Source organism: Pithys albifrons, chromosome 19, assembly GCF_047495875.1.
Source record: "Pithys albifrons albifrons isolate INPA30051 chromosome 19, PitAlb_v1, whole genome shotgun sequence".
Lineage (NCBI taxonomy): Eukaryota > Metazoa > Chordata > Aves > Passeriformes > Thamnophilidae > Pithys > Pithys albifrons.
In genome coordinates this window covers 3,172,641-3,655,242 of record NC_092476.1, presented here as the reverse complement: position 1 = coordinate 3,655,242, position 482,602 = coordinate 3,172,641, and the positions used below count along the sequence as shown (strand labels likewise).

The 482,602-nt window shown below is 57.3% G+C and overlaps 25 protein-coding genes across 64 annotated transcripts; 10 read left to right on the top strand and 15 right to left on the bottom strand.

Moving 5' to 3' along the window:
- Positions 1 to 9,816: 9,816 nt before the first annotated feature.
- Positions 9,817 to 13,632, bottom strand: NPTX1 (neuronal pentraxin 1). 2 transcript variants are annotated; one of them, XM_071573825.1, is made up of 6 exons: positions 13,128 to 13,632; positions 12,777 to 12,984; positions 12,079 to 12,323; positions 11,796 to 11,975; positions 11,456 to 11,711; positions 9,817 to 10,549 (listed from the first exon to the last, which is right to left on the bottom strand). In XM_071573825.1, exons 1-5 carry the CDS (start codon positions 13,578 to 13,580, stop codon positions 11,490 to 11,492), a joined length of 1,308 nt encoding a protein of 435 aa, XP_071429926.1. In that variant the 5' UTR covers positions 13,581 to 13,632; the 3' UTR covers positions 9,817 to 10,549; positions 11,456 to 11,489. The 2 variants fall into 2 exon arrangements, with proteins under 2 accessions (XP_071429926.1, XP_071429925.1); XM_071573824.1 differs by having other exon boundaries at positions 9,817 to 11,711.
- A 13,351-nt stretch (positions 13,633 to 26,983) lies between these two features.
- Positions 26,984 to 134,196, top strand: RPTOR (regulatory associated protein of MTOR complex 1). 5 transcript variants are annotated; one of them, XM_071573448.1, is made up of 35 exons: positions 26,984 to 27,575; positions 40,664 to 40,766; positions 43,166 to 43,248; positions 55,009 to 55,167; positions 57,496 to 57,642; positions 60,525 to 60,700; positions 65,495 to 65,554; positions 69,566 to 69,666; positions 70,567 to 70,711; positions 78,876 to 78,951; positions 81,161 to 81,262; positions 84,516 to 84,599; positions 85,780 to 85,890; positions 87,839 to 87,913; positions 88,451 to 88,516; positions 89,123 to 89,314; positions 90,319 to 90,459; positions 92,100 to 92,217; positions 92,837 to 92,977; positions 93,380 to 93,538; positions 100,066 to 100,184; positions 104,180 to 104,283; positions 105,232 to 105,415; positions 106,254 to 106,364; positions 111,404 to 111,509; positions 113,347 to 113,461; positions 114,049 to 114,173; positions 115,421 to 115,525; positions 119,057 to 119,104; positions 125,139 to 125,245; positions 127,294 to 127,421; positions 127,510 to 127,596; positions 129,445 to 129,561; positions 130,245 to 130,374; positions 131,916 to 134,196. In XM_071573448.1, exons 1-35 carry the CDS (start codon positions 27,414 to 27,416, stop codon positions 131,982 to 131,984), a joined length of 4,056 nt encoding a protein of 1,351 aa, XP_071429549.1. In that variant the 5' UTR covers positions 26,984 to 27,413; the 3' UTR covers positions 131,985 to 134,196. The 5 variants fall into 5 exon arrangements, with proteins under 5 accessions (XP_071429549.1, XP_071429548.1, XP_071429553.1 ...); XM_071573447.1 differs by having other exon boundaries at positions 92,834 to 92,977; XM_071573452.1 differs by lacking the exon at positions 87,839 to 87,913 and having other exon boundaries at positions 92,834 to 92,977.
- Positions 134,197 to 134,825: 629 nt separating this feature from the next.
- On the top strand, positions 134,826 to 141,173 carry CHMP6 (charged multivesicular body protein 6). Its single transcript, XM_071573809.1, has 8 exons — positions 134,826 to 134,922; positions 135,427 to 135,536; positions 135,999 to 136,086; positions 136,742 to 136,828; positions 136,926 to 136,991; positions 137,126 to 137,206; positions 137,340 to 137,394; positions 138,730 to 141,173. The coding sequence occupies exons 1-8, from the start codon at positions 134,860 to 134,862 to the stop codon at positions 138,780 to 138,782; spliced, it is 603 nt and encodes a 200-aa protein (XP_071429910.1). The 5' UTR covers positions 134,826 to 134,859; the 3' UTR covers positions 138,783 to 141,173.
- An 8,963-nt stretch (positions 141,174 to 150,136) lies between these two features.
- Positions 150,137 to 192,686, top strand: BAIAP2 (BAR/IMD domain containing adaptor protein 2). Of its 11 annotated transcripts, XM_071573688.1 has the most exons (18): positions 150,137 to 150,255; positions 158,356 to 158,431; positions 160,328 to 160,414; positions 169,657 to 169,718; positions 170,021 to 170,092; positions 170,387 to 170,524; positions 180,753 to 180,905; positions 182,338 to 182,565; positions 183,197 to 183,398; positions 183,852 to 184,053; positions 184,145 to 184,213; positions 184,447 to 184,609; positions 184,837 to 184,935; positions 186,304 to 186,338; positions 186,846 to 186,855; positions 187,042 to 187,048; positions 188,598 to 188,678; positions 190,614 to 192,686. In XM_071573688.1, exons 1-18 carry the CDS (start codon positions 150,184 to 150,186, stop codon positions 190,637 to 190,639), a joined length of 1,782 nt encoding a protein of 593 aa, XP_071429789.1. In that variant the 5' UTR covers positions 150,137 to 150,183; the 3' UTR covers positions 190,640 to 192,686. The 11 variants fall into 11 exon arrangements, with proteins under 11 accessions (XP_071429789.1, XP_071429781.1, XP_071429779.1 ...); XM_071573680.1 differs by lacking the exons at positions 186,846 to 186,855; positions 187,042 to 187,048 and having other exon boundaries at positions 188,631 to 188,678; positions 190,614 to 190,706; XM_071573678.1 differs by lacking the exons at positions 186,846 to 186,855; positions 187,042 to 187,048; positions 188,598 to 188,678 and having other exon boundaries at positions 190,614 to 192,685.
- On the bottom strand, positions 188,041 to 214,435 carry AATK (apoptosis associated tyrosine kinase). 7 transcript variants are annotated; one of them, XR_011699411.1, is made up of 15 exons: positions 213,347 to 213,544; positions 203,516 to 203,649; positions 202,623 to 202,764; positions 201,699 to 201,778; positions 201,466 to 201,584; positions 200,811 to 200,898; positions 200,570 to 200,703; positions 199,850 to 199,934; positions 199,090 to 199,211; positions 198,828 to 198,977; positions 195,675 to 198,747; positions 195,386 to 195,554; positions 194,788 to 195,024; positions 193,450 to 194,607; positions 188,041 to 192,288 (listed from the first exon to the last, which is right to left on the bottom strand). XR_011699411.1 is itself a non-coding variant. In XM_071573673.1 (14 exons), exons 2-14 carry the CDS (start codon positions 203,558 to 203,560, stop codon positions 194,579 to 194,581), a joined length of 4,473 nt encoding a protein of 1,490 aa, XP_071429774.1. In that variant the 5' UTR covers positions 203,561 to 203,649; positions 214,358 to 214,435; the 3' UTR covers positions 192,453 to 194,578. The 7 variants fall into 7 exon arrangements, 5 of the variants coding, with proteins under 5 accessions (XP_071429774.1, XP_071429773.1, XP_071429777.1 ...); XR_011699412.1 differs by having other exon boundaries at positions 194,394 to 194,607; XM_071573673.1 differs by lacking the exons at positions 188,041 to 192,288; positions 213,347 to 213,544 and adding an exon at positions 214,358 to 214,435 and having other exon boundaries at positions 192,453 to 194,607.
- A 3,129-nt stretch (positions 214,436 to 217,564) lies between these two features.
- Positions 217,565 to 230,241, bottom strand: CEP131 (centrosomal protein 131). Of its 6 annotated transcripts, none has more exons than XM_071573818.1 (27): positions 230,086 to 230,210; positions 228,441 to 228,630; positions 227,660 to 227,745; positions 227,138 to 227,252; positions 226,921 to 227,039; positions 226,702 to 226,815; positions 226,437 to 226,607; positions 225,998 to 226,115; positions 225,219 to 225,335; positions 224,400 to 224,568; positions 224,177 to 224,280; positions 223,867 to 224,049; positions 223,356 to 223,550; positions 223,113 to 223,250; positions 222,611 to 222,736; positions 222,415 to 222,531; positions 221,182 to 221,211; positions 220,626 to 220,728; positions 220,165 to 220,366; positions 219,836 to 219,943; positions 219,610 to 219,727; positions 219,375 to 219,449; positions 219,157 to 219,299; positions 218,718 to 218,895; positions 218,452 to 218,594; positions 217,903 to 217,963; positions 217,565 to 217,827 (listed from the first exon to the last, which is right to left on the bottom strand). In XM_071573818.1, exons 1-27 carry the CDS (start codon positions 230,196 to 230,198, stop codon positions 217,759 to 217,761), a joined length of 3,405 nt encoding a protein of 1,134 aa, XP_071429919.1. In that variant the 5' UTR covers positions 230,199 to 230,210; the 3' UTR covers positions 217,565 to 217,758. The 6 variants fall into 6 exon arrangements, with proteins under 6 accessions (XP_071429919.1, XP_071429920.1, XP_071429921.1 ...); XM_071573819.1 differs by having other exon boundaries at positions 223,356 to 223,547; XM_071573820.1 differs by lacking the exon at positions 230,086 to 230,210 and adding an exon at positions 230,219 to 230,241 and having other exon boundaries at positions 218,452 to 218,895.
- Positions 230,242 to 230,593: 352 nt separating this feature from the next.
- TEPSIN (TEPSIN adaptor related protein complex 4 accessory protein) lies at positions 230,594 to 234,506 on the bottom strand. Of its 3 annotated transcripts, none has more exons than XM_071573466.1 (13): positions 234,441 to 234,506; positions 234,172 to 234,244; positions 233,869 to 233,960; positions 233,668 to 233,761; positions 233,485 to 233,552; positions 233,323 to 233,401; positions 233,174 to 233,245; positions 232,743 to 232,940; positions 232,490 to 232,661; positions 232,102 to 232,218; positions 231,890 to 231,968; positions 231,677 to 231,811; positions 230,594 to 231,408 (listed from the first exon to the last, which is right to left on the bottom strand). In XM_071573466.1, the coding sequence occupies exons 1-13, from the start codon at positions 234,480 to 234,482 to the stop codon at positions 230,944 to 230,946; spliced, it is 1,686 nt and encodes a 561-aa protein (XP_071429567.1). In that variant the 5' UTR covers positions 234,483 to 234,506; the 3' UTR covers positions 230,594 to 230,943. The 3 variants fall into 3 exon arrangements, with proteins under 3 accessions (XP_071429567.1, XP_071429568.1, XP_071429569.1); XM_071573467.1 differs by having other exon boundaries at positions 232,102 to 232,215; XM_071573468.1 differs by having other exon boundaries at positions 233,668 to 233,728.
- A 285-nt stretch (positions 234,507 to 234,791) lies between these two features.
- On the top strand, positions 234,792 to 235,337 carry NDUFAF8 (NADH:ubiquinone oxidoreductase complex assembly factor 8). Its single transcript, XM_071573609.1, has 3 exons — positions 234,792 to 234,905; positions 234,992 to 235,102; positions 235,170 to 235,337. Exons 1-3 carry the CDS (start codon positions 234,825 to 234,827, stop codon positions 235,188 to 235,190), a joined length of 213 nt encoding a protein of 70 aa, XP_071429710.1. The 5' UTR covers positions 234,792 to 234,824; the 3' UTR covers positions 235,191 to 235,337.
- Positions 235,290 to 264,881, bottom strand: SLC38A10 (solute carrier family 38 member 10). Of its 2 annotated transcripts, none has more exons than XM_071573607.1 (16): positions 264,636 to 264,881; positions 263,683 to 263,800; positions 260,956 to 261,001; positions 259,731 to 259,824; positions 258,465 to 258,608; positions 257,556 to 257,680; positions 255,075 to 255,177; positions 254,220 to 254,402; positions 252,327 to 252,438; positions 252,042 to 252,148; positions 247,015 to 247,168; positions 240,648 to 240,812; positions 239,884 to 240,357; positions 239,259 to 239,354; positions 238,482 to 238,658; positions 235,290 to 238,204 (listed from the first exon to the last, which is right to left on the bottom strand). In XM_071573607.1, exons 1-16 carry the CDS (start codon positions 264,732 to 264,734, stop codon positions 237,030 to 237,032), a joined length of 3,372 nt encoding a protein of 1,123 aa, XP_071429708.1. In that variant the 5' UTR covers positions 264,735 to 264,881; the 3' UTR covers positions 235,290 to 237,029. The 2 variants fall into 2 exon arrangements, with proteins under 2 accessions (XP_071429708.1, XP_071429709.1); XM_071573608.1 differs by having other exon boundaries at positions 252,327 to 252,435.
- Positions 264,882 to 273,440: 8,559 nt separating this feature from the next.
- Positions 273,441 to 297,889, top strand: BAHCC1 (BAH domain and coiled-coil containing 1). Of its 5 annotated transcripts, XM_071573479.1 has the most exons (28): positions 273,441 to 273,571; positions 275,412 to 275,726; positions 282,443 to 282,622; positions 283,401 to 283,523; positions 283,775 to 285,397; positions 285,476 to 285,581; positions 286,006 to 286,214; positions 286,300 to 286,458; positions 286,876 to 287,081; positions 287,716 to 288,064; positions 288,147 to 288,532; positions 288,566 to 288,848; positions 289,386 to 289,570; positions 289,690 to 289,826; positions 289,975 to 290,076; positions 290,622 to 290,736; positions 290,842 to 291,013; positions 291,405 to 291,566; positions 291,685 to 292,010; positions 292,353 to 292,460; positions 292,539 to 292,792; positions 292,893 to 292,968; positions 293,059 to 293,167; positions 293,251 to 293,373; positions 293,458 to 293,625; positions 293,910 to 295,060; positions 295,859 to 296,095; positions 296,865 to 297,889. In XM_071573479.1, exons 2-28 carry the CDS (start codon positions 275,552 to 275,554, stop codon positions 297,069 to 297,071), a joined length of 7,431 nt encoding a protein of 2,476 aa, XP_071429580.1. In that variant the 5' UTR covers positions 273,441 to 273,571; positions 275,412 to 275,551; the 3' UTR covers positions 297,072 to 297,889. The 5 variants fall into 5 exon arrangements, with proteins under 5 accessions (XP_071429580.1, XP_071429579.1, XP_071429576.1 ...); XM_071573478.1 differs by having other exon boundaries at positions 285,479 to 285,581; positions 288,147 to 288,848; XM_071573475.1 differs by having other exon boundaries at positions 288,147 to 288,848.
- A 2,045-nt stretch (positions 297,890 to 299,934) lies between these two features.
- Positions 299,935 to 302,916, bottom strand: ACTG1 (actin gamma 1). The gene is made up of 6 exons (XM_071573446.1): positions 302,821 to 302,916; positions 302,329 to 302,459; positions 302,004 to 302,243; positions 301,267 to 301,705; positions 300,898 to 301,079; positions 299,935 to 300,813 (listed from the first exon to the last, which is right to left on the bottom strand). Exons 2-6 carry the CDS (start codon positions 302,449 to 302,451, stop codon positions 300,670 to 300,672), a joined length of 1,128 nt encoding a protein of 375 aa, XP_071429547.1. The 5' UTR covers positions 302,452 to 302,459; positions 302,821 to 302,916; the 3' UTR covers positions 299,935 to 300,669.
- Positions 302,917 to 306,047: 3,131 nt separating this feature from the next.
- Positions 306,048 to 309,750, top strand: FSCN2 (fascin actin-bundling protein 2, retinal). Its single transcript, XM_071573639.1, has 5 exons — positions 306,048 to 307,282; positions 308,736 to 308,892; positions 308,981 to 309,102; positions 309,170 to 309,337; positions 309,423 to 309,750. The coding sequence occupies exons 1-5, from the start codon at positions 306,460 to 306,462 to the stop codon at positions 309,626 to 309,628; spliced, it is 1,476 nt and encodes a 491-aa protein (XP_071429740.1). The 5' UTR covers positions 306,048 to 306,459; the 3' UTR covers positions 309,629 to 309,750.
- Positions 309,751 to 310,076: 326 nt separating this feature from the next.
- FAAP100 (FA core complex associated protein 100) lies at positions 310,077 to 318,438 on the bottom strand. 3 transcript variants are annotated; one of them, XM_071573332.1, is made up of 10 exons: positions 318,386 to 318,438; positions 317,368 to 317,558; positions 316,621 to 316,739; positions 315,039 to 315,994; positions 314,337 to 314,487; positions 312,602 to 313,356; positions 312,247 to 312,383; positions 311,344 to 311,460; positions 310,844 to 310,930; positions 310,077 to 310,747 (listed from the first exon to the last, which is right to left on the bottom strand). In XM_071573332.1, the coding sequence occupies exons 2-10, from the start codon at positions 317,530 to 317,532 to the stop codon at positions 310,613 to 310,615; spliced, it is 2,622 nt and encodes an 873-aa protein (XP_071429433.1). In that variant the 5' UTR covers positions 317,533 to 317,558; positions 318,386 to 318,438; the 3' UTR covers positions 310,077 to 310,612. The 3 variants fall into 3 exon arrangements, with proteins under 3 accessions (XP_071429433.1, XP_071429434.1, XP_071429435.1); XM_071573333.1 differs by having other exon boundaries at positions 317,368 to 317,540; positions 318,386 to 318,430; XM_071573334.1 differs by lacking the exon at positions 318,386 to 318,438 and having other exon boundaries at positions 315,039 to 315,531; positions 315,778 to 315,994; positions 317,368 to 317,650.
- A 2,015-nt stretch (positions 318,439 to 320,453) lies between these two features.
- On the bottom strand, positions 320,454 to 345,397 carry NPLOC4 (NPL4 homolog, ubiquitin recognition factor). The gene is made up of 17 exons (XM_071573335.1): positions 345,195 to 345,397; positions 344,131 to 344,211; positions 341,773 to 341,885; positions 341,107 to 341,286; positions 339,187 to 339,235; positions 338,184 to 338,278; positions 337,405 to 337,528; positions 336,688 to 336,867; positions 335,698 to 335,784; positions 334,150 to 334,221; positions 333,159 to 333,285; positions 330,903 to 331,063; positions 324,971 to 325,042; positions 323,818 to 323,913; positions 323,010 to 323,126; positions 322,062 to 322,164; positions 320,454 to 321,721 (listed from the first exon to the last, which is right to left on the bottom strand). The coding sequence occupies exons 1-17, from the start codon at positions 345,207 to 345,209 to the stop codon at positions 321,564 to 321,566; spliced, it is 1,830 nt and encodes a 609-aa protein (XP_071429436.1). The 5' UTR covers positions 345,210 to 345,397; the 3' UTR covers positions 320,454 to 321,563.
- Positions 345,398 to 345,757: 360 nt separating this feature from the next.
- TSPAN10 (tetraspanin 10) lies at positions 345,758 to 347,626 on the top strand. The gene is made up of 3 exons (XM_071573990.1): positions 345,758 to 345,793; positions 346,180 to 346,757; positions 347,320 to 347,626. The coding sequence occupies exons 1-3, from the start codon at positions 345,758 to 345,760 to the stop codon at positions 347,624 to 347,626; spliced, it is 921 nt and encodes a 306-aa protein (XP_071430091.1).
- Positions 347,627 to 348,270: 644 nt separating this feature from the next.
- On the bottom strand, positions 348,271 to 349,568 carry PDE6G (phosphodiesterase 6G). Of its 2 annotated transcripts, none has more exons than XM_071573625.1 (4): positions 349,480 to 349,568; positions 348,699 to 348,926; positions 348,566 to 348,606; positions 348,271 to 348,472 (listed from the first exon to the last, which is right to left on the bottom strand). In XM_071573625.1, the coding sequence occupies exons 2-4, from the start codon at positions 348,842 to 348,844 to the stop codon at positions 348,396 to 348,398; spliced, it is 264 nt and encodes an 87-aa protein (XP_071429726.1). In that variant the 5' UTR covers positions 348,845 to 348,926; positions 349,480 to 349,568; the 3' UTR covers positions 348,271 to 348,395. The 2 variants fall into 2 exon arrangements, with proteins under 2 accessions (XP_071429726.1, XP_071429727.1); XM_071573626.1 differs by having other exon boundaries at positions 348,699 to 348,923; positions 349,480 to 349,546.
- A 411-nt stretch (positions 349,569 to 349,979) lies between these two features.
- OXLD1 (oxidoreductase like domain containing 1) lies at positions 349,980 to 351,766 on the bottom strand. Its single transcript, XM_071573645.1, has 2 exons — positions 351,710 to 351,766; positions 349,980 to 351,160 (listed from the first exon to the last, which is right to left on the bottom strand). Exons 1-2 carry the CDS (start codon positions 351,752 to 351,754, stop codon positions 350,780 to 350,782), a joined length of 426 nt encoding a protein of 141 aa, XP_071429746.1. The 5' UTR covers positions 351,755 to 351,766; the 3' UTR covers positions 349,980 to 350,779.
- Positions 351,767 to 351,893: 127 nt separating this feature from the next.
- CCDC137 (coiled-coil domain containing 137) lies at positions 351,894 to 353,834 on the top strand. The gene is made up of 6 exons (XM_071573619.1): positions 351,894 to 352,135; positions 352,315 to 352,445; positions 352,609 to 352,837; positions 353,052 to 353,134; positions 353,229 to 353,308; positions 353,441 to 353,834. Exons 1-6 carry the CDS (start codon positions 351,921 to 351,923, stop codon positions 353,654 to 353,656), a joined length of 954 nt encoding a protein of 317 aa, XP_071429720.1. The 5' UTR covers positions 351,894 to 351,920; the 3' UTR covers positions 353,657 to 353,834.
- Positions 353,835 to 355,233: 1,399 nt separating this feature from the next.
- On the bottom strand, positions 355,234 to 361,624 carry GPRC5C (G protein-coupled receptor class C group 5 member C). Of its 4 annotated transcripts, none has more exons than XM_071573501.1 (5): positions 361,543 to 361,624; positions 357,259 to 358,276; positions 356,474 to 356,571; positions 356,108 to 356,251; positions 355,234 to 355,925 (listed from the first exon to the last, which is right to left on the bottom strand). In XM_071573501.1, exons 2-5 carry the CDS (start codon positions 358,250 to 358,252, stop codon positions 355,893 to 355,895), a joined length of 1,269 nt encoding a protein of 422 aa, XP_071429602.1. In that variant the 5' UTR covers positions 358,253 to 358,276; positions 361,543 to 361,624; the 3' UTR covers positions 355,234 to 355,892. The 4 variants fall into 4 exon arrangements, with proteins under 4 accessions (XP_071429602.1, XP_071429601.1, XP_071429599.1 ...); XM_071573500.1 differs by lacking the exon at positions 361,543 to 361,624 and adding an exon at positions 359,420 to 359,599; XM_071573498.1 differs by lacking the exon at positions 361,543 to 361,624 and adding an exon at positions 359,244 to 359,409.
- Positions 361,625 to 363,365: 1,741 nt separating this feature from the next.
- GPR142 (G protein-coupled receptor 142) lies at positions 363,366 to 364,802 on the bottom strand. Its single transcript, XM_071573611.1, has 2 exons — positions 364,664 to 364,802; positions 363,366 to 364,222 (listed from the first exon to the last, which is right to left on the bottom strand). The coding sequence occupies exons 1-2, from the start codon at positions 364,800 to 364,802 to the stop codon at positions 363,366 to 363,368; spliced, it is 996 nt and encodes a 331-aa protein (XP_071429712.1).
- A 3,979-nt stretch (positions 364,803 to 368,781) lies between these two features.
- Positions 368,782 to 372,223, top strand: BTBD17 (BTB domain containing 17). The gene is made up of 3 exons (XM_071573610.1): positions 368,782 to 368,904; positions 369,851 to 370,127; positions 370,682 to 372,223. The coding sequence occupies exons 1-3, from the start codon at positions 368,814 to 368,816 to the stop codon at positions 371,760 to 371,762; spliced, it is 1,449 nt and encodes a 482-aa protein (XP_071429711.1). The 5' UTR covers positions 368,782 to 368,813; the 3' UTR covers positions 371,763 to 372,223.
- Positions 372,224 to 372,828: 605 nt separating this feature from the next.
- Positions 372,829 to 377,753, bottom strand: DNAI2 (dynein axonemal intermediate chain 2). The gene is made up of 12 exons (XM_071573647.1): positions 377,571 to 377,753; positions 376,743 to 376,904; positions 376,550 to 376,668; positions 375,859 to 376,001; positions 375,323 to 375,436; positions 374,782 to 374,921; positions 374,439 to 374,561; positions 373,989 to 374,215; positions 373,692 to 373,827; positions 373,409 to 373,555; positions 373,061 to 373,261; positions 372,829 to 372,972 (listed from the first exon to the last, which is right to left on the bottom strand). Exons 1-12 carry the CDS (start codon positions 377,751 to 377,753, stop codon positions 372,943 to 372,945), a joined length of 1,725 nt encoding a protein of 574 aa, XP_071429748.1. The 3' UTR covers positions 372,829 to 372,942.
- An 863-nt stretch (positions 377,754 to 378,616) lies between these two features.
- Positions 378,617 to 386,507, bottom strand: TTYH2 (tweety family member 2). Its single transcript, XM_071573408.1, has 14 exons — positions 386,295 to 386,507; positions 385,446 to 385,618; positions 384,186 to 384,297; positions 383,583 to 383,803; positions 383,409 to 383,504; positions 383,248 to 383,320; positions 383,071 to 383,140; positions 382,867 to 382,922; positions 382,665 to 382,757; positions 382,494 to 382,586; positions 382,275 to 382,417; positions 381,699 to 381,884; positions 381,542 to 381,620; positions 378,617 to 379,741 (listed from the first exon to the last, which is right to left on the bottom strand). Exons 1-14 carry the CDS (start codon positions 386,421 to 386,423, stop codon positions 379,664 to 379,666), a joined length of 1,602 nt encoding a protein of 533 aa, XP_071429509.1. The 5' UTR covers positions 386,424 to 386,507; the 3' UTR covers positions 378,617 to 379,663.
- Positions 386,508 to 386,910: 403 nt separating this feature from the next.
- Positions 386,911 to 388,768, bottom strand: RPL38 (ribosomal protein L38). The gene is made up of 5 exons (XM_071573597.1): positions 388,714 to 388,768; positions 388,470 to 388,501; positions 388,103 to 388,163; positions 387,396 to 387,518; positions 386,911 to 387,012 (listed from the first exon to the last, which is right to left on the bottom strand). Exons 2-5 carry the CDS (start codon positions 388,470 to 388,472, stop codon positions 386,987 to 386,989), a joined length of 213 nt encoding a protein of 70 aa, XP_071429698.1. The 5' UTR covers positions 388,473 to 388,501; positions 388,714 to 388,768; the 3' UTR covers positions 386,911 to 386,986.
- A 42,933-nt stretch (positions 388,769 to 431,701) lies between these two features.
- Positions 431,702 to 478,372, top strand: SDK2 (sidekick cell adhesion molecule 2). The gene is made up of 45 exons (XM_071573777.1): positions 431,702 to 432,289; positions 450,963 to 451,122; positions 458,798 to 458,904; positions 459,881 to 460,028; positions 460,744 to 460,877; positions 461,753 to 461,864; positions 462,092 to 462,282; positions 462,443 to 462,526; positions 462,596 to 462,790; positions 463,002 to 463,118; positions 463,210 to 463,377; positions 463,580 to 463,682; positions 463,917 to 464,093; positions 464,173 to 464,309; positions 464,485 to 464,632; positions 464,702 to 464,842; positions 464,925 to 465,106; positions 465,379 to 465,494; positions 466,186 to 466,381; positions 466,577 to 466,675; positions 466,838 to 467,029; positions 467,119 to 467,240; positions 467,319 to 467,428; positions 467,621 to 467,771; positions 467,876 to 468,113; positions 468,193 to 468,308; positions 468,499 to 468,688; positions 468,879 to 468,977; positions 469,279 to 469,473; positions 469,553 to 469,754; positions 469,919 to 470,022; positions 470,154 to 470,224; positions 470,374 to 470,509; positions 471,172 to 471,228; positions 471,478 to 471,579; positions 471,722 to 471,837; positions 472,487 to 472,673; positions 473,072 to 473,209; positions 473,289 to 473,450; positions 473,561 to 473,686; positions 473,995 to 474,159; positions 474,459 to 474,599; positions 475,197 to 475,335; positions 475,589 to 475,715; positions 477,039 to 478,372. Exons 1-45 carry the CDS (start codon positions 432,211 to 432,213, stop codon positions 477,393 to 477,395), a joined length of 6,537 nt encoding a protein of 2,178 aa, XP_071429878.1. The 5' UTR covers positions 431,702 to 432,210; the 3' UTR covers positions 477,396 to 478,372.
- Positions 478,373 to 482,602: the final 4,230 nt, after the last annotated feature.

Below are 482,602 nucleotides of genomic sequence, written 5' to 3'. Positions count from 1 at the left end.
GGCAGGTGGTTCCTGGCTATTCCTGAAGAGCAGCAGGAACAGAACATGCTCTCTGGGAGTTCTTGACATGCTGTGTAAGATTCCAGCCTAAAGAGGAAGAAGGATGCTCTCCGGGGATTGGGCAGGGGGGAGTGCTCAGGTCAGGGCTGTCTTAATTTTGCATAAATTTGTTGTACCACTTTTGTTCTTCTTTTCTCAATCTTGGAGCTCCTTTGAGTGGGGAGGACAAAATCCATCCTGGTCTGCCTGTCTGCTGCATTGGGGTCTGGGCTGGTTCCTCCTGCATTTCCTCCTGAAACCTGGGCAGGGAGAGGGAGCAAGCAAAAACCCCTGGCATCCCTGGGGCCCATCTGGGGAGCTTTGGGGACACATCCATGGACGTGGTGAAGGGAGGGGCAGGTACTGACAGGGCATTTCCCAAAAAACCCTCACTGATGTGCTTTGAAAGCTCAAGCTGCAGCAGCTGCAGCTTCCAGGCTCCGTGAAGGAGCTGCTGTCTCCTGGGAAGCCTCAGAGCTGTTCCACGGCAGAGTTTGTACGTGGGTGGACAGACACTGGGAAGGGAAAACCGTCGCAGTGGAAGCTGCTCCTCTGATCTCAGGGATGGGGAGGGTTGTGGGGGCTGCTGGCCCACTGTCCCTGCTCAGTCTGGCTTAGCAAGGTGGGACTGGCTGTGCACAGCTCTGGTCTGCTGGGCTGGGAGCCCCACACCCCCAACCACCTCCTGCTGGGGGGGGAAACCTATGAGTTCTTACTGGGAGGAACTTGTCTGGGACATGTTTTGATAGGTGTGGGGTCCATGTGCTCACCCTGTGAGGGCTCCAGGGCTGGGGATGCTGCTGCCCTTGGCTGGCCTGAGCACCCCCCAGCTGCCTCTGCCTGGTGAGAAGTGAGCAAAGAAGATCAAGTTAAAAAAAAAAACAGGCACAAAAAACCCCAGTCACATGGCTCTGCATCACTGTCCTGACTTCCCTCTGCCTGAGTCTCTGAACTCTTCTTGTTCCAAGTACAGGTAAACTCAGATGACTCTGGATTAAAGTCACCTGGATAGGGTTTAGGTGGGGACGGTGCTGCTGTGTCAGTGGGGCCTGGCAGCCCCCTGTGCAGCCCTGTCAGAGCTGTGGACTCTGCTCCCCTGGGTTTGGGGTTTGCCTGTGTCATGAGATCCTCTCCCAACCTCCCAAACCAGGGGTGCTTAAAGGAAAGGACTAATCCCTGTGTTTGGTGTCTGCTTGTGGCTCTTTGGACACAATAAAGGATTAGCTTGGTCTTTATCTAATTGGCTTATAACCCTGGGAAGGGAAAATCGCATTGTAATGCACGAAACCTCTTAATGGAAACTCAGAGACTGGAGCTTGAGCTTCCGAAGTAAAACTGTACATGTCTTGTCCATTTTAACTCTCTGTTTGCTGGGAATTGGCTGTTCTGGGTGTTAAAGTGCTGGGAACCACAGGAAAATACTGACTGGTTGTAAAGCCTTTTGTTACCACCAAGGGGGCTTTTCATCATTTCTATCTGTGACTGTTCAGGAGTCTCTGAAGGTGTCTCAGGGCTTGGTGACCCCTTGATGCTGCTGGAGAACAGGGTGTGGGGCCGGAGCAGTGCTGGGGTCAGGGATGTGATGGGGATGGCTCCGGAGTGACAAACTGGGTTAGTATTCTTCATTTGGTGTTAATCATTAACTGCATGGAATGAAGGACTGGTTAAAATCTGGTATGGGGATGGGAAGGAGTAGAATGTGGTGAAAGGGAAAGAATATGGATGTCCCCAGGGCTTTTGTCTTTCTGATCCTGGTGTTGGTGCCACCTTCCAGACAGGAGCCTCCCACCTGCCTCCTGAGAGCCCTTTGCTGTGTGTGGCCTCTGAAAAGAGGTGGAAGGCTTGTGCCAGTCAGTTGATGAATTATTTGTTCTGCTACAGGTTATCTGGATCTACAAATTATCTGTCTGATTTTTGTGGACACCTGGAGATCAGGAAGGAGGATCCCCACATGTGCACTGTGGATCTGGAGAAAGGAGAGATGTTTTAGGATGAAAGTCCATTTGCTGAGTTTTGAGGGAGTCAGCTCTGTCACAGGTGTCTGAGGCTGGGTGGGATGAATTCCCACCTCCATGTCTGGAGCTTGTGGCAGTGTAGGTGCTGCCTGTGCAGTTTGTACTGCACGGATGGAGCTCTGGTGACTCAGGGTTTGTATTTCGGGACACCCATGCTGAGGGCGGGGGAAGTGTTTTTATTGGGATTCCCCCCTCCCTGCCCCCAGTTCTCATTCCTCTGCCCTTTTGTCTTGCTTGGGTGGGTTTAGGAGGGACTGTTTGCCCAAACCCTGCTCCAGTAGCAGACTGGCAGCACGGAGCCATGGTCTGGGTGTGCCCAGGCAGCTGAGCCCCCACTCCCTTCCCACATTCCTGGCACATTGGGTGTTTGTGGGGCTGGCTGGGGCAGCTGTGACCCCTTGGCTCTCAGAGCAGGGAGGCAGTTCCCCAGCTCTGAGCCTCCATCTCTGGCTGCAAACAGGCATTTTTAATTCTGATTCCCTCTGTGGCAGCTGAGCTTTGTCAGGGTGTCCAGAGGCCTCCTGGATTGACAGTGCCCAGGTGTGCAGAGCGAGGTGGGGGAGCATCATGGCTCCCTTGCAAAGTTATTTTTGTCCTATAAATAGTTCTCTATCCAAGTGCCCTTCCTGTTGATAGTCTTGGTTGATCACCTCTGATCCAGCTGCAGGAGCCCTCCCAGCCCCCTGGCTTTATTTTAAGGCCCCATTAATTAAAAGCAAATGAGTGGAATTTCTCCTGACAACCAAATTAATAGCAAATGAGATAATTATGAGCTGTGTCATTAGGCTGATGGAGCAGCTCGTACAGGGCTCAGGCTGAAGAAAGGTGGCAGATCTGTGGGGCCCATGGATCTCCTATTGGAGGGACAGGGCTGGGGCTGTGTCCCCTCCTGAGGGACACCTGGGGAGGGGTCAGCGGGGGGGGGAAGGGCAGGCATGTGGGACCTCTTGGTCAGGTCAGTAAAGACCCAGTTTTTTGTGGCACCTTCTCCTGTGTCCCCAGGGTCACCGTGTCCCCCTGCATGGAGGGCACCTGGCTGAGAGGGGTGGTGGCCTTAGAGGGCAGAGGGGAAGCCTTGCCCAGAGAGAACGACCCTGGGAGCTGTTCTGGGCTTTAGACCACCAGGTGTCCCCCACAGGTGAACAGCAGGGGCTGGGGATGTGAGAAGGTGCCCTCTCCACCTCTTGGGCTACCAGATGGATTTATTGGTGGCCAAGGAGCCCTTGCTGCTGAGCAGAGGCGTCCATGAGCTCTCCTGGGCTGGAGGAGGAGTTCAGGGGGCAGAGCAGCAGGTGATGTGGGGTGGCTGCTCTCCAGGGGTGCAGGCCCCCAGCCCTGCACACACACAGATGCTCTGTGGGTCCCCACACGTGTTGGTTCCTTCCATGGGGACACACTGGGGCCCCTTGTCCCCATCCTGGTGGCCCAATCAGCTTTAGAAACACAAATCAAGGCCATGAAACCAGCCTGTGATTAATTCCTGGTTTAGTTCCCACCTCCGGGGCTCTGTGCAGGGTGTTTCCTTAGGAACGTGCTGTTTCATGCTTTTCTTGGGCTTGCAGATTGGCATGTTGTGCCTCTGCCTGCAAAGCACAGCTGGTCTTGCCCCAGCGCTGCTCTGGGAGCTCCAGCCCCGATTCACGGGGTTGTTGGGGATATTCGTGGAGCGTTCGGGACAGCCCCGTGCCGGGAGGCGTGGGGGGCTCTGCCAGGGGCACCGGCACCTCCCGGCGCTGGTTCTGCCTGGAGCTGTTTCTGTGGAGTGGGAGCAGCTCCTGCCTGTGCGCTGAGGATGCGGAGGAGTCGATCAGCCGGGCCAGGGAGGGGAGGTGGGGCCAGTGGCCGGCTCCGCTCCTGTGCCATCGCTTGAGAGAGAAATGTCTGGCGTCTTGCCGAGGAGCACCCTTGCCTGCTAACAAAATATCCAGCACATTCCTGGGAGGATGTTCAGGGGCTGTGATAAATCTGGAGGCTTTGTAACTTGCTGGAATGATGATGGGCAGCACCGTGATTAAAGAGCTCTGATTAGCACACAAACCTTGTTTGTAATGAGTGGGATTGGGAGGGTTTGGGAAATCCAGCTGGCATATAATGAGGTTACTCCAACAAATTGCTCGGATATCAATTACTCTGCTAGGTAAATGTCACCTGCCTCCTCTTTGTTTGCGGTAAACTGGGATCCAATTAATCTGATGTGGTTATTGCCCCTTACTGACATTGCTGTGGCCCCAGGGTGGGTGCTGGGGCACGGCAGGAGCCCTCGGGAAGGGCTCTGCATGTCGGCAGTGCCAGCGGGGCTGAGGGAGAGTGGAGCTGCAGCATCGGGGCTGGGGACGTGCAGAGGGGCTGTGGGCACGGGGAGTCCCGGCGGATCGGGCAGTTCGGACCCCCGGGCACCCCGGCTGTGCTGGGGCTCCTCTCCCAGCCGCGGATGCTTCCACAGAGCTCTCATGAATATTAACGACACCGACATATGGATCCAGGGAGGGAGCAGAAAGCGTTGCCAAGTGTGGAGCACATCCCATCTCAAATCCAACATCGGTGCGTGAAGCCCCTGCCCGGTCCCTGGGCACGGGGTGGCTTTGGAAGGGCCAGAGAGGAGAGGCTGGTGCGAGCTGGGGATGGGCGCTGTCACTCTGGGCTCTGTGGGCAGTCGAGGTCCTGCTCACCTTTCCAGAGGGGATCAATTAGCACAGCTTTGTCCTCGCGGGGTTTTCCCCACCCCATCAGGTGTGGAGTGTGAGATTCTGGGTGTGTGTGTCAGTGTTTGGGGGGGCTCCTGCCATTCCCCAGCTCCCACGAGCCCTGACTCAACAGCACGATGGAGCCCCTGCATCCTTCCTCATCCCTTCTGACCAGAGGGGATTTATGGGGTGGTCCAGACCTTCCCATCCCTCCCTCCCTCCCTCTCTGCCAGCCAGGCCGGGGGTGGCCGCTGGCGTGGGGCTGCCCTGTAGCATCTCCCACTTGCACCAGAGCCTGGGCAGGATGAGAAACGCTCAAATCTACTGCAGGCTCTTGATGACCTGATTTCCAGTAGCGCTGTGGAGCTTGGCATCTGTTGCTGGCAGCAAGGGAAGTGGGGGTGTGGGGTTCCCCCAAACGTGCTGCCCTGGTACCCCCAGCCCCAGAATATGTGGGGCACCTGCAGCAGCTGGGGGTGCCACGGCAGCACAAGGTGGGCTCTGCCCTCACTTTTAGCCTCCTGCCCTTGTGTGCCCCCTCCTGTGCCCACCCTGCTCCACAACTGCTAATTAATCAGCATAATTAGTGAGATGCTGCATCTATTTTTAATCAGCTTTGGAAGACAGAGTCTTCCTTCCACTCCCTGCTCACCCACAGGGTCTCCCAGGGCAGAGTGGGGCTTAGTCGGGGACCCTGCAGTGGGAACTAAGTTGTTATTGCCCTTTATGCCCCTGGGATGGGGGTGGGAGCTCTCATGGGATCCCCAGCCCGAGGATCATCCCCCTGGAACGCCTTGGTGGAGTCTGAGATCCAGCCTTTGCATAATCCATCAGGGATGAATGGGAAGGATGGGGGAAACAGCTGTCGGGGTGACGGCGGCAGCAGCTGGAAAATTGCAGGAGGAGGAGCCAAGGAAAAAGCTGCGAAAATATTCTGAGGAGGCAGAAGGGGGGCAGGCCTGTGTTCCTGGCAGCTCCGTGCCCCCCGCGGGGCTGGGATGGGGTGTACCTGCTGCTGAGGAATGCCTGGAGTCAGCCCTCCTTCGGGAAGCATCACCTTGGAGAGGGATTCAGGGTCTGAACAGCAAAGCTCGCTCTGAAGTTGTTCTGCGTGGCCAGGTCCAATTGGGTTCCCCACGGGGAGGAAGGGCTCGAGGAAGCTCTTCTTCCCCGGCTGTGCTGGCCACATGTCCGGGCAGTGCCACAGGGGTGGAGGAGATGGGGATCTGTCAGAGAAGGCTCCTGAGTAGCACTTGAGGGACAGTCACAGCTGTGACTCACACCTGTGACCGGAACGTCTGTTGGCCTTGACTTCATGCCGGGGGTGGTGTCCAGCTGCCTGCCGTGCCCCGGCCAGTGCTCTGCGGTGCTGGGGCCCTGCTTCCCTCCTGTCCTCTCACACAGGGGCCCAATACTTTCCTTCCCTGAGCCAGGCCATCCCCCAGCCCTGCCTGGTGCCCCATGTGCATTATTTGGCTCCTCCTGTGCCAGTCTGCAAGTGGCTTCTTGGAGTGCCTGGGGAGCCTTGGATGGTACTTGGCAGCCCCTGCACAGCCAGGATGGTGCCCAGCTGAGGCCCTGGGCCTCATGCTCGCTGCTCAGGTCGGAGCTGCTGTCTGAGCCTCCAGGAGCATCATCCTTCCTGCTGCTGCTGCTCCAAACCCCACCCGGGATCGGTGCTGGGGAGGAGGAGGATGTGTCGCCTGTACACACCCCCATCACGTCCAGTTTTTGTGGAATGAAGAGAGGGATTTCTGTAGCCATGTGCCGACATTCCTGTGGTTTCCCTGAGTCCCCCTCGACGCTCCGGGGAGGCTCTTCCCTCCGCCCACCGCTCCCCGCTCCGCTTCTCATCCATATTCAATGCGGGTCTCCTGGAGCCACGTGCTGCCCGCACGCCGGCGCAGAGCTGGCACACGGCGTGACACACCGCCTGCTAATTAATCCAGCGGCATTTGCGAAGTGCCTGGCGCGCCTGGGGCGCTGCTGTGCGGGGATGATGCTCTGGGACGGCGCCGGTCCCGGTGCCGCAGGCGCTCCCGTGCACGCAGCAATGTGGGAGAGAAAGGGCGTCTCAGGACACGCTGTCTCTGGTTTTCAGGGGTGTTTCACTATAAAGTACAGCAGCTTTCATTTTCCATCTCTCCATCCCCTCCCCTCAGCCCTCGAAGCCCTGGGAGGAGCTTTCCTGGGCCGGGGGAGCAGAGGATGGCACTGGGGTACAAAGGGCCAGAGAGGCGTTTCCCTCCCATCGGAGCTGCCGCGAGGAGCCGGCTCAGAGCTGTAAATCCCAGCTGTGTCCTGCCCTTAAGGACTCTCTCTCGCCCCCGCCGGTATTTCTGAGCCATCTCCCGAGCCCTGGGGCCTGTCCTCACGCAGCCCAAGATCTCCATCTGCTCTGCTGCGCTAAAAGCTCCTGGATTTAGCGCGCTCGGCGCTGGGGCGGGACCGGCTCCTGATCCTGCGCTCGCAGGGACGCGGGGCTGGCTGGCACAGGGGCAGCCGGTGCCACCAAACAGCTTCCAGCCCTCAGCAGCAGCTTCTGGTGCGGGGTGAGGGGTCAGGACGGTGTGCTTGATTGACTGGCCGGGGCTGCTCCTCGGATCCTCCCTCCTTCCCACAGGAGCTGGCACTGCTGCAGCGGCCACAGCGCTGGGACACACAGGAGCTGCCCCAGTGTGCGGGGCTGGGACAGGAGGGATGGGCAGGGGTGGCCCTGGTGAGGCTCAGTCTTTTTTCTCCTGTCCTGAAACAGCTGAATGCATGAGGGTACAATGCCCACAAAGTTTTGGGGGGCTGAGAGGTAGATCAGGGGTCCCTCACAGCCTTGAGGAACACTGGAGGTGATGAGCTGGAAGGTTTGTTACAAAAGTCTTGGCTTCTCCAGCTCCACCCCCCTCAGCCATCACCCACATGCCACCCACAGCCTTCCCCTGCTCTGCCCCCACTGTGCCACTGCCTCAGGGCACAGGACAGCCCCACTTCCACCACAGTAGCGTTTGCCAGATAGCCCAGAAAAACCAGAAAAACTCTTAGTGTAATTTTTTTATGGCAGTTCAAATTGTAGAACAGTGCAGGCCTCTGGCTGAGGGTATCGTTCCCTCTCCTGCAGCAGTGAGTGGGCACTGGGGTCTCACCTGGGCACTGGGATGGCTGAGGGTGGCTGTGAAGGCAGCAGCATCCCAAGGCCAGGGCCCTGCTGGGGGCTGAGCATGTGGCAGGAGCTGCCACCCGTTCCCTGGGTATAAATAGCATCCCCTTGCAGGGTGTAGGCTGTTCCCAGTGACATGAAACCCAACAGCCTGTCCTTGGAGCAGCTGGTTTTTGGGGGCGGGGGGGTGGTAGTGTCTGCGTTGCCAGAGAGGGCTGGGCTGCTCCGAGGGCTGGGCAGGGGGAGTGTGGCAAGGCCGGCAGGAGCTCTGCAGTGCTGCTGCCTTTGTGAGGCTGGCAAGATGCTGCTCTAAATCCCCTCTGCACCTGGCAGGGGTCTCAGGAACTGGGGAATGGGGACCTCTTGGTTGCAGCCTTCTCCTCACCGCCCCTTCTGTGCCCACTGGCATCACACCCCTGTGCCTGTGTTGCTGCCCATCCTGTGCCCGTCCTGCACCCTCATCATGGCCTGAGCTCCTTGGCAGCTCCTGCCTCCTCTCCAACCACTCATGGGGGTGATGGGCTGGTGGAACATCACACTCAGCCTGTTCCCATGGGGCTCAGTGAACTGCCCTGAAACAGTTCTGATGTGTCACCTTTCCTTTTGTCCCTAGAGGTTTCCTGATGCCAGCTCTCCCCTCCTGAGCGTGCCCAGCATTTGGCATTCTGCTCATATCTAGCTGGTGGTGTGAGGAAACATCCCAGGTCCCCAGACCTGCAGTTTGGCTCAAGGCATCTTCCTCCCCCTGTTCTTTTTATTCCAATGGTTATGACTCGAGGCATCCTGAAGAGGACCTGGTGCAGCCACAGAGCAAATGCTCCAGAGGAAAAGAGGCTCTCTGAGGATGGCAGGAGCTGGATGAAGGACAGGGACCCCAGGGTTGCTGCTGGAGGTGTGTGAGGTGACAGGGACACACCATTAGCAGAGGCTGCAGTGGCTGGAGATTTTGCTTGGGAAGATGCAGAACAAGTGGCCACAGGCCCCTCCCTGTGCCCCTCACCATGGCCACCACCAGTCCCCGGGAGCTGAGACTCGCTGGCTCCAAGTGTGGCAGCAGTGAGGGCTCTGCTCAGTTCCACCAGCTGCGTCCCCCGGGGCTGTCACCACGTCCTTACTGAGGAAGGAAGAGCAGTGCTGGTGTCACCATGTCCTGCCCTGTGGCCAAGGATGGACTGGACCCACATGGCTCCACTTCCCAGCTGCTGTGGTATAGGGGAGTTACAGGGGGGCTCTGTGTGTGTGTGTGTGTGCATTTGGTTTGGCTCATTTTAAGGAGTAAATAATGATTTTCCTACTTTTATCTTTGATTCCATAAGCAGTTTGTCCTGGCACAGCTGCTCTGCAGCAGGTGTGGGACAGGAGGGAACATGCAGTACTCAGGAGAAGCATCGGGCACGCTGTGCTGCCCTGTCCCATGGCTGTGGCACACAGGTGGCCTCCAGCCACATCACACGCTGAGCCACGCTCAGATCCACCCCGGGAGTGCTGCCTTCCAGGAACTGTCGCCAGAGCCCAGGTTGGCTCCCGAGGCACGAGCAAACGCCCCAAGGCAGACCCTGCCCTGCGGAGCGGGATAGTCCTGGGGATTGTCACCGTGCCCACACCGGGAGCGTTCTCTGCAGAGCCCTGGGGGTGTCACTGTCCCCCCACGCCAGCCTGGCAGGACCCGGAGGGAGCTGAGCTTTCAGCCTGTGTCTTGGGGTAAAAAAGATATCAGTTTGTGTGATGTGTTACATAAACCAGGGAAAGACACTGTCTACGGGCACGGGAGGAGAGAGCCTGGCAGGGAGCCTCAGGGGGTGCCTGAGCCAGTTCCAAGGGGAATAGGGCAGAAATTCTGTTTTATGCAGGAAAAACCCTCCCCTGGAAGAAGACCAGCTCCTGAGCACTGGCTGCGCAGGGAACAGACACATGTGAGAGAACCTGGTGTCTTTCTTCACTCTTTATTGTGTAAAAATAAAGTCAACAATTCATGTAATCCCAGCAATAAAATGGAAAAAGCATGAGAATCCGTAGAAACAGTGCATTGTCAGAACTGCCGATGCGGGCCGGGAGCGCCGGGTGCTGAACCCGCGCAGAGCCCAAAGGAGACAGAGCCAGAATAGGAAAAATGTACAGCTTTGGTTAGCAAAAGAATGACAAATTAAGAGACATTAATCTCTCCCCTACTGTACACTATGTACACTGTGTTGACATCACACCCTTTCACGGTTTTTTGGCAAATCCAACGCACCTGGGGCTGGAGGTGAAACCTGTGCCATGGTCTCGTTGTTCTCAGCAGGTCGTGCTTGTCGCGTCGCCGATGTGAGCAGGGGCTTGGGAGGAACTGAAATTAACTCGCGGTGCTTTGGGGTTTTCCTTGTAAGAAGAGCACAGGTGCAGCTCCGCTGCCCGAGCCCCGGCCGTGCAGGTGTCTCGCTCTGGGCTGTCATTGCCTGTGCCAGGGCCCAGACGGGCAGTGGCTGGGTTGGCTCTGCGCTCCCGGCCGGAGACCCTCCCGGCCCCGCACGGACCCCTCTGCTCCGCGCGTCTCTTTGCCGCATCTTTGGAGTTGGTCGGGAGGCTCTGGAGCCCTGTGTGAATTCTCTGCCTCATCCTCCGCTGCCGCCCGGGGCAGCCCTGGGTGGGCAGGGAGGGGGCTGGGGGTTGAGTTCTGCAATCTGTAGTACAAACCAGGAGTTTAGAAAAGGAAACCATACAAAATGCATCTGTTATCTCAAAATACGCTTCTTTATCTCTTTTTATCCCGCAGAATCTCAAAGCACATTTTTTTCTCAGGGAGCACTGATAATTCTATAATTTTTTATATTCATAAAAATACCTTTTTTTTAAATTGGTAATAAACTTCCCTTTACAGTAGTAAGAGAAACAAGAGAGTGTATTATCAAAAGCAGAAAGGCTTCAGACCTGTCAGTGGGAGCTGGGCTTGAGGGGACGGTAAAGGCTGTTTGTCACCAGCTGGGGCGCGGAGGAGGCGGCGGGGCCGGGGGTACCTGAGTGCGGCAGGTCGGGGCCAGCGGGGGTCCCGCCCCGGTGCCCGCCGCAGCCCGGGGCTATGGCTGTGGTGCTCAGGGGCAGCGCCGGCCGGGAAGGGGCACTGGGGCTCCCCTGGGAACGGGGGATTTCTCCTTTCCCCGGGGGTGGCAATGGAGGGGTCGCCCCTCCGCGGAGCCCCAGCCGCTGTTACAGCCCCGGAGTGGGACGCAGCTGGAGGGGATGCTGCAGCCTTGCCCGGCTCCAGGGGCATCACCCTCCCGGGGATGCGGGCTGGGCAAGGGGGAGCCGGGGGGCTCCGGGCCGGGTCCCGCAGCCTCTTAAGGCGCCAGTGCCCGGGGGAAGCGGCGGCGAAGCGGGAGCCGGGCAGGGGGCGGCAGGGGGGGCGCGGCCGCGCCGGGCCAAGGCACGCAGGCGTTGAAGGACGTTGGCAAGACAGAAACCGGGGACCGTGGGGCTCCGGGGCGGGTGCCCCGCTGCCAGGGCATCCCCGCGCCCGGGACAAGACGGGTGGCTTCGTTCTCAGTTGGTTTTGCGCAAAAAAAACGGAGGAAAAAAATAAATAAAAGAACCCGCTGAGGAGGTTTCTCTCGCTTGTCCGTGGCTCTAGTTGAGCTGGCGACAGGCCTCGAAAGTCCACTTGGTGGCCCCGCCGTAGATGTCGATGTTGGCCTCGGCCCAGGCGATGACATTCCCCGCGAGCGCTTTGGAGCTGCAGGTGGCCAGCCCGTACACCTCGCCCGGGCTCAGCTTGCGGTCCCACACGTTGAAGTGTGCCAGCTCCCCCACGAAGGCCTGCGTGGCATCGAACCCGCCGCCCAGCGTGTCCTGCCGAGGGGCCACCGTCACCAAGGGCACCCTCGGGTTCTCCCGGCCGAATGGGGACTCCCACACCTGCCCCCCAGCCCTTACCTGCTCCTGGCCCAGCACCAGGACCCCCTGCGGCTTAATGGGGTGGTAGGGGGCCAGGTTCTCGCCGTTGCCCGTCTGTGTGCCGTCCTGGTAGGCTTCCCACACGCCGTCCCGCGTGGTCCAGGTGACACAGATGTGGTGCCACTTGCCGTCGTTGATGACAAAGGGCAGTTTGGCCACCTGCGGGCAGTGGGTCAGGGTAGTGCACATGGGGGTCCCCCACGATGTCCCCCCCAGTCTGTCCCCCCCTGCCCAGCACCCTCCACACTCCCCAGGGCTGTACCTTGTCATTGATGAGGATCTCCATGGGGTTGTTGCCCCACTCAATGAGCACCAGCTCGTTTGCCTGCCCAGGCACAGCGTAGGAGAAGGGGGTGCCCATGCCAGGGGAGGCGTTGGACTTGATCCACATGCAGATGCTGAAGGCGTACATCTCGGGCAGGCTCTTCTTCACCTTGGCGTACATGTAGTTGGTGCGCAGCGGGAAGGTGAGCTGGAACCTGTCCGGGGGCCGGTTGTCCTTCTGGCCTGTGGCAGCGGAGGGTCGGTGGGCTCCAGCCGGATGCCCTCTCTGCCCCTTTGGGGGTTCCCCCCCTCCCCACCCCGTTATGTAACGGGCCTTGAGATGGCAGCGAGGAGCAAATCCCTCCGGCTCCGCACGGCTCCCTAATCCCCGGGGCGGGCAGCGCCCGGAGCATCCCCGGCGGCAAAGCCCGCGGGCACCGGCTGCCCCACCGAATAATGGGCTGGGTCGGGAGGAAGCTTAGAGATCGGGCAGTTCCAGCCCCCTGCCAGGGCGGAATGCAAAGCTGGGGCCGAGGGACCGCTCCGGGGGTGGGAAATGGGACAGGCTCGGCAAAGCCGCCCGCGGGAGCGGCTCCGCATCCTCCGGCAGCGCCCGGTGCCGGCAGCGGGGCGAGCTCCGGGGGCCGGCACGGGTGGGCCGCGGGCGGGCCGGGGTGGGTGGGAAGCGCCCAGTACCTTTCTCCAGGTCGCTGATGCGCTGGTGCAGCGAGGTGAGTGTGCTCTCGATCTTGCCGCGCTCCTCGGACTCGTTGAGGGGGCTGAGCTTGCCCTCCTCCAGGCTGTTCACTCGCGACAGCACCTGCTTCTCCAGGTCATCGATCTTGTTTTGCAGGATGTCCTTCAGGTTGTTGGTCTGGCTGGAGGAATTCATCCTGCTGAACTGCTACAAGGGGCGAGCAGAGGAACAGGCTGTTACCGCCGGGCAGCGGCTCCCGGTGCGCGGCTCCCGGTGCGCGGCTCCGCGGATGTCCGGGCTCCCTGTGCCCAGCTCGGTGGCTCTCCCGGTGCCCGGGTCTCCTCGCGTACCTCCAGGTTTTCCAGGCGGGTTTTCAGGGATTGCAGCGTCTGCCCCAGCTGGCTGAGGGTCTCGGCGGCGGGTGGCCGCGACAGGTCGCCCATGGTGTTCTTGGAGAAGCCCTTCCTGCCCTTGCCCTCTCCGGGCATCTCCAGCACGCTCTGGCTCTCGCAGCGGCCCAGCTTGGCCGTGAGCTCGCGGATCGTCTCCTTCTGGTTCATGATGGTCTCCTTCTGCTGCAGCACCGTCTCCCGCAGCTGCAGCACGGTGCCCTTCAGCTCCTCGGCCGAGCCGGTGCCCAGCGCCGAGGCCGCGCACACGTCCCCGTCCAACGGCACCGACGTGCAGACGAAGCGCGTCTGCCCCAGGCCCTGCCCCAGTGCCGGCCCCGGCGGTAGCAGCAGCGGCAGCAGCGGCAGCAGCACCGGGAGGAGGCGGCGGCTGCCGGGTGGCCCCGCGGCCATGGCTCCGCTCGGCTTCGCTCGCTCCGGGCCGGCTCCGGCTCCGCTGCGGCGCCGCCGCTTTTATAACGCCCGGGCGGGGCCCGCGGGACGTCACGGAGCGTGGAATCCCATCCCGCGGAGGGGGGGCCGGGGAGGGGGCGTGAGAGAGAGAGAGCGTGTGAGAGTGAGAGTGAGTGAATATGTGTGTCAGAGTGAGTGTGTGAGTGTGTGTGTGTCTGAGTGTGTGTGTGAGAGAGAGAGAGAGAGTGTGAGTGAGCGTGAGAGAGCGAGTGTGTGAGTGTGTGTGTGTGTGAGTGTGTGTGTGAGAGAGAGAGTTAGTGTGTGAGAGAGTGTGTGTGTGAGTACGTGTCCGTGTGTGTGTGTGTGTGTGTGTGCGGGGGCCGCGCGTGTCGGGTCGGGAGCGCAGGTGGGCTCCGGAGGGGGCGGCGCGCGTGGGAAGAGGAGATCGAGCAGCGCGGGGCGTGCGGGGGTGTGTGCGGGGCGCGGGTGTGCAGGGAGCCCGTGTGCATGCGGGGGTGTGTGCAGGGGATGCGTGTGCGAGGTGGGGGTGTGTGTGCGTGTGCATGCGGGTGCACGTGTGTGTGTCTGTGTCTCTGTGTGTGTGTGCGGGGGCACAGCGCGGTGTGTGCCCAGGGCCGTGCGTGGCCGCGGCCGTCCCGGGGTGCCTGTGCCTGGGTTTGGGGCGTGTCCCGGGGAATGCCCGTGCGCAGTCTGGGAGCAGTGGCCGGGGCAATACACGGGGCTCGGTTCATCGCCTGGGGCTGCCCCGGCCCCCCGCCCCGGCAGACATCCCGGGACTCCGTGGGGAGGACACGGGTGGGCTGCGGTGCTGCCGGCCCCGGTGGGAGCCGCGGGGACACTGGCCGTGTGTCCCCAGGGATCAGGTGCACCCGCCGGTGCCCAGCTCTGCTGAGGGCACAGGGGAGCAGTCACTGCTTTGCTTCTTTTTTAATCAGGGGAAAAAACCTCCCAGGTAGCGGCTGGATCTGTCCTTGGTGGGAATGGCTCGTGGCTGTTGAAATTGTCACTTTTCTCATCTCCAGCACTTCAGCCAAGGCTGATTCCCCTTCAGCCCTGGAGCAGTGAGTGTCCCCCTGCCCTTGTTCCCACTGTCCTGCCCTTGGCCAACACACCTGAGCACGAGTGGGGCCATCCTGGCTCCCCAGCCCCAGGTCCCTGAGCTTCTCCTGCCTGTTGGCTTTATCCTTGCCTTCTTTCCATGGTGTTGTATCATGGCAGGGAATACCCACCCTGGAGAGCAGTCTGTGGGGTAGATGGTGGGGTGTGGTGCCCTTTGCTCGGCTCGTGGCTCAGCCCCAGCACTACAGCAGCACATATGGCTGGAGCATTTACATAATACCAAGTTATCCCGTGAAATATGAAGTAATTAATTTTGATTAGTGAAGTGGGTCAGTAAAATACAAAGGCTTTGGTCCACAGATCTGCAAAAGATAAAACACAACCACTGTGTGGTCCTTTCCCCTTTGATCTCCAATCTGGAGCAGGCCTGAGAAGCCCTTGCCAGGGCTGGAGCACCCCGAGCTGCCTGTGGTGACACCTGTGACTGGATCTGATGCCTTTTCTCTACCAGGTGTTTAGTCAGCCCTTAGAGGTTTGTGACCCACTGCCTTGGCATGGAGCGTTTCCTCCTCAAAGGCACTTCAGCTGCCCTTGGGAGGCCTTTTCTCCATCCAGCTTTGCTCTGTGGGTTATAGTTAAAGCAGCACTTTATGGTTAAAGCCAGGGGCTTGGGGTTGACAGCAGAAGGAACATGGCAGGTTGGTGAACCCCCAGTGCTCTGCTGTGGATGACTGTCCATTGATGCCAGCCCAGGGAATTCAGGGCAGCACTGGGATAAAGAGTCCAAGAAGTCTGGACCTGTGCTGGGGTGCTCAGCATCTCTGGGCACGTTCATGGGCATCCTGTGGTGCTTTTGTTGCCATCTCCATCCAACCCATTCCAGCCCTCATGGGGGCTGCAAACAGTTATTTTCTTACACTCCTGGGTCTCACTGCTGATGCTGGCCCATGCCATTCAGAGCCCCTGGAAGCCGTGAGGAGTTCCCCTGTGGTGGTGCTCACCCTGGGGCTGCTAATCTGTGGTGGTGCTCACCTCTGGGGCTGCTAGTCTGTGGTGGTGCTCACCTCTGGGGCTGCTAGTCTGTGGTGGTGCTCACCCTGGGGCTGCTCGCATCTCTGGGGCTGCTCACTTGCTTTGCTGCACGAAATTCTAGTTGAAAATCTGCATTTCCACTTTGCTTTTCCCTTCTGGCTTTATTGTCCTGGTTACTGTCCCTGCTGTTGGCTGTCTGTGCTGTGCAGCATTTCAGTGCCACAGGAATGGGGCAGAGGGGAGATCAGGAGGGGACAGGCAGCATGAGGGTTACTGGACAGACTAGTCTGCCTTCCATGTTTGTTTGGTTTGGGGTTGGTTTTGTTTTGTTTTTTTAGCAAAGAGATGCTATGGAAAAGGCTGAAAAGACTGCAGGTCTAATCCTTCTGCCACAGGCAGGAACGCAATCCAAAAATAATGTTACTGCAGGCAATAGAATTACACCAGTGTAAACCGGTCTGAGAGGCAGCAGAGTCAGGTCCCACTTCTGTTAAACATCTGCACAGTATTGACAGAGCTGTGCGTGTCACTGAACCAATTTACCTCGGAATCTTTTGTCATCCATTGCACATTATGCGGAGATGAGACCAAGGTGACAAATGCAATAAAATAAACACTCGGATACTATGGTGATGGAGACCATGGAATGCCTGGATAGGAAAAAACAACAAAGCTGCGCTCCAAGAGATAAGCAAAATAACCCCCGTGGCTCCTAATGCAAAGAAAAGACTAGAAAATATGATCAAGATTTCAGCTTTCCCAGAATCACTGAATCATGCAGTAGGATCTGTTATTGCTTCTGTAGACTTAGGAGCTGTGTGGCTGTAATGGAATAATGGAGCCCCTATTATTTTTAACTCTTCTCTTGCCTCTTCCCAAGTGCTCGGTAGCAGCTGATTTATGGCTCTGTAGCTGAGAAGAGCTGAGCACAGCTCTCAAGGACCCTCGGAGATGATTTAGTTCTGAACAGGAGCCAGCAGGCACATTTGTATTTGTGATGGACGAGGATCATTGTGGACAGCCCGGGGTGCTCCCCCCAGGGCCCAGCAGCTCTGGCTGCCTGTGCCCTCTGCCAGCACAGAGGTGAGGGGTGTAAATATCCCATCTGGTTGACACTCACCTTTGTGTGGGAACAGCAGAATTACAAATGCAGAAAGGACAGTTTTTAAAGTGGACAAATCTCTTTAATCCCAGGAGCTGGGGCCCCAGGGAGCAGGCAGTGGAAGCTTTCTCTCCTGCTTGTGCATCCTGCTGTACATAAACCATCTCCTGTGGGGTGATGCTGATTCCACATTTAAGTCTCCTCTGCCGAGTGGGAACAATATGATCCATTATGGAATGGAGTGAGTTTTGCGATGGGAAATAGCAATGGGTACATTTTGCTGAGTGAGAAGCACAGCTCCTTTTGTTTGTGCATGGAGCTGCTGGTTGTGCCCACGTTGTCGCTGAGGTTCCTGGAGGGATCAGCCACTCCAGCCCCTGGCCATGCACCCCCATCTGCAATGGGCTCCAAGCAGGATGTGGCAGTGGCTATGAGGCTGTTTTGCTGGGGGGTTGGTGTTTTTTTAATATAAAGGCTTGTTCTCAGGGAATTTGCAGCAAGGATGGTCTCTGGTCACAGCATCACTGGCTGTGCAGAGCCCAGATGTGAGTGGAGCAGGAGCCTCTCCAAAGCCCTTTCCCTTCTGCAGATGGACCAGGTGTAGGGAACCAGCCCACAGCTCTGAGCTGCTCCATGACTCCTTTTGAGAATGGTGTATATACAGAATATTTTTTATTGTGCCTTGTAACTGCACAGCTGTCACTGGAGCAGCTTGGGCATGGGGTGCAGACAGTGCAGATACCACATGTGAGGTGGAGAATTCCCGTCTGTGGCAGACACTCTTTGGACTGGAGTTGGGAATTTTGCTGCATTTTGCTGCAGTCTTCCTTTGCAGATCTCTCCCTCTCTGTTTCTCTCCCTCTCTCTCTCCCTCTCTCACACATTCACTCTCCCCTTTTTCCCTTCCCTTTCTTTCACTGTTCCCAGCTCAAAAGTCAGTTTCCTAAAATCGCCTGACATTTCCACCCAGTGAGACTGAGGAGTGTGGTCTCTGTACTAGTAGGTTTCTGTGATGCTATAGGGACATAGCTCCTTTCATTACAAATAATTAATTTAGCTCTATATTGCATAACATCCTAAAAAGCTTTCTAGGGCAGTCTCATGCTAGCTGGATGCACAGTTCCTATCAATATTACATTACATTTGGGTACAACAGTTATGAAGTTTCATTAAAAATTTAATTTGTGGTTTAAAACTGCAGCATTCCCTTAAAAGTGTAGCAGAGAAACCATTCTGGCTGCTGAAGGGCTGAGCTTGCATTAGCCAAAATTGCAGGGAGAGCTGCAGAAGGGGCTTGGGATGATGGTGATAATCCCTGCACAGGAATCCAGTGCTGGCCTGGAGTGGAGGGAGCTCAGGCTTGGCATTGGGCTGTGCTGGGTCCTGTTGGGCTCCTGCCGGACAAGGGTTTTAATTTGAGTACAGCATTGACCTGTGTCTGTGCTCAGCCAGAAAAGGCCTCAGCCCATCCTCGCTGTGCCCCACGTGTGCCCTTCTGGGGGGAGTTTTTGAGTGAAGAAGACAATAACACCCAAGGAGCACAGAATGAGGAATGTGTGCCATGGCAGTGTGAAATGAGAAGGATGTGTGCCATGGGAGCGTGGAATGAGAGGGATGCGTGCCATGGGAGCGTGGAATGAGAGGGATGTGTGCCGTGCCCGGGGCTGTGGGATGGAGCCCCGGAGCCGTGAGCCCCGCAGTCCCGGAGGATGCTCCTGCTGCTGCTGCTGCTGCCGCCGCCTTTGTAGATCACAGACATCCTTCTGCGCTGGTGTGAATTGAGAATCTCCTTCCAGCCGGAGCGGGAGGCGGGAGCGGGAGCGGCGCCTCTGTCATGTTTTGTTAATGGGGTTTGCTGTGACGCCGCAGCCGCCGAGCTGAATGGGAGGCAGGTTCCAACATCCCGCATCCGCCCGCCGCCTCGGAATTGATTTGTACAGGAATTCCCCCCTGTCTGCACTCACACACGTCAGAAGCACCAGCAGCGTTTCCTTCCACACCATCCCTCAAAGTGGCTTTTCAGCTCTCTCAGGATTTTCCTGCTGCGAGAGGATGCAGGATGGTGGCTGTGGGATGGATCCCGGCTGTGGGATGGATCCCAGCTGTGGGATGGATCCCAGCTGTGGGAATGATGCTGTCTGTGGGATGGACCCCAGCTGTGGGATGGATCCCGGCTGTGGGAATGACGCTGGCTGTAGGATGGATCCTGGCTCTGGGATGGATCCCGGCTGTGGGATGGATCCCAGCTGTGGGAATGATGCTGGCTGTGGGATGGATCCAAGCTGTGGGATGGATCCCGGCTGTGGGGTGGATCCCGGCTGTGGGAATGATGCTGGCCGTGGAATGGATCCCAGCTCCCCAGCAGAACACAGACCTCCCAGTCCCGCTCAGGTGGTGGGACCGGACCTGCTGCTCTGTCCACCCACAAGTGCCAAACGGTGACTCTGTGTTATAAACCCCATGTTTGCCATTTTTGCCCCTTGTCCAACCAATAAGGTGAGCCCGGCAGCCAGGGGGGAGTGTTGGAGGTGTCGGCACCGCGCTGGGGTTTGCTGTAGTCCCTGCCGAGATCGCTGTCCCTCCCCCGGCCAGGATAATAATGGGGAGTGGGTTCCTAAATCCCTTAAGCTTCTTTGATAGCTTCAATATTTATCTGTAATCCTGCTGGTGCTTCTGAGCAGACACAGCTTGGTGTCCCTGTTGCTCTGGGGCTTCTTCCCACCTTGCAGCATTCCCTTTTCACAGGAGAAGAGGCAGGGCAGGATGAGAAGGAAACATCAAAAGCAGTGACACTGCTGTGCCCTAGTTTTTTCCATGATTATTTATTATTTTGCAGTCTCTTACTCCCTTTCTCCCACACTCTGTCCTCTGATCTGTTAGTGTGCTGTGGGAGGTTGACCCAAGTGGGACACAAGGTGCCTCCAAAGCTTCTCCATCACTGTCCTCCTCAGCTGAGGGGGAGAGAAAATAGAGAAAAAGGCTCATGGGGTGCCATAAGGGCAGGGAGAGCTCACTCAGCAATTACTGCCGTGGGCAAACAGACTGGACTTAGAGAAATTACTTTATTAACGATCAAATCAGAGTAGGATAATGAGAAATAAAAAATAAATCTTAAAACACCTTCACCTTCCTCTCTCTTCTTCCTGGGCTCATCTTTACTCCTGAATTCTCTCCCTCCTCCCACCCAGTAGCGGAGTGGGACAGAAAACAGGGGGGTGGCCAGTTCATCCCGTGATGTGTGTGCTGCTCCTTCCTCCTCAGGGGCAGAGTGCTCACCCCTCACACTCTGCCCCTGCTCCAGTGGGGGCTCCTCCATGGGTCAAAGAGCCACCCCAATAGCCCCCCCACTACCAAAACCTTGTCACACAAATCAAAAACACATTTCTGGAGACTGGGAATGCTTCCATGCCCTCCTTTGGGATGGAGCAGAAAGAAGGATAGATGTGTGTCAGGACAAACCTGGCAGGAGTTCAGATGTACATATGAGGCACATGGGTGGCCAGCCTGGGTCAGGCAGCTGTGTGTGCAAGAGCAGGTGTAGTGCCAGCCCAGGATCTGAGGGTTCTGTGCTGGCACCTGCTCTCCCCAGGGAGAAGCTGGAGCAGAGACCATGAGGTTTTGGAGAGGCAGCACTTTCCAGAATGAGGAACACTCTGGTGGAAGGTGAGGGATCTGATCATCTCTGCCACTGTCAATTCATGTTTGTGCTCATGATGGTTTGGAGTTAAAACACAAGTTTTAAAGCCAGGATAGATAAAAATGCTACAAGGCATCTGGAATCCCTTGTGTGGGGGGCTTTGAGGGCTGACCCTGAGCTCAGGGGCAGCTTTGAGTGGGGAGAGGGGCTGTCAGGACACTGAGATTCTCTGCTGGCAAGGCTGGCACAGCACTGGGGATGGCAATGATTCCTGCACAAGGCTGGAGGCTCGAGAAGCTGCAGAGAGAGTGAGTGTAACTGCAATGGCCCAGAAGCTGCTTCCAGGCAGTAAGTAAAGCTGGAGGTGCTTTGGCTGCTGTGTGGAGCTGGCACTTCTTGAGCTGAAGATGCAGGGGATGGCAGGTGCCCAGCCAGCTCTGAACCCCACTGGGATGGCAGTGGAAGCCTGAACACCATCTCTTTTAGGGGTAAAAGATGGGCTGGCAAAACTCTGGTCTCGGGCACACCTGGAGCACAGCACATTTGGTTTACTGTTTTCCCTGTTGGAATGGCAATGCCATCCCAGCTCCCGAAGGCTGGCACTTCCCTGCTTCATTTCCCATTGTCATTGTGTGGTCTGGGGGGCATTGCCTCAGTCTGTGCCCTCTGAGGGCTTTTCTGCATGGGAAATGCAAAACAAACTAAGCAATGAATTCAGGATATGCTGGCCCTGTTGCTTCCAGGGATGGAAACTCTTGGCAAGGGCTTTGGAAGTGGAGTGAGCCTCTTGTTCTTGCCACAACCTCACTGTTCAACCAGCAGGTTAATGGGAAGTCGTTTGTCTGCTATAAATTCACACTTTAGGCTTATATAGTGCATATTTTGCCATGTAGGAAAGTCTTTACTTCCCAGCTGGGTGGGAACTCTCTGGTGTAAGTGACAGAAGAGACACTTGTGTTTGTCCCACTGCCATTAACTGTGATCAGACTGGTCACACAATTTCTTAGAAACCCACAGAATTTCAGCAGCAAACACACGAGCCATGAAACCCAGACTTAAGAAACAGATGATCACTGTGTCACTCTCCATCAAGAATCTGTGTTTGAAATATCCCATGCACAAGGCGAAAGTTTCAACTGATACATTTCATGGGAATGTAAAAAGAGGACTAGAAAACACGCAGATTCCATAGGTAATTGCATTTCCCAGGTGTAGGAAGAGACTTCTGGGTTTTTCCATCTAAAACCTAAACTCCATGGGCCAGACTGGGCTGCATTTCTCCATTCTGGGATTCTTTTGCTGGCATCCAAGTCTCTTGGTTGTTATCTCTCTTATTGCACATAATCAAACCAAACCAGTTCTGATTCTCGTTCTGATTCCAAAGCAATCTCTGCATTGTTGCACTGGCAATTCCAAACAGCTCCATGAAACAGCTTTCACATTCCCAAGGCCCAAGTGAAGGCAGTAGATCTTCCTGTCAAATGCTGAGTTATTTCTTATCATGCAGTTCTGCTCTGGCTGAAGGGAACATCGGGTACTGCCTGCCCCACAGGAAGGTGTGCTTGGCAAGGGGCCTGCACAAAGATACACCAGAAAGCAGGATTTTGGGGCTGAATGCTTTTGCCAGGCTTGGGAGGAGCCAGCAGAGTTGCCTGGCTCCTATTTCCAGTGCATTGGGGTGGCTTTGTTGCTGAGTCAGAGCTGATACTGATCTATAATAGCGACACGGTGTTTAAGGAAACACTTCTGTGCTTAATAATGAGAAAACCAGAGAATATCTGCAGAGGTGACATCTATCACGTGTTTTTAAACACACATAGCCTGATAACCTCGCAAATTATCTGGGCTGCTTGGAGACAAAGAGAGATAATGATAACAAATGAGCTTGCAGGTCTGGAACGCCGTTCATGGAGATGGATGGCCGGGAGTTGGAGAACTCTATTAGCAGCTCCTACAAACTATCCAATCTATCGCATCCCAAACGTATTGAGTGCAGCTCCACTCAGGCTTTATGAGAAAAACAGCTCCATTAAGCAGCCAATTTTTGTCAGTCTTCAGAGAGGTCATTTAAGTCTCCCCTGTGCCAGCAGAACACAGAAATCTTTACATTTGTGGTGAACTAAAGTCGCCTTTGGAGTGAAACGTGGTGGTTCCTTCACGGTCTAAATGACTTCTAACTTGTGCACTGCCTGGTACCTGCAGATGTCAAATACACTCATTAACTAAACTCTACAGCTACTGATTCATCAAGAAACTTGCCCTTTTTTAGTTCAGTGGAGGCAAAGAGAAAAGATAGAACTCCCAAATTTTCTGCTTCCAAAGGCTGCATCACCTCTCCTTGCTCCCTCTGTCTTCTTCCTTGGTGAAAAATTTCCACTGATGCCAAAATGTTTCTTCCACTAAAAGGGTGAGGAGAGATTTTTGACCTAGTATTTATTCTGGCCTTTTCAATGTGAGGAGACCAATCCCTATCATATTCCCAGTGAATGCTGCTGATTAAGATGCTGCTTTGCACCCATTTTATGTGTCCTATGTTTTTAAAGCAGTTTGACTGTCCTGGGGCACTGCAGAACAACTGGCACAGGACAAGGAGGCTCAGGGGGACCGTCTCACTCTCTTCATGTCCCTGACAAGAGGATGGAGGCAGGTGGGGGTTGGGTTCTGCTCCCAGGGAACAAGGGACAGGACAAGAGAGGATGACCTCAAGTCGTGCCAGGGGATGTCTAAGCTGGATATTGGGGACAATTTTTTCCCTGAAAGGTCTGTCCAGCCCCGTCAGAGGCTGCCCAGGGCAGGGTGGAGTCTTCATCCCTCGAGTGTCACAAGGCTGCCTTGGCAGTGCTGAGGGGATGGTTGGACTCGATGGTCTCAGAGGGCTTTTCTAACCTCAGCACTTCTTGTCTGGGCAGAGAAAGCCTCAGGTTTTCTGTTCCTCCCAGTTACTGCCCTGGTCCCTGTGTTTGGGCAGCTGGAGTTGCAGCAGGAGTTGCCCACCCTGTGTGGGGGTGCCCATGGCAGGTGGACAGGCAGGTGCCCCATTAATCCCTCTGGCAGGTCCGATGCTCCCAGCACTGCCTATCCCAGCACAGGCAGTGCCTGTGTGGGCACACACCTCCCTCCTGCCCACCCGGGCTCAGAGCAGGCAGGGGAAGAGACGGCAGCGCCAGGAATAGACACGTCTGTTCTGTCTCACAGAGGAGGTCACTGGGATTCTTCTCTGAGATGAAGAGTCAATGCTGTGAATCATGTTTTGATTTGTATCGGATTTGGCACAGAACACCACCCGCCCCCTTCTCACCTGCCCCCCAGTCCTGCCCTCCCAGGTGCTGGTTCCCCTTCCCAGCCCCAAGTCTTCAATTCACATTTGCTGTGAGGAAGGAAGTCTGTGTGCTGCACATGCATAAATAATAGAACTGAAATCAGACTTAGTTAAAAATAGACATTCTTCCCAATAAATATTGTACCTGGTGTCTTTAGGCTATAAAGCTCCTCTGACTGAAGTGTTAAAACAACCCTTGTTGTTGGGACCCCTAAATGCCTAAAACAGCCTGAGCTGTGGATGTACAAACAGTGCTGGGCTGAGGCTGCATGTGGGGAAGGAATGTGGTCACCTGCACACATGGGGAGACAAACACCTGCCCTTAAAGCCTGGGAAAATGTGGCCCTTTGCTCCAGGCACAGACCTTGCATCTGGCTTTGATTCATTTGATGGCCGTTAATTTGACTAATGAAATTGAGAGATAAGATCTCTTTTGATATTTATGAGTAACATTCTTCTTTCCATATCTTGATTTCTTTCTGCCCAAAAGTGGAATTAGAATTAGGTGGCTGAATAAGGCAAAACAAAGGACACTGGCAGAGCCTGAGATAGAAGGGTTTTTCATTAAAAAGAGTGACAGGTGGGAGAATGTGTCCAAGTGTGTTTCTGGAAGGTAATCCTTCTGCATTTTGGGTTTAGGGCATCACTCACTGTGCCTTACCCAACATGTGTCTCCACTGCCTGGATTCCCCAGGAACAAAGGGTCAGTTTAATCTGTTATCCAAAACGTGGGGCCAGAGGGTTGACTTTGCACAGAAATGGGGGTCCTGATGGCAGCAGCAGGGGCCACACGCTGCCTTTGGGAGGGAGCAGCTGGCAGCAGGGAATCCTGGCCAGCGGTGCAGAGAAAGGAAGCAATTAAACAGGAGAGAGTGGATCACAGCAGGAACAGTGGAGTGGAGAGCTGCAGGTCTAGACTGAGAGCCCCCCAGGAAGTGTGTCTGAGCTCATGGAACCATGGCAGGGCAGGGCTGAGGGAGACTCTGCTGACGGTTCCCATCCCCACAGGGAAGGAATCACAGGAGCCCCTTGGCTCTGGTCAGCCAAGTCTCCCACGTGCACTCCCCAAGCCCTGGTCAGGTGGAGCCCAGCAGCGATGCTGCTGTGAGTGGGATGAAAGGCGGGAACCCCAGGGCACAGGGTGGCCATGCAGAGAAGTCCCTGCAGTGACAGGGAAGGCCGTGGGTGCCCAGGGATGGGGGGACAGGCGGCTCCTCCAGCACCGGCCACAGACTTTGCCTGGGTGACCGAGAACAGTCCCTGTCTGAACTAATCCCCTCCCAGCCCATGGGGAGGGGGCAGATGTGGCTGTGCCCGCTGCCAGCTGTGCCCTTCACAGGGATTGTGGCAGCACGTTCTGGCAGGGCAGGCACCGCTCCCGGTGCTGCCAGAGCCGGATCAGGGTCCATCTGTGCAACATGGGATCAGCTGCCCCAGGCACTCCACAGGCTTGGATGGCTTCAGGTGGCAGGTTGGGCTTGTTACTCCCAACCCTGCCGTGGCAGTGTTAGAACTGGATGATCTTTAAGATCCCTTCCAGCCCAAAGCATCCCAGGATTCTGTAATCCCGTGATTTCGTGTAGCTCCCATTGAGGAATTCAAGGAAGGTTTGCAGAAACAAAACCACAAGCATTTCCAACACCCTGGCAGTTCATCCTGGTAATAATCACGCAGTTCTGATCAGCCATCAGCATAAAGAACCGTGAGGGATTGAATCAGCTCTGCCAGCAAAGGGAAGGAGCAAAAGAAAACCTTGGTCTCCCCAGGAAAAAATTATATTCTAAAATATCATAAAGAAAAGTCTTTGTGTTGAAAATATTCCACGAGTGTAAACACACAGAAAGTATTAATGAAAATTAACGGCTCTGTAAATCAAATTACACCTGTATGCTTTGATTTCTACTTTGAAATAATTTTTACATGTTCAACTATTACAGATGTGAGTGTGGTTGGGCTCGATTACTGCCGGGAGCAAACACTGAGGAACTTCATTCGCAGCAATATTTGATATTCATTAACCTTCAGTCTGAAAGCAAGGAGGGTCTCTCCCTGCAATATGCACCTGCCTTTCCTCACGTGAGTGCACAGGAGTCAGACAGAGCTTGATGGGCAGAGTTTCACCCCATCCTACTTTCTTTGTCCTGGTACAAATGATGACCCAGCCGAAAGTGAAGGGGGGCAGAGCTGGACTGGCACCTGTGCCTGGGGACACCAGGACACGCCAGTGCCAGGCTCTCACTGCTCTGAGCCACCAGCCCGGCATCACAGGTTGAGTTTTGCCTTTATTTAGGGTGAAGCTCATCAGAACTGTCCCTGTGGGGCAGCTGGTCCAGGTGAGTCAGGGTGAGGTGCTGCCAGTCCCGTGCGGCCCCGAGGGATGGAAACCCAAGTTGTGCTGACTATTTTTGCGTATTTATCTTTCAGCGTCCTGAAGGTATCAGTGACTCAACCTCAGGGTCAGTGCTGGGCCCAGGTGGGCAGGAAGGGCATGGCCTGGCCTGTCCCACCATGGGTGTCACAGCCTGGGCAGGGACTGTCCCTGTGCTGGCACCGCTGGGTCCCCTCAGGGCTGTGCCAGCTCTGGGCCCTCGTGGCAGGAGGGACATTGAGGGGCTGGAGTGAGTGCTGGGCAGGGACCGGAGCTGGGAAGGGGCTGGAGAACTCCTGAGGGAGCTGGGGGGGCTCAGCTGGAGCAAAGGGGGCTCAGGGGAGACCTTCTGGCTCTGCAACCCCTGATGGATCCAGGGAGGGGATTCGGGCTCTGCTCCAGGCACAGGGGCAGGAGCAGAGGGCACGGCCTCAGGCTGCGCCAGGGCAGGGGCAGGGGGCACAGCAGCAGGAATTTCTGTCTGGAAAGGGTGAGCAGGCACTGGCAGGGTCTGCCCAGGGAAGTTTGGAGTGCCCAGCCCTGGAGGTGCCCAAGGCAGGACTGGCTGTGGCACTGAGTGCTCTGGGCTGGGGGACAAGGTGGGCATCGGGCACAGGGTGGGCTCCAGGGGCTGGGAGGGCTTTTCCAAGGTGGGCATCGGGCACAGGGTGTGCTCCGTGATCCCGGAGGTCTTTCCCAAGCTCAGTGATCCCGGGATTCTGCGCTCCCGCTCCAGCCCGCGCGGTCCCCATGGCAATGCGCGGTCCCCATGGCAACGCGCGGTCCCCATGGCAACGCGGCGGCCGCGCGGCGCGGCATATCCCTCGCGGCGCTCCGTAGTGCAGGGCATTGTGGGCCGGGCAAGATGGCCGCCCCCGTGCCGCGGTGCTGAGCCGGGCCGCGCTTGCCGGGCCCGGGGCCTCGACCCGCTCTCGCCGCGCCCGCAGCGCAGCTCGTCGAGCCGCTCTCGGCCCGCCGGAGTGCCAGGGGCCGCGATGGGCCGGACGCGGCGCCCGCCGCAGGGAGCGCGAGGCCCGCGGGGGTAGAGGCGCGAGGGAGGCCCCGGGCCCGGCGCCGGCCCCTCGGTGCTGCCCGGGCCGCGCCGCCGCCGAGCCCGGCCGGGGCCGCCGTCTGCGCCAGGGGACGGCGCTGCGACCTCTGGGCCCGCCCGTACCTGCGGAGCGCCGCGTCCCGCCAGCCTCGGCCCGGCCCCGCGGCCGGCGGAGCGACCCCCGGCCCCGCTGGGGGCAGCGCTGGGCAGCGCCGCGCACGTGGCGGCCCCGCCGGCCCCGCCGATGGAGTCCGAGATGCTGCAGTCGCCTCTCCTGGGGCTCGGGGAGGAGGATGAGTCCGACCTGACGGACTGGAACTTGCCCCTGGCCTTCATGAAGAAAAGGCACTGCGAGAAGATCGAAGGCTCCAAGTCTTTGGCGCAGAGCTGGAGGATGAAGGACCGGGTAATGCCCCGGGGCACGGGGGGGTCGGAGCAGCTCCGTGGGGAGGGGCTGCAGAGGGGGCAGGCAGAGCTCAGAGCGCCGCTGGACCGCAGCAGAGCTGTGTTTGCAGATGGAACACTGCGTGGTGATCCCAGTTTGTGTCTCAGTCGTGTGGAGTTAGGGAAAGCAAACATGCAGATGGGAATTGATGCTCCTTGTGCTGCGCTCCGACAGCAGCTCAGTTTCCAGGAAATCTGAGTATCTTGTGTTTTTGGGGGATGGCAATAACAGTGAGGAGTTGTGAGGAGCTCTGAGCCCACAGTGGCTGGGGAGGCTCCAGGGGCAGATCTGGAGGAGTTTCAGCTCTGTGGACCTGAAGGTGCAGAAGCTTTGTGGGTTTGGAGTTTGCCACCAGCACATTATGTGGAATATAAAATGAAAGAGGGTATGTGTGGAAACTGAGATTATGGGAATTTGGAGGCAGGAAATTCTTACTAGATGAAGCTTCTGTGTTACAGTGGGATCTTCCCTGTGCCTGGGGATCTGTGTGTTAAATTGACCCCCTCAAGAGTGACAAAGAGTGATCCCAGCTGGGAGTCTGGAGTCCTCTGTTGCATCTGTGTCTCAATATTTAAGTAAAAAGCAAACAAAGAACCTCAGAAATGTCATGGATGATCATTTCCGCTCATCCAGCTCTTGAAATCCACTTTGGATTACAGGATTCCCAAAGTTGTTTTGCTCATAACTTTGTGTTTGTAAATATTTATGAATCTTTGTGGTGACGCAGTTTCTGTTACATCTGTGACCCCTCTTGTAATACTGTGGAATAACTTGTTGAAATTCCATGCTGTAATTCTTTCCAGAGGCATTCTGGCCAGGCACAGCCCCTGTCTCAGTGGTCCCTGAGGGTGGTTACAGTTCTCAGGAGTCCTGGGAAGGCTCTGGCTGAACCAGAGTCCTTTCCCTGAGGAGACTCATGTACTGAGAATGCAGCTTGGCAGATCATTCCCGGGTTGAATTGAGCATTTTGGGTGTGATTTAAGGGAGGCACAGACAGCACATTTGTGCTCTTTCTGCTCTAAAGGGTTTTGGCAAAGAAGAGATTTTTCTGAAGGAGACTGTGGAGGTGTGATGAGCTTGCTTGTCTATTTTAGTGATCCCTCTGCCTTCCTGGGAAGCTTCCTGTTCATTTATTTCCTGATCTGCAGAGTTGGCTCTTTCTAATTTGGGAGTGCCTTTGGCTGGGTGGGGTGATCAGTGGGCTGTGCAGCAGCACCAGCGTGGGCTGGGGGATCTGAGATCACCTCACTTGGTTAAAACTTGGCTGTAATAATGCCAAGGTCATGGGTTCAATCCCCTGTGTGGGCCCTTGACTTGAGCTGGACTTCCTGATCCTTGTGGGTCCCTTCCAGCTCAGGATATTCTGTGATTCTGTGATCAGCAGCCTCTCTGGGGCTGGTGTTAAACATTTCATTGCTTGTTATGGCCAAAGAGATTTGTTTTGATGAAGAGAGCAGAGCATTTAGGGATCAGCAAGCCCAGCTCCTGCCTCCTGACTGCCCTGGAGCTGCAGGTTCCTCCTCTCAGGCTCTGCTGAGCTGTGGCTGTTGTGCTTGTCACGACATGGCTGCTGCTGGGAGGGTCTCAGCAAGGTCAGCCCTGGGGCACTCCCTGAGGTACCGAGTCTCATTCTTGGAAAAGAAAAAGATAAAAGCAAATTCAGAATTTGTAGTTTTTCTGTTTTCACTGCCAGCTTTAGGCAAATAACTTTATAGCAGAGTCGGTGGTGCTGCTCTGGTGTCATTTGTGTCTGGGCAGCTGGACCAGAGATTGTTTGGACAGACTTGCTGTTGTAATTACTTTTTGTTTAGGAAAGCTGCACGGAAGGATAGAGAAAGCACATAAAGACACGTGAGAGAGAAGCAGCAGCTGATTTGAGAATGCTCAACCTCATTACTTTTAAATCTTAGCAGTTATTTTTCATGTCTTTTATTCTCCTCCTTAGCTGTCATTGGCTGCGTGCTGAGCATTTGATGTGAGATAACAAACACAGAACCTCATCTGGGGAAGGAAGGGCTCTGAGGATGGGGATGTTTGTTAAATATTTACCCCACCTGACTCGAGTTTGGTTAATCCTGCAGAAGAGTTTATAAAATGTAACCTGCTTTGACTCGTGGTCTGTGAGCAGGAGGTGAAGGCAGCTTGCTCGTGCTGCTGTTTTCCCACAGCCCAGCTGCAAATGGTGACAGGTTGTCCAGGGAATGAGGCAGCTGGATAAAGCCCAGGCCCCAGGAGTTTGTGGCAGTTCTGTGTGGAGCAGTGGAGTGAGGGCACACGGGCAGTGCTGGCAGCCTGTGCTGGCAGTGAGCAAACTCACCTGCTGCTGATTCCCCTCGGCTTGTTTCTTTTGCTGATCTCACTGAACTGTTTTGTTATGCTCTCTGGCATCATAAATTAATTATTTCTTGTTTTAGCTGTCCTCAGAGGTGTCCTCTCTTTCCCTTTTCCTGCCTCCAGGCAGCGAATGCTGTGTCAGTGTCATGGCTCCTGCTGTTGGGCTGGGGCTGCTCCTCCTACCAAACCCAGTGTGTACCCCTTCCCTCTGCTCCCAGCATGGCTGAGGGTCTGTCCCATTCCCATTCCTTTGTCTCTTCCCCACTTTTCCATGAGCCAGGGCCAATGGACGTTGGGTGTGTTCTTGTCTTTGGGGTGCTGTGGGAAGGGATCGTCCCCCTGGCTGGGCACGGAGTGTGGAGAACCTTCTGTAATGGTTTAGCCCAAGCCTTGCCTGGTAACCAGGTGTAACTAAAGAGAAACTTGTCTCCTAAGTATTCCTCACCCATTTATTTTGCCCTCCCACGGGATAAGAAAGGGGGAGATGAGGGGTTTGGTCCCACTGTGGGTTCCAGTGAAGGAAGAGGGCAGAGGGTTCACTGCCACTGCTGCTCAGTCCTTATCAGAGCCACGCAGGAGATTGGAGAAACACCGAGTGAGACCCCCCTCTGTGTGAGAGGGAAAAGCTCGTTTGCTTCTAAGAGGAGTAGTAAGATTGTGTTGTACTGGTTTACTCAGTGGGTGGGCAGGAGTGTTCTTCTGTACCCATTGGTTTTTTTTGTTCTGTCTCTTCTTGTTACCCCCAGATTTCCCTTTCCCTTTTCCCCTCCCCTTTCCCTTTCTCCTACTGTGGGTGGAAATTGTATACATATAATTGTAAGTATTTAGAAAATACACACACACACACACACACACATATATATATATATATATACTGACTTGACTCAGCTTCTTTCACCTTTTTTTCCCTTTCCTTTTCCCTGCTTCAGGGAGCAGGGGGAGCAGCTCGAGCTGGAGGCCAAAACAAAACCAAAACACCTTCCATTGTTTTGACTTTGATAAGTGAAATTGTCACAGCGCAGGGTGGGAACCGCCCTCTGTTGTTAAACACACCGGCCTGTCTCTAAATGAAGAAATTCTCAAAGGTCAACCAGCCCAAGTCTCTGTGTGTGTCAGTTCCAGGTGGGTCTGTCATTTCCCTTGTGAATCACGGAAACCACGGGCAGGTTTTGCCTCATTCATCGAGGAGTCCTGCAGAGTGATCCGAGATCCACTGTGGTTATAGGACATGATTCACTCAGATTTGGGAATGGATTGACTCTTCTTTTCATCCTGCTTTGTTGCTCTAAAACCCCCAGAGTTTTTATGAAGTTGAAGGTTCTTTAGAAGACAAAACTCTGGTAAGTGGGAGAATCGAATCAGCAGAGAAATGAGAGGTAAATCTGGAGAAAATAACGGAGCAGTCACTGGTGTCCCCCGCCCCTTCTCCAGGAGGGCTGCTCTGGAAACATTTAATCCTTCCTCTCCCCCTTCCTTGGACTGCATATGCCATCAAAGTGACACTGCTTTGATCTATTATTTATTTAAAGAATATTTTTAACACAAGAGGGTTGGAATTATGCTTTGTGTATTGAATTAAATCTCAGCCTCGGTAGCAACCAAAGCATGTAACTTGATTTAAATGAAAAGACTCCCAAGTACACCAGGTTTTACTGACAAGTTGCTATTAAATTCAGAATATTTAAATTAAGAATTACTGTATTTATATTGATTTCTAAGATAAGCAAAGGACAACAAAGCTGATTGTAATAGTTTTACTTCAACATTTTTTTCCTGCTGCCTCATAATTTGCTGTGTGAGAATTAAATCCTGTTTTTATGAGAAGAGGAATACACAATTAGGTTTCTCTGGAAATGCAGATTAAAGCAGGACTGCATACAAATGTGCTTAATTCAGACAAGCAGGGTTTACCTGCCTGCACAGTAAATCCCTGGAAGTGTCCAAGGCCAGGCTGGACAGGGCTTGGAGCACCCTGGGATAGTGGGAGGTGTCCCTGCCCCTGGCAGGGGCTGGGATGGGATGAGCTTTGAGATCCCTTCCAACCCACACCAGTTTGGGGTTCTGTGATTCTGATGTTCCATGTGTGGAAGGGAACTCCTGAAGGGTCATGGTGGAGGTTTGGGCACATCATTTCAGCTTGAGGTCATAGTTTCAATGGACAGAACCTTTCCAGGCACTGAAAGGGCATGTCTGAGCTGCTGGTTAATCCTGGAGTGCTGAAGGCTCATCTGCCCCTCTCTGCTAAGGCTGGTTTAGTGTTTCTTATGAGCTGAGATCACAGAATCATGGAATTACTAAGGTTGGAAAAGACCTTTAAGCTCATTGAGTCCACCCATCAACCAGCAGCACCACCATGGACCACCAAACCACGTCCTCAAGTGCCACATCCATGTGTTTTTGATCACTTCAGGGATGGTGATTCCACTCCTGTCCTGGGCAGCCTCTGCCAGTGCTTTACAGCTCTCTGTGACTTTTTTTTTTGCTGATATCCAATCTAAACCTCCCCTGGCACAACTTGAGGCCATTTCCTCTCATCCTGTCCCTGTTCCTGGAGCAGAGCCCGACCCCTCTGGCTCCCCCCTCCTGGCAGGGATTGCAGAGCCAGAAGGTCCCCCCTGAGCCTCCTTTGCTCCAGACTGGGCCCTCCCAGCTCCCTCAGCTGCTCTGGGAGCTGCTGGTGGTGTGGTCTCTCTTGTGGGATGGGGGTTGAAGCCCATCCTGGTTCAGTAGTTCCTGCCAGTGGTGATGGCAGCCCAGTGAGGTGTGGGAACTGTGTGGGAGCAGAGGCTGCTGCTGCCTGACAAATGTCTGTCAAACCAAACCAAACTAAATTCCAGCCCCTCCTCGAGCCGTCAGTGATGAGCTGGGTCACCTCACTGCTGGATTTGTGTGTTCCCTCCTCTGGGACAGGGATCAGTTTGAAGTGCTGGGTATTGATTGAGGGGGGTGGGAGGCTGCTCTGTGTCCACACATGTTTTATGTCTGAGCAAAGGGGACTTTGATTAACAGCTCTGAGAGTACAACTGGGCATGAACTTGGAAAGAGAAAGATCTGACCTTTACACACCAGCAGGAAACACTGAGATCTTCAGCTCAGTCACTCTCTTTCTCATCCTATGAATATTCTCCCTACAGCTGAGTTCTGTAAAATGAACTCCATTAGTAAATGGAATGTCAGAAAAGAGCTATATCTTGTGTTTCTCCTTTGGAAAATGCAGTGAGAGAAATCCACCTGTATATAACCTGCTCCTTTTTTTTCTGACTGGGGTGGTTTTGGGGGCTGGTGCTGCTCAGCAGGTGGGATTTGCAGAGGGCTCAGGCAGTTATTGCTGTTTTGGTGAGTGGTTGCCCCCTACCCCCCAGCATGTGTGGAGAAATTTGAAAGGCCCATGAATAGCAGTGAAAAAAATACCCCTTGAAAGATACACACGGATGAGTTGCAGATTGCACACACTAATTAAATGTGTCACTCTGTGAGGCTTCTCCTCTCCTTTCCCAAGCGTGGCAGATGTCACCGAGGTCGGTCTTGGTGACAGCTGGGAAACCTCCCTGCTGCCAACCACCCCTGCTTGTCCTGTCCTGTATTTTGGTAGCTGGGACACTGAAGGTTGTGTGGACCTTTCAGAAATGCTTCGTTAGTGCTTCTCTGCTGTTTCTGTTTCTCGCCCTGCCTGTCTGTGCTCAGAGCAACCTGAGGGCAGCGGCTGCCTCGGCGTCTCAGTCCTGGCTCTGTGGGTTGTGTTGGTTTTCTGGGAGGTTTGGGGGGTTGGCTGTGTTTGTCTCTCTGAGCTGTTGTGTTAATTGGCTGCTGCTGGGCTGATCCTCACCCTTGGCCGCTTCCAGAGGTGACTGTTGGTGTGGTGAGGCCCTGGGTGACCGAGGGGGGTTATTGATCCTTCTGGGACTTGTGGCTTTAACTGGCATTGCCAGTAGATTTGATAAACCCATGACGTGTGTCTTGTTCCTCTTTCTTCTCTAAAGAATGTACTGCAGGTGCACCTTTCAATGAATTATCTGATGAAATACTTAAAGCTGGGTCTGTGTTAATGACATCCTTTAATGCAAAGCCAAGGGGTGGGGTGGGTGCAAGGGGTGACAATGGGGCTCGGGGTCTGAAGAACTGCTTTTTACCTTCTTGTCCCAGTTGTTCTGCCAGTGACACCCTCACTAGTGTTTTTATTTCCGTATTTGTATTTATTGATTTATCCTTGCTGTGCTGTGGCAGCATGGCCTGTAGCCAGAGCAGCTCTTGTTGGGTAGGGGCTGGGAGTGGAGGTGTAATTAGTGCAATTACTGTGGGAACAGCCATGGCTTGGGGCAGAGCATCCCTCTACATGCCTGAATGGAGCCCTGTGTTCCTGGATGTCCCTCTGCTTTCCTTCCCTGTATCCTCAGGCAGGAGCACAGGCTGCATCGTGGTTTGCTCCCTCAGGGACCTCTCCCTTTTCTCCATGGCACAGCAGTGGGAAGGAGTTCAAAGCCCCTGGAGGGATCCTGTGGTTGAGCCGTGGGAAGCAGGACAGAGTCCTGTACCATGTGCATCTCCTTCTCTGTGTTGCTGACACTTCACTTGAATTTATGGACTTGATCTCGCCCTGATCATTTTCTGCCTCTTGCTCCTGTGAGCTCAGGAAAATTCCCTCTGTAAGAAGTTGTTGGAATGTGGATCAGTTGGCTCAGGGATTGCACTGGAACGAGACAGCAGCTCCTGATCAAACGCCCGAGCGTATCCGGCGTGACTGACTCTTGAAAGATCTGAGAGTGCCGTCTAGGAATGATTTGAAGGAATAGTTTGCAAGGAAGATCTGAAGCTGGAGCCAGTCAGTGCCTGGAAGAGCGACACCTGTTCAGGGCAGTGCTAGACAGGAGTGGGAATGCACTGGAGAGGAGCTGGTACAAATGCAGAGCTGGGCTGAGGTGAGGGGAAAACCTGTTGTCAGAGATCAAATGGAAAATAACATCTAGAAAATGCCTACTGGTTCTTTTGCATGTTGTATAAAGAAAGATGATAGAAGCAAAAGATTTGCTTTCTATTATTTTTCATTATTTTTAAGAGATGATTGGCAGGGACAAGGAAACACCAATTTGTTTCTCTGCATCTGAGGGTGGTTTGAAGGCAGTGGCTGCTTTGCTGTGACAGGGGATCAACCTGGTTGAATCTTTGGTTTTTAATCTTAAAAGCAGTCGGTCAGACATGATCACCTTTCTTTTCTGAGAGCACCTTTGGAGCTGAGGTCCCCAGGCCACATAGTGTGCGTGGATGTCACTCCCTGTCAGACCAAGGAGGTGCACAGTGTTCCAGGGCAGGGAGAGAGGAAGTGTCTCTGCTTATCTGGGGTAGTGACTGACCACAGTGACTCAGCCATGAGCTTAAGGAGGGCTTACAAAGCAAATAGTGAAGGCAGCAGTTCAGGGGGTGTGTCACCAGGAGCTGTGTCACTGCTGGCACATCCACCAGGTGTAGGAGCAGCATTCGCTGGGCAAACGAACATGTTGGACATCATAAACCTCTGAAGAGAATCCAGAGTGTTAGTGCTGAGCACAGAGGTTAGAGAAGGAAAACAAACCCTCAGGAGGAGCTGATCTAGGAATCTAGAGCAGGCTGGCACACCAGGAGCCACCGGTTGGGCTCCAGATGGCTGAAGACAACCTGCAGAGCTGTTGAATTATTAATGTCATTTGGAAGGATTTTTTTGCATTCTACTATTTTTATTGCTGTGGAGAAGCACACAGAGACTTTTTTTTTCCATAACAATTTGTTTATCTTAAACTTTACATTAAAAGAATTTAATTGAAACTGAAAGCTCTCATTTTTTAGATGTTTTACCTTGCAAATGGTGGAGCTGAGCTGGAGGGGCAGCTGCAGTGTGTGTTCCCTGGGCTGGGGAAGCTGTGTCCGTGTGGGGTGTGCTCTGAGTCCCTCCTTCAGCACTTTCACTGGCTTTGTGTGCAGTTCTGTGACTGAGAGGACCAGGCAGGTCAGGGGTTTGTGTGCCTGTTCAATACCTTCAGCCTTTTCCTGCAATCCTCAGCTGTGTGTGGTGCCAGAGCCCTGGGAACGGTGCCTGGGTGGGCAGATTGTCCTCACTTGTCACCTCTTGGCTGGGAGCCCAAAATGGGAAAGATCAGGGAACAGCAAACATGATTTTCTGGTGCTGCAGAGCAAACTGGGACTGGAACTGCAAAGAGAGAACCATGTTTTGTGTTGCCAAAGCTGCTGTCCCTGATAGGGGAGACTTCCTTGCTGGAGCAAGGACCAAAGGACCGACATCCTGGAGTTACCTGTGAAACACCTCTCTGGGTTTATCTGTATTAAATCCATGTAAATTTGTCCTGAAAAAGTCTTTAGGAAGGGAATGAACTCCCTGTACAACTAGGGATTAAGGCTCCTGGCCAGTGAAGATTTCCAAGTGAGACTGATGGGAGAATTTGGAATCTGGAAATCTGTCTCAGTGTTTGTATTTAATGTTGATAACTTCACCCTCAACTCTGTAAAATAACATAGCAGCATATATTTCATGTTTAATGCTGACTTAATCTTGTGTTTATATTAACTTGCAGAAGCAATTTGAATTTATTGACATAAACCCAGACAGGTTTCTAACACTTGAGTGTTCTTCTGGGTAATGTTTAAGAGAAAGTTTTCAGCTTGCAAATTGCAGGGAAGAAATAAAATATTTATGGGTTTTAAAATGTCCAGTCTGAAGAGTACCACAAAATGCAAAATTTCTCGTAAATGCATTGACTTGTTCTTGATACTGCTTGAACTAGAAGTTACTGAACTATCTTTACTCAGGCTGTAACAAATCCAGCACTGCTGAAATTGGGTGTTTTGGACTGGAATAACTTTCAGGGATGCTCCAGTAGGATCAGGTGGGCTCCCTGTGATGATAAAACTTCACATTTTCAGTCAAACCTGTCCTTAGGAAGATAACATAATGTTTTTTCTGGCTTGAAATAACTGCAGAAATTTCACTCTGCTCACCTGCAGATCAGTATGGGCTCTAAATGAAATAAGAGGAGAGTTAGGAATATTTTACAAGTTCTCTGATCTTCAGTATAAGATGTAAATTTTGATGTCAGATGCTTTGATAAACATGTGCTTTTCGGAGCAGATGCAGAACTCCCTCTGCTCCCTGCCTCCCATTTCAATGGGTTTGGGGATGGATTAAATACCTTTGCTTCTCAGGAAGAGCATTTTGACTGAGTGGATTTTGCAGTTCAGCTATTGCAGGTTCTGACCCAGAGTTATTAAACCATTTTAAATTGGGTGCAATACAAGTTTGGGAATTGTATCCCTTTTTTTACATACAAACTACACTCCCCAGCACAGAGCCCACAGTCAGAGCTGATCCTGAGCCTTTGCTAAGAAAGCATTTTGGAATATTGCTTTTGTTACCAGCTTGCCAAACATTCTTCTGCTTCATTTTTTAATTCTAACAAAAATCCATTGAAATATATTCTGGGTGTTATACCCTAAAAATGGTGAAAAGAAAATTTCCACTGTCTTAATGATGGATGAGAAGGTCCTCATACTTCTTGTAGTAAGAAGATTTAAACATGCAGTGAAGTTTCTGGTGTGTTCCAAAAGAGTTTAGAAATCTGAAAAGCATCATTGGGGTTTTTGGGGTTTTGTCTGCACTGTCACCCAGAACCACCTGGGGCTGATCCCACAGTGTGGGCAGCAGGGCAGGGGTGATTCTGCCCCCCAGGTGAGACCCCCCTGCAGAGCTGCACCAGCACAGGGAGCACATGGGGATGGGCAGAGGATGGAGCAGCTCTGCTGGGAGCAAAGGATGGAGAGCTGGGTTTGTGCCCTGCTGGGTTTGTGCCCTGCTGTGCTTCCTGCCCCTCTGGCTGGGCCGTGACCCCCAGGGATGGCACAGAGGGTTAGAGGGACCAGCAGCTGATACCGGGCTGTGCCAGGGGCAGTTCTGAGCCCCCTGAGATCCTGCAGAGCTGCCCCAGCACAGGGAGGAGCACATGGAGCTGCTGGAGTGGCCAGAGGAGGCACCAGGATGGTCCGAGGATGGAGCAGCTCTGCTGGGAACAAAGGATGGAGAGTTGGGATTGTCCAGCCTGGGGAAGGGAAGGTTTTGGTGTGACCTCACTGTGGCCTTTCAATACCTCGAGGGAGCCTGCAAGAAACAGGGAGAGAGAATATTGATAAGGGCTTGGAGTGATAGAAAAAGGGGGAATGGCTTCAGACTGCCAGAGGGCAGGTCCGATGGGATATTGGGCCAGGCTGGACAGGGATCCTGCAGTGGGAGGTGTCCCTGCCCAGGGCAGGGGTGGAACGAGATGGTCTTTCAGGTCCCTTCCAACCCAGCCCATTCTGTAATTCCCCTCCGGCGATGGATGTGGAGGAGCAGTGGGAGGGCAGAGGAGGGAGCTGTAATTCTCCCTGAGGAATGTACTTGTTGTTTGCAGGATGAGTCCTGGTGGAGTTGGAGACTTTTGGGGGGAGGTGGCAGTGGGGAAATCACCCCATTTGTCTCTGGGATCAGTTCCTGTTCCTTTCATTAGGGTTTTGCTGTCAGTTTTCTGGGAGAGGTGCTTATTTAAAACCCTGAACTTGGGAATGGAAGATGAATATCAGCCTGTTCAGCATAAGTCACCCATCAGACATTACCAGCAAAATATTGAAAAATAAGTCAGTATTAGACTGCAAATGGCAAACAATAAATACATGAGATGGAGAAGATTGGGTGGCAGGATACTTTCTCTTGGAAGAATGATTTATATGTTTCCACACCTCGTAAGTTATTTTGTCTGTAGTTTTCTGTGTTTCCTCAGGGTTTTAGTGTGTCTGTCAGCATGTGGTGACAGTTTGTGCCCTTCCACACCCTGTGGGTTTCTGGGGCTGTGTGAGCTGGCAGTGGCTGGACTGTGCTGGAAGGATGTCCTGTGGGCAGGACAGTGCCAGGAGTTGTGTCAGGGCCAGGTGTGTCTGGAGGGGGCAGTTTGGGTGGTCCGTAACGCCCCGTGGGAGTGCAGGGTCTGGAGGGCCGGGCTGCCCTTGCAGCTGCCCCTCGTGTTGCTGTAACTCCACTTCTACTACAGATTGTTCTGAATTTTGATGGACTACCCAAGTGCAGGTGCTCTTAGTGCTGAACACCAGCTGTGGACATTCCACCCCATCCATGTGCAGCTCTCTGGGCACCCTGGGGACATCCTGAAGGGAAGTTCTGGCCAGGTGGGGGTTGGTCTCTTCTCCCAGGCACTCAGCAATAGGACAAGGGGGCACAATGGGCTCAAGCTCTGCCAGGGGAAATTGAAGTTGGAGAGCAGAAAAAAATTCTTTCCAGAGAGAGTGCTCAGGCATTGGAATGGGCTGCCCACAGAGGGGGTGGATTCCCCATCCCTGGAGGTTTTTAAACTGAGCTTGGCCGTGGCACTGAGTGCCATGATCTGGTAAAGGGACTGGAGTTGGACTAAGGGTTGGACTTGATGATCTCGGAGGTCTTTTCCAACCCAATCCATTCTGTGATTCTATCCTGGTCAGGCATCCCTGCTCAGACTCCTGTTTTCACCTCTGTGCCTCAAAGTGCTGCTTCCTCCTCAGTCCCTCCTGGGCACGAGGAGCTCCTGCATGATTGCAGGGTTTGCTAGCAATGACATAGTTTGGGATGAAGCCAAGAACCACATTTCCTGCTGATTTCTTACTCTGTTCCCCATCATGGCCATGGGAGTGAGGAAATGCTGCAGGATTTCTGTCCTGGTATAGAGCCTGTCCCTGCTCTGTGGTGTGAACAGGGTCTGGCTGCTCCAGTTTCCTTATAAATTATACATTTGTGTGTCTCTAGGGTTTCTCCAAGTGTGAAATTTTGGAGGTTTTTTCCCTCCTGTGTGAATTGCAGTGAGCAGGGTTGTGGGTGGCCTTGCTGCAGACTGGCACTGAATGCCTGATGGAATTACTGGGAGCCACAGCACTGCCTTTGTTTTCCTTCCCTGCTTTAAGTGTTGGGAGGAGGGAGTGTAGGAAAGACTATAAAGATGTGAAATAGTAGTTTTCAAGCAGTGTTTCAGTCATTGTTTTAACTCAGGTTTTTGGCCCCAGGAGAGGTTTGGTGGGTTTGGGTTTGTTGTGGTCGTGGTGCCCACGTGGCACAGCCCCATGTGCTGCCTGGGCAGTGCCAGGTGATGCTGGAGCCAGGAGGGAGCCAGGCCAGGAGTTCTCCTAATGAGGCTCTCCAGGATAACTCACATGTGCAGAAAACAAAATAAAAATTGACCTAATGTGTTTGCTTTGATGTGTGTTTGTTTGCTTGGGGTTTTTTAAGGTTTGGTTTGTCACTTGGGTTTTTTCCATTGTAATAGTTTTAATATTAGAGATCATGCACTGCTACATTATAATATTGATCAGAGACCCTGAATAGCATTTCCTCATGTTTTAATAATGTGTTTCAGCTGGACAATGGCTAATTTAAGATGAGTAGCACAAGTTCACTGTTATCTATTTCCATGTTCAGAAAGAGAAGAATGAGCTCTGGAAATAATAATAAAAATAGTAACATAGGGTCTAAGTACTGTTCTAATAAAGAAGATGAAAAATTTAATCAGTCAGGCCTTGCTTAAAATAGTCTGTGTGAAAAGAGCAGGTAAATGAGGTTGGTTGAAACCCTTCAAAAGTTCTGGGAGTGGTAAAATTTAAACCTCAGTGAAAATTGGTGGTTTTCCTGCACTAAGTGGGTGTGTTCTTGCCTGTCTTTGCAGATGAAGACTGTAAGTGTGGCCTTAGTTCTGTGTCTGAATGTCGGCGTGGACCCTCCTGATGTGGTGAAAACAACTCCCTGTGCCCGCCTGGAGTGCTGGATCGGTGAGTCTGGGGGGCTTCAGGCTCCACCTGGCTCTGAGTCTCACAAATGCTGAGCCACAGAAGGCCATCTCAAAGTTGGGAATTTCCTGAGCTTCAAAGTGGGGTGAGCAAAAGGCAATCTGGGGTCTGATTTCTCCCTCTGTGGGTCACTGAAGAGTCAGCCCCAGCTGCTGCCACAGGTCATGTCCTGCTTTGTTCTGAAAGGAGATTCCACAGAGAGAACCAGCTGCTAATGAGCTGCTTTTAATTGTTGTGGATTTATAAATATCTGAGGAAATCTCTCAGCAGTTCTGTCTTCAGAGTGCTGGGATGAGCAAAGCTTCAAATCCCCCTTTGCTGCCTCACACAGCAGAGCAGGGAAGTTGTAAAATGCAAGGACTTTGCTGCATGTTGGGGTGGCTGTTTTAACTGGAAACATGAATTCAGAAGACCTGGAATTATTCTCAAGGATGTCGTGCCAGCAGTTCCAACACCTGGCCTTGCTGGTTTGCTGCAGCACTGGGCTAAATTCCTGGTTTTTTTGTGAAGAAATGAGAAGTTCCCTTGGTTTTGGGGAAAAAAGTGATTATCAGGATGAGACAATCTGAAGTAATATTAGAAGCAAATGTCCTGTGTGTGACACCTTTCTCAGAGGTTTGGTTTTTATTTAGGAATTGGGAATGTCCAGCCTCTGGCACGTACCGCACCAGGCACTGTGATCCTCAACTCCAGGGCTGAGACAGGCCCAGGAGCAAATTAATCACTGTACAAACAGAGTTTCTTAAAACACTTTGAGAAGATCTTGTTTCTAACCTTGCTTTACCTGCTTTTATGAATCACAGCATCTCAGGTTTTTAACCTAAAAACACTGATGACTTTAAAGCAGTTGCAAAGCCCTGAGCAGGCAGGAGCAGATACATCAGTGCAGGGGAGAGAACAGCCCTGAGACCAGAGAGAATGAGGAGCATTGCAGGATCATTTAAGTAAAGTCATTAGTGCCTATCATTGGCAAAGGGAATTTTGAATGCAGTTTTGTAATTAAACTTTCAGTCTGTGTATGTACACAAGGGCTCCTTCCATTTCCAGCCAGCTTGAAATTTCTGAAAAAGGTAATTGCAGCAATATCGGATGTTTTCCCTTACAGCAGCCCCAGGGGAGGGAATGGGGTGTGTAATGATGTCTAGGGAGGTGTGGGACTGGTTTTAAAAACAGAATCATAGAATGGATTGGGTTGGAAAAGACCTCCAAGATCATCAAGTCCAACCCTTGGTCCAACTCCAGTCCCTTTACCAGATCATGGCACTCAGTGCCACGGCCAATCTCAGTTTAAAAACCTCCAGGGATGGGGAATCCACCCCCTCTCTGGGCAGCCCATTCCAATGCCTGAGCACTCTCTCTGCAAAGAATTTTTTTCTGCTCTCCAACTTCAATTTCCCCTGGCAGAGCTTGAGCCCATCGTGCCCCCTTGTCCTATTGCTGAGTGCCTGGGAGAAGAGACCAACCCCCACCTGGCCAGAACTTCCCTTCAGGGAGTTCCAGACAGTGCTGAGGTCACCTCTGAGCCTCCTCTTCTCCAGGCTAAACACCCCCAGCTCCCTCAGCCTCTCCCCTTCTTACTACTAGAAGTTAAATAAGATCCCAGCCTTTATTCACTAGAGAAAAGTAACTCATACAATCCTGCTTTCATCCCACTTTATTATATTTTGTTTCTAACAAAAGTAGAATATTTGTAAAAAAACCCAAAACCCTTCATTGATTTGGTTAAATGCTTTTAAAATAATTAATATTAAATAGTGAAATATTAAATAGTGAAATATTAAATAGTGAAATATTAAATAGTGAAATATTAGCTCTGAGGGTTTTTTTAAAGCTTGTTAATGGTGTAATTCTACATTCATGGTGTTTGAATAAAGCACATAGGCTGGAATTGCATTGCTATGTATGGATGGTGGTAATTATCTAGTGATAAAATTAACTTCTTAAGTATTACAAATGGCACATAATCTGTGAAGCAGGAAGCAAAAGAAGTAAATGGAGCAGGATTTTTTTCATCCATCAAGAGAAAATGTTTCTCATCAAATATTTAACCAATTCAAATTTTTGTCATTGTTTACAGTAGAAACCTTTTTTCAGTATGAAAAGAAACAGATATAAAGCCTCTCCTGTCCTTCAAAAAGAAAAATTGTGGTTAGTACTTTAATGAGAGAAATCTTCCAGCTTTAACAGTCTGTAATGGAACTGGATTTGTGTTGGAGTGAAGAATTTGGGCATAATTTTTGGGTGTTGCCCCCATGTAAATTCCATGAGGAATGTCACGTTTATGAGTTTGAAACTGGTCATGGAAGGAACCTGCCTGAAGATATCCCTGACCTGAGGGGCTCAGGTGGGCTCAGAAACGTTGTGTTGTGTTCTGTTCCCAGATCCTCTGTCCATGGGCCCTCAGAAGGCTCTGGAAACCATCGGGGCAAACCTGCAGAAACAGTACGAGAACTGGCAGCCAAGGGTGAGTATTGTGGGGCTGTTCTCCTGGTGAGACCTTTGCCTGCCTCAGTCTGTGCATCATGGTCTGCCAAGTGCTTTGTTCTGGAGTGGTTGTAAGTGTATTTCTATCAGAAGGACTTGTCTTGAAGCATTTATGGTAGATATTAATATATATTTAAGACAAGAGAATTTACTTGGGCGTTTTTCCTCGTGGTCCATTGACAATTTTTAAATCTCAATCTACCAGCCCATGAATTTGGCAGAAAATTCCAATAGTGCCTGAAATTAAAGAGGAGAGTAAAACATCTTGGTGCAAAGGTGCTCCAAGGGGAGTCCCTGGGACTAAGGGTGAGGACAGGTGAGAAGGGGCAGGTTCCCTGCGTGGGCCTGGGGAGGCAACCCTGGAGCTGGGCTGGCTGGGAGTTCCTGTTCCTGCAGGAAATCCCAGCCCCTGGAACATTGCAAAGCCAAACACGTCCTGCTTTATTGCACTCCACAGGGCTCTTGAGTTTTCTGCAGTAATAAAGAGAAGTTGATGTGCTATGTGCAATAAAACAATAGGAGCATTATTGAATTTCCTAGAGCTTTCATATAAATACTAATACATCTAGTTTTGTCTGTCTCTCAGTGGTTTGGAGTGGCTGAGGAGAAGGGGCAGAATGGATGGAAGGAAGACAATTTGGGGAAAATGAGGCAGTCTGAAGAAAAGACCAAATGATTAAAATCTTCTGAAATAGCCACTATTTCCAGGCTGTGGGTTCCCTACACTGTCACTAATACCCTGTTGGGAATGCACAAATGGTGCCAGTTCCTGGGAATGCACTGTGGCAGTGATGGACACTGTGACCATCCTGTGGCTTTGCTGCCAGTCCTTGGCTGCTCCTGCCTGCAGGATGTTGTTCAAACATCTGCCTTTTTGTTAAATACAAACAGCTTACTGAAAAAAGCTGTAAGAGGGATAAAGCATGAAAATTCCTTGTTTCTGGAAGCTCCCAGGCTGCACAGCTGATGGATATTTCCTTCCAGGTCTTATTGAGCCCCTTTTTAAATAATTTATCAGCTTGCCATTGCTTGAAGTACTTGTTCTGATTAAATTTAAGACTTTGCTTTATTATTGTGTAGCTACATAAATTTGTGTGCTGTGGGAGTAAAACCACTTCAGCTGTTGTTTCATCTGCAAAATCCTGCAGTTAAGCAAATATTCAGACATCTCATGCCATTCTCAAATAAAGAGTGTTCTGGGGAGAGAGCAGATGACAGAGCTGGGGCTCGGTCTCTCTTGATAAAGAATTCTCTGAACAAGTCAGAGTTCTTGCAGCTCCGTGCAGAGATAATGGAGGTGCTGGTGAAAAAGTGGAAAGAAAACAAAGACAGCTCTTCACTGACCCTCCCTTGGGTCATGGGGCTTGAGTTCCTCTGGGCAGGGAAGGGGTTAAACCTGAGGGTAATCTGGAAAGAGGCTCAATTACAGGGATCAAAGGGGTTGCTTAAGCAGCTGAGAATGAAAGGAGAAAAGGCAGTGAAAGTGAAAACGGAGGACTCTGCAGTGCCTGACTGGAGGGGAAAACCTTCCCTCGGACTGGCTGCTGCCCTGGTTTGGGAATCTGCAGCCTGGTGGTTTGGGGAATGGTTGGAGATAATCAGTGGGACTGGTGGCAGTGCCTGGAACAGAGGGGTGGGCAGGGAATGTCCAGGGAACGCTGTGGGAAGGGGCAGCCTTTAGCTGACACAGCACTTTGCTCCACTTTAATTGCCCAGAATGAAATACTTGGAATTTCTTTTGGAGATTCCTCACATGCTCTGCATTTAAAATATTTAGGTAAGGAATTGATCATATTGAAGTGGGATTTCTCTGCTCGTGACCCTCGTATATTGCCCCCTGCAGAATCCTGCCTGCGTTGGGTGCAGCCCTGTAGTGAGAGCCCAGCCAGAGCTCGGCTTTGCTTGTGCTGGCAGTGAGTAGCAAATAATTTTCCTGTTGTTGAGGTGTAAATTCAGCTTTCTTGGCAGCACTGCATGTTGTGCCATTCCAAAGGGAGGAACTTGCCTTAGTTTAAGAGTCAACAGACTCTGAAAGGAGGAGTAATGGGCTGCGAATTGCGAGTGCTGCTGCAGGGAGATGCTTTATGGAGATGCAGCAGCTCGTGGGGGTTTTATGAGCAGGAGTTACTGCTCTGTAGGTCCCAATTTCCCTCCATTTGTCAGTGGAACCTGGGCCCTGGCACTGCAGAGCTGAGCAGAGGGGCTGGTGGGCAGGGGGAAGGTGTTCCACAGCATTTTGCTGCTCTGTGCTTGGGGACTCAAGTGGGGGAGTGTTTTTTGTGCATCCTCCTGACTGGAATTCTTGGAGCTGAGCTGGTGTGAAAGCATCAGCGACCCTGTGAGCTCTGATCCCTGTACAGAACCTGTGGGTTGGGCTCAGGCTGGGATTGCCTCCTTGGAAGGATGTCAGACTTTGCTCCCCCTCTGTCTCCCGAGGGACATCTCCTTCGTTGGCTCCCAGCCGTCCCCAGGCAGTGAAGTTCCCTGGGTTTCCCCCGTGTGTCTGAGCTGCTGGGAAGGGGCTGTGCAGCAGAGGCAGAGCTGTGGGCTGGATGATGCAGGTTTACATAATTCAGGACCTGGTATGAAGTAGTCTGGAGCATATGCTTATTAAATTTGCATGAAATTACAGATTTGTTTTCTCTTTATTGGCAGTGGCTTTTGACCAGTTTCTCTCTTTAACTCTAAGCTGACCAGAACATTCACAGGATGTTTTCTTCCTTTTCTCAGTCATTTTGACACCTCTGTTGTGATTTTACTGGTCCCTATGAATCCCAGTGTCACTCCTGCATCAGGTGCTTTTTGCAGTCCTGTTCCTTATTCTCTGCTGAACTTGCCCAGTCCTGCCAGGAAGGCCAAAATCTGGAGTTCATGGCCCTTCCTGGGCAGAGGTGAGGTAAGGAGGGTCAGACACTCACACTCCTGTTCTGAGATCCCACAGAACTGTTTCAGTGGGATCTTGCAGTTGTAATGAGACCTTTATTTCAAGTTGAAGGTCAGTTCTTGTGTGGAATTTGGGATTTTTTACATCCTCTGATAAGTAGCTTAATGGAGAGTGAGAGGTTTGTGCCTCTGTAAGATTTACCCACAGCCAGTCTGTGATTTGGCATCACCACTCCCCTCCTGCCCTGCCAGGTCAGGAGCTCTGGGGCTCCTGCACCCTCTGGCAACATCCAACACCAGCAAGGCCAGAGCCTGAAACATCCCCAAGGATTTCCCCCCTTAAACACTTGCCTAAGTAGAACAAAGTCAGTTACAGTATTGATCTTTTAATTCAACTGCTACCTTCCTGTCTCCCTTTTCCTTCCCTCAATTTCCTCCTTTTTCACTAAGAGAGTCTTTTTGACTGTTTTAATTCTCTAATGGAATTACCTGATTTCATTATCACTCCACCTGAACAGGCATCCCTGGGGTGAAGAGCTGTGAGGAGGGAGGCAAACCCTGGATGGGGAAAGGACTGGGGAAATCTGGAAGGCAAGACTAAATCAGCTTTTAGAAAGCCTTTGGGAAGGGTGGCTTGAAAGCAGGCACTGGTGTTTGGGGGTGCTGCTCCTGGCACATCCCTGCATGAGGTGCCACACAGCAGGTGGGCTGCTGGTCCTCTCTGTGATGCTCCATTGCTCACATTCATGGCACTTGGTGAGGGACAGGCAATAATGAGAGTGCATTCATTGGCCTGGCTGCTCTGGGCATGGTTTTGGTCTTTCCAGCCCATTTAGTGGACGTGGTTGTGCCCATTTTTCCCCCAGTTCAGAGAGGTGACATCACCAAGGAGCAGAAGTGCAGCAGGGGAGCTGAGGGACTGAGAAACTGTCCTGATCCCAAACAGCCCTGGCTGCTGCTCCTCTGTGGGCATGGATGCCATGATGGTTGGTTAGTTGGTTAGTTAGTTAGTTGGTTAGTTGAGCAATGTCTGTATATGATCCTTCCGCCAGGTGTTTGTGCCAGGTTGGAGCTCCCAGCACTGTGTGTGTCCTTGTGCTTAACTATACACAGGGTTTTAACTCTGCAGATTTTACCTGAAGGGTTTTCCTGTTTTTCAGTAGTCTGATCTCACCTTGTGTGATGCCTCTTGCCTCCACCAGTGAGTGATGGGCTCTAAGGACACATCTCCTACAATATGGATAGATTATCTCTTTTGTGGCAAGTCTTCAAGGAAACAGTGATTTCCTGATCAAACAGGCTGTGTCTCCTTCTCCCAGTCTGCTTCCCAACAGTTTTCTCCTGATTTCAAAGGAAGTACAGCCAAGATACTTGAAATGGATCATTGAAAGCCTCGATCTTTTGGTGCATGTTGTCTGTTGTTGATGCTGTTGTTTCCCTCATTAGAGATCTCTGGGCTTTGATAAGGTTTCTGAGGTTTCATTCCTTCATTGCTTCTTTCTGCCTAATTAATTGGGAAGTTGCTGCTGCACATCAAAGGGGGAGCATTTCCTGAAGAGTAACTACTTAAGCATGAAAACTAATTGAACACATGACCTAATTATTGGTCTCTCAGTGAGTCATACTTTTTCTTTATTTCTGTAGGGTTTTTCTTTTAAAACAACAGCAAATACTAATTGCTCCTGCAGAAGAAATACTGTAGAATTCCAAAGGGGAGCATGGAAAAACTGGCACTTGGTCTCCCTACTCTGCAGATGTAGGAACATGTAAGGAAAAATGAATAGGAAGGAAAGAAACAACAAAAAGACTGTGTGACCTTGTTTAACAAAACCAGGTTTTCCTTAGAGGACTATGTTTGTTGGTTTTTATTTCCCAATAGCCTCTTGAATTTGGCAGCTATTTCAGGCTCAGCAAAATTCTGCTGTATCAATCCTTTGCTGTCTTGTTAAAGATCAACTGTGTTCAGCATAAACCAGCACTTTTTTTTTTCCAGAACAAAAAAGAAAGTCTGTCATAGGAGAGGAGTCAACAAGTCTGGTTGCAAACCTAGTTATTGCCATTCTCCTCCTCCTGAAAATCTGTTGTGGTGCCATTCAGGGTGTCACTGTCAGCCACAGGCTGTTTCACACAATACCACTCTGGAAGCACTTTGGCCAGAAAAGCACAGATTTTAAGTATGGGAAAGGATGAAACTTGCTTTTTTATTTTTTTGTCTTGTGAGTAGGTAGAAGATGAGGGCAAATGAAGCAGCTGTTGTATTTTTGCTTTTGGTGGCCTCTGATTGATCTGCATCCCAACCCTATGGCATGGCCTGGCTGAGGAGAGCACGAGCCCAGAGTCTGGGTGCAAACCATTCCAAAGGACTCCTTGCACTGAAGCTGCTCTTTTTGTGCTGAAAACGCTGGTCTGGGCCATCTCTTTCCTCCTGCTGCCAGGCCCTTCACTCCTGACCTACATCCTGAACCCTGTCAGAGCCTCCTGGAGTTGTGCAGCCTGAATTGCACCTGCAGGCACTGCCCTCACCTGGGAGCAACTGCACATGGAAAAACTCCTCCAGCAGTGGTGGCTGAAGGATTTGGGAATCAGCTGCACAAGGGGGAAGCTCCCTGCTGCAATCCCAGGGCTCAGTCTAGGTAGAACTCATGTTTTAATGCTTTTGATAGTGAGAAAAAGAAATCTGATAAACCTTCAACACATCACTGAAAGTGGAAACTGTGAAATTGCAGCAGTAATGTACTTAATACTGATTCCTCTGAGATTCTCTTGGAAAAAATGAGTCACAAAAAGGAAAAAAAGTAGTTGCAGGCATGAACTGCTGTGTGGAAGTGTGTTCAGAAGCTGTAAAGGCAAGGAAGTGGCATTAGCTGTTCTGTGAACTGTGCTGCTCATGCATTGCAGATAGCAGGGCCTGGCATTCTGGGACTAAGTTAACAAACTTGAAAAATAAGTTTATGGGAAAATCCTGTGGGTCTTGGCATCCTGCTGCAAGCCTGGAACACTGTGGGCAGGATTCCTTCAAAGAGAAGAGATGGGGATGCAGGAGCTGAAGTCTAGAAAAATAAGTTTGAACTACAAGGAAAAGGACATTTCACTTGTAAGAAAAGGTTTCTTCCCATTTCATGAGGAAAGCAACCCAGCAGTGGGACTGTGGGGCAGCTCTGAGCAGTGCCAGGCTTCAGTGTCACTGAGCTGCCCCTGGCTGGTGTCACCTGCCTCAGGTGGGCTCTCTCTGGGCAGACCTGCAGCCTCCCCTGCAAGACTCCAGAAGCTCCCCTGGGCAGGCAAGGAACAGCCACTGAGCCCTCCAGGGCACACTCCAAAGGGCTGCAGGTGAGTGTGCCAGGGCTCCAGGCTGCAGGAGCGAGGTCCTGTCACCTGCTGCCTCCCCCTCCCTCCCTCCCTCACACACCTGGGTGTTTGCTAAAGGTGCCCCTGGCCAAGGTGGAGCTTCCCGAGGCTGCCTCTGAACTGCTTTCCCTGTGCTGTGTCACTCAGCATCTGAATCCTGCTCATTTTGAGGTCCTGTGTTGGTGGCAGCCCCTCAGGGACTGTGCTTACCCCTGCCTTGCTCTCCACACTCTCTGACAGGAACATCCATTCACATGGTTTGTACTTCACCTGGTTTTTGGGTTGTACTTTCTCATCAAAATGGGACCAGAATTGGCAGACGAGCAAGATTTGTGTGTTTGAGGGTATTTTCCTCTGACCATTGATGTCAGTTTGTCCTGAGATGGGAAGACAGAGATTATGTTAAAAGGCTCCTTGAAGAGAAAAGCAGCTCTGTCTCACAAAGCTGATTAATGTGTTTCTGTAATTAACCACCCAGCTCTGGTGACCTATTTAAAAACACCTTGTCTTTGTGTGCTGTGGTGGGTGGTGAATCTTTGGTGGGAGACGGGGAGGAGCCTCCTGCAGGTCCCCTGAGAGCATCCCTGGACAGAGTTCAGGGCTTGCAGACTTGGACATGCAAAGGATGCTCTATTAGACAACTGGAGCTTCCTTCTGACAATGCCAGTTTTGTGCAAAACTTGGAGCATTAACAGAGAAAACTATTGACATTTTTATTTATATTCCTGCTCATCTCTAAGGCAGAACGAGAAAAGTCTGGAATGCTTCGGGTTTAACTCCTTTCCTGTGGAGTTTAACAAAGCATAAACCTGAGAATGATTGGTTTTCCTTCTGCTACCTCATTAAGGTGTTTTTAATCAAAATATTGCTTCATTAAACAATTACTTTGCAATCAGAGGAAAACTTGAAATTACTGAATAATTATAAATTGTTGAGAAGATGAACTACTTGCTCTGCATGAATCCATCCTTGCGCCTCCTTCCTGGGAGCAGGAGGCACTTGGGCCAGAATATAAAGACACCCAGTTTGAGGATGCACCAGTTTGTGGTCCTGCAGCCTAAACTGGTGTCCCAGTAATATCTAAGTTTATATTGTAGAAACAAGAGGATGTGGAGCCTGAAACTTTAACGAGGTCTTAGAACTGAGGTCCTAGACAAGGAATGGGACTAAAATGACACTGATACCTGGTAGTTGAATTGTTTGACTAAGCAGGTTTGCTTGAAATCCTTTTGGGGCATTTTGTGATGTGACCCACTGAGCTGTCTCCAGGCTGAGGATGCAGATCTGGCGTATGGAAGCAGATTTGAGTTCTTTTACAATTCCCTTTGTTTAAAAATGAACAATTATTTGCATAGCCCTCTCAGAGTGTTTATTTGAGCAGAGAGGGAGGGATTTGTACCAAACAGGTCAGGCTGGTGGGTGGAATTTCTGTAAATCTTGGCACAGACCTGCAGTGTGAGGCAGCTTGTAACTGCTGAGAAGCACACCTGTCTCCTGGATGTATTGTAGCAGACACTCAAGGTTAGTAGTCCTGATTTTTGTCTCCCCTGTCAACATCAGTTCTCCTAAACAAACTGCTCAAAGGTGTTTTTTTGGAAGTATTGAATCCCGAGTCTGCACAATGAGGATTAGTTGCTTTAGAATTCATTCACATTGAACTTAAAAGCAAGGTCAGAGACTCTGCAGAGGGAAGGTACAGTCACCACAGTGCTGACTCCAGGCAGGAGAGGAAATGTGCCACGCTCAGAGCTCAGCTCCAGCAGTGCATCCCATCCTGGGCATCAGCAAATTCCCCCTGGGAGCCTTGGGAGGGAGTTGGCACAGAGAAGCTGGAACTGGATTTGAAATGCAACCAAATACCTGCACAGGACTGGCCTGAGACTCACAAGGCTTCCTTTGGCTTAGTTCAGCATTTAAACTTAAGCAGCATTAAGTTTTAGTATGTCTTCACTGTAATTAATACTTTTCAAGTTAGCAGTGACTAATAATTTTTTCAGTAATGTTTAGTCATGGACTGTGTTAACCAGGTTAAGCTGCAGCTTGTAACGTCAATTTGGGATTTCCAGCACACTCCCTTGTACTTAAATATGCAGTTTTTATTATCTTGGACTAATCCTTATGAATTTACATCAGGGTAATTTCATGTGCCCACAACTTAAAATTAAAACACCTAGAAGGTTGTTTAAAAAAATTAAAATGCCTGGAGTCTATGTACGTGGTTCAGAATAATTTGTATTTGCATGATGTGTCTAACCTGAGAGTTATTGTGGCCATATCAGCTTGGGCTTAAGGCAATTGGGTTTATGATTGATGGATTGTGGGGATAAATTGCAGTCACTTCCTACAGTGCTGAGTTATCACAGCCCTGCCCTGGCACTGCTGTGACTGGGGTGGGACAGCCCTGTCCTGGCAGGATGCAACAAGGTTTTTAGGGATGCAGTGCAGGGTTATTTTAAACCAAGGCCTGTCCTGGGGCAGAGCAGAACGTGTTCCTACATGGATTCCAAAGACTGAACATGTTTGTGACTGAAGCCAGGCTGTCAGACTGTGCAGTGTGGGGCTGCATCCTGCACCCACCATTCATCCCAGAAACCTTAACACATCACATGCCATTTCTAAAAGGGTTGAGAATTCAGAAGTTATATTGGTCTTAAATATTCAGTGAAAGCATCCAAACCTTCAGGAGGAGGCTGCAAGGTGGCAGAAAACCCCAAAATGAGCAGAAAATTTGGCTTGATTCTACTGCTCCTGGAACAGTTCTTGTCTATGATTGTTCATTTGTTGTGCAATTGTGCAAAAATAAGAGTGTTCATGTACAGTTCTAAATTTATCTGTTCTTTGATGTGTCTCCAAAGCCAGTGTAAATGCAGGATCCTAAATCTTTCTTTGATGCAAGAAAAAAGCTGTGATTTAGTCAGTATTAAAATTAAATGACGGTGAATCTCAGGACTGAGATGTTAATCACTGTATAAATGAACCAAAGAACAAAGTATTTTTGTTGATAAGTGAAGTTTGTAGTTTTTCCCTGGAACAGCTTCCCCCTCAGAAGGCCTGGGAGCAGGGCTGGAATCAGGCCAGCCTGGCATCGTGCAGGGAGGCAGAACAGGGGGAGAAATCCGTAGTAATGGAGTTAATGGAAAAGAAACTCCTGAGTATAAAAGTACTGGTAGTGAAAATCCCCTTCCAAACTGCTGCTGGTCTGCCTGCAGTGGCCCAGGATGACCCTCTGACTTCACCAGGCTGTTGCATTCCTTTTCCATAGTGTTTATTAGTTTTGGATGAGCTGGACTACAAAACTGATCCTCTTGAAACTTCACAGTGACTTCTCTCCATGGACAAAATTAAGGATTCTCCCCCCACCTGCCTGTTTCATAAGCAAGTCTTTGTATATGGACTTTTCCTTCCAATTTTGTGTTGAGATCTGGCTAAATATCCTCTGGGAATCCAAATGGGTTTATATCAAAAAGATACTTTCTCTCATCTCCACACTCTTTGATTTCTTAAAAAAACTCTACAAGACAAGAGTTTGATTTAGAAAGTCTGACTCCTCATTAGAGATGCTGAATGGACTCTTCCCTGAGGTGTTTGTTCATTGTTCTGTTTGTTTATTATTATTCCAACCAAGTGCCCAGCACAGAGCTCAGACTGCTCTGAATTTCCTCTGGATTCCTCTAAAAACTGATGTCATGCTTCCTGCTTCCCCTTTTCCTGCTACCCAGGCAGTCTCCAAGTGCTGTTACCACCACGCTGGGTGTCAGTGTGAGACTCGGGGACCTGGTTCTTGTCATGTGTGTGAGAAGGACGGGTCGTGAGCTCACACCTGAGAGTCCTGAGCCGATGGTAGGACTGTGCTGCTTTCAGACTCCCTCCTCTCGTTTCCATTCTCCTCATCCCCATTTCTCTGGGCCCAAATGATCTGTTTGCAGTTTGGATGTTTACTACAGACTTTGGTTGTAGAGTATGAATCCCCCTCCATTAACTGCGGGCTGTGTTTGATATTGGTGCTCCAGGCACATGGGAAGGGCTCGAATGTGCGTGTTCTCCTGTGCAAAAAAAGCTGAAAAGGCCCCAGCACTCTGGCTCTGGTGGCTGGTAAAGCTGCCAACAGCCTGGCCAGGATTTAAGGGACACATTTTTTCCAATCAGCATCTTCATCACAGCACTGAGTGGAGAGAGGAGGAGGTGTGGGGTCTGCGGGAAGATTAACGTGCCCTCCTCACTCTCCTGAGTGCTGAGGCTCCCGAAAAGGATGAGAGTGTCACATCACTGGCTCTTGCTTCATATTTCTCCTCCTTTTGCTTGCTTTTCTCCGTTGTTACAGTCATTAAATGCTGCCATTCCTTGTGTCCCTCTTCCCTGTAGCCTGGGGACAGTGACTGTTAATTGGGCAGCACTGTATATACTGCTCAAACTTTACAGATAATCAAACCATTTCTCCATTAAACTACTTCATCCTCTTTTACAGTGATATTTTAAGACTTTCTTATCTTTACCTGTCATAGAGGAGAACCTAAAAAGCCCAAATTTCTGAGGCATTAGTTTGCTTTATAAACAGGCTCCCAATAGCAGGTTTTGTACAGTCCTCAGGTCCTGTCACTGGTCACCAGCATCGCAAGGGGTTCCTTAGGAGTCTGGCTAATGCTGAAACAGATTTCTCCTTCCCAAGACTTTTTGAACATTAATAATTCCTGAGTGAACCAGGTCAGGGTTGGGAGCTGTGATAAACTCCCTCAAACTCGTGGTGTTGGGGTGTGTGTGCACAGACCACGCACCTCGCTGACGTACTTTGTTTATTCAGCTCTACCGTGAATGTTTTGTGTTTTCTCTTCCCAAAGTAACCAGTTTACATCCACATTCCATGGTCACCAGTTGCCTGTATCTGAACTAGGCTGGTTGAGAAGGAGCACGGCCTGATTCCCAAACCCCCTCCTCAAGTTTTAGGCCTGTTTGCTCAATCTTTATCACTAAGCATGTTCTGTTCTCTTTACTAGGACTTGATTATCACTAAATTCATTGTACTGTAAACCAGAGGCAATAAATGAGGTAGTGGTAAACATATGAATAGAGCAAAATGGTAGAGATCCAAGATTTTGTAGCATTAGAGCCAAGGTTTTACAAGTTTGACAGGTCATGTCACTGAACAAAGGAAAGGCAGAAGTGCAACAGTGATGAAGACGCTTTGAGACCACCCCAAGGGATGAAGTCAAGAGACCACTACCCAAATTTGAAGCCAAAAGAAAAGCTCTGCCCAAGATTCCACCCAGTCATTAATATGGAAATCAGAAGGTGTTAACTATGAACTTAAGACTATAAATAGCTTATTTTACACAAACAAGTTACACAAGTTTTTGCCCGGTATGAGCTGGCTTTGCCTCCAACGTTGACAATAAATAAATACCTTGGTGCTATTAGAACACAAAACTTTCTCTTGGCAGTTGCTTTTTGCAGCGTTTCCGCTTATCGCTGGTTCTCCCAGCTGAGGTGGTTCTGTCCCGTTGTGTGTCCCCAGGCCAGGTACAAGCAGAGCCTGGACCCGACGGTGGACGAGGTGAAGAAGCTGTGCACGTCCCTGCGCCGCAACGCCAAGGAGGAGCGGGTGCTGTTCCACTACAACGGGCACGGCGTGCCCCGGCCCACCGTCAACGGCGAGATCTGGGTCTTCAACAAGGTGGGGGCTGGGGCTGGGGCTGCCCTGCTGCCTCTGCCCCTGCCCTGGGGTCACGGGGTGCTGGAATCACCAACCAGCTGAGCTGGTGAAATTCCAACCGCCCAATATAAAATGTTGGTCTCCTTCCCCCTCCCACTGAGAAAAGGGAGAAAGGAAAAAAACCCAGAAACTCAAAATGGGTTTAAACTTAAACTAATTTTATATATTTATACAGAAAAGAGAAAATTAAAAGAAAACTACAGTATAACACACACTTACACAGGTTAGATATAACAACAATTTTCTACTTCCCACTGCAGACAGATCCCATCACTCTAGATCCATAAAGCACTCCCACAGACACCCAGCAAGGAACAGAAAGAAAGAATAACAATAAAATGTTTACTTCTCTGAATTAAAACAAAATGTGATGTAGTGATGGCAGCAGCAAAGCCCAGCACAGCAGGGCAGGAGCAGCATATCCTGTCTCTACTGCAACCATGATGCCAACTGAGAAACTCCTTCTACTCTACTGTATTTATATTCCCAGTTTGCATCATCTGGTATGAAATATTTCTTTGGTTGCTTAGTCAGGTGACACTTGTCTCTCCTAATCTACGTAGATGCTCTGAGCCTGCTAAATTGAGGCCTGGCTAAAACTAAAGCCAAAACTGCCAGAGTGGTGAAGTCTGTTCACAGTCAGTTTCCAGTTGAGCTGTTTGGTGTGTCATTGCCCTGAAGAGGCACAGAGGGACGGTGGGGATGGTGGGAGCAGAGCAGGAACTTCTTCCTGCCAACCCAAACCATCCAGCAGTTCCCCCAGCCCAGCGTGATGAGGCAGCATCAAAGCATCACCCTGAACAGCCACGCTACAAAACTCTTACTTAACACTCCTTTTTTCTTCAAATTAGCTCATTTACATATCATTAGCAAATTTTGATGTTCTATGTGACCCTCACAGTGGAGTTGGAACATAAAATTCTTCTGGTTGGAAATACCACAATATTAATCAGAGCTATAATCCAATCTTAACTGGAGCAAGGTGCAATAGAAATACAAAGTTAAAGCAGTTCATGCCCATAAAATGTCATTGATTAGATCTGTCAGAGCAGGGGTTTTATGTGTAACTTCCTGTGATTGGAATGTGCTTCATGGGTGTGATGACCTTAAGAAAGGTCTGTGCTGGGGAAGAGCTTCTTCACGCATCAGTTCCATCCTGCAGTGATTTGCAGAGCTCCCAACCCCCCAGAACTTCGGCTTTTATAAACAATTTTTCCTATTAATTTTAATGGAACAACCAAAACTGTTATATAAGGGCAAAACTGGATTTGCAAATACCTGACTCTTCCCTACCTTACATAGCATGTGGTTTATGATCCATTCTGTCTTTAGTGACACTGATAAGTCTCCTTGAAAATTTGATTTTTGTAAAAGTTTACTGGTTTTATTACAGCTATTTTAAGTCTTTTGAATTTAAATGGGAGTTATGATCCCATCCATCATTCTGCTGATGTTAATAGGAACATCACAGCTTTTCCTGAGGATTTTGGGCTGAGCTCAGGGCTGTGGCAACACCAGGTTGTCCCGTGCCTGCAGCTGGGAAGGATCGTGGTGGCTCTTTGCAGGCAGAAATCTGCTTTGGTTTATATTTTCAGCACAATTAGTGCTGGTTTTAAATGTCTGATCTTTATGCTCTTGCCTCCAGTTATTTGGGGGCTTTAAGTTGGAAGACAAGGAACAAAATCCTTCCTATTTACAGAAGGGGATCTGTGGGTACTTCACTCTTTTGAAGGCAGCTTTGTTGGTTTTACTTTATTGGATAATTCTGAAAGTTGCACAGAAGTTAAAGCTGTAATAAAATTATGAAGCATCTCGTTAAGCTCAGGCAGGGTAGTCCTGATGGGCTGCAGGGGCTTAATTATCCTTCTTGATTTATTGATGGACTTTTCAGTTTAGGATATTTGATGTTAAATTAAAGACATCTGGTTTGCATCCTTTATCAGTGTTGCAGAAATTTGGGATTAAATTGGGCTATTAAATGCTGGTTGGAGTTGTTAGCACAAATCAGAGCTCTGAATATCTAATATTGAAAACTCCTGGTGGAGTTTTGGGCTTTTCCTTTAGAGTTGAGTGTTTCAAACAGTGCCACAATAAACTCTGCTTGTTGTTTGTGTTGGGTTCATGGTCCTGGCTATTGGTAGATACTGACATTTGTGTTGATTAATATGGTCAATGTAGGTTTTATTTTAGGATTTCAGAATTGGAATTTGGTGGGTGTATTTTGTTATCTCACTGGTTCTGTTGTTTCCCTGCCTGGTGGTAACTGCAGTGGGTGTTTTTCTCCTGCAGAACTACACTCAGTACATCCCACTCTCCATCTACGACCTGCAGACCTGGATGGGGAGTCCTTCCATTTTCGTCTACGACTGCTCCAATGCCGGCCTTATTGTCAAGTCCTTCAAGCAATTTGCACTACAGAGGGAGCAGGAGCTGGAGGTGAGGGCAGAGCTTTGGTGTGTTCAGTGAACACAAATGAACTCTAAGCTTGCTTGGCTGTATGCTCTGAAAAATGTGTTTAAAACCATGTTGGAAGGCAAATCAATTTGCAAATAACTTTGCCACTCCAGTCTTTCTGGTTCAGTTTGCTATCCCATTAACTTGGAATGATTTTTAATACAAGCACTAATTAAATGTTAATGTTAATAGAATCAATTTGGGCCTTAATGGTCTTTTCTGTGGAGATGAATGCTGAGGTGAACAAGACATTTATTTTGGTTACAAAAGTCTGGTATCTGGAGTTGTATTTGGGTGCATTATGGTTTTGTACTGTTAAAGTGAATGAAAAAATGAGTGACAAAAAGCTCATCCAGGGGGATTGTCCTGGTGGTTCCAGTTTTACAGAGTGCTGAAGCTGAATGTGTCCCAGTGAAAAGCTGTCTTGGGTTACAAATGGAATTAATACTAAATTCATGGAAGTAAATCTGAAATGCAAAATGGAAGGGAGGAAGTTGGATGTTTTGAGCAGACCCACCTGCCAGACCCCTCTGCTGCCTTCAGCTTCCAGGGAAAGCACATTTGCAAAGGTCCACTTCTTACACTCTCACAGCTCCAAGACACTGCATTAAAAAAACCCAAAACTTCAAGGAAGGAATGTTAACTAATCAGGCAACTGGCTGTCACACATACAACCTCCAGGGAGATGTTGACAATATCCCTGACTACGAGTCCTTTCATTCCAAATTCCAGTTTTTGGAGGTGCTTTTGTGGTGACTTTGTGGCACTTCAGTATTTCTGCTCTCGCAACACAGGTTAAAACTACCAATAAATATGATTGTGAAAATACTTTCAGGCTAATGTGGCAGCTTTTCGTTGGGTCTTTAGATTCCATTAATTGTGCTGAGGGACTGAGGTACCTGCTGGTGATTAATAGAAAGCAGAGTCATGGTACCAGAGGGAGCAGAGTGCTCAGGGCGTCCTGCAGAGCGTGGATGGGAATTCATTTGGAAAATTATAAATGATCCAATTGTTCCAATTCATGAAAAGTGAAGTGAAGCTGGAACTGGTGCTCCAGAGGGGCTGCCAGAGTGATCAGGGTAATTGTTTCCCATCTTCCTGCGAGGAGATCAAAGGACTTTGCTGTTCTCTTAATCTGCCAGAGGGATTCTGATCTTTTGATTCCATATCTTGCCCTAATAAAAAGTTGTGTTTATGAGAGAACCAAGCAGCGTAGAAAGTCTCACTCCAGGGGATGCTCTAAGGATGCAAAAATAAATATTCATTGTGGGTTTTACTCAGCCCTCTTTTTTCCCCTCTCCTTTCTTTGACTTGTATAAGAAAGCTGTGCCCCATCACTGTCCTGAGCAGCTTGACAAGTCTGTAATTGCAGACTGCTCTTGTTTGTTCACTTGTGGTTGCTAATAGGTTGTTAATTAATTTCCAAGTATTTCCACTCTTTGGGTTGCAGCTTCTGTGGTTTGTGGTGCTGGGGAGAAGCTGCAGTTGAGCAGGTCCTGGAGTCTGAGCTGCTCCCCTCAGACCTGAGGGGCACCACCAGACCGTGACAATGTCAAGTCCTGAGTGTCTGACAGTGCTCAGGGAGCTGAAAATCCCTCCAAATGTGGTTTCTCCCACAGAGCCGTTCCTGGAGTGCCTCAGGGGCAGGGCTTTCTTTAGGGAGTGAACAGCCACAGCTGAGCAATTGGACTGCTTTGTATTTATCAATCTGTGAAGAGCTAATGCTTTCCCACACTGTCTCTCATTCCTTTCTCCTCAAATAAAAGACCTTTTCAGTGTTTTAATTACCTTTTGTTTAGTTACTGGCATACAGGGGTTTGGAATGAGATAATCTTTAAGGTCCCTTCCAACCCAAAATGTTCCATGATTTGATGATACAGCTTAAGTTTTATTGAGATAAAATATCACCAGAGGACAGGTGATGGCTTGAGGGTGCCTTCATCCCCCCCAGGTGTGTGTGGATCACTGCTGGAAGCAGCTCAGCTCAGCTGAGAGCAGGGACAGGTCCCAGATAATTCAGACAACTTGAAAAAGCTGAAGTGTGTCAGTGCTGCCCCTGGGATTATAATGGAAAAAGTTATATTTAAAGAATCAAAAAACTTAATAAGTTGCAGAAAGTTCTCCCTGGCTTGTCAGGTTGCTTTGCCAGGTGGGAGGTGTCTGTGCCAGGCCTGGGATTGTCACACGATGTTCTGTTCCCTTTTGACCCTCTGAGGCACCAAATGGATTCCTGTTCACACAGGCAGAATCTTTCCTGTACAAGGATGGTAAAGAATGAGTTTCTCAGCTGACTGTGTCCTGTCCTGAGCTGGCTGAAGTGCTGGTCTTGGAAGAAGGTGCTTCTGTCAGCTTTGCTAACACAGCACGTGGGTCACTGTGGTGGGGCTTTGCTCTCTGACTCCGATGGGAGAGGGCAGTGAGGACACCACAGGTGTTCCACTGCATCCCCCCTTCCTTTTTAGGAACCTCTTGAGTGCCAGAGAGCAAAACTTTGGGTGGCTGAAATGTTTGCTTTGTTTACCTTGTTCAGAAAGGCACTGGAAGGATTGTTTATGTTTTCATTCTGTGAATTATTAGCCTCAAAAATTGTATTCTTAGTCAAAATTTTAAATAGGAGCATGACTGTGGTTTTGGAAAATGGGAGTATGGGTATATAGAGTATTTTTACTTTATTGACTGTTGTTTGGACAGGTTAAATATTGTTAATTACACGAGTTAAAGCTGTGGCTGGTGCTACATTAGTCCCTCACTTCCCTGAGCCCAGGGCTCCATGGAACAGTCCAGCCCTTCACAGGTTATTTCCTAGTGCTGTAGGAATGCCCTTCCCTGACTCCCCACCTGGGAAATTTCCTTGGTCCCTGCAGGTGGCTGCCATCAACCCAAACCACCCCCTGGCCCAGATGCCTCTGCCTCCCTCCATGAAGAACTGCATCCAGCTGGCAGCCTGCGAGGCCAACGAGCTGCTGCCCATGATCCCAGACCTGCCCGCCGACCTGTTCACCTCCTGCCTCACCACCCCCATCAAGATCGCCCTGAGATGGTGAGTGAAGGCCCAGCAGAGTGGGGCTGCTCTGTGGGAATGAGTCAATTGTAAATCCAAATGCTTCCACTGACCTGGAGTTTCCCTGCAGTGTTGAACTGCAGGATTTGAGCTATGCATTTGGGACAGTAGCTTATTAATCAGAACTGGAAAGGTGAAAATATTGTTATCTTCTACTTATTATGTTTTAGTTTCCAGCTCAATATCTGGGTTTGCTCAGATTAAGGGATTTACTGTTCTGGGAATTAAATATCTGCTTCCTCAGAGAGCAGGAATAGTACATAGTGCAACACAACTTGTTGTAAACTGTCCTTTGCACAAATCATATTCCAGATATTGCAGTTGCTGTAAATAATGCAGCAGCATTAAATAGTGCTGGAGTGGAAGGAAGGGAGTGATAAACCAGGGAAAGACGTTCTGGAATGACAAACCAAGTTAATTAGGCAGAAAGTTAGAAAAGGCTGCTCCAGGGAACAGGAGCTCTCCAAAAGCAGAGTGTTCCCCAACAACAAACAGGGCCATGAAGGCCTGTGGTGCCAGGGGGGAGTCCAGTGCAGAGCTCTGGAGTCCATTCCCTTTGGCACATTTCACCTGATCCTCAAAGGTCTGTCTGGTCCAGAATGGAAAAACTTCAGGGCATTTGCTGGATGGGGTTGGAACAGGCAGAACCCTTTGGACACTGCATGTGGTGGTGAGGAATTGTCACTACAACTCCAAGGGTTATTTGCTGCCTTTTGGAAATACTTGTAGTAAATTACAATTCTTTCTACTCTTTCTGTCTCATATTAGCAGCAAACTGAGTGAGTTGATTTGACCATGTTCTGGTTTGGATCTGTGGTGCCTTTGACACCTTTTGCTCCTGTGAGGGGCAGCACAAAACCTGTTGAGTTTTTGTCCTGTTTTTGATGTCATGAGCTCCCAGGGTGTTGTAAATACTTGGCAAAATTCCCTAGGGGAACTTTGAGAAATACAGTGTTTTGCAACCAGGAAAATATGGCTTCAAGGAGCAACTTTAATTCATTACATTTTGTGATGATCCCTTGCATGGGCTTTGGTGTGTGTTGGAGATGAACTGGTTTATGGCAAACTGGAGCTTCAGAAGTGAAGTGGAAGCTATTGGTTTCAGGGTTCTCCTTCCCTTCAGTTTCCAGACTGGATGATTTCTGCCTGATTTAAAGTGAAAATGCCAGGGCTCTGTAAGAGAAGGTTTTTTTGATGGTTTTTTTCTGTTAGATACACTAAGAAAGGTTTTTTTCTGGTATTCTGATCTGTTCAGGAATTTTTTGTTCCTCCATCTCCATGGGAACATGCTGAGGGGTGAGCAGGGCAGGTTCTCAGCACAGCTACACCTGGTGTGAGCACGGCAGATCCTCCGAGCTGTGTCTCGCTGGGCTTTGACAGGGAACCTGTTTGTAAACTGGGTGAGGGCAGGAGTTAAAACCTTCACCCTCAGCTGGTCAGGGTCTGATGCTGGAAGGTGCCATGTGAACTCGTGGGCAGGGAAGCATTTCCTACCACCTCTAATCCAATGATTGTGTGTCACTCACTGCACAGAAATTCCTCCTCTATTCTCTGATGAGGATTGTGCTCCTTTTACATTCCCAGCTGATTGTCACTATTGCAGGTCTGGGTTTATCCATGTAATCCTGTAAATAAGAAGTGCTACATGTGGAACATTGTTTTTCACTGATGTTAAACACAATATATGCACAGCCAGATCCTCTGCTGCATTCCAAGAGTTTGATCCAAACCGTATGTTGATGCATTAAAGCAATTAACCAAAAATAAACATGGAAACCTTTGCCACTAAAACTTCCCTTTTCCTTCAGTCCAGCCCTTTTTTTCTGAAAGGAATTGCTTTTGAAATACAACATTTTTTTGCGATTCTGGAGTGATACACTAGTGATGTTTCATATGGAATTGATGGGTAAATGAAAGTTTGGTGGATAAGAGTTTATCCATCTCATTTTGTTCTCTGTGGTAACCGATGAACAAAATCCCTCATGAGTTGGGGCTGCAGCTGCAGCCACTTCAGTCTCATTTCAGGGCAAGAAAAATTGATGCAGGTCAGCTGTGCCCTTCCTGGGTGTGGTGTTTGAAGCTCCTAATGCCAGTGTGCAATTCCAGGAACCTGGAGTGTGAATCCTGGCTGCTGCTTGTCCTCATGTGCAGTGACTGCTGTGAGCTGACGTATTCAGATATATCCTGTAGCTGTCTAAAGCCGTGTGTGAGGCGAGCCTGGAGCTCAGCTGCACGGATTGTTAATCCTGACGGATGGCACTGTTGGGAAGCAAACACGGCTCTGGAGGGAACAGGCAGGAATCAGAGTGTTTGGTGCCCTGTTTTACGCAGATGGGAGTGTTTCACGTTGTCTAAAGCAAGAGCAGCTCTATTGGAAGTCGTGCTCAGTGGTGAGTCATGTGCTTGTGTTTCCATCAGTCCCGGAAGGTGTAAACGAGCTGCACTTACAAATCCAGAGTTCCACGTGTTGGGGGGAAGGCTGGGCTGGCCTAAAGGGCTTGTGGCTTTGAAATCTCGCTCCTAAACCGTGACAGGGCTGCTGAAAAGTGCTATAAAACCCCCAAACAAGAAGAAACAAGAAATTTGGGAGTTACTCAGCCCTAGGAGTTTGAGATGTGCAGTTTGTACTCCAGCAAACTGGAAGGGTGTGGGAAGGGATGGCAGCTGTGGCAGCTGATGTTCTGTTGGGTCAGTTCAAACTGAAGTTTAAAGTGGTTTGGGGTTTTTTTCCTAATATACTTATTTTGCATTTCAGCTTGAGATTTTGGAGGTTAGCTCAGCCAATCCTCTGTTCCACACTGATTCAGACAAACTACACTAAGTTTCAAAGTACTGCTGTGATACCTGAGCACCGTTACCTTTGTTTCTGGGTTTCCTTCACTGCTGCCACTCCCTGGCCTGTTTCTGTGGAGCTCCAACGCCTTTTACCTGCTGTTTGTGACCATAACACCAGCCCCAGTAGAGACACTGTGTTTGGAGCCTTGCAGCGATGAAGGGGGTGCAGACACAGGCTAAGGAACATTTTGTTTACAAGTACATTTTCTTGGCAGTCAGTGGTTTTGGAGAGGCGGTGCAGAGGCTGCTCCTGCTTCAGTGGGGGTTTCATGCACTGATCTGTTTCTAAACACCAGTGCAGTGGGGAGAGCTTTGGCTGTAACAGGGACTTAGAATCATGGAATGGTTTGGGTTGGAAGGATCCTTAAAGCTCACCCTGTTACAACCCCTTGTCATGGGCAGGGACACCTTCAACTAGACCAGGTTGCTCCAAGCCCCTTCCAACCCAAGCTTGGACACTCCCAGGGTCACAATTCTTCAGAGACAGCACCTGTGTGACAGGGCAGAGTTGTGCTGCTCCTATGGATCTTCCAGACACTTTGTGCTGTGGGGGCACTGAGCAGGAGAGCTGGAGTCCTCCAGCATCCCCTGTGAGCAGGGAGGCTCCAGGCTGGGCCCAGTGACCCAGTTCTGCCTGTGGCTCTGCTTAGGAGGGAATTTCCCTGCCTGGTTCTGTAATGCACTGTCGTAAGAATTTTATATTGCAGCAGATTGCACAGGGATCCCACTGCAGGCTCATGTGTTCTTTATGACTTCTTTCTGTGCTGGATGACGCACGCACCAGGAAAGCAGCCTGGGGACCACTGGGCTTTCCAGAGCCTCTCCCCGTCCTTGCCTTGGCAGCAAGGGATGCCCTGCAGGCAGGAGATGCCACAGAAGGACTGGAGTGGCCTCAAGATGTCAGAAATGGACTCTACACACCTTGTCTTTAAGAAGTAACTGTTCTCTCCTTTACCTGGGGAGGAGTCTTTTGAATGTGGGTGAAGTGGCTCTGGTGAGGAGAGGATCCTGCTACAGCAGCTGGATGTGGGAGGTGGGATTGCTGGGCCAGGGAGCCCTTCCAGTCCTCTCTGCCCACAGAACTCTGTGTCAAGGGAAGGCTTGGGGTAAATGTCAGCTGAGGTTACACCGAGGGGCAAATTCTTCCTCAAACAGCAGAGAGTGAATTTCTGAAAGACTGAGACAGTGGGCTGGGAATGTGATGCTGTTGCTGTCACTGAGGTAAACATTTCTTGAGCTGAATTTGCTGGGCTGATGCTGTTCCCACAGCTGGTGTTCCATCTGCAGCACAAGGCATTTCCTGGGGGTCTGAAGGAAGGGACAGGCACTCAGGATATGGGCCAGCAGCGTCTGCTCTTCCCACACACACTCACTTGGGGTCAGCAGCTTTTGGGATTTTCCAGGCACAGAGAGTGGGACTGACAGGGCTCTGCATTTTCCAGGTCTGGTGTTCTGGAGTAGTGGGATTTGTAAGGCTGAGGAAATGGAGTCAGCAGGTTTTTAATTAAGTGATGGGGGTGTCTGAACCTGACACATCCCTCGCTCTCTGCCTCCCTGCCTGCAGTGCCACAGCTCTTCAGGGAAGCCCAGCCAGGGCTGATCATTATTCCAGCAGCACAATCCTCGCAGGCTGCTCCCAGGAGACTGTGATGGCTGCCTGGGAGCCCTTTTCCCTGCTCTGTGTTGGAAAACTCGTCACTGTGACAGTTGCAATACCCCAGTTTTGACACCTGACGATGGAAATCACCGCAGAATCACGAGTGTGACAAACACTGAGTGCCTTGTTTGGGTCTGATTATGCTGTGCCAAAGTTTTCTTCCCAAACACCATTTTAAAAGCAGGAATAGTGCAATAAAGAAACCTCCTTCCATGCTCCACCCACGGAACCTTGTCATTAAACAGTCAATTAGTGTGTTTTATTTTATTCTCTATCCCCAGGTTCTGCATGCAGAAGAGTGTCAGGCTGGTGCCAGGAGTCACACTGGATTTAATAGAGAAGTAAGCCAAATCTTATATGTATTTTCCTTTTTTTCCCTGTTGGTCTTAATTTCCTCATTATTTCTTGCATTTCTCTTGTTTGTCTGTGGAGAAATGTCTTTGGGAAGCTGTTCAGAGTCTGCACCTGCAGTAATTGTCCTTTGTTGCCTCACCATGTGGTGCTGAAACCAGCAGTGGCCAGGGAAGTGAGAAGCTGCTGGGGGAGATGAGGCTGTGCCAGGCTCAGCTTGGCACATTCCATGGCCTGGAATGTGCAGCCCCCAGCCCAGGCAGGGAATGGCCACTGCAGGCACAGCTTGAGATTGTTCCAGAGGGCCCGTGGATGGCTGGTGAGGGTGAGGGTTTGCCTCTGGGAGGGTTGAGCTCTGCTCCCACATCCCCAAACCCAGCTGAGGGACAGCAAAACAACCAGCAGCCATTTGTCACCTGTCACTGTGCTGTCCCCTGCTCTCTGTCTGGCAGGGGTGTTGTATTTCAGATTTAACACCACTGAAACACGTTACAATCCTTTTCTCCAAGCGATATTGGAGTGTAATTCCTGGTTGTCAGGCAGCTGAGGCAAAGTGATTATCCAGGACAACTGTTCTTCAAACTCTGCTTCAGTTTCTACAAGCAAGGCAGATTTTGAAATACTGATTGTTCTCTGTAGTCTTTGCTGGCTTTGAAGATTTTCTTACAAAGACAGGGCATTGGGGGTGTGCAGGCACTGGATGGGGAGTCCTGTGCTCCCTGAGGATTGTTTTTGAATGTCCTGTTCCTGGAACATTGATACACACACAAATTGGAAGTGATTAATTAAAGATCATTATTCAGTTCTGAGAAATTCTGACTCCAAGAACACTGTTGTTGAGGTTAATTAGAATTCTCGTGACTCGTGGATGTCCAAAGTGCAGTTATGTTTTTGACTAAGATCAGACTGTAGCATTAAAGGGTGTCCTGACAGGGGTTGGGAGAACAGGAATGTGGGAAACAGGTGCCCCTCAGCACTGCCAGCCCTTCCACTCAGGTGTGTTGGGCCAGCCAGGCTCATCAGTCAGGCAGCTCAGAATCATCTTCACTGAGCACTCAGATGTACTGCTGAGGGTTAAATAATTTTAAAATAAAGGTTTACAAATAGACTTTTCTTCAGTACTCGTGGTCTGTGTTGGCTGGTGTCACAGCACATGTGTGTGACAGGCTGCCTTCAGGGAAAGCATGCCAGGAGTAGGTTCCTGTGGCTATCAAATATTTAAACCTCATCATCTTAATCTTCTTCATATATCAATTATAGAAAACACGAATTTTTATTGCCGTCTCAAAATAAAGCTGGAATAATTCCTGAATTGCCTGTGTGTATATTGTAATTTATAATATAGTTGTCTTTAAAACTGGGGGAAGAGTTTATATTGCAATTAAGCTGCAGACTTTGAGGCTAAATTGAGTTGCACCTTCTCTGAAGGGCTCCGGTTTCCAATTATCCAGGCTCAACCCACGGACTGGGGAAGGAACATGTGGTGGATCCTGATGGGCATTTATATCACAGATCTTCTGAGATGGAGCCAAAATAATCCCTAGCTTAGAAATAAAGATCTTTGCTGGATCAGACAGCAAAACCTAAAGGAAAAAGGAGGGAAAATGTTGGTGGAGGACTGGGAATTTGGGCCCCTTTGGTTGCTGCTCAGGAGACTCTTGGCTGGCAGCGTTGCTGTCCATGTTCCTGCTGCCCTGGGGGGACTCTCTGCTTGGTCCCAAGACTTCAGATCATCTGTGCTGGGGGTGTGACTGCTGAGTGACATGGACTGGGCTTTGTTCTGCTTTTTAAAAAAATTCTAAAAACCCTAAAGAATGGTTTATGAATCCACTGGTAATGGGAATACAAATCTGGGTGCCGAGAACTGCGGCTGTACAAGGATGTTTTAATCTCTAGTGCTGCACTGGGTTACCTCTCCTGAAATCCTGTTCTCAGGGAATCAGGAACAGCGTATTGCTTTCCTGGGATTTTAAAGTGGGGTCCATTGTGCAGAAGGAGGGAATTCTGTAGACAAAAATCCTCTGAGAAGGAGGGGTAAAACCAAAAAAGCCCTGAGAGCTGTTCCTGCCTCTGGTGGGGCGACAGCAGACAGTCTGTGACTTGACAGAACCCACCAAGATTTATAACTAGATGGAGAAAGGCATTTTATGAAAAGAACAGAGATGTTATTTCCAGCAAGACTAGACAGGGATGATCCTGTTGCCTCTTGGACAAGTGACTGATGGTGGTGGAAGGCAGAGTGACAGTTGTGCTGTGACAGGACCGTGGCAGGGCTGGGGTGTTACATGGAGGTGTCTTTGCAGATATTTAATCAACTCTATGCTGGTCCAAACTCTGAAATACTGCAGCCATTTTTAGTATTTATTATTTTATTTGCAGTGGTAAGATGATAATTCATAGTTTGCCTCTAGACCTAGGTTAGGTTCAGCCTCTTGTTTTTCTTCTAGAAAATTCAGTACAAGATGTTAGAACTTGTTTCAGTCTTTCAGGAAGTGCTGTTGGTCCTGGTGTAGCAGGGCTGCTGTGCCATCCTGCCCTTGGGGAACATCCCTCAGTGGGGCCTGAGTTGAGGAAGAACTTTGCTTTTGAAGGTGTTATTTTGCCAAGTTTCTCATGTGCAGTCAGTGGGGTTTGATTGCAGTGAGTGTTGTGTTTCATCACCATTGTTGGGTCTCAGTCCAATGCAGGCAGAGCCCAGTGTGAGTGCAGAGGGAAGATCCTGCTCCAGAGGCTGGTTTTCCTTTCCTTTGCCCACCCAGGAGCTGCTGGAATTGCACATGGTGTGAGAGGCTTTGCAGCTCTCCAGCAAGTCAGGGGAGAACCTCCAAGGTTATGCTGGTCTTGATTTGTTGGCTGATTGGGGTTTTTTTCTTCTATTTTTCATGTCTTTGTTTTTATGAGAAGGAAATAAACAATCAGAAGCTTATTTAGGAAAGCTGATCAGGATGAAGGCAGAAACTCAGGATAGTGAACAGCAGTTCACAGCCACTTGTGTTCCATTAGGCAGCGTGTGTGGGGGTGTTGGACCTGAGTCACAGCAGGCTGTCACTTGGGCTCTTCCATCACAGAAATTGGGTTGCCTGTTGGTCCTCTGGTTTCTTGTCATATGAGAAATTTGTTCAGCTCCAGGATGGAAAACATTTGAATGACTTTTTTTCAGCCTGCAAAAAGAAAATCCTGGGCTCTGGAAGAGCAAGAGTGCTGGTGGAACATTGCTGTTCTCCTTTACTGGCTGCTTTGGCCAGGCTGTTGTCTCTGATGTCCCTGGTGTTCATGCGGAGCAGAGTAACTGTGGGGCCCAGAGGAGGCTGTTCATCCTCTCTGACCTGCTGCGTGTCTTGGCTGCACAGAGTTACTGGGTCACACAGCCTGTGCTCCTCTGAGGTGTCTGTACCTCAGCCCTTTGAGAGATGAGGGCTGAATCACTTCCCTTTCGTAGTCAAGTGCTCTTCTTTCTTTCTTCCTCCTCTTCTGCAAGGTATTTGTTGGCACCAGGTTTTTTCTCTTGTAGCTGCTTATCCACAACATTCACATTATTCCTTGGTAGGGTGCGTAGAATGACCTTAAATCTCTCACTCTGTGCCACTGATTCAGTTTTTAAAGCTTTTCCTGTATCCTCTATATTCTGTATGTCCTGTTTTGACACTGTTTAAATGAATGCCAAAATGGGAATACTTGGCACAACACTCCAAGTTCAGTCTCAGCAATGCAAGGCTGAATCTCATTCTCTGCCCACTCCTCCCTCCTTTGTGACACAGATTCGTGCCCAGTTCCCTGTCCATTGCCATTCCTGAATGCCCAGAACTCTCCCAGCTAAACTGGGGTTTATTTGGAGTGCTTGGCTTTGCTTTCTGTATTTACCACTTGATGAGTCTTTATGTAACAAGAAAATGTTACCCTTTATCTCTAGATCTCACTTAAAGGACTTAGAAGTTTGCTTGTGTCTATCTCAAAAATACAGTGTTTAAGAGGAAACTTGTTTGGGTTTTTCCCCACTCCAGGATTCCTGGAAGGCTGAACGACAGGAGAACCCCCCTGGGCGAGCTGAACTGGATCTTCACAGCCATCACAGACACCATCGCATGGAACGTTCTGCCCAGGGGTGAGCTGGGCAGGGGGGCACAGCAGGGAGAGGCCTGGGCAGAGCAGAGGGAGGGAGAGTCAGAAAAAAATGAGACTGAAAGAAGGAGAAAATTAAACCCTCCTATTGTAGGACAGATCAGGCTGCATCTTAAAGCTGGTTAATTTATTTCTTCTTTTACAGAGCATTGCAGAGCCTGATCAGTAGAACCCAGAAAGGGTTTTTCTGTGCTAGCACAATTGTTTTAGCTTGAATAATTCTCTTTCTTACTGTATTTGCAAAAAGCAATCTGTTTTCTTCCAGCCTTATCATAAATAAAGGGGTTTTTTTATCCTCTTTGCTGGTAAGGCAGTTGTGTGTCCCATGAGTAACTTCATCCCATTTTTCTACCCCTGTTCTGCTCTCAGTTGGTACTTCTGGAGCCCAGGCAGCCAAATTTGTAAACAGTTCTCCAACTCTGCTCTTCCTAATGCTCACACAGCATCAATTCTTCTCTGCCCTGTAGAAAAGAGCACATTTGCTATCTTTTAGGATTCATTTTGGCTTCTCATAAGCACATCAAACTGCCAGTTAACAGATGGATAGTTCTTGATTAAACAGTACACAGAGGTCCTGTTCTCCCTCAGTAATTTTCCAAAAACTTAGGCTGAGCTGAAGTGAAACAGCAAAATGGGGGTTTTATCCAGAAAAGGCAAAAAAGAAGCTGAGGTAAAAAGTTTTTAATTGTGTTAATGTAAAATTGTGAGGAACTGCAAGGCTTTGAGGCAGAATTTAACAGTTGTCATATCATTCACTGCAGAACTGTTGCAGATTCCTTGTTACTGGAATAAAATACTAACATGGTTTTATGTTTTAACCACTTTTTGCCTGTGACCTAAGGTGCTGCAGATGTGTGTGGTAATTCCTGCACTCTCTTGGCAGATCTTTTCCAGAAGCTGTTCCGGCAGGACCTGCTTGTGGCCAGTTTGTTCCGTAACTTCCTCCTGGCCGAGCGAATTATGAGGTCGTACAACTGCACCCCCGTGAGCAGCCCCCGGCTGCCCCCCACGTACATGCACGCCATGTGGTGAGTGACAGCAGGGCTGGGGAGCCACTGCCTGGCATTAGGGGGGTATTGGCTGGCAGGCTGGGCAGGCCCTGGCACAGCTGCCCAGAGAAGCTGTGGCTGCCCTATCCCTGGGAGTGCCCAAGGCCAGGTTGGACAGGACTTGGAGCAACCTGGGATAGTGAAAGGTGTCCATGGCAGAGGGTGGGATGATGATGCTTTAAGGTCCATTCCAACCCAAACCATTCCATGATTCTGCTGAAGTCTCCACAGAGCTTCCATGATTCAGTCAGTGGATCAGGAATGGAACAGCTTGTGACAGCCTAATACCCATCTCCAAAGCTGCTTCTGCTCTGTGCGTTCATAATTATCCTGTAATTCTGTGGTGCAGAACTGTCAGTCCAGCCACATCATCTTTCACTCCAAATACCAAAGTAATGGCTCTTCTGCTGCCTTTGTTTTCCCCCAGTAATTCCCGTGGGATTCTACAGGGTGGGAAGAGCTGAGGGCCTGAGGGGAAGATCCTTAACTTGTGTTGCTGAAGTAGAAGAAATTTTTGCTGCAGAGTTCATCTACTTTTACTGTTGCTTTTAAGATGATTAATGGAAATGGAGGTGGCACAGTTATCAAAATGCTCTTAAATGTAGTTCTGACGATCAAACCAATGTCCCATGAACAATCATAATAAAAATAATAATAATAACAGTAATAACAAAAATGCTCACTTTTATTTTCTTACTCAGTGTGATTAATAGAGCAGCACCAAATTGGGCAAAGTACAGGCTGGTGCAGTGAGGCTGATGGGGTCCCTGGTGGGGGAACAGAGCCTTGATAAAGACTGATAAAGTGACAGGTAAAGATAACTGAGGGGATTTAACCTGCCTGCATTTTCCAGAATCCTTTTAATAAGTTTCCCCCATAAAAATGTGAGGAAATTGAATGTAGGGGAGGGAGGAAGTGTAACATGGAGTTCAAATTCTCTGAGCAACCTGGTCTGCTGGAGGGTGTCCCTGCCCATGGCAGGGGGTGGAAGGACATGAGGTCCTTTTCAATCCAGACTGTTCTGTGATTCCATGGTTTCTGCAGGGAATGGAGGCAGGCTGGCAGCAGGGAGCCCCAGGAGCCTTTGCAGGTGCAGGAGGCATTTGCTGGTGCCACAAAGCTGCGTTAATTATTGAAGCTCTGCAGGCAGTGAGGGAGTTTTGGCTGGAGTTGTCAGCGCTTGGGCAGCTGAACGTTGTGTGTGCTGGGACAGGGCAAACAATGGTCTGAGTGCTTTGGGTCAGGACCTGCTGAGGAAAATTGCTCTTGTCATTTGTAAATGAGGTGAGCTGTTTCATCAGTGTCACATGGGGGACTGGGGCACCTAAAACTGAAGAGCAGGAAATCCACCCGAGTTGCTGTGGTGTGTTTGAGCTGCTGGTGCTGCTGGATGGGCAGAGCTCGGAGCCATCAGCTGCAGTGCCCAGTTGGAGGAGGGTGGAACATGGTGTTGCAGGAATTTTGAAATTAAACCAGTAAATTTCTGGAGTTATTTATATCTTGCTTATTGCCAGCATATTAAAAACCTATATTTCATGTTCCTTATAAGAATATAATTCATTCTTTTTGCCAGCCTGTTAAAATCCTGTATTTCTGGTTTCCTATGGGAAGGTGACTTGACTTAGTGTTGCCATCTATGGGCTGAACCACAGGACTGAAACTGGGAACAGCTGGATCCTGCTCGGTGTCCCAGAGCTGCATGGAAGCATGATGGAGTCTAGAAACACATTTGCTGTGTTCCTATTGTAGTTCTACTGGAGCAGAATGGTGCTTGGAAACACCTTTGTGAAGCCCCTCAGAGCACACCACGGGATAATGGCATTGGTGCTGATATTTAGGATTTACCAGAAGAAATTCCTTAAGAACAGTCACAAACAGGGTTCTTTTCATTGTGAATCCCCAACACTGGTGAAGGAGACAACAAGGGAGCAGAGAATTGACACACTTTATTCAGTGTCCTCTAAAAAATGTGCAGTTTGAAACAATCCAGCAAAGGGGAAAATTCCATGTTCGTCAGAGGTGGCTCAGGGCGTTATGAGGAACTTTTAGTAAGGACAAATTTAGAAACTAATTTAGAACTTGCTTAAATATTTTCTAAAAATAATCACCTTCCTTTCAGGAATTTTCTAATGGATCACTGATCTGAAACCTCCAAACCCATTTTGCTGTTTGGGTGAACTGGGTGATGTGATGAGGGCAGGAGAGGTGGCCACAGGGGTGCTGAAAAGGATGGAAACTTCCAACAGGATGATGTGATGATCATGTTGAACTGATGTCTGTGTTGTTGTGTGGTGCATAATACAGCAAGGGCTTCTGATGGCTCTTTTATCAAGACTTTTCCCGGATTTTTGACCCCCAGCATGTCAGGCAGTGTTTTAGGAGTGAGTCCTGGCTGCCATGTCAAGATCTGCAAGTGGTGGGAGCAATGCTGCAAAAATTCCTAACACTTAAGCATTGATTTTCCCCCTGAATAATTCCAACTGCCCTTTTCTAGGCATTAAATCTCAGTCATCTGCTCTTTTTCTCCTTTACTTACCCACGTCTCTGCTTGTGGGATAATTTCCCCCAAGTCACACTCGGGTGTCTCTGGATTTGGGGATCTGGCACAGGTGTAACAGGAGTGCTGAGGCTCCTGGAGGAAGGAGCTGCTCTGCCTTTGGGTTTAGTACTCCTGAAAACAGCTTTTTAAAGTATTAACCTATTAAGTTGTTCTGATCAACTCACTTGGGAGATGGAAATCACTGTTGCCTCTGCTGTTAATTATCCTGTTTACCTGAACAGTTGAGGAAAAGTGAGAACTTTTATTTTTTGAGGGAATGTTTGACCCACAAGCTGCCAGTCTTTCCTTCACCAGGAGGGCACTGCATTTCAGAATGAGGAGAGCTGATGTCTGTGGCCATGCCCTTTGGTGGGATCTGACACGTTACTTCTGATTTTCCTATTTTATTGACTTTCTGAGTTTCCCCTGCCCAGGCACGAGCCCTGGGGCACAGGGTGGTTGTGTTTGAGTGGTGCCTCACACTGCAGGGTCTTGGCTGCTGCAGGCACTGCTCTGACACAGGACTAATGTCAGTATCTATTGATTGCCTGGCCGTGCTGTTGGGCTCTGAGTGGCTCTGTCTGTTGTGCATGAGAACAGAGCCCTGTGCTCTGTCAGCACCTTGGTCTCTACTGTGATGGATCAGGGTTTATGCATTGCTGCTGTTGCCAGCTGGTTTTATTTGCAGCCTTTTGAAAAGACCTAATAATGCCTTTGGAAATATTTCCTAACACAGGTCATATATTAAACCCCAAGTACCTTAATTATGCTTTGGAAGGGCTGCAATTCGTGCCTAATAGAAATACTGGTGGTTTGTACACAGGCCATGAAATTCGGGTTGAAAGGGAGTCATAATAAAGCAAATAAAATAAGCTGAAGTCCTGGCTGAAAAGGAAACCATAATGCAGCAACCCAATTACAGGTGAGAGGAGTCCTGGAGCTGTGTGGCGTGTGCAGGATGGATCAGGGCTGCTCAGCATCCCTCAGGGAAATGAGGCTCGTGGAGCTGCACCAAAGCACTCGGTGCCTCTCTCAGCAAGAAGAAAGTGATTGTTTGAAGAGGTATTTGGAACTGCTTGACGTTTGAAGGATTAGATTAATTCAGATTACACTGTAACCAGATTTTTTTTTTGTGTCTGTGTGTTAGTTTTAACATCTCCAAGTCCCATTATTGGAGTACAGAGAGTTTGATGGAGAGAAATGTAAGACAAAAATAGCAAAGCCTGAGCTCTGAGTTGTGTCTGGAGCAGGGGGATGTGCTGGGAGAAGAAAAGGATTTCAGAGTTGTGCCAAATATTCATAGCAATAACTGTTTTTTAAAAATAGCTGTGTCTGAGCAGCTTCCCAGCTGTGCCCTAAAGCAGCTTAGGGAAGTCACAGGGTCACTGCAATGCAGGTGAACTGGGGCTGGGATTGGACATGCAATCAAAGAGGACATGTCCTGGAACTGTTCTGGCACAAAGAACAAACGTGAAGAGTCTTGTTCAACAGACCTGCTGAAGGTTCAGTACTTCACAGTTCCAGAAATGGAGTTCAGAACAAGGAGATACCCAGGACTGCACATGGCCTCAGTGCAGTATAAACACACAATTCCCACAGGAAAAGAAAGTGTTAAAAGATGTCAAGAATACATTTTAGAAAAAGAAAAAAAAGTACATGAGAGTTAAAAGCATTAGGCATTGACTCAGCCCAGAAAATGTGAGCGTAAGAAAATGTGCCTGCATGAGCTGCCAGCTCAGGGTACCCGTGGGTGCAGACAGACACAGACACACACGGCTCTGATGGGGCTGAGCTCTGCTCTTGGAGTGTTTCTGGGGGTCTGGGCTCTGAACCAGTCCCTGAGCAGGGCTGGGACTCTGCCTTCTGTTCTCTGCTTGAAAGCCCAAACTTTGCAGCACCTCCGGAACACAAAGTGAAGAGGCAACTGATGAATTCATGTTAAATTATTAAGTGTTTGAGGAGCCCTGCTATAGTGGAAAGGGTATTGGACTGAGGAGGGGGGATGGATCCAGAGATAGAGATGTATCTACCTAGAGATAGATCTGGAGGGCTTGAGGAAAGGGGCTTGGGCTGAAAGACCAAGAAAAATTTGAACTAAAATGTCAAGATAATACACAAGTGTGTCTGGCAAGGGAGAGGAGTGTTAATGGTGGGACTCAGGCAGTGCTCGCCCTGTTTGATTCTTACTGCACAGTGATGGAGTGGTGCCTTTTCATTTTTACTGTTCCCATACTCTGAGCTGCAGGATCCCAGGGCAGGGGAAGGCTTGGCTCTCCCACTTTGGGTCCCTTGTTGAGCTGCTGCATCACTTCCCTTCACAGGCTGTTTCTGTTGATGTGCTGCCTTGGCTTTACTTTATTGGGATAAACAAAGTCCTCCTCCTACTTGTTTTTTAACTGAGTCCAACTTCTAGCTAGGGAGAGATTTTAACTTTTTGTACCTAGAGAGCACTTAGGACAAGGTAGCATAAAGCCCCCCTCATAAACACGTTCTTTCACAGCACAGTGCAGTGAAGTTGAAGGCCTGGGGTATTTTGGCTCTGTGGTCTCCATTGTGTCGCCTTATCATGGTGGAGGGTCTGGAGCTGGTGGAAGAACACAGTGAGGGTGGAGGAGAGAATGATACTGAGGGATCACCAAGCTCTTTTTGTACCAAATGCAGTGAAAACAAATCTTCCACAGCCCTTTCCAGACAGCAGTCTGAGGGCTGATGTCTGTAAATCACTTGTGGGATGCAACACCCCCATCCTGGTTCCCTGCTACTCCCTAATTTATCTGCTGTGTGTGTGAAGCTGTGATAGGAGTTCAGGCAGCACATCCACTGTGTGCCCACCTTTCCAGTTCCCTTGGGCGTATTAAAGCTGTCAATCACTGCTTCTCCTCCCCACCACACCACTTACAGTCACTGGGGCTGTAATGAGTGTTTCCCCTTCCCTTTCTCCCCCCACTCTGTGCTTTAGTCCTTTCCCATTCATTTATGGGTTGGATTGAATCTTAATTACTGAGGCACCTGTTTAATGTCATCATCTGTTTGCCCACGCAGTGAGTTACCTGTGGGCAACTTGTGTGCAACCCCAAGTCTGCTGTGGAAGGAGTAGCTGTTCCAGTGGTTGGAAATAGAGGAGTTTTACTTCTGGCAAACCTGTTTTGCTCGTGTCTTGTTGAGTGGGAGGGTTTGTGTTTCCCACAGAGAGAACAGAAGCAGCATGTTAGGGAGGTTTGGAAGGCTTGGAGGATCATTTGAAGTGTTTGATTTGAGTCTCTTCCACAGCTGATGTTAATCAGCAGCTCTCAGTTGTGGTGAGCAGTGGATTACATGTGGAAAGTTTCTCGTTTGAAAGGTTGAGTAGGTTTGGAGTTGTTGGCCAGTGCTGGTAAAGATTGAGAGGTCTGAGGAAGGTTGGCTTTGTCTCCACTGCTTTTTAACAGCCCGTTTTTAGAAGCATAAGAAAGAGATTTTCTTTTAATCTGCCAAAATCTCTTTTTAAATTTTTTGTTTGTTCGTTCTGATAACACTTAAAACCTTTGAGATTTGACCTCGTGGGGCTGCTGTGGACTGTTTTGTAGCAGTATTAATGCTGCTTACCTAAAATTACTGTGAGGAGCTCAGCATCTCAGTGCTGTGCCTCTGCAGTGTAATGACCTGCACAGAATCTTTTACAGGCAGCCAAAATCAGACCAGTTGTCTCTGATCTCTAAACCATTTTCTTCCTGCATAGTAAGACTGATCTCAAAGGCCCTGTGGATTGACATTTTCTGGTGCTGCAGAGAATTTCTTTAGATGTTTTGCCTGTTTCTCCAAGAATCCTGAAACTCAGAAATAGTCCTTTGCCTGATGTAAAATTGTCTTTGTATTTGCACTAATTGCCTTTTCCTCAACCAGGACTAAACCCCTCTCCTGAGCTCTGTGTAAACGTTTTGTCTGCAGGCTGGGTCTGTATGGAGCTCGTGGGAAGCATTTGCTGCCCTTGCTTTGATTAGCTCTTGATTAGCTCTTAATTATATTGGCAGCGCGTTGTCAAGTGGAAGGTGAGTGTGGGAAGCTGAGGAACAAGGTCTGGGGCAGCCAAACCAACCTGCAGCTCTGGAGTCCATGGGAAAAAACCGCAAGAGCTTCAGAGTTTGTTTTTCTGTTAATTGCAGAGATTGTTTTTGGTTGGGAACAGCTCCCAGTTGTGCTGATGGGATAGATCTGCTCAGCAGTGGGTCTGATGGAAGGTTTGTTTGACTCAAAACAGGGTGATTTAAGAAGTTATTAGAGCTGGTAACTAAAATACACAGTATTGATTATCACCCATGGCCTCGTGTCTGCAGACGTTCGGAGGAGGAGAAAAATGGCTTTGGCTATTGATGTTAACACAGGATGCCACGAGCCAGGAAGAGCAAATGTGTCTGAAGGGGAAATCAGGTCCTTTTGTGGAAGAAACCCCATGGCTGGGAAATTAACTCAGCCCTTCAGAGTGCATAAATACATACACTGAATGAAAAGTGCGTGGAATGTCTATAGAGGTAATCACTCCTGCGGTGAAAAGTAGCTGTTTCACTTTTGTAGAGATGTTTGAGGAACTTTGGAGACCAAATGCATGTTTCAGACTGTGAGCATGGTGAAGCAGCCTGTTGGCACCTTCTCTTTGCACTGAATCAGCCACAACAGGTTCCTTGGCTGATTCCACATGTAACTTCCACACTGCTGTATCTGTAACACTAAAATGCTGTAAGTCACAATTGCCCAGAGAAGCTGTGGCTGCCCCATCCCTGGGAGTGTCCAAGGCCAGATTGGTCAGGGCTTGTAGCAATCTGGGCTGGTGAGAGGTGTCCCTGCCCATGGCAGGGCTGGAACAGGATGGGCTTTAAGGTCCCTTCCAGCCCAAACCATTCCATGAGTCTGTGAGTCCAGACTTCAGTCACCAGGAGTACAGTAGGTAAGTGTAAAAACTCAACTATTTAGGTATTTTCTCTGTTTCTAGAGTGATGTCCATCCCTCCATCCTTGGGGTGAGTCATGCAGGGCTGATCCTTGTCAACAAGACTGCCACATGAACGCAGCTCAGAGCGAGATTGGCAGGAGTGAGAGCACGGCCGGTGTCTGTGCCCAGGGCGTGGAGAAGGAGCAGAGGGTGGTGTGTCCATGAGCTGGGAGCTGAAGGGCTGCTCAGCAGGGATGGAGCTTCCCAAGCCACTCTGTGTGACTGGAGTGTGGAGCAGGCCAGGGTTGGGGTGAGGTGGAGGTGTGAACTTAATCCTGAATTGGAGCTAATCCAGGATTAAGTTCAGTTTTTGGTTTAAGAAAGAAGTGTCATCCAGTTTTGGATGAGGACAGATATGTAATAAGGCTTCAGCTCGCTCTGGCTCCTTTCTCCAGTGCAGAGAGGATTGATTTCTGTGAACCTCTGTGAACTCATCCAGTGCTGGACTAGACCTTCTCGCTGCTTTTCTGAATTGTTTCTGTGTTACACCTGCTTTTTGAAAAATGCCAGGCATTTCTAAGCCAGTCAGACAGCACTGCTTTATCCATGTTCTTGTGTGATCAGAATTCAAATTTCCCTTGCTATTCCTTATGGACAACTTGTAATTCCTTCTCTTCCCTCCCTCCCTCTTTCCTCCAGGCAAGCCTGGGACCTTGCTGTTGACATTTGCCTTTCCCAGTTACCTACAATTATCGAGGAAGGAACTGCCTTCAGGGTAAGTTGGGAGTGTCCTGGGCCCAGTTTAACCCTTTATCCGACATCCCCATTCCACACGTCCCTTCTGCTTCTTGAGCCTTCACTTGTCACACTTTAAGGGTTTATATTTGTAGAAAAAAGTCCCAACATGCAGCACAATTTTTTATATGAAGGGCTTAAAGATGAAAATGATCTCTTAGTAGAGTTCCTTTCAAATAAACATGAAATAGAGGTTGAGGGTGTGTTCAGAGAGTTCCCCCAAGCTCAGTGTCATTGATGGGAGTCACTGGGGTTTTTTTGCTTTCTTTAACTGAGAGAGCAGAAAAGTAAAATTTTTAATATTATATTTGCCTTAAATTCCTCTATTCAGAATGAGCTTTTCCTTACATTCCTTTGACATTTCATGAAGTGAAACCTTCAAATAATAATCACTGTACAACCTGAGGTAGCTGTTCCACCCTGTTGTCTTTCTAATTTTCAGTGACATTCTTGCGTTTTATTTGTTACCAAACTTCCAAAGTTTTTCTGGCTGTAATTGCAGGTTTTCTCCAAAGCCTTGAGTGCAGGAGGAGAACTGTGGGCTTCTGCCAGGCTGGGGGTTGATCAGGATGCCCTGAGGCATTTATCCTCCCACCCTTTGCTTCCCTCACTGTCTGTGCTGTGTTTAAAACATAAAAAATAAGATTTTTCTTCTCTTGGATTACATTTATTTTTATTTCATGTCTCTTAACAATGTCAGTGGGGGTTTTTATATTAGTGCTAACCCTCATCTGGGCATTCTCTGCCAATGAGCTGAAATTCAGCAGAGTTCTGGGTATTTGGGGTGAGAGGAGGCACAGACTTGCTGAGGATCAGACATGAGATCATCAAATAAGAGTGGTCATTCTCAGCTGGTAATCGATTCAGGGCAGGGTGGGAACAATTCACAAGCGGGTTTTCAAGTCTGACAAATGCAGTTTATTGTGTGTTTTGGCTGGAACTGAGGTGGGCTGAGCCGTCAGTGTGCAGTCAGGGCTGGGAGCTGGAGTGTGGCCAGGCTCCAGAGCAGCCCAGGCACTGCACTACAGGCAGGCTCAGGGCTCTCCTGAGCCCTCCCTTCTGCTGCCATCTCAAATCCAGTGTGGTTGACACTGTGGGCTTTGTGCCTGCTCTGCCGAGAGGGACAGACATTCCCCTGGGAATGACTCCCTGTGAGACACCCACAGCCATGGGAATGCTGGCTGTTCTTTGGGAGGAGTGGAGGGCTCAGCCCTGTGCCAGGTGGCTGGAGCAGACAGGCAGTTGCACATCTCAGATCAATTCCCCGTGTTCCCATCAGTGCTTTGCCCTCTGGATTTCTGCCCAGTGGGAAGTGTTGTGGCTCAGGGGAGGTTGGCTGGCGCTGGCCAGAGACGAGGGAAGGGCTGGAGTCACTGGGGTCAGTGTCAGCCTGTTCACATCCCCAAGGCAGAACTGGGATGTCTGGGCCAGGTGAGGCACAGGGTTATGCTGCCCTCCCTTCCTGTGCTGCTGCGGACTGAGAGTCCAGCCTGACCTGGATAAATCCATTGACAGCTTCTTCAGGTTGTCTGTCTCAGCAGCACATCCCAAACCATGTGTGTCTGACTCCTGCCTGTACCTGAGGTGTTCTTGCCTGGTCAGACTTGGAAAATACCATAACCTGATGGAGAAGGGCCTAGAGGGTCATGGTGCCCGAGTGGGGGGTGGATTTGGGTTGGTTTGCTCCCCCTTCTCCATCTCATCACTCCTTCCTTCCCCTTTGTTCTGTTTCCTTGTGTATTCCTGCCTGTAAGCTGCTGTGTGCTTTGGTCAGTACATTCTCATCCAAACCTTGTGCTGTGTAGTCAGGGAGATAGATGGCACAGGGAGTTTATTTTCACTGCTGTTGGATTGTGTCTCTGTGGACTGGGCAGAGTAGGCTCCGAGTGCTGCTGCGGGAGTGAAACTGCCTCTGCAGAGCAGATAAATCCACTGCTGTTCCATCTGCTTCTTCTGGGCAGAGAGCAGCCACATTGCCCTAAGACCTTTTGTGATAACTTGTCCTGTTTCTCTACTCCTTCCTTTTCCTTTCTTCCAAATGCTTACATAAGAGAATGCCAGCATGTTTAGAGGGAATTGGACAAACAAACGTGTCAGTTATGAAGTGTGGGGTTTGGAAACAGCATGACCTGTTTCCTTCACTGCTTGGTCTTTACCCCAACCCTGCATTGCTGTTCTTGCTCCGACAGCACAGCCCGTTCTTCGCGGAGCAGCTCACGGCGTTCCAGGTGTGGCTGACCATGGGCGTGGAGAACCGCAACCCTCCAGAGCAGCTGCCCATCGTCCTGCAGGTGAGGCTGGGCTGGGGCCCTGCCCCTCCCTGGGGGTGCCATGGGGGTCCTGCCCCTCCTTGGGGGTGCCATGGGGGTCCTGCCCCTCCCTGGGGGTGCCATGGGGGTCCTGCCCCTCCCTGGGGGTGCCATGGGGGTCCTGCCCCTCCCTGGGGGTGCCATGGGGGTCCTGCCCCTCCCTGGGAGTGCCATGGGGGCCCTGCCCCTCCCTGGGGGCCCTGCTTCTCCTGCCTGCTCATCACAGGGCTGCCAACCCCATGGCCCTTGGGAACATACATTCCATGGGCTTCTCCAGGATGAATTAGAGCTACTTGCATGTCCCCTGGACCTGTGCAGATGGAACCCAAGTGCTTTTCCAGCCCCATCCCTTGGCTCTAGGGCCAAGCTCCCACTCCAGTCCATGTGCAGTGGTGTTGGCTCTGCTGCCTCCTCTTTGCTCTGGAGTCACCACCTCTCTCAGACCAGCACATCTTTGTTGTCTCTCCCATAGGATTTCTTCTATATCCCAGCTCTATCAGGCAGAGACCTTTATCTTCCCTTGTTTTCAGAGAGTGGAAGTTACTGCAGTGTAAATAGTGTGGAAACAGCTCCTTTATCCATCTGGTACAGTCTGGGAAGTGTTCCCTTTAATGTGGGGTTGAAATTTTGCTGCAAGAACATAGAAACAAGTCTCTGAAGACCATGCCTGGAGGAATGTAGAGTTCTGGTAGGCTTTGCTCAGACCAAACAAAGTTCACATGTTTAAAGGAGAAGTAAATCCAGGAGAAACAGAACACAGCATTTCAGCTGATGTTTTATGGCAAGGCCCACATTGCAGTTGTCATCTGTCACCTGCTCTGGCCTTTCCTCCTCTGCAGTTTGCATTGGCAGAAATACAAACCCTGGCCAAGGTGCCTGTGGGCTCTGCTCTACCAACAGCAGAGTTTAAAGTCTTTCTGATTAAAGGACTGTGGTCCTGGTCCCTGGTAAAAGGATCTGTGGGGAGACTCCCCTTCCTCCCTGTCAGCTGGTTCTGTGACGGACAGCACCATCCATCTCTGCAGGACCAAACTTCAATTTCCTGAGCCTCTCAAGCCTTGAGAGGCCGAGGTGCATGTGGAGATGTGTGATTTGTCTCTGTCAGTGCGATGGGAGCAGGCAGGCTGCTGCTCCAGCTCCAACTGCACTGCTTTCCAATGGATTGTTTGGCACCAGCGGGCTCTGCAGGCTGCATAGCTCCGCAGTGGAATTGAGAGGTCACCTGGCAAAGAAACCTGCTTTCCTGCCTGGAGCAAAAACAAGCTGGGACAGCATAATTATTGTTACAATTATAGCATATTAATTGTACAGTGGAATAAGATTGGCTGTTAACAGGTCTGAGATATTTGGAGTCAGAGTCCCGCTGAGGCAGGATGGGAAAGGCAGGAGTTTCAGACAGGGTATGAGTTTCATTCAGGGCAGGGAAATGGTCCTTTGTAAATGGCCTTTTAATTGATTTCAGAAAGCTGCTTCCCACTTGGAATTCTTGCTGTGTGTGGGGTAGGTGGGGCACAGGAGGTTTCCTGGTGCAGAGAGGAGAGAAGCCCTCAGAGAGCAGTCAGCACACACAGCCTGGCCAGGCCTGAGTCCCAGGAGCTCCATCCCTGTGGAGATTCCTCCTCTGTGTGATCTCCTGTGCACGTGGATGAGAGCTTATCCCCACACAGGGCTTGTGGAGATCACTCTGCAGTTCCCTTCTATCCTGCCTTTATTAGGAGATTCCTTCTAAAATATGGACTAAATTATCTCCCGGTGTCGTGGTTAGTCTGTCACTTACATGAGTGGTTGTAATGAGCTTCCCCATGTCTATTTGGGAAGTTGGTGGCAGATGTCAGGGCGGGTGTGACACAGGGGCACGGTGAGGCACTGAGAGGTCAGAAATTCTGCACTCACTCCCCACATCCTCACCCAGGGCTCTGTAACTTGTGTCTTCTCAGGCTGCAGGTTATTGTGCAGATCAGCTGGCAAAGTGGGAATGGGAAATCATGTGAGACCGAGGCCTTTGTTTGGGTTGGGCAGTAAGAAAACAGAGGTTTTCAAATCAGACAGTTTGCTGTGGTGGAATGTTCCTATGGGATGCCAGCAGTGTGGAACTGGGATTTGTATCTTCACCTGGAAACCCCTTTCAATTGGATTAGTTTCTTTCCCCAGCTGTGTCAGAATTTGTGGATTTCCTTGGTTTTTCTGCAGGTCAGAGGATACCAGTGTGGGGTCTGAGCAGCCTGTCCCTGCCAGGTCCTGCTGCTGTCCCAGCCCTGCCCCAGCCTCCACCTGCCCTGGTTTCTGGTACTGCTTTATCCCAAACAGCTGCTCCTGTTATTCCTGGGCTCGTTTATGGAATAGGCTGGTGCCAACTAGGACAGGATGACCAAAATCCTTTGTCTTATGACCTGTCCTGAGATCTGATACTCAAAGTGAAACCATTAGAATAGATATCACAGCCTCCTGTTTCTTCTGGACTTTTCCTGCACAACTTTTCAGTATCCAGTTCCAGTCATCCATAGTGTGAGATGTGAGCCAAGTAATTTAGTTATTCTTCAATATTAAACATGAAAAATAATGTAATTTCAATATGCAGTGTGGAAAAACACTGAGAAGGGGATGGAACTGGGAAGGTAAATCAAGGAGCCTCTTTCCCTGAGATCCGTGCTGAGGGATGTTCCTCGATTTAAACCAAGGATTAAATGTTGCATTCCAATATCTTACATCTGTTAAGGAGATTAAGAACTGCAAGTCTATCTGTTAATATTTCACACCAGGGTAGGTATAAGCCAGTAAACCACCACCTCATTAGTGTTGTCAGACTCTGTTTTAATGAGATTTTTATTAACGACTAATGTGACCTTTTGCTCCCTCTTAAGTCTCTGATATCGATTTGCCAAGGAAAGCAAAGCCTCTTCTTGTGCTCCTGAGCTGTGGGAGCAGTGGGAGGCTGGGCTGTTGCTCCCCTTTGGATCCTGCTGCAGGCACCACCACATTCCTGCTTTGCTGGGAGAGGCAGGTTGGCATCCACAGAGATGGCTTCCCTCCTGTGTCAGGAGCAGCTCCATGCAGGAATGCTGTTGGGGGTGGAACCCTCCCGGCCAAGCTCTCACAGCCAGGGTTTGTCCTCCAGCTTTTCATTCAGTCCATGCTGTTCCAAGTGCTGTAAGGACCCCGAGGTCTGTCCCATGTGCTCTGCAGGCACAGGGATTTCTGTTCTCTGTGCCACATCCTGTGCCCCTCTCTCCTGCAGGTGCTGCTGAGCCAGGTCCATCGGTTGCGAGCTCTGGATCTGCTGGGAAGGTTCCTGGACCTGGGGCCCTGGGCTGTCAGTCTGGTGCGTGGGTGCTGCACGTGGGCTTGTAAATTCTAGTTTATCTCAGTATGGGTGATAAATACAGATGGTGATTTAGGGAAGGGAGGTGTGGAGGATAATCCACAGATTTGACAAATGAGCAGTTTTGTGTGTTCATGTGTGGGAAATGCAGCAAATATCTCTGCAAGAACAGTGGTTTGTGTTAATGGAATTCGTTTCCATGTTCATTTCCATTACAGTGGAGTTCCTTGGGGATAATTTAGTGTGTAATAGTGTAAGGGGCAAACCAGGAGGAAATAACTGGGACAAGTAAGGTTTGTCATGAAAAATGAACAGCAAAAAAAAGCATACACGTTTTCTTTCTGCTCTCTCAGCTTACTGTCTCCATCACTTTCTTCTCTTTCTTTATCTGTTTGGTCTCTGGATTTTACAAGCTCTTCTGAGCAGGCAGCAGCTGCAATCTGGAGTTTGGGAAGTGGCAACACAGTGTGGAGCATAAATAAGAATTTAACAGAGGAGCAGTTTAAAACACTCCTGTAAATGGAGCTGTTTGTTGATAAAAGCGATGAAGACAAAGCACCAGCTGGTCGTGGAGCAGCTCAATGAGGGGACATTTTAGTGGCTTTTTTTGCCTCTCTCCCTTATCTCAGCCAAGAGTTCCTTTCTGCAGAAGGAGGCTGGAGGCACAGGCAACCCTCCTGAGAGTGGTCTCTAATCCCATGAAGTCTTGCTAAAAGTCTGTGTAAGGAGAGACCTGTTAATTCCCAGTGGGAAAGCTGGAATTCCTGAGTTTTTGCAGCAGGTTTGGAGGGAGCAAACAGTCCCAGCTGAAGGGAGTGAGCGGATTGTGAAGCGTAAAATAAGCTCAGGCTGGAAGGAGGGAAAGCTGGTGCTGGAGTAGCTCAGAGTCTCCTTGGACCAAATGAGTCTGAAAATATCTGGTGACATTCAAGATTAAAATGAGCAACAGACAAACACACAGGGATCCATCCCCTCTTTACTAGAAATGTGGGAAATTGTTTTCCACCAGATTTCTCAGCTGTGCCAATAAAGATGCTGCATCCTGGCAGCATATTGGGGTGCTGGGGTTGAGCTGCCCACGGAGAGTTTGTTCAGGGGGTCTGTTCTTGGGGGTTTTGCCCACAGGGCTTTGCCCACGAGGGTTTGTTCACAGGGGTTTGCTCTTCTCTCTGCCTCCCAGGCCCTCTCCGTTGGCATTTTCCCGTATGTGCTGAAGCTCCTCCAGAGTTCAGCCCGTGAGCTGAGACCACTCCTTGTCTTCATCTGGGCCAAAATCCTGGCCGTGGACAGTGTGAGTACTCCTGTACCTGCCTGGTTCTTTGGGGTTCCAGCAATGTGCCTTTTCTGTAAAGATGGTCTCAGCCAGAGCTCTGGTTGGTGGAGTTTAAAATAAATAATTAAGCAGGTAAGTAATTGCAGATAAATTTATATAATTGTGTATATGACTCTAGTTTGTGGGTGCAATTAGTTGAGCACAATAAAATTATTAGGACAGGTGCACACATTAATTCAGGCACAATTATAAGCCCATATAGAATGTCTGAACTGCTTTTGGATGTTGGATCTTTCCTGTTTGGGGGTTATTTTTGCACATTTCCTCCATTTCAGTAAGGACAACAGCACTGAATTCGTTGGAGTTTTCCCTGCATTGTCAGATTCAGTTTTATAACTATATTTTCATTAACATCCTAAGAGGATTTTGGAGAGCAAAGAAAATGAAAACTATTCATCTTAGAGAAAAGCTCATTTCTGATGCATCCGAGGCTGGTACCTCAGCCCCAGGTTTGTGTCAGGAGGCTCAGGTATGACTCCCACCTGGTGTCCTGCTGTTCTCCCTCTGAGAGGGCTCTCATCCCTCCTGTCCCCTCACACACTCCCTCCATGCTCTGAAATCCCTCACTCATTGACAGGCTTTGCTTTACAGCAAAAAAAGAAAAATGCTCTTAAATGGGTGTGTTTGGGGTGTTTTTGTGCTGTTTTGCTCCACCAGCACATGGTGGGAGTGGAAAGGGAGGAGGGAGCAGCTTCCCCAGTGAAGGGCTGTGGCTGCTGCTGAGCAGGGGACAAGCAGCAGCTCCTGTTTCTTGCAAATAGAGTATTTTCTGTAAGTTCTGAACTTTCACTCCAAGCCTGCAGCCTGTTCTGGTCGTGTTTTATTATTATTCACAGTGGAGCTGCTTATTCTGTGAGGAGGAGGAGGAGGAGGAGGTGTCAGTGGTGCTGGATTCCCATATTGTTCACAGGATCTGAGCAGGGAGGGGTCGAGTGAGTGTTCTGGTTTGAGAGCCATCGTTTCCCTCCCTTGAGCCTGAGAAATTTGGGTTGGAGAGGCAGCACAGACAATGAGTGTGAAGCTGGGCAGTCTTCTGAGCTCTGTTGGTGTCTGTGCCTGCGTTAAAGCCTGGAGTTTGTTTTGTGTAAGGAACAGAAAGTAATGACACTGAGGAAGAAAAGGGGAGGAGGAAGCCTGGTGTGTGCAGTGACACCAGAGTCAGGAAAGCCTCTCGGAGCTGCAGCCTGGCAGCAATCCAGGCCCTCTGCTCTTTGCTCTGCCAAAACCAGCAGCTTCACTCCTCTCAGCAATAAAATATTCTCTTGCATCTCTGCCCTGCCATCCCCTCCCCTTTCAGCAACTGATTCCCTCCTTCACCTTCTCCTCTGATAAAAAATGCATGATCCTGTCTCGGGCACGGAGCACACGACACAGCCATGTCACAGGGGAGGCTGATGCCAGCTCAGTGTTTCCTCCCTCACATTTCCACTTTTGTGGGGTGTATCCTTTCGGTGTGACCCCAATATGTCAGCCTGAAGCCTGAGGTGGTGTGTCAGCAGCCCCACGTGCTGATCCCAGCCTAGGAAAGCTGCCTTGTGCTCCTGGGGGGCTTGGAAAGGCACTGGAGCTACTCTGCAGTTTGGGTTGTGTGTAATAGGATAAATACTGTGGAATTTTAATGTGTGACAGAGATGTGCCATTTAACTCTTCATCAAAGCAGGTCTTGTTTCCAGCTGCTGTTTGTGTCCCGTTGGTGGTGGCAGAGGGTTCCCTGCTCCTCCCTGTTAGCCCATTCCCACAGGGGTGTTTGGTGGCAGACCCCAGAAAGTGTTTGAGCTTTATTTTGCTTCTCAAATGAAAAAGATTGGAGAAAAATGTTTGAGATGTGACACATTTATACATCACTGGAGTAGCAAATACATGTACTTTGTAGTTCTCATTGTGGGTTTTTTGGTCTCTTTTTCAGTCGTGCCAGGCTGACCTGGTGAAGGACAATGGACACAAGTATTTCCTTTCGGTTCTGGCAGATCCTTATATGCCAGTAAGGACAAGTCATGTTTATTCAGACTCTTGTAGCATTCGCTTACCTTGTTTTGACTGTTCTGGTGCTGATGTGGGGCTGCCCCCACTGCAGTGCTGTACCTGGGGAGAGTCACTGCTGAGCTGGGGGGTCAGCAATGCTCCCACCACTGTGACAGAGGCAGCCAAACAAAGAAGGATTTATAAACATATTCAAAGTTTTGTAAGCATATTACTCTGTGAGAGTGGGAGCTTGGGGCTCCAGCATGGCTGCAGAGACAGGGAATTGCCCCATGGCTTTGGCAGTGCCCTCTGCAAGGATTGTTTGGGTCCCTGGAGAGGGTGTTTGTGAGCCCTGCCCAGAGCAGGGAGGCAGGCTGGCTGCGAAGGGCTCTCAGGTGTGACAAGCTGATGGCAAGAAAATTCCAGCTTCCTTTCTTCTCTCTCATTCTTTTAATGTGACACAGACTGCACTCAGAATAACACCACATTGCAGGATGTGGTGCAGCTGTTCCCTGCCCTGTTCTCCAGGTAACCTTCAGCTGTGTGTTGTTTACAGGCTGAACACAGGACAATGACAGCTTTTATCCTGGCTGTGATTGTGAACAACTACAACACTGGGCAGGTGAGTCCCCACAGCCTTTTGCCTTCAGTCTCTCCTGCCTCTCTCTGCCCTGTGCCTTTACTTTGATAAAAGTGTCCTGGTGTGCATTACAGTCCAACCCTGAACTGGGAAAGTGAACTAGGAGGTTGTTTTATGTTAATTTCTGCATGGATTAAAAGAAAAATTGGCCTGGAGCTGTGACAAAGCACCTGGCAGTGGAGGGTAAGGACACAAGTCACTCCACAGCCACCCCTCCAGGCAGCCAGTGGCAGGTTGGGAAGGAAATAGTGCCTGGTCCTGTCAGGTGGGAACCTGATGGCTGAAAATGGTCTGTGGAATGAGCCATAAACCCTAGGGCTCTGACAGGTGCTAGGAATACTTCCAATGAGGGAAAAACAGGGTTTATGGCTTACAGGAAACATTTCTAAAGCTCAACTGTTTAACCAGCTCTAGCAGTGTGTACTTGCCCTTCCCTTCATGCTGCTGCCAAGTGGGATTTTGTAACACAATCAGTCTAGAACCACTGAAGGATTATTTTCTATTGTTGTTCTGTCTCTTTTAGCAGTAGTGTTGTTTGGTAGGGCTGGGGTGGGGAGCTGCCACCCCAGTAAATGGCCTGTGTTGCAGGAAGCCTGCCTGCAAGGGAACCTGATTGCGATCTGCCTGGAGCAGCTGAACGACCCCCACCCGCTGCTCAGGCAGTGGGTGGCCATTTGTCTGGGGCGCATTTGGCAGAACTTCGACTCAGCCAGGTGGTGTGGGGTGAGAGACAGCGCTCACGAGAAGCTCTACAGCCTCCTCTCGGACCCAATCCCAGAGGTAAGAATCCAGCTTTCCCGGTAAACACCAGTTAAATTGGCAGAATTCTGGCAGAGGATGGAAATTCCTGTGAACCAAGGCCTTCAAGAGCTTGGCTTGTGTCCAGGTCAGAGAAAGATCTTGTTGCTGTTTCCTCAAGATGGTGCCAATCCTCCTGCAAGACGAGCTTCCAAGGTAGTGCAGGGGGAGTTCATACAGCCCCAATGCCCTGGGATCTGGGCAGCAGAGTTGGGAAACACCACGGCTTTTCCTTCCTTGCATATCGGAAGCTGTTGAAAATGTGATCATAAAACACACTGTGTGTGTTTGGTCTTTTTGTCCAAGTGTGAAAACTGTTCTTCCCCTGCCATGTGTGAAAATCCATCTTTAGTTGGATGTGTTTTACCTTGTGACACAGTCCCTAAGAGAGGGGACTGTGCTGAGCCTGGCAGTGACTGACAGCCCCTCAGACCCCAGTGAGGTGACAGCACACCAGGGAGAAGGGAGCTGAGCTAAACACTCTGGCAAACGTGCAGAGATTAGAAATGAGATTCCCCTCCACACTCAGCCTCTGTCCTGCATCTTCCACCTCCTGTTCTGGCCCTATTTCCCCACATTGTGAGCAGTGTTTCTCCAGATTTTTGTCCTTTTTTCCGTCATCTCCTACATCCCTATAAGACCTTATCCAAAGACCATTGTCAGTGCTCCTATTAAAGATTCACATCCCAACAGGAACTCTGTGTGTACCTTATTCGTGTTAATTAATATTCAAGGCAACACAACTGGAAGAATCACCCATGGGAAGTTCACCAAGTATTCTGGGAAATTAAATATATCCTTTGTGTGTGTGAATACTGAAAACTCAGTGCTTTGCTGAGGCTGCTTGGGTCGGTACTGCCCGTGGGCTTCCCTGCAGCCCTCACTTGTCCCCTGGCACAGTGGCTCAGGTTTACAGTCACCACTTGTGGGGATAAAATGAACCCACTGGCAGATGAGGAGCTGAGTGATGCCTGTCTGTGTGCCAGGTTCGCTGTGCCGCGGTCTTTGCCCTGGGGACGTTTGTGGGGAACTCTGCGGAGCGCACGGACCACTCCACCACCATCGACCACAACGTGGCCATGATGCTGGCGCAGCTCATCAACGACGGCAGCCCCATGGTCCGCAAGGTAGGGCTGGGCCTCGGCTCTGCAGCCTCCCTTGGACGCACTGCCCAGGGAATTTCACTCTTTGGAAGGATCTGTTCATCACACTCATCATGGAACCACTGAGTGGTTCGGGTTGGGAGGGACGTTAAAGATCAGCTTGTTCCACCCCTCTGCCATGGGCAGGGACACCTTCCACTAGCCCAGGTTGCTCCAAGCCCTGTCCAGCCTGGCCTTGGACACTCCCCGGGATGGGGCAGCCACAGTTCATGGAGTCTCTACCTTCAGCTCCTGCTGAGATGTGTCAGCCCAGGGGATGAGTAGCATCAGCCCAGTGCCGAGGCCAAAGGCTGTGCGCTCGGGGGGTCTGTCCAGCAGCATTCTGGGGGTGCTGCTGTATCCACGTACCCTTTTCCAGCACAAACACTACAGCATTTCCTTCATCCTCCACTATCAGGAGCCCCTGACAGGAGTGATGTGCAGAGAGTCCATGTCCAAGTGTGGACAAGGTTGTTGTTCAGATCAAGGAGTTTCTGTGGATTAACAATGCCAGGTATTCCACTAAATATCTGGAGGAGGAGTGATCATGTCATCATCATTTTTCTTTCCTGTTTTTTTTTAATTTAAAGAGAATGTGGAGACAGGGATAAGGAAGGAGAGCAATTACACTGGAATCGTCTTAGGTGCAGAAAACACTGAGAATTCTTGCTGAGCTGCTCTTTTGATGCATTTCTGCTCGTCACTGGTCTGATCATGATATTTTACATTACAGGATCTCAGGTTTTAAGTTAAATAGTTTTGTGTTGCTAAAAACATGGAGTGGTGGCAGTCCTAGGGGAGGAAGAGGAGGGGGAGTCAGAGTGCTGTGGGGAGAGTGTGAGAGCTCTGTCAGTGAGAACTTGCTGCCTTCAGAGCACTGAGGATGGATCACAGAAGGCTTCAGAGTAATTCTTCAGATTTGGAGAATTGCAGTTTCTGATGCTCCATCATACATCAATAGTACATTAAATAGTTTTTGACATTCTGGATTGTTCTTGAAGGCTGTTCTGAGGTGTCCTAATGTTTGTGTTTATTTAGCTGGAACATCAACACCCTGGCACTTGTCACCAGCATTGCAAGGATTCATTTCTGTTGTCTTGTTTCAGCATTTAATCAGTTTAATTCAAGAGAGAGCTGTGTGTCACACTGCATGCTCTGTGAGATTCATAAATCTCTCCTTGGGAGATCAGTCCCTGAACAGAGACAGCAGCCAAAGCCAGCTCTGGCTCCTCTTTGCTCTTCAGTGCTTTCTGTGGTCCTGCTGCAGTTTGACACCGTTGGGCAGAATCAGAATCACAGAATCATGGAATGGTTTGGGTGGGAAGGGACCTTAAAGCTCTTCTTGTTCCAGTCTCTGCCATGGCCAGGGACACCTTTCACTGGAGCAGGTTACTCAGAAGTAGCAGTAGTGGGTAGGAGTAATTAAGTAGCGGGAGCCTGTTGAGGTAGAAAAGGCTTGTGAAGAGTTAGATCTGAACTCTGCAGCTCATCCCTGTGAATTATGGGAGAATTATTAGCCTGGATGGCCACCTAATAACACCAGCAGTAATGACCATATTGGTCTGTGTCAGTCCCATGTTTCTGACCTGTGTAACCATGAGATGTTTCTTGTGCTCTTTCCCCAGGAGCTGGTGGTGGCCCTGAGTCACCTGGTGGTTCAGTACGAGAGCAATTTCTGCACCGTGGCCTTGCAGTTCATAGAAGAGGAGAAGAATTACCCTCTCCCTTCTCCAGCTGCCACAGGTGGGGGTTTTGGGTGGGCAGGAGATGCAGGGCCTGAAGGCACCTGGGAACTGATTAAGGACTTTGCCCAACACACTGAAATCCTCGCTGGTGGGGATTTATTGAACAGCACCCTTGAGAGGTGTGGTGAGTGATGAGGTGGCAGCTGTGGTGTTCCATTGGAGAAATCCATCCAGTTGAAACCAGGCCTGAAATTTAGTCAGTAAACCAGAATTTTCATGATTCTTTATAATGAAAAAATCTGTGGGGTGTTTACTGAGCAGCAGCAGCAGCAGAGGAATGAGCTCCTCTGACTGGCACAGGGGCTGGGCAGTGGCCCAGCACCCACCTGCAGAGAAGAGTCACTGTGTGCCCTGGGCAGTGCACAGGCCCTGGCAAGGCCGGGCTCACCTGGCTGTGTTGGATGTAACAAAACCTCAGCTTGGGCAGCAGAGGTGCACAGTCCTCACTGGTTCTGTGCTCCGAGGAGCCTTTGTCATCCCTTGCTCCTTTTAACCTGACAGAAAATGGCCAATTCTGTTGATGTTGGTGATATTTAGGTACATATTTGCTGGGAAATAACCCGAATGCTGTGATGGTTTGTGGTTCCATGTGTCATTGCTGCATTTTGCCTCAGCAGAGGGGGGCAGCCTGACACCAGTGCGGGACGGGCCGTGCACGCCACGCCTGCGCTCCGTCAGCTCCTACGGCAACATCCGCGCCGTCACCACCGCCAGGAACCTCAACAAGTCCCTGCAGAACCTCAGCCTCAATGAGGAGTGTAAGAGACATTTCAGAATGCTTTCATTGTCTTTGCCTCTTCTTCTCCCCTGCCCCTTGTGCAAGCCAGGAGATACCACATGCACTTCAGCCCAAATTATTGAACTCCAAAGGCTTGGATGAGAAGCTCCCTCATAATTAGTTTCAGTTTTTTGTTCATCAGTATTGATTTCCTGAGTGTTTGGGGACCAAAAAGGTGCCTTCCAGCTTCCAAGAGTAAGAGGATTTTTAACTCAGTCTTTTGCTTATTCTCTGTTTTATCATTCAGTATTAAAAAGGGGAGCTGTGGGTTTGCCCACACCTTCCCTGAGTGTGGCAGGATTTAGAAAAGAGCTGTTATGTCTGGGTAAAAATTACTCTCTCACAAGTCCTTGTTCCAGCATCTGTTCTTTTCTCCTGGCAGCTGGAAGCTCTGTTGCATTTTCCCCTGGGAATCTGAGCACGAGCAGCAGTGCCAGCAGCACCTTGGGCAGCCCCGAGAACGAGGAGTACATCCTGTCCTTCGAGACCATCGACAAGATGAGACGAGTCAGCTCCTATTCCTCTCTGAATTCCCTCATAGGTGAGCAAAGCCTCTCCTGCCCTTCCCTTGGGGTCACCTCTTGGCTGTGTGGAAAGCTGGGATCTTGGCTCCTGCTTGATATTACTCCAAAAAATTTCTCATAATGCTAGAAATGCCATTTCTGTGTTTGGCTGGGTCACTCCTGCTCTGGTAGAGGGGCTGGGAATGGGAGCTATTGACTCCAGCTCTGAGCTGCACCACAATGAACAATGGCCCTATTAGGCATTTAAGCACAGAAATGTGGGGTATTCAAGAATTCCACACCCACTGCAGTTTCACTGCCTAGACAATGAAGCAAGGACTCCCCATGCCATGGATGCAGCAGCTGGGCCTCAGCACTAACTGCTTCCCTGGGCATTTTTCATGTGGGTTGTGTTTCTGTACAGCCCCTGTGCTGTGCTGCTCCTCCAGGGGAAGCTGACCTAGATTATTTCCTCTGCAGGTTTATATGTACATTGTTAAAACAGGACTTAAATCACTGATTGTGTCTAAAAGCCAAAAGGCTGAGTGTTCCACAGAACTCTGAAGGCTCCATGGCTGATCCTGCTGCCTCCCTCCCCTCTCCATTGTTCCTCATGGATAAGCAGCCTGACACTACAACCACTACTCAGCAGCCCCTGTCTCTCCCACAATTCCATCTCTGGGTGACGTGCAGGACTCTGCAGAGCCAAGTGCTATAGCCCAGAAGGAAGGGAAATTGTCCCTGTGTTTATGCAGTGCCTGGCTGATTTGGGGTAATGGATTGTTTGTGTTTCTTTTATGGAACAAACTGGAATGTTTACGTGAAGCTCCTCCAACCCAGTTGTTTTCCAAATAACTTTCCCAGTGGTGTCTGACAGCCACAACAGCCTTGCTTTAAACTACCTGTAGCTTTTCAAACAATCTCAGTCATTTTGGCACAACAGCACAGGCACCATGCAGAAGGACATGGCTTTTGGAACAGCCTTTTTCCAGGGAAACCAGCATGCACAGGGAAATGCTGGAGGAAGTCTCTGTTTCCTTTGTAATTAGTAAATGGGCCCATATTTTCACAAATCAGTGAAAAGAGAGTGATGTAACTCAGAGGAATCACCTGGGTGACAGACCTGTGTGACTGAAGAAACGTTTTCCTCTGCTCTGTGTTTTCCGGGAGAATTATTGGTGATTTGGCTCTCCTGAGCTGAAAGATTCTGGGGTTGTAATTCCTGAGCCCCTGTGGCAGTTTAAAATCATGTGTTCATTAGGAACTTGATCAGTTAATTTGCTTTTGATTGTCAGTAATGAAATTGGATCTTGTAAAGCATGGCAGAGATGTTAGGAAATTTCTCTCCATCTTGAGCTAGGACTTGAGTTTCCCCATTCCCTCTGGTGTCTGCTTGGGGGCTTGTGCTTGTCTCACAAGGGCTGTGCAGCACAGCTGGAAAGGAATCTGGAGAGGAACTGGAGGTGGTGAAGGAGACCCAGGAAAGCAAAGAAAGCAGCTCTCCAAGGCCTCCCTCATTCCTATTCCATCAAAGAGCTCAGACCCAGCTGGAAATGGCAGAGCTTAGAGGAGTGTTTAAAATTCATGACTTGCACAGAATCCCATTACCTTGCCATTTGCCTGCTGCAAACCAGGCTTTTCTCATTCCTCCTGAAGAATCACCATCCTCCAGCCTCTGCTGCTCCCCAAGGAGGGATGGCATCAGCCCCAGCTGCCCTCACAGCTCTGCTGTGCCCAGGCCTGGGTTAACCCGCTCTTGATGTGCTGATGGCACTGAACTGCTGCTGTACAGCCAGTGAGGGGAACCCACCTGGGTGAGGGGCTTGTTGTGACTGAGGGAGTGTTTTACTCTACTCTCTGTCTTTTGGAAGAGGAAATGGGGCTTTAGCCCTGCAGTAATGGCTCTGCCAAATATCTGGGACAGCCAGAGCAGGGAAAAGGATGTTTTGGGCACATGGGGAGTCTCAAAGCAAACCAGAAATGCTGTCTGTAAAAGAAATTTTCAGGCACAGTTTAGTTGTGTCCTGTACTCTTCATTCCCTGGGCTGATCCACTGATCACAGAATGGTTTGGGTTGGAGGGACCTCAAAGACCATCCGGTTCCACCCCCTGCCATGGGCAGGGACACCTCCTACCAGCCCAGGTTGCTCCAAGCCCCATCCAGCCTGGCTTTGGACACTCCCAGAGATGGGACAGTCACAGCCTACTGATGCTCAGGGCTCTCTTCCTCTCTTGCAGTTTTAGAAACATGATACCAGAGGGATTGTTCTGGATCAGCCTCTTCACTGACACGGAGGCATCACACAATGTACTTCTTCCTATAAACTGGAGGCAAAGCTCTCCATTCCTCCTTGTCCCATTTTACAAGCAGTTCCTTAACTAGCTGTAGGCCAAATGTCCCCATTTAGTGCCCCCCCCAATGCAAGTTGTGCTCTCAGCCGAAGTGTTTGTTCTCTGGCAGCTGTTCCTTGGCCAGACAGGGCTGTACCAGGAGAGACATTTATTTCTGGCCCAATTTTCAGGCTGGCAAGAGGCAGTTTGTGGTTAGTCAACAATGACATCAGTTTGGAAGGGAAGCTGAGCCTTGCTGCTTTTCCATACAGCCACTCATTAATCTTGGTGTCCTGGAAATGTTTAATTTTAAGATAGGAAAAGGGAAGGAATTAAGATGGGGGGTTGCATACCTAGAGGCTGATTATTCATATCCAAACTGCATGATGAAAGTCTTTGTCCTACAGAGAGCATCGCTGGAAAGATTATCTTAAGGAGTGATCAAAGAGGGAGGAAAATAAATCTTGGAGCAATGAAATGCTGGGAAATAGTTGTCTTTTCCAGTGGGAGAGGCTGGGGGCGGAGAACTGTTTGCCATGTCACAGGTTCTGCCTCAAAGTAAGAGTGGCAGCAGGAGGTTGCTGCAGTGAGGATGAGGAGAGCAGAGGTGGGCAGGGAGGTGCAGGAAATAAGAGGGAGTGTTAGAACAGGTAGAGCATCCAGCTTTCCCTCCAGGCAATATGTTTAATGCACAGAGATAATGAGAAGTAATAAGGAGCAAAATACAGGAGTTGAGGTGGGTTTTGGAAATGGAAACTTGCTGTGGAGGCTGGTCATGGTGGGCTGCTTTCATGTTGGTGACATCAGCCCTGGTCAGGGGTACCTGCTCTGAGGCAACTTCTTTCTAATGAGCTGCTTCTGGTTTGTGCTGAAGTATTAAAAGCTCAGCTTTGCTGCTGGGCTCAGTGTGGGGTTGGAGTGCGCAGAAGCCTGTGCAGAGCCCTGGGGAGGCTCTCAGGTGTGCAGGGAGGTACTGTGGCTGTGTTTGTTGGGGTAGAGTTGGGGAGCACTGGGGCTTTGGGGTGTGCTCTTCTCCCAGGAGGGTCCCTGTGTGTCCGTCGTGGGAAGAGAGGACACATGTGGGATGCACATGTGCAAGCAGGTGGGGTTGGCATGGATGGGAAGAAGTTACCCGAGTCCTCAGGTGCTGTCCAGCCTCACATATTTTGGCTGCGTGTTTCCTGCATCCGAAGGTTCACTCCCTGTCCTGTGTGCCCATCCAGAGGTTTCATCCCCTGTCCTGTGTGCCCATCTGAAGGTTTCATTCCCAGTCCCTCCATGCCCATCCCAAGGTTTCACCTTGCTCTGGGCCAGGTGAGCAGCAGCCCTGGTGCTGCCACTGGTCTGTTTTTGCTGCGGTGCTGGTAGGGAGTGGAACTGCCCCTTCTGTGGAGGTCAGGGCTTAAAATCACTGGACTGATTTTTTACAGGGGATTGGAAAGAAACCCTGTCCTAGTCTGGTAGATCAAAGAGAATAAAAAAAGCCATTGGCAGTCAGTTTTGCATCCGGTGTGACCCCTTTGGAGCTGCAGGATCCTGGCCCAGCCCCGGGGGGGCCCGTGGGGCTCACGGGGGAATCACATCAGGCTCTGTGTGTGCGCAAGGAAAATCAAAGCCCAGGGAAAGGCAGACAATTTATTTTTGACATTCTTGGCATAGAGGAATCAATTTGTAAACATAAATCCATACTGCAAGGTCCATTGAACTGGCTTTGAGTCAGTGTGACTAATTACAGAGCTGTCTGCTTAGATTAACACCCATCTCCTGCTCAGCTCTTTGTTTGCATCTCATGGATAGTTCTTGCGTTTGAGTCCGTTGCGTGGACTGGAGCTGCTGTTCTCCTGCCACCCCTGCTGGTTCCCATTGGCCCAGGGACTCAGAGCTCAGGATTTTACACAGAGCTGTGGCAGATGTGCCACTCCATGCATTGAACAGCACTGACATGGGCAGGTGGCCCTGAGTGCCAGATGCCTTTGTAGAAATTCCCTGTGTTCTCCTCAAAGGCTGCCAGGTGAAGGAGGAATTGCACCAGCACAGTTCTGCTTTAAGTTTCTTTTTTCCTGATGCTTAGATGTATGAAGGTGTCATTGGGTTTCTTTCTTTGTGAACGAGGTGGTTATCAGAGGTCCTGGAAATTCTGCAGGGTGCTCCCTTGCCCTCCCTTCCTTTTACTCTCTTTCAAAGGACTTTGAAGAATTTGAGGCATCCAGTTTTCCCTCTGGTCCTTATGTAACTCCTGCACAGGCCTGAGTGTGGGAGGCAGAGCTCTGGGCACACCTGCCCTTACCTGCCTTGCTGCTTCAGAGGCTCAGGCTCTTTTCCTCCCACGGCTTGTAGCACTTCGCCTCTCTCCCTCTCTTGTTCTTTATGCTTCCCCCTCCAGTTCTCCTTTCCCTGGTAATAGAAGCTTCCAGGATTTAACATTGTTATATATTTACAGCCTTTACAATTTTACAGTATTATATAAATATTCTACAGTATTATATAAATATATATTTATAGCCTTTACAATTTACAGCCTTATAACAATTTACATTGTTATGTGTTTTACAGCCTTGCCAGTGCCTAAAGGGGCTCCAAGAGAGCTGGAGGGGAAGTTTGCACAAGGGAGTGACAAGACAAGGGGGAATGGCTTCCCACTGCCAGAGAGTGGGGTTAGATGGGATATTGGGAAGGAATTCCTGGCTGTGAGGGTGGGCAGGCCCCGGCACAGGTGCCCAGAGAAGCTGTGACTGCCCCATCCCTGGAAGTGTCCAAGGCCAGGTTGGACAGGGTTGGAACAACCTGGGCTGGTGGGAGGTGTCCCTGCCCATGGCATGGGAGTGGAACAGGATGGGCTTTAAGATCCTTTCAACCTAAACTAGTCTGGGATTCTCTGATTTGTCAGGCCCTGTCCCTGCCCTGCACTGGAAAGGTTGGGATGAGTTACAGGAGTCTGTGTAGGTCACCCCTAGCACAAGAGCAGCACAGACCAAGTGGTCTCATCACAAACACTTGAGAGATTTTCAGGTGGAAATTTAAGCAGACATCACTTAAAACATTCTCTGGATTCCAGCTGAGAGAGAGACAGACCTTCTGCAGGTGGAATGAGAGGGAGGAGTTGGGTTATTTGGATGTCATTTTGGCTCTTTGCAGAGTCATTTTCACAATCTGGGGACTTTCTGACAGAGAAAGGTTCCCCTGGTCAGGAGACCATCCAAGAGGCAGCCTGTGGGCTCCTGGAGCTTGTTGCTGCATTCAGCCAGAGCTCAGACCTGGTCTGTCCCAGTCTGTTCTGCTGCTTTGGGTGTTGGGTTCAGCAGCTCTGCCAGGTCAGAAGCTGTTTGGTGACCAAGGAGTCCTTTCCTCCCAACTTTATATTTAGGTGCCTCCAGGAACACGAGAGGAAAAGCAGCAACAGCTTGATCTGTCATTTACCATTGATTGTGACTCATCTGAAATCTCTATTTTAGCTCCTTTTTTTTGTTAGTGCAACCACTTTAATATTGTCCAAATGGCTCAACTCCCAACTGGGGCGTTGCACGATTAGACATCAGGAGGCTTCAGAGACAGAATAACAAACTACTCACCTAAAAGCAGCAAAATAAAATGTTCACAGAATTTTGTCAGTAGTTGCAAATGCTTATTAATTAGATTTGTACTTTGAATCTGTCAGTCCCTTCTGCTGAAATACCAAATGGCAGATATGCTCGTTAAATAACAATTTGGAGGAATTGATACAAATGTCAATAGGAAAGACTGAGTTAGACTTGCTGCTTCCCAAGGCTCAGCTCCCAAAGCTTTGGTTTAAACATTTAGTAAACTTGTAGAATATACAAAACCCTGAACAATTTGATAAAAATAACCACAAAAATACAAGGCAGCATTTGTGGGTTTATAGCTTTTAGTATTTTAGCTCAGGAAAGCCAGACATTGTCAATTTGGCCCTTCCAGGTGATTTGCTTCAGGAGCCTGGAAAAGCAACAGCTTCACTGGAGCTGATTTAGGGAGTCTTTAATTTATTTTGCTTTCTCCCACCTCGATTTCACAAGCCCTTGCAGAGTTCACAGACAGGCAAAAGGGAGGCAAAATGCCCACGTGGGGTGTTTTTGAGCTCCTCTCTTGATGTTTGCTGAGATGTCATCAGGATGTTTGGCGTTCTAATGAATTTTCTCACATCAGATCAAAGGGTTGGAGTTGATGGATTGTCATGTGCTGCAGGGCTTTGAGTTTGTTGTATTTTTTATTATTTTAGGTGTAAGTTTCAACAGTGTATATACCCAGATTTGGAGAGTGCTCCTTCACTTGGCTGCCGACCCCTACCCCGATGTCTCTGACCTGGCTATGAAGGTTCTCAACAGCATTGCCTACAAGGTATGTGCCTGTCCCTGCTCATCTGTGCCTGCCAGGTGTTTCTATGTGGATTTGTTCATGCTTAGTCAAGGCTTAGGCAGACTGACCTGGATGGGTCTGTTGGAGGGCTCTGCCTATTGCAGAAGGAGCTTTTAATGCTTCAAGATGATATACTCTCCTATGAACTCTTGATCAGGTAAAATGAATAAATGGGGGAGGGCCTGGGATTGTTTTAGGGTGCAGACCTCCAACAGTAGGTCTGGTTTAAAAGTCTACTTGTCTAGATCAGTCCCTGGGATAAACCTTTAAATATCCTTCATTAAATTATCCGTTTGCAAACTGATTTAGATAATGCAAGTGGGACTGGCCTGCAGACTGAAGCCACAACGGCTCTCCAACCCAGGTGAACTAGTACATGTGAGTCAGCATGCAGACACCCTGCCACTCCTCCCCTCCAGCCCAGACTGGGCGCCCAACCCTCCATCCTCATCCCATCTCATCCTCCCAGGGTGCCAAGATGTCCCTGGAGGCTGCCGGCACTGGGGAGGGGCAGCACCTCCATCCCCACCCAAACCAGGCCACCCCAGAACATCTTCTCACCTCCTGCCTCCCCTGGCCCAGGCTGGGGACAGAAAGCTCTGTCTGAACCTGCTTTCTGGTCGCTGAAGCATCGAGCCCATGAGCCATTGCAATGCGAGGTGACGTCTCTTACTGGTCGTTCCCAGAGAATAAATCCCAGATCTTCAGCCTTGGGCTGCTGAGCTGAAGCTGCAGTAAGAGATGCCAGCATTGTGCACTGCCATCTTAATGCCCTAGAGATTCCTTGCTTTTAAATCATATTTTCTCTTGAGGCAATAGTTTCTTATTTGAACTCTTTTATTTGTTTGAAGTGTACATGTCAGTGAATGGTAAAGGCTGGGTCTGGGATAGAGAATGATTTTGGCATTGGGGGCAGCAAGCTCAGTCCTTCCCTGGTGAGATGGGGGTACAACAAATGACTGCCAGGCTGGAGATGCTGAACTGAGGGGAAGGAAGGGAAGATTTCCCTCTCTCAGCTCTAGATACATGAAACTGTTTCAGTTCAGTATTTTGGAAGGCTCTTTGCAAAATGAAATATTACTCCTGGTATTAAAAGGGACATAAAGAGGAACCAGTTCTGCTTTTCCTCACTTAAATGTTTTTTCAGGACTTGCTTCCTGGGCAGGGCAGAGATGGATCAATATTGATACTGATATCAGTACCAGCACTTGTGCTGCTGTGCCCGGCAGCCACCCTCTCTGGCACTGCTGGTGTCAGCAGGAATTGTGAACATTGTGCTGTGATACCCCTAGGGACTGTTATGAGTGTTGATTCTGACAAGTTTGGATTGGACTGTGTTGGTGCTGAGCAGAGTCCCAGAGCTCAGGTGGTGGGTCTGGTGCATCCCATGCGGTGTCTCCTCAGTGAGTCTGGCCCTGCTTCCCAAGGCAGTGGCTCTGCCAAAGGGTGTGGCAAACAGGAAGCATTCCTGTTGACAGGAATTGTTATTTGGGGGTGCTTCAGCAAACAAAACTTGCTTGTTCTTCTTTGCCTGAGCCATGAGATTGATAAGGAAGGTGTTTAAAGGTGGGACTTGCCCAGCAGTTCAGGGCAGCTGCTGTGCATGTCATGGTGCCTGGGCTGTGCTTTGGCCAGGACCCCCGGGCTGGGTGGCTTCTGACAAGGCTTATCAATACATAAACCAAACAACCTATTAAATTCCCACCAGAATGGGATTTAAGGCTCAGATCTCAGGTCATGCTCTGGCCTTTAGTGGTTCCATTCTGGCCACAGCCCTGCCATGAGCAGCCAGAGCTCCAGGCTCTGTGCTGGGAGCTTGGACAGGAGCTGTCTGGTGTCTAATGCAAATTAGTGACACTAAATCTTTGCTAACTGCATCGTGAGATCTTTCCTTGGTGCTACTGGAGCTTTGTTGGATGGAGAAGGGAGCACCTGGAGGCTGCTGAGGGCATGTCTGCCCTCCCCAGTCTGTGCAAACACTTACCAGCTTGGGGGTTGAATTTTATCAGTGAATGCAAACAAAAACTGATTTTCTTGCTTGACCAAGCATACTTGAATGTTCTAGGGGTTTAATATTTTGGTCTAATTAGTTAAAAATTTGAGGAAGGAGAACCTTCATTTTAGAGCTGGGACAGCTGAGGTTTTCTTACACTGACAGGGCTGAGCAGAACTCTGTGGTCTGGGAGACCTGGCTGGGACTGGAGGGCTCCAGGGGAAACACCTTCTTCCTCTGGATGGTTGCAGGGAAGTAAATTCTTATTATAGAACCATGAAATGGTTTGAGTTGGAAGGGACCTTAAAGCCCATCTCATGCCACCCCCTGCCATGGGCAGGGACACCTTCCACCAGCCCAGGTTGCTCCAAGCCCTGTCCAAACTGGCCTTGAACACTCCCAGGGATGGGACAGCCACAGCTCCTCTGGGCACCCTGTGCCAGGGCCTGCCCACCCTCACAGGGAAGGATTTATTTCCAATATTCCATGTAACCCTTGTTCTCTGGAATGTTCCAAACCCACCTGGTGTGTTTGTGTGTCACCTGCTTGAGGTGACCCTGCCTTGGCAGTGGGGTGGACTGGCTGACCTACAGAGGTCCCTTCCAACCCCAACTGTTCTGGGATTCTGTGTTTTTTCTTTTCAAACGAGACCAGACCATCCTGTTCAGGATTTTAATGGAGCCTTGAACATGGGTCTGCATCTGCGGGGTGTGTGGCTGGTGCTGTCTGTATGTGAGCAGATGGTGAGTGGGCTGCCCAGGCGTGCTGCCTTCCTGCAGGGAAGCTGCTGCCTTATTCCCTGGCTGGGCAGACACTGCTGGGTCTCACCCTTGCTGCAGGGAAGCTGCTGCCTTATCCCTGGACTGGGCAGACACTGCTGGGTCTCACCCTTCCTGCAGGGAAGCTGCTGCCTTATACCTGGGCTGGGCAGACACTGCTGGATCTCACCTAGACTGTGGCTGGCTTGGGATTTATGGTTGTGATGCAGATGGCAATGGTGCAGCTCTCCTTCCTGGCCTGAGCTGTGGAAAGCACCCAAACAGGCTTTCTGGAGCACCAAAACAAACAAAAAGGACCCAGGAGTCAGTGTTGGCCTCTAAAGACTTTCTGAAATCATAAAGTCTTAAAAGGGAAGTTTGCTCCCTCCCAGGTTGCTTCATCAAGGTGTTTTAATGAAGGGCTTGAGACTGAATTACAGAACCACAGGAAAAACCCTCTGAGCCCATCGAGTCCAGCCCTTACCCAGCACTGCCAAGGCCACCACTGACCATGTCACCAGGTGCCACATTCCACATGGCTGTTAAATCCCTCCAGGGATGAGGAGTCCACCACTGCCCTGGGCAGCTGTGCCAGGGCTGGACAGTCATTTCAGGGAAGGAATTTTCCCAATATCCAATCTAAACCTCCCCTGGCACAGTTTAGGCTGTTTCCTCTCCTGGAGCAGAGCCTGACCCTGACCTGGCTCTAACTTCCTGTCAGGGAGTTGTAGGGAGTGAGAAGGTCCCCCCTGGGCCTTCTTTTCTCCAGACTCAGAACCTGTGTGTGACTTGATCATGGTGGAAGTGAAAGGCTGGGGAGCTACAGGGAGCCCTGGGCTGCTGAGGGAACTCTGGGCTGTCCCCATGCCCACTGGCACCTAAGGGGACTCTGGGCTGTCTCCATCCCCACTGGCACCTAAGGGGACTCTGGGCTGTCCCCATGCCCACTGGCACCTAAGGGGACTCTGGGCTGTTCCCTGCCCGTGTGTCTGGGGTGCTGGTGCAGGTCCTGGGCTGCAGCTGGCTCAGGCCAAGGCTGGTCTGTTGCTCAAAGCTATTTCCCTGCAGGCAGCACCAGGGCACTTTGTGGTAAGTGAATCCTGTGGTGTGTTGGAGCAGCACAGGGGCTTTTCCATGTATGTCTGACCCCCCCTGCAGAGCTCAGTGCCTGCAGCCCCAGGTGGGTCTGATCAGGGGCCGTTCAGGGCTCTGTGTGTTCTCTCCAGGCCACAGTCAACGCTCGCCCCCAGCGCATCCTGGACACCTCCTCACTCACCCAGTCAGCCCCTGCCAGCCCCACCAACAAGGGCATGCACATCCACCAAGTGGGGTAAGTCCAGCTCGCCCTTCCAGCACCTTCTGTTGGGGTGGAGGGGTCAGTGCTCCCTGCCCAGCCCCGTCCCAGGTACTTGCACTGGGGAGGGGGAACCTGCCGAGGGCTCGGTGGCTTCTCCTGGGGAGCTGTTCAGAAAGGAAAGCTTTGGGAAAAGGTGGGGGGATTTTTTTCCTGTTTTTCTTCTTAGTACAAAGAGTAACAAGTCCCACTGGGTATCTAAAGGTGAGTTGAAAGGTAGAGCTGACAGTGGCTGGTTGTACCTTTTCCTGACCTGTGATGTCCACATTCCCACTGAAGTCTGAGCTTTATTTCCTGCAGTTTGAGCTGACATAACACAGGTTATCTGAGGGCAAGCATGCCCTGCCTAAACTGTGATAGTGGTATGGGCAAAACTAGGGGCTGAAAATGTCATTATTTCCCAAAACTCCTCTGCAAGAGACAACACTACACATTAGTTCTGATCCCATAATCCATGTGCAGCAGTAAAATTCCAGATTGGAACAGAGGGCCCAGAACTACACAGTGATGGGTTTGTAAATGTTTTTTGGTAGTTCAATGTAACTGTGCAATAGGAGAAATCTCAGTTTACATGTAAATTCAAATGGTTTTCTGGAGGGGACAGGACTTCCAGTCCCCCATGGAAATGCAGTGGCTGACCAGGGAGGCAGGCTGGGCATTATGACCTGTGGGCATGTCATTGTTGTACCTGCTGGTTCCCAAAACATTAATGCTCTTAGTCTGGAGTTGACACAGTCAGGGTTCACTCTTGTTTTGGGGTTGGTTTGACCTTTGGAAAGGACATGGGAATTGTTTCTGTGGAGGAGGCTCTGTGGTGAAATACAAATCTTACAAGAAAGAAATGAAGTGAAAGCAACATAATTTACGCACAGAAGTCTCATGTCCAGGGATGCCTAAATCCTTTCCCTCTTTTTTGGCCTTCAGAGGGTCCCCTCCAACCACGAGCACGAGCAGCTCCAGCCTGACCAACGATGTGACCAAGCAGCCCGTGAGTCGCGACATGTCGTCGGTGCGACCTGCCAACGTGGGCAACGTGGGGGTGCAGTACACCCCCCACTCCCACCAGTTCCCCAGGACAAGGAAAATGTTTGACAAAGGACCAGAACAGGTAAGGAGACTTCCCTATCAGGTCTGACTGCTTCCCCCTGCTGGGATTTGTCACACATTCTGTTTGTTGGGGTTCATTTCTGTACATCCCTTGTTTGCTTCCAGCTGCTGCTAATCCAGATTGGCTTCCTCTAACCAGCCAAATAAAAATTGATTAATTTTTTTTCTTCAGGATAAATTGTGTTTTATAGCTTTTGATAGGGCATTATTCACTTCTGTCACTAAGAAATGTGTTTAATCAGAGTAGATTGCTTATTCTTCCATGAACATTTGTCTGTCTGAGCGATAACCCATTGTCAGATCCGTGACCCTCAGAGGCTGCTCTCCAACCTCAGCAGAGCAGGAACATTTATCCTGTGTGATCTCAGGAAGGAACATCTTCCCTTATCGGGGGTTTGGCAGCACCAGCCTGGAATTCTGAAAGAATGGCTGAAACCTGAGTGGATGGAGCAGCTCTTGCATTTCCCTTTGTGTGCCCTGTGCTGTGTGACAGATGTGGATCCATGTGCACCCCTGGTGTGCACCTGTGTCTGCTGGGCTTGATCCTGAACCACCCTCACTGTTCTTTGTGCCAGGTGCTTGGGAGACTGTGGGGAAACTCCTGCTGGGCTCAGTGTGTTGGCACAGGGCACTGGAGCCCCGATCCCTGCAGGTGCCGAGCCGTGCCCGTTTCCAAGCTGTGGCTGGAATGACTGATCCCAAAGCCGGGTGCATGGAGTTTCATGTCCTGGGCAGTGTGTTGGAGGAGGTTTTTCTTTCCTGGCTGGGAGCACTATGGGTGTCACTGCCTGCCCCTGGCTCTGGAGGGGTGACATCCTGTTCTCTTTCTCTCCTGACAGACGGCCGACGACGCTGACGATGCCGTTGGGCACAAGAGCTTCATCTCGGCCACGGTGCAGACGGGGTTCTGTGACTGGAGTGCCAAGTACTTTGCCCAGCCTGTGATGAAGGTAACACTGATCTCCTGTGGGAGCTTTCCCAGCCCCTCAGCAGAGCTAGGCTGCTGAGCTCAGCTCCTGCCTTCCCTGTTCTTTCTCCCTTCCTTGTTCTTTCTCCTGTCCCTGTTTTTTCTCTCTTCCTTGTCCTCCAGTCTGAGGAGGGAAAGGAATGGATTTACCTGCATTGTGCTGCTCTAGGGAGCTGTGGGACCACTGTGCTTGTAAATAAGAGGGAGCAGAAAAGTGGGATTAGGACAGTGGGGTATGACCAGGGGCAGAGCCCAGAGGAAAAGCCCCATGGAGCTCAATCAACAAAGAATGTAAAAATGAGGAGAGGTTCTGTGGTCCAGACCCACCACCCTTGCCTGGTTGCATTGTAGAATTGTTTCATTTGAAATGTTGTGCTTGTCTATATACTAAAAATTGCATTATAGTTAATAGATTTTTTTAAATATAAATAAATGGAGTAAGGAAGGTCCTCTTTTCCAGAAAGGTCTGTGAGAGGCTGGAGAAGGAGAGATGCTGTTTTCTTTCCAACATTCTAGCTGAATTTCCTGGGAAACTTGGGGAGACTCTTTGTTGGATTTTAAAGTTTAAAAAAAATACAAGAAATTGTGTTATAGCAAAGAATAAGGATGGCAATGGCAAATCTGCACCCAGATCTTTTGGGAAGTGAGCTCTTCCTGTAACCAAGTTGGCTTTACACGAAGTGAACAATAAACTGAAGCTTTATTCTAGGAAAAACCCAAACCAGAGCCCTTGAGAGATGGGCAAAGACCATCAGTGACTGGAAAGAGAAGCAGTTAAATTCCCAGAATGTTTTAGCCATTAAATTCCCAGAATGTTTTAGCCAAAGCTCAGGTTTCAGGTTTAAGTATGGAATAAAACAAGCAGCAAATCCCCCTCATTAAATCAAACCTCCAGGTGCTCTGGGAGTCGTCAGGGAGCCCAAACTGTGTCAGGACTTTCAGCTCCATTTCTTGGAGGTGTTGCTGTGTCTGGGAAGGATAATGCCCAGCCTGCATTAATGCCACTTCCACAACGGATGTTTGTATCCAACCCACTGATATTTAAATGTTAATAATGAGGAAATTGTACGTTTTAAGTGCTGTCTCATCCAGGAGCTGCTGCTGAGCCATCCATCCCCACTCTTCAGGCATATTGAAGTGTTTGGGGTGAGGTAATTGGCCAAGTTTAAGGATATCAGAACAGTAGTTGCATGGCAGGTTCTTGATTTCCACAGGGAATCACCAGGAGGAAGCAGTAGCTGGTGGAGTGATTGCCTGACTCTTCCTCTGCTGCTGTGAAATTCACTTTCTCCTGATACCACGAGCAGAATAATTCATTGGGACACATCTGGCCTGTGGGGCTGGGCTGCCTAGTCAGGCTTTAACCAGGGGTTTCTCTCATCAGGATGAGTTTTGGTGTCTTGATTCAAGTTCAGGCAGGAGCACAGGAGGAGGGAGATGATGTTTGAGCTCTTAGTTCTTATTGAAAACATTTGTCTGCTCTTTAGGGAAAGCTCTTCCCAGGGAAGTAGGGTCTTTATTAATAAAATAAATCACGGTAGGCAGCCAGGCACGGGCAGGGGCAGTGGGTGCATGGGGAGCCCTGTGTGGGTTTACTGCTACTTCATGTTCATAAAATAGGCAAAATTACTTTAAGGGAGGCAATAAAAACCATGGAGCATTCCTGTACTAATTCATAGGAACCAGGGTGGGGGATTCACGGGAATGGAGGGTTTCCTGGAGTGCTCCCTGTCTCCCAGGGGAGTGGAGGTGCTGCATCCTGAGCACCCCACAAGTGCCAGGCTCTGTCCCTGCTCCTTTCCCCAGAGAGCACGAGCAGCATCTGGGACAGCCACAGATCTTGGAGTAGTTCCCTGAGTGTTCTAGGTTGGGAATTCTCTCTGCCTGGGGCTGAGGTTTCTGACCATGAACTCTCCTCACCAGTGATGGGTGAAACTTGAGCAAAACCTGTGTTTTCTGGTAAAACAAGGAAGAGAATTGATTACCCCATTACTTCTGCAAAGCAGCTTTCAAAGGCCAAGGAGAGGGTTTCTGCAGGAAAACTGGAGTGTTATCCCATTCTGACAGGGAATTTTTTTTACGTATTCCTTAACAGGGAATATGTAACTTTGGAATTAGGGTGGGTGATGTGTTTGCAAGGGACAGGAAGAAATCCCTCCAGGAGAACTTTCTCTGAGGTTTCTTAGTTGGAAGTCAGGCAGGACTGACAGCTTGGATGCAGCCTGAGTTTCCTTGGAGTCTCAGTTCCTGCAGTCCCTGCAGTGACAGGAGCAGCCCTGGCTGGTGGCTGCTGTCTTCTGGGAGCTTCAGCCTCATGAAAAAGGCAAAGAGTAAAGTCTAGCAAGTACTGATGGAAAAAGATGACATTGATGCTTAATTCCAACCATTCATTTGGAGCTGCTGCCTGCCTTCATAAACAGGGGAAGACAAGACAACTGTTCCTGTAATGAATAAACATAAAATGACTGTGAGTGCATCTTAGTCATATTTAATTTATGAATTTAGTTTTGCTTCATAGACCTTGCCCTGAGAATGCTTTCACTGGAAGGATTGAGGGATTAATTTCCAGGGTAAATCACGGGCTCCGTTTCAAACCATCATCCCAGTTCTGATTTATTGATTATCTAATCAAATAAACGGAGAAGGAAAACACTGCGTCGTAAATTCTCCATGTGCCAGGAAGAGCAGATCCCTACCCCAGGCTCTGATCTCTGCAAAAGCCTTTCCTCTTCCTGCAATCCCTGGTGGCACGAGGCTGTTCTGGGAACCACGGGCGGCCCTGGCCGAGCGGCGCAGGAAAGCCTCAGTGCCAGCTGTCAGGAAGTCCTGAGGCAAGGGGAGCGGGAGCCAGCATCTGTTGTTTCCAGGATTGGCAGAACATGCAGGCAGGAGCTGGGAAGGATCCTGGAAGGTGAGAATTACATAAGAAATCCTTCCTGATAAATCCCTGCCTGAACTGCAGTGTTGTGCTTTGGCCGCTGTTCAGAGTCCTGGGAGAGAAGTGAGTTCCCTGCAACTGCTGCAGGAATGTTAACCAGGGAAAACTGGATTTACCAGTGGAGCAATGTGCCAGTTCCTCCCTGCTGCCCTCCTGGCACCCACTGCCATGGCAAGAGGAAGAGACACAGTCTTAGAGAAGTTTGCTGACTTTCAAGTGCCACTGCACGGTGGGAGGGTCCAGGTGGTCACTGGTTTCTGTCTGGTGGAAGCTGGAGCCATTGGGAAGTGGTGGCATGTCACAGTCCCCATCCTGCAGCACTGCTTGTGACTCCCACATGGATCCCAAACAGGCTCAGGAGTGACCTTCTCACTCCCTCCAACTCCCTGACAGGAGGGTGGAGCTGAGGAGGGGTTGAGCTCTGCACCAGGGAACAGGGACAGGACAAGAGGAAATGGACTCAAGTTGTGCCAGGAGAGGGTCAGATTGGATATCAGGAGGAATTTCTCCATGGAAAGGGTGGTCAGGCACTGGAAGGGCCTGCCCAGGTAGGTGGTAGAGTCCCCACCCCTGAAGGCACTCAGGGAACAACTGGTTGTGGCACTCACTGACAAGGTGGGGATTGGGCACAGGTTGGACTTGATGGTCTTGGAGGTCTTTTCCAACCCAAATGACTCTGGGATTCTGAGTGCCCGTCCTTGTGTGTCACCTTGTGATGTGTTCTGTGGGCTCCCTGTTTCATGGATCCTTGCTGGCTCCTGGCAGGATGACCCAGCCCCAGGTGGGTGGGCACGGGGGCCACTGGGTCATTTTCCTGTGTGCTCTGACTCACTGTAGTGGTGGTCCAAGGGCTCTTCCTCAGCCTTTTAGGGCTTCCTTTAATTTATTCCCAGGGAAGCTGGATTTTCATTAAGGTGTAGGTGTCATCTCTCCACTCTCAAATTCCTTTGATGTATTTTAGCTCAGGTTTGTTTATTGCTTTACATTATGGGTCATTTGTCATTGCCTTTCTAATAGGTGTTGTACTGAAATAGAAGTGCTTTTTTTTTGCCAGGAGGAAAGGTGGAAGGTGGGCTTCTTATTTCTTTTTATGTTAAAGAAGCAGAAATTCGGATCAGTAATAGTTGTTTTCCAAAATACACTGTGTTTTGAAGGCAATGTATAGAACAGTGGCAGATTATTTAAGTACTTTCTTATCCAGGATAAAAATTGTGTGTTTGTGGGGCACAGGAAAAGAGTGGAGGGACTTTGCCTCCCTTCTCCAAGAGTTACTTCTTTGGGACAGCCACATCAAAAGAAGCTGGAGCAGAGTCCTGTAGCTCAGGCCCTTACCTGATCCAAGGATGGCTCCAGAGCTGTGGGGTTACTCGTTGTGGATTATTTTTAAGCATTAAAAATGCTACACCTTATGTAGCTCCTGCCATGGTTTGGGGATGAGATCATATGACTTTACTCCTTTTGATCTGTGCTCTGACTGAGGGTGGGAATGCCCATGGTGGGAGCAGCACTGTGGCCTCTCCCACCCTGGGCAGGAGCTGCTGAATCCCAGCCTGGCCCTCTTCTTGGAGCACAGGTTTTGCAGGGAAGCCATGGAGTGCCCAAAACTGGAGCAGTGGGGTGTGAATAAATGTCCTCCAATATCTCGGAGTGGCTGTGGCTGCTCCAGGGCCACTCTCCAATTTTGGGGGAGTTTTGTGTGAAATCAAACCCAGGTGACACAGGGGGATTGTCTTCCAGCACAGGGAACCGAAACAGGGGCTGGTACTGGTAAATGGTGGTTGGAACCTGAACATCCTGGGAATCTGGGAATGCAGCCATGACCTTCTCAGCCTGCAGTCCTCCATTAGCAGGGAAAGAAGGATGTCAGTGTGTTCTGAGCTGGCTGCACCACAGCTGTGTTCCCCCTTTGGTCTCAGGGTTGGTACGTGATGCTTTCCAGCTGAGGAGTGTTGAGCAGAGATGTCTGCGCTGAGATCAGACCTGCTGTGTTCAGGGAGTCATGGGGACTGTGGGATCAGTCAGCCATTGCTGGAGCTCTGGTGGTCACTGTTGGTTTGTTTGTGTGTGTGTTCATCTCCTGACAGATCCCCGAGGAGCACGACTTGGAGAGCCAGATCCGCAAGGAGAGGGAGTGGCGGTTCCTGCGCAACGCCCGGGTCAGGAAGCAGGCCCAGAAGATCATCCAGAAGGGTGGGTGGTCTCCCTTGTGCAGGACTCTGAACTGTAAACCCCCAATTAGCCATGACCCCAGTTAGCAGTGACCCTGTGCTGCCCCTCAGAGTGCACCGGGTGCAGGTGAGGTGATGCTGCTGCAGGTGCTTCCCTGGGGTCACCCACCTGTCTGTTCTCAGCTGCTGGGTTTGTCCACCACATCAGGGAATGGCCACTTAAAGTGCCAGTTGTCTGCCTTCCCCTTGGAACAGGAAACTCCAGCTGTAGGCTGGCTGACCAGTGTGGGAGCCCCATGGCAGGGACTCCAGTGGGGAAAGGGTGGAATGCTGTAGGATAAACTTCAGAGCTCGGTGTTTGATGTGGGATAGACGTGGTCATGACAGTCCTAGAACTGCTGGACACATCCTCCATGCTTTGGAAGGACCTCAGTGATGTGTCCAAACATCTCCTGCTCTGCTGAGCTGTGTAAATGCTCATTTACTCCTTATATCCCATTATATTTTGAATATTTGTCTGTATGGCTTTGTGTGTGCTGCTTCCAACGTGCCTCAGTTTTGTGTGAGCTCTCCAGAAACCTGAGACTGTGTTTATTTAGGACTCTCTGAGGCAGCTCCTGGGCTGAAATTTTTTGAAGCACAGAAATTTATTCAAATAAGGTGGAACCTGATGAAGCTTTCTGAGGAATTTGCATCCCTAAATTATCCCTGCTCCTTTGCCCTGAGCAGCAGAGGCTGGGGAGCTGCATTTACAGGAGCTGCTGGCATCTTTCCAGCAGCATTCCTGGGGCAGGACTATGCTGTGGAGGCTGCTCCTCCCTGGGGATGCTCATGGAGGCACACGGAGCTGGGAATCCTACTGTGCTGAATGGAAAAGTGCCCAGGGCTCAGCCATGTCATTGGGAGGCTCTGGCCGCCCTTCAGTGCAGTGTGGAGCTTCCTGTTGGGAAATCGTGCAATGACATCAACCAGAGAAACAGAGGAATGAACCTGGAGCCCAGGAGGTGGCCTGGGAGATCTGTTGGAATACAAAGATGGGGATTTTTCATGCTTGCCTGGAGAAGTTAAATCTCTTTCTAGACAGTGCTCATATTTGATTGCTTGACCTGAGTGACTGAAATGCCACTATTCATTAAAAATATAATGAAAATGTGCAATATTAAAAAGAATTAAAACAGACTTACAAGCTTTTAATGAAAATTAGATTAAATGGATGCCTTCTAAAACAAACTTGAGCTGAATAGATGTCTCCTGGGCTTAGAGGTTTGTGTGATGAATTCGTAGTGTGCCAAAAAATAGCAGTGTCAGGGGTCCCAACACTGTTTGTGAATAGCAAAGTGCTCTGAAGACAAGATGGGAAAAGTCTTTACCCATCATTTTAAGGTCTCCATGGAAAATACATTTTTCATTTGCAAATTAACCTAAAATTTAAAAGGAATTAAATGGAAGCTTAACTAAATAATCCACAAGCTACAGTGGAATGCTGTATTTTAAGTTGAAAAAAAGCATTTTCACTTTTTATATTTTGAAGAAAGTCTGGTTTTTCTCTCAACACAAACTGGTGTTTCCCTGGGCTTGGTTGTGATTTTTCTCTTTGGTTACCAGCAAAGGAGCCCCTGCTTTGTCACCACAGTTTTTGGTTTGTACCTTAAGTCGTGACATGGTGGGTGTGGGGGAGTCAGTGATGGGGGTCTCAGGAGCTCCTTGAGGAACGTGCTGGGGATCTGTTGGTGACAACTGGGGGCAGGAGGAGGAGAGGAGGGGGCACACGTGGCCCTGGGAGGCTGGGGGTGGTCCAGCCCTATGCCTGGGGTGGGGCATTGGTAGGGGCTGAGCTGAGCTGCCTCCTGTCCCCGTAGGGATTGCCCGGCTGGACGACCAGATCTTCCTCAACAGGAACCCAGGAGTGCCCTCCGTGGTGAAGTTCCACCCCTTCACACCCTGCATCGCTGTGGCTGACAAGGACAGCATCTGGTGAGGGGTCAGGGGGGCACAGGGGGCCATCACAGGGTGCCACAGCTGCTCCTTCTCTCTGCCCCATTCCCCCATGGCCATCCCTCCCTCACAGAGCTCAGGGGCACAGCTGTCAGCGTGGCCCCCAGTCCTGCCCTCCCCGAGGTGCTGGGTCAGGGCTGCGAGAGGGTCCCCCAGGGTTACAGCACCTGCTGCTGGGCTGTTGGCCTGTTCCCTTCACAGGAGGTGGAGGTGGTTTAAATTCTCCCTATGGGGGTGAGCAGACCCTGGCACAGGTGCCCAGAGAAGCTGTGGCTGCCCCATCCCTGGAGGTGTCCAAGGCCAGGCTGGACAGGGCTTGGAGCAACCTGGGATAGTGGAAGGTGTCCCTGCCCATGGCAGGGCATGGAATGGGATGGGCTTTAAGGTCCCTTCCAACCCAAACCATTCTGCAATTCTGTGATAAGTTATTAATAAAATGATGCCAAACTCCAAAGGAGAAATCCAAATTGAGCTGGTATCCACAAGATATAATTGGATAATGTGTACATCTCTTTATAGCTTGCACAGAGAACCGAGAACTGAGGTGCTATTTTTCCCTCCTACAGCTTTTGGGACTGGGAGAAAGGGGAGAAGCTGGACTACTTCCACAACGGGAACCCTCGGTACACGCGGATCACGGCCATGGAGTACCTGAATGGGCAGGACTGCTCCCTGCTGCTCACTGCCACAGGTGAGTGGCACAGCCTGCCCTGGGTGAGGGCAGCACTGCAGGGCCTTGGCACAACTCCAGCTGAGCTGCTCTGGAGCTCGAGCTCTCCTTCCATGGGTTTGTCCGAGCCTGACCCTCCCCTGCACTTCTCTGCCTGGTCTCAGCTGAGGAGGCCATTTCCAAGATCAAACCTGGAAGCTGTTTCTGGCAGTACTGAAATCCCTTAAACAGGTGCTGCAAAGGCTTTCAAAGACCTGACAAGTCAGACAATTGAAGTGATCCATTCCCAGTCCCAGCTTTATTCATTACCTCATTCTGAATCTTTACCTGTCATTACAAGGTCATGGTCACCTCGTCCTGCAGAACTCCTGAGGAAAGGGCAATTTAGTTTGTTCAAACTGTTGTCCCAAACTGAAATCATGCAGCAGCCAAAATAAAAGAACTGGAATTCTGTTCTTGTGCTGTTTTCAGTGTAGAGCAGGCAGAGCTTAGCTTAAGCACTGAACTTTTCAGGTAGTTCTGAGTTTCTCTCCAGTCCATTTCTCACCTCAGCAGTTCTCCAGAAGACCCCGTTGCATCACGTGGGGTTGCATGAAGAGCTCTTCCTCATTCTTTGGTCTGTAAAGCTGTGAGTCAGATCAGCTCCTCTCCCAAGGAACCATTCCACACCCGTCAGTTGGAGTGTTTTCAACAGCTTTTCCAACTTCCCACTGAACTGTATAGGTGGATTGTAATTAAGGGAGGTGGAAGAGGAGCTGAGAAGGCCTCTAGGACATTTTCCTTTCAATTTATTGATTCTTAGCACAAAAGTTTTGCAGATGGGGAGAAAATTGAAAAAATACACAATGTGCTCGAAAGATTTGCTGCTGATGGGCTGGGCTTTCATTCAGCTGCTTTTGTGGGGCAGTTTTGTGTTGAGTGGGTACTTATGTGGCTCTTGGCACCAATAGTGAGGAGGACAGAGCTGAATCCTGGAGAAAATGAATGAGTCAAGGAAATGGAGAGACATGTAATGTCAGGTGTTATTAAAGGGAAGGAGAAAAGCTCTTCCAGAGCACTTCCAGTAGAACAAAGCTTTAGGTTTCATGGATGTAAGATTAGAGAGGAAAAACAACTCTAACAAAAATTATTAAGTTCAAGTGACACTCTTGAGTTTTGGAGTCTGTGTGACTGCAGTTCTGCCTCTCTTCTCCCTTGTGCACAAGGAATTGTGAGAGCTGCATCAGCAGTGACACTGCTTTGTGTTCTCTTTCCCTGTGCTCCCCAAGACGACGGTGCCATCAGAGTGTGGAAGAACTTTGCAGACCTGGAGAAGAACCCAGAGATGGTGACAGCCTGGCAGGGGCTGTCGGACATGCTGCCAACCACACGAGGTGGGTCCCCTTGGAGTTTCTTGGGGGGAAGGAAAAAATCAGCCCTTGCACAGCTTTGCATGTTGCACCTGTGATCTCCTTTGGCCTGAGCTCCAGTTTTGGCACTTGTTCTTTGCTGTTTATTTTGGGTCAGGAGGTGGCAAGGGATCTGAATCTGGCATGTGCAGAAGGGCAGCACAGTGAGACATTGGCCTGCTTGGAATGGTAGTAGAACTGGGAAGAAAAGAGTGTAAAAAGGAATACTGGCATCCAACCACACGTGGGATGAAGCCAGAAAATCAGTCTGAGTAACCCTGAAATCTGTTTTAGGACATTAGAGGAGGTTTTAGGACATTTCAGGAGGTTTTAGGACATTACAGGAGGTTTGGGGGCATGAAAGGGTGTGGATGTTCTGTCCTTCCAAGGCCTTGTCGTGTACCAATGCTCTAATGGCAATTCTCTGTCACTTGAATATTTTTAATCAAGGCTCCAGGTTTTCCTGTGTGTGCTGTAGTTCAATCAGCACTTTGTGGGATTGATACAGGAACTGCTGGATGAGGCTCCCTGGCCTGTGCTATGCAGGAGGTCAGATGAGATGACCATCATCATTCATCCTGACCTTAAAAGCTGACAGTTCTCATTTCTGAGCTGATGTGCTTCATCCCAGGAGCCTGACACAGCTCTTTTAGCTATTCATTGGATTTTCCTGGTGCTGCCTCGGTGAGCTCCTGTCTGTTATGTTTCCCTTAACACCTCACAGTTTGTCTCGGGGAAGAGGAGCTGTGTTTGAGGTGACTTCAGGCTCTGCCTCGCTGAGAGATGTGCTCAGAACTGATTATGAGCTGCTGAAAGTTCAGAGCCTGCTGTGCAAATGGCCGTGGTCAGAACCTGCCCTTTCAGAGGTGTCAGCAGGAGCAGGAGGGACACGGTGGGGCTGCACTGAGGGGCAGAGCAGGTCCAGCTGGCGTCACCAGATGCCTTTTGTAGTGTCATTCTGTATTTCTATGCCAACACCAGCTTTCCTGGATGTTGGTTAATGTTTCCCATTCCTGGATTCAGGATCTTCCTTCTTGGTGCTGGGAATTGCCCTGGGCTGCCCCAACTGTCGCTGTGTCCAGGGAGGGTGGTGACAGCTGCCCACTGAGCTCCCTCGGCCCAGTCCCATTTTCCTGCCTCCTTTCCCACATGCTCTTTGCCAGGGCAGGGCATGTGCTGCTTGTACCTTGCCCTGTGCAGGGTTTACCAGCCCAGAAGGGATTGTCAGTGTTGGTGTCTGACACTGCAGAACAGGCTCAGAGCTGAGGCAAGAGCTGAGTGAGCTCTGAGAGTTGGGTGGTTGCACTTGCCAAAACAGGAGTGAGGAAACTTTTAAGTCTGTTCTCTTTAGAATTATTTTGGGGGTGTTTGCCTGTTTCTTTCACTTATGGATTGAAGCAGTCTGGGGCCTGTTTTCTTTGCCTTTCACCTTCGCAGCCGGTTTGGCAGAAGAGAAGGACAGACCTCTTTGTGGAGAGGGAAATAAATGTACCACTTCAGAAGAGCTATGTGGAGCAAGTCCCCATGGAAATGAGGCACTTCACAGTCATCTGGTGCCAAGACCATAGTTGTGGTCCAGCACTGGCTCATAAAACTGAAGATGCATTTTTGAAGCTGCAGAGCTCAGGAGTTTTACAGGAGTCTGTTTGCTCCCACTATTGATTTCCTTCCCTCCTCTCCCAACTTTTCCCCTGTATCATAATGCCACACTTGTCTCTGAATTGCTCTTGAGAACAACCAGAACGTGACTTTCCTGGGCCTTTTTCCCCACTTACAAAAGGTGAGAGGAAGATGCAATTCCTAACAACATCCTTTGGAAGCTTGAAAACCATCCCTGGGTTGTTTGAGTGATGGGAGACGGACAGGAACATGCTCAGGGGCTGCCTGAGAGTGAGGAACAGGCCTGGATTAGGCACAGAACTTACCCTTGTACACCATGAGGTGAGACATGAGCTCACACAGACAGGTTAGGGTTAAACTTGGTCCCAGCTCATTGAGCTGAGTAATTCACTCAGGACAGGAGAGACTAAATTTCAACACTGGGCCCCCTCAGTTCTGTGTGAGGTGTTATGATTTTGAGCTTGTTTAGAACTGAAGCACAAGAAAAAAGGCTCTTTCAGTCAAAAGCAAGGTGTTGAAAGCAGGATTGGTCCCTGCGTGAGGCAGAGACCAGTAATCTCCAGCGTGAGGAGTGGAGGGGGCTGATGGAAAGGCACATCTCCTGGTGCAAACCTCCTGGGGTTTCAGGGAACATGGAAAACCAACATTTCTGTTGAGCAGTGTAGGAAGAACTTAGACCTGACGTGCTCTGAAGCTGTGCTTTTGCAGCAGGAAACTTTGGGAGTTGTGGCAGTTTCTCCAGGAAAAGGTGTTTGCAGGCTGAGGAGCAGCACGGGGACCCAGGGCCTGGTGTGAGCCTGTTCTTGCACAGCAACCTGAACAGACCTGGGTGACTGTGTGACAAAGGGGACAAGCCACAGCTCCACAGTCAGAATGCCCTTGTCCTTGGAAGGAACACAGTTCTGGAATTTGGAAAAAGGCAGAATTGGGACCAGCTGGTTCACAGTCACCAACCTCTGGCTGTTCCCCCTGGCTTCTGGTGTGCTGTCTGCAGATCCCTGTGGTGTTTTCCCTCTCCAGCCCAGCAAAGGGAACCAGGATACCACTTCTGAAGTGCTTGGCCTGGTCCCTGCCTGAGCACTTGCAGCTCCCTGTGCAGGAGAGGGTGGGCAGGTCCTGGCACAAGTTGGGCAAAGCAGCTGTGGCTGCCCCATCCCTGGGAGTGTCCAAGGCCAGGCTGGACAGGGCTTGGAGCAGCCTGGGCTGGTGGACAGTGTCCCTGCCCATGGCAGGGAGTGGAATATAAGGTCCTTTCCAACCCAAGCCATTCTGAGATTGTGTTTCTTGATTCTATGATTCTCCAGCGTGGTCCCATGGTGGGTCTCACCCCCATTTGCTGCTCTGCCCTTGTTGCATGGGGGTTTCCTGGCTGAGACCAGTCCGTGTCTGGGGGTAACTTCCCATTTAGAAAGCTCTTCAAACAGAGCACCCCTAAGCTGTCTGCACTCTGGGGGGGCTGGTTACCTGCCTGCCCAGGTGTGGGTGGGGCAGAGGAGCCCTGACCTCCCCCAGCAGCAGCCCCTGCTCTGTGCTCTGGTGGGTTTGTGCAGATCCCAGGAGTTACTTGGCTTTCTGTCTGTCACTTCCTGACGTACTTGAGAACAGGGAGCAGCTGAGGCAGGGGCTGGTCTCCCTGTTCCAGCAGAAATGTCAGCTCTGTGCTGCTGTCAGGCAGCCAGAGCCCTCACTCCACAGGCAGGCTCCTGGTTTCCCGGGAATGCTGTGCTGGAACAAGTGCCTGTGCTTGGCTGGAGGCATGTGCTGCTCTGGGCGCTGCTGCTTCTCTTTTGTGATCTTTAATTTGAGTTGCTGCTTCTAATCCTTTTTTAAGATTATTTTTGCTCTGGCTGACTGACTCACCCTGAGCACCAACCCTTCATCCCTGTCTCCCCACAGGTCTGGCCCGAAGGGTTTCAATCTATCTTGACAGAAGTAAGCAGGGAGGTGAGTGCTGCTTTCCTGTTCTGTGCTCAGGTGGGTGGGCAGGAGCTCCTTGGCCACGTTCAGGGTGGTTGGTTGGAGTTTTTGGTGTGGTTTGAATGACTGCTGGGTCCCTGTGGTTCCTGGAAAACTTTGCTTCCACCTCTCCCATCCCTTGACTTGTGACAGCTGAGAGGAATGCAGGGAGCTCCCTGGGCAGGCACAGGCACTGCTGGGAGAAGGGAACCTCTTGTGAGACTCTCTGAACTCCCCACAGCCAGAGGAGGTGTGGGTGGGATGTTTGAGTCTCTCTTTTCCAGGAAGGTTTCAAAGCATCCCTGGACAAAAAGTGTTTCAGTGACAGGTTCCAAATGGGAACCACCATAAAGCTACTGTGGGTTTTACTGGGGTTTATTTGTAAACACCCTTTAGCTGCAAAGATCATGGGAAAAGGACATGCTGATGAATCTTTCCCGGGAGCCTCAGAGTAGTGGACTTTGGCAAGGATATGCCAAAAAGGACAGAGGGGAAATTTAGATTAGATCCGTGGAAGGAATTCTTTCCTGTGAGGGTGGGCAGGCCCTGGCACAGGTTGGGCAGAGCAGCTGTGGCTGCCCCAGCCCTGGGAGTGTCCAAGGCCAGGTTGGACAGGGCTTGGAGCAACCTGGGCTGGTGGGACGTGTCCCTGCCCATGGCAGGGCATGGAATGGGATGGATTTTAAGGTCCTTCCAACCCAAACCATTCTGCAATTCTCTGATTCTAATGAATTTCACAAATTCTGCTCATTTACATGGAAGAAAGTTGAAGGAACTTCCATCCATTGAGGCCAGGGCTGTGCAGGGTCTCTGAGGCTCTGGATCCTGAGCCCCTCCTTCTCCCCCAGCCACCAGGGGCTTGTGGGGAGCAGATGGTGACGTGTCAGGGTGTTTGGGGGTGTGCATGTCTGAGCATCCCTGGCTGTTTGTGGTGACGTCATCACCTCAACATGGTTATCCATTATTAATATTTGCTGACTGATAAGAGCTGGCTGTGTCTGTAATGATTAATCACTGAGGCTGATGGCAGGGGGTGATTCAGAGCTCATTAGCTCGAGTTTAGCATATCTCCCTCTGGCTGCTGGGGGCGAGCACTGGGCAGGATTAGCGGAGCTGGAGCTGGGGTGTTGCTGGAGGGCCTGGCTCTGCTCTGCCTGCCAAACCCAGCAGCACAGGCTCACATTAGCAGGACTGGGCTGCAGGGAATTCCCTGGCATGGAGCAGCTAAGGGGATTCTGGAGGCTCCAGTGGCGGATCGATAGAGCAGCCATCACACGCCCACAGTCCCAGCACACAGAGAGCCACCATCCACCCAGGCCTTCTCCAGCATCCTCAGTTCTCCTGGGCACAAATGAGGCACAAGGATTCCTCCTGTCCCACCAAAGAACTCTTAAATATCTATGGAATTAGCTCTTTTCCTGATAGAAAAGTACATCAGCAATATTTAGACATTGCTGCATCCCTGGAAGTGTCCAAGGCCAGGTTGGACCAGGCTTGGAGCAACTTGGGATAGTGGAAGGTGTTCCTGCCCATGGCAGGGGGTAGAACAGGATGAGCTCTAAGATCCCTTCCAACCCAAACCATTCCATGATTCTATGATATAATATCCTGACTTTGTCACTAAAGCACAGAAAATCTGTTCTCATCACTGAGGTTTCCATGAGGAATTTTTATGAAAAAGAATTCAGGAAACAATCTCTTCATTCTGGCATCACTGGGGCTGGTTTTGGGCTCTGCTGTCTCACAGATCAGTGATAAATTAAAGAAACACCAGTGGCTTACTGGGTCAAGTCTTGTCAGGCCACTGGTCATTCAGGAATCCCTGGAGTTGGTGTGAGCACGGAGCGAAGGCTGAGCCAGGACATTGGGCCTTGGGAAGGCAGCTAAGCTGGCAGGAGTCTGGGGATGCCTCAGGGTGACCCTCTGCCAAAGCTGCTCCACCTCCTGCTCCCCCCAAAGCATTTTGGGGTGTCCCAGCACACTCCTGCATCACCTCCCACTGGAGCTGAGTGTGCAGGACAGAGAGGGGACTGTTACCAGGGAACAAACACACCCCTGGGCTGTGCCCACCTGTGCCATTGGGGGATAGGAACAGCCCTGGTCTGTCTTGCCTCAGAAAAACTGATACTGATGCCAGGCAACAAAAAATAATCCTATCCATGCCAGCTCCCACTCCCTCCTCGCTCTCCTGAGGCTTCAGGAACAGCAGAAGGTGTAAAATACCTGCTCTGCAGCCACACAGCACCTTCCTGCAAGGGGCTCCACTCTGCTCTGGAGGCTTCTGGCTCTCCTGGCAGGCAGGCAGTGATCCAGAGGGGAGAGGGGGCCTTGGAGCCACCTTGGAATTCAGCAGCTTATTGCAAGGGAAGTTCCTGGGGAGCTGCACCAAGGAGCCTGGGCAGGGGGATGGCTCCATCCTGCAGAAGGAGCTGATCAAGGGATCAAACTCAGAGAGGCTCATCCTGGAGAGCAAGGGGCAGAGAGAACAGCAGGGAGGATTCCCCCATCTCCCCAGGGATTGGTGTCTCACCCTTCAGGAGTCAGAAGTTTGGGAGAAGCACCGTATTTCTGGTTAGATTATTCTGTGGCAGTAAAATCACTTGATAACTCGCAGCACCAGGGGTTTGTGCTCTTTTAATTGCATTCCCAGCATCCCAATTCCTGCTCTCCCTTGCTGTGCAGTCCTTGGCAGCAGGAGAATGACACTTTTTGAGAGGATGTTTTAGGAATTAATGATGAGTGAGGTCACCCAGCCCTCCCACTGCTTCCTGGAAATTAAAGCAGGGATGTGCTTCACTGCTTAACCAGGAGGGCCCATGATGAAAAAATGATCAGTCAGAATCCGAGATGCTTTTATATTGTGCTCCATGTAGGTATTCCTGATCCCATTGAAATGCCAAGGACAGCCTGGCCACGTTCCAGTGATGTTACAGACACGGATGCTGGGAAAGCAGCTGCTTTTGCCAGTGTTGGTTGTTGAGATTTACACAGGGGACTCTCCCATCCTCAGGGGGAATCCTGAGGGAAGAGCCATGGGAAGTTACACCATCAGTGTTGGTGTATAAACTCACGTCATACAGGGCTGCAAGTGCTGGTGTTAAAAGACTCAGAACCAAACAAACCTCACACCTAAAGACAACAACAACTCGCCACAGGCCTTTAAAAAAATTCCTTTTTCTGAGCTGTGGAAGATTTGTTGCTCATTATCTGAGGTCATAATATTCCTTAGGCAAAACCGTGATCTTAACTCCTGATGCATTGCAGCAGTGCAGGGCTGGGGTGCCACTCTGGGCAGTTCTTGGATTCTGGAAGGACCAGGGTTCCACCACTGTCCTGTGTCAGGTGCTGTCACAGCATTGCCCTCTTTGCTCTGATTCTGTGAATAGGTGGGAGGGTGGGACTCGGGTGGGAGGTGGAGCAGAGCAGGCTGTGGGTCACACAGTGCACAGAGCAGCCCCTTCTGCCAGGAGGAGGCTGAGGAGCAGCTCAGCTGCCAAACCCGTGAGCCAGAACACAGTGGGTGAGCTGCAGGCTCAGTTGTAACATCCTGGAGAAGGACCTCTGTTAATTAAAAAGGAAATGATCATTAGTATTAAGTCCCATGTTTGCTTTTCATCCCAAAATACTATGAATTTAGCATGGAAACATGAGCCAATCCTGTATCATTTCTACAACGAGAATGTTTGCTCGTACATAGAAATAGCTCAGCTATTTCTGTCTCATTCCACACTGTGAGTGTGAGCTCTGGAGGGAACATTTTCTTCCCCCTTACACACTTCCGAGTGACTTAAATTTATGCACAAAGGGTTTTATTCTCTTCAGACAGGTTGGAATTCTGGGTCAGCATTCCCAGTCACAACCTGGGCTCCCTTTCTTGGTCAGGGCATGGCTGGGGTGCAGCAGGAGCTTCCCCCTCCACAGAACAGCCCCTGGAAGTGCAGCCAGACGGGCCTCGGTGCTGATCAGACAGAAACACCTTGGCTGATTCAACCTGGGGAACTTAGCTGGGAAATTGGGAGCTTTACAAAGCCACCTCGGAGCGCTTTGCCTGCTGAACTCCATCAGGGATGGTAATGGCCAGATCCATCTCAGCTGCCAGGTTTGTCTTGTCACATGGGCCATAAACGAGATGACAAATGCAAACACTTCAGTGGTGTTTATCATCTCAATCACTGCCTGCTTGTTTGCTTCAGCTCTCCAGCACTCCAAGCTGCCAGGCAATGTGAAAGAACAATCCATTTGACTAAAGGGAAAGATCCAAGCTCCCAGCTTAGCCCAGAGTCCTGAATTTCCTGCAGTGAGGTGACAGACTGTCAGTAAACATCAGCTATTTCCTCCGTGGATGCAGCAAGATCAGGAATCAGCTCAGCTGTGATGCTCAGGAAGGGGAGATGGGCAAAATATTTTATCTGGATCTGTGCAAAACAAGTTCATTCTGGCATCTTTGAGGAAAACTCAGTGTCTGTAGGATGGCTCTGTCATTTCCTTTGTGCCCTGTAAAGGTGGTTGATCTGGTACAAGGCACTTGTGGCCCTTTGGTGACAAAGAGCATGTTGGAGCAGGCTTAAATTTCCTGCTGAGGCTGATTCCTGGTAGTAAATCCAGACAAATTCACATCTGTACCTTCTAGACTAGCAAGTTGTGGAGTGGAGACACAGGACTGGTGCTGAAGGCGACGACCAGTGTCTCAGGGCAGGAGCTGCAGTCCTGATGCATTGCAGAGGGTTCTCACTCCAGGCTGTGTGTGGTTATGAAACACTGCTCAGCACCAGAGACTGGCTTTGGCATGGATGAGAGGTTGGACAACTGCTCTGAGAGGCAGGAATGCTGCTCTGCAGGGCAGGGATGCTGCTGCCTCTGCCTCTGCCCTGCCTGAGGGGCTGGGAACAGACACCAGAGCTCTTCTCTGCTTCCCTCCTGTGGTGCTCACTGGGGTTTTCTGTGTGTTTTTAATGGATGAATGGGAGTCTCCCTGGAAACCCCATAAATCTGGGGGTGCTCAGCCTTTGCAGCATAAAAAGCAAGTGATAGTTGGTGTTCAGCAACATTGGTGACAGCTCTGCTCTGGGCAGAACATTCCTGAGCCATGGGGGCAGCACACAGGAACAGTCCCTTCCCATCACATGGACAGAAATTGTTCCTTGGGGGTTTCTCCCCACCCACATCAGGGGTTCATTGCCAGTGATTTCCCCAGACCCAGATCTGGTTTGTTCTGCTCCCCTTGTGCTCTGTGCTCCATGGCCTTGGGACATAGGATTCCTCCTGCTGGGAAAGGAGGTGACATACACTCAGCCTGCTCTGGGAATTCCATCCCAGCAAGGTTCATGAGCTCACACTGTAAGCAGGTGCTTTGAGGATAGAAAATCCCTTGTCATGCTCTTACAGAATGGATGGGATGTTCTGAACTTCACCTAGAGATTGGTTTGTGCCCTCAGAGATGAGGAGCAAAAGCTCTTGTGAAGGATTTTAGGTGTTGTCATTGCAGGGTATTCCCCTCCTTCCCACTCTGTGCAGCAAACTGGTTTGTGCTCCCACCAGCTGTTAAATTCAATATATTGCAGCTGACTGACTCTGCTATTCCTTGTTGAGAAATATCTCCCACATCCTTCTGTTGGAATGAGGAATTGTGGTGATCCAGGGGCTCTCAGGTCTTGCTCTGTGAGGTGTCACCAGCTGAGTCTACTCCAATCATTGTTTAATCTGGTGCCTTCATGAAGTGCTGGATAATTTATTGGCCCCTGGAGCCCCCAGCAGTGTCCTGGAAGTTGTGCTCCCCTCCCTCTAGGGCTGGCTGCACTCACTTCTCTGAGCACTCAGACAAAGGGGCAAAGGCCTTTGGGGCTCAAATCTCAGACCAGCAGGTTCAGTCCCATTGGGAGGGGTTGTGTGGGTGGGGGTGTGGGTGTGATTTTACATTTCCTCTGACAATAACAGTGTCTGAAACACGAGGGCCGGAGAGCTGATTGGTGCAGCTCTGCCTGTGCTGATGCTGATTTGCACCCCTGCCTGTGTTCTTTCTTAGGGGCAGGAATGGTGGTTGACTGGGAACAGGAAACTGGGCTCCTGATGACCTCGGGAGACGTGAGGATAATCCGGATCTGGGACACAGACCGCGAAATGAAAGTTCAGGTAACACCTGTGTGTTTGTCACAGTTACCTTTTCCCTCCTGGAGTAAATCCCATGGGTGAGTTATCCCAAAGCACCTGGGACTCATCTCTGAGGAGCTGACAGGTCCTGGAGCTCCGGCTGCTCTGCTTCCCTGCGCCAGGGTCATGTTCCAGGATCAATAAAACCACACACTTTCATAGGGAGCATGTCAGGACTTTCTTGGAAGTTGGTGCTGTTATTCTGAATGGGCAGCAGTGTTTGGGGAAGGTGAGGCTGTGGAAGCCAGAGGCAGGTACTGGGATGCAGGGAGAGGCACTGGGATGCAGTTTGGATTTCCTCTTAGTGCATAATTGAAATAGTGTAAGAGTCTTTCAAAGCACTGGCACAGATTGCCCAGAGCAGCTGTGGCTGCCCCAGCCCTGGAAGGATCAAAGGCCAGGCTGGTTGAGGCTTGAGCCAGCCTGTTCTAGTGGAAGGTGTTCCTGCCCACAGCAGGAGTGTGGAATGGGATGAGTTTCAAGATCCCTTCTATCCCAAGCCATTCCACAATTCTATGATTTGTGAGGAAATTTAGGTTTGAGTTGGGTTGGTGGTGGAGCATTTGGATGTTCTGCCATCTCTGATCCTCTGGGACACACACGGAGCTGGTGATGGAGCAGCAGTGCTCCAGTGCCTCCAACCAGGAGTGCCCAGGAAAGCTGTGTCCATGTGGAGAGCACTTCCATACCTGCTTAGTGCACACCTGATTCAAGACCTGGGGTGTTCTCACCTCACCCCTCAAACAAGGCACCCCAGGAGCAGTTTCAATCACACATAACTTTCTGTGCCATACAACAGGTAAAAGGCACTGCAAGAGTTCATGTCATTCATAATCACATGGAAGTTCCTCAGAAATCCCAAGGAGAAGCAGCTGGTCGGTGAGAACGGAGGCACCATGCTGGAATAAAAAGGAAGTCGAGTTTTCAAAGCTTCTCGAAATTAATTACCCTTGGATGAACATTAATTGCGACACTTTGACCCCGCGATGCAGGATAATTAAGCCTCTGTTAATCTTAATTACTTTCACATATTATTTTTTTCTATGTAAATTAGGGATCGGCAAAATTCAGGAGGCAAAAATCTTTTAAATTATGATGATTAATGATTGCACCAAAAGTATCTAAAAACATGTTGTTTCTTTTTTTAATTGCAAAGATTGGGTGTGTTGAAATTGAAGTGATTGGAACTTCCTGACTCAGTAACTGGGAAAGTGAGAATCAGCACAAAGAGCAGGAATAAGGCAGGCGGATAAAGGTGCCTTCCCTCTTTGAAGTACAAAAGCCCACACCTCTGGAAGCACTTGGGCTGAAGCCACAGGAACAAGTGCTTCATTTGCACTTCTGTTGAGTGTTGCTGCTTCAAAGGAGGAGCTGGGGGTGGGCAGGGGCTGGAGCAGCCCTGGGGCTGGTGCCTCTCCCAGCTCAGCCCAGGCTGGAACAGCAGCTCCAGGGGTGAATCTGCACAGAAGCAGAATAGGATTGAGGTGTGAACTGAACTCCTGCAGCTCCAGCGGGCCCTGGAACAGGTGCCCAGAGAAACTGTGGCTGCCCCATCCCTGGGAGTGTCCAAGGCCAGGTTGGACAGGGCTTGGAGCAACCTGGGCTGGTGGGAAGTGTCCCTACCCATGGCAGGGGGTGGCGCTGGATGAGCTTTAAGGTCCCTTCTCACCTTCCACCCACTTCCTCCCTTTTACTTGCTACAGGCAAAAAGATTGCTCAGGGTAATCCCTGTGCCTGTTGGGAGTAGAAACATGTTCAATTAAAACTAGTAAAAAAAGCTGAGCAGCACTGCAAAAACAGGCTGGCAATCATGGAGTCATGGAATGGCTTGGATTGGAAGGGACTTTCAAAGGTCACCTAGTCCACCCCCTGCCATGGGCAGGGACACCTTCCACCAGCCCAGGTTGCTCCAAGCCCTGTCCAGCCTGGCCTTGGGCACTCCCAGGGCTGGGGCAGGACCATGGTGTGGGGTCTGGACTGCAGTGAGTGGCAGACAGGCATGGGCTCAGCATGGTGTGCTCTGTCCCCAGGACATCCCCACGGGCGCTGACAGCTGCGTCACCAGCCTGTCCTGCGACTCCCACCGCTCCCTCATCGTGGCGGGGCTGGGCGATGGCTCCATCCGCGTGTTCGACAGGAGGATGGCCCTCAGTGAATGGTAATGCCCTGCCCTGCCCAGGCTCCCTGGCACCCTCCTGCTTTCCCTTGCTCTGTGCCCTCCAAACGTGTCTGTCCTTGTTCTGCAGCCGGGTCATGACGTACCGGGAGCACACGGCCTGGGTGGTGAAGGCTTACCTGCAGAAGCATCCCGAGGGCAACATCATGAGCGTCAGGTACACAGGGTGTTACTCTTGGGGTTGATTTCTCTTAAACAAAGTTGGTTTTCCCCTTTAAGTTCTGCCTCTGGTGTCCCAAGAGCTGAGAGGGTAAAGCTCTTCAGTTTGACATTTGCGTCAGTATTTAACTCCTGCTGCAAATTCAGTGGAGAGTAAGCAAAAGGGATGTGGATCTTTCCTTGGAAGGCTGTTGGTGTGGTCTGGGAGTAAACAAGATGCTGGAATGACCGTCACGAGGCGTGTGAGGAGGGAGGGAGTGAAGCAGGAGCTGAGGCTGGATATAGAATGGCTTGTGGTGGTGGGTCTTTATTGCCCACATCTCTGTGGGGTCATTTGGGAGAGAACACGAGGAGAAAAGTTGGTGTTGCATCTGTCAGGCATATTGCTGGGCAGGATTACTGTGCTGCCTGGCAATTTTCTACACATAAATCCATTTCTGCCGCCTGGTAAATACTGCGGCGAGAGCAGCATATACTGATTTGGCCATTAAAGAACAGCAGAATGTAATTTATTGTCACAAAGCCACTGTTTGCACACAAAGAGCCTCTTTTTCTTGATTACAAAATGGAAACAAAACATAGTTTTCTGGGATTCAGAACATTCCTGAGGTGGGGGATGTGCCAGCAAAAATGTATTAAGATTTTCAGAAAGGGGATTATGTGATGCAGCTGCCAGATTTGTCCAGCTCCCATATTAGAGTTTTTAATCTTCCTTTCTGTAAGCGCCTCCAGGCTCAGGGCTGGGGGTCCTGCCCTCTCCTCAGGGCCCCTCTCAGCCTGGGCTGCCCTCGGGGCAGGAGATGCTGTGCCTCTGACAACAGGTCCGGTCTCTTCCGAAGGAACTCAGGTTGTGCAGATGAGCCACCTCACTGCCAGTTCCGCCCAGTTCCCTCTTTTTCAACTGACAGCAAGATCCAAGAAAAACAAATGCTGGGGCATAGCAAGATCCTGATGTTACTGCTGGAGGAGCAGTTCTCTGAACCTCAGCAGAACTTTTTCCCTGGCCCAGGACAGGGGTTTGGGACAAAGGAGAATAATTCCAGATCCTGCAGCTCCCCATCGCCCCGCACTGGTTCCCCAGTGATGCTGAGTTCAGTTGTTGCTTCATGTTGCCCATTATTGTCCGACTGGGATGTGTTTTCTGTGTCATCCCTCCCCACAAAACTTCACTGAAGCTCTTCCACAGTCTCCCTACACATTCAGAACCATTTTAAAGTCCTGTGAAGGTCCAAAGCTTAACATGAATTCACTGTACATTTGATCTCTCAAACACTGTTTCTATCAAGTCTTTAGGATGTAAATCAAGTTTAATTTGTCTTGAATTTAATTATGTGGCAGCTGGAGTTTCAGCTTCGTACTATGCTGTAAGTAATGCTGTGTAACAGCCTTTTGGTCAGCATTAGTTATTCCAAAGGTAGGGGAACCAAAGGCAATATTCTGCTTTAATGCTTCCATTGTTGTCAGCTCCACCGGGTGACTCACAGTTGTGTGGCCATCAGTGATTTGGGGAAAAACCCTTTAAAAAATGGGGCTGGGGCTGTTTGGTGTGACAGACACACTTGGTGGTGAGCTGTGAACGACAAAGGCAGTGAGGGCTCAGCCATGTGGGATCCCTGCCGAGGGCAGAGCTGTTTACTCAGCACTGGCTGTGCCGTGGGTGGGACCAGATCTCTGAGTGACACTGGTGGGAACTGGGCCATGCTGGTAGGGAAGACAAGGGCACATTTCTTCTCTGCCCGAAGTTCCCACAGAGGTGGTGAGCTCACAGAGAGCTGTGTGGCTCCACTCCCTGTGCCTGGGGGTCCGTGGGACACAGCCTGACCCTGTGGCTCTACTGTGTTGGCAGCGTCAACGGGGACGTGCGGTTCTTCGACCCGCGCATGCCGGAGTCCATGAAGGTGCTGCAGATCGTCAAGGGGCTCACGGCCCTCGACATCCACCCCCAGGCCAACCTCTTTGCCTGGTGAGTCCCAGTCCATCTCCAGCAGCCCCAGCACTGGGAGGACATGGAGCTGCTGGAGAGTCTACAGGAGGCACCAGGATGGTCCGAGGGCTGGAGCATCCTGGGCTGCAGCCCTCCCTCTGCTGGGAGGGAAGGCTGGAGAGTTGGGATTGTCCAGCCTGGGGAAGAAAAGCTTCGGGGTGACCTCACTGTGGCTTTCCAGTACCTGAAGGGAACTGACTGGAAAGAGGGAGAGACTTTACAAGGGTCTGGAGTGCCAGGACAAGGGGGAATGGTTTCAAACTGGTAGAGGGCAGGTTAAGTGGGATATTGGGAAGGAATTCTTCCCTGTGGGGGTGGGCAGGCCCTGGCACAGGTGCCCAGAGAAGCTGTGGCTGCTCCAGCCCTGGAAGTGTCCAAGGCCAGGCTGGACAGGGCTCGGGCCAACCTGGGCTGGTGGAAGGTGTCCCTGCCCATGGCAGGGGGTGGAACAAGATGAGCTTTAAGGGCCCTTCCAACCCAAACCATTCCATGATTCTGTGATGCCTGGAGAGGATAATTTGCCCCCACAGACATCCTTGTTGTGTGTTCTAGAACTCAGTGCACACTGCTCTGACACCCAGCTCTGCCAGGGGCCTGCAGGCAGCAATACTGACCCCACCCAACATTCCCAGTGACTCTGTTTTCTCTCCATCCCCTCCCAGTGGCTCCATGAACCAGTTCACAGCGATCTACAACGGGAACGGGGAGCTGATCAACAACATCAAATACTACGATGGCTTTATGGGACAAAGAGTCGGAGCCATCAGCTGCCTGGCATTCCACCCTCACTGGGTCTGTGTCCTCTGCCTGCAGTTGGGGGTTGGCAAGTCTTGGGATGCCTGGGAAGGCTCACACTGCCATTTTTGTGTGCTTATTTCTCCCCTGCCTGGGCTCTGCAGGCGAGTCCCACCCTGGGTCTCTGGGGCTGCTCTCACACTGTTTTACATAAAGCTGGTGCTGTGCAGGAAAAAAATGCACGTCAGGAAAATGGGGGAACTGCAAAAATGAAAGGCATAAGCTGATAAAGGCTGGAATGGATCAGAACAAAAGGAAATTTGGAATATGTCACAGTAGTTAGAGAGTGGCTCTGGTTGCCACTCAAGTGGGAGACAGGTCCCATCTGCATCGTGGCTCACCCCAGGAAGAGAAGAAATGAGGGAGATGGAAAACCTGAGAGAACATGAATAGATGGGAAAACAGGAAGGAGTTTAAAAAGTTATTCTAAAAACCAGCATATCAGCACACAAGTATTTAACATGTGATGGAAGAGCGGTGGGAAGGATCAAGGGCCTGGAGGAGGAGAGAGAGGAGCTGTGTGACCCTGTGAGGGTTTGGCATGAGCTGGGCAGGAGGGGGAAGGTGGTTTTCCTGCCCAAGGGATGTGTGTTTGATGTCCTGAAGGCAGAGAGGTAAGGAAAAGCTCATCTCAGTTCTGAAAAGGCTCTTTGCAGGAAGCTGAGAGCAATTTTACTGCCCTGCAGTTGGGGATGGAGAAAGAAGTGGGGAAAATTATCTGAAATGGGTTTACTCTTTAAATAAGGAAAGCAAAGCCTTGTCCAGTCCGGGGCTCCCTGGCTGGGCCTGTCCCGGCCCCTCACTGCAGGAAATGCTCATTTTCAGCCCAGGCATCGGTTTCTAATGAGCAGATTTGCAGCCATTTAGAGAAATTATGTTGGCAGTTGGCAGCTAATAGTGCCCATAATTCTCCCCTGTGGCTCTAACTCGCTGGGAGTGTGGGTGCTGGCAGGAATGTGGCAGAGCACAGCACTCCAGAGCTCTGGAGCAGCCCCTGTCCCTGGGGGAATGTCACCCTGCCCTGTGCCTGGCACTGCCCCACACCTGGACCTCTGGAGATGCAATTACACCAGGGGCTGAGGGAGCTGAGGGGGCTCAGCTGGAGCAAAGCAGGCTCAGGGGGCACCTTCTGGATCCCTAAAATTCCTTGGAAGGAGGGGGGAGCTGGGGGTGTCAGGCTCTGCTCCAGGGAACAGGGACGGGAGGAGAGGGAATGGCCTCAAAGGGAGGCTCAGGTTAAACATCAGGAAGAATTTCTGCATAGATAGGCTGGTCAGGCCCCGGCAGGGGCTGCGCAGGGAGGTTTGGAGTGCCCATCCCTGGAGGTGGATGGGGGAACGCCTGGCAATGGCACTCAGTGCTCTGGGCTGGGGCACAGGGTGGGCATCGGGCACAGGGTGGGCATCGGGCACGGGGTGAGCTCCATGGGCTGGGAGGGCTTTTCCAAGGTGGGCATCGGGCACGGGGTGAGCTCCAGGGGCTGGCAGGGCTTTGCCAGCCTCAGTGCTGCTGTGACCGTGTTCCTGCTCTGCCCACAGCCCCACCTGGCCGTCGGGAGCAATGACTACTACATCTCGGTGTACTCGGTGGAGAAGCGCATCAGATAGCGGCGCCCGGCGGGCCCTGTACATAGCGACATCATCGACTTGAATGTTTCGTGTTGGCTGCTGCTGCACCCCATAACTTGAACATTTGTTTTTCTGACTTAGCTACTGATGGGTTTGACAAGGGGAAGAGACAATCTCCTGGGTTTTGTTTTTGTTTTGTTTTGTTTTCCAGCTATATCCTCTAAAAGCTGCAGAAAAGGAACCTTTATTTTTGTTTCCAGTGGTTGGCTTCTCTGTCAAAACAGCTCCTGAGCTTGGAAGGACTTGGATAAGGCAACACCCTTGAGAAGGGTCTTGTTTTAGTCTTTGTTCCTCGTTTTGGTGGAGTGTAGGTTGCTTCAAGGACTAAGTCAGGACTCATCTACAGCTCCACGGGACCCTCCAGCTGCTGCCAACTGTGTGCCAAACAATTCCTGGGACAGGGCAGCAAGACCCAAGCTGTCCATCTGCATGGGATGTACCTGCTCCTGCACTGCTGAGCAGGGCAAGGGAGGCAGGGAAATGTCTCCTCTGCATGAATCTCCTCCTCCCTCCCTGCAGTGTTCTCTCCACTTGAAGCAAGGACAGAAGGTGACCTGGTGGCCCAGGGATCAGGAATCCTAAGGGAAGGGGCTCAAGGAGATGACAAGAGCAGGGCAGGACGTCCCACACTGTAAGGCTGCACATAAGAAAGAAGAGGGAAGGACGAGAACAAACATCTCCAACGTCCCACCAAGCCTGGAGCAAGTCACTTGTGTCACCACATTCCGCCCAAGCCCACAGTGCTGGTGGGGACTCTGGGACACCTCGGGCACTGCCCCTGCTGCTGCCACTGTCCTGCCCACAGGGAGCTCCACAAACACACCTGGGCCCCTGGAGCTCTGCCCAGCCAGCCAGGGAGGCTCCAGGGCCCATCTCTGCTGATGTTCACCCAGGTGATGGTGAGGATTTGGACATTTGCAGATTCATGCACCACATGGCCACAGCTGTGGCTGGTCTGTCCCTGTGGAACCAGGCATGGAACCACCTGGACTGAGCACTAGAGAATCACTAAGGAGGGGGAAGACAGCAGGTCACCTGCTTTGAGCAAAGCACCTTTGTCCTAGCTATCCAGGGAAAGCCTGCTCTGTCTTCCACACCTTCCATGTCTCAATAATGAATGTTTTTGTCCCTTGGGATCCGTGCTGGGTCTTGAAATGGGTGTAGGGAGGGGGAAGCAAAGCCAAAGGACAGGATTCCTTCCAGAGGCTGGGATGTACCTGGCTGAGAGCAGAACTTGCTCTGTGCAGAACTCATTGTGGCAACCTGCGAGGTCCAGAAATTCCCAGGTTTTTTCCAGCCAGTCTCATGGGATCTGCAGGCTCCCAGCAAACAGTCAGCCATGGGGAAGGAACTACTGGTGAGGAAAGGGGTGAGAAACCTTTTGTCCCTATGCTGACAGTGACCACCCCTGTGCCACCCGTGTGGTGTGTCTGACCTGTCACTGCTGCTTCTGCCCCACGTCCTCGTGTCCCTGTGTGTGCTGAGGCACCTGGGCCATGCCAGGGCCGGGGAGGTGGCCTGGTGGCCACCCCAAGGTGCCACACAAGTGTCAGACTCGGCCTTGGGAGAGGGTCCTCACACCACGGGTGGGCACCGGGTCCTCACCAAGCACCGTCCCCGTGTCAGGGAGGCCGAGGGCCACGTCACAGGATAATGAATCAAAGGCTTTAAACTTAAAAACTACCTAAAAATCCACTTTTAAGTTACCCAAAGTTAATTATGGTCTAACAGAGCTGTGCCTCTTCCCACGGCCCCAGCGGGAGGTGTCCCCTCCCCGGGGAGCCCAGTTTGGGATCACACATAACCATTAACATTCACAGCTTACAAAACAATAGATTTTTAACTTCTATCAGTGTATTTGTTAAAGGACTGGGAAATCCCTGGCCACAGGGCAGGGGGTGTGGTGGGAGCTGCTCTGCCAGGCTCCGGTGCAGCCCCATGTCCTGGGCATGGCATTTTGGGGAGCTCAGGCTGGTGTGTGGGCTGTGCTGCCACAGGTCTGATGCAGAGATGCAATCATGGAGTTTAACCAAGGATATGGAGAGTGTCCTACCTTAAAAGTTCACTTATCTCTATTTATTTTACAAAAATAAAATTTAAAAAAATATATAAAAAACCCCACACGATTGTAATGTGAGAGTAAAACAATTACAGACAAATAAATGGTTAATAAAAAATAAATGCAGAAACACTTCCTGCTGTGAGGATCCTTTTGTGGGGCAGGAGGGGAGTCAGGAGCAGCTGTGGCCCAGGAAGGAGCTGGCTGGGATTTGGAGTGCTGGGCTCTGGGGGTTCCCCTGGAACAGGCTGGTTCTGGAGCAGGTGTTGGGACACAGACCCCTTCCCTGTACCACTGTTCCCTGTACCCCTCATCTCCTATAGCCCCCCATGCCCTTTTTATTTCCATTCCCCATTCCCTATACCATCATCCCCTCTGGCCTCTCCATTCCCCACATCTCTATATCCCCATTCCCCGTCCCCATTTCCCATGTCGCCATATCCCCATTCCCTGTATCCTCATCCCTTATAGTCCCCCCATACCCCCATTCCCACATCCCCATTCCCTATACCCCCACTCCCTGTAACCCCATCCCCTATATCCCCCCATCGCCATTCCCACCCCATCCCCTATATCCCCCCATTCTCTATACCCTCATCCCCATTATCCCCCCCATCCCCATTATCCCCCCCATCCCCATTCCCACATCCCATCCCTGTTCCCGGCCCGTTCCCACAGCGCCCCCTCGCGCCCCGTCCTATCCCGCCGCTGCAGCTCCGCGTTCTGCGGGGCCCAGCCCTGAGCGGCCACCGTCGGGGGCGGGTCAGGCCGGGCCGGGCCGGGGCAGCGGCCGCCATGGGGAACCTGTTCGGGCGGAAACGGCGGAGCCGCGTCACGGAGCAGGACCGGGCCGTGCTGGTAAGGGGGGACAGGGCCGGGGCAGGGCCGGGCCGTGCTGGTGAGGGGGGACAGGACCGGGGCAGGGCCGGGCCGTGCTGGGGAGAGGGGACAGGACCGGGGCAGGGCCAGGCCGTGCTGGGGAGGGGGGACAGGACCGGGGCAGGGCCAGGCCGTGCTGGGGAGGGGGGACAGGACCGGGGCAGGGCCGTGCTGGTGAGGGGGAACGGGGCAGGACCGGGGCACGGGTGGAGGGCGGCGGGTCCAGCACTGGTTCGGGGGGTGCTGGGACCGCCAGGGTTCGAGTTGTGACCTATGCCCGCCCCTCTGTCCCCCCTCTGTTCCCCTCTCCGTCCCTCCTCCGTCCCCCCACTGTCCGCCCCTCTTTCCCCCCTCTGTCCCCCCCTCTGTCCCCCCTTCTGTCCCCCCACTGTCCGCCCCTCTGTCCGCCCCTCTGTCCCTCCTCCATCCCCCCTCTGCCCCTCCTCTGTCCCCCCTCTGTTCCCCCCGTTCTCTCCTCCCCAGCAACTGAAGCAGCAGCGGGACAAGCTGCGGCAGTACCAGAAGCGGCTGAGCCTGGGCCTGGAGCGGGAGCGGGCGCTGGCGCGGCAGCTGCTCAAGGATGGCAAGAAAGAGTGAGGGGCGAGGGCTCCCCCCGGGGCAGGGCCAGGACAGGCTGTCCCTGGAGAGGAAACAGCACTGGATAACAGGAATCAGAGTCACAGAATGGTTTGGGTTGGAAGGAAACTTAAAGCCCATCCAGCCCCACCCGTGCCATGGGCCGAGACACCTTCCACTGTCCCAGGCTGCTCCAAGCCCCGTCCAACCTGGCCTGGGACACTCCCAGGGATGGGGCAGCCACAGCTTCTCTGGGCAACCTGTGCCAGGGCCTGCCCACCCTCGCAGAGGAGAATTTCTTCCCAGTACCCAATTTGCTCTCCTGGCTCCTCACAGGACAGTTCAGAGTTGCTGGTTAAGTTGCACGTGGACTTGTCCCCTTTTAGCAGAAGCACAGACCAGATGTATTTTTTAGGGGATTCTTTTAGCCTTTCTTTGGTTTCATCCACGCTGAGTTTTCCTGCCTGTGTGTCCCTCAGGAAAGCCATGCTGCTGCTGAAGAAGAAACGGTACCAGGAGCAGCTCCTGGATAGAACAGAAAACCAGATCAGCAACCTGGAGCGGATGGTGAGTGAGGGCTCATCCTTGGGGACCCTGGGCTGTGTCCGGGGTGGGCATTCCCTTGGAATTCCTGTGGAATTCCATTTAACTGCCCAGTCCTGGCAGGGGTTCAGCCTTCTGGCCAAGGGCAGCTGTCTCCAAAATTGTGCTTGTACCATGACTGTTCTCTGCACATTGGTGTGTTTGGAACCTGCAGTGCAGGTTACGGGTTAAATACCTGCTTTGTAAATTACTGGAGTGCTGGAAACCCTCAGGCTTGTCCAGAACTGCCATTTCTGAACTGGACGTGTCTGGGTTTGGGGAGGCCTCAGCTGGGACTGGCAGCTGGAAAATCAGGTGAAATCAGTTCAAGGACTGCTGGTGTAACTTATTCTTCTGTCCAGTACAGAACTGATTCCTTCCTGCAGCTTCCCTGAGGGTCCCAGCAGCCTGTGCCTGGCTGATGGGAATCACAGAATCATGGAATTACCTAGGGGGGAAAAGCCCTCTGAGACCAGTGAGCCCAACTGTTCTCCAGCACTGACAAGTGCCACTTGCACATGGCTGTTAAATTGCCCCAGGAACTGGCACTCCTTTGCCCTGAGCAGCCTGTGCTGGTGCCAGGCCCAAGTGTGACAGGCCAAGATGTGACAGTGTCTGTTGTTTCTCCTTTCCATTCCAGGTCCAGGACATTGAATTCACACAGATTGAAATGAAGGTCCTTGAGGGGCTGAAAATAGGCAATGAATGTCTGAATAAAATGCACCAGGTACGTGTGGCTGGGGCAGCTCAGCACCTTTGCCCTGTGCCAGGAGGGGCCTCCCTGCAGGCCTCACCCACACCTGGACTTTGGCTCTTCCCTTCAGGTGATGTCCATAGAAGAAGTGGAAAGAATAATAGGAGAAACCCAGGATGCTGTGGAGTACCAGAGGGTATGTACAGCTCTGTGAGAAGGTGGGAGCAGGCTAGGCCTGCTGTGCAGAGTTCCTAGGGTGTGCACTGTGTTCCCAGCCCCATCTGAGAGCCATCAGGCTGGGAATGAACTGTCTTTCCCTCTCTCCCACAGCAAATAGACGAGCTCCTGGCTGGCAGCCTGACCGAGGAGGATGAAGATGCCATTCTAGAAGAATTAAATGCTATTACTCAGGTAGGATTGATGTTCCTGTGATTAAAACCCACATTGTCAGGAAGCTGGTTATGATAGGAGATAAAGTGAGATAGAGGAGATGCTGTTACCAGTGCCAGATGTGTGTCACATGTTGTCTCTCACATCCTTGCAGGAACAGTTGGAGCTTCCCGAGGTTCCTTTGGAGCCACTCCCAGAGAAGATCCCAGGTACGCTCTCCTTGTGCGCGCGGCAGCTTTGGCTCCCACGCAGCAGCTGAGCCCCCCTGCCAGTGTCAGTGCTGTCCCAGGACATGCAGGAGTGCCAGCTGTGAGCCCTGTTCTCTGGGCTGTGCCACTGCCCACACCTCATGCTGGCAGGGCCAGCTGAGCCCTCGCCCCAAGAGGACCCGACACTCCAGTCTCTGTTCCATCAGCATCTGGTCATTCCCTCAAGGGGTTTCCTTCTGTGACATCTGCTGTTCTTGTCACGCTGGTTCCTGCTCTGAGGCATCCACCTGCTTTGAGACACCTCGTTACATTGTGAAGTTCCACAAGGAATTCCTTCCTTGCAAGACTCTCCCACAGCACTCAGACTGGTCCCTGCACGGTCACAGTGCAGGGACACTTACTCTGTGGGTATTGGATTCACACTGCACAGCACTGGATCTCATCGAGGCCTGTGGTGACACAACTCTTCTCACCTCACATCATGGTGATTTGGAACCAGCTGGATGAGGATCACGGGAGTCCTACAGCTCTAGGACTGTTGGAGCATGAGCTGCACACACTGATGGTACATGAGTGTCTGTTCCTGAATGACCCAAGACCTCAGCAGATGGGTTTGTGTGGGAATTCAGCTGGGAAGTGGGAGAGAGCCCATGAAGGAGGTGACCAGACAGGCACTGGTGGTCCTGCCTGGAGAGAAAGGAGCTCACACAGGTGTCTGTCCATGCTGAGATGCTGAAAAGTCAAACTGGTGAAGATTCTTCTCTTGGAACAGCAGAAGCCTGAGCTTTTGCTCGCAGAAGCTGGACCTCTCTGCTTGTCCAAAGAGGAGCTGGAAGAATCCATTTCCTCTGTGTAAAATCTGCCCAGGAGCAATCTGGGCTGTGGGGAATGGGGTGGTTTCTTTGGTACTTGTTTACTTGTAAACAAACAGGGCTCGGATGTCATTGCTGTGCGCTGGCAGCAGCGGGGGAGGGGGCCAAACAAACACAGCCTGGCCCTGCAGCTGTCTGAGCCTCGTGGTGCCAGGTCAGAGGGGCAGGGCAAGAGCTGGACTTACCCCTGCACTCCAGAACTGGCTCCTGCCCTGCACCTCTGTCGTTGGGCTGGTGGCTCACTGGATTGGGTGTGTTCTGAAACTGTTTGAATTCTTCAGGTGCTGTGAGAAAGGGGCATTGGGAATGTGAGCTTATTTATAACCACCTTCTCTTAGTTCAGGTGCTGTGGGAGCATTGGCTGCTCTGCAGAATGGATTCTGAGCCCCAGATCCTCCTCAGGAGATGGCTGCAGGGTATTTACATTCTCTGTTTCTGTAACAAGTTCTTTTTCCTTCCACAGAAGTGTCACCCATCAAGAACAGGCCAAAGGCAGAGCTGGTGGCAGCATCTTAACTCCCAGTGCTGGGGATTGCCCCAGGAACCCCTCCCCGAGGACAGTGTGCCACCCCAAGGACAGTGTGCCCCCCCGGGTGTGCTGGCACGGGCACTGCCCTGACAGGCCCAGCTGTGCTGGACGGGGCGAGCGATGCCTGCACCGGGCGGGGAACCTCAGCTGGGGATCGCTCTTGTATCAAGATTATTTTCTAGTGCTTTCTTTTTTGTAACTTAAACTCTACACTCACTCAGCCGCGCTGACTCGGGATTAAAGCAGCAACTCTAAAACTTCCAAAGCCAAACTTCTCTCTGTAGATTTTGGTGGTCAATCTGCCTTTGCTGTGACTGGAATCCAAGGACATCCCACCCTCGGAGCGACGGTGTTTGTGCTGGGCATGGGCTGGGTGAGCACAGGCCCTCCAGACCGTGCTGTTGTCTCTGTTCTCTGTCCCTCCACTTTTCCTCTCCTGATTCTGTGGATGGGCTGCCATGGCCCTTGCCCTGTAGGCTGGGCCAAGCTCCTGCAGGCAGCAACATGTTGTGCTACTGACTGGAAATGGTTCTGTCTTGTGTAAAATCAGCTTGAGGGTGTTTGATTTGGGCCAAGCTCAGCCTGTTTGCTTGGCTCTGCACCTGCTGGCAGCTGTTTTAGTCGGGGAAAAGCCTGATCTTGTATGAGGTGAAGAGCTGGCCACGGTCACGGTTCAGATCCCTGGAAACCCTGCAGTGCTGAGTGAGACCTGGGCTGGCAGAAATCTCTTAAAATGCCAGCAAGAAACCTTCTGCCTGCATTAAGAGCCAGGATTCCTCCCTTGCTGGCTCTGCTCCATTGTCAGAGTTCACCTCTGTGACATTCAGATGGACTGAGATGGGCTCTGCTCCCGCTGTCAGCTCCTGGTGGACATTTCCTCGTGGGCTCAGAGATGGGAAGGTCAGACTGGGATGAACTTGAAGCTCCTGCTGTACCAGACACAAGGCCTGAAGCTTCATCAATCAACACGCTAAAGGCTCTGCCCCAGGAGCAGCTCGAGGGAGCCCAATCCCCTCCAGCCCACCCTGTGGAGGACAGTCAGAGGCCGCTCTGGGGTGGTGTGACACCAGGTCACACGGATGATGAAGGGTCTGGAACACTGCCTAGACAGGTGGTGGGCAGATTTAGCTGCTCTTGGAAGCAAGCTCACCTGCCAGCTTGCAGATGCTCTTCAGGACACTGCAGATCTTTATTTATTACGGTCTTGAAGCCACAACCCTTAATCTGCAGTTCTGTGACAGCAGAAGAAGGACCAGGAGGGTCCTTGGAGACTTTTGGGGGCTGTCATTGGGTTGTGGGATCTGGTGCTAGACAACAAGTGATCTCAGAGTGTGCTGGGCCAGCAGCAGCTCTGGGCTGAGTTGTGCTCTTTGTGTCCTCTCCGTTATGTTCCAAAGACTGGCCGGGGCTTCCTCATGCTCCTCGTGTGCCCTCAAGGCAGTGAGTACCTTGAGCCACCCTGTTTCCAGTGCCACTGCTCTCTCCTAATTCATGTTCCACAACAAACCCGGGCCCAGAGCCCTTAGCCCGTGTTTACTAACAGTGTAGAGTTGGCAAACCACTCACTGTCTCTGGAGCTGGGCATGGGGTTTGGATGATCCCAGTGCCTGTGCTGTCACCCCAGCTGGAGTTGGAACAGCCAGACCCTGCTCCCAGCCCTCCCAGGGACAGGCTGTGTCCTGCTCTGCTCTTGGCAGTTTATTTTCTCTGCTCAGTCCTGGCTGTGCTGCAACGCAGCCTGCTCCCACCAGAGAGAGCCTTGGATTCACCAGTGTGGTGCTGCTGAGCATTGCTGGGCAGCCTTTTCCCTTCAGGGCTCTTTCAGCCCGTTGCCAGCCTGATGCAGAGTTAACATGACCCTAATTAATTGGATTCATAGGAATGAGAGCTGGGCTCTCCCAGGAAGGTCTTGAGCGGGTCTGGCCTGGGAGCACAGCCCTCGCTGTGGTGCTTTGGGCAAACCTGTTTGTGGGATTGGCATCACCACGGGCGAGGGGTGAGGAGGGAGAACAGCCTGCAGTGCCTCTGCTCCAGTTTGCTTTCTCATGAGCATCCTGGCAACAGGGGAGACCTGAGCCAGCCCTGCCCAGGGCAACTGCAGCAGGGCCAGGCCAGCCTGTGCCCCCGGGGGAAGCAGGTGTGGAGAGGGAGCAGGGCTGGTGCTGAAAGGGTTAATGCAGCTCCCTCCATTCCTTAGTACAGTGAAGAGGCCATTTACTGATCTAACAGAAAAGTTTGGAGCAGATTGGCTGCAGCTTCCTCTGCTAATCCCTGCCCCGAACAGCTTGTGCTGGGTCTCCTTGGGAGGAAGAGCTGGGAGTGGGCTGTGACCTCCGTGCTGTGCTGTGACAATAAACTGGTTCTAATGGTTTCACCAACTCCTGTTGCAGCCTCGTGTTTTCACAGTGAATGTTTTGGATGAGCAGGAGTTGCTTTCCTCCTCCCTCACCTCTTCATTCCCTGCTCCTGGGAGAGATGTGGGCAGGAGTTTCAGAGCAGGCCGTGTGTGTAACAAAAACAATGCTGTTTGCCTGGATGGCCCAGGGAGGGTCGGATGGAGCCAACAGCACAGCGACAGTCTTGGCACGGCCCTGAGCCAGGTTTGGGTGAGCTGAAGGGATTTTTGACAGCCTCTGCCTTAACTGGGTATGATTTGGGTGGTTTGGGTTTTTTGGTTTTTGGGCTGCCCTCATGCCTTGGGTTGGTAATGACACCAAACTGGGTTTGTTGCAGGAATGACCCGAGAATTGGTGACAGAGCCATGGCCAGACCATGCCCTGTGCCTCCAGAGACATGTGGCTCCATCCTGATGGGCTGCACTATCCTGCCTGGGCTGGGCTCCTCTCTCCTCTCCCTCCACAAGATTTTCTGCTTCCAGCCCCCTGGAGTTTGCAGCTTGCAGCCCCTCCCAGCCAGCCCCAGCCCCCCTGTCCAGAGAGGGCACGGGGATTGGGGACACCACTGGCAGGCTCAGGGCCACAGGGCAGAACCCCTGAGCCGCAGGGGTGCAGGATGAGACCCCACCCAGGCCCTGCCTGAGCCACTGGCTGGTGGTTGGACACCAGCTGGTCCCTCCTTGCTCTGGACTTGTGTCTGTCCTGCTGCTGGAATGCCCGGGGTGCCTCCTGCCCCCGCCAGCCCAGCCGGCCCGTCCTGCTGGGGAGGTGCCAGGGGTGCCAGTCCCTGGGAAAGCAGCTGTGCCGTGTTTGCGGCGTTTAATTAGCACTCCCTGTGCCCGCCCTGCTGGGGCAGGGGGGTGGGAGCCTCGGAGCTCTTCCAGCTGTGTTTGAGTTGGCCAGATGTTGAGTTAGGGGAGTGTGGAGGCAGCGGTGCTCGTTGTTAATTAAACCCTGGAGAATATGAACAAACCTCACGCTGCCTCCTCAGTCACACCCTGCAGTGCCCAGAGCCCTCCCTGGAGCCCCCAGTGCTGGCACAGCCCTGGCCCTTCTCCAGAGGCACCACTGGACACACCCCACACCAAACTGCCCATACGGGCACAGCACGTGTGGCAGTGACGGAATTTCAGTCCCGTAGCTTTCCTAGGAGAGGGTGATCTGTCACTCCCTGAGCAGATGCAGGATCAGTGTGGCATTCCCAATGCACCCTCGGTGCCACATCCAGCTCCGTGGCCTTTAACGGGACTTGTGTGGCAATGTGGGATCGTGGCCCCGTGCAGGAGCTGGAAGGAGGGGGAAGGGGAGTTTCTGCTGGGGTTATCATGGCCCCATTCCCTACTCCTGTCCACAGGGACAGGCCTTGTCCCAGGGCGATGCTGCCAGTGGCTGCCCCATCCCATGGGATCTGCCCACACAGACCCTTCATCCAACGTCCAGCGCCCCTGGAGCAAGGGATGAGGCTGTGGGGGAGCAGCAAATTACTGCCAGCGTTATGCAAGCAGCAGCACCTTTAAATAGACTCTGATTCCCTGTTGTCCAGGAGGCAGCAGAGCTGCTGGGCACCAGCACCACTCCCAGGGCTGTGCTGGCCCCTTCCTGGGGCCCCCAGCCCCTCCATGTGCTGGAAGCTGGAGGGAAGCTGGTTTGGGGCAAAGGCCACCCCAGGATCTGCCTCGCTCCTCAGCAGCCCCTTCCCTGGGGTTTAAGGGAATTGTGTAACGGGAGGCGGTGGCAGAGCCCTGACAGTTTCTATGCCAACACAGCTGGATGGCGGCGCTGCCTGGAGAGGGGGGGCTGCCAGCACACCCCCAAAACAGCTGAGCACCCACCCCAAAAACAGCTGCACACCCCCAAACAGCTGCACAGCCCCCAAAACAGCTGCACCCTCCAACAGCTGAACGCCCTGCCAAGGCTGCACCCCCTGACACCGTGTCATACATTCCCTGCTGCCTCAGACGTTCCCTGAAACAGGCCTGGAAAAACAAAACAATGAACTGAGAGCCCCAGAGGTGACCAATGTGGGCCTTTCCTCTGGGTCCCTTTGCTTTCTTGGCACGAGGGGCTCAGAGCTGTGGTTGGGCACCACACACGGGGATCAGAGTCCCCTGAGGGCTGTCAGTGCCACCTCCCCCCCATCAGCTCCCAGCTCCCACCCCACTGGGCACCACCTCACCGTGTCTCTTGTCCCCACCCTCCTTGGCAGTCCCCAACTCAGGACCAGGCACAGTTTGGAGAGAATCTTTCATCCTCCTCCTCTTCACTATCCACACTCTGAGCTCACCCTGCCCCCATGCTGGAGGGATCCCAGGGATCAGGATGCTGCCCATGGTTTGGGGGCCACTGAGGTGCTTTGCTCTGCACCCACACCTGGCAGTGCCAACCCCCCAACAGGGAACCAATCTCTGGCTCCTTCCCTTTCCTTGTTCCAGAGTGTCAGTGCCCTGGTGTCACGCTGAGTCACCAGCAGAGCGATGGAAGAGGCTGTGGGAGGGAACAAGCCCAAGTTTTGATAGTTCAACTGTGGGAAAAAAAAATCAGCGCAATTTCCTAATGAGAGCAGCGACGGAACAAAGCGGGTCTGTGAGAGCGCGGCGCGGCCACGCCGGGAATGTGACCTTTGCCGGCTCCCGGTGCCAGACGGGAGCTGTTGGCGCACGGTGGTGCTTGGCAGTGGCTGAAATGCCTCAGCAGTGCCTGCTCTGACGTAGGGACCAGAATTCCACCTCCTGGGCCACCTCCAGACCCACAGCAGATGGGTGGAAGGAGCACTGTGAGGTGGTGATTGTCCCCTGGTCCCCAACTTGTGCTGTCCCAAACGGCAGTGCCTGCCCTGCCCCGCAGTGGAATGTGGCTCCTCGAGTTGTGGGTGAAGCCGTGGCCACACTGGGTGTCCCCGAGGGCCAGTGACGGGTGTCCCCGAGGGTCAGTGATGGGTGTCCCCAGCCCGTGGCTGCCACCCAGACAGCGTGGCAGAGAGCGATGCCAGGCTGCTCCAGGGCTGGAAGGAGCCACAGCCCAACACTCCACGATTAATTAGCAAGAGGAGGAAATGAGTAGAGACCAGTGCCAGGGCTGTGCCTGTGAATCAGAAGGAGCCATGCTCGTGCATGAGCCCATCCCTGCAGGAAGGCAGGAGATGCCGTGCAGGGAGCTGGGTGGCCTTGGAGCTGTGAGAGGAGTGGTGGGAATTCAGCATCATGTCCTTCAGCCCTGAGACCCATCATTTTGCTGCAGCTGAGGGGAAGCTGGCCTGGGCTGCCACAGCCATCAGAGGTGGCCAAGGACAAGCAGACGCATCTGAGGGGGCTGTGGGGCTGCACCAGCCCAGTGTTGGTGTGAGGGACAGGAGGAGGTGACATGGAGAGGTGGTGGCAGTGGGGCCTGATCCTGCCCCTCCTGTTGTCCCTCCCTGAGCCTGGCTGGTCCTTCCCAGGCAGGCCCTGGGCAGGGGGATGTGGCCCCTGAGGGTCCTCACAGCAGCACCTCAGTGGCTCTGCCCTGGACGCTCCCTGAGCTCAGCAACGTGATGCAAAATCCCATCATGCCAATTATGCAAATCGCATAAACTATTCCTGTTATTCAGAAGGATCCCCAGAGAGCTCCTTAGCGCTGTAATTCAGCATTACTCACTCGTGAAACAGGCGCTGGGGCAGGTGAGGAGGGAGAGGGGCTCCGAGCCATGCCCAGCCTGGCAGCGAGGGGAGCACCAATGCCAGGGATTTGGGGCTCCCCTGACACACAGTCCAGCTCCCCCAGCGCCCAGCGTGGCATGGCACAGGTTGGGTTTGCCGTGGAGCCTCCCCAGGGATGGCAACACAGATCTGTCTGGCTGTGCCATGGCTGTGCCAGCCCCACAGCCCCTTCCCCTCCTCCAGCAGCCATGGCCTCCTGCCATCCCTCCATCTTCCCAGGCCCCACCACAGCTCTCGCATCCGCAGCGCTTTGTTCTCCCACTCACTCCCTGTTTCCTCCGTCATTCCGGCTCCTCCCTGTGCCTACTTTCCCCAGGAGCCTCCCCAAGGCTCCTCCAGCCTGGCCTGTGGTGTCCGTGCCTGTCACCTTCAGAGCCGGGCAGGGCACAGGGGCTGCAGGGGACACCTGCAAGTCCCTGTTCCCCCGGAATGGGAAGTGGGAACCAGAGGCTGCCAGGGACAAGCTCCACAAACGCTGCTGGCTTGGACCCAGCTGGGTAGCAAGAGTGTCCCAGACACCCTCCACAAACTTCTGCCTTCTGCATCCCGTTCCACGGGAGTGAGAGTGGGAGTAGATGCAATACTGGGGTCCCTCTCTGGGGCTTGTTTTAGTGTCATTGGTGATCCCTGGGGCCAGAACTGCTGCTCCCACCCTGCAGAGTAAGTGCCCAAATTGGTCACCCTTGGCTGATCCCCAATAAATGGCTTTGCTCAGTCTGCTGGTGGCGCTCAGGGCAATTTAACCACCGAGAGCTGCTGGCACATGTAGGGCACCTCCAACAGGGAGACAACTGACCTGATGAAGGTGTAAACTCATGTGTGCCTTGAGGCAGCACAGGGAGCAACGTGCCAGCAGCAGCACATTCGATGTGGTGCCCATGGTGATGGAAGGACCAGCTCCTTGGGTTGGGAGAGACAGATTGCTCCAAGCCTCATCCAGCCTGGCCTGGGACACTTCCAGGGATGGGACAGCCACAGCTTCTCTGGGCACCCTGTGCCAGGGCCTGCCCACCCTCACAGCTAAGAATTTCTTCATATATTTAATCTAAACCTACTCACTGTCAGTTTGAAGCCATTGAGGAATCCTGGTGAGCGACCACCTCTCTGCAAGCAAAGGGGAGACTGAAGCTGAGTTTGGGTGGGTGCTCCAGGACCCAGGAAACAACGTGGGGTTTGCTGCCTCAGCTCCTTAATGAGGTGCTCAAAAAGAAATGTGGGGACAGCCCAACACTGAGGAGGGGCCACCCTGAGCCAGGGAGGGCCCCCTGAGCTGAACCAGGTGGTTGGTTTGGCTCAAACCCAGCAGGCTGATTCCCCAGTGACCCCCAGATGTCAGAAAAATCACGTTTGGATTATTTTAGAAATAAAAACCTCCTGACCCAGTGTGAGGAGGGTTCACAGTGATGTCAGGGCTCTGATGGAGAAGCCATCTGCCCCAGCCCCACAGGACAGACAGTTCCTGGGAATCTCATTAACACAGTGCCCCTCAGGTGCACACCTGCCCTGCTCAGGGCTCTGCAGGGCACTGAGGGGTGGGTGGGCTCAGCCTTCCCTTTCAGCACGTACCAAATAGGAGGAAAAGAGAGCCAAGGGCACTGGGGGCTGCCAGGGAGCCCCTGTCCCTGACCATGGGACCTTGTGGACAAACAGGTGAGATGAAGATGGAGGTGGCTTCTTCAGCCTGGTCCAATTCCCTGCCCGGTCTCTCCTGCTCTGACAATGTCCATCTTCTTTGGCAGCACCAGGAGTACACAGTGACCACACTGAGCTGGTGTTAGGCTTTTCTTAGGAAACTCCAGGCATGTTCTGAGCGACTGTGACAAAAAACCAACACGGTGCCATGATGGTCCCTCTGCTTCCTCCCTTCTGTGCTGGCTAGTGACACATCGCACTCAAATGCACAGGGATTATAACCCACATTTATTTTTCCTCTCTTCATGTCAGCAGGGGCTTCCCGAGGTGCTGATGATGTGGCAGCTCCCAATGACCCTGCATGGCACCCTGTTCCCCTCCCTGGGCAGCAATGCTGCCCTGCAGCACCTCCCTCTTGGTCCCTCCCCGCCGCCACCGCACCCATCGTGCAGGCACTTCGGGGAGCAGGGAGAGTGTTCAATGCACTGGGAACATGGAAGGGCTGGGGCTGGAACTGTCCCTCGGTGCAGCTGCTGCCCAGGCCATCACTGCCCCAGCCATCACTGTCCCTGTCACTGTCCCAGCCATCACTGTCCCAACCATCACTGTCCCAACCATCACTGTCCCTGGCTATCACTGTCCCTGACTGTCACTGTCCCTGGCTATCACTGTCCCTGACTGTCACTGTTCCAGCCATCACTCCCCCAGCCTTGCTGCCCCAGCCATCACTGCCCTTGGCCATCTTTGTCCCGGCCATCGCTGCTCTGGCCACCACTGCCCTAAGTCCCCACTGGCCGCGGCCATCGCTGCCCCGTCCCCACCCTCTGTCCCTGTCTCTGTCCCTGTCCCAGGGCGCGTGCCCGGCCGGGAGCGCTGGCGTGACGCCACGCTGGTAATTAAGAAGGAACCTAATGAAACTTCGAAAATAGCACAATTTCCTCCCCACACCTGCAGCCGAGCGGGGTGGATTACATAAGTTATTGTTGCCACAGCAACTTCACTCCACCCGGGGCTGGAGGTGGCCGGTGCCGCGTGTGCTGCTGTGTGTCACCCCGGGGAGGGACCGCTCCGGGATGGGGACACTGCCAGCCTGTGCATCCCACTGCTGTTCACAGTCTGCCGTGGTGCTTTCCCACGTTGCACCCACGGGGTTTTGCCCCCGCAGTGGACGGTCCCACCCCCCGAAAGGGCACGTGGAGAAGGCCGGGAGGTGCCGCAGGGATTTAGGTAACCCACGAGGACGCTGGCACCATGGTTACCCTGGGCACGCTCCAGCTGCCGCCGAGCCCCGGGGAGTGAATCACCCTGACAAAAAGGCAACGAGCAACAACCAGGAAAAAAATAAAAGGCAATGAAAGCAAATGTTACGGCACGAGGCAACGGCAGGTTTTTCCTGCTGAGCATTCCCAGGGTGCTCCAGGTGCTGCCCTGGGCTCTGCCGCTCCCGGGGCACGGACAGCAGGAGCAGCGCCGGCGGCCGCTGCCAGCCAAGAGGTGGTGACACGGGGAAAGCCAGGGACAAGGACAATTTGCTCAGTGTGGCTCTGAGTGTGGGAATACGAACTCCCGGGCTGTTTCCAGCTGCGGAGTCAATCTGGAAGCAGGAGGGTGTGAGGGAGAAAGGCTTTCAGCACTCAGATTCCCTGGGGATGAGGAGAAGCAGAGGATGGGAAGAAAGTGGAGCGGCTGTCTGTGAGCAGGCCTAGATGCAAGAGGTTCTCTGAGGGTCGTCCCAAAAGACCTCTTTTATTATCAGAAATTACAAATCCTTTTATCTTCCTCACCAGAGGAACAGCTTGTTTGAATTGCTGGGCTGTCACACTGGAATTAGATGCAAGAACCCCCCACAGCCATGACGTAGCGAAGGACTTACATAACGTAACTAAAAATAAGGTGCTGGAGATTCAGGGAGAGGCTCTCTCCTCCCAGACTCTGGATCCGGAATCCTGGGCCGGCGCTGGGAATCCAGAGAGGTGCTGGTGCCCAGCTGAGGCAGTGGCATCCCAACAGAGCCAACTGCAGTGCAGCTGCTTGGGATGGAGTGGGATGGAGAGGGAAAGGGGCACCACAAGGTTCTGGCAGCGATGCAGGCAGCCAGGAAGGTCTCCTGGGGCAGCCTTGGTCCCACTCCCCCCAGTTCCATGGCTGCTCCCACTCCTCAGCCCCAGTGGGAAAGGGTTAACCAGATGCTCCAGAAATATGAGAAAAACACCTCTCAGGGACTGAAAATTCCTTCCTGTGCTTTGGACTGTGGAACCTCTGAGAGGGAAGAAGCCAAAATGGGACCCAAATGTGACGGGAGTAAGTGGCCACTGTTGGTGCCCTCCCTGCCCCACACCAGGGCCGGGAGGGAGAGCGGGAAGGGAGCTCTGGGGCTGAGGTATCGACCTGGGCTCCTTCTCGGAATTGATGGAGATGATGGAAAGAACGTGCTCAGCTGCTTAACTGTTTCACCACTTTTCACAGCAGACAGGAGGGAGAGGAGGGAGAGGAAGGCTTGGCCCAAGGGCTGGGATGAAGCAGTCAGGGGCAGTTTGTGCCCAGTACCCTCAGATGTTGCCCTTCTGAGCAGCCCGTGGGGACAGTCCTAAGGCTCTGTTTAACTACAGATCACCTTGCGGAGAGTGACAGTCCCATGGGGAAGGGGTCTCAGGCAGGGGGACAGGGATTGCAACACAGGCTCCAGGGCATGGTCTGACTCCTTGTGTCCCTTGGGATCTGGGCAAAAGTCATTAGGGCCTGAGGGATGGGAAAGACAAGGATCCATGGCTTCACTGTCCCATGGAGACCTGACAGCCAGGAGTGCTCCCAAGGGAGTCCCAGTTCTCCTGACAGGCTGTGTGGTGGAACAGCCTGGGGACAGCGAGGTGACAGGCAGGGGCTTCATCTTCTCCTGCCTGGGCTGGTCTGCCTTGGGCAGGGCATCCCAAGTCACACTGTGGTGACTGCTCATCCCATGTCTGCTCTGCCAGCCCACCAGGCCCCTGTTCCCAACACCCCACAATCCACCAGCTCCTCTTCCTTCTCCAGCTGCTGCTCACCCATCCAAATCCCCCTGCTGAGGGTGGAGCACAGCCCCGGGCACGGGGGATGTAGCAAGGGGGGATTGCAGAGAGGCTGGAGGGTGGTACAGCTCAGGGATGTGGGGCACAGCGAGAGGGACAGGACAGGGTAAATTAGGGGGACAGTGTGGGGTATCATGGGCTGTGGGGTGGGGTGGAGCAGGGGTGTAGGAAGGAAGGTAGGATGGTTATGGGGTGTAGCTGGGGCTGCGGGCTGGGGAACGGGGAAGGGCAGAGGGAATGGGGATGTGGAATGGAGATGGGATGGAGAACAGAGTATGGGGTGAGGTAGAGGATGGGGAATGGGCTATGGCACGGGGCACAGGGGACACAGAGGTCAACGGCACAGCGCATCCCTCCTGACCCCCCGACCCGCACCGTCGGGGCGCGAAGCCCGGCCCGGCCCGACTCGGTGCGACTCCTCCCCGCGGGGCGGTGCGGGGCGGTGCGGGGCGGTGCGGGGCGGTGCGGGGCGGTGCTGGGAGGGCAGGGGCGGGCACGGCCGCCGGGAGCTGATAAAAAGCGCCGCGGCCGCCGTTCGGCGCTTTCCACGCACCCGCGCCCAGCTCTGTCCGCCCACCCCGCATCGCCCGCACCCCGCCCATGGTGCTGCCCGGCCCGCCCGGCATGGCCCGCTCCGAGGAGGTGCATCGCCTCACCGAGAATGTCTACAAGGTGAGTCCGCAACAGGTGCCCGGCGCTTCATCGCGGGGCTTTCCTGTAATCTCGGTTATCGGAATTCTCTGCTCTCCCCGGAGGCTCTGGCGCTGCGGGGGCAGAGCGGGCGGAGACGCCGTCGGGGCCGCCCCGGGATGTGCCCGGAGCCGGCGGGGCGGCAGCGGCTGCTCGGGCCTCCTGGACCGGGGCGAGGGGCACATCCCGAGCCTCCTCCCGGGTACCCCCCGGGAGGATCCGCAGGGACCGGACCCGCGTGGAAGTGCCCGATCCCGCGGCGGGCAGCGCTGTCCCCGCATCAATCCGTGCGGGGACGGCCCCGCGTGCCCCGACCCGCTGCTTTGCCACAGCCGTGAGAGCTTTCCCTGTCTCTAGGAGTTTGGGAATATCTCGGGTTTTCCTTTCGGCTTTGCTCCCGGTGTTCTGAGAAAAATCCAGTAATTTATGTGGTTTAATTTCCCCCCGAAGGAAGCGGTTTCTGCTCCGCTGGGTCTCAAGGCTGAGACTAATAAAACTGCTGTAGCCTAACGTGTAACGCAGGATGTCGTTTGTTAAACTGGGAAGCTTGCACGATTTCCTGCGATTTAAGGGGTTGGATTGAGTTACCTGAGAGCCCAGAGCAGGAAAAAAAAAGACAGAAGAATGTAGTACAAACAACACCGAGGTAGTGAAGTTCTGAAGTCTTGGGTTTGAGGATCCTGGTGTGTAACAGCTGTTCCAACAGAGCTGTGGCACCCAAAATCTTGGCCACTCCGAATCTTGGTGACTCCTGGCTCACATCTGTAGGGCTCCCTCCCACCCTCTACATGCAGCTGATGTATCCCAAGTTGCCACCGTGCAGGTTGTCCTTGGTTTGGGGCAGAGCTGGCACTGCAGGGTGTTCCCAGGTGTTTGTGTATCGGCCCAGGAGCCGCCTGGGCAAACAGGGCCACAGCTGCTGGGGCTGGGGCCGGGGCCAGGGCTGGCAACAGCCTCAGCAGGTGACTCAGTTGTTGTTTGAGGTGTGTTGTCCTCGAAGAACGGGGCTAATGACAGGTTTGGGGAGCAGGTCACCCTTTCTCCGGGTGCAGCCCTGTAAGGAGCACACAGGGTGGTTTGTACCATCCCAGCAACTGTGCTTGAGAGAAGCTCATCCTCCCAAGGAACGAGGGGTGAAAGGCATGTGCAGCTGGGACTCTTTTCTTGCCTCATCTCTTCTGTGCTGTGTGAGCTGTGGGTCAGAGCCCTCAGCCCAGAGCGAGCGGCTCCGTCGGCACCGCGCTGAGCCAATGGCAGAGGGTGCCTTGGCCCTGAGAGCCAGAGGTGGACCCAGGAGGAGTCCCAAGGTCTCCATCAGTTCATGAACACTTCAATTTCTCAGGATTTCAGTGGGAGCAGCCAGGAGTAGGGAATGAGAACGTGGAGCTGGTGGAGATCTCGTGGTTATACCCAAAATCAGTGTCTCAGTCCTGGGAGCTGTAGGAGGGTGGTCTTGACTCCATTTGTGTTCCCTGCAGTGGATGAGGAGTCTCCTCTGAAGCCAGCAATGCTTTTCTCAGCCCTGGAGATGTGTGGCAAGTGGTGCATGCAGAAACCTGGTGTTTTCCTGTTTCATTGAGGACTTCAGGCACCCAAGAGCCCAGTATGAGGGCTGGTGGCTCAGGGACTGTGGGGGTCTCTCTGTATCTCCTTAGGCTTTGGAGTCTTCAAGTCCAAAACCAGCCCTGGTGATGCCCATCCCCACTGCCCAAATATTTTTTTGCCTCGTGCTTTCCTGGCCTGTTCAGTAGCCTGAACTCCACAGTGGGCAGGAGGAGATACCCTGAGAAGGGAGATGCTGCCACCAAACCCCAACCCATGGGGCCTCCATCCGTAGGTGCCGTCCCGCTGGGGTTTGGGCAGCAGCAGGAGCAGGGGGTGAGTGTGTTCCCCACGAGGTGTGGAGCAGCAGCAGAGGGTGAATGTGTTCCCCACGAGGTGTGGAGCAGCAGCAGGCAGCTCCCTGCTGGGCTCCGCATGCCAGGCACCCTCTCCCGCACAGGCTTTCCCAGGTCGCTCTGCTCGGGAAGCCCATTGTCACCGTTCCCCAGAACCAGCGCTCACCCTCGGAGTGACTGTGCTAATGAGCTGGTGGAGGAGCTGTCAGCCGCCCCCGGGCCGATGCTGCCACTACAGGCAGCTGCCTACACGCGGGGAGTAATTACAGAGGGAGACGGAGGCTGCTGGCACCTTCCGCCAACGTAATCCCACCTTCCCTGGCGCTGATTCACTCCAGGACCCCCGTACGGCGCCGCTCCGGGCTGGGCTCTGCTGGGAGCCCCGTGGGTTGGACGCCAGGGCTGGGGTGCAGGGTTGGGTGGTTGTGAAGGGCACCTCCCCATGCCCCCTCCCCATTCCCTGCTCCCCATCTCTGCTCGTCCCTTGCTCCAGATTGTGTGTTTGCAGAAAGGAGGGTCTGGAAATTCTTCCTTCCCCCGAAGACAGATCTGTCTCCTCCTGCCAGATGAGATTATTGCCGTTTACAGCCCAACCTCCATTTCATTTTAAAGCCATTTTTTCGTGTGGAAGATCATTTTGCAATGGTGTACGAGCAGCTCAGTGTTTGAAGAGGTGTTTGCTTAACAACGCCCCGAACTCGAAGCCGAATTGTCTTGCACAAACGCAGGCAGAATTCCTGATTGTCCGTTGCTCCCCATCGGCTGTAATTGATATTACTGTGCTATCACAGCCTCTGCCTCCTTATCTCCAGGTCCAGAGGGATGGGAGCAATTCTTCCTCGAGTGATTCAGGAGGGAAATTGTGGGTGGTTTGGTGTGTTCGGCAGCAGAGGGATGATGTGGTGTGGCAGAGGAGGAAGGAGCCAGCCTGTGCTACCCTGAATTCCATGCCCTGTGCTCTCTGCTGTCTCTGCTCCCTGCCTTGGGGCTTCCCACTCCGCAGATGTGGCAAATCTTTTGGCTGAACCTTGGGGCTCTGAGCTGCCTGCTGCATCCCGTGGTCAGTCCCATGGGATGGGCAGTAATGCCCCATGGGCAGTGGGTGCCATGTGCTGGTGCCACAGGGAGCGGGTCAAGCACTGAGAAATTCCTTCCCCAGCAGTAGCTGGAGTCTGGCAGGTGGGGCTGGGCTGTCACCCCGTGATGAGCGGGGCCTGGGGTGCTTTTACAGGGCAACACCTCTTTGCCAGTTCCACCTTCACGGGAGTCTTGGCTCTGCAGTGTGTCCATTTGGAGCGAGGTCCGTGGTGGGCTCAGCTCCGGCGCTGCTCTGTGGCTCTGGGGTGGGAATGCTGCTCCACCCCTCTGCCCGCAGCCTTGGAGAGCATTCCTGACCTCTGCTGCCATGGGACACCTCCACACCGTAATGCTCGTGGATTGCAAGGTGTTATAAAGCAGGTAGCTCCTGTCTTGCCAGCGGTGCCCCGAAGCGCTTGCCGTGCTGCCAGCAGGTCCTGCAGGAGCCGGGCGCTGCTCCCCGGGCCGGGGCCGGGCGCTGCTCCCCGGCAGCCGCTGGCTTTGCCCTCAGTGCTTTGTTGTGCTGAGCCTGCTCGTGGCTCAGGTTTCACTTTGCTGCTCGTGTTGCAGGGCAGGGCAGGGCTGGGCACGGGGCAAGAAGTCCAGCACGGAGCTCCTCAGGCCGAGCTGAGCCCCTCGGTGCCAGCTCTGCAGGGAAGGGGCTGTGGGACCCTCCTGGCTCTGCAGTGGAGATCCCAGCCTGGAGGATTTGTGGATGGCTCTGCCTTGGAGGGGTGAGCACTGTGGAGGTGTTCACAGTGTGCTGAGGGGCTCTGTGCACTGTGCAGACCCCACCCTAGTTCCCTTCAAGCCCAGACCCTGATTGCAAACACATTCAGAGCTCTTGCCCTGAAATTTAGGTCCCCTCATCGTCTGACACGACAGCTAGGAGACACGAAATGCCTTGAGATGGAGAACCTTGTCTTTTTTCCTGTCTACCTGGGCTCCTTCTTGACAGAAACTTGGCTCCTGAGGTCCCTGGGGCTGCTCCTGATGGCACCAGGCAGGACAAGCTGTGATGGAGGAGGCAGCGCTGGGCTTTGCTGGTCATTAAATATTGATACTGAAATGATGAAGGTGTTCCTGGAGCAGGGCTGACCCATTTAGAGTCAAAACTTTCTTAGAGCTGAGCTGCTTCTGCAGTGTGCCTGTGGTGTAGTGGAAAGTCCCACAGTGCTGCCCCTCTGACCTGCTTGTCATGGTCACCTCAAGTGCTGCTGTCACCGTGAATCACCAGGAAAGCCACGGGTGTCAGGCTGAGCCCAGGCCACTGTGCAGTGCCTGCCTTGAGAGGAGCCATAAAATCATTAGGAAGCTTGGAAAGTCCCTCTGAGACCATCAGTCCAACCATTCCTTGGGCTCTGCCAAGGCCACCACTAACCCGTGTCCCCACGTGCCACAGCCACGTTTTTTGAGCACTGTGTTCAAAGCATCGTGCCATGCTGCTGCAATAGGGGCCTCAAAAATGGCATTAGGGAACCAGCGAAGGTGTGTTTTAGCTCAAGGTCCATCTGTTGTGGTCCTGAGTTGCTGGAGGGTGGCTGGGAGCAGAGCCCAGCACAAGTGGTGCTTCTCATCCCTGGTCAGACCCAGGAGCTCCTCACCCTGGTCCTTTGTGCTGCAGAGGAGGGGCTGGGTGTGAGGTCTGGCTGTGATTCCAGCACTGTCCTGGGGCAGTGTGGACACTGCTGGCACTGACCACCCCCTGCCCTGGCCAAGCCAAGCAGCACCTGCTTGTCATTTCTCTCTGTGTTTGGTTTTAGGAACTGCCTGAGAGGCTGCAGGGATGGACCTGGGAGAACTGTAACCTTAAGTTTTATTACAGGTTGTGCAGGACCTTCCTGTGCAGGAGAAACCTGAGCCAGCTCCATTTCCAGCTTGGGGAGGACTCAGACTTAGGATTTAGAGGGACTTCGCTGATTCTTGTGGGTTCCTTCCAACACAGGGTATTTTATTCTGTTCCATGATTCTGACCTTTTCCTTACGGGCTGATTTACAGTGTTGGGGCATCCTGGCTGTGGCATGGAGTGTGCTGAGAGGTGGGAGTGGGGACCTTTGTTTGCCGCCTCTTCCCCCCCAAACTGAGCGGGATTGTGTCCTGGAGACCTTGTGGTTTGCATTAGTTTCAGTTTTGGCAGCTGAATAAAGCTGTGCCAATCCCGGAGAGCTGAGTGGTATTACCCAGGGAATTCAGTGCAGTGGAACAAAGCAAAGCCCTTTCAACCCTTGGCTGCCAGGTTTTGTGTCTGTGTTTTTCTGAACTCTGCCCAGGCAGCCCATGGAAGACAAACAACTTGTGGGTGCTGCTGAGGGGGCAAAATCTGGGGGAGAGTGAGGTTTGCTTTGATAACAACAGTGCTGCTGAATATTGGCTTTGCTGTGGTATCCTGCATTCCTGGATTCACCTCTCCTGTGGGGGACAGCTCAGGGGGACCCACCAGCCCCTTGTCCCCCCGTGGGTTGGGGGATGCACCCTGTGGTGCTGCGGGAGCAGCTCCAGCACTGCCAACCTGCTGGGTGCAGGCAGTGATGCTGTTGAGTCATTTCATGGCATAAATCTGTTTATTTCCCAGTGTTTCACCTTGGCAGGTCTCAGCCTCTCACCTGAAGTGGGGTGTGAAGGTGTGCTGGCTCTGGAGTCACCTTCCCTTCCCACCCTGAGAGTGAGAGAAAGGCTTGGAAAAGGCTATTTTTATCTCTGGAGTGAGGAGCCCTTTTCACCGCCCTCATCCTGCCGGGCTGTTTTTGTTGGAGGCTCCAGACAATGTTTTAAAAACATTCACTTTCAACAAACTTCCTCCTGAGGGTTGGTGGATTTTATTTGGCCGACAGAGAGTCACCTCCCTCCTCCTTTAGCTGGTCCATGAGACCCTTTTGGAGGCTTTTATCTCTTTATTTATCAGTTTAAAATGGCTGCTGGTGGTGGTGGTGGTGGTGAGCAGGTCCTACCCTGAGCGGTGCCAGGGCTGGGCTGGGCTTTGATTCCCTCTGGTTTGGGGAAGATGTGCTGAATTTCAGATGGTGCTTTGTCTGTGGATCCTGTTCCATCGTTTGTTCCCTCAGTTTCATGCTCAGGACGATGTGTTTACACAGGCACTGCTGAGAAAATCACATTATTTACATATCCCTGTGTACATTCCCGTACACAAACACTCGGCTGAACCTGCAAACTGCCTAAAATTCGCCTCCCCACAGAAATTCTGCCAATGTTTCTGCTGCTTAAATATTATTCAGTCTCAGGGTGCTCAGGCTGAGCTCGAGTGTGGTTGAGGCTGTGGCTGTGCATCTGCCAGAGGCAAAAATGTGTCCTTGTCCCTGTCCCTGCCATGGGAAGGGGGAATTGTCCCTGGCCCTGGCTTGGGCAGTGATCCCACACCTCTGACCACTTTGTGGGATAACAGGAGTGGATTTTTGACCAAAGCTAAACGTGACATGGGCAGGATGGAACAGTCCTCATCAGTGTTAATTAACTCCCATGCAATTGTCTCCTACGCTTGGGAAAACACCTCGTTATGTGGCTTGTTGCTACAGGTTAATTTTCTCTTTTCAAGCTGAGCACGGTCACCAAAGTGCTCTGTGCTGCCCCAAAACAGCTTCCAGGGGCCCCGAGTTGATCTGCAGCCTTAGTTAGCAGGGCAGCTCCCTATTAGCCTTGTGCAATCATCTCCTGCCTTTGGCAGGTTGTGGATGGTGCTGTGGGATGGACTGGGAGCTGCTGGGACAGGTGGGGCTCTGGGGGCATGGCAGCGTCCTCTCCTGCTGCTCCCACTGCTGCTCTGGGGAGGATTGAGCTGATTTCTTCTGAAATACCAGCACTGGGTGATGTCACCCCTCAGAGCTGGTGCCCCACACGGGTTCCTGCCCACGGAACCCCAGAAGGGGCTGTTGTGAGCCCAGGAGGCAGTGGCTGAGCCTGCCCACATGTGCCCACAGGAGAAAATTAAACTGTCAGACGGCGAGGGCTGGGCAGCAGGAACTGGGGATAAAACTGCCTCGGGCAGAAAATGAGCTTTATAGTGTTGGCCAGGCTGGGATGAGGTGACAGATGCTTAATCAGCTTATTTGCTGTAAGTGTCTGCCTGTCATCTCCCCTCCCCTTGCCGGGGTGGGACAGTGCCTGCAGCGTCTGGGGGTGCAGAGCCCCTTCCTCCCCAGGGGATGCCCCTGGACCCCTGAAGGGGATATTTGGGCATTAGACTCCTTTTTCTGGTTATGCCCTTGGTGGGAGGGTGTCCCCGAGGTGGGGCTGGGGTTGGGACTGGCTCTGGGGCTGCAGCCAGGCTTGACCCAGACCTTGGATTTGCAGGAGGGGATGGAGGCTGTGCCTCTGCCAGGGCTGGGCTGGGTCAGTGTCGGGCTCTGGCGATGCCGGCGGTGCCGGGGTGAGCGGCCCTGGCAGGGAGGGTGGTGGCTCCGGTGCCAAGTGCACAAAGAGCCCTTCTTCTTCCTGATCCGATTATTCCTTCCCTCATCTCAAATAAGGCCCTTGGAGCGAGGGAGGAAAAGCTCAGACAGCGCTGCTGGTGTTCACCCCCACCCAAAATCAGGCCTTTATGGGCAGGTGGGCAGTGACACCGAGTGCTGTGAGCCCCAGGTGTAATTCCTGGCACATGGCTGGCACAGCTCGGGGCAATGCTGGTGGTGTCGGACTGGCTCACTCCTGGGGAGCTGTTTGGAATGCTGCTCTTCAGCCCTTCCTGCTTGTCCATGATGCTCAGAGCTGGTGCTGCTCCCCCAGGAGTGGGACATCACCTGCCATCACGTCCCAGAGCTTGGGCCACCTCTTGGTTGGGCTGAGGGACAGTGCTGCCTCAAAGAGCCACAGTAGCCATCACTATTGTTATTTGTGCCTAATCTGATAGTTTTCTGGTTGGGGCATTCACCCACCTCTCACAGTGAAGCGTCTGCACAAGGTATTTCCTGATAGCCCCAACTTGGTCTTCTCCAAGCTGTGGGATGAAGAGAAGATCCTGGGGCATCTTCCAGGGAGGTGGGAGGACTTCCTTTTCCTTTCTTTTTGTGTTTATCAGCATCCAATTGAGCATGGAGCTGTTCTGTCCAGCTCCAGTCATCCCTGCTAATGCCAGTGATGTTCTTTTCCCTTCAGACGATCATGGAGCAGTTCAATCCCAGCCTGCGGAACTTCATTTCCATGGGGAAGACCTATGAAAAAGCCTTGGCAAGTGAGTGCTGCTGTTCTGTGGTGTGGGCATTGCTGGCATGCTGGGGCTGCCAGGCTGCAGAGGGTCTGGTGGGCAGCATGGCCTTGGAGGGGGCAAAGCTGGAAAACCAGCTTGGGAAGCTCTTTGTTCCCGTGCTGGGGGAACTGGGAGGATGGTTCTTGGACCTTGATGCAAAGCTCATGCCATTGGGATGAGCAAGAGGCCGTGGATGTGGGAAGGATTTGAGGCATGGAAGGCTGGGAGGCAGCGGGGTGGGATAACAAACACATCTCCAAACAGTTCATCTTTAAATGTTTGTTTAAAGTACTGAGAATTAAGATTTTAAGTTCTGTTTAAAGAAGTGTCACTGAAATGTTTAAATTGCCCAGAAGAATGAAGAGAAATAAAAAGCCTCCAAGTATTGATGGCAGCTCTTGTTTGGGAGTGCAGGAATCTGTTGGGAGCCATTAGGGAGGTGCAGATTTAAATGATTGAAAGGAAGCTGTGAATTGATTAAACCCCGGAATGGAGGGTTTTCACTTAAAAACTGGCTTTGTGCACTGCCTGGCCCCTCAGCTGGGTTTAAAGGAGGTTTAAGGCTTCTCTCAGCCCGGAGCTGTGTTTTCCAGGGAGGGCTCTGCTCCCTTCAGAGCCGCACGTGTCTCCTGGATTTTATTTTCTTAATACTCCCAGTGAAAATGCCTGTGAGGGAAGAGCCTGTCATCATCTTCAGCCAGTGGGGGAGAAAATACATATATTTTGGTGTCTCATGTTCTTAAGCACCAGTGTTTGCAGTTCGACTTCTGGGAAGGTTCAGTGCCTCCTGTTCCCTGCCTGGAGCACAGTTTCTTTCCCACAAGCCCAGTGAGGCTCCTGGTTGTTTCCATGCGGATCTGTAAGGTGCAGCCCTCCCACTGTTCTCAGGCACTGGTTTGAACTGGGTTTTAATGGATCAACCAGCCGTGACGTGGGAAGTGCTTGTCCATCCCGGTCCACTGGGCAGAGACTGTGGACTCTGAGCCCAGGGTGGGATACAACACACCCTGAGGAGCAGCAGCATTTCCCAGCTGTTCCCAGGGATGCTGACAGAGCAGGAGCTCACAATTTGGGGTGCTTTTCCCTGCTGGTTCCCTCCTAGCAGCAGGGGAGGGAGGAGGGGTAGGATCTGACAGGGAGAAGAGGTTGCCCTTGGGACTGTGTTTTTATTTCTTCTTCTGAAATATCATCCTGATAACTCAGCTTTTAGTTACCTGGCAGGGGGATCTCTTTATCCCATGCTGTTCTATCCCACCTAAGACCAGACACACACTAACCCTGGCTTTTGGGGAAAGCCAGTGAGATCACTGGGTTTATATTTTTCCCACATCCCCGCTGTGAAAACGCTTTGAAGCCAAAGATCTTCCTGTAATTTTTAACTTGTGTTGGGTCATCCATTGCTCGGATCTCTGAGCTGGAGGAGCAGCTGAAGGAAGTGCCCAGAGCAGAGGCTGAGCCTGGTGTTGGCAGGTGCTGAGCTGGGGCTGTACAGCGTGTTCCGTGATTAGAGGAAACCCCCTGCTTATCTGATTAAAGTCAAGTGTGTCGCTGGAATGTCAACAAACAAGGCTGAACTATAATGAAAGTCTATGATATTCAATTACCCCACAGTGATTTCTGTGAGCAGCAGTAACAGCCTGATGGTTACACTGGAATGAAAACCACTGAGGTCCTGCACGTACCTTTTCTCTCCTGAATTACCCTATAATCTCGCTGCTCCACCTTTCTTTGCTCACTTCTCTTCCGTTTGTTGTTTAGTCCCTCCCTGTAGGGTTAAGCCCTTTGAAGTAATATCTGGTTTAGTGTGTAGCATCTCCTCAGTGCCCCAGAAGTTCTAATCGCCGTTAAGGAGAATATAACTTCATTTTTTGGTGCTTTTAGGTATGACATATGCAGCAAAAGGGTACTTTGATGCTCTGGTGAAGATGGGAGAGTTGGCCAGTGAAAGCCAAGGATCAAAAGAATTGGGTAAGTCACCAATTTGCTGCTAAATAGAGTTGCAGACTCTGAGCACAGGAATGAAACCAGATTTTGGTATTGCTGGGGAGAACAAGCTCAATGTAGAGCTGATCCCGAATAGTAGAAGTATCTCTGTATTTACTGTTAATGTAATTTGGAAAAAAACCTTGATATTCTTAGTGTCGGATCTGTGGTATTGTCAGCTCGTGATGTTTTTGGAGAACAGCTTTGTGGTGGTTTTGTCGTGCTTTACAAAGGAGAGAAGCAGCAGATTTTGGGCCTGGGCAGCGGGGGCAGTGCTGCCCACCTTGGACCTCTGGAGGGGAAGGTACAGGGAGAGAGAGAAATTTGTGGAAGGGACAGGTTGGCTGTGCTGAAGCAGTGGTGGATTGGTGGGGTTCACCTGGCACTTGGGCTGTGTGTGCCAGGGCTGGGTTTGTCCTCTGAGTGCAGTGGGTCTGCCCTGGGCTCTGCCCTGCCTGCAGCTCCCCTGTGCCCAGCGCCAGGGACTTGGATTTGCTCAGTTGATGGCAGCTGGACAGACGTCACGAGCTGTGCTGCTGGTGCCTCCTTCCCCTTCCTTACACTTATTGCTCTGGTCAGCCCTTTGGGAGCTGCTTTTCCAGTCTCCGAATTGCTCTGAAATGGCTCCTGTTTTCCCCCTCCTCGCACCTGTGGTTCGGGGTGACCCTCCCGGCCCCCTCTCTGGTTCGGGGTGACCCTCCCGGCCCCCTCTCTGGTTCGGGGTGACCCTCCCGGCCCCCTCTCTGGTTCGGGGTGACCCTCCCGGCTTCCTCTCTGGTTCAAGGTGACCCTCCCAGCTCCCCCTGGGCTGCTGCAGCCTTGTTAAGGCTCTCATGGAGCTGAGATGGGTTCTGCTCTTGCCTGTGCAGTCCCAGGTGAGCTCCTCCTCCCCGTGCCTCCTGCAGCTCTGGCTCAGCACTGTGCAGGGCAATGGCAAACTGCTCATTAAAGCGTCTCTCCGGGGCAGTCAATTAACAGAGAGGTTGAGCTGAAACGACTGTAAGGCTGCAGGAGCTGGGGAGCAGCCCCTGGGCTGCGGATTTGCTGTGTTGTGCTCGGTGTCAGACCCTGCTTCCCCCAGCCCTGCTGCTCCAGCTCGCTGCTGCCTGGGAATTGTGCTGGGGAAGCAGTAAGTGTCTATGGAAACCAAGTCGTGGATTAAAGCTGCCTGGAGCAATCTGCTTCTGTTTAATAAATAAAACAAAGAGCCTTGTGTGCGACGCTGCGGCTGTGAGCGCTGAGCAGACCCTGCAAGGAGCTGCCTCTGCCTTTGGGGGCTCACAGACACCCCAGCTCTGCCCTCCTGGAAGTGGAAGTTGTGGGAAGCCTTAGTGGAGGGCAGGAGCTTGGGGACCCCACCCTCTGCCTGCTCTTCAGAGCATCTCCAGGTTTGCTCACACTTAAACCCTGGGTTTGGTGCCTTCTGGTGGCCCTGGTTCCTCACCAAAAGGCGGTGGTTTGTCCTTAGTGCCTTCCCACCATCTCCAGACATGCATTTTGTGTGTGGCTCAAGTATTTTGGGGTTTAAAATGTTTCCAAATCACTGCTGCTTCTCCTCTTGGTGTGAACATGTCCAGGGGAGGCTGCTGGCAGCTCTGGCTGCCCCTTAGCCCTGTGCTCTGTTGATCCTGCTGATATTTACTGTGGCAGCTGCTCCGAGCAGGAGAAAGTTGAGATAAAATTTCTGGCTGTGGCTCAGTGGAGCTGATAAAAGCTGGGACACAACCCTCTCCCAGCAGATGTGTAAACAGGGGCTGAGTCGTGTTCTAGATCTGGGCTGAGCTCACCAAAGAAACAGCTTTTCCTGGGAACACCTTTACCTTCTCAATCCCTGGGCTGGGAATGCCAATAGTGCTGGAAAGGAGTGCTGGGCTGTGGGTTGTTTCACAGGATCACAGACTGGGTTGGGCTGGAAGGGACCTTAAAGGTCACCCAGTTTCCCCACTGCTGTGAGCAGGGACACCTTCCATTTGACCCCATCCAACCTGGCCTTGGACTCTTCCAGGGATGGGGAACTCATTTTAGAGCATCAAATGGGCATGCTCTTAATTGCTGATTCCATTAATATTGTGCTCCCCAGCTCCCTCCCTGGGTAGGGATTTTCCTCCAAGAGTTATAAGGAAAAACTGCTTCAAGATGTCAGGCAAGATCCTGGAGTGCTCCTTTCAAGACCACAGTTCACATTTCCAGCCTCTATGGAAAAAAAATCTGAGATTTCTTTTCCCTTCCTTCCATAACCCTTTCTTTTCTGAACCTGGATACTTTTCTGATGTCCTTCTTGGGACAGGAGGTGTCAAACCTACATTCCTGTGATGGCAGCGATGCTGCAGGTTCATCTCTGAAAACATGGAGCCCTCTGGAGCCCTGCTTTGGGCTGGAGTCCCAGCTCCCCATGGGGCTTCTTAGCACTGTGCATTGTTTCTAAATTCTCCATCAGATTTTAGGAACTGTGTGTAGACAGGATAATCCCATGTGGGAATGGAAAAACTGGTGATAATAACGTGCCTGACCTGTAATCGGCTCTGGGGGCTGAGTTTTTGGGGGCAAGTGTCTGGTGGGGCCGTTCCTGTCTGAACCCACTGCTGAGGTTTGGGGTGTGCAAAGTCTGGGTTTGGGGTGTGTTTAACCAAAGTGATGCTGTGAGCAGGTCCAGGGTGCAACTGCCAGTCGTCCCTGTCTTGGGTTGAGCTGGCAAAATGCCAAGTGCCCAATACAAAGTCAGATTCCCTCCCTCTGTCTGAGAAAAGGGAGAAGATAAAAACCTAGAAATTCATTTAAACTTAAACTAACTATATATATTTATAGAGAAAAGATAATATTCAGAATAAACTACAATGTAAGAGACACTTACCCAAGTTAGATATAAGAAGAATTTTCTACCTCCCACCGAAAACCAGATTCCATGACTCCAGATCTGTAAGCACCCCAAAAGACACCGAGCAGGAAGCAGAAAGTATGACAATCAAATGTTTCTACTTCCCTGAACTGAAACAAAATGCAAGCAGCAGCAGCAGCCTCAGGGCCCACACCAGCAAGAACAGCAGCTGCGTGTCCTGCCTGTGCTTGAGCCCTGATGGCACTGAGTGAACACTTGCCACTCCTGCGTTCCTGTCTCAGGTTTGCATCATCTGGTCTGAAATATTTCTTTGGTTGCTTAGTCAGGTGACACCTGTCTCTCCTAATCTACGTAGATTCTCTGAGCCTGCTAAATTAAGGCCTGGCTAAAAGTCCCACAGATGGTCTTACTGGTAGGTAGGGGTGAACTCCCCACCCCAGCAGAGGGGAAGAGCAGCTCCCTTGCAGCACATGGCAAAGCCTGGTGGTTGCCCTTGTAGCTCTGCTATGTCCCTCATGGGACTTGGATCCCCGTATGTAGAGCCTGTTAGGGTGGGTGAAAGGATGACCTTTCTGAGCAGAATCCAGGTTCCAGAACACATCTAGAGCTGAGGTTTTAGATCGGTTTCCAGGGCAGGTCTAGACCATGTTCTAGAGTGCACCGTGTCCCACATTGGGTTCTAGATCTCCAGGGATTTGTCCCCAGCCCTGGGGCATGTTCTTTGCATTCCTCTTGCCTGTGCCTTTGGTGCCATCCCGCCCTATTAGACTTCCCCCACCCCAAGTACGTTACAGCTTTTCCAGCAGCCTTGTAAGGTGAGAGAGCAGCATTTTGCTCTCTGCAATTCCCTGCTGCCCAGCCCTTGGCTTTTGGGGTTAGGTCCGTGCCCACAGTTCCTCTTGGAAAAGGCTCCTCAGGCTCTTCTTCACATCCTCAGTGGTTGCTGCAGGGGCTTTTGAGAAGCTGAGGAACTGGTGTGAAGAGCATTTGTGTCTGATCGGTGGAGGTTTGCTCCAGGCTGGACACTGGAAATGTTTGTAGCCTCTCCTGATGAGCTCCAGGCTCATGCTCAAGTCCTCAGGTGACTTTGGCCCTTTTCCAGCTCCTAAGGTCCCTTGGATGCAACTCACATTTTCATTTCTTTTGACCTTCTTGAAAACTAGGCCATGACAAAGTCATGGAAAGGGGTTTTATTCTCCTGATGGGTGGATCTGGAGATGTTTCCACTGGGATTCTAAGGCTGAGCAGCAGCTGCAGGAAACACCTTTGGGGCTGGAGGTGGATTTTGCTCAGCAGTTGGATTTCCCAAAGGTCCCTTGAATGAATGAAGCTGCTCTGAGTGACACACAGGGCTGTGAAAGGGCAGCACATGCAATAATTAGTCAAACATTGTTAAGCTGACATGAGCCCCTGGTAAAGGCTTTTAATTTGCAGAGTAAGATCAGAACCAGTGGCACCTTTATGGTTTCAGGTGGAAGGGACCTTAAAGCTCATCCAGTGCCACCCCCTGCCACAGGCAGGAACACCTTCCACCAGCCCAGGTTGCTCTAAGCCCCATCCAAGCTGGTGTTGAATACTTCCAGGGATGGGGCAGCCCAGAGTTCAGCATCTGCAGCAGCTGCGGGGTCTGGCCTGGCTCTCGGAGGCTTTTGCTGCACCAGATCTGCTGGGAACAGGAATTAATTGGATTTGTGGTTGTTTTGGGTAGGTGCTTCCTGCAGCAGTGGAGATGCTGGTGTGCAGGGTGGCTCATGTGGGCCAGGCTGGGGAATGTGAGGTCGTGTTCTCCAGTGCCACCAGTACAGCAGCTGGACATTGGGGACTCACCAATATGAACATCTTGGTGCAGGCATAGGATTGGTGCCCATCCAGGAGGGTGTGGAGGGAACAGAACAACCCCAGGTCACCCCAGTCTCTGACCTATCCCTGGTAAAACTGTCAGTGGCAACTCTCAGCCGGAGGGAGCAGTTCGTGGGACTGTGTTAGGAGTCAGAGTGCCTCGGGAAGCCTCTGCTGTTCCCTTTGCCTTGGCTGTCAGTAAACAAACAGCAAATGCCCGAAGCTGTGCCAGGCGGGGCTGGGGCAGGGGCTGGAGCAGCGCTGAGCATTGTAAGGCTGACAGGCGCTGATGTGTTATCAACACATCGCCCAGTCCTGCGGGGCTGGGAGAAGTGAAACCGTTTGGAAGAGGAAAGAGATGAGTCAGCGTGGAGAAGCTGATTGTTTCCACACACTCTGCTTCTTCCCCAGCTGTCAGAGGGAACGTTGGTGCTGGTGGAAATGGAGTCTCCTCCCGGGGAGGGATTGGGCTGCGAGTGCTGCTCCCCAGGACTTGGGAGCTGGTCTGTGCCATGTGCTGGGTCTGTGAGCCTGGATCAGGGTACAGTAATAGGAGGGAAGTGATCCTCCTGATTGCTGAAGAAAAATTGCTTAGGCTGGAAAAGCCCAACCATTAACCCAGCACTGCCAAGGCCACCACTAAAACAGTTCCCCAAGTGCTGCATCTAAATGTTTCTGCCTTAAACGTGGCTGGCTCAGATCTTCAGCACAGAGGTGTTGTGTGAGCAGAGTTACTGCTGGTCCGTGTTTATGGGATGTGCCTGAGCCCTCACCAGGAGAGCTGGTGGGTGATGCTGTGGCTGGTGGAAGATGGTCCTCTGGCTGCTGGTCACCATCTCCCCCTGTCCTTGCAGCATAGGCTGGGCTGCTCCAGCCCCGCACAAGCCACCAGCATGTTCTGTCTTGGAGCAATTTGGCTCCTTCATTAGTGAATTGTTGGTATTTTTTTAAATGGCTTGTATCTTGCTTGAGAGAGGGGGAGAGTCCAAAGCAAACCCCTGAGCTGGGTTCCCACTGCTTCACCTTCTGGAGGGGCAGCTGCTCCTGCCGTTCCAGTAGCAATGGGAGGGATGTGGAACAACCTGTTTGCCTGTTGTGGGCTGGGTGTGGAAGGGAAGGGCCCACAATAGCTGCTATAGTTCTTCTCCCAGAACGATACTGTGAGTCAGCCATAAACAGCAGCTCCTCCTTCCCCGTGCTCTGAGCCCGAGGGGAGCTGTGTGAGCGGCTGAAACCCTCTTGATTTTTCCTGCTGGGTGTAGGTGAGAGGCTTCACCTGGAGGTTCTTCACCTGCAGGATGTGTGTTTTGGCAGCAAGGCAGTGGGGCTTGAGCTCAGCACAACTCCCATTGTGACCTGAGCTCTTGTCCTGCTGCACAGTGGGAGTTCAGGTGTTTAACTTACAAATACCTGTGGCAGGTGATGCACAGCACCTGTGGTGTGGGTGGCTGTGCTGGTGCCAGGGTGTGTGCCCTGTGCCGTGGCCCCAGCCCTGCCATTGAGGTCTGGGAATGCTTTAGGGTGGTCTCCTCATCACCACTCTGGTCCCCCCACCATTTCATGCTGGTACCTCTGCAACAAAGACATAGTTCCTCTTCTGAGCCAGGATTTGAAATATTTAGGCTTTCCAGCTACTGTGGTATCTCTTACTCACAGTTTCACTTCATCCCTGCTGCTCTGGGTTGGTTTTGGGGTGAAATGTCTGTTAATGTCTCACACAGTCTGTAGGTTTTTTTTGGTGGTGAAGCAGCTCATGGTGTGGGGGTATCGGGGTGCCAGAGGTGCTATATGAGAATTCACACCATGCTACTGCTATTTTTAGGAGATTTACTTCAAATTCTGCTGCCCAGCGTGGGCTCCCTGCAGTGACAGAGGCCCTGGGAAGGCTGGAGCTGGTTTCTTCGGAGCTGGCTGGGGAGAGGCTGCGGGAGGAAGCTCATGTGGCTCTGGGCAGGCATCCAGCCACCTTCCTGTGCTGTGCTGGCTGCAGCACGGGGCTCACCTGGAGCTCTGGGTGCTGGGCTGGGCAGGGGGCACAGGGATGGGACACAGGGATGCTGTGCTGCTGGCACAGGCTCTGTGCCGCTGCTCACTTTGATGTGGGGTTGGAACGCCCGCGATAACAGCTGAGGGGGTGGCAGTGGAGGAGAAAGTCAACCCGAAAGATGTGTATCTGTGCTGAGAGACGCCCTGGCTGCTGGGAACTGGCCAGTTCCCTGGAAGAGGAGTGTGGGGAGGGAGGCAGAACCCTCCTGCCCCAGTGCAGGGGTACCTGGAGGGGATCTGGGGATATGGATATTATTTCTGAAGTCCCCACTGTCTGGTGGATTGGGAGCTCGGTGTTGGTGGCCAGAGCCCCCATCCAGCCCTGTGCTGGCACTCTCAGAACTCCCACTCTGGCCAAAGGGAAAGCAAGAGAGAGAGTGGTGCAAGCTTTGGGAATTATGAGCGAGCCACCCTTGGATTGATACCCTCCTGACAAAGCCTGCTCAGCGTGACGTCAGTGCCTCCTTGCAGTGGGAATTCATGCATTTCCCTCCATTGACCTGTCACAGCCCAAGCCAGAGCCATTTCCTGGCGGGGCTGTGGTGGTGACCCCTTGCCCAGACTTCCCTGCCCATGCTGAGGCTCCTCACTGCAGACATGTGTGATGGCTGGGGGTGGGTGCTCCGCTTGGCTCAGCACCTGGAGAACCGGCTGGAGAAATCACAGCCAGCTCGGTGGCCGTGGAAATCTTGGCAAAGGAGCAGCCCTGCCATCTGGTCACCTCAGCTCAGTGGGATGCTCTGGGCATCACTGCTCTCTCAGAGGGCACAGGAGGATGATGCCCTGACAGCAGCCGGTTCTGTCACTCCACCAGCCACAGCAGAAAGGGCCAGTGCCTGCCAAGGAGTCAGATTTTAATGTTTGCAGAAGGTTTGAGACACAGTGTATGGTGCAAAGTACGAATTGCTCCAGCCAGGAGAGCAAAGAAATGTTGGGGCAGGTTGTTCCTGGTCGGCCAGGGGTGTTGACAATCAGCTGGAGCGTGGCCTGTGTGCCTGGGGACGGGCAGGGACTGGGGCTGGCCCAGCACACGCCATCCCTGCTGCATGAGGGTCCCAGTTGTTCCCTTGCACGGTGAGGTGCTGGTTTGGCTCATTCCAGCCTCCCTGAGCTTTGGCTCCCTGTGCAGAGGGCACATCTGTCTTGGTGCCCAGGATGTCACTCCTGTGCAGAGGGCCCATGTGTTCCTCCACTCCCAAATATGCCAAAACTATGGAATTTGCTCCCAAAACAGGCTGTCACTGGAGCAGGACAGGAGGGAGCAGCCCTGTGTGGAAGCACCCCCAGACACTGTCTGCTGCTGGGGGAAGTGGGACCCTCCATCGTGTGGGGTTAGGGCTGTGACTGCTCACCACCAGATCCTCAGTGATTCCCAAGCTTGTTCCTGCTGGGAGCTTCCACTTCCACCTTGAGCAGCCTTGGGAGTGTTGCACTCTCTCACACCACATGTTATTCTGGGATCTGGGGCTGGTGTCCCCTCTCTATTGCATTTCCCATCCTTGGGGTTGGGTTGTGTCTTTTAAAACTCCATGTATGTATGTATGGTCTGTATCTCTGGGGCTTTGAGTTATCAGAGGTGCTGCTCTGCATTTCTGGGATGGGATGTGGGAGGCTGCTCCTCTTTGGAGAGCTCCAGCGAGTGTCAGGGATTCCCCAGCCCTCCTTGGGACCCTACTGGGCCGAGCCCTGAGACAGGAGCAGCTCAGAGACACAGCTCATGGCTTTCCATTGCAATCAGCACCATGGAGGTTGGGAGCCTCCTGGGAAGCTGCAACTTGCCATGCTGAAAGGAAAAGCTTCCACATCAGCACTGAAAAGAGCTGACAGAGCTGGGCTCTCCCCAGAGCTTGCTCTTATCCAGAGACAGGATCAGGGCTTTTAGTGGAGTGGTAGCGCTGGCTCTGCTCCTAAAAGATGCTCCTGTGTGTGTGTGTCTGGCTCCAGCCACTCTGGGGCTTCTGCTGAGGCAGGACACTGCCCTTCCTCCAGGAACAGCACTGGGTGTGGGGCTGGAATCCTGCATTGGAAAAGAAAAATGGAAGGAAGTGACAGAGCTGAGCTGAGACTCCTTGGCCACAGCCACAGCCCAGGCTCTGCCCTCGCTGCCCACACCTGGCTCAGCTTCTGAGGCTGAACAAGTCCACTGGTTTTGAGGCAAATACCAACCCAGGGCTTAGCCCCACGTCCTGTGACCTGCACTGTGTGCCAGAGCCGTGTCTGTCCACTGCAGGTGCCCTGTGCTTGGCCTGGGGGTCAAGGGCTGCCCTTGGGTGCTGAAATCCTGCTGCTGCTTGTCCTTGTTTCCTTTCCTGCTACACGAGGTTTGCCTGTTTGTCCCAGATGAGCATTGTCTCATTGCAGCTCCCCAAAGATGGGAACATTCCAGCAGCACCCCTGGGAGGGGATGCAGAGCCCACCTTGCCAGCAGGGTGCTGCCTGCCCCAGCCCTGGAGTGTCCCCCTGAGCTCGGTGCCTCAAACCCCCTCCCTTCATCTTGTCTTTGCAGGGGATGTGCTCTTCCAGATGGCAGAAGTCCACAGGCAGATCCAGAACCAGCTGGAGGAGATGGTGAGTGCCCAGCCTGCCATGCCAGGGCCTCTGCCTGGCATGGGGCTCTGCAAGTGCAAATGCTTTTCCATGTCTGAGTGACATCAGCCCCTCTGACATGGATTTGCTGAGCTGCAAAGGTTCTACTCTGCTTGGGCACCTGTTCCTGCCCTGCTGGGCCCTCTCTGGGTGTCTCTGTCTCTCACTGCCATCAGCCTGAGCTCTGTCTGTACAGCTCTGCTCACCTACCGTCCTGGGTGCCATCTGGTGCCCCCCAGGCAGTCTTTGCCAGCCCTCCCCATGTGTTTTCTTTCTCCCTGCAGCTCAAGTCCTTCCACAACGAGCTCCTGACGCAGCTGGAGCAGAAGGTGGAGCTGGACTCACGGTACCTGAGTGTGAGTTATGGGCAGATGTCTGGCAGCACAACCCTTGGCTTGGGTGTCCCCACATCTCCCCTGTCACCCACTCCCAGCTCGCGGGTGTTGTCCCCAGCCACAGCTCCTGTCCCCAACATCACACATGTCACTGTGCATGGAACGCTGTTGTCCCCTGTGTCAGGCGGTTGCAGCCCCTGTTTGCCCCCTGTGCCACGGGGATCCCACTTTTCCAGAGGGTCTCTGCTTGTTTCTGTGACTGCTTGGCAGCAGGAGTTGTGGCTGAGGCTCAGAGCTTTCCCTTGTCACATCCAGGCTGCACTGAAGAAGTACCAGACGGAGCAAAGGAGCAAGGGGGACTCACTCGACAAGTGCCAGGCAGAGCTGAAGAAACTTCGGAAGAAGAGCCAAGGCAGCAAGAACCCGCAGAAGTACTCGGACAAGGAGCTGCAGGTAGGACCCTGGACTGAGGGACATGGGAGTTTCGGGTGGGGGGACACAGGCGTTGTCCCTGGGCTGGCAGCAGGGGCTTGGTGCTGCACGGTGGAGATGGCCGAGCTCTTGCAAGTGCTTTGGTAAGGACTTCCTGCTCTCACTAGAGGAAGGGCCCAGCAGAATTAGGGGTTCTCATGGAGTGTGGGAGGTGTGGATAGCGAGGGGGCGGCAGCCAGAGGTGGAACAGGCTGTTCTTCTGGCAGTGGTGCAGAGTGGGGGGCCGCAGGCTCCCCTTGGCAGATGTGCCAGGCTTGTGCCGATGCCTGACCATCCTCTACCCACTGCTCCTGGTGCTTCTTACCTCTTAGCTTCATGAATGAACCCAAAAGCTTGTTAGTTTTTGCTGTGCCTGAGCCATCATCCTCTGGATGGTGTGCTGTGTGTGTTCCGTGCCTGGTGCCCCTTCCCCACCGCGGGGGCGGCCGTGGTGAATCAGCGTGGTGTGACGGCGCGTGGGCTCCTCCGCGGGCTGGGGTCCCTCCTGGCACCTGTGCTGCGGGCTGAGGGGTGGGGCTGCCCTGCCAAGGGGCATTTGGGGTTGGAGTCTCACCAAGGAGCATCCAGGGGACATCCTGGCACCACCAGGACATGCTGAGGGGCTGCGGCACTTGGGTCGCTGGTGAATTCACAGCAGGAGTTCGTGTCCCTTGCACTCTGCAGCCTTCACCTGGAGCTTTGCCTGGAGCACAGCTGGTCCTGGCAAACCTAAAGGGATAACTGATGCACTAACATGCCCTGGCTGACTGTTGGGCACTGCTGTGGGAGCTCAGGCCATGGAATAGTGGTGGCACAAGTGGTGCTTGGAAGGGGGAAGATGAATCCTGAAATTACCTACTATTGTCTCAAGATGTAGGAGTGTGTGTTGTGTTGAGAGCAGGGTCTGTTTCTTCAGGTGCCACAGGCCAGTAACATGTCAGTGATCTGTGTTTGCTGAAGGGGATCTGAACGTCAGTGGCACTTTGCTTGTGGAGGTGAATTTAATGTCATTTGATGGCATTTAGTCACCAACAGAGTTACAGGGAGGCTTGTGCTGGGGATGTGACATTCTTAATTGCACTGAAATTTGGGGAATAGTGGCAGGAATCAGAACAAGCACTGAGGGAGAAAAATGTACCTGCCATCATCCCCTGTGGCTCAGCATGTGGGTCCTGTGTGGAGCCACAGCACTGGAGGTGCTGAGGTGGCATAGTGAGCTGGAAGGGGCTGGAGCGGGGCTGGAATGGGGCTGGAAGGTGCTGGCACAGCACAGCTCCATGTCCAGCCTGCTGAGGTGGGGGGAACTGGTGTGCTCTCCAGAGCTGAGCAGCTCAAACCACTTCTGAGTGTGGTGTCTCCACAAGCCCTGGCTCCAAAATTCCTGCTGCATGAGAAAAGCCCTGTCAGGCACCTCTGGTACCCCCACACCTGTGAGAGCTGCTGATGGGGACAACAGAGCAAAGTCACTGCCAGAGCCAGCCCTCTCCTGCCAAACCCGCCGGGCAGGGATCCCCATCCCACACCCCGAGTCAGAGGAGGAGGGAATCCATCCCAGGCTGGGCTGTGTGCAGGTGGGAGAGGAGGGGGTGGGCTGAGCCTCCTGCTGTGATGTGGCAGAGATGGGATAGTCCTGTTAGCACAGCTCTTGGGGCAGCGAAACAGGATCAGGCACTCATTCCCTTTAATCTTCCAGCAGTAAGTATTTAGGAAGCGCTTATCTCTGAAAAAGCCTTATGATGGCTTTTGAGCTTAGAGAGCTATGAGACCCTTCCAGCTCAGAATATTCTGTGATTTTGTGACTGCTCAGCTGGGCACAGCAGGGGTTTCCTTTCCTTTAGATGAAAATACAAAGTTAAAATTGCTGGATTCAGCCAAGAGGGCAGTCCCCCTCTGCTCTCTTCTGCCTGCAAAGCTGCTGTTTCCTTAACAGAAAAAGAGAGTGTTTTGTGCCACCCTTGAAGCTGCTCTTACGTTTGCCTGGGCATCAGAGAGCAGAGGGATTGCAGCAAGCAGGGTCCAGCCTGGAGCTACATGGGTGTTGGTGCTGGCTCAAGGAAGGAGCTTTGTGGGGGGCTTTGTGTAGTTGGAACTGGCCTTATAGTGGATCAGGAGCCTCTGCAAAGCTTTGTGGGGCTTTCTCAGCCTGGTTCAAGCAGAGCCCCAGGCAGCTGCCCCTCTGTGTGGTGCTCAGTTTGTTGAGCTGACCCAAAACCACCCCTGTGGACACTTGCCAAACCCCTGGTGCCATCCCCAAAGCTGCTGGAGGCGCCTTGTGATGCTTTTGGGATGCTGACAGCTGCACCTGGGGACTGCTGACAGATCAGCCACGGCTGGAGGGAGCTCTCCTGATGGGCTGTGGCTGGTTACTTGTCTGTTTGTGGGAGAAGCTGCTGTTGATGGAATCATCCTGGTAGCTGCATCAGTCACCTCCTTCAATACAGCAATAACATCTTGCTCTTCTGAAGAGTCATCTGTGTAAGCTGCTCCAGCAGCCAGGAGTCTGATGCTCTGTCATCATCTTTCTTCATATTTAATGCTCTGGGAAGCAGAATTGCTCCTTTCTGCCTCTTCACCACTTGTTGAGTGACCACATCCTGTCATCGCCTGGCAGAGAGACGGGTGGGTGAGACACGTGTGGGGGAGCAGCAGTGGCAGTGCTGTCCTGCAGGGAGCTTCAGGACCTGCTTTATGTAACATCTGTCAAGGTGAGAGGAGATTTGAGGCCCTCCAGGCTAAGTTTGAAAAGTGGACAGAGGACAGCCCTTGGCTGGGCTGGGGCACCAGCTTGGCTCTGGCTCCACACTCTGCTAGATCAATCAAAGAGCCCAGTAAAACAGCCCAAATGTCTCAACCTCTTACTCATTTAATTCAGATTTTTCGCCTTTATAAAGCAGAAATAAATGCTGAAGGTCAGCAGGAACTGCACGTAATGAACTATCTCATGGCTGGTGAGCAGTAGCTTTGGAGCAGGGGGGTTGAGAGGTGTGATGCTCATGAACACTTGCAGGAGGCTACTCCTGAACTGCGTCAGCCCCTCGTTGCATAGAGAGAGCTGATCCAGGCTTTTCTGCAGGTCTCACATCATCCAGCCACTGTCTCTTGTGCTGACTTTGTGAAGTTTCACAGTTGGAGACGAGTGTTGCCGCATTTAAATGGTCGAGGAGTTCAAACACCTCGTGGTTTGCAGTCCAGACAACTCAGGCAGCTCTGAAGCAGCTCCAGGTGCCGTGAGGCTGCAGGAGGGATTTTGCAGCTCCAAAGCCCTGTCTGTCATGGTCGGCAGCAACGCTGTGGTTGTGGGTTGGTGCTGCTGAATGTTGCATTAAGCCAGGTTTTTATTCCTTATGAATCAGTCCAAGCTGCTGCTCCACACAAGGGCTGAGTGCTGAGACAGCCACCTGCCTCACATGGCTCATCTTCCTCGAGGAGTGACTGAGATGGGGCTCTGACCGGTGCTGAAAACCAGGAGAACAATCTAATTCCATTCACTTCACTTCTTTGATGAAGAAGAATGAAAACAATATTAAGATTAAACAATCACCAGGGAAGCTTAAGTGCTGTAATTTCATTAAAGACTGGTTGTGATCAAGCCATGAAATCAAGGTCATGATGGGTTTGGGACCTGGATTGAATCAGCAGCTCAGCAATGAAGTTATGTTGGTTCAAATTATTTGTCAAATCATATTAGTCCTGTGAACAATTGGATTTCTGCACTGTCCTGAGACAAACTGGCTGTAATTCAGCCTAAATAGCAAAGCTGAGGCTGAGGTTTGTGGTGAAAGGCTGTGCCTGACCTGGGTGGCAGTGGGTGACCTTGGGTGGGCAGTGGGGGCTGAACTCAGCCTCTGCCCAGATCTCTCTTTTGCCCCCACCTATCCTTGTTCCTGTGGGAATATTTTAAGCATTGAATACCACTGTACCAAATAACCTGGGGAGTTTTATAAACTTTTGTCATTGAAACCTCATTTGGATATTCCCATCAGGAGAAGTAATTTTAGGTGTAGGTCAGGAAGTTCTAACTAACACAAAGTTTGCACAAACCAGGTTATGAGGTTTAAGTGAAAGTCAAATAGGAAGGACTCTAAAAGCTCAGCAGCTCCAGGTGATTCTCTCCAGCTTGGATTAGAATTTGGGCTGAGGGAGGATATATATTTAAACCGAGCAAGAGAAGAGAAGGCTGTGAGGGGCTAAAGGGCCTCCAAGAGAGCTTGAGAGGGACTTGGGACAAGGGCCTGGAAGGACAGGAAAATGGGGAATGGCTTCCCACTGCTAGAGGGCAGGGCTAGATGGGATATTGGGAAGAAATTCTTCCCTGTGAGGGTGGGCAGGCCCTGGCACAGGTTGCCCACCTGGGAGTGTTCTCTGGAAGTGCCTGAGCAGCTCAGGGCTGTGTCCGATGAGCCTTCTGGTTCCAAACTTTGTGCACTGAGGTGCTGATCTGGGGTGTCCCTGTACTGAGGGAATGTTTTAAGCAGCTGTTGGTGAAGCCCCCGCAGAGCTGGCTGGAGCCAGCCCTTCCCTGCTGCTCTGCTCGCTGGATTTTATGTAACACCACATGTGTGCGTGGCTGGTGCTGAGCAGGAGCAGGGGAGGAATGTGGTTGGTGCCCAGTGAGCAGATGTGTGAGACAGGGACCATAACAAGGGGAGACAGCCCTTCTCGGGGGAGGAAGGCAGACTGGTGTCCTTGGAGGACACAAACTCCGGGGGTTGGCTCCCCAGGATCTGCTCTGTGTTTCACATCACCTTGGATAACCATCACCAGCAGGCCCAGCACAGGGAGAGGCTGGAGCTGGAGCAGGGAAGGCTGATGGGCAGCGTGTCAGGGGCCAGTGCCTTCCCTGGATGGAGATGTCAGTGCTTGTGCAGGGCAGGGTGGGGTTGTCCCCTCCCTGGGAAAGGTGCAGGGCTCTGGGGTGCCCATGTGCTTCTGGAGGGGCTCCTGTGACTCTGTGGGGTCCATGTTCCTGCACAAGGCAGGGAAATGCATTTTGGCTCCCACTGTGACCCGTGATGGGCATTCCCTGCTATGGGGCTGCTGCTTTGTTTGCCTTGTTACAGCTCTGGTTGGGTCAGGGCTCACCTCCCCGCTCTGCTCTCCTTCCTGGCTGTGAAAGAGCTGCTGATATCCCCAGACTCAAACTTGGCATCGCTCTGGCTCAACCCACTGACCAACCTCCCTCCCTCTCTGTGCCACACTTGGGCAGTGCTGAGGGCTGGAGGGGACAGTGTCACCCCCCAAGGCTGCTCCGGGGTCTGCCAGCTTCCATGCAACGAGCAAGTTCTGGGAATGAGGAAAAGCTGTTGAGGCTGAGGATCCCTGGCTGCTTGTTCTCCTCGCTCTGGCTCTGTGCCATGGGAGGGTTTCAGCTGGTTTTGCTTGAGACTGTTCCCCAGCTTAGATGCTCTTCCCCTGCTAATCAGCCTAACTTCTTTTTTATTTTATCCCATTACTTTCTAGCTATTCTCCCTCGTGGTTCCCTAAATAAATCCTCCCTTCTATCCATGTTTACTCCTTCCAGGTATTTCAGCCTTCTGCATCGATCCAGCACAGCTCAGAGCCCCCCTCGTTTTCCTGACCTTTCCTTTGTCTTTTCCCACTGCTCTGTGCCACTCATCCTGACCAGTCCCTCCTTGGCATGAGAGCTGGAGCTGGCTCAGTGGCACAGTCCCTTCCCTGCTCTGCATCCCTCTTGGTGCAGGATGGAAGAATGCCCACCATGTGTTCCTCTTGGCTTTCTGGCCCCCAAACTCCGCGCTGTGGTGTCCTGGCACCCCAGCTGTGGTGTGCTGGTGACCCCAAGGCAGTTTGTGTCTGCTTGTTCCTGGGTCCAGTCCTTCTCTCAGCCTGATTAATGCCAGATGCATCTGATCAGCAGGAGGGATCTGCAGTGATGATTTCTGTGGTGGGCTCAGCATTGCCCATGGCTCATGTTCCCAGCCAGTTTGCACGTTCCTGACTGGGATGGAATGGTTTGAACTCATTTCCCAGTGAGGATGTGGTTATTAAAGGCTCAGCCAGAGCGCAGTGACGATGCTGCTGCTCTACCTGCTCTGACAGCAGTGTGTGCTTGAAGGGAACTCGGGTCTCGACATTTCCCAGCTGCTCTCTGATCTTCACACCCTTGGAGCTGTCGCTGTGGTGCTGGGGAGGCGTCAGTGGCTCGGCAGGGCTGTGTGTGCCCTGCCTTTCAGTGCCAGGGCCGGCAGTGGCCGCTCGAGCTGGGACTTGGCAGCAGTTGTTTCCTTTCCACCTTCTCGTGTTCCTAATTCTGTCTGACCGAGGGGTCACTTGCTTTGGCTGCAGAATGGAGAGTACCCAGCGTGGCCAAGGGTCACTCCGGCATCACTGGTGTGCCCAGGCCCTGGAGGGGTCCCTGACTGAGCCCCCATGGCCAGGGGTGCCCCCCAGACCGGGCAGGGGCTCTGGCTCTGCCAGCCCCGTGCCGAGGCAGCATCTTGTGCCAAAGCCTCTGCCCGGCGCCGCCACGTGCTGACATTGCTAATTAGATCAGCGACTCCCGTGAATTGGAAGTGGATGCAGGAGGCGGGGGGGCCATGGGGGAGTTATTTGAGGCCTCTCCAACCCAGAAACCCAGAAAAGATTTTCTGGGGCTGTTGGGTGGCTCTGGCATTTGCTCTGGCCTTGGACACAACCACTGCCTTGGTCGCTTCCCTGCCTGCTCGGGTCAGAAACTGGGACTTCTTTTTTCCTCCTTTAAACTCGGAATTTTATTTAGACAATGCTTAACATGTGAAGCTGGCAACCTAAATAAAGGTCTCAATTTACAATGCAGCACTCAAGTGGTGCTTGTCAGGGGGATCTGGGGAGTCTGCTGCAGAGCCCAAGTGCACCAAGGCTGGAGTGAAGCACCTTCCCCCAGCCATTACACAGGGTTTCAGGTCCTGACAAGCTGAGAAAGGTGTTTGGCTGGGGCTCAAAACGTGGAGTGGCTGCAGGTTCCCTCCATTCCTGAGGAGTGGAGACATGAGTAGCATCCCAGAGGTCCTGGTGGGCACCTGGCTGCAGGTGAACCCCTGCTCCTGGTTAAGCCAGAGCCACTCCTTGGAGTACAGTCCTCAGGTTTTACATTGTGCATTGTGTGCTACTTTTCCCCTGCACATCTGGCACATCTAACAGGGTTTGTATTTAAATTTGCCTTTCTAGGCGTTATCTGAAAGATCTCTGTCGTTTTGAGCAAACCCAAACTGAAAAGCCCCTCATGAACAAGGAGCATTGCTCGCCATTTTGTAATGGAATAACGTGTAAAGTCAAGGCTCTGGATAAATCAATGGCACATGGAGCATATTTACATAAAGTATATAAAGCTCTGAGTACTAAGTTTAGAGCGTGGGCTCTGTGCTCGCAAAGCGGCATGTTCCGACTGGCTGAGCTGTTGAGACAAGCCTTTCCTCAGCAGAGGAATGAGCAGGATCCTTGCAAAACCAGCCTGGAGCAGGGATGTAAATAAGGCTTGTACCTGCCTATTTAAATCATGGTTGGAACTGAAGCTCTCACGTGGCCAAGATAAGGGTTTCTCACTGTGTTGTGGTGTGTTTGGGCTGGAGCTGTGCCCGCACACCCTGCCAGGGCATGGCAGTGGCTGACCCGAGGATGGGGATCCTACAGGGAATCGTAGTGAGATGGTCCTTGTGCTACTGAACCAAATTGAGCTGGACTCGTTTCACTCCTCACCTTCACGTTCTCCATGGCCCAGTTAGTAAATGAAGCAGGCTGAGTTGTGGGGTCGGGGTCTGTGTGTACTCCTCTGCTCCTGCTGTTTCAGGTGCTGGCAGGGTTGTGGTTCCTTCCAGAAATGGTGCTCTGCAGGAGTGGGAGCATCGTCCTGGTGCTTCCCCTGGCACAGAAACTTTGTGGAGCTGTGTGTGGGGATGGCAGGGCTGCAATAGAAAGGCCAGGGCACCGACCCCTGGGGAAGCTGAGGGCTCTCCGGACTGGCACTGGGGATGGCAGGGCTGAGTCCATCTAGGGTGGAGCAGGGCTGCAATAGAAAGGCCAGGGCACCAGCCCCTGTGGCTCTCTGGGCTGGCACTGAGGATGGCAGGGCTGAGTCTATCCCGGGTGGAGCAGGGCTGCAATAGAAAGGCCAGGGCACCGGCCCCTGGGGGAGCTGAGGGCTCTCCAGGCTGGCACTGGGGATGTCAGGGCTGCAACAGAAAGGCCAGGGCACCAGCCCCTGAGGGAGCTGAGGGCTCTCCGGGCTGGCACTGGGGATGGCAGGGCTGAGTCTGTCCCGGGTGGAGCAGGGCTGCAATTGAAAGGCCAGGGCACTGGCCCCTGGGGTTGCTGAGGGCTCTCCCGGCTGGCAGTGGGGCATCCATCCCGCTGGCTCCCATCACCACTGCCGGGCTGCTGCCTCTGAGCTCTGTCCCTGTGCTGTTCCCAGGCTAATAATACCCGGGAGGAGGCGGCGTGCTGCTCCGAGCCCGCTGCGGGAGCGATGCCTTCCCTTGGCAGCACATCCTCCCACGGCCGCCCCCGGCTGTGTGCAGGGCTGCTGTGCCTCCTCCCTGTGCCACACCGACCCCAGTGCCTCTGTGCCCGCATCTTTGCTTGGGGGTGATGCCAAAACCTCCATCATGTCTGTGCCCAGTGGCATCAGCTCGGCTCCCTTCACTTACTTCTCTTCCTGACCACAGGCATTTGCACTGGATTTTCTCATTTGGGAGGAAAAAATTCTCCTTGAAACAGGGTTTTTGGTTGCAAAACGGGTTTTTTAACCCATTTCTCACTGACCCCTTTTCCCCACCTGTGTTGCTGCATGTGGGGAAACAAAAACCTGCTGGGTCTGGCATGAGCCCTGCACAAGGTTTGCTCTTTTGGGAATGCTCAGAGCAGAGTGGGAACAGGAGCAGGTCCAGCCCTGAAATAATCCCCCTTTGAAGTCTAGAGTGTCACTGAATCTTGCTGCTTTTGTTGGTTTGCTCCATTTTATGTGTCTGCTAATAAATATTGTAGCACGCTAAAAATAACTGATAACTGTGAAGAAAGCGGCAGAGCTGCTTGGGGCCCTGAATTTCCAGTTTAATTCCCATCTTGGAGAAGTTTGGGTTGCCTGAAGCAGATCCAGCACTGCCTGGGCTGGGGAAGGCTGTGGCTTTCCATCTTGGTGCTGCTATCCCAGGGAAGAGCCGGAGACAAGGAGGTGTCACAGGGCAGGACAGTGATGGGTGAGAGATGCTGCTCTCAGAGCCTTGGTGGCTGCTCTTGGTGCCACATCACAGGAGGAAGCTCCTTGCAGTGGAGCTGAGAACATCCAAAGGAATGGAGAGAGGAGAAAGTGGCCAGGTTGGGGAGCTGGGGGCACCTTGTGTGCTCTGTGCACAGGGATGCTGGTGGTGCTTTGCAGTCCCTGGAGTCCCCTGTGCCACGTTCCCCCAGCCCTGTGTGCCAGCACTGGCAAAGCTCGGTGTGGCATAGCCGTGCTGGCACACATCACACAGGGAGAGCAGGAGCCAGTGGAGGAGCCTCTGGCTGCTGTGTTTGTGGAATCTCTGCCTGGCAGTGGCAGGGCCACAGTGTCTGCCAGCCCTGAGGGTGCAGCACCTGGGAACAACCACCCCAACAGTCCTCGTCAGGGGGTCCTGAACCAGCACGTGGCACTGCCCTGGTGCCATCCCTGTGTCCCAGTGGCTGACTGGCAAACACAGACTGAAGGCACTCCTGGTAGTTTTATCATCACTGATGATTGTGTGTGTTGGAGGGGTCCACGTGCCATCCTGCTGCAGCTCCCCCTTCTCAGCAGTACAGCCCTGCCCATCCAGCACCTGGCAGGGATTTGGCACAGACAGCAGCAGCAGGGGAGGTGCTGGGAGCCGTGGTGCTCTGTGTGACAGTTTGGGTGCTGGCAGGGCCGAGCCGGGGGCTGTGGGGGGCACTGGCAGTGCCAGGCAGCCGGGGCAGCCCCTGCAGGCACCCCCGAGCCCGGGTGGTGAGCGGGCGGCCACGCGGGTACAGCTCGTCCCGCCAGCCCACGAGCTGAGTCAGCGCCTCTGCGTGGGGGGCTCCGATGAGTAAGGGCGGGTTGGAGGGGCTGTGCAGGCACATGTGTGCGTGTCCTGTGCTGGAGGGGCTCCCTGCCTGCTGCTCCACCGCGGGCCCCTCTCCGGGGATGCTGCAGCACCCCCTGCCCCACGCCCGGGGGGCAGCAGTGACGACAGCCCCCTCTCTGCTCCTCTGCCTGTTCTAGTACATTGAAGCCATCAGCAACAAGCAAGGGGAGCTGGAAAACTACGTCTCCGATGGCTACAAGACAGCTCTGACAGAAGAGAGGAGACGGTTCTGCTTCCTGGTAGAGAAACAGTGTGCGGTGGCCAAGAGTGCCATCACCTACCACGCCAAGGTGAGTCACACCCAGCGGGGCCGGTCCCAACTGCCCCGTCAGTGAGAGGGTGCTCCCATCTCGAGCTACTGCTGGTAGAACAAGCTGACATTCCAAAAGCCAAGGCTGGTGCAGCTCCTGCAGCTCAAGGGATGGAGAGGTAGTGATGGACAAGCAGGTGAACCCCAGGCAAGATGCCCCAACAGGAACTCTTGCCCTTGGCAGTGCCACATCCCTCTTGCCCATGGCTGCCTGGACCAAGGGGTGGAGCTGCCACCTGCCAGCCTGGCAGCACCCCATATTGGTCTGGAGTGGAATCCATCCGGCCGAGGGCTGGGAACGCCGGTGCTGCTCCCACAGCCTCGTGCTCCCGTTCTGGTTGTTCCCAGCACCTCCCTCCGTGGCTCACAGCAGCCATCTGTCAGTGCCACGCTTGGCACCGGGAGCAGGAGAGGGAGTTGGGATTACTCAGTGCTGTCCTGGCACTGCGCTGCAGGATGGATCCACACTTGGCATGGAGAGCACAGTGCAGGAGGGGAAAAACAGCCCCCCCAGGGCTGGGGGTCAGCAGGCACCAGCCAAAAGCTTGTTGCTGCAGCAGCACACGGAGGGTGATTTTGCAGGTGGCTTGTCCAGAGCGTGATGGGTGTCTGGCTAAAAACTCCATCCCACTGCTGCCTGCAGCTCCTAGAGGGGGGATCCCAAGGCTGTGCCAAGCCTGGAGCTGGTGAGACATAGTGGGGAAATGTGCTGGGACTTGGAAATCAGCTTTTGAGGGGTGCTGATATGTGAGGACCAAGTAGTCTCCAGAGGAAGTCAGGCAGAGGTGTCTGGTCACCCTCTGCTGTGATTTAGGAGTGACCTCAGGGAGTCTGGGACATTTTCCCCTTCAGAGTCACACAATGGGATGCTTCTACATCCTGGGAGAATAAGAACAAGTTTAGCTTCGTATCTTTCTCCCCCTTGGTTTGGAGCACTGTGGCGGTGGCCGCTGGTTCTGCTGAGGGCAGGGAGCAGTGGGCTTTGGGTGCTGGAGGCTTTCAGGGCTGAGCACCCAAAACAAGTAGCTCATCCCTCAGGATGTAGGGACAGCATAAAGCATAAGCTGTGCCCTGCCAAGCCTTTGGGCAGGTTTTATTACTCCATTTCACACAGAACCCAGCTCCCTACAGCCTAGAGATGCTGCACACAGGATGTCTCAGGATAAGCCAGGGAGATGGATTACTTTTCCTTCCCTCTTTCCTATTTTTCATGACACCTTCCTGGCTCAGCTGCCATCAGAGCCTGGAAGCAGGACACCCCTGTGTGTTATCTTGCCCATGTCATGCACAGAGCTGTTGATCACTCCTGGATCAGTTCAGCCCTGGATCCATGCAGAGCTGCCCAGGGAACAGGACAGATCTGGAGTGTTTTTCCACACCCTGTGCCCTCACTCCTTGTTTTCCTCTTGCAGGGGAAGGAGATGCTGACGCAGAAGCTGCCACTGTGGCAACAATCCTGCTCGGATCCCAACAAGATCCCGGACCGCGCCATACAGCTGATGCAGCAGATGGCTGCCAGCAGCAATGGCACCATTATGCCCAGCCCTCTGTCCACATCCAAGTCCAACCTCATCATCTCTGACCCCATCCCTGGTGCCAAACCTCTCCCTGTCCCCCCGGAGCTGGCACCTTTTGTAGGAGTAAGTATCTCTGTGCTGGAAGCTGTCCTGCCCTTCTGAGCAAAGCCAGAGGGACGAGCCCGGGCCGGTGTCACCGCTGTCCTCGGCAAGTGGCCTTTGGATGGGCTGTCACAGATACTCCGTGCATGTGCCATCCTGGGATGTGGGAAAGAGCCCGGCATGAGGATGGGCAGTCTATCCCATCCCATCCCATCCTGCCAGGGTTGCTGAGCTCTGGAGGCGCAGGGGCTTCGAGGGGTAGTTTGGGGAACTCACGAGCTGGGCTTGCCTGGCCAGACTAGTCCCAGTTAGGCTGGTCCTAGAGCTGTGGAACTGAACCCAGGAACCCCAGTAACTGTGGGAGAAAGCCCCTGGAGTGACCCATGGGATGAAGGACCCTTCAGAAGAGGGTGTACCCCTGACATGGGGGCATGAGCTGAGCAGCAGAGCTCAGGAGGATTGAGCAGGTGCAAGGAAACTCAGAGCAGTAAAATACCATAGAGGTGACCCCACTCCTCCCTCCAGAACAGTTTCCTGGGTGGGGAACTAAGGCAAACAGGCTGAAGCTGTGATGTGCCCACCTCCCCGGAGCCATGCTGGGATGCCCTAATGCAGACCTTGCCATGTTCCCCCTCCCCTCCTCTCTCCGTAGCGCATGTCGGCGCAGGAGGCCATGCCGGTGATGAATGGAGTCTCGGGCTCGGACAGCGACGGGTACAACCACTGGTCTGAGATGAAGCCAGCACAGCCCAAATCTTTATCTCCTCCCCAGCCTCAGAAGCAGCTGAGTGATTCTTACTCCAATACACTCCCAGTTCGCAAAAACGTGACACCGAAAAACAGCTATGCCTCAGGTGAGGCCTGTGCTCTCCTCAGGGGCTGCTGGGGGGGCTGTGGGTCTGGATGTGCCAGCTGTGCCAGCCAGTGCTCAGGGATGGGGTGGCAGGGACAATTATCTGGGATAGTGGTGGTGATGGGGCAGTCACCAACAGCATCCCCTTGGTGTCAAGCACTGCTCATCCCTCTGGATCTGGGGCTTAGGACATGATGGAGCTGAGCCTTTGCTGTGGGGATTCACAGGATTTCCAGGAGGACAATCTTGTAGAATCTGGTGCAGGGAGGCTTCTCCCTTTGCTGCAGCAGGTGTGCGATGTCAGGAGTCTGAACCTGCTTGTTCATGAGGAAGGTGTTGGTCACACTGAAGGCTTTGTTGGCACCTGGGATGAAATAAGGAAGGGCCTGTCCTGTCCTTGGGTATGGCCACGGATCAAAGATATGGGGCACTCACTGGTCTCTGTCCCCACCAGCTGAAAACAAGACACTGCCACGCTCCAGCTCCATGGCCGCCGGGCTTGAGAGGAACGGCAGGACAAGGGTGCAGGCCATTTTCTCTCATGCTGCTGGGGATAACAGCACCCTCCTGAGCTTCAAGGAGGGTGACCTCATCACGCTGCTGGTGCCAGAGGCCCGGGACGGCTGGCACTACGGAGAGAGCGAGAAAACCAAAATGTGAGTGTACTGGGTGTCCTCGGGAGCAGCTTCATCTGGATACTCCAGGGAGATACCTGGATTTGGATTCATCCCTGCCTTTGCCTTTCAGGAGGGGCTGGTTTCCTTTCTCCTACACACGGGTCCTTGACAATGATGGCAGCGAGCGGGTCCACACCAGGTAGGAGACTGTGCTGGGTGCCAGGAGTTCCCTGGGCCACTTGCAGGATGGCCTTGTGGACTTGAGATGGGAATTAGGAATTATTTAGGAGTTCTTGTTAGGAATAACTCACAGCACAGACTGGCTTGGGGTGGCTTTTGCCATGGGGTCCCCTGCCATGGGTGGATGATTGGCCTGGGGGTGTCTGCACAGTATGGGCTGGTGCTGATGCCTCTGCTCTGGATCCCCCCAAGCCTGCAGCAAGGGAAGAGCAGCAGCACTGGCAACCTCCTGGACAAGGATGACATCGCCATCCCTCCTCCTGACTATGGCATGGCCTCCCAGGCCTTCCCAGCACAGGGCGGCAACACCTTCAAGCAGCGGCCGTACAGCGTGGCCGTTCCCGCCTTCTCCCAGGTGAGCCCGCAGCACTGAGGGCTTTTCTTACTCAGGGGGCATTATAGGAATGGGGAATGCTGGAGCAAATCCCTGGGCATAGTCCCTGCAGCCTGGCCATGGTGGCTCGGGCTCTGCAGCTTCCCTGTCCCACCCGGTGGGGTGTGCAGAGCATGGTTCAGTCCCAGCATGGTGTGGATGTGGGGGATGCCAAAGGGCAGCTCTCCAACCTCTGTTCATTGTTTTAGGACTACCTAATGCCCTATGGGTGTGCAATTAAAGACTATTCCAGTGGCCTGTGCCAAGCACCCTCCGCTCACTACAAGCCTTACACTAGGTCGACAGCTGTAAGTCCAACACACGCAATGTTTCCCTTGGGATCTACGGCAGTTCAGCTGGTTTTTGCCTGGTGACCACTTGCCTTGCCTGGGGCCCTGCTCCTGCTGAGCACCTCTCCTGGGGAGAAGGGATGAGGGATGCAGGGAGGCAGCAGGAGAGGAGAGCTATGTTTGGGGGGAACGGGCAAGGCACAGGGGGCAATGGCACAAAACAGCCTCATAAATCCCCAAAGGACAACACTTGCTGACTTCATGGGAGTCTCCCACCAGAAACAGGCTGCTCACAGGCAGCTGGAAGCGTTTTCTCTGGCACATGCCACGTCAAGCCGGTGACAATCCTATGGTGGGGCAGACCCCAACCAGGGTTCTGGGGGGCGTCCAAGGAGAGCTCGAGGCTTCTCAGATAATGAGCTGGGGAGGGTGCACGTGAAGACTGGATCAGCCTGAGCAAGGAGCCAGGTGTGGTGGAGCCATGTGACCAAAGGAGCGTGGTGAGATGAGCCATGCTGGCATCATGTACTGACAGATGAGGAGAGGGTGAGGAGGGGGGGAAAGGTGGCATCCAGTTCAGCATCCAACCCTTTGGCAGGGTGCTCCAACTGGGATCTAGTCCTCTCTGCAGGGAGTGGGGTAGAGCGCAGCCCCACTTCTTGCTGTTTGCTGAGTTTCCCCAGGAAGATTTGCTGCTGGAGTTGGGTTTTGTGACTGGGAACATTCCTGGGATGGTGGGCATGTGGGTCTCTGATCCGTGGTGCATGGCCAGTTCAGAGGCCAGAGACCCCCACTTCCTGCAGTGATCCCGTGTTTGTCATGGAGAGCGGAGCTGCTCCAGGGTCATATCCCACAGCAGGCCCTTGCTCAGGAGGGATGTCCTGAAGGGATGTTCTCAAAGCTCAGTCCCCATCTGCCCCTCAGTCCCTCCTCACTGCAAAGCCCACCCAGCACCGGCTGAAGGAGAAAATGGTCCAAAACCCTGTGGGTTTCTGGTGGGAGTTAATACAGACAAACCCTCTTTCCACGGAACATTCCACTGATGTTTTTCCAGCTTGTTCAGTCCCTTTCTGAGTGTCTCAGAAGCAGATGGAGCTCAGTTCCATGGCAGGACTGGGCAGAGCACAGAAGGGGCTCTCCCAGCTGTCTTTTTTTCCCATGTCTGGTCAGATAAATTCTGCAGAGAGTGGTGCAACTTCATTCCCTGCTGTCTGAATCCCACTCCAACCATCTTCATATCTCGCTTTCCTCTCCAAATGCATCGGCTCTCAGCCCTGGCATCCCTGGGTCCTGATGCACTTTGGTCTGTTCACGTGACCCTCCAGTGGCACCTGAACAGGCACAGTACACATCCCCCTCACTGTTCTTCCTCCCTCCTCTCTGCAGGGTCTCGATGACTACGGGACGAGGTCTGTCAGCAGGTAAGATGTCACCTTCCTGTCACATTCCCTGTGAACTGTTAGTGGTGGCGGTGGGTGAAGTCATGGTGCCATGTCCCCATCGGGGTCCCTGCACGGGCTCCCTGGGGGACTGGCAGTGGTTGGGATGGGCCAGCAGTGGGGGACATAGTGTGCAGGTGTCATCTGTGAGTGTAGAGGAACCTGGGGAAGGCAGGTCCCAGGGCCAGTCCTGGTGTCCCTGACCTTGTGTTCCTCCATAGAGTCCTGTCTCCCCAACGTCCTTGGGGCTTGCCTCTGTGTAATGAGGCCACGGAGAGCGCACGCTCTCGGGGTCTTTCCCTGGCACCTTCCCCGTTCCCTCTGTCCTTGGAGCTGCCCTATCTTGCTGTCAGGGTTAACCCCACACCCGTGGCTGGGGTGGGTCTGGCCGCTCCTGTCCGTGTTGGGTGCCCGCGGAGCTCCTGGCACGGAGCGGCGCCGGCGGTCGTGGCCACTCTGGCATCTCTGTGCTTTGTTTCGCAGCGGCAGTGGCAGTTTGGTATCAACGGTGTGAGGACACCTGGGCTCACGGCGGCCCCTTGCTGCTTGGAAGAGCTTTCTGCTTCTTTCCCTCCTTTGTTTTTTCCTTCCCTTTCGTTTCTCTTTCTCTACTTCTTTTGGATTTGAAACTCTTGTGATCTTCAAGGAAACCATGGTGCTTCTTACCCCTCCCTGGTGTTCACAGTGCCCTTGTTTCTGAAGCCTTTTTGGAGCAGAAACTGTCTGTGCCCGCAGCTCGGGCGCAGCTGACACTTAGTGGGACCCGTTGTTGTCCTCCCGTGTGATGTTAGCGATGCACTGTCCCCCCGGGGCCGCACCGGCCGCCCCGCACGAGCCTGGACCAAACTCCCAGACTGGAACACATATGCATGGCCTCTGGTGTCCGTACTGTTACTGCGCATCCGGGATGCCTGCGCCCGGGATGCCGTTCCCGGAGGCGAGCAGCGTTCCTGCGCCTCCCCCCCGGCCCGATCCGCTTCCATCCCACTGCGCTGGCTTTGGGAGAAGCGGATGGCACAGACCCCGTGCCCCGGGGAAAGGGCTGCTTCTGGGCTGGGGTCTCACCAGCCGTGGGAACCCTCCCCTGGAAGGGTCACTGCTGGTTGTTTTATAAATATATATATATTTTTTGTAGCAAGGTTACCTCACGTTAGGGCTGGGGGTCCGAGGACACGCTCGCATCCCTAAACCGGGCTTGGGCAAGGCAGCCCCTGCACTGTGCCCTGCAGGGGGCTCAGCAGTGCCCAGGGGGGCTCCCACCTGGCACTGGGGGTCCCACCCCCTCACTCGCCCAGCCGTTGCCCTCCCAGTGCCCGTGGCCATCTCCACTGCAAAGCTGTTCACGCTTTTTTCTGATGTGATTTTTAAGACCTCTGACATTGCCTGTTTACTGGGACATTGCTGGCAATAGACTCCCCCTGGACCAGTTTTTGGGTTATCTCTTTGCCTACAGGCACGTTGTTCCGAGCCCTTCCTGCATCGATGTCCGAATTTTGCTAAAGATTTTTAACCCCAGGATATTTCACGCTGAATGACAGAGTGTAGAGAGGGGGAACCCACAAACCCAGCCTAGAAAAGCCTGTGTGGAGACTGTAAAGTGCTGAAAAACCTTTTTTTAAAAGCCAGAGAGAATTGTGCCCTGTACTGAGTTATTGTTTGAATAAAAGTTTTATTTATTGCATTGAGCTGGGCCTCGGTGTCTTTTTCGGCTGCCGTGCCTGTGTGCTGCCCTCACCTCCTGCATCGCCCACCGCACATTCCCATGCCATGTTTTTGTACCCTGCCCCATCCCTTGGCGTGGGGCGGCCGTGGGGCACTCCGAGTGCTGCCCGTGCCCCCTGGCGTTAAACAGCTTCGCTGAGCGGCAGCAGCGACAACTGTTTAAGGGTCCAGGTCCCCCTTCTGGGAGCACCCGAGGGGGTGGATGCTGCTGCTGCTCCCGCATGCCCAGGCTCTGGCTGCGCTTTCCCGGCGCTGGGAAAGCGGGGAAGGAAACCCGCCCTCCCTTCCGCAGCCCCGCCGTGCCCGGCCTGCGCTCCCCAGGTGGCTCCCGGCTGGCCGTGCCCTTCCTTCCCCTCCTCGCAGCACCAGTGACTCAATAAACACTTTTCCTCCTTTTTCTTCTTTTTCCTCCTGTTTCCTCTGCCTGACGTGCAGCGTGCGGGGTGGCCCGCAGGCTCTGGGGCCGCCGGCTCGGAGCCTTAAGTGTCTCCTTAAGCACGACCTTCTGTTGCCATCGAGCGTCCTCCAACGTGCCTTCTGTTTCCCTTGCAGCCCCGATGTTGAAGTGGCCAGGTTTTGAGGTGCCCCTGCCCGTAGTTAGTAAGTTGATGGTGTCGGGGGGCCGAGTCCGGGGTGCGCTGGGCAGGGGTGCGGCCGCGGGGCTGCGCGGGGACGGGGCCACCGCTCTGCTTCCCGCACCCTGCCCTGCTCCGCTGCCCGCACCGCTGCCCGCACCGCTCCCTGCCCGCCCGGCGGGAGCTGCGGGTCGCCCCGCGCTGCCTCTGCACGGCCGCTCGCTGCGCTTCCCGGGATGCTGAGCCGCTGCTGCGCTTCCCCGCTGCCCGTAACCAGCCTCTTCGGTTGTAGGTCTCCGCTGGCCATCGCCATTCCCAGCCCCTTCCAGCGGGGCAGGGCACGTCCACACTAACCTCGAGTTTTTTGAGCAGCTTTTTCTGTTGTAGACTTGTCCCAGGAGGTTCCTTGTCCTGGGAGCCTCCTCATCCTGGCCCTGGGGATGGGATGGAGGAGCTTCCCCAGGAGCCAACACCCACCTCGCTGGCACTGCAGAGCCTGGAGAGCCCCTTTCCCGTTTCTCTTTTGATCCATGAGCTGGTTTCCCTGGAGTCGCAGGCTCCACCCCAATGACTCTTCTCTGCCAGCACAGAAATAGTTAAATGAGAGCCCCGGGTGACTCATCAAAGCAACTTTTCCTCTCCCTCCAGTCCTGAGAATCTATTTTGGCATCCTGGGGGGGAAAGTGATCTAAGCATCTGCATTAATTAGGTGGGAAATTAATTACCCTATTTTTAAGCAAAAGCCGTTAATCTTTTAAGGAGAGAAAAAGTGCACGTGAGGAGGTGAGGGATGGCAGGGAGGGGGCCTGGGACAGACAGTGAGTGCCTGTCCCATGGGTTGGGGGTCACAGCCTCTTCCTTCTGTTCCACGAGGTGGCTGGGGACATTCCAAAGCTTCTGGGGACATTCCAAAGCTGCTCAGTCCAGGTGCAGATGGTATCTATGGCACTTTACCTGCACCCACATCTGGGGGTGGCAGGACTGTGCCCCCATGGTGGGGGACTGGCCAGTGGCCCAGCTGTGGGACACGTATGTGGTGGGCCATGGCCAAAGCTTCCACTAGGGAAAGAAGAGGGATTGTGTGGCTCCCTGGGGAAGGCAGGGGGTGGTGGGCAGGTGAGACAAGGAGTCTGTGGGGCTACAGGATGGGTAGAGCTGCTTGGTAGCTCCTTGCCTGGTGCAGGTTTGGCCCTGATGACCCCAGGCCCCCCAGCCAGCCAGCAGAACTCCCAGAGCTGCCCACACCTCGGGGGAGTTAACTCCTGTGGGGAGAGGACAGAAGAGACATCCTGGGTTGGGGTAAGGATGCTCCCTGTGCCAAGGCATCCCTATACCCTGTCCTGGCCAAGTGATGGTGGCCAAGTGACAGGACAATGTGGGGGACACCCCAGGTAGGTGAAAACCCAGGTCAGCCTGGCTGGTCTGGGCTCGATCACTTGTCTGCCAAGCCCATTCAGATGTCCTTTATCTCCCATGCTCCTGGCTATTAAATCTTCTAGAAGCAGCACAGGGGCTCTGCTGGGAGCTGCCAGCTCTGCCCTTGGCTGGGAGGTCAGGCCATAAGCCCCTGCTCCCTGGAGCAGCACAGTGCAGAGCCAGGGGATCTTGTAGTGCTCCCAGCTGTGGGAACTGAGTCCTGCCTGGGGTGGAACCTGGAGGAGCTTCTCCAGCCCTGGCCCCCCACGGCATCCACCGCTGATGGAGAGCGAGGCAGAACATCCACATGCAGCTGCCCTTGGCTCATCTCTGATCCCCACCAGGGCTTTAGCTGGGAGAGGAGCTAAAGAGTGGGGGCAGCTCAGCTGGGGGCTCCACACGGCACAGTCCTTCTGTTAAACCGCTTCTCAAACACTGCTGCCCCTGGGGGCTCGCCGGAGGCCGCTCGCTGTGCCGGTGCCCCGTCCCCACCAGCGCCGCTGCCGCTGGCCCCCGTTAACTCTTCCTTCCTCTTCCTCCGCAGAAACCCCTTTGCCAACGTCCAGCTGAAGCCAACGGTGACGAACGACCGCTCGGCTCCGCTCATCAGCTGATCTGGGAGTGCTGGCACCTGCATGGCACTCGCCACCTCCTCATCCTCATCCTCGCCGCTGCATGTCCGGCTTTCCAGGACTTCATTTTTAGGCAGAATTTATTTAATCCTGCTGCTTTGAAAGCCAAAGGCTCAAGCTAGTGCTCTAGTTCTCTCTTCTCTAGACCCAGCTGGTCCCCCTCGTTGGCAGAGGGTCACACCACTGTCATGTCACCTGTCCTTTGCCTCCACTAAGGAGTGTGGTGGCAGCATATCCTGGAGCCGGAGCAACATATCCCGGGGCTGGGATGATTCCCAGGCTGAGCAGCGTTTGCCATGGGTGGGAAAATGGGCTCAGCTGGAGAAGGACCCTCCAGGGGCTCACAGTGCTCTGGTGGGGTGGCAGTGGCACAGCAGACACAATCCCCCTGCTCTCTCCTGCCCAGACAGGAAGGACCCCTAGGAAAGGTGGGATAGCTGGGATACCCTGCGCAAGCCAAGGAAAGGTGGGAGCCAGAGGCAGCTCCCAAACTCCCACCAGACCCTGGTTGCCCACCCCCCATGTTCTGGGCTGGGACACTGGCAGTGGGGTGCTGGCACTGCAGCCACCGCTGGGATGGAGCTGGCTCTGGTCCCAGAGTTCCTGCTGCACCAGGGCTTGGGATATTGTAGGGAATTACGGTACTGCTGTAAAATATAAGCTACAAAAAAAACGTGTGGAGGCAAGGGCAGCGTGGAAGCCCTTGGGGTGACTGGGGCCGGGGTGCTGGAGGCTGGGGGGCCTCTGCTCCCCTCAGACAGGAGCTCCTCTTGCTCGTCTGTTTGCTCTTCCTCTATTCCTAGAGCTGCATGAGAGAGAGAGATAGATAAATATATATAAATATATATATATATACACACATTTGCTAAGCTTATTGCCGGGAATGCCCCCAAGTGAGGTGGCTCCTGGGCCCTTCTGTAGTTCCTGGGAGCCAACACGGGAGTCTTGTCCTTGCTCCAAAAACAGGGAGAAGGGTGTTCCGGGCAGGAATTGTCTCCCATGGGTGAGCGAGCGGTTAATGCCGAACAGTTTTTGCTTTTTCCATTGTATTTCTCATTTTGCACTTTCTGCTCACTAGTGCAGCTCATCCTGGTCACCACAGTCTGGGCAGTGGGCACTTGGCAGGCACGGAGTGGTCCCAGTGTGGGATTTGGTCCCAGCTGGATGTGGTGATTCACCTCTCCCATGTCCCTTCTGATGGGTTTTCCAGCTCTGCTGCAGGAAAAGAGCTTCTCCTGTGACTGCCCAGGCTCCAGCTGTACATGAGGGTTCCCTGCTCCATGATGTGCCTCTTCTTCCTCTCCTGTTCCTCCTCTTCTCCCAGGGCTGGAGCAGATGGGTGGGGGACCAGACGGGGCAGGGTGAGGGGAAGGGCTCCACTGGTGCATGGTGCAGTGGGTGGGAGAGGGCTGGCGGTCACAGCCCAGGGTGGGGACAGGCCTGGGGTCCCCTCGGCCACAGCGTTGTCCTCATCCACCCTGTACCAGGGGCTGCCCCCCCGGGACCCCTGAGCAGCCACCCTGGCTCCAGCCAGCCCCTGGGGGCTTCGCTGCACCTCCTGGCTCGGTGGCACCTGCAAGATGTAACCTGAAATAATTTTTTATGAGAAAAAGTAAATTATGAGCAATTAAATCCCTCACACCCCTCCCTCCTGGAGCAGTTTCCCTGGCCAGAGGCACCAGCCTGGCCCCAGGTCCATCCTGAGCTGGCTCCATCCTGCATGCCAGGCAATGATCGGGGCAGGAAACAGCTTAAGATATTTTAAAAACTTTATTATTGGCCCAATGAGATTTGACACACATGCTGGGAGCTGCATGGAAATCAGCACTGATAAAAAATACAGCAATTATGACCCGTATTGAGAAAATAGACCATGTAAGAAGAGCCTTTCTATTAAAAAAAGTTACCCAAGCCACAGCTCTGTCCTCATCCACCCTCCGGAGCCGGGACCTGCGGCACCATAGACCAAACCTGGGGTGGGGTGAGGGGGCTGGAGCAGCACCCCTGGGTGCGAGGGGGTGGGAGGTGAGCAGACTCCCCCTCTGATGCTGGTGGTATGCAGGGAAAGGGGGGCAGGGGGGTGGGTGCTGCAGGAAGGGAATCCCAGGGGCATCCCATTCCTGCAGGGGCAGCACCCATGGGTGCTCCACCCTGGGTCAGTGCAGGGGTGTGGTCCCCCAGTTGCAAAGGGTAAGGGAAGAGCTTGGGAGACTTGAGTGGAGTGGGTTACGGGCCAGGTGGGGGCTTAAATGAAACACTTAAAGCATTAATTGCTTAGTGGGGTGAGGAACCAGCAAATGGGGGGTAGGGCATGGCACAGCCACCCTGGGGCTGAAGTTGGGGTCCCCGAGGACCCTGACTGTCTCCTGGAGGGGGGCACAGCCTCTCACTCCCACAACAGCCTCCTGAGCGCTGAGGGGGCTCCAGCTGGGGTACAGCTCCAGGCTGAGCTGGCACATGCTGGGTGGGTGGGAGGAGGGTGGGTGACTATGGGATTTCTGGCTGGAGCCCGAGTCGCATCACAGTGCCAGACTGGGGATGGGCTCACCCCACAGGGTGCTGGTGCCAGAGCTGTGCCCAGCCCAGGATGGGATCCCCCCATGGCATGAAGCAGAATCGCTGGCACCAGCCCCATCCCACGTGGGTGCATGTCCATGCACAAGGACATATGTGTGCCTTCACCCCCGTGCACAGGGTGCCAGGAACCAGGACATGGGGCAGGGGGAGCTCAGAGGGGACATTTCTCACCTCAAGGTTTGGTCTATAGACCCCAAAAGGAACCAGCCCTGATTTCAAGGTTTCGTTCAGCTCCGCTTACTTCTATTTCCTTCCGGAAGCTGGAATTGCACAATTTTCCTAAGCCTCGAATGAATTAAAAAAAAATAACAAAGAAACAAAAAAAACTGGAACAAAGAACTGCGAGCACCCCCTGACCCCCCTCCCCCCGACTCAATACGTCTCTTTGGCAGCAATAACTTAAAATTGCGTCAATGTGGGTTCAGTCAACAGCAAGTTTTGGTTCTGGGGTGGGGTTTGGGTTGGGGTTTTTCAATCCTGTTCTTTAAATACAAAAATAGTCGGGTTGGTGGGTCCTGGGGCAGACGTCCCCCCCTAACCAGCCCTCCATATGTCGCTCCCTGCCACAGTGGGCAGTGGCTCCACCAGCCCTCAGGATCCCCTTTCTGGGACTACTCCCCAAAAGCCAAGGGAGGGGAGCCCCCCCAAGCCCCAAAAGCCATGGTGCCCACCGTGGAGAGCCAGTGGCACCCCTGGCACAGGGAGTGACATCAACAGTGGCAGCAGTCAGTGGCTCCTTGCTCGGAATGTTGTGGGGTGCCCGTGGAGCAGCCATGGGGCAGCCATGGGGTAGCTGTGGGGCAGCTGTGAGGTGGCCATGGGGCAGCCTTGGGGCAGCCAAGCTGCCACAAGGTGCAAGACCAAACACAGGGCATAGGGAGGGGAAGGCATGGGGGGTGTGGGGACAAACACCACCTCGGGGAGCACATGTGGGCAAGCTAAGAAGGGGGGACTTCACTGAGGGGACACTCCAGAAATGTTAGCAAGGTCAGGGGACTACCCTTTAAACGCTATAATTTATATATATATATGTATATATATATATATAAGTGTGTATTTTACACGCACACACACAGCCACCCGCACGCACACGCACGGCCGTCACCGTCACCCACCGCCTGGCCCCGTGGGGGCCGTGCTGGCCCCACTCCCACTCGCAGCAGCAAACGAGTTCCTTCCGAGAAAATCTGCCTAAAAAATCCAGAGCGGGGTCTGGGAGCCCACGGGCGGCCCCCGCGTCCGGCCCCGCCGTGCTCCGCCACCCCCGTGCCGGGGCGATGCCGGCTGTGTCCCGGCGGGCTCACTCCCGGTCACCGTCCTCGCTGCTGCCTGCAACGAGCACAGAGGGGCCGTGAGAGGGTCCCGGCCCTCCCCAGGACACCGCAGGTGGTGACCATCACCCTGGGGTGCAAGGACAGGGTGTCCCGTGGCTCACAGTGCCACACAGCAGCCCCCGGCAGGGACAGGGGGTTCTGCTCACCCACAGAGCAGCATCCCGGGGGCACTCACCTCCTATGGAGTCCATGTCCGAGTCGGAGACGTGGGTGATGGAGAACCGGGACACCGGGGCAGGCGAGACTGTGAACCGGGAGAACTGGATGGGCAGCACCTGTTTCTGCGCCGGCACCAGGGTGGGCAGACTGGGCACGGCCGTGGGGGGCTCTGTGGGTGTCCCCGGCAGTGAGGCCACCAGGGACGGCTTCGCCGGCATCAGTGGGAAGTCATCGTCCCACTCGAAGCCACCGCCTGCAACAGGGAGTGAGGCAGTCAGGGGAGTGCCACCATAACCACTGCCCCCATCACCCCACAACTGCCCCATCATCTCATAACCACTGCTCCCCATCGCCCCACAACTGCCCCCACCATCCCATAACCACTGCTCCCCATCACCCCACAACTGCCCCCACCATCCCATAACCACTGCTCGCCATCACCCCACAACTGCCCTCATCCATCCCATAACCACTGCCCCCCATCACCCCACAACTGCCCTCATCCATCCCATAACCACTGCCCCCCATCACCCCACAACTGCCCTCATCCATCCCATAACCACTGCCCCCCACCACCCCATAAGCACCAGCCCCTCGACCCCCTGATCTCCTACTCTCTTCCGAGGCATTGCCATCTGAGGAGTCGTCTGAGGCTCCAAGCCTGTCCGTGGGGCTGGGGGGGCTGCCACCCGTGGGGGGCTGCCCCGAAGGCAGGGGGGGCTGCCCCGAAGGCAGGGGGGGCTCTGGAAAGCTCTGCTCAGCCAGCTCCCGTGTGGGGCTTTCCTGAGGACGGGGAAATAGCAGGAAGGAACCTCAGTGGGGGCATGGCTGGGGATGGCTCCCACCACCAAAATGCTGTGGGGCTGTCACCAGTGCCCGGCGCTGCCCCACCAGGGCACCTACCTGGTCAAAGAGGTAGATGGTCACATCATCGTAGAAGGAGACAGCCTTCTTCTTGCGCTCCAGGTCCTCGCAGAAGGACTCAGAGAACAGGCTGGGCATCTTGAGGAGGCTGCGCAGGTTCCGGCCGCTCTGGCTTTCGGCCACCACGATGGGCACGGCCGCCGGCTCCTCCTCGCTCTCCTCGCTCTGCTCCTGGATGTTGTAGCAGCGCAGCTCCTCGTCCGACTCATCGCTGTCCTCCGTGTCCTCGTCCTCCTCCTCCGGCTCCTCGCGGCGTTCGGGGGCGGGCAGGAGTGGGGAGAGCCCCGGCGCTGACTCGGCCGCGGGCAGCAGCGTGCTGGGCCCCCCCGGAGCATCGCTCGCCCCGGTGCCGTCCGGGGGCAGCCCCAGGTCCCCAGGCCCCAGCGCTGGGGGCACAGTCTGTTTATCCCCTGCTACAGCTCCTCCAAGTCCAGGGACACCCTCAGACACACGGGTCCCTCCGACGGCCAATGGCTCCCCAGGGCTCAGTGGCACCGGGGTCAGGAGGAAAGTCTTGGAGGTCACAGAGCCCGGCGGACAGATGTCTGTGTCGGGGCGTGGGGGGCTGCCAGGCACCAGCCCCGTGCCAGCGGGGCACTGCTCGGTGCCAGGCACCTGCTCCGGGGGGCCAGCCAGTGTGCGCCTGTCCTCGGCCCCATCCCAGTCCCCCTCCGAAACCCCCGCCATCGGCATGGGCACCGCCACTGCGACGCCAGGCGCTGCCAGGGGGCTGCCGGGTGCCCCCGGGGGGTGCAGCGGGTCCTCTGCTCGCCCTGTGTCCTGCCCAGGGGAGCGAGGACCCTCCTGTGCCTCCGGGGTGTGGGATCCATCACTCTCCCCCTCGTCCTTGGGGCCGCGCTCGGCCTCAGCGTCGCCGTCGGAGAAGTAGGCAGAGTCACGGTAGGGGCTCTTCTCGGCCGGGCTGTGCAGCTCGGCCGCCGGGGCACTAGGCAGCCGCGTTTCGGGGGCCGCAGCCTCGCCCTCGCCCCCCGGCAACCCCGGGGGTGGCTTCCCCAGCTGGCTGAAGGTCTCCGGTTCTCGGGGCTCGTGGGGCTCCTTGAGGACGAACTCGGGGGACTCGTTGTTCTCGGTGTCATATCCGCTGTCCAGGGCACGGGGCTGGCCGGCGGGCGCGAAGGCGCCGGGGCTGAGCACCTCGCAGGAACTGGCCGTGGAGGGGATGTCCAGCGACTCCAGCGAGTCCGGGGTGCCCACCTGCTTCTGCAGCGACCTGAGCGCCGGCGCCGCCTCCGAACGCTCTGCGTAGTCCCCGGAGAAGTCGGTGAAGACGCCCGAGGTCAGCTCTGCCGTGTCCTCATCGCTGCCCTCGTCCACGCTGGGGAAGCTGCCGCTGGAGAAGGTCTTGTCCGGTGTCCGGTCGGCGTCGCTGGTGGCACCCGTGCCACTCTCCGCCACGGCGTCCGTGGGCAGGGGCGGCGGCGCCTCGGCGAGCTCCGGCGAGGGCTGGGCGCTGCCGGTGCAGGGCCCCGCGGGCGGGCCGGGGCTCGGGGCGGCGGTGCCAGCCGCGGGGGCGGCCTCGGCCTCTCCTGGCGCGGTCGCGGGGCTGCGGGCAGGGCTGTCCCCCGCCGCGCTGCCGTCCGGGAGGGCATCGCCGGGGGCCCCCGGCGCGGGTGGCGGGGCCGCGGCGGGGCCCCGCGGGCTGGCGGGGCTGCCCGCCAGCGTGACTGCCTGTGCGCGGCCGCAGGGTGATGAGTCACGGCCGTGCCAGCCCCGGAGCCGCGGGGAGGGCGAGCGGCGCGGGGAGGAGCCGCCGGCCATGGCCGGGGGCCGGTCCTGCCGCGGGCGGCGGGGCTCGTGCACCGGTGGGGACCCCCCGGACGCGGGCTGGCCCCGCGGCACCGAGCCCAGCGGCTTGGCCATGAGCCCGCGGAAGGTGATCATGCGGCGGTAGCACCAGCTGTCGCCGGCCGGGGGCTCGCGGGGGCCGATGTTGTTGTTGGAGGAGCTGTTGGACGCCCAGGGCCGGCGCTGGCCCGGGGGGCTGGCACCGGGCGGGCGGGGGGCGCTCGGGGGGCTGTCCTCTCCCAGCTCCAGCGCCACGCAGTCCGGCGGGGCCCTGTGCTGCCCCGGTGTGCCCCCGTGCCCCCGGGGGCTGTAGGTGCAGTTCCCCGACGGCGACACGCCCAGCGGGTCGGTGAAGATGCGGGGCTGGAAGGCGGGGACGGGCCAGTTCTGGCTGCCCGGCTGGGGGGGCTCCTCCTCCAGCAGGTACCCTTCAGCCCCGGGGCCGGGGCACGGCTCGTAGCCCTGCGGCTCCTGCCCGGGGCAGGGGTAGGGGTAGTACTCGGCACACTCCCAGGATCCGTCGCCTGCCGGTGCGTGGCCCAGCAGCGGCTCCATGCTGAGGGACACGGTGGGACTGCCATCGGAGTCGTAGGCGCCGCTGCCCCGGCCGCCCTGGGCTCTCCAGCAGGACGGAGGGCGCAGGGCACCCCGCTCACCCGCCGGGCTGTAGGTGCACATGGCGTAGTCCAGCTCTGCGCCGCCCTCCCCAGGACCCTCGATGCGGATGTAGTACTCGCTGCCCAGCGAGGGGCTGTGGGCGCCCAGGATGGGCACCACGCCAGGCGCCGGCACTCCAGGACAGCCCCCTGCCTTGCACTCGTAGCAGGAGGGGGAGACCCCCAGGCTGAGCCCCGCCGTCGTGGCCGGGTAGTAGAGGTCGTGATAGCGGGCGGCGCTCGTGGGGCTCAGGGACCCTAGGGGGGCCTGGAAGTGCTCGGTCTTGGTGTGCTCCCACTTGTACTCGAAGTTGAGGCCATGGCTGGTCTCCATGACGGTGAGAATGTCGTCCCCGTCCGAGGGGAAGCCATCGGCCGAGAACTGCTCGAGCAGTGGGAAGGAGGAGAGCTCGGGGCCGTGGTGGCTGCCGCCGGCGCTGCCGTTGGGCTTCATGGAGTTCCAGCGCTTCTCGAAGTCCTCCTCGGCCTCCGTGGCCCCCTTGGCACACAGGTAGGACAACAGCAGGTGCACCTCCTCTGCCGTGGGGCGCTGCTCAGGCTGCAGCCAGCAGAACTGCATCACCTCGTACCTGTGGGGAGGGGCCAGGGTCAGCCCGGCCCCCTGCCCGCCGCGGGGAGGGCAGGGCAGGGGGCAGGACAGGCTCCTCACCAGCGCTCCGACAGCGAGAGCTTCAGCTGGGGCTTGGGCAGCTTCAGCTGCTGCTCCTTGATGGCATAGGCCAACACCTGGCGGTCCGAGTAGTGGTCGTAGGGTTGGCTGCCCAGCTCAAACAGCTCCCAGATGGTGACGCCCAGCGACCTGTGGGCACGGTGAGATGCTGGGAGTGCAGGGAGACCCCCACCCTGCTACCAGCCAGCTGTCCCAAAAACAATCCCTCCCTGCAGCCCCCTGTGCCCCCAGACCCGCTCACCAGACGTTGCTGGCCTTGGTCTGGTCCACCACCAGCAGGTTGCCGTGCACCTCGTCGATGAGCTCGGGCGCAATCCAGCGCAGCGGCACCCACAGCTGGTCGGCCGTCACGAAATAGTCGTCCTGCCAAGTGTGCAGGGTCAGTACGAGAAGAGAACGTCAATCCATGGCGTCAGGGACCAGCCACACCGCAACACCCGCCACCCCCTGCCCTCCCCACTGCCCAGCACTGCCCCCACACCCCAATCCCCCCCAGCTCTGCCCCCAGCCTGTCCTTCACTCCTCCTGGTACCCACTGCCCTTTGCTGTCTCCCCTCCTCCCCCTCCCTGCCTGCTCTCTCATCTGAGCCCCGTAACAAGACAGACAGACATATGGACGGGGGGGGACAACCCCAGGCTGTGCTGGCAGCTGCCTGCAGGAACCTATCCCTGGCAGAGGGGCACGTCTGGGCCAGCCCAGGCAGCGCTGGGGAGCCCTGGCTGCACGGCACCCCCTGGGCAGGGGGCTTGGGCGGGGGAGGAAACCCCTTCACATTCAGAGGAACAAAGTAGGGGGAGTCAAGGGGCCCTGCAGGGTGATCTGCACCTGCCTGCACCCCAAAAAACCCAGAGATTGCACAAGCACTGCTGGGGAGAAGTAATGTCTGAGGGTGTGGGGCGAGGAAGGCTCAGCATGGTATGTACCAGGGTGGGTGTACGAGGGGGTGCCCCAGGGTCCCACACACAGCCCACAGCCCCCTCCTCCCTCCAACCAGCCTTACTTTGTACTTGCAGTGTGAGAGCCCGTAGTCCCCGATCTTGACGGTGAGGTCGGCGGTGAGGAGGCAGTTCCGCAGGGCCAGGTCGCTGCCAAGCAAACCCCGAGCTGTCACCACTGCCACGGGGCCGGGGGGCACCCAGCAGGGACCCCACGGTGGCAGCAGGGTGGCCGAGCAGTGGTGGGGCCCCGTCCCTGTATCTCTGTGCCCCTGTGCCCAGCACTGGGCGTGCCAATAACAGCCAGTGCACAGCAGGAATGCCCGCGCAGCCCCAGCTGCGCCGCTGTCCGTCCGTCCATCCGTCACGCGCCGAGCCAAGCAGAAACCGGGCGTTCCTGGGCAACGTGAGCCCTGGCACAGGGCCGGGATCCTGGGCGGCTGCTCCAGGCCCGGGAGGAGTCACACAGACAGGGTACATGAGACCCCTGCTGAGGCAGTGCCCACCAAGGCTGGGCTGCCCCTACCACAGCTCGGACATCCTCGTGGGGACCCACCTGCAGAGCTGGGCTCAGGTAGGGACACGCCGGTGGACCCCGATGGCAGTGCACCCCCTCCTCAACAAAATCACTGATGCTGGAGTCTCCGTCTGCAACTCACTCAGCACCAGGATATTGTTGGGCAGGAGGAGCAGCAGTGGGGCAGGAACACTGGCATCCTGGGAACTGCCCCCTGTCCAGGCCCCCCAGTTGCCCCCTGCCTCCCCAGAGCACCAGGCCAGCCTACCTGTGTATGTAGTTGTTCCTGTGCAGGTGCAGGACGCCGCAGGCCACCTCGCATGCCATCCTCTGCAGGGTCAGCAGGTCCGGGGTCATGGCCTCAGCCCCCCGGCAGCTCCGCAGGTACCCCTTCAGGTCACCCTGCGGGCAGTGCCACTGTCACCCTCCACAGTGCTTGGCTGCAGGGGCTCGGCCATGCCTGGCACCCACAGGAAGCAGGATGGGGCACGGGGGGCACACAGACTCACCAGGGGGCAGAATTCCATCACCAGCAGGTACGGGGTGACCTCGGCACACTGGGCCAGGCACTGAAGCAGGTTGGTGTGCTGGAGGGCTCTGTGTGGGGCAGAGCAACGGGGGCACATGGGAACTGGGCCAGTGGGGCAGGGGGCTGGCAGCAGCCTCCTGGGAACCATTGCTCTGGTTGTGCTTGGGGTGACAGTGGAACCCCCCCCAGAACCATTGCCCTGGCTGTGCTGAGCTGGGTGAGGGACAGCAGCAGCCCCTCGGGAACCATTGCCCTGCCTGCACCAGGGTCGGCGCAGGGGCTGCCGGGAGGGCCAGAGTGGGTACCAGCATGTCCCAGCACCCTGGGAGCACCACAAAGGGACGTTTGTTCAGCTGTGCCCAAGCAGGAGCAGCCTTGTGCCCCGCCCTTGGCCCTGCTCTGCCCATGACCTCACCACTGCCCCTTGCCATGGCCAGTGGCTCCGCACAGCCCTGGTCCTGCCGGGATGAGCCCCGTGCTGAAGGGCTGGGATGGAGCTGAGCTGCTGGAGAGCTCAGCCAGCATCTCCACGGGGCAGCCACAGCTCTGCCTGGCAGTCAAAGATGCCACAGAGGGGGCCTGTCCTCGTTCCCAGCATCCCTGCTCCCAGCACTGCAGAGTGACCCCAGAGGTACCTGTAGGGTTGCGCTTCCTCCAGGAACTGCATCTGGTCCTGCACGCTGGCACTTGCCTTCAGCTCCTTCACCACCACCTGGGTGCTGCTGATGCCCGAGTTCACCTCCCCCAGGAACACCTGGGGTGAGGGACAGGCTCGTCCCTCCATCCACACCCTGAACCCGCCTGGCACAGCCGGGCCCCCGCATCCCACCGGGGTGGGGTGTCCAGGGGTCCCTGCCCCTGGGCTCACCTTGCCGAACCATCCATGCCCGATCTCCTTCAGGTACAGGAGGCTCTGCCGCCCCAGGTCCGCCGACTTGAGGAGCTGCACTGTAACAGAGCACATCCAGCTGCCCGTGTGCCCCCCAGCCATGTGACCCCCCCCGGCCACCTGCCGGTATCCCCCTGCCCACCTGCCCACATTCCCCACCAGTCCTGGCCAAGCCCTGCGTCCCCACCGTGCCACCCAGTGCCAGGCCCTCTGCTGCCCCAGGATGCTCCGGAGCATCCATCCCCAGGCACCCTGCATCCCAGGCATCTTCCTCTCCAGGCATCCTCCCCAGCCGTGGGACGGGGGTACCGGTGTCCCCAAACTGGGAGGCAGCAGAGCTGGCTCCCTGCCCCTTCTCCTGCACAGGGCAGGCAGAGCCGAGCCTGGTGCAGCGCTGGCATTTAGCCCCTTCCCAGCCCCCCTCCAGCACAGTCCTGCCCCTCGGGTGCCCGTGCCAAGGGCAGGCAGCAATGGGACCATTGTTGGCCCTCACTGGCCCCCCCCATCATGGCCATTCTTTGGGCGGGGAGTGACTCGGGATGGGAGGGGGCACAGCCAAGCACCCCCCACATTCCTCTCCCACTCATAGGCTTGTTTACAAGGGACTGGGGCTCAGGCATCACCATTTGGGGTGTCCATGTCCCACTCCACCCCAGCAGGGTGGGCACTGCTCCCCTGGGCTGGGACATGCACAGGGTTGGGGTCAAGGACAAAGCACCTTCACAGGGGAATCCTCACAGTGCTCCCCAGGGACCTTGGCTCAGGACCCTGCTCAGGACTCTGCTGGAGCTATCCCTTCTCAGCAGGGGAGACCCACCATACCCAGCTCATCCCACTGCTCAGAGATGCAGGACCTCCCAACTGCTCCTGCTCCCAACTGCTCCTGCCCCAGCCCCAGCTTACCTGAGCGCCCTGGCTGCTTGGCCATGGGCAGGGACACCTTGGTGAGGGGCAGGACATAGACCTCGGGGCCATGCTGGGGGGCAGGCGAGCCCTGGGCCGACAGCTCTGTCACGTAGTCATCCCCCTCGGCATTCTCAAACTCCTGGGCCAGGGCGTGAGTGGAAGGGGACACCGAGGAGAGATAACTGACCCCAAGGATTCTGCACTGTCAGCAGTGCCCCACACACCCCTCCGCCTCAGCGGAATCACCCACATGCCCAGGCACAGGGACCCCCAAACCCCACTCTCCCGGCACACAACCCTGTCCCCTACTCAGGGATGGATGGCACCCCTTCCCCCCCACCCACCCCATTACCTGACAGTGCCACCCCGGCACACCCTGGCTCCCAAAAGCCGCCCGGGCAAGCAGGTAGGCAACGGTGAGCATCTCGCCCTGCCCAGCTCTGCCTCATGGCACAGCCAATGCCTCTGGCACCGCGCCGTGTGCCATGTGCCGCCGTGTGCCATGCGCCGTGTCCCACCGGACACTGGCCTGGCCGTGCGCCCCTTTATACCCTGTGTGGGGGCACCGGGGGGCACCGGGGGGCACCGGGGGGCACTGTCCTCCCCAGCACGGAGAGGTGCTCAGTGGTGTGGGGCGTTACACAACACCCAGCACATCCCCCCAGCCTGACCCCTCCCGCCGCGGGCGCCTCAAGCCTCCACAAAAATCCCAACAATTAGGGAAAAAGCATTTTCTCGGCACATTCTGTGCCTGTGAGGTCAGGGTGCCTCCCACCCTCGGGGGCGTGCGGGTGGGACTGCCGGGCCCTTAACCATGGCGTGGCCTGGCCCCGCACGGAGCCGCAAGCACAGATGGGTCAGGATATGATCCCACTCCCTGGCCTGCTCACCTTGAAGCCAATGTCCCCCTTCTTGCAGCACAGACAGGCCAACATGAGGAAGATGAAGGTGAAGAGCCCCGAGAAGGAAACGGCCACGACGGCCAGCGAGGAGGACCAGGAGAGCTCGCTAAGGGGGGTGCCGTCTGTGGGGACACAAGGTTGTCAGGGCAGGGGGCTGGGGGCACTGGGAAGGGGTCAGGCTGTGCTGGGGGTCCTGCCCGACTGGGGGTCATGGGATGTGGGGGCTCATCAGGGCTCACAGGGACTTTGGCAGGGAGCACTTGGGAGGAATGGGGTGTCCAGTGCCACTGTGCTCCTTTTGTGGGTGGGATGACTGGGGAACCCAGGAGGGACCCACAGATTCCAGGCAGGACCCGTGTGGGGGGAAAGGGACATGGTCCCCCCGGTGCCAATGACATCTTGTGGAGGGGGACTGTGCTGGATTGGAGGTCCCACGCACCTCCCAGCCAAGCCCCAGCCTGTGGATTTGTCCTCCAGTGGGTTTGGCCACAGCACGGTGGCAACCCAAGGCTGGCCAGACACTGCACCCTGTGGGAGCTGGAAGGACAGGAATTTGGTCCCAGGAGCCCCACACTGGGCACAGGGATGGGACACGGCTGCCCTAGCTGGGCACTGCATCTTCTGGCCACCAGCACACCCCAAATCTCGGCACCCACGACCCCACTCCAGCCAGTGCTGGGTCCCTCAGAGTGGCAGGGTGCACGGTGGCCATGTCCCAGCTGCCTGTCCCCAGCAGGTCCCGCTGCCAGTTGCAGCTGCCACATTACTATTCCACCCAGAGCCTGCCTGAACAACCAGCGCCGTTGTGGTGGGAGGCAGCCGGAAGGTCACGGTGCTGCCAACAGAGCTGGTCACGGGGGACCCCCCACAGCCCTGCAGTGCCCAGCACAGCGCCCTCCTGCGGGACACTGGGGCTGGGACAGGTGCCCCTGTGCTCAGCTGTGTCCCCAGCACATGCACCCACCAGTGCAGTTGGTCACCCTGGGTCACCAAGCCTGTGCCGAGCCTCTTCAGGGATGCTCGTGGCACACACGTGACTCCAGCACACGGAGCATCCCTGTCCCTGTGTCCTGACCACACTGCCCTGTGTCAGGGCTCTGCCACCAGCTCCTGTGTCCTTGAGACCACCACCTGAAGGGCACCAGGGGTCTGGGAAAGGTCCTGCTGCCCTGGTGGGCAGTGTCAGTGCCTGGCTGCTCCCTGGCACCTCACGGCACCGGCACAGGGCACTCTGGCTCACGGCATAGCAGCGAGCAGGCACTTGGCCCCCCAGGCCTTGTCACAGCCCAGCAATGCCAAGGAGAGTGGAAGAAGCTCCAGAGCCATCTTCTGAGGCTCGGGATGCGAAGCCGAACCTGGGAGGAGCGGGGGGTGGCGTGCCCCCCCTTCCAGCTGGTTTCCATGGTGAACACACTTTGTACCGAAAACGTCACCATTTTCCCTGGATAGTGGGACAGCAAAAGAGAAAATGACTCACTGAAAAGAGCCTTTGAACAGTGACAGGGAGCAGAGCACAGGGACAGGAGCCTCTCCGAGGGGACTGTCAGCTGAGCCACCCCTCAGCTCGAGAAGTAGAGCTTCCCAATGAGCCAATGGGCCAGAGAGACCCCACTGGTCCTGCCTCAGTTTCCCCACCTGCACAACCAGTGACCTGGGTGCAGTGACCAGCCCAAACTGGGCACCGCCACTGCCATGACCCACAGGCACCATCCAACTGCTCTCCCTGTATCCAGAGCACCAAAGTTGGGTGCAGTGATGGGAAATGCATCACCTCAGAGACCAAATTATCCCAAAACCAGGTCAGACGCACCTGCAGTGGCAGCTGCTGGAGCACCAGGGCGCAGGGGGGCATCAGGACATGGGAGGCACCAGGAAACAGCACCCCAAGGCTCTCAAGAGAAGTCAGGGCCCCCATCACATCCTGGCTCACATCCTCAGACTCTGCCTTCCACCCTCCCAGCAGGCACTGAGTTCCCTGGCACTAATGCCATGGCTCTGCCACAGGGATCAGGCTGAGAACAGTGAGCTCAGTGCATCCCCCAGAACTGCTGCATCACTTGCAGCCCCAGCACCCAGGACCACCCAGCACCCAGCAACCCCCAGCAGCAGGGCTGGAGTGTCCTGGCAGCTCAGTGCCAAGCTAGGGATCACCCACTCTCACCCGGCCAGCCCAGTGGGTGGGGACAGGCAGGGCGCTGGCGGCAGCAGCGAGGCCACAGCTCCAGCCCCAGGGGCACCTGTCCTAGCCTCACAGCCAGCCCTGGGAAACGGGAGCAGAACACTGATGGAGGGAGAGGGGGGATGCTGGATGCAGTGGGATGCAGCAGGATGCAATGGGGTGCAGTAGAGTGTAGTGGGGTGCAGAGGGTGCACTGGGGTGCGGAGGGTGCAATGGGGTGCAGTGGGATGCAATGGGATGCAGTGAGGTGCAATGAGGCACAGACTGCCCTCCCACCCCACAGATGTCACCCCGCAGCTGGCACAGCCCAGCCCACGCCGCTGCCCCCGCACCACCACCCTGTTGCATCGCCCACCCCGCCCATGTCGCAGCCCCCACCGCCGGGTCCAAACAGCGACGGGAAAACACCGGAGGGTCCCGGCGGGGTCCCGGCCGTGCTCCCGCCGCCGCTGCCCGGAGCGTGCCCCTGCCCGGCGCCTCTGCTGACTCACGTTGTCGGGGCCGCCCGCCCGGCCGTGCCCCGCTGGCTGCGGCCCCGGCGGGGCGATGCTGCGGCCGCGGCTCCCCCGGCGGCGCGGGCGGCGAGCTCCGGCTGACGTGTGCGGAAGGGCCGAGCCGGGGCTCCCGCAGAGCCCGCCGCCCGCTCGGGGCTCCCGGCCGAGCCCTCGGGCAGCGCCGCCCGAACCCTCCGGAGCGGGCAGAGCACGTGCGGTGGAAAGCTGCGGGCACAGGGCACGGCACACCCCGGCCCCGCCTGGCCTCTCGCCGCAGGACCTGCTGCGAAACACAGCCCGTGCCTCAGTTTCCTCACGGGTAATTCTCAGCTGCCCTGGGGCACAGAGGGGCTGCTTGGTGGGCTGCGGGCTTGTAGGGCCATCCGGAAGCTGATGGATGCTCAGGTGCCTTGGCAGCAGGTCCACACAGCCCTCCCAGTCCCTTCGTCACCCACTATGGATCCCGGGAACATGCTGGGTCTTGTACCCCGGGGTGCAGCCTCCTGGGGCAGCACCTGCAGCAGTGCCCACCTGGGAGAGGTTGGATTGGGGCAGGGATTGGGGCAGGGAGCAGGGCTGGATTTGAGCAGGGTTCGCATGGAATCTGGGCAGAACTCAAACACTCGTGCCCCTCAGCCCCTGTGGCCACAGGCTCCTCGCTCCCAGCCCCATCCACTCTCCTGTGCAGGCACAGCCCTGGCATCATGTTAATCCCCGTGTCCATGGGCAGCTTCCAGGGAAGCAATTTCACAGCCCGCAGGACGCGCGCTCTGCTCACCCACACGCACCCAGGCGGCTCCGAACCATCCGCTGCCATTTAGCGAGTGAGCACCCGGCTGTGCCCACGGCTAGGCAGCGAAACAGGCACCGGGGCGGCCCCTCTGAGCTGCACCCCTGAGCCCACATCCCCCTGCCATGGGAGCAGCCCATGGAGCAGCGCTGGGGCTGGTCCGACCCACTGGTGCCAGCCGGGAGCATGGCACGGAGCAGGTACCCTCAGCATCCTCCACTGGGATAGCCCGGGACCCACGTATCCTTCCCAGTGGTACCCGGAGCATCCTCCTCCAGGCATTCCCCCACCCAAAGAGGGATTCAGGGAGCGGCACCCTTTATCCCCATCCCTGGAGACCTTTCCCACCAGGAAGAGCCAGAGCCATTTGAGCAGCCTCTCCCAGTGATTAACAGATCAGTTAATTGTGAATGCCAGGCACGCCTCACTAATCCCTTCTCCTTCTGTATCTTTTAACGTGGCTTATTTAACCAAAAGGATTGATTCTGCCCCTTAATTCTGGTTTTACCATCTTGGGCTGAAACAGCAGCAGCAGCAAAAAGAAAATAGATGGAAAATAAACGAAAATCATCCATCATTTTCTCAGGCAATGAAATAAAAACAAGGACTGTGCGAGGGCCAGGCCGGGCCCCCGCGTTGCTGTGCACACACCACGCGTGTCAGCCTGATTAGGGACAAAAAATCAAGTTCCTCCATCAAAGCCTGCCCTGATGCAGAGCCAGGAGCCACCAATTCCCTCCATTTCCAGAGAAAATAACAATATAATTATGATAATAATAATATAGGCATTATAATTCTAATAATGTCATAAATTATAATAATATATAAGAATAATAATATACTATTATTATATATGGTATATTGCCATTATATATGGAATTATATACAGAATTACATAGGTTGCATTTTTATATATAATTATATAGTCTATTCGGACTACAGAGTATTAGATTTACAATGATGAATTGTAATTAGAAAGGAATAAAATAAAATACATACAAAGCAAGAGCAAACGGATTATTTTAACCAAATTGGCATGTTTGGTGTTTTAAATGAGCTCTGAGTGAGGGTTGTGAGGCCCATCCCACTCCGGCCAGGGATGTGCCAGTGGCATCACAGCAAACCCGCTGTCCTGAGGGACAGGGAGTGACCTCAGCCCCTGGTGCCTGGGGGGAAAATCCTGCCCTCCCCTGGCAGGGCCCCAGGTGGGGATCCCTCCCTGGACCCCGGGAACGCCGTGCCAGCGGCGATGCCGGGGGCAGTGCCATGCCGGGAGCGGTGCTGGACACCTGGCACCGTGGTGGCACCGCCGGCAGCGCGTGGCACTGGCCGTGCCGAGGCTCTCACAGGCGGCACAGCAGCGTTTACGTAACAGCGGGAGCGGCAGCGCGAGCGGGGCAGCCTATTTATATCCAAAATGCTCAGTGGTGTTATGAAACCAGAGCTCTGGCTCCAGAACGGAGCAGTGGAGGAGCCACAGGAGCCGGCCCAAGGGTGCTCTGTGGGGCAGGCAGGAACCCAGGCATGGGGTCTGGCTCTGCCCCCCACAGCAGCCCCAGATAGTTGGCACAGTCCAGCCCCCGCTGCCCCAGCCCCTGGCACCGCAGGGAACAGGGCTTGGTGTCAAGGATGCTCAAGGTGTGGACCAGGGGGACGTTTGGCACCAGCTGCCCTGGCACCTCCCTGCTCTCAGCCAGTCCATGGTGCCCAAATCACCCACAGGCACAGGTACACACAGACTGAGGAGACTGGAGAATCCCTTCTTTGCCATAGGAATGACAGTAGGAATGGCTGAGGGTAGGCACAGGGAGCCTGGAAAATCCCTTTGCCATGCAGATGGCAGCAGGGATGGCTGAGGGTGGGCACAGGGCACAGGCAAGGAGCCCACAACTCCACAGGTATTTCAGAAGGATGAAGGGCCGTGGTGGCCGACACCTTGGCCAGGCAGTGGGACATCCTGGCACAGCCAGGATGGGAGCCTGGGAGCCCATGGATGCCCAGCCAGGCGGGCAGTGCTGCTCCACTTACTGCATTTGCCTACGCTGGAATTTTCCTCCGCTCCAGTAATTAAAACAAGCAGTGTTAACCCAGCTGCTGGCACCAGGCTGCAGGGAGGATGTGGACATGGCTGGCACAGGGGAAGGGATGGAAATCAGGACCCCCTGACACTCCTGCCTTCAGCCTGGGCTGCGGGATGGCGGCTCTGTGAGAAATTCTGGACCTGCTCCACTTCCTCCGGTGTTGAGCCGTGCCAAACCCACCAGCCCCACATCCTCACTGTCCCTTGGTCAGTTCTGAGCTCCACCACAAGCCCTTTGCCAGCGCTGGGACATCCCAAGCTGCTCCATGTCCCCCTCATTGTCAGGGCCTGGAGCAGCTGGTGGCAAATGATTCACTGGCAGTGGCTGCCCCAAGACGGCTGTGCCGCGCTCCAACGGCACTTCCCAGGCTGGCAGAGGGATTGATGCCCACAGGAGATTTATTTTCTTGCCAGTGGGCATGCTGACTCAGAGTGGAGTGGCTCCTCTCCATGCCGGCTCTCGCACCCTCCGCCCCACGCCATGTCCCCACAGGGCCCTGGGAGAAAATTCCCACTGGGAACATGTCAGGGTGTTTGCCGGGGCAGGAGAGCAGATGGAGCCAAGCCAGGGGCGGCGGCAGCACATGGCCAGGACCATCATCCCTCCATCCCACCATCCCTCCATCCCATCATCCAGGGCAGTGGGCCCCAGCACCTCTGCAGTTGCCAGGCTGGTGTGGCACAGGGTGGAAACAGGTTGAGCCACAGCACCAGAGTAGCCCAACCCTGGCATTTTCCAGCCCAGGGAGTAGCAGGATGGTGAGGATGGTGAGGAGGTGGTGTCACATCAACTAGGCAAAACACGGGATGTGTGTGTGCCACCTGGCCACAGGCAGCCAGGACCAGGCAGGACCCTGGCTAAACACAGACCCCCAGTGGGATGCCAACCCCCCTGGCTCAGCCCACACTGGGCACCTCACAGGCAGTGCCATTCCTCCCCCACATCCCCCGGTGTCACCAGGGTGTCAAGGCCTGGCCTGAGGTGCATGGTGAGGTGGGCACCAGAGCCCTGCTCTGGCTGGAGGGCACGGTCCTGGAGGGGGCAGAGCCATGGGCTGCCCTGGCACAGGGTGTGCCAGGGAGGGCTGGGAGTGCCGGGCAGGGAGCCCGTGAGTCACAGCCCGCTCCTGCCAGCAGCACAGGGCCCTTTCAACCCCAGCATATTAATTTCTCCTAATTGGCTTTGACAGGGATCAGTGTCACCATCCAGAAGGTGCCCGCTCGTGTGTGGGGCTTGCGGGAGGGAGGGCACAGGGGCAGCAAAGCGGTGCCCTTGGGGAACATGATCCTCATCAAGCCCAGCGGGGTCCAGCTGCCCTGTGCTGTGCCAGTGTCACTCCCTGTGCTGGGATGGGGGGCTCACCATGTGCTGCCCCACCTCTGCCCACCCCTGGCATCCCTGTGGGCACCAGGATTCATCTCCTGCCCATGTACCCAGCTCCCGCTGCTCCTCAGCTCAGACAGACAGACAGTCCCTGTGACACGCCCTCCTCCCACGGGAAGGAAGACAGGAAACTGGGCAGGGTGCTGCCACCACCGTCACCACCCCACAGGAGCTCCCACCCCACTGTCTCAAACCCCCTTGTGTGCCCCATCCCAACGACAACTTCCCCTTGTCCTTCCCTGGCATCATCAGCAGCCAACAGCCTGGTTGGTGCCAGGGTGGGAGCATGAGAGTGCCTGGCCCCCATGTGAGTGGTCAGGATCCTTCTGGCTGCTACAGCCCCTTTGCCACCACAATTCCCCAAGTCCTTTCCCATCCTCATGCCAGGAGTAGATAGTGATGTTGGACCAGCACTGACTGAGCTGTTGCTAATATGAGGCCTGGGACAGTGGGTGGGTGGCAGCAGGTGCCAGCCAGGTCTGAAAACATGAGGTCTAAACTCTCCCTTGGCTTCCACTCCCCATCCCCACCCAGCTCCTCAAGCCTTGGCTGACCCTCAACTCTTCTGCCTGGTGCCTCCCAGCACCATCTGTTTGGCTGGGCTGCAGCAGGTCCCAGCACCCAATTCCCACAGGAAGCCAAGGAGATCTGGGATACATGTGGGGGCAGGAAGCATGGCAGTGTCTCTTGCTGGCAGGGTGGTCGTGCTCCACTGGTGGCTCCAGTGCTCCATGTGGGAGTATCTCCGGGCCTGGACTACAGATGGGCGAAACAAGATGGAAACCACCAAGCTGAGAGCCTTTCCTGGAGCTCCTGGCAGTGGGAGGGAGTGAATCTCTGACAGCCAGTTCAGCCTGACTGGGGTGCATTGGGCAGAGAAGCCAAAAGCAGCAGGTGAGGCCAGATCGTGGGCAGCTGCAGCTGGCACATCCCTGTGGCACCTCCATCCCCAGGTGACAGCCCTGTCACTGTTCCATGCCAGTCCCAGCAGCAGTGGTTTCCAACTGTCCCTTTCCAGGGAATGTGGGCCCAGGAGGAGATGCTTCCCTTGGCAGAACCAGAGACCCTGGGCTCTTCCTGTCCTGTCCCAGCTGGGGTGCCAATGTGCTGCCATGCCCTACGAATCGCTTCCTCCTCTTCCTCACCGGCACAAGCCAACCCCAGGGAGCCAGGCTGGCACAGGCAGCTGCGATGCCACACAGGCAGGAGCTGCTGTCACATGGATCAAACCCACAAATCCGTGAAATCCAGAATATGGTCTTTTCCCCCCTTTAATTCCTCTCCCGGTGTTGGTGGGTGGCAGCTGCATGGCAGCGCCGAGCCCTGGGCCTGGCAGCCCCGTGGTGGGCAGCGATGGGAACCCTGATGAAGGGCTTTGAAACCAAACATGCCTTGAGAATCCCCAGGCTGGCAGCATTTACGCCAAGTGGGAGCCTCACCAAAACCCGGACCAAAATCCGCCCGAGGCTGAGCCTGACAAATGGCTCTGGCCCGGCGCTGCTGTATTTTGGGTGCAGATAACGCGGGTTTAGAAACAAATAACGAGCGGCTGGGGACAAAGTCCCCGTTCGGTGAGTCCTGATGCGGCTCATTTCCAGATCCCCCCACGGACTTCGACCGCGCAGTCTGGGGAGGGGGAGCAGCAGAGGAAAGGAAGGAGGGACCGAGCGGGCGGCGGGAAGGGATGCGGAGCCCGGCATCGACAGCCGGAGCCTCCGGCACCCCCGTGCCCGGCACGGGCACCGCTTCGCCGCCTTCGCGGTGCCGGAGGAGGCGGCGGGAGCGGCTGCAGCACCGCGCGGTGCCGGACCCGACACGCGTTATCCCGGGCTGGTAAACAAAGGGCCGGAGCGAAGCGCCCGCCGGACGCTCCCACGAGGGGTCCCGGTGCCCACGCGGTGCCAGCCCCGCACCGGGAGGGACACGAGGCGGCGGCGAGGGGCGGCTGCAGCCCCACACACGCATCCGCATCGCCAGCCCGCTGCTCCGCGAATGCAGCATCTCCTGCAGCTGCGCCGCGGCCGGAACACGGCGCTTACATAATGTCTGCGCCCCAAAACGCCGCGGCCGTGCCCGGCACCCCCCGAGACCCGCCGGCACCCCCAGCCCGAGCGGCACCCCGACCCGCGGCTCCCCGGCCGGCGGCTGTCCCAGCGCAGCTCCGGCTCCGTCTTCCTCCCTCTCACCATCACCATCCTCCCTGTTGTTATTATTCTGTTCCAGTCCCGGAGATGCCTTCAGAGGCAACGCAGCCCCGGGATTCCTCCGCGCTCCAACGCGGGGAACAAAATGCCGCCCGGCTGCGGCAGCGATCCCACCACACCGCGACACCGGGGACTCCCAACGCCACACTGGGGTGTCCCACCGCCACACTGGGGTGTCCCACCGCCACACCGGGATGTCCCACCGCCACACCGGGGTGTCCCACCGCCACACCGGGATGTCCCACCGCCACACCGGGGTGTCCCACCGCCACACCGGGGTGTCCCACCGCCACACCGGGATGTCCCACGGTGACCAAGAACGGTGGGTCGGGTCAGGCTGGCAGAGCCGGGAGCCCGTACAGTGACATTCCCGGTGCCGGAGGCGAGGGGATGCTCGGCTCACGGTGCGGGTATGCTCTGTGCCCGGTGCAGCGCCGTGCGGGGATGCTCTGTGCCCGGTGCGGGGATGCTCTTTCCCAGTGCAGGGATGCTCTGTGCCCGGTGCGGGGATGCTCTTTCCCGGTGCAGGGATGCTCTGTGCCCGGTGCGGGGATGCTCGTTCCCGGTGCACCGGGCGGACAGCCGGTGCGGGGCCGAGCCGAACCTAGCGCGGTACCGCGGTGCGGGGTGCGGAGGCTGCCCGGGGGAGGGGGCGCGGGTCCGGCGGCCCCGGGGCTGCGGCGCTTACCGGGGTCGAAGTGGGAGCTGAAGGCGAGGCTGGGGCTGAGGAAGGCGGCCGCCATGGCAGCGGCGGCGGCGGCGGAGCGGCCCATGGCTCGGCGGCGGCGGGAGCCCCACGGCCGCCGGCTGCCGCTGGCCCCGCGCTGGGCACGGCGGCGGCAGCGGCGGCGGCGGCGGCGGCTCCTCCTCCATGGCGGCCCCGCGGCCCCGCGCCCCGTGCCCCGGGGAGGGGCCGCGCCGCCGCCGAGCGGCGGGACCGGCGGGCGGGGGCGGCAGGTGGAGGAGCTGCAGTCCCGGGACCGCACCAGGACCCGCGTCCTGTCCCCTCCGGGATGCGTCGCCGCCGCCCCCGCGCGGTCCCGCAGGGATGGAGGGAGCCTGTGGGGACCCCCCGAACGGGCACGGGACCCCCGAGGGGCAGCCGCCACCCTGGAGAGGGGCTGGGACATCCCCAAACAGGGAACTGCTCCCATACTGACCCATCCTGGGCACTGCTGGCTTCCTGGGACCAGGCGTGGGACATGGGACGGGACACGGGATGGGACAGGCAGCTCTGCCCCCAGCCAGTCCCTCAATCCCCAGCCAGCGCTCCCTCACACACATCCCCTACACCCCATCTCTGTCCCTGCACTCCAGCACAGCCTCACCCTGCAGTCCCCCAGCCCTGTCCAAAGGGGGCATTGGAGCCTCCCAGCTGATCCCAGCCAGGCCCAAGGCACAAGGTCCCCCTTGTGCTGGCGGACTGCCCTGTGTGAGGCCACATAGCTCAGCCTTGTCTGCTCAACATCACAGCCCTGGCACATGGCAGCGTGCCCTGGAAACACTGGATGCTCCAAAACCTGACAGTCCCAATTCCCATGGCAGGGAACATCCCACAGCTTCACACACAGCCCCCAGCAGCTCCTGACTGGACCCTGGCAAAGCTTCAGCCACAGCTGGTCACCAAACCCACCCAGGTCCCAGGCTGGACTGTCCTCCAGAGTCATGGTGGAACAACCCTGTCCCATCCTGTCCCAACCTGTTCCCAGGAACTCCCACCCAGGCCGTCGGCCCACCCCTTGCCGGGCTCAGCTTTGAGCGTGGGGCTCACACATCCCCATCGTTGGTTTCAATATTTAAAGTCAAATTTTGCGCACACGATTAATCTTTCACAAGCCTTCAAGCCTGCACAGAACAGCACCACGCTGCACATGTCACGTTGCCACAAATAGACACAGGCCTGGAAAAATTACCGGCTGCTGGGAGAATAAACATGCTGGAGCCAGCTTCTCCCTTCTCCCTCCTCCTGCACCTCTGCATTCTCTGCTCCAGAGCAGCTCTGACCCATGCAACCCTCAGGCCTCTCTGCCAGGGGTATCAGGGCACTGCTGACCCCCCATCACTCATTTTGGTGACCCCCAGTTGGGGGACTGGCACAGGCACACCAGTGTCCCCTGCCAGCCCCTCACTGGGTCCTTGATCCTTTCAGGATGTACAAAGGACCACACCTCCACTTACGGGATGCCCTGAGCTCCACCATTTGCCTTCCCTGGCCACAGAGCAGCCAAGCCAACGTGGCACCACTCCCTGGCAGGGGGAATTTGGGCTCTCTCAGGGCTGTGGTGGCATTGGCACGCACTGGAGCGGCCACAGTCCCAGGGGAGTGGGTGGCTGCGTGCCAGCAGGGCAGATGGCACTGCCAGCCCTGCTCCACGTGTGGCTGAGCCGGCACCGGCTGAGTCACACCGAGCTGGAATGCAGGTGAGGGCAGGCGGCTGTGCCGAGCCCAGGCCAAGCACCACCCACCTGCACCAGGCCCCCACCCACACCAGGCCCCCACCAGTCCCAGCTGCCCCCAGCATTCCAAGCACACGCAGCCAGTCCCACAGCAGGCAGGAGGAGGTCGAGCTCAGGGCCTTCCTGGCAATGGGAAGGGACAGCAGAGGCTTCAGAAAGCAGGAGGAGATGAAATCACCTGGCTGTTATGTTGGGGGTGAGAGCCTTGGTACCCAGTGTCCCTTCCATGTCTGGGACAGGCTGGCATGAGACGGGGACGAAGACCGGGATTGGGATGGGATGGGAAGAGTAGGAAGATGAGGATGAGGGTGGGATGGGATGGGATAGGGATGGGAATGAGGATCGGAGTGGAATGGAGGTGGGGATGGGATGGGGAAGATGACAAGGAGAGGAGTGGACTGGGGATGGCACTGCAATAGGGATAGGATGAAGACGGAGCATGTGCCTGCCCAGCTCTGCTGGGCCATGCTGCCCTCCTTAAGATCCAGGATCCCCAGCTCAGCTGGGATCCTGAGCACAGAGCCCCATGCCTGGACACCCTCCTTGCCCAGATGACACCCCCTGTAGCTCCATTTGACACGTCCATGAGCAGACTTGAGCCATGCCAGGGTCATCCAAATGCACTGCCTGCCCTGTGCCCCTGACATCCACCTCTCTTGCCCCACTTCCCATCAGTTTTCCAATGTGGCTGTAAAAGCGAAGACCCCAAAAGAAATCTGAGGCCCAAAGCCCCAGCAAGAATGCCCCTGGCATCACTCTGAGCTTGGGGCTGCAGCATCGCCCAGGGGGGGCCCAGCAATCCTCAATGTCCCCTTCCAGACTGGGCAGTGCCACTGCCATCACCCCAATTAGCAGGAGAGATTACAGATCCTTCCCAAGGGAAGATTACCCTGCTCAGATCCTGCCACTTGCTCTGGCTTCCTGGCTGATTGGTCTGGGGCTGTAGCTAATCCCCTCTGGGGCAGACACCAGATTGAGCTGCGATCCCTGCGTGGCAGCTGCCAAAAGCCTCCTGTGCTCCTGACCTCCTTCCCAGCCCAAAAGGGCTCTGCTCATCGCACCTAATCCCGGGGGATCCGGGGGGAGAGGAGCTCCTTAATTGGGGATCTTTGGCCAAGCCTGCAGTGGCTGCATGAGCACTGCTAGCCTGGCTGGGTGTCTGCCATGGCACGGGCTGGCAGGGACAGGGACACGGCTTGTGCCATGTGGCCGGCGGTCCCGCGGGACCCCCGGGGGGCGGGAGGTGGGTGCTGGCGCAGGCACAGGCAGCCATCCGGTGAAAATCTGCATCCCTGTTATGCAACAGCGCTGATTTATTCATGCCTGAACCGGGCACTGGCCTAGAAATTAGCCCGGGTGATGCCGGGGAGGGGCCGGGCCCGGGAGATGCCGGAGCCCCGGGGCGGTGGCAGGAGCAGGGCTGGGCACACGGGACAGCCCGGGGACCGTGGGTGGGTGTTCACCACACAGTGGCAATGCCAGCTGGGGCTCCAGGTCCTACATGGTGTTCACAACCTCCCGGATGGCCGGGAAGGGGCTGAGCCTCCTTCTCCCACACCAAATTTCCCAGAGCCAGGAGCAGGAGCTGTCGCACAGGCTGGGGATGGCCCATCTGGAGGCTGTGCAGGGGCAGGGGTCAGAATTGGAGCTCAGGAAACAACTTGGAAAAGCAGAAACAGTGGGAATAAGTGCTGAGCCTGGCCTTTTCTGGGATGAGAGCTCCAGCCTAACCCAACAAGGACAGGAGAACAGAGACTGGCCCAATTCCAGTTCTACTGAACAGGACCCAGGGTAGAGGAGCCACTCGTGCCCCCAAAAACCCATGCAAAGGGAGCAGGGATAAGGGGCATCCATGGGCTGCCTTGGGATCACACCATCCCCGGGATCTGCAGCCAGGAGCCCACACCAGGACAAACTCCAGTGCCAGGAAGTGGTGGCTTCCTGTGGTGACAAAGGGTCCTGCTGCGGCTCCATGTGACGGCGGGGGCTCTGGCAGTGCTGCTGTGGGGCAGGGGGAGGCCCAGCTGAGCACAGGGACCGGCAGGACAGATGGAAAACATCCCAGGACTCCACTGAGCAAACATTTGCCGCCCCCAGCTCCAACCCCAGCTCCGGGGAGGGACCAGCTGAGCGGCTGCACGTTCCCAGCTGAGGGGAAACAGATGCCACCAGCCCAGCCCAGGCATTTCCCGGCCCTGTCAGGTGGTGCTGAGGGATCTGCAGGTAGCAGAGGCTGTGGGATCACATCCTGTCCTGGCTTTGCCTTCCTGCATCCTTCTGGATATTTCAGTTTAGAAGGGGAAGCAAGGTACACAGCAGGGAGCCAGGCACCCTCAGAGTAAAGGATGGTCTTGGGATGCAGGAATGGGATAAGGAGAGTGGGAGTGGGCACAGACTTTAGAGAAAAGCCATTTGTGCCTTGGCACTGACAGAGTTACAGAAACAGCTGTAGAAACCAGCACAGATTTATTGTCGGAACAAAACTCCTGAACATCTAAAGGCCACCAAGTGTCCCAGCATGGCCACAGCACCAGGACCAGGCTGTGGATAAGGAGGGCTGAGGGAGGGAAGAGCTTGAGCCTGTCCCCAGCCCCCCGCAGTCCCCTGGAGCACCCTGGCCCTGCTCCAGGCCCGACAGGTTGGTCACTCCGTGGCCAGCTGCCGCTGCTGCTCCAGGAGGGATTCCAGCAGGTTGGCTCTCTGCACGGCCGCCTGCGGGGGAGCACACCGGGAGCTCGCAGTGCCCGCAGAGCCACACGGGGGCGGCGCCAGGGCTGCCCCACTCACCTCGTACTGCTTCCGCAGGCTGCTCACGCTCTCCTCCTTCCTCAGCACCGCTGACTTCACCCTGACATGGATACAGGGGGCATGAGGACCCCGGCCCTGAGCCAAGCCCCAAACACCGGCACCGGTGTGATTTCAGCCCTGGGGAGCTCAGCTCCCCTCCACTGCAGGCAAAGCCGGGTGCTCTGGGCTCGAGGTGTCCTCACACCCCTGCAGACCTTTATTCCCCTGTGAGGGCTATGTAGTATGGATTGAGTTGTCAACGGGAGTAAGTGGATATTAGCTTCCTAAGGCTTTATTAATTATTAGAATTTTGGAGATGTCCCAGCTGCCCTCAGCCTCAGTGGCTGTGCCCTGACCCTGTCCAGGCTGCCCTGGAAGAGTTGGTTCCCTGGCCCCACTGGGGAAAAAAGGTGTCTGCAACTACAGGTATCTTGTACAGCGCTCAGGAGCTGCCAGTGGTCCTGGCCAGGGCTGCTGACAGGGAGGGATGCAGGTGGAGCTGGGCTGCCCTGGCCTCAGCCCCACTCCTGCACCGTGCAGGCTCCTCACCTCCGGTGAACCTCCTCCAGCTCCCGGTCCTTATCCCGCACCAGCCGTTCCAGCTCCAGGCGCTGCCGGGTCCTCAGCTCCGCCATCTCTGCCTTCAGCTGCGAGTTCTCCTCCTCCATCCCCACCAGCTTGTCCATCAATTCCTGCCAGATCACCTCAATCAGTCCACTGCACTCCTGGGCCAGCTGGTCCTGCACCTGCATCCAGGCACAGGACAATGGTGGGGTATGGAGCCAGGCAGGGCCCTGGTCCTGACCCTTGCCCACCTTCCGGATCTCCTCGACCTCCTGCTCCTTGTGCTTCAGCAGGCCCTGCAGACGGATGCTGTCCCCTTCCAGCTCTGCCAGCCGTCCCTTCAGCTCATTGCAGCGCTCCTGCAGCTTCCGCTCGGACCGCTCCAGCTCCTGCAGCTCCACCTCGTACTTGTCTCGGATCCTCTTGATCCTATCGGGAGGAAGGAGAGGCAGTCTGGATCATCCCAGAGCTCTTCGTGCCACAGGAGGGACCAGGGCACAGTGGCATGGAGGGATCTGCCCCATGGGAGATCCAGGGCTGTTTCCTCAGAAAAGGTGCAAACTTCATCCCTGCAAATCCACTCCTTTCTCTGCAGTTGACCCAGAGATCACTGGAGAGATGTACAGAGGACAGGGAAAGGGGACCAGTGCCCTGAGGACCTGAGACCTCCCTCCTCCCTCTCCCCCTCACCTGTTCTCCGCTGCCCTCTCACACTCCTCCTTGGCCAAGGACGTGTCGGCCTCCAGACGCTGGATCACCAGCTCGATCTCCTTGTCCCTCTCCTTCCTCATCTCCTCCCGCAGCTCCCGCTCCCGGGAGAGCAGCCAGGCTTCCTGGGGACAGAGATGGCAAACATGGCCTCAAACCCTCTCAGAGCCCACTGAGTGGCTTCTTTGGAGGACAGCTACCTCCTTCTTCATGTAGTTGGCCTCCCAGGCCTGCTTCTCCATCTCCAGCTGGTCCTTCAGCACCTTCAGTTCTGCCTGTAAGAAGACAAGAAAACAGCTCAGCCCTGGCAGCATCCCACACTAGCTGGGAGCAGCCCCATAGTACCAATACACACAGGGGATGGGGCTCAGCGGTACCAGGACCCAAAACCAGCCACAGAAGTGAAGAGAGCCCAGAGGTGAAGAGAAACCAGACCTGGTGCCGCCTCTCCTGCTCCTCCCTGTCCTTGGCGTTCTCCTCCCGCAGTGCCCGGGTGAGGGCTGAGCTGTTGGCCTCCAGCTGCCGACGCAGCTCCTCCACCTCCGCACGCTGCCTGCACAGACACAGCTCCCAGTGTCCACACCAGCACTGACCCCCTTCCCACAGGAATCTGACCCAGGCTCTGGGGATGTCCCCAGCCCTGAGCCCCCAGTCTGCTCACCTGGCCGCTTGCTGGCTCAGCCTCTCCTTCTCCTCGGCCACCTCAGCGTAGAGTCGGCGCCGCTGCTGCTCCAGGGCCTGCTCCTCCTGCTCCAGCTGTTGCTCACACCTGTGGGGCACAGACACCTCCAGGATGTGCCACTGGGCACTGGGCCGCCTCTCCACCCTGCTCCATCCCACAACCCCCCTCCACGACACTGGAGGATGCTCCTGGCTCAGTGGCATCTCCCACCTTGGGCTGGTGGGAAAGGGCTGCTCCCATGGAGTTGCAAATACTGGGAACACACCAGATTGGTGCTGGCCACCCCCTGGAGCTGCGAGCCCACCCACCGCTGCCGGGCGCGCTCCCGCTCGCGCTGGCTGAGCTCGTCACTCTCACGCTGCAGGAGCCCCCGCAGCTGCTCCGCCTGCTGCCCGTAGCGCTGCGCCGCCCGCGCGTCCGACTGCAGCAGCTCCGCCTCGTGCAGCAGCTTCAGCTTCCGGATGTCCTCGCGGTGCTTGGCCATCAGCTTCTGGATCTCTGGCTCCAGTCCTGGCACAGCGGGAAGGACAGTCAGGCTCAGCCTGGATCCCAGCCCTGGCACCCCTGGCTGGCTGGTGCAGGGGCTGCAGACACATCGACTCGGCAAAGGGGGTGGGGATGGAGGGGGAGCTCTTGCCCTCTGGCATCTGCTCCACCAAAAACCAGGGAGCAGAGACTGCCCACACTGAGGAACTCATTCCTGGACCAGCCCAGACCTGACCCCAGCACCATCCCAGCTCCAGCCACTGCTGAGGGAACCTGCCCATACCTTTCACAGTGATTTCTTTTATCTTTTTGGTTTTCTCTTCAATCCACTTCTCCCGTCGGACTTTCTCTGTTGCACTCATCAGCTCCTTCAGTTTCTTAATCTCCTGTTTAGAAGTAAACAGGAAAACTTCAGTGAGAAGCTGTGAGAGAAAACCCCCAAAAGCCTGGAAGCTGGACTGCTGGGAAGGAAGCTGTAGGGAAGAGCAGAGGGTCAGAGCTGTCATGGACAACTCACACAGACCCAGCCAGGCGTGTTCACCCAAGCCAGAGAACCAGCCACACACTCCCCCAGTGCATTCTCCTCTCTCCAGTGGGATGGTGGGAAGAGTAAAACCCTTGGGAAAGTGCTCACTGGCCAAGACATGAGACCACTTGGGCCTGACAAGGGTCTCTGCATGCAGGGCAGCCCATCTGTCCCTGTGTCACGGTGCTTTCCTCTCCAGCCTTCCCTCTCCCTGCCATGAAAGACCCTCTGGCAAGGGTTGGAGCAGGGCTGGAGCAGGTCAGGGCATGAGAGCAGAGGGCAAGGCACAGAATAGAGCAAAGACCACATTTACCTCACAAAAGGGGCCCAAAGTGCGCCAGACCTGGGGAGAAAGAAAGGAGGGGATGGAGAGAGAAGGGGAATCGTGGGGGAGAGGGAAACCCACACAGTTCTGTGGGATCCATGGACAGGGTAGAGGTGGGCAGGGCTCTGTGGGGGTGAGGGGAGGCACAGCCCAGTGGGCAGGGACAGGGACATGCTGAGGGCTTGACAGCACTGCCAGGAATGGGGCAGAGCCAACCCTGCTGGGAGTGTGCTGTGGGCAGCACCTGCTCTGGAGACCAGGGACGCCCATGGTCTGGGCAGGCATGAGCTCAGCTCCAAGGCCAAGGGCAAGCAGCGACTGGGATGGCAGAGCTGGGATGAGCCCAGTGGTGCTGCCCTCCTGCCAGGGTGAGCCAAGCCATCTCCACTGGTGGGAGGAGCTCTGTGCACACTCCCATGCACAGGAGCAGCAGCACATCCTCACTGGGGAACAGCCCTGCCTCGTATGTGTGGGTGCTGGGTAGGGCAACAGCCCAGAGAAACACACCCAGGTCTGTCATTGTTGCTCACACAACTCAGGTTCCACTCTAATCCTATTCCATGCAGCTCCAAGAGCAGCCCTGACCCTGCAAAGAGGTTGGAAGGCACCCAGCTCCAGAGGATATAGGTACAAATTCTTCCATGGCATTGGGTTTGTGCCCATGCTGGTTTTCACCAAAAAGGGCTGGAGAATTCTTACACAGCCAAAGCACAATGCACTGGTCACTCTGGGAGAGCTCTGCCCACAGCAGGATCATGGAATCACAGAGTGGACTGGGTTGGAATAGACCTTAAAGATCATCTTGTTCTACCCCCTGCCGTGGGCAGGGACACCTTCCACTACCCCAGGTTGCTCCAAGCCCTGTCCAACCTGCCCTTGGACACTTCCAGGGATGGGACAGTCACAGCTGCTCTGGTCAACCTGTGCCAGATGTGTGGGAAGGGTCTCTCCAAGCAAAGCCTGGGAGCTAATGCTGTCCCCTTGGTCAGTGCCATACACTCCTGGCAGCAGAGGACAGGAGCCTCTTGGGGAACCAGGACAAAGCTCTGTGGTGACAGGGACCTTTTGTGCATAGGGAAGGTGCTCCTTGAAGTGACCAGGCCCCACCAAGGTGACAGTGACTAAACTGCTCTGGGCAGAGTCCCCATCAGAGTCAAACCAATCAGCTCTGCCACAGCACCAGGACACACACACGTCCCCCCACCTTCCCTGTGCCCTCACCAGCTCATGCTGCTCCTGCATCTGGCTGATCTTCTGGCCATACTTGTGGTCCACTTGTTTCAGCTCCACCACCACGGCCTCACACTTCTCACTGAGCACCTTCTTGTCATCCAGGAGCTGGGCAGGGTGAGGACACAGCATCAGGCAGGTGCAGCCTCCTCAGCCTCCACCTCCAGAAGCCAGGCTGAGGCATTACCTGGTCGATGAAGGCCAGGTGCCTCTGGATAGCTGCCTCATACTGCTCCCTCTGCAGCCTGAGTTGGTGGCTGAGCTCCTGCTCGGTCTGTTTGACGTGGCGGTCAGTCAGTTCCCGCTGCTGGGCCTGGGGGGGTGCAGGGAGGAAAAAGCCATGAGACATTAGAGGGAAGAGTTACTCCATTGCCAGAGCATGTACAGGGAGTAACTGCTAGATAGAGGCACTGATGGGCAAGGACAAGAAGGAACACAGGCAAACAAACCCCTGGTGCTCCCACCCCTATCAGCAGGAACAGCCAGACCCTTGTGGGACAGAGGAGATGGGAGTTCAGTCCAGGTCCTGACTAGAAGATCCTTAAGGTCCCTTCCAACTCAAACGATTCCATGATTCTATGAAATCAAGGGACAGTCCTGCCCAGAGCCCTGTTCAAGTGCTTCAAAGCCCCAGCCCCAGGAACCCTGTGTGAGGCTCCTGGCCCTGGCTGCCCGGCAGGCTGACACACCAGGGCTGTCTGCAGCAGACTGATGGCTCGCTTCTTCTCCTCCACTTCCAGCTTCAGCCTCATCATGGAGCTTGTCACCTCCGTGGCAACAGCTGACACCTGCTCCACATGAGCCAGCTCCTCTTCCAAGAGGAAACTCTGCCACAGCAGAAAAAACATGATTAAGAGGTGGTGAACTACCTGGAGGTGGGGGATGATTCCCACCAGAGTCCCACACCACCTCTCTAACACAGGTGGACTCACCTCCCGCTGTGTGGCCGAGGCAGCTGATCTGGGCCTCTCCTGCTCTGACCTCTCCATCTCATCCAGGAAACTGATGATGCTTTGGAGTTTGGCCTCTGAGAGCAGGGCCCCATCCTCAGGGACCCCCGGTGAGTGGTTCAGCTTCCCAAACTTCTCCAAGTTATCAGCAGTCAGGGAATTGGAACTGGGCTCCTGCTGGGAATTCACCATGGTGAATGAGCACCCAGGGGAACGCTTGGGAGAAGAGGTGCTAGCTCTTCTCCATCACTGGAACCCAGTCCTCCCACTGCATCCCAGGAACCAGCCTCATCCTCAGCTAACCCCACTCCCATCACAGCCCTGGCTGCATCAAACAAATCCTCCACCTCCAGACTCACACCTCCACCTCCAAATTCCTCCATCAGCCCTTTTAAGCTCCCCCACCACCTTCCCTGGCAGTGACCCTGCTGTTTCTCATCAGGCAGCTGTTCTTGTCCAAGGCTGGACACACCACTCTCTTCCCTCAGCTCACCCTGTCTGTCCAGGCATGTCTGTCCTTCTTGAGGAGCTTGGGTGGGGACAGCAGCTCTGGCTCCTCCTCCAGTAGCCGGAGCGTATCCAGCAGCTCGTTGAGCGTGACCTTGGACGCAGCCCTGCTGCCAGCAGTCACTGCTGTCTCCAGGTCCTCATTACCTGTCTCTCTGGAGCTCACATCCTATGGGAGAAGATATACCTTGCAGTAAGAGGGTTTTCTGGGTCTCCACAGAAGCCAGCGAAGGCTCCAAAGCCACCCTGGCAGAGCAGCTGGTGCCAGCAGCCCCAGGGGGCACAGCCAGACCCACCTGCAGCTTGTCCTCTGCCCCAGGGTCCTCCTGCGAGGGCACAGAGCCGAGAGCTGCGATGCCGATTCCTTCTGGCTCCGCAGCTGCCGGAGGGGAATTGGCCTCTGCAGGACCAGACTGTTCTCAGGCACTCGCCACACCCAGCCCCGTGGAAGCAGCTCCCCGGAGCAAACAGCTCCCTGTGCCCCATCCCAGAGCTCTGGGGATGTGCCGGGGCACTCACCGGTATTGTTGGCTTTGGTGAGGCTGCCGGCTGGGCTGCCGTTCCTGGCCGAGGCAGGTTTGGCACCAGCCTTCTTCCTGGGCACCCTCTTGCTCTCCTTCACCACCAGCTCTTCTTCTGCCAATCGCTTCGTCTCCAAGGCCTTTTGGGCCCTTTTCTGGTGCAGCTCCTGCGGGGACAAAGGAGCCATGGGTGTCCTGAAGTTTTGGGAAGGCACAAGTGTTTGCAAGGCTGTGGCAGTGTTTTGTCATTCTTGAGCTGCTCACTGCTGTCTCCCTCAAACCCCCCCCAATGGAACACAATTCCAATTAAGGCAAAGAGAATTTGGGGTTTAAAACATCTCCAGCTCTACTGCCAGCTCCTGTGGCCTGTGCCAGCCGCATCTGCACCACCAGCTGCAAGAACAGGGTGACAATGACGTGTTGCTTCCTGCCAAGGGGCACAAAGCAGCGCTCAGCCCACCCCCAGAGGGACCTTGCACCTGAGGAGGGTCCTGTTCCCAAGACATGCACATCTTTGGCCATTCCAAGGAGTTTGGAGTGTCCCTATCTGAACGTGGTCACCATTCTCCTGAAAACTAGATGGAATCCAGCACTGTCTTTGCAAGCTCAGAATGAGCTGCCAAGGCTTGGCAGGAGCACAGCAGGAAACCGCTCTATGGCACCTCCATGTCCGGAGGGAGCACTCCATTTCCAAGGCTGGCTCTGATCCTGCCTCATGCCAAGGTCCTGGGGATGCACAGAGGCCTCTTGCTGCCTTGGCAGATGTTGCCAACAAATGGGTGTCACACAGGCCATGCCAGGCTCGTCCTGTCCCCACCTGGATGGCCGCACGCCGGGCCAGGCGCGCCTTCTCCTCTCGGATCTTCCGCCGTTCCTCATCCTTCCTCTCCTGCAAATCCAGGATATTCCCCTCCTCCATCTGCTGCTGCCTTTCCTTACAGAGAGGAGGGTCAGAAATGTTACAGAATGCTCTCCACCACTCACCACTGAGAGAGGGGAGGAGTCACTCACACCTGAGGTCGCCCAAGATCCAGGTTTCCATCCTCCCAACCTCCCCTCTGTGCAGGTGGAGGATCCCTCAGAACAGCTCCACTTTGGAGCAGCTCAATTTTTTTAGAGCCTCAATGCAATTATTATTATTATATCATCTGGGGCTGCAACCACTGAGGAGATGAGGCTTAAAAATAGACTCTCACACGCCAGAGCGATGGCGCTTTTCGTTATTGGGATAAATAATTGAACAAAGAAACACAAATAGCTGCAGTGCTGTGTCAGTCTAATGAGCCACCTCATTAGGGATTCAATAAGATGAGCCAAGATGGGGCATCCCTGGTCCAGATCATCGGAATTCAGGGAGATTTGTGCTGCTACTGTCAGCATCTGCCTGCTCCCCAGCTCTCTGGACCATGAGGGGCTAGAGGGATGCAAAGCTGGATGCAAAGCCCCCCTCCGCTCCCACAGCTCTGATCTGGTGACTAAAGGGACCCAAATCCCCCCCTGACATGGTGAGCAGGACACAGGTGTCTGGAGGGTCTGGACTACAGGGCAGAGGACAGGACCGACCTCCCTTTTGGAAGGCACCAGGACAGGACCAACCTCCCTTTTGGCGGCCATCAGGCGCCCCAGAGCTGCCGCTGCCGTCCTGTGCCGCTGCGAGTGCCGGCGGTACCAGCGCTGGATGGTGACTGCAGCCAGGTTCACCTGCTGGATGAACCTGTTGGGACAGGGAGGGAGGGTCAGCACAGCCCCAGAGCCTCCTCGGGCAGCACTGACCCCTCCAGCCACAGCAGAGAAAAGGTGGCTTGTCCACAGCACTGGGACTTCTGTTCCTCCACTCCCCAAATCAACGAGGCCTTTCCCAGATTGACTTTTGGGATGGGAGGAACTTGTGCCTTTGAAGACACCCTAAAGAACAGAGCCATGTCACAAAGAGGGTGAATTGGCCCTTCCCCAATCTGAAGCCTCAGAGGAAAAGAACAAGCTCCCCTGGAGCTCCTCACACTGCCTGGCACTGTCCTCCTTCCTCTTCCCTCACCTCTCAGCCTCCTCCTCAGTCACCTCCCTCCTCCTGGGAGTGCTGCTGCTGCTGCTGCTGCTATTGTTGTTGCGGGTCATGATGTTGTTGCTGGAGAAATTCTTCTGAGACTTTACAAAGCTGCTGCCACCACCTTCCCCATCCTCGTTCGAGGTCGCTTTCACAACGTTGCTGGGACAGAAGATGAAGCCACTCAGCCCCATCCTGTGCCACATGGACACATGACCCCAGCCTGCCCACTGAGCCAGGACCCCACTACACTCACTTGAGGGAACTGGGAGCCTGGTTGGAGCTCTTGGGTGCAGGGCCCTTCTCGGCAGTGGAGTAGTTGTTGTGCACCATGGTGGTGACGCAGTTTCCCATTGCACCCTTGTTGCTCCTTGTGTGGAGAGAAGAGGAACATCAGGACCAGCCCCCTCTCCCTCTCCAGGTGTTCTCCCAGTGCAGTTCCTCCCACCCCCTGCCCCAGCACCCCCTCTCCTACCTGTTGTTGGCGGTGAAGTTGGCAGCCAGGAGCACAGTGGCCTCCTTCCTCCTCATGCCCACGGGTGGCTCGAGGCCGTGGGAGCCAGAGGGGCCTGGGAATGCTCGGGGCTGGTCATCCTGCCATGGAGTCAGCAGGAAGAAGTACCAACAAGCATTGAACCCACTGCCTTAAACACCCTCAGGAGTACAGAGCCAACCCAGCCCACTGCCCTCACCAGGATGTTCCATGTGGTTTTCTTTTCTGGGGAGGTTTTGCTCAGAGTTGCCAGTTTCTTTCTTCCTCCTGAACTGCTCTCAAAGAAGGCCAGGAAATCTCCTGTCTGCTCCGAGCTTTAGCCAGACCCAGGGAAGGCAGAGAGGAGAGAACAGGGGGCCTGGGATAACTCACAGCCACAGGACACACTGACCATGCACAACACTCATATACACTCCAGTGTGACATGAGAAAAGGGCTGGAGAATCCTTACATAGCCAAAAAAATCTATGAATGGCTCATTTTTGCACAGAGCTTTGGGTTCCAGGGTGGTGTGTGGTGAGAGGGACGGGCACAAGCCAACAGGAGAATGGAAAATCCCCATTCAGAGGGCACTGGGGACAGAGGGAGAACTTTCATCTCCTCACACAATCCAGGCACAGCCTGGATGGTCCATGAGGGACAGAACACTCCTGTCTCTTGGAATTAAATGGAGTGGGTTTTGGGGCAACCACAGAAATACACCCCCTGGCTGGGGCCATACCTGTGTGCACTGTTCACCCGCTGGTTCACCTGGGTGGTGCTGTTGGACCTCCGCAGGTTGTTCATCGCCCGCGATCCCGCATCTTCCTGCGGAGGAGAGGGATCATTCCAGCAGCCATGCCCAGCAGGAACACAGGCAGGATGCCTGGCAGGTCAGGCAGCCAAAAGAGCCCTGGTGTTCCCCTCACCCCCCTCACACAGCCCAGACACAGAGTTCCCACTATCCCAGGGCTGCCAAGCTCTCCTTGAGGAGCAGGCAATGACACCTCGCTCCGGTGCTGCTGAGCCAGCAGGAACACGTTCCTCAGCACAGGCTCCAGGAATGAGGGCACGGGAATGCTGCCAAGGGATTACTCAGCACAGAGCACAGACTCCTCACTGCTGGATCCTGATAGAGCCCAGCAAGTACCTGGGGCTCATTCCCTGTGTGGAACCCCCGCTCAGTGAGACCCTGGCATGGCAGGAACAGAGGGTGCTCAGCAAGGGGCAGGGTGGGCCTGAAATCCCAGCAGGAGACAGCAGGAAATTAGGAGTTTCCAGATGGAAACTGGTGCAGGGAGGTGAAGGGCGAGGAAGGGAAAACAGGGGAGCCCAATGCTCCCTAGATGCTTTTCTGCACATGGTAAAGCACTGAGCAGACCCACGGGCAGCAATGCTGAGGGCGGTGCTGGAGCAGAGCCAGAGGAAGCACACCGGGAGGGAAGTGGGGTGCACGGGGCCACCCCACACCCAGGCACGCTCTCCCTGCCCCTGGCACGGAGGGGCGAAGGCCCCGGGCTCACCAGGGCGTTCCTCTTGGGTTTGCCGTCGGTGGTGACGGACACGGAGCGCGCCACGAGCCTGGCGGGCGAGGCGCTGCCGGGGCGGCGGGACAGCGGCGCGGGGAGCCCCGTCAGCACCAGGCCGGCCCCGGGGCCCTGCACGGAGCAGCAGCTGCGGGTGCTCTTCATGCTGCAGCACAACGGAGGGGCCCTGGAAGCACAGAGCAGAGCGGTGAGGGCACAGGGCGCCCAGGGCACCCAGGCTCGGGCCCATCAGCAGCTGGGCAAACAGCAGCACACACGGCTGGAACCGCTTCCACGCGGGACAAGGCACCTTCCCCCGCATTCCACTGCCAAACAACCCCGGCACAGGCGCCAGGTGAACTCCTCAATGCCTTCACCCAACCCTGTGGCTGTGCCATGTCCTGCTGACCCGTTTATGGGCCGGGATCCCAGCCCAGGAGCACGGGAGGGGAGAAAAGCCGCTCTCCCCACCCTGGGCTCCCTCATCCCACACTGCCCGTGGGTGCCACAGCATCACACAGCAGGCTCAGCTCAACCTGCACCAGGCAGACACATTGAAGAACCACTTGGGCAACTCCCAGGGACTGTCCCCACACCAAGTGTTCCCAATCCCTGTCAAACAGCCCTTCACAGAACCACAGAATCCCAAACTATCCTGACTTGGAAGGGACCCACAAGGATCATCGAGTCCAACTCTTAAGCCAATGGCTCACACAGGGGATTGAACCCATGGCCTTGGCATTATTGCAGCCAAGTTTTAACCAACTGAACTAACAGAAGTGGCTGTGCCCTCTTGGGAGGCACAGGGAGGGCTGAGCCCACTCCCAGCTCGGGGGCAGCACATCCCCCCCTTTTCCCCTCCACATTCCCTCAGCACTGGGCCAGAGGCTGTCCCTGTTCCAGGCAAACACCACATCACTTTATTTCTTTATATTTATTACCCAGACTGTCCCCAGACTCTAAACCCCTTCCCTGCAGGCCTGGCTTCCCCCAGGGCTCCACCGCAGCCCTTGGCAATGCCTCGGGCTCCACAACACCGGGAAACAAACGGCTCTCATGGAAACCGCCGGGCCCACAGCAGGAAAACCGTGCTCAGGCCCAGAGTCCAGGCCCAGCCCAGCCACCAGAGCCCCCGGGTCCCCAGCCCAGACCCCCAAACCCTCCAGGCTCAGAATCCCAGGCCCCACATGGCCCCCAGCCCCTCAGGACCCGCTGCAAGTCCTGGTCCCTCAGCTCCTGCATCCCTGCTCCTGTCGGCATCACCCTGGCCCCAAGCCCAGGGCTCTAAGCTCCCAAAACGTTGATCCCTCCCCAGATCCCCCACTCCCAAGGCCCAGGACACCCCAGAACCCCAGCCCACGTCCCAAATCCGACCCCAGGCCTCCATTGCCCAGACCCAGCAGGATCCCTGAGGTGTCCGGACCCCCCGAGACTCCCAATGCCCAGACCTCTTCCCAGGATCCCAGAACACCCAGGCCCAAACCCTAAATCCCCACAAGACCCCCAAATTCCAGGTCCCCAGACCCCAAGCCCCCCCGACTCCCAGACCCCCACCCCAGGCCCATCCACGCCCCCAAAGCCCCCTTGTCCAAGCGCTCAAGCCCCCCAGCCCCACATGCCCACGGTGACGGGCTCCACGCACCCCCACGCGGACGAGCCCCCGCCGGGGCCGATGGCGGGGGTCGGGGCCGGGTCGAGCGCCTGCCCCGGAGCCGCGCCCCTGCCCCGGCCGCCCCCGGGCCCCTCGGCCGCCATTAACGCCCCCAGCCCCTCACCTACGGCCGCGCTCCCGCCACGCCCACGGGGCGGGGCCTGCCGACAGCGGCCAATAGGGAGGCAGGGCGAGGCGGGCAGAGAAACAGGATTGGCTGAGGAGGGGAAGGGGGCGGGAAGGAGGAGAGGGGCGGATCTTGGCTGGATGAAGCCAATGAGATGAGGGAAGGGCGGGGCTAAAGAGAGGGGCGGGGCTCTGGGGCGGGGCTACATCCACGTGGGCGGAGGGAGAGTAATGGGGTTACAGGGTGGGGAAATTGGGGCTACTGGGGAAGGAAATGGAGTCACTGAGGGGCTGTGGGGCAAGAAGAGCCATTGGGGAGGGAGGAGCCACGGGCAGGGCTCCAGCAGTGGCGCAGGAAGAAGTCACACGTTCCCAGACTCGAGTGGGGGTTTATTGGTGGGTCCCAGTCCCACAGGGACAGCACCTTCTCCCACCTTGAACCCACAGAGCCCGGGCTGGAGCTGGGGCCAGGCAGGAGCACCCCATGGCTGTGCCAGGGTCCCCAGAGCACCCCCAGCTCAGCCCCAGGGGGCACTGGGCTCCCCAGACCCCACTCCAGCCCAGAGGAATGAGGTGTGCCATGGCCAGGCCCCTGGAACAGCAGGGACACCGACAGGGCCGTTGTCACCTGGTGGAAGCCCCGTGTCACCCTGAGGGACCAGGACAGCACAGGCCCCGCAGGGAGGGGGCACAGCCCCCGCAGCCCCTGGGACCCCACAGCAGCTACACATTGAGGAAGGCGAAGGCCGATGGCTGCCGGGGCCCCTCTGTGTCTGTCCCTGTGTCTGTCTCTGTGTCCATCCCCGTGTCCCGGTGCTGGGGCAGCACCTGTGGCTCTGCTGGCGGCGATTCCAGCCGGAGCACAGCCCCGGGACGGGCCACCAGCTCCATGCCGGCAAACAGGGCCAGCCCGGGGCCCGCTGTGTGCCCCCCCGGCCCGATGCCCCCATCCTGCTGGCAGGGCCACGCTGGCACCGCAGCCCCGGGGGGCTCTGCTGCCACCCCCGGCTCCTGGCCGGGCACCGCGGGGGTTGGGGCTGGGCTCAGGGGGGCCAGGACGCTCTCGCCAGCCAGCGCCGGGATGTCCATGAGCAGGTCCCTGGCTGAGCCCACTGGGGGAGCCGGGGGTGGGCACGGGGCCTTGGGCAGGGGCTGGGCCTGGCACAGCGCCTCGAACTGCCGCAGCATCTGCGGGAGGAGCGGGAGAGGCCACAGTGAGAGCAGCACGGGGAGAGAGCCTGGCACCTGTGCCAGGCAGAGGGACTGTCCCCAGTGTCCCCTCACAGAGGGAACACCACCCTGCCCAGGCTCCCTGCCCCTGGGACAGGCAGCCAATTCCACCACTCTGGGACGTGCATGGAGCCATTCCCAAGAGCTGTGTGTCTGCAGGGACTGGGAAGCCAGTCCTGGGAATCCCCCACCCTCGGACTGGACACAGGAACACTCCCAGAGTCACCTTGGTTGCTCGGTTGGCCACAGGCCCGGGGCTGCCTTGACTGAGCTGCTGCAGGTGCTGTCGGGTCACAGCAAAGATCTGCTCTGGGGACAGCAGGTCGGAGCAGCCGAGGGTGGAGAGGGCGGACATGGATCTCTATGGGAAAGCGGAGTGTGGCTGAGCTGGGCAGCCCCCAAACCCCCCAGGCCCCCAGCGGGTACACCCCATACTCACCATGCGGACGCTGTCACTGGGATCCTCCAGAGCCCGGCCCAGCAGCTCCAGCACCACCTCACAGTTCAGGAGCCCACACCTGGACAGGGAAGGAGGTCAAGGATGCCCAATGCCCCCTTGACCCTGGGGGTCAAGGCCCGGGCAGTCAGGGGGCAGGAAGGACTCAGGATGCCCCCAGAAGCACCCAGGGAGTACCCGCCTGTGACACGTACTCCTTGAGGAAGTGCTGAGCTTCCTCCCTGGTGAGGAAGACCCTGGCCCCGCGCGTCAGCCCCGACACCAGGCTCACCTCCCGCCGGCAGTCACCGGGGCTGTCAGCGTCCACCCTGCTGGGGACACGCCTGGTGGGCACAGGGGACACCTGCTCCCCTCTCCTGGGGTCTGGCACAGATCCAGCACCCCCAGGGGGCAGGGACACTCCCCCCACCCCAGACAGCTCTGCCCACTCACGGCTGGGAGGACAAACCCCCCAGGAGGAACTCTGCCAGCAGCATCAGGGCACTCCAGATGAATGGCATGGGAAACGAGGGCAGTGCCAGGGGCAGGGGGTGCTCTCCAGGCCAGTTCCAGGGCCAGGGCAGCCCTCGGGGCCCCTCTCACCTCTCGGCTCCGTGGCTCAGCTCCCGGCTGGCCCCGGAGCGGCTGTCACTGCCGGATTTGCTGCCTGAGTCCGAGGCGCGGCTGCGCTCATGGCCCTGCGAGGACTCCCGGGAGCTGTGCCCGCTGTCGGCCTCCTCCCAGCCACCCCCGGCCAGCCCCGGCTGGTGGCTCACTGCGGGCACAGCGACGCTCAGCTGGTGTCCCACACCCACCCACACGGGTGGGGACCCCCGGCCGCCCCAGCAGGACTCACCTTGGGCTGCCCGCGTGGCAGGGTGTGCTGGCGGCGGGGCTGTGCTGCCAGCAGGGCACGGCGCTCGCACCGGCTCGTAGGTGTCCTCGGGGAGGTGCCCCCGAGGCCGCCGGGGCGTCCCTGGCACCGGGAGCACGGCCTGTGCCACGGCCTCAGCCGCTCGCTGCAGGCTGCTCAGCAGGGCCTCGCCGGGGGAAGCTGTGGGGACGGCGGGAGGGTGAGAGAGCCCCGGGAGCCCAGCCCGGCCCTGGGCACCCACCAGGGACCAGGGACCACAGTGGGATGGGGCATCACCCCAGCACAGGTGCCAGGCAGGGAAAGGGGGTTTAGGAAACCCTGGGAGCGCTGGGGATGGGGCACGAAGTGCCACCCAGGGCCCTGTCACAGCTCCTGGCAGGGCAGGACCCGGTGAGGGCCCAGCCACGACTCACCAGAGCCGCTCCTGTCACTGCTGAAGCCGAATCCCTGCAGGGCCCCACAGGGACTGGGGCTGGAGCCCATCCCTGGGAACACACAGGGAATGCTCAGCACTCAGGGCCCCCTGAGCTGCTGCTCCTCCCGGGTTTGGGGCTGCACTCACCGGCGGGTGCTGGGGGCCGGGCAGGCAGTGCCAGGGGCTGTGGCAGCGGTGCATCTGAGAAGAGAAGACTGGCCAGATCCTGTGGGATTGGGAGACAGGGGAGTGTGGGCAGCGCTGGGACCCTTGGGGACCCCCAGGGCAGGATCTGGGGGCTGTACCCACCTGTGCTGCCGCCCGCACCTTCTGGTTCAGGCTGTGGCCGTGCAGGGGGTCTGGGGGCCCGGAGAACACTGTGGGCACACGTGGGAAGATGGGGGTGCTGCCAGGCAGGGCAGGCTCTGCCCCTGGCACAGCAGGAGCCCCCCTGGCCCTGCAGACCCCACCCCGCACCCGCCCATTCCGTACCCGCTGCTTCCCGGATGAAACTCGCGTTCCGCTTCAGCTGCAGCACGAACTGTGGCGAGCCCTGGGTGCAGGTGTGCAGCAGGATCTTCAGCACCTGGCTCGGGGGTGGGGCGGGGTCAGGGGTGCCCCTCAGCCCCTAGCGGGGGTGGGGGGGTCGGGGGTCCGGCCCATCCGCCCCCGGTGTCCCTGGCACGGACCCACCTTCAGCTTGACGTGGCAGGAGCTGCTCTGCAGCCGCGTCAGGAGATGCTCCAGCAGGCACTGGCTGCTCCCGGGGGACTCGTGCGAGATCTCTGGGGCGGGGTTAGGGATCCTGCGGCCCCAGCCGGGACCAGGGGGCACCGGCAGGCCCCCAGGGACGCCACGAATCTGCCTCCCCCTCCCCGTCAGGACCCCGGCCAGCGCCCACCCAGCCCCGCAGGCCTCCCGTGATCCCCCACCCCGGCCCGGGATAGCCCCGGGGCTCCCCATGTCCCCCCTCCCTGCCCGACCCCCGAAGGATACTGGCGATCTCCTCGAACAGGTATCCGGGGCAGGGGGTGTCGTCGTCGGCCGTGCCCCGCAGCAGCACCGGCAGCTGCGGAAGGAGGGGGCGACGTGAGAGGGACCGACCCTGGCCCCGGCTGAGGCGCCGGGGTAGGCCCGGCCCCGCCAGGGCTGTGTGAGGGCGATGTAGAAGCGAGGCAGGGTGTGTACGGCGATGACGTCACGTGTGTGGAGTGACGCCATGCTCCAGGCAGCTCCCCCCGCTCCCCAAATACCCCTTCCCGTACCCGGCTCAGGAAACTCAGCCGGTCCCGCAGCGGCGCCGCCATGACACTGCCCGCACCGGGCCTGCCCGGCCAAGCGGCGGCGTCACGGCCCCGCCTCCAGGAAGTTCATACACACCAATGAGAGGGAGAAGAGCTGCACCTCGACCAATCAGCGAGGGAAAACGCCGCGCTTCATGCGGAAGGGGCGGGCGGGATTGACGCCAGCGGGAGACGGGACGTAAACAACGGGCATCTCCGCCAATCAAAACCACCCGCGCCGAGTGACCAATCAGGAGGGGAGGTGTGCGTTTGCTGCGGCCCAATAGAAGCGCGCGGCGCCGTGACGGGCAGGCCGGGCGGCCAATAGCGAGCGGCCTGTCATGGCGGCGCCCATGCGGGCAGGCCATGTCGGGCCACGGTGTGTGGCTGCGGGCGCGGGCGCGGTTGCGGCGCTTCCCGGCGGCGCTGGCGGCGTGCGGGGACCAGGTGGGGCCGGGAGGGGGCACCGGGGGGCTGCGCCTGGGTCGGGAGGTCCCGGCGGCCCCCGCTCCCGTCCGCTGTGGTTCCCGCAGGCCGCGGCCTACGGGCGGTGCGTGGCGGCGGCGGCGGCCGGGCCGGCGGAGCTGCGGCGGGACACGTGCCTGGAGGAGTTCCGGGCGCTGCGGGAATGCTTCGCCCAGGCGGTACGTGCCGGCCCCGGTCCCTGCCCCGTCCCATCCCTTGGCCTGCCCTGACCGCGGCTCTTTGCAGGCGAAGGCGACACCGAAGTGACCCCAGAGCTGCTCCCACCTCCGAGCCACCGGTTTGTCCTCAACTGACGGAACAGCCACCCCACTCCCCGGCCCAGAGAAGGAGCAGCCCTGGGCTGGGTGAGGGTCACAGATCTATATTTATTAAAAAAAAAAAAAGTAATTCAGATCAAAATGCTTCAGCTTATTTTATTGATGGGCTCAGCCGCACTGCGGGCTCTCCCTCCCCGCGCTCCACCGCCCGGGGAGCTGTTCCCGGTGGGAGGAGGCGGCTCCCGGCCCAGCTCGGGCTGCCCACGCCATGCCCAGCAAGGGGAATGGCGGGAGCATCTTTGGTCCTTTGTGTTCACACGGAGAACAACAAACGGGCGGGTCTGACCCGGCAGCTGACCCGGATCCGGCTCCCTCTCCCTTCTGGAGAGCTGGTGAGTGCCACAGGGACACAGCCCAGATGTGTGTCCCCAGGATGCTCCAGAGCCCATCCCTGCCTGGATCCATGTCCCCAGAACCCACCCCTGCCCTCAGAGCTTGGGGGCTCCTGGTGCTTGTGCTTGACGACAGCGATAATGGAGAAGCTTGTTGGGATGTGGGGGGATCCTCAGGGTTTAAGGCCATAGCATTTCAGGGGGGCTTCCCAAAGGACTCCCAAGGCCACTGCCCTGTGGCTCTGGGTTGTGACATCCCGGGAGCACCAGGCAGGGATGGTCCCATCTCATCCCAGCTCCACAGGGTCCCACTGGCCACGGACTCGAGGTCCCCAAAGACACTTGGAGAGAGGGATATAAAACCCACCACAGTGATGAGGTCTGAGGGCTCCAGGCTGGGAATGCTCAGCTGGTCTAGGGAGAGCTTTGGGATCAGATTCTGTACATTCACAGGTCAGGATGTAAAACCACAAAAACCCGAGGGGTGAATCCCCGGGAGCCTGAAACTGCCCAGGGCTCTCAGGGAAGCTCTTCCTTTCCTCACTCATCAAACAGATTTCCAGGGCTGGAGCGGGGATCTCTGGATGCAGAACAGGGCAGGGGGCCTGGGAGGAGCACATGGAACACGGGCAGAGGTAGGTGTGCGTGAGCCGAGCCCTGGATCTGCCCGGCTTGTTCCCAAATTAATCATCTCCAGCAGAAAAACCAAGCTGGGTTGGGAAGGGACAAAGGAGAGTTGAGCTTCTTAATGCACTTTGGAGAGGGGAAGTGGAGCTGGAGAACAGGGAGAGCAGCCAGGGAGGGCAGCGGGAGCAGAGCTCCGTGTGACTCCAGTGTGTGGCCAAGGAATCCCATCCCTGGGAGAGGCAGCACAACGGCAGGAGTTGTGCCCGGTTAAGGCAGCATTTCTACTAAATGAGGTTCCCAAACCACCACTGTCTCTGAACACACGAGGCTCTGCTCCCGATCCAGCACTGGCACTGTGGGCTCCACTGATCCTCAGCTCTCAGCTGCTCCGGGATAAAGCCCTTCCCGAGGTGTGGATCCTGGGTCCACTCAGCACAGCCCCTTCCCGGTTCTGAGGGGAGCTGGGAGATGGCTGGAGAAGGCAATTTGATATGAATGAGATGCTGGGAAAGCTCCTTGGAGCGGCAGCCTGGTAGGGAGTTGAGGTGGGTGGCAGCTCTGGAAGGCAGGGGCAACAGGGCAACAGGAATGTCGCTTCCAGTGTCACCATCTCCTTGGCTGCCCATGGGCACATGCTGAGGGTGCCACCATGGAATCCCCCGGGATGGTGCTCACGGATCCAAGTTGATCCTGTGGATCCCAGTGCTGCATCCAGCAAAGTGCTGCTGGCTCAGCCCTCCCCGTGCCTGAGCAGTGACCCAGAGCCCAGGGGAGAGTAGGAGCCTGCCCTGCGGAGCCGCGCGGCCCCGTCACGGGCCCCTGTCCTGTGTCACCTGCTGGATGTGGCGGCTGCGCACCACGTGCTGGGCACCCTCAGCCACCTGGCTCAGCCGCGCCTCCAGCGCGCTCCGCAGGTCGTTCACCTTCACGTCGGGAAGGGGGTTCAGGCCGATCAGGACCCCGCCTGCCCCCTGTGCAGCCGCCTCCTCCTCCTCTTCCTCCTCCTCCTCCTCCTCCTCCTCCTCCTGGTCGGGAGGCAGCAGGTCCCGTCTTCTCCGACGCAGGTCCAGGCCCCCCTGCAGCTTCAGGTCGCGGTTGGGTTTGACGTCGTGCTCCGGCTGCGGATCCCGGTGAGCGGCCGCTCCATCCTCAGCCTTCGGGGCCGGAGCATCCTCGGGGCCGGGTTTCCTGTCGGCGCCGTTGGAGTTGGAGGGCCCCCCGGCCCCGCGTCCCTGCTGCCGACCCCGCGGCTCCTCCCGGGGATCCTCCTCCTTGCCGTGCCCGTGGCCAGGCCGGTCCCGCTGCCGCCCGACTGCGCCCGCCGCTCCCTCAGCCTCCGCCCCTCTCCGCTGCTCCCGGGGGTGCTGCTCCCTCGCTGCCACATTCCTTTTACTGGAAGAGTCCGGCGCCACTGCCAGGTCCTTGGGCTCCACCTGACTCATAACTTTGGCTTTAAGGTCTGTTCCTGAGTCTCTTTCCAAATTCTTTCCTGCTACTCCCTGAACTTTGGCAGCCCCCGGCTGTTCTCTTTGGATGGGAGCTGTAACTGCTTCCACAGCGTTCAGGAAATTCTTCTTCTCGTGGACTTCTCTTCCAGCTTTGGCTTCACGATCTCCTCCCAAATCCTCCGCCAAGGGCTTCTTCTCCAGGTGGTTTTTGGCTGCTGGAACGCGCTGGGCATCCCCATGGATGGGATCCCGGTTCTCCACGGGACTCTTACCAGCTCTGACATTCTCCTGCAGCAGCACCTGCCGCTCCTTGGGAGGAGCCCCAGGAATGTCCCGCCTGTGCCCCGGCTCTTGCAGCCTCCCTGCAGTGTCCCTGTGCTGCTCGGTGGCCCCGGGGGGCTGCCGGCCCGGGCGCTGCTCCGGCTGCTCCGGCAGTTCCTTGCTCGGCGCCTTCCCGGCCGTGTCTCCCTTGGCTCCCAGGCCCTCATCCTCCCTGCTCCTGGAGAGGGGCACGGCGGGATCTGGCTGTGCTTCCACTGCAGGGTAAAACCAACACAGAAAGGGGTTTTCTTAGGAGATTCCCTGCTCCTGCCACCACATTCTGCACAACAGGAGATGAGGCCACACCACCCACGACCATGTGCGAGGACAAGGAGTGCCCTGGGGTGTTATCCCTGTGCTCAGGGATACCTTGGAGGCCAGGAATGGCTTTGCAGTGCAAAAGGGACTCGGATCTCTCTCAGCTTGATTTTCAAGCTGCTCTGAGCAGTGAGCACCCTGTGGAGGGGTCCTGCTCCCTGGCAGTGTCCTTACCTGGCTTTGGCCCCTCTGCCCCCTCCTCCTGCCGCTGCTGGTGGATCTCCTTGTGCTGCTCCTCGATCACTGCCAGCAGCTTTGCCTGCTGGTCCAGGAGCTGCTTCTGCTGCACCTGCTGCTCCTTGATCACCTGCAGCAGCACATTGTGGTCCAGCAGTTTTGCCGGCCCTGCTTCTGGAAAAGGGGAAAAAGAGAAAGGAAATAAAACCTCCGTGACCCAAAGCCCTCAGAAATCACTCCATAGGCTGTGGGGGCTCTCCTTGCAGGAAGATCCAACTCCACAAACCCTGCCTGTATGCCAGGAGGGAGGGAAGAAAGCTGGAGCAGGGTGGGATGAGAATGAGCACACAAGTCTGAGCTCAGACTCCAACCTCCCGTGCCAGGCAGAGGTTGAGGGGAGGAGCTCAGCCTGAGGAAGGGTTTGCTGCACCTGCTCTGAGGCTCCAGGGGAGGAGCAGCAAGGCTTTGCCCCAGTCCCAGGCACAGGGACATGCCCAGGTCTCCCCACGTGCCCCTGCCCACACCAAGAGGCTGTAGGGTGATGCCCACCCCCACCCCACCATGCTGCTGGGTGGTTTCACTCCTGTCTCCCTCTTTCCAGGGCTCCAACAGCAGGGAGCAGTGGGGCTCAGGTGCAGCATGGCTCAGGTCCCCAAGTGGCCCTGCCAGGTGTGCCAGAGGCAGGATGGGCACCACCTGCTGCCATCGTGGTAGTGACTGTGGCCTCAAGGCACCATCTGCCCACAGAGAGGGATCTGCTCCCCACACACTCACCCCCCAGCTTGCTCTCCACGTTCTCCTGTTTCTCCTCAGTGTTCCGGTTCTCCAGCAGATCTGCTCTGTCTGGAAGGGGCAGCTCCTGCTTTTCACCTGCAAAGGATGGCAGAGCTTTGCTGTTAGTGCAGATGTTCCCCAAAATGCCTCTGTGTCCCTCCCCGCCCGCCCAGCTCTGTTCGGATCCAGCGCGGTGGCTGCGAGGGAAGTAATAAACCCAATATTTAACAACCTCATGGCTGGTGGCAGCGAGCCAGCACTAACTACCTCGGCCAATTAACATGCAAGAACAGCTCTAACTGGCTTTTAGACGGGCACTTGGCAATGTGTTCCCTGTCAAGATCTCCCGGCTCCGTGTCCCCGGTGATTTGGGAGCGTGCAGGAACAGCACGGCACCTGACATTTCGGCGGGGAGCGAACAACTGTTTGACAGCTCTTACAGTAGCTGTCAAAGCCACCAGATTCCTCCTTTCCCACAGCAGCTGCCGGAGGGGCTGTGCACGCTCACGTGCTCATGTTGTGGAATTAAAAGGAAAACACTGGGATGGAGGTGGGAATGACCAAATTGCCCCATCTCCAGGGGAATAACAGGTCCAGAGGAGCCTGCTCAGGTGAAGGAGCTTACCAGGCTCTGCTTCCTTCTCCATGGACTTCCCGGCCTCCTCTGCTCTCCTGGGGAGCTGGAGCTGGGACTTATCCCGGTCACCCACAGCCTCAGCAGTGTCACCATCCAGCACAGCAGCCTGTTCCTTGCCTTCCAGCCCTGCTTTCCCTGGCTCCAGCTCCTTATAGGGTGGTCTCCCATCCCTCACATCCCGCTGCACCACCACATCCATGACCTTCTCTGGATTCTGGACAGGCCCAGCGGTCCCTCCCTGCTGCTGGTTCTCAGCAATCGCTTCCTTCCCTGGTTTGGGGTCCAGTGCTTCCTCCTGGGGGTTCAGCCTGGCTGGCTCCTCCAGCAGGCGCCCGTTGGCTCCCTTGGGAACAGCCTTGTTCTCGTTGGATTCCTCCCGCTCCCGCCCCATGTCCACGACCACCTCGTCGTGTGGGACTGGTGGCTCGTGGCGATGAGCTTCCCCCACGGGCAGGGCAATTCCTGGGGGGACAGGCAGGGTTAGGGGCTGCAGAGCAAAAGGCACCAGGTTCCCTCAACACCCAGCTCCCTTCTGTCCTTGTTCATTCCTGTTGTTCCTCCCTGTCCAGAGGCCACATTCCCAGTGAGCCTCCAGAGCATCAAACACTAAATCACCTTCAGCCCCTGAAGTGCACCATGAATGTGGGGTGAAGGGTGGAAGGTGACGAGCAGAGACAGAATCTGTATCTGAAATAGTCCCAAAGCACACCCTCAGCTCCCAGGCCAGCTCCCTTTCCCAGGCTCCCCCCTACCTTGATCAGGACGGTCCAGCTGCACTTTCTCCTCTGCTTTTCCTCTCTGTTCCTCCCTTTTGGGCACCTGCATGGGCACCTTGATCTGTGGCTGCTCCATCTCCTTCTCCAGCAGCTTGGGTTTATCCCGGTCATCCTCAGGCTCCTCCACCGCCGGGTTCTGCTCTGCAAACACGGGATGGGGACAGGGATGAGGTGTGGGATCCCAGGAACTGTCTGTCCCAACCCCTTCACCCCATCCAGTCCAACCGCTGGTTTTCCTCCAGCCTTAGTGCAGGGGAGCTAGGGAGGGAGCTGGTTGTTTTCCCTGCCGTGGGTTTTTATGGAGCTGCTGGCAGGGAATTGTGTCCAGGATGGAGCCGGGAGGGAACCAGGAGGGAGCCGGGATGGAGCTGGGAGGGAGGCGGGATAGAGCTGGGAGAGAGCCGGGATGGAGCCGGGAGGGAGCGGCTGCCGCTGCGAGCCGGTGCCACCAGATGGTAGCATCCCCCCGGCTCCCTGCCCTGGACCCCGGCACCGGGACAGACCGAGCTCGATCCAGCTTTGGACTGCCCCCAACACCAGACCCTGAGTCGGGATCCAGCCTCAGACCCCCAGCACCGGGAGAACCCAAGCTGGGGGCCAGCCCCAGGCCCCCCCCCCACTGCTGTTTTCTGCAAAGTGCCTTAAAACCTCCTTTACTTTGATTTTTCTCCCTCGTTTTGATTTTTGTCCCTTTTTTAGTGCCCGAGCATTCCTGCAGCCCTTTGGATGTCCCTCAAAGGAGGGGTTGGAGGGAGGTTTTTTCCTTTTCCCGCAAAAGTTTTGAGGAGGGATTAAACAGGCATTAATTAGGGGAAACTCCAGAGGGAAATGGGGGCTCCCCCTTTTCTCCTTCAAAGAGATGGGAAGACACATCCCAGTCAAACCAGTTACTGGGTTCAGCGCTGGTGTGACCAGTGTATTCCACATGGAATCCGTGACACACCCGATGGGATGGGAAGGGTCCTTTCCACCCCCAGCATGGCAGAAAACCCACACAGGGAGTGAACTCTTCCTTCAGAGAGCAGCTGAGGAGGAAATCAAATTGTTTCCCAGCACTAAAGTGGTTCTGCAGAGTTTTTTCCATCCAACAAAGTTTTTAAAAAAAAAAAGTTATCTTCTGTAACAAAAAAAAATTCCCAACTCTTCCCCCCTTCGCCCTCCCCCATGTGATTTCCTTTGGGGAATTAATTCTATAAACATCTTTCCATTTTCTCCTCCCCCTCCGCAGGGCTGGTGCGATTTATTACAAGATGAACTCATGGGAAAGATGGGATTGCCACAACCTCAGCTGCGTGGGCCTTGCCCGAGTCGGGGAGGGGAAACAACAAAAATTCCCCCCAAATTAAGTACAAACTCCTGGCCCAGAGGGATCCATGCCAGAAGGACCCTGAGCTTCTCCAGAAACCCGGCCTCCATCCCAGAGCTCCACACCCAGCCGAGGGATGTGCGTGGGGCTGGCTGGCTCTCCACGTTCCTTTGCTTCGGGAATGATGGTGGGAGGGGAAAAGGGCTTGGATTTTCTGAGAAATTCAAGGCTAGTACCCAAGGGTCCCCCTTCCATTGAGGGACTTCCCAGGGTTCAGCAAGTCAGAGCAGGACACTCCTCCTTTTGAGGAAAAACTGGGCTGCAGGAACCGGTGCCCAGCCCTGGCCGGGGGCCCTGGGAAGCCGGAGGCCGAGGCCGGGGAGGGAGCGCTCGGCTCGGCTGCGGATGTTCCCAGCTCAGCCCTGGCCTCAATGCAAGAAACTATTTACTCTGTTGGAGGGAGGTTTGTCATTAATTAGTTCATGGAGGCGGGAGATGGCTCCAGTTGGAGAGGTCCAGAAGATCCAGAGAAACCCAACACGGACACGGCCATTCCCATGGCAGATGGGAATGATGAGCCGAGGCAGAGAGATGGTGTTCAAGGGGGGAAAACACAGGAAGGAGGGGAAAATAAAAAGGGAGGAAATAAGAAGGAAGAAGGCAGGAAGTTTTTCATACAAGCAGGAAACAGAGGAGTTAATCCCAACACTCCCCTGCCCAGAGGACCCCGCAGTAGGTGAACCCCCGTGGGCCCAGGGCAGCCCGAGGGGCCAGGGGAGGCCCCGCTCGGCTCCGAGAGTGTCCCTGGCAGCTTCCACCATAAATCAAGCAGAGGCACGTTCCCTGCTCTGCAAACAATGCAGGAAAAGCCCAAAACACAAACAAAACACAAACCCAAAAGTCTCCACGCTGCAATAAGGCCAAGATGCCTCTAAGCCGTCATTTGCTCAGCGGGAAACAAAATTAAGTTCATCATCAGGGCGTGAATTAACGACCTCTCAGGCTGCCTGGAAATCCATCCAGGGCTCCGGGTGGTTTGCAGGGAACAGTTTTGCTCGGGATGTGCAATAACGGCTCTGCCTGTCTCATCGCTCTCCCGGTCCCTCCGGAGCATCTTCCAGTAACACTGTGCCTCGTCATGTTTTATGAGGGGCCTTGGACTTTACAGGGAAGGGCTGAGAGGCTGTAAAAGCCTCTTGGCTCCCAAGGAGAGGCCGGGGTGTGAGGCAGCACCGCGAGGCTTCGCTCCGACCCCCCGGCTCTCCGGCAGCTGCGCTCACGCGAGGGGAAGCCGGGGCGTCCTGCAGCTGATTTGTGTGTGTGCGTGTCTGGGTGTGTTGTGGTTTGCCAACAGCCTCTCCAGGCTGCCATAAAATTTCATGATTAGCAACCTAAAAGCTTCCCTTCTCCCTCTGCTCGTGGTTCAGATCGCAGCAATGGTCCCAGGCAGGCACTAAATCCCTCCTCAGGCGTTTATTTCAGCCTCTTGTCCGCTGCAGCAACAGCCAGAGCTGCAATGTGTGTCCACAGCCCCTGCCCTGGGCAGAGGCAGCAGGATTGGCCCTGCTGTGCTCCCCTCAATCCAGGGGGACTTGGCCAGGCCAGCGGAGGAGCCTGAGGCACAGCACATGATGCTCGAGGACACACCACTCACTCCAGAGCATCAGCCCAGGGCCACAGGGTTCAGGACCTGCTTGTGCCAACCCAGCTCCAGACCCACTCGAATTCCTTTACTGCAGTGCTATGGAGCAAGATCCAGGAGCTCACGCCAAGGAAAACGCAGCAGAACAAGCAGGGCAGAGGGACGGGGGCAAACGCTGCCCTCGGACGTGCCGAGCGCCCGGAGCAGGGCAGGGACAGGCCCTCCCTGGGGAGCCCCGGCCCAGCTGCGCCTCCAGGAGCCCTCCCTCCCCCAGACGGGTACAGATTTCACAAGGTTATGGAATGGCATCCCTGAAATTAGTTCACAGTTGTCTCCTGACGCACCAGCAGTAAAAACCAACCCAAATTACCAGAGGCTGCTGGTTCCTTTTCTGTGTCACAGGCACTATTAAAAGCTCTCTCGTACAAAGCACCAGGGAGAGCCGCCGTGCAGCCAAGCTGTTCCTGCAGCTCCCAGGCTGCAGGATCCACGTTCCACACACCTCTGGGGCTGCTCCAGCCGGGAATGCCGGAGGAGACTCAGCCTGGGTCGGCCAGGTTGGTTTTTTGTGGGCAAACCCAGGGATGCAGGGGTGGAGGAGCCCTCAGCATTGCACCAGCAGCCAAGCCAAAACCACAGCCCCCAGTTCACCCCAAATCCACATCCCACAGCCCGCCCCATCCTGCAGGACACCGGCATGGCCGGAGCAGGGTGCCCGGCACGCTGGGGAAAGGGTACTTGCACAAGGAGCCTCCATCAGGGCTTTGTTACCCAACATTGCACAACGGCAGGGAGAAGATGAAGCAGCAACGATCAAGTAAGGAGCTGAAAAATATTACAAAATCTTAATCCCCCCCTGAGACCCTCGAGGGTGCTTTAAATAGGGAGAGAAATTGCCTAATTAGCTTTTTTTTTTTTAATGGATAATTGCCTTCCTGAGCTTTCAGAGGCAGCTTAGCAACCTTTTAACAGAGGCGCAGCCATGGCAGGACGGGGCTGGAAGGGGTTTTATCCCTTTCCTGAAGAGCTGCTGACAGTAAAACCTCCAGCACCACAGGCTGGGGCTGTAATGGGCACTTGGGTGTCGTTAGGAAAAACACGATGCCGAGGCCGCTGGTCAATACGTGTTCACATAAAAGGCCAATGTTCTAATATTCATAATCCCTGGGCCCACGGGGCAGGGCTTTAATGAAAGTCTCTCCAGTTCTGGGCTCCACAACATCAAAGAGGCCAATAAAACTCCTCTCACACGCTGACAGGCGAGAGGCAGGCGGGGAAGGCAGTGCTGGGGAAAAGCCCCAAGGTTTGCCTTGGATGGGGTGGCGCTGGGAAGGGGCACGAGGCATCCTGGGCCCTGGGGAAGGGGCACGAGGCACTTTCCACACTGGAAAAGGGCATAGAAGCACCTTGTGCCCAGGGAATAGGCCTGAAACACCACCCTCCAGCCAGGGAAGGGCCATGAGGCACCCTCTGCCCTAGGAAGGGACATGGAGGCAGCGTGCCTGGGGAAGGAGGAACCCTGCGCTTGGATGAAGGGGATTGGAGGCACCCTCCATCTCAGAGCACCACACTCCAACCAGGAAAGGAGCACGAGGCACCCGTTCCCTGGGGAAGGGGCCAAGCACCCTCCACAGGTGTGCAGGGAGAAGCCATGTGATCCTGCTGAGGCCCCAGCGTGGGACAGGGCCCATCCGGAGGGCACCCAGGTGCCGGGGGCGGCCCAGCCCGGATCCTGCGCCCCTGAACGACAGGATGCAGCTGCTGCTGCCGCTGCCGCGCGTTCCAGGCACAGCTCCTGCTCTGCAAAACAAGGCGGGCGAGGACGAGGGGGAGCCACAGGGGGAAAGAAGGGCACCATTTAACGCCTCTCATTGCTAGTCAAGCCGACATCCTGCTGAGGCACAGGGAGGCACAGATCCAAGGAATCGCAGCAGTGGCTCTCCCGGGACAGCCCCATGTCCACCCTGCAGCTCCTTGATCCCCCTCCTCTGCCCGGCTCCATCTCTCCCCTCTCCCTCATCCCAGGGGATGGAGCCCTTCAGACTCCAGTGCCAAAGGGACCTCGGGGCAGCTGAGCTTTCCCCCTTCAGCACGCTCGGAGCCGCACGGCTCCTCCCTGGGAAGTTTATGACCCAGGAGCACTGAGCCCGCCTTCCTCCCGGGTGGGATTATTTAATCCAGCAGCACTCAGAGCCGGTGCCAGTGGGCTCTGGGATCGCTCGGATGATCAGAGCCTGGCACCCCACTCTGCTGCCCCGGGAAGGGGGGACGACTCAGCAAACTCCTGCCAGCACCGTGCTTTATGGAATTTTTTATTTTCCCAGTCAGAACACGTGTCATTAGCGATTCCTCCTGAAAGGAGCAGCTGTTCTTTGGCCATTACTGCTCCAAAATTAACCAAGACGGAAGAATTCAATCGCATCCCTCCTCTCGGCCCTGCTGAGGGCTCCATTAAGGGATTGGGAGCGTCTTTTGCTGGGAGTTTACCAGCATCCACGTGCCTGGGAAGGCACACACAGCCTTGAGCAAGCCACGAGGAAACCACAAGTAAACTCCACCACAGAGCAACCCTGGAGTGAATGTTATCAGCGGCAGCACCGGTGTGGGAGACACTCCAAGCTGCCGGGCAGGAACCCGGCCAAGAACCAGGAGGGAGGATAATCTCCAGAAGAGCCGGCCCCTTTCTCCCTTCCGCTCTCAATCTCCGTGAGGATATTTCAAGGCCTCCAAAGAACAAAAAAAAGCCCCACAGGAGCAGGAGGAAACAAAACGGAGCCGAAGGAACAGGACGCGGCAGGGCCGAGGGGCAGCGCGGGGTCAGGCGGCACCTGCGCGGCCTCGCTCCGGAGCAGCTGGGAAAGGGAGGAGCGGCCATAATTCCATCAGCAGCCCCAGCAAACAAATAATAAATAACAGGAACCAGTAAACAGAGCTGAGGCATAATCACAGCCTTTGTCAGGGTGAAAGCAGAGTCCAAATTTATATCTGCAGCACCAAAAAAAAAGGCAATTCCCATAAATTCCCGTACCTTTGAAGGTGATGGATGGCTGGTCCTTGGGCTGGCACAGGGGCAGGGAGGGCAATCCCTCTGGCCACGAGCTCCCTGACCAGGTGGGCACTGTGCTCACAGGTCACCCCAAACAGGGATCCCAGCTCCTGCACCCCACCTTTCCCTTCCCAAAAGAGCAACTCCCACAAGGTACCATTGGAGGTCACAGCAGGCTTTTCCAGCAGGCAGAACTGCAGTTTTTCTTGGGAAAAGGCCCCAGGAAGATGCACAGAGCTGCCTGGAAATGACCCTGTTTCCGTCACACTTAAAAAAACAACTGTTTTCCTTCTTTTTAAGAAGTGTAGCCAGGGACAGGGCTGGGAAACCAACTGCAGCAGACACATACCTGGGAGTTTGAGTGAATCCTGGTCGATTCTGTTCTCCTCTCTGTCCAGGTGCTCTAAGTCCACGGCTTCTGTCCTCACAGGGGTGTCCTCAGTGGCAGACAGGGTGGTGTATGTGCTGATCACCAGCATTCCCAGCCCAATCCACAGGATGATCTGCACAAAGTGTCAGAGTGACAGTTAGCACAGTAAAACCATCAGGACTGCTCCATACGGTATTCCCACAGTGTCTCCAAACAATTCTGAGGTCAGAACAGTGACACATGTCAATAAGAGAGAGAAGAGGAGAGAAATCTAAGAGAAAAACAGGAAAACTGGTAGCTTTTGGCTGAGGTTTGTATTTGGGTGCAGAGCCATGGGAATGGAAGTTTGGGATGCTGGAAGCTGTTGGAAAGGCAACTCCTACATTGGAAGGGTTCAAAAGCGAGGGGACAGGATGTAGGGATAGGAAAATGCATGTGGCAGCCATGAGTCCAGCTGCAAAGGCTCATTCCCTGGTATTTCCAGCATGAGAACTCCATGAAATCAGATCTGGCTGAGCACAGAAGTGCCCAGCCTGGTTACAGACCCAAAATGTTCCAGGGAGCTGCTTAAAAATCCTCGGTTTGGAAAGGAAGAGGAAAATTGTCCACACATGAGTCCCAGTGGCCAGGGCTCAAGAAGCTGCTGAGAAGTGACTCCCTCATTTCCAGAAAGCTGGGATCAAACAGGATAAAAATAGAAGGATGGAATCTGGATCCCGTGGAGAGAAGGGCTCCAGGAATTTCTCTGCCTCAAAAAGGAGAAAGTGATGGGCAGCAAAAAGAATTTCTACTGCTTGTTATCTGATGATAAATTGATCTACAAGGATCTAATTCCACATGACTCCTAAAAGTGTTGGATGGGGTATGGAGCAATCTGGTCCAGGGGAAGGTGTCCCTGCCCATGGAAGGGAATGGAACTGGATGAGCTTTAAGGTCCCTCCAACCCAAACCCTTCCATGATTTCCATGACTCGCCCTTTTCCCCCAAAACCCTCAACCTGCAGTAGTTACATCCCAATTCACAAAAAGCACAATGAAAAGATGCTTCTCAGTGTGGGGGAAAACAGGAATGGCCACAGGGAGCATTTCTACCACTGGAAGCTGCCAGAAAACTGGAAATCAAGGGGAGAGGTGAAACTGGAAGGAGAAATTAAAACACTGGCACTTCCAGAAGGGGAGGAGAGGCTGACACTTTCCTCATCCGCCTTGTGCTGAGGGAGATCGCCCAGAAACACAGGTCAGTGTGGTCAGAGCTGGGCCCAGGAAACCCTGGAGGGCCCATTCCCAGCACATCCCCCAGACAGACGGACGCCTTCGGAAGGAAAAGGCTGGCGGGATGTGGAGCAGCTCTGGATCAGGGGCAGCGTGACCAGGGAGCAGAGGCCAGACCTTTGAGCCACTGCAGAGGAAACAGGAGCAGAATGTACTGCCTGGCTTGCCCGGGGGTGCACAAAGAGCAGAAATCCTGCCACGCACCCCTCAGGCCAAATGCCGAGTCAGCAGGTCCTGCCCTGCTGCCCTGGGCTGGAGCTGCTTCACTTCCTCCCCTCTCACAATCCACAGCCCTGGCACAAACGCATTTTGTGCCTGGGAGGCTGTTCTGGCACCTTCCAGAAACAACAGTGGAGAGGAAGAGTGTTTCCACAAAGAGGATCTAATTCTGGTGTCACAGGAACCAGGAGCAACATGGGAGAGAAGGAAACTGTAGGAAACGGCTGAAAACATTAAATGCTTTAAAAGGATTTTTGTTGTTTCTTATCTTAGTGGGGAACCAGGGGCTCAAATGCCTGAGATTGAAGCCCCTTTGATTGTTCCACATTTGGAGTTCAGCTGTGAGCTCCCAGAGCAGCGGGTACGGGCACACGTGGCAGTCGGAGACAGGCTGGGCTGTCCCTGAGCCATCCCAGCTCCCCCCAGCAGCCCCCTCCTCCTCCTCCTCATCTACCCCCTTCCCAACTGAAGACCAGAATAAAGAGGTCCATGATTTGGCTTAATTCCATGGAGATGCTTATGACATGGAAAAGCAGGCGGTTTGTACCCAGGAGACCACCAAGGCAATTGAAGGAACGGGAATGAGGGCTGCAAGGACTCAAGGAACCAAACCAGGCAGAGGAGCCACAGACCCCCACAGCATCCAGAGATCCTGGAGCAAGGGGAAGGTCAGCACTGCAGGGCAGTTTGGAGCTGTGTTGGATCCCATGGGAAGGATCTCCCCCAGACCCAGAGATTCCACCAGGAGCACAGACTCTCCTCCAGAAGGCCCTGTCAGCATGGACACAAGAGGCCGTGGCAGCCACTGCGGCTGCAGGCTGTTCCCCCAGGCAGGTCAGCAGGGCCAGGCCCTTCTCCCGGGAGCCAGGGATGGGAATTCAGGAGAGGAAGTTTACACGGCCGTTTCCTCGGCCGGTCATGGTCCCTGGGCCGTCCTTCCTCCCAGAAGGTAAGTCCAGCTCTGCCCAGCAGAGCCATTAGCTCAGCCCTTCTCCTCCAGCCACGGGAAGCAAACACTGCATTTGTACAGCGTGACGACATCCATGGACACGGAGTGTTCCGAGGGACGGAGTCACGGCAAAGGAATGCAGAGCCCCGGTCACCGCTGGGTCCCTCCACAGACAGGCTGTGTTTAGGGGCTGTTCCCCTCAGTGTGTTGGTGAGGAAGGTGTGCTGGCCCCTGAGCTGCCAGGGGGGCACAGGGAATCTCTTTTCCACCTGCACAGGAGTGAGCCCGAGAGGTCACTTCCTGACCTCCGGCAGCTCCTCTTCCCCAACTGGGACAACAGCAACTCAGGCCTCCCCAGGAGGGGCCTCTCGGACACGCTTGTGTCAACACTGGGAAGGCAACACCTTCCTGTCGGCAGTTCCACACTCTGTTCACAGACCCCCACGTGCCCTTCAGCAACCTCAGCCAAACCCGGGGCCCCCGAGGGCAGCGGGACATGGACCTTTACAGGAACAGATGCTTAACCACAAGAAAGGGAATGCTCTCCCTGCTTCCCTCACAGGCTTTTGAACTGCTTTTTAACCGGCCTTTCCCACCCAATCCTTCCAACCAGGACACTTCCAGCCCAGCAGAACAGCAGCTCTGATAATTCACAGCTGGCTGGCAGAAGCTTTTTGCTGGCCAGCAAACAACCAGGACTGCCCTTACACCTCCTCCTGGAATTCTCTTCTCTGTTTAGTGTAACACTCCCATTTCATAGCCTGGGTTTGCACCACCTCCTGAAGGAACCTGCCCCTCCATGTCCCCACCCCGCAACCTCCCGACACTGGGCACTGCTGGGTGCCAGAGGTGGCCAGATAAAAGCAGCCAGTTCTCAGCACCACAAGAGCCAAGATAACCCAGACAAGTGTAAAAGCTGGCGTTGAGAAGGTCTGCTGCTCTGAAGAGAGCTCAAGATGATGGAGGGAAGGAGGGAGAACTGTTCATTGTTTGGACAGGGACAGGCAGGCAGGGACAGCTGTGCTCAGGGCTGGCTCCTCTCCCCCCAGCCACCACCTTCCTCGGGAGCAGACTTTGATGGAGTGGAGCACCTGATCAAAGAAAAGTAGGAATGAAGGAGGAGACCAAAGACAGAGCTCCAGGGGAAGAATAAATGAGTCTTTGCAAAGACCTGGAGGAAGAAGGAAAGGGTGGGCTCCAAACTGGGCTGTGGAGGCGGGGAGGTGCTGAGCAGGTGTGTCCTTGCTTAGAGCAGGAATGCAAACGTGACAGGCAATGGATCACTCAGGGAAAGCTGGACAGCCTCTTGAGAGGTAACCTGGGGCCTGATGCTTTAGATAAGCCCTTCCTCCTTTGTGGAGATTTCTGCAGGACAAACATCTCCCTCAGCCTCGTGACCAGTGTCTGGGGTCAGGCATTGTGAGGGCCCCAGTGTCCCACCCCAGGGCTGAGAGCTCAGCCTGTCCTGAGTGCAGCCTCAAGGCACTGCAGAGAAACAATCTGGCTCAGCCGGAATAGAAGGCAATTCTTGAAAGTGCTCTTTGTTTCCCTGAAAACCCAGGCTGGCATTCAGACTCCTGCTCAGGGTTTCACTCAAAGAACTTTGGAGCAAAGTGTCAGAATTCAGAGTGAAAGCTGGAAAGTTGGACTATTTCCTTGTGTCAGGGAAAGCACAGGGTAGAAAAAAACACACCCTGCTTAAAAACTTCACGTAGGTTTGCAAAGCCACAAGTCATTAAGCACAGAACAAGCCACCAGTTCTGTGGGCCCCACAAAAACGTGCTGCTCTCCCCTGCTGACTCCGCACTTTGCCCAAAACCTTGGGCAGCCCAGCACTGTCCTCACTGGGAATGCTGGGACAGAGGCCTGCGAAAAGGTGGTGGATTAAGTTATTGTTAGAAAAAAAAGAAACCAAAACCTGTTAATTTCAGCCCACAGTATTTGCAGGAGCAGAGAGATCAAGCCCAGCAAAAAGCCACTTTGTTTCAGTCCCCGAGGAGGCCAATTCAACTGGAGCAAAAGGAAAAGTTAAACTTCTAACAGCCTCTGAACAACTCCAATCCCTTAGAAAATCAATTCCTGAAGCAACACCTCTATGTGTGTGTTCCTCTTTATTATTACTTTGGTTGAAAGCACAAGGCTGAGGGTCGGCAGTGGGAACTGCACCGCGGAGAAGCCCTGTTTGTTTTACCCAGCCCGGGCAGGTCGGGATGTGAGGCTTTAAGGTTTTACAGCCTGCCTGGATTTCCTGTTCTGATGATCCAGAACCTGAATCCCACCAGGAGGAGGACTGGAAGCAGCATTTTATGCACCAAATCAATGTTTCACTTGCTGCTGGAGGAACACAAAGGGCTGGTGTTCCAAACCATGCACTGGGCCACCACCTCTGCCACTGCCTGTGCGCCCCAAGGACGGACCCCTGACCAGAACAGCTCCCACCTGTACTGGGCAGACTGGAGGGGGAGGCTGGAGGAGGTGCCAAGCAGATTCCCTGCTGCAGCCAAATGAAACACGTTCCCAGGCTCTGCAGAGGGCTTAGGAGGATGTCAAGCAGCATCAGCACTGACCTGTGAACAAAGCGCATTCTTGTGGATCTTCTTGTAAATAAGAGCCGGGCAGATGAAACAAATGAGGCTTCCCATGGTTGCACCTGTCAGGCCCAGGACTGTTTCCACTGGGAAAGAAAAGGAGAAGTCAGCAAAGGTCTCCTCCAGAAGTGCCAGAGCAGCAGCACAGGGTGGCTGTTGGAGCCCTGAGGCAGGATGGGCTGTGAGCCCAGTCACCCCCGCCAGGAAAGCAAAGAACAGGGATCAAAGAAAACAGCCAGGCCTTGTCCCCAGCTCCTCACTCACCATTTGGGATCATGATGCCTCCAACCATGGTTCCAAACACAACAGCCAACGTCAGGGCTTTGAACCGGAGCGGGGGCATGTAACCCCCGGCAGCAAAGGTGCCGTCCTTCTGCTGGGAGTGGGAGAAAGAGTTCAGCTCCTACATCACAGCCCCTCAGCACTTCCTCAGCAATTCCTCCAGTTCCTCAGCAATCCCCCAGCAGACCCCAGAGCTCTATCATCCCCACAGTCTGCTCTCCACAGAGGTGAATACTGGGGGCAGTCAGACATGGCTCAGCAGTTTTAAGGTGCATTTGAACCTCCAAAACAGAGCTGGGGGGACACAGGGCCAACGCTGCTGCTTCCAGCCCGGCCCAAACATGACCCCCCACAGCTGGGCCCCATTCTCTGTGCAGGGACTTGGAGAGAAGCCCAAGGCCAAGAGCAGGAGGAGGGAGCACAGTCACAGGGGTAAGACCTCTGGGTTTGCTAGGCAGAGGTGTCCCCCAACACCTGGGGGAGCAGGGCCATTCCCACCATACTACACCACAGAAACAGCTCCTCCAGCTGGGAGGATGGGTGCTGCTGGAGGATGGGTGCTGCTGGAGGAATTCCAGATGCCCTCTGCTTCCCGCCCCATCCCCACACTCCAAGTGGGAGGTGTGGAAGGCAGAGACCCCAGCGTGCCCTGCAGACTCGTCGGGTCCTGGCTCTGCTGCTGCACAGATGGAGAGGAAGGCAAAGTGACACCTTCAAGCCCAAAGAGCCATGAGCTGAGCCCAGGCGAGATCCGAAGCATCCCCAAGTGTTTCCAGCACTTCCTCCCCTGCACCCGCTGGCTCTCACCAACTGTCTGCCCCCATCCTCGGGCCCTCCCGACGTGAGAAAAGAGCTGGGGGCTTCTCACAGGCAGAAGTGGCAGGATTTGGAGCTATAAATTGCTCAAGTTTTATTTCCTGCCCTAAGAGGTTTCTATTTATGCGGATACACAAAGGCCTCAGAACATTCCCACAATCTCTTACTGTATTTGCTGAATCCCATCGGCGCGTTCTGCGCCGCACAATGCACAGAGGAGAACACGCCACCGTCACAAGGGACTTACAGTCTCCAGCAGACAGACCAGCTACAGTCACAAAAGCTGGCTGAGGAGCTGGCCCTGGGAAAGGTGGAATGTGTGGGAGAGGGCTGTATCCCACATCCCACCGCCCGCCTCCACGCTGGGCTGGCACCGCAGCCTGGGAGGCGCTGGAGGAAGGGGACACCCAAACCCCGAGGGGACAGGGCTGCTGCAAAGGTGTTGGGTGAGAATAATGGGGCAGGAATGAGTAGGCACACATGGAAGCAACATGAAATGAGGCGGGGCTGGGCTCCGAGGCCGGGAACAGGAGCTGGAGCTCAATGCAAAGTGAGTTGGCCAGCAAAAGGACGGCAGCTGGAGCAGCAGGAAATGAGGAGGCTCTGCTGTTTCCAAAAGCACATTTCTCCCTCTTTCTGAGGGGGAGAACCACCTCAGCTCTGAGCTGTGTAACACGTCTGTGCCAGAGCTGGAATCCCCAGCAGAGCAGGGAGCAGCAGCCATGGGATATGTGCTTCAGAGCGGGAACTCCAGCCTTTCTGCCCATGGAATTCCTCTGCGGAGAGGACACGAACCTCCAAGTCCCAGGGATTAACCACTCTGCAGGGCAGGATTTAAAAATGGCCACAGGCTCCTGCAGCACTGTCACCACACCCAGGGCACTGAGGATTTCATGGGAGTTGGGGGTTTGCCCCCTTGGATACCAAGTATCTGCCACATGTCATTGTCACCGGAGTCTCATGGAACCGAGACAGGTTTGGGATCCAAACCTGGTCACAAAAAACCCTTCAAAAAGCAAGTTTCACACTAAGGCATCCCTGGCCATGCAGGGATCTTACCTGCTGCTCAAAGAGCAGGGTGTTCAGTGCCTGTCTGCAGGGCAGGATCATCATCGGGAACCCCACTGCCACGGACATCATGAATCCCACTCGGATCATCTCCGTCACCAGGTTGGATGGGAAGTTCATCAGGACGTTCCCAGCAATGGCTTCGGTGTAACTCACGTAGCCAAAGAAGCCCACCTGGGGAGGGCAGAGGGTGAGCTGGACTCCACAGCACTTCACACGTGCTCCTTATGGAAGGGGGAGGACAGTGATGTCCCGTTGGAGCAACCAGGTGGAAGTGTGGAGTCACCTCCATGGGAAACCTGCCAGCAGCCCCAGCACTCCAAAAGCTGGCACAGGTGGCCCATGAATAGTGGGAGCTCCCCAAAAGCAAGTTTCTCACGAAACATGGGGGGGTTTCCTGGAGGACACACTCTCCTTGCTGCCAGGCCCATGGATTGTCCCTCTCTGATGGACAGCACCCTGGTGCATGGGCCAAAGCTCTCCCCAGGAATTATTAACCCAGTTTTATTAACTGCTGGCTTATGAGGCATAACTTCCTTCAAAACAGGCTAAAAAACACTCTCCCAAACTATGGGCAGCATCCCCCGCTCCAGGTTGGGCCTGGGAAGAGCTGGGCCTCCACTCTGCTTCCACCCAAGGAAAACGTGCCACGCTGGAAATCTGGACCCTCCCAAATTCCCCTGCGCCGTTGGGTTCATCACCTCCCAGATAACTCTGCTTTCACCACGATGACTTATCTGTCAGAATAAATACAGATAAGCAGAAACCAGCCCCAGCTGTAGATAAATCCTTGTCCCTCTGGCCTCTCCAGATTTCTGGCAAAGGAAGAGAAGGGGAAGTTCCTACCGTGATGTAAAAGGTGGTGACCACGTTTAGGGAAGAAGCAAATATGGAGCTCATGATTTTGACTGATGGCTCATCCAAACTGTCATAGGTAGGCAACACCTGACTGTAGAAAAGGGTAAATTACTTAAGGAAACCTGCAGAAAAAGAGTGAAACCCCCTGTTTCCAGCCTGTTCTCTGCCTCAGCCCAGCAGCAACGAATCCCTGACACCTTCCCCCTCTGGAGCATAAACACCCGCTGCAATTCCACAATTTATACTGCTAATGCCAAGAGATTTCAGAACACTCATAACTTTTAAGTGTTGCAAAAATATTCCTGCTCTCCCCACCCCACCACGTGGAGCGAAACGTGTGATGTAAACACTGGGGTTCAGGAAGGGCTGCAAAGTGAATGACCGTTTGTTCCCGGGAACGTGGGTGGCTCCGGGCCAGCCCCAGCGCCGCAGATTATTGTTCTTGGAGCTCTCCGTGCTGATAATTAAAGCAACACAGTGTTTACAGAGGAAAAGTGGGAAGGAGGTTGGAGCATCCCACTGTCTAAAGGAAAAGTTAAACAAACAAAACCAAACGCAGCGCCTGTCCTACTTCAGCTCCGGGATTTGGGGTATTTACAGCGTTGGAAAGGAATGTCCTTTTTGACATTAGGTGCATATTTTAGCAACTCATTAACCTCTTGTTACTTTAATTCAAGTGGCTTCGTGTTACTGAGGGACCTCTGGGGAGAAGGGTGGGGAGCCTGCAGGGAGATGGGAAGGGGTATCCCCTGCTCCAGTGGGCAGGAAGCCATTCCCAGAAAGCGTGTCAGGCTGAGGACAAGCTGAAGGATCCTCAGCCCTTAATCCTGAATGTCAAAAGGATCTGCACAAAGCCGAGCATGTCGGCTCCGGGACCCCCCAGGGCTGCAGGGAGCAAGGATGGCTTTCCTGGAGTCTCCCTGTTGGGCTTCCTCCCTGGGAGCAGGGAGAACAGTTTCCTGGGAGTCTCTCCATTCAGGATTCCTCCCTGCCCTCAGCACAGCCATTACATTAACTATGTCCCGAACTTCTGCCCCCGAGGGGAAGGGTCCAGCCAAACATCCAGGCTTGGGAAGCAAAAAAGAGGGAAGTAGGGAGGCTCTGCAGTGTGTGGGATGGTTCAAAAGGTGATTCAGAGGTTAGCCAAATTAAACCTACATAGCTGAGAATATATAGAGAGATAAAATATATATAAAGAGAAGTAGAATATATAGAGACAAAGAGAGAACATATAAAGAAATAAAAAAACCCCATATAATGTATATAGAAATATTGCCTGGGCTGAGGACAGCATATTTTCCTGATACTTAGAAAAAAATACCCAGCTTTAGGTTGGGTTTGCCACATAAGTGCTGCCATGGAGCCCATATTTAGGTCCATACACACTGGTCCAGACTAAACCATTTCCCTGCATTTCCAACTCCCAGAAAAATTCTGCTGGGTACTACTGCTTGGATACCACAGGGAAAAAATAAAAGGGATTTGTTAACTAGGTAAAGCTGTAAGAGAACACAATTCCCTTCACCAGTTGTGATGGAGACATTAAACAGCAAGCCTGGAGCTGGGGTAGGATCCAAGCTGCCAAGAGAACCAGTAAGTGGAAAATGATGATATGGATCTTGGAGTGGGTGTAAACACAGCAGCCTGAGCAAATTTTATCTGTCACATTCATTTACTGTTGGCATGAGACCTGTTTGCTGGAACTACAGGGGGGAAGCCCAGCTCTGCTAGGCTTCCAAAGGAGGATGGTCCTTCCAAAGAAGGGCTGGATTTACACTGTTTGGAGCTGTCACAGCTCTGGCCAGGCACGTAGTGCTCATGTGCCATTTCAGTGCAGCAGGGAATGCTGCAGGAAACATGGAATAGCCTGGTCTGCCCTCACCTTCTTCCACTTGTCAGCACAAGCCCTCGTTAAAAACAGGGAACTGGAAACAGCCTGGTCTGGCCTCACCTTCTTCCAAGCGCCACTAAAACCAGGCAACTGGGAATGCAGGAACAACCATCCAAAGCCAACAGCTGTGCCATCTTCTGAGTGCTCTCCAAGAAATTTGGAGCAGCAGAGCTGCCTCCAGTGTTCACTCCCCATGGAGGGGCCCTGTGGCCATGGGGTGACACCGCCCCACTGCCTTTCCTGGTGCCACATTGTTCCCATAAAGAACCAGGGGAAATTCATCTCTCCTGCAGCTGCACCAGAAGCTCCCTGTGTCACAGTGAGGGGTTGTTTGTCCCACACGGTCTCGTGTTGCTCAGGTACAATAACTCCCAGGTGAAATGTAACTCCCTCCCCGTCTCAGTAACAAAAGGGTCACGACTGAATGAGAGTCTGAACTTCAGCGGGCTGTAAAATACCCTGATGAAAATAAAACACCAAACCAGATGGTATCTATCCCTTGCAGATCCTCCTGACCCTCTGCCCTCACAGAAACACTGTGGGAACAACTGCCAGGGCTGGGAATGGCAGGTACTTACGACTGACAGGCAAAGGACATTCCAAAGATGGGGATGCAGCGGAAAATGCCCTCCCAGCGCGTGTAACTCACTCGCTGCAGCCACTGCCCACTGAAGAGCCCGTGCTTGAAAGAGGACAGCACAACCTGCAGCCAGGGGAGACAGCAGGGCTCAGCATCCAGCCCCAGACAGCTCCATGGCAGCAGGAATACCAGCTCTGCCAGGAGCAGCTGACACTGCCCACCACAGCCCCACCTCTGTGGGGGAAATTGCCCAACTCCCCATCCCACCCACCAAGCTCCAGGGACCACCAAGGATCCCAGGGAGGATTTTAAAGGATCTGTGACATTCCCCCTCCTTGCTTGATGCCATCAGACATCACAGCACACATCAGGGTGGGACAATTTCCACTGACACATTTAACTGTGAGAATTACTGTTCAAAGCAGCTTCCTTTGCACGTTTTTAAATGAATGAGACAGGGCTGGGGCTCCACGAGTGAACCACAGGAGCATTTGTGAGTGAAACTGGTCATTAAACAGCAAAAGACAGTTTTCACCTCTGAGGAAATGGGGCTTGGCTGAGCCAAACAAGCCAGTTTGGGCATCATTCTATTCCCCCTACGGCATCAAAATGGTCAAGAGCCTGTCCAGCTCAAGGAGGAAATAAAAATATGTATTTTCTAGAAATCTCTAAGAACAGGTGCATGTCAAGTGCCAAATTATAGAGTTTATGGAACTGAAGAAACAGAAGTGCTGGTGTCTAACAAACAAACCAGTTCAGGAGCACAGGCACCCAGATCCCTCGTTATTCCCAGCACTAATTATCAGGAAGGACATTTTAAACTCAAGGCCTGTCCCAGCAGGTTGTCCCAGCAGGAACACAGGGGTCAAAACAAGAGGAAAACAGGATTCTCAGTGTCCATACCCACCACGAACATGAAGACAGTGTAGAAGATGAGAGCCATGGCACTGAAGGACTGGATGGAGGCCATCATGTTCCTCTGGAGGCTCAGGGGAAGGACAATGCACAGGGAGACAGCAAAGAGCAGGACGATCCGGAAACTGCCCGACATCTGGAAAAGGGACCTGCATAAAGACCTGGAGCAGGAAGTGCACTCAAAACATCCACCAAACCCTGACACAGTTCATTCTTCCAGAGTGAGGAATGACTTTAAAATGTGAAATTCTGTGTCTGTAGGTGTTTAAAGATCTGATGCTGGGAAGTCAACATTCCCTTGGGCTCCGTCTGTGATGAGCTGAGACAGGCACTGGGTGCCACTGTTGCTCTGCAGTGTGTGACAGGTCTGAGGTGGAAGAATTTGGGGGAGGTTTGGGGGGTTAAATGCTAATTCAGCACAAGCTATTAAGGTATTTTCATGCAATTAAATAAAAACCAAACTTACTTGGGGAGACAAGAGATTGAAGTCTTGAAAACCCCGATCCAGAAAATTAATCAAAGCCTCACACTGGTATTTATTAAAGCAGCACACTCGGAAATGCTTGGAAATATTTAATACCTAATTTGGCTGTGGCCTCAACGCATCTTTTTTAACTTCACAGTCCCTTAATCTGAGCTTAGGAGCATCAGGCAGCACAGATAACAGCTCCACCAAAAATCCTTGTGCTTCCCAAATGTCCTTTTGCTTCCCTGCACGGCTCTTGTGCAGGCTCCGAGCCGTGCCCACAAGGAGCACCTCTTGCTTCCAAACATCCTGAGCCAGCCCCAGGCTCATCACACGGCTGAGGAGGCAGGAACACAATGGCTTTGGCCACCAAAACAGCCAGGGACAGGACAAACCCCCCTCCTGAACTAGAGGGGGGAGAGCTCAGGCAGAGGAATTGTCTGTCACTACCCACTGGGGCAGGAATTAAGGCAGGAAGCATCATCTCCCCCAGGGATCTGCTCCAGAATTAATAAGGGACCAAGTTAAAAAGAATTCCTTTGATGAAAATGCCTTATTAGAGTTTTACAGCTGATTGTTCACCATATGTCTGGGCTTCCAGGACTTCCCAAAGCTGAAGGTTCCATGCTCCAGGCACCCCTCAAAGCTCTCCATGAGGGCACCCCAGAGACACCCCCTGGGACCCCAGTGGGGCACTGGGCCCAGTCCAAGACAGGAGCTGTGCTGTATCCAAGGAACAGCTCAGTGCAAGATCTGGGAGCACTGTGGGCACTGCAGGTGGGATTTATTCACCTGGAATCCGAGCAGTCGTGCAAAGAAGTTGGAGCCCAAATCACCAATGACGACGTAGAAAGCGATGCAAGTGCCCAACATCAGCCCAATCATGCTGCAAACACAAACAGGGAGGGGTTAGGAGGACCATCCTTCCATCCTCAGCCTTGGGAAGGGCAGACAACCCTCCTGCACTCAATCCCAGTAAAACCACCATCAGAGAACCTCCATCCACACCAAACAGCTCGGAGATGTAACTCAGCTAATGAACCATGCACTGGTTTAACTGCTGTTTGGAGCCATGGGCAAAAAAAAAATCAACTCCAAAAAACAATCTTGGAGATGGCAAGAATTCCTTCAATTCCTGGAAAAACCTCTAAAAGAATCAGCAGGAGGCTCTTAGAGCCCACACTGCACAGCAGGGCCCTGCCATGAGAGTCTGGATATCCAGTGGGCTCTCCAGTGTCTCTCCACACAATGGACCACACTTTAATGAAAAGATTGTCCATGAACTGCTTCTCCTCCCACTCCTGGACCACTTTCCTTCCCAGTTCCAATTATAGAACATCCCTGTAGCAATTACAGCCACTGCTTGCAGGGACAAGTAACATCTGAGGGATATTCTGTGTATTTTTAGTGCTGTGCAGCAGTTTGCAGCTGGGCTGAGGGAAGGAGCCACTGCCACTGCCTGGCCTGGGCTCAAGATGCCTGGAAAAGAATCCCTGGTGGAAAAAGCAGGGCTGTGAGGATGTCCCATCACCTGAGATCTGCAAGGAGCTTCCACTGCACTGGGCTCATGGGAGGCAGCAGAGTCTGCCCCAAAATGGGGACAGGATTCCCCCTGAAGGCACCTCACTGTGAGGGCAGTGCAGAGGGCAGAGCAGACCCCTGGATCCAAGGAACCAAACACTCTCCTTCCCACTCATTCATGGCACTCCCAGCAGGGATGTCACCCCTGGAGAACAGCTACAAGTGACATGACTGGGATTTCACAGCAGAGCAGGAGACGAGCTCATCCCCACCTTCTGTGCTCCCACTGCCTGGAGCACCTTCCCACTCCTGCTTCCACTCGGGAATGGGCAGGATACACTGCAGGTCACACCATGAGCTGCACTTTGGGGACCTCACTTAAGCTCCTGTTAAATTCCAGGAGGCAGGAGGGGAAGGAAGGAGGACAAGGCTCAGAGCAGGAGTTTTCTCCAAAGGAACCCAAACTGTTCACACTTTAAATAAGCAGCAGATTTACCTTGTTTCCACCAGCATTTTTCCTGCTTTTCCATAGGCATGAAATGCTGGCATAAAAGGAGAAAAAATGTAGAAGTTAGTCAAAGAAAGGCTGAGAACAGAGCACACAGGCCAGTTCAAAGTTACACACCAACAGGGCCCCACTGCTGGCATTTTGGGGCTGTTTGCCTCACCCTCCCACTTTCCTTTTCAGCCATTCCCTCTGGAAACTGAAAACCACATAAGACAGGAACAAAGATGAGGAGAAGCCAGAAAGCAGGTTCTTTTTTTTCTATTTAAAACCAGAAATGGTGTGAAGCAGCAGCCACACATGGCAGCCATTAAAGGCAATGGGAGAGAAAATATTCCTGTACAAGATTCTGTGTGGCAAAAGTTGAAGTGGTGCAGAATTCCAATCCAACTCCCCTTTTTATTTTTATCTTCCCCCTCGAACTGGGCCGCCTGACATCGCTGGCTGGGAGAGCTGAGCTGGTGCCCAGAACGTTCAATCCCATTCCCAGAATACCCAGTGCTCCCAACCCACACCAAAGGGCCGCTGCCAAGGCTTTGCTTTTTCCCCCCTCCCACCCTTGGGCTGGAGCAGAAAATGCTCAGTAGTCCTTAAATCATTGGGTTTTCTCTTAAAAAGACAATGCCAAGAAAACTCCACTTCTATTTTTAGATCTCACTGGGCAGAATGGGAATGGAGAGCTCCAAACCCAGACCACAGTGCCCAGACCTGCCAGCCGAGGTCCTGCACAGACCCACCACCCCAGAGTCCTCTCTGCCTTCCCTCAAGGCACAGCCCAGCATTCCTGGAACCCACCAGCAAACAAACTCAGATCCCTTCTGGAAGCTTCTTCTGCTATTTTAAATATTAACTTCAACTCTTGATTTCCTTGGACTCTGCTTGAGCTAAAAATTCAGGAAACGAGATGTTCTCCCACAGAATGAGCAAAAGGCACCGCAGGGACCCACGGCCCAGGGCAGGGATGTGGGGGAGCCCCTGAAATAGCTGCTGGCTTGGTGACAGAGCGGTGGGACAGCTGCCACCAGGCACAGTGCCCGGGCACCGGGAACGGCAGCTCCGGCCTCCTCTGGGGATTCACAGCCAGGAGGGAAAAGACAACAGCCCTGGGGGGGTCAGTCCCACAGACAAAGGGTCTGTGAGGAGGGAGGGGAATGAGTAAGAGGGAAATATCCCTCCTGGAGGTGGGTCAGGAACAGACTGAGCTCTGTGAGGGTCCTGTCGACTGGCACACACAGCCAGGTGCCCCTGGACATGGCACAGACACTGGTGATGCTGGAACCAACTCACCTTCTCGACTGCCCGGAACTGATGTGACAACAACCCCCCAAATGCTACACCTGCCCACGCACCTGCCCGAGGCCCTTCCCCTCCCTGCAGCAGGGATGGCCCAACCCCAGTGCTGGCACTCCCAGTGTCCCTCTCAGTGTCCCTCCTGAGGCAGTGCCCGCCCCAAGGGAATGTGCACAACTCTCCTCCCTGCCTTGGCACTGCCAAATCCTCCCACGGCACCGGCCATGGTGCTGCCAGGAGTGCCTGCAGATGTCCCTGGGCACAGTCTGTGGGGACAAAGGGGGCCTGTGTGGAGCTGCCTGATCCTGCAGCATTGGGATGCGGCGTGGGAGCTGTCCCTGCCCACGGATGCTCTGCCAGGGCACTGGGAGCGGGCACAGGCGCTGCTGCCAGCCCCCTCATGCCAGGAGGAAGCTGGGAAGCATTACTGGCCCTCTGTGTATTGCAGCCCCTTGGCTCCAGAGCATGCAGAGGATCCCTTTTCCCGGGACACGCTCCAAGGTGGAGGGGACTCTGTACTCTGGGAAGCAGCACACAAAGGCGTGTTGTGGGGCCGGGGGGCGGCACCGGCAGCTGGGAAGGGGCTCCGGGGGCTCTCCCTTCCCTCTGGCATCACAGCAGCTCCCCAGACCACAGGGCTGCTCCAGCTTTCCTGTTTCCAGCAGGCAGGATGTGCCTCCTGGAGCAGCACCTCGGACACTCGGAGGGAGGAGCAAACCCACCTGTCAGCGCCCTCATATCAGGGCAGCACCAGCCAGATCCCTCTTCCCACAGGAAAATAAGGGAAAACTAGGAAAAGGTGACTTTTCCTGCTGTTTCACATGCCAAGGGAGAGGACTGGAACCCCACCACCTCCTCCTGCCCCTCAGGGCAGTCAGAATTCCCGGAGAGGCCACAAGCAGAGGCCAATCCCGGCGCCAGCACCAAGCTCTGAGGGCGGCCAGGCTCTGCCAAAACCCACCCGGGGACCTTCCAGATGTTTTTGTTTTCTCAGCCCCTTGGAAGCTTGTGCTGTTTCCTCTCTGCTGAACCACAAAGAGGCTCCCAGCTCGGCTCCAGGCAGCCCAGCTCCGTGCCAGGCTCCCGGCTGGCAGCACCCGCTGTCCCGGCAGCGCCGGGCGGGGAACTCGTGCCCAGACCCACAATTAATTCATCCCAGAGCCACAGTTCATCCCAGCTGCCTCCTGGGAGCTGGGGTTTGGCTCAGGCACTGCTGCACCTCCTCCCCTGCCCCGAGGAGCCAGAACAGCTCAGCACCATTAGCTGGGCTGTCGGGAGCAGGATTCAGTCCCGAGGGAGAGGCCCAGGAAACTGGGAGCTGCAGCAGGAAACCACGGGCTGTTCCAACAGCACCAGAGTGAAAACAGCAATGCAGAGGCCAAGGTCAGGCTGGAGGTGCAACAAGCAGCAGGGAGGGCTGGGTCTCACCGAGGCCGGGGTAGGTCCTGCGCTTGCTCAGGTTGGCCGATTTCACCAGGAACATGCAGGACTGGTGGGTCATCCACGAGCAGAAGATGAGCAGCACAGCTCCCAGGATGATCCCACACTGCAACGGAGCACAGGGGAGAGAGACCAGGGGGGTGAGGGGTTGGGCCCTCCCTCAGCACCCTCGGGCTCCCCCCGTGTCACTCCAGCCTCGCTTTTCCTTGTTCCACAGAGTTCCCTCCCTGCCCTACCAGCTGGGAGGAGGGCACGGGCTCCCAGGCACCCAAGGACACAGGGAACACTCATTTGTTTCCCACAGCTCTCAGCTGCACCAGTTTAAGCTCCCAGGAGCAAACTGGGAGCAGAACTTCCCCCTTGGCTCATCCCCAGCTCCCCAGGGAGCACAAACAGAGCCCGAGGTGCCACGTCTGCTGGGGCAAACCCCTCACCCAGCTCCTCTCCTGCCTCCCCTGTTCACAGGGGGTGGGAACCACAGAGGAGCTGACTTGGAACAGGCACAAATCCCCATCCCAGCTGCCCTTTCCCAGCTGTTTTGGGCAGATGTGGCCGTGGGGATGGGGCAGTTCCTGGGGAGGGGCTCTGGGGGCACAGCAGGGGGCTGCAAATGCCTCCAGGTCGACTCCTGTTTATCACATGGACAAATCCTTCTATTTAATTTCTCCCTTCTCCTCCCAAGAGGGGCAGAAACGATCAGTTGGAGACCTCAGGGCAGGGAAACACCCGGAGTTTGGTGCAGGAATGACAAGCTGGAGATCTCCCCACAAAGAGAATCGCATTGTTTGGTCCAAGAGAGGTCTGGCCTGGGCCTTTGGCGTTCCCTTTGCTGAATTCCCTGTGCCGAGCACTGAGTCGCCCACAGGTTCGGACCGGGGGGCCGCTCTGGCCTCTGCCCGCCCTGCCCCGGGGACCCGGCACGGAACGGGGAGGGCGCTCACCTGTCGGAAGCAGAAGGGCACGGTGAGCACGCTCACGCCCACGATGCTGTTCACCACGTTCATGATCAGGCCCCAGTTGGAACCCGCCGCCGCCGCCATGGCCCGGGAGGGGGGCCCGGTTTGTGGCCGCTGCCCGCGCCCCCCGGCCGGCTCGGAGCCCCTCGGTGCCCCCCGAGCCCCTTCAGCCGCCCGTGCCCGCCATGGCCCCGTCGGGTCCGCCCCGACCCGGCACCGGCCACAGCGGCACTTCCGCCTTCCGCCGCCGCTACCGGAAGCCACGTGGCCGGCGTGGGGCCGCTCCGGCCGCCCTGGAGGACTGGAGGACCGTTCTCGCTGGTGCTGGGAGGGCAAAGGGGGTCGGGGGCACCCCCAGAGCTGAGCGGGGCCGGGCCGTGCGGGAGCGCGCAAAGACACGCGGGGTGCACGGAAAGGCACAAAGGGGCTGCTCGCAGGGCGTTACCTGCACGTGTGTGCACCCACACACCTGACCACCCACTTTGCAGCCGCACTGACACCCAGGCAGGGGTCCCCGGGGTGCTGGGGGGTCCCGAGCGACCCCTCGAGGGCAGCGCATCACCGCGGGGACCCCTCCCGGGGGCACATCTGGGCACGCACCCAGCTGTGCACACACAGCACATCCCTCCCCATCCCACCGTAGTGATGCCCAACCCCACGCCGTGGCCGTGCCCCCTGGAATCCTGCGGGAAAAGGCAGGAACCCCGCGGGCAGCAGCGCTGGGGGGCTCGGGCAGGGCCGTGCCCCGCCGGGGGCAGCGCAGCACACGCCGCCGGCCCCGCCGAGCCGAGCACGCGGCGCTCGTATAATTTGCAGCAATTGCGACGGGAAACCGCAGGAATTCGCTCTACAAAGGTTTGCAGGAAGGTGAACAGGCAGCCTAATTCCCTCCAGGTGTGGCGTGGGATCAGCAGCTCCGGCTGCGCGTTCCCGGCTCCTGCGCCAGAGCACTGGCCGTGACTGTGTCCATGTCCATGCCCATGTGTGTCCCCGGGGCAGGACGAGGGACCCCTTCGGGGGTGTCGCCAAGCTGGTCTGGGGGAGCCCCCGCCGTGTTCTACCCCAGCACTGCCAGCAAAAGGACTCCGGTGGCTCCAGTGTGTGAGCGGAATCCTGGGAAGCATCCAGAGCCAGCTGGGAATCCCCTGGGATGGGGATGCCAGGGGAGCAGCCCCTGCTCTGCCACCTTCGCTCTGTGCCTATCCCGAGGGTTTGGAGTTTCTGCAGCTCCATCCCGAGGCCAAATCCTGCCCCAGCAGGAGCCGGGCCTTGTCCCTGCACTGCCGGGGCAGCACCAGGACAGTTTCCTATCACAGACCTGTGGAGAGCAAGAGAGGATTCCCTGGAAAGTCTCAACCCCCTGCATGGCCAGGTACCCACACAAGGAGCTGCCAGCTGCGATGGGGACCCTTGATGCTGCTGTGCCAGCACAGGACACTGGGAGCTGGCTGAAAACTCTGTGAGATTTGGTAGCCCGTGGCAAGATTCCCACCACAGGATGTGCCCAAAAGCCTGGGCATCTCAGAGCCCTTCCCAGTCCTGCCCCATGGCCCAGATTCCTCCCGCCTGGATTTGGAGCCCCAGAGGATGCCAGAGCCATGATTACTGTAATTAGAAATGGGGGCTCAGGGCCAGCTGATCCCGCGGGGATTCCGCGCTGTTTCATGGAAGTACAAATCCCTCGGGAGCTCCAGGGGCCGCTGCTGTGCCCGACACTGCCCCGCAGGGATGTGACACCTCCACACGTGTGAGCGCACACCCCTCCCCGCCGAGCTGAGCCAGATTCCCAGCTCCCACGGGCACAGCTGGCCCAGGAAAAGGGCTGGGTCCGTCTCTACTCAATGGATGCAGGCACAGGAGCTCCCACCCCCATCACACCCTTGCTCATGGAGATTTTTCTTCCGGAATTCACCTCGGTGGCAGCTCTGGCATGGGGGGGGGCTTCCATGAACCTCCCATGGCACAGGGATGCTCTTCCCTGGAACCACAAACTCCCTGGGAGTATCTTTGCCCTCCCTTCCTGGGAGACGCAGCACAGGGTCCAGGGGGAATGGGGAGGAATGCAACCTCCTCTCCAGACCTGGGGCAGAGCCCCCCATGCCATGGTGCCCCTGAGGGTCTGCACCCACACACCACCCCGTGCCCCCCTTCCCAATGGGGACCAGCACCCACCATCCAGGGCCACCCCACTCCCAACACCTGGCAGATCCCAGGAACCACCCAGCACGGATTGAAAAACATAAATTAAAACAAACTGCGGTTTTATACTGCAAATAAGGGCAGTTTGATGGGTTTTATTGCCGAACAACCATTAATGAAGTGCAGTTTCAGGCACCTTAATTGCTCGGGGACCAAAGTTCAGCCCGTGTCTCCAGCATGGGCCAGGAGCTGCCGCGTGTCCCGTGAGGGCCTGGCAGGCTGGGAATGGGATTGGGAATCAATTTATGGGCGTGATGGGGAGGATGGAGGTAAAGGGGTTGATCCATGCCAGCGGTGGGGTGGTTAAAGCAGCGTGGCATACCCAGCACAGCCCCTCCAGGAGGCAGGAGAGAGGCCGTGGTGACCCCCATATGGTGTTATCCCAGTGTCAGCCGTGGGGCCACAGTGGGTGCTCATCATGGGGTGGGGTTTGGAGGTGGGGGACCCCAGGCCATGGGGAACGGTGGTGCTGCCGTGGGCACAGGGGGGACCGTGCTGGGGCGATGCAGGGCCACGATTGCGGGGGGGCTGGGAAACGCCCCTCACAACACAGGCGCGGGGGGCACATGCGTGGGTGTGGAAGGCACAGAGGGGTTGGTGCGTGTGGGCACGGCAGCACCGAGGGATACACAGGGATAGACACGCGAACGCGCGGCCACGCACATGCAGGACATGCATCACGCGAGCCCCGGCACCACGGACACGTTCCCCACCAACCCATGCGCGGCTCAGGCATCGAGATGCTGTAAGCCATGCCTGGTTGTACCGAGCCTTACCGTGCCGTAGCGGTCCGGTCCGCCTGCGAACGGACACGCTCCCCACACGCACGTACCCACGCGTGGCAACGATCCCGAGCCGTACGGCGCCGTACCGGGCCTGACCGAGCCCTACCGTGCCTTATCGGGCCGTACGAAGCCATACCGAGCCTTACCGATCCGTACCGAGCCGTGCGCGGCCCCCGCCCGCCCGTCCATTCATTCCCCGCCCGCGCCGTGGGAACGAGCCGCGCGCGCCCCGCCGTGGCCCCGCCCCCTCCGCGGGATGAATGGACAGGCCACGCCCCGAGCCTTATACGGGCACGACGCGGCTCCGCCCCATCCCCTTCGCTCCACCAATCAGAGCGGCGCGCCGGGCCCCCCGCTGGGCGCCGGCCTTTGTTTGTGGAGAGCGCCGCGCCCAATGGGAGCGCGGGACGGGGAGGGCTGGGCCAATGGGAGCGCGGGATGGGGCGCACTGGTCCAATGGGGGCGCGGGGCGGGGCTTCGGGCCCGGCCCGGCCCGGCCACGTGCGCGCGGAGCGTCCGCAGGGAGCGGCACAGCGAGAGCACAGCGAGGGCACAGCGAGAGCACCGCGGGGGCACCGCGGGAACCGGCCCGGCCCGGCCCCCCCAGCACGGCCACGGGCACCGGGCTGTGTCCCCAGAGCCGCCCCGTGTCCCCACGCCGTGCCCCGTCCCCAGCAGCACCAAGGACACCAGCCCGCCCATGTGCCAGCGCCAGCTTGGCCGCTTCCTGCCCCTGCAGAACAATTCGCTGTGGCCCCACCCCAGACGGGTCCGTCAGGGGCTGTCCCGTGTGTGTTGTGGGTCAGGGCTGGCTCTCAGAAGTGGAGGTGGCAGCAAGGGTTGTCCTGTGCTTGGGTGCCTGTGATGCCAGTCACTCATCAGAGCCAGGACTGGGGGGCAGTGGCATCGCACTGGGGGGCTCTGGGCAGCAAATCCCAACTGCTGCAGCCCCCCAGGCAGGTGTTGGGCCACACAAGGACCCCAGGGCAGGGGTACAGCCACGTGCTGGGACACGGCTGTGCTGAGCACCCACTGCACAGAGGGGACAGCACAGGGCAGGAGCCTCCTGACGGGGCCAGGGAAGGGCCAGCAGAAATCCCAGCCCACCCCTGGGTTGTGTCTGAGATCTTCTGTGCCCTCCTTGGCCCTGAGAAATTTCCTGCTTCCCAGACAGCCCCAGTGCCAGGCTGGCTACCTGTGCCTCAGGGCCACCCACTGCCAGACACACTCACAGCAAAACTGGGGCCTTCAGTCACTCCCAGGCCATGGGACGAGCCCTTTGCTGGAAAGGGGAAGGTCACGGCTGTTTTTTCTGTCACAGGCAGCTCCCAGCTCCGTGTTTGCTCATTTCTGTCCCCTCCAGCAGCTCCAGGCCACCACCCTGGCACAGCTCAGCATCACAGCAGCCACAGCACTGCCATTCCCAGCTGGGAGCCTCGGTGGTGACTGCTGATGGCCAGGACAGGGCCGCTACCTCTGCTCATGGTTCTCTCCTCATACCCCTCCCCATGTCCCCCACCAGCAGCCCATAGCTCCAGATCCATCACCCCATCGAGGCCTGCCCATGGTACTGCCCACACCGGGGCAGGGGCACGGCCGCGGTGCCAGGACACTGGGGAAGCCCCGGTGCATCTCCCCGGGCTCGGCGAGAGAACAAAGGAGGGCAGTGCGGCGCCGCCGGGTGCGCTGCAGCGCGGCTAATCCGGCCCGGCACACCCCGCACGGCCCCCCGAGCACCGGCAGCGCCGCGCGTGTGCCGGGGCCGCTCGGCCCGAGGCTCGGAGACCCCCGAGAGGCCGGGCAGGGGCTCCCCCCGGCTGCCCCCACAGCCCTGTCGGTGCCCTCGGCCCGTGACCGTCCCACCCCACCGCGGCGTGGTGGCCGCCGCTCGCCCCGGCCGCTGCCACGGAGGAAACGTCGGTCTTACATTAACGACTTTTGTCACCAGAGTCATTAACATAATAGGGCTTCCACATCAAAATTGAATATTAATGCTCCGCCGGCTGCGGAGGGAGGCGGATAATTGCTCTAATACATTTTCCAGTCGGATTTTCGCAGCGCAGCAGCAATTGCATTTGCAAACCCGATTATTCCCACGGCCGGTACAATGGGACGGTTAATGGGAGTTAAGTTCCTGCCTTTTCCTTGCCCTTCTGAATGGCTGTGGCTCCGTGCCCCCCAGTGTCCCCCAGTGCCCCCCAGCCCAGGGGAGCACTGGGCAAGGCTGAGGTCCCTGAGTGGGAGTGGAGGGGACAGTGACAGTGGTGCTGAGACACCTCGTCCCTCTGCACAGGCAAACACGACCCTTGGACGCAGACGGCCTTGAGATGTGTAGGGAGTGCCTTGGCCAGCTGGAAAACTGCCTGTCCTGGGAGCCAACCCTGCTGCTCTGTGCCATGCTGTGCCATTCTGTGCAGTGCAGAGCCCTGGGATGAGCCGTGGAGGACAGCAGTGGGGTCACAACAGCCAGGGGGTACCACCACAGCAGTGCCAGGGGTCCAGGGAGAGCCAGCGGTTGCTCCAGCTCCCACCCAAGGAGTGTTGGGGGCTCCTCCAGCCTCCTCTTTTCCAAAGGCATTTGGCAGCCCCCAGGAGGAAGCAGCTCGGGAGAACAGCTGAGGAGTGGGGACACTGCTGGGGCTGCAGCCTCCTCACTGCAGGGATAGGCCTTGCCCTCGGCCACCGTCACCTGCCCTCAAGGTCCCCTCTTGCCCCCCAGGATGTGACACTGTGCTCAGGGAGCTCCGTAGTGGCACAGGCACAGCTGGGGGTGAGGGGGGACAGGCACCGTGTGTGTGGCAGCGGGAGCAGCAGCGGCAGCAGCGGACAAAGGCAGCTGCAGGGCTGGGGGGTGGATGGGGGGGTCCTCATTAAATTGACTTTAATTGCACTCATTTGGGCTCGCTTCATTGATCAGCCTCAGCACAGCAGTTGTACCCCCGAGGCGGAGGGGCTGCTCGTGGGACGGGAGGGGGGGGGGGGGGGGCTGCCCATGGGGGATGTTCACCCACAGCAGGGGGTCTGGCTGCCCCTGGGGAGGGGCTGATCAGGGGGAGTGTACCCACAGAAATGGGTCTGCCCACAGTCAGAGGGGGGGCTGTGCCCATGGAGGGGGGCTGCCCACCGAGGGAAGGGCTGCCCACAAGGGATGCCAACTCACAGGAGGGTGATCTGCCTCGGGAGAGGGGTCTGCCCACAGCAGGAAGTTTGTCCAGGAGGGACGTGTTCCCACCGTGGATCTGCCCACTGTTCCCAGGGACACAGGCTTGGTGTTCCACAACCTCCTGACTCAGCCCTTTCCCACCCAGCACTGGGGGTTCCCCTGCCCCTTCCCACTCCTGCCTGCGGCACTGAGGGAAAGAAGAGTCTCACAGCCGACTTGGTTTCGGCTTTTTTTTTTTGTTTTTTTAGTCAAGAAACTTCCCCAGCGCTCCCGGCCCGCAGGCAGCCAAACAGTGCGTGTCCCTGCGCTGGGATCCGCACGGCGCTCCCCTCTGGCACCCACTCCATGCGCTGGGATAATCCATAACGGCTTTTTCCCGGCCTTTCCCACATGCAGAGGGATCCCTCCAGCCTTCACATGGTGGCTGTGGAGCAGGATAAGGACGTTGTGCTGGTGCAATCCCATGTCCTTCCGTGCGTCCCTCCGTGCTGCAGCTGCGTGTCCCGCTGCACCAGCGCCTGTGCCAGGCCGTGCCTCGCGCTGCAGCCGCCTGTTCCCGGCTGTCCTTGGCCGGCTGTCCCTGTCCGTCTGTCCCCGTGCTGTGTCCGTGTGTCCCAGCCCTGTCCCCGCGGGCCCCCTCCTAACTGGATTGCCGGCCCGCGTAATGAATCGCCCGCCGTAATCTAATCGTGGTCACGAGTGATTGGGATTTATTTCAGTCTTTTCAATCAATTACAGCCTTTTATTGCAAAAAAGGAAAAAGGAAACACCCGCAGTGCCCCGACAGGGGCCCCGGTGGCACCCACTGCCAAGGCCCCACTCCCAGTACTGGCCTCGGTGCCGGACACTGCTCCTGCTCCTGCTCCCACTCCTGTTCCCACAACCTGGTCCCCAGTGCCTCACCCTGTCTGGCCCTTGGGTCACACAGCCCTCAGTTTGCACTGCACCCTCCCACTTTGCCCTCCCCAGCATTGCACACAGCCCCCCCTGCACTGCACAGCTCCCCACACACACACTGCATGCCCCCCCAACATTGATCCCCACCTTGCACAGCCCCCCAACATTGCACTCCCCAACATTTCATGGATTTTTGAGAATGGGCCCTCCCACTCTCCCCCTCCCACACTGCATCCCCTCCATGCTCCATAGACCCCCACACTGTCCCCCTACCTTGCCCCCCAATATTGCAACCCCTCCCAATGCAGAGACCCTCACCTTGCTCTGTATGACTCCCCTCACTGCACCCCCAACACTGGCCTGTGCGATCCCCCCAACACTGCAACCCCACACAGTGCACATCCCCCCCCACTGCTCCACATGGCCCCCCCACAGGGCACCTCCCACACTGCACAGCCCCCCACATTGGAGCCCCCCTTCCACAGCCTCTCTTTGCTCTGCATGGCCCCCCACACAGCACAGACCCCCAGCACTTCACAACCCCCACCCTGCTCCTCACATCTGCCCCACATTGTATCCCCTCATTGCACAGCCCCCAATTGCTCTGCATGGCCCCCCCACATTACGCTGCACCACCCACCCCACAGGGCCTGCAACTACCGCAGCCCCCACTGCAGCCCCCATTGCACCCCAATGTAGCCCCCACTGCAGCCCCATCACAGCCCCCACCGTAGCCGTCACTGCAGCCCCTATTGCACCCCCATGTAGCCCCAACTGCAGCCCCCATTGCACCCTATCGCAGCCCCCACTGCAGCCCCATCACAGTCCCCATTGCACCCCAACATAGTCCCCACTGCAGCCCATCGCAGCCCTCACTGCAGCCCCCATTGCACCCCAACGTAGCCCCCACCGCAGCCCCCACCGCAGCCCCCATCGCCGGCCCCATCGCCGCCCCGTGCCCCACCTGCGGGCTCGGCCCCGGCCCGTTCCCCTCTCGCCGCTCTTTGATCGCTGCCCCGGCCCGGGGCGCTCCGGGGTGTGCGCGGGGGGGGGGGGGGGGGGGGGGGGGGCCTGGAAACCGCCCCCGCCGCGCGTGTCCCCCCCCCGAGGGGGCGCCTTGAAACGGCCCGTGGCGCGAACCAATCAGCGCCTTGTTTACACTGCGTGATTGACAGCTCTCTGGCGCGGCGCCAGCCAATGGGCGCGCGGGGGGGGCGCGCGCGCTGCGGCGGGGCGGGGGCCGGGCGGGGTGGGGGAGCACACACGGCGCCGGGCTGCGCACTGCGCATGCGCGGCACCGCCTCCCCTCCCCATTCATCCGCCGGGCTTGAATCGGGCGCCGCCGTGACGGGCCGTGATTGGCTGTTCTGCTGGCGGCGCTCCAGCCAATGGGGTGTGGCGCTGGCCTGACGCGCGGCGCGCGCGCCGTGGGTAAGAATGGAGGGGGGGGGGGGGGGGGCATCAATGGGGCCGGCGGGGCGCGAGCGCCGCGCGGCGGCCAATCAGCGAGGGTGGCGGGGCGCGCGCGCGCGGGGCGCGCGGGGCACGCGCTCATTAGCATGCGGGGCGCGCCCGCCCCGGCGGAGCGCGCGCGCGGCGTGAGGAGCGGGAGGCGCGGCGGGGACCCCACACCCCCCCCCCCCCCCCCGCCCCGCACACACCCCCCCACACCCCCCCCCCCCTCCGCCTTTCCCACCCCCCCACCTCCTTCCCCTCCCTCCCCTCCCCCCCGCCGCCCCCCCCCGCCACACACCCCCGGTTGGTTCCCTTTGCTGCAGGAGCAGCCGGTGCATGGGCAGTGCGCGGGCACCGGCAGGAGCACGCCGCGCACCCCCGCCACGGGACCGCACTCGCCCCGCGCGCGGAACGCCCCTCCGGTAAGTAACTGCGATCCGCGGGTGGGTTTTTTGTTGTTGTTGTTGTTGTTGTTGTTGTTTGGGGGTTATTTTAATTTCGGGCGCTCCGGGGTTATTGTTTTTTTTTTGGGTTTCGTTGGTTTTTTGTTGGTTTGTTGTTTTTTTTTACGCCTTAACAATTTTTTTTTGGCACTATTTATTTTGGTTTTTTGGGTGTTAATTTTTTTGGGTTTTGTTTTGCGCTTTGAGCATTATTTTTATTTGCGTTTAGCGCTTTATGGATTTTTTTTTCTCTGCTTTCTTGGATTTATTTTTTTTATTTTTGTGACGTTAATTATTTTGGATTTTTGGATTTTATTTTTTCCATTTATTCTTTGCAAATTCCTTTTTTTGCATTTTCTCCTCATTGTTTATTTTTCTTTATTTGTTTGCACTCAAATATTTTTTTTTGCATCTCTTCGGCATCAAAATATTTTCTCCGTTCGTCTCTTTCCTTCAAAAATATTTTTCCCTGTATCTTTTTCCACCGGAACATTTTTCCCTGTATCTTTTTCCACCGAAATATTTTTTCCCTTCATCTTTTCCCATTAAAACATTTTTCCTCTTTGGTCTTTTTATATTAAAACACTTTCCGCCCTTGAAACCCGCCGCTTTAAAACGCATTGCCTTAAAATTTTATTCATTAAAATTTCGTGCGTGAAAACATTTGTCCATTAAATCACTCGCTTATCAAACGTTGCTTCACTGAACCCTTTGCGCCTTCAAACATTTCCGCACTGAGCCCTTTTTCTGCTTAAATTTTTCTCTTTAAATATTTCCCCTTTTTGCTTAATTCACATTAACATTTTTCGCTTTGCATTTGGTTTTTTTTACCTCAAGAAAACCCGCGGTTTTAACGATATTTGTGCTCGGGTTTAGCGCGGAAAACACGCGTATTTTCCGCCCTGGGCCGCGCTCTCGCCCCGGGGCTCGCCCGCCGCTCCGCGCCCCCCGGGCCGCGCTCGCCCCTTTGTTCGCCGCCGCCCGGCCCGTGCCCGGCTCTCCCCCCGGGATCGGGATCGGGATCGGGCCCCGGCCCCGGCGCTCCAGAACAATGACCCGGCGGGCGGGCACCGGCACGGCCCGAGCAGCGGGGCCGGACACCGCGGAACAACCGGGGCAGGGCACCGGGGACACACCGGGGACAGCGAGGGCTCCGGGCACCGAGAAACACCGGGGGAAACGGGCTGGAGGGAAGCCGAGGGAATACCGGGGAAGTGGGGCTGGGGAAGGAAGGAAAGAAGGAAGGAAATAAATAGTGGAAACGCGGCGAGGGAGGCGCCGAGCCCCGGGGAGACAACGGGAACCGGGGGGAGCCGAGGGCGAGCGGGGGCCGAGCCCCGGGAGACACGGTGGGTGAGCCGGGGAGATAAAAGAACCGAGCGCCGGGAAACCGGAGCTGGAGCAACGCGGAGAAAAGGCCGGAGCAGCGGGAACCGGGCCCCGAGCAGGGGGCGGCCGTGCCCCGGCTCCGGGGACCGGGGTGGAGAACCGGGGGACCGGATAAAGGAGGGGGGGCTGCGCTCCGGGAGCACAAGGAGCGGGGGGCTGTGCCCTTCGGAAACTGGGCACCACGATCTGGGGGTACTGAGGAAACTGGGCACTGCAAACCGGGGGTACGGCGCGAGGGGATAGCACGGAAACCGGGACCGAGCACCGGCTGTGCCGGGGACACCGCGGCCCTGCGAACCGGAGAGAAAGGGGGTTGTGCACGGGGGAAACGGGGGGTGCGGTGCTGAGGGGAGCGGATTTGGAGGTGCAGGGAGGGCCGTGCCCCCACCCCGGCCGTGCTCTCACTGTCTCCTTTCTCTCCCCGTGCCAGGAGCGGAGGATGAACCGGCAGCCCCGGCGCGGAGCGCGGCACGACGCCTGCCGAGCCGGCCCGGCGCGGCGCTGAGCTGAGCATCGCCCTCCAGCCGTGTCGGGGTCCCGCCGAGCCCCCCGCGGGTGGCTGTACCCGGCATGGACGGCCGGGACTTCGCGGCTCCGCCGCGGCTGCTGTCGGAGCGGGGCAGCCTCGGCCACCGGCACGGCACCGGGCGCGTGGCGGGGGCGGCACACGGGGCTGTGCAGCCCCCTGGACACTTCCAGCCCACCAAGTACTTCCCGGCGCCCATCTCCATGGCCACGCACACAGGTCAGAGGGGTCGGGACGGCCGCGCTGTGCGGGGGGCCGGGAGGGCTGCGGGGGCTCGGCACGGGCACCGGGAGCTCGGCCTCCCTTTGTGCCGATCCCGCTGTCACCGCGCCCGGTGGTTCGGGGCGAGGGCTCGCCCGCACTCGGGGGTTGTTTCCCCCCACCCGTCCGCTCCGCCGGCGCGGAAGGAGCGCGACCCGCGTCTGCTCCGGAAAGGTTGCGGTGCCTGGACGGGAAGGAGGCGCGTTCGGGATGAACAAGGAGGCCGTTCCGTGCGGGGCCGGGGGGCGGCGGTGCAAGGGGAAGGTCACCGAGCCCCGGCTCGGTGAGATTCGGCGCCGAAGTGTCAGCGTGAGAGGGGGCTCGCGGCGCGTGTTCGGCGGGGCCGGACAAAGCACAGCCCACGGCCCAGCACCGAGCGGCACAGGAGGGAGAGGAGAGGAGGGCACCGCGGCCGGGCTGCCCTGCGGCTTTGTCTGCGGCATGTGCTCGGCTGCGGCCGGGCAGGGCTGGGCTGGGCTGCACAGCACCCGAACTGGGCTGCACAGCGGCTAAACTGGGCTGCAGGGCACCAGAACTGGGGTGCACAGCATCTAAACTGAAATGCACAGCACCTGAACTGGGGTGCACAGCACCTAAACTGGGGGGCACAGAACCTGAACTGGGGTGCACAGCACCTAAACTGAGGCTGCACAGCACTCGAACTGGGGTGCACAGCACCTAAACTGGAATGCACAGCACCTAAACGGGGGTTCACTGCGCGGGGTGCGCCGCCAGTGGGTCCCCCGCTGCCAGCGCTGGGCTCGGGGATGGAGCCGGAGCGGCAGCAGGGCCGGACGGGTGCGGTGTGCCGGCTCGGCACGGCTCGGCTCGGCACAGCACCGGGGCCCCACTTCCCGCCGGCGCGGGCGGTTGTCTGGCCGCGGCACGGCGGCGGCAGCGCCGGTTATTGTCGCCGCCTTGATGAGCTGTGAATACTAATAAAATTATATCTGCTTTAATGGGATTACAATTAGTGCGTGGATTAGGGCGGGGGGCACGGCCGGGCCGGCGCGGGGGGGTGACAGCCGTGGGGGCTCCGGGAAGGAGGCAGAGCCCGGGGGGCACCGGGGGCTGCCGGGGTGGCGTCGGGCCCGCGGCCGGAGCGGTTTCGCTTTGTGCCGGGGTCGCAGTGCCGGGACCACCGCGGGGCTGAGCGGCCACCCTGCCTTGCTTCCCTCTGGCATTGGGGAAGTGGCGGGGCGTGGGGGGGCTCGGAGCCTGGCTCTGGGGTGGGGGCTCGGCTGCTCGGCCATGCGGGGGATCCTGGGGGAACGCCAGTGCCGAGCAGTGCCGGCTTCCCTTCGGCTTCCCTGCGGCTTCCCGGCGTGGCCGTGGCCGTGTCCCCGTGCCGGACCGTCACACCCGCCGCGGCCTGCGCGACACATGGGAGCCGGAGCGCACCGGAGGTTGTTAAAATAACATGGATCTGGCTAAAAATACCCAGGCAGAAACGCGCCGAAAAAAAAAACCGAAAAAAAAAACCGAGAAGCCAAACCCAACAACAGAACGAGCTAAAAATATTCCGGCTTTGGCAGGGCCGGCGCTGCCGGAGCGCGTCCCAGCGAGCTGCGCTCCGCGGCCCCGCAGCGCCGTCGGGGCGCACAAACCGCATCGTTCCGTGGCCGGCGGGAGGGGGTCCCTGTGCACAGCACCCCTGGCCCCCCTGGCACGGCCCAGCCGCGCTGCCGGCAGCCGTGGCAGCGTGGCGTGGTAATTAAAGCCGATGATTGATAATTACCCCACCCAGCGCACGGAGCCAGCCTGCGGTTGGCCGTGGCGTGGCGGTGCCCGGGGGGCATGGCGGGGCTGGGGGAGCTCTGGCCACGCTCCCCCAAATGGCTCCCGGCGTGGGGCCGGACTACACCTCCCAGGAGCCTTTGCCGGGGCCGGTGGCCTCCCTGGGAATGGGAGATAAAACTGTTTTCCTTGATTTTATTAAAGCCGTAACTCAGGGCCGCGCGTTGTTGGAACCGAACGCTCCAGCCGGCGTCAGGTTTGGCATCGGCACAGGATGGGTGGTGGCATGGGGGCTGTGGCACTGCCTGGCGCTGGGGGATCAGGGACCCCCAGAGCTGCCAGAGCCCACCCAGGGTAGGTGCAGCCCCGATTGTGGTGGGTCCCACCACCCTGGCACGCCCTGTGCCAAGCAGGGCCAGGGGTCCCAGTGCCTCTGCCACAGCCATGGGGTGGGAAACTCGGACTGAGCCACGCTGGGGCCTGGATGCGATTTTTGTCCTTCGGATGTTTCTCTGGACTGGTGGAGAGTTGTGAGTGCGCTGGGCTGATTGTCACCATGGCCGAGCCCTCGGTGCGTGGCCTTGGGAAACGGTGGCGCCGCTTTGCTGGGAGCAGCGTGGCTGTGCTGGTGTGTGGTGTGACCCCAGGGGTACTGGTGTGCATCCTGGTGCTGGTGTGCATCCCAGTGCCGGTGTGCAGCCTGGCCATGGCCACGCTGTTATGTGCATCCCAGCGTGCATCCCGGTGCTGATGTGCAGCCTGGCCATGGCCATGCCACTGTGCATCCTGATGCTGGCGTGCAGCCTGGCCATGACAGTGCAGGTCCCGGTGCACATCCTGGTGCAGGGTGTGCATCCCGGTGGCAGTGAATCGGTGGCTGGATGTGCTCCCACACCTGTCCCCTCCCTGGATTACCCCACAGACGGGGCACTGTGTGGTTCCCCAACATGATTTTTGAAGAGGGGAGCTCAGGGGGAAGGATGGGGCAGGTAGGGACAGTTTCTCTGGCCGCGTGGTGACACAGGGCTGAGTGCCAGTGCTGCAGCCACTCCGCATCGCTGCTTCCCTGGAGACGGGTCTGATGAGGGGCTGGAGGCCATGGCATGGCTCTGGCACGGCTCTGGCATGGCTCTGGTCGGGGGGCTCCTCGCTCTCCCCAGCCCTCTGAGCCATCCCAGTCGTGCCACTGCTTGTGGTGCACTTGCAAAGTAAGTGTCAAAGTTAAAGCAGATTTGGATATTAACTGGGCTGTTCCCGGTAGCCATGAGGGGCCGAGGAACACACGCATGGCTGGTGAGAGCAGCGGGATGTGCAGAACTCCACATCCCACGGGATCACCCCAGATCCCACCGGATCACCCCGGGTCCCACTGGATCACTCCGGGTCTCTCAGAATCATCCCCGAGTGGTTCCACTGTTCCTTAGTCATGAGCTAGATCCATGTGGAGATGCGGCCACGTGCTGGGCCCTGGGATGATGGGCAGCTGCTGCCAGCCCCTCTTGCTGCCCAGGGAACACTGGGCATGCGTGTAGGCTCCACAGGGAATTTGGGGGTCTCGGGGGACCCCTCAGCTCCTCGGGACCTCCTTGGCCCTGCCTGCACCCCACCTGCCTCACAGCATCACCCCAGAGCAGGCTCTGACCCCTCTGGGTCCTGGGGTCCCTCCTGGGTGGAGCAGGGGGTGATGAGTCCTGGGGGGCCTCTTGGGGTCACTCCCTTCTGTTACCCTACATATGTGACACTGAGTGATACGGAGTCACCATCATCCCCACGTTTTGGGGGTTCCCCTGGGGGTCCCATATGCTTTGCATCCTGCTTTGACACCAGGAGTGGGGTGGGACATCAGGACCCCAGGACTGGACCCTCTCTGTCTTCCTTGTGCTCCAGAAATGGTTTTGCAGAGTACACGTGTACCAGGTTGTGCACTGGGCGTGCAAATCGTGCAGTGGGTGTGCAAATGGTGTATGCAAGCAGCCCATGTGTTCCAACTGTGCCAGCACCCTGTGCCAGCCATGCCAGGAGTGTGCACCATCCTTGTGGGCCCTGTGCACACACAGCCCTGGTGAGTGTGCAAGTGCTGAGTGTGCAGCAGCTCCAGCCAGGACATTTGTCTATGGCCCTCTGGAGCAGATAACCCATCAGATAACGCTGGGATTGCCCCCCTGGCTCTGTCAGACACATTCCGGCAGCGTTTCACCATCACGGCGTTCATTTAGTGCCGTAACAATATGGATTCAGCTGGAATTACAGCACCGAGGGAGCCAGAGCCCGTTTATTCCCTGTTTGCCAAATTTTTAAAGGGGCTGTGCGGGTTGTGAATGACATGGGGGGGTGCTGGGGGCTGCATTCCATTCCCTGCCTGGCTCAGGGGACCCCGGGGGTGCCCAGCTGTGGCGTGAGGGTCCCTGCCAGCTCCCAGCCCTCCACCCGCAGCCCCGGCTTCGTTAGGAATGTTCCAGCCCTGAAATAGCTGAGGGAGAAACCCAACCCTGCGCACGTCTCCCCCCCCCCCCCCCCCCGCGGGGACCTGGGGGCTGTCACCGCCTTGGGGACCCCGGAGCAGCCCTGGGGTCAACCCCTCGGGGCCACAGCCCCTCCCACACACCCCGGCCCTGAAACTTTCTGCCTTCCCGGAACATTCCCATCTGCGCTGCACTTGGAGTGGGGGCGAGGAGCAGCTGCAGGGAGGGGAGCACCTCTTGTTGCCCTCCACGGGTCCCCCCAGTGACCCACCCCTGCCTGCAGACCCCCAACACTGTCACCGCAGCCGCGCTGAGACCTGGCCCTCTTGTCACACGTGTGACCCTCTGTGGATTTGGGGCCAAGGGAAGTTTCATGCCGGAGCTGGGAGCGATGCCGGAGGGGCTGAGTCACGGCGCTGGCCTCGGGGAGCCCGGCCAGGGAGTTCCCAGGGTGACGCTGCTGGGGGGGCTGCAGGGGGGGCCGCGGTGGGACCCGCAGCCCATCTGTGCTGTGCTGGCAACCAGCCCCACGGTGCTGTGCCCGGCATGGCACAGGGCTGCTCTGATGCTGCCGGCTCTTCGGTGACATGAGTTGTGCGCGGTCTCAGGCTCTGTGGCACAGGGCTCCTCCAACACTGGTGGCTCATTGGTGACACGAGTTGTGCACGGTCCCAGGGCCCCGTCACTGTCCTCACTGTCACCGTGGCTGGAGGGGACAGAGCAGGGAGTTCTCCTTGCCCATGCTCCATGCTGAGCTGTGGCAGAGCACGAGTGTGCAGGGGCCGTGGTCAAGAGCCGGCGGATGGGAATGTGGGGACGGCAGTGCCGGGGGACCCATGAGTCAGCGGGTGGGTGGTGGGGAGCGGTGGCCCCACAGCCCCCTGGGACACCCTGGCCCGGCCGCCATCGGAGTGGGGTGGAGTGTTATTTTTTTCCAGCCCGTTCCACAGCTTCCAGAAAAGTCTTGTTCTGGAAACCTCGTTTTCCCGCCCGGCACGCTGATGGCTCCACGCCTGGATGGGGTCCCCTGGCATGGCCAGGGTGCAGCGGGTGGGCCGGCCACAAGCAGCACCGGGCAGGGATCCCCCGGGATGCCTTGGCACGATGTGATGTGCCCACCCATCCTGGTGCGTGTCCGGTTCCCAGGGCTGTGGCCATGGCCCCGGCCCACGCGGCCCTGCCTGGCTTGGCCTCGCCGCAGAGGAAGGAGCGAAGCTGCCTGAAACCACATCCCGACAGTCATCCCAGAGGCATCCCGGCGGGATTAGCTGGGGAGCGTGGGCCGGCTTAGAGAGCAAAGCATCGCTTCCTGCCCCGGCCGGGCGGGCGGCCAGCCCGCGCTCTGCACCACGCCACGCGTGCCGAGCTGTGCCGAGCCGTGCCATGGCCACGCTGCCCCACAGGGACACGGGGAGTGGGGCCATGCAGTGTGGAGCCACTGCTCCCGCATCCCAACTTCCCCCATCCCGGCTCCCCCATCCTGGCTCCTCCATCCCGGCTCCCCCGCCCCGCCGCTGGCCACCAGCTCCAGAGTTTCCACCGTGATCTCACGGCTTGGCCGGGATGGGAGCAGGATGGGGGGCGGGATGGGGAGCGCAGCCATGGCCCTCCCCAGGGGTGCTGGGGCCCCCCTGTCTGTGGGGGAGGTGGCAGGGTCAGCATGGGAGCTGCTCCTGCCCCTCCCTGCACATGTGTGCACACGCATGTGCACACACCCACGAGTGCACACACACACGTGCACACTTACATGTGTGCACACACCCAGTGTGGCACAGCCTGGGCCCCTCGGGATTGTCCCGGCACTGGGAACAGCTGCGTGGGGAGCCACACGTGTGTGCAAAGTCTCTCATGTGCCAACACATGTGTGTGCACTCAGGGCAAGCACAGGGCAGGGCAGTGGTGCCCCTCTCATGCCCAGGTGCACGTGTGAGCACCGTGGGGCTGGGGGTGTGAGTGGCACGAGGGGTGTGGTTGCACAAGGGCTGTGTGAGCTCACGGGGGGGATGTGCACAAGCAGCGTGTGTGCATGAGGGACACCGTAACACGGGGGACATGATGACATGAGGGGTGTGATCACGAGGGATGTGTGGCTCACAGGCTGTGCACAAGGGATGGGCTGTCCATGCACGAGGGATGTGTGTGCACAAGGGAGGTGATGCTTAAGGGATGTGTGCTCATGGACCACGTGTGCCTGAGGCATGTGTGTGCATGAGGGACACGATCACACGAGGGACACGTGCTCGGGAGGGCTGTGTGTGCACCACTGCAGCGTGGGCTACACAGCCCCGTGGGAACCATGTGCACGAGGGTGTGGCAGGTTGTGTGTGCCAGCAGGGCCCGTGCAGCCCCCCAGCTGTGTCCTTGGCCCCCCCAGATGTGTCCTCAACCCCCAGCTGTGTCTTTGGTCCCCCCAGCTGTGTTCTCAGCACCCTCCCAGCTGTGTGCTCTCCCCCTGACTGTGTGCTCTCCCCACAGCCAGCAGCAGTCTGATGGGGAGCGCTCCCCCCTCCTCCTTCATGGGAGGCTTCCTGAGCAGCAGCCTGGGCTCGGGGGGGCCCAGCCACCCCGCCGGCCCTGCCGCCTCCCCCCCAGAGCCAGCCTTCTGTGGACCCCACTCTGGCACCTCCCAGATCTGGTTCTCCCACTCCCATGAAGGTGAGTGCGCGCCGGGATTGGGGGGTGTTCAGGGGGTCCCTGCAGGTGGCCAAGATGTGGCTGGGGCTCTGTCCAGTGCCAGTGGATCATTCCGCACCAGTGCCTGTGTAGATGGGATCCAGGCCCCCTGGGCAACAGCTTCGGAGTGTTGCTGTGGGTACAGCTAGCACCATGCCCCATATCCCCCTAGGCATCCATGGGAACCAGGCTCAACTCCTGCAGTTGGGGTTTGGGGTGGCTGGAGGGGCTTGTGCCGGGATGCAAATCCCCACCCTGCGAGCTGGACTGGGGCTGGTAATGATGAACTCAGGCAGGGGCCCCTGTGCTAGGGCAGGTGACAGCGTGAGGACCGCCAGGACAGCCCTGGTTAAACCGACTCCCCATGCCCCCCCATCCTGCTGGCGTCCCCATCCCGCTGGAGGAGTGGGAGCGGGGCGGCGGTGCTGGCGCGGGGCCCTGGCAGCCGGCCCGGCTGGTAGTTTGACTGGCTGCCAGCTGGCTCCCGGCTTTCCGGGGGGGCACGGGGAGACGGGGACGGGCAGCACACGCGGCTGATGGACAGCCCGCCCGAGCCGTGCTGAGCCGAGCCAAGCACGGCCACTGCTGACACGAGGCTGGGGGGCCTCAGCCCCCTCCCCGCCCCGCGGCTTCCAGAGGGTGTGGGAGGTCCCAGCATGGAGGGAATCACGGGCTCTACAGAATGTTCTCAGCTGGAGTGGTGTGGGTTTGGGGTGCTGGGCGAGGTGCCACCCCAGCCCCCCTGACCCTGTGCCCTCAGCCCCAGGGTACCCCCGCTTCTCCGGGAGCTTGGCCTCCACCTTCCTGCCCATGGGCCACCTGGACCACCATGGCAATGGCAACGTGCTCTATGGCCAGCACCGCTTCTACGAGAGCCAGAAAGGCAGGTACCGGGGCCACTGGGGTACCCCCCGTGGGGCTACGTGTCCCCAGATGGGCAGAGCTGGGGGCTCAGTGCCTGTCCCAGTGCTGGTGTTGGAGTGGGGGGCTGCTGACAGAGCACATGCCTGGTGCTTGAGCAGTGGCGGTGGGTGGTGGGCACCCATCTCTTCATCCCACTTTTCCCATCACTGGCACAGTGACTGGTTGGGTGGGGGGCCTGGGGGGGATCTCACTCGTCACCTTCCCCTCCAGATAACTTCTACCTACGGAACCTTCCGGCGCAGCCCCCCCTGCTCCCCACCAGCCACGGCTTCCCTGGCATTGCCCGCGCCGCCCCGGGGCCCCCTGCCGGCTCCTGCAGCCGGGAGCGGGACAGCAGTGCCCTGCCCAAGACCTCTAAGGACTACGAGCGCTTCCTGGTGGGCAAGGAGAAGGGGGGCAAGGGCGACCCCAAGGAGCGGCTGCCCGAGGAGGACCCCAAGGAGCGGCACAAGGCGGTGCTGTCGGTGCCGCCTGAGGGGCACTGCAAGGAGGGGGTGCCACCGCGGGGGTCCGGCGACGGGCGCCCCAAACCCTTGGCCTCGTGCCTGCTGGGTGCCAAGGGACTGGATGGTGACGGTGCCCGCGCGGCACTGCCCAGCTGTGCCGGGAACGCCCTGCCCCGCGCCACCCGCTGCGCCCCCAAGGAGCGGGAGCCGGGGGTCCCCGAGGTGCCCCAGCCCTACGGTGAGGCCGTGGAGCGGCGGCAGATGCTGCACCACGCCGTGTCCTACACCGTGCCCACGGCCGGCTCCTTCCCCTGCCTCCCGCTCCACGCCGGCCCCGAAGTGCTGTGCCCGCTGTCTGAGCCCCCTGCCCGCGAGCTGAAGCTGAGTGGGGCCACGCTGGTGCCCTCGGTGGGACCCCCGACGGACAAGAGCCGCTCGTTCCAGGCGGACTCCGGTGGGATGGAGCGTGGGGACAGCAAGGAGCGGCACACCGAGGCGGGCACCGAGCCCTACGGTGCCCCCTTCCACCACCCACTGAAGGCCGAGGGGCCAGCAGAGCGGCGGCTGGACTGGGGGGCTCCGGGCACGCGTCTGAAGGGGCTGGAGTACCTGGGAGGAAGCACAGCTGAGGGACCCCCCTTCCCTGGCCGGTGCCCAGCGCCCAAGGCGGGGCTGGAGAAAGGCTACTTCGAGGTGCCGCCAGCCCCTGACTGCTCCCGCGCCCCCCGCCCTGACCCCCTGGGCGTCCGCGTTGGCCCCTCCTGCTGCACTTTAGAGAAGGGCCCCCCCAAGGACCCCCCAGCACAGAAGGTGGCTCGGATCCGGCACCAGCAGCACCCCGAGGCTGAGGCGGCCGAGGGCAAGCGCAAACCCCTGGAACTGGGTGCCCTGGGCTACAGCGGGCATCCCCTGCCCCCCTGGGGGGTGCAGGGCCAGGGGCCCCCCCTGGCTGTGGCAGAAGAGCAGAAGGGGGGCCCCTACCTGGACCCTTTTGGTGCGGGCCTGGTGCGGGCACAGGAGGTGCCCAACGCCCCCGACGAGGTCTCGGCCATGAAGAACCTGCTCAAGTACAGCAATGGGGCACTGCTGGGGGGGCAGAAGGGCCCCCCCTTCGTGGGGCTGGCAGGCACCAAGGGCAGCTGCGCCCACCAGGACACTAAATTCCCACCGGGGAAGGGGCAGCTGGAGCTGGAGCGGCCAGACTGTGCCCGTGGCAGAGAGCACGAGTCGCTGGGCCCCAGTGGCACCGAGGGCGAGGTGCGGCAGCCACCCGTGGGCATCGCCGTGGCCGTGGCGCGGCAGAAGGACACGCTGGGCCGCCACGAGCCCTACGGCAACAGCGGCACCGGGGGCACCGGGCGGCAGCGGGCGGCGGCCGGAGTCAAAGGTAAGGGCTGGGGAGGGGGCTGTGGGTGGCAGGGGGTGGTGGTGCCACACTGATGCCACCATGGTGTCCCCATGGCAGCAGGCGCTGCACGCCCCGTGCACCTGATGGAGATGGAGGCTGAGGACGAGCGGGGCCGGCTGTGCGAGGAGCGCCTGGGGCTGCCCGGGAGGGACATCCTGCTCCAGTGAGTCAGGGGGGCTGCTGGGGAGCAGGCAGAAGATGGGAGTCCCTGGGGTGCAGGAGAGGGATAGTGGGGATCCTCAGGGTGCAGGGAGAGATCTCGGGGACCCTGGACATCCTTTGGGCATGCAGAGTTAGGAGATGGGGTCCCTCTGGGTGTTTTTAGGGGTACAGGGGAGAGCGATGGGAGAGTTCCTGTTGGTGCTGCTGGGAGTGTGGGGTGGGAAATGGGAGTCCCAGTGGATGCTTTTTTGTGTGCATGTTGGGAGCTGGTGGTCCACGTGACTGTCCGTGGTCATTCAGGGGTGGGAGAGGGGTCCTTTTTGGGGATATGTAGATGTGAGGTGAATCCCTGGGAGTAATTTTGGGGATAAAGGGGAGAGTGATGCCAGTGCTACCCCTACACTCTCTATTCCCTCTTCCTGCAGGGACAACAAGGACCTGGTGGAGTTTGCCCGGCTGCACCCATCGGGGGGGTGTCCTGGGGAGCTGACCCCCCACCTGATGATGGCAGGAGGCTCGTCACTGCCAGCAGGGCAGCTCGGAGGGGACCCCTCTGCCCACGCCCACCCTGCGCACACACACTGGCTGCCCCGCACCCGCAGCCCCTCCATCTGGATGGGGGGGCACTCCTACGGTCAGTGGGGGGGCTTTGGGGGGGCTGAGTGGGTGCTGAGCCCCCACAGCGGGGTGCTGACAGACCCCCTCCCCAATCCCTGCAGGCATCGGGCACCCAGCACTGCACCAGAACCTGCCCCCTGCCTTCCCCACCTCCATGCCCAGTGCCATGCAGCCCGTGTTCCCCCTCGCCCAGGACCCCCCCGCCCAGCTGGTCATCCTTCCCACTGAGCCCCCTGCCCACGGCACCCCCCACACGCTGGGTGAGGCTGGGACCTGCACTCTGTGCTGGGGAGGGGAGTCCTGGGGGCTGGATGGGGCTGGGGGAGAGGAGATGGGGGATACTGGAGTTACTTTTGGGGGTTCATGGGTGTGCAGTGGTGTTTCTGTAGGCACTGTTGGGGGTGCAGGGTGGGAGATGTGTCCCCGGTGGGAGATGTGGGTGGTACTGTGGGATTCGTGCAGGAGAGGATGATGGGGACAACAATGGGATCTCTGTGACTCTTTTTGGTGATACAGGGGAGTATGATGGGGTCTTTTCAAGTACTTTTGGGGGTCTAGGACTAGGAGATGGGGGTCCCTTCTGGTTGTGCCAGGATCACAGGGCTGGGGTGGGGCACTGCTGGGGTCTGAGGGGTGACCCTGAAGTCACTCTCCAGTTGATACTCTGCCATCTGCAGCCGACGTGATGGACCAGGCATCGCTGTGGCCCCCCATGTACCCAGGTCGGGGTCCCAGTGCCCACCTGCAGCACACAGGGCAGCTGCCCGTGTACCCACGGTCACAGTTCCTGCGGCAGCAGGAGCTCTACGCCCTCCAGCAGCAGCAGCAGCAGCAGCATCGGGCAGCCCAGGCCCTCGAGATCCAGCGCCAGGCACATGGCCAGGTGCCAGGGGTTGGGGCATGTTGGGGGCCTGAGGGTGGAATGGGATGTAGGGCTGGCTGGAGGATGCAGGGCAGGCTCGAGGGTGGGCATGTGAGGCCGGATATGGGGGTTGGGGTGGGAGGTGTGGGGCAGAGCTGGGGGATGCAGGGCAGGACGGGAAGCCTGGGGATAGGCAGAGGGGCAGGGCCTGGGCAGGCATGTGGGGCAGAGTTGTAGGATGCTGAGCTGGATGGTGGAGCAGGACTCTGGGCTGTGTGGGGCTGGATGGCACTGTGGGATGCAAGGCAGGGATGTAGGATGCAGGGCAGAGCTGCGGGATGCAGGGCAGAGCTGCGGGATGCAGGGCAGGGATGTGGGATGCAGGGCAGGGATGTGGGATGCAAGGCAGAGCTATGGGTTGCAGGGCAGAGCTGTGGGATGCAGGGAAGGGATGTGGGATGCAGGGCAGAGCTGTGGGATCCAGGGCAGGGATGTGGGATGCAGGGCAGAGCTGTGGGATGCAGGGCAGGGATGTGGGATGGATGCAGGGCAGAGCTGTGGGATGCAGGGCAGGGATGTGGGTTGCAAGGCAAGGATGTGGGATGCCAGGCTGTGGGACAGGGACTGACATGTGTCTCATCATTGCCTCTCACAGCGGAAGCCGGAGGAGCAGCCCCTGGAGCTGGAGGATGGGGGTCCCGAGAAGCCACTCAAACCCTCCCACAAAGCAGTTGCCTTAAACCCGCCAGCCAAGGGCCTGACCTCAGCGGCCCCCACGCCCCCCAAGCTGTCCCCCTGCTGCCACTCGCCGGCCCTGCGGCACCCGGCCAAATGCCCAGTGACACTGCCCACGGCCCCCTGCACTTTACCTGCCTGCCCTGCCGCCAGTCCGGCCGTGGCCCCCCGCTCGCCCGCCGCCAGCCCCCTGCCCACCCCCATCAAGGGCAGCGAGGGCGAGGCTGAGGGGCAGCCCCTGCGCCGGTACCCCAAGCCCTTGGAGCCAGGTAAGGCTGTAGCACCGACGGAGGGGAGGGAGGCTGGGGATTACCGGGGAGTTCCTGCTGATCATGCCCCCACTCCCCGCAGACTTGCCCCCCGGGTATGGCTACCCCGCCACCGCCATGGGCTACCCTGCGACACACTCGGCCGAGCCAGCAGACCCCGACCCCGTGCACGCTGGCTCACCCCCCGCCGAGCCCGAGCAGTCCCGGACCTTCAGCCCCACGGCCGAGGCGCTGCGGGAGCCGGGCCCCCCGCAGGATCCCCCGGCCGAGGATTCTGGGGTGCTGCTGCACCGGCACCACCTGCTGCTCCCCCCGGGGCCCCTGTGCAGGGAGCGGGGGGCAGCGCCGGCCACGGCGGACACCGAGGAGCCCTGCGGGGGGCACCGGGACGCAGATCAGGGAGGACCGGAGCAGCCGGAGCAGCAGCATCCTCTGCCCGGTGTGGAGGGCTCCCTGCTGCCCCCCACTGTGGAGGAGGAGGAGGAGGAAGAGGAAGAGGAGGAGGAGGAAGGTGACAGCGATGGCTTGGAGCCAGAGGGCAGCTGCGATGAGGAAGAGGATGGTGACATGCCCAGTGGGCACCAGGGCTACCCGGGTGGGCTGGAGGCTCTGATCGCCGCCGGCATCGACCTGGGGGAGCTGCCAGCGTTGGAGGAGCCCGAGGAGCGCCCCCCGGCCCCGCCTTCGCCCGCCCCCCACCCCTCAGGGATCCCTGGCATCGCCCTGCTCAGCGAACTCGCTGACCTGGAGCTGCGCCGGCGCCGCTGTGACCTGGCCAGGGAAGGTGGGTGACCCCAGGTGCCCCCGTGGCCTCTCAGTGTCCCTGGTGCACTCTGGTAGCCCCAGCAGCCCCCAGTGTCCCCCAATACACCCTGTACCGAGGGCGTGGTGGACTGCATTCCATGCCATGCTGCAGTGCCATGCTTCACTTGAAGCTGGGGCGCTGCTCCAGCGCTGGCTCCAGGCAGGCACCGGGATTCCCTTCCGGCTCGGCTTCCCCAGGGAATGCCGGGGGCCCCGGCAGGGATGGCCACACACCGCCAGTGTCCTGGCTCATCCCCAGCCCCGCTGGTGTGTGGGAGGGGTGGAGGGGGAATCCATCCTGGCTTTGGGCTGGGGCACTGTGATGTGAGGGGTTGGCTGTGGGGTCTCACTCGGAGGGATTGGTGGGATGGGGCAGAGGGGTGGCTGTGAAGTCCCCCTCCCCATGGATGGGGTCACCAGATGGGGCATGGCATGTCCTTCCTGGCCACAGCTGAGGGTCTGCTCCCGGCACGGGGTCTGGATGTCCATCCCCGCTGACCCTGCTCTGTCCACACAGGTGAGGATGAGGAGCTGCTGGCCTTCAACCTGCAGAACCTGGCCACAGTGGCAGCTGCCTGGTCACTGGTGGAGGCGGCGGGACGGGAGGGCAGCCCACCTGCCCTCAGCCCCCTGCCCATCTCACCCCCGCCCCGCGCCCGCGTCCCCCGGCGCAAGTACACCTGGACCCCCAAAACCAAGACCGTGAGTGTCTCCCAGCAGGGTGGGAGCTGGGACGAGCTGTGCCTGCTCTCTGCCCTGCAGCTGAGGCTGTTGGCACTGCCAGCGATGCCAGCTGCCTCCAAACCCTTGTGGCCCCCCAGGTGTGCCCGCTGAAGGCGGCCATGGAGCAGCTGAACACGCAGGAGGTGGAGGTGCGGATGCGCCTGGCTGAGCTGCAGCGCCGCTACAAGGAGAAGCAGCGGGAGCTGGTGAGGCTGCAGCGGCGCCATGACCATGAGTACGTCCTGTTCCATCCCCTTCCTGGGGCTGGGCCGTGGGGTAGGGGCAGCATTGGTGCTTAATCTGTGTGGTGAGTTTGGTCTTGTCCTCAGCCTGGTGGTGGGAGGGTCTCTCTCTGCTCACGGTGTCTGTTCCTGGTTTTCCAGGCGTGACGAGAGCTCCCGGAGCCCGGCACGGCGCGGGCCGGGGCGGCCAAGGAAGCGGAAACACTCCAGCACTCTGGGCAGGGCCGAGAGCCGCAAGGTCAAGTGAGTGACCCATGACACATGACCCTGTCAGCTGGGGGGTCTGACCCTCCTGGTGCTCGGGAACCCCCATCACACCCCAATCACCTGCCGTGTTCAGTAGGGCTCATCCACTCACTCCCATGGAAGATGGGAGGGTCTCGGTGGGAGCAGCATTCCATGGAGCCCCACAGCATAGGCTGACCCTGTCACACTCTATTCTCCACTCCCATCAATCCTGTGCACTCAGCCAAGCGCTGGGAAGGTGTGTGGGAGTGCTGGGGGGTCCCAGACCCCCCCTTGTTAAATCATTGCTAAATGGGGCCATGGTTAAGATGGAAAAGGGGAAAAATTATTAATCTCCATGTTCTTTGTCACAAAATGTTGGTAGGCATGGGGAGCAGAACAGGGAGATGGCAGCTGAGGGGTGCAGGAGCCAGCCAGAGTTGGGTACAGGATTCATTTGGGCTGCAGTGCAGGAACCCTCAGGGGGATGCAGGATTCTCCAGGGGTGCAGGACCCCTCTGGGGGTGTCCACAAACACCATGCCCATGTCGTGCTCCCCGCAGGGCAGTGAAGACCAGCCTGTCCCTGCTGTGTGCCGAGCTGAGGGGGGACCCCGAGCCCCAGAAGAAGAGGAGCAAACTGTCAGGGGGGACCTTCGGCAGCCTCCAGGGCTCCCCGGTGAGTCCTGCGTGGTCTGGGGGCTCCTATTCTGCCCCTGGGCTCCCCAGAGCCCCCCCAGCACAGGGCCCCCTGCCCTGTGTGGTGACTCACGGGCTGTTGCAGCTGAAGCAGAAGGTGAAGAGCAAGGGGCTGCCCCCTGGCCTCAGCCCCTTCCGCCGGAGGGACCCCAACCCCGGCGCCCGCATCCAGAAGAAGCTGAACCGACCTAAGGTCTCCAAGGGCTCCAAGTACCAGGGGCAGGACCCCGGCCCCCGACAGCCCCCCCACTTCAGAGGCAAGGGGAGCACAGGATGGGGTGTGGGGTGGGGATGGGGTTGTGGGGTCTGGCACAAGGATAATGGTGAGGGATCTGGGATGGGAACGGGATGCATGGTCAGGATGGGGATCTGGTTGGGATGGGGGTGTGAGTTTGCAGTTGGAGTTCAGAGTCACGACTGGAGGTGCTGGGTCCAGCACAAGGTTGGGGGTACAGGGTCCAGACATGGGTCTGGGAGTGCAGGATTCAGCAGAGGGATGGGGATTCAGAGTCTAGCATAGGGCTGCAGAAGGTTCAGGACAGGTGTGGGGGTCACACATGGTCCCAGCTCACCCCATGCTGCACTGGGGGTGTGGAGGCCACACCTGGGTGCACAGGGATCCCTCACAGCTGTCCCTTGTCCTTGCAGATGAGCCGGAGGAGGACACAGACAGCGAGGAGGGGGATGAGGAGCCGGGGCTGTCCCTGCCTGCAGGGCCGGTGGCTGTGCTGGGACCCTCCCCATCCTCTGTGGTGAAGATGGAGGCCAATGAGAAGGCCAAGAAGAAGAAGGAAAGGCAGGGGCTGCTAGGTAATTGGGGCACAGGGGCGAGAGCCCTGGGAGGCATGTGCCAGGGCTGAGTGGGCAACTCTGGGGTTCCCCAAACCTTGTCACTTTTGTGGGGTGCCCTGACCCCTGTCCCTGCCAGGTCCCTGCTGCCTGGGCAGCGCCGAAGGGGAGGTGAAGATCAAGCAGCGGCCAGTGAAGCCGGGGGGTGCCAGGAAGCTGGAGAAGGTGCCAGGGCGGCGGAAGGTGGGGGGCTGCCCTGAGGGCAGCAAGAAGAAGCTGAAGGCCAAGAACAAGGAGAGCCTGAGGCCCCCTGCCCCTGGCGGCCCCAGCCCCTCAGGACCCCCTGGCAGCCTCTTTGGGGGCACCGACCCCCGGCTCCTGGGGCCGCGGGACGAGGGGGCTCGGCTGGGAGAGAGGGGCAAGAAGGGCACCCGCAAGAGCAAAGGGCTGCAGGCAGCCCTCAGGGTGAGTGGTGGGCTGGGGGTGCAGGGGCTGTGGGGTTTGGATGGGCTGGAGGTTCTGGGTTGGTTGAGGGGCACCTGTGGGCTGGGGGGTGCAGGGGGATGGGTGTGGGACTGGGATGTTCAGTGGAACCATGGGATGTATTTAGGGTGTTGGGGTCATTGGGGAGCACTGATGGGACCATGGAGTGCCAAGGGATGGGTGCAGGTTTTGCCCAGGCTGTGGGTGCTGGGGGAGCTGGGGAGCAGCAGTGTGGGGACTGGGGTGCTGGGAGGCACCAGTGGACCCCGGGGGGCTGTGGTCACATTGGGGTCCCATCAGCCAGCTCTGCCCCCTCTCCTACAGCGCAAGAATGGGGCACTCTCGTTGGCCCTCTCCCCTCGGAGCGCCAAGACCATCCTGAGCAAAGGCAAGAAGCTGGCCAAGGTCAAGAGTAAAGTGGCCACCAAGCAGGTAAGATCCAAGGGGGTCCCCTCCAGCCCTGACACAGCCCCTCTGTGCCCTCTACCCACCCTGAGGCCCCTCCCACAGTGCAAGGGCCGGGCAGTCAGCAAACTGCTGGAGAGCTTCACCGTGGAGGACGACTTCGACTTTGATGACAACAGCAGCTTCTCGGAGGAGGAGGAGGAGCTGGGGGGCTGCCTGGCAGGGGGCACACGTGGGGAGGTGCCCCACGCCTGTGCCATCCAGAAGGAGGATCTTCGGGATGGGCTGCACATCCTCATTCCCAAGGAGGACAGTCTGCTCTACGCTGGCAGCGTCCGCACCATCCAGCCCCCCGATATGTGAGTGGGGACACTGGGGAGGTCCCAGCCCTGGGGGATGTCCCAGGCATGGGAGGGGCACCAAGGTGGGCACTGATCACCCTCTGTGCCCCCTCCCCAGCTACAGCATCATCATCGAGGGCGAGCGGGGGAACCGGCAGCGCATTTACTCGCAGGAGCAGCTGCTGCAGGAGGCGGTGAGTGGGGAGCTTGTGGTGGGGGTCAGGGTTGGGGGGCACAGTGGGGTTCCCCCCAGCCTGTAGAGCCCAGCATGGTGCTCCCTGCAGGTCCTGGATGTGCGGCCGCAGTCGCGCCGCAGCCTCCCGCCCGGCACCCGCGTCTGCGCCTACTGGAGCCAGAAATCCCGGTGCCTGTACCCAGGGAACGTGGTGCGAGGTGAGGCTGGTGGGGGGAGCAGGCTGCGGGGCAGGGGGTCTGGGGGACCCTGTGCCCATCCCAACTGCCCTCCCGTGCTGCAGGCTCCTCCAGCGATGAGGAGGAGGAGGATGCTGAGGCCGTGCTGGTGGAGTTCGACGACGGGGACACCGGACACATCGCCGTGTCCAACATCCGCCTGCTGCCCCCCGACTTCAAGATCCAGTGTGAGGAGCTGGATTGGGATCCCGGAATCTGGGGGGGCACATGGGGGGCACAAGGCCGCCCTGACCCCCCGCTTCTCCTCACAGGCACCGAGCCCTCCCCAGCACTGCTGGTCTCCAGCTCCTGCCGGCGGGCAAAGCGGGCGTGTGGCGACGTGGGCACCCCTGGAGCGCTGCCCCCCACGCTCTGCCCGGACCACGGGCCCCAGGCAGCCCGGAATTCCGGCAGAAAGGCGACTGGCAAGGAGAAAAGCGGTATGGGAGGGGAAAGAGCACCAATGGATCACCTACCTGGATGGGATGCAAGGAGTGGTTTTGGGATGGGGAGAAGGTGCGATGCATGGAAGGGTGTTGGGATGCAGAGAGAGGAGGGGTGCAGGGGGCTGGGAATATTGGGATGTAGAGAAAGGTGCAAGGCTGGGGATGGAGGACCAGCCTGCAGGGAAGGATGTGTGGGAAAACAACAGCCCCAGAGCATCCCTGCCTCCCTCCTGCCCTCCCTCCCTCCTGCAGCCCCCCCTGACCGCTGTTTCCCACAGGCAAAGCCGTGGAGGGGCTGTCGGGGGGCCGGGGACCGGCACTGAGTGAGGCCACGGCCGGGCGGCGTGGAGGGTCCCTGCTCAGCTGGGCAGCCATGGCACAGACCAAGCGGAAGGCAGCGAACAAGGGCTCGGCCGTGCTGCAGAACCTCTTCCAGGTCAACGGCAGCACCAAGAAGCTGCGGGCCAAAGAGACTCTCTTCCCACTGCACCACCACCACCACCACCTTGCCGCCCCTGTCTTCGGCAACGCCTTCGGCGCCGACTCCTTTAGCCGCATCGCCAGCTCCTATGGCTCATTCGGTGCCGGCACTGGGCTGGTGCTGCCCGCAGCACAGAAGCTCCTGCGCTCCAAGAAAGCCGAGCGGCTGGAGGCGGAGGTGGGCAGGAGCGGGCGCAGGAAGGCGGTGAGTGGCGAGTTCCTGGTCAAGCTGGACCACGAAGGGGTGACGTCCCCCAAGAACAAGACGTGCAAGGCACTGCTGTTGGCCGAGAAGGACTTTGGGGCCAGGCTGGAGCGGCCTCTGGGCAGCCACGGCTACGGACACGCTGGGCTGGGCAACCGGGAGCGGCGCGGCCGCACGGCCACACACCCACTGCCTGTGGGGCTGGCGCTGCGCAAGTACTCGGGGCACGGGGACTTCACCCTGAACTGTGACAGCGACTGCCACAGCTCCTACTCGGACATGGACGAGGATGAGGAGGCGGCCGGGCTGGGCGCTGATGTCCCCTCGCGCTTCATGACGCGCCTCTCGGTGTCCTCCTCTTCCTCGGGCTCCTCCACCTCCTCCAGCTCTGGCTCCATCTCCACGTCCAGTCTCTGCTCCTCCGACAATGAGGATTCCTCCTACAGCTCGGAGGACGAGGACTCGGCGCTGCTGCTACAGACCTGCCTGTCGCACCCGGTGCCGGCGCTGCTGGCGCAGCCGGACGCGCTGCGACCCAAGGGCACCGCACCACAGCGCTGCTTCCTCTCCAAGGCGGCCGCCGCCGGCCCCAAGGCCAAGCTCAAGCGCAAGGAGGCCCTCAGCTTCGCCAAAGCCAAAGAGTTCTCCCGGCGGCAGCGCCTGCCCTCGGTGGAAAACCGGCCAAAGATCTCCGCCTTCCTGCCCGCACGCCAGCTCTGGAGGTGGTCGGGGAACCCCACACAGGTAAGGGGGGCACCCACCCTTGGCACAGCTGGCACCTTCCATGGGCACCCAAAGCTTGGCACAGCCGGCACCCGAGCACCTAATGCTTGGCATGGCCAGTGCCTGCCGTGGGCACTCTTCTGGGCATGGTTTGAGAGGGGAGGAGTGGGCACAGGTCCTGGGGGCTCAGGGCAGGGGCACAGGTGGAGGTGTGGGGGTGCCTGGCAGGGTGTGTGGGTGCACAGAGCAAGGTGCATGGGGTGTGGGTGTGTGGGTGCTGGGGCATGGGATGGGGTGCACAGAGCAAGGTGCAGGGGGTGCAAGGGTGCCTGGCAGCGTCCCTGTGTGCAAGGGGCAAGGTTCAGGATGCAGGTGCATAGATAGATACTTGTCTGGGTGCCAGGTGCTGCAGGTCAGAGTGCTTGACTGTGGGGCAGAGCCCTGGGTGCTCAGGGTGCTGGGGACACTGGCTGTGACATGTGGATGCCCAGTGTGGGGTGCTGGTGACACCATATGTGTCACTCGGCTGGTAGTGGTGGTGACACCAACTGTGTGACAGAGATGCAGGGGTGCTGGTGATACTGGCTGTGTCCCTTGGGTACTGGTGGCAATGGCTGTGTCCTGTGGACACTGGTGGCACTGACTGTGTCCCTTGGGCACTGGTGGCACTGGCTGTGTCCCTCGAGCACAGGGCACTGCCCACATGCTGTGGGCACACCCACCCCTGCTGCTGCTCCCCGCAGTGTCACCGCACTGGTGGGGCGGGTTTGGGGGTCCCTGTGCCTCCCTGAGCCACCCTGAGTCCCTGTGCCCCCCCAGCGGCGTGGCATGAAGGGCAAGGCACGGAAGTTGTTCTACAAGGCCATTGTGCGGGGCAAGGAGACGCTGCGCGTGGGCGACTGCGCCGTGTTCCTGTCGGCCGGGAGGCCCAACCTGCCCTACATCGGCCGCATCGAGAGCATGTGGGAGTCCTGGGCCAGCAACATGGTGGTCAAGGTCAAGTGGTTCTACCACCCCGAGGAGACTAAGCTGGGCAAGCGCCAGAGCGATGGCAAGGTGAGGGTGGGGTGGGGACAGGCAGCCATATGTCCTGTCAGGTAGCCACACATTGTGCCAAGTGGCCATGAACAATGTTGTGTGGCCACACACCATGTAAGGTAGCCATGTGTCATGTCAAGTGGCCCCACACTATGCCAGCTAGACATGCATCATGTCAGGGGGCCATGTGCCAGGCCAGGTAGCCATGTACCATGTCAAGTACACATGTGTTATGTCTGGTAGCCACAGACCACATCAGGTAGCCATGTACTATGTCAGGTAGCCACGTGCCATGTCATGTTATGCACCATGTCATGGTCACACATGATGCAGGGTAGCCATGCATCCTGCCAGGTAGCCACACACTGGGTCAAGTAGCCACGTCCCATGCCAGGTGGCCACGTCCCATGCCAGGTGGCCGTGTCTCATGCCAGGTAGCCATGTCCCATGCCAGGTAGCCATGTCCCATGCCAGGTGGCCGTGCCCCATGCCAGGTGGCCGTGCCCCATGCCAGGTAGCCATGCCCCATGCCAGGTGGCCATGCCCCATGCCAGGTAGCCATGTCCCATGCTAGGTGGCCGTGCCCCATGCCAGGTAGCCATGTCCCATGCCAGGTGGCCATGCCCCATGCCAGGTAGCCATGTCCCATGCCAGACAGCCACGTGCTGTACCAGGTGGCCATGTACCATGTCAGAAAGCCATGTCTCACCTCAGGTAGCCACCCCAGGTAGCCACATGCGGTGCCCGGTGGCCATGCCATGGCTGTGACGGTGCCTTGTCCCCGCAGAACGCGCTGTACCAGTCGTGCCACGAGGACGAGAACGACGTGCAGACCATCTCGCACAAGTGCCAGGTGGTGGGGCGGGAGCACTACGAGCAGCTCACGCGGGGCCGCAGGTATCAGGACCGCCAGGACCTCTATTACCTGGCGGGCACCTACGACCCCACCACGGGCCGCCTGGTGACCGCCGACGGGGTGCCCATCCTGTGCTGACCCCCCTGGGGTGCCCGTTCTCTGCTGACCCCCCCTGGGGTGCCCATCCTATGCTGACCCCCAGGGATGGGGACAGGGACCCACCTCTGCAGGTCCTGCCCAGCTCTTATGCAAAGCTTGGAGTGACATTGGGGGCGCATTGGGGGGCGCAGGGGGGGCTCCCCTACAAGCCATAACTTTCCCTAGTACCTCTGACTGTTTGCCAGCAGGTGAAGCAGAAATCAGGTGTGTTGTTCTATTTATTTTGCCTGTAAATATTGTATTTCTTCTGGGAAGTTTTATGGAAAACCGAGAAAGGAAAAAAAAAAAAAAGACAAAAATGATAAAAAAAACCACAAAAAAATAATAATAATCCTCGGGAAGGGGGGGCGGGGTGGGGAAGGGGGTCGTTTCAGTGCACTGTGTCCCCAGCCTGGGGGGGCGGGGACAGCGGGGAGCGCTGTACAGAGGGGCCAGGGCGGGGGTCGGCCCCGGGTGGGGGGCCCAGCGCCGCCGTCCCCAGTGCAATAGGGGGGGGACCGCGGGGGCACCCCGGGGGGCCGTGGGGACACTGGGGACACCACGGGGACCCCCCGGGGCCGGCGGACGCTGGCCCGTCCCGCCGCCGCCGCCTGCAGAACGTGTACAGGGGCTTTTCCAGTGTAAACACTAAAAAAGAAAAAAAAATGCCACAAAACAGGATAAACAAAATCCAAAAGGACAAAAAAAAGGAGCAAAGGGTTAAACAAAGGTTTTATGAGCCGCCACTCCTGTAAAGGCCTTTTACTATGGAACTTTTTTATGGATAACTTGGCTTATGAATAAATATATGAACCGTTGCTGGTGCCGGCTCCGCTCTCCGCTCTGCCTCAGTTTCCCTCCTGCTGCAACCACCCCTGGCACCCCCCGGGATGGGCACCCCGGCTGGCCCTGGGCACTCACCACACCCCCAGCATCCCCAGGGGCCTCCCCAGCTCGGTGTGGGAGCAGGAGATGGTCATGCAGGGCAAGGTCAGAGACCCCTGGGCACCCTGTCCTGGTGCCAGCTTCCTTCTGGTGCCACCTCATCCTGGTGGCACCGCATCCCGCTGACAGGGGGGGAGGCAGGGATGCAGGAAGGGACGGGGGGAATGCAGCCAGGATGCAGGCTGGGATTGTGGGATGGTGCAGGCAGGGATCAGGGATGCAGGATGCAGGCAGGGAGGTGCAGGATGCAGGATGGGGTTGCAGGATGAGGGATATAGGATATGGGAAGTGCAAGATGGGACCGGGGTGCAAGATGGGATCAGGGATGCGGGATGGGGTCAGGGATGCGGGATGGGGTCAGGGATGCAGGATGGGACTGCAGGATGGGACCAGGGATGCAGCATGGGATCAGGGATGCGGGATGAGGTCAGGGATGCGGGATGGGGTCAGGGATGCGGGATGGGATCAAGGATGCGGGGAATGGATCGGGAAGGGCCAGCGCTCCCCCCCGCTCGCTGCAACCCCACGTGGGGACAGACGGACAGGCACCACTCCCTCGCCATTGGCTGCACCTCCGCCAATCAGAGAGAGCCGAGCGGCGGAGTCGGGCGCCCATTGGCTGTCGGGGTGCCCTTTTGTTCTCAGCGCCGTTACCCTGTCCCTGCCGGCAGGGGGCGCTGAGGGCGGGGCGGAGCGCGCGCGCGGGGCGGTGCTGCCCCCTGGCGGCCGAGCGGGGACACGGCGGGGACGGGGAGGGGACAGAGGGACAGGGAGGGGACAGAGGGACGGGGGGACGGCGGGGGGAGATATTTGGAGGAGGGAAGCCGTGGGGATGGACAGACGGACACGAGGCAGGCAGGACGGATGCACAACGGACAGACGGGCAGGCGGGCAAGCGGCAGGACAGACAGCGGGGTGCTGTGAGGGACAGACAAACGGACGGACAGACAGGTGACTGGAAGGAGGCCGGATACATTGGAGCAGGGATGGGAGGGTGGCCGGACAGACGGATGGCCACGGGGAGGGACAGATGGACAGGCAGACGGGCACGGGGAGACAGGAAGGGATGGACAGCTGGACGGACAGACGGATGCGCGGAGGGATGGATGGTGGGGTGCAGAGCTGGCAAGGTCGACAGACAGATGGACTCGATGGATGGACAGATGGACACAGGGAGGAATGGACAGCTGGATGGACAGATGGATGTAAGGAGACTGGAGGGACGGACAGACGGATGCAGAGGGGGCTGAATGGTAAGCAGAGCTGGCAGGGTGGACAGAGGGACGCAGGGGTGGATGAACAGATGCAGGAGGGGCAGGTACAGGTGCAGCTGCCCTGAGCTGGGTGGGCCCAGGGAGGGGGCAGGACACCCCACACACCCAGGGGGATCCCCGGGATGGGGCAACCAAGGAACATCCCCCCCCTGCCAGGGCTTGACCCAGGCCCAAGCTGTGTCTCCCCAACACTTGCCATGACCCCTCGGCCTCTGCACCCCCAAATCCAGCTGGGCTGTCCCTGGCACAGAGGGGACAGTGACTGCAGGGTCCTCCTGGCACTGGGACCCCTCACCCAGGGGTGTCACCCATCTGTCCTGGCACCATCAAACCTGAGGGCCTACGGCGTCCCTGGAGTGAATCCCACCCACCCCAACACACAAACCACGAAGATGGGGCACTTCAGTCCCACAGCCACGCAGGGGGAGAAGGGCAGGGCTGGAAACCCCCATGCAGGAGGGGTCAAGCTGGTGTGCAGTGTCCCTGCAAGTCTACACTGAGGAAAGATCCCAAAATCCTGTTGAAAAGAAACCACTCCTTGGCCCCCAACCACCTAATTTTAGCCCCAAAACCCCACCCCAGCTTCCTGGGGAAGTTCCCACCCAGTACCTGCCCTCACCACACACAATCCCAACTGGAGTTACTGCAGCTTTTTTTCCATTTTATTTTCCTTACACAATGAAGTGTCGTTGGGCATTACAATTTCTCAACTTTTCGGATGATTTTTAAACAAATTTTGGTTTTGTTTTTTTTTCCTACTGTCACGTGAGAACATTAAGGCAACGTACAAAAAAAAAAGAAAAAAAAGAGAAAAAATCTGACATAAATTAAAATGCAGAAATTTACAGGTGTAAATGCGGAGTTTCAGCAACTCTGAGTTGAGGACTCGAGCCCTGTGGTGGGATCAGGGGGAGGAGGAGGGAGATGAGGAGAGGTGTAAGGCTCGGATGCGATATGTTGTTTTCCCAACCTTGCTAGAAACGGTGAAAAAAATTCTTGATGGACTCCTACCAGCCTCTACAGGAAACCTGGAATATTCCACACGGGACGTACAGCAAAGTCTGGCTCCAAATACCCTGTACAGAGCGGTCCCGGGGCCACTGTCAGTGTGGGGGGCCCTGGGATGGGGCAATCCCAGGATTGGGGAGCCCTGGGGAGCCAATCCGTACAGGGTATGAGCTGAGGGAGCAGCTAACTCGGCTACAACAAGGTCAAATCAAGTGACAGCGCGCCCATCCACGTGCCTAACATCAGGTACAGACTTCCCAAGGGCAGGATTCTTTTGGAAGAAAGGCTTATTCCAGTTGCAGGAGGCTGGCATGAGGTGTATGGATGCCCGGGCACAGCTCCTGGGCGTGGCAGCGGCGCCCGCAGTCCGTTTAGAAGCATTTACGGTGCACGATGGAGGGGCCGGACTCGTCGTACTCCTGCTTGCTGATCCACATCTGCTGGAAGGTGGAGAGGGACGCCAGGATGGAGCCGCCGATCCACACCGAGTACTTGCGCTCTGGCGGGGCGATGATCTGTGAGAGGAGAGAGCAGAGTGGTCAGAGCACGGCCAGAGCCTTCTCCTTCAACCCTCACCCCCCACCCAGAGCCTGCCCCACCTTGATCTTCATGGTGCTGGGAGCCAGTGCCGTGATCTCCTTCTGCATCCTGTCGGCAATGCCGGGGTACATGGTGGTGCCTCCAGACAGCACCGTGTTGGCGTACAGGTCCTTCCTGATGTCCACGTCACACTTCATGATCGAGTTGAAAGTGGTCTCGTGGATGCCACAGGATTCCATGCCTGCAGGAGAGGGCAGAGGGGCAGGTCTGTTAGTGCCACCCAGAATCTTATCAGTACCATCCAGGACCCTTTAGTGCCCACCCACCACCCGGTCACTACCACCGAGCCCCCTTTACTGCCACACCCAGGACCCCTCAGTGCCCACCCAGCCCCTCCACACCCGGAGCTCACCCCAGCCCACACATACCCAGGAAAGAGGGCTGGAAAAGCGCCTCAGGACACCGGAACCGCTCGTTGCCGATGGTGATGACCTGCCCGTCGGGCAGCTCGTAGCTCTTCTCCAGCGAGGAGGAGGAGGCGGCCGTGGCCATCTCCTGCTCGAAGTCCAGGGCCACGTAGCAGAGCTTCTCCTTGATGTCCCGCACGATCTCGCGCTCGGCCGTGGTGGTGAAGCTGTAGCCCCTCTCTGTCAGGATCTTCATGAGGTAGTCGGTGAGGTCGCGGCCGGCCAGGTCCAGGCGCAGGATGGCGTGGGGCAGAGCGTACCCCTCGTAGATGGGCACGGTGTGGGTCACACCGTCCCCGGAGTCCATTACAATGCCTGTGGTGCGGCCGGAGGCGTAGAGGGACAGCACGGCCTGGATGGCCACGTACATGGCCGGGGTGTTGAAGGTCTCAAACATGATCTGGAAGGAGGAGAAGAGTCAATTAGCAGAGAGTCCCGAGCTGGGCGTGTGCACTCTGTGTTAGAACACACATGCTTGGCATGCAGAGCAACCCGGTGTGTGAAGGGAAAGCCAAAAAAGATGCAGGCAGAAACACAAATGAAAGAACCTGAGGCTTCAAGGGAGAAATGCCAGGAGAACAGAACCCTGAAAATGTCGGAGAAACAAAAAAAGAACAAAAAATTCAGGTTTCAGATGTAACGAAGGAGGTTTGTGAAGATGAGCGAGGTGGGGCCAGCGGGCGGGGGGAACACGGTACCTGCGTCATCTTCTCTCTGTTGGCCTTGGGGTTCAGCGGGGCCTCTGTGAGCAGCACCGGGTGCTCCTCGGGGGCCACACGCAGCTCATTGTAGAAGGTGTGATGCCAGATCTTCTCCATGTCGTCCCAGTTGGTGACGATGCCGTGCTCGATGGGGTACTTGAGGGTCAGGATGCCCCTCTTGCTCTGCGCCTCGTCCCCAACGTAGCTGTCCTTCTGCCCCATGCCCACCATGACGCCCTGCGGAGCCGAGCGGGTGAGTCAGCGCCGCCCCCGCCGCGCCCGGGCCCGACCCGGCCCGGCCCGCACCCCGCGCCCGCCTCACCTGGTGCCGGGGGCGGCCGACGATCGAGGGGAACACGGCGCGGGGCGCGTCGTCCCCGGCGAACCCGGCCTTGCACATGCCGGAGCCGTTGTCGATGACGAGGGCGGCGATTTCCTCTTCCATGGCGGAGGCTGCGAGGGCAGGGCCGGGTCAGCGCCGGCCGCGGGCGGAGCCGCTGGCGCGGGGCCATACCCGGCCCCCCCACCCCAATGGTTTCTCCCGTTTGAATCTCCCGTTCGAATCTCCCGCTCGATGACGTCACCGCCGCCTCAACCAATCGCGGCGCGTACCCCCCACACACCCCCAAGCGGCCTGTACCCACGGGCGAGACCATCCCAGCGCGGCGCGGGGGAACAACGGCAGGACGCCCAACACGGCCGCGGTCCCCGCGGGGCCGAGCGGGACCGACCGCTGTAAAACCTTCCCCCCCATCACCCCCAGCCCCGGGATCGCGGGGCAAGGAGCGGCGCGGGCGCGGCGGGGCTGCGGTACCTGCTGCGCGGGGGTCGCTACTGAGGGCGCTACGGTGACGGTGCCTCCTAGTCCGGTGCCGCCGGCTGAGTGAGACCGCCCGGCTGCCAGCCCCGCGCTTTTATACCCCGGGCACGGCGGCCCCGCCTCCCCGGCCGAGAACATCGCCATATATGGAGATCTTTCAGAAACACGCGCTCTCATTGGCTGGCGCGGCCCAGGCCACGTGGGGCGGCTGCCGGGCTGGCCCCGCCCCGCGGCACCCCGGAACCTGCATGGGAAGGGGGGGCTGCGGGGGGGGGGGCGACCCCCGGCCCCGACGGGACCCCCCGATCCCGGGGGGACCCCCCGGTCTGCCCCGCCGAGCAGGGCCAGGCACCCCCGGCAGCGCCCCCGGGATCCGCGGGCCGCGCCGGGCCTGGCCCCGCACTCCGAAGGGGGGACCGCGCCCCCCAGCCCGGGGCATCTCCTGCACCCCACCCGGGCACCGGGACCCCCCCGCCCGCCGCACCGGCCCCGCCGCCCACCGGCACCCCCGCCCAGGCACCGCGCAGGCCCTGCCACCCCCACGGCACCTGCACCCCACCTTGGCACCGGGACCCCCCACCCGCAGGACCCTCACACCCCACCCGTGGCACCGGGACCCCCGAGCACCAGCACCGGGCTGGGCACCCCCGGCTCGTCCCCCGCTGCTCCCCAGACCCTGCCCCTGCACACCCCCGCGCCCATCACACCCCACAGGGGACACTGTGCACGGGTGGGTGCCCCCAAGGGCTGCAGGTGCTCCCCGGGGCTGCAGGTGCCCCCCAACACCTCCCCAGCACCCACAGCTCTGGCCGTGCTGCCTCTGCACCCCCAGACACCCCCCCAGACACCCCAAACCCCTGCTCGGTGCTGACATCCCAGTGTGAGCCACTCCAGCCCCGCTGGAACCCCAACTCGCCCCTCCCCAGCCCCCCAGCCCAGGGGTTCCTCACCCTCCCTCGGGGGTGCTCTGAGCCCCCCCTGCCATGGGGGGCACGGCCACGGCTCCCACCTGTGCAGTGCCACGCAGGTGTGTGTGCCAGGGCCCCTGTGCAGGCCAGGTGGGCACACGGCAGGCCAGGCAGCCACGCCCATGTTAGGTAGCCATGCACTGTGTCAGGTAGCCACACATCATGTCAGGTAGCCAAGCACCATCTCAGGTGACCACACACTGTGTCAGAGACCCACACATCACATCAGGTAGCCATGGACCACATCAGAGTAGCTGTATGTCACATCAAGCAGCCATGCCCTGTGCCAGGTAGCCATGCACCCCGTCAGGTAGCCATGCACCCCGTCAGGTAGCCATGCACCCCATCTGGTAGCCATGCACCACGCCAGGTAGCCATATACTGTGCCAGAGGCCCACGCACCAGCCCCCCACACCCCGTCCTGGCCCCTCGGTGCCACTCAGGCCCGGGGCATTGGTGGCCACTGGCCTTGCCACCCCTGTGTCCCACGGAATTCCCACTGCCTGCCCAGCCCCTCCCAGCAGCCCCCGGTGCCCCCGCGATGGGTGGCACGGGGCAGTGTTGGGGCACAGCAGCAGCACCGACGGGGGGGCGGCCCTGGGTGGGTGAGGGGGGTTCCGGGGGGTCCCGGCACAGCTCAAGGGTCTCGCGTCCCTGAGCCAGCGCTGTGTCCCACCGGGCCGTGGTGGGACCGGGGACGCACCGGAGGGTGCCAGAACTCGGGGGGCTGCGCAGGTGACACGCGTGTCCCGGGGGTCATCCCGGCAGGACCCCCAGCCCGGAGGGGCCACCCCTCCCCATGACTCAGGGCGGGCAGGGCTGGGCAGGGAGGGGCAGGGCCGGGAGGAGGAGGAGGAGGAGGAGGCAGAGGAGGAAGGCACCACCCCTGGCCCGCCCCGTTGCCCGGTGTCGGTCCGTCCGTCCCCGCTGCCCATGCGCACGGGAGGGGCGGTGATGGGGGGTCCCATTCCCAGCACCTCAATACCCCTGCAGACCCCCCGACCCCCTGTCCTGACACCCCCGGACTGGTGGGGCGCGCTGATGCCCCCCATCTATCTGCTAGCCCCCCACCAGGGCTGGGGACCCCCAAGTCCCCCCGGGAAGGTTGTTGGATGAAAACCAGCAGGGGGTCCCACTACCTGGTACCCCAACACCCCTCCTGACCCCCACGGCGACCCCCAACCCAAACCCCTGCTCTGACCCCCTGTGCAGCTCAGCACCCCCAAATTCCTCCTGGGAAGGATGTTCTGTAGAAACTGGAGGGGGAACCCACCCGGAGGGGGGTCACCCACGACAGCCCCCTGCGATGCCCCGGCCAGCCGGGCTGGCACGTGTTGGGTGTCAGCAGCCCCCAGTGGGGAGGGGTCTGGCTGTCCCCAGGCCGGAGGGACCGAGGGACATGCTGTGGCTGTGGGGCAGTGCCCAGGGCCCCCCTGAAGGGAACCTGACTCCGCCGGGGGCTGGGGGGGCCGGGATGTATAAATGCCGCTCCCGGCTGCTCGGCCAGGCAGGTGCCAGCGAGCACCCACCGAGAGCCACAGTGCCACCCCCTGCTGCCCAGGGCCCCCCCAGACCCCCAGGACCCTGACCCACTTATCCCCCACTGACAGGGCCTGAAAGCTGAGCCGGCTCTGTTTCGGGGGTCAGTTACAGCGGCTCAGGTGTCACTGCTCAGGGGGCCACGGCACCCCCCGGCTCGGGCAGAGCCAGCCTGACATGAAAAAGTCATGAGCAACCAAAGCTGGGGTTGTTTGCAGGAACAATAACTGGGCACTGGGCTGACACTGGAGCCATGGGACTGGTAGGAACCAGGGCAGCCTCAACCAAGACACAGCAGAGCCTGGCACAGGGGTCTGAGCACTTCGGTGATGGCAGAGCCTGTCCCTGCTGGGGCCAAGGCCGAAGGCCCCTGTGGCTGTGCTTTCCCTGGCTGGGGGGTCCCAACGGGGCTGGGGTTCAGTGCCTGCAGGGTGGGACTCGGGGCTGTCCCTGCACCCCCATCCCCTCCTGCTCCCACCAAGGGCCTGGACCCTCCTCACTGTCACAAGTTCCAGCTGGTCTCAGCCCCGGAGGACCCGCAGCCCGGGGGATGGCTCCGGAGGGCTGGGTGTGTCCGTGACCCCGATCCACAGCTGCAGAAGGGATTTGGGGCCACAGGACAGATGGAGGCCAAGGGCCCCAAAGCAGGATAAAAGGTTTACACTAATCAAAATGCCTGGCTAATTGGAAAAGGCGCTTAGGGGCTGGCCGGGAGGCGGCGCGGCTGGAGGTGACCCGCTGCTGAATCAGAGGGACCGGTAACCTTAACCCGCCGGCATCGGAACGGATACGCCGGCCCGGATCGGGTTCCCACCCAAGTTTTCCACCCGCGGCTCCGCCACAGCCGGACGGGGCCGCGGCGAGGGACGGTGGCGTGGCCGGGGGCTGCCGCGGTGCCCCCTCGCCCGGGCGTCCCCGGTGCCGACCGCAGCCCGGCCGGTCTCTGATCCCACCCGAGGGTACCCAGGCGGGCCTCAGCCCCCGAGTCCGGTCCTGCTCTGCGGGGCGGGGGCAGCGCAGCCGCCCCCTTCGTGGGCGCTCGGTCCGGCCCTGCTGCGACGTCCGGGCTCGGCAGCGCCGGGGAGCCCACACCGGCCCCCCGGGGGCCGCCCCACGCCAGCAGAAGATGCCAACAAATGGGATCCACCAGGTGCTCAAGATCCAGTTTGGGCTGATCAACTGTGAGAGCAGATACCTGACAGCAGAGAGCTTCGGCTACAAGGTGAACGCCTCGGCGCTCAGCCTCAAGCGCAAGCAGATCTGGACACTGGAGCAGGATGAAGCCGACAGCTCCATCGTCTTCCTCAAGAGCCACCTGGGCCGGTACCTGGGCGCCGACAAGGACGGGAAGGTGTGCTGCGAGGCGGAGCAGCCGGGCCGGGATGAAGGCTTCAACATCATCACGCAGTCGGACGGGCGCTGGGCGCTGCAGTCGGCCCCGCACCGGCGCTTCTTCGGCGGCCGCGAGGACCGGCTGTCCTGCTTCGCCCCCAGCGTGACGGAGGGCGAGCTGTGGACCGTGCACCTGGCCATGCACCCCCAGGCCAACCTGCTGAGCGTCAGCCGCCGCCGCTACGCCCACCTGAGCGCCCACGAGGACGAGATCGCCACCGACAGCAACCTGCCCTGGGGGGTGGATGCGCTCATCACCCTCTGCTTCCAGGACAAGAAGTACAGCCTGCGCACCGCCGACGAGCGGTACCTGCGCTGCGATGGCACCCTCGTGCCCGAGCCCGGCGCCGGCACCGGCTACACCCTCGAGTTCAAGGCCGGCAAGCTGGCGTTCAAGGACTGCGACGGGAAATACCTGGCGCCCACCGGACCCACCGGTACCCTCAAATCCGGCCGCAGCTCCAAGCCGGGCAAAGATGAACTCTTTGACCTGGAGGAGAGTCACCCCCAGGTGGTCTTCACGGCGGCCAATGGCAGATACGTCTCCATCCGACAGGGTAAGGGCTGCCCACCCCTTGCCGCTTGCTGCCCCCTCCCCACACCCTTCTGCACCTCTCTGCCTCCTGCACCCAGTCACCTTCTCCCTGCATCCCACTGCCCAGACCAGGGGCCCCACTGCCCACCTACCATACCCCACTGTCCCCCATGCACTCCAATGCACCCATCCTGCCTACTCCAGGATCCCCATGTGCCCACAGCTCTGTGGGAGCACCTCTGGGACCCCCCACCCCAGGGGGACACCCCACAGTAACAACCCCACTGCACTGCCCCTGCCTGGAGGGCACCCTATGCCCACATCCCCGGGGACATGGGGGACCCCAGCTCGGCTGCTGGAGGGGGGCACGGGGGTCCTGCCTGCTCAGGTCAGTGGGGCTGGGGTGGGAGCAGCCATGGAGGTGGAAAGGGCTCTGGGGGTGCGTGTGTGTGTGTGTACACACGTGTGTGTGCATGTGCAGGGCTGTGGGTGTGCACAGAAGTGGGTTCATGTGTATGTACACGTGTGTGCACATGTAGAGTTTCATGGGTGTGCAAAGGTGGGTGTTTGGAGGTGTGTGGGTGTGTGTGCACACGTGTGGGTGTGTGTGCAAGGCTTTGTGGGTGTGCACAAGGGGTGTATGTGAATATACACGTGTGTGCAGGTCTCTATGAGTGTGTGTGTACACACGTGTGCATGTGCAGGGCTGTAGGTGTGCACAGGTGTACTCAGGTGTGTATGTGTGCACACACACAGGTGTGCAAGGCTCCCTGCAGCACCTGTGGGTCCCCACATTTGTGTGTGCACCCCACACATGATGCCCTGTGCACACACACATGGGTACACAGCCATCAGACCACAGGTGAGTGGAGCCCCTCAGGGGCCCCACTCGCCCCCAGGTGCCCCCCAGGGATGGTGCCACCCCCGTGCCAAGCAGCTTAGAGCTGGGTGACGGGGGGGACCAGCTATAAATAGGGGTTTGTGACCAGATGGACACAGTGGTGACAAGCTGATTAACCAGCCCAATTAGCACAATTGTTCGCAGGAGGATTTGGAAGGAGGTGGGGGGAGGAAGAAGGTGGCTGTGGGGTAGTTGGGCATGATGGTCACAGTGGGATGGGTGACAATGGCTGGAGTGGGCTGGATGGCTGGAGTGGAATCAGTGACGTGGGTAGAGCAGGACTGGTGACCATGGATGGAGTGGGACCAGTGCCAATGGTCAGAGCATGACAGGTGACAATGGCTGGAGCGGGACTGGTGTGCATGGCTGGACTGGGATTGGTCCTGATGGCCAGAGTGGGATTGGTGCTGATGGCTGAAGTGGGATTAGTGACAATGGCCAGAGTGGAACCAGTGCCAAGGGGCAGAGTGGGATCAGTGTCCATGGCCAGACTGAGACCAATACTGCTGGCTGGAGTGTGACCAGTGTCTATGACTGGAGTGGGACTGGCACCAACATGCACTCCCACCCCCAGGTGTCAACGTCTCAGCAAACCAGGACGAGGAGCTGAACCACGAGACCTTCCAGCTGCAGATCGACCGTGACACCAACAAGTGCAGCCTCCACACCAACACTGGCAGCTACTGGACTCTGGTGGCCCACGGAGGCATCCAGGCTGTGGCCACTGAAATGTGAGTGGGGCTGTGCTGTGGTGCAGGGTGGGGTGGGGGATTTGGGGGGACATCGCCCCCCTGGTTCACACTGTCCCTGTGCCACCAGCGCTGCCAACACCATGTTTGACATCGAGTGGCGTGGGCGGCGCGTGGCCCTGCGTGCCAGCAACGGCCGCTACGTCTGCACCAAGAGGAACGGGCAGCTGGCGGCTGTCAGTGACTCCGTGGGTAAGTGCTGGGGGCACGGGGGACACAGGGTGGGCCCCCGGAGTGCTGAGGGCTGAGTGCTGTGCAGGGGAGGACGAGGAGTTCACGCTGAAGCTGATCAACCGCCCAATGCTGGTGCTGCGGGGCGAGCACGGCTTCGTCTGCTACCACCGCGGCTCCAACCTGCTCGACTCCAACCGCTCCGTCTACGACGTCTTCCACATCAGCTTCAGCGACGGCGCCTACCAGATCCGAGGTGGGCGGGGGTCTGTGGGGCAGGGGGGCTGGTGTGGGTCTGTCCAGCCCGCACTGACAGCCCCCACCCCGGGGACTCCCCGCAGGCCAGGGGGGCAAGTTCTGGTACGTGGCGAGCAGCGGGTCGGTGTGCAGCGATGGGGACCTCTCCGAGGATTTCTTCTTCGAGTTCCGGGAGCGCGGCCGCGTGGCCATCAAAGGGAAGAACGGGCGGTACCTGCGCGGGGACCCCGCGGGGACCCTGCGCGCCGACAGCGAGTCCGTGTTGAGGGCCACGCTCTGGGAGTACTGACCCTCCGGCCCACAGGCACCAGCCTGGCCCCCGGCAAAGGGGGTGGTGGCAGCAGCGGCACCGCCGGTGACAGCTGTGCCCCCGGCCCCTCGACTCACGGCATTAAAGTCACCTGGATCACACTGGGGCAGCACCGTGTCCTCCTTCCCAGCAGGATCCACCCCTTGCCCCTCCCGGGAGCCCCCACACGCCATGGAAATGGCTGGTCTGGGTAGAGTGGGATGCAGGGACCCTCAGGGGTGCCACTGGGGATGAAGGGCTGGCAAAGCAATCCCACTGCGGGCAGGACCTCGAGGGGCTGCACAGGGAGGTGCAGCATGAAGGGGTTGGGGAGCCCATGGCCCCTTTGCCAGGCTGGGGTAAAGGGGGGGTGGCAGTGGCAGCCCCCCACCCTGGCAGCTGTCAGGACCCTCCGAGAGGATGGAAAGGAACAGAGACGGGCACGGGGTGAGCGACAGGATCGTTTTCATGGCAGACGACAGAGTTACAGACAGTGGAGCGGTGCGGGCAGGGCGGGGCCCAAACACGCCGCACCAGCACGGAAATACGGGATCATTTATAGAAACAACGGGGGAGCGGAGACCCCCTCCCCTGCCCAGCAGAAAACGGGGCTCCCCCGGGCACAGCACCCTGTTTGTCCTGATCCTGAAGGCAAGGAGGCTCGGGGGGCTCAGCCCGCGGCCGGCCCGGCTTGGCACGGCCACTACACTACCACGGATCCACAAGACACGCGGCCCCGGGGGGGCTGCCCCGGCCTGGCCGGGCTGGGGGGCGGCAGGGCAGGGCTGGGCCAGCCCAGGAGCCCCCGCTCCGCCACCGGAGCCCCAAGAGCTCCCCGGTGCTGCCGACAACACGACCACGAAACACGCACAGACACACCCCCCGCTCCGGCCCTGCTCGGCGGGGTAGGGTGGGATGGGGGGGCTCTCCCGTGGGCACCCGCCCCGGCCGGCGGGGTGTGGGGCGCACTGGCCGCCCCTCTGCTCACAGCAGGACCAGGCTGGGGTTCCGCAGCTGCCGGTAGATGTTCAGGAGCTTCTCGGCTGTGGCAGTGCCCTCAGCCCCCTCCTCACCCAGAGGCGGCTGGTCCCGGAGGGTCTGTGCCTCCTTCAGCAGCATCTGTGGGACGGGGTGTGAGGGATGTCGGGTGTGGGGGGCACCACCACGTGCACCCCATGGGGAGGGGATCTGTGGGTGCCCATGGCAGGGGCTCACCTCGTGGTTGGCCTGGATCTGGCGCAGGTACTGCATGCGGAGGTCGGGGGGTCCCGAGCCCTGCGCCGCCTGCTCCAGCACCAGCGCCTGTGTGGAGGGAGAGTGCTGGGGGAGCTGGCAGCAAACAGCTCCAGGGACCCCCATTCCAAAGAGCCCCAGTCCCAGGGACCCCTACCTCTGGGAATCCCAACCCCAGGAGTCCCAGCCTCAAGGACCCCCAATTCCAGGGACCCCAACCCTGGGGACCCCCAAGCCCCAGGAATCCCAGCCTAGGGCACGTGACTGGCATCTCCTGGGGCTCCATGGCCCAAATGGCCTGAGCTGAGGCCAGGGCTCAGGAAGAGAGAGGGGTCCATGGTCCATGGTGTCCCCAGGCCATGCTGGGCTGGTCTGCAACATGATGGTGCCAAAGAATCTCCCCACTGCACCCCCAGGCTCCATCCCAGGGGATCAGGGTCACCTGGGGTCTCCCTGTCTCCCAGGGCAGTGCCTGAGCATACCTGGATGCGCCGGATGACAGCGTGGTGTGTCCTGCACATGTGGGCCAGGGACGGGCTCTCCATCAGGATCTCCACAGCCTGGATGGGACCTGCTGGGCTCAGGTCATTCATGGACACCTGCACAGTGAGAGCAGCACCACTGGCAGCTGGCAGGGCCAGGACCTCTCCCCACAGGCAATGGGCTCCCCAGAAGGCTCCCTGCACCCCCAAACCCTCCAGCTGGACACAAAGCCCAGGGCCCACCAAGCCCCAGGTGAGTCCTCACGGGATTGAGCCCGGTGGGCTCAGCCTCAGCAGAATTAACACCGTCATTAATCACCCTGGGGACATCCGAGCTCTCAGGTGGAAATCCACCTGCACCAGGTACCTGGAGGCGCCTCAGTGAGGTCAGCCAGGAATGCTGGGCAGAAATCCCCGTTTTCCTGTGCCTTTAGAGGGGAATTCTATGTGAAATGGGGATGAGCTGGAGATTGGATTTACACCCCAAACCCAGGTGTGTTTTTCCCCTTGTTTTCCAGAGCCAGCAGAGAAAGGCCACTTCTTCTCACAGCCCAGCCCCATGCCAGGTTGGGGCACAGTGGGTGTCTGAGGCATCCACAAGGATGCAGCAGCAGCACCCCCCTGCCCTACCTGGTAGGGAAATGGGAACACTGAGAGAGGGAACATCCACATGGAGCAGGAGGGAAGTGATCACAGCCTTGGGGAATCCAGGGCTGGGAGAAGGGATTGGGAATGCTGCCCATCCAGCTCAGCACAGGAGCCCCAGACCCACAGACGGAAATCAGGATGGGATGGCCATGCATCACTCCACTCCCTGGCACCAGGAAGGAGATGGCTTCATGGGACAGGGAGCTTCCTTCCAGGCTGACCCCTTCCTTGGTTCAAGGCTAACCCACTCCTTGCCTCTCGGACGAGCAGCTGGACGTGGCCGCCATCAGGGGCCGTGCCACGCACCGACGCCACCTCTGTGCTGCTCAGCGCCTCGGCCCCGGGGTTCTCGGCCAGCAGCCAGCGCAGCGTGGCACAGCTCAGGGGGACATCTGGGGAGCAAAGGACAGGGCAGAGATGTGACATTGCTGATAGAGTGTGCCTGGGGAGGCCCCTGAGGGGGTGACACAGGGCCTGTCCCCCTCCCCGCTGGGACATGCTGAGCTCGCTCATGGCACTGCCACTGCACCTCTGTGTGCCACCCTGCCAGTGCCCCTGCCCAAGGAGGCCCCACCTGGCGCTCCTGGGATGCTCCTCCCCAGGGACCCACCTGTTCCTGAGGTTTTCAGGGCGCTTTTCAGCAGCTCCGAGGATACCCGGATGGACGCTGCTGAGGGGGACAGGTTCCCCTCTCCTGGGGCTTTCCCCTCCTTGGGCTCAGTCTGTTCTTGGGACACTTTAAGAAAGGTCTCCACAGGGTCTGGGGGGGCAGGGGGGGCGTCTGGCCCGGGGGGGCTGCTCCCAAAACGGAGGCACTGGAGCATGTCAATGGTGCATTGGCTGAGGGGCAGGCAGATCCCCTCTCGGTCCGGGGACAGCAGGGGCGAGTCGTCAGGCAGGAAGTCATCCAGGTCCTCGGAGGAGTCGGAGCCGCTGCCCAAAATATCCCTCAAACTGTAGTAGAGGGCACAGGAGATGGTCAGAGGCAGGTCCAGCTTGGTGTCCGCGGCAGGGCCGAGGGGCAGCGTCAGCTCTCGCTTGTTCCCAGGGAGCAGCTGGTCGATGGGGAAGGTGAAGGTCGTGGCCGAATCCATGGATTCCTCCTCTAAGGCACAGGGGCTGGCCAGGAGCTGAACACAGAGGGTCCAGCCCTCCTCCAGGCTGTACTCGCTGCAGTTTTCCAGCAAGCAGGAGATGGTGACAGTGTCCTGGAGCAGGAGGCAGCTCCAGTTGGCAGTGACGGTGCAGGCGATGGGCTTGGGGCCCTCGTGGCTGGAGAGCAGTGCTGCGCTCACGTTCATCACCTGGTTCAGGCTGGCCAGGGCTCGGTTCCTCTGGTCCACAGCCTTCTTCAGGAAGGACACTCTGCAAGGACAATATGACAGGGATGAAATGGCAGGAAGGATGCTGGGACATAGCTGAGAGTGTGGTGCTAAAGGCTCTGTGCCACCATGGCCGAGCCAAGCAGTCTCTGGCACAATCCCAGTGGCCAGAGCTACCACAGGAACCTCCCAGCTCCTTTGCCATGGCAGTCCCATATCCATGTTCCCACCAGAGCTGACCCTGTGGAGCAGCTCTGGACAGTCAGACCCTGGGAATCCCCCTGTGGAGGGAAGGGGAGCTTGCCCACACCCCCTCCCAATGCACAGACAGCCATGGTGATGGAGGCACGTGCCTGCCCTGCCTGTTACTGCTAGCTTGGCATGCATGACAGGCACCTGGCACCCTGCCTGTGCCACCTTCTGCTGCCATGGCTGCTGCTGCCAGCCCGCCCACAGTGCTGGGGATGGCTGTGCTGTGGGGAGGGGACTGCCCTCCAACACTGGTTTTATGTTATTGAGGTTGTAGGGGCTTCCCAGCCAGGAAATGTAGAATGTTGGAGCAGTTCTCCAAGAGAAAATCTCTGAGAGAGTTGGGGTTGTTCAGCCTGGAGAACAGAAGGCTCCAGGGAGACATTAAGAGCCCTTTCCAGGGCCTAAAAGGGCTCCAAAAGAGCTGGAGAGGGTCTTTGGACAAGGGCCTGGAGGGACAGCAAAAGGGGAATGGCTTCCCACTGCCAGAGGGAGGGGATAGATGGGATATTGGGCAGGAATTCCTGGCTGTGAGGATGGTGAGGTCCCAGCAGAGGTTGCCCAGAGCTGTGGCTGTCCCACCCCTGGAAGTGTCCAAGGCCAGGTTGGACGGGGCTTGGAGCAACCTGGGCTGGTGGGGTGTCCCTGCTCATGACAGGGGGGGAATGAGATGAGCTTTCAGGTCTCTTCCCACCCAAACCATTCCATGATTCCATGATTCGTTACTGCCAGAGACCTGCACAACCCCAGCTCGGTGCCCGTGTACCCCTGTACCTCTCTGAGGTGTTCCCTATCCCAGACAGCAGCTCCTTGATCCTCCGGCCGATCTCGGCAGGTGTCAGCTCCACGTCAGGCTCCTCGGGGCTGCACAGGCCACACGACACGAGGCTGCCCTTGGCTGACAGTGCCAACAGCTCCGACTCACCTGGGGGCACACACAGGCTGGGCAGGTGCGGGGGGCCAGGAAGGGAGCAGGGGCTTCCTGGATGGCTGAGGGTGGGGCTCAGGGGGCACAGGGAGCAGGATGCCACTGCCTTCCCCAGGCAGCCGAGTGTTATGGAGACAGGGCACAGACCACCAGAGCACCCCCAGATCACATGCAGCCCCCCAAGAAGGGACATCTGTCGTCTCCCCACTGGCCTGCAGCCAAGGCAGGAGGGTCACAGCTGCCACACAAGGTCCCTGCTAGTGGCACAGGCAGCTCAGCAAGTCCAGACAGTGCCACCTCCAGACTTTTTGGAGTGAGCCTCATCCCAGCTGGCTTGGGGCTGTCCCGGGCTGCCCCTGTGCAAGGAACCCAGTGGAAGGACTGGGAATAAGTGGGGAAGAGCTGGACCTCCCCCTAAGTCACACTGGACAGGAGTGACCCACAGAACCAAGGGGAACCAACAAGGACAAAGAATGGAGCCCAGCCTGACCATGCACAGAGCTGCAGGGAGGGGATAGGTGGGATCCCACCCCACTGCCCCTCACTACCTTCTGAGGCCCGAGAGGACAAGGAAAGAGCCACGACACTACAGATACTCAAACTGGCTGGGGACAGGACGGGGGGCAGGACGCCGGCGCTGCTCTCCATGTCCTCGGGGTCCGAGGAATCTGCCGCCCGGTCCAGGTCGACGGCGGAGATGTCCGAGTGGGTGCTGTAGTACATGCGGCTGCCGCTGCCGCAGGCCGCGCACAGGATGGGCCCCCGCAGGGAGTACTCCCTGAGCTCCGGCACCGTCGCCTCCTCCCGCTGATCTGCCTTCACTGCCACCATCTTCCCGTAGTGGCCCACGGCCACCACGCAGTCACAGCCGGGCTCGCCCGGCGGCGGCTCGTCCTCCTCGGCGTCATCGGCCGCGCGGCGCTCCGTGCGCAGGGCCCCGATGAACACGATGGGCTCCTCCAGGTGGTGCAGGATCTTCACGGGAGGGTCTGGCGTGGACACGTCCCGGCAGCCGTCGGTGGTGGGCGAGGAGCTGAGCGCCTTGAGGGGCACGGAGCAGAGCTGCCCGTCCGGGAACCCGCACAGGATCATGGGCGACTCCAGCATGGCGGCGTCGATGCCGAAGAGGAGGCTGAAGAGCGGCTCCTCCAGCACGAAGCCCCCTGAGCACCACAGCCCCTCGGCGCCGGGTGCGGCCGCACAGCACAGCACGGGCAGGAAGCAGGAGGGTGGCGCGTCCTCCCCGTCCCCCGGCGTGGAGCCGGGACAGAATTCCACCTGGCTGACCTGCCGGTACGGGGGCCCGTCCTGCTCTGGGCGCGGCAGCTCGTGCAGCCGCATCCACCACTTGCCCTCCGCCTGGGACAGCGTGATGACGAAGGTGCTGAGCAGGGTGAACATGCTCAGGCTGGCGTCGGGGAAGATGCAGGAATCCGCTTCCACCGGGAACACGCCGGAAGGGCCGTTGGTCTCTTGGCTGTCGCTGTCCGTCTGCTCCATTAACCTTCAGGAAAACAGGGAAGAGCTCTGAGCCAAGCCGTGGGGAGAAGCCAGCATGTCCCTTGGCTGCCTCCTCGCCTGGCTATGGGAAAGGAGCTCCTGCAACAGAGCTTTTAGCACCAGGGAAGAGACAGGAATTCTATGGGAATGACAACAAGACCAGAGTCCCCAGACCTCATCGGGAGAGGGGATGTCCTGGCTGTGCAGGCACTGGATCCGGCTGGGCCGTGTTTGCCAGAGGCTGTGCATGTGTGAGGCAGCCAGGACGACCCTGGGCAGCTGGAGATGGGGATGGGAACAGAGATGGGGGCTGGAGCGCTCCAGCATGAAGGGTTTGCACCCCCAGACTCAGGGGCAGGATCTGGAGAGAGCTCGAGCCTCACACAGCCCCGAATTCCCACGGTGGGAAGGGGCAGCCCTGGGAGCCCAGGGATGAGGACACAGTGCTGATCCCAAGGGTGACAGACACCCTGGGAGCCCAGGGATAAGGACACAATGCTGTTCCCAAGGGTGACAGACACCCTGGAAGCCCAGGGATGAGGACACAGTGCTGATCCCAAGGGTGACAGACACCCTGGGAGCCCAGGGATAAGGACACAGTGCTGAGCCCAAGGGTGACAGACACCTCACCTGCTCTGCTGCTCCAGGGACACACAGTAGATCCCACTGTGGGCACACAGGATGTAGAGCTGCCGGGGCTGGGGCAGCAGCTCCACGTGCCACACCTGGTCAGGGCAGCGAAACACAGCCTGGGGAGGGGGCACAGAACCAAATGTCACCTCCCACAGCACCTCCCACAGCACCTGCAGGGGCGGCAGGGACGGGGGGGGCTCCCTGCAGGGAGATCCAAAGCAATTTCCAGGGATAAGTGGATCCCTGGGCAGCACCCAGCTGGGTTTCCCAGGGTTGGGCCGGGGGCTGTGGCAGCCTGTCAGTCCTGCTCCCTGGGGGAAGGCAGGCAGGGATCAGGGAGCTGCTGCTGCTCTACTTTGTAGAGCGGGAGCGCAGTGTGGGAGGCACAGCCCTCTCCTACAGCGGTGCAGCTCTTAGAAATTATAATCAGAGCAAATTAACAAAGGCAGTGGCGTGTCAGTCATTAGTGACAGCGGGGACGACAGCCGGGCCTGGGGGGAACAGGAACAGGAGCCCCCGTGCTGGGGGGCATTAACCTGTGGGGTCTGACCCCCTGTGTGTGCCCCAGGACTGGGAGAGGGCACAGCTGGCAGCACCCCCAGACCTCACAGAGACGGGCAGGGGGGCTGGGGCTGCTCGTGGAGGTGCTTTGCTGGGGGTCCTGATGGACCTGGACGTGACTGGTGCCGCCAGCGTGTCCCACAGGATGGGGGTCCCAGGGTGGAGCCCTCCCTGCCCCCTCACCTTGAGCACTTTGCCCTCCTGGTCGTACACGTAGACGAACTCGGAGCCGTTGGAGAGGTAGATCTCGTTCTCGTGGCACAGCACCCGGGGCTTGCCCGCCGCCAGCCCCCCCACCGGGCAGCAGAACCCGGCCAGGTAATCCACCCTGTGCCCCACCTGAGCCATGGCGCCGGCTGGGGGGACACCGAGCCCTGGGGGCGTCAGGGGATGGGGCAGCTGAGCCCAGGCCCCCCGAGCCGGGGCTGACACGGCCCTATGGCCCCCACACTGCAATGGGCCCCCCAGCCCCTGGCACAGCCCCCAGCCCCTGAGCCCCCACGCCCCTGCCTGAGCCTCCCAGCCCTTGTCTGAGCCCCCCACACCTGTGAGTCCCCCAGCCCCTGGCACAGCCCCCAGTCCCTGAGCCCCTCACACCCGTGAGTCCCCCAGCCCCTGGCAGAGCCCCCGCCCCCCCTGTCAGATCCCCCACGCCCGTGAGCCCCCCAGCCCCTCATATTACAGCTCAGACCCCCGCCCCCTGACCGAGCCCCCCACACCTCCCCATTCCCACCTCCACAGTCCCTTCCCAAGCATCACCCTGAGCCCCCCATTCCCCATCCCAGCGCCACCAGACCCACCCGCAGCCCCCTGAGCCCCCCATTCCCCATCCCAGCGCACCCAGACCCACCCGCAGCCCCCTGAGCCCCCCATTCCCCATCCCAGCGCACCCAGACCCACCCGCAGCCCCCTGAGCCCCCCATTCCCCATCCCAGCGCCACCAGACCCACCCGCAGCCCCCTGAGCCCCCCATTCCCCATCCCAGCGCACCCAGACCCACCCCACAGCCCCCACCCCATAGTGCTTGTCCCTGGGCCCCCCCAGGCGCTGTCCCACACCCCCCCACACCCCCGCCCCTCACTGAGACCCCCATTTCCCCCCAAGCCCAGCCCCACAAACAGCCCCCCCACCCCAAGCATCATCCCCCCGCTGCCCCCCGGCCCCTCCCGCCCCCCATCCCCTCCCGGAGGGGCCGCGGTACCGGGCGGGGGGCGCGGGCGGCTCCGCTTTACGGCTGCGCGGCCGCCGCCGCAATGGGCGGGGGGGGGAGGGTGTTTGCGACGGGCCGTAAAGCGGCGATGGGCGGGGGGGGGCAGCCCCGGGGGTTCGTCCCCCCAAAAAAACTGGGGGTGTCCCCCCAGCATGGGTGGGTGACCCCAGCGTGGGTGACACCCCGGGGCGCGCGGAGAGGGAGGAGCGAGGCGGTGCTGGCGACAGCTGCTTTATTGATAGCGAGAGGGGCCGGGTGGGACCCCTGGGGGGGGCACAGACCCCCCTTCCAGCTGACCCTGACCCGGACCCACGGGACAGACCCCCCTGAGTCTGGCTGAGCCCCCCAAGATAGAGCCCCCCGAGTCTGACTGAGCCCCCCAAGTGATGCCCCCCCAGTCTAAGCCCCTCTAAGAGCTGCCCCTGGCCCATCCCCAGCCTGAGCCCCCCAAGTGTTCCCCCCCGACAACTTCCACATGACTCCCCTGACCCCCCTAGACCGCCTGAGCCCCCAAGTGATGCCCCCCGATGTCAGACCCCCCAAGTGACGTTCCCCCCATGTGAGACCCCCCAGGTGATGCCCCCCGACCTGTCTGAGACCTTCAAGTGACGCTCCCCCCAATGTGAGACCCCCCAAGTGGCGCTCCCCCCATGTGACACCCCCCAAGTGATGTCCCCGGTCTGTCTGACCCCCCAAATGACGCTCCCCCCATGTGACACCCCCCAAGTGATGTCCCCGGTCTGTCCGAGCCCCCGCCTGATGCCCCCCCGGGCCGGGGGTCTCTCACTGGGGGGCTCCGGGGGCCCTACGGGGGCTCGGGGGGCCGCCCCTGCCCCGGGCCCGGCTCAGCCGCTCCACGGCGGCCTCGAGGAGGGCGAACCGCTCCGAGAGCCCCCCCAGCTGCTCCTTCAGGGCGTGGAAGTCGCGATACAGGTCGTGCAGGGCCCCCGATAGCGCCGGGATCCTGCGGGGACAGCAGGCTCAGCGCGGGGACCCCCCGGGACCCCGCGGGCCCCCCGGGGCTCACCTGCCATAGTCGGGCAGCACAGACTGGTGGTCCGACAGCAGCAGCGCCCGCAGCTGAGACGTGATGGCGAATCTCCAGTTGTCCAGGACCAGTGTCAGGTTGGCACAGCCCCTGGGCAGCGGCCTCTGGGCTGGAGGGACCACCAGCAGGACCCTCACCCGGGACCCCTCCGGACCCGCACTCGGGGCAGGACCCTCATCCGGACCCACACCCAGGGCAGGACCCTCACCCGGGACCCCTCCAGCCCCACACCCGGGGCAGGACCCACCGTCAGACCCCTGCCCGGACCCGCACCCCCGCGGGAAGGGAAGGGAAGGGCAGGGGGTCCCGAGGGGTGGGATTACCCTCTCCTGCTCCATCCCACGCCGCCGGGCGCTGCCTCAGCCTGGCTGTGCTCCCCAGGGCCAGGAGCAGCAGGAGGGGCAGCAGCAGCAGCCGGGTCATGGCGGGGCCGTGTCCCCGCGCTGTCCCCAGGGCTGTCGTGTCCCCGAGGGCCGAGCTGGGCACGTGCCACCTCCCCGCTCCTGCTCCTGCTCCGCTCCCGCTCGCCGGGATGTGCTGCCCGGCTCTGGCTCCAGCGGCTCCAGCGGCTCCCGCTCCCCCGTCCCAGGCTGGGCTGGCGCGGGGCCCGGCCGGGCTGATTGCAAACAGACCGCGGACACACCACGGACACGGATCCCGCCGGGAGTGCGGGGCATTCCCGCCTGCCAGCCTAGGAGTGCAGGTGGCACAGCGACAGGAGCAGGGCCCCCGAATCCTGCTGGGAATGGGGAGCATCCTGGCCCCGGGAGCGCTGTGTGTGCCCCCCGTTCCGGATGGGAACACGGAACAATCCTGGCCCCATCCCAGCACAGATGATGGAGTGCAGGTGGCACAGCCTGCCCCTGTTCCCATTGGGAATGCAGAACAACCTGGCCCATCCCAGCCCAAGGCAGGGAGCATGGAAGAATGGCACTGGGGTGCAGCATCCCCCCTTTCCCATTGGGAACGTGGAGTATCCTGGAACAGGCGATGGAGTGCAGAAGGTTCTGGTTTGAGGTGCTTTTATTCCATGTTACTTGCAGCCCCTGGGCCCGGGCCCCCCACCACTGCACCCCCAAACCCCAGCACACCCAGGGAAAAGCAACCACAGCCCGGAGCCGGGCACTGGGATGAAGCCTTCGGACAGCCCCAGCGAGGGGCAGCGGGGCCAGAGGGGCCCTGCCCTGCTGGAGACCAGGACACCTTGTCCTGGAGCAGGATGGGGCCTCCAGCCTGCCCTCTCCTGAGGGGACACGGGGCAGCGCCAGTGCCACTGGGATTGAACCAGAGCCGCAGGGCAGGGGGCTCCAGGACAGGAGATCTCCATCATCCACTGCCCCCTCCCCTGCCCAGCGGTGCCCGGGGCAGCTCCAGGCAGGGGCTAAAGGGAGGGTGGTGGGCAAGAGCCCTGAGCCCCAGCTCCAGCCAGGACACACTCCAGAGGGATGAGGGCATGGGGGAAGGAAGGCACCGGCTCCCGGGATGTGCCAGGGGTGAGGTGGGTGCCCAGGTTACGTGGCTGTCCCGTCACCCCTTCCCCGGGAGCCCAACCATGCTCGGTGGGGGTGACACAGCCCCGGAGGGGACGTCCCTCCTGCAGTCCCCACGGGGTGCTACAGTTCACCAAGTGGTGCCAAGCTGAGAGCTGGCACATGCCCACCCTGTGCCTGGTGTCCTGGGGTGCCCGTCCTGGTGCAGATGTGTCAAAGTCACCCGCTCACTCTGCCAGGGCAGGCGGAGCTGTTGGGATCCAGGCACCCCGATGGGCAGGGAATGGGAGCAAAGCTGCAGGCAAAGAGATGCCAAAGCACCCCTGTCTCCTTGGGTGGGAAGTGGGCACAGACGCCCTCCCCCCGAGCCCCCCAGCTCCCCCAGGGCAGGGTGGCAGCAGTGGGGGTGGTGGGGGGCCAGCCTGGGGCACGGGCTGAGGGGAAGCATCAGTTCTCCGGGCTGGGAGCACCAAGCAGCTCCGGGATGGCCCCCGAAAGGGAGCGAAGAGTAACTGGGGGGCTGGAGCCACCCCGTGCCCGGCTCCGCAGCCGGAGCTGGAAGCTGCAGGGAGGAAGGGGAGGGACAAGCGCCGCGCCGGCTGCTCCGGGGAGGCTCGGGGCGGGAGCGGGGCTAGGAACGGGGCAGGCTGCACATCTCGCAGTGGTCCGTGCCCGGCTGGTTCATGAAGGTGCAGTGCTGGCAGGGCCACATGGCTGCGGCCACGGCGTGCGATGGGCCCCCCATGGCGCCGTATTCCTGCAGCCCCGAGAGCGGGACCCCCACCGTGCCTGCAGGAGAGAGCCCAGGGGAGCGCTGGGACCCCCGTGCACAGCCCACTCGCAGGCCCCCATCACCACCCCTGCCCCAGCCCTGGGAGTGTCCAAGGCCAGGCTGGACGAGGCTTGGAGCAACTTGGGCTAATGAAGGTTGTCCCAGCCAATGGCAGGGGGTGGAATGATATGAGTTTTAAGGTCCCTTCCCACCCAAACCATTCGGTGATTCCATGATCAAGGAACAGCTTTCCTCCCCCCTGAGCCTCCAGCAGTCTCTTTGGTGGCTTGGGAACAGGCCCCAGAGAGCTTTGCCAAGGAACAAGGGACCCCCCTGCCCCAGGGATCCCCCTCTTACTGCAGAGCTGCTCGATGGTTGCCCACTGCTCGGATTTTTTCCAGGTCTGTGCAAGATCCTCATTTTTGGTCCTCACGGCTTCCAGCAACAAGCTGATGCTGTCCTGGAAGCCACAGGAGGGAAATGAGCACTGGGGACCCCTCTAGGGGGCTGTAACCAGGGTTGTGCTCCCTACCCTCCTTCCCCAGCATAGCAAGGCAGGACCCTGAGCATGAGCTGGTCCCCCCTTCTGAAATCCTTGGGATGCCCCAGTTTATCCCTCTGCTCCCCCCAGCAGTCAGACAAACCCCCAAACCCCAGAAGATTCCTCTCCTCTGCTTCCAGGAGGTATCACCTACTGCTCTGGGACACTGTGCCAGCACTGCACACCAATCCCGACTCCCAGAGGGGCAAACCTTCCATGCTGGAGCACTCCAGCCCCCATCCCTGTCCCCATCCCGATCTCCAGCTGCCCAGGGTCATCCTGCCTCACACATGCGCAGCCTCTGGCTCACATGGCCCAGCCGGATCCCACTGGGAAGCTCCAGTGGTGCTGGGGCAGCCGCCAGGCCCCCCGTGCCCAGCCAAGGGCAGCAGAGCTGCACAGCCAGGACACCACCGGCCTTGCCGCGGTCTGGGGGCTCTGACTTGTTATTGTTCCCACAGAATTCCTCATTCTGAGATAATTTTTAAAATGTTTCCAGCCCTGGGACCTGCAGCCAAGTTGGCTCTGGAATCACGTGGACAACCACCCCCCCTCAGTGCTCCCTGCAGCTCGAGGGCTTTAAAAAGGTTTTAAAACTTTTTTAACCTTCTCCCAGCAGCTCTGCTGGGAAGCAACAGGACCAGGACCCACCCAGGGACACGGGATGGCAGGAATGGTCACCACCCCACACCTGAGGGACCCCTGAGGAGATGAGGGACTGGGGGGATGGATGGGGACAGGACCCTCCCCACCCCATTACGTACCCGCAGAGGCATGACCTCATTTGTGACCAGGAAGAGGAGCAGATGGAAATCAGAAATGATGTCTAGGAAAATGGAGGATGTGTTTTGCGACAGGTATGTGGCCAAACTGTGGAAGTCCTGGAGAGAGGGGACAGTAATGAAGAGAAGTCACCTCCTATTTGGATCCACTAACAGACATTTCTGTTGCCTCTGGGCATCGGCTGCAATGTGCAGGGATGATCCCAAAATCACATCCCAGTTAAACAACTTCTATAGAAAAGGATCTTTACACCCACACCAGCTCTTCCTGACTAACCCCAGCACAAGCAGAGCCGCTCTCAGATCCAAGAAGGGCTGAGATGAGCCAGGTAACTCCAGCCCTGTCCCTACAGACAAGTGGCAGAGGGAGAGGGAGCAGCTCCTCCCTCCCCCTTCTCTGCCCTGGCCTCTTGCAGGAACAGTGCTCTGTGCTTTAAAATTCCAACCAGGAAAAGGTAGCACTCTGGGAGCAGAACAGACCCCAGTTCCTCTCCTGTCTGTGGGGAAAAGTGAGTCTGTGGTGTCACTGTGGGTCTGAGTCACCTCAACCCCTCTGGGGCTGCCTGGGAGGTGCAGGGAGCCCTGATCCCATCACGGAGCCGTCGGGAACGCGGGATCCGGCTGGCAATCGGCATTGGCATGCAGACACTGCTCTGAGCAGGAAGGAGTTTGGCAGCTGCACCGGGAAGGGGTGACTTAAGGGCACAGCTGTCCCTCTGCAGATGTCAGTGAGCACAAGGGAGCAAAGCTCATCCCTGTGGAACCAGCTCCGTCAGGAATTCCTCCTCACCTGAGTTTCTCCCAGCACATCACGGTTCTCGATGGGGAATGGATTTTGAGAAATAGAAAAAGTGTAGACTGGATCCTTGGGGAAAGTTGTAGTAATCTGAAAAAAAAAATCCAAGGAAGGATGATCAGAGGCCAGTGGGATATGGGAAGCAAGCCTTGGGATAGTCAGGAGTAGCCATGGCTATGATCCCAGCTCAGCCAAACAGTGAGGGATCCTGCAGGGATCTGATGGCTTTTAAATTAATTTAAAGTGATATCCCATCAGCACATCCCTGTGGCTCCCAGCAGTTGTTTCAAAGGAAGCTGGAGGGACATGGATGGAGCTTGATCTCACAGATGCCACAGAGACCATCCCTCTCTGCTAAGGGGTACTGGGATACAGCAATCCTGACACAGCCATGGCCTGTGCCAGGCAGCTGCTGCTAGGGAGGGATCCTGGGGGCATCCTAATGCATGCTCCCTCTGTTTTCATCCCAGTGACACCCCAGGTATCCCAGGAACAGGTGCCTTCACTCCTGCAGGAATCCCTGTGCTCTGGTGCTGCCTGTGGCAGGGGCAGCTGGAACAGAGCAGTTGCTCCGGGTGGATTTAATCGTTGTTGGCAACACCTTCAGCTCCAGCAATATCATCTGTCATCCCAATTATTTGCTTTCCTGCCTTCCACACTGTAAGTTTGCTTCCCAGCCCCAGGGCTGAGCCGAGCTGTGCCTGGCAGCAGCTCTGCTCCAGCCAAACTGTGCCAGAGAGTGAATTCCCTCTTCCAAGAAAGGGCATTTCTGGACAACCTGCTGAGTCACTGGAAGGAGACGGATCCCTGATTGCTGCCCCGAGACAGGCAGCTGGAGTTTCCTCCTCAGGCAGTGCCTGGCACACGGATCTGTGGGGCAGCTGCTCCCTGGCCATGTGGCTCCGTGCCAGCTCAGGGCCCTGATAAGGCACCAGGCAGCGCCTTCCTGGGAAGCAGGAGTGTGCCCTGGCACCACACTGACCCTCGGGGCAGGGCAGCCACCTCCAGGCTAGGAATGCCTGGCAGCAGTGGGAAGAGGAGGATGGTCTGTCTCAGGAATCACCTCCAGTGAGGATTTCAGAGGTGAGTGAAGGTTTGCTCTGCCCTGGCCATCTCCTGCAGGAAGCAAACACCATGGAATACTCACGTCTATGATGAGGTACTCGACTGGCAGCGGGCGAGCCAGCTGGGTGATCTCATTCCCAAACTTGTCTATGTCCTGAAAGAGGAAGAGTCAGATTATTCCTGAGCATGGAAGTGGTGTGAAGCCCAAGGGATCCTGCCCTGGAGATGCCTATGCAGGATACTGAGCTCTGGCAGATCACTGAGGGTGGAAAAGAACCCAGCTGGGTGGTGCAGGGCTCCCCAATTCCCTGCAGCTCCCTGGGGCTGGAGGTCTCTCTAATTCCAGGATCTCTGGAATCAGGAAACGGGATCTCTGTTTCCTCATAAACCAAAGGAGTGTGTGGTCACAAACCACCTTGGGCTTGTCCCACACTGGAGAAGGACCTGGAATTATCTAAGGAGTGTAAAGCAAGCCGTGATTCTTGGGGTTGTTGGACTTGATGATCCTTGTGGGTCCCTTCCAGCTCTGGATATCCTGATTCCATGATTCTAAATGCCATTTAAGCAGCAGCTCTATCTAAACAAGGAGGGACAGGCCACATATTCCTCCTCAGCCGAGGCAAACCTGCCTTCCTGCAAAGACAGGAGTCCCTCATCCAACTCTTCACCTGGGAACTGGGAATCCAGGCACTTTCTCATGCCCAGACCCTTAGAACCAGCACATCCCACGGCGTAAACTTGTTTTGCTTTGCCAGACGAAGGGAACATAAAGTTTAATTAGGGAGACAAACGGCCAGCATATGTTCATTAATCATAACCTGACAATTAGACGTGATTGATGTCAAACATGCCGAGTTCAAACGGCGCCTCGGAAATAAATCCCGGAGAACTGACACTTTTCATTAAAGATTCTGTACAAGGGGGTTGTGTTTTCTACCTAAATCATCACTTAACGTGGTATAAATCATTCATTGAGCCCCACATAAATCATACACCCATAATTTCCAGTCAGAGACTCTATATTGGAGTTTCCATGGACTCTGTGGCTGGAGCCAGACCCAGAGGTGTCCCCCCAAAAGGCTGTGAGTCCCACCCTTCCAGGGGGTCCTGTGTGGGATGGGAGCAGCACTTGGGCTGAGACAGGGAGCGCCATGCAGGGACAAGCTGCTGACTCCCTCCATTCTCCCTCCCCTTTCTCCCAGCCGTGTTTTCTCCTGGAGAACACCACTCCCCCACTCTCCCTGGTGTTTACACAGCACAACTATGTGGAGCAGCAGCCAGCACCATCCCGCTCTCCCAGTACTCCCAGTCAGACCTCGCCCCAGCAGGCTCCAGCATGCTGCTCCCCTCCAGGCACAGCCCCGCTTCCTGACCCCCTCCCCAAGCACCCCCTGTCCCCAGGACCTGTTCCCTCTCTAGAAAAAACACCCTCTCCCTTCCAGTCTTTGAAGCTCCTTTGAAAAGCAATTCCGATAAGGATCTTTGCTCCTCGAACATGACAGGTTGTTGGGAGCTCATGGCCTCAGATCTCTCTGGCTCTGACAGGAGCAGGAGGAGCCATGGAGCCTTTTTTGGGAGATCACAGGACCCCAGAGCCAACCTGCTCCTAGATCTCAGTGATACCACAAGAGGCAGGAATCAGATCCAATCAGCTTCCCAAACACAATCCTGCTCCTGCAGGAAGGGACCTGCAACAACTCACGCATAATTAGCCCATCTGGAATTCATTTTCCAATCTAATTACATTCTAATATGCAGAAACATTTTTCCAGCACCTGTTGGTCTTTAATCTCCCCCTCTGGGGATTTCCATGTTAAATGCCTGCTTTTTCATGGCATGCTGCTGAGGCCTCCAAGACATCCACAGACTGGGACCTCACTCCCCCTGAGCCGAGGACAAGTCCCAGTCCTGACAGAACAGCCCCCCAAACACTGACATTCCTCTCCCTCTCCCATGGATTGTTTAACTATGTTTTAAATGAACATCAAGTTGGGAGAATTGTTGGGAGAAATATCCTTATCCTGAACTTGGCATCACCAGGCCCCTACCAGTGCCCTGTTACTGCTGCAGCCTGAGCCCCACAAAGCCCAGTGGCACCCATTCCAAAGGGAGTCGAGGAAGGGGTTAACAGAGCCACAAGTGTTTGGCTCCTGCACAAAAATCCATCACCACGGCCTGGAGGGTCTGGACAATGAGTTATCCCGGAGGAGATTGCATCAAGGCTGGGAGTAGAGCCTTTAAAAACACTGTTTGGATGCAGGACTTGCACAAGGATGAGGGTGAACAGGGAGAAGGACGGGAGCACAGCCGGCATCACACACCTTGGTGGGATGGAAACGCTCCTGGGTGGCCTTGGGATTATCCACAGAGGGTGAGGGGAGCAGCCAAGTGAGGAGCCTGGGCGGGTGTCAGCCAGGAGGGAGGCTCCGGAGCCGCGTCCCAGGGCTCGACAGCCGTGAGCATCCCACGCCGGCAGCATCCCATGCTGTGAGCATCCCACATCCCACGCCGTCATTCCCGACCTCTTCCCGGCGCTGAAGGCACAGTGGAGCTCAGCAGCCGTCTGTCCTTCCCGTGTGGGAAGAAATCCCAGCCTTGCTCTTCCCTCTGCCACTTCCAGGTGCTCTGCTGGGTGGTTCTACCCCTCGCACGCAGAGCGTGGCGGAGGCACAGAAACAAAGCGGCTTCTCCAAGAGCAAGTGACAGGTCAGGGTGAGCTGAAACCTTTCCCAAGAGACTCCTGGTGAGCTAATCCAGCATCCTCCTCCCAGGAGCAGCCAGGACATTTAAGGCTAAGGCGGCTCATGGTGGGAGGGCAGCCAGGGAAGTCCTTCCCTGTTAGTGAACACTCCCTGTAGCCTGACTCTCCCTGGGAAGAGGATTTCCAGTGCCATGGAAGGACAGCCTGGCTCAGAGGTCCCGCTGGGCTCTAATAAAAGCAGGGCCCTGGCTTGGGGCTGTCCCAGGGCAGGATGGGACACATGTCATGGTGCCAGGCCAGGGCTCAGACACGGCTCAGCCGCTCTGAGTGCTTGGAGCACGTGTGGGACTCGAGGGCAAAGGGCTCTTGCACAACACTTGCAAAGGGCTTTTGTCTTCTACCATCCCAAAGAAACTCTGGGGCAATATGAAACCATCCCAAAGAAACTCCACAGGGACCTTAAGGCAGCTGCAATTCACTGCGAGGATGATGATGATGTCATGTTTGCACTGACCTGCCACAAATACCAGTGATAAGAGACAAAGCCATCCAGCTCCCAGATCCAATTATCCAAGGGTTTTAAAGGGTCTGTAAAAGACAGAGATCTCTCCCCACACCATTGGAGCAGTTCAGCACTGCCATAGCACCACAGAATTCCTGGGCCAGAGGACTGGGTGGAGGGGACAATAGGGACAACAGGGTGCAGGCAGAGAGGGATCCCTCCAGCTGGGGCACTGAGCACCCCCACAGTGCTGAATAATCAACTCAAGGTACATTCTTAGTGAAATCCAAATCAATCCAGCTGTTTTCCAGAACCAGATGGACAGAGGAGGCTGCTAGAGGGCAGAAGATGGGATGGAAAACGCTCCTATGGAACATTCAGACGGGCTCTCCCTCATCCAGCAGAGAAACTGGGTGAAGTGGCCATTGCAACATCATCATCTTCACTCACAGATTCTTTACCCCAGCCTGTGTCTGTGTCTTGACAACATCAATTCGCTCACGAGTTCCGTGTGTTGAGCTCTCCACGCAGCACGTGCTGGCTGTGAAACATTCCAGCTGGAAACTCTGCACTGTGATGCTTCCCAGGCTCCCCTGGAGGCTGGGCAGGATGTGTCCTTCCTCCTGGCTAACTTTACCTGGGGAGGCACTTCAGTGCACAGTAACTTGTACTCACTGTCCCCAAAACCCTCAACTTCCACCCTGGAGCAGAGTTCTCGCCTTCCCCAGCCAGGAGGAACAACAGCCGCGCATCCAAAGCCAATTCCATGGGGGTGGCTCCTCGGAGCAGCCGGCGAGGGGCCAACACAAAGAGAATGGTAAAGAAATACAGAAATCACACAGCTGGAGGCTCAGGAAAACCGCAGGACAACGCCAGTGCCATCAGCTTTCCCATTTCCAAGGAAAAAAAGCAGCACCTTCTCCCATGCGGAAGCCTGAGGTGAATCCACCGCCCCTGCTGTGGATCTGAGTTCCATGGATCCTGCCTCACATCTGGCAGCTCTATAAATACATCCACACTCCACAAATATCGGACTCCTGGTCCTCATCCAATTAGAGTTAATTTGTAGAGTTCCTTTCATCCTAAAGAGCTTTTCAGATGGATACTGTATGGGAATACACATGGACTTTTCTCTGTACCAGCAATGGCTGTGTAGCTGCTACTCCAAAGTGTAGACTTCTCCCCAGAACTGGTTCAGGGGGAAGAGGGGACAAAGGGTGAGCAGGGCACTGGACCCCAAAGATTCCATCCTGGTCTGCCAGATTCTTTCTCCTCCTGGAGTTCACCAAGGCTTGGAACAGGGCTGTTGTCACCGCCCCACAAAGGATGAAGTTGTGTCTCTGACCTCAAACCTTGCACATTTAATGGGACCCCAGAGGTTTCCCAAGCCAGGAATTACTGAGCTTTACACAGCTTTAAGAACATTCTGAAAAAATCAAGGGATCTGAGAGCCAAACCCGTTTAAGGCTGAGGGATAATCCCACCTGGCAAAGCCATCCTTGAGCACTCCATGAAAACGGCAATTAGGGAGAGAAGTTCTATAACATGAAATCAGCTGTAGCCCGACCCAGTGAATCAGTGGTTCATGGAAATTTCCACGGAAGGCTGGAGCCATCCGTTCCCATTTTGTTTATCTCCCTGCTTCAGATTACGGGGGGGAGCGAAGCCTTTACGGGAACACCCACCGGCTTCCTGCTGCTCCCAGCACCCCGGGTGGCCCACATGTGGGACACAGACCTGCGGGACCTCCTGCGAGGCTGCCCCAGTGTGGCACAGCCCGGGCTCCTGGGAGCGGGATCGGGGCACGCCAGGAGATGATCTCATCCTCCTCACGTTTGGGGCCAACCTTTGCACACCCGAGCGCTGCTGGATCTTAATCGGCCCCAGCTTATCAGCTCCAAGGAGGAAGCTGCCTGCTCTGGAGACAGGCAGGCATTCCACATACCCTCCCTCTCCAGCACTGGATTCATCCCAGAGGTGTTCCTTGTCTCCAGGTGGGGCCAATCTAAGTTGGCACTCTGGCATTAATGGGTGGGTGGACAATGAGGTCTCTTAGGGAAATCAGCACTTCCCAATCTGTTTCAGGACAGGCAGGGACAGCCTGACCAGCTCCATTCCCGTTGTTGGTGCACAATCTGCTCATTCCAGTCAACCAAAACGAAGGCAGCTTTCCTTATCCTGTGTTCCTTAAGGGACAGCTTTAATACAGGCAGCAGGAGCAGACACGACAAGTAGGAGATAAGTAATGGGTGATGGATGGCTAATTAGCTGGCGAGCAGTGTCATTAATTAATTCCTCTGTCCCTGCTCATGGGGCACCAACAGCCTGTGCAAGAGCAGCAGCACTATCAGCATCCACAGGGAGCCGGATCCTGAGTGCTTGACTCGGCCCCACAGGCACACGAGGAGCTGAAGGTCTTCAGAAACAAGTGTCAAGGGAATAAGGACATTCCATCCATCACCCACAGACCCAAAGGGCAGCAGGGAGGGACCAGCAGTGAAACCCCAAATAGTCCTGAGACCCCTCCTGCGGTGCTACATTCAGTGCTCAGCACAGGAAGGACGTGGAGCTGCTGGAGTGAGCCCGGAGCCAGGTTGGACAGGGCTTGGAGCAACCTGGACTGGTGGAAGGTGTCCCTGCCCATGGCAGGGGTTGGAATGAGACAGGCTTTAAGGTTCCCTTTCAACCCAAACCATTCCATTACTCTGCAAAGTGAGAACATTTTGGATCTGCTCCAGGTGTGCACATATCCCGGGCTGCTCCTCAGGACTGGTGCTGGGAGCCAGGGGCACATCCCAGTGCAGCCCTTACCTTATAGAACACGTCAGGCACGTACTGCTCACTGCTGGACTCCTTGGCATAGCCCAGCTCCGGCGCGTCCCGGCACGGCAGCAGGCACTCGTCCCGCACCAGCGCCATGCACTGGTTCGACACCTGGTACCCCTCAAAGTGCACCTGGTTGTCAGGACCACCTGGAAGAGGAGAGGAGGGTGAAAAATCCAGAATCACTGAGGTTGGAAATGACCTCCAAGATCATCGAGTCCAACCCACACCTGATCCCCACCCTGTTACCCAGACTCCACAGTGTTCTCTGAACACCTCTGGGGGTGAGGACTCCACATCACAACCCTCTCTATGAAGAAATTCTTCCTAAAAATCCTGCACGTGGGTGATTTACCCCATGTAACTCCGAGAGAAACTGAAAGCACAGCATTAAAGTTGAACTCAATGAGTTTGGAACTCTTTTCCAATTTAACAATTCCAAGACTCCATGATTAACTTGAGGGCCTTGCTCACAATGACAAACACTGAGATGAAGCTGCTGGTGCTGCTACTTTGGAAGAATTTCAGGCAAGAATTCCCTCTAAGCTCCACATTTCTTTAGGCACACACAGTTCCAGAGCTATCCCAACAGCACAGACTCAGGGGGCAGCAGGAATGCTCCACCAGGAGCTCCAGGAGGGAGAAGTTTCCCTTTTGGAGGCTCTGACAGCATCACCCTCCCACTACCCTGCAGGTGTCTCCTCCTTTTCCAAACCAAAACCAGGCACAGCATTCCCAAGGAATCCTGAGCTGCAGATCCCCTGGTTGTGTCAGGCCTAAAAGTGTTTTCTCAGCCTGTCCTGGAGGGTTTGGTGGAAATCTGACATGGAAAGTGGGAATTAAGAGCCTGGCTCGGGGAGGGAATCACATGCTTGGCGCTTTCCAATGGATAATGTAAGCAACATCAGGTCATGTGTCACTGGAATACAACTGGAAAGAGAGGATAGAGGCAGATGGTAGGAAAACATTACTATGTCCAAAGCTGGGAATTCAAGACAGGATAGGAATTAATCCATGCAGAGGATTTAAAGGCAAAGTTGAGGCAAACTATCCAAACACACTTCTGTGGCAAAAAAGGAAGGACTCAAGTGTTTAAATAGAAACTTGCTGGGCTGATTGAACAGAGGAGAACGAAATTAGCTGGAACAGCAAAGAGGAAATATTCCTTTTCTACCCTTTGATCTGTAACCTCAATCACTCACTGTTCCAGAACAAACACTCCTAGAAATTAAACATAGACCAGGACGGGGGGAAGACCTGAACAAAGTGTGTTTGCTCAGTAAAACACCTTGTTTATAAAGAACCTGAAATAAATATATATATAATAAGAGAGAGTTACAGCTCTATCTTTAATGATAGATGGATGTGTTTAGCAGTCTGGAATGTACAGGAACGGGCCTGTTGACTGAAAAAGAGCTTTTTCACTGAAAAAAGGCCCCAGGAAGCCTTACAAAGCCAGGCTCAGGGCAGGCAATATCCCATCCCACTTTCACTTTTCACACTGGATGTTATTTGGAAGTCATGAGGCTTTTTCATTGTGTTAAACAGACCCAGAACTCAGCGATTCTGCTCCAGGGAAGGTTTAAATGAAGACATGTGTTATCCCGTGGAGAAGAGTGGAGTGAACTGGGAACACTCCAACCCTCCCAGCACATGCCAGTGTCCCCCCTCCCAGCCCAGCCCATCCACAGTGCCTCTGGAGACTCCCTGAAAATGGCTAAATCCAGAGCTTTTAACCATAAGGATTTTGCAGGCGCTTCTGTTTTATTCAGCCAAAAAAAAAGTTTTCGAACCCCACATCAGGGTTTCCCTGACAGCCACACAAGGGAGATACAGGTCCCTCCTGAACTACCTGAAGGAGGAATTAATCCATAACTTCAAGGATCTGGATTGTTGTGGTTCTGCACTGCTGCTTCCAGGCAACAGAATGTGGAGCTTAAAGACTGGAAACAGAAAAGTGAGACCCAGTTGGCTGCAGGCAGAGTGGGATTTCTGGATCAGAGAGGTGAGTCTGAGCCTCAAATAAATTTCTTTAAATAGTTGTAAAGTGAAAAATAGGTAAATAAATAATGACTGAATAATTGTAGAGAGGATAGAACAAAGAATGAAAAAGTATTTTAGTTGATAGAGTAAAACTCCTGTTAAACAGGACAGATGGGGAACAGGATGTGTGATTTTTGGCATATTCTTCTACTAACAACAAGTAATTCAGGTGCAACCCGGAGAGCTGGGGCCAGTTTGTACCTGTAGCCACAACTGTGACAAACTTGGATCCAAAATGCCCATCTGGGGAGAGGCGACAGATGTTGGGCTGCTGGTTCTGGAAGTTGCCAGCTGTGATACACTCCTCTGCACTCAGGTAATACGTGTCCTGAGGGGACAGCACGGATTCCAGTCAGCAAAGGGACAATGTGACGTAGCCCAGACCTATTTCCCTGGGCTGCAGCCAAGGAAAACGACCAACACCCCAGGAAAAAGTACTTTCGTGGAAAGCTGCTGCAGAGCCCAGGACAAGAATGTGACCTGTCAGCTCCCCCAGCCCTAAGCTGGCTCAGGACTGTCCCACGCAGAGTCCCACCCACACTTACACACCTTTTTTTTGTTAACTGAAGTTTCACTTTCCAAATATGGATATCACTGGGTTTACAAGCACAGGAAGCTGAGGAGGTCGAAGTTTGAGCCACGTATGTGTCACAAAGCCCAGCCCATGGGAACATCCTGAGTCACTCTGGCTCACTGGGTTTGCACTTCACACCTCCCCCTCCCTCCACTCCACGGAGTTTTCTTAGCCCTAAAAAGGGCAAGGTTAGATGGGATACTGGGAGGAAATTCTTCCCTGTGAGGGTGGGCAGGCCCTGGCACAGGTTGCCCAGAGAAGCTGCGGCTGCTCCACCCCTGGAAGTGTCCAAGGCCAGGCTGGACGGGGCTTGGATCAACCTGGGCTGGTGGGAGGTGTCCCTGCCCATGGCTGAGGTGTGGACTAGATGGGGTTTAAAGTCCCTTCCACCCAAACCATTCCATGAGCATAATTTCCTTAAAGCAGAGGGGTGAGGGGCTGCAGGCAGCTCTGACTGCTCTCCAAACAGCTCAATCCCGAATAGTTTGAAGGGTTCAACCTCCCCTTCAATCAGAAGAGCCTGAAAAAACCCATTTCAGAAGAATTCCCGTGTCACCTGTCCCCCTGCCCTGGCCTGGCTCAGCAGCTGGAATCAGCTGGGTCACACCAGGACCTCACCTTGTTCCTGCTGTATCGAACGGTCCCTTTCCGTGTGTCTTCAGAGACCAGGTCAGTGAATATCCAGCCGACCTACAAAGGGGGATGAAGAACGTTGCATTAAGGAAAAAACAGACAAAAAAAAGAAACCTAAAGGAAACCAGAAGAGCTTATACATTTTCAGCTCACAGGACACGATGTTCTTGGCTCCTCTCAGCCCTGTGCATGCTGCCTGCAGGGAATGGCTCTCCCAGCTGTGCTGGGCTCTTGGAATTCCGTTTCCAGGAGCAGCAGCATGCCAGCTGGCCAGCCAGGGCACCTGCAGTGTTATGTTTCACTATAGAATATTTTTCATGGAAAGATCTGGAGGCTGCAGGAGGCCCCTGTGCCTCCCACTCCCAGCAGAAAGCAATTCCTGCGGAGTGCTCGGAGCAGCTCATGTGCTCCCAGTGTGAACCTCACATGATCCCACTTTGAACCTCACAGGCACTGGTTAGGAGAGAGAGCTCATACTGGAGTGTGATTCATTCCAAACTGGAATCTGTCCCAGTCCAGAACATACATTCCTGCTTTCTGTGGTTGCCCACAGTGTGTGCATGTACACAAACACACACGCCTGGAGTGTGTAACCCTTCCACACACGAGTGCCATGTGTACACACACACCTCGGGATGAACCCTCTCCACCCATGTGCCAATCCCGGCTCCCACAGTGCTCACCCTCCCCAGGCAGAGCTCCCTGCACAGCCCAGACAGACTAAAGCCTGCAGACAGCACTCTGTGACGTGTTAAGTCTCGTGGATTAAAAATATCTGATGGGAGAAGCGGAGGGAAAACATGGAAACAAATAAAACACACAGAAGTCTCGCTCCAGCCTCTGGCGAGGGGTGAGATCTTATCTAGGAGAACAAAGCCCTCCCCACAGATGTTTACAGTCTGCACTGAGCCTTCTCCCAGTCGTGTTTTCTTTAGCAAGTCAAATCTTGTTTGTGTACATCCCATTCCTGGCATTCCCACCATACCAACACTGCTCCCAAACCAGAAAATATCAGTGCAGGTTTGAGGGATGTCAGGAAACCAGAGGGTCCTGATGGGATGACTGGCAGGATGGAACTGAGGGGGACCTGCACTGCTAAACCAACACACAACTGACTCCCTATAGCACCAAGAGACCCCCTTGGAGGGAAACGAAACCCAAGGGGAGCCCCTACTCCTGGAAATGGAACATGGAGGCAACTGCAGCTCCATCTGTGGCCAATTAGCACTTGCCTGGGAGATGCTCCCAGGAACAGCCCCTGTCTGAGGAGAAGGAAAGGGAAAATGGTGTTTCTGCTGCTTTGCTCCAGCCTTTGATGTCCCTCATGACTCCGACTGCAGGTGCACTGCCCTGTGAGGGGCCTGTGCTGAGGAAAACCCTCTGGTTTGGGGTTTCATACCTAGAAATGTAACAGCTGCTGACACTTAAAGAGAGGTTTAGTCAACCCAAAAGGTCTTTGCTAACTTTGCTGGAGAGAACTTCTGACCTCCTCCCCTGCCATGCACAAACACACAAGACCCAACACATCCTGACCTTTCTCAGGCCGAGCTTTGCCGCGATCTCATCCACAACCTCGGCTTTTGGATCCTCCAGGATCTCCAGGCTGTTCTGTGTCCCGATCTGCAGCACAGAGACACTCATTAGTGAGAGAGAACAGGACAAAACCCAGTACAACACTGTGGGAGTGAGGCAGAGGATGGGAGCAGAGCCTGGGCTTCCCCTCTGGCATCATCACTGACAGGTGTCACCCACAGCCCTCCCCTTGCAACTCCCACACACACTCCCAGAGATCCATTTGTTTTCCACTGACAGCCTGTTGGGTTTCACTCTGGCGGTGCTGCAGGAATCACCAGGATAAAGGAGGCACAGGAGGAGGACTCAGACCGTGAGGAGCCAAGCGGTGCCGGGCCCCATCTAGTGGGGACTCCTGCCCAACTCACCCTCAGCCTCTCCACTGCTCTGTCTTCAAATCATTTGCATTTCATTCTGTCTAACTAAGCTGCTTAAATTTTCCCAGAGAGCTGGTAAGAAATTGAAGCAAGGGCTGCAACTACTTTTTCCTAGCACAGAATTTATTGGAAATCCAGGAAACAAGGGAAGATGAAAAGTGAAACTCCCTTTTAAGTCAGCTTGGATTTAACTAATTTGAACAAGAGCAATATAAAAACATTAAAACAAAGAAGTAAAAAAAATTAATATAAAACAATATAGTAATATAATAAAATATATAAAATAAATATAACAATGCAATAATAGACATAATTAATAATATACATAATACTATAATTTGAAATAATATGAATTAGAATAATATGGAGTAAAGGGGGAAAACCAAAAAGCAAATCTGGGTCTAAAATTCTTTCAGTGGCAGTAGCTGTTGGTGACGTAAAGGACATAAATCCCATCATCTTCTTCTCATAGAGTTTTCCCTATGGAGCTGCAGCTGGAATCATGAGTGGAATGTCCCAAACCCAGAAGGTGTTCCCTGGCTGTGAGGGGACAGCAGGAGCAGGTGGGGCTCACCTGGGGGGGTTCATAGATGGCTGCCACCTCTGCCCGGATGCCGAGTGGGATGTCTTTGTGCTCCGTGTAGCGGCCGTACAGGTAGCCCAGGTGCTGGTTCCCTGTCTTCCTCCAGAAGTCTAGGAAGCGATCTGCAATTGTGTGGTTCTCAAACATGATGTTGTCAACATGCCTGTATTTCTGTTTGACAAAGTTCAAGCGTCAGGCCGTCCTCTGCTGGCTCCAGTGCCTTCCCAGGACTCACACCACCCTCTGGAGCGGGACAGGGCTGTGGGAAGCTGGGGGCTCCCTCCCTCTGCCCTCTCTCAGCTCCCACCCCTCAGCTCTGCTCCCTGCCCAGCTCATCCCACCACGGGCTGCAGCGTGGCATGGGCTGAGCACCCCCAGCTCCTGGGGGTCTTTACTGGGACCTTCACCCCAAGAGTCTTTGTGGGTAAAATGACACTGAAATGTAAGAGGAAACAAGAAACCGAGTGGCATTTTGGATCCCCTGAGGAAGAACAGTAGGATTCATCACCACTGGTGCCAGCTTAGTCCTCCACACTGGGAGGAAACTGCTGGCCCAGGACATTTTGGAGCCCTTTTTTCAATGCCTGAAGAGCTGGACAGGATTTCCCTGACACCTGGAGGCTCTGTGCTCCAGGCTGCCTGTTCTGGAAGTCACCCTTCCAAAATGAAAGCCAAGGTCCCTCTGATGTCCCGAGAGCTCTGTCTCACCTGTCTGTTGAGGGTGATGGCGCTGGGCTGGCACTTGGTGCAGATCCCCTCTGGCCAGGGAGGGTGCCCCTCACACCCTGACTTGATCTTGCAGCTGATGTTCTCCAGGGCTACAAACTTCCCCCTGGGAGAGGGGGGAAGAGGAGGGCAGAATGGAAAGTGAGGAGGAGAAACGGGAAGAGAAAAGCAGGGAAGAGAAGAAAGCGGGGAGAAGAAAAGGCTGCTGTTACCACAGCAAATGCTTTTGGAGCAATAATTTATGGAGCATATGGGGAGTAACAGGTTGTAGCACTTGGGCACATCAGAGCTCCTTTCATGTCCATGAGGCTTCCTGGAAAGGGAAGTTCCCTTCAGACAGAAGTATTGTGGACTTGAGCTGCATCTCCCAGAGAGATTTAAAAAATCCCAATGGTATTTAGGAATAGGAGGGAGGAGGTTACACCTCTGTGTAACTCATCTCCATGAGGTTTGAAGCTTGGTGTAATTAGGGAACCTCTTTCCTTCCATCTGGCCTTCTCCTCCCATCAGGAGGGTTTCCTGGAAGCAATTACATTGCCACAGAAAAGGAAAAAGAGCAAAATAATAAAACTCCTAAAATAAAAAGCCAGATTTAATTTTTTCCTGCCTTTTACTTTTCCCTTTTCTTCTTTAACCTGTTGTTCCCTCCTCAGTTTGTCATTCAGTCCTTGTATCCCACACTGAGATCTGTCCGAACTTCCATTTGTGTTTGAGAAAGAGAAGCTGCAACCAGATTCCCTTAAATCCCAAGATTTCCTTACTTGTCCGCCCCTCCGGTCAGCTTCCTGATGTAGGCATGGAATGACATGTGCTTCACAGGAGGCTCCAGATGGTTCAAATAATCCTCATCGAACGGCTGCCAAAAACACCACACAGAGCATGGGCAGGTCAGGCACCTGTCTGATAACACCCTGATCACTGAGCAAATGGATGTTCCACAGTCAACACCACCAATGTGGAAGCAATCAAGGAAATTTAGGCTCATTTTCAAGGCAGCTACTACTGGAATACAAACGGTGGAGCTTCACAACGGTGAGTTTTATGGTTGCCTCCTGCTCTGGGAACAGATTGGCTCCACAAATCAGGATGAGCCTCAAAGGCAAAAAGCCTTTTCCTTTCAATATCTAACAACAAACAAGGAGCCAGCTGCTCCAAGGGCTTCCAGAGCACTTCCAGCCATGGGGAACAGCCATCCTGGAACAGCCAGGATCCCCTCGGGGGGGGAGGCTGCTGCTTCATGCCATAAATTACACAGACCAGCATGTTTGGGGGCTGAAGCTGCTTCAGGCTGAATTATCATGGAAACATGGAAAAGTTTGGGTTGGGAGGGACCTTAAAGCTCATCCAGTCCCACCCTCTCCCACAGGCAGGAACACCTTCCATAGATCAGGTTGCTCCAAGTCCAACCTGGCCTTGGACACTTCCAGGGGTGGGGCAGTCACAGCTTCTCTGTGGCAGCTGGTTAAACTGGGAAGTGCTGGGATCCAGGAGAGAGGGGATGAAACAAGAACATCCAGGAAAAAACGAAGAGGGAGGAAAAATGGAGCTATTTTAAAACACCTTCTGTTAAACTCATTATTGCAGAGAAACATCACTAACCAGGATAAACCCAGGGCACCAAGGCCTCGAGCTTCAGTGATCCCAGAGCAGTGCTCTGGCAGTGATCAGCAGAATTCCAGCCTGGAAAAGTGTTCCAATCCTAGGAAAAGTGTTCATACTGGGAGAAACTGGTGTGAGTTTGTAGCCCCTTCCTGGAGCTCTTACCTCCAGTGGGACGCAGTGCACACATTTCCCCAGGGGGCCGTGGCGACACCTGGGCAGGGAGAGAGAGAGAAATGGGGTTAAATCTCATCTAATATGGGAATTGAAGTGGGGTTAAATCTTACTTAAAAAAGGAAAAATCAGACTGTAAGATTTGCTCTTGGGTGTGGAAGATCTACATGAGTTCTGAGCAACTCTCCACTCCCCAGGGAACATCAGAGGAGTCAGAGAGTCATGGAATGCTTTGGGTTGGAAAGAAACTTAAAGCCCATACCAAGGACACCTTCCACTATCCCAGGTTGCTCCAAGCCCTGTCCAACCTGGCATTGACCACTCCCAGGTATGGAACAGCCACAGCTTCTCTGGGCAACCTGTGCCAGGGCCTCCCACCCTCACAGGGAAGGATTTCCTCCTAATATCTAACCTAAATTTCCCCTCTTTCAGTTTGAGCCCATCCCTCCACGTCCTATCACTGCAATCCCTGATGAATTGGACTTGAACTATCTTGGCCATTCCAAGATAATTTCACATAAAGAGATGGCAACAACTTGAAGTTAAACCTGACAGTCTCAGGTCAAGATTAAACCCTCCTGATGCCCCTGGGAAGGGGCTCTGCTGTCCCCAAACCCACCTGAATCCACATCAGGTGACATTTTACAACCCTTCAAGTTCAAAAAATTCAAACCCTCCAAATTCTAAGAATTTTCAGGCCACGTGGCAGGGCAGGTTTGGACAAAAAGCCACCCAAAACATTCACCCATTATCAGGCACTGCAGGATGGGCTGGAACAACCAGGGAGGTGTGTGTTTATCAGGCAGATAAACCCTGCTGGGTGGAGTTAGAGGGGAAACCATTTCCTTTTGTGGTGATTGCTTAAAAAAAAAGCCCTAAACCAACAATAAAATCCCCCCAGCACTAAGTCAGTGCTGCTTTCCAAAGGAAGGGCTCTGGAGGTTGGTTGGTGAAGATAATGGATGGGATCCAGTTGCAGGATTGATTTTAAGGAGGTTTAGTGGCAGATAATGTACAGAAAGGAGCCCTAAATGCTGCTAATGCATTCAGCATCCTTCACTTGAGATTGATCTGTGCTCCCAAACCCAGGAACAAGCCCAGACACCTCCTTTTATCCTCAATACCCAGCCCTGGCCTTCAGCTCCCTGTTGGGAACAACCTCATTGATTCCCTGAAAATGTGGGCAAGCTGAAGACAATGTTTTCACCACAGAGTGGTGGGGTTTGCCTTTATTGCTTCAATAATGTGACATCCCATCACTCATGGGCAGCCTGGGAAGGTCAGAGAGGATTTTCCACAACCTTCCCTGGTGCTGCAGCACTGAGGATAAACCTTATGGGGGACAACACCACAGGGAAGGGCAGATGATCCTGTTTTAACAAGAATTCCTGGCTGCCTTTAAAATTTTCCCCCAAGCCTTTTCAGGAGTCTCTTTCCAGAGGGTTCCAGCCCCAAGGGCACAGCTGAGACATTGATGCTGAGCAATAAACCCCCATCACCACCCAGAGGATGTTTTAGCAGCACCAGTGCAGATTTTGGGTGGGTTTAACTCATTGCTGTGTTATTTTTACACAAATAAAAGCTGCTTTGTTTCCTGAAGCCTCTTGCATGAAGGAGCTTTGGGGAGTTGGACTTTGGTGCATTTTTTGTGAGCAAAAGAGACTTCCTGGTCTCACAAAGTTCAGAAAAGCACATGATAGAAGGGAGGCCAAAAAAATAAACAGGGGGAGACCCAAGTCCCATTTCCACAACTCTGCCACTGGGCACTTCCACTCATTTCCTACACCCCTTTATGAGGAATGGCTGGATCTGAAGGCACAGAGTGCTCCTGCTTGGGACATTTTCTGGCTGCTGGGCTCAGATATGACATTCCAAGCTGTGGATACAGCAGGAAAACAACCCCCCACTCACAGCTGCTGGTCTCTGTTCCGGTAAATCTTCCCATCCTGCTTGATGAGGTACTGGTCGATCTCGTCCTCCACCACCTGGGGGGCCCCCCCAGGCCGTGGGTTTTGGGAGCCAGAGGTGTCCATGGTCTCTGAGGAGGGGCCAGCTGGGCTCAGGGGGTACAGGAACAGCATGTCCCCGTGCCTGCAGGGAGGGAAACAGCACATGGGAAGCTGGAGCTGCTTCCCAATGGGCAGCCAACCTCCTGAGATGGGGAAGAGCATGGAATGTGTCCCAGACTGTAACCTGACCAGTTGGAAGCTGTTCCATCAGCCACCTCTTCCTGCTGCTTTGGTCATTTGCCACAATAAAAGCAAATCCTTCCACCAGGAGGCAAAATTGAGGGGGAAAATGGAGAAAAAGGCAAAAAGCTTATGGAGAAATGCAGGAGGAAAAGCCAGGGAAAGCCTCCCCACAGCAGAGACAGCACAAGGAGTGACCCCAGGAGCAGCTGCCACCTCATCTGTGCCACTGTGACCCTCCAGGGCCACCAAGGTCCTCCTCCCTCCCCAGCCCTGGGGAGGCTCAGCTGGAAGCACTGCTGGGATGTGGTTTTTCCCACTGCTGCCCATTTTGGAAGCTCCAAGCAGAGCCCCCCATGGTGGACAAACCCTTCCCATCAGGACTCACTTGATTTTGAGCAGGTTGAGGGATTTGTTCTGGGCTGCCGTGATCTCCCCCGTCCTGTTCCTGTTGGTGTACACGGAAAAGCCATTATTCCTAAAGCCAAATTCCTTGGCGACCTGGAAGAGAGGGGAGAAGGGCAAGGTGTGAGGTGCCTGAGGGCTGACAGGGGCTCAGAGCCAGAGCTGATCCCAGGGAACTTCTGCTGCAGGAATTCAACTGAATCCACCCACAGTTCTGAGCTCAGGACAACAGACAGACATGGAAACACCTGGAAACACAAGCACTGGATTCAAGCAGGAATTAAACAGCCAGAGTGTGTCTCTCTCCCTCACACCACACAAATCCAGGCAAACATTGCAGGACTAACAGGGAAAAACTTCTCCATTATCCCAGTTCTCCCTGTTTTTTCTCTCCAGCCACACCAGCACACACCACCAAGTCATTCCCATCCTCCTGGGACCAGAATTCCTCAATCCACACCTTCACCTCTGTGGATCTTTTGCTCTCAGCTCTGCTCCTGCCAACCAGCTGCTTCACTCAACCTCCTCCTGCTGTTCTCTCTGGTTTTCCCAATTTCCTCCTCCCTCCCATGGAATTCACCCCCCCAACAGCCACCTCTCAGCCCCCAGGCTGGTTTTCCCTGCTCAGTTTAAGGCTGATTTACTTGGGATCAGTCCAACACCTCTCCCCAGCAATAACAATTTGTGCATTTGGCCACTTGAAACCACCAACAGTTTAAAAATGCTGTTCAAAGTTTCTCTATTTGACAAGTTTAGTCCCACATTCTGAAGTCAGTGGCCTTTATTTTTAATAACAAAAATAATCCCCGTGGCTTTGGGACCAGGGAATGCCCTCGGGACAAACCTGATGAGCCACAAAGAACTGTCACATGAGCAAAGCCATGAAAAGCTGGTTTTTTTTCCTGTCAGCTCCACTGTGACTTGAATGGGACCCTTTCACAGGGATCAGCTCCTGCTCCTCAGGCCACAGAATTCCATTTTTGGGGCAGACAAACCCCACAACACACCAGCAACAGGTTTGGGTTAATTCTACCCTGAGTCACTTTTTTTGTGCTTTTCCCTGGATGTTGTACAAGGGACAGGGAAGATTATCCAGTCCCTTATTCCTTGCACATTTCTGGAGTTTCTCTGGAGCAGGTCCAGGTTGATTCCCAGTAGGGAAGCAGCAATCTGATGCCTCCCTAATTCCAGCTGTCCCCCTAAACACCAACACCACCCCCTGGGTGAACATTCCAGCGTTAAAATCCACAGCTCAGGCAGGAGAGATCTGGATTTGGATGAAACAGGCACCTCAGGTGGGAAAATTCACCACTTTTCCCTTCCAAGCAAACTCTGCAGCACAAAATAAACCCACACAGGCCTTGTGTTCAGCTCAGCAAGAGGACAGAGCCCTCCCCAGCCCAACAGGCAATTCCAGGTGCCTTTGTCCTGGCAGGAAGTGTTTTCCAGCCCAATTGTTCCGCAGTGCCCCAGGTAACCTGAGCCCTGGAACAGCAGCTGGTCCTGCACAGGCTCCAGGGATCCTGGAAGCCTTTTCTTCCCTGGGTGAGGCTGCTCAGAGGCTGCTGTGGGTGTCCCTGAGCCAGCCCTGACATCCATCAGGAATTTTCCTGGCCAGGTGGGAATGCTGTCAGGGAATGCTGTTGGATCTGGACGCCAAACAAAGCAAATGACTCACAAAGAGCAGGTTTGGGGCTGTTCCCATTCCCTTCCCTCTCACAGGGAGAGGAACATCATGGAGCAAAGAAACCCCAATCTGGGGATTCCAGAGGAGTTCCTGGAGGGAATGAAATGGAGAACTGCTCATTCCTAAAGAGCAAACTGACCACGGAGCAGCCGCATCACCCCACAGCCAACGCCCCACGTGGAATGTTCCCTTATCCAGGGTGGAATTCCTGCCCAGCAGAGCCCAGGGAGTCTCAACATCTCCCTCAATCTCTCCAAACCCAGCCTGGAAAACCAGCAGCACACACAGCACATCCAAACGACATTCCAAGCCCAAATCCAGCAGCTGAGCCACACCTGGATCCCACCCAAAGAACCACAGGTTTGACCATCCCACAGTGACCCTGGGCCACCATTCCCAGCTGCATTTCTTTGGAAATCCCTTCCTGGGAAAGCTCCCACCCCAGGAAACCCCAACAGAGAAACTCAGGGAGTTTTTTTTCTTTAAATTTGTTATTTTCCCTCTGGAACAGTGGGAGTTACCCCAATAAAAGTGTGGGTTTTCCACCTGGATGCTGCCCCTTGCTCTGTCAGTGAGGCCAAACATGCCCCTGCCATGGGGCAGAGCCAGGGGGGCCCTGCCCAGCCCGGGGGGTGGCACAGGGGGCAGGGGTACCTTTTTCAGGAATGTTGCCACTGTCTCTCTCTTGGTGGCCGTGATTCTCTTCACTCCCTCTGGCGACTGCACACGGATGATCTGGGGAGGGGACACCGGGTCAGGGAGGGGACACAGAGGCCCCCTGAGCCCCCAGCCCCACATCCCCCTGCTCCTCCCTCCTCTCCCATCTCCAGAGGGCCTGGGAACACCCAGGGGGGCAGTTTTGGGGCAGCACTGGGTGCTGTCTGTGAGCACGGGGGGGAATCACCCCAAAGCTCCTGGCAGGAGTTCCCCCAAGGAAAACACTCCTGGGCAAAGCTCTGCCCTCGGAGCTGGAATTAAACCTTCAGGAGGGGGGGTTGGAGCTTCCCAGGGGGAATTAGTCACGCAGGCACTGGCCCAACTGGTGTTACTGGGCACTGCACTGGTCGTGGCTGAGCCCTGGTAATCAGGAGATGCAGAGAGGCTTGGGCTGCTCCGGGAAACCTGAGCCAGGGACGGGAAAACTGGCAGAACTGGAGGGGGAAAGGCCAGGGGAGTCCTTCGGGCACAGGTCGGGGAGGGCCAAATGGAAATACCGGTGTCCGAGGGGGTGGAGCGGCCACCGAGGGACAAGAGCTGTTCTAGAGGGGCCGTTCAGCCGCCGCTGGGGACAGGAGGACACGGGCAGGGGGTGGCGCGTGTGGGGAGGGGACATGGGGACAACACGGGGACACACGGGGGACTGCCCGTGTTCCGCCGTCACCCCGCGGGAGCCCCTTCCCACTCTTCCAACTTCCCTCCCAGGCACGAGCCCGCCGGGACGGCACCGGGAGCCCCTCACCGGCCCGAGCAGCCCCCGGCCCACCCTCCCACCCCCGAGCTGAGAGACCCCGGGGGGGTCCCGGCCCGAACGGCGGGGGGAGAACCGCGGGGGAATAAACCACGGAGGGGAAATCACGGGGGCAATAAACCCCGTGGGACCGTCCCGCGGGCCCGCTGCGGGGGCTGCCCGGCCCGGACAGCGCCGGCCCCGCCCGGTGCCCCCGTCCCGGCCCCGCAGGAATCTGCTGCCTCATCGCCCCTCCCCCGGCCGCACTCACGATCGTCTCGGCCATGGCGCTGCCCGCGGGCCCCGGGGCTCGCCTCGCCGCGCACGCACGGCCCGGCCCGGCCCGCTCCGCTTCTCCCGGGCCCTTCCCGGCCCTTCCCGGCCCTTCCCGGCTCCTCCTGGCCCGGCCCGGCCCCGCCGCCTCCCGGGACCGGCCCGCCCCGCGCCCGGCCCCCGCCGGCCCCGCGCCTGCCGCGCACGCGTTCCGCCACACAAAGGTTCCTACCCCCGTGTGCAACCGCAATAGTGCCCCCCTGGCGCCTCGGTGTCACCGCCATAACGGTCCCCCACGCTGCCTCGGTGCCACAAAAACAAATGTCCCACCCGCAACACAGAGATCGCTGTTTAGTTCCGCAAGCACTGGCCCCCTCCCCGGTGCCCTCGGAGGGTCCCCCCGGTGCTGTGGGGCGGGGAGGGGTCCGGTCCAGCTGTGGGGGCCGGGGGGAATCGGGTCCTGCTGTGGGGATCGTAGCCAGCTGTGGGGCGGCAGCCGCAGCCCCATTTAAGCCCGCCCGCAGCCCCTCACATGATGGGAGTGTGACCAGGGTCGGGGCCATGGAGCTCAGCGAGAGAGCCCGGCTGCTGCCACGGGTACCCCCGGGGCTGGGGACATCTGGGGGGCCGTGGGACAGGGGGATGCTTTTGGGGGGACAAGGGGACATGGGGATACTTTTGGGGGCTGTGGGATGGGGACAAGGAGTTGTTTTTGGGTGACAGGGGATATTTTGGGGGTTATGGGACAGGGGGACCAGGGGGATGTTTTGGGGGGCTGTGGGACAGGGGGATGTTTTCGGGGGGGCTGTGGGACAGGGGCACGCAGGGATGTTTTTGGGGTCTGTGGAATGTTTTGGGGGGCTGTGGGACAGGGGGACATGAGGATGTTTTTGGGGTACGGGGGGATGTTTTGGGGGGCTGTGGGACAGGGGCACACAGGGACATTCAGGGGGCTGTGAGTGGCTCCCCTGTCCCCTGTGCAGGTGTCCAGGCTGGCAGAGCTCCCCTCCTCCTTCTGCTCCGATGAGGATGATGATGGTGACCTGCCGTGCAGGGACATGGCCCAGCAGGACCCCTGGCCGTGGTGCCCCCCCAGACCGAGCCCCTTCAGTCGCTGTGTGCGCTGCCTGGCCTTCCTCTGGAACCTGCTCTTCCTGCTGCTGGGGCTGCTGCTCCTGGCGCTGGGGGTCTGGGGGCTGCTGGCCAAGGCTGCCCAGCACCTTGGGGCACCCCTGGGCTCGGACCCCATGCTGCTGTTCCTGCTGGGCGGGCTGGGGGCCAGCGCCGTGTCCCTGGCGGGCTGCCTGGGCGCCCTCCGTGCCAGCCCCTGCCTGCTCCGCTTCGTCCTGGGGGCCCTGCTGACCCTCGGGGGGCTGCAGGTGCTGGGGGGGCTCCTGCTGGTGCTGGCGCGGCGGCGGCTGCGGGACCTGCTGCGGGACCTGCTGCTGCTCTGCCTCCTGCGCTACCGGGACGACCCCGACCTGCAGTTCCTGATGGACGAGGTGCAGCGGAGCCTTCAGTGCTGCGGGCTCGACTCCTATCGCGACTGGGAGAGCAACCCGTGAGTCGGGGCCGTGCGGGTGTGCTGGGGGGAGACCATCCCTGCCCCAGGGCTGGGGACACCCTCTTGGGGTGGGACCCCATCCCTGCCCCAGGGCTGGGGACACCCTCTTGGGGTGGGACCCCATCCCTGCCCCAGGGCTGGGGACACCCTCTTGGGGTGGGACCCCATCCCTGCCCCAGGGCTGGGGACACCCTCTTGGGGTGGGACCCCATCCCTGCCACAGGGCTGGGGACACCCTGTTGGGGTGGGACCCCATCCCTGCCACGGGACTGGGAACCCCCTCTTGGGGTGGGACCCCATCCCTGCCACGGGACTGGGAACCCCCTCTTGGGGTGGGACCCCATCCCTGCCACAGGGCTGAAAATCCCCCCATTCCATGTGGGATCTGTTCTGGAGACTCATCTTTGGGGTGGGGGGAGCCCCAGAACAGTTCCAGAAAAGAGAGGGCTGAGCCAGGCCCCGTGGTTGGTGTCCAGCTCCATGTCTGGGAGGGTTTGGGAGACCCATCCCTGCACCCCAAATGTGTGTGGACCCACATGTCTCTCTGTTCACCCCACAGGTACTTCAACTGCAGCTCCCCGGGGGTGCAGGCGTGTGGCGTGCCGGGGTCCTGCTGCCAGGACTCACCCCAGAGCGGCTCCGTGCCCAACGCCCAGTGTGGGTTCGGGGCTCTGGCACTGGGGCCGGCGGCGGCGGGTGCTGTGGTGCATGTGGGGGGCTGTGAGGCTGCACTGGGAGCGTGGCTGAGGAGCCAGGCTGGTGCCATCGCCGTTGGTGCCACCGCCCTGGTGCTGGTGGAGGCCGTGGGCGCGTTCATGGCACTGAGGGTGCTCAGGGATGCCGTGGCTTTCCGGGCATGGGGGTGAGGGGTGCTGGGGGTGTGGGGGAGGCTGGTCCAGCCCAAAGTAGACTTTGTCAGGATCCTGAACCCCTCTGTGTCCTTGTTCATCCTGCTGGCCTGGTTACCCTGGGGCTGGCACAGGCTGCGGGTGTGCTCGTGGCACTGAACAGCACTCGGGGACATCGTGGCTTTCTGGGTGTGGGAGCGAGGGCACTGGGGGTTTGGGATATTGGAAGGGTCTTGTCCAGCCTGAAATAAACCTTGTCAGATGCCTGAACACATCCCTGTCCTGTCCATCCCACCATCAGCACCAGTGTGGCCACTGAGGGTGCTCGGGAACATTGTGGATGTTGGGATGGGGACATCAGGTGTGAGGGGATGCTGGGGATTTGGGGATATATGGGGGGCTGGTCCAGCCAAAAATAAACCTTATCAGAGGCCTGAACACATCCCTGTCCTGTCCATCCCACCATCAGCACCAGTGTGGCCACTGAGTGTGGTTGGGGACATCAGGTGTGAGGGGATGCTGAAGATTTCGGGATATATGGGGGCTGGTCCAGCCCAAAATAAACCTTGTCAGAGGCCTGAACCCCAGGTCTGTTCTGTTTGTCCCCCCCATGCTGTGGGGAGACACTTTCCCCCACACCCCCTGGATCATGACACAGCTCCTGTGCTCGTTTGGGTTTAATGATTTAATTTTCCCAAGCAGAGCCCCACTGCATGAGTGGAGCATCCTCTACCTACACAGCACTACGTGGCAGCTGACCCAGCCTCAGTCAGGGCCTGCCCCCATCCTAGATGATGCCATACTGAGCCAGCTCGTGCAGCTCCAGGTGGCTGAAGGCCTCCCAGGGACAGATGACGGTGATGTCTGGGGAGAGCAGAGCACAGAGGTTGTGGCTGGGTGACCACCCCCCCAGCCCGTGAACCCCCCACTGCCAAAGAGAGGATGGGACCCCCATACCTGTTCCCAGCCCTTCCATGCCTGGGATGTCGTCACCAAACCTGCAGGGAGAGAGGGGGTGTCTGATGTGACCCCCAGGGAGCCCCCCCACTCCATGCTCTGTCCCTCCACCCTGGGGCCTGTCCCCACTTACCCCTGCACCCCCTTTTTGGGGGGTTTGCTTTTGAACTGCCTCGTCTGCCTTTGTTTGAACTTGGGGGGTCCCTTCCGGGGGGTGGCGGGACCTCCGGTCACCCTCGTGGCCGATTTCACCTCCAGCTTGGGGGGCTCCAGGCTCATGGCTGGGGGGGCTGGCAGCCAGCCCCGGGGCACGGCGTTCTCTGTGGATCTGGTGCTGGCACGGGGCAGCTCCTCACACCTGCTGCAAGGGGAATGGGGGGGCACCAGCTTCTCCTCCCACTCTGTGCCCTTTTGGCTTTGTGGGGCCCCCTCCCCTCAGTGCTGGTTCAGCCCAGGCCCAACCCACTAAACCTCTTTCTCCAAAGGCAGGAAAGGGCATCCTGGGGGGCACCAGACCTGCAGCCACTCCCTGGGGCTGTTCCTTCATCCTGTGCACCCCAACCCCAGCATGGATGTGACACCTGGGACCCCTCATGGCACTGCTTGGACATCCCCCACATCTCGCCCCAGGGCCAGGAGTGTGGTTTGGGGTGGTGGGCACCCCAGGCTGGGCAGGGGATGGCACAAGGGCTCCATCCCTCCTCCAGGCACCGGGAGTGGGAATTCTGCAGTGCAAGACCCAGCAGCAGCATGAGGGGTTCAGCCCCACTGCAGAGTCCAAGATCTGTGCACAGGCCTGGGAAGAAGGATCCAAACCAGGGAGATGTTCCTGAATGCAGGAATAGCAGCACAGCAACCCCAAGTTCCATCCTGTCCCATCCCTTCCCAACGCGCCCCTGGACCCCCCAACTCACACAGTCCCACGGATCCCACGGCCAGTGCTGCTCCCTCCGTCCCACAGCCTGGAGATGCTCTGGGGGGCTCTTCAGGAGGGAGATTTATCCTGGCCAGAGGTAATAGGATTATTTATCTCCCTTCTCTCCCAAGGGGTAATCCGGTGTCCTTCCCCTGCTCTGGGTGGGGAGGGGGTGTCGGGATTAGTCCTGCTGGGACAGACCCAGTGTCCAGATGGGCAGCAGATCCCACACAGGGTGATCCTGCCTCCTTCTCCTGGGAGATCCCCCATTCCCAAAGAGGTTCCTTCAGCACCTCTTGATCCCAGCAGGAGGCTGAGACCCCCATTCCAGCCCTATTTCCAGCCCAGGTGGGGGGCCTGGCACAGGGGGTGCCCTCCCAGCACCATCCCTGCCTTTGCCACCACAGATCCAGCTGCAGAGGGTCTGGCAGCCCCTGCCCATGGTCAGTGTTGCTCCAAAGCTCCCCTAATCCAGCGCTAAAGCAATTAAAAACAGAATAATCTCAGCACACTTTAATTGAACTTCAGCCCCCACCACTAATTACAATTAGTTGTGCTCTAGGATTAGTGGGGATCCAGGAGTGTTTTCCATGGAGAACCAGCTACTTCCCTGGCAGAGAGCAGGACCCAGCTGTTAATTTGGGTTCGTTGGTGAGTGACACTCAGGGGCTTGGTGGCTCCTTGGAAAGCTCATCCAGAGATGACTGGGGGGGTTTTGAGGGGTCCCAATGGGTGTGAGTCCCTCAGAAGGGGGTGGGCTGGTTTGTTGGGCCAAATTCATGGTGTTTGAAGATGCAGGCAGAGGGAAAGGAAGAAAAGGCACCATGGAGAGCAGGATGTAACATCAGGGACAAGGACAGTGAGGCTGCTGCTTCCCACGTGCTCAGGGCCACACGCTGCCCCTCATGGAGAGGGGCCTAAGAGGCTTATGGGCAGGGGTCTGGCTTAAACCCCCCCCAAGGTGCTTAAATTCCAGCCAGGAGCACAAGGAGGAGGAGGAGGGCTGGGTGTGGGGGGCTGCCCCAGTCTGCCCTTGGCAGGGATTTGTCATCCCAGGAAGGAGCAGCATCCAGCTCTTGGGAAATCCGAGGCTTAGGACAGGCCTGAGCTGTTGTCTGTCCCCAAGGGCAGGATCCTCTGAGACTGGGAGGTGACATGGCCTCGAGTGACACCCCTGGGTTCCCGTGCTCAGCACACACAAATAAACTCTATAAATAACCCAAATCCAGATCCCACCACCCCACCTGAAGTGGGGGCTCCAGGCATATCCTGTCAGTTTTGGGGTCCCGGGGGGTGGCTCAGTCCTTCTTGGAGCGCAGTCTGATCTCCATCCTGAGGATCATCTTGATGTTCTCGTCCTCCACGTGCTGCTCCACGGCCGCCAGGGCCTGGGCTCCCCCATCACGGTGCCGCTCCAGCAGCTCCTCCACGTACCCCACCCACACACAGTTGGGGCAGCCGGTCCCGCAGCAGTGGGTGGGCGGGGGGGGCACCGGGGGGGCTGCAGGAGCGACTCCCCCATTGCCACTGGGGGGGTCTGTGCTGCTCTCGCTCCCTGGGGTGCTCGAGGAGCCGCTGGCCTTTCCTGGGGTGTCCAAGCGCTCCCGGAGGCTGGAGGTGTTGGCGGGGTGGGGGCACAGGGTCCCCTCTCTGGGCACCCCCCTGGCACTGCCTGGGGGCTGCAAGGAACAAGACACAGCTGCTGATGCCAGGCTGGGGGGACACAGAGGGGGCAGCTCTGGCTTTTGTGCCCCTAACTCAGCCACAACCCCTCCCCACCACCATCACCCCTCCAGCAGCTCCTCCTACCCCGTCAGCACTCCCATTTCCTCCTCCCCATCCCCAGCACTCCCACTCCCTCCCCAGCACCCCCATATCCCCTTCCCTCCACTCCCCAAGTCCCCCACCCCATTCCAGCACCCCCTTCTCTTCCTGCAGCCCCCACATCCCAACACCCCCTTGTCCCCCTCGGTCCCCTGTCCACCTGCACCCCCGATTCCTTCCTTGTCCTTTCTTGCCCTCCCAATTCCTTCCTTGTCCCCCCAATTCCTTCCTTGTCCTCCCAATTCCCTCCTTGTCACCCCAATTCCCCCACGCCTGTTCAGCACCCATTTCCCCCCGCTCGTCCCCTCCCCAGCAGCCTCCCACGACCCCCCGGCACCCCCGTGTGCCCCCGTATCTCACCCCCAGCACTCCGCTGTCCCCCCTTGTCCCCGGTCCCCGCTCACCGCCCGCCTCGCCCCCGCCAGGCCCCGCGTCCCCCGCAGCAGCATCCGCCCGGCCCCGCCCCCTGCCCGAGTGACAGCGCGCACAGCCAATGGCAGCTTGGCACAGCCAATGGGGCGGGACTTGTGGCGTTGGAGAGGCCAATGAGAAAGAGGGGCGGGGCCGAGAATCCGGAAGTGGCGGTGGAGTGGCCACGTGAGGAGCGGCTCAAACATGGCCCGGGGACCGGGACCGGGACGGGGACAGGGACGGAGACTGGGATTAAAACAGGGACAGAGGCCTGGAGCGGGACAGAAAAAGGGACAGAGACCAGGAGCGGGACAGAAACAGAGTCACAAACCGGGACCAGGACAGGGACAGAAAACAGGACCGGGACAGAAAGCGGGACCGAGATCGGAACATGGACAGGCTGTCCCGCGGCGCAGCAGGTCAGTGCCCGCGGGATCCGGTCAGGATAGGACCTGGCTCGCTCCCGGTTTGGGACCTGGACCCACGTGGGGTCTGGGGGTGCAGCTGGGGGTCCCACTCCGGGAGGCTGGGTCGTGTCCCGGTGTCCCAGCATCCAGTTCCCGGTGCTTCCCCCTCTCCCTGTGCTCCTTCCCTGCAGGAAGGAGGGGAAGGTGGACAACCTGAAGCCCAAGCACCCCGAGGAGCAGGAGATCCCGTTCCGCCTGCGGGAGCTCATGCGGAGCCGCGAGGCCATGAAGCGCCCGGACCCCGGGAGGAAGCAGGCGGCAGGTGGGACACGGAGGTGGCCCGAGCAGGTGGCCCTGCAGCCCATGGCACAGCTGGATCCTGCCATGGGACACCCTCCTCCCTCTGGTGACGTCCCAGCCCTGCGCTGGCACCTGCAGGGACCCCAGAGTGTTGTCACTGCAGTAATGCCACCCGTCTCTCCTAGAGAAGAAGCAGCAGCAGAAGGCCAAGGGCCCCAAGGGCAAGGGCTCCAAGGGCCCCGAGACTCCGGGACACACCCCCCGGTTCCGGCGGGGGAAGGGGGAGTCGGAGCGCTCCTACTTCTGCCGCATGGAGCAGGAGGTGCAGCGCGTCCTCTTCCTCGCCGAGAACCAGCTCCAGCGGGAGCCTGAGAAGGAGGACATGGCTCCGGAGAAGTCCCAGAGGAAAAAACAGTGAGAGCAAGGCCATGGCTTGTCCCCCTGCCTGGTCCTGGCTGGTGGGGCAGGTGCCAGGCTGTGAGTGCCCTCCCATGGAGTTGGATCTCTGGGAATGGAGCCACAAGCCTGGTTCACCCTCCTAGGGGGATAGCTGGGGGTCCTGGGGGGCTCCCGTGGGGAAGGGACTCCCTGTCTGCTCCTGAGGCCTGGCAATAACGAGGGTGTTCAGGTTTCAGAAAAAGAAGCTGGAAAAAGCTCGGAAGAAGAAGGAGGAGAAGAAGGAGGCCATGCTGGAGAAGAGCCTGTTCCAAGGTGGGTCTGGAGTGACCCCCACCCCCGGGGTTCAGCACACGGAGGGGTGGGGGGAGCTGGAGCTCCCACCTGACTGTGGCTCTGTCCCTTGCAGACACGGTGGCGTTCGGGGAGGTGGTGACACAGCCACCCACCATCACCTCACGGCCCCGGGGACAAGGTCCCACCAAGCAGGTGAGCTCTGGGGGGCAGTACCACCCACCCCTGGGTACCTGCAGGGCTGGGGTGGCCTCGGTGGCCCCGTGACAGCTCCTTGGGGTGCAGTCCCGGTGTCTCACCCCTGAGCTGTCCCATCTCTGCCCACAGGCTGGACAGAAGCGGCTCCTCCTGACGCCTCGGCTGGGCCAGAGCCAGGTGTCCCCTGTGTCCCCCGTGTCCCCAGTGTCACCAGTGATGTCAATGGCTCGCCGGCGCATCGTGGAGGAGGAGCGGGCACGGGTCATCCAGGCCTACAGGGACATCCAGAGGCGGAAACAGCTCCAGCGGGAACATTCCCAGGCCGGGCACAGGGTGCCAGGCTAAGCCCACCCAGAGGGACTGCGCATTCCTGGTCCCTCTGCAGGGACCCCAGGACTCGAAGGGGACATTGTTGTGATGCTCTTGTATCACTGCTGAGCCCTGGGACTCCCCACAGCCCAAGCTCGGCACCAGAGTGGGGTCCCTGCGGTGCCATGGACCTGCTTGGAGTAAAAGTGCCAGTGGGAGCTGATGGATGAGTGTGTCTGTGCTCCCACCCTGCCCAGATTCCTTAGGGACACTGCTGTGCTGGCAGATGGCAGTGCCAGGCATGTCACTGTCACCACAGGCTGGCCCTGGCAGGGCTCTGATGAGGGCAGGCCCCTGGTTGCTCAGCCTTGAGGAGATCCCAGTGCTTGGCCATGACCCCTCCAGCTCCAGTTCCCAGTGGGAGCAAAGTGAGGCAGTGCTGAGGACATGGAGCATCCCATAGGACTCACCTGGCACGGAGTCACTTTCCTGTGTTGTCCCTGCTCGTGACACTGCTGAGCCCCTGGTGCCCCACCCCTGCCCTCGGCATCACTGCCTGTGTCCCCACCTGGCCCTGGCAGACCCCTGGGACACGCTGACCTGGTGCCAGGTGTGCTGCCACATCCCCTCCCCGTGCCACCTGCCCTGTCTGTGCGGTGTCCCCAGCTCTGGGCCCCGGGGAGGCTGCGGGGCCGCTCCGGGCGCGGCACAGCCGTGTCTGCCCCTCACCTGCCCGCACAAAGGGCCTGCTGTTCGCGGCCCCACCGGCACAAAGCAGTGCCTGTTGGAGCGGGGCTGGCCCCGCGCTGCGGCCGGAGCTGGCGGCACCGGTGGGATCCTGCGCTTCCGGAGGGGCTGGGCACGGGAGCGGAGCCACCGCAGCTCCGCTGTGCCCTGCCAGGGCTGAGTGGGGACAGCCCTTCACACCCTGCTGTTTGGGGGGCTCTGCCAGCCCCAGGGTGTCGCCTCTGTGCCCCCAGGAAGGTGGATGTGCCTTTGGGGGAGTCACGTGCTGGACGCTGCTGTGCCATGCAGTGCCAGTGGCTGGCAGGAGGTGAGGGTGGCCCTGGGGACACCGAGTGCCTGGTGCTGCTGGGCGATGTCCCCGCTGCCACTCGGCGCCAGGTAAACACGGGTGACGTGTTTGCCCCGGGGGGGCACAGCCACATCCCACTGCAAACACTCGGCTCCCACAGCTGTTTCCCCAGAGCCAGGAGCGTGGGTTGTGAGCCAGCCAAGGGCACAGTGGGGACATGGCATGTGCCACGCTCCTGCTGTGTCCTCGTGCGGGCACCGTGCAGGGCACATGTGCCTGCTGGCAGCCCCTCCACCGCCATCCCGGCTCCGGCTCAAGGAGAGCAGGTCACCCGCCTGCCCCCACGGAGCCATTCCAGCCCTGAATAATTCATGGCACTGCTGGCCGCAGGCTTCCTGCCCGGAGGAGAGGAATGGTGTGGAGGGGAAAGCAATCGGAGCGGGGAAAACCGCCCCGACCTTGGCACGTCCTCCGTGCTGCGCTGCCCCCTGCCCGGCAGCCCATCTGCCCACGGGATCCCGGCCCAGCCGCCCCATCTGGGAGGGTTGGGGGTGTCGAGGGCCCTGTGACAGCACCATAGGAAAAAACCACCTTTTTTATTGGGGTGACCTGAAAAAAAATGAGGAAGAGAGCAAACGACAGAGAAAGCCCCAGGGAGGGCGAGGGGCGCAGCTCCTCCCTGAGCCCCGCGGGGGGAAGGCACCGACAAGGCGGCTGGAGCTGCAAGTCCCCAACCCCAGCAAGGCACTGATTCCCCTGGGCCCCCAGTAGCCCCCCTTCCCCAGCAATGGGTCCCCTCGTGCCCTGTGGCAGGATGGGGCCAGGTCAGCTCAGGGTCCCCAGGGCTGGTGGGGTCAGTGCAGAGCTGAGGGTGCCCTGGGTGGGGGTCCCACCAGCGCCCTGGTTTCAGAAGGTCCATGGCCTGGAAGGGACGAGGTGTCTGTGCGTCATGAAGGCAGTGAGGGCACAACTTGGGGTGTCCCCATGGGAGCCAGTCCTTGAGGCAGGCTGTGGGGTCCAGGCAGAGCTGGCAGCTTGCAGGTGCCATGGCCATCTGGGACGGGCAGGTGGGAGCACTGGCTCTGGGACCGGATCCGGGCATCCCATTGTCAGGAACTGGCTCTGGCTGCCAGCAGGGTAGAATTCACACGTCAGGGTGAGATGAGGCTGGGCAAGACCTCGGGAGCAGGACGGAGGGACTGTGCCAGTGAGGCAGAAGCTGCATCACCAGGGGCTTCACCACCGGTTCCTGCTGTACGGGGACTGCACCTGTGGGCACAGCAGGGTGGCACTGGGGTAGTACTGGGGTGGCACCATGGACCACGGGTTTCACACTGCTGGCACATGCACCCTGACCCGCCAGGTGGGCTCTGGGCGCTGGGCAGAGCCATCACCATGGCAGACAGACTTTGTCCTCACCGTGGCTGGATGCCCCATTGCCGTTCACCCACCTGGCAGCTCCTGGTGTCCCGTGGGATGCCGGCATGCCGGGCCTGTGCCGCAAAGGCGTCCTCGGCACGGAGTGTGGAGCTGGCACTGCCCGGCGCTGGGCTGGTGGAGGCGCGGGGCAGGATCACGTCATAGGGACCTTCACTCTGAGGGACAGACACGGGGGATGTCACAGCACTGGGCACACCCCCAGCCCTGCAGGGTCTCAGGGCAGGCTCAGAGCGTGCCCACCCTGTTATAGCAGCCATTGGGGCACAGGGGTCATGGGAGCCCACCCCCACCTCACACCCTGTCCCCCATCCCGGCTGCTCCGGTTGAAATGTTGGCAGGATGCGGCCACCCCTGGTGCCACCTGGTGTCACACTCACCGTTCCCTTGTGCATCAGAGCCATCTCGGTGGGCTGGTACACGCTGGTCAGCAGCTGCCCGTTGTAGCCGCTGTACGGGGACACCGGTTTCTTGGCTGCTGAGACATGGGCACAGTCACCGTGGAGCCACCCCTGCCCACCAGGGCTCTGGGTACCTCTTTAGCAGGTTTAATGAGCTGACTCAGCAGCTCTGTACCTTTCCCAGAGCACACTCTTGTCCCTGGGGTTGGCATTGCCACGCTCCCAGTGCAGCCCCTGCCTGGCTTGGTTTGTTATTGTAGGGTCTTTTGGGTGCAGCTGCGGCTCAGGGGGTCCTTCCCTGCCCTAGGGGGTGCAGACACCTGGTGCCTGCCCGCGATGCCCAGTGGGGTGACTGTCACCACCCTGTGTTATTGTAGGGTCTCACGAGTGCAGCATCTGCCTGGGGCAGAGCACCAGGAGCCACGGGCACCCCACGCTGAGGAGGGAGCACCTGGAGCTGCTGGGCTCAGCCCAAACTGGTAGGCCCAGCCCAGCCAGTTTGTGGGAGCCACAACAGGCGTCAGTCCCTGGCAGGTCACTGCCAGATGTCTCATCACCCACCCACTGTTGCCATCCCCAGTGCCATCCCTCAGGGTCTCCATGAGTGAGGGTCCCTGATGGATGTTGGCAGCTTCACCATGTGGCAGGAAGGTCCCTGGTGAGCCCCAGTGTCTGCCAGCAGCGTGCCAAGGGGTGAGAGGGTCCCTGGAGCCCACCAGCAGCCCTGCCGTGGGGTGAGAGGTCCTGTGAGCCCCGGCACCTACCAAAGGAGGGTTCATCCATCGAGAAGGCTTTGTTCTCCACAAACATGCTCTGTGACTTCTGCTCCTTGAGGATGGTCTCATAGCCCACCCCACGCGTGGGGTAGCCATCGTCTTCAAAGGCCTGCTCAGGGCTGCGCCGTGTCACGTGTGTCACCTCGGGGATGACGTAGAGGAGGAGGAAGACGCAGGCATTGCTGACCAGAGCAATGGCCAAGGTGGGGTCATCCCAGCCAGGCTTGTGGCCGGTGTGCTGGTTCCCATAGAGGTACATGACAGTCCACACCACCCAGATGGCCACGGAGAGGCCGGTGGTGGCCAGGATGAAGGCGCTGTGCTTGCGCCAGCGGCCGTAGTGGCCACAGAGGGCCGGCCAGGCCGTGCCAAAGGCAGCCGCCAGCAGGAACATGACGTAGATGAGCGCCATGACAAAGTCAGCGTCTGCCAGCTGGCAGGGGTCTGGAGGGCCCTCGTGCCGTGCCACCGTGATGAGGAGCCACTCTGTGTTGATGATGACCTCCACCGAGGCGAGAGACAGGGCCACTGCCAGTGTCACCCAGCCCCGCGGCGCCCGGTTCCGCCGCGCCAGGAAGTTGAGGGCCACGGCGTGTGCCAGCAGGCAGGAGAAGCAGATGCCGAAGAGGACACCAAAGAGAAAGCGTCGGGAGGTGCAGGTGGAGAAATCTGGCCCCACGATGAAGGCGAAGGTCAGGCAGAACAACCCGAAGGTGCCCAGAAGGAAGAAGACCTGTGTGGCCACCAGGCTCTTCTTCTGGTGGTCCTGCACGAAGGGCAGGCTGGCCACCAGGACGATGGTGAGCACAAAGGTGGTCACCACGCCGAGACTGGCCACCGCCTCTACCGCGATGCCCCAGCTTGCCGAGAGGTCGCAGAGGTTGTAGTAGAGGGGGGAGAGGTCGTGGCTGCAGCCCCGGGGTGGGCTGGGCTGGGTGGTATCCGTGGGCAGCAGGGCCAGCAGCACGGCCGCAGGGTCCATCCTGCACCGCGGTGCCCAGGGACCCTGTGGGACACAGCGGGATCAGGCCACAGGGCCAGGGATATGGATCAGCTCCTGGCTCGGAGCATCCCTGCCCACAGCCCCCACTGGGCATCCGGTGGCAAGCAGTGGGTGCCAGGGAGCCCTGTCTGCGCCAACACAGCTGAGTCCACCCAGGGAGCTCCATATGGGACCAGGCAGCCACATGTACCCCACTGGCTCTTTGCCTGGAGATTGGTGGCACCTGAGAGGGGCTCAGTCTCTCTGTGCCCCACATGTTCCCTCCTGACATGGGAATTCTCTGAGGCTGTGCCCATCACTGCCTCTGGTGCCAGGAGCAGGCAGAAATGTGCCCACTGGCTCCCTGAGAACACAGAATATGGGCCTGGGCTGATGGCAGAGGTGATACCGGGGGACAGAGCTGTCCCCTTGCCTTGTCCTTGCATGCCACCACGGTCCTCTTGCAACTTCTCCTTTCCCACTTCCCTCCTCTGTCTCTGGGCACTGGCCCAGTGCAGGTTGTGTGTCCGGCCCGCTGGCACGTAGGCAGCTGCAGGCTGGCACGACACGGCACGGCACAGCCTGGCACGGCATGGGGTCCCGGTCCCTGTCTCCGCTGCTGCCACCAAGGAGTGGGCACAGGGAAGACGAGGCAGAGAGGAAGCTGCAGCCCCATTTCTGGGGGGCAGGAAACCGGGAGGAGACCCCCAGCAGGGTGACACCGGGGCGAGGACCCACCGCTCCCCCAGGGGTCCCAAACCGGGCACCCCTCTGGGATGGGGACAGGGACCCCCGGCACCACAGTCGGACAGAGTCCCCGTGCCCGCGGGTCCGACCGGCTGCTACCCCCGCACCCCCAGCCCGGCTCCTCCCGCACTCCCGTCCCGCTCCCCCTGCACCCCCGCCAGTCCCCCCGCACCCGTCGCTGGCTTCCCCCGCATCCCCGGCCCGGTTCCCCCCGCCCGGTTCCTCCCGCACTCCAGTCCCGCACCATCTCGATGTTTCCCAGAGTTCTCGCCCGGTCCTGGCCACGAAACTTCGTCAGAGCCGTCCCCGACCCTCCTGCCGGAGGAACGGCGGGGGCGGACGGCTCCCGGTCCCTTCCCGTCGCAGTTCCCGGTGCCGCCCTCCAGCCCCGCAGGGTTCGGCCTCCCCAGCCCCGCTCACCGGCCGCAGCCCCTGGTGCCCGCCGCTCCGCTCCCCCGTGCCGTGCCGTGCCGAGCCGAGCCAGCCTCGGTGCCGCCGCACCGTGCGCCTGCCCGGCCCGGCCCCTCCCCGAGGTGCGGCTCAGCCCCGGGAGCGCGGCCGGCCGGGACCTGCCCCGCCGCACCGGGCGGGAGCACCGGGGACCCGCCCCGGGGCACGGAGCGGGCTGGGGGAGGGAGCAGAGCCCGGGCTGGGGACGTGGAACAGGGGGGAGCCCACCTGGGCATCGGTGTGATGAGTCTGTGTGTGGGGGGGTGTCCCTGTCATCAACGTGATGAGTCTGGGGGGGTCTGAGCCCTGCCCACTGAAAGAGACTCTCAAGGGACAAAGGACAGAGTAGGAGGGGCTGCGTTCCCTACACGGGGCCCCGGCGCGACCTCCGGTGGGCTCAGGGGATGAACCCCGGAGTGGGGCTCAGCTGGCGGCCCCGCTGCGCAATGAGCGGCCTCCCGGAGGAATGTCAGCTGACGGATAAAGCCGGAGCCCTTGGCAGGGCAGAGGGACCCAGAAAACCCCAGAAAAGCCCTTCCTGCAGAGGGCTTGGGGCCAGGGCAGCCCCAGCCGGGGGGCACCCACAGGGCTCGGTGGTCCCTGTCCTGATGGGGGTGGTTGTGGCCCTGAAGGCGGGATGGGACACCCCACAGTCACCTGGTCCATCCCTGAAGCTGGGACAGGGCACCCCACGGTCTCTGGGGAAGGGGCAAAGTCCCAGGAGAGCTGGGGCACCCTGAGGGCCCCACCAGCCCTGGAAGAGGTTTCCAGGCGGGCCCTGCTATTTTGGGAGGGTGAAGCAAGAGGCTGAAGGATGCAGAGGAAAGTTCAATGTGCCTCTGGCACGTCCTGCCCCAATCCAGGTCGGGATGAAAACACTCTAGGGAGAAAGGGTGGCTGAGAGGGAGCTGCGACAAGGACCAGCACCCACCGGAGCCGGCAGCATCCATGGCATAAAGACTGGCACCCGCCAGAGCCGGCAGCATCCATGGCACAAAGACTGGCACCCGCCAGAGCCAGCAGCATCCATGGCACAAAAACTGGCACCCGCCAGAGCCGGCAGCATCCATGGCACAAAGACTGGCACCCGCCAGAGCCGGCAGCACCCGCGGCACGAGGACTGGCACCCACCAGAGCCCGTGGGGATGGGATGGTGTGTCCAGGCTCAGTGCTGCACCCACTGCCACCCTCCTGCCCGTCTTCCTAAGGAGCGTTTGAATTCGGGATGGCATTTGGGGTTGGCTCATCCTTCCCTGCCCTCACAGGAGGCAGGGCGGGCAGGCGAGGGGCTCAGCGGTGGCCCCCGTGCCTCAGTTTCCCCAGGGATTTGGAATACAGGATCCAGCACTGCAGAGTCCCCGCTCTCCGGGAAAGGCTCAGCCCTGGCCAAGCAGTGCCGGGAGCAGAGCCCGGCTGTCCTGCCGCCCCCTCACCGGCAGCCCGGCCCCTCCACCGGCTGCTTCCTTCCGCCGGAGGGTTTCCCGGTTGCTGATTCAGCACGAGACCCCCGTGACCCCCTGTGGGGCCACCGGCAGGCGTCTGTCCCGCCGGGGCTGCCCTGTGGCTGCCCCGCGTTTGCCTTTGTGTCCCCCACCGCGGCGGGGGCTTTCCTCATCCTTTTCCTGAGGTAACCCTCACGTTCCCCCGCGGTGGTGATTTTCTCCCTCCTTCCCCATGAAAATCCTCACTTTGCCCCCAACAGCAGATGGTTTCCTCTCCCCTTTCCCGTGGGGAGCCCTCCCAGGTTTCCAGCCCCCATTGCTTGCTCCTGGGATTTTTGTAGACAAAAAGAAACACCCCACCAGGCTGTGGGGTGATGTCACCATGTGCTGGGACCCACTGCCATCGGTCTTCTCCTGGGGCGGTGAGTCCCTGGCACCGACCTTCCAGCGCGGGCAGAGCCCAATCCCAGTTTCCCAGTGCCCTGGGTGGGCTGGGAACCACGATCCCAGTGGTGGGACTGGGCAGAACTGGTCCTTTCAGCACAGAGGCCACGGTGAGGGGCTGGGATGCCGCTCAGCACCGGGGTCTGGACTCTGGCCAGGCACTATCCAAAAACATCGACACGCCGGGCGCATTTTTTCCAGGCTTACCTTTCCTCGGGAGACGCAGGGACGGGCGGCTGGCACGGCTGGCACAATGGCACGGCTGGCTGAGCCCCGTCTCCGCGGTGGCTCCTCTGGGGAAGGCAAGAGCCACACCTGGAGCCGGGGGTCTCTGCCGCCCTCCCAGTGCCTCCCGCAGCCCCGGCCGGGGCTCGGAACCGTTTCCACCGGAGCCCCTCGCGCCGGCGGACGCCGTCAGCACATTTCCACCTCCTTTGCCAAGTAAATACGCACCGGTTGGCACAGAGGGGGCGGTGGCAATTGCGGGGTGCCGGTGGCAGTCCTGGAGCTCCCACCGAGGGTTCCCGTGCCAGCCGAGCCCCCTGGCCCGCGGCCCCTCAGCCCCTGCCCGCCGGCCGGGTTAATAACTAATCCCTTCCCGGTCCTGCTCTCCTCACGTGCCAGAATTAATGGAGCGAGAACCTCCCAGGTACCCTCCGCGCCATCGGGTCGGGATTTAACCCTGTCCCCCGGTGCGGATCCAGCCTGGGGTGCAGTGACATCCCTAGGGGGGTCTGTCCACGCCAGGAATGACCCGGGTGAGGGGGCAGGATGGAAGGGTGTGCGGGTCAGCCCCACATCCCGGGGGAAATGCTGTGCCCCATCCTACCCCTGCGTGAGCACAGCCAGGGCTCGGCGGGGTGGGCAGCAGGTGTCAGTGGGATTTGGGGGGGTGTCTTTGTGCCCTGCCAGGGGCCAACTGGGCCCCTGCCCCCCGGAGGACGCCCCCGAGTCTGTCCTGCCCGGTCTCGGGAATCCGAGCGGAAAGGCTGGACTGTTCGGGGGGATTACACTAAGGATCTTAGGGGGAATTAGGGTGGTTTGGGGGGCTGGGGGTGCCAGCTCCCGTCCCCTCGCAGTGCCAGCTCCTCAGTGTCCCATTCCTGCCCTCTGGTGGCAGCTGGGCCCAGCGTCACACCAGCTTGGTAGTGTGTAACTGGGATGGCGGCACTGGGTGCACCCGATGCAGGGGGGCATCATGAGCCCCCTCCCCTGCACTCGGTGGGAGATGCTGCACCCTTGTGCTGGGGGTCACCGAAGGCACCCCGAGGGGCTGCAGCCTGGCAGGGACATCCTCCCAAGGGTCCCAGAGGGATTTTAATGGGTGGGGTCAGGAGCTGAGTTCTTACCATGTACCCAGACCCTACAGCTGGGCTCACTGGACCTAGTGGGTGCTCCCTCCAGCACCCCCTGGGCAGCAGGGTGGGGGCATCAGGGTGGGCAAGGCAAAGGGACCTCGTACTGGGACTGCTGGGGCAGTGTCCATGTCCCATCTGCTCCCAGGAGCTGGACCCAGCCAGAGTTTTGGTCTCTGCACTGCAGTTTATGGAGGAGGGACCATCCTGTTGGCTCCCAGTGGGCCCCACATCCTTGTCAGATCTTGCAGGAACTCAGCTGTGCCCATCATCCCTCACTGCAGGCAGCTGTGCCCCTGTGCTCCCCAGGAACCTCACTGCCACCGAGCTGGGGCACATCCTGAATGAGTTCTTGGGGGTCCCAACACTGTGTGTCCTGAGGGGCTGAGCACAGGCAGGGCTGAGCTGCCCATCCTGTTGGGGCTCAGGGAGTGGGCACGGGTCCCTTGGGTGCTTCTGCCAGGCAGGGCACCGTGGTGTCCCCAGATGAGAGGCTGGGCACAACCAGCTCCTCCTGCCACCACCACCAGCATTGACCCTGGCCCTGTGGAAGGTGGGTGTTGTGGGGAGGTGTGTCCCCCTGTGGTGTGTCCCCACGGTGGGACCTCCCCAGGTCCTGGTGTGATGTGTGGGGCTGGGTGGGCACTGGGACCCCCAGCCAGGCCCTGCCCCTGCTCAGAGCGCTGTGTTGGCCAACAGTTCCAGTGGTTTGAGGGCCAGGGGTGGGAAGTGGCCGCTGCCATGGCGGGTGGGGCCGTGCCGGGGTTGTCCCCGCAGCACCTCGCCCACCGTGCGGCGGAAGGTCTGGCTGACGAAGCAGTAGAGGAAGAAGTTGAGGGAGGTGTTGAGCATGGCCACCATGTTGGCGATGTCCAAGGCCAGGTGCACGCGCCAGTCCCTCCTCACCGAGGCCACGTACAGGTGGCACATCATGACGACGGTGCGGGGAGCCCAGAGCACGACAAAGACAGTGGTGACAGCCAGGAGCAGGGCCGTGGTCTTGCCACCGCCCACGCGCCTCCGCCGCTTCAGCTTGCGGATGATGATGGAGTTGATGGCCAGGAAGATGCTGCAGGGCAGGAAGTAGATGGTGATGCAGTGCAGCCACTTGAGCGCCGTGTCCAGCGCCGTGGGCGGGTCGGCGTCACGCCACATGTCCAGCCACCAGTAGAAGGGGATGCCGGTGGCCAGCGAGGCGGCGAACACGGCCGCGATGATCCGGCGCGTGCGCTGCGGGTACGACACGGCGCGGTAGCGCAGCGGGTGGCACAGGGCCACGTAGCGGTCCACGGTCAGCAGCACGGTGACCCAGGTGGAGGCGTGGTTGGCCGTGAACTCCAGCACATTCACGGTGTGGATGAAGGCGCTGGGCACTGCCCGGGCCAGGATGGCTGTCTGCAGGATGAAGCCCACAAAGATGATGAAGACCTGGGTGAGGATGTCAGAGGTGGTCAGGGCCAGCAGGTACCAGTATGATGACTTCTTGGTCCTGGTGGCCAGGCGAGACAGGGCCACGGCGGTCAGGATGTTCACTGGAGGGAGGGGAGCAATGGTTGATGGTGACATCTGCCCCCTCCAGCACCCGGGACCCCAGGGGTGCCCAGGGTCCAGCTGGGGGGGGAGCTATAAATATCCTGGTGCTGTGGGGATTTGTTGAGCTGATTAATCTCTTCTGTGTGTCAGCCCAAGCAACTCAAATACCATCTGTCCCTATGGTGGTGGCACCTGCCCTGGGGCTGGGTGGCACAGCCGGGCACTGGGACTGAATCTAGGGCAGTGGGGGGGAGCAGGTTTGGTTCCCCCACCCCGAGGACTCTCCTCCCCATCCCCAAACGCCCTGGGATGGACAGGAAGGCTTGGACAGGAGCTGAGGCTCTGTTGACAGCCAAGGGCACAGAGCTCAGCACCCCTTGGAGGGGCTCAGACCCAGGTGGGTGCTGCCCATGCTGCCCTCTGCCCCCCCGCCCTCTCACCTGGCAGCCCCAGCCCCAGCAGGACACTGTAATACACAATGGGGATGATGCCGACCAGGCAGGGTGACCGCTCCGGATCCAACTCTGGCTCTGGCTCCGGCCACGACACTGCTGTGCTGTTGGGCACCAGGCCTGTCATCTTCCAACAAGGACTGGCTGTGAGGGGAGATGGGAGCATCAGGGGGATGAGGATCCTGATGGCACCTGGGGGGGAGGTCAGCCACAACATGGCACTGGGGGCCTGGGGACAGGGACTGTCACACCGGTGTCCCCAGTGGGATAGATCGCAGGTCCCTTGTCCTGCAGCATCCATGGTCAATGGGCAGCTCCAGAACGTGCTGCACCCGGGGGAGCCAAAGCACTTTGAGCCCCCTGTGCCATGTCCTGGATGAGCCCCCACTGCCAGAGCTGCTCCTTCTTTATCCCCCAGCCCTTTTTTGTAGAAAACCAGGTTAAAACACCATGTTCTTGGGAAGGTGCCAGGGGAGGGAGGCTCTGGCCCCCAGCCCGGGCTGAGTGCACCCGCTGGGTCCCAGTGGTGATGGGGAGGACCCAGAGGTGCCAAAGTGTGGTCCCAGTGCTGCCAAAAAGGGAGTTGCCATCTTCAGGCTGCCAGTTGGATCCTTTGCCAGCTCCTCAAGCTGAGGCACAGGTTGGAGTCTGGCAGTCGCCCTGCCCACGGCCTTACCCACGGCCCTGCCTATATCCTTATCTGTATCCGCATCCCTATCTGTGTGTGTATCCGTGTCCCTATCCCTGCCCGGTCCCTGCCCCATCCCTGCCCACGCCCCGTGCCCGGATCGTGCCCACGCTGCCCTCGCCCATTCATAAACCCGAACGGCTCCACCCCCTCCCGAGCCCTGCGCTCCTATTGGATAAACGGAACCAATCAGAGAGCTGTTCTCCAGTCAGAGCTGAGCGCTGCGTTCTGATTGGTCAGAATTCCCCCAAAATTATCATCCCCCTGTGCATCGCGACCCCCGGGTCCCCGTGCCGGAGGAGGATGCGGGGTCCTGGCGGCTCCTGGCATCGGGGATGTCGGGGGAGTCCCGAGCACGGCGCAGCGCGGGGTCCCTGGGCCGGGGGATTGTGGGGGGACCAGGGATCGGGGGCTACAGAATACAGGAGGGGGTCCTGAGCTGGGACAGGGGGTACTGGGCACCGTTCCGCTCCCAGTCCGCCGCTGGCCCCACGGGGACCCCAAACTGCCCAGTCTGGGCAGACCCCCGATGGCTCCGGGACCGGGGAGGTCGGTCAGGTCTCTCTCCCGTTCCAAGACACCCTGTGATGAATCTGCTCCCTCAGCACTGCCCGAGGTGTGTGTGGGATCCTGGGGGTCCCAGCTCCACGGCCCTGGGACTCCCGGCCGGGATGGAAGAGTCAATGCTGAGCAGAGCCCGGGAGAGATGAAGAGGGAGATGGAGAAGGGGGGGTGCCAATTAACTGCAAATTAGCTCCGGCTAATCAGCAGGAGCGCGTCCCGTCCCTCCAAGTCCCCCAGGGAACTGGTGCATCGATCGGCTGAGGCGGCGGCGGGAGCGCCTTTAACCCTTTCCCATCCCGGATCCCCTTTGCGCTGCTGGTGGGGGCGGGTCTGCTCTGAGCCCCCTTTGCGCCCCCCGCCCGGATCTCGCTCCCCAAATCCTGCGGGACAGGGGCTCTCACCTCGGTGGCCCCAATGCCACCCGCTGGGCGTGCGGTGCCACCTTCCCTGGGCCCGTAGAGTCACTGGTGGCCGTGTTCCACTCAGTGTCCGCGTCCCTGTCCTTGTCCCCGTCGGTGTCCGTGTCCCCTCCTGCGCCCGCAGCATGTCACAGCCTCCCGGAGCGCGGGACGCGGGGCGGAGGGAGAGCGGCGTGGGCAGAGCCATGGGCAGCGCCGCGGGCTGGGCTGGCGGGGCACGGGGACGTCACCGGGCCCGGCGGCTCCCGCGGGGCCAGGGAAGGGGACACCTGGAAAGCTCCGAGGGGCTGTGGCAGAGCTTGTCTTCACCCTGGAGCAACAGGGATGGTGTTACAGGGGTAAGCGGGTCCAGGGTCCACGGCCACCTCTGGGGACACAGAGGAGTGGGTGTGCCCGGGATGTGACACGTGAGGGGCACACGAGTGTGAACCCGTGTGTGCTGCCCACAGGTCCCTGCTGGGCTCTGCCCTGGGTGTTCCCGAGGGCCCACTGCCAGGACACCCTGCCTGAGCCCCAGTTTCCCCAGCAGCACGGGGAGGGGTGGGCTGGCTGATGTCCCCTGCCTGTCCCTGGGGCCACTGAGGAGTCTCCCACTCCTCTGGTGCCAACCAACCCACGGGGGCGATGCCCTGGCACTGCTGCCTGGCACAGGTCGCTATGGTGAGCCAGCTCTGCGCTGCCTCAGCCGCAATCTCTGGGTCAGCACAGCTGCTGCCCCACCTCACCGGGGGCTGAGGGATGTCACCCTGTCCCCTGGTGCCCCCCAACACCAGCCTCACAATCTCCTGTGCCCTGCCATGGCCCATGACCAGCCGATGCCACAGTGGGGGACAAGGGGGTCCCCGGGCTGTGGGTGGCACCCGGGCTGGCACAGTGCCGGCGACTCACCGGGCACACGCTCCCACAAGCTGTTGTTTATCAGGCAGGGGGTGAAATGAGGCGTCAGGGGACGTGGTGAGCCATGAACAGGCTGTGCCACAGCAGGGGCCCTCAGTCCCCACCCCACCGTGGTGCAGGGACACCATCCTGGGCTGGGCATTCTCCTGGCACTGTGTTTTTGTGGGTAACACACAGCTGGCACAGCATCATCCACCTGCCCATCCCTGCGAAACAAGAGGGATCCCCAGGAGCATGGCATAGGGGTGGTTGGGTGGTTTGCCCCCAGCCCCTTTCCCTGTGTGTCTTGGCCAGATGCTGATCCCACTCCCCTGGCAGCTGTGGCAACATCTGCCCACGCTCAACCTCTTCCAGATGTTCCCATCTAAGCCCATGTCCCAGCTCAGCTGTGCCAGGCAATGGGTCTCCTTGGCACTGAGACCCACATGAGCCCAAACCTGTCCTCAGAAGCCCCCTCTGGCACTACAGGACCCCTGGCCAGGTGTCAGCAGTGGCAGCACCATGCCAGGGCTGGACAAGCTGGTGCCAAGGGCCAGATGGGCTGAGCACCATCCACCCAGCTGGAGTCCCCAGCCTGGCATGGAGCCCCCGCAATCACTGCATTCCCCAACCCATGGCCACACCATGATGCCCCCAAGGGTCCTGGGGTGCAAAAGAGGCACAGCCATCCCATGTTGTCACCTCTGGGTGCCGTGGGTACCAGCCCTGAGCCCACTAAGCTGGACGGAACACTCAGTAACTGGCAATGGTTCATATCCCCCATACAGCTCTGGCACTGCCAAGGTCACAGGGTCTCGCTGGTGGTGTCCCCAGGAGCTGGTCCAGGTGCTGACCTTGTGCAGGGTCTCTGGGCTGAGTGTGGTGCTGGGGGAGCCCTGGCAGTGAGGAAGGGGCTGCTGTGCCCATGTGAGCTGGGCTGCTCCCCACCCACTGGTACCACCAGGCCCGCAGCCAAAGTGGGATACTCACCTCTGGTAGCAGGGTGGGGGCACCCAGCCCCAGCCTATGGCACTGGGGCTTTAGGGGGACAAACGCCACCCCAGCCCCGTGGTGAAGCCCCTCAAGAGGCATTGGGGTGGGCCATCGGAGGCCTCCCAGGGTGAACGGGTGGCCTCTTGGCTGCAAAGGCTGGGAAAAGGGCAGGCGGTTCGTACCGGCAGCCCGGATGCCATGGTGATGGGCTGCTGCCGGCATGAATCCCCATGAGCCGGGGGAGCGGGAGGCCACCGAGCTGTGCCCTGAATGCAAAGACCCCGCTGCCCGCACAAAGGACCGCGGCCGCGCGTGGGGCTCTGACGCGGCGGTGGCAGGAGCAGGGGACACACGGCGACGTCCCCGTGCCGTGCCAGTGCCCCTCGGGGCGCCCCGTCACACCACCCCGGGGTGCGGGACTGGGGGTCGGGGTGGGATGAAGGGAGGCTGGAAGCGGTTCCCTTGGCAACGGCCGGTCCCAGTTTCCACCAATCGATGTGGCGGCGCGGGCTGGGAGGGCCGGGAGGGCGCGTGTCCTACATAAGGACCGGGCGGGCAGCGTGTGCCCCGCAGAGCCGGCAGATGCGCCTGCGACGCCATGGCCAGGCTGACGGGCGCCCGGCCCGTGGCCGCCCGGCGCTGGGGCTGCGCCGCCGCCTTCCTCCTCCTCCTCCTCACCGTGCAAGCCGGTAAGGGTGGCCGTGGCGGGGGGAGGCATGGAGTGACCCCGAGGAGTGATTCCTGCTGTGCGGCTCAGCCAGGGGTGATGGTGCCCATGGGCTGTCCAGCAGCCTCTGGGTGCCTGGGAGGGATGCAAGTGGCTCTTGGAGTCACTGTGCCTTATTGCCGTGCCCCTTGGAGCTGGGTTGTGCCCAGGGAAGGGCCAGTGCTGCTGGCAACAATGTCCAGCACTGTGGGGTATGGGGCTCCTGCTCCCCTTCCCCATCCCTGCTCAGCTGGACTTAAGCCTGTGCTGGGAAGGGTAATCCGCTGGCAAGATGGGATTTGAGAAGCAAGATGGATTTGAGGCAGATGGAGCCAAATTCCTCCTGGGGGAAGGATGCTCTGAGGAGCGGGTGGGAGTGGTGCCAGGAAGGGAGAAGAAGAAAGGGAGAAAGGTTCTCCATGACATTCCCAGGTCCCTTTCCAGCCCCTGATGGGATCCCAGCACAGGCCCACAGTGACACTAGGGCAGCCAGTGCCCCAGGCTGCTTGGACCTTGGGACCCCCATCCCTGGGTGTGGGACAGAGTGTGCCTGTCTCTCCATGCCCTGTGTATGCATCTGGGATGTGGAGGTTGTGGCAATGCCTGGGGCTCGCTGTGCCCACAGCAAGCACAGGGCAGACTGGGCTGTGAGCCAGAGCTGCCGGCACCCAGCCATTTCCCAGCACGTCCCGGCCTGGGACATGGTGGTCTCAGCCCTTCTGCTGCAGGAAGGCAGATTTTTGGCTCTCAAGGACACAAACGCCCTCAAGTCCCTTTGTCCTCCTGCTCCCCTTTGGCAACAGCAGCCCTTTGGCACTGGGGGAGCAGGGGGAGGAGGTGCACAGCCCCTGATAACCCCACACCGCCCCACAGCTGGGTCCCCTGGGCTGCCTGGGGTGCAGCACTGGGACAGTCCCATCTCCCTACAGCCCAAAAAGCCGACCTTAGCGGGGACACCACGGCTGCCACCATCAACCACTCGCTGACGCTGCTGCAGCGGCTGCAGGAGCTGCTGCAGAACGGGAACGGCAGCGACTCGGTGCTGCGGGTGCGCTCGGCCGCCTCCGACGAGGCCAAGGTGTTCCACACTCACCAGCTGCTGCTCAGCCTCCAGAGCGAGGTGTTCGAGAGCCTCCTGCGCAACCAGAGTGTCATCACCCTGCACGAGCCGCCCGAGACCGCCGCGCTCTTTGAGAAGTTCATCAGGTGCGTGGGGACCCCGTGGGATGCAAGGGAAGATGGGGCTTCCATGGGGACCCCATGGGATGGGGATGTCAGGGAAGATGTGGCTCCCCTGGGAACCCCATGAGATGAGGATGTTATGGGCATGCAGCTCTCCTGGGGACCACACGGACCCCATGGGAATGGTATGTCAAAAGGGATGCAGCCCAGGATGAAGGATTCTCCCTTGGGGCCCATGGAGATCCTGTGGAATAGGCATCCCTGGAGGAATGCAGCCAAAGAAGGCAGATGCTCCCCAGGGACTACATGGAATGCAGCCAAGGAAGGAGGATGTTCCCCTGGGCACCGTGGGCCGCTGTGGGATGGGGATACCCAGAGGGATGCATCCAAGGAGGGGAACGGTTCCCTGGGGATCCCACAGGATGCAGCCCGGGAGGGGAGATGCTGCTCTGGGGACCACGGGGACCCAAAGGGTGGGGGTACCCAGAGGGGTACAGCCCAGGATGGAGGCTGCTCCCCTGGGAACTGCACTGCTGGAGTTGGGGGTCCCCAGTGTCACCACCCACACTCTGCCCCAGGTACCTGTACTGCGGGGGGGTGTCCATCCTGCTGCACCAGGCCATCCCCCTACACCAACTGGCCAGCAAGTACCGGGTGTGGGGGTTGCAGCGCGGCGTGGCCGAGTACATGAGGAGCCACCTGGCCAGCGAGTCGAGCCAGGGCCACGTGGTGGGCTGGTACCACTATGCCGTGCGCGTTGGGGACACGGCACTGCAGGAGAGCTGCCTCCAGTTCCTGGCCTGGAACCTGTCGGCGGTGCTGGGCAGCGCCGAGTGGGGCTCGGTGAGCGTGGAGCTGCTGCTGCTGCTGCTGGAGCGCTCCGACCTGGTGCTGCACAGTGAGCTGGAGCTCTACACCGCCGTGGAGGGCTGGCTGAGCCGCCGGCAGCCCGAGGCGCCCGTGGCCGAGCGGGTGCTGCGCTCCATCCGCTACCCCATGATCGCGCCCAGCCAGCTGTTCCGGCTGCAGGTGCAATCGGCGGTGCTGGCGCGGCACCGCGGCGCGGTGCAGGACCTGCTCTTCCAGGCTTTCCAGTTCCACGCTGCCTCCCCACTCCACTTCGCCAAGTACTTCGATGTCAACTGCAGCATGTTCCTGCCCCGCAACTACCTCGCGCCCAGCTGGGGCTCCCAGTGGGTCATCACCAACCCGGCGCGGGATGACCGCAGCACCAGCTTCCAGACCCAGCTGGGCCCCAGCAGCCATGACGCCGGCAAGAGGGTGACCTGGAACGTGCTGTTCTCGCCGCGCTGGCTGCCCGTCAGCCTGCGCCCCGTCTACTCGGACTCGGTGTCGGGCGCCATCCAGCCCGTGCGCATCGAGGACGGGCGCCCGCGGCTCGTCATCACCCCGGCCATGAGCAGCCCTGACTTTGCCGGGGTCAGCTTCCAGAAGACGGTGCTGGTGGGCGTGCGGCAGCAGGGCCGGGTGCTGGTGAAACACGCCTACAGCTTCCACCAGAGCTCGGACGAGGCGCCCGATTTCCTGGTGCACGCCGACCTGCAGAAACGCACCTCCGAGTACCTCATCGACAACTCCCTACACCTCCACATCATCATCAAACCCGTCTACCACTCCCTCATCAAGGTGAAGAAGTAACCAGGGACAGCCGGGTCCTGCTGCCATGCCAGCCCCATGGGGACAACGCTGGGTCCTCCTGCTCTGCACTGCCCACCCCTCCCCCAGAGTCCCCCTGCCATGTCCCGTCCCCATCGCCGTCCTTGGGGATGGGGGATGCTGGGAACCCTCCAGCACTGGGCAGGAGGTGCAGCAGGCGAAACGTGCCACCTACGGGCACATCACAGACCCCAACGGGTGCAGGGATGGGGACAGGGACAGCCCATCCTTCCTGTGGTGCCACCCCTGCACCAGTGAGATCCCTCTGTGTGGGCAGCTGGGTCCAGCTCAGGGGAAAAATGGGAGCTGCCAGAGTTGTGGGTGAGGAGTCCATCTGTCTCTGCCAGTGGAGGAGGAATGGGGGGCACCATCCCTGCTGCTGGTGGCAGCTGCCCCATCTCTGTCTGGGCACCCCCATCCCCTTCCTAATAAATCAGAAAATAAGTGTGGGACATGTGGGCATCTTTGGGGTGACACTCTCTCCCAGTTCCCAGGGTTCTATCTGTGCGATGTCCCCATCACTGCACCAGCGCTGCCGGCAGCTCGTTAATGATTAATTAGCGGGGGTGAGGAGTCGGGGCGGCTGCCGGGCGGGCTGTGTTTACCCAGTGCTGATAAGCCAGCTGGGGGCTGCTCCCGCAGGGACAGTGGCGGGTGGGGGATACCGGGCTGTGCTCAGCAGCACCATCCAGCCGGGAGGGAGCCTGGAGGTGACCAGGACCCCTCTGCTGCCACCAGCCACCCTGCTGTGCCCTGTTCCATGGTGTTGGGACACCCTGAGCTGCCATGTGGACTCTCCACTGTGCTCAGCCACTGGTGTTGAGCCATGTCCTGGCTCGAGGAGGGGACAGGAGGAGCAGGAGGACATAACTTTCCCACCCTTTGCTCAACCCTGCTGTGCCAAAAGAGGAAATATGACGTGGAAAGCACTGGTTTATTCACCACAAAGAAAACCAGGATGCCAAGGGCCAGGGAGCAGCTGTGGGGTTAGGGGGCTGTGCAGGGCCCAGCCCATGGGGCCAAGAGCCCCATGAGTGCTGCCCAGCTCAGGGCCAGTGGCCTCATCCCTGCAGGAGCCATGGAGCAGCAGCTCTGGCATGGAGGGGAAAGGAAGGCGAAGCTGGAGCGCACTGACCTTGGCATCCTTCTCCTCCTCCTTTTCCTATTCCTGCACAGCTGCCTCCTCTTCATCCTGGAAGACAAAGGCTGACCCTGTCCCCTGTCCTTGGTGGGGTCTCTACTGGGGTGCCCAGTGTGCCCCTGTGCCCCACCCCTGGTACCTTTTCAGGCTCTGCGTCTCCCCTCCTCCGCTTCTCTGCCTGGATGATGGAGAAGAATTCCGTGCGGGTCTGCTTGAACACCTCCTGGGGATCCTCCTTCTCCTCTCGCCCCTTGGCTTGTGCCAGGAGCTGCTCCCGCACCTGCAGCTCCCGCTGTTTGTCCAGCAGGGCCTTCTCCCGCCGTGCCTCCCGCTCGAACATCTGTGGTGGGATTTGGGGCTGAGCAGGGTGGGGGCACAGGGGACCCTCTGTTGTGTCTGGGGACAGCTTGGGTCTGTGGGCAGAGCTCAGCGTGCGGGGCTGGTGCCGTGCCCCTGGTGAGGGGCTCGGCTGGGACCTGGCACACACCGTGGAGGCCAGGGACTTCTCATTCTTCCGGAGGGTGCAGAGCCCTGAGGAGATCTCCACGAGGGTGACAGTGCCTTGCTTGGTGCCACAGCCAATGATGCGCCCGTTGTCCTGCGGGCACAGGCTGAAGAGGGGCTCGTTGCTCACCTGGGGACAGGGGACATGTAGGTGGTGGCACTTGGCCCTGGAAATTGCGTAGGATGATCAGGCAGAGGCAAATTCACGTGGCTGCCAAACTCACTCCCCTCTCAGGGTGAGGGGCCCAGAGGTACTGGGGACCCACCTTGAGGCTGAGGGAAGGGTTCTTCTGGTGGAAAAGGAAGTCCCAGACGTCCAGGGTCCCATCTGACCTGGCAGTGAAGAACACGGCCGGCTTCACGGGGCTCCAGCACCCATCCAGCAGGTAGGGAACATGGCATCTGCCAGCAGAGCTGCACGTCAGCCACACTGGCACTGCTCTGCCTCGGCCACTGGCCTGTCCCACCACGCCAAGCTGCCCAGAGCCCGCTGTCACCTGCCCTGAACATGCTCTGCCACCCAGGGATGGCTTTTGGCCAAGGAAACACACCCTGACACCTACTTGGTCTCCATAATTGATGATGAATCCAGGATCTCCTCTGACCAGATCCGAGCAGTCCAGTCCCCGACTGACAGGAAGACTTTGGGGTAGAAGGGGCTCCTGGCCACGGCGTAAACAGCCCCAATGTGGCCCCTGAAAACATTGGCGATTTTCTCCGTGGGGGTCTTGGCATCGCGGTTGCAGTTGATGATACTGCCCTGCTCTGTGCCCACCAGGAACTTGGTGGGCTGAGGGTGAGAGCAGGAGAGAAGAGTTGTCAGCAGGATGGGGTAGTGAGGGGGTCCTACTGCAGCCAAAGCCCTGGGACACACCACCAGTGGGGGATTTAGGGACTGAAATGCCAGCAGGACCCTGTGTTTTGGGAGCACATCAAATTCCAGTTCTTCACAAATCTGGCCCTTGGGCTGTGCCCATGGTCAGGATGCAGACAGTGGGCACAGGGACACTGACCATGGAGAGTGAGAAGTTCAGGGAGATGGCACCCAGAGCATTCTTCAGCTGGTCTTCCCGGGTGATGTCCAAGATCAGCCTGTCGCTGGGCTGTGACAGCTTGCGGATGTCCCACCACAGGACCTGTGGGGGAGAGGCCATGGCAGGGGGCTGTGGGGGTTGCTCCTGCTCAGCTGGGGCTGCTGAAGGCCCTGGAGCCTGGCAGCTGCCCTGTGCCAGCCTGGGGGGCCTGGATCTCAGGGTGCTGAGGGGCAGCATGGGCAGAGGAAGCTCTTTTGGTTTCCCCCCGGGAGCACCTGGCACCCTCCCCTGTCCCAGCCCTTGCCTTGCTCCAGTCCCTCACCTGCCCATCGGTGGAGGCTGAGAAACACTCGGTGCCTGTTCTGGAGGGCAGCCAGCTTGCTCCGTACACGGGGTCCCTGTGGCTGAGCCCCATAGGGGTCACCTCCACGGTCAGCCCCCCTTTCCTGGTGTCCCAGTACACTGCAAGGAAAAGAAAAGCCCTTGCCCAGCTCCTTTCCTTGTAATGTGTTTCCCCCTTCCCATGTCAGAACAGGGAGCAAACCTCACCAGGTGCTTCCCACACACTTCCCATCCCCAGGAGATGATCCAGGGTGGTGGGAGAGATGGGAGCACAGCACCCCTCCTGGTCAGCCCCTGGATCCAGCCACCCATCCTTGCCATGGCTGCCCCGAATGCTGCAAAGGGCTCCCTGGCACTGTCCTCCCCTCCCTGGGTACCCACTCAGGTGAGCACACACCTGTCCACAGGCAAATTCCAAGCCCTGCTTCCGTGGCATAATCCCAAAGCCAGCACTAACTGATGCCCTTCTGTGAGTACAGCAGTGCTGGAGCCAGATTTGTGCTGAACCAATCCCACCTCACCTATTTGCCCGTTGTAGCAGCCTCCCAGCACGTGATGCCAGTCCTTGGGATTGTATTCCAGGGTCACCGCAGGGGATGAGAGCATGAGGGTGAGCTCTGGCTTGTAGGGGTTTCCTGCCAAGGAGGGATGAGTGAAGAGCAAAAAGAAGGGAAGGGAGCTGGCCTGGGGACAGACTCCTGGTACCCCCACCCCTCTTTGTTCTTTTCCCCCCAAAATACATCAGGTTTGAGTGAGGCTTGGACAGATCAGGGCAATTCTCACCCCAGGGTCCTGCTGCCTCTTTCTTCTTTCATAGGCCCAGGTGAACCACATCAAAACTAAAAACTCATATGAAGTGTGTGGCTCCGCTGCCCGTCGTGGTTCCGGAGCCATGGAGTGGGATTTTAGTGGTTATTTCCCAGCTCCCACTTCTCCCCATTTCTGCACTGCACGAACCTCCCCCTGCTGGCCCTCCCCGGGCGCTGCGGGGCCTCATCTGCTCTCTGAGACACAAAGTGCTTCCGTTATCGACCGGTGGGTTTTCCCTTCCCCTTACCCAGATCCCAGATGTAGGAATCAAAGCTCATGTCACTCCTCTTGTCCTGGAAGTCCAGGCTGCAATAAGCCACGGCCAGTTCCTTGCAGGCGTCAGGGTGCCAGGAGAGGTGCGTGGCCATCCTCCTGACCTCGTTTGGGTCCCTTGGGGTGACAGGTCATCCAAGAGAGGTGACTTTGCAAGCCCCTGGGATGAGTGTCTCCCAAAGGAAGTTGTGGGAATCACAGTTAAACTGATCTGCAGCCCTCAAGCCTTGAGTGCAGGAAATGATTCTCTGGAGGGTCAGGCAGGGGGAAGAAGGGTTGATGATTTAATCGTCTTTCCAGTTATACCTTTCTAAAAATCCAATTCTCTTACTAGATCTGACACCTAAAACAACCCAACAGCCCCTGATGCCGAAATTAACCTTTGAGGCACCAAAAAATAAGCAGGAAAATCCTAAAGCAGCGTCAGGAGATGCTCAGGGCTGAGTCTGACCCTGGTTCCCATTCCCAAATCACCCAGCAGGGGAGGGGAGGGGAGGGATGGAGTGATGGAGCAGGGGGGTTCTGCAAGTCTCTCCACCCACAAACTGATCCAGGACCATCCTAAAGCCATTGGAATAGCTCCTAAAGCATTTCCACCTTCTTTGAAGGTGGTTTGACCCCACTGTGGCTCTGGGGAGCCTGGCGAGCCCCCCTGGCTGTGCTACCTGAGGACACTGACGGTTTTGGCAGAGGGGATCTCCTCTTCCTCTTGCTCCTCATCCTCCTCAAAATATTCCTCGTAGATGTCAATGGCATTGTTCTGCCTGATGCAGTGCTCCATCAGCTGCGGGGACAGCACAGGGTGTGTCTCTGGGGGGGTCAGGGGGCTTTGTGGGGGGAGCAGGGGCAGGGCCTTACGGTGCCGAGGTGCAGGATGGCTCTGGTGTAGACGTCATCCCTCTCCACCTCCTCCCTGAAGCGGGTGGTCATGTCAGAGTTCCGGGGGTCGATGTGCTTGGGCCACCCGCCCTCCACGTGGTTCACCCCCTGGGATGTCACCTCAACCCGCTCCGTGTTCACCTGGGCAGGGGACACAGAGACATCAGACACCTGAGCCCAGAAGGTGCCAGGCGCACCTTGTCCCCTCGGAAAACCGCTCTCCACATGTTTGACATCCCAGGATGTCACCTCCATCCACTCCATGTTCACCTGGAAAGGGGGGACGTGAAGGGATTGGAGCAACCTGAGCCCAAAATGTGCCCAGCTTTGTTCCTTTGGGAGGGGAGAGCAGCCATTGGGATGGGGAGGGGACACATGGAGGAATCACAGCTCCTCAGCTCAGAAGGTGCCAGACACACCTTGACCGCTCAGCCAACTGCCCTCCACTTTTGACATCCTGGGATCTCACCTCCACCTCCTCAGGGGGATGAGAAATCAGAGCAACCTGTGCCCAAAATGTGCCTGATTTTGTCCCCCTGGGAGGGGAGAGCAGGTGTTGGGATGGGAGGAGGGACACAGAAGAATCTGTTGGGATGGGAGGAGAGACACAAGAATTGGGGCAACCTGATGCCAAAAGGTGCCCAACTTTGTCCCCGTGGGATGGGACAGTGGCTCTCGGGATGGGGAGCGGACACATGGAGGAATTGGAGCAACCTGAGCCCAAAAGCTGCCTGATGCCCCCCGTCCCTCGGAGTGGGGACAGCAGCTGCTGGGGTGGGGGACGGGGACAGCCCTGGTGTCCTGTACCTCGTGCACAGCCATGACAGGCCCATGCTGCAGGGCCACGGTCACGGGGTCCTGTGGGATGAACTCTGCGGCCAGGCTGGGGTCTGGTGGGATGTCCACGGTCACCTCCCCGGGCAGGTCCGAGAAGCTGCAGGGCCGCCCGAACTCGCTGCGCTTCCGAGTGTACTCCAGCTTGATCTCCATGGTGGGGCTTGGGAGGGAGGGAGAGCCCCCGGGGGGCTCAGGGAAGGAGAGAGGACCCTTAAAGAGAGGGAGGCCCCAAAAGGAAGAGGGGGCCCTCAGGGAAGGAGAGAGGACCCTGAAAGGGAGTGGAGACCTCAGGAAACACTCCAAAAAGGATGGTGAGGCTGAGGGATGGAGGGTCCCCAAAAAGAGACCCTAAAAGGAGTGGGAGTCTCAGGGATGGAGAGCTCCAAAAGGGAGTGGGGGGCCTTGAGGAGCCCTAAAAGGGAACAGAGGGATGGAGGGAGAGCCCTAAAACGGAGCAGGGGCCTTGGGGTGGAAAAGAAAGTTCCAAAAGAGAGTGGGAACCTCTGGGAGGACTCTGAGAGGCAGTCAGGTTGTGAGGGATGGAGAGATGGTGCTGGAGGAGAGTGGAAACCTCAGCGAGCCCCAGAAGAGATCTGGGGCCTTGGAAAGGTGCCAAAAGGGAACGGACAGCTCAGAAAACCCCAAACGTGAGCAGGGATGCCAGGGAGGGAGCCCCCTGAGAGGGCCTGGGGGCTTTGGGAAGACCCCAAAAAGGTAGCAGGAGCCTCAGGGAGCCCCAAAACTGAGCCGAGCCCCGGCTCGGAGGGATGCAAAGCCCTGGGTGACAGGGGACACCGTGGAGGCCCCGGTGGGGCCCGTCCCGGTACCGGCAGGGCCTCACTGGGGACGCGGCGCCGTTGCCAAGCAACGCCCTGGGCCACGTGACACAGGCACAGCATCACGTGACGCAGGCGGCACCCGCCCGTGTCACGTGACAGACGCCACGTTGGGAGGGTCCACTAAAGGATGCCCCGAAACGGATTCTCCCCCCCAAAAAAAACCCGCGAGGAGATAAATTTAGTCCAAGTGTTTATTTCTCCCCAAAGGGCAAATACAAATCCAGCCGGACTCCAGCTCCCAGCCGGAGTCCTTCGGTTAGTTCACATGCGGTTAACAACAGCTCTTCTACCAGTACCGTTACATGGAAACGTTAAAAGCCAAAAAAATAAAAATAATCACAAAATCCCATGGGAGTTTTTCCCCAAGGGGAGGGATGCTAGTCACGGGGAGCATGGAGAGAGGGAGGCAGGTGGTGTAGTGCCCTGGGTGGGGGTACCCACCGCTCTGTCTGTGCCCTCTGGGGGATGGAGTGGGGGGTCCCTTCCTGCTCCATGGAGAGGCTTCTGGGGATCTCAAGGGATGCAGCTCATCCCAGGCTGGTCTCCCACCCTGGAGATGCTGGATGGGTCCCCCAGGGTGGCAGGTCTGTGTGTCCCCTCCCAGGTAACCCATCCCACCCCAGGGAGGGTCCCCAACCCTCTCCCAGAGGATCTGTGGCTGCCCCAGGGCTGTCCTGCAGGAGGAGGGGATCCTGCCCCAGCCCACACTTGCCCCAGGGAGCCAAAATGCCAGAAAGAGCCTAAAACCACCCAAAAACCTGCTGCCAAGCACCCTGCAGGAACCACTGTGGAACGGGGGCAGTGAGGCAGACACGGTGCCAGGGGCTCCAGAGTCCCAGGGGCAAAGCACAGGGAAACCAGCAGGGCCAGAACATCCCAAATTCCCCAGCCTGGAGGGCAGGAGGGGGGCACAAGAAGGGGCATGGGGAAGGGTTGGGATCACTAGTGGTTGGTGCTGCATTGCTGTGGGAGCCCAGGGGTCCTGCCAGGACCCCCCTCTGGGGGCAGCTGGGCACAGGGTTTGCCCTCTGAAGGCTCCAACCCACTGAGCTGGGAGACGCCGATGCCAGAGAAGCATCTCTGTGTCTCCCGGGTAAGGCAGGAGGGGTTGAGCCTGAGGGGCTGCCAGGGGGGGCTCGGGAGATGCCCAGGGGGCTCTGGGCTCACCCCTCCAGCCCCTGACGCGCTTCCCACTGCATGTTCTCCGCGCTCTTTGGTTCCCTCCTATGCCGGGACGTCGCCGCGGTGCCGGATGTGCTCATCGGTGACGCTCAGGTACGTGGCTCTCATGCTGGGGGAGTACTGTGGGGGGACACACAGGGGTCAGCACCCCCCAGGACACAATCCCTGCTCTGCCAGGGACAGCCCCATGGACAGAGAATGCTGGGGGAGTACTGTGGGGGGACACACAGGGGTCAGCACCCCCCAGGACACAATCCCTGCTCTGCCAGGGACAGCCCCATGGACAGAGAATGCTGGGGGAGTACTGTGGGGGGACACACAGGGGTCAGCACCCCCCAGGACACAATCCCTGCTCTGCCAGGGACAGCCCCATGGACAGAGAATGCTGGGGGAGTACTGTGGGGGGACACACAGGGGTCAGCACCCCCCAGGACACAATCCCTGCTCTGCCAGGGACAGCTCCACGGACAGGGAACACTGGGGAGCACTGTGGGGACACACACATGGGGGTCAGCACCCCCAGAACAGCAGGACACAACCCCTGCCCCACCAGTGAGACCCCCAGGGTGGCAGGTCCATGCTGTGCCCCCTCCTCCCTGGGCACCACATCCCACCCCAGGGATGCCCCAGTTGTCCCCAGTCATCTCCCAGGGCATTCGTGGTCACCCCAGGGCTGTCCCTGCTCCAGCTCACACCTACCTTGGGGAGCCAAATGACCAGAAAGAGGCTACAACCATCCCAAAACCTGCTACTGCACTGCAGTGAAAGCCCCTCCAGCTCTGCTCTGCCCCTTCCCAGGTACATCCTTCACCTTCCCAGCTCCAGCCCAGCAACAAATTCATCCCAAATCACCCTGTGTGGATGATTCCATGGGATAACAGTGAGCCCAAAATTCCAGCCTCTCAAAATTACATTTCTCCAGGATTTCACAGCAGGGAGGATCACCCCAACAGGCATTAAGGAAGATTATTCTGAGTTTGGACTCAGAAAGCCCTTCCTCAGGGATCTGAATTCTGGGTAAATTCATTCAGGGCAGGGAGAAGTGCTCAAATTAATCTCCCTCACTTGTGTCCTCCCACCAGAAAGAGGCTCTTCCAGCTGCCAGGTCTGTGCAATGGGATTACACCTGATGGAAAGAATCATCCCTGGGAGAGGGGAGCACAGCAGTTCTGCCACAGCAGCATTCCCAGAGCTGTGTCCATGTCCCACTGCCCAACTGGGGGGGCTTCAGGGATGGAGGTGGGGATCAGCATCCCAATGTGTGGGAGCTGCAAATCCTCCTGGAACGTGGCTGGGCACAAAATATGGCTCAATTCCTCCCTCCTCGAGCTCTCCACACTTTCAGAAATACAACCAGGGAAAGGGGATGGAGGGAAGCACAGAAGAGGGTGAGGATGGGGGGACCTGGCTGCTGCCCCGGGATAAGGAGGGAGAAAGAAGCAGCTGAACTTACTCTTGATGGGCAACTTAGTTCCAAAATAATGGATGCAAAAATTAAAATAAACCATAAAAAAAGACAAAAAAAGGAAAAAAAAAAAGACAAGCAATAAAAAATAAAGCAGCAATACCAGACAGGGCGGGATTAACAACGAGCAGGGAAATGGGAACGTGCAGGGAGGCACCGCGAGGGGCGTCCTCTGCAAGTCAGGACGGGGAGGGAGCACAGGGAAGGGAGGGCAGGGAGGGCTATTTCGGGCTCTCCTGAGCACGTGGCTGTGCCCCCTCCCCGCAGCCTGACCAGGAATTAGGTTAGAGCTGGGCAGGGGGGAGCCACATCCTTGGCAAGGGCAGGAGGGCACGGGAATCACCCGTCCCTGCCCACTCTCCTGAGCCACTCCCGCTGACCCCAAGGGGCTCCACGGCCCCAGAAACGCCCCCCCAGGGGTCACAAGAAGGACTTCACTCGGTCGCCCACCATACCGTGGGTGGGGGAGACCCCCTGCCGATGAGGGGCACGTTCTCGTAGCGCGGGTTCCCCCCGAAGAGCACGGCCTGGTTCCTGGGGGGCACAGCGAGACCCCCGTCAGCTCTGCCCCAGCACAGGGGGGACAGCCGGGCAAAGGATGGGGGGTCTCACATGTACTCGGAGACGGGGGCGTTGGACATGGTCTGTGCCGGGGGGTGGAGGCTGCTCTGGCTGCCCAGGCTGCTGCTGTAGCTGCAGAAGCTGCGGAGCTGCCCCCGCGGCGGGCGGTGCCCCGCGATGCGCCGCGCCTGAGGGTTGAACGGGTCATCCTCGTCCATGTCGTCGTAGTCCCGGTCCCTGCGGATGAGGGGACACTGATCACCCCCAGCCACAAAGGTGGGAGGGGCTCCATGCCCAGATTGGGCTGTGCACGTGGCCCCACCGTGCCCATGGGGAGGGCAGGGGGATGTGAGGGACAGTGGGGAAGGGGCTGCACACAGGGGGAATGCAGGCAGGGGGACCACAGGCAGAGGGGCTGTGGGCAGGGGGCTGCAGGGGCAGGAGTTATGGGCAGGGGGGCTGCACAGGTGGGGGGATGTGGGCAGGGATCTGTGGGTACGATGTCTGCATGGGCAGGGGCCTGCAGGCAGGAGATACAGGCACAGGGTCTGCAGGGGACCACAGGCAGGGGGGTTGTGGGCAGCAGTGCTTGGGGGGCCTTGGGCAGGGGGCTCTGGGCAGACCCACCGTCCTGTGAGCTGCTTCCATGCACGAGGGGCTGCGCAGATGATGGTGGAGAAGCAGGCGGCCGCCAGCAGGGAGAAGAGCCCCAGGTAGAGCAGCCCCTCCACCCCATCATAGCAGATCCCAATGAGGGCATCCAGGTAATCCTGGTGGGAGACAGGCAGGGCTGGTGGCAGTGCCAGGGCACCCCAGAGCTCTGTCCCTGTTGGGACCCCCCCTCACCTTGTGCAGCCCCCGGCAGTCCAGAAGGGCTGTCAGCTGGTGCAGGCTGGTCTCTGAGGAGTTGAGGAGCTGCTGGATCCCCAGCAGGTCTTTCTGCATGAGAAGGAGGAGTCAGGACAGCACTGGGCAGCAGAATGGGGTCATGTGGACCCCCAGCACCCCCTCCCATACCTCGGCTGTCGGGAAGAGGGGCAGTGCATACTGGATGAGGCCCTGGGTCTGGATCTGCATCGTGGTGAGTGAGCGCTGGAAGACGGTGAGAGCCTGCAAGGGGAAGCAGGAACAGTGACAGAGCCTCCCAGCTCTGGGACCCCCAAGCCCTTGGACCCCCCAGCCCCAGGCAGCCCCAAGCAGGGTGCCTGGCCCCCCATACCTGCTGGAAGGGGTTGCTGAGACTCTGGTCACAGTACAGGTAATAGTGAGCCACCGCTGCAAAGCCAATGGGACACATTGGTAGGAGAATCCCAGGGGACAGAGAGCAGTGGAGGGGGGGAGAAAAGGCAGTAGGGGGCACTGGACCCTGGGCAGGTTTTGGGGTCCTGCCTGAGCATGGCTCCACCTCGGAGCTGGCTCTCACCTGCACTGATCTCATCCTCTGTCTGGTTCATGATGAACTTGTCTGGGGCCACACAGAAGTCGCTGGTGCCCTGTGGGGACCAGTGGGACACTGAGGGGCCAGAAGGGTGCCCACAGACTTTGGCACAGCCCTGGCACAGCCAGAACCAGCCCTGTCCTCCCCTCCAGCTCCACTCACCACTGCTGCCACCGTGTCCACGGCCATGGAAGCCCAGCTGAGGACGAGGGTCAGCAGCCCACAGCACAACATCCTGCGTGGAGAGCGGGGAGCACGAGGGGGCACGTGTGGGGTGCCCTCAGCCCCCCCCAGCCCCCCAACCCCATCCACAGGGTACTCACGTGGCCAGGAGGCAGCGGGAGCGCTTGGCCAGCCCCAGGCAGGCCAGCAGGCAGACGGTGAGGACGAGGATGAAGAAGAGGAGGTAGGCCAGCCACCTGGGCACAGAGGAAGGCTCCACCACCTGCACCCACGCCCCAGCCCCAGCAGGGGCTGCCCCCCGAGTCCCCACTCACCGGTAATACTCCACGTAGGCGACGTGTCCTGACAGCGTAGTGAGGTCGGCGCTGACGCCCTGCCAGCCTGGCAGCCCCTGCAGCTGCAGGACGATGCTCCCAGCCAGCTGCTCCACCAGCCTGAGGGTCTGCACGTAATCCCCCCGCGGGGCCAGCACCTCGTTCAGCCGTGCCACGTGCTGCTCCAGCCCCCCCTGCATCTGCAGCGTGGTGTCTGCAACCTGGGAAAGGTGGGATGGGCAGAACCCTGGGATAATCATCTTCCCCAGGGCTTCCCTGCCATCAGCTGCATCCCTGGACGAGCCGTTTTGCCCCATTCATGGGATGCTCTTCCTCCAGGAGAACAACCCCATCTCAAGCCCCCAAACTCAAGCCTAATCCATGCTCCAGGACAGCCCTGCCATGGCCCCCCCAGCCCTTCCCATTCTGCCACAAAGGTCCCATTCTGCAAGGTGACGTCACCCCCCATGCTCAGCACAGCATGGCTGCCCAAGGGGCTCAGCTGGAGCACCTGGACATCCCTCCAGCTCCCTCCCTAGTGCTCCAACCAAACCCAGGATGGGGGATCCATGTGCCCTGGGGGGACCCTGCCCACAGTCCTACCAGTGAGTCGATGCCAGTGAGGGTCTGGTTGGCGTGGTCCAGGGCATAGAGCAGCTGGAATACCCCATCGTTGGTCTCACTGTTCCCATAGAAGCCGATGCCGACGGCCGCGCTGTGGGCAGGGAGGGGACACGGTCAGAGGGGAGGGACATGCTCACCTGGGAGAGGGGCTGGACAGGGGACACTCCCTGCAGCATCCCTGTTTTGAGGGACCCCCCACCCATGGCAGGGCAGAGCCAAAGCAATGGCACAGGGACCTGCTCCCGCTGGTGCCCAGTGGGACACACAGAGGGTCTGAAGCTCCTCCTACCAAACCCCAACCCTGGGAGCTTGGAGGGGCCGGGCCAAGCAGATTAGGGGAATCCACTGGAAGTGCTCCCATTTAAACCTAGTAGGAGCCTACAGGAGCCACTCCAGGCACCCAGGTGAGCTCCCCACGGCCACTGCGCTGCTCCCAGGTGGAGCCAGGCTGAAAGTCACAGCTGGTTCCAAGCAAAGGGGTGCCCCTGGCCAGGGATGTGCCCACCCGTGGCTGGTGCATGTGGTGCTGCTCCCTTACTGTGCAGACACTGGCCCATTGGCCACCACTAGCCCTTTAATGGCCACAAACAGGCTGCTGGGGGGGTTCAAAGCCCCCAGAGCTGCAGAGAGAGCTCCTGCCATGGTGGGGAGGGCAGAGGGGAGCCCGCTGAGCTCATTAGTGGCGTTTCCCTGTCTCCCTCCTCTGTGGCAGCCATCTCGCTCCGCCCCGCCAAAGCAGCCCCTTTGTCTGGAGAGAGGGTCGTGGCCAGGCAGCCAAAGGGCCTCATGGCCCATCCTGATCCCCCCAGGCCACGAGTGCCGGGGAGGGGAGGGGACACGGGATAGCTGCCAGGGAGTCCTCCCAGCCAGGGGTTGCTCCAAACCGAGGTGGGCTTGGAAAGCCTCTGGAGCAGTGCAGGGAGAAGAAGTGCCCCCTTGTCCAGTTGCTGTGGTCGCAGTTAAGGCCGGGCACAAGGGACGTGCCAGCTGGGTCATGCTGCTGCCCGCCATCTGCTCCGGGCTGGGATTAGCGACCGGCCCCGCTCCCGCCCGGGATTAGCCGTGACGGGGACAGGGCTGGCCCGCAGCTGGTCCCTGGGGCTGCCCCAGCAGCTGCACGGGAGGAGGCTGGGATGGACCACATTTAATTGCGCAGATCTAATTAAAGCGACTCGTGGCTGGAGCGCAGAGTCCCCTCGGTGATGGGGGGACAGCGCCAGGGCCCTGTCCTGTCCTCACCAGCAGATGAGCCCGGCGGTGACGGCCATCCAGGTGACACAGCACGAGTGGGGCCGCTTGGAATCGGGGTCCTGGTCCCTCTTGCAGCAGCACACGCAGATCAGGTAGACGGCGAGGAAGAGGAGGTTGAGGCCGAGGCACACGGCGGCCACCAAGCCCAGGAAAAGCAGCGACTGGGAATGAGAGAGGGGACAGTCAGAGGGGACAGTCAGTGGCTGTGCCCGTGACCCGCACGTGTGCCCGGGATGCGGCCGCGTCCAGCGCCCCACGGGGCGGTCACGAGGGGAAGAGGAAGTGTCCCTGTCCTTGTTCCCATCCCACCGAGCCGCGGGTGGGGGAGCCGGGGGTGCAGCCCCGACAAGGCGGGGCAGAAAGACCCCGGCCCTGCCTGTTCCCTCGGGGGTTCCGGTGGTGCCCGTTCCCCCGGGGGTCCTGGAGGTGCTCCGGGCAGGGCTCGGGCGGGGCAGGACAGCGCAGCCCCCCGGGCACTGCCGGGACCGGGGGTGCCGGTGCGGGCCGTTCCGGCGGGGGGGCCGGGCGATGAAAGGCGCTTTGTGCTCCGTGAGATCAGAGCTGGCGCCGGGAACCGCCGGGGCAGGGCACGGGGGGGCGCGGGGCGAGCGGGACCCTGCCCGGGGCGAGTGGAGCCTTCCCCGGGGCGAACGGGACCCTCCCAGGGGTCAGAGTGCCCCTCCCAGGGGCCAGAGTGACCCTCCCCGGGGCAAGCGCGACCCTCCCAGGGGCCAGCACGACCCTGCCAGGGGCCAGCGTGACCCTTCCCGGGAGGAGCGGGACCCTCACCCGGGGCCAGCGCGACCCTCCCCGGGGCCAGCGCGGGTCCCGCGGTACCTGCTGGTAGTCGGGGTCCTGCGGGCGGAAAGAGGAGGGCACGGGCTGCAGGTGCGGGCCGCGGTGCGGGAGCCCGTGCAGCCAGGCCGCCCACCACGGCGCCAGGTAATCGGCACGGGCGGGCCCCATGGCGGGGCCGGGGCCGGGGCCGTGCCGGGCCGGGGGCGGCGGTGCCGCCACGCCGCGGGCTCTGCCCGCCCGCCCCGCACACGCCCCGCCCGCCCCACGCCCCCCGAACACGCCCCCGGCCCCGCCCCGGGAGCGGGGACAGTCCCCGCAGCGATCCCGCAGCAGCGACCCCCGAGGGACACACACAGCGCTGCTGCGGGGGAACTGCCCCGGCACCGCCCGCCACGGACCGGGCGCTACGGAGGACCCGCCACAGGGGACGCGCTCAATCCAGTGCGGGATTTCCCTCATTCCGCACTCCGACCGTGATCCAGTCCGGGCTGTCCCTCATTCCGCACTCCGACCCCGATCCAGTCCGGGCTGTCCCTCATTCCGCACTCCGACGCCGATCCAGTCCGGGTTTCCCCCCATTTGGTACCCCCAGACCCCCCAAAGCGGCCCCGGGACCCCCAAAGAGAAGAACAGCAAAGCCGTGAAACACCAAACGTGACACCAAGAACAGTTTTTTATTTATTGTAAGAAACACAGAGAATCCAACAGGGGGATAAACGGCTCATCCCGACTCATTTCAGCTCCTTCACGGCCAGACCTGCAAAGGAGAGAGACACCATGGACGGGGGGGCTCGGGCATGAAGGGGGGTCTGGAGCCCTCGGTCTCCTTTGGGACTATCCATGGAAGGGATGCCTGGACCCCTGTTTCTCCTTTGGGATTATCCATGGAAAGGGGTACTCAGAGTTCTGTCTCCTTTGGGATCATCCATGGAAAGGGGTACTCAGAGTTCTGTCTCCTTTGGGATCAGAGGTGCTCAGAACCCTCTGCCTGACCAGGAATGCTGAGCACTGACCCAGGCAAGGCACCGGTGGTGTCACCAGTTCAGGGACAGCAGGAGCTCTGCAGGGACACTCCTCCAGCGGGGAGGGGGCTCTTGCTGCCCCCCCAATCCCAACCACCCCTCAGTTCCCCTGGGATACCTGGGGGCAGGGACTGCTTCAGCTTCTCTGCCTTCTCCTTGTCGGTGATGACCAGGGTGTAGAGGTACCGACTGCAGCGCACCTTGAACTTCACATTGTCCTTGTTCTTCTTGATCTTGACGGCTGAGGGACAGGGCAGAGGGTTGGCAGGGACACCTCCTGTCCCCCCAGGGGATCCCAGCCCAGTCCCTGCCCCGTGCAGAGCCCTCCAGAGCTCTGTGCTGCTCCCTCAGTGCTCAGCTCTCCCTTCTCACCCACACCCTGAGGAACAAAACACTCCCGAGAGATCCTGTGACAGCTGGATCCAAACAAGCCAGGGAAGAGGGGTTGTCAAACATCCAGACAAGGCAGTGCTGGCGTTACAACAATTGTCACTTTGTGTTGGCAACAACTCTCCTGTCTGAGGATGAATCACCCTCTGTCGTGACAGAGCTTTGACAGCCCAGGGCTCTTCAGAGCAGGGGGATGTTTGGGAATGGGCCCCGGGGGCTGCACCTGGGCCTGGCTGAACCCCCTGGGAGCAGCAGCAGGAAGGGAAGGTTGGGAGCACCCTGAGGGATCCCCGAGGGCAGCCCCGTGTCCCTCAGCCCACAGGGAGCCAAAGCCACTCCGTGTCACCCACAGATAGACCCTCAGCACTGGCCCCTCGGTGTCCCCAGGGACCTGTGCTGGGCCACCCCCCTCGCCCCCAGGGACCCCCCACTCACACTTGGCGTCCTTCCTCCGTGCCGTCAGCAGGAAGTCCTTGATCTCCTCAATCTTCCGAGGCTGGGAAGGCAAATAGATCCATGGAATTGTGGAATGGGGAGGTGGGAAGGGGCCCTAAAGCTCATCCCGTTCCACCCCCAGCCACGAGACCAGGCTGCTCCAGGCCCCGTCCAGCCCGGCCTTGGACACTCCCAGGGGTGTGTTCCCAGCCCAAAGCTCACCCTGAGCCCCCGGGACCCCCCCAGGGACCCCCTTACCCTGCACTGTGCCCGTGACAGGACAGAACCCCCCACCCTCCCTGACCCCCGAGGCTCCCGCACCCCGCCGGGCCCGCAGCCGCCCCCACCCCCACGAGCCCCTCCTCACCATGGTCCCAGCGCACTCTCACTCGCTCCGACCTGCGGCACAAACGGACCAAAATGGCGTCAGCGCAACCCCCCGGTCCCCACGGCCGCCCGCGGCCCGCATTGCCGCCCCCCGCCCGCCATCGGCTCCCCCCGCGCCCCCCGTCCCCTCTGCAGCCCGGGATGGCCCAGGATGGCCTGGCATGGCCCGAGATGGCCTCGGATCCTCCCGCTCCCCCCGGTTCCCCCCTGCCGCCATCGCGCACCCGCCGCTCCTGCGCACAGACCGGAAATGGCAGCCGCACTTCCGCAACAGAGCCTTATATCCGCTACGGCGCGGGCGGAGGGACAAACATCGCCCGATCGCGATCGCGGCGGCGCGACCTGCGATGAGTTGGCGGGGGCTCAGCCCCGCGGTGCGGGCACGGCGGGGGGTGCAGGGGACACCGGGCACTGCCAGCCTCCGTGATCCACCCCTGCGCGGTCGGGAAGGTGGAGCAAGGCTGTAGGCGCGGGCTGGTTGCAGTTTCCCGCGCCTCAGCATCTCTCGGGGGGGGAAGATCCATCTGAGTCCATCTTGGCCCAGCAGCAGCGCCCCCCGGAGGTGCTGGGGCTCGGTGCCTGGAGCAGCGCTGTAATGGATCCATTTTGCCACAAGAGAGAGCTTCAGCCTCGCTCAAAACCCCGAACCGCCCCCAGACCCCAAATCCACCCCCAAACCCCGCTGGATTCTCTGGGGAGGGCGGTGGGGGCGAGGGATCCCCTCCTGGCCCTGTCCCCACCCCTGCTCTGTCCCCACCCCTGTCCTGCCCAGCCCTGAGGGGGCCTGGAGTGGGGTTTGGGGGTCTGGAATGCTGTTTGGGGGCACTGGGGTGGTGTTTGGGGTCCTGGATGGTATTTGGGGATGGTGGAATGGTGTTTGGGGGTCTGGGGTGGTGTTTGGGGGCACTGGGATGGTGTTTGGGGGCACTGGGGTTGTGTTTGGGGGCCAGGGATGGTGTTTGGGGGCCTGGGATGGTGTTTGGGGGTGCTGGGATGTTGTTTGGGGGTGCTGGAATGCCCTGAGGGGTGCTGGGATGGTGTTTGGGGTCCTGGGATGGTGTTTGGGGGCCAGGGATGGTATTTGGGGATGGTGGAATGGTGTTTGGGGGCACTGGGGTGGTGTTTGGGGGCCAGGGATGGTGTTTGGGGTCCTGGGATGGTGTTTGGGGGCACTGGGATGGTGTTTGGGGGCACTGGGGTTGTGTTTGGGGGCCAGGGATGGTGTTTGGGGGCCTGGGATGGTGTTTGGGGGCCAGGGATGGTATTTGGGGTTCTGGGGTGGTGTTTGGGGGCACTGGGATGGTGTTTGGGGGTCTGGAATGGTGTTTGGGGGCACTGGGGTGGTGTTTGGGTGCCTGGGATGGTGTTTGGGGGCACTGGGGTGCCCTGAGAGGTGCTGGGTGGGTCAGCAGTGCCTGTCCCCATTGCCCTCCATCCTCCCATAGTGCCCAGTCCCCCCAGTGCTCCCAGTACCACCCCAAGCCCAGTTGCTGGGATGGCACCCACTGCACCCACCCAACGGGGATTTTGGGGTGGGACCTTCCCCCTCGCCTCCAAACGAGGTTTTTAATTGTCTGATTTACTTCTCCCCTCTCTGATGGGCTGATCTACTTCACTGCCTTTTAATTGCTGCCGAACTCGAGCGGTGCTTCGTGTTTTAAGGGAGCCTGAATGGTGTAATTAAACCCCTCGCAGAGTAAATCAGTGGCACGGGAGGAGACAGCCGAGAATCAGAGCTTTGGCATGAAAATAAAACTAAACTGGCATGAAAAGGGCTCGTTTTGGCACCAGAGCTGAGTGTTGATGTGGGGCTGGGGGGGAAGTGAGGCACCAACCAACCCTGGCAGCCCCCAGATCACCTGGTTTTCATCACAGAGTCATGGAATGGTTTGGGTTGGAAGGGACCTTGATCATCCAGTCCCACCCCTGCCATGGGCAGGGACACCTTCCACTATCCCGGGTTACTCCAGCCTCGCCTTGGACACTCCCAGGGATGGAGCAGCCACAGCTTCTCTGGGCACCTGTGCCAGGGCCTGCCCACCCTCACAGGATTCCTTTTCAATATCTCATCCAACCCTGCCCTCTGGCAGTGGGAAGCCATTCCCTTGTCCTGTCACTTCCCAGAGAAGCTGTGGCTGCTCCATCCCTGGGAGTGTCCAAGGCCAGGCTGGACAGGGCTTGGAGCAGACTGGGCTAATGGAAGGTGTCCCTGTCCATGGCAGGGGTGGCACTGGATGAGCTTTAAGGTCCCTCCCAACCCAAACCATTCCATGATCTCTGATCCCTTCATCCTCATTAGTGAAGATACCAAATAACACCGGCCCACTGTGGCCCCCTGTGGGCCACCACTGACCCCTGGTGTCCACAACCCTCTGGATGTGACTGTCCAACCAATTCCTGATCCATTTCCAGTCCACCCATGGAATTAATCTCTCCCAAAATGCACTGTGGCATCACCAGTGGGGCTGGGGTGTGAGGGTCAGGGGGTGACTGTCCCCCCATCCCCTGCACCCCCCAAACAGCTTCACTGCCTGGGAATGGAATCCTTTCTCCTTTATTAATAACACTGAAGAGCCGAGTGGGCACCTAAATCAACAAAAATAATTCATGAGAGTCATTAGCTCCTCAAAGTCAGGCTCCTTTTATGACCCACTTGAAATTAAAAAAAGAAATTAAAAAAAAGAAAATGGAAAAAAAACAAACCACCCAAGCCCAAACCCCACCACGTTCGGAATCCGCAGCTTTTCCAACACATCAAATGCTTTTGCTGCCGCCTCCCACCGCCCGGCGCTGCCGCCGAGGAAATTCAATTAACGGCCTTAATTCACCCGCCGGCTGCTGGGTTTATATTAAAAAATCCTTCTCATTCCGCTCGGGAACAGCCGTGATGGGATTGAGGGGGTTTAACCCTGCGGTTTGGGGGTGCCATGAGCCCCTCCGATGTGGGGTCTGGGGAACAGGTCAGTGGGGAGCCTTCCTCCTCCTCCTCCTCCTCCTCCTCCTCCTCCTCCTCCTCCTCCTCCTCCAGCAGCTCCGAAGGCTCTGGGAGCTGGAAGTCCATGGAGTCCATGGAAAACGCCTCCCAGCCCATGGAGCCCACCCTGTGCCCGATGCCCACCTTGTCCCCCAGCCCAGAGCACTGAGTGCCATGTCCAGGCATTCCTTGGACACCTCCAGGGGTGGGGGACTCCAAACCTCTCTGGGCAGCTCCTTCCAGTGCCTGACCACCCTTTCCATGAGGAAATTCCTCCTGAATTCCCCCCAACACGTGGACACGGAGCACAGTGTCCCCACAGCAGTCCCAGCGTGGTGGCACCGCGGTGGCACCGCTGCCACCCCCAAGCCCCTGCTTTGCTCTTCGCGGGTCCCTTTGCACAGAGTTCGTGCTGGAAGGCGCTGGGGCAGAGCTGGGAGCTGGCGGAGGGAACGGCAGACACGATAGGACACGTTCACCGGAGATTCTCCCGTTCGCACTGCAGCAGGAATTGATTTCTCCTCCTGTTTACTGGAACTTCTCCCCCCGGTGCAGAGGAGAGAGGTGGATTGCCCAATCCGCCGTGCCAGTGCCATGTGCCAGGAGCATCTATCACTACCAGGGACGGGAATCTCTCCCCAGTGTCTCCCTATTTCCTCTTTTCCCCCTTTCACTCTCAATTTCTTGCTCCCCTGGATTCCCGCGAAGGGCCCTGGCAGCGCTGCCGAGAGCTGAGCGATCGCTCCCGGGGCAGCTCCCCCGGCTCATCCATCAGCGCGGATCCTGCGGAGCATCCGGAGCTCCAGGGCCGAGCTGGGGCCAAACCAGCCCATTGGCAGCCTCGCTCATATTTTTTCCCTCTCTTCCCCTTTTGTTCCGTGTTTGCGAAGGACAAAGGCAGGCAGAGGCTGAGGGGGGAACAGGCAGAGCAAATCCAAGAAACAAAGCCTCTGTTTTCATGGAAATGGCCTGAAAGGGAGGGAACAAATTTGGGGAGGAGGGGACACAGGGCTGGGGAGGGGAGCTGAGTTCGGTCCCAGCATCGTGGTGCGGCCAGAGCAGGGAAAAGGGGAATAAACGGGCTGGAAGTTTTCCCTCAGGCATCGGACACTCTTTGAAGCTCTGAAATATAGATATATTTTTTAATTAGGGATGGGACGGGCCGGATCCTGCCCGGGCAGAGCATCCACATGGGAGCCTGGATCAGCACCCGGATGGGGAGTGGTTCCTGCTTTGCCTCCAGTTGTTTTGGGGGGCCGGGAGAGGCTGGAGCTGGGGGGTGACACCCCAGTGTTCCCTCCTGCTGCCCCCTCTGCCCCTCAGAGGGAATGTGCCCGGGTTGGAGGCATGTGAGGTGCTGTATCCCATCCCCGTGTGTCCCTCCTGTGTCCCCCCAGTGTCCCCAAGCCCATGGGTTCCCAGACCAGTGCCCTGGCAGGTGCTGGTGACCACAGGACACAGACCAGGCAGGTGCGACACCGATGGGTGACATCAGTGATGGCACTGTCGGGGTGAGGACAGAGCAGCTCCCTGTCACCCCTCTCCGCTCCAGCCGAATTTGGTGTCATCCTGCAGAGGAAGATTATGGTAATTTTCCTCCCCCCTCACGCATAATTTTCCGACCGGGCTGCAGCAGCGGCTGTGGGAGAGGCTGGGTGATGGGAATGTCATCTGCGATTCCATTATCTCCTCCTGTCTCCCTGCTTTCTTTTTCCTTGTGAAACCGTCATCAAAATCTGTCGATCTAATTAGGACAATTACAGCGCGAGGACAGCTGAAACCTGCCCAAAGCTTCCTGGGCGAGAAGGGGCGCTGGGATTTCGGGAGTTTGGGCGTTTTCAGGGATTTTTTTAAGCGGATTATTTTGGCACTGCAGGGAGATGAATGGGGCCAGAAGGTCCCTCCCAGCCCCACCTGTTGCCCCAAGGCTCCTTCCTGGCGCTGGTTTTGGGGTGCATGGCCCCAAAGGGATGGAAGTGGCCTCTGATGTGTCTCCTTGGGCATGAAACCATGGGGCCCCCTCCATGGATCCTGCCAGGAGGATCCCCGGAGCCTGCACGTGCTGGTCAGGCTCCATGTCCCATGACATGTCCCATGTCCCATGGCTGTCATGAGCTGGAGGGGTCTCAGCACCTCGCTGGGCTCAGCTGCCACCCCTGCACCCAGCACACCTTGTCCCCCATCCTCGGGGGTCCCCGCTGAGCTGCTCAGCGTGGGGAGCCCCCTGAGAGCCCGTAGCTCCCGGATCCTCATTGGTATTCCATGCCCGTGCCGTGGCAGCTGGTGGGATGGGAGCGGAGTGACAGTGGTGACAGGTAACGCCAGGCACGGGGCCGGCGGCAGCCGGCGGGTTGGCAGCGGGGACACCGCTCTGCTGCCATCCAGATCCCTGTCCCCACGCTGCGGTATGCCATGAGGGGACAGGGAGATCCCCTAGGGACTGGATGCTCCAGGATCCAGACCCCTGAGCCCTGCAAGGGGTGCAGCCGTGCCCACCCCGATGTGCTGAGGGTGCTCCACCAGCCATGGGGAGGAGGATAACCACTGGGTTGGCAGCCAGGGCACAGCTCCGTTGGGGTCCAAATCCATGTCCCCACGCTGGGATATGCCACGGGAGGACAGGGAGAGCCCCCGGGGCACGCTCCAGGCTCCTGAGCTCTGCAGTGGGTGCGGAGATGCCCTCCGCGGGGTGGTGGGGATGGTCCGAGCAGGGCATTGGGGTGCAGCCCACCCGTGCCCACCTCCACCAGCCCACACCAACACGGGGGACAAAAAGCCCTTTTCTGGGATCCTGCACCCCCCCGGGTGGGGGTGGAGGGGGCAGAGGGGGTCGGGCAGAACCGGCTGCACGGGCAATTAAGGGAAGTGCCAATTGTCAGCCGGTGATTAACGCTGCTCCAAATCCGCATGAATATTAACGGCCGACACGGCCCAGGCTCCCGCGCCATGAATTCTGGATGAATCTTAAGATAAATCGTTTGGATAACTTAGCGGCAGCTGTACTCCCTCGCCACCCACTGCCTCCCAAAATCAGCTCACGTCAGGCGACAGGAGCCAGCGCGGAGCAGGAATTGCCGCCAGGAATTGGGTCTCGGAGCACCGGGACCCGGGCAGGGGCGAGCAGGGTGCCCAGGACTCCCCAGAGCCAAAGGCTCCTCGGCTCTGGTGACAAATCTTGGCAGTTGCCACAGTGCCGTTGTCTTTGCAGGGGCACATTTGCTTTGCCTCGGGGGCTCCTTCCCGGAGGGGTGACATTCCTCCCCAGCCGGTACGGACACTCCCGGAGCTCTCCTGACACCACATTCCCGTTCACAGGAGCACATCCCGCTCCTCAAGCCCTGCCTTGAGCATCCTCAGGCACAGGTGCAGAGATCCATCCTGCCGGCGGGCTCCTGCCGCGCTCCCGGCCCCGCTGGGATGCTCCCATTGGCATTCCGCCGCCGTGCCCACCGCCTGCTCCCGGGCCAAACCCGCCGCGTCCGCGGGGGCCGAGGCCTTGATTGCATCCTTGTGCTTCCATAAATCAGCCCCGGGAGTCTGGCGGCACGAGGTGGGAATGGCAATGTCATGGGCAGGGGATGCAGGGGCTGGTATCACCGTGTCACTGGGATGGGATGCAGGGACCAGTGTCATGGTGCCACTGGGATGGGATGGAGGGACCAGTATCATCTTGTCACTGGGATGGGATGCAGGACCAGTGTCATAGTGTCACTGGGATGGTGTGCAAGGACCAGTATCATCCTGTTACAGAGATGGGATGCAGGGAACAGTATCATCCTGTTACTGAGATGGGATGCAGGGACCAGTATCATCCTGTTACTGAGATGGGATGGAGGGACCAGTATCACTGTCATGGGGATGGGGTGCAGCCACCAGTATCACCCTGTCACTGGGATGGGATGCAGGGACCAGTATCATCGTGTCACTGGGATGGGGTGCACAGACCGGTATCACCCTGTCACTGGGATGGGGTGCAGAGACTGGTATCACCTGCCCTGATGCTCTCTGTGTCTCCAGGTTTGGGCAGCTCCAAGGGGTTTCCCTTGGGAGGGACCCACTGTATGCCGACTGCCTCCTCCTTCTCCTCACCTTTCCCATCCACGGCATTTTGGAATCCTGGCATGGCCCCTGGGTGACCTGCCCCGGCAGTGTGCCCACTGAGAGCTGCAAACCTGCCCCCAGCTGCCAAAACACCGCCAGAAAAATCAGAAAATCAGGTGCAAATGGCAAGAGGAGATTAACGGGAGAGGAGCGATTGAATCAGGGGCCATTAACAGATTAAATCATTACATGGAATCACATCAGCGCACAAATAATATGAATAATAAACGTGGCTCAGGGGCATCAGTTCCTGCTTCCAATTTATTTCAGCCAGAAGATGATGGCTGGTGGCTGCCACCACGCACATGGCCCAGTGACAGTGGCGGCAGCACCTGGCTTGGCTCCCTGTGGGACAGACGACACAGGGAGGAGCTCCGTGGCTGGGGACTGTGGCATCAGTAGGGATGTCTCCATGGGTTCCCAGCCTTCACATCTCCAGGGAGATGTGCCAGTGTGACTCTGCCCCTTTTTGGGGTCCCTTTTGGGGTTCAGGCTCATCCCAGCACCATCCTGTTCACCCCAATGGGGTCTTACAGCCTCCATGGCACTGGCACCAATGCAGGAATCCCCTAAGGTTATATATCTGAGCCACAGCCCCTCATCCAGCATTTCCTTCTGCTCCAAATTTCCTTCCTGGTTGTATTTCTTTCCCTGTCCTGTCCTGTTTCCCCTCCAGAGAAGGGAAGCAGCCACATCCCTGCTCTGCTGCCTCCTTCTCTGAGGGACTCCTGAGCTGTGTCAGGCAGCAAAAATGTCAATAAAAGGCTGCAAACAAAGGGAAAAAGCCTTTTCTCCCCAACTTAATTTCATTCCTGTCACCAACAATCCCAAGGAACTGGAAACAAAGCCTGAGCATCCTGTGCACAGGCACTGGGAGGGGGTCGAGTCCTCCCTCGGCTGCAGGATGGCTAATTCACATCCCAGCACAGTCACATCTATTCTGCTGGCAAATCCTTTCTTCCCTAAATTCCTTCTTGCCCAGGAAGGCAGGACAAAGTCTGAGCTGCTGCGACAACACCTGGGAACAAGTATTATTATGTGGTGTGACAACGTTTGATGAATTCCTGTGTGCCTGGGGGAAGGGACTAAGTAGGTGAATGAAGTGAGAATATTCTCCGTGACAATCAATACCCTCGATTGAGTCGTCTCCGCAGATGTGACACTTGGATTTCACTTCCTTGGACGTACTAACTGGATTTATGTCCCCTTAAAGCAGAAACAGCAGGGAATGAAGTGCTGGAAGTGGCTGGCACAGTGTTGGGGTTGGGTGATGGAACTGAGGTAGCAGGTTTGGGATAATGGGCTGGGATGAAGGATTGGGATGACTGGTTGGGGTTGTGGGTTGGTGTGATGGGACTGGGGTCATGAGTTGGGTTATTGGATTGGCGTGACAGAACTGGGGTGATGGAGCTCAGGGGATGGATCCAGGGTGATGCGTTGGGGTGATGGAGAACTGAGGGTCTGGGGTTGTGGGGATGGAGCTGATGCAATGGTCCATGCAGGAAGATCTTTTCCAGGGTGAGGGGATGCCTGGGCCATGATCTGGAATTGCAGCTGGTGAAAGAGGCGAGCTGAGCACGGAGCAGGGGGACCCCCATGTCTGTGACCTGCAGGGACAGGACTCATTTGTCATCAGATCCCACACCCATCCTGTGACATCCACGCCCATGGATCCCCCAGCCACCACCCCAGGATCCCTGGCACTCAGTTGCTCAGTTTCCACCGAGCTGCCATTCCCATCACCCTCGTCCCCAGGTGCCACCACATCGCCCGCCGTGTCTCCGGGATTCCCGTCACATCCCAGAGCTCCGGAGCTGATGCCTCATCCCCAGCACAGCCATTTGTTTGTGCTGGTTTCAGCCAGACTAATGGTTTTAATGGCACATAATCATTTTTCAGGAGTCATTTGATGCTACTAATCATGGCTGTGATGCGCCACGCCGGGATGTGTAATGACACTCTGAACAGGAAAAATGGCACTCGGATCCTCCGTTCTTCCCGCTCTAATCTATATTTTACCACATCTTTCTACCTAATGATACTTATAACTGTTAATAAATGACTACTTAGACACTTCCCTTTTTTTTTTTTTTTTTTTTTTTGGCAGTGGGTGATAAAATAATTCTGGATGAAAATATCAGAATAGGAAAGGGAAGTGGTGGATCAAGTGCTTCCCTGGTCGCTGGAAGGGGTTCACATGGTGGGAAGTTTGGAGAAGCTTTCCCTGCTCAGAACTTTGAAGCCTCTGGGTTAAAATAACAAGTGTTAAAAAAAGGTAAAATAAACAGTATTTTAATGAAATTCATCTCTGCAGGAAGAGGATCCTCCTGGCCCAGTGCCCAATGTCTTCAGGATGAATTATCGCACCGTTCCTCACACTCCAACTCCTTTCATTGCGAAATTAAAGGGAATCTGGCAATTTTTTCTTTAAATACGATTTTCTTAACATGTTTCCTTCCCTGAGCTGCTAAAACCCAAGGCCCCTTCCCTCCTGTTTTCCTCCTTTCCCTCTCTTTTCCTTTCCCCCTCCTCAGAAGCAGCAAATCACTTTGATGGGGACAGGAGTGAGGTCCTTTACATGGACATGGGAGTCACCCAGTGTGGTCCCCTCCTATCCAACATCCTTAATTAATTAGAATGTAATTATTCATGGATTCCTCCTTCATTACTCACAGCCCCCAGTGCTCAGGGTAAGGATTCCCATCCCTCCCCTGATTTCCTGCCTGGAGCAGGATGCTCAGGGAGATCCCAGACTAAGCCCAGGCTCAGGTTGTATCCATGTGGAGGATCCTGGCTCTGCTGGCACAGGCTGGATGGGGCTTGGAGCAACCTGGTCTAGTGGGAGGTGCCCCTGCCTATGGAAGAGGAGTGGAATGAGATCAGTTTTGCCTTTCCAACTCAAACCATTCCATGATTCCATGATCAGTCACCTCAATCCATCAGCAGAGGCAGCATCAGGGTGAGGGGATGACCTGTAGGACCCTCTGGACCACATTCCGACCAGGATCTTGCCCCTGCCTCAGCCCTTCTCCCGAAGTTCCTGCCCTGGCTCTTCCCTCAGAGCTCCCTGGGAGGTTTTTCCTGCTGTAAAGAAAAAGATCAACGTGCTCCTGCTCCTCTGTCCCAATCATTGGTGCTTGAATTATCCCATCAATCACGGAGCGGTGCCGGTGGTGGCAGGAGCCAGGCAGGCTGTGAGGGGGTGAGGGATCACTGGTGGTGCAGGAGTGATGGATCCGGCCTCAGCATCCTGCTTGGACAAGGCTGCACTGGCAAAACCTTCCCAAAACCTCACAAGGGTCTGGGCATCCCAGCCTGGATCCATGCTGGTTTTAAGGCAGGACTCTGGTGCTGCATCCCTGTATCCTTGGCACTGTCAGGTCTTCTCCCCAGACACATGGCTGTCACCCAGGATGGTCATCCCACAGGAAATGTAAATCTCACTTTTAACCACCTGGTATTTTTCTCTTCTTCCTCCCTCAGAGGCAATTTGACCACTCAAATGTTGTCCCCTGCGTGTTCCGTGACCCTTCCTCTAGCCCTGGAGGGCACCAGGATTGTTCCTGGAGCTGGACACTGGCAGCTGGCACAGCCCTGATGCCTCCGTGTTGCCAGCTAAGGAATATCCCGATGGATCCGGGGGGAATGGGGCTGCCTGGCCACTGCAGTGCCTGGCTGGGCGCTCCGCCATGGAGTGGCACCGAATGGTGTCCGGTGGCCTCACCATCTGCTCCATGCTGGGAACACGTGGGGACAAAGGGAGTGCCACTTGTGCTAATCCTCCAAAATGGTGGCAACTGGTTTAATGTCCTTTGAAGAGCTGGCACAAGGCTCTGAGTCCCCTTCCCACCCCAAAAAGTGGGTATTGCACCCACTCCTTCCCCTGCACCCCACAGGGACATGTCACTGTCCTCACCCGCTGGAAGCATCGTGACTTTGATGGAAAACATATTTCCTATTATTAAAAATATATACCCAGAATATTTTCAGCTATTTTGTGGGTGGTTTTGGTGTTATTTAAAAAAACTCCCACCTCTGTTTGTAGCAGGTTTCCCTTGTCTGGGAAGGTGGCAGGAGGGGTCCCCAAACCACCGTGGGGATGGGAACAGGGACATGTAGGACCCCGTCAGTGACTGGAGATGTGGAGCTGGAGGGTGACAGTGACTCCAGCCCTAATAAATCATGGTGACATCATTACACAGGGCCACATCATGTCTCAGCAGCTGCCTAATTAAAACCTGGAATAAAGCAAAGCAAGAAAATAACTTAATTTGGGTATCTTTGCCTTTTTCACACCGGGGCAGTTCTCTGCGTGGGGGAGGGTTTATTCCATCTTAATTAGGGTCCAAATTTGGAACATGGATTGGGACAAGGCACTGCTGTGGTGGCCTCACAGGCCAGGGGCTCTGTGACCCTGTAGAGAGGGCTGGAGGTCCCAGGGGTTATTTTTTCCACCCCTTCTTTTCTTTTTAATCAAAGCTTCAAACAAGGACCCAAAGCAGGACTCAGGTGTGTCACCAGCAGATTTTTGGGGAGTGAGATGCTCACAGCTCTGGATGAAAGGGTGGAGATGCCACAAGGCTTGGGGACATTGTGGGACAGGGGTTGGGGACATTGTGGCCTGGGGTTTGTGGACACCATGGCACAGGGCTTGGGGGCATCATGACACAAGACTTGGGGACATCATAACACAGAAGTTTGGGAATGTTTTGACACAGGGGTCAGGAATATCATGACACAGAACTTGAGGTCATTGTGACACAAGTCTCAGGGATATCAGGATATAGAACTCGAGGTCTTCATGGCACAGGGCTCAGGGATGTCACAGTGCAGGGTTCAGGGACCTGGTGGCACAGGAAGGGCTTGGGCAAAGGCTCACCCAGTGTGGTTGGGGGCTGCTCTTCCCTTTCCCCTCCTGAGTCCTGCAGTTTGTCCCTCACCTGTGTGCCCTGTGGCACCATGGACCCCTGCCAGGACAGCAAGGGGGGCCCGGGTACCATCACCCTCCCCAGAGCCGGTGGCTGAGGTGTCCTGTCTGGCCCCACAATGAGAAGGGATTTTGACACTTGGGTTAAAATGCAAATTCCCGCCTGGCTTTGCTGTTTCTCATCCGACTTGTTCTACAATTTCCCAATGATAGAAGAAAAATTTCCATAATAGGCCTCTGGGGAATGGCTGGAAAAGGAGCCCAAACATCCCTGATCAGCCCATTCTGACACAATTATCTCCTGCTTTTCTTCTCCCAAGGAAAATTAAAACATCAATGGGATCAGGGAGCCCGAGGGAGAGGCGGTGGCAGGGGCAGAACCCCTGGTGCCACCCCCCGGATCTCCTGTGTGTCCCCTGGACATTTTTCTGCTCTCCCTGGGAAGTGGAGGGTAAAGACACACTGTCACCCTCAAAGGGAAACGTGGCATCTGTCTCCAGAGGGGCAGAGAAGAGAGACGGGAAGCAACGGCCTCTCTGGAGCGAGGAGAACACAAACCCTTTGATGTGGCGCTGTGGAGAGGGAATGAAAAGCTCCTGGTTTATTCCAGGGAGACAATCCAGCCCTGTCCTTCTGATCCCCATTTTGTGATGAAAGCGTTGGGGCAGCTTTGGAGAGCAGAATTCTGGGGGTGTAGGCACAGCCTCTCTCTGCCTCTGATGATGGATAGGGCACTCCTGGCATGTCCACAACTGTCCCTGCAGCTCCTGGCAGGACCCAGCAGCTCTCAGCATCTCGTGGCTCATCCCAGCACCTCCCAGCATCTTCTTGCATGACACAGCATTTCCCAACATCTCCCAGCATCTTATGGCTCATCCCAGCTTCTTCTGGCATGACACAGAACTCCCCAATGTCTCCCAGCATCTCCTGGCATATCCCAACATCTTGGTATATCCCAGAATCCTGGCATATCCCAGCATCTCCTGACATCTTCCAGCATCTCCTGGCACATCTCAGCATCTTCTGGCATAACCTAATGTGTCCCAGCATGTTCCAACATGTCCCATCATCTCCTGGCACATGCCAGCATCTCCCATTAACTCTTCTTGGCATCTCTCAGTGTCTCCTGATGTGGCCCAGCATCTTCCAGCATATGTGTTCCAGCAGTACCAGAACAATTCCCACAGTCTGGCATTGCCCAGTCAGGCCCCAGGACTCCCCCAGACCTCCCTTTACAGCACTTTAGTTTCAGGGGGCAGGGAATGTGGCTCCTCTTGGGATGGCTGGTGCTCCTGGCATTGGCAGCAATCCCAGTGGTCTGTGCCATCCTCAGTCCCACACAGCCACAGCTGCTGTTCCCAACCAGCAGCTCCAGAAAACCTCCAGGAGTTGTCCTCAGACTTGGATGATTTTCTTCTGGTTTGGAGCAGAGCTGTGACTGTGGTGTCTGAGGTGCTCGAATGCACAATTTTCCTTGTAGATCATTCCCTAATTAAACCACATCCTGAGTGGCTCCCTGAGAGCTGGGAGTGCCAGGAAGGTGACAGGCCCAGGAGTGTGGGATGCCCCCTGCCAGCCCCCCTGCACCACCCCAAGTCTGGAGCTGGTCCAGGCTCTGTGAGTAAACCAGAATCTGGCAGCCCTGACCATGTGAGGAGGAGTCAGGGATGAGGCAGAGCCATCCCTGAGTCCTCCCCCAGCTGGAAAATCCCCTCTGGTTTCCATCTTTCCCATTAACACCAGGAGCATTTTTGGCTACTCTGGGTGGGCAATGTGGAGCCTCCCTGGAAATTAAACAGCGACATAACATCATCTTCCCACCACGGAATGATGTGCTGGAAAATGGCACATTCCCTTGGAAGCTGATGGTGGGGAGGCAGCCAGGGATAGGCAGGATGCAAGTTTTGTGGGTACCCTGATTCCCCCAGCCCTGATCCTTCCCGGGAGGTGGTGGGGTCCTGCCAGCCCCAGGTGTCGCCATCCCTGTTCCTCACATGGGCAGACTGAGCTCCAGAGCCCCACACGAGCCCTCCTCTCCTACCCATCCCTTCCAGTGGGGCCATGGCATGACCCCAGCTGTGCAGGGACAGGGCCCTGCTGGAGGTGCCACCAAGCCATCCCATCTCTCCGTGGTGATGTCCCCACAAGGGCAGGGACAGGGGTCAGGTGAGGGACGCCACATCTCTGGGCTGCACGGAGCACCATCTGAGCCGCCGGCACCGAGACGGGCACATGGAGGAAGAGGCTGCACAGGAGGAGTATTTTTAGCTTTCTCATTAACTGAGTCCTTTCAAATTAGCCTTCTATTAACCTCAAAGTGGAATGAAAGCACTGGAAAGCAAGCGTAGGATTTTGTTCCCCTTCCCTTTCAGGGCTTAAGGCTCCTGTGGAATATCAAGGTTTTCCTGATTAACGTCACGTCTGTCTTGAAGCTCTAACGAAGGAAAGTTGTGTCAGGGGGAACTTTGGTGGAGGACTGGGCAAGGGCAGTGCCCAGTCTGTGTGGGAGCCCCTGGGGGACCCTCCAGGCATCAGCCACCTCCCCATGGCCTGGGAGGTCCCTGAGGCCAGGGAGACACATGAAATGGTGGAGACCAAATGCAATGAGGGCTCGAAGCCCCCCAGGTGCATCCCTGTTGGCACTGACTCTTGCCATCCCCTCTGTGGGATGTTCCCTGCAGCCTGTGCTGCTGCTCCTGGGTTTTGGGGGTGCACTTGGCTGCTCTGGGATTGAACCCCCCTGTCTGGGCACTGCCAGGCTGGGAGAGATGCTTTTACACTCATCTGACTCTGTTTTTGATGTATTCCAGGATGTTCTTAGGAGGAATGGGAGGGACATGGGAGGAGGGAGATGGAGGATGGATGGAGATGGACATGGAGGAGGAATGGGGATGAAGAACAGGTAGAGATGGAGGATGGATGGAGATGGAAGGAGGATGGAGATGAAGAGTTGGAGATGTTGGATATGGAGATGTAGATGGGGATGGAGGAAGGAAGAAGGCAGAGGAGAGAAGGAGCAGAGCCCAGGGCAGGACCAGCACCAGGTGCAGCCTCTCCTGGTCCTCTGCTCCCTGCCATGTGTGGAGCTACTTGGAGCCCCAGGGAACATTCCCAGCCCCAAGACCATGGGAGTCAGACCATGGGCCCATGGCACAGGGTGCTCCAGCTCCTTCCCAGCCCTGTGGGATCCCCCAAATCCTCCCTGTCCCTGCACTTGGAGACCAAACACACCCTGAGCCACCTCTGAATGGCGACACAGCCACGTGTGCAGCTCCCTGCACACACACCCAGGGCTGATTTCCATTAAGTGGAAAGCAGAAATAACGGGAACATCAAAGGGAAATTGGAAAGACAGAAGGAAAAAAAAAACGGGGGAGACAGAGGAGAAGAAAGGGAAGAAGCTGCTCCGCGCCGGCGCCCATCCTGCAAATTGGAAGAGCTGCTCGGAGGTGTCCACAGGCGACCTGCCAAATCAATTGATTTCATCTGTGGGCAGAGAGGCCTTTTTTTATTTCACACCAATTTTCACGGGCAGTGTCAGATAAAAATGGCAGCGACACCGGGAAGGGGGTGGGGAGGGGGGGCCGGCTGGTGACACAAAGAGATTGAGGGAGGGAAAAGCTGCTGCCAGGACGTGCCTGGGGATGGTGCCCTGCTGTCCCCTGCTGTCCCCTGCTGCCCTCCACAACTCCAGTCCTCCACCACACCCCCCTGGGGACCCAGCACTGGGCATGCCCATCCCCCTGCCCACCTGGGACACAGGAATGAGGGTGAACCCCCAAATCCCGGCAGTTTTCCTGAGGTGTGGTGGGAGCCGTCCCTGCTCCGTTTTCTCCCACACACAGTCAGAGACTCAGGCAGAGAAAAATACCCGCTGACATCAAGGTTATGTAGTCCTGGGCTGACAAGATGGATTATCTCCCGCAATCCATCATTTCCCTGGCTCCTATTGCAGTTTTCCTTTTGCTTTTTTTCTTCCCCCCTTTTTCTTTCCTCTCCATTTTTTTTTTTATGAGCAGAAAACGTTTTCAGCAACCATAATAGCCACTGCGAGTGGCTGGAGGCAGGAATGGGAATCCATCATTTATTTGGCTGGGTCGGATAATAAGTAAGCTCAGACCTAAATCCCATGACCTTGAGAATTAAATAATAACAATAATAACACTAATGAAATCCCACGTAACTTCCTACTCACAGCAGCCCCTCTCCTGCCTTGGCAGGTGGAAAAGGGCTGGGATTTCTTTCCAGTAATGAGGGTTGTGAGAGCTCCCATGGAAACGCTGCAGATGAAGGGCTGGGGGGTTTGTCCTACCTCCTTCCCTTCCTCCCTCCCTGCCCTTCCCTGGCCCCCTTGGCACTTCGGTGGCACTGCCAGCAGTGGGGATGCTCCGGGCTGTGGGGATGGGTGGGGTGAGACATTTCCCTGTGGAAGTGTTTCATTTTGACATTTCCCCAAGAAAATTTTCCTGACTCCTTGTCACAGACTGGCATTTTGCTTTGAAAGCCAAAAATCTCCAACCTGTGACAAAACCCCAGGGACTGCAAGTCAAAACATTTTCCCTGCCTTGACACCCTTCTGTCCTGCTGCACCCCTGAATTCCCCTTTTCCTCTCCTCTCCCCATGGATTCAGATCCCAGCATGATGCTGGGCTGGGACAGACCCCAGCAGTTGAACTTGCTCATCCTTATGGATCCCTTCCCACTGGAGCTGTTCCATGATGCCATTTGCAATCTCAAGGCACACTCAGGGCACGGTGAGGCTGGAGCCAGCCTGGCAGCACAGAAAACAGGGGGAAAAGTCAATTTACCCCTTAAATATGGGAATAATTCCATTAGTGTTACTGTGCCAGCAGCTCTGTTGGAGTGCAGGAGTGGCAGGGATTGGTGGCACTGGGCATCCCTGGTGGGGCAGGGGTGGCACATCCCCCCAGACGATGCTGGTGAAACACAGGGTAAGCAGGAGGAAAGATGAGGATAATTCCCATCTGTCCTGCACTGCCCAGATCACATCCCAGTGCAGGAACACTCCAGAGGGGCTGAAATTGGGAGGAGGATGAGTGTCACAGGAGTGGCACGGTGGCAGCATGGGGGTGACACGGTGACAGTGGCTGACAGGGACCGTGCCCTGGTGAGACCCAAACAAGCTTCAGGGAATTTCTGCAGAGGAAAATGTAAATTTTGGGAATGCAGGAGTTTTCCTTTTGCCCCATGGCTGCCACAGCTGGAGCAACACCAGCAATGAGCACTGACAGAGCACAGCCCCTACCAGGGGCTTTATTCCATCTGCAGGGAGGGTCTCCAGAGGCTCAATCCTGAGCGGGTTCAGGGTGTCACATCAGCCCTGTGTCCCCCAGGCCTGGCTGGGGACCCTCAGCTGTTGCTGGGGATGGCTGGACCTGCTCATTGGTCCCACAGCTCCTCCTGCCACTGAAGCCATTAAAAATCTAACAAATGTGCTAAATTAAATAGTGCTTTTGCACATATGAAATGAGGCTCTGCACAGCCAGAGCCCTGTGATGGATGTGACTGGACTGCAGCCTCGGAGGCTCTGGGGGCAGTGTGGAGGACGTACACTCCTGCTTTGGGGCCAGGTACCCCTAGTTTGGGGTTCAGTATCCCCTTCTGCCCCATTCCCAGCTCAGAGAGGGGCACAGAGCCCTGAACTGGTGCTGGGATGCTCCTTGGAGAGTCCTTGAGGGGTTCCCCCAGACCAGAGGCTCCTGGAGCCTGGGACCTGGGGCAATGTGGAGATGAAAATGATTTGCTGCAGATTTTGGGGTGCTGGGGTGTCCTAGGAGAGCCCCCAAGGGATTCCCCCAGATCCAAGGGCTCTGCTCCCCAGTGCAGAGTGTTGGGGGGGGTTGCTGTGGGTTTTGGGGTGCCAGGGTGTTCACCCACCCTAAGGCAGCCGTTCCCACCTGGTCCCTGCAGGGCCCACGGCTCTGTCCATCCGTCCCTGGAGCCAGCACAGCCCCAGGGTGCTCAGCGGAGCCGTGAGAGATCCACATTTATAATTCACAGTTTCTAAGTGTTGTCAGTCGGTCGGGGGGTTGCAATTACCACCGAGCCCGGGGCTGGAGGCATCACCTCGCTCGGCTGCACCGGCGGAGCCCCCGAGTCACCCCGGCTCGGGAGCGGGGCCAGGAGCACACACACCCTCCTTGGAGGGGACCCGGCTTAATTAATCTTCTGTCGAGCAGAGAAGTGGGAATGGTCCCGAAGGAAGCCGAGGAGATGATTGTGCTGGAGTGAGACAAAAGAGAACAGTTAGACTGTGACAGCTGATATTAAAATGACTACAACTCACTTCACCCCCCAGTCAATGCATTATATTCCTTATAAATAATGGGATACTCCAGGTTAACTGTCTGTTGCTGCATTCCAATTGTTGATATTTAATTAGCTTTAAAATTAAAGTGTTCTTTTATTGCCCTGTCGTTACAACTGCCTTATTTTTAATTGATTGATATTAAAGTGCCTCCTCGCTATCCCGGCTCCTGGGGGCGCAGGGCTGGGGCAGGTTTGGTGACAGCGTGTGACACTGGGAGGTGTGACAGGAGCAGAGCCCTGGGAGGCTTCCACAGGCTGCCGGGGTCTGTGCTGGTCCTGGTCCCCAGGGAGTGGATGCTGTTCCCCAGCCCTTTCCCCACTGCATCCTCACAGATCTGGAGATATCCCAGTGCTGGATCCTTCCCCTGCAGATCCCAGTCCTCCCTGGGGTCACCCCAAATTAATGAGCATCCCTTTGCCCTGGCTGTTGGTGTAAATGCATCCTGAGGGCAGGCAGTGGGCTCAGGATCCCACATACCTCATCTTCATTGCCTTCATGGAAAATCACCCCAAAAACTTAATCCTGGAATGATCCAAGGAGGAATCAGAGCTGGAGCCTGTGCTGCCGGGCACCGCAGAGCCCACGTGCCAGAGCAGGAGCTGCTTCCTACATCTCAATAATGAGAGGAATTATGACCCCTCTGATCACCCTGAGATGAAATTTCAGAGCCCGAGGTGGGCACCAACGCTGTTACAAAAACCCATCAGTTTGCTCCGAGCTTAAACGGCTCTTTAAAACCCCGATGCATAATTTAACTGGAGTAATTTAAAGCAGGGATGCGGGAAACCCTCATCCCCACACTGCGGGGGGGTGTTCGCTGCTCTCCAACATCCCAAGTCTCCCTCTGGAGCAAGAACCTGCCTGTTGCTCCAGCACATCCATCACGACAGCGGGAAGTGAAGGTTTTTGGCAGGGCCATGCTCCAAACCAAAGGAAAAACCAGTGGAATATCGACTGCGGGTGCCACCGGTCCCGCTCCCGCCTCATCCCGGCGCGGGGACTGCAGGATGCGGAATTTCGCGGTGCCTCTTTCATGTCAGAGCATCACCAAAGCGCTTGGGAGAGTTAATAATAGAATAGCAGCGGATTAAACAATGAATAATGGAGGAGGGTAATAGAAATAATAAATAATATATTTACAGACTTGCAGTCCTGCTCCCCGGGATGGGGCTGCCAGGTCCCCGTGGCACATTGTGGCTCAGTGCAGTTTGGGAAAGCCAAACTTTGCCAGAGGGTGCCAGTCCTCAGCTGGATGACACGGGGTCATGATTGGGCAGCAGCTCCCAAAATGATGCTCCTGAGCGGGGCTTGCAGACAGAAATCCTCTTGCTGAGCCGTCTTTTCATGCTCCCTGGCTCCTGAAGAACTCGATCTTGCTTGACTGTAATCCCAAAACGCTTTAATGGGGGTTTGTTTTCAAAGCAATACACGGAACGACAAGGACGGCTGCTCCTCGCCCTGGATGACTGGCACGGGCTCGGTGCAGGGGCGCAGCAGGGTGGCACGGAGGTCCCTCGCCCACCCCATGCCTGGCAGGGTGTTGGCAGCAGCGTGGGGCAGGTGGGAGGGTGATGATTGCCGGGACCCCTCCCCGGCACGCTCCGCTCGCTCCCCATCTGCTCCGAGCGCCGTCCCGCAGCTGCTGCGGGCCCGGCCGGGGCTGGGCGGGTTGGGCGGGTCGGGGCTCCGGCTGCGGCCCAGGGCTGCTGTGGGGGCACCTAATGAGCATCCCGGGCTGTGCCGAGGGGCTGGCGCTGCTGCGGTGCCCCCCGAGCATCCCGGGGGGCAGGGTCACGGTCCCAGCGCAGGTGGCAGGCGGCAGCGGGGACGGGGGTGATGGATGGAGCTCGGCCGGTGGCCGTGCCGGTGACACCGACGGCTCCGGCTGATTTATTGCTCGCTGCGATGGGTCTGGAGGTTGGGAGGCTGGATGGGAGCCAGAGGGAGGGGGAGATTTCCTGGGTGTGAGTGATTGGGAGCGGGTGTAACCCTGGGGGAACCACACACGCGCTTCACTGGGAACCGGAAAATACCAGGGTGTGTCTCAGGGAGGGGGTCCTGGAGCCCAGGGCTGAAACCAGTCTGAGTCCTTGGGGTCGGCCAAAGGCTTTGCCCCGCCAAATATCGCTCTGATTCCCCTGGGGTGGGCTCTGCCTGCCCTGAGCAGACCCCTGCCCGCACGTCCCGCGTGTCCTTCCCCTGCACAGCCCCGGCGCTGCTCCGTGTCATTAATTCACCTGTCACAGGGCGACTTGGAGGCGAGATAATATTGATGTAGCCATTAGAGCGCGGGGAGAACAAGGCACAGCGCCCGTGACACCCGGGCCGGGACCATCCCCCTGTCTTCCCTCCTCTCCTCCGGGCACAGGCACATGTTCCCCTCTGTCAAACCCCGGGACCAGGGTCCCCAGCTTCCACCCCCCCCCGCCTCTGACACCCAGTCCTGGTACCTGGGAGAGGAGGGAAAAACACTGAGAGCCCTTAAAATAACACCCAACTGTTTAAGGATGTGAGATCCGTACTAAATCTCGGGGAAAAGGAGCAATTATCCTGTCAGAGAAGGTGATATAATTTTGGAGAGCTGGTTCCGCAGCTGTAATTTTTTCCCAACCGTTTCTCCCCCGGAGGGATTTAGTGGCCAATTATCCGTCAGAGAGCGGGAAGGTGCTCACTGCCAGCTCCGGGTGCCGTGTGCCTTGTGCCATGTGTTGTTTGCCATGTGCCATGTGCTCTGTCCCATGTGCCATGTGCCACGTGTCATGTGCTGTGTGCCATGTACCGAGTGTTGTTTCCCATATGCCACGTCCCTTGTCCTGTGTGCCATGTGCTGTCCTGGAGGGGCAGCCCAGTGCCAGGATGCAATGTGCTGGCACTGATTCAGGTGCTGGTGTGGGTGTTGGCGCTGGTGCAGCTGCTGGCACCGGTGAAGGTGCTGGCTCATGTTTGGGCGCTGTCCCTGGTGTGGGTGCTGGCACCAGTGTGAGTGCTGGTGCTGGTGCTGGTGTCGATGTTGTCGCTGGCACTGGTGCTGGCTCTGGGTTGGGTGCTGGCACTGGTTTAGGCACTGGCACTGGTGCAAGTGCTGGCACTGGCACTGGCGAGCACTGCCAAGGGTCAGGATGAGGAGAGTGAACCCTTCCACCCACTGGGCTGCTGGGGAACATAATTAAGTGCGAACTTGTCATTTTTTTAATGAAGTGCTGGAGCTGGAGTTTATAATTGCTAATGAGTGTGAATAATAATTAGCTGGGTTTTAATGAGGGCGATGATCACTGGGAGGGAGAGCATGAGTGGTCCTGGTTTGGCCTCATTTTTCTGCTGTGGTTCTGTGGTGTGTCCAGCTGGGTCACATTGTCCCCAGAAGTGGCATTGGCCCTGTCTCCTCTGTGCCATCCCTTGGAGCAGGGCCACGATGCCATGATGCCAGGTTGAGGGTCATAATTCTTGCCCAGGCACTGCTGGGAGCATCTTTGGATGCTGAGGATGTCTCTGCACAGTCACCTCTTGCATCACTCAGGGCACAGTGGCACTGGGGATCCCAGGACAAGCCCTTGCACTCCAGGATGTCCCTACAGCCCTGGCCCATGTCCCCACACCCCAATGGAGGGCACCATGGGGAGATGTCACCACCATGGCACGTGAGGCTCTTCAGGCAGTGAGGGGAACCCCAGGGCAACCTGTGGCCTCGGGAGGGCCACTCTGGGCTGGGGTCTGGGAGCACCTGAGTGCAAGGGGGATATGGACCACCCAACCTGTGCCCTGCCTGGGGACACCTGAGTCCTGTGTGACCCCAAACTCCTGCCCTGGTGTGCATGCAGGTGCTCCTGGGTGTTGGTGCACCAAGCTCATTTCATCCTGAGGGAGCATGTCCTGTATGGGACCAGAGGGCAAAAATCAGCCAGCTAATTAGATAATTTCAGGTGATTAACTTTAATTAGAGAAGAAGTGTGGATGGGGAGGCTTCCAGGCTCAAGGAGATGCTGAGTTGGCTATGCTGGGTGTGGAATTGGGGATCATGGAGCCTCTGGCTGCCTTGGCTCCTGTTGAGCACCTGAAAAACCTCTCTAATTGCAGCAGAAACCTTGAGAGCCACCGGTGATTGCATTCAAAGCTTCATAAAGCAGAAAGCAAATTCGAGGGAGAGCTGTGTTATTGCTTCAAAGAAAACTACAAAAATAAAAGGGAAAAAGAGCAGAGATGGGAAAAGGTAAAGTCAGCTCGGCAGCTCCACGCTCTGTTTTTATGGAGATAAATAATTGAGCCCTGCTGGGGGACCTTCAGCTGTCTGAAAGCGCCCCCCAGCATGGAACTGCATGATGCCAATGGCCTTACTTCCTCTGGATGCTGCTGGATCTCCAGGCGAAGAGGCTGGGACGTGCCCTGGGATGGGTTTGCTGTTGGTGATGCAGCACATCCCTGTGCCCTGGCTGGTGCTGACAATGCTGGGGTGCTGCTGCTCAGCCCCACCAGCTGCCACCCCATCCCAGTAAACGGCGTCACCACTCTATGGATGTCACCCTCTGTTTCACCTTATGGAGCAGGAGGCGCGGGAGGAACCCGCCCTGCTCAGACAGGCCCATTAACCCAGCGCACGCTGTTATTTCTCTAAGGTATAATTAAATTTAATTGTCAATTACGGAGTGACAATGTGGAATTGGTACAACCCCCGCCCGTCTCCTGCTCCCTCCGGAGCTGTGAGTGGGTCCCAGTGCTGGGACCCCCTCATGTCCCCAGTCCCTGAACCCCCAACAGGAGGCTGAAGCTCTTCACGCTGCTCTGCTTCTGCTTCCTCACAAGAGCTGAAATCTGACCTTTTTTAATATACAGGGCTGTGATTCCAGAGCCGGGAGCAGCTCTGGGAGGGAAAGGTGGGAGAGTGAGATGGAAGGGGGGGAAACATCAGAGGCTCCCAGCGGGGCTGGGTGGCCAGCATTGTGGTCTCCTGCAAGGGCTGTGGTGAGCAGGTGGCACAGACGCTCAGGTAGCATTGGTGGGATGCAGAAGCCTGTCCTGGTGTCAGTGAGATGAAGGATGGGAGGCAGAAATGTAAAACTGCCTGTCTGGAAATCAATGGAAGTGTCACACGCTGGGAGCGGGGCTGGGCAAGGAGAGTGTGCCTGCAAATCGCAGCCGTGTGTGGCGGTGCCGCTGAGGCCCCGATAATTGCGCTTTTCTTCTCTTCCTTTCTTTCCCTTTCTCCTGCTGCGCTGCAATAATTGGAAGCTGTCGCCCGACTCATCCGCTCGGCTCGAGGCGGCAGCGCTGCAATTAGCCAGGGGCTCTGTAATGAGGCCTTTAACAGCCGCACGCTCAGCACATGATGCAGTGCCTCAGCCCCACCCCTGCTCCTGTTCTGTCCCTGCTCCCATTCCCAAACTCATCCTCATCCTCATCACCATCTCCTCCCCAGCCTCACCACCATCCCCTCCCCATCCTCATCACCATCCTGTCACCATCCCAATACCCATCTCATCCCACTCACATTCCAACCCATTCCCATCCCATCACCCGCCCCATCCCATCACTTATCTTCATCCTCTACCTGTTCCAATCCCAACATCATCCTCATCTCTATCCCATTCCCATCCCCATCCCATTCTGTTCTCTTTCCCATCCCCATCCCCAACCTCCTCCTTACCCCCACTGCTATCCCCATCCCCTTCCTTTCCCCATCCCCATCCCCATCCCCATCCCCATCCCCACCCCCAACCTCCTCCTTATCCCCATTGCCATCCCCATTGCCATCCCCATTGCCATTGCCATTGCCATTGCCATCCCCATCCCCATTCCCATCCCCATTCCAATCCCAGGAGGCAGTGCACCAGCTGGAGTGGATTCCAGGACCTGGCCATGCCTGGCACTGTGCTGCTGAGGCCATGGGTGCCATGACCTACTTTCCCAAGCGGAACCCTCTCCGCCAGCGTTCCGGAGTCATCTCCCGCCTGGGAGCCCCGCGTGAGGCCATGGCTCCCAGGGAGCTTCCTAACAAATGCTCATAATAACATAATTATGGGAGAAATAATAAATGTGTCAATCCTGCAGGCAGGAATTTCCCAGGAACAGGGATCTGTGCTGCCGCGGCCGCAGGTGCTCACTGTGCATGGAATTAACTAAGAAAAACCCTCCCCAGCACCGAGCCTGTGCATTATTGATGTACCTCTCGGGGCAGTGGTGATCTATGGGCCCTCCTGCCTCTCTTTTCCCTTGGATTTCTCCTACAAAGCTGCCATGAGTTGGTGGGATCCGTGGCTGGCTGGGGTACAGCGGGAGCAGAGATGCTGGGATGGTTGTGGTGGGAGGGGGTGGGTGACACAGCCAATGCACTGCTGCAGGTCCCATCCGACATCCAGGGCTGCCACCCCTGGGATACACAGGGACACACAGTGTGGAGGGTGTGGGGTGTGGGCTGGGATAGCATGGGATGGGATGACATGGGGAGGGAATGGGAAGGGAAGGAGGGGGATGGCATGAGATGGAGGTGGAAAGGGATAGGATAGGAATGGGAGGGCATGGGTTGTGATGTGGTGGGATGGGTTGGACAGGTTGGGGTGGGTTGGTGTTTACAGCATGGCAGCCTCCCTCCCCTCCATCCCACAAGACACCAGCCCCAGCCTGTCACAGACAAGCATCAGCTCTGCCTCTTCTTCCATGGGCAGCCAATGGCTTGAGGGCCCCACAGTCGGGAAGAGCAGTTGGACACCACTTTATAAATCATCATCTTCCGTTCTAGATGGAGTTTAACCTTCGCAGTTTCTGCCCAGGGATTTATTACTGATTCTGTTTCCTGCAGCAATAACTCACCATGCTCCCTGGTCCATCTCCTCTGCACTCTCAAGCAGGCCCCCTGGCACTCTGGTAGAGATTGGACACCTCCTCACCTCCATGATGGGGTACCCACCAGCAGGGTTGCCACAGGCACACGGGTGCCTTTTCCATGATGCAGAAGCAGAGGGATCCCCTGCCTGTGGTCAGGGCTGGGAGCTTTGACCCCTGCCTGCATCACTGATGGGACCAGGACAGGGGTGGGACAGGGACAGGCGTGGCTTTATCCATGAAACCCCCATCCCCAAGGTTGTTGGCTGGGCTGCGCTCCCACACAGACCCAACAGCTGAGGGATTTTCACTCCCCAAAGGATTTTCTTAATTAGGAGATTTCACAACCTGCTGTTGCACTCACTCAGCTCCGCTTCAAAGGCTCTGCCCACCCTCCCCCACTGCAGGGCCACGGGAACACCACGGTGGCACCGGCACTGGGGTGAGAAGGGGACACGGACCGTCTCCCCAGCCCATTGTGGGGATCCAGTCCCCTGGGGTTGAGCTGGGATGGAGAGGCTGAAGCTGCTCCTGAGCCCCTGGAGTTTGTTTCCCTAACGAGGTCGGTGTTGAGGTGATTAAGAAGTTTGGGCTGGGTTTATTGTCCTCCTGAGAAGGAGATGCACTGTTGCCTTCCATTCCCCTGCTCTGTCCCTCTTGTCCCAAGTGTGGATGTTCTTGCACAGTGGCCTCGTGCCAATCCCCTCCCTGGCACCTCCAGATGGGTTTGGTTTGATCCCAGTGCTGTTTGTGAGGTCAGGAGAGCACATATTGACCATACCTGTGCCATACCTGCTATACCTGCACTGTACCCACCCTACCTGTACTGTGCCAATGTACCTGCTGCACACCCACTGTACACACCATACCTGTTCCATACCCGCTGTGCCATATCCACTGTGCCTGTGCCATGCCCATCATGTGTGTGCTGTGCCTGTTGTGTCTATGCCACACCTCTTGTGCCTGTGCTGTACCTGCCATACCCACTGTACCTGTGCTATCCCTGCTGTACCTGCACTGTACCCACTCCATACCTGTGCCATACCCAGTGTACCTGTGCCATACGTGCCGTACCTGTGCCATACGTGCCGTACCTGTGCCATACGTGCCGTACCTGCCGTACCTGCTCTCCTGCAGCAGCCACACGGAGGTGTGGGCATGTTCCCCGCAGTGAGGAATTGATCCCTGCTGTTCCGTTTATGAGATGGCGTAATCCCACAGAACTGTCTCCATAATATCCCAAACTAAATCATTCATTCTTGCCAAAAATCCAATAAAGAGCTCAGGCCTCCTCCATAGGCAGATAAAGCTCAGATTAACAGGGCTGCCGAGATCAAAAAAAAAAAAAAAAAGAAGAAGAAAGAAAAAGGAGGAAATGCTGGGAAAATGAGCGCAGGATGGAGAGGAGACTCCTGCCACCTTCTCCTTTCCCAAGGCTGCTGCAGCTCAGGGTTTTATTACAAAAAGCCACCTAAGTATTACAGGCTAATCCCTAAATCCCAGCCTAGTAAAATATGGAATGGATTTTGTAAATTGTGCCCTTTACAAAGCTGATTGAAATTTTTTTTTCCTTTTCTTCTCCTTCCCCCTCCTCTCCCAGGGGAACTCTTTTCTCCTTGGGGACCATGATGCCTTTTGGTGACCATGTCCCAGCCCTGCTCCTTCTCCAGCCACACCCACCTGGTCCCAGTTTGGAGCTGCTCAATGCTGTGAGCAACATGGTCATGAGTCTGGATCATGGTAGGGATGGTCCATTAGGGTGGGATAGGATGGGGAACTGGATGGGGTGGGATGGGATGGGGATGGAGATAGGGATGGGGAGGGGATAGGATGGGGAAACACATGCCACAAGGGACAAGAAAGGGAAAAGGAAAAGGGTTGGGGGTAAGAAAGGGAATGGGAAAGAGGATTTTTAAAGGGAGGAGGATGGGGAAGGGTAAAGGGGTGGGGATGTGGAGCGCTCCAATGGCCCTGTGGCCAGAGCTGGTCACCTGTGTCATGAGTTGCTCTGTTCCCCATTTCATCCCCGCCTCCTACTGGTAGCCAGCTGCACAGGAGTGGGAATGTGACTGTGAACACCAAGGCCTGTGGGAAAGCTGCTCCTCCTCACCCTGGCCTGATTTTAGGGCTGTCTTCCCTAGAGTTGCCCAAAGTGTTTTGGGGCCCGTGGGGGACACAGAGGTCTCTGGGTCCCTTTGGGGACAGGTGTCACTTGGGCAGGGGCACTCACATCCCCCTTGTTGTGTCAGGACCACCTCGAGCCAGTGGGGCTGGAGCCTGGATGTAGGGGAGGCTGCTGGGGGTCAGACAGGGACTGTGTTGTCCTTGGCTCCTCCGTGGAGGCTGTGGAGGGACTTGGCTGCCTGGCTGGGCTATAAGTCTATGGGTCAGTCTGTCACCTCTGCCTAGCCAGAGACTACAGAGTGTCACCAGCCTGCATGGCGCCTGTCCAGGCACCCTCCAGTTCCTCACGATGCCGGGATGGTCCTTAGGTTTGGAAAGGGCTATGGAACTGGGATTTCACACAACCATCCCTCCAGGATGAGCAACACAGCCCATCATCAAGGACCCTGTTTGTGCAGAGGAGGGGGATAAACTTGGGCATGGCTTTCCTTCCTCCAATATGATTTCCTGTTTTTTTAATATTAAAGCAAGATGTTGCTGGCAAAATGCTCTCCCTTCTCTGCTTTTCCATCAAATTATTTTGCAGAGGAACATCTGGCAGCAGCTCACGAACAGGCTATTCCTGCCTGTCGTGGCAGCGATGCCGATTCCCAGCAGGGCCAGGGGCAGCTGGAAAATGCCACCTGCCACCACGGTGCCTGTCATCCTGTGCTGCTGGGTGACACAGGGGACAGTGAGGATGGGGACCCAGCAGCATCATGCCTGGTGTAGTAAACCGGGAACTGGGGAGAAGAGAAACATCTGCCACGTCTTTCATTTGACTTCGTTCCACCCTGAGCTGCTGTTTCCTTTGGTTTGAGGGTAATGCTGAGGCTGACGGAGACCTGGGATCAGATCCCAGCTCTGAGTTGGGCTCCAGCCCTCAGCAGCTGGAGCCAAGTCCGGATCCCTGCGTGGGCTCAGGTCCTGCACAGCAGTGGTGTTTGGGGGGTGATGTGCATTGAAGCCCGCCAGCCTGGCCCAGGCTGAGCTCTTGCTGGTTCTTGCTGCAGGGTAGCAGTGCCAGGGCCGTGCCTCAGTTTTCCCAACATCAAACAGCACAATTTGGAGCCATCCAGCCCTTTCTTCCCTCCTACAACCCATCCTGGCGATGCAACACAGGCATTACTGCTTGGAGCCGGTGCTGGAGGATGTTAGGTGGTAACCATGGCAACGGCCAGGTTTCTCTTTCCTTGCCCTTGCCAGTCACCTTGAGATGCCACCACGTCCTGGTCACCTTGTGTCCCCTCATGCAGCTCCCACAGTCAGTCCCTGAGCTGTCCTGGTGTATGTGGCAGCAGGATGCAGTGCTGGGGATCCCCACCACGGCCCAAGGGTTGAATCCAGGCGTCCAGCACCAGCCAGGGGTCCCCTCACTGCTGGGATGGGTGGAGGAGGGACCCCCCCACCGGCCCGCCGCAGTGTCCCCAGTGCTGGCAGTGTCCCCTCCCTGCAGCCCCGGCGGAAGGAGCCCGGGGAGGCTCTCAAGCAACATCTGCAAGCGTTTATCCCCACAGCCGGCCTGGCCCTTCCCAAAATAGCTCTCCGGGATGGCCGCCCATGCCAGCACTGATGTAATTTGCTTTTATTTCCCTCCCGTCTGCTCCTTCCCCGCCGGAGCCACGATTCATGTCAGCCACGCACCGCGCCGGGGGCTCTGCAGCCGCAGGCTCAGCCTGTGCTGGCACAGCCAGGGTGCTGATGGATGGTGCTCCCTGTGCCATGGAGGGGCTGCGAGGGGTCCCGGGGCTCTGGTGGGTGCAATGCCATTGGAGGCTCCTCAGATATCTCACAATAGCTGGGATGAGCCCTTGTTTGTCCAGCAATGTGGGTGAAATTGGGGAAATCCAGGCTGTCAGCTGCTCCAGTGGGGTCAATGCAAGTGGGGAGAGTGTGAGGGATGGCAGCTCCCAAGGAGAATCCTGCTGTCCACACACCTCCAGTGGTGCCTCTGCCTTTCCAGGAGTCCTATGGAGAGGGACTGCCCTGGGACATGTCTCTGGGACTTCAGGGCTTGCCAGCAGGCTATCCCTGGAGTCGTCACCCACGGCCATGGACAGCCCCACAGGGCTGGAAATGTCTTTGCTCTGCAGGCTCCCTGCCCTTCTCCATGCACAGAGGGTTAACTTGGCCACCTCCATGGAAGCAGAGACAGCCCCGGCGCTGAGCCAGTGCAGGAACCAGCCAGCTGGCTGCTGCCCCTCTCCTGGCTCGGGCACTTGCCTGGCTCTGGCTCCAGCACATGCCTCTACAGCAACGTGTCCGTGCAGCTCCCGCCAGCGCAGCCGCCCGGGTTTCGGCTCCATCCCTCCTGTCACCTCCTTGACAGCACCGTGGGGTCCCACCATGGGGTTCAGCAACTCCCTTAGCCCAGCAGTCATGAAGCTGAAGCCATCTCAGGCAAAAGTCCATGGAGAAAATACTGAGCTCTCCAGGTCCCCTCAGTGCCCTCGGGAGTGCAATGTCCCTATCCCCTCCACCGCCCTGGCTGGGCACAGGCCACCCATGCCCACCGCCACTGTCTGCTCTGAGGCTGCATCCCCCCGTCCTCCTCTCCTGCAGGAACACATGGCACCACGTCCTCAAATAATTGCTTCATTACAGACTAATTACTGTAATTAGCTGAGCAGAGCTCCAGCAAGCACCCGCTGGCCTGTGCAGGGTGACTTGTGTCTCTCCAGTCCCTGGCCCACAGACCTGGCACCGGGCACTGCATGGATGGACTTGAGGATGCTCCACCTGGATCAAGAGGATTCAGCTTGGCACCCTGAGGGTGCTCAGTCCCTTGGGGACTTGACCAGAAGCACAGGGATGGGTGTGTGTGTTTGTTGGCTCTCTAGAGTTGCCTTGGCCATCCCCATCCCTGGAGAGGCACCAACAGTCTGCCATGGAATGGGCAATGGTTCCCATGGCAATGGGCAGTGCTGGTCCCGCAGCTCCACAGTGGGGTTGGTGACATCCAACACCAAGGGATTGCTGTTCTTTGACAACCTTTAATGGCTTTTCTTATCTCCCTGCATCCTAGCACTGGTGCAGGGGCCCCCAGGAGCTCTGTGGCTCTGCCGAGTGGGAGTGGGGCTGGGAAGGTGCCGGCAGCTCCCACCTGCTTATCCAGGTTTTACCTTTAAATTCTCCCCAGGTCTTCTCCTGTACACACAAGAGATGAGAGAGAGGCAGCTCCAGCCCTGGATACTCCAGACATGCTGGGCTATCTCCACTCTTCCACTGCTCAGCACTGAAAGTTGGGCTGGCACCAGTGGGCCAACCAGCCCAGAGGTCACAGTGATGGGCAACTCCACCTTCAGCTGTTGGATGGGTCTTGCAAAGCTCTTTTGCCCAGTAGGAAGGGGAGCCCCACCTGGGCAGAGACAGGATGGGTCCAGCAGGGCTGGAAGGACACACACACTGCAGGTCAGCTGCCACTGAACCCTCTCATCTGCTGTCACATGCTGTCATGACAGAGCGTGTCACTGGGACATGCTGCAGCGCTGTGGTGGGTTGTGTCCCTCCAGCTCGGCTGCTGCACTGGGGGGGACTGCAAGATGCTTCCCACACTGGGCTTATTCCTGTGATTTGCCACAGGCTGCTCCATCCAGGAATCACTGATGGTGACATGATCCAGAGATGTTCTGCAGAACGGGGGTCCCTCTCCCTGCCACCACCTGAAGCTGCTGCAGGAGAGGGGCTGCACTGGGGGCAGAGTGTCCTCATCTTTGCCCCAAAATGGGGACGATGCCATGAGCAAGGTGGTGAGGGATGCACATCTCATGCCCTCCACCATCACCTTGGTGTTGTCACCATCCCAGACCCACCGTGAGATCCGGGAGCTCTGGGACAGTGTGTCCTATGCCAGTGACTGTGCTCAGCTCCACTGTCATTGTCACGGCCACGCTTATGAATAAATGAAGTGCGAGCAAAGCGTCTGCCTAATGGCACGGTGACAAATGTGTACCAAAACCAGAGGGAAAAGGGAACTATTTGAGGAATTCAATTATTTAACAGCAGCTTGTTACTGGTATTGCACTGGGGAGCCCCTGCCAGCACAGCCCCTGGCTCTGGTGGGGGTGGTGGGGGTGCCCTGGGGTGCTGCGGGAGGTGTTGGGAGCCACAGCTCATGGGGACAGGGACACACAGGGTGGGGTGTGCAGGAGCTGGTGGCTGGGCAAGGGCAGCAGGAAGGATTCATTTACACCTCAGCTGGGCTGGCAGTGCCCACTCAGGAGGTGCAAATGGACTCAAACCCCCTTGTGCTTGGCCCAGTTGCTGCGGTTGGATGTGGCATGGGGCCTCATCCTGCTTGGCCCTGCACCTCACAGATCCAGCCCTGGTGATGCCATGATTTGATGTCACACAAGTCAGAACAGCCCTCATGGGTGGGGACTGGCATTTAAAATGGATTTTAATCAGTCCCGCTGTTCCCAGGGCCTAGGGATGGGTGTCCTCATGGGCTGGTCATGGTCACATCAGTGTGGAACAGGGGACAAGGGGCACCAGCTGTCTGCCTTCGTTGCCCCTGCTGGATTCCCCATCATCGGCAGCAGCAAGCTGGGGGCTCAGAGGGGTCCATTCCTCCCTTTTGGGGTCATGGGGAGCTCCAGCTCCACTCTGCACTGCAGCCAGTGCTCCCTCCCCGGGGCTGTGGGGCCGTGGGGCCGTGCCACATCCTTGTCTGTGGGTGCCAGCAGCTGAGGCCAGCACGGATCAGTGCCCATTTCCCTCCCCACGCAGCCGGCGGTGACAGATCCTGGCAGGGGATGGGAGCATGTGGATGTGGGCAGGCTCTGTCAGGGGCCATGGGCTCAGCAGGCAGCTCCCTGTGCACGCCCTGCCACCCGTGCCCTGCCTGGGGACCGTGCGCTCCGAGCTCCATATGCTGGAGGGGATGAGCTTTATCCTCCTCCAGCCTCCTTTGGCTGCAGCCCAGGCTCGGCAGGGACTGCAGTCGAGGTTCTGGGAACTGGCACAGCATCCTTTCATCTTTTCTTCCCTTGCAGCTCCGTGGGGCAGGAGCAGACCTGGCTGAGCCCCGGTGGGACGGCGACATCCTCCGCTTGATCGCTTAATCACAAAATCCAACAGGAGTGTGGCTCAGGGTGCTTAGCATCATCCCCTGCTGAATTCGGGTAGGGCAGCACATCCCTCCCCAGCTGCTCCTTGGTGACAGCCACTGGCCATCCCAGTGCCCAGGGGACACTGATGTGAGCATTCAGGGCCCCTGTGCCAAGGCAGCCAGTAACCCCACAGCTCCCAGCGCTTCTGCCCCAGCCCTGCCAGCAGCCTGGATGATCTCAGGAATTCTCAGCCCTGATGGCAGCCAGCAGGAAGCTGCTGTTTGCCAGGGAGGCAGAGCCTGGCAGCAGGATGCTGTGCCACAGACAGTGCCAAGCCGGGGAACTGCAACAGTGAACAAGCCCCGGCTCATCCATGGGGCGCATTCAGAGGGAAGAACATGGGTTTGGATGCTGATGTCTGCTGAGCACGAGCCTGGTGCTCCATGCTGTGTCTGGTCACCCTCTCTGCCAGTCCAAAGCACCCCATGGATCAGGTGCCAGCTCAGAGCCGCTCAGCCTCAGCCCTCCCTCCGTGGGGTCCCTGTGGAGCCACAGACAGCGGGTGGCTGTTTGAAGAGGAGAAAAATTGCAACATCAATCCCAGCAGGAACAGGAGGGGGAGTAGGGTGGTGATTTAGGTGACTGGTCACCACTGTAACTGATGATGAGCTGCGAGCTGAGGAGAGAGAAATCAGGCAGTGACACCGGCTGGCATCTACTCACACAGAGTCATCTGCACGGGGAGCCGGCACCCAGCAAGGGGATAAATCCCTCTTGGCACGTTCCTGCACTCGGATGAGATGGGTTTGGGAGGGAGGCAGAGGCTTGGGTGAGAGTTATTGGCTGAGGAACACTTGTGTCAGCTGGTGTGGGACCCCAGAGATGATGACACTCCAGCGTGGGACCCCAGGGATGACAGAATTCCACCATGGGATCCCAGGGATGCTGGGTCTCCAGTGTGGGACCCAGGGATAACAGGATTCCACCATGGGATCCCAGGGATGCTGAGTCTCCAGTGTGGGACCCAGGGATAACAGGATTCCACCATGGGATCCCAGGGTTGCTGGGTCTCCAGTGTGGGACCCAGAGTTCTTGTGTGGGTCCCCAGTAATGTCATGTCTCCAGTGTGGGAACAGGAGTGATGGGACTCCACTGTGGGATCCCAGGGATGCTGGACTTCCATCATGAGACTGAGGGATGCCAGGTCTCCATCATGCAACCCAGGAATGCCAGGTCTCCAGTGTGGGACCAGGGATGCCAGGTCACTAGTGTGGGACCCTGAGGATGTCAGGTCTCGTGTGGAATTCCAAGGACAACAGGTCTCAGGGTGGGATCCCAGGGATGCCTTGCACCACAGAGTCCCTCCTTTCCCTCTCAGCCCTTCCACCTCCTTTCACTCTCATTTACAAACAGCCTAAGACAAGGAAGGAGGAGGAAGAGGAGGCACTGGAGCCGTGTGTTTCATTCCTGCACACCTCTTTCCTGCGTGCCAGATGGGCAGAGGGAAATCACCCATAATTCTTTATCTGGAAGTGATATAATGTGGCAGAGTCACCTTCTCCTGGTGATTCCACCTCCAAGGTGGGGGGCTGGGAATGGGGGGCTTGAGAGAGAGACCATCTCCACACCCAAGCCCCCCCCAGCCCCAGTCTCCCACCTCAGAAATGGGATCACAACCAGTGATCCTTCTCTGTCCCCTCTCCCAAGCCACCCTCCATCTCCATGCCCTGATGCTCACGTCCCTGAGCCCGACAAATGATTTACACAGAGATGATGTACAACCCGCTTGCTCATCTAAGTTTTCCTTTAAATGAGTTTTTTTTTGAAACAGCCTCACAAATCGATCCCCTGTCACCCATCCCCTGCTCCTGCCATGGGTAGAGGCAGGGAAATGGATCCCTGGGTCCTTGGGAGGAGTGGGGGCTCTTCCATGTGTGTGTCCAGAGCCCCTCCATGCACGTGTGTGGGGGTTTGTGGTACACGTGGCTGCACATCAGCATTTCGGAGTGTGTTCCCTGGCTCTGGCTGTATATCTGGGTGTGCATGGCTTTATGACAACCGAAATGGAAAAGACAATTGGATGTCAAAACCTATCCAAGGAACCCATTTATACCCACCGACTTTTATGGGATTCCCACTGATTGATTCAAGCATCATAAAACTTCCTGCAGCAGCTCCCACCCGTTGCAGTCTCTGTTCTATAGGGATGGGGTTGACTCCTTTGCCTGTATCCAGCATTCCAGGATGTGTCTCTTTCCCAGCTCCTTGTTGGAGACATTCCAGATCAGGGATGAAGCTGCTATGCCATCCATCATGCTGTTGAAGCATCAGGCGGGATGGAGGACAGGGGCTATGGCTGGGTCCTACACCCTTTCCTTGGAAAATCTCTCTTCAGCCTCAGTTTTCTCTTTCCAGTTGGTTTTTCTTCTCACAGAGGTGAACTTCACACTCCAGTGAAGGTCTCCAAGTGACAGCTTTCAGTGTCACCAGTCCATCCAAGGCAGGAGCTTGGATGCTTCATGCTGTCCCCAGCAGGACAATCCATCATCCTGCACAGGTGTCACATGGCACTGGCACTGCCCTCATCAGCCACAGGCTGCAGGCAGCTCCAGGAAGCCAAAAATCTGTGTGTGGGCACAGTTCATCACCCCCAAACTCAGTGAGGCTCTGGGACCCCCCTGAGAAAGGGACAGGGACATGGGGCTCTGTTCCCCCAAATCCCAGTCAGACCCAGCCAAATCCCCATTTTTTCCATTTATTCCTCTAAATCCTAAGCAGACCCCAGAAATAAGGCACTTCTGGTTAGAAAAGAATGGATTATTTCCAGATGGAAGGGACCTACACTGATCACCTCCCCACAGCCCCCAAAACTGACCACAACCTCCCTGAGCAGAGGATGTTCCTGGAACCTGGGCCAAGAGAGACCTCATATGCACTCCCAGAAATAAAATAATTCCATGTCGGAAAGCTTTAAAAAGGAAATGGAAACCATAATGGAAAAGATGAGGAATAAGGAGAAGAAATTTGAATGTGAAAGAAATGAAAAAAAAAATGGAAATGAGGGTTGTAATGGAGAAAATGCAGGATGGGGGTTGTCCCCGGGGAGGCCACGGTGAGGGCTGGAGCAGGTCACCGGTGTCACCAGGAGCCAGCGACGGACACAGAGCTTGGCACAGCCCAAGGGGCTCCTCCCGTGGGTGCTGAGCCCCCGTGTGTCTGTGCTGGGAGGGGTCTGTCCTGGAGGAAGGTGACGGGAAGACCTTCCCCAGCATCCCCGGAGCTGCTGGCACGTGTCGGAGCGGCTCAGGCGGCAGCTGCCCGCCAGCGCTCTCCTTTCCATGGCTGAGCACGCTGACCTTTCCCAGCGCTTCCCGGCTCAGCCTGCAGCCTCCTGGATGCGGTGGGAGCGGGGAGAGGGGGCAGCCGAGCAGCCCCGGCCCCTTCCCCCCTCCCCAATGCTCATCCAGCACCTCTTCAAACCGAGACCTCCGGGTGTGTGCGGAGAACTTGGACACAATCAGGACACTGGAATTACTGCGCAAGGACAGACAGTGGGCGGCTGACAGTGTCCCCAGTGTGTGACTATGACACCAGGGAGTGATGGTGGCAGAGGAGGGTGACAGGCAGAGTCTGGTCCTTGTGATTCCTGGAGAGAATGGAGGGCACTGCCAGGACTTCCAAAAATTGTGCTGAAAAGGTTTGGTGTGGTTTTCCTGCCACACTTCCAGCTTTCAGAGCCAGGGAGGGGAGTACCACACCGCCCTGGGTGGGATGCAGCTGTTGCATTGCCATGGCACTGTCATTTTGTCACTGTTGCATTGCTGTCGTGTTGTCGTTGTGCCACCATCGTGCTGCCATGACACTGCCACGGTGTCACCCTTGTATTGCCATGGCATTGCTGCTGTGTCACACTTGTGTCACCACTGCACTGCTGTAACAGCACTGGAGCACCTTCACCTCACGACCTTCCCGCTGCCATCCTGTTGCCACTCCATGTCCCACATAGCACAGCCCAAAGCACCCCAGTTTGTCAGGGTGTCCCCCCACCACCCTGAAGTCCACCGAGGTCTCATCCTGGTGGCTTTTCCCTGCGGCAGCAAATCCTGATCTCTGTGAGGCTGGAGCTGGGCTGGTGCATGTCAGTCCTCAAGGGCTGCCCAGTCCATGGCTGTGCTCCCAGTACAGTGTGTCCCAGTGTCATGGGAAGGGCAGGCACACACTCCGTGTTCCGACATGTTCCCACCCCTTGTATAAAAGCGCTGCTCCTGGAATAAAGGATTTCAGAACCCGCTGTGCCTGTGTGGATAGAAACTCATTTGTTTAATAGGCAGCAGTTTGGCTTTGTCATGTTCATTTAGTTTTTAATGACGCACAGTTGTGCCAATATTGATTTTAGCTTATAGGGACTCAAAAAATTTACTATCTGGAATTATCTGAAATGTAGCTGTTTTATCCAGCAGGCAGGAAGACGGATCTCTCCTGGCCTTGCTTCCATGGCTGTGGCACAAACCAGTTGGGAAGGGCTCAATGTCATCCTGTCTGGGTCCCTGTCTCACCCATGGTGGCCACTGGCATTGCCATGATAGACCTCACCTGGGGAGACTGAGGCACAAGCGATGATCCCCTCCATGTTTCCCTGGGGCAATCAGTTGGGAATTGGACCAGTGATTGGGTATCTCCACCTCTCTTCCATGAGGATGTTTGTTGTGGAAAGGAATGTGCAGGTGGAGCAGCTTCAGGACACAGACCTGCCCCATCATCCCCCATCCAACGGCCTCATCCTCCTCCAATGGTTAATGAGTCAGCATCTCTCACGAGGGGACAAGTGACAGCAAATCCCATCTCTGGCCCATTGGAAGCAGAATTCCTCAGCGTGAACTAGCCAGAATCCATTTCCCAAGCACCTCTGTGCTCCCTGGGGTAACGTGGGGTGATGTTTGGGGTGCAGTGACTGCAGAACAGCTGGAGCCCCAGGGGAAGCAAAGCCAAGGTGGTTGGAGCAGCAAATCCAGCAAGTTGGGTGGGGTTGGTGTGGGGAGGGGGCTGAGCAGGGACCCCCTGCCTGGGTGCACCCACAGCCCCGATCCTGATCCGAATATGGAATAATTCATTTTGAGGTTTGGCTGCTGCTAAAGGGATTGATTGAGGAGCTGGTAATTACATCACCATAAAAGGCCCCTGGGGCTTTGTGGGAACACAAGTGAGGAAGGGAATGGCTGATTTTTATGGGGGGACAGGCTTTGGGAGCCTCTCAGAGCCACGTATCCTGACTCCCTTTGCTGGCTCTGCCAGGCACCGGATCACCCGCTGCAGCTTGTGCTCAGTGTCATCCATTATGTAAGCCTGTAAATATATTATTTACTGTTTCCCCTATTTTCACTCATTATTTATCACCTGCAGGCCGGGCTGGAGCCCCCAGGCAGGATGCTGTCCCACTGCTGGGGATGGGGCTCCCCCTTCCCTCTGTGGCACTGGATGGAGTGGGGGAGCCTTGAGCTGGGGGCTCCAGGAACCCCCTGAGCACACCTGAAAGGGGTCGGTTAAATTGCTGGTTCAATGCAGAAGAGTTAAATTAGCCTGACCCAGAAGAGTTGGGGTGAGGATGAGGTTCTGTGGAGCTGCTCTGGGGTGCTGGAGGTGCCCACCAAGTGCCAGGGTAAGGAGATGCTGGAGCTGCCCTTTTCCATGAGGGATAATTCATGAGTAATACTCTTAGGGGGCCGGTAAGATGGGCTTTGGACTCTGCTGTTTTTCTCCATGCCTTTGTGGGGTTCTTCTGGCAGAAATCTCAAATTATGGGGTATGAGCAGTGCCCAGGGCTCCTATGGGCACCCACATGTCTGTGTGTGCTTTGGGATGGTGATGGCAAAGTCAGGCATGCTTGGAGAGTGAGCACATGTGATATGTCCTCCTAAAAAGTGATCTGGTGTCCTCCCAAGTCCTTTTAGGTCTGGACTGCCCAAGAAAAAACCCATTTCTCTGAGCTTTGGATGATGTGGGTCAGGAATGTGGTTATTGCAGATGCTCTGGCTTAGAGAAGTGGGGTTGGGGGGGGGGACTCTGGCACCCCCAGCCTGGCTCTGGCTGGTTGGGGGCATTCAGCTCCTCAAAAACCCCAGCTCCTGGAAGCATGTGATGAAGTGAGAGCCTTGGATTCAGCCCCCAGCAAACCTGGCTGGTCCCCAGCTGCTGTTCCTGAGGAATGCTAAGAAGGTGGCCTTTAAATGTTAAGAAATCATGTTAAAATAAGCCAGAGACTTAGTTTAAATTTTTAATCTCCTGATTTAAAAACTCAGCCTTGAGGTCTGGGCTGTTGGTGGGGGCTGGTGCTGCTGAGTGTGTTTCTGTGCTGGTGGTCTTGGGGTGCAGGACCAGGACTGAAGATGGTGGTTGCACCTTTGCCCTCCTGCTACACAGCAGAGCCAGCTTTTCCCAGGGTCCATCCTGAGGCTTCTCTTGGCTCTTTCCAGCTGGCAGGAAAAGGAAAACTCAGTTTTGCAGAGTGGTGGAGGAGCAGTTGGTGCATCTGGGGGCTGTGGAGGTCCCAGTCCCATGGTTCTAGTATGTAGAAATGCCTCTGTCCCCCAGTACCTGCAGCCTCAAAGATGCTCTGGAGTGGCATCCACCAGTGTGAGCCCCAAACTGAGAGCAGGTCTGTGGATCTGGAGCAGCAGGAATCTGTTACCCCAAACTATGGGGCTCCCAGACCCTCTCACCTGGAGCAGCATGTGGGGATCCAGGTGGGAATCCCAACATGCTGCTCTTTACAAAGGTGGGAGGCCCCCCTTGCAGTGTGAGCAGCTCTTTCCACGCTGCCCTGAGCTCTTCCAGAGCTGGCTGCACTGTGGGAGGGAGGATAAAAGCTTTGTATGGAGCAAAGGCTCCTGCTCTGCCAGCTTCCCCAGCAGAGGATGGCTGCTGGGATTAATGCCTCTTCACCTGCCCCTCCTGTGTGCAGGTGGAGGGGAATGAGGAATCTGGCTTGGGATGCTCAATTAGAGGAGCTTCAGAGAAGAAGGAGCTTTAACACTGGCCCCATGGTGGGTTCAGGAGTGCCCAGCCTGGCAGTGCTGCATGAGCCAAACCCTCGTGTTTGGAGGTGATCGAGGGGTGGTTGGGCTCTGTGGGGGTCCTCACATCCCACCCTGGAGAGGTGGGAGCACTGAGCAGAGCTGCTCCTGCACCCTCAGCAGTGCTGGGAGAGCTGTTTAGCTCCTGGGGAAATGTTTGTGATGCTGTTCCTGTGGTCAGTTGTGTGAGAGGGTCTGGAGAGGGTCAGGACTGCTCATGACTGTCAACCCCATGCCCCAGTGGCCCATGGAATACTCAGACCCATCTGGTGGGTGCTGAGGTAGAGCAGAGTTATGGCAGACACAGGCAGGTCTCCCAGGGAAGTTTCTGACCTTTCATGGTTTGTTCCCAAAGTACAATTCTCCAAGGAGAGAGCCAGATCCTGCTCAGAATTGTGACTCCTGCCCCAAAGCTGAGGAGGTGACGCCGCTCTGCTCTCTGCCAGCACAGAGCCCCCGGCACTGAGCATGGGGTACCTGTGGGCTTGAAGGAAGATCTTAATGGGGCTGAGATGCCCCAAGCAGCGGATGCTGGGAGAGAGCTCTGGGCTAGGAAGAGGAGCAGCTCTGGCAGGAAAGAGAGGGCTTGCTCCTGGTGCTGTTCTTTTTCTCAGTATTTTTTTAACTCATAAAATATTTAAGATGCTTCTGTTCCAAGCCGGTTTGGAGGCTCCTTACAGAACATCCAGGGGCAGTGTGCGCCCTGTTTGATACCCTTCAAGGAGAGGCAGCTTCAGCCCTGCCAAAAGCAAGGTGTCTGCCTGTGTGTGACCTTCCAGGGGCTGGGGACGGTCACCATGGCCTGGGGGTGTGTGATGGCTGTGATTCATCCCAAGCCACAGCTCTGGGAAGAAGGATCCTGTCCTAAACCCAGGTTTAAAGACAGGAGTTAAACGATTGCAGAGACTGCTGTGGCCTGCATGATGACTCTTCTGGTAGAGCTGATGTTTCTGGAGAAATAAAAAAGCTGCTTTCAATCTTAATTACAAAAAATAGGGTGTTGGGGAGCCTTGCTGCAACCAGGGTTATCCTCAGAGTTAGAATTGTGCACATTATTGCTGGTCTGGATTGCTCTGGTTTCTCCTCCTTCTGTAGGAGTTTGCTACCCCAGTGCCTGCGAGGCTGCAGAGCCTCCCAGATCCAATTTCTTTTCCCTGCACCGGTGCTGACAGCCTGTGGTTACATCTACCTCCTCTTCCCTTTGATAGCAGGGAAGGACTGAGCTGCTGGACTCTCACTCACAGGCAGTGCTTCCAATCTCTCCTAGCACTTCCCAAGCCCATTCCTGAAGCAGGGAGTATGGATGCTGCTCTCATGTCAAGGAACTGGGATGCTGCTGTGAGTCAGTGCCTCCTCTCAGGAAGACGAGGGATGTTGAGGGCAGCTGCAGAAAGTTCTTGGCTGTTGTCCTGCAGCCTTTGGATAATGCTGATGGTCCCCAAAGTGCCTGACAACCCAGCAAAGACTTTTACATTTCAAACAAAGCCTTGATCTTTTTTTGGAACTTGCCTTGGTTTCAGACAAGAGTTTTTAATTCAAGCCCAGCGCCGTATTTTGGGTTTGACTTTGATGCGCCCTCTTCAAGCAGGAGGCAAAATAACAGCGTTCGAATCCGCAAATAGCCCCGAGGCGGGTTCCTGCTGGCCGCGGGCGGTGGCTCTGCAGGGCCAGCCCCTCGGTAGCCGCGGGCTCCGGCGCAGCCCGGGGATGTGCTGCTGCCGGTGGGGGCTGGAGATCCCCGCGCCGGGGTCAGGGGTGGAGAGAAGGGCTTAGAAACCCAAACCCTGATGCGTGCTCAGAGCTGTGCGTCTTCTTCCCTTCCGGAGGAGTCGTGGAGGACAAGTCGTGTGATGTGGCTCATGCCGGTCCGCAGGGATGTGCTGTCACGATTCCCAGTGTAATTACAAGTGGTGCTGCCCCGAATTGTGGCCCAAGTTGGGATTCTCAGTGACGTTGCTGGAGGATTGGGCCAAAATTCATGGGAGATGGAGAAATGCCCTTTGTGGGGCTGTGGTGGCTCAGCAGCACGAGGAGGACACAGACCCCCACACAGGCACCACCTGGAATGTCCTCAGGGTCCCAGGGCTGATGGCAATGGGGGGGGCACCAGAGCCCACTGCCCTCTCTGATCCCTGGTGTTGCGTGGAACAGCTCTGGGCTCTTCCACCCACTCCTGGAGACAGGTGTGGTGTTACCTGCTGGAACTTGCTCCCAGTTGGAGGGATTTGGGCATGGAGCAGGCAGGACTGGGAGGAAGGATGTGCTCTGGTGGGAACATTGCTGTGAGATCCAAACTCAATCAGTCTGGGTGACTGTGGGGAACCAGGTACTTGTGCAAGTGGGTAATAAACTGCTCACAGCTCCACAAGATTAATTGTAATAACCACAAATCAGTGCTGGCACCAGGGTCAGACCTGGATTTATGGCCCTGGAGGCAGGAATTCCTGTTCTTTATGGAACAAAGCCCTGATCCTGCAGGGCTTTGGGAGCCTGCTGAGCCTTATCGCGGCTGCAGTGTGTGTGTAGGTGCCTGGAGGGCGGGTCTGAGCCCCCCGCGGGGACCAGGCTCAGTCCTGGCAGGGCAGCCTCTCCCTCTGCTTGTTCCTGCAGGCACCGGGAAACACCTCCCCGAGGGGCGAGCCAGGATTGCTGCCTCCCACAGCACATCGATCCCGTCATCTCGGTTGAGAATGCCAGCCACGGAGCTGATTAATGCCGAGGTGGGCAAGTGCTGGGTTATTGTTCAGTCTCTCTTCAAGAGGTCGATGGGAAATTTGGCAGTAGCTCTCCAAATACACAACGTGCACACAGACATTGTCCCCCCAAGGACTGTGTGGGTTTTACACGAGTGTGCACAGTGTAGTGGAAATACACACCGGTGCCCAGGCACTGACACAGTTGTATCGATGCCTGTGGGAGAGTGTTCCCTCTCCCTCTGCCCTGGTGTGACCCGGCAGTGCCGGGGCTGGCTTCAGGCTAATCTGCTCATGCTTTCGTTTCACCCTGATCCTTGTGGTTCCCTTGGCTCAGAGGTGCTGTGTGTGCTCAGGAGGCTGATCCAGCATTCAGGATGGATATTCCTCCTGTGCAGATGGTGCAGGTCCTTGGGTGTTAATGCTCCGTAGCAGCCGTGACTGAGCTGCTCTCCCGCACCTAATGCAAGGCATTCTGCTAGCAGAAACAGAGACATCTTTGAAGGATGTGCAATCCTTTGGGGAGATTTGGGCTTGAGGAATTGCGGGATCAGGCCCGAGGAGGTGGTGTGTTATTAGGGAGGTGCTGCTGGATCATCTCTGGGGCTAGAGCTTTTTTTTTTTTTTTTGAGAACGCTAAAATGCTTTGATACTCCTGTGTCAATGAGTTCTGGGGGATGCGCCGTGTCCCCTTCCCGAGGACCAGGTGCTGATGCTCGCAGTGCTATCGGTGGGGCTGGGGCGGCGCGGAGTGGGCAGAGAGCCGCAGACGCGAGCTGCTGCTTTCACAGCGGGGGCACTGGGGGCTCGGGGAGGGGGACCCCGCCCGCTCCGCACGAACCAGGGGCGGCCGGTGGGAACGCGCCCGCTCCCTCCGCGGCCGCTGGGTAGCGCTCGGGGCCGCGCCGTCTCCCCGCCTCCCGGCTCGGGCTGCCCCCGGCTCCGCCGTTCGCCGCCGCCGCCGCTCACTCCGCCGCCGCGCAGCGCAGGAGGAGCAGCAGCCGCGGCCGGAGCGCCGAGAGGGGTCGGCGCGGCGCCGCCTGCCCGCCCGCCGCGCACCGCCCGCGGCTCCGAGCGGGACCCCGCGCCGCCGCCGGCTGCCGCCGCACTTTCCCCCATTCCCTGCGGGGGAAGAATCCCTTCTAGTCCCCTTCGCCTGGAGCCGCCGAGGAGGGGATGTCCCTAGACAGGAGCTGAGCGCTGAGGAGGGGCTGTCCCCCGCCCCCAAACTTTTCGCTCAGCCCCGGAGCGGCGGGGACCCGGCCCCCATGGAGCCCGGGCGGGCAGGAGGGGCCGGGGGCGCGGCGCCCTGCGCTTCCCGTCCCTTTCCCTGACGCGGGGCGCAGCGCTCGGGGAGGGGCTCGGCTCCCGGCCCCGCTCGGGATTTGGGGTCCCGGCTCCTTACGTCCCCGGGGAAGCTGCCGATGGTGGGGAGCTGCCTGCCGACACTCCCCAATCCCACGAGGAGCCCTTCACCTCCGCGCCTTCGCCTGACCCTGAGCAGCGCTGCTGCGGGGATCCCTGCGCTGGAGCTGGCCGGATTATAAAGTCGGGGAAGTTGTCCCCCCACAGCCCCCTCAGCCCGTCTCGGCGGAGCCATGGCCCGGCTGCGGAGCTGGGGGCTGCTCTGCTTCGCCGTGCTCGCCCTGCCCGGCCCCCCGGGAGCCGGCGCCCAAGGTAAGGGCATGATGGAGGTGGCGGGGAATGGACCGCGGAGAGGTGCGGGGTCTCCGCGCCGCGCCCCTCAAGCGAATCTTCTGCCACCCCTGGGCTGGGAGAGCGATGTGCCCGCCCGGGGGTGGGAGCGAGGCGGCCGCGGAGCTCCTCCCGGGGAGGGCACAGCATCCGTGGTGTTCGCGAAGCCTCCCTGGAGCCAGGACTCGGGACCCGCCGGTTTTGGGCGGAACGCGATGTCCGGCGGGGCTCGGGGGGGCAAACAGCGCTGCTCTGCTCTGCCTTCCCCTGCCGCATAACTGCCCCCAGGCTGGGGATGGGGGTAACTTGTTCTGAGCATGGGGTAGAGACTGAGCTGAACCACCCTCGGGAGCCTGAGCATTTCCGGGGAGCGCCCATTTCACCCCCTCCCTGGGGACCCTCTGTTGTCCCACGAAACCTGGGTGGCAAGTTTGGGGGGCTCCCAGGGTGCAGTTCATGCCGTGATCATGGTCCTGTCGACCTCCAGACGCTGGTCTGAGGGGGCAGGGGCCTGGAGCTGGGGGGGTTTGCACCCCTGAGCCCCTGTGGTTGCCCGGGGCTCCCTCTGCACCCCAACAGCCGTTGGGGCCTCAGTGTTTCTGGGCAGGGTGAGCCACTCTCAGCTCCTTGCCCTTCGGACTTGGGCACGGCACAGGCTGGTTTTAGCTGCTCCACTACCCCACGGGGATATAAATTTAGTTTGTGGCCCTTTGGGGTGCAACTGGGGTTCAGAGATGTTGAGAGGCCCCCGAGTCTCCTCCTTGGTAGTGAATGTCCCCAGGGGACCACAGAGGAGGCTCCCGGCTGGCAGAGCTGCAGCGTGGCTGCCTCCATCTCTGAGCCTGGAATGAGCGGATCCAGACTGGAAATGGGGGGCCACAGTGGGGTGCAGCTCCGGGGGTCCTCACCCGCGACATTTCTTGCCCTTGTTTGCGGCAGCAAGTGGAGCCAGAAGTCCCCGTGCGCTCCCGTCCTCCCGCTCCCCCCGAGCCTCCCCCAGCACTGCTATAATTTCTCAGTAATTAAGTTCAGAACATAACATCTAAAGCGGCAGTATATTATCCGGGCAGGCCCTGTGTGGGGAGCTCTGAAGGTCTCTTTGATTGATTCACTCCCTTGCCGAGTTTCTCTTCTCCTGGCTGGCGTCTCCGGCTGGCGGGTCCCCTGTGATCCGTTTGTTCCCCGCCTGCGGGACGGGCTCCTGGAGTGACCCAATCTCCTTCCATTTATCCGTGGAGCTCCAGGGTCTCACCGTGGGGTGGGAGACGTGGGGCTGCCGGTGCTGCAGCCCCTCCGGAGGGGTGGGGAAGGGGCTTTGCTCCTCTCTGCTGGCGCAGGAGCCGAGCTTTGCGGCTTCAGCTGTCTGCGGCGCGTGTCACGTCCCCGCGGGTGGTGTGACATTGCTCAGTGCCCGGCCCCGGCGTGGCAGCGGCCACAGACGAGCTGGTTGTGCTGGAGGGATCATTCCCAAGCCTGGCACGTGCCTGTCTCCCCTGCCGCGGGTGCCACTGGGGACGCACCGGCAGGGTCACCTCCCAGCTGCGGTGCCCGCGGGGTGTTGGCACTCTCCACTGCATCCGGTTGGGCTGGACAGGGTGCTGGGTGAGGGAGCTGCGGTAGGGGCAGCCTGCGGGCAGAATGTCTGGCAGTGGGCTCTGTCCTCTGACTCGTTCCCGCTGCGGTGGGGCGGGCAGGGCATCCCCGCAGGGCTGGCAGCGAGGGGCAGCAGCGCTTTGTGCCGGGTCTATTGATTCTGGCAGCCAAAGAAAAGGATCAATAGGGAAGGGAAGGAGGAGATGATGGCGTGAGACCTCCCCGGCCAGGGCGCGGGGGCTGTCCAGGTGCGGGGTGAGGCACTTTAATACCTGCGGTTGGTAAAACAAAGGCCCCTCATTGCCCGTGAGAGAGGGGTTGGGAGTTTAATTACAGGCTGTCTGTGCTGTGTAATTATTAATTACCCATGGCAAAAAATAACTTATTGATTAGGGGCCTGGCGCTAATTACCCGGAGCCCAATGCGGAGCTGGGGGAAGGCTCACAGGCAGCTCTGCTCGGGCAGGAGCTGTCGCAGTGCGAACTGTGCCGGGCCCGGGGAGCTGTGCCAGGGTTGGGGGGCATGGGCAGCCCACCCCACCAGCAAAGGGCCCCTTGGGTGATTAACGAGGCGATAAAGGGCTCCCCAAGAGCTGGGGGAACTTGGAGGTCTCCTGCCGTCTCCTCCGCAGTGCTTACAGATTTTGTGGCCTCCAGTGATGTGGTTTTCCCACATTTAGTGCTGGGGGCACAGCCTGGGACCCCCTGTGCTGGCATAGCACCTCTAATGGGATTGAGGAGGCTGTGGCCAGTCCCAGGAGGGATTTGGGAGGCTTAAGGTTCCAGACAGGATTTGGGGCAGAGGCCTGCAATGGGCAGCTTCCACCAAAGAGGCTTATTAGAGGTGGCAGTGGAGGAGTTCCAGTGTCTTGTCCCCCACGTGTGGAGCTTGGACACGTCTGCACACGTGGAACCCCATGGGGCTGAGCAGGAAGGGAACAAGCACAAGCCCCTGTGCCCTCCTGGGGATGTGCCAGGCTCATGCGAGGATTTGGGTGATGGGAGCTGCTGGTTCCTCTGTGCCAGTGGCATCAGAGCAGGAGGGGATGGCAGAGTGTGAGGTCTCCGGCCCTTGCTCCCTTGTCTCTGCCAGCACTGGCACATTTGCTGGTGGCCTCATGCAACACTCCAGCTCAGGAAGGAGAGAGTGGCTTTTAGGGGAGAGGAAGGGAAGATTAAAATTTGATGCTGCTTGGGAAGCCATTAGTGCTTGGGCACAGCAATGATGAAATTTTGATGACCTGATAACCATAAGGGAGGGGGTACAGTCCAGTCCCAGGCAGCCCCTGTCACTGTGTCCCATCACTGTGCTGGTGCCCAAAGGTTTGGGGTGCCAGTGCTTTGCTGAGGCAGGATGAGAGCTGCCAGTGGGATGGAGAGTGTTTGGGGGCTTGGACCCACCCCTGCTCCCTGTGGGTCCAGAGCTGCCAGCACTGGTGGGCAGGGAGAGCTGGGGAAGGCTGTGCAGCTCCTGCTCCAGTGCCATCCGGGGACCACTGTGAGTGACAACATCGAGTGCTGCTCGTCCCTTAGTGACGGGACTGGGCTGCGGTGGCATTTCCTCTCGGCAGGAGTGAACGCAGGAGCTGGAGGAGAGGGGAAAGGAGCGAGCAGGCTGCTGGAGAACCTGGGAAAACGCTGATAATTAAAGCGGGAGTAGGGAGGCTGGCGAGTGGCGTGACGAGGGGTGACCCTGCCTCTGCCGCTCTGCCAACCGTGTCCTTGTCCCCAGCCTGTGCCTCTGGCTGGTTCCTGCCTGGGGACGAGCTCTAGCCACACACACATTACTGTAGGCCCTATACAAACTGGTTGGGGGCGTGTTGGTGTTTGTAGCAGCAGGGCTGGCAATGCCTGGGGTGAATACAGACCTGGGGGGCAGTGCTCTGTGGGGGCAGAGCTCTCTGGGTGCTCTCTGGGTGGGTGGCTGGGTGAGCTGGGGGTGCCCTCCCCTCTGAGCCCTTGTTACCGCCCTGAGCTCATTAGCAAGTGGCGTGTGGCTGGGTGAAAACCGGCCAGGAATAAATATGCTGCTGTCAGTGGTGATGTGATTGTGCTAACGAAGGGAGAGCTGAGCCCCTGCGGTGCCCGGGGTTGTGCCAGGGCTGGTGGCTCTGGTGCTCCGTCGGTGCCTCCTGGCACCAGGCCTTGGCCTTCCAAAGTATCCGTGCGGATCCAGCACACCTAGCGGGATCCAGCAGCCCTCTGGAGCTGGAATGGCCCAGGGTGGTGGGTGCTGGGGCAATGGGGTGTCCTGGGAGCTTGTCCTCCAGTGTGTGTGAGTGTTGCATGGAGCTGCTGGAAAGGACATGGAGCCAGGGTTGGTGATGATGCCAGGGACAACCCTCATCCCCACAGCTGCTGCTGTGTTTTGGGGTTTCCACTCTCCAGAGACCTCCATGGAGAAGGATCCAGACTCTGGGTCTGTTCCTGCCACTCTTTGCCCCACCAGCAGGCAGGAATGTGCTGGCAGCAGCTCCCTGCTGTGCTGGCCCTGCATGGCATCTCTCACACCCCGAGCATGCTGGCGATGCCACCAGGGTGGGCACTGCCCTCAGCACCATTCTGTGGGGCTGGGACCAGCTGTTGGAGTGTGTGATCCCCCCCCCCGCTTCCAATGACACTTTGGGGGTGCATCCCCTGCTCCCAGTGATACTTTGAGGGTACATCCCACACCTCTCTGCCAGTGATGCTTCACCTTCCAGCCCCTCTTCCCAGCCTGAGTCCTACCACCTGCCTGTGCCCGGGGCAGGCAGTGGGCCCCTTGGCGGCCTCCTCCCCTTGCCCCCACCCCCGGGGGTGCAGGAATGCCTGCATGGAAAGCCATGCCGGTCTCGGGTTGCCTGGGAACTGGGAAACCTGATCCCTGGGAACGAGGCTGAGGGCAGGGGACATTCCTGGGCTGCAGCTGGTCCCCAACCCCCTTTGTCTCCCGACTCTGATGGGGCCCCCAGGAATGGAGACTTGGGTGTGGGGAGTTCTCAGCCTCGAGCCGAACCATCCCTGGGGATGCTGTGACTGGGTGCTCTGTGGTGACACCTCCCTGTGTGGATCATTGTCACCACCTCGGGCTGGGGAAGGGGACCAAGGCTAGGTTGGATGGGGCTTGGAGCAACCTAGTCCAGTGGAAGGTGTCCCTGCCCATGGCAGTGGGATGGGACAAGATGAGATTTAAGGTCCCTTCCAACCCAAACCAGCCTAGGATTCTATGGAAAATCCTGAGCACTGGGATCAGCTGCTGCCATGTGCCAGCAGCTGGGCATCCTGGCTGGTTGTGGAGATGGCATGGTGGCAATTTCAGGAATGCTGAAGCCACCCTCCCTCCCTGCCAGCCCTCATTGTCCCTGTCATCCACCTCTGCGTGTGGCAGCTCCAGGCCAGCTGTCCTGAGCATTCTGGGAGCTTCCCTCCACCCCAGGCAGCTGAGGGGAAACTGAGGCACTGGGTGGAGGGTACAGTGGGAAGGGGACCATGGTGCCAGCTGGTGCCCCGCTTGTGGCAGTGAGCGTAGTGGGAAGGGGACCCTGACATGGTGCCAGCTGATGTCCCCCTGCCCTGCCCATATTAGTGGCTCCATCAGCTCCCATCCATCTGTCTCTGTCGTGTGGAGGTGCTGAGGCCCCCAGAGTGGGGAAGCCTTGATGAGTTTGACCATTAGGAGAAGAAACCACTGAACTAATTTTAGCTGTGGTGGTTAATTGCTTTCTGCACTGCTGGGTGAGCCACAACCTGCGAGTCCTCGGCTGTAACCTTGAGCCCTCCCAGATCCATGCACAGCAATGCCAGGGTGCTGCCAGGGCAGGGAGTGGGATACGGGTTCTTCTGCAGGAGTGCTGCTCCCTGGAGGAATTTCTCTGGGATATTGGGATCTGTGTGCATAGCCAGGAGGTGCCAGGGTGTCTGGCAAAGTCCTTCTACCCCTTGTGTGTCATGAAGGGTGGGGGCATGTGCTGTGGGGACAGTGGCTGTCCCTGATGCCAACAGGTTACCCCAGCTACGAGGTGCAGATCCAGTGATTGGAGTGGTGGGTCTCCTTCATCAACTTGATGAAGGGAAATGCTGGTCTTAGATCATCTTAATTGGGAATTGCTGGATCCTGAGGGCGTTTTTCTGGGACTGGAATGGGGCTGGGGACCCACGTGTTCTCCATGTGTTCTGCAGGGCTGGGATGTGTTCCCAGGATGGCTGGAAGAGCCTGTCCCTCTGTCCTTGTCCTGCAGGGGCACCTCCCAAGCACATCCTGGTTTGCTGAGTGAGGAATCTGAGCTGAATCTGGGGAACAAGTTGGGCATTACTGGGCTTCTATGGGGACATTTATGTGTCTTTCGGGAGCGTGTGTCCCCCAGAAGGGAGCAATCCAGTGCCACGCTCTGTGGGTGGCTGGTCCCGTGGGTGTCTGTGTGGTGGGATGCTCAGTGCTTCTCCTCCTCTTTCTGCCTGCCTGGGCTTGGGCCAGGGGTCAGGCCGAGAGCCTGGGGGGAGATGAAGGGAGATCCTGAGTCCTGCATGGATCTGGCGTTCTCTGAAGGGCTGGTTGGGGCTGGAGCTGGGTGCGAACACGCTGCCTGCTCCCGGCCAGCGTGGGGCCGGGCGGGCTGGCTGGAGGGGGCTGGGACCGGCGGACACAAAAGCTCTGGTTTCAGCAACCCGCCTCCTGCGTGCCTGAAAAACAGCTGATGGCCGTGAAGAGGGATGAAATGGGATTAGCTGCTGTTTCCAAAGGGAGCACGTCCTGCCGAGCCGGACAATGCGCCCGCTGTGCCCCCGCATCCCGCCACAGCCCTGCCCAGGGGGTTTTGGCGCTGGCTTCCCGGGCTTGGGGTGCTGCCTCCTGCCCTGCCTGTCCTCGGGGGGTCTGGGGGTCTTGCTGAGCCCTCCGTGCTCCAGCATTGAGCGCTGCACTGGCTTCTGGGGATGCTGAAGACCCTGGGATGGAGTGGGAACTTCTACCTGCCCTGCAGCAGCCCTGGGGGGTCGTGGCTGTGCTTCCCACCCTGCAGCAGCACCGAGCAGTTCCCAGGGGACCTGCTGGGGTGGCAGGAGCTCGGGGTGGGCATGTCCCACCCCAGCGAGCAGTGACACCGGGTGCCCTACCTGGAACCCCGCAGCCAAAATGGGGAAGCGAAGCTCATGGCACAAGGGACTTTGCAGGGTGGGCATCTCTGCCCTGGCACCCCCAGTCAGTGCCAGGGAAAGGGCACGAAGGGAACCCACGGCGTATCCCGGGGTGGGAGCCACACGTGGCCCCAGCTGCGGCGCTGCCAGGGCGTGCAGCACCGTGCTCGGTGGAGTGAGTTGATGTTTATTTTGATAATGAGTTCTCAATGCGTTCACAAACTAATAAAATCAACTCATTAGGGTGGGATGCTTAATTCTGAGCTCTGCTGTTGGGAGAGCCCTCCCCGCCGGCTGAGCACCGCGAAGGGCTCAGCACCTGGTTCCTGCCTGCGTGTGAGCGCAGGGAGGTGATTGATGGGTGCCTTCATCACCTTGTTTTCTCTGCTTTCCTCACTTGAAGGTGGAGAAGAAGGACCGGGAGGGCAGTGGGGCTGTGCAGCGGAGAGGGGAAGCAAAGCACGTGCTGGGAGCAGGGCACGGAGCTGCCGCAGCCCTTCACCCGCGGCGCCGGGGGAGTTTCGCTCGCTTGGCTTCTCCCCATAAGCTTCACGTCAGGCTGGAATCGCTGGCGCGGTGTCCGCTGGAAAAGCCCCTCTGGCTGGGAGAGCCACAAGTGTGTGAATAAATGCAATGACCAGAGTTTGCTGCTCTGCCCTGGAAATTCAGGGCTGGCTTGAGGGAGGATTGTGGGCTGCCAGTTATTCCCGTCCCCCACCCATGAACAGGGATGTCTGTGAGGGAAAAGGTTTGGAAAAAGCTTTTTCCAAGGAAAACTCATGTTTGCTGTCATGCTACAGCTATTTATGTTTCAAGTGAGCAATGCAATGACTAATTAATACTTAGAAAAAAGGAAGTCTGGGCAACACCCCAGTGAATGGGCGAGTGCCCAGTGCCCACTGGCTCGGGGCCGTGCCCTGTGGAGGGGGATTGTGGCCACCAGTGCCTTCATTGCACCTGGCACAGGAAGGGCAGGAGCTGGCAGAATACTTTCCATCCCACGGGGCTGGCGACTTGATTGCGTCAGTGCCCTGGGAAGGGCTCAGTGGGGTTTTTCTTGTGGTTTCTCTCTTCTGTTTTTCTTTCCCTGCTGTATTTTTTTGGTTGGGAAATGCCGCCTCGTTGGGATTCTCGTGGGGAGCCTGGGAAGCAGCTGTTGTCTGTCTGTCTGTCCGTCTGCTGAGCATCCTGTGGGGCTGGGGGATGTGGGACATGGATGCCACTTGCTGAAGGGACATCCCAGGTGCTGTTGAGGCTCCCACAGGGCAAGTCTGTGGTGGCTTTGGTTTTCCACTCCTCCTCGGTCACTGTGGCCCCAGGAGCTGCCACAGTGCAGGGCTGTGGTTGCCTTCCAGGAATTCCTGAAGGATACACTCAGCATGTTCCAAGGGGCCAAATCCAGCCCTGAGCTGTGCTGGGCTGCCCTGGGCTTGTGTGTCACTCATCCCACCCTGTACTGGGACCACCCTGGGGTTGGGATCTGGGCTGTTGGGACCCCCACCTTTCTTGGCAGCTGCATATGGAGCCTGTTGCTGCCAAATCCATGTGGCCAAATCCTGTTCCTCTGGCAAAGCCTTTGGGAAGGGCTGAGGTGCAGGGAGTGGGATATGTGTTAACCCACTCTCCTACCCAGAGAGTGCCTGGCTGCCAGCTCTCCAGGGCCTGGAGGTGATGGCCATGGATCCTTCCCTTCCTCAGTGTTTTGGAGTGTCTCCTGGGGAAATCAACCCCAGGATCTGGCCCCTCTAATAGCGTTGAGTCACTCTCTGGGTGTCTGTGACTCACAGCAGTGACCCAGATACGGCGGAGCTGTGTAATCGTGGGCTTCACAGGATTTCTGCCGTCGGAAGGAGTTTGCTGGGGAAGAAGCCTCAGCCGGAGCCTGAAGCTTGTGAAACATCCCCAGCTGGGGACAGGGCTGTGCCCTGCATGGAGACAGGCTCAGCAGGGCAATGCCCAGCTGTGCTCCCCACAGCTGGGCAGCTTTGGGAATGTACTGCTGGGCTAGGGGGGCTGCTGTTCCTCCAGGAGCATCCATGCATGTGGCCTTGGCTGTGGGTCATCCATGCATGGTCCCTTGGCTGTGGGTCTGTGTGTTTGGGTTTGGAGCTCCATGCCTTGGGGTCAGGATTGGGGCCAGACTTGTGGGGTCCGTGTGTTCAGAGCTGGGTGTGGGGGTCCACAGAGGCTACTTGGAGCACAAAGCTCTGCTTGTGGGCCCCCAGGGCTCAGGGCTGGGGACACACAACAGGGCCGTGTGTGTGTCTGTTTGGGGTTTCCCGTGAGGGAAATGTTGGTTTTTCCAGTGGCAGGGATGGGCAGGCACACAGCCCTGCTCTGTTCCCAGCCATGGGGCTGAATAGATTCCTGTTTCCCATCCAGGGCTGATGTTTCTCTGTTGGCTCTGGGAGCATCTCAGCTCTTACCTGGCCCACGTTGGCACCAGGATACACCTGGCTTTGGGTCCCCAGTGCCACAGGGGCTGTCCCAGGCTGTGGTCCATGCAAATCCTGAGGGGATGATGCTGGCAATGCTCTGGCTCTGCTGCAGTGAGCAGAGGAGGGTCTGTCACCAGGTGTGGGGCCATCTGATGACTGGGGAGACGTGCTAGGGGTTGTGTCCTATCTGGGGGAAGGTTTTCCAGGATGAGACCATAAAAAGAGTGGTATTGTCTCCAGCACCACTGCTGGAAAGAAGGGAGATCCTGAGCCTCTTTCCAACATCCCTTGTCCTGGGGAAGCTGGGCTTCCCCTCCCGTTGTCCCCCATCTCTGGGTGGGTTCATCTGTGCATGGTGAGGCTGCCCATGGCCCACTGAGCCTGCCGAGAGCCCTGGCTGTGGAAGAGGAGCTTGTTATGGAGCCATCCTGCTTTTAATTAACAAATTAAAATCCTAGTTAACAATCCAGCCCCAGGGCTGTTGGAGGCTGGGAGAAGCTGGAGCATTTGTTATGGAAACAGCAGTTAATTAACAAATAAATAAATAAGTATGGGCCTGGAGACAGATGTGGGAGGAGGAAGGGGAGATTGCAGCATGATCGGGGTGTCCCACTGGCCTGGCCTGGCGGGATGCAGTGGGAGAGGAAGACATCCATCCTTCTGTCTGTTTGTCCTAGGGGATGGCATGACCCTGACAGGCAACCCACTGGGTGTGAGGTGCTCATGCTGGCAGTGCCAGGGCAGATCCATCCATATACCATGCTGAGGCTGCCTTGGCTGGTTTTGGGGCTCCTGGGCTCTGCCTGGGCTTTTCCTGAGTGCCTCTGGCTCTGGAAATCACACCCGCTGCCTCTTCCCCCACCCTGAGGCCGGGAAGCGCCGCGGGAGATCTCCAGTGGAGATGGATGAGGTGTGACACTGGCAAAACTGCTGCGCAGTCTGCAGGTGACACCAATACCGTGCTGGGGACTGTGGGAGGAGAGGGGGGCATTGTTTATGGGAGGTATCACTTGGGGGGCATTGCTCGGTGGCTGCTCCTGCATCCTACATCCCAGGAACTGCTGCAGTCCCACTGGCATCACCTTTGCCCCACATGGGGCTGTGTAGAGGATTGGAGAAGCCTCCCTGAGCTGGGTGCTGAGGCCATGGTCCCCCCTGCTGTGCCCTGCACTGGTCAGTTTGGATTAGCCACAGGGATGTCACCGAGAGCCCCGAGCGGCGTCTGCTGCCAGCGGGGATTATTGCCGTGGGTGGGTGGTGGGTGCTGATGGAGCTGTGCCAGGGTTTGGGGTCACTGTGCTGCTCCCTGAGGCACTGGAGTGTCACTTGCAGGTCTCATTGCCAGTGCCGTGGGCAGAGGTGGCTGCAGGGACTGATGTGGGGATGTGACCTACTGCCAGTGATTTGGGAAGGGCTGGCTGTTGGGACCAGTGTGGAGACAGGACTGTTGCCAGTGTGAGGACATGGGTGGCTGCAGGGACTGACATGGGGACATGACCCCTCTGCCAGCCCACTCTGGGGCCCTGCAGGGTTTTTGCAGGGGTGAGGAGGGGGCAGAACCCACAGCCCTCCTGCAGCTTCACCTTTCCAGAGGCTTAAGGGAGGGAAATCAGTTTAAGCGCCATCTCTGCAAATCCTGTGGTGTCACACGGGCAGGAGCTGTGCTCTGCTGAGCAGCTCCTCCAGGTCTGCTCTCCCTCAGCCTCCCACCTAATCCAGTTACCACACCTCTGCAATCGGCTTACGGCTTGTAGGAAACCCCAAATCCTTTCCGAGGGAGGCACAGGGAGCAGGGCAGCGGTGCCAGAGCTGTGGGCTCTGCTGGGTTCAGCCCAGCTCCTCACTGGGGTGACAGTGTTGGTTTCAGCTGCTCTTCTTTGCCAGCCCTCCTGGGGTGACAGGCATGTGTGCTTGCACCCTTGCTGGGAGGTGTCCCTGTGTCACCAGGGCTCTCCCACCACCCTAAAAGCCTTTTTCCTATGTGAGGGAATTGCTAAAGCAGTTGCACAAGGAAGCAGAAGTTTGGATGGAGGTGAGGTGCCTGTCTCCAGCTGTGTCCCTCCAGGGAGGCAGGAGCTGTCCCCTGAGCTCCAGGGCCAGCATTCTGATGGCCAGCAGCCTTCCTGCTGCCGGTGCCCCTTCCCTATGGCAGAGCAGCAGCTCCCCGTGCTCTGAGCAGCCCGACAGGTTCAGCGGGAGGCATCGGGGCAAGGACGGATGTGTTCGGCAGCAAGGTCATTGTTGAGCACATGCAGATGGTTGGAGGGCACTGAGTGCCTGCGCTACCCCTGGGGCCTTCCGGCTCTTCCCTCCCGGGCTGCAGTGGTGCCTGGTCATGGGCAGAATGGGTACAGCACTGGGTTTGCCGCTGGAGGGATGCAGCCACTGCGAGATGCTCCGGCATTCCTGAATGCCGGTGACACGTCCCTGCTCCAGCTGTGGCTCAGGGGCTGCGGCCCCCTTAGGTACACAAAGGTGGTTTTATTCCCATGATCCCAGCATGGTTGGAGCTGAGCAACAGAGGCATTGCAGGCTGCTCTGCCTCGGCTGAAGACCCTCTTAGCTCTGAGCTGCAATCGCTTGAGGAGCAGCAGCTCCGTTTTGGTGTGGCTCCTGCTGCAACCCCCATTGTCTCCTCAGGGCTCCAGGCTTGGCTTGGACTGTGGTGCTGCCAGAGCCCCCCATGCCTGTCTCAGTCCATCAAGGAGACAGCGCTGCCTCTGCCAAGAAGGAAGGTCACATCCAGCACTGGTTTTTCTGCATGGCAAAGGAGAGGGCTGGAGTCAGCAGCCCCAGTGACCATAGAGCACTGTGTCCAAGTCCCACTCTGTCCCAGCTCACTTGTATTGCCTGAGAATCCTGTGGAACTGAGGAACTGGCAGCTTGGAAGGGAGGGGTGGGGGCTGCTGCAGCCCCACTGGGCTCCCCAGGACAGATCAGAGCTGTGGCTGGCTGGAGATGTGTGCGGTGTAGGGGCTGCAGTGGCATTGTGGGACATGTGGGTCCTCACTGTCATCCTGAGGTTGCACCTGCCCTTGGGAAGGGGCAGCACTTGGAGAAGGCAAAGTGTGGGTGGGGAGAAAGAAAATGTGGTGGGACACGAATGGGGGACCAGGCTGAGGGACTGGGGGAATGATGCTCTCCAATGTGCCACAGAAACTGAAGCACCATGAGCTTACAGGTCCAAGAGCATCACCCTCAGCTGACCCTCCAAAAGCTTTGACCCTGCTGTCTTTCTGTGCCCCCAGCTCCAGCAGGAGAATTTCCCACCGTTGCTCTCACAGCCTCGGAGCACCAAACCCTTCCTAAATAATTCAGGAAGGCGAGTGCCGTCCGCGGGGGCCGCGGATAAACGCGCTAAATGGCTGAGAAATGGAGCGCGTCCTTCGGGAGCCACCTCCTCGCGGGTGGCCGGGCCCCTCTCCTCCCTCCCGGCCCAGGTGGGGACTCCGGGCCGGCACAGGTACAGGCGCCGGGGAGGAGGAGCCGGAGCGGAGCTGCCGAGGCCACTGGAGCATCGGGAATTGCATTTCACGGCTGGGCGGGCTGGGATACCAACCCGGCCCCGTGTGCCGGGCGCTCGGAGAGGAGATAAGATTTGATTAAGAAGGCTGCTATTAATTTATGGCAAGTACACTCACGGCAGTGGAGAGGTTGCTTTTAATTAATAGCCAGAAGGAGAGTTTTAAAGCTCTCGGTCTCAGTGGGGGGAGAAGGGAGGGAGGGGAAAGCGAGGAAGGAAGGGAACAAAGTAAGTTGGGAGGATTAATGGTCACATCTGCAATTATAAGTCTTTTTCTTAGTAAAAAAGGAAAAAACCCACATCAAAAGACATGCCATGAGTGGGAGTGTGCGGAGCTGCTGGGCTGATCCGTAGGGATGAGATGGGTATGATCATGTCAGGTGCATTTGGCACCACTCTGTGTGCCAGGGGGAAGTGGGACTGCTCCGTGGCACCAGCTCAGCCTGGGGGGAGCAAGGAACAGCTGAGTATCCCTGTGGCTGTGCCTCTTCCAGCCCTCTCTGCTGGAATCAGGACCAAGGACCAAGGTTGGGAGAGATTACACAGAAGAAATTCTTCCCTGTGAGGGTGGTGAGGCCCTGGCACAGGCTGCCCAGAGCAGCTGGGGCTGCCCCATCCCAGGCAATGTTCAAGGTAAGTTGGACGGCTTTTGGAGCAACCTGGTGTAGTAGAAGGTGTCCCCCCCCTCCATGGCAAGGGGTGGAATAAGATGAGCTTTAAGGTCTCTCCCAACTCTAACTATTCTGGGGTTCTGTAATTCTATGATTGTGGCTTTGGTGGGTGATGGGATGAGGAGGATGGAACCTGTGAGCCTCAGGTTGCTTTGTAACTGCTCAGGTGTTGTGAGGATGGTGAGTGAACCCCTCTCCATGTGAACCCCTGCCTGGCTCCATCCTTGGCACCCCAAGACGTTGCCTGGGTCTCCTCCAGTCCCCGCCCAGCATCACATTACGCTCTGCAGCTCTCCAGGTGCCAGGAGAATTCAGCATTTCAATTCCATGTTTGCTTTTTATTAAGGGGATGAAGCCTTGTCTCAGGAATACTAATGGCTCTGGCAGTGTCGGAGAGCTCTGCTAATCCCCCTGCACCTGCCACCTGCCCTGTGGGGACCCAGGGGGGGCACTGTGGGGGGACACTGGGAGCACCGTGGCCATGCCAGGGGTCTGCAGTGGCTCCGTGCCCTCGGTGCCCGCAGGAGCATGTCATTTAATCAACCCAGTGGCTTTACCAGCATCCACTGAAAAATTGATGCTTCCCAACCACACACTGGCATTCAACAAGCAGGGAGTGTGACTGCTGGGGCAGGGACACAGCTCTGGGGATTCACCTGTCCCCAGCCCACGGGGCCACCTTGCTGAGGTGGCCACAAGGGGGACCATGATGTCCCTGGCACCCCTTGGCCAGGATGGATCCCCTGGGGCCACCTCTCCTTGCACCCAGCCAAGGCTGTGGCCCCACTGGGGTGCTCAGGGATGTTGTGGTCCCCCATGGGTGCTGTTTTGGGGGCCATGGGTTGCTCTGGTGACGTTCCCCCCTCCCAGCCTCCCCCAGCCCCCCAGATGTGAAGCGGCTGCCACGGTGCTGGGGAACTGCGCCGGGAATATGTTCCACAAATGAATAATAAAAACAAAGGAAAATTACCCTCTTATTGAAACTCGTTTTATGAATAAAACAATTATTCTGGTAATTGAAAAAATGTGTCGTTAAATTAAATGCAGTGGTTCCTATTAAAATTTTAGTGGATTTCTTCTTCTCCTCTGTTTCTTTTTCCCCCTCTTTCCTTCCCTCCCTCCCTCCTGCCTCCGCTGGCGGCTAAAGGCTGGTAATTATAGCGGAGGGTTTCGCTTTCTCTTTATTGTTTTTTAATCTCTTCGTGCTGCGGAGCCAGCGAGAGTCTGATGCCAAAGAGATTTAGCTCCATCTCCCCATTCCGGGGGGGCTGGAGTGGGAGGTTGGTTGGTGGCAGTGCCAGGTGGCCATGCCAGTGCTCCTGAAGGGCTGGCACCCTCCTTTCCATGCTGCCATCCTCCTTTTTAGGTGATGGTGCCCTGAGAAGGCTGGGGGAGCTCTGGAAAGCTTTGAGGGGAGCAGGGCCATGGCTCTGTCTCCTCTTCTGTGGTCCAGGAGTGCAGACAGTGGAGTGGTCCCTTCTCAGGACTGCAGCAGTCACAGCCAGGGGCTGTTGGGAAGGAGAGGGGTGGTGGTGGTGTTTTCCCTAAGGCACGTGCTGGTCCTTGGTGTTTGTTGGGCTCCACTGGGTACCTGGAGCTCACAGGTACTGGTGGGCTGGATTTAGGGCATCGGTGCTGGTGGGCATCGGCCCAGTTGGGATGCCCAGCACAACACACTGATTCATGTTAATTAGCAGGAATATGTGCTGGGCTGATCAGCTTCCAATTAGCGAGCTGGAAAGGGGAGCAGCTGGATGTCACCCCTGACCCTAAGGGGAAGCAGGGGGTGACCCTGTGCTGAACACAGGCACAGAGGGACTGTGTTGCTCTCAGGATCATGGTGCCAGGCAGGAGGGGACCCAGGTGTTCCATGAGCTGGGGGTGCTTTGGGGGTAACCAGGGGGACCTGTGAAGTTGAATCTCATACCTCCATCCCCATCTTGCCTCTGGTAGGGGGGAAGGGGGGCTGCACTCTCCTTTCCCCACCCCCTCACCAGCAGCTGCTGGGCAGGGCCCTGCCCTTGGGCAGGCATTCTGGGATTCCTCCAGGCTTAAAACTCACCATCCTTTCCCATCAAGGGGGATTTGAGTCTAGGGAGAGGGGAGCTTAGTTCCCAGCTTGCCCATTATGCCTGGGAATTAGGATCCATTACTGCTCTTTCGGGGGCCCCTGCCCTACATCCATGCCCGCTTCGGCACTAAAGCCCTGGGCTCAACCCTGGCTCCGCCAGCCCTGATGTAACTAAAGTGCAGGGGCCAAGACTGTGATCCCATTAGGCAGGATTAGTGCCGTGCCAGGGCCTGGCATTAAAGTGGCGTTGGCAGGGGAGGAAGAGAGGTGGGGTCACTCCTGTCCCCCTTCCTGGTTGGCAGCTCCTGGAATCCCACCCATCCGTGCCGGCAGGTCGGCTCAGCCTCGGGGTCACAGTGTGGGCAGGGTGGGGATGAAGCAGTTTGGTACCCTCTGAGTGGAGGGAGCCATTTTGGACTGGCATAGCATGGCACAGGATGGCACGACGTGGCACCAGCCCGCTGGCTCCAGGAGCTCCGCTCTGTCCTGTGCTGCCGGCAGATGTGCAGATGTTCCTGGAGACGCCCCTCGCTGCCGCCTGTGTTTGGAAAGTGATGAATTTCTGCACCAACTAATTAGCCTCTAATTAGCAAGTGGAGTGTAAACAGCCACAGCAGATGGGGGAGAGGCGGAATGAGCAGTAATGACCCTTCGTTTGGGGGGGATGTGGCTGTCACCCACCAGGAGCCCTCCCAGTGGGTCTGGGATGGGGGGAATGGCAGCCCCCATCCATAGTGGCTCTGTGGTGAGGTGGTGGGCACACCATGCACCCTGGATTTGGTAGTGCCATGGCCTGTTGTGGATGGTGGGAGAGAGGAGCTGTCCCCAAGGAGCAGAGGTGGGATGCCTGGTGCTGCAGAGGGAAACTGAGGCAGGGGGGCTGAAGGATGGGCTGGGGGCAGTGGGACAGCACTGCTCAGCATCAGGACCAGCCAACCTTCTCCCCTCCAGTAGCTGGTGGGCAGGGGAACACCAGGAACTCCTGGTCTTTCTCCTAGAGGTCTCTTTGGAGACACTGGCACTAAATGAGCCTCATTCCCCTCTCCAGGTTCCTCCCCACTGGGCTGGGGTTCCTGGAGGGGCACAGGAGTGCTCCCAGGAGTATGATCAGGATTTCATACAAGGCCACTCAAAGTTTGGTGCCACCCTCACCCCTTGAAAGAGAGACCTGGGATCCCCATCTCTGCTGCCTCCAGGCATGGTTGGGGTGGTTTTGAGTCTCCAGGGGGACGTGGGAGCCGCTGGGTGCGAGGTGGCCGCAGTGACCTTCGCGGGCGGATCACCATGGCACGATCAATACGGAATTAGGAGCCGCCTCTCCTCCTCTGCGCCGTTTTTCACCCCTTAATGCAGAACAGATGGCTCGGGCGCTTCAAAGCGCGATGAGCCTTAGCTGCTTAAAATCAAATTAGGATGTATGCAAACGGCGTGCGGGCCCAGGGGAAGGTGCACCAGGAGCACCCTGCTTCCCAAACACTTCCCAAACGCTTCCCAAACGCTTCCCAAACACCTCCCAAATGCCTCCAGGACACCTCCCGGGCACTGGGTGCTGGCTCAGTGCAGGGGGTGTGCTGAGCACACAGGATCTCAGTCCCACTGTGCCATTGGAGTGCTTGGCCAAACCCCAGCAGCACAGCACTGAGCTCTGGTGGGACCACTGGGGACCACCAGTCCCTGGGGATCAGCCCGTTGTGCCGTGGGGATCAGCCTGTTGTGCTGTGCGTCCTCGCTGCCATGATACATCAACTGCTTCATGCCCAGCAGACCCCAGTCTGGTCCATGGCTCATTTACTGGTTTTATGCAGGAGGTGTTTGGATCCAGAGCTGTCATCTGGCTGTGCCACGTTTCCATCTGGGTGCTGCTGTAATCCCAGTCTTCATCCCAACGTGGGCGAAGCCCTGGCCTTGCAGGTCAAGCTCCTGCCAGGCTGTGATGGGGACACGTGTGCCCACCCACACACACATGCGTGCACAGGGACGCAGATCCTGCACTGCAATGTTCCTGTGACCCTGGCTCCCTCAGCCAGCAGCACATGTGTGCCCACTCCTTGGGCATCCCAAAAGCTGCAGCTCAGCTGCTGCAGGGCTGCCACGACCTCTCGGGAGTAGGCTATAGGACAGGAGTCACAGCTGGTGCTGCTGAATGCCACAGCCAGGGCACTGAGCTGCCCTGGTGCCACTGGGCACCGTTCTGCCCCTGTGCCATCTGGGACATGCTGGGCTGCCGTGGGGTTTGGCCCTAGTGCCCCACATTGGCCTTGCTTGGTGACCTGATGCTCCAGTGTACGGATCCAACCCAGACCTGAGGCAGGGACGCTGGGATAAGAGCTGCCCGCTCCAGCCAGCGCTGCTGAAGGTCAGAGAGGAGGATTAAATTAACGAGCCACAAGCTGCTCCTTCCCTTCCTAATGACTTGCCTGGCATCTAGCACCACCATGCCCACCCCTTTGCCAGGCAGGACAGGGTGTAAATCCAGTGAGCATTTCCATGTGGGTGCAGTGAGGGAGGTGTGCTGGAGCTGGGACCCCCAGCGAGGAGAGGGACCCTCAGTGCAAGTCTGGGGGTGTCTGGGTGCCTCTGAGATCTGCAAACTCATGGCACTCCCCAGGGTAGTGGGGCACAGGAGCGCACTGAGCCCACAGTGCAGAGATCCGTCGCAGGAATTCAGCTCGTGCAGACAAGAAAGCGAAGCCCTACCCCAAAGAAAATCCCGAAGCCGTGATTGAACGTGCACTTGAAAGCTGCTGGGGAATATGAATGTGCCTTTGAAGTAAAAGGGCTTCCATTTGTTAAGCAGAAAATGGAGCTGTGTGGTTCGATTTATAGTTTTACTTAGCAAATAAAACAGGAGAGGAGTAAGTGGTTCTGCCTTGCTTTGCTCCCAGCCCCTCCGCCCCTTCACCCCCCGAGTTAAAAGCTTGGTGCTTTGGAGATGCTACAAAGGCAGCTGGGAATAAAGCAAAGGAGCAGCTTAGATAAACCCACAGCAGGCTGAGCCCTTCTCAGTGGGCTTGTGGAATGGCTCGGGGGGCACAAGGGCCAGGGCAGGGGGATGGGGAGGTGGCTGCTGGGTTATGGTTATGCCCACAGAACCGTGGAATGGTTGGGATTGGAAGGCACCTCAGAAATCGTCTCATTCCACCCCCTGCCAAGGGCAGGGATCCAGTGATGAGTGGTCATGGTGCTGTGGGGCTGGCAGGATGTGGGGTTGGCATGTCCCTCACCCCCTCTCCCTCCTCTCTCCACAGATGATGTCTCCCCATACTTCAAGACGGAGCCAGTGCGGAGCCAAGTGCACCTGGAGGGGAACCGGCTGGTCCTGACGTGCATGGCCGAGGGCAGCTGGCCCCTGGAGTTCAAGTGGCTGCACAACAGCCGGGAGCTGACCAAGTTCTCCCTGGAATACCGGTGAGTCCAGAGAGGGTTGTCAGTCACCAGAAAGGGCCACCCAGGGAGGTGTTCAAGGAACAGCTGGATGTGGCACTCAGTGCTGTGGTCTGGTTGGCAAGGTGGGGATCAGTCACAGGTTAGACTTGATAGTCTTGGAGGTCTTTTTCAACCTGAATGATTCTGGGATTCTGAGTCCTCACTGATGCTGCCAAGCATCTGTGGTGAATCCCACCCAGCACACTGGTCCCTGACAGTGGGATCTGCCAGGGCTGCCATCCCAGGAGGCAGCACAGAGGCAGCAGTTGGCAGTTCAGGAGCTGCTGGCTCTGTTTGGAGAGCAAACGGGGAATTTTAGCAGGTCAACACCGGGGAGGAGGTGTTTGCACAAGCAGATTAACACCTTAGCACCAGGCTGGGGATCACAGCTGGCTCGTGGCTCCCTGGAACAGCTAGACCAGGGAAGGGGCAAGACAGAGTGGCATGAGGGAGTGCCCAGATCTGGGCATCCAGCCCTGTGTGCCGACTAATCCTGCCACAGAGCAGTTCTAGCCCCTTGGAGCTGGCCTTTAAATCAAGGCAGGCACCTTTTGCTGTCTCTTCTGAGTGCGTGTGTCATCCTCTCTGTTTTAATCAATAATTCAGGTCGAGACAAGCCGTTCCCCCTTTAAAGGCATCCAATTCAAGGGCTTCGTGTTGCTGTAGCAACGCGGGGCTGCTCCGGGATGCCAGGAACAAAGATAGCGTGGCTGGGAGACGTCCCCTCCACAGCACCGTGTCATGCTGGGATCCTGGAGCCCTGGCCACCCTTGGGGACCCTGGGGGCTGTCCCCTACTAAGCCAAGGTGGCTGCAGGTCTGTCATGCCCCTGATGTCCCCAGCTCAGTGCTGGAAGTTGGCACTGGTGCCAGATGCCCTGTGGGATGAGCCTCTTGTCCCCAGCCCTGGTGTGGAGCCCCACAATTCCCACAGCTCATACTTGACTAGAGTGACAGCTCATTCCCAGGCAGGACAATGGTGCAGGATCCCATTCCTGGGCTCTGCCATGTCATCAGAGTGAGTTGGGGCACCTGGGGTGCACCTCCAAACCCAGAATGGGGACTTCTGACTTCCTCTCCTGGATTTCTTCTGGGTTTGATCCATGCCTCAGTTTACCCTTATGTAGGAAAGATACCAGCACTGGTGTCTGTGCTCTGGGAAGCCTGGCAGCTCCACATCCCTGCATCGCTGCATCGCTGCATCCCAGCTCCAAGGTGACTCCCTTCCACTGGAGCCCCCAGCCCCCGCCTGCAGCTCCAACATCCAGCCAGAAAGGATTAGGGAAGGAAGCAAGAAAACAAACAAACACGTGGGGAAAACCCAAACAAACCCAGCGCAGCAAATGAAGCAAAGAGCTGCTGTGCAAATCCCTGCCTGGCTCAGAGGAACCTGCCGGCATCCCTTCGCTCTGCCCGGGGCTCCGTGGGGATTTAGAGTGTTGAGACGAGCGTTTGGCTGCCTTGCCTGGCATTGAAGGCTGCTGGTGAGAAAGCAAAGGACCAAAATTAGTTATGATGGGCAGAAATTGAATTTTAATAGAGCTGTCGGTGGCGCAGAGCCAGCCTGCTCAGGCAGTGGGAAGGTTGTAATTAAAAGTTAACGAGTTTAGAAACGGAGTAATCCTTGGAGAGGGTAAGGGCTCGTGCTGATGGCCAGGGAGGCCCAGGGATACTCCTGGCCATTTGGGGTCAGGAATGGCTCTGGGGGCACTGGTGGTGTGGGTGAAGCATGCAGGGTGCAGCCAGTCCCCCCCACCTTGGTGCTGGTGTGTGTCCCCTGGAGTGTCCACACTTCAGGGGTTGGAGGGACCTTCCCCAGGGCCCGGCTGTGCCCATGAGTGAGGCTTTGGAACAGGGCGGCTGGGACATCTGGATGGGGTGGCATCAACACAGTTCCCAGCCACCTTTGGTGGCATTACCTCGTGGTTCCCAGCCAGGGCAATGTGTCTCCAAGCATTCCATCCTCCTCATCCTCACTGCTGCTCCCCAGATCCTATCCTGAGCAGGGCATCCCTCTGCTGTGGTCGCTCTTGTGCACTGTACCCATTTGGGGGGCTGTGGGTGGGGCTCGCAGCCCCCTCTCCCCACCGATCGCCCCTCTTCATCCTCGCTGATGGTCTCAGGAGCTCACGCCACGTTCCAAGGGAAGGAGCCGCTCTCCCAGTTTGGCAGCGTGTTTCCATGGCGACCGCCCTTCCCGCAGCGATACCGACGCCAGTTTGCCACCGGAGCGGCTGTTGGCGAGCAACGAGGGCCAGGTGGGCAACGGGCTCGGCAGGTCCCTGGCCCCGAGCCAGCGATGGCCACAGCAGTGCCTCGGAGCGCAAGTGGAGCTGATCCCTCAGGAGCACCCTGGGGACCACGGCAGGAACAAGGACCAGCTTGGCTCTGTGCTCATGCGGAGCCATCCTCCCTCAGGAGCATCCCGGGGGATCGAGTGTGATGAAGAGCTCCAGAAGGACTGGAGACCAGCCTGGCTCTGTGTGTGTGTGTGGAGTCAGCCCCCCTTGGGAGCCAGCCCTAGGGACTGTGAGCTGACTGGGGACCAGCCTGGCTCCGTGTGTGCGTGGAGCTGTTCCCCCGTGGGGACTGCAAGCGGGTTGGGGACCAGTCTGGCTCTGTGTGTACACATGGATCCAGGGATTCCCCCTGTGGGAGCATCCCTGGGGACCACAGGGAATCAGGGACCAGCCTGGCTCTGTGTGTGCCCATGAACCTGTGTCCCCAGGAACATCCCTGTGGGCAGTGTAGGATCAGGAACCACCCTGTCTTCCCTCTGCTTGCTGCCTCCATTGCCTGCTACTGGCATGGGGTGCAGCTTTCCCATGGGATCCCCACTGCCCTCTGAGCCGGGAGACCCCCCCCAGTGACATCCCATCCCCTTTGATGCCCACTGTGCCCTCAGCTGAGGTGACAGCAGGGAGGGTGGCAGAGCCTTGCCCACACAGCCTTGCCCTGGCACTGCTCTCCAGGGCCAGCTCTGTTTTTCCCTGCATAATCTCTCCGGTGTCAGGCTCTCCACGAGCTCTCCGGAGCCCGACTGCTCCTCGTACGAGGAATCATAACATGCAAATCAGGCAGTTTGATGTCTTTAATGAAATCCTCGGAAGGAAAGCGCTTCTCTGGTGAATTGAGGATATTTATTTCTCATACAAGAAATTTAACATGCAGATTAGTTGGGTCTGGTAATTTATCACATGAGATTGTCCTATTAAGGGTTGCACCAAGTCCTGCTGCCTTCGGAAATTACCTTACATATAGATTACCTCTGGACAGACTCCCATCTGTAGGGATGCATCTTCCAGCTCCTAAATCAGCCCTCGTGCCTCTCCTCACGCCACTCCACAGCTGGTGCAGGAGCCTAGCAGCTACTAAAGCATCCTCCACCTCTCCTCAAAAGCCCAGATATCCTTTCCTGGGATCTTGGAGCTAGAAAAAGTGTAATCCCATCTCCAACACTGGCTGGCTTTGCCCCAGCTTCCCCAGCCAAGCAGGGCTGGCATGGTGGAACCTCCCAGTGCCACCCCCTTCCAGCCCCGGGGTAGATTTTCCAGCATGTGGTGTATCTGATCCATTCCCATCTGCTTTCAGGAGCCTTTCTGCATGGGTTCACCAAGATTTGAGGCAGATTTAGGGTTGGTTTGGGGCTCTTCAACCCCTCCCTTCTTGCTGGGCTGTTTTGGGGTGCATGTTCCCCTAGGATGCAATGACACAGCAGCTGCACATACAGGACCCTGCCAAGCCTTTAAGGCCCATTGAGGACCCCAAATGATTCATGCCCATAGTCCCCCAGTTATGTAAAACATGGAGCCAGAAGCCTCTAAACTCCCACTGCTTGCTTGGAGTTCACCCCTGCTCTGGTGGGACCATCTCTTTGCCAGCCCAGGTGCAGAGCCCAGCCCTCTCCCCTGGGGAGCTAATTGCCATGCAGTGATTTGATTACTGGGAGCTGATGAACACAGGAGGTGTTGGTGAGGAGCACTAAGCGGGGAATGGGCAGCATAGGGTGGTTTTCCCTGGGAATGCTTGTGCTGGGAAGGCTCCTATCTGGCTCTGTGCCTTGTTTGGCGTTGGGGAGGGTATGCGGGGTTGGTGTGAGTGAGCAGCAGCAATTGCTGGACACAGGGCAGCAGTGTCAGGGAGCCACACTGGCATTGGGGCTGGCAGCAGGCACGTGGTGGGATGGCCATGGAGGGGATCTCCAGGCAGCCACAGAGGAGGTGGACAGGGAACTCTCAGACCTGTAGATGCCACCAGAGCTGGATAATGGCCAAGCTCCTGGTTAGTGACGCACCGGAGCCCTCCGGATGCCGCAGCGTGGATCGAGGCTCGTGCGCCCGCTCCATCCCTGCTCCACAGGAAGGAGGCTGATTAATACATGGGCATTAATTATTAACTGGCTCATTGTTCTGGCAGGGCCAATTGAGGCAGCGATTTACAGGGCCGCAGGCGCCTGCCCAATTCCCACGGCCAAGGGAAAACACTTCAGGCACGCGGGAAGGCAATGGCCACGTGTTTCAAAACAGAGCCCGTTCCAATCAGGAGCTAATTGAGATCCAATAACACAGTTAACAGGGGCTGATGGAATACCAGGGGGGTGTTTAAAGCCATATTGAGCGTTGGCCCGGCGCGGGTGGAGGTGCCGGGACATGCACTCGGATGCTGCGAGTCGTTAAACCTCTGCTAAGTGTGTTTTAATGCTCACTTGACATTTCATTATCCTGCAGTAACTATTCAAATACACGTCCCCTCTAGAATTAATTAGTCGTTATACAGGATATTAATCAAAGGGGACTGTGCCAATGTGCTTCTATCCAAAATCCAATCCAGCTGTTGCTGTTACTGGGCGGCATTGGAAGAACCTCACAGATTTCTGCACTCTTGTGGCTTTCAATTTGATGGATCAAATCCTTTGGCTGATGCTTTTCCCGGCCCCTCTCCACCCCCTCAATCTAAGAATAATTCGGCAGCGTCAGCCCCACGCTTCTCAGCAACCCTACAATAATAGAGCCACGGCAGCAGCCAAGGCTGGGGCACGGCTGTGCCGGAGCGGCGCGGGGAACAATCCTACCGGAACGCGGCGGTGCCAGTGCGTGTCGGTGGTGCTGCGCAGGATGGCACAGTGAGGAGCTGGTCACACTGCTCTGCCGTGCCCTGCCTCGCTCATGGAATCAGGGATAGATGGATGGATGGATGGAGAGGTTGTCATTCCTGATGTGCAGCCATCCATCTGTCAGAATGATCCGGTGCCAAAGCTGCTTCTGCAAACCCGCCGGTCCCCCAGCACAGGGCTCCTGGCTCCAAAGCCCCCTCCTGACCCTGGGGCTGAGCAGGGCACAGCCACTTCCTGACAGAGCCAGGAGGCCACCTCTGTTTTCCATCAGTGTGTCCTCCTGCAGCGCGGGTCAGTCCTTGCTGCGGAAGGGCTTTTCCCCATGGATCATGCCCTGTCAACCTCTGTCTTCGCAGAGAAGCCAAACAAACCTCTGGAACAGCGGAGTCAGCAGCAAGGGCTGCGCTGAGAGCTCGGCCAGACCTCACCTCTGTCCTGGCTGGAGTGGGGGCAGATGGGCAAAGCCACCCGGTCAGGGCACCAGGATCAGTCCCAGCTGGAGGGCCTGCTTGGCACAACGGAACCAGGAGCTCTGGGCCATGAAGGAACCACTGTGGTCTTGGCTCAAACTGGGAGGGCTGCCTGGGGTGCCATTCACCCCTTCCCCTGCCCACAGCACATCTACCTGCGCAGGGGTGAAAGTGAGAGTGACACTGGGGGTGAAATCAATTCCTGTCCCCTTCCAGCCCAGCGTGATGTGGGAAGGAAATCAAATCCAAGTGGTGTTGGATAAAAGCCTCCGTGGAAGGCAAGCGGGAGAGAACAAAGTCTGTGCTGGTTTGGTTGATGACTGCGGGCTGGGCTGTGCCGGCGATTGATTTCCTTTCTCCGGGCTATTTTCAGCCGCTGAGGTGTGTGCGAAAGTGCTGCTGCTTAATAGCTCCTCCAGCTCCTGTGTGTGGGGACCAGACCCCCTTAATTGGATTTGCGGGAGTGTCCAATGGCAGGCAAAGGTTCCACATGCCCACAGAGGGGTTCTGGCTCCCAGTGTGGGGGAGCAAAGCGCTGCTGAGGGGCTGTTGGTGCTCCAGGGTTGTCGGGGGTGGTTTGGGTCTCATGGACTGTGCTGAGGGCTTTTCATAGTCCCCCTCCTGGGATGAGGGTTTTGAGGGACATGGTGCACAGGGATCTCTTTGGGGACACACATGCCCGTCTGCTGCTGAGCATCAGCGAGTGTCTGTCCATCCGTCCATCCATCCGTGTGCGTGTGTTCGGGAGTCACGGTGTGATTTATTAACGAGGACACCGCAAGGAGATCGGGCCCATTATTCCTGGCATCTGCATCCTCTCCTGACAGCTCCATGGAATTGAAATATCTTATTTAAAGCCTCTGGGGAGCATTTTTAAATATCAGGCATGACACTCAAGGACTCGTTCCCAAAGGGCACTGTCCTCCTCCCACGGGGACATGTGACCCCGGCACGCCACGTGGGTGGGTGAGTGGGTGGGTGTCACCAGCAGGTTTCATGCCAGCCCTGCCATGCCCACCTTGTCTCCATGGTGCCACCAGGCGAGGTGGGACCTGTGTCCCTGTTGCCATCTCCCATGTGGGGAGGTGGGCGTGGGGCCCACTGCACTTCCCGGCAGAGGGAATGTGCTCTTCAGGTCTTATGAAAGTTTAATTTGCACTCAGTTCTCAGAAGAACAAACAAAGCTCTGCCGAAACAGCCCGCGGTGTGTTTTAACGCAAGATTAGATTTTGGTCAAGGAGGGCTGAGCTTGCTTATTTATTCCCTCTCTGCCTTATCTCGGAGCACTCCCAGCTGGGGACGGCAGCACTGCAGCACCTGCCCAGGCCCCCAGAGACTCTCCCATCTGTTTTGGGATGGGGGAACAGGAGCTCCTCCTGCTCTGGGTGGTCTGGTGGCTGCAGGGTCTGACTTGGGGACTGGAGTGATGCTTGGGGGGGTGGGCGTGTGAAATCGTGGTCATTTCCTTTATCTGCTCATCATGTGCTGTGCTGGCAGCTGATAAGAGCGAGCATGGGGATGATAAGGGGGTTCAGCCATGACTCATCAGAGCAGTGCCGGGCTCAGCTGTGCTGAGGTCTAGGCTGAGTGACATCAGCAGACCCCAGTACCACTTCTGGGGCTTGGTGCAGGGGTCAGGACAGCAGGTGCCAGTTCCCAGGAGCCACCCCTGTGTTTGACAGCTCAAAACCACTTGCCCAGCACCTCCAGCTCATGGTGGTGGGTCACATCCACCCCCTGGGAGGGTGATGGGCACTGGCTCATGCTGCCTGTGGTGCAGCAAAACACCTCCTGTATGCATGGCCATGAGTTCTCTGTGGCAGTGAGGGACACTGGGGTGTCCCCAGCATGCACACACATGTCTGTGCACACGTACATGCCTGCATGGACACACACATGTATGTAGTATATGCAGCTTGAACAGCAGCTCCTTTGGGAAAGAGTCGGCACCTGGCACAGGTGCTGCTGCCCAGCAGTAAATGGGGGGCTTGCGTAGGACCTGCAGCCTCTCTTGGGGGCTGTGACAGTGCCGTGGATGTCCCTCCCACCACTGATGGGACTCCTGTCTCCCACAGGTACATGATCACCTCTCTGGACCGCACACACGCCGGATTCTACCGCTGCATCGTCCGCAACCGGATGGGAGCTCTGCTGCAGCGCCAGACTGAGGTGCAGGTGGCCTGTAAGTCACTGTCCTGCTCCGTGGGGACTGGATGGGGTCACTCTGCTCCCAGCACTGTGGGCAGCTCTGGTGTGGGTGCCACTGACGGCCAGCACAAGCAAGCCTGGAGCATCCCTGGGGTGACTCTGGCAGGGACATCCAGAGCATTTCTGGGCTGGTGCTGGCAGGAATGTCCAGTGATTTAAGGGGTAATGAGTGTACTGAGGCCTGGGATGGTGGCTTTATGCCCCAAAGGGTTCTGCCCCTCTCTGTCACACCTTCCCTCTGGGGTGCCCCCAGTCCCATGCCCTTAAACACCTCCTGAGGAGCAGTGACAGATCAGGAAGCTAATGAGAAATTAATAAGGCAGCTGTGCTAACAACTAATGATAATGGCAAAGTCGTTAAAAAAGGATTCTTTACATGTTTTTAATTACAGCAATTAAGGGAAGTCAATAAAAATCCCCTGCCCCCCCCCCAGCTCCATGCCCCTTGCTTCTCTCTGCCTCCCTCAACCACTGTGTGCTTCCACCTGGGGAAGGGAGTGGCGCAGCTGTGCCCCATCCTTGTCTGTGGAGTCAAGGTCATGCTGGCATGCTCCTGGTGCTAGGCCATGGGTTGTGGCATGGAGAGAGGCCAGGGAGCCCTGGGACTGAGCCCTCCTTGTTGTGGCTGCATCCCATCCTTGGTGGGGACCACATGGACAGGGGTCCTTATCTGGTGAGTGGGTGATGGGGCTGCACAGCTGGAGGGAGGGATCACGAGGAGCAGCCTGTGGGATCTGAGCCACCCCGCACCATCCCACACCCTGAGCCAGCCAAACCACCCTTGCTGAGGAGAGGATGGAGAGCAACCCCGGGAGCAGCCCTTCTGCATTCCCTGAGGAGTCCATCACCACAACCTCCAGCCTGCTCCCCAGCCAGACCTGGGACTGGATCCCTGGGCACATTCTCAGCCTCTCCTCAGCTCCTGACACGGTTCTCTCTCACGTTTTGCAGACATGGGGAGCTTCGAGGACGGCGAGACACAGCAGAGCGTGTCCCACGGGGAGGCGGCCGTTATCCGCGCGCCCCGCATCGCCAGCTTCCCTCAGCCACAGGTCACCTGGTTTCGGGACGGGCGGAAGATCTCCCCCAGCAGCCGCATGTGAGTACCCCTGGGGTGGCCCCAGTATCCCCCCCCAGCATCCCTCCCATACCCAGGGGGCTGCATTTCCCATTGTCCCTACACCAGTGATGTTTAAGCAACATCTCAAGCGCACTGTGCTAAAGCCTGGGGACAGACTTGGTGACTAATGGCCGTTTGTCAGCAGAGAAATGAATTTTTTAATAAAAAATGAAATTAAGGGGGAGGAAGGCAGGCAAAAGGGTGTGATGGAGCCAAGCACAGCACACATACATGTGCCAGGTGTCTCTGTGGGGCTGTGGCAGATCCCGGCACTGGCAGCCACAGTGTGCAGGAATTGAATTTGTAACCCCCATTATGCAGGAATTGAACTGGTCTCCTTTCGATTTGCAAAGCGGGATTGAGGAGATAAAACTCCTTTATCTCATATTTAATGGTAAAAAACTATATTCCCCAAAGCATTTTATGTTTCCAGCAGATTAGATCACTCCATTAAATAAAAAAATGAAAAAAAAATGTAGAGAAGTCCTATGAATTTGCACCATCCCATGGGCTCTGCTTGGCACAGGGGTTGTGGGGCTTGGTACCCCCATCATGGGGTTGGTGCCTGGGGTAGGCTGGGGCTCACATTGAGGGTCCTTGGGCAGATGAGGTGGGGAACAAGGGTCCCAGCTCACTGCATCTTTCTCCCCATTGTGTTCACATCCCCATCACACACCACCCTCCCCTCCCACAGAGCCATCACTCTGGAGAACACCCTTGTCATCCTCTCCACGGTGGCCCCTGACGCAGGACGTTACTACGTGCAGGCGGTGAATGACAAGAACGGGGACAACAAGACGAGCCAGCCCATCACACTGACTGTGGCCAGTGAGTGTGGGGGGCACTGCCCCCCCCAGCCCTGCCCCCCCGCCCTGCTCCCCCCACCCCCTGCCTCACCCCCAGATTTAATTTGCAGTAAATCTCTTTGGAGGCTCTAACTTCTGCTGACTTAACAGTTCAGCTGCCTCAAAATTTATTTAGGCACTCGGGGCTGTGCTGCAGGTGCTGGTGTGTCACAGGCAGAGCTCCCGCTCCAGCTGGATGCAGCCATGTCTAGGAATGGCTGCAGGATGGGGTGCAGCAGTGTCACCACTGCCTTGTGTTCCCCTCCTGGGGGACACCCCTGTAGCCTCATCCCTCCTCTTCCCTTGGACTCTCCAGGACTTCTGATGGTCCCCCATCCCATTTGAGTGATGACAGCCCATCCCATGGGAGATGCCCCAAAGTGACATCAGTCCTGTCAGAGTCTCACTCCTGTCCCCTCCCTCTGCTCTGTGGGGGTTATCCCTATCCATGGCAGGCTTTGCCTGTCCCCCTTCCCCATTAATCTGTTTTCCCATCCCTCGGCATCCCAGAGGACCATAAACATCCCGGAGCCCATGTTTATGGATTCAGCTCTATCAGCAGCTTTCAAGCTGATCGCATTTTTACAGTGCCTACACGAGGGTTTTTTATTGTTGCCATCATTTTGCTTTATGTACTCCCTGCTCCCTCCTCCCTGCCTGGTGGCCGTGCCGTGGGCTCCCATGAGAGAGGAGAGATTAGGGAAAGCTGGGAAGGCACCCTGAGGGACTCTCAGCCCCTGTTGCTTTTGTCTCCTCCATGCCAAGCAGACGGGGATTGGGTGCCCCCTCTGGGGGCTGGGGCACCCCAGGGTGGGCAGAGGGTGCTCATGGCTGTTCCTCTGGCCTCCTTCTCCCCAGACGTGGGTGGCCCAGCTGATCCCATCGCACCCACCATCATTGTCCCACCCAGGAACACCAGCGTGGTGGCCGGGACCTCGGAGGTCACCATGGAGTGTGTGGCCAATGCCAGGTGAGTGGCAGGATGGAGATGGGAATGGGGATGGGAGGGATCTCCTTATTGACATTATGAGGCCTCAGGGCTGAGTGCCCCCATGTTCTTTCCCACCACGCCTCTGGGATCCTGTGGGATGGAGGCAGGTCCCTTCCCATCACAGCTCCTCAGTCCTGTGGGATGGAGGGAGATGGGTGGCTCGATGGAGGCTGGAGCTGATTCTTGACACTCTCCTGGTCCCCCAGGCCACTGATCAAGCTGCACATCATCTGGAAGAAGGATGGGGTGCCCGTCTCCAGCGGGATCAGTGACTACAGCCGCCGGCTCACCATCCTGCACCCGACGCTGAGCGACAGTGGCTACTACGCGTGCGAGGCTGTGCTGCGCAGCAGCAGCGTCCCCCCCGTGTCTGCTGGGGCCTTCCTGTCCGTCCTGGGTGAGCTTCTGCCCCTGGGCAGCCTGTGCCACATGGGCAATGAACTGGGGCAGTCTTAGCCCCTGGGGCTGAGATAGGTAGGAACAGGTGGGTCACTGGGGTGGTCCCAGGATCTTGGTTCTACCCCAGCCCCCTGCCCATCGCCATGTTCCCTTGGCAGAGCCCCCACAGTTCATCAAGGAGCCAGAGAGACACATCACAGCCGAGATGGAGAAGGTGGTGGCCATCCCCTGCCAAGCCAAAGGTGAGCTGCTCCCCAGCCCCTTCCCCACACTGCTGTGACACTGTGCCTGATGTGGCTCTACCCTGGCAGGTGTCCCCCCTCCTGAGATGGCCTGGTACAAGGACGCTGCCCTCATTCACCTGGAGAAGCTGTCCCGCTTCCAGCTGCTGGAGGATGGCAGCCTGCAGATCAGTGGGCTGGTTCCCGATGACACCGGCATGTTCCAGTGCTTCGCCCGCAATGCGGCTGGCGAGGTGCAGACCACCACGTACCTGGCTGTGACCAGTAGGTGCCAGCCCCCCTCAGCCTCCAGTCAGGGGTGCCCTGCCTTGGTTGTGGGTGGATGTGCCTGGGATGCCCTGGTTGATGCTCATGGATCCCAGGAAACTCCTGTGTGTGTGGCATCCCTTCCTCACAATGCTCCTGGAGCGGATCGGCTCCAGGCTGGGCATGGGGAAGGGCTTCAGGGGGCGCTGTGCATCTCTGTGCCCCACAGGCATCGCCCCCAACATCACCCGGGGTCCCCAGGACAGCACAGTGATTGATGGCATGTCTGTCATCCTCAACTGCGAGACCTCGGGGGCTCCACGCCCAGCCATCACCTGGCAGAAAGGTAAAAGGGGCTGGGGGCAACCACTGCTGGGCTCCCTGACCACCAGGCTTGGCCAGTGGCCATGGGACTGACAGGGCCCCCGTGTCCCCAGGGGAGCGGGTCCTGGCCAGCGGCTCGGTGCAGCTGCCACGTTTCACACTGCTGGAGTCGGGCAGCCTCCTCGTGAGCCCTGCGCACCTGCCCGACGCCGGCACCTACACCTGCCTGGCCACCAATTCCCGTGGTGTGGACGAGGCGTCTGCAGACCTGGTGGTCTGGGGTAAGGAACTCACCGGAGTGCCCATGTCACCCGCGCTGTGGCAGCTGGGATGGACCCTGCCTGGCTCCACAGGCAGGATGGAGCTCTGTGTGTGTGCCAAGGAAGGGTGCTGGTTTTTGTGGGTGCACATGGGGCTGTACCTGCCAGTGCCACCCCTGCAGCCCTCTGGGCAGTGCCAGTGGCTCATTCTGTCCTCCTGCAGCGAGGACACGTATCACTGACCCACCGCAGGACCAGAGTGTCATCAAGGGAACCAAGGCTGTCATGAGCTGTGGGGTCACCCACGACCCCAGCGTGGACGTCAGGTGAGTGTGACAGGGCTGGGAGGGTTGGAGGGTCCAGGCACGCCCAGGCTGCCAACCTGGCTGCCATTACCACTCTCTGTGTGCCAGGGGAGGGAGATGGGGGTCCTCCATCCCAGCCCTGTGCTGGCGGTCCTGCAGTGCCACCTGGTGCCCTGCAGACGGGGAGCTCCTGGCCCCCTCTCCTTGTTGGAGGGGCTGCAGGGCACAAACACACCTGGTTCCCCCCTGGCACAGGTACGTCTGGGAGAAGGACGGGGCACCCCTGGGGCCCGAGAGTGGCCCGCGGGTGCGCCTGGACGAGGTGGGCACCCTCCACATCTCCCAGACCTGGTCAGGTGACATTGGCACCTACACCTGCAAGGTGATCTCGGCCGGGGGCAATGACTCGCGCAGCGCCCACCTCCGTGTCCGGTGAGATGCCCCTCATTCCTGCCAGCACCCCACGCCCGAGGCTGTGCCCCCTCTCTCCCTCCCTAACCCCCCTGTCCAGGCAGCTCCCCCACGCCCCTGAGAGCCCTGTGGCTGCCCTGAGCCCCCAGGAGAAACGGGCCATCAACCTCACCTGGGCCAAACCCTTCGATGGCAACAGCCCCCTGCTCCGCTACATCGTGGAGGTCTCCGAGAACAGTAAGGGGCTGCTCCCAACCCCCAGCATTGCTGGCACTGGGAAAAGCCTGCAGCATCACCCCAATGCAGGACATGCTCTGGGGAGCTTGGGGACCCCTGGACTCATTAGCTGGGCAGGGGACCCCAGCATCCTGCAGGTCAGATCCCCCACTCTGCTGCCCCTGTCCCCCCGCAGATGCTCCCTGGACTGTGCTGCTGGCCAGTGTGGACCCTGAGGTGACATCAGTGACAGTGCGGGGCTTAGTCCCTGCTCGCTCCTACCAGTTCCGCCTCTGCGCCGTGAACGACGTGGGCAGGGGGCAGTTCAGCAAGGACACAGAGAGGTGAGGCATGGCTGGGGGCACCAGCAGGGTTGACAGTCCTTGGGTGCTCATCCCACCTCATCCCTGCAGGGTGTCCCTACCCGAGGAGCCTCCCTCTGCACCCCCTCAGAACGTCATCGCCAGTGGCCGCACCAACCAGTCCATCATGATCCAGTGGCAGCCGCCCCCTGAGAGCCACCAGAATGGTGTCCTCAAGGGCTACATCATCCGGTAGACGATGGGGGGATGTCCAGGGGTCCCACTCCTAGTGTTGGTGGAGATGCTGGCAGCTCTGATGGCACCTGGTCACCAGGTACTGCCTGGCCGGGCTGCCCGTGGGGTACCAGTTCAAGAACATCACCAATGCTGAGGTCAACAACCTGCTCCTGGAGGACCTCATCATCTGGACCAACTACGAGATTGAGGTGGCTGCGTATAACAGTGCTGGCCTGGGGGTCTACAGCATGAAGGTGACCGAGTGGACCTTGCAGGGAGGTAGGCAGGGCAGGCAGGGGTGGGCAGGGGCAGACAGGGGCTTTGTGGGTGCCCTGATAGCAAAAGGTTGTGCCAATTGGGGTGATGGAATTGGGTGGCAGGATGATGGATGTGAGTGTCCCAGGGAGACTGCAATGTGCTGGGGAGGGATGACCAGGGGCTGCAGAGCCCAGCCAGGGGCATCACCCTGGCATCCTGGGGGGCTGGCACCCAGCTGATGGAGGGGATCTCGTTGAGCTGGAGCTGCTGTGAGCTGTCCCTTCATCCCACAGTTCCTACGGTGCCCCCGGGGAATGTGCAGGCAGAGGCCACCAACTCCACCACCATCCGCTTCACCTGGAACCCCCCCAGCCCCCAGTTCATCAACGGCATCAACCAGGGGTACAAGGTGAGGGGCAATTTCCATGGGTCCCCCAAAAATGGGGCAGCTGGGAGGGGAAAACTCCTTGGTCAACTTTCACAAACTGTCTCAGCAACTCCTTGCCAAAATCCTGGTTTTTAATTGGATCTGTCCTGACTGTTAAAATAATATTTACTGTTATTTAACACTTGCATGGGCTTGGAGTCTCCCATGCTCTGTAATTAATTCCAAATTGCAATTAATTCAAATTTACATTAATGAAATTGAATTAAAACATTAAACTTGTGTCTTAATCCACTCCAAGAAGTTCGGGAATTTAATTGCCGCTGGATGAGATAACCAGCGTGAGTAGGATATTTAACATTCTTATTAAATGCCACTTAGTATTTTTGATTAGTATTTTTAGGGACTAATTAGTGTTTAATTAAGTTGCTACAGGCTATCTCGCACAATACCAATTAAATGCCCAAACATCCCTCCTGGATGCAGGCGGGTGGGTGATCCCGTGCCGTTATCGATGGAGTTAATCGCAGCGCACACTCCGTGAACACGCGCTGGCAGAGGCATCAAGTGCTCCCCGCACCGTTAATTGATATTTAATCAACTCTGAATTAATAAGAGGAGGCCGGGGGTGCCCAGAGGATGGTGTTTGTGGTACAGATGTGCGTGGAGAGAACGTGGCAAGCGGCATCCTCATGCCAGCACCTTCCTCCCGCAGCTCATCGCGTGGGAACCGGAGCACGAGGAGGAGGCGACGGTGGTGACGGTGCGGCCCAACTTCCAGGACAGCGTCCACGTGGGATACGTGGCAGGGCTGCGGAAATTCGCCGAGTACTTCACCTCGGTGCTGTGCTTCACCACGCCGGGGGACGGCCCGCGCAGCCCCCCGCAGCTGGTGCGCACCCACGAGGACGGTACGGGGAGGCTTTGCGTTCCCACGGGACGGACCCTGCCCCACCCTCTGGCTGCTCCTGGGGAGGGGGAGCAGCCCCCAGTGGGCTGCTTGTTCCCACTGCCGAGCCCCGGCAAGCCCCTTCCAAGGGGAGCCCCCTCCACGCTTGCTCCTTGAGTGGGTGCTATGGGTGCTGAGTTGGGGTGTCTTTGGGCAGTGCCTGGCCCCGTGGGACACCTCAGCTTCAGTGACATCTTGGATACATCCCTGAAGGTCAGCTGGCAGGAACCGCTAGAGAAGAATGGAATCCTGACAGGTAAGAAAGCACTGGCAGGTACTGCCTCCTGCACCTGTAGCATCTCCCCCTGTTCCCATTCCCACCCCACAGCATCTCCCACCTGTCCTCTGTCCATCCCTGGCCCTGCTCAGCCCCTTGGGGTGGGCAATACAGGGAGCCAACACAGAGGGTGCATTCCAGGCTACCGGATCTCATGGGAGGAGTACAACCGCACCAACACACGGGTGACCCACTATCTGCCCAACGTGACCCTGGACTACCGCGTCACTGGTCTCACTGCCCTCACCACCTACACCATCGAGGTGGCCGCCATGACCTCCAAGGGTCAGGGCCAGGTCTCCTCCTCCACCATTTCCTCGGGGGTTCCTCCAGGTGAGATCAGCACTGTGGGGATGCCCGGGGGCTGCAGGCAGTGCTGGGGGTGAGTGGCTGGTGCCACCCATCCTGCCCTGTCCCTACAGAGCTTCCTGGTGCCCCCACCAACCTGGGCATCTCCAACATCGGGCCCCGCTCTGTCACTATCCAGTTTCGCCCAGGCTATGATGGCAAAACCTCCATCTCCCGCTGGCAGGTGGAGGCACAGGTACAGGGTGGCTCAGGAAGGAGGGAGTGAGGGCATGTTGGGGAGCAGCTCACCCCGCACCTCACTCTCATCCCACAGGTGGGTCAGAATGGTGAGGCTGAAGAATGGGGGCTTGTCCATCAGTTGGCCAACGAGCCCGACACCCGTTCCATGGAGGTGCCCAACCTGAAGCCCTACACCTACTACAGGTGAGTAACCAGGGTGATGTTGTGGTGTCATCCCTGGGGGAACAGAACCCTCTAAGCCCCTGCTGTGACCCACCTCATGTCTTCTCTAAGGGACCAGAGCCCTCTTATTCCCCACTATAACCCCACATTAGTGACCTCCCTAAGGTCTCAGAGCTGTCTTGTCCCACACCATGACCCCCTCTCCTCTCTCAGTTTCCGCATGCGGCAGGTGAACATTGTGGGCACCAGCCCCCCCAGCCTGCCCTCACGGAGGATCCAGACCCTCCAAGCCCCGCCAGACATGGCACCTGCCAATGTCACCCTGAGGACGGCCAGTGAGACCAGTCTGTGGCTGCGCTGGATGGTGAGTGGGATCTGTGCCTGTGGGCATGAGCTCATGGGACCTGAAGGGAGATTGAGCAGGGGTGGCTGTGGGACATCAGGAGTGATGGTGTGTGTCTCTGCCAGCCCCTCCTGGAGCAGGAGTACAACGGGAACCCCGACTCTGTGGGGTACAAGATCCGGTACGCACGTGTGGACGGGCGGGGGCAGCCGGCGGTGCACGTGATCCGTGACCGCGTGGAGCGGGAATTCACCATCGAGGACCTGGAGGAGTGGACTGAGTACCGGGTGCAGGTCCAAGCCTTCAATGCCATCGGATCGGGGCCCTGGAGCCGCCCAGTGCTGGGGCGCACCCGGGAGTCAGGTACCTCTGCCTGCTCCATGGCATTGGGCACCCACCCTGGCTGATTCAGCCACTGACTCTCACTGTCACCCCCCTCCAGTGCCCTCCTCTGGCCCCAGCAATGTGTCAGCAGTGGCCACCTCCTCCAGCAGCTTAATGGTCCGATGGAGTGACATTCCTGAGGCTGACTGCAATGGCCTCATCCTGGGCTACAAGGTGAGCTCCTGCTTGTAGATCTGTCCATACCCTGCCTGTGCCCTGCAGCCTCATCCACAACCTTGGGAAGCACAGCTTTCCCTGGGGGAATCGCCCTGCAGTCTGCCAGGTCCCCAACTGTGCCACCCCCAAGAGTTGGTGCCCATTGATGCCAGTCTTGCCCAGCTGTGTCACACAGGGTCTGTTGCAGGTGATGTACAAGGAGAAGGGCTCGGAGGCACGTGCCCAGTTCTGGCTGGCAGAGGGCAATTCCTCCCGCAGTGCCCAGCTGACCGGGCTGGGCAAGTACACGCTGTATGAGATCCGTGTGCTGGCCTTCACCAGGATCGGCGATGGCACACCCAGCCGGCCCCCCGTCCTCGAGCGGACCCTGGATGACGGTGGGTGACAGCACCTGGATGGCCTCGGGGGTCCCTGGGTGCTTAAATTCATCCCATCCCATATCTGTACCTTGGGGCGATCCCTCTCCCCCTGACCAGGACGCCCAGGGGTCCCATTCTCAGGAGATGAGATCTGGCACTTTGCCCCCACTCATGTGCTCCCTGATGAACCCCGTCTCTGCCCCTCCAGTGCCCGGGCCCCCCGTGGGGATCCTCTTCCCTGAAGTGAGGACCACCTTGGTGCGGCTCGTCTGGCAGCCACCTGCGGCACCCAATGGTGTCATCCTGGGTAGGTGGGGAGCCATCCCAGTTGTGCTGTGCTGAGATGCTCTGCAGAGGGGTTCAGAGGTCCTGTGGGAGCAGGGATTGACATGGGGAGCAGAGACCGGCTCCTTGGGATCCCCTGGGCATCTCAGAGCCCTCAGGGCTGGAGTTCCCCAGCTGGATGCTGGTCCCTGGGTGGGTGTGAGGGAGCCAAACCCCCAGTGCTGTCCCCATGTGGGGGTTGGGATGGGGGGAGCGGCACACATAGAGGTGGCCCAGGCTGGTGTTCCCTCCCCAGTCCCACTGTTCCTCTCCCTTCCCCTCAGCCTACCAGGTCACGCACCGGCTCAACACCACGGCGGTGGGCGCGGCGGCTGTGGAGGTGCTGGAGCCCAATGCCTGGCAGTTCACGGCCACCGGCCTCACCCCCGAGGCCACGTACCTGTTCCGTGTCGCGGCACAGACCCGCAAGGGCTGGGGCGAGGCGGCCGAGGCGCTGGTGGTCACCACTGAGAAGAGAGGTAACACTGGGGGCAGAGGGTGGTGGCGCAGGGGGCTGTGTGTGCCCACGCAGTGCTCCCAGCCCCCTGCCTCCCCCAGCCCGCCCGCAGCCCCCCGGAAAGCCGCTGGCGCAGCAGGAGGAGGTGCGGGCACGCAGTGTGCTGCTGTCCTGGGAGCCGGGCAGCGACGGGCTCTCCCCCGTGCGCTACTACACCGTGCAGAGCCGGGAGCTGCCCGATGGAGAGTGGGCACTGCACTCCACTGCCATCAGCCACAACGCCACCGCTTTTGTCGTGGACAGGTGAGGGGAGATGATGGGAGATGCTTTGGGGAGTTTGCCTGTTCCTTGGATTTCCCCATCCAATCAGAAGTGGGTGTACAAGTCTGGGAAACACTGACCTTGTGGGGTGGCTCAGGGGGTCACCTGCTGGTTTCACTGTCTCCATCCCATTCCACTCTCCCCAGGCTGAAGCCCTTCACCTCCTACAAGTTCCGTGTGAAGGCGACAAATGACATTGGGGACAGCGAGTACAGTGAGGAGTCAGAGTCGCTCACCACCCTGCAGGCGGGTCAGCACAGGCTGCACCTCCTGGGGCAGGGAGAGGGGGTGCCCCACTGCCCAGGGAATTCCTCCTGTGCCCAGGGCACCCCTCTTGCCTCGGGCATCTCTGGAGCCTCACCACTCTCTTCTGCCCCACAGCCCCCGAGGAAGCTCCCACCATCCTCTCCATCACCCCGCACACCACCACGTCGGTGCTCATCCGCTGGCAGGTACTGTCCCCTCTGCCTTGTGGGGTGTCACAGGATTGGCCACCTGGCCCCGTGGGAGGTGGCACCGAGGTGTTCTGGGGACAGTCACCTGAGGATGTTCAGGAGCCCTGGATCAGATCAGCCCCTCACTGTCCTCCCTTCTCTTGCAGCCCCCAGCTGAGGACAAGATCAACGGGATCCTGCTGGGATTCCGACTGCGGTACCGGGAGCTGGTGTATGACAGCCTGCGCAGCTTCACCCTGCGCAGCATCAGCAACCCTGGTGCCACATGGGCCGAGCTCACCCGTGAGTGCTCACAGCCCTGCCACACCTGGGGAAGGGGGGCTGGGGTCACCCAGGGCTTGGAAGGTGAGGGATGGGGCAGTGCAGCATCCTGTGCACCACAGTATCTCTCCTGGGCGTCAGGGTCAGGCTGTGCCCTGTGCAGCTGTCACTGGGCCCCTGGTGCCACCAGCCCCGTGGTCTCTAACACGTGTGAGTTGTCACTGGCTCTGCCCTGCTGTGTGCAGCCCCCATGTCCCTGGAGTGCAGGTGTCTGCACCTAACATGGGTGTCTGTGTGTTGTCCTGCTGTGTGTCTGGGTGTGCCACTGCCCTCAGCCCCCACAGGGAACAGCCTCATATCTGCTCTGGGGGCAGCAGGGATGTGAATGACAAGGACAGTGCCTGTGACAGGACCTTGCCCTGTCTCACTTGTTTAGACCTCCATGGGGACCCCAATGCCAGACCCAGCTTTTGCCACTCACCAATGGGGCGGGAGGATGGAAAGGCTTCTCATTGCTGTGACAGCCCTGTTGGCACCCAGGGATGACAGGGCCTTGCAGAGGATCCCTGGTCCACCCTGGGGTGGGTTGCAATGCTGGGGTGGGCGCTGGGAGATGGGAACCCACCCATGCCGTGCCACATGTGGGACTAACCCTAACCTGCTCTCCTGCCCATGCTGCCCAGCTGTCTACGCCGTGCACAACCTCAGCGAGGTGTCCCTCACCCAGTACGAGCTGGACAGTAAGTCACCGCTCCCCTGTGTCCCCCATGTCCTCCACTGCCACCCCTGCGTGTCCCTCCCCTCTGCCTGCCTTGTGCTGTGGGCTGAACTGGGGTGCCCAGTGACTCCTCTGCCTGTCTGTGCCAGTTGGTCCTTGGGGACACCCCCACCTTCCTAATTAAAGGGATCTGCTGGGTCCCCTGGGGATAGCAGGACCCCCCCACCACCACAGGGAGGGCCCTGCTCACCCATTCCCCCCTTCCTCACAGACCTGAGCAAGCACCGGCGCTACGAGATCCGCATGAGTGTGTACAATGCCGTGGGTGAGGGGCCCCCCAGCCCCCCCCAGGAGGTGTTCGTGGGGGAAGCGGGTGAGTCCTTGTGGGGGTGCCTATGGCTGGAGGCTGTGGGGAAGGGGCATCACCCAGGCAAGGCACTGCATCCGCCACATCAGTGCTGGGGTTCCCCTCCCTGTCCTGGCTGGTTAGTGACACGTGCCCTCCCTTGGCACAGTGCCCACCGGAGCGCCACAGAACGTGGCTGTGCAGGCAGCCACGGCCACCCAGCTGGATGTCACCTGGGAACCACCACCCATTGAGAGCCAGAATGGGGACATACAGGGCTACAAGGTACCTCCTGGCACCTGAGAGGGACTCGGGGACACGGGGGGCTCTGGGGAGGTGCTGTCTTTCTGGTAGGCACAGGGTGGCCTGGGAGATGATGTGCATGCCTCTGGGGAAGGGATCCTGGGAATATAGTGGAGGATACGGGATATCCCAACGGGATCGGGAGTGTTCCATCCCGGTGCTGAGCGGCGGCGGGGCAGCAGGTGGCGCCGTCGGCCCTGGGATGCGATCGGGATACGGCGGGATACAGCCGGGATGAGTCGGGATGCAGCAGGAGTGATGCCGGGGTGAAGCACCGGGATGCAGCCAGGAGACCCAGCCCCATGCTCTAGACACCTCCATCATAATTCCTCCTGCTTATCCTCATCCCTCAGGAATCAGGCATGGCTTGAAGGGGCTCTCAGGACACTTGAGTGACTGAGCCTGAGTCAGCCATGCACGGGGCTGTGTCTGATGCCCAGCACAGCCTGGAGTCTTCCTGGAGGAGAAGCCATTCCTTTCCCTCCAGCACACTCGGAGCCCCAGCTATGCTGGAACAGGGGCTTGGTAGCCTGGGCAGGGCTGTGTGGGGTGTTTGGACACAACAAAATGCTCAGGGAAGGCAGATGGTTTGAATCCCTGCATCAGGTCTCCATGCCCTCTCCTCCTGCAGATCCACTTCTGGGAGGCACAGCGCCAGAACGAGAGCGCGCGGGTGAAGACCCTTTTCCTGCCCGAGAATGGGGTGAAGCTGAAGAACCTGACAGGGTACACCTCGTACTGGGTCAGCGTTGCCGCCTTCAATGCTGCAGGAGATGGGCCCCGCAGCCCCCCCGTGAAGGCACGGACACAGCAGGCAGGTGGGGCACGTGGCACAGCCCCCCAGCACCCTCCTGCCTCTGTGGGGTGGTGTCTCCATGGGTCTGGCATCACAGATTCCCCTTCATCCCAGCTGCACCCCAGCTCCTGCAATCCTGAGCAGACCAGCCCTGGGCTCACACTGGAGGATTTGTGGGTTGGGGTCTGTGGAGATGAAGGTTCAAGCTGAGTTTTGAGAAGAATGAAGGTCTAGGGAAGAGAGATAAGGAGATTCATACCCCCATGGAAATGGCAGGATCTTTGCTGCAAAGGGGATTGAGGGACAGAGAGGTGTGAGTTGATCCCCACTATTAGGGCAGAGGCAGGGAGAGGGACTGGCTTGTGCTGGGGTTGTCCCCTGGGAGCACTGAGCTGGCCCTGCCACCCTGCCCCCTCACAGCCCCCAGCGCCCCCGGGTCCATCCGGTTCAGCGAGTTGACCACCACGTCGGTGAATGTGTCCTGGGAGCCACCACCGCTGCCCAACGGCATCCTCGAGGGCTACAGGCTGGTCTATGAGCCCTGCACGCCCGTGGATGGTGAGGGCATGGCTGGGGTGTGCTCTGGGGGGAGCTGGAAGGGCTCTGGGGTGACCTAGCTCAGCCTCTGTCCCCGCAGGCGTCAGCAAGATCGTGACAGTGGATGTGAAGGGGAACAGCCCACTGTGGATGAAGGTGAAGGACCTGGCTGAGGGTGTCACGTACCGGTTCCGAATACGGGCCAAAACCTTTGCCTATGGGCCGGATGTTGAGGCAAACATCACCACGGGGCCTGGGGAAGGTACAGGGGACATGTGGGGGATGTGCTGGGGTCAGGGGGAGGTGTGGTGGGGACTGGCATGGCCGTGTGCCTGTTTGTACCCCCATCTCAGCTCTGCTCTGGGTCACCAGGTGCCCCTGGCCCCCCCGGCGAGCCCTTCATCTCCCGCTATGGCTCAGCCATCACCATCCACTGGTCGAGCGGTGACCCCGGCCAAGGGCCCATCACCAGATACGTCATCGAAGCCCGTCCCTCAGGTACTGAGCTCTCTCTGCTTTCCATCCCCACCTCGATACCAGACGTGCCCTGGGGTCAGGAGAGAGGGAAACCGAGGCATGGAGTGCTGACCTGTCCCAGGCCACCAGACAGGCTGGGCTGGGGATTAGGACACGGTGTCTGGGGTGTTGGCCATGTGCTGATCCATGAGGAAAACACTGAGGAGCAGGGCTGATGGAAGGGGCAGCACTCAGAGACCACACAGTCCTGGATGGAGGGACAATAGCCCCTCACCCTGGAGTGTCCTGCAGAACCAGCCCTTCCCTCCCAGCCCCTTTCTCTGTTCCAGATGAGGGGCTCTGGGACATCCTCATCAAAGACATCCCCAAGGAAGTGACCTCCTACACTTTCAGCATGGACATCCTCAAGCAGGGGGTCAGCTACGACTTCCGTGTCATCGCTGTGAATGACTATGGCTACGGGACCCCCAGCACTCCTTCCCCCTCTGTGTCAGGTGGGCAACATGTGGGAGTCCTGGGGGGATGCTGCCCCCCCTTGTACCAGAGGGAGAGCCCTGGCGTTGCTCTATTCTCATGGCTGTCACTGAAACCCATCCCCTGGCTTCTAGAGCCCCAAATTCCACTGTCAGCCCTTCCCTTCCAAAGCTCCCAGTTATCCAGTTAACCCCCTGTCATGTGGATCCAGGTTTTATAAAATTCCCCAAGTGACCCTGTGCCCTGCAGCAGGGTTTCCACATCCAAACTGGTTGCCCCCTATGCCTGTCCCCCTCTGACCCTCTCTGCTGTGCCCCAGCCCAGAAAAGCAACCCATTCTATGAGGAGTGGTGGTTCCTGGTGGTCATCGCCCTCGTGGGGCTCATCTTCATCCTCCTCCTTGTCTTCGTGCTCATCATCCGTGGGCAGAGCAAGAAGTACTCCAAGAAGTCAGACTCAGGTGAGTGTGGGAGTGAGATGGGTGCCAGCCCTGATCCTGTGGGAGCCTCCTGGGGTCTCTCTGTCTGCCTTTGGGGTCTGAGTGGAGTGGTGGGAGCCTCCCTTCCTGACTGCCTTGGGAACAGCTCCTCCAGAGACCCAGTGACACATGATAAGGATGCTGTGGCCTTCCCAGAGCGCACTGGGAGCTAGAGATTAAATAACTGACTTGTCCCACAGTCAGCTGCAGAGGCAGCGCAGCCCGGGGGCTCATAGAGGTCACTGGGATTAGCCAAACACAACTCTGTTTTCTTAGCTCTGTCAAGGGCTCAAATTGTGGGGAAAATCCAGACCTCCTCTTTAAGCAAACAGCCTCGGAGCTGGGAGTTGGGGCAGCTCAGCAGTCTGAGCCAGGGCGGGCAGGCTGGGCACAGCTGGTGGCACTGGGCACAGGACTGGCACCTCCTGGCTGTCCCCAGGCTGTGGTCACTCTGGAGCCAGCACAATTCCTTCTGGACCATTCTCCAGCCTCCCAGTGCAGGGTGCAGACCCTCCAGTGCTGTGCTGTGCTGTGCTGCCTGGGGAGGGTCTGGGGGAGGCTGAGCATCCCATCCCACAGGGAACAACTCCAAGGCAACTGCCCTGAGCCATGGGGAGATGGTGAGCCTGGATGAGGGCAGCTTCCCCGCCCTGGAGCTCAACAACCGGCGCCTCTCCGTCAAGAACTCCTTCTGCCGGAAGAACGGCATCTACACCCGGTAGGGACCCCCCACCACAGCCCCCTCCCCGCATGGGGAGTGTTTCAGTCACTGTGTCCATCCCTGCTCCACTGTGGGATGGGTGTGGGGCTGGTGACCCTGTTCAGCCCCCTGAAAAGCTGGGACTCCCTGAGACCCCAAGGATCATGGGATTGGGATTTTCGGGTTTTTTTGGGATTGGCATGGCTGAGAAGTGGTCCCTGAACCTGCTTCAGGGGAGGGGACACACTCTGATCACCTGCCTGTCCCCGAGGTCCCCACCACGGCCCAGCCCCGGCAGCCTCCATTACTCGGACGAGGACGTGACCAAGTACAACGATCTGATCCCTGCCGAGAGCAGCAGCCTCACGGAGAAGCCCTCCGAGGTCTCCGACTCCCAGGTGACCATCCAGGGCTGCACGTGGGGACAGGGACCTGGGACAGGCTGGAGGGTGCTGGGAGCCCTCCCTGAGCCTCAGCCCTGCTCTCTGCTTGCCATGAGGCACATTAGAGAATAGCAATGCTGCTCCTGCCCCATCCTGCTTTTGAGGCAGCAGCATCCCTATGGCTTCATGGCACAGAGCCAGAGCAGAGCTGGCACAGCCCCTGGCCCGTGTGCTGGGGATGTGACACTGTGGGGGGCTCATGGGGCTGCTGGGGACAAGGGATGGGGGAGAGGAGGTCAGCGGGGTTGGGGACTGTCCCGCTGCCCGGTCGCTGGTGGCAACGTCCACAGCTCTGCCAACTCCACAAAATGCCACCTTTGTCTTGTCCCGGAGCAACGGGCAGCTGTGGCTGGGCAGGAGCATGGCCACGGGAGCTCCCCGAGCAGGCAGCCTCAGGGAGGCCATGGGGGGATCACCCCAGGATGGATCCTGGGTGGCACCTGAGAAGGCAGGTCTGACACCCAGGGAAAAGTCTGGGGGTCCTCAGGGCTGTCCTCGAGCAGGAAAACACTGTCCCCAGGGGCCCCCCCCGTTGCTGCCCGCACCGGCTGTTTCCTTGGCAGATGCCAGCCCTGCTCCCTCTGGGCCGAGGGGGCTCGAGTGGCTTTTGAGGAGCTGTGAAGAGCGGCGGGAGCTGGCGCTGGCGCGGGGCAGTTCCCACCGCCGTCAATGGGCCCTTTGTGCGCCGCCGGAGAAGCTGAATCCAATTACCGGCAGCGCCGACGCAGAGCCCAAAAACACCCTTCCCGCCAGCCCGGGGGCAGCACGGCCTCGGGGAGGGGCCCAGGAACTTTTTGTATAAAGTTTCATTTTGGTTTAGCAAGAGGCAGAGACCCCCCAGTGGTGCTGCAGCCATCCCAGCCTCCAAATACTTTCGGGATGTGCTCGCCAGCATTCCCAAAAGAGCACTGGGAAAGCACCAGGAAAGCACTGGGAATCTCAGAGTCATTTAGGCTGGAAAAGACCTCTGAAATCATCGAGTCCACCCTGTGCCCAATGCCCACCTTGATCCCCAGCCCAGAGCACCAAGTGCCACGTCCAGTTGTTCCATGAACACCTCCAGGGATGGGGACTCCACCACCTCCCTGGGCAGCCCCTTTCAATGCCTGACCAGCCTTTCTGTGAAGAAATTCCTCTTGATATCCAACCCAAACCTCCCCTGGTGCAGCTTGAGGCCATTTCCTCTTGTCCTGTTGCTGGTTGTCTGGGAGAAGAAGCATTTGGGGGCTGGTGGGTGATGCCCTTTCCCCCATCTCACTCCCCCATCCTGTTTTGCAGGGCAGTGACAGTGAATACGAGGTCGACTCTGGGCACCAGAAAGGCCATTCCTTTGTCAACCACTACATCAGCGACCCCACCTACTACAACTCGTGGCGGCGGCAGCAGAAGGGCATCTCCCGGGCACAGGCCTACAGCTACACCGAGAGCGACTCCGGGGAGCCCGACCACGCCGCCCTCTCCAACAGCACCTCCACGCAGCAGGGCAGCCTCTTCCGCCCCAAAGCCAGCAGGACTCCCACTCCCCAGACCCCCAGCAATGCCCCCAGCAGCCAGCCCGGGACCCTGTACCGCCCGCCCAGCAGCCTGGCCCCCGGCTCCAGAGCCCCCATCGCTGGGTTTTCATCCTTCGTTTGATATTTAAACAGAAGCAAAAACCAAACAGGAGAGAAAAAATTAGAAAAAAAAAGAGGAAAAAAAAAAGAGAAGCCTCAAGAAATCAAGAGATAAAAGCAGCGAACGGGAGAAAAGGAGAAGCCGAAGGCCACCAAGGGGAGCAGCCTCGGGCTCTGTGGATGTTCCATGATCTTGGCAGTGCTGGAGCAGGAAGCCAAGTGCTGTCCCCAGGTTGGAGAGCAAACCCAGCTCCCCTCTTTGGCCAAAGCTGCATTACAGACTCCTCAGATGAGGTGGGGCAGGAGGGATCTGGGTGCCCCGGACATTGCCCCTGGCACCCACTGTGGCTGCCCCGGAGCTGCTGCTGGACTTGCCAGGGTCCTGTGTGTACCAGGGACTGGGTGAGCTGCTCCTGCTGTGCCAAACCCCAGCCCTTCCACTTGTGGCTCCCCCAGGACGTGGGGACAAGCAGTGACAGAGAGACCTGGGATTGCAGAGGGAAAAAGGAGCTCTGCTGATCTTCAAACCTCTGAACATGAACCCCCCCTGCTCTGGATCCTCAAAGCCTTTGGGAGAAGGGGGCATCCCCTGTGCTAGGAACACAGGGGACAACTAATTCCTCTCCTCTGTGCCTCACCCAGCACAGCCCTCCAGGAGAACCCAGGACTTAAACCCCAGGAGAGCCCCCCCGGGGTGCATGTGGTGCTCAGTTCCCCCCTGATTTTGCACCCTGGGGACCTGGGGAGGACTCACATGGGGCAATGCAGTGATCATAAACCCCACCCCCTTGGCATTTCTGGTGGTTTGGGGCTTTTTAATGAGGTTTTGTGCAGAGGCCTGAGGGCATTCAGGGGTGGCGATGCCTGGGGGGTCCATGGCCATGGCCATTTTGGGGGTGTCTGCACAGCACAGCCCTCACAGTGCCTATGGGTGAGCCAACACCAGCCCGGCAAGGCTGCGGCGCCGGGGCTGAGCCGAGGGAGATGCCAATAAACAGCCTGAGGATCAGCGTGTCACCTCTATCACCTTGCTATGCCAGACAAAGAGCCAATAGGATGTGCCTTGCTGTGTTAGTGTCAGCCCCATGGTACCAGGGAAGGAGCTGGGCAAAGGGTGCCAGAGATGCTGGGGTAGAGCCAGAATGGTATAAGGAGCTGTGGTGGATGTATCCTGTGTGTTTCCATCCCAGTGGGATCTGTAGCTGCTGGGAAAGGGAGTTGTGGGACTGAGAAGGAGGCCGGTGACCCCACAGCACGGGTGCTTTGGGCACTGTCAGCAGCAGCCCTGGCACTGGGGGTGTCTCTTGGAGTCATACACAGCCACCCTCACCTGTTCTGCTCTTGAGGCCTGGCAGGAATATCTGGGTGAAGCATTCAGATTCCATCACCTGTCACCCACCAGCAGCAAACAGGAGGGCTGGAGCTGAGCTGGGGGGGGCTCAGCTGTGCCAGGCACCGCTCCGTGCCTGGGGGCTACCAGGGCTGTGGGGTCTGCACAGGACCTGGAGCTCAGAGCCCCTGGAAGCCACAAGCTGGGCCCTTCATCCTGGCATGGGCAAGGGGTTGCCAGAGTTGTGCAGGTGCTGCATTTGGGCACCAATCACAGAGCTGCAGCTCCCCCCTGGACTGGGGTGCTGTAGTGGCCTCACTGCTGAGCCACAAGCCACCATCTGGGTACAGGGTGTCCCCAGCCAGCAGAGCAGAGGGCATTGCTGGCAGGTGACTCATCTGACCTACTTGGGAGCTGGTGCCAAAAGCAGTGCAGCACCCAGGGGTGCCTGTCACCTCCCTGGGCAGCTGTGAGAGCCCTGACACCCCACTCGTGGAGAAGACAGTGACACAGGGGCAAAGGGGGATCTGTGGCTGGACAAATCCCACTCTTCATTTGCAGCCCAACTCCAACCCCAGAGATCCCAGCTTGTGCAAGAGGGGCCTTCCTCCCACAGGGAATGGGACATGGAGCCAACAGAGACACGGGGCAGAGCAGGTCTGGGGAGTTGAGCAGCATAGGTGAGTTCCCTGTGAGGGATGCTCCCTGTGTAAGGAATGCTTCTGGAGCAAGGGATGCTCCTTGTGCAAGGGATGTTCCATGTGCAAGGGATACTACCTGTGCAAGGGACACTCCATGTGCAAGAGATTCTCATTTGGTGCTGGCCCTGGGCTGGGAGGTGAAGGCGCTGTCTCGGCTGTGGCTGGAGCACCGGGGCCCTGAGGCAGCCACAGTGGGCAAGGCGGGAGGAGCCCTTTGTGCTCGTGGTTTCCCATGGCTGAGGGATGCAGTGCCCGAGGAAGGGGTAGATTCCCTCGTCCCACTGCGGCGGTGGGTAGGCCCTCTACTCCCCGAAGATGGTCTGGGAGCTGCACAGGGCACAGAGCCTGTTTCGGGCACAGCAGGGATGGCACTGATGGGGGCTCTTACCTGTGCTGCCTCAGTTTGCTCATGGCACAGGTGGAGTGGGACCAACAGGGCTTGCAGGGGAAGGCACTGACCACAGCCACCTCTCTTCCACCTTGGCTTTCACCACGCTGCTGTCACAACCAGCCCTCTCCCCAGTCTCTCCCTCCATCCCAGGCCCTCCAGGCAGGTGTGGGCTGCCCGTGCCCATCCCCACTACTGCCAGCACTGCTGGCTCTTGGGTTTGCTCCATGCAGGGTGAGCTGTCAGCACAGATCCATCCCCAGGGACTGAAATGGCCTTGACATCTCTTCAGGCACTGCTCTGGTGGCCTGTGGTTCTCCCAAGGGCTGAGCACTGCTCTCTGGTCTGGGGGAGCCAAAGGGGAGCACAGGGGAGATGCTGGACCCCCAGACCCCTCTGGGCAGATGAGGCAGTGCTGGAGTGGGACCTGCTCCCTGCCCCAGGTGCCATGGAGAGATGTTTATGTGCTAAAAACAGAAGTTGTGACCAGCAAAACTAGGCTGTGATTTATTTTAGTTTCTTAATTTTAGAAGCAGCCCTGCAGCTCTCCTTGTCCTCCAGATCGCTCTGATTCCCCGCCAGCTCCTGGGTCAGTGCCAAGTGTGCCATGTCCCCACCTTTCCCTTGCCCTGGGCCATGGGGACAGGGACAGCTCCTCCTGCCATGCCGGGGGCCAGACAGGACTCAGCGCATCCTCAGAGCTCCATGTGCCTCGGGCACTGCACCATGCCAGGGGTGGCAGGGAGAGGAGAACAGCAGAGGACAGACCCAGGTCTGTGCAGGCACCCTGTCCCACAGGTGTGGTGCCTGGTGCATCCTGCTGAAGGTGTCCCCGTGCCCAAACTGTGCCAGGGCAGGGGTTTTCCATGGGCACTGCCAGCCACGGTGCATCCCTGCAGAAGCCACGCTCCAGGTGGGATCTTGAATCATAGAAGGGTTTGGGTTGGAAGGGACCTTAAAGATCATCTCGGTCCAACTTGGAAACCCAGATCTGGGAAAAGCAGGATGGCTGCATCCCATCTGGGTGATGGTTTTCTGGGTGGGGGGTGGGTGGTGGGCAGGTCATTCCCTGGCACTGCCAGCCAGGAGTGTGCTGGCTGGGGAAGGTGGGTGGTTGCACGGTGAGCTGTCCACGGCAGGCTCTGACCTGCACACAACTTGTCCTGGTGGCACCCCAAGAGTGCTGAGGTGCCAGCGGTGAGCAGTCAGTGCATCCTGCCAGGATTAGCCAGATAACTGCTCATCCCTGGGCAAATGGTGTGGGGAAGGGGTGAAACCCCCTGACTGTGGGTGCAAACTGGTATCTGTGGAGTTAGTGGGGAGGTTTCTGGCAGAAGCCTGGGCTGGGCCCTGGGACTGGAGGGATTTAGGTGGATTCTGGGGGCAATGCCTTGTTCCTGGCACCCTGGGGTGTCCAAGAATGATCGCCAGCACTGGGGGTCGGGGAAGGCACCCTGCTGGCTCTGCACCAGCGGCAGACAAAGCTGGCAGGCACTGGCGGCAGGAGGAGGGAATGGAGCTACTGGGAACTCGGCCGCTTCTCCCTGCCCTGCTTTTCAAAGTGCTTTTCAAGCCCTTTCTTTTTTCCTCTCGGCTTTCAAAAGCTGCTGAGAAGCAGCAGAAGGAGCCGGTGGAGGCTGAGGAGGGCGGGAGCGATGAGTGCGGTGCTCCCGAGCCGCCCAGCACCCCGACCGGTGCCGTCCCCCCGGGACCGGCTTAGCCCCGGGCTCTGCGTGGCTGACGGAGCGGGGAGGGGGCCCGTCTCTCCCAGGCAGTTTTTCAAGTTGAGTGGGTGCCTGTTTTTCCCAGCCGGAGCCAGGCCAGCCCGAGGGAGCCTTCCCGGCTGCTCCCACAAGCCGGGTGATGTTAATCCCTCCTGACTGCGCTGTCTCAGCCATCTCCACGCTCCCGTGACGGCATCAGGTGAGGCGACAAAAGCTGCACTGCTGGCACACAGCCTTCCACTGTCCCCACGCGAGAGGATCGAGCTGCTGCTGGGGGCTCTGGCAAGCCCTCCTCCTCTTCTTCATCTATAAAACAAAATTGTTGCATCCAGAGGTGGCTCACAGGGGTCACCTGCTCAGCTGGGGGAACAGGGACTTACTTGCCTCTTGCCTCAGTTTGCCTGTATGGAAAGCAAGGAAAATAAAATTTGCCAAACAAATAGGAACTGGAGGGAGCAGCATGGCCCAGGGTGGAGACAGCAAGCATGAGAGATGGTGCTGGGCACACAGGCTGGGGGGAGAGGCTGTGCCTTGGGTGCCAACCCCATCACTCTACATTGCCACACCCACCCTCTCTGCCCACTGCAGTGCCAGCTCCGTGGTTATGCCACTTCCCTTCCCACAGAGGGAAGTTCAGCACCGGATGAGCCATCACAGTGCCCAGTGCTGCCCAGCCTGGTGCTGCCACAACCAGCCCCTGGATTGTGCTGCCAGGCCCAGGGAATGGATCTCCTTGCACTGGTGGGATGAGAAACCTTCAGACCGCACAGTGTTGTGTCCCAGCAACTGAAATCCCGGGGTTATAGGGACCTGAGCATCCCAGGATTCCCACTCCTACTCCCCTGTGCCCCACACTGGCTCCCTCCACAAAGACGCCAGATGCTCTGGAATATCCAAGAAACGCTGCATTAGGCAGGTTCGGGATAATCTCCGCTCTCCGCCCCTTTTCTCCCACAAAGGTTTTGTCTTAATCCCCGCGAGCGAGTGGCTGTGCAGCCCCAACACTCTTCCTTTCAGCCCCTCAGCACCGCCACGAGGGCTGGGGCAAGCACGGAATCTGGTACAGCACCGGTTGGGGGGGGGGGA

Excerpts from the sequence above, each read along its gene's own strand:
- NPTX1 (XM_071573824.1), bottom strand. The coding sequence starts at position 13,580 with ATGGCCGCGGGGCCACCCGGCAGCCGCCGCCTCCTCCCGGTGCTGCTG. Across the intron at positions 12,985-13,127 it reads CCCGCCTGGAAAACCTGGAG|CAGTTCAGCAGGATGAATTC; the intron begins GTACGCGAGGAG and ends CGCCCCTTGTAG. Across the intron at positions 12,324-12,776 it reads CATCAGCGACCTGGAGAAAG|GCCAGAAGGACAACCGGCCC; the intron begins GTACTGGGCGCT and ends CCGCTGCCACAG.
- RPTOR (XM_071573447.1), top strand. The coding sequence starts at position 27,414 with ATGGAGTCCGAGATGCTGCAGTCGCCTCTCCTGGGGCTCGGGGAGGAG. Across the intron at positions 105,416-106,253 it reads TTGACAAAGGACCAGAACAG|ACGGCCGACGACGCTGACGA; the intron begins GTAAGGAGACTT and ends CTCTCCTGACAG. Across the intron at positions 115,526-119,056 it reads CATGCTGCCAACCACACGAG|GTCTGGCCCGAAGGGTTTCA; the intron begins GTGGGTCCCCTT and ends GTCTCCCCACAG.
- CHMP6 (XM_071573809.1), top strand. The coding sequence starts at position 134,860 with ATGGGGAACCTGTTCGGGCGGAAACGGCGGAGCCGCGTCACGGAGCAG. Across the intron at positions 134,923-135,426 it reads AGCAGGACCGGGCCGTGCTG|CAACTGAAGCAGCAGCGGGA; the intron begins GTAAGGGGGGAC and ends TCTCCTCCCCAG. Across the intron at positions 136,992-137,125 it reads ATGCTGTGGAGTACCAGAGG|CAAATAGACGAGCTCCTGGC; the intron begins GTATGTACAGCT and ends TCTCTCCCACAG.
- BAIAP2 (XM_071573688.1), top strand. The coding sequence starts at position 150,184 with ATGGTGCTGCCCGGCCCGCCCGGCATGGCCCGCTCCGAGGAGGTGCAT. Across the intron at positions 170,525-180,752 it reads ACTCGGACAAGGAGCTGCAG|TACATTGAAGCCATCAGCAA; the intron begins GTAGGACCCTGG and ends TGCCTGTTCTAG. Across the intron at positions 183,399-183,851 it reads GAAAAACAGCTATGCCTCAG|CTGAAAACAAGACACTGCCA; the intron begins GTGAGGCCTGTG and ends TGTCCCCACCAG.
- AATK (XM_071573672.1), bottom strand. The coding sequence starts at position 213,431 with ATGGGCCGCTCCGCCGCCGCCGCCGCTGCCATGGCGGCCGCCTTCCTC. Across the intron at positions 203,650-213,346 it reads CAGCTCCCACTTCGACCCCG|ACGGCACCCCCCTTAGCGAG; the intron begins GTAAGCGCCGCA and ends GTGTCCCCACAG. Across the intron at positions 195,555-195,674 it reads CCATCTACCTCTTTGACCAG|GAAAGCCCCACACGGGAGCT; the intron begins GTAGGTGCCCTG and ends CCCCGTCCTCAG.
- CEP131 (XM_071573817.1), bottom strand. The coding sequence starts at position 230,198 with ATGGCGGCCGAGGGGCCCGGGGGCGGCCGGGGCAGGGGCGCGGCTCCG. Across the intron at positions 220,367-220,625 it reads AAAAGAAATCACTGTGAAAG|GACTGGAGCCAGAGATCCAG; the intron begins GTATGGGCAGGT and ends CCGCTGTGCCAG. Across the intron at positions 217,828-217,902 it reads GCCTGCGGAAGCAGTACGAG|GCGGCCGTGCAGAGAGCCAA; the intron begins GTGAGTGGGGCA and ends GCTCCCCCGCAG.
- TEPSIN (XM_071573466.1), bottom strand. The coding sequence starts at position 234,482 with ATGGCGGCGCCGCTGCGGGACCGGCTGAGTTTCCTGAGCCGG. Across the intron at positions 233,961-234,171 it reads CCTGTTCGAGGAGATCGCCA|AGATCTCGCACGAGTCCCCC; the intron begins GTATCCTTCGGG and ends ACCCCGCCCCAG. Across the intron at positions 233,553-233,667 it reads TTTCATCCGGGAAGCAGCGG|TGTTCTCCGGGCCCCCAGAC; the intron begins GTACGGAATGGG and ends GTGTGCCCACAG.
- NDUFAF8 (XM_071573609.1), top strand. The coding sequence starts at position 234,825 with ATGTCGGGCCACGGTGTGTGGCTGCGGGCGCGGGCGCGGTTGCGGCGC. Across the intron at positions 234,906-234,991 it reads TGGCGGCGTGCGGGGACCAG|GCCGCGGCCTACGGGCGGTG; the intron begins GTGGGGCCGGGA and ends TGGTTCCCGCAG. Across the intron at positions 235,103-235,169 it reads GGGAATGCTTCGCCCAGGCG|GCGAAGGCGACACCGAAGTG; the intron begins GTACGTGCCGGC and ends GGCTCTTTGCAG.
- SLC38A10 (XM_071573607.1), bottom strand. The coding sequence starts at position 264,734 with ATGGCGGCGGCGGCGGGTTCCAACTGGGGCCTGATCATGAACGTGGTG. Across the intron at positions 259,825-260,955 it reads AAAATGCTGGTGGAAACAAG|CATGATTGGGCTGATGTTGG; the intron begins GTAAATCTGCTG and ends TTGTGTTTGCAG. Across the intron at positions 254,403-255,074 it reads TCACCACCTTTTACATCACG|GTGGGCTTCTTTGGCTACGT; the intron begins GTAGGAACTTCC and ends TGCCCTCCCCAG.
- BAHCC1 (XM_071573475.1), top strand. The coding sequence starts at position 275,552 with ATGGACGGCCGGGACTTCGCGGCTCCGCCGCGGCTGCTGTCGGAGCGG. Across the intron at positions 286,459-286,875 it reads CGGCACCCCCCACACGCTGG|CCGACGTGATGGACCAGGCA; the intron begins GTGAGGCTGGGA and ends TGCCATCTGCAG. Across the intron at positions 292,011-292,352 it reads GGCTGCAGGCAGCCCTCAGG|CGCAAGAATGGGGCACTCTC; the intron begins GTGAGTGGTGGG and ends CCTCTCCTACAG.
- ACTG1 (XM_071573446.1), bottom strand. The coding sequence starts at position 302,451 with ATGGAAGAGGAAATCGCCGCCCTCGTCATCGACAACGGCTCCGGCATG. Across the intron at positions 301,706-302,003 it reads ACAGAGAGAAGATGACGCAG|ATCATGTTTGAGACCTTCAA; the intron begins GTACCGTGTTCC and ends TCCTCCTTCCAG. Across the intron at positions 300,814-300,897 it reads CCAGCACCATGAAGATCAAG|ATCATCGCCCCGCCAGAGCG; the intron begins GTGGGGCAGGCT and ends CTCCTCTCACAG.
- FSCN2 (XM_071573639.1), top strand. The coding sequence starts at position 306,460 with ATGCCAACAAATGGGATCCACCAGGTGCTCAAGATCCAGTTTGGGCTG. Across the intron at positions 307,283-308,735 it reads ATACGTCTCCATCCGACAGG|GTGTCAACGTCTCAGCAAAC; the intron begins GTAAGGGCTGCC and ends TCCCACCCCCAG. Across the intron at positions 308,893-308,980 it reads CAGGCTGTGGCCACTGAAAT|CGCTGCCAACACCATGTTTG; the intron begins GTGAGTGGGGCT and ends CTGTGCCACCAG.
- FAAP100 (XM_071573332.1), bottom strand. The coding sequence starts at position 317,532 with ATGGCTCAGGTGGGGCACAGGGTGGATTACCTGGCCGGGTTCTGCTGC. Across the intron at positions 314,488-315,038 it reads GTCCTCTCGGGCCTCAGAAG|GTGAGTCGGAGCTGTTGGCA; the intron begins GTAGTGAGGGGC and ends GTGTGCCCCCAG. Across the intron at positions 313,357-314,336 it reads ATAGGGAACACCTCAGAGAG|AGTGTCCTTCCTGAAGAAGG; the intron begins GTACAGGGGTAC and ends TTGTCCTTGCAG.
- NPLOC4 (XM_071573335.1), bottom strand. Across the intron at positions 341,886-344,130 it reads TGGCAACATTCCTGAAAAAG|GTCGCCAAGGAATTTGGCTT; the intron begins GTACCCCTGCCC and ends CCTCTCTTCCAG. Across the intron at positions 323,914-324,970 it reads TCGAGTACCTCATCATAGAC|ATTACTACAACTTTCCCCAA; the intron begins GTGAGTATTCCA and ends TTTTTTTTTCAG.
- TSPAN10 (XM_071573990.1), top strand. The coding sequence starts at position 345,758 with ATGGAGCTCAGCGAGAGAGCCCGGCTGCTGCCACGG. Across the intron at positions 345,794-346,179 it reads GAGCCCGGCTGCTGCCACGG|GTGTCCAGGCTGGCAGAGCT; the intron begins GTACCCCCGGGG and ends TCCCCTGTGCAG. Across the intron at positions 346,758-347,319 it reads CGCGACTGGGAGAGCAACCC|GTACTTCAACTGCAGCTCCC; the intron begins GTGAGTCGGGGC and ends TTCACCCCACAG.
- PDE6G (XM_071573625.1), bottom strand. The coding sequence starts at position 348,844 with ATGAGCCTGGAGCCCCCCAAGCTGGAGGTGAAATCGGCCACGAGGGTG. Across the intron at positions 348,607-348,698 it reads CCCAAAAAGGGGGTGCAGGG|GTTTGGTGACGACATCCCAG; the intron begins GTAAGTGGGGAC and ends CTCTCCCTGCAG. Across the intron at positions 348,473-348,565 it reads CATGGAAGGGCTGGGAACAG|ACATCACCGTCATCTGTCCC; the intron begins GTATGGGGGTCC and ends TGCTCTCCCCAG.
- OXLD1 (XM_071573645.1), bottom strand. The coding sequence starts at position 351,754 with ATGCTGCTGCGGGGGACGCGGGGCCTGGCGGGGGCGAGGCGGGCG. Across the intron at positions 351,161-351,709 it reads TGGCGGGGGCGAGGCGGGCG|CCCCCAGGCAGTGCCAGGGG; the intron begins GTGAGCGGGGAC and ends TGTTCCTTGCAG.
- CCDC137 (XM_071573619.1), top strand. The coding sequence starts at position 351,921 with ATGGCCCGGGGACCGGGACCGGGACGGGGACAGGGACGGAGACTGGGA. Across the intron at positions 352,136-352,314 it reads GCTGTCCCGCGGCGCAGCAG|GAAGGAGGGGAAGGTGGACA; the intron begins GTCAGTGCCCGC and ends CCTTCCCTGCAG. Across the intron at positions 352,838-353,051 it reads AAGTCCCAGAGGAAAAAACA|GTTTCAGAAAAAGAAGCTGG; the intron begins GTGAGAGCAAGG and ends GAGGGTGTTCAG.
- GPRC5C (XM_071573498.1), bottom strand. Across the intron at positions 356,252-356,473 it reads CTCTGATGCACAAGGGAACG|AGTGAAGGTCCCTATGACGT; the intron begins GTGAGTGTGACA and ends TCTGTCCCTCAG. Across the intron at positions 355,926-356,107 it reads GGGACACCAGGAGCTGCCAG|GTGCAGTCCCCGTACAGCAG; the intron begins GTGGGTGAACGG and ends CTGTGCCCACAG.
- GPR142 (XM_071573611.1), bottom strand. The coding sequence starts at position 364,802 with ATGACAGGCCTGGTGCCCAACAGCACAGCAGTGTCGTGGCCGGAGCCA. Across the intron at positions 364,223-364,663 it reads GCTGGGGCTGGGGCTGCCAG|TGAACATCCTGACCGCCGTG; the intron begins GTGAGAGGGCGG and ends CCCTCCCTCCAG.
- BTBD17 (XM_071573610.1), top strand. The coding sequence starts at position 368,814 with ATGGCCAGGCTGACGGGCGCCCGGCCCGTGGCCGCCCGGCGCTGGGGC. Across the intron at positions 368,905-369,850 it reads CCTCCTCACCGTGCAAGCCG|CCCAAAAAGCCGACCTTAGC; the intron begins GTAAGGGTGGCC and ends ATCTCCCTACAG. Across the intron at positions 370,128-370,681 it reads CTCTTTGAGAAGTTCATCAG|GTACCTGTACTGCGGGGGGG; the intron begins GTGCGTGGGGAC and ends ACTCTGCCCCAG.
- DNAI2 (XM_071573647.1), bottom strand. The coding sequence starts at position 377,753 with ATGGAGATCAAGCTGGAGTACACTCGGAAGCGCAGCGAGTTCGGGCGG. Across the intron at positions 376,669-376,742 it reads CCATCCTGCACCTCGGCACC|CTGATGGAGCACTGCATCAG; the intron begins GTAAGGCCCTGC and ends CTGTCCCCGCAG. Across the intron at positions 375,437-375,858 it reads TTCCTACATCTGGGATCTGG|GAAACCCCTACAAGCCAGAG; the intron begins GTAAGGGGAAGG and ends CCTCCTTGGCAG.
- TTYH2 (XM_071573408.1), bottom strand. The coding sequence starts at position 386,423 with ATGGGGCCCGCCCGTGCCGATTACCTGGCGCCGTGGTGGGCGGCCTGG. Across the intron at positions 383,141-383,247 it reads TGGACACGGTGGCAGCAGTG|GGCACCAGCGACTTCTGTGT; the intron begins GTGAGTGGAGCT and ends TGGTCCCCACAG. Across the intron at positions 382,758-382,866 it reads TCAGCAACCCCTTCCAGCAG|GCTCTCACCGTCTTCCAGCG; the intron begins GTATGGGGGGCC and ends TTCCCCTTGCAG.
- RPL38 (XM_071573597.1), bottom strand. Across the intron at positions 387,519-388,102 it reads ACGGAGGAAGGACGCCAAGT|CCGTCAAGATCAAGAAGAAC; the intron begins GTGAGTGGGGGG and ends CCTGTCCCTCAG. Across the intron at positions 387,013-387,395 it reads GAAGCAGTCCCTGCCCCCAG|GTCTGGCCGTGAAGGAGCTG; the intron begins GTATCCCAGGGG and ends TCTCCTTTGCAG.
- SDK2 (XM_071573777.1), top strand. The coding sequence starts at position 432,211 with ATGGCCCGGCTGCGGAGCTGGGGGCTGCTCTGCTTCGCCGTGCTCGCC. Across the intron at positions 468,978-469,278 it reads ACCCAATGGTGTCATCCTGG|CCTACCAGGTCACGCACCGG; the intron begins GTAGGTGGGGAG and ends CCTTCCCCTCAG. Across the intron at positions 470,225-470,373 it reads CGGTGCTCATCCGCTGGCAG|CCCCCAGCTGAGGACAAGAT; the intron begins GTACTGTCCCCT and ends CTTCTCTTGCAG.